The 574,245-nt window shown below is 39.6% G+C and overlaps 7 protein-coding genes and 2 long non-coding RNA genes across 29 annotated transcripts; 6 read left to right on the top strand and 3 right to left on the bottom strand.

Annotated features, from left to right (window-relative positions):
• Positions 1–20,386: 20,386 nt before the first annotated feature.
• gaa (alpha glucosidase) lies at positions 20,387–82,507 on the top strand. The gene is made up of 20 exons (XM_059948512.1): positions 20,387–20,752; positions 30,327–30,931; positions 39,658–39,803; positions 45,057–45,222; positions 46,430–46,526; positions 47,442–47,561; positions 53,759–53,877; positions 56,842–56,973; positions 58,335–58,442; positions 60,230–60,343; positions 66,411–66,495; positions 66,693–66,810; positions 70,952–71,085; positions 72,012–72,163; positions 74,047–74,195; positions 76,736–76,877; positions 77,625–77,723; positions 79,238–79,402; positions 80,847–80,999; positions 81,942–82,507. Exons 2-20 carry the CDS (start codon positions 30,431–30,433, stop codon positions 82,002–82,004), a joined length of 2,763 nt encoding a protein of 920 aa, XP_059804495.1. The 5' UTR covers positions 20,387–20,752; positions 30,327–30,430; the 3' UTR covers positions 82,005–82,507.
• A 40,117-nt stretch (positions 82,508–122,624) lies between these two features.
• On the top strand, positions 122,625–195,654 carry card14 (caspase recruitment domain family, member 14). 3 transcript variants are annotated; one of them, XM_059948503.1, is made up of 22 exons: positions 122,625–122,643; positions 125,562–125,624; positions 137,152–137,374; positions 138,012–138,149; positions 140,293–140,618; positions 143,796–143,966; positions 144,624–144,743; positions 145,196–145,321; positions 146,105–146,257; positions 147,270–147,389; positions 149,102–149,232; positions 149,505–149,593; positions 162,052–162,124; positions 163,362–163,551; positions 170,250–170,373; positions 179,708–179,951; positions 182,232–182,295; positions 183,782–183,908; positions 185,247–185,408; positions 186,184–186,308; positions 189,994–190,109; positions 194,421–195,653. In XM_059948503.1, the coding sequence occupies exons 3-22, from the start codon at positions 137,164–137,166 to the stop codon at positions 194,623–194,625; spliced, it is 3,015 nt and encodes a 1,004-aa protein (XP_059804486.1). In that variant the 5' UTR covers positions 122,625–122,643; positions 125,562–125,624; positions 137,152–137,163; the 3' UTR covers positions 194,626–195,653. The 3 variants fall into 3 exon arrangements, with proteins under 3 accessions (XP_059804486.1, XP_059804488.1, XP_059804487.1); XM_059948505.1 differs by lacking the exons at positions 122,625–122,643; positions 189,994–190,109 and having other exon boundaries at positions 125,496–125,624; positions 194,421–195,654; XM_059948504.1 differs by lacking the exons at positions 122,625–122,643; positions 149,505–149,593; positions 162,052–162,124 and having other exon boundaries at positions 125,496–125,624; positions 194,421–195,654.
• On the bottom strand, positions 170,390–205,218 carry anapc11 (APC11 anaphase promoting complex subunit 11 homolog (yeast)). Of its 4 annotated transcripts, none has more exons than XR_009507616.1 (4): positions 204,910–205,218; positions 197,422–197,573; positions 195,866–195,941; positions 170,390–170,934 (listed from the first exon to the last, which is right to left on the bottom strand). XR_009507616.1 is itself a non-coding variant. In XM_059948507.1 (3 exons), exons 1-2 carry the CDS (start codon positions 205,016–205,018, stop codon positions 197,428–197,430), a joined length of 255 nt encoding a protein of 84 aa, XP_059804490.1. In that variant the 5' UTR covers positions 205,019–205,218; the 3' UTR covers positions 195,783–195,941; positions 197,422–197,427. The 4 variants fall into 4 exon arrangements, 2 of the variants coding, with proteins under 2 accessions (XP_059804490.1, XP_059804489.1); XR_009507615.1 differs by lacking the exon at positions 170,390–170,934 and adding an exon at positions 190,149–190,667; XM_059948507.1 differs by lacking the exon at positions 170,390–170,934 and having other exon boundaries at positions 195,783–195,941.
• A 156-nt stretch (positions 205,219–205,374) lies between these two features.
• Positions 205,375–229,445, top strand: LOC132380030 (uncharacterized). The gene is made up of 3 exons (XR_009507617.1): positions 205,375–205,633; positions 226,158–227,999; positions 229,253–229,445. It is a non-coding gene; the product is annotated as an uncharacterized LOC132380030 (long non-coding RNA).
• Positions 229,446–236,327: 6,882 nt separating this feature from the next.
• On the top strand, positions 236,328–330,781 carry gna13a (guanine nucleotide binding protein (G protein), alpha 13a). Its single transcript, XM_059948499.1, has 3 exons — positions 236,328–238,269; positions 302,802–302,852; positions 323,171–330,781. The coding sequence occupies exons 1-3, from the start codon at positions 237,757–237,759 to the stop codon at positions 323,741–323,743; spliced, it is 1,137 nt and encodes a 378-aa protein (XP_059804482.1). The 5' UTR covers positions 236,328–237,756; the 3' UTR covers positions 323,744–330,781.
• Positions 328,718–344,759, bottom strand: LOC132380027 (uncharacterized). Its single transcript, XR_009507614.1, has 3 exons — positions 344,656–344,759; positions 335,635–335,774; positions 328,718–328,854 (listed from the first exon to the last, which is right to left on the bottom strand). It is a non-coding gene; the product is annotated as an uncharacterized LOC132380027 (long non-coding RNA).
• Positions 344,760–344,804: 45 nt separating this feature from the next.
• On the top strand, positions 344,805–412,507 carry LOC132380025 (archaemetzincin-2). Of its 3 annotated transcripts, XR_009507613.1 has the most exons (9): positions 344,806–344,956; positions 350,077–350,373; positions 352,139–352,312; positions 355,754–355,882; positions 358,135–358,298; positions 361,871–362,047; positions 365,476–365,619; positions 383,436–383,528; positions 412,390–412,507. XR_009507613.1 is itself a non-coding variant. In XM_059948501.1 (7 exons), the coding sequence occupies exons 2-7, from the start codon at positions 350,091–350,093 to the stop codon at positions 361,882–361,884; spliced, it is 849 nt and encodes a 282-aa protein (XP_059804484.1). In that variant the 5' UTR covers positions 344,805–344,956; positions 350,077–350,090; the 3' UTR covers positions 361,885–362,025. The 3 variants fall into 3 exon arrangements, 2 of the variants coding, with proteins under 2 accessions (XP_059804484.1, XP_059804483.1); XM_059948501.1 differs by lacking the exons at positions 365,476–365,619; positions 383,436–383,528; positions 412,390–412,507 and adding an exon at positions 359,527–359,611 and having other exon boundaries at positions 344,805–344,956; positions 361,871–362,025; XM_059948500.1 differs by lacking the exons at positions 383,436–383,528; positions 412,390–412,507 and having other exon boundaries at positions 365,476–366,125.
• On the bottom strand, positions 378,963–420,321 carry LOC132380023 (monocarboxylate transporter 7-like). Of its 11 annotated transcripts, none has more exons than XM_059948488.1 (8): positions 420,059–420,321; positions 419,806–419,905; positions 419,614–419,701; positions 412,823–413,070; positions 396,424–396,567; positions 393,272–393,400; positions 384,805–385,608; positions 378,963–383,123 (listed from the first exon to the last, which is right to left on the bottom strand). In XM_059948488.1, the coding sequence occupies exons 4-8, from the start codon at positions 413,052–413,054 to the stop codon at positions 382,861–382,863; spliced, it is 1,572 nt and encodes a 523-aa protein (XP_059804471.1). In that variant the 5' UTR covers positions 413,055–413,070; positions 419,614–419,701; positions 419,806–419,905; positions 420,059–420,321; the 3' UTR covers positions 378,963–382,860. The 11 variants fall into 11 exon arrangements, with proteins under 11 accessions (XP_059804471.1, XP_059804475.1, XP_059804470.1 ...); XM_059948492.1 differs by lacking the exons at positions 419,614–419,701; positions 419,806–419,905; positions 420,059–420,321 and adding exons at positions 404,524–404,626; positions 405,965–406,235; positions 412,365–412,426 and having other exon boundaries at positions 412,823–412,839; XM_059948487.1 differs by lacking the exon at positions 419,806–419,905.
• A 33,816-nt stretch (positions 420,322–454,137) lies between these two features.
• Positions 454,138–572,104, top strand: arsg (arylsulfatase G). Of its 4 annotated transcripts, none has more exons than XM_059948484.1 (13): positions 454,138–454,159; positions 474,554–474,848; positions 480,746–480,933; positions 513,551–513,598; positions 515,740–515,851; positions 523,965–524,102; positions 525,409–525,605; positions 538,797–538,877; positions 553,959–554,067; positions 554,760–554,880; positions 558,182–558,262; positions 568,773–568,863; positions 571,701–572,104. In XM_059948484.1, exons 2-13 carry the CDS (start codon positions 474,628–474,630, stop codon positions 571,976–571,978), a joined length of 1,665 nt encoding a protein of 554 aa, XP_059804467.1. In that variant the 5' UTR covers positions 454,138–454,159; positions 474,554–474,627; the 3' UTR covers positions 571,979–572,104. The 4 variants fall into 4 exon arrangements, with proteins under 4 accessions (XP_059804467.1, XP_059804469.1, XP_059804466.1 ...); XM_059948483.1 differs by lacking the exon at positions 454,138–454,159 and adding an exon at positions 457,101–457,259; XM_059948486.1 differs by lacking the exons at positions 454,138–454,159; positions 568,773–568,863; positions 571,701–572,104 and adding exons at positions 457,099–457,259; positions 558,970–559,981.
• Positions 572,105–574,245: the final 2,141 nt, after the last annotated feature.

The raw sequence follows: 574,245 nt of genomic DNA, 5'->3' as shown, positions 1-574,245 counted from the left end.
GGAGCAATGAGGCTTTGTATAGTGTTGTCTGCTGTTTCACAATTGTCATGGAATCAGGAACACAGTTTGGTGGACTGCTACAAGGATATCGCTGGGACTTAAGGACCTCATTTACAGGGCAAGGTTGAATAGATTAGAACTTTATTCCCCCGAAGTATGGGAAAATGAGGGAGATCTTAGGTATACAAAATTATGAGGGATATAGATAACGTAGGCTTTTTCCTCTGAGGTTGAGTGAAACTAGAACTAAAGGACATGGGTTAAGACTGACAAATGGAGAACCTGAGGGGGAATTCATTCACTCAGAAGATTGTGTGAGCTGCCAGTGGAAGTGGTAGTTGCAGATTTAGTTGTAAATTTTAAGAAGTTTGGATAAGTATGTGGATGAGTGGTATCATCCTGGTGCGGGTAGATGGGACTCGGCAGAAAAACAGGTTGGCATGGACTAGATGGGCCAAATGGCATTTTTATTTGCTGTAGTCCTCTATGACTCTCTGATCGGTAATCAAACTGCAACAAAAGTAAGTGGAGGTCATTCTGCTGCAAAAGCCAGAACTCCTCTATACTCCATGCCATTACGTGCATTCAGTGAGGCAGACCTAGCAGTTCATTAATAATTTTCTTGGCATCCTTGTCATAAAAACTTCCCATCTGTGGTCCTTACCTGAGTTCTCTGTGACAGTGTGGTTGCAGAATCAAGATTGCTTTGCTGAAATTCAATGAGTAAACTCTCATGCTGGATATTCCCTCACTTGATGCCACATTGCAACCCATGCATGACAGTGCATCACCTAGTGACACATCCCATAACTTAGCCTCTTATCCATTGCACTTCCAGTCCGAGGTATGTCTTGGTATCTCAGAGCCACTGAGCTCTTCAACCACATTCTCAGCCTCTTAGACCTCTTTCCCCTCCAGTGTTTTCTCCTGTTCTCCCTGATTTTTGTTTTCTGGGGAGGAGATAAACAGCAAAAACAAAATGGAGTGCAGTTGTAATTACAACAGATTCTGCTGATGCTGGAAGTCCAGAATAATACACAGAAAATGCTGGAGAAACTCAGTAGGTCAGGCAGCATCTATGGAGAGAAATAAGCATTTGATGTTTCACGCAGAGACCCTTCATAAAGACTGATGCATTAGGGTCTCTGCCCAAAGCATCAACTGTTTATTCCTCCCCATAGATGCCTCCTGACCTGCTGAGTTCCTTCAACATATTGTATGGTCAGTAGTTACTACAGTCTGGCAGGAACACCTTTATGGTGTTGCTGAAACAAATCAAATGGTATAAAATAATCACAGTGGAACATTTATAAGGCATAAATGCATTTATATTGCATAAGTGCTTTAAGTGATTTGGAATTTGGTGACCTCTCTATCTAGAGCAGAAGTTTCCACCTTTTTTATGCTGTAGATCAATGCCTTTAAGCAAGGGGTCCATGGACCTCAGGTTGCAAACCTGACTGAGAAGGTGGTTAACAGTTACTTCATGTGTAAGTTGCCTGTCTCCTTGCCAGATTTGCCTAAACAGAAATGAAGAATATCATTGAAGCATCTTATTATTGTTCCTCTGTAGGCTTGACCTTTAATTTGAGGAGCAGAAGAGATAGAATATCAGTAGTATGGAGAGGGTGGGATAAATCATATTTCTGTTTGTGAGAGGGAACCAGAAAAAGTAGAACTCATCTTGAAATATTTGGTCAGTCCATGAATTTTCTCCCAGCATTACTCTATGATTTATGGATTCTCATACTTGACTAAAACTGTCCCCTGTTAATGGTAGCTTAGCTGATCTTCTATCTGCTATCTTGGCTCACAAGACACCTCTCCTTGCTTTTTGTTTTTCTCCTGCTCTGGGACTTAATCATTCTGCTATGTAAAATGTAGAACATCTCCCCTGCTGCCCCTATTTCCTCCACCGCAGTCTGGCTTCCAAGGGGAACGTGCCTTAAAAGGCTATACCTGTCATCAATGAACAGTATCAGTAAGTATTCTAAATTGATCGTAATCTTTTCAAGATCTACATAGTGGGCAGCTCAGAATGTTCATAATTTGGCCAATTTCACAATGTTTTTGAATGGGACCTGATAGAGTATCAGCCTGAAATTTAATAGACAAAAAAGGGAGCAGAATGTGCCTTCTTTACTAAAATCATTGATTTACAGCAAGAACTATGTAAGTGCAATGATTTTTGAGGCACATTTAATGGTGAAATATGACTGTGAAAATAAAAAAATTAATATGAAGTTAAGAGTTGCTTTCTAAATAAATCTGAAATACAATGCTGTGTTCTTTTCAACATTTGTAAATGAAACAGGCAGTTGCTGTTATAGCAGCTGTTTAGGTGAATTATCTAGCATTTAATTGATCTAATCTTATTCTTTGACACAGTATATAGAGAACTCAGCTCTTGGATTTTTGAAATGTGAGGAGCCTTTTATTCTGCAATTTGCAGTTGTGCTTTCTTTTCATCTTTTAAATTAATTGATTGTTAGAATCCAATAAAAAGATAATATTTTTGTATAAAGTTGGAAGTCTTTAATTGAAGATTAGTTTCTTGTATCTCAGATCTCCCTCAATGCATACCAGATTCTACGCAAAAGTGCAGGACCCCGTTCTCCTCAACCACCTAGCAGTGGTTATCTTAAGTTTAATTTATATGTGACATCTTAGCTTAATGCATATCATGGAAACCTGCCTCCCTTCCATGGCCTACACCTCTTAACTCCTTGGTAAAGCAGCTAGTATGATCAAAGACCCATCCACCCTGAACATCGTCTCTTCTGCCCCTTCCCATCAGAATTAGGTTGTTATCGCTGCCATACATTGTGAAATTTGTTAACTTTGCGACAGCAGTACAATGCAATACGTGAAAAATGTAGAGAAAAACTGAATTATATTATTTAATATACATAAATATGTATATTAAATTGTTAAATAAATAGTGCAAAAACAGATTTTAAAAAAGCAGTGAGGTAATGTTAATGGATTCAATGTTCATTCAGAAATCAGATGGCAGTGGGGAAGAAGCTGTGTGTGTGCCTTCAGACTTCCGTGCTCCTCCTAACAAAGAGAAGAAGACACTTTTTTGAGGCACCGCTCCTTAATACTGCCTTGGATACTGCAGAGGCTGGTACTCATGATGGAGCTAATTTTACAACTCTCTGTGGTTTCAATCCTGCGCGATAGCCACCCCACCCAACCCCAGCCCCAATGCCAGGTGGTGAGACAGCCAGACAGAATGCTCTCCACAGTACACGTAGAAATTTTTGAGTGTTTTAGGTCTCACTGAAAGTTCAAAAGTCTGAATGCATCTATAACCAGGCTCTAGGACAGTTGCTGCCTGACTATTGAAAGACTATTTGTTTCTTGGTACAATAAATTGGACTCTTGACTTACCTACCCTGTTGTGACCTTGCATGTTATTGTGTAACACATTATTCTGCACTCTGAACTGTTTTATGTTCTGCCACCTCAGTGCACCGTTGTCACAAAATGATCTGCATGAATGCTATGGAAAACAAGTGGGTTTTTTTTATTGTACCTTGGTACATGTTACAATAAACTGATTCACTTGATTCAACCCGGAACATATGTGAATAATGGATATCTCCATTTAATGAGATTGTGTTTAATATTTCAATTCAAATGAAATCCTTCTCTCATAGGATAGATTTAATTAGAATGAAGGTTAACTTGCTCTCTTTGTGGTAAACTTGAATGTGTTGTCTTTAATCTTTTGATTTGGCTCTTTATTTTGATCATGGTCAAATTGCTCAGTGGCCTCGAGAATTTTGTAACTGTTCATATTAATAGAATGCTCTATCAACAAATTTTATTCAAAATGGATTCATCTGTCATCAAGGACATACTCTCTTCTTGCTGTTGCCATCAGGAAGGAGGTACAGGAGCCAAAGGTTCCACACCACCAGGTTCAGGAAGAATTATCCAACTCCAACCATCAGGCTCCTGAGCCAGTGTGGATAACTGAACTGACTACACAATCTATACACTCACTTTCAAGAACTTTGCAATTCATGTTGTCAGAATTATTTATTTATTGTTTGTGGGGGATTTTTTGTATTTGCACAGTTCGTCTTCTTTGCACATTGGTTGTTTGTCAGTTTTTGTGTGTGGTTTTTCATTGACTATTATATTTCTTTGTGCTATCATGAATACCTGCAAAAAAAAGAATCTCAGAATAGTATCCAGTGATATATATAGTATTTCAATCATAGATTTCACTTAAACTTTGAATTTACAATACTTTAATTAGACTGTTTTTAAGATCATGAATGAAATACTCTTGTCATGCCACATCATCAAGGAAACCACTTTATTACAAATCATATTGCAAAACTAGGTAGATGGTTACAAAATAGAGTTGCACAAGTATATAACCATGGTTAAGTTAATAAGTACTATGTACACAGTTCTATAAAAAATGCACATTCAGAATCTCAGCTGCCAGGTCAGCACATCATTTGTAACTTAACACTCCCATATCAGCCAAACACTTGTGGTAATCAGAGTTTGCTTTCAACTGATGATACTACTAGTAATTTAGGAGACGTGTGATGTTCATAATCCGTCATGCATTAGTAACCCCAGCCATGCGGGTGGACAGAGGAGTTATTCACCCTTTCTTCTGATGCATGTACTAGCTTTTGGAGCATTGAACAGGTGAGTTTCTGTTACCTGTTTGGATCTTCAGGATAGTGAACAAAGAAGGTAAGTCTACAGTCACACTAAAACTGCATATCCTTGAGAACATCGAACCATTAGGGAAAAGCTATCAGAATTTAAACCAGGTAACTCACCAATTCCAGCTAAGATGTGTTTTAGGTTTGTAGGGGAAGATGAAAATTGTGTTGGTCTAATCTTCCAAGTTGCATTAAATATGTGGGTGAATCCAGAAAACTGGAGAAATGCTCATCTTAAACCCTAATTGAAACAGAGTGTTTTATTAGGTAAGGGCACTTCTGGGCAATGCAGTGTTTTCCCACTCTGTTCGGAATAGTTAGTTCCCTAACTTTGAGACCATGGCCCCTGATTACAGCTATCCCAGCCAAGGAAAATATTGTCCCTGTATCTACCTTTTTAGAGCTCCCTCTATCATAAGAATATCCTTGCTTGGGTAGGGAGACCAGAGTTGTATGCAATATCCATGGGCAACCTCACCAGCTCCGATGTCATTTCAGCAAGACATCTTTACTTACATAACAAAGAACCGGAAAAAACTCAGCTGGTTGAGCAGCATCTGTTGAGGGGTAAGGATTTGTTGACATTTTAGTTCAAAATCCTTCATCTGGACTATTAGAGATCCACTGTAGTACAGGCCAGCATATTATCTGCTTTCCTAACTGCTTGTTTCCCTTCAACATTAAATTTTAGTAGCTTGTTTGCAAGACAACCATAACTTTCTAAATGCCAACTTATTTTCATCTTTAACCATTTCATTTTATACTGCATTCTATTTATTCTACCAAACATTTTCCATATTATATTCAATTTGCTGTCTCCCCACCTTGGTTTAGTTTGTTTCGGCTCACTGAAGTGCCTCTGCAACCCCTCACAATTCATCTTACCATCTAACACAATGAAACTAGAAATTAATGTTGTTTTTCCTTATTCTAACAAAGGAGAAATAAATGTATTAACACCAACTTAATTAAACTATAATGTAGTAATATTTAATAGTGCTGAGAAATAATTATATTTTTGAATTGATCACATGCAAGTTGTCTGCAAAAGACAATGATATGAGTATTCAGATTCATTTTTCATATGAATAATAATCAATCACAATATACAATGTCATTTATAGAAGAAAGAAGAAGAAGAAAGCCCTTAACTCCGAGTGGAGTCATTGGGACGCCATCGTGACGAGTTTTTTTTTTAGCAGGCTTTCTTATTTTTACAAGGCCGAGTTGCTAGCTCGATGCTCAACCCAGCACAGATGGAAAGCGTGCAAGGAGGCTGGCTAGATTTGAACTTGGGAGCCTTCTCTCCAAAGTCCGGTGCTAATGCCACTAAGCCACCAGCCGGCTAATACCATTTATGATATGTCTATTTTACTGAGGTTTTCTGCACTTTGAATATTGATATGGTGTCAGACTATGAACTATTTTCAGTCTTAAAGGTTTTTTTATATTCTGTTTTTTTCACCCATTCTTTCTCATTTTGTTTTGGATAGAGGATGATGATTTTGGGGTTGATGTTCTTGTGGTGTGTGTGGGGGTGGGGTGTCTGGCGTCAATGTTCTTGTTGCATTTTTTTGTTTGTGCAGGGAGAGGGGTATTTGGAAGCTGGTGTTCTTTTTGTGTTTCATGTCAGAGGAGGGGATTTGGAGGGGTCAGTGTACTTATTGTATTATTATTTTGTGTTTTGTGTGGGGGAGGGGTATTTGGGGGCAAATAATCTTACTGATTTTTGTGCAAGGGAAGGGGTTTTGGGGGTTGATGATCGTGTTGCTGTTCTTTTTTAAATTGTTTTTTGTGGCTATCTGGAGAAGAAGAATCTCAGAGTTATATACTTTGATAATAAATGAACCTTTGAATCCTTTGAATCATTCAAATTGAGATATTATAAGAGAATTGCATATTCTCTGTTTTTAAGTGGATGACCTGACTGGAGCTGGCAAAGAAGCACATACAGAATAATCCTATTGCTTTTGAAAGCTTAAACCTTCAGTCTCTGCATTAGTCAGAAATATGATCACAAATTAGATTCCCAGATAATTACTACCATATCCATATTCTATGACTTAATGTAATAAAATTGTCCTCTTTCTGTTCTGCACTTTCCATTGTCTCCTTTTCAGAGTCTAGGACCAGAATACAAAGCTTCAGAACGTCCCTTTAGAATGCAGGAAGAATTTATTTAGCCAGAATCTGTGGAATTCATTGCCATAGACTGCTGTGGAGTCCAAGCCACTGGATATATTTAAAGAGGAGGTTGATAGGTTCTTGATTAGTAAGGGTGTCAAAGGTAATGGGGAGAAAGCAGGAGAATGGGGTTGAGAGGGATAATAAATCCATATGATGGAATAGAAATGATAGGTCAAATGGCCTAATTCTGGTCTTACAGTCTTTCCTGCTTTGAGAACAAAAAGTAGCAACAAAGCAACAATTCTGAGCATCAAGTGAACAGTTTACTTATTTATACTCCTTTCTCAGCTCCCTACCCCTATCAACACTTGGTGCCACGCTGATCCAATAGAGTCCACTCTATCAGTGTAAAAACTTTCTGTCCCAATACCAGTGTAATGTCCCTTGAAAGGAACCCATTTGCACACAAGCCCTTTGGCCTCATTTTAACTGAATTGTCTCTTCCTCCCTAGCAGCCCTGAAAAATCCATTACCCTAACATTGGCAAAGCACTCTTCTGACCTTGTTCAAGGATGTGGAGGGTGTCATCTATCCTTCTAATTATAGACTTGCCAATCACTATCACTACTGAGCATTAATGTCTTTATTGCATTGTCTTCATTACAGCTTTTCCCCCTTGCTATCACAGATAGTAAGTACAATGCATTTGTTCTTTCAAAGCATTGTTAACAGGACCCTTTTTCTGTCTTCTCCTCAGTCATGCTTACCCCAACAGCCATGCTTGCCATTTATTGATTCTCAAATTTTGGAAGGTCTCTTACTACCATTGCAGTTTGATTACTCTCAGCTGGATGTACCTTGGATACAAAAAGATAGGAATCTTGAACTTCTTAATGTATGCATAACACTTAGAGTTCCCAGAGCAGTCTTTGTTATTTACTTATTAATAACCTGAATTCAAATTAAAACTTTGTTAAGATATTCTATGTTAAAGTGAAAAACATAACTGCTCTGATGCTGAGAAGTTTTACGTCGTTCAGTAGAATGACTTCGTGTTTCTTAGCTTTCTGGAAACTGCTTCAGAAAGAGCCACATTTTGCATATTATGTGTCCTGTATTCATTGAACTCAACTCCACATGTTTTCCAATAAATTATATTGATTTGTAACAGACTATCATTGCTCAAGAGCTATCTAAATTAAGTAAACTAATAAAACCTGAACAATTATTTCATGAGCTTGAGGCACATTTCAGTGTGAAAATTAAAAACAGCATTTAGAGTTTTCTAGTTTTTCGTTACAATCAAAGTTGTGGTGTTGACAAAAATGTAGATTCAATGTATGTACATAATGACAGACTCGATATTTTCAATATTCTTCATTTCAATTTTGAACAGCTGAAGGTCCTATGGCAGAAAATGCTTTGAAGGAGAGTAAAATTACACTCAATCATCATTAAAGAACTTTGAGTGTAAGAAAATCAAATTAAAATAGCTAATCAAATTATAAATCTATGAATGGTATTGAATCTCATCTCATGAAAGTCACTAAATTTCTTGTAAAGTGGTAATTAACGTTCAGATTTATAATGTGATCAATTGTTTTTTAATGCTGAGGACAGTGCCATGAAGAACTCCTTCATTAAATACGGTACTGTTTTTAAGTTACACGCTGAAATGCACCACAGATCAAGCTCAGGAAATAATATTTTGCACAGGGGGACTACAGATGTAATTTGCTATTTGGTACCCAAAGCTTTCAGGTTTTGCTTCATTGTCTGAGGAATTGTGAGTGGAACTGTCATATTTCAAGATGTTCAAATATTGTAATTTTTCCAGATATTTTGCATATCTGATGGTCATTGACCATGTGAAGATATATTTAAAATATTTAAAAGCCTTTCTACCAATAGATGAGAACCATCCATTATCTTATATGATGACAAAAATAATAGTGGCTTGATTTAAGTGTTTAAATACAATGTGTGTTGAGTAATAATAATTATAAAGAATGCTACTGCAAAATATAAACAGAAGGTGCTGGAAAGATCCAAATGGTCAGTTAGTATCAGATGGAGCGACTAGTCAGTGCCTTCTCACTTGCACCTTAATTTATTTTGTTCACAAATACTGGCTGAGCTCCTGAATATTTACGGCTTTTTCTGCTCTATTTCCTATTTCCATCATCTGACTTATTTTTCTTTTATAGTTGGACACACAGATGTGCCACTGTTGTCCTCTGAAGGTCTCACCAGTTACTGTGCTCTTTTTGGGCAAACCTTGAAAATGCCTTGATGGATTTATCTGCAACAGAGCAAACGGGTAGAAGTAATTGGTTGTGATTCATCCTGAAGCAAGTTAGGAGAGAGCCATACACATACTGTATTTCACTTTCACAAATGAGCTTGGCTAAGAAATACAATAGTATTGATTCTACTACTGAGAGCAATCCTGAAGGCATCTTGAGATTTGTAACAGGAGGCTGAAAGAGATGGAAACAAACATGATGACCTTAAGTAATAGACCTTAGTTAGAACATGCTCTAATTTATTGTACATTTAGGCAAAGTGCTGTTCAATTTTTTTTTATAACTAACCAACTATCATTCAGCCGTCTACTCAGTGCAATTTTTGGAATCCTGAAAGTACTCTACATATAAACCCATGTTGTATCATTTCTACAATATTTGTGAAACAAGTATATTCTGTGTCTTTTGGAATTCAGTGGATCATTTTATATTTCTGCATATCATTATTATATTATATTTTCAAAGCTTTAAATTAGCTACGATTCAAAATTAAACCTTTCACTTGCATGAATATTCTGCATAGCTCCCTTAGAAAGTTTAAAATGGGTGAGCTTCAACATTGTTTCCTAGCAACCAAATCAATCTGTAACCATAGCAATAGAACATTTCAGCAGAAAATACAGCCAAATCTACTTCTATACAGGTTTCTCAGTTTGTTTCCATTAGTTTTACATGTATACAACTCTAATGTGTTAATTGTGTTCAAACATTTGCCCTTGTTCTTAAAACATTTAGGCAAAGTAAGACTTGTGTATAACATTACAAATGCATTTTATTTAATTAATATATTGATCACAATGCAGTGATTTTCACAATGATATGCTCTGATTTTTTTCTGAGGACTAAAGACTATCAATATGGGTGAAATATCATTACAAATGGTCAAGGTTCATAAGACTGAAACCAAGTGGAGGAACAATTCCTAATCAAGATAAATATAGTTCCTGAAAAATTATTTTATAACAAATCGTAATAGATTTGTCTAACTAAAACACAGGGTGTTCTGACACGTTTCTACCAAACTTGCCTCTGGGCAAGTTGCCAAATTCCAACTTAATCTGTAGTGAATATCACAACCTTATTTGTTTTATGAAATCAATTTATATGATTTCAATATTTTTCTCACCATTTTGCATGTTGTTTTTGTTGTAATATCTGCTAGTGAAAGTGTTACAATTTTATATACCTTATTTCTAGGATTTCAAAATATTGTGTTATCAAAATATATTAACGGCATTAGTACTAATATAGGTTAGAAGTTTATTTTGTGGATCTTACAGATGCATATTACTTTACAGTTAATGTATTAGTTCTGAATTAACTCATAAGCCTACAATTTGACTATTTTCAATATCCTAGATGTGTGGTAAGGTTACTTCTCTCTTTGAATCATAATTAAAATTGGAATATGCTTGCTTTAAATAGTTCAAAGTAAATATATCACTATATACTATATATAATCCTGCAATTCATCATATTGATACTATATATCACTATACATCACTATATACAATCCTAAGATTCATTTTCTTGCAGGCATTCACAATAAATATAACAAAGCACAATAGAAATCAAATGACACGTGTCAATAGGGCTTTGCTTCCAGATGAGGTCAAAGCCTTCTATGCTTGCTTTGACTGTCAAAACATGGAGGAACCATCATGAACTCCCACAGCCCCCAATGATGCTGCAATTTTAGTCTCTGAGGCTAACATGAGAGCATCCTTCAAGAGGGTGAAGACATGGAAAGCATCCAGCCCAGATGGGGCACCTGGCCAAGTTCTAAAGATCTGTACTAATCAACTGTCTGCAGTATTCGGAGATCTGAGATACACACCTGCTCCAAGCAGGCTTCAAATATACAGGTGTTTAAGAAGAATGTGGTAACCTGCCTCAATTACTATGGTGATGAAGAGTTTTGAGAGGCTGGTGATGAAACATATCAATTCCTGCTTGAGAAGTGACTTGGATCTAGACCAATTTGCCTACCGGCACAAACAGTCACAGCAGATACCATTTAATTGTCTTTTCAGTCAACCCTGGAACATCTGTACTGCAAAGGTGCATATACCAGGATGCTTTTTATTGACTATTGCTTGGCTTCAATGCCTCAAAACAGTATCCTCTCAAAACTAATCAATAAGCTTCAAGATCTTGTCCTCAATACCTCCTTGTGCAATTGGATCCACTTGCAGACCCCAGTCAGTTTGGATTGGCAACAACATCTCCACAATCTCCATCAGCACAGGTGCAGCACAAGGCTGAGTGCTTAGCCCCTGCTCTACTCACTTTATACTTATGACTGTTAGCTAAGCTCATCTCCAATGTCATATTTAAGTTTGCTGATGACACTACTGCCATTGGTCAAATCAAAGGTGGTGATGAATCAGCACATAGGAAGGAGATTAAAAATCTGGCTGAGTGGTACCAAAGCAACAACTTCTTACTGAATGTCAGCAAGACCAGGGAGCTAATTATTGGCTTCAGGAGGAGAAAAGCAGACATCCATGTGCTAGCCCCTATCATGGGATCAGAGTTAGAGAGGGTCAGCAACTTTAAGTTCCTTGGTGTTATCATTTCACAACACCTGTCCTGGGCCAAGTACATAAGTGCAATTACAAAGAAAGCACAGCGCGCCTCTACTTTCTTAGATCTTTGTAGAGATTCGGCTAGACATCAAAAACTTGGACAAACTTCTACAGATGTGTGGTGAAGAGTTTATTGACTCACTGCATCATAGCCTGGTATGGAAACAACAATGCCCTTGAATGGTGCAGGCCCAGTCCATCATTGGTAAAGGCCTTCCCACCATTGAGCACATCTACATGGAGTGTTGTCACGGGAAAGCAGCATCCATCGTCAGGGACTCCCACCACCCAGGTCATGCTTTCCTCTCACTGCTGACCTCAGGAACAAAAGTCCAGGAACCTCAGGTCTCACACTTCCAGGTTTAGGAATGATTATTACCCATTAATCATCAGGCTCGTGCTCAATAGTGTGGAGGTCTTTATCCTCTACTTTTCATGGGTTTTTCCATTCAAGGGCATTTATGCCTCCATACCAGGCTATGATGCAGCTAGTCAGTATTCTCTCCACTACACATCTATAGGAGTTTTTCAAAGTTTTAGATGACTTGCTGAATCTCTGCAAACAGAGGCATACTATGCTTTCTTTGCAATGGCACTTACGTGCTGGTCCCAGGACAGATCCTCTGAAATGAAAACGGTGAGAAATTTATAGTTGACTCTCTCCTCCTTAGATTACCTGCTGAAGACTGCTCATAGACCTCCAGCTTCCTCCCCCTGTAATCAATCATCAGCTCCTTGGTCTTGCTGACGTTGAGAAGTTGTTGTCGAGGCACTAGTCAGCCAGATTTTCAATCTCCTTTCTACATGCTGATTCGGCCAATGGCGGTGATATCGCTGCAAACTTAATATGGCATTGGAGTTATGCTTAGCCTCACAATCATAAGTATAAAGCAAGTAGAACAGGGAGCTAAACATACAACCTTGTGGTGCACCTATGCTGATGGAGATTGTGGAAGAGATGTTGTTGCCATTCTAAACTGACAGGGATCTGCAAGTGAGGAAATTGAGGATTCAGTTGCACAAGGAGGTATTGAGGCCTAGATCTTGGAGCTTGGTGATTAGCTTGAAGGAGATGATAATATTGAATATTGAACTGTGTCAATGAAGAGCATCTTGATGTATGCACCTTCACTCTTCAGATGTTCCAGGGTTGAGTGAAGAGCCAATGAAATGGCATCTGCTGTGACCTGTTGTGATGGTAGTTAAATTAAAGCAGATCCAAGTTAACGTGTTTTGTCACCAGCCTCTCAAAGCACTTTATTGCAGTGGATGCACAGTAAGTGCTACTGGAAAACAATTGCCGAGGCAAGTTACCATGTTCTTCTTGGCCACCAATATAACTGAAGTCTGCTTGAAGTGGGTACCTCAGTCTCCAAAGTGAGGGCTGACCTCTGGGAAGATCAAATGGGGCTGTTAAGATTTCTCCTTTCATTCTTCAAGTATGAATACTAACAAAACTCATTCTGCATTGATACCAATGTTAGGAAACTAAGTAGGTATCTATGGAAAACAAACAACAGTCATATTTAACATAATAAACCCAGATCATCAAAGCCAACCTAGAACTAGAATCTTCTAGAAACACACAGATCGGGTTATAATATTTCATCATGGGAGTAAGTATGATAATCCTTTTTAAATCAAGCATATTCTAATGTAGACGTCTTCTATATTCAGTCACCAAATTACTGGAAGCAACCCGAACACATCAAGTGATAGTTCCTTTTAATTGAATTTTAATTGTATCTGGATTTTCTCAAGCATTTCCCTTTGATCTCCTCTTCAGTGTTTTCACTGGGTGCTCCAGTTTCCATCAAAAATTTTGTTAGGTCTTCTGCAGGCACTATATTGCTGCTTTGCAAACATTGTTGCAGCATCTTTTCTTTAATCTGGTGATTGAAGTCAGTTTGGGGAGTATAAATGAGAAGTGCAGTGGTAAATTGTGAGAAAACTAACAATTGCAAGTTCCTCTTCAAGTCCCATGATGTCAGGTCTTGGAAATGTATCACTGCTCCTTAATTATCAGTGGAAGAAATTTCTCAAGCTCATTACTGAACATTACTATGCAAATAAAATAATTGTCTTAGGTAGTTCTAATTTAATTACTCCTCATCTTTTCTTTTACCAAAGTTAGAACTATGCTACTTTTAGAACCTTTATAATGGATCACAGTTTCACTCAAGAGATGTTGTACTTCACACCCCTTCTTTTATCTTCCTCTCTGTCTTTCTCTAAAACATTGAAACCCAGGGCATTAAGCACCCATTCCTGTCCCTCTCTCAACCAAGTATCTGCAATGTCCACAACATCATAGTTCCATGTTTTAAATTAATCACATTTACCCAGAATACTTCTAGCATTAAAATACACACTTCAAACTGTCCCTCTTATTTGTGTCTATTACTTTGCTCCTGTCTGCTTTTAAATGCACCGGTAGTTATCTTCCTCTGCATCCTTCCACTTTCTGACCCGGTTGTCTGGTTCCTCCTGCCAAACCAGTTTAAACCCTGCCTTAAATTGGTCATCCTTTATGTCTTTCTTACAATTGCAAGATACTTCTGGATATTAAAAAACTACTGCTTGTCTACCGCACTAGCGAATGGTGGTAGAGTGGTGGAGATAGACTTGTGTACTGTGTCATCGCCCACTACAGCCACCTGGGGAAGAAGGCATTAAAGGTGGTGCGTTGTCCAACAAACAGTGCAAATGACTGCTTTAGATGTTTTTTCCTGTGATCGCAAGACCTTGTTGGACAGTGGAAATGTAGAATCTTGCAAGTCTAGTTCATCGCCAAGACTATTCGCAGGGCAGCCAATGAATAGACTCGGTTGATGCACGAACCAGGCACTCATGCCACGGCATTGCTTGTTGCAGCTGCCCAGGGAAGATGCCAAAGGCAATGTAGGGAAAGCTGAGGCACAGTGGGCACATTGGAATCCATTAAGGGTTAGGGGTCACCTCTTATTGGTGCTGCTCTTCAGTGTTCTCTCCTGGATTACATTTATCTGTAGCTGCTGTAGTGTGTGCTGAGGAACTGCTACATGCTTGTTCTTGGCAGAAACATGGCTCCAAAACAACATCCAATGTACCATCATTCAGGCCACGCTGCTCAGGGACTAGGGCTATTTATTTTTTTAACTGTATATTTTTCTGCTATAGTAACTACTGTATGTGACTGTTGGTATTGTGCTTTGTACCTTGGCCCCAGAAGAATGCTGTTTGTTTGGCTGTATAGAAGTGGTTGAATTAAGCACTAGATCCTTTTTTAAACTTGAATTTGATTTGAACTAAAAGGCAGAATAGAAATCTATGTTACCAGCTTCAGAACATTTTGGAACTGTCCAATACCTCATCAAATTATTAGGTGAATCCAGGAGTGTTTCTTAAATCAAAATATAGATTGTCCAGCAAAGGGAGGAACTGTACTGGTTCTGGTGTTGGGTAATGAGCCTGGGCAAGTGACCAACCGGTGAGCAGTCAGGGAATGCTAACCACAACCTCAAGTTTTAAGATAGCTATAGATAAGGATAAGCATGGACCTTTTGGGAGAGTATTAAACTGGAGCCGGGCAAATTATGGGAGTATTAGTCAGTATCTAGGAAAAGTTACTTGTAAATAACTGTTTCGGGGCAAGTCCACACTGGAAGAGGAAGAAGAATAGCACTTAACTTGGCAGATGAGTTATCAGGGCACCATTATGACGGTGTTTCCGTAGCAAGCCATTCTTGTTTTTATGAGGCCAAGTTGCTAGCTCAACCTGACTTGGATTCGAACTCGGGAACCTTTACTCCGGAGTCCGGCGCTGATAGTATTGTGCCACCAAGCGGGACAAGTCCACATCAGACGTGCAGGTATTTAGAGACCAACTGTACAGAGTACAGGATGGGTATGTTCCAGTCAGAAAGAAGAACAAGGATGCCAAGGTAAGGGGACCTTGGATATCAAGGGAGGTGATGAATTCAGTTAAGAAGAAAAAGGTAAAGCTTAGGAAGCTAGAATCAAACAGAATTATAAGGAAGCCAGAAAAGAATTCACGAAAGGAATTCGGAAAACCAGTAGGGTCTATGAAAAGTCCTTGGCAATTGGGATTGAAGAAAAGCTCAGGGAATTCTGTACATATATCCAGAGCAAGAGGATAACTATGGAGAGGGTGGGACTGCTTAAGGATAATGATGCAATGGATGTGGGTGAGGTCTTTAATGAGTACTTTACATCAATATTTACCAAAGAGAAGAAGGTGGTGGATAGGGAGATTAGTGCTGAGAGTATTAATACTTTCTAGAAGTACTGCGGCATTTCAAAATAAAGGAGGGGATAGTGTTGGATCTCCTAAAGAGCATAAAGGTGGATTCATCCCCAGGGCCTGATGGAAGATACCCTATGTTATTGAGAGAGACAAGTGAAGAGATTTCTGGGGCCTTGACCAATATTTTTGTGTCCTCTCTAGCCACAGGCAAGTCTTAGAGGACTGGCCAATAGCTAATTTTGCTCCATTATTCAAGAAGGGAAGAAGAGATAATCCTAGAAATTATAGACCAGTGAGTCTCACTTCAGTGGTAGCGGAGTTACTGGAGAGAATTCTTAGGGATAGGATTTATAAGCTTTTCAAACCCTTCACAAATTAGAGAGAGCCAGCATGGCTTTGAGTGGGGCAATTCATGTCTTCAGAACTTATTTGAGTTTTTTGATGAGGTGATGAGAGTGATTGTTGAAAGTGGAGCTGTAGATGTTGTCTACACAGATTCTCATAAGGCATTTGACAAGATACCTCATGAGAGGTTCATCCAGAAGACTAAGATGCATGGCATCCATGGTGAATTGGCCATTTGGATTCAGAACTGGCTTGCCCATAGAAAACAGAGGGTGATGGTTGAAGAGATTTATTTTAGCTGGGGGTCTGTCATTGGTGGTGTTCCACAAGAATCTGGACTGGGACCTCTGCTGTTTGTGATAGATATAAATGATCTGGATGAAAATGTAGATGGGTGGGTTAGTAACTTTGCAAATGATATTAAGATCGGGGGTTTTGTGAAAAGTGTAAATGACTGGCAAAGAATACAGCAGATATAGATCAGTTGCAGATATGAGTTGGAAAATGGCAGATGGAGTTTAATCCAATCAAATGTGAAATGTTGCACCTTGGTAGGTCAAATGTATAGAGATAGTGCACTATTAAAGGCAAGACCCTTAATGCTGTTGATGACCAGAGGGATCTTGGGGTCCAAGTTCATAGCTCAATGAAAGTGGCTACACAGGTTGATAGGGTAATTATGAAAGGATATGGTACGATTGCTTTTATTGAGGCACTGAGTTCAAAAATCAGGAAGTCATATTCAAGCTTTTTAAAGCTCTAGTTAGACAGCATCTGGAATATTCTCCTGCTTCCACCACTGTCCTTGTACCAAAAAAGACCAAGGTAACATGCCTGAACGACTGGTGTCCTGTTGCACACTCCTTATAATAAGCAAATGCTTTGAGAGGCTGGTCAAGGATTACAACTGCAGCTTGCTACCACCCAAATTGGACCCCCTACAATTCGCCTACCGACACAACTGATCGACACATGACGCAATAGCCACTGCTCTACATACCATCCTTTCACATCTGGAGAAGGGTGCTTATGTGAGAATGCTGTTCTTGGACTACAGATCAACATTCAACACCGCAATTTCATCCAGGCTCGACAGGAAGCTCAGAGACCTCAGCCTTGACCCTGCCTTGTGCAACTGGATCCTGTCTTCTTGTCAGATCACCAGCAGGTGGTAAGAGTGGGTTCCCTCACCTCTGCCCCTCTGACCCTCAACACAGGAGCCCCTCAGGGCTGTGTTCTGTCCCCTCCTTTACTCCCTGTACACCCATAACTGTGTCACCACCCACAACTCTAATCTGCTAATTAAATTTGCCAATGACACAACATTGATTGGCCTTATCTCAAACAATAATGAGGTGGCCTACAGGAAGAAATCATCTCTGACACAGTGGTGTCAAGAAAACAAACAACCTTTCCTCACTGTCACAAAAACAAAGGAGCTGGTTGTGGATTACAGGAGGAATGGAGTCGGGCTAATCCCTATTGACATCAATGGATCTGGGGTTGAAAGGGTAAACAACTTCAAGTTCCTCAGCATCCACATCACTAAGGACCTCACGTGATCTGTACACACCAGCTGTGTGGTGAAAAAGGCACAACAATGCCTCTTTCACCTCAGACGGTTGAGGAAATTTGGTATGGACCCCCAAATCAGAAGAACTTTCTACAGGGGCATAATTGAGAATATCCTGACTGGCTGCATCACTGCCTGGTATGGGAACTGTACCCCCCTCAATCACAGGACTCTACAGAGAGTGGCGCGGACAATCGGTGGTTGTGAACTTCCCATGATTCAGGACATTTACAAGGACAGGTGTGTAAAAAGGGCATGTAGGATCACTGGGGACCCAAGCCATCGCAATCACAATCTATTCCAGGTGCTACCATCCAGGAAGCGGTACTGCAACATAAAAGCCAGGACCATCAGTCTCCAGGACAGCTTCTTCCATGAGGCCATCAGACTGATGAACTCATATTGATTTGAGTGTACTCTCTATTACATTGACTGTTCTATTTATTATAAATTACTATGATTGCACATGCACATTTAGATGGAAACGTAACATAAAGATTTTTACTCCTCATGTATGTGACGGATGAAAGAAATAGTTAATTCAATTCAATTTCTTTAGCCAGAAGTTGGTGAATCTCTGGAATTCATTGCCACAGACAAATTTAGAGGCCAAGATATTGTGCATATTCAAAGTGGAGGTTAATAGGTTCTTGATTATTAAGGGTGTCAAAGGTTATGGGAAGAAGGCAGGAAAATGGGAAAATAAATCAGCCATGATTGAATGGCAGAGCTGACTCAATGGGCCAACTAGCCTAAATCTTCAGAATCTGGTTTAATATCAATGGTAAAAGTCATGAAATTTTTTGTTATGCAGCAGCGATATATTGCAACATATATTAATAAAAACTGAATTACAGTAAGAAGTGTTTAGGCTCCTGTTCCTCCTCCCCGATAGCAGCACTGAGAAGAGGGCATGTCCTGTGCGATGGAGATCATTAATGATGGATGCTGCCTTTTTGAGGCATCACTCCTTGAAGACGTTGAGTGCAAGGTTGTTGCTGTAACACCACTCTATCTTGCTCCTGTATACCTTCTTGTCATCATCTTGAAATACTGCCAACAATAGTTGTGTCATCAGCAAATTTATATATAGCATCTGAGCTGTGCTCACACTGTCATGAGTGCAGAGACACTGAGTGAAGCACACATCCTAGAGGTATGCTGGTGTTGATTTTAGCAAGGCGGAGATGTTATTTTCGATCTGCACAGTCTGTGGTCTTTCGGAGAGGAAGTTGAGGATCCAGTTGCATATGGAGATAAAGAGGCCCAGGTTTTGCAACTTTTTAAATAGACCAGTAGGAATGATTGTATTAAGCACTGAACCATAGTAAATAAACAGCAGTCTGATGTAAGCATTAATATTGTCCAGATGACCTAAGGCCGCATAAAGAGCCAATTAAATCGCATCTGCTGTAGACCTATTCTGGTGATAGGTAAATTGCAGAGAGTCCAGGTCCTTGCTAATATGACTTATTCTAGCCATAACCAGCCTCTCAGAGCAATTTATCACTGTAGATGAGTGCTACTGGACAAATGTCATTAAGGTAGCTCATTCTGCTCTTCTTGGGCACTGGTATGATTGCTGTCCTTTTGAAACAGGTAGGTGCAGAGATGTCAGGGGTAAGTATTTTACACAGTGGTGAGTGTGTGGAATGGGCTCCCGGCAACTGTGGTGGAGGCAGATATGATAAGGCCTTTTAAGAGACACCCGGATAGGTACATGAAGCTTAGAAAAATAGAGGGCTATGGGTAACCCGAGGTAATTTCTAAAGTAAGGACATGTTCGGCACAGCTTTGTGGGCCGAAGGGCCTGTATTGTGCTGTAGGCTTTCTACGTTCTGTGATACACCTCAAGTAATCCTTTCATTAACTGACAATGTTATTATTTGAAAATGCAAACATATCTGATAATTATCGTTGCAGGTAGATTTCCCAGGTGCCTCCTGCTCTGATGGTCCAAGTTTGGAAAATGTTTTTAAGAAATCTTTGTTAGTTACCATGGTGCAATTTGTAGTGCCTTGGATGGTGAAAGGACAGAAGCTCCAGGGTGGTGGTTAAAATGCCAGTCAGCTGGGCTGCTTTACGCTTTATGCAATTTTTAATTAACTCGAGGTACGAAAAAAGTGGCACATGCAGGACCACGGGTGGAATACCTCTGAACTAATTGTATTACTGGAGAGTTTGGACATGTTTCCTTCGTTAAAATCTCTCATCAGGACGGCAGCCGATTACTTTCTTCTCAAGGGGCTATGATTTCCCTGCATAATCAATCGAACAACTTCAGGAACGGGTCCGGGGTGTTGGTGAAGTTGTACCCATCCAGAAACCGGAGAGTGACCCACTGCCCTCCGATGTGGACGGGGAGTCAGATCCCCAAACCGAAGTACCTCGCCTCTTCCGCCATGTTCTCGGTCGCTAGGAGACGCGGACAACAACCCGGGGCCGCTGCGCAAATCACGTGGGGGATTGTACCACGATTTGCCACCGGGGGGGGGGGGTAATTCGTCTTCCTGCGCTGGGGGATGGAGTTCCGAGAGGTTGCACCGTCACCCGCCACCCCCGGGTCTGGCGACTCCGAGAGGCGCCGATCTGCGCGGCCAAGGGTTCGCCGAGTTCCTCGTTTCCGATGAGGAAGTGGCTTTGCACTTGTCAGCCTTCTCACCCGAGTCCTCTTCTGCTCTGCAAGTGTCAGTACTCCCACTGAGGGCCAGGGTTTCCGGCACATAGCGTTCAGACCCCCATGGCCGGGTCAGCTTTACAAAGGCCTCCCGTAGGGACAACAGAAGGCTACTCAGCTCATTAAACTCGGTTCTGTACCCAGCGTTGCAACTTTGTTCAATTTGTCTCCTTCTTCAATTATTGAAAGGGTAAGTGCTACTGTTTTCTGTGCATCAGAATCAGGTTTATTGTCACCGGCAATGTCACGTGAAATTTGTTAACTTAGCAGCAGCACTTCAATACAATACATAATCCAGTAGCGAGAGAAAAATAATAAATAAAATAAAACATAATACTAATAATAAACAAGTAAATCAATTACGTATATTGAATAGATTTTTTTAAACGTGCAAAAACAAAAATGTATATTTTTAAAAAAACAACACACACAAAATGCTGGTGGAACACAGCAGGCCAGACAGCATCTATAAGGAGAAGCCCTGTCAACGTTTCGGGCCAAGACCCTTCGTCAACACTGTATTTAAAAAAAAGTGAGTTGGTGTTCAAAGCTTCAATGTCCGTTTGGGAATTGGACGGCAGAGCAGGAGAAACATAGAAAACCTACAGCAAAATACAGGCCCTTCAGCCCACAAAACTGCTGAACATGTCCTTACCAGAGAAATTACCTTGGGTTACCCATCGCCCTCTATTTTCCTAAGCTCCACATATCCATCCAGGAGTCTCTTAAAAGATCTTATCATTTCTGCCTCCACCACTGTCACTGGCAGCTCATTCCACGCACTCACCACTCTGCGTAAAAAAATCTTACCCCTGACTCCTCTGTACCTACTTCCAAGCACCTTAAAACTGTGCCCTCTTGTGCTAGCCATTTCAGCACTGGGACAAAGTCTCTGACTATCCAAACGATCAATGCCTCTCATTATCTTATACACCTCTATCAGGTCGGTTCTTATCGTCCGTCGCTCCAAGGAAAAAGGACTGAGTTCACTCAACCTATTACAGTATCATAAGGCATGCTCCCCAATCCAGGCAACATCCTTGTAAATCTCCTCTGCACCCTTTCTATGGTTTCCACATCCTTCCTGTAGTGAGGCGACCAGAACTGAGCACAGTAGTCAAAATGGGGTCTGACCAGGGTCTTATATAGCTGTTCCTGAATTGCTGAGTGTGTGCCTTCAGGTTCTGTACCTCCTATCTGACGGTAACAGTGAGAAAAGGGCATGCCGTAGGTTCTGGAGGTCCTTAATAATGGATGCTGCCTTCCTGAGACACCACTCTCTGAAGATGACCTGGGTACTTTGTAGGATAGTATACGGTACAACTATAAAAGTTTTTGAGTGTATTTGTTGACATACCAAATCTCTTCAAACTCCTAATGAAGTATAGCCGCTGTCTTGCCTTCTTTATGACTACTTTGATATGTTGAGACCAGGTTAGACCCTCAGAGATCTTGACACCCAGGAACTTGAAACTGCTTGCTCTCTCCACTTCTGATTCCTCTATGAGGATTGGTGTATGTTCCTTCGTCTTACCCTTCCTGAAGTCCACAATCAGTTCTTTCGTCTTACTGACATTGAGTGCAAGGTTTTTGCTGCTACACCACTCCACTAGCTGGCATATCTCGTTCCCATACACCCTCTCGTCACCACCTACCAACAATGATTGTATCGTCAGCAAATTGTAAATTGTGTTTGAGCTATGCCTAGCCACACAGTCGTGTATATAGAGAGTAGAGCAGTGGGCTAAGCCAGTGATCCCCAACCACCGGGCCACAAGGAAACGATATGATTTGTCGATATGAAATGATATGAGTCAGCTGCACCTTTCCTCATTCCCTGTCACACCCTCTGTTGAACTTGAACGTACGCAATGTCATTACACATGCAAAATTATTTCCCATGCAAGGTCATCAGTTGCCTAAACGCAGTGACACCCTCAGGAATCACTGGTTGGCCTCGGGTAACCGGCCAGCGAGTAGTGCCATTGCCACTGGCCGACAGGTTGGTGCTGTCTCTCAGCCTGTTTAGCACACCGAATGTTCGTGGGGAACCCGATGCTAAAATATTTGCAGACGACCTAATTCGGGCTCAGGGTTTCATGAGTAGCAGAGCAGCTACCTCGCTGCGATCTACTGAAAGTCATCCCTCAGCCAATAGATCCTACCTACCTAAAAGAGGGACAGGCGTGCGCCCTGTCGCAATCCTCGTTTGGTCGGTCGCTCTCTCTCTCTCTCTCCGAACTGTGACCACCGTGGCCCTTACCTTGTCCTCTCACTGGTGTGTTGCAATGATTTTATATGTTCATACGAGGAAAATATGTGCTGTGTATTTAATATCCAAACGTTATTTAAAATGTTATGATGCTATTGACTTATAACTGAGTTATAATTGACTTATCACTAAAGGAAAATATGCACTGAATGTTTAACATTAAATTTGTTAGATAAACCCTTTTAGAAACAAAATTGAGTGTATTAGCCACTTGTAAGTGACTTATGGTTGACTTATCACCTATATTCCAGTCGTGATCAACACCCCCTCCCCCCCCCATCAGCTGGTCTGCAAGAATATTGTTAATATTAAACCAGTCCGCAGTGCCAAAAAGGTTGATGACCCCTGGGCTAAGCACACACCCCTGAGGTGCACCGATGTTGATTGTCAGTGAGGAGTATATGTTATCACCAATCCGCACAGACTGTGGTCTTCTGGTTAGGAAGCTGAGGATCCAATTGCAGAGGGAGGTACAGAGGCCCAGGTTCTGCAACTTCTCAATCAGGAATGTGGAAATGGTGGTATTAAATGCTGAGCTATAGGCGACAAACAGCATCCTGACATCCTGTTTGTGCTGTCCAGGTGGTCAAAGCCGTGTGGAGAGCCATGCAGATTGCGTCTGCCATTGACCTATTGTGGCAATAGGCAAATTGCAATGGAGCCAGATCCTTGCTGAGGCAGGGTTTCAGTCCAGTCATGACCAACCTCTCAAAGCATTTTGTCACTGTCAATGTGAGTGCTACTGGGTGATAGTCATTAAGGCAGTCCACATTATTCTTCTTAGGCACTGATATAACTGTTGCCTTTTTGAAGCAAATGGGAACTTCTGCCCACTGGAGTGAGAGGTTGACAATGTCCTTGAATACTCCCACTAGTTGGTTGGCACAGGTTTTCAGATCCTTACCAGGTACTCCATCAAGACCTTCTGCCTTGCGAGGATTTTAAAGGCCTCTTTAAAGGCAGCATGGCTACCTTTGAAGGGATCTCTTGTTGTAGAACTGTTAAGGCACCAGACTGCGTTTCCTTGCATCAGATCTTGCAATTTCACGACAGCGGCTATATTTCATTAGGAGTTTCAGGAAGTTTGTTATGTCACTAAAGACACTGGCAAATTTCTACTGATGTACTCTGGAGAGCATTCTAGCTGTCTGCATCACAGTCTGTAATGGGGGGGCAGATACTGCATTCGATCAATATAAGCTGCAGAAAGTTGTAAACTCATTCAATTCCATCATTGGCATGAGGCTCCCCAGCATCCAAGACACCTGCAAGGAGTGATGCCTCAAAAAGGTGGCATCCATCACTCCAGACCCTTATCACCCAGGACGTGCCCCCTTCTCATTGCTACCATCAGGGAGGAGGTATAGAAGCTTGAAGGCACACAGTCAATGATTTAAGAACAGCTTCTTCCCCTCTGCCATCAGATTTCTGAATGAATATTGAACCCATGTACACTATCTCACTACTTTTCCAACAAATGCTGAAGAACGAACATGAGTTGGAAGAGTAAAAGGAGCAGATGGAAGAACAGCTTCAGAGAAGCAAAGAACAGCTTTGGAAAGAATAGTTATGGTGAAGGATGGAGCAGTTTAAGTTGCAGGAAGAAATTGCAGTGCAGATTGACAAAGCTAAAGGCCTCAAGTATGATGGGTGCTAAAAGTGCTCCAACAGGACAGTTCTGTGGTGTGACTTCCTATGTTATTAAGGCACAGAAAAAAACAACAGTTGTAATGTCAATGTGGATACACTTGTTCCTCAAGTATCTATGAAACAAGAGTTATGACCCCAAGAGGTAGCTCAGGGTGTTCACTCTCAGCCTGCACTAATGAGGCACTCTGAACCAATGTCATATCCAACAACTCAAGGTGTTTTTGGGGACATTAACTTGTGTTACGGACTCAGCAACGATAAATATATAAGTGAGGCAGTGGTTTTTGTAACAAATAAAACATTTATTAAACACTGAAAAACAAACTCCCAAAAGTAAACAAATCACTAACGTAACCGGAAATCAGCTGCTGTGTGGCAGCTTAAACAGTTCTTAAAGCAATAAAGCTTAAACAGTTCTTAAGGCGATGTTGCAAAAACAGTTCTTCAAAGTAGTACTGCAAAAGTTAAAAATGCTTACAGTCCATTAAAGGAGAGACTTTTTAGACGATTTAAATTCTCTTTCACGTTGTGTTGTTGCGGTTCCCAGTCGAACTATACTTTTCCCACGGAGAATTTACAAAGATGAAAATGAAACGGCTTAAAGGCACTGACCTTTCCTTTACAACACTGTACCCAACCCTTTCTGCTATATTTCACAGGGATTAACACAGGGACAGCCAACGAATTCCTTCCAAATGAGGATCAAACAAGGTCGAACCTGTTTCACCGTCGAAATTGACTTTCCTCAATCTTTTAGCTCCCAAACTCCGATCTTCACTTTCCACTGATTTTTAACTGGCAGTATTATAAAGCAACTGCCGGCAATGACCTTTTAAACTTTAGGCATTAAATAAAACTCCATCTTTCAACTAAACTGCGTCATAAAATTGGACCACGCAGTGGCATGGAGTCAAACTGGCAAATCGAGCCACGAACTGCCCCTCCTCACATGGAGGGGTCCTCCTTTTATACCCTGTAAAAAAAACCTGTCACATGACCTCTACTGGCGGGAAAATGACATCACTCCACCATCACAAGACCTTTACCTTAAGTCCAGTATAGCTTCAACACCACTGTCACGTGACAAGTACAAGATACCCACGGGTACGTAACACTTGCAATATGGAAACCCTCGTGTTTTCGATGATAGAGGTCTGAATAGTACTGAGGAGGCCATCAGGACACAAAATGAAATCACAACCTTATTGGTACAACAATAACACATTGCGTCTTTGCCTAAAAGAGAGATTCAAATCTTTGATGGTGGCCCATTGCAATATCAATGCATTCACGAGGGCTTTTAAGATCAGTGTTCAAGGCAAGACGGACAATTATAGCGACCGCCTCTATTTCCTTGAACAGTACACTGGAGGTTGCTTTTGGGAGCTTGATAGAAGTTGCCAGCATGTTAACCCAGAGGAAGGGTAACTAAAGGCCAAGGCCTTACTTCAAGATCATTTTGATAATGTACAGAAAATTGCATCAGCCTACATGTGAAAGGCTCTTTCATGGCCACCTATAAAATCTTCAAGATTAGGGTAATTTTTTTAAGAGGCCATTGTAATGCAATGAGAGAAATTCAGTACATGCAAGAGCTGGACGTGCCTGACAATATGTTGACTGTTGTGAAGAAGTTGCCTCATTTGCTTAAGAAGGGTAGCCTGTGAACTACCAGATGAGCTTAACTTTGAGGCTACTTTTGCCAATGTTGTTGAGTTTATAGAAAAACAAGTAAGGATTTCTACACACCCTGTGTATGGAAATCTACAGGATACTACATCACCTGCAATAATCAAAGGTGTGAATGAAACTAAGTCAAAAATTTGTTCTAAGGCTAAAGAAAACAGCTTTGCCACTACCATGGCCTCTGTGAGAAGTAAAAGCATTTCTGAGTGTTTATCGATCCATAGTACGAGAAATTCTCTACAAAAGAGGAAGCTCAAAACTGTGGCTTGTGTCTCTAAGAGTGGCCATCCTGCAAAGATCACAGCAAGAGCACAACGTGCAATACTGAAGGAAGTGGAAAAAGAACCCAAGGGAAACAGCAAAAGACCTGCAGAAACCTCCAGAACTTGCTAAGGTCTCTGTTCATGTGTATAAGAGAAACACTGAACAAGAATGGTGTTCATGGAAGGAAACCACTGCTCTCCAGAAAATCATTGCTGCACTCAAGTTTGCAAAAGACCACCTGGATGTTCTGCAATGCTCCGTGGACAGATGAAACAAAAGTTGAACTTTTTGGCAGAAGTGCACATTGCTCTGTTTGGAGGAAAAGTTAATTGCACACCAGCACCAAAACCTTATCCCAACTGTGAAGCATGGCGGAAGGAGCATCATAGAAAAAGAAGGAAATTTGTGATTTGGAATGGCCTAGTCACAGTCCTGACCTTAATCCTGTAGAAATGTTGTGGAAGGACCCGAAGCAAGCAGTTCATGCAAGGAAGCCCACCAACATCTCAGAATCGAAGCAATTTTATAAGGAGGAATGGCCCAAAGTTCCTCTGAGCCAATGTGCAGGACTGATCAACAGTTACCAGAAATGTTTGGTTGAAGTTATTGCCATACAAGGGGGTCATACCAGTTACTGACAGTACACATACTTTTTCCAACAAATACCTGTAATATTGGTTCATTTTTCCTCAATAAATAAATGAGCAAGCATTTTTTGTATTATTTATTTAATTAGGTTCTCTTTATCTAGTTTTAGGACTTAAACGTGAAGATCTGATCACATTTTAGGTCATAGTTATGCAGAAATCAAGAAAATACTGTAGGGTTCACAAACTTTCTAGCACCATTGTATGCTTTCCTAGAGTACAGCAATGATCTGCACAGTGAGCCTCATAAACAAGCTCAACCTAACAGAAAAAAGAACATGCCTTCTCTACGTACCATGGGTCAAGAGAAAGTTCTGAGTAGCCACATATTTCAGGATTTTAAGTGCCTTGCTTAGATAGTAACAACTAAGGTGAACTGCCTAGATCTATACATGGGAAAGTATGCCTCTCCACAAAGGGAATATTCCTGGTCTGACCTGAAATATGTCCATTTGCCAGAGGGTGATTCAGAAGTCGTGCTGCTCCTAGGGACAAATGAGTTAGCTGTTACAAGTGATTTGTAGTATCAATGATGGACCCTTTGCAGTCAGAAAAGTGTTGGGTTGGACTCTCAATGGACCATTAAAAGGAGACCATGATGATGGAAGAGACTGTGCCCAGCCATTGCTGACAGTTAACAGGATTTCAGTTTTCAACTTGGTTGACCTTTGGCGGCAGTAGTTCAAGGCAGACTTCCCTGAATGCAGTCAGGATGAACAATCTGGTTCCTCAAGAGAAGGTTACAAGTTCATGAAGCTGGTGACAGATTCTGCAAAACTGTTGGATGGTCACCACCAGATTAGTTCACCTTTGAGAAATGAGGATGTTAACCTGCCTAATAATAGGAAGATTGCTGAACAGCAAGCATGCTCTGAATCTAAGGAAGAGGTTTAAGAAGAATTTGTCATTTCACACTGACTTCACAGCTTTCCTGAAGGATGTCATCTCCAAAGGTTATGCCCAAAGAGTGCCAGATGAAGATCTGGAACAGCGTGATGGGGAAAGTCTAGTATATTTCACTTCATGTTGTTTATCACTCCAGAAAAGGGAAACTTTCAGGGACTATCACTTAATGCTCAACTTTTACAAGAGCCAGCAGTGGTTATGGTGGATATTGAAACAATATTTCATCAGGTTAAAGTACCAACAGAAGATGCAGATCTACTGAGGTTTCTCGGGTGGACGGATGATGGCTTCAGCCAAGAATGGTGGTACATCTCTTTGGAGCAACTTCATCACTGAATTGTGCTGATTTCGCTCTTAAGAAATGCATAGAAGACAATGAAGGACACTTCAGCCACCAGACAGTGGATAAGGTTTTATATTGCTTCTGTATTGTGTCAGTTCCTCTGAAGACGAGGCAGTGTCTCTCATGACTTTGTATCCATTTGTGCTCAAGGTGGTTTTCGACTCAAAGTGGATAAGCAACAGACATAGTGTTGTGCTTGTGATACCAGAAGAGCAAAGAGTGAAAGGCATGAAGGATTTGGATCAAGATATTCCTTTGGTGAAGAGAGTACTGGGTGTGCAATAGTGTATTCAGTCTGGTACTTACATATTTAAGACCACAATCCAGGGTAGACAACTTACCAGGAGGGGAATCCTCTCCACAGTTAGTTCCATCTATGTTCCTTTGGCAGTCTTGAGGCTGGTGGTGGTATCTGCAAAGGAGATTCTACAAGATCTGTGTAAGAAAGGACTTGGCTGGGATGGTGTTATACCAACATCACTTCCTTGTGAGTGGACAAACAGGCAGGAAGAACTCTGCCAATTGGAAGACTTCAAGATTGCTAGATGTTTAAGACCCTTGGCTTTCGGAAAAGTTGCCACTGTACTGTTACACCATTTTATAGACACAAGTAAAGATGGCTACAGAGCAGTGACCTACCTATTATCATTCGACATGTGTTCTCATGTGCACAGTGGTTTTGTCATGGGAAAATCCAGAGGAACTATGTTGAAGTCAGTTTCTGTTCCTCATATGGAGCTCCTCACTGCTGTGATGGCAAGCTATATGTTCACATTGTGGAGGAAGGAGTAGCATATGCTTCAGGGCTCAGTTTTTTGGACTGATTGTACTTCTATGCTGAAGTACATCAAGAGTAAAAACTTCCAGGTTCTCAACCTTCTCAAACTTGTTTTGGAAATAGTGGGTCAAAGCCTATTTATCACAGCTACAGGAATGTCAAAAATGGTCAGGTATAAAACACAATTTCCTCCCAAGAGTTATTGTGCTTATAGTTGATGAAAAAGCACCTGGAAACTTGTGGATTGTGAGAACAGTCATTCAGGTCTTTCCAGACAGAAGAGTATTTGTGCAGCAGGTGCACATCGAGACTAAGACTAGCTATCTGGATCAGCCTACAACCAAAATCTGTCTTCCAGAGGAGTCAGATGTTGAAGGAGCTACAGGTCTAGAAGCTTCATGATTTTGAAGTGACAGAGAGTGATGGTTGAGATCACTCTGTACTGGGCTAAGTGCTGGTAACCCCTGGTCTAGATGACTGTTACATGACTTGTCTGGAAGAAGAAAGATGAAAGAAGACATTTGCATGAATGTTAAGATTCCATGTCTCCTGTCTTTTGGTAGTGTGTAGTTATAATTATCACACAGTAGTATAATATTTCAGGGGCTGGGATATAGGAGTCATGCATCAGTTTTCTAAATGTATTGTACTCTGTGCTGTGCATTTATCATGGGTAATTAGTCATGTGGGTTGGGGTGTGGTAGAAGTGAAGAGTAGTTGCATATTCATGTTTTCATTTTGAGTCAGTCTAGTTTTGCAGAGCTAGAGAGTGGGCTGGGGAAGGGAGATCTTTTTATATAGACTGCTTAAATTTGCTGAAATAGGCTGGAATTTAAAAAAATATGCTGGAATAATCAAACATCTAAGAGTGCTTGTCTTAAGTATGTTTAATGCGCTGAGACTTTTTGTAGTTTTGGTTTTATCAGTTTTATCATTTTAAGATTGTTCGTTTTGCTGGTGTCTTAATAAAGGATCAAATGTATTCGACTTTGTTATTGGATGAATAGTATGTGATACAGCATCACCCCCCTCGCCCCTGTGATTAATCTCTTGAGTGGTTTTAGTTTGTTGTTTTGTTGTCAAGTAACTGCTGCATCAGTGATTCTTAAATGGCATTTTGTAACTTGGGCATTTTTTTGTTAGCAAGCTCATTTATCAGCAAAAGTTGATCATTGTGGAAATTTTTTTCAATGTTTTTTTTCTCTCTGTTTCATTTAGGCGGTGGAACATCTGCCTCCTCCAGGTTTCTACCAGTCTTTGAGTCAGGAGCGTGGGTCTCGATTCTGCAGTTAAACTGACTTTCATCTCTGGATAAATAAAGAATGCCTACTGATACTGTCCTTAAATTTGGAGGCATCTTACTTATTGTCATTCTGATTGGTATGTTAACTTGCCACAGTCATTTCCATTTGGAGTCTCTGAAAACCTCTGGATCAATCAATGTGGACAAACTTAAGCGAGACATATTGTGGCAATCTCCAAATTCTAAAAATGGCATCAAAACCTCATTCAGTGAAGGTGATCACAGTGCCTCACAATGTGATATTGATCCAAATAGTAGGTTGGATTGTGCCTTTAATGAACTGATGGACATGACAACATGTCAGGCCCGTGGCTGCTGCTGGATTCCAGTGGTCAATGTGACTGCCCCTTACTGTTTCTTGCCATTAAATTATCCTTCATACAATATGGACTTTCTTTCTCCAACTAAGACTGGCTATTCAGGTATTCTCAGCCGCACTGAGAGAACATTGTTCCCAAATGATATAAGGACACTTCAGTTGAATGTTATGTATGAGACATCAGGCAGACTTCATTTTACAGTAAGTAATCTCAATTAGTAAAGATTTTATTAACTTATTGAAGGTGGATATAACCTGTCAATATATTAACAGAAATGATGTACACAGTTGGACAACTTTCAGAAAATGTTGCAATTGTACAAAATAATGGTGAGACTGCATAATGGAGTATTGTGTATGCCTTTGGTTACCCTGTCATAGGAACGATGTCATTGGGCTGGAAAGAATTCAAAGAAGATTTATGAGAATGTTACCAGGACTCCAGGCCTTGAATTATAGGGAGAGGTAGGGAAGGCTAGGATTTCATGGCATGTGAGAGATTGAAGGATGATCTTTTAGATGTATATAAAATCAGGAAGGACATATATAATAGGCAGAGCTGCCAGATAAAGTGGTTAAGACAGGTACAATAAATTTAAAAGGCACTTGAATGGTTAAATAGATGGGAAAGGGTTCGAAGGATATGGGTTAAACCCAAACATGTGGGACCAAGGTTGAATGAGCATCTTCATCAGTATGAATGAGTTGGGCCAATAAGCCTGTTTCCATGCTCTATTGCTCTGTGCCTCAATGATGCATTGTGTATCTCCGTATATTGCCCATTGTTGGAGATAGTTTTGATGCACTAATTATTATAAACAAAATGAGTTCTGATTTGATTTGGATTTTAAAGCCAGTAATTTTTTAATTTCTATCAAATGTCTTCTCAAAATTGAGCACTTTGATTCCACGGTTTTTTGGAACTAGTGTTTCATCCATGTTTCCAGTATATTGCTTTCTTTTACTAGAAGTACTTAAACACAACCTCAGAGTGGAAAAATTCCTAATATTATGTACACAGTAGTACCCTAAGCTACTTCTGAAATGTCTTGCCCACTTATGTTCATAGATTTGTAAGACAAGTGATAGGCAGTTTGTTATTCATTAGGATAGATGAAAAATGGAGTAAGTAGATTTTTTTGTTTAAATTTTATCATTACAATACAGACAGTCCCAGGGTTATGATCGAGTTCCGTTCCTAAGTCTGTCTTTAAGTCAGGTTTGTACTTAAGTCAGAGCAGGTACATCCGGTATTATTTAGCGTCAGTTAGTGAAACGTTTGTCTTAGTATATAGTATATATTTTACCTTCCTATGCATATAAAACACTTAAGAAACGTATGTATTTCAATAATTAAACCACTGCGTTGCTTAATAATAATTGTATCTTTCATTGGAGCAGAGCCTTTCACATGCTCCATTATTCTCACTTTATCCTTTAAAATTGTTCCAATCGTTGACCGACTGTAGCCTAACGCTTTTCCAAAGACTGATGGCGTTTCACCTCTTTCCGATTGCTTTATTATTTCCACTTTATTTTCAATTGTGATCGTTTTCCATCAACAGAACAGAAACATGGTGGATTCAGAAGCAGCCGCGGGTAACAGGTTCTGAGCTCCCCCGGGTCCTAAAGACCACCCACGCTGAGACAGGTTAAATGGGACAAGTGGGGGTGGTGCTGACTGGAAAAGGGGGTCAAGGTGAATCTTGCTAAGAAAAATTTAAGCCAAATACAAAGTTACACACACAACACAGTGATCCGACTTAAAATGATGGACGGCGTGCTCCTTCCTCGAGCTGACGAATTTTTAATATAATAGGCTTTATGGCAGGCCATTTGTGGGTACGAGTTGTTCATAAGTTGGACGTTTGTAACTCGGGGACTGCCTATATTGTTATTTCTGTTACCACAATATTAAACCTGTATGTAATGAACTTTTGACTTCTTACTTTGTTCAATCTTCACAGTATGATGTTGTTAATTATATACCTCGGAAACATTGTGACAGAAGGATGCAGGGTCTGGACCTCTTGGTTTATCAGAAACTCCCACAAGCAATGTTGTGTTTAAGGTTTTACTTGAGATTTTTCTTTATATCTTTCCTCATTTTGTGCTTCTGTGTTATTTCAGTTATCTCAGTTACATTCCATTAAAACTCAAAACTGGTATTTCAGCACAATGGTAAAGAAATAAACTTGAATATGTTCTTCGACATATCTGAAATTAATTTTAATATTGTATTAACCCTTTGATTTGTATTTTTCATTCATTATGGTGCCATGTGCATGTCCCTTGATACTGAATTTTCTGCCTTTATCATAAAATTCTGTTATTGGATTCTAAAATGACATCAATAGGCGGCTGCAATGATGTCAGTGTTTTAATTTTGACGGTTGCTTTATATTTTGTTTTCTAGTGTGTACGATAGCTTCCACAAAAGAGGACTCAAACCATGTTTCAAATTGGTCCTTCTTGCTGCTGTGTGCAGCCATGCCAGGAAACTGGTACGAGTCCCTGCCCCCGCTGCTTATGTGCCAGGAACTACTGACATTAAAATTCTGACACAGGAACAACTATAGATCACTGCCCTCCACTGGTGCTTTCACAACAATGAATTGTCCTCTTCATAGAGGTTGGGGTCAGAAGTATGCTCCCTAGCTGCAAGATGTAGGGCTCTGTTTCATTGACTGGCAGCAGGAGCTCCACACGTTTATTGATTCTCCCTCATGGCTTTCCTTTGCACTTGATGGGAAATGATGCTACCTTTTTTGAAAAGTCTGAAACTAGTTCATAATCGGTAGTAGGAGTGGGCTAAATTTTCCCTGCCATTTCATTATTCCCAGTGTAATTCCTTCTTTCTCAATGAGCTGTCAGATAGCTTATATATTTGTGAATGTCTAACAATTAAATACATCTAAAGTAACTTTTTAAAATTTATCTGCCTCTATCACAGCTATTCCTCTGCATGGCAATGTAATGAATTATTGATCCCTGACACAGTCTAATTCGCTGCAGATTCAACTGAGTAAAGCTCAGAACAAAAGTGCAGGATGATTATGCTGGAGCTGTAATGGCTGATTTCTCATTTGGAAATTGCTATAATTTTATACCCTTCCTCTTGTTATGTTCCTTTCCGTTAAAACTGTATTAGTTTTGTTCACGTCTCGTATGTGATGCACATTGGGATACTTTTCAATACTAACGTTGATTGGGTTTATTTTAAGTTGAACCCATTCTGTAATTAACCTTGAGTGCGGTTACTTTAGTTAGACCATAATTAGGAATTATAGCATGTATACAGTGCTTATAAAATGTATTCACCCCCCCCCCCCCATGGAAGATTTTATGTGTAATTGTTTTACAACATTGAATCACATTGGATTTAATTTGGCCTTTTTTTGACATTGATCAACAGAAAAAGTCTCTGTTGTGTCAAAGTGAAAACAGATCTCTACAAAGTGATGTAAATTAATTACGAATATAAAACACAATATAAGTGATTGCATCCCCTTCAAGCCAGTATTTTACAATTTGGCAGCAATTATAGCCTTGAATTTGTGTGTATTGGACTCAATCAGTTTTGCACATCTGGGCACTGCAATTTTTCCCCATTTTACTTTCCAAAACTGCTCAGACTCTGTCAGATTGCATGGGGATTATGAGCAAACAGCCCTTTTCAAGTCCAGCCACAAATTCTCAATTGGATTGAGATCTGGACTTGGACTTGCCACTTTCTTCTTTAATCCTTTTCGCTCCTTATGGGGCATCGGGCCTCAACAAAAGTCCTCCACTTTCTGCAATCTCTACCAGTTGCTTTTGCAGTCTCCCAAGTTTGGCTGGCGGCTTTCAGTTCATCCAAAAGCCTACGCCTCCAGGTTTGCTTTGGGCGACCTCTTCTTCTCTTCTCTTGTGGATTCCACTCGAGTGATTGTCGAGTGACATTCGACTGGCTCTTCTTCAAGGTGTGGCTGACCTATCTCCACTTCCTCCTCCTTATCTGGAATACAATGGGTTCTTGGTTTGCTCCCTTCCATAGGTCTAGGTTTGACACTCTGTCGTACCACTTGAGGCAGAGGATCTGCCGGAGGCATTTGTTGAGAAAGGTCTGGATCTTGTTGCAGCTGGTGCTAGTGATTCTCCATGTTTCAGATCCATATAGCAGGATGGCTTTCACATTGGAGCTGAATATATGGAGCTTAGTTTTGACAGAGATGGCCGTAGAACTCCAAACAGGTCGCAGGGTTGTGAAGGCATGTTGGGCTTTTCCGATCCTTGTTCTGATGATCTCATCTGTACCTCCTGATTTACTGATTTTGCTTCCGAGGTAAGTGAATTTGTATACATCTTCAACTATTTGTCCTTCAATCCGTAATGGCTCCTCTTGTTATTAATGCGTAGAACCTTGGTCTTCTCCTGACTGATCTTAAGGCCTACTCACTGTGAAGTCTCTCCCAAGGAATCTGCTTTCTTCTGCATGTCTTGAAGCCGGTGTGAGAGAAGAGCAAGATCATCTGCAAATGCCAGGTCTTCCAATTTCCCTGTTAACGTCCACTGGATGCCTCTCTCTGATCCAGCATAGGCTGTTCTTATAGCCAAGTCAAGTACCACCAGAAAAAGTAGAGGCGACAGCAGGCATCCCTGTCTGACTCCAGTAGTGACCAGGACCTTTTCGGACAGTCTCCCATCGTGGATGACCCTGCATGAGAAGCCATCATAAAGCTGCTTGATGATATTCACCATCTCTTCCAGTACACCATAGTGTCGTAAGATGCTCCACATTGACTTTCTGTCCAGGCTGTCAAATGCCTTCTCAAAATCAATAAAACACACATATAGTGGAGTTTGCCATACTACTGTCTGCTCCACAATGACTCTATGTAGCTATCTGGTCAATGCATGATCACTCTTTCCTGAACCCTGCCTGCTCATCTCTAAGTCTGTGGTCAATGGCGTCTTTCATCCACTCCAAGATGACCCTGGTGAGAACTTTACTAGGAATGGACAACAAGGTGATCCCCCTCCACTTGCCACAGTGAAAGATCTCCAGATTTTGGCAGCTTCACAATGAGGCCCTTCTTCCAATCTGATGGGATCTCTCCTGTTCTCCATATCAAATTCAGCAGTATATGCAAATAGTCCACCATAACCTCTCCACCCTCTTTCAATGCTTCTGCAGGAATGTTGTCTTCTCCAGCAGTCTTGCCATTCTTCGGGCTTTTCAGGGCTTTTCGAATTTCTTGCTTGGTGATTTCACCTGTACTGATGTTGAGTGGGTCTCCAGGTTCCAGGTCAGGTGGATTCTGTGGTGGTGGTCTATTCAATACTTCCTTGAAGTGTTCCTTCCATCTCACCAGCTGATCTTCAACCGAAGTGAGCAGATGGCCTGTCTTGTCTCTAACAGGTCTGTTGAAATTGCTTTTCTTCCCTCTCAAAAGTTTAGTTGTTATGTAGAGTGCCTTGAGGTCCCCTTTACTGGCTGCTGTTTCTGCTTGAAGTATGACCTCTTGTCCTTTCTGAGCTGTTTCTTCAACTCCTTGACCATCACGCTGTACCTGTAGGCGGTGATTTGTTTCTGTTGCCAGGTTCTGGCCTGATTCAACTCCTGTTTGAGCTTTTTCCTCTCCTCCACCTTCTGCCATGTTTCATCCCTGATCCAAAGTTTACCGTTGACTGGTGGTCTTCCCAGTACTTCTTCGCAGGCCCCTACAGTGGCCTGCTTGAAGGTAATCTAGGTGTGTTCCACTGTTCTCTCATCTTGTTCCTGTATTTAAAGAGCCCCAAAGCAGTTTTGCAAGGCGATGTGGAAATCTTTCTTGTTCTCTTGCGTCTGTAGTCTTCTAACATCAAACTTTATTCACGTGTTCTATTGCTTCTTCTTGGCTGACAGCTTCATCTTCAGCTTTGCAACAACCAAATGGTGGTCAGATCCAATATCTGCTCCTCTTTTGGCTCTCACATCTTGCAATGAACTTCTCCAGCGCTGGCAGACTATGACGTGATCAATCTGGTTCTCCGTTTGATTGTCAGGCGAGACCCAGGTTATCTTGTGGCAGCATCGGTGGGGAAAGAGGGTACCTCCAATGGTCAGTTCGTTGAAGGCACAGAAGTCGGTAAGGAGTTCTCCATTTTCATTCATGTTCCCCAAACCATTCTGGCCCATCCCTCTCTCTCCCTGTCAGTGTTATCGCTGCCTACTTTGGCATTCAGATCTCCCATGATGATCAACATATCTTCCTTCAGTACCTTTCCAACTACTGCTTGAAGCTGGGTGTAGAAGAGATCTTTTTCTTCTTCCTCTGCGTTGTTAGTTGGGGCGTAGCACAGGATAATGGATACCTTCTGGAATCTGGACTCGAACCTGGCTGCGATGATATGGTCGGACACTGGTTCCCATTCTATCAAACTTCTGGCTGCTTCTTTGGACAACATCAGGGCCAAACCCGCCTCATGTGGGTCTTCCTCTTTCTCTTTGCCGGAATAAAGCAGAGTATCTCCTGTCTGCAGACTGGTCTCACCAAAAGTATTCCACCTTGCTTCGCACATGCCCAGGAGTGTGAGGAGGTATCGGCTCATTTCCTTCACTGCCTGTGTGCACCTACCTGTCTCCCAAAGCGATCTCACATTCCATGTTCCAATTAGGATATATTTCTTCTGTGAGAGCACCTTTGGAACCTCCATTATGGTTTTCCTTGGGTGAAGGAGGGTTGTCAGCCCTGCAGCTTCCTGACGGGTTTGGTTGCAGCGCGTCATCAGCCTCCTGAGTGGGGCCCTGCTTTTCCCGAGATCTGGGTTAGTGGTTGACAATCTGTTGACGGTTTCTGTAACAATTGCTTGTTTTACGTGAACAGGTTGTTAGCCCATTGCACAACCCCCAACCTGGAGGACCAGGGGTTTTCTGTCAGGGTCACCTTCCCCTAGGTGATGGCATTTCCATGCTAACGAGCTCCACCTGCCCAGGTTTGAAATCAGAGTTTACCCTCTCCTAGATAGGCTGCCATCCAAGGCTAACGAGTCCTATCTACCCGAGTTTGGAATCGGAGTTCCTTCTCCTAGGCTGTGTTGGTTCGCGGCACCTTCTTCCATATTATCCGGTGCACCCCTCACACAAGGGATCCCCCATCCAGCACCCAGAGGATGCGCCTCAACGCCGTATAGCCCCAGCGCGAGGGGACTTGCCACTCCAAGATATTAACTTTGTTGTTTTTAACCCATTCCTGTGTAGCTTTGGCTTTATGCTTAGGGCCATCGCCTTGTTGGAAAACAAATCTTCTCCCAAGTTGCAGTTCTCTTGCAGATTGCATCAGGTTTTCCTCCAGATTTCCCTGTATTTTGCTAGATTCATTTTACCCTCTACATTCACAAACCTTCTAGGGCCTGCTGCAGCGAAGCATCCCCACAGCATGATGCAACCACCACCATGCTAGGGATGGTGATGTTTTTGATATGAGGTGTTTGGCTTATGCCAAACATATTGTTTAGTCTGATTACCAAAAAGCTCAGTTTTGGTTTTATCAGACCATAGAACCTTCTTCCAGCGGACTTCAGTGTCTCCCACGTGCCTCTGGCAAACTCTAGCCGAAATTTCATGTGAGCTTTTTTTTGTTGGTCAGTTTCAAAAATATCCAAATTAAATCCACTGGGATTCAATATTGTGAAGCAATAAAACATGATAACTTACAAAGGGGGGTGAATACTTTTTATAGCCATTTTACATCTAAGATCAGAGAATAAAATTGTTTGAATAATTGGCAACTTTTTTGTCATAAGGGGTTAATGACATTTATGAAGACCATTTATGAACTTTAAATATCTCACTCCAAAATAATGTCACCATGCTGTATCATTTTTCTTCTTTGTAATAAAACATATTGATCCTGATGCTTTCTGCAGGCATTTTCCATCCTTTTATAAATGATTAGAAGAAAAGCAATGTTGGCTATTATTATCTTTTAAGTACTTGTGTTCTGATTTTATGACCATATTTTATGACCATATTTGTGATTAAAAGCATGGTGAGATTTGTTTTATGTCGGTCATTTTGACTAGTTTGATTTCTTTCAGAGCAATTACCCAGAGAATGTGTTCATCAGCAGGACATTAGTGTGCAAGTCTTAACCATCTTATCTCCAGCTCTGCGATGCCATTCACGGACAAATGCTTTAAAATAAGCAGCAGATTCCAAAGCTGAACATGAGAGAGTTAACACTAAGACGCAAATTATGCAAGCCAGTGGCTGATTGATGCAAGTTTCTCGGGTTGTCTGTCGTAATTGTGGATCACCACACAGTGATGTATATAAGGAAGTCCCATCTAGCCTCAGGTGTTGGTGATGAGTGGGCAAGTTTCTACAGCTTTGGGTGTATGAGAATGCCTGGGTGTGTTAATCTCCTCTTCCTTTAAATATCTGCACTGTTTCTTGGTCACCTGTCTTAGTTTAGAAAATAGTTCTTTAAATTCTGGTATTAACTAAAGCTCTATCATGCTGCTATTTGATATATGTTTATAAATGCTGATGGTTCAGTATCTGGTTCACCTACTTCCTCTAATGCACCATGCTCTGATTTCCGCCCTTCCTCCAAACCCACTGAGTTCACTGGAAAATTTATTTTACTTGTGTACTGTATAACAGCAACAGAAAAAAATGAATTAAGAGTTTTGGAATATTAATTTGGAAACATCCAGTAGCAGCACAAAAAATCCAGAGCATACCAGATTAACTGTAACAACAAAATTGAACTTCAGTGATCATATACATTGTTACTTCTAAATCCAAATTAATATTTATATATTAATTTATATACTTGAAGTTCAACAAATCAAGTCAAAGATATGGATATCAATAAAATTACCAACAAAATTGAATATTTAACTTCATTGTTTATAAGTTGAATGTAAAAGTGATTTCTTACTTTTTGATTTTTTTTTAGCTTAAGGACCTTGACAGAAAGAGGTATGAAGTTCCCATTGATGTGCCTGTTGTCACTGAAAAAGCAACAACTCAGCTCTATACTATTAAGTTCTCCTCCAGACCTTTTGGCATTATTGTACAGCGGAAATCAAATGGCCGTGTACTGTAAGTAATTAGACAGTATATCTTTCTACAATCTTCTTAACTTGCAGTTTATACTTCAGAAGTACTGTATGTTAGCACATGTGAGAACAAAGGTCTGCACTATAACCACTCTCCTGGGCAAGTGCTGTTACCCTATGTTAATGTTTGTAGATAAAAGCATTGGTAAACCGTTCACATTAATGACGTCCTGCATTGTAGCTTTGAGTCCTTCCATCACATTAAGTGAGCTAATGTGTGAGTGATTTTCCCTACTGTCAGCTCATAAATAGTTTGACTAGCACTGTAAGTAATTTTTGGCATTACCAGCAGGATGTAGTTGTGGAGTGTTGATGTGTGCTGTGTATCTAGCTGTTTCTTGATATCACTGGCAATAATTCTTGTCACAAGGCTGTTGCTCAGCATCTTCAGAAGGCAGGAGTAAGAGGTGAACTGTCTTTCTATATTTGTTTTTATGACAACTCCAAAGTTCCATGTCTTTTAACTTTTTAAAAACAAAATTATGAGGAGCTAAGTTGAAATTTCAAAAGTTGCTTTGGTGGGATGTGACAAGTGTTTGGTTTTATAGGCAAATCTTTCAAGGGCTCTACAAATGTTCTCAGTTTATTTAACTGTTGGTAATTTTTGTGTGTAACACTTACCCAAAAGGCTGGTATATGTCTAGGGGAAACGGAGTTCCAGCAACTCACCAACCCACCTCCCGTACACGCAGGTACTGTGAGAATCGAGTTTATGCCTCGCGCCCGCCAACAGAATCAAACCCGCAACAAATACCGGTATGAAATACACTTTAAAGAGTTTACTAAAATTAAAAGAGTATTAGGCAATACAATATATATGCAAGGTAAACAAACAAAAAGGCGCCAACTTATCAAAGTTCAGTCTGTTTAGTGCACTCGTTGGAGCTCAATCAACGAACCAATCGACCCATCGTCGCTTGCCTTCGACCTCCACGTCTTCGCACCTAGGACAACGCCCAGTGGTCTTCCGAGCAGTGCAGCGCACGTCCTCCTTCCTCGACGTCTTCCTCCCGCACTCTCCCAAAAAGCCCGCGAAAACCCCTCCCCCAAGTTCCCAGCATCACAAGACACAATAACATTTCCCATTGATTAACAAATGAATACAATTACCATATCAGCCATTCTAAAGCGAAACAACGGCGAGAGAAACACTTATCCGACAAAGAAGCATTTCTACTCTTAACAAACCAAAAAACCCATTTTGAGTAACATACACAGGACATTGTACATGTGTTTGCAGAGTCTTCCTTTGCACATTACTTACTTGTCAGTCTTTGTAAGTTTTCATTGACTCTGTTATATTTCTTTGTTCTATGATGAATGCCTGAAAGAAAATGAATCCCAGCATAATATATGGTGACATACATATACATACTTTGATAATAAACTAACTTGAAACTTTGAAATCTACAGTATCAAAGAAAGGAATCTCATAGATTCATACAGCTTGGAAACAGCTCTTCGACTCACCAAATCCATACTGACCATCAAGATCTATTTATACTAATCCTATGCTAATTCCATATTTATTCATAGCCACTCCCACCTTCCAGTTACTGGATTCTGCCACTCCCCTACATATCTGCTACACATACTAGAGTAAATTCACAGGGCTGATTAATTTACCAATCCACACATCTTTGGAATGTGGAGGAAACTGGAGTACTATACTGTCCCTACAAACTGTCTCTATAAGCAGTACCGCTTTGCTGCCTGACTCCTGATAGCAAAGTCACCGCGTGCAGCTGCATCTGAAGTGGAATATTAGCAAAAACAGTATGACAACAGAGTCATGTCACCAGCCGTGAGAATTAAGAGTGTGCTCATTCAAAATTAATGTAGATATGAGCATCCAGATATCTGTAGTATGTTATGGTTCTCTTATAATAATATATTTGGACCTCAAAAGTATAAAACTAAATTTAACGGTGAGTCTGGCACATTGGCTATGATTCATATTAATTGTAAGGAAGCTTGGTTTAGACTGTGCATTGCATTGCTTGTTAACTTCCCTGTTTTGCAATAATTAGACAACATTAACAATATTAAATGAAAATATTTCATTAAAAATGAGGATTTAAAATGAAATACTTTTTAAAGACAGGCTTTTTCAAAGGCAAATGCAACCTCCTATAACAAGACATCACACATCTACAGAGGATCTTGGTGATACTACTCCTGTAATAAAGTGTTTTATTTTTCTCCTCTCTGAAAGAAGGTTACATGTGCCTCAGAAAGCAACAAAGGTTCACAATTAACAATTTGATATGGAGGCGTTGGCCTCTGTTCTGTGTTGGTCCTTCTTGAAAGAATGGTACACTTGGCTCAGAGAGGTGACAAAAGATTCAGTAGACAAATTGAAACCAAAGGGTTGTCCTCTGGGCATTTCTGAGGGGTCAGAAAATGAGAAACAGTCTCATTGAAGGAAATAACTTTGCTAGGGAAAGTTAAATAAAGTAAAACAAAAACAGAAATTCTGGAAGTACTCAGCAGATCCGGTCACATCAGTGGAATGAGAAACATTATGGTTCAGGCTGGAAACTCAGAAAAAATCAGAACTGAAGTGGTGGTGGAAAAAGAGGCTTGTTAAGCTGCAAAGTGGGTGAATGAGGGGAATATGTGTGATAGAGTAACATCAGGGTGACTGGGACAATAAGTTGTACACAAGGTTATTTGGTAATTGAATGGGAGCAGAAAGAGAGGGAAACCCTTGACAAAAGAACGTGGAAGTTGTAAAATGTAGAGTTGGACTACAAGCTAGACAAACCAATTTATTTTTAATTATTTGCTTCAGTTTTAATGTTTTTGCCAGAGTCAAAACAAGATTAGTGTCAACTTTGTTGGGATTTCTGAGGATAGGGCCTCTGTACTATACTGTTCATTCCCACATAGACTGCCTAGGCAGCTTGGATTAACTGACAAAAAGCCCCAAACATGCCTGATCTTGTCTATCTGAACTTCTTTCTTCCTACTTGACTGTTCTTTCTCCATTAGTCCAGTCTCTTCCCATTTATATCTGTATCACCTCTGGTGTCATCCGTAATTCTGACTATTTCCAATTCCTTGGTCCCAACGGACTCATCTTTATCGTGAATACACTTCCATCCCACATCAAGATGGTCTGAGGGCTGTCCTCTTCTCCTTGAGCAGAGGCCTAACCTGTTCTTTTCCACCACACACCCATTCACCTGCCTAAGTTTGTTCTCACATTGAACAACTTCTCCTTCAGCTCCACTCAGGTTTTCCAGAGCAAAGCTGCAGCTATGGACTAAGGTCCAAGGCATGCCTGCCCTTTTTTTGTGGAACAGTCTTTGTTTCAGTCCCTCTCGGGGCCTACTTCTCACTCTTTGTTTTGTTATGCTGATGACTGCATTGATCTGTCTTGTGTACTCAACTGTTTGATAAGACCATAAGATATAGGAGCAGAATTAGGTCATTTGGCCCATTGAGCCTGCTCTGCCGTTTCGTCATGGCTGATCAATTTTCCTTTCAGCCCTAATCTCCCACCTTCTCCCTGTATCCCTTCATGCCCTGAACAATCAAGAATCTAACAACCTCTGCCTTAAATATACATAAAGACTTGGCCTCCATGACTGCCTGTGGCAAAGACTTCCACAGGTTCACTACACTTTGGCTAAAGAAATTCCTGTTCCTCCATTCTTAAAGGATGCCCTTCTATTCTGCGGCTGCGTCCTCGGGTCTTAGATTCTCCCACTATGGGAAACATCCTCTCAACATCCACTCTATCAAGCTATTCACCATTCGTTCTTCTGAATTCTAGTGAATACAGGCTCAGAGTCATCCAACGCTCTTCATATGACAAACCATTCAATCCTGGAGTCATTTTTGTGAACCTCCTTTGAACCCTCTCCAGTTTCAGCACATCCTTTCTAAGAGAAGGGGCCCAAACCTACTACCAATGCTCCAAGCGAGGCCTCACCACTGCTTTATAAAATTTCAACATTATATCCTTGCTTTTATATTCTAGTCCTCTTGAAATTAATGCTAACATTGCATTTGCTTTCCTCACCACAGACTCAACCTGCAAATTAACCTTTAGGGAATACTGCACAAGGACTCCTAAGTTGCTTTGTGTCTTAGCTTTTGGTATTTTCTCGCATTAGAAAATGGTCAACATTTTTATTTCTTCTACCAATGTGCATGACCATACACTTCCCGACACTGTAATTCATCTTCCATTTCTTTACCCATTCTAATATGTCTTAGTCTTTCTGTAGCCTCTCTACTTCCTCAAAACTACCTGCTCCTCCATCTGTCTTCATATCATCTGCAGACTTTGCAGCAAAGCCATCTATTCCATCATCCAAATCATTGACATATAATGTAAAAATAATCTGTCCAAATACAGGCACCTGTGGAACTCCACTAGTCAACAGCAACCAATCAGAAAAGGCTCCCTTTATTTCCACTCTATGCCTCTGCCAATCAGACCTTGCTTTATCCATGCTAGAAGCTATCCTGTAATACCATGGGGTCATAGCTTGTTAAGCAGCTTCATGTCTGGCACCTTGTCAAAGGCCTTCTGAAAATCCTATTACACAACATCAACAAATTTTCCTTTGAATATTCTGCTTCTAACTTCATAGAATTCCAACAGATTTGTCAGGCAAAATTTTCCCTTGAGGAAACCATGTTGACTATGGCCTATTTTATCATGTACCTCCAATTACCCTTAATAATTAATTCCAACATCTTCTTAATCACTCTCTTAACTGGCCTATAGTTTCTTCTGCCTCTCTCCCTTCTTGAAGAGTGGAGTGACATTTCCAATTTTCCAGAATGCCCAAAGAAATGAAAGCTGGAATACAGTGTCAGGAAGTGTACGGTCATGCATTTTGGTAGAACTGCAGCTGTTTTCGAAGGCAGCTCATTGCTAACTTTACATTTAGAATGGGCAATAAATGGTAGGTTTGTCAGTAATGCCTTCATCACATCAAATGAATTTTAAAAAGACTGGAAAGGAAGATAATTGTCTGCTCCTGATATAGAGCCTCATAATTGCATGGAACAATGAACAATAAGGCCTGAAGCAATAACAAATCTCTTAAACAACCACAGAAATGGACCCTTAAGCCCATCTACACCAATCTCATTTGCTTTCATTTGAACTATTTGTTCCTTCACTTAAATCACAGGATCTTGTACTTTTAATGGCTCTTCCAATAAATTTTAGTGGCATAATGTACTATATCCTATTATTTTTTTCTCTCTCTAGGCTGAATACGACAGTGGGGCCATTAATTTTTGCTGACCAGTTTCTGCAGATCTCCACCTCGCTGGCCTCACGACATATTTCAGGGCTGGGTGAGCACTTGACAAATCTAATCCTGAATGTCGATTGGAATCAATTAACTCTCTGGAATCGGGATCAAATACCTCGTGTAAGTACCTTTTGCTTCTGGCTAAGGAGAATGATAGCCAGAGATGGCCAGTTCTCACTGTGATGAAGCATCAGAAGGTAAGTTCCAGTTTTTCCAGTAAAGAAGTTGAAGAATAAATGCTGAAGATCCAGACGCTATTGGAATTGTGCATGCACATGTTTGGTGCAAGGCTCTTAATTATGTTCTTGCTATGTAAATCTATTAAGTTTTTTTTTCTGCTCCCTTAAGCTGAATTGCTGCGAAAACTGATCATGTTTGGCCTTGAGTTGAGTTTCAGTCCCCTATCGTAATAAAGGGTGTTCATTTCTCATTTGATAATGTTCACCTTTATTTTACCTTTTCCAGATATATACTTTATACCTCAATATATATATTTCCAGATATATACCTCAAACAGACTTTATAGCTGTTCAATAATAAAACTCCACCTGATTTATAAAATTATGAGGGGTGTAGGGTAGATAGTCAGAATTTTGAGGTGGCAGAGTTAAATACAATTACAGCTTTTAACGGGTGTTTGAACAGATATATGTGAAGGAAACGGATACAGGCCTAATGATGAGCATAGACTGGTATCACAGTTGTCATGGACAAGGGGGCCAAAAGAACCTGTTACTGTGCTGTAATGTTCGCTGATGGCATGAATCATTTTAATTGTCTTTTGCTATTTTCCTACTCAGTGTACATTTCAAGATTCATGCAATCTGTTTCCATATCACTTCCAACTCACTGTTCATCCTGTTCTTTCTGGCCTCCATTAGCTTCTATTTTTCCCAAATAATTGGTGCTTGGAAAGAGGCTTTTAAAAATGCCTAAATACAATATTTTATCTAAGATCCAGCCAAGGAATTATTGGCTTGGCCCGCATTGAGTGGGATTCTTGCTGATTTTATTCCTAAAGGAACTGATCAAAGTGAAGTCAAATTATGTTCTCACTTCGGATTGCCAATCATCCTACAGGAATGTACAGTACATGTGTGAATGTCAGGTGATGTCTTCTAGACTAACTTCCAAGCTTGCAAACAGATCCTGGTGCCCACGGAACAGCCTATTTTCATGCAGTTAGAAGGCATGAGGAGAAAAATTTGTAAACAGGACCTTTCAAAGATCATTTCATAATACATCTGCACATTTTCAGAAAATGTATTATGAATTCAGATGAGAACTTTTTTTGTGAGCTGTCACCAACACTGTCATGTTTTTGCAGCCTAATGCCAACTTATATGGCTCACACCCTTTTTATTTGGTAATGGAAGAGGATGGATCAGCTCATGGAGTTTTCCTTTTAAACAGTAATGCACAAGGTAAGAAACTTACTTGCTTGAGACTCAAAAGACTGCAAATGCTGGAATCTGGAGCAAATATCTGGACCTGATGTGAAATATCAACCATTCCTTTGTAGATGCTACTTGTCCTGCTGAGTTCCTTCAGCAGTTTGTTCTTTTTATAATCAGATAGCCTTATTTAATATGAAACCATTGTTATAGCTGAACAGCGATGCAATAACACTTTTGTCATGCTAGTATTTTGTTTTTTTATCTTTCACTCGTCCTTGTGGACAACTTATTTTGCAATAATGCTGTTTATGCAAACTAAGTAGGAATTTTGTAAAGTAGAAATGTGAACTGTTACAACATATTCAAAGCTGACTCTCTACCTGATTTTTTCCCCTCTTTTTTGTCATAGTTAAGTTATGCAATGCCTCTTTGGACAGCTGATACAAGCATTCTTAAAGGTTTATATTCAACAGTACAATATAAGACTATTTGGCCCATTATCAGTCTGCTAATGCTCTGAAAAAGCATCCTAATGATTGCCACCACAGCTGTTTGTTTATCTGTTATTTATTCTAATTTATTTGTCTAATTCCTTTTAGAAAGTTCCTACTGATTCTGTTTCTACTGTGTAACTTATTATCCCTCCTTTACCTGGAAACTTTGTTCCGTATTCTACCATATATTCGAGCACTTTGAATATCTGGTTCCAATCTCAGCTGATCTTTTCTCTCCAAGGAAACCAATCACAGTCTTGGTGGCTTTCTCAATATAGCTGAAAACTTTCATTTATGGGAGTACTTTCATTAGTCTCCTTGCTATCCTTCACAGATCCTTGAGAAGTTTATTTTTCCATGGATCGCTAATTACAAATAATTCTATAGAAATTTTCCCTTGTCGTCATAGTTATTAAGTGAATGCTATACCTGATTTTATTTTATTCAGATGTTTTACTTCAGCCATCTCCTGCTCTAACCTGGAGGGCCATTGGAGGAATTTTTGATTTTTATGTGTTCTTGGGTCCAAATCCAAAAACAGTGATCAGACAATATATGGATGTTATAGGTAAGAGTTATTAAGTTAATACCATAATGTATGCAAAACATTTAAAATTAATTCAGATGAGTAATCTTTAATCTTCTGGTTGTTATGCATTAATGTTAATATTATTTAAAATTAAAATAGAAAGATGGACAATGGCCTGTAATAGTGTATATTGCTCCCTTTATTTTATTCGATTCAATTCAATTCAAGAAAACAAAATAAAATCAGGATTTTTGAAGGAGAGAATTTACTGAGTTGCAAAAGAAATATTGATTCCAAATGGTTTACTTTGTAATTCACAAAGACCAGAATTTTTTTTTTCCCAACCAACATCTTCCTCTTCATTATCCAGGCCTCCAGCTGAACAATTCAAACTAATTCAGATTCAGATTCAGTTTATTGTCATTTAGAAACCACAAATACAATGCAGTTAAAAAATGAGACAATGTTCCTCCAGAATGATATCACAAAATCATATGACAAAACAGACTACACCAGAAAATCCACATAACGGTTGCCAATTCCCCAATCCAGAGTCCAGAGAGGCTGCTGCGTATTAATATCGCGCTACCATCTTAGCGCGTTTCCCGGAAAGGAGCTCCAAATCCACCAGACAAAACAAGACCATAAACTAAAGCTACAAGACCTGTACAAAACCACATCGTTACAACAGTGCAAACAATAGCATAATTGATTTAAAAAAACGGACCATGGGCACAGTAAAAATAGTCCAAAGATGTTAAAAGACTATAAGTTCAAACGAAACCATCACACAGTTTTCACAAGTCCTCAGGGTTCCCGATTGACTCGTCATCCCACGTCGGCAGCAGAAGGGAATACCCCTGCTATGGACTTCAACGGCGCCGCCCAACTCAGCCTCGCAGGCGCAGCACACAGTGAAAGCTCCGTCGAACCCAGCCTCGCAGACGCAGCACACAATGAAAGCTCCGTCGAACCCAGCCTCGCAGACGCAGCACACAATGAAAGCTCCGTCAAACCCAGCCTCGCAGACACAGCACACACTGAAAGCGACCTGACAGCAGCGGACTCTGAGTCTGTCGAACCTCCGACCATCCTTTCTGGCACAGCTGCTCCGAGCACCATCCTCTGCCGAGCGTATTAAGACACCCCCGCCAATGGCCATTGGCAGCGCGACCCTGAGGACTGGGGGCCTGTTCTTCCCAGCAGAGACCCAGACCTTACAGCAGCAGCAGCAACGAAGAAGGCCTTGCTGGAGATTTCCAGATGTCCCTCCGTGTTCCCACGTCCATTTTCAACCGATTATGATTGCGCATGGCACCCCACTTCACAAATAACTGATAATCAGCTCCAGAGTGGCCACTGCAAGCTGCGTCATGCCACCATTTTGCTCCTCCATCTTGTTGCAATCCATGTTGCAATTCTGCAGTGGATTTTTTCCCCATTTAGTACTATATATGAAATTTCTTCTCTGACTTCTCTGCAATATGTCTATATGGAGCTAGATTCAGACAGACAAGAACAACTCAATATAGGTCCTACCTGCACTTTCAATAAGGTATCTCAGTCTTAGTAGTGTGAACATAGAAATAGAAGCAGGAGTCGGCCATTTGGCTTCTCGTGTCTGCTCTGCCAATCAGAATATGATCTTTTACCTCAGCACCACTTTTCTAGACTAACTTGATATCCCTTGATTCTCACTGCATCTTAAAGAAAATCTATCACTCTGTTTTTAATGTACTCAGTGACTGAACCTCTGCAGCTCACTTGGGAACTGAATTTGAAAAATTAATCACCTGTTTGAGTGAAGAAACCTTCCCATCTTAGTCCTACGTGGCCAGTCCCTTCTTTAACAAATGTGACCTCCGGTTGACAGCTGGCCACAGGAAGTATTAACTCTCTTGAATCCTTTCAAAATTCTGTTCATTTCAGTGAGATCATTTGTCATTTTCCAAGTTCATGAGGACACAGGCTTAGCCTACTTAATGTCTTCACATACAATAATCTTGCTAACTGAGCTAACCTATAGAGGTGGGCATTCACTATATACACTGCATCACAAATATTTTCTTCCTGAGGTGGAAGAGCAAAACCTGTGCACTGTGTTGCAGATATCTAGTCTTGCTTAATCTTAAGGCCTCTGTACCTCCTGTGGGGAATCAGGCTGGTGTTTCACCCTGAACAGAACACATCTGGTTGCACCTCTTTAAACTCCCCTCACAATTCATTTTCCATTTTCTTAATATTAAGATAAGATTGGCTTTATTTGTCACGTTTACAATGAATCATCGAAGTACGCAGTGAAAGATGTTGCTTGCATTGACAAAGAATTTGCTGGGGGCAACCTGCACATGTTGCCACGTTTTCAATGCCAGCGTATCCTGCTCATAACTTACTAACCTTAACCCATATATCTTTGGAATGTGGGAGGAAACTGGAGTACTCAGTGGAGACCCACGCCATCAAGGGTAAAATGTATAAACTCCTTACAAAGAACAGCAGAAATTGAACTCCAATCTTACAGCTGGGGCTTTAATAGCGTTACTCTAACCACTACACTATGATGCCACCCCTATCAAGTGCACAAATAAAAAATCCTGGAATATTTAATTCTCAACCTTAGTTATTTTGCAGCAGCTTTTCTGTAATAGCCATTATTCAAAATCAGAGTCAGGGTTAATATTGGAGGAAGTCTCTGGCACTGAGTCTGGCGCTGTGGCTGAGAATGGAAAGGAGGGAGAAGAGGACTGCAGTAGTGATATGGGATTCCATAGTCAGAGGAATAGACACGAGATTCTGTGGATGTGATAGAGACACCTAGATGGAATGTTGCCTCACAGGTTTCAGGGTCAGGGATGTCTTGGATGTCTTAGGTCCACAGTTATCTAAAGGGGGGAGGGTGAGCAGCCTGAAGTCTTGGTACATATTGGCACCAAACATGGGAGGAAAAATGAGGAGGTCCTGAAGAGAGAAATTGGGAAGCAAGGTAGAAAATGGAAAAGCAGAAGCTCCAGGTGAGCAATCTCTGGATTGCTGCCCCGTGCTATGTGGCAGTAAGGGTAAAAATAGGATTATTTGGCAGGTAAATACGTGACTGGGAAACCGGTGGAAGGGCAGGGTTTCAGATTTCTGGATCATTGCAATCTCTTCTTGGGTAGATATGACCTGCACAAAAGGGACAGGTTGTACCTGAACCCAAGGGGCACCAATATCTTTGTGGGCAGAGCTTTTGGGGTGGGTTTAGCAGGGGGATGGAACCGAAGTGATAGGGCTGTTGATTTACAAGCAGAGCCAGGCAGGAGACTATCAGGAAGGACAGGCAGATGGTAGAGTAAAATTGCAGTTAGTGGGATGAGATGCAGTGTAAAAGGGACAAAATTGTAAAGAGTGACAGAAACAGGACCCAAGGTATTATATTTGAAGGCATATGGTATATGGAATCAAGTAGCTGATCTTGCAGCACAGTTAGAGATTGGTAGGTATGACATTGTTGGCATCACTGAGTCATGGCTGAAAGATTACAGTTGGGAGCTTAGCATCCAAGGATACCCACTGTATCAAAAAGACAAGCAGGGGGTAGTGTGGTTCTGTTGGTAAAAAAAAATTACATCAAATCCTTAGAAAGAGGTGATTTAGGATAGGAAGATGTAGAACCCTTGTGGGTACAGTTAAGAAAATGCAAGAGTAAAAAGCCCCATTATGGGACAGGCTTCCAAACTGTAGCCAGTATGTGAGCTACAAATTGCAATGGTTTATAGAAAGGGCATGTCAAAAGGATAATGTTATGATAGACATGGGGAATTTCAATATATCGGTAGATTGGCAAAATCAGTAACTAGTAACACCACCTTTCCTCCTTCAATCCCTCCCGCTCTGTCATGATAGAAACAACAGAACCCCGGAATACTGAGCTGTCAGTTCTACCCCTCCTGCAACCAAGTCTTACTGGTGTTGATCTACGTCCTGAGCTCATCCTCCTTTCCTATGATACTCCTTGCATTGAGGTACACGCAGCTCAGGACAATGGTCGCACCATGCTGAACCTTTTGGTTTCTGACTTAGTCTGACTTCTTAACAGCATCTGTCTCCACAACCTCTCCACCAATTGTTTTGCACTCTGGTTCCCTCCCATCCCCTTACAACTCCAGTTCAAACCCCATCATGCTGACATTGGAGAGGATTCAGAGGAGATTTACAAAATAATTCCAGAAATGAAAGGCTTATCGTATGAGGGGTGATTGATGGCTTTGGGACTGTACTTGCTGGAAATTAGATGAATAAGAGGGTGTCTCAATGACACCTATCAAATGTTGAAAGACATGTGGATGCGAAGATATTTCCTGTGGTGGAGGAGTCTAGGACCAGAGAGGACAGCCTCAGAACAGAGGGACATCCATTTAGAACAGGGGTGTGGAGGAATTTCTTTAACAAGAAGGTGGTGAGTCTGTGGAATTTGTTATGGAGACCAGGTCATTGGGTGTATTTAACTTGGAGGTCGATAGGTTCTTGATTGGTCAGGGTATGAAAGATTATTGGGAGGCAAGAGAATGAGGTTGAGAGGGAAAAGAATCACCCATGATGAAAGGGCAGAGCAGACTCGATGGACCAAATGACCTAATTCTGCTCCTATGTCTTATGGTCTATATGATTACTGGCATATGTTGGGAAATTTATTTTGCGACAGCAATCTATTGCAATACGTAATAATAATAGCTATAAATTACAATAAGAAGTATATATTTTTTAAAAATTAATTAAGTAGTGCAAAAAGAGAAGGAAATAATGTACTGAGGTAGTGTTTATGAGTTCATTTTCCATTCAGAAATCTGATGGCTAAGGGAAGAAGCTGTTCCTGAAACTCTCAGTGTGTGTTTTCAGGCTTTGGTACCTCCTCTTGCTGGTAGCCATAAGAAGAGGGCAGGTCGTGGGTGATGGGGGTCCTTAACGATGAATGCCCCCTTTTTGAGGTATTGCCTTTTGTAGGTATCTTGGATGCTGGGGAGGCTAGTGCCCATGATGAAGCTGGCAGAGTGTACAACTTTCTGAGCTTTTTCCAATCATGTGCTTTGGCCCTTCCACACCAGATGGGGATGCAACCAATTGGAATACTCTTCATTGTATATCTGTAGAAATAAGTGAGTGTATTTGGTGACATACCAATTTTCCTCAAACTCCAAATAAAGTATAGCCACTGCTGTACCTGCTTTGTAATTGTATCAGTATGTTGGACCCAGGATAGATCCTCAGAGGTATTGATGCCCAGAAACTTGAAACTGCTCACCCTTTTTACTTCTGGTCCCTTGATGAGGACTGGTGTGTGTTCCCTCGACATCCCTTTCCTGAAGTCCACAATCATTAAAGCATATCCATTCATTTATATTCATGTCATTAAATTCACTTTTGTTAGAGCTGATATATGCATTCTATTTTGTCTTTGCACCATTTCCCTGTCCTAATTCTTTTTCAATGATTCTCTTATTTTTATATAAATTATTCTCTCCTGACATACTCTGATAATCATTACCCATTTGCTTCCCTAAATGATGATTATACCTTCTCTCTTAAACTTTATAAGTTTTACTTTGCCATTACCCTCTTTTGCACTACTTAGTTTAAAGCCTCAATAATAATTCTAGTTACTCAGTTTGCAAGGATTCTGGTCTCAGCCCAGTTCAAGTGAAGCTCACCCCCAATAGAACAACTTCCTCTTTGCCCATTACACGTGACAGTGCACCATGAATTGTCATCTTGACATTTAACAAACTTTGCTGAACATCTGCGTTATTATAAGAGTTCTAGATAAAATAAATGTAAAAACTATTTTTCTTTATCTGATTGAATAGAATTAAGGGGATAATGAAAGTATAAAAAGGTGTTTTATCAGCCTGCAGATTTGTTTCAATCACTGAGGGTGGCTAAATTGGAAATTGTCATTAGCTTTGTTGTATACCTGGATGAGAACTTGTTGTACTTCAGACTATAAATCTGAATACTGAATAAAGCCCCAGTGAAGACAAATACCTAAGGGACCTACTTCCATGTTTATGATTCAATGAAACATCCTTTTGCCCATATCTTATATGGAACTTTTCCAACAGTACATCAGTGACTACACTTCAAGGACAACACTTGTTAGCTATGAAGATGTTATGGAAGGTGCTATACAAATTAAAGTCATTTTCTTTTTATCAAAATATCATCTTATATTTTCCTATAATTTTATATATGTAACTGCATAGGTTACCCAATAATGCCTCCGTACTGGAGTCTGGGATTCCATCTGTGTCGATTTGGTTATAAGAGCACGAATGTCACTCGACAGGTTGTGGAGAATATGACCAGAGCCAACATGCCTCAGGTGATTTTTGTGTAACTTTTCAAAGTAAATCATTCTCTTAAACCATATAACTGCTGCACAATCCAAACAAATCTGTTCATTATTTTATCATAAAAGACTTGAATAAATGAATATTTTCATCCTTGTATCACGATGTGAAGCCAAGAATGTGGAGGGAGTGAATATTCAGGGTGGTGGACAGGTTACCAATTAACTGAGATTTGTCCTGGATGTAAATGGAGCTACACTCGTTCAGGCAAATAGCTTGCATGTCTTCATTATCCTGACATGCCTTACAAATTTGGTGATTCACAGGACACTGAACATGGGAATCCGCAGCAGATCAAGAATAAAGTCAGTATTCCTTTCAAGCAACTGGAAGATTGTTTTAAAAGTTGGAACAATTTTTAAATGTAGCTTGCATTTCTGTTTGATGTATTGCAAAGATGAAGAACAGTAACTTGCACTTTTAAAAAGAATACATTTGATAAATTGTACCTAGTTTTCAAAATCCGAAAACACAGTCATGAAAATATAGTGTGCAGCCACCTGTTTGAATATGTAGAACTATTCCAACAGCTGAGCTTGCATCTAATCGGGACTATTTAAAATGTTTGAGCAGATAAGGCATTACTGACCATAAGTACCAACACTATTTATTGGGATACACTGCTTTAAGAATTTGGTGGTAATCCACTTTTGTAGAGTACTGTGATATTTATTATGTGAGCTATTTACAGCTCATTAAGTAAGGGTTTTCAATGATGAATGAGCAGTTATTTTCCTTGTAGGAGAATAGTTGGATGTCTTTGGGATTATGCATGCTTCAAGATAATACGCCTGACTATGGCTAATTGGATGTGCACTGGATTGAGGGACTTGAGTTATGGGGAGAGATGTGATAGCTGGACTTGTTCATCCTGGAGTCACAAAGGCTGAGGAAAAGCCTAATAATGAGATATAACATTATAAGAGCCATCGATAGGGTAGGTAGTCAGAATTTTATTTTTCCCATGGTATGGGAAACAGGTGTATGGGGTGTCTAGGGAGGGGTAACACCTCTGGTGGGGGGGCCTGCCGAGTCCTTTTCAGGACAGCTTGTCCTTCTTTGGTCCCCACCGGGTGCTGAGCTCTCACCGGTGGCTCCAAGTAGTTGTAGCACGCGCAGTGGCCACACCCCGGTAAACCGTCTCGGTAGACGGGCCAAACCAGCTGAGGGTAGCTGACTGGTCTTTGACCCTCGGTGAGGTAGGGGATTTGTCTGTCCCAGCGTGTGAAGTCTGGCCCTGGCAGATTGAGCAGAGGAGACTGATTAATGGTCCAACGGTCAAGAAGGCAGGCCAACAGGCGTTGGTGGAGTGCTAAGAGCACGACAAGACACGTAGACGTCCTGGTCATCCACCGCAAGAGGTGGTGATCTCTTTAAACTCACCTGGCAGAAGGCAAAGGCAAACCACTGCTGTAACCTGCCGAGTACGATTTCCCAATGTGTCAGAGCGGCGTGGAGGGAAATCCCCCACCAACTGGAAATTCCAGGCGCAACCTACGACAGACGGATGGGTAACAAAAACACAAAGGCGTAAAGTGAGAGGAAGGAATTTTAAAGAAGTTTTGTGTGGGAAGTTATTTTAGACCTAGACTTTGATACCTGGAACCAGAAGAATCTGGAGAATTAGGTACAATTAATGTGTTTGGCAGACACTTGAAATGGCTAGGGATAGAAGATTACAGACTTATGAAGGCAAGTAGGATCAGAATGGGTGAGAGAAATGGTCAGCATTAGAAACACTGGGTCAAAGAGATGCCACAGTGCTATACAATTTGATTCCCTCATACGTTCAGCCTGGTGGATGTGCAGTCACTTCAAATTTTCTCATCCTGCCCCAAATGTTTATTTTCTCAAGCTAAGGAAGTTCCTGGTTGGTCAAACCCGGGTTCCCTGTGCTTTCATTCTTGTCAACAGGGTTGCATCGGTGTAGAATTGGTTAATCAAAGAACGTATAAGAACAAATGCTCTTTTTATGTGAAATGTTTTCAGCCTGTTTGGACTTCTTAGTAATTCAAGTTGGTAACTTTTAAGCAGCACATACAAACTGCTGGAGGAACTCGCAGGTCAGACAGCATCTATGGAGGGGATGAACAGGCCTGGACTCTTCATCAGGACTGGAAAGGAAGGGGGCAGAAACCAGAATGCAGAAGTGGGGGAGGGGAGGAAGGCAAACTGACGGGTGATAAGTAAGACCAGGTGAGGGAGAGGGTAAGAAGATGGGAAGGGATAGATGGAAGAGACAAAGGGTTGAAGAAGAAGGAATCTAATAGGAAAGGGCAGTGGACTGTGCAAGAATGGGTTACAAGAAGTGAATCCAGAGGCAAATGATGGGCAGGTGAATAGATGAGAAAGGGTAACCAGAATGGAGAGTGGAAAAAGAGAGGAGGAGGGAGGGGGGAGATATTACCAGAAGTTAGAGAAATCAATGTTCATGCCATCAAGTTGGAAGCTACCCAGATGAGGCGTTGCTCCTCCAACTTGATTTTGACCATATCATGGTAGTGGAGGAGCAGATGTGCCGGAATGGGAATGGGAAGTCAGATTGAAATGTGTAGCCTCCGGGAGATTTTGCTTTTTGCAGCAAACAAAGGGAAGAAGCTTAAAGGTGCTTTTGAACTAATGGTGGGTTGGTATATGGTATTCATTAGATTTTTTTTGAGTAGAGGCAATAAAGTTAAATCTGCAGAATTAACAGTACATAATTGCTTTCATTTTTGCCATGCATATAACTTGTGGGCAACAGTTTGCAAAGATCGTTCTTTTAAGAGGTACACTTTTGAAATTGTATTCAATTATGTGTCTTTATTGTGGATTGCAAGAATGCATGGTGTAATCCTACAAGCAGGGAGGTGAGCTCAAAAGGTAAGAATATCTCTCACCTCTATTATTAATTATTAACAGGAAACAATACTATTCCTTCTTTATTTTTCATTCAGGATGTACAGTGGAATGATATAGACTACATGGATTGGAGGAAAGACTTCACTTATAACTTGGTGTACTATGGTGACTATCCGGAGATGGTGGATGAATTTCACAAAAAAGGCTTAAAATATGTCATGATTGTGGTAAGAAGAAAAATACAGTACACAAATTATCCACTAATTAAAAATGCCATTGGTTTGATTCTCAAATGTTTAAAAGTTAAAGCAGCCATTTGCAGTATCTCCCTGGACGATAGTACGTGTGTTTATTTATTGTCATCTCCTGCGCTAACAGGCCCTGTATTCTGGCTTTCTCCATTTTCCAAAATGGTGGATGCTGGGAGAAAGCAGATGTTGGGACGAGGTGTTGGTCGATGTTCAGTGAGATATTGATTCGGAGCAGTTTTTCCATTGTAGGTGGTTCTGAAATGAAACCTCCCAATACAAAATCGCAGCTTTCTTTTGAGTTTGGGGGTGGGGGAAAGGACAATTTGTCGCCCTTGGTGAATAAAATTAATGAGGAGAAAATGGATTTTTGTTAATACAGTATGTGATTCATTATTACATGTCCAAAACTTCATTAATGCTTTCAAGAGGATGTAGCTCATTCGCGCCATCAAGTGACTAGTAAGTACCACTGCAGCATTCAAGTCACCTAGCACAGTTAGCAACCTTCTGGAGGAAGTTGAGCAGCAACTTGACGAGGAAGGAGGTGTCGACATTTTGAGTCATCAGGATGTTGAGTTTCAATCCGAAATAGAGACAGTTACTTTCCCTCCCACATATGCTGAGTTCCTCCAGCAGAACGTTTGTTGCTCCAGATTCTAGCGCCTGCGGTTTCTATTGGTATCATCTAAAAAAAAATTAAACTGCATCATGGCTCTGGCCACTCCGCCACAATTGGTTGCAATGTAGACTGTTCAGAAAATTCCCTTAGCGTGACTCTAATGTTTTCACAATAGTGAGATGTTTTCCTGTTGATAAAACCATTCATAAATGTCACAATGAAATATGTGGTTGATACTTCATGCAATATAAAAGAGAAGAGGACAATTTTAAGCTTCTCATTTCTCGGGTAATTTTTGAGCTGTTTCAGGTAAATGTTAAAAATCAAACTCATGATTTTTAAAGAAGTGCCAGTTGCAGATCTCTTTAAAATTGCAGAAATGCTTGACTTTTCAGAACACAATACATTATGTGGTTGTGATGAAATACTTTTTTCCTCTTGGAAAGTCCATCTGAAGGTGATATCTCTTGATAGATTACTATATGGGAATACCAGATATTTCTCCATACATCACAGTGAACCAAGACAGTCCAGGATAGAACCATATTTAGCCAAATTACAGACTGTGTTGCCTTTGTCTAATAATCTCATTTGATTTCTTCATAAGCCAAAAATGTACCTTGTTTTTCACCTTACCGTGATTACTTATGTATTTGCAGTAATTCTCATATTCCTTTTTCCTGAGATGCTTTAAACAGTTGTTTTCTTTCTGCTTTAGGATCCAGCAATCAGTTCACAGGGAGCAGGGGAATACAAGCCATTTGATGATGGCGTAAAGAGAGGTGTCTTTATAAAAAATGAAACTGATGAACTATTAATAGGCAAGGTCAGTGCCGCATTAAGATGTTTGCTTGGTCTTTTTAATTACTTTTTCCCATTTGCATTTCACAAAATGTTCACTAGCATTGACAACATTACAGAACCAACTGTCTTTCTCACGAAGGAATGAAAAATCTTAGAAATATTGATCCAGAAAATATCACGAACTGGTCTCAAAATATCAGTTGTAGGCTCACAAATAAGGTGTTAAATGCTTCTCAGGATAGCATCTCGATCCGAAATTATGCCATCCCCTTTAAGTCTACTAATTGGTATCATTATGAATTCAGTCCCAGTGTCCAAATAATCTGTCATTCCATTGACTTTCATTTCTGTTATTTATTATTGTGCAATTCTACCTATTTCATGTAGGTGTCCCATTAATCACTAAGGTTTATGATGTTCAGTAAACAATTTTGCATAAAGCTTCTCTTAACTTGAATATGTACATATGAAAATGTTGTATTTTTGTATAATAGAGCTCAGTTGGGTTTCATGGAAACCACAGAGAGCCCTACTTAATAAAAGTTCTGTTCCCCTTTATTGGGGATTTGGGACACAACAGGAAGTCTGAGCCTAATTTCATTTATAATAAAATGACTACTGTTACGTACCCTTGTCACGTGACTGGGGTTGAAGCTATACTGGACTTGAGGTAATGGTCTTGTGAGGGTGGAGTGATGTCATTTTCCCGCCAGCAGAGATCATGTGACAGTTTTTTTTTACAGGTTATAAAAGGAAGACCCCACCCTGTGAGGAGGGGCAGTTCGTGGCTGGATTTGCCAAGTTGACTTCATGCCACTGCGTGATTTAATGTGATGACGCAGTTTAGTTGAAAGATAAAGTTTTATCTAATGCCTAAAGTTTAAAAGGTCATTACCAGCAGGTTCTTTACAATACTGCTAGTTTGAGAATCAGTGGAGAGTGAAGATCGGAGTTCGGGAGTTAAAGATCGAGGAGAATCGATTTACGACGGTGGAACGGGTTTGACCTTATTTAATCCTTATTTGAAAGGAATTCATTGACTGTTCTCGTGTTAATCTCTGCGGGATAGCAGAAGATTGAGGACAGTGTGATAAAGGAAAGGTCAGTGCCTTTAAGCCATTTCATTTCGTAAATTCTTCGTGGGAAAAGTTCGACATCGGGGATAGAAGCAAAACGACGTGAAAGAGAAATTAAATCGTCTTTAAAAGCCTCTCCCTTAAATGGACTATGAGCATTTCGAACTTTTGGCAATACTACTTTAAAGAACTGTTTTTGCAACATCGCTTTAAGAACTGTTTGAGCTGCATCGCTTTAAGAACTGTTTAAGCTGCCGCACAGCAGCTGATTTCCGGTTACGTTAGTGTTTGTTTACTTTTGGGGGGGGTTTGTTTTCAGTGTTTAATAAACGTGTTGTTTGTTATAAAAACCCTTGCCTAACTCATATATTTATTGTTGCCTGAATACGTAACTCTACAGAATAACTAATTTTTGGGGGCTTCAGATTATCATTGTGCATTTCTTATTATTTGAAGGTTTGATTAAGTTACTCTGTCATGGTTGCAATTCGAAGTGAGCCTTCATAATGTGGCATGATTTTCAAGAATAATTTTTCAAGTGATCCTTTTAACTCGAAATGTGCTGCATTGAAACTCATTTCTACATAAAACTGAACTTGATTCTGCCCCCACTCATTCTGTATTACAACCATATCACAGCTTCTCATCATATCAGTGTAGTATGGATTTAAATTTGACTCAGCATCCAACCTCTGTAAGTCTTTTAGAATTGTGTTTTGATTACTTTGCTTAGGTTTGGCCTGGTTTCACTACCTTCCCAGATTTTACAAATCCAGAGACTGGGGCCTGGTGGTATGACAACATAAAGGAGTTTCATGATCAGGTGGCTTTTGATGGATTATGGATTGTAAGTATGTAAACTACGTTTACGATTTTTTTGTTCTATGAGATAATTACTAAAGCCATTGTTACGTTATAACTTATTCAATATACTTATAATTTAAGTTTTATAATAAAGACATTGTGTATACATTCCTTTATTCAAACATTTTTAACATAAAATTAACATACAAAATAATGCAACACACACAAAATGTTGGTGGAACGCAGCAGGCCAGGCAGGGAGAAGTACAGTCGACATTTTGGGCCAAGACCTTTCGACAGGACATAATGTGGCATGATTTTCAAGAATCATTTTTCAAGTGATCCTTTCCACATAAAACTGAACTTGATTCTGTCCCCACTCATTCTGTATTACAACCATATCACAGCATGTCAGGATGAAGGGTCTCGGCCCAAAACATCGACTGTTCTTCTTCTATAGTTGCTGCCTGGCCTGCTGCGTTCCACCAGCATTTTGTGTGTGTTGTTTGAATTTCCAGCATCTGCAGATTTCCTCATGTTTGTGATACAAAATAATGTGCTTTTATTAAGTAAGGCTGTTTATAAACTGAGCAGTACATGGACATGAATAGAACTAATTGTGTTAATTTTCAGACAGTTTCTACCTCCATGTCTGTATGACTATCTACAATACTCGTACTTCAGTACTAAAAAATTGAATAAATTTTTATGTGAGGACATTGGTTAAGTTTGTGCATTTAAGATGGCATCATTTTCTGCTACTTACTTCATTTTATGCACAGTCTTTGCTGCACTGTTATTCAGGCATGCTCAGACATTATGAAAATTATTTTTAATGTGAGAAAGGGTAACTTCAAAGGAGACGTGATGAGCAAGTTTTTGCACAGAATGCTGAGTGCCAGGGAGGCTCTGCCTGGGGCAGTAGTAGAGGCAGACACACTAGAAACTTTTAAGAGACGTTCGGGCAGGTACATGAATGTGAGTAAAATGGAAGGATATGGACATTGTGTAGGCAGAAGAGATTAGTTAGCCATTTAATTGGTTTGGTGCCACATTATGGGCCGAAGGGCCTGCTCCTGTATTGTACTGTTCTGTATCTAGAGTTTGTTCTAGAGTAAGGGTCTGCTCCTATGCTGTACTGTTCTGCACCTAGAGTATGTTTGAGAGTAAGGGTCTGCTCCTGTATTGTACTGTTCTGAACCTAGAGTATGTTCTAGAGTAAGGGCCTGCTCCTGTATTACACTGCTTTGTATCTAGAGTAAGGGCCTGCTTCTGTGTTGTACTGTTCTATGTTCTTGAGTAAGACAGAGCATTATATACAATTATTTCATTCATTCAAGATGAAAAAAAATTCTGAATGAACATAAATGCAAATCAAAATTAATACCTCCCAGCACCATGATTTTGTGATGTGCATGCAATGCAATTAAGATTAGAAGTTGGAAAATAAGTGTTTTCCATTCAGAAGTTTGCCTTTATTCCTGAAATTGTATATACCCAGGAACACGAACTTGGTTTTCAGGATCCAGTAGATTTGAAGTTCAGATTATTGGTGGAGAATAAAGCATGAAAAGGATGCTAAAAAAGAATGTACTGCAGGTTGTTTAAAAGATCTTAAAGGAGATAACATCTTCTTTAAAGATGTGTAAAATGAGGGTAGAAGCAAAAAGTAGTAAGGTGAAAAGTAAACGTAGCAAGCAGGCAAATCCAGGGCAAAAAGCAAAAAGGGCCACTTTTCAACATAATTGTATAAGGGCTAAGAGTGTTGTAAAAACAAGCCTGAAGGCTTTGTGTGTCAATGCGAGGAGCATTCGTAACAAGGTGGATGAATTGAATGTGCAGATGGTTATTAATGAATATGATATAGTTGGGATCACAGAGACATGGCTCCAGGGTGACCAAGGATGGGAGCTCAACATCCAGGGATATTCAATATTCAGGAGGGACAGACAGGAAAGAAAAGGAGGTGGGGTAGCATTGCTGGTGAGAGAGGAGATTAATGCAATAGAAAGGAAGGACGTTAGCCTGGAGGATGTGGAATCGCTATGGGTAGAGCTGCATAACACTAAGGGGCAGAAAACGCTGGTGGGAGTTGTGTACAGGCCACCTAACAGTAGTAGTAAGGTTGGGGATGGCATTAAACAGGAAATTAGAAATGCGTGCAATAAAGGAACAGTAGTTATAATGGGTGACTTCAATCTACATATAGATTGGGTGAACCAAATTGGTAAGGGTGCTGAGGAAGAGGATTTCTTGGAATGTATGCGGGATGGTTTTCTGAACCAACATGTCGAGGAACCAACTAGAGAGCAGGCCGTTCTAGATTGGGTATTGAGCAATGAGGAAGGGTTAGTTAGCAATCTTGTGGTGCAAGGTCTCTTGGGTAAGAGTGACCATAATATGGTGGAATTATTCATTAAGATGGAAAGTGACATAGTTAATTCAGAAACAAAGGTTCTGAACTTAAAGAAGGGTAACTTTGAAGGTATGAGACGTGAATTAACTAAGATAGACCGGCAAATGATACTTAAAGGGTTGACGGTGGATATGCAATGGCAAGCATTTAAAGATCGTATGGATGAACTACAACAATTGTTCATCCCAATTTGGCAAAAGAATAAACCAGGGAAGGTAGTGCGCCTGTGGCTGACAAGGGAAATTAGGGATAGTATCAAGTCCAAAGAAGAAACATACAAATTAGCCAGAAAAAGCGGCACACCTGAGGACTGGGAGAAATTCAGAGTCCAGCAGAGGAGGACAAAGGGCTTAATTAGGAAAGGGAAAAAAGATTATGAGAGAAAGCTGGCAGGGAGCATAAAAACTGACTGTAAAAGCTTTTATAGATATGTTAAAAGAAAAAGATTGGTCAAGACATATGTAGGTCCCTTACAGTCAGAAACAGGTGAATTGATCATAGGGAACAAGGACATGGTAGACCAATTGAATAACTACTTTGGTTCTGTCTTCACGAAGGAGGACATAAATAATCTTCCAGAAATAGTAGAGGACCGAAGGTCTAGTGAGATGGAGGAACTGAGGGAAATACATGTTAGTAGGGAAGTGGTGTTAGGTAAATTGAAGGGATTAAAGGCAGATAAATCCCCAGGGCCAGATGGTCTGCATCCCAGAGTGCTTAAGGAAGTAGCCCAAGAAATAGTGAATGCACTAGTGATAATTTTTCAAAACTCCTTAGATTCTGGATTAGTTCCTGAGGATTGGAGGGTGGCTAATGTAACACCACTTTTTAAAAAAGGAGGGGGAGGTATATGGGCTCAGATCAGGAAATGCTATTGTTTCCAGGGGTTTTCCATTTCCAGCCCTATTGCTCATAATCACCTTTTTTTACCTACTACATACGATTCAGCATTCCAGGTTTGGTATAGGAAGGGCATTAGACATTTTGAAGATCTTTTCATTGATAATCACTTCGCTTCTTTTCAGCAGCTCTCTGTTAAGTTCAATCTGCCCAATGCTCATTTTTTCAGATATCTCCAAATCCGACACTTTATTGCTCCTTTAATTCCTAACTTCCCTGAAATGCCTGCGAAAAACGCTATGGACCTATTTCTTTCCATGAATCCACTAGGTAAAGGCCTAATATCAATCATCCGAGATAAACTAGTGGCCTTACGACAGGCCCCCATGGATAAAATCAAAATGGCCTGGGAGCAGGATTTAAATATCTCCTTATCTGAGGAGAGCTGAGATTCAGTTCTCAAATCGGTTAACTCAACCTCTCTTTGTGCTCGCCACTGCCTTTTACAGTTTAAGATTGTTCATAGAGTCCATATGTCTAAATCTAAACTATCTCGATTCTACCCTAGCGTTAGTCCGCTCTGTGATAAATGCAAGAGGGGCGTGGCCTCTCTCATCCATATGTACTGGTTCTGTCCTAGCTTGGAGAAATTCTGGAAAGACGTCTTCACTACGTTATCGTGTATTCTGAATCAGCACCTAGAACCAAACCCCTTAATTGCTCTGTTTGGTTTTTGGGGCGAGACAGATTTATGTCTGGGTCCGACCAAATGCCGAATATTATCCTTTGCCTCTCTTCTGGCTAGACGCTTGATCCTCCTCAGATGGAGAGATGCTGCCCCGCCCACTCATGCTCAATGGCTTAACGACATCATGGCCTGTTTGGACCTCGAAAAAATTCATTATTCAGTTCTCAATTCGGATCTAAAGTTCCATAAGGTCTGGGGACCTTTTATCGAGTACTTTCATAACCTTCCTCTTGACTAGGGTTTTTTTTTTCTTTTCGGTCCCGTGCTTTCAGCTCCTTTTTTTTTTCTGGTAGAAGGCATTATTACCCTCTACTGCTGAGTGTATTCACAGTCTGGGAGTTTGACTGTCCTGACTTATACTCTCTATATTGTGTTGTGGTTGGTTTGGAGTTGCTGTTGTTTTTTCTTGTGTTGTGGGGCTTGGGGAGGACACTAAGCTTACTTGTCTTTAATTTAGGTGGGGTTTTTTTTGCTAAATTCTCTTCCTTTGTAGCATATTGTTATTGTATGCTTAATTTTGCACTGTTTTAATGTTCCTCATTGGGATTTGGGGTTTTTAATTAGTAAAATGTTTTGAAAAACTAATAAAAAATATATATAAAAAAAAAGGAGGGAGAGAAAAACTGGGGAATTATAGACCGGTTCGTCTGACATTGGTGGTGGGGAAAATGCTAGAGTCGGTTATCAAAGATGTGATAACAGCACATTTGGAAAGAGGTGAAATCATCAGACAAAGTCAGCATGGATTTGTGAAAGGAAAATCATGTCTGACGAATCTTAGAGAATTTTTTGAAGATGTAACTAGTAGAGTGGATAGGGGAGAGCCAGTGGATGTGATATATTTAGATTTTCAAAAGGCTTTCGACAAGGTCCCACACAGGAGATTAGTGTTTAAACTTAAACCACACGGTATTGGGGGTATGTTACTGATCTGGATAGAGAATTGGTTGGCAGACAGGAAGCAAAGAGTAGGAGTAAACGGGTCCTTTTCAGAATGGTAGGCAGTGACTAGTGGGGTACTGCAAGGCTCAGTGCTGGGACCCCAGTTGTTTACAATATATATTAACGATTTAGACGAGGGAATTAAATGCAGCATCTCCAAGTTTGCAGATGACATGAAGCTGGGTGGCGATGTTAGCTGTGAGGAGGATGCTAACAGGATGCAGGGTGACTTGGATAGGTTAATCGAGTGGGCAAATTCATGGCAGATGCAATTTAATTTGGATAAATGTGAGGTTATCCACTTTGGTGGCAAGAACAGGAAAACAGATTATTATCTGAATGGTGGCCAATTAGGAAAAGGGGAGGTACAATGAGACCTGGGTATCATTGTACACCAGTCATTGAAGGTGGGCATGCAGGTACAGCAGGTGGTGAAAAAGGCAAATGGTATGTTGGTATTCATAGCAAAACAGGAGCAGGGAGGTTTCACTGCAGTTGTGCAAGGCCTTGGTGAGACTGCACCTAGAGTATTGAGTGCAGTTTTGGTCCCCTAATCTGAGGAAAGACATTCTTGCCATAGAGGGAGTACAGAGAAGGTTCACCAGATTGATTCCTGGGATGGCAGGACTTTCATATGAAGAAAGGCTGGATCGACTAGGCTTATACTCACTGGAATTTAGAAGATTGAGGGGGGATCTTATTGAAACGTATAAAATTCTAAAGGGATTGGACAGGCTAGATGCAGGAAGATTGTTTCTGATGTTGGGGAAGTCCAGAACGAGGGGTCGCAGTTTAAGGATAAAGGGGAAGCCTTTTAGGACCGAGATGAGGAAAAACTTCTTCACACAGAGGGTGGTGAATCTGTGGAATTCTCTGCCACAGGAAACAGTTGAGGCCGGTTCATTGGCTATATTTAAGAGGAAGTTAGATATGGCCCTTGTGGCTAAAGGGATCGGGGGTATGGAGAGAAAGCAGGTACAGGGTTCTGAGTTGGATGATCAGCCATGATCATACTGAATGGCGGTGCAGGCTCGAAGGGCCGAATGGCCTACTCCTGCACCTATTTTCTATGTTTCTATGTTTCTATCCAGGCTTGACTGTGTGCAGCATTTTTCTTTAGGGCGACATTTGCCGCAAAACTGAAATGAATTCTTTCTTTCACAGGATATGAATGAGCCATCCAACTTTGTTACTGGAGCAATAAATGGCTGTCCAGACAGCAATTTAGAAAACCCTCCTTATGTACCAGGTAGAAGTGATTTCATTAGAAAAAACAGGAAATGCCTTTCAACACTTTCCTGCCAGAAATGCCTGTACCATTGTTGAGAAATTTTCTGCATTTTTTTAATATGTTGATTTATCTGTTTGGTGTTTTGAACATTTTATACATGTAAGCATTTAATCAGATTGCTACAAAAATAACTGCTGTCTGTCTGTCTGCTGCAGGTGTAACTGGGGGATATCTGAGGTCCCGCACGGTGTGTATGACTGGAAAACAATATCTGTCATCCCATTATAACCTGCACAACTTGTATGGATTAACTGAGGCCATTGCTACTCATAAGTGAGTGACAATCATAATAATTATGCATTAATCCTAATGGGCATGGGTGCAGTAATGAGTGTAATGAGACAGAGGTTTATTATACTGAATGTTTTAAAGGTGTTGCAGCACAAATTTTGTTCTGTGTTGCTTTTTATTTGAGAGTATTGGTATTCTTCAAGTGCAATCTTTGACAAATGGGTAAATAGGCTGTTCAATCTAATGTGATGCAAAGGGCTCACTAAATGCACACAAGTAAGCACCTGCAACGTGATTTGCATCTATAACTCTTCTAAACACCATGTGTCATTGTCAAAAGTGGATTTTGTTAGAGCGAAAGAGAGATCAGACAACTCTGCAAGAACCAATTTTCAAATTCACTATGTTCTTAGTCTGAATGTGATGGTGATCAGGTACATTCTCTGAATTATTTGAGGATTCTTGGTCTTTAATCAACATGACATTAGGTTCTGGTTGTGTTCTTTCTTGTAAAAAAACACAATATATAATTTATGTTTCAGTTTTCATGTGAATGTTGGATATCCAATGTTTTCTGCCTATGATGTTGCTGCAAATGTTTTTCATTGTAAATGTGCTGAAGTATAGTTGTGTATATGACAATGCTTTCTACTTTGACTTAGACTTGATTCTGCTGTCAGCTGTGTAAGAGTCAGTGTTATTGCATTCCCCCAAACCCTGTTATGAATCACACTTGTATCACTGTTCTCATGATTACTCTCCAGTGAATGATCTGATCAGACTGAGGTGTGGACTGTGACTTGGGAGTATGCAATATTTTTGTCTGCTTCGGCTTTCTCCAAGTTTTAGCAACATCAGTACCAATGTTTAATAATGTGGTATTGGAGGGTGCTAAATGTGACTTAATCTGTGCATTGTAATTCTCTATAAATGAGGTTAGAATATGAGCAAGATGAGGCAGTTAATGGGATATGCAGTTGAAGTCAGAAATTTACATACAGTTAGGTTGAAGTCATTAAAACATTGTTTAACCACTCCACAGATTTCTTTCTTTTTCAATCTTTTTATTATTATTATTAATATCAACAAAATAAAATTGATGCATAGATAATGGGATTACAAACATACACATTTCAACTGAACATGAAAGAATACATAAGCAATGGTTACAATATAAATGAGTATTCCCAAATCATGGACGATACAAGTAACAAATAAACCTAAGTATATCATAATATATATTTAAAAAAAACAGAAAAAAGAAAAAGAAAAAAAAATATGCAAAAAAAACCTAATCTAATAACTAATAAGGAAAAAAACGAAAGGAAAAAAACGAAAAAAGAGAAAAAGAAAAAATGGGAAAAAAAGGGCTGTTTAAAATCTCACAAAAATACAAAATCATCAGTGTCAACTCCGATCCTCTCAACATATATAAAATCGAAACTGGAAAAACAAATAGGCTTGGAACAGGGTCATATTACATCATATGAAAATATTAAATAAATGGTCTCCATATCTTTTCAAATTTAATAGAAGTATCAAATACAACACCTAATTTTTTCTAAATTTAGACATAACATAGTTTGAGAAAACCAATGAAATTCGGTAGGAGGATTAATTTCTTTCCAATTCAACAATGTAGATCTTCTAGCCATTAATGTAAGAAATGCAATCATTCAACAAGCAGAAGAGGATAAATGGAGTGAGTCCATCATTGGTAAACCAAAAATTGCAGTAATAGGATGAGGTTGTAAATCAATGTTCAATATTGTAGAAATAATATCAAAAATGTCTTTCCAATATTTTTTCAAAAGCGGACACGACCAGAACATATGAGTTAAAGACGCTATCTCAGAATGACATCTGTCACAAATAGGATTTATATAGGAATAAAAATGAGCCAATTTATCCTTGGACATATGAGCCCTATGCACAACCTTAAACTGTATTAATGAATGTTTAGCACATATAGATGATGTATTAACTAATTGAAGAATTTTATCCCAATTCTCAATAGGGATAGTAAGGTTAAGTTCTCTTTCCCAATCATTTTTAATCTGGCTCTGAACATATCTTCATAATTATATTGTAAAGTTTTGATATTAGCCCTTTCTGAGAAGGATTTAGTTCAAACAAATTCTCCAAAATACCTGAAGACACAAAATTTGGAGAAGTAGGTACAGTATTTAAGAAATTCCTAATCTGTAAATATCTAAAAAAAAATGAAATCTAGGCAAATTATATTTATTAGATAATTGTTCAAAAGACATAAAACAATTATCTAAAAATAAATCGGAAAATCGTAGTAATCCTTTAGTATTCCAAGCTGAATAAGCTTGGTCTATAATAGAAGGATAAAAGATTTCATATTAGCAAACGAAAGTTTTGGCAAGATGTTGAGGATATCTACTTTGTGCATGACATGAGTAATTTTTGCAACAATTGTTTATAGACAATTTATTTCACTTTTAATTGACTATATCATAATTCCAGTGGGTCAGAAGTTTACAAACAAAATCAAAAGAAATCATACATATTAAAGTTATTATGAACTCCATGGAGCATGTGGGGATCTTCCGATATCCAAGCATCCTTTCTTTCTTTCTTTTTTTTCTATAGGGATATGTTAGGGGGGAGGGGGGAAGGGTTGATAATTTTTTTCTTTCTGTAACCTATTTGAAAATTCAATTAAAAAAAATTAAAAAGAAAAAAAAAAAAGAAATCAGCCAAGGCTTCAGGAAAAAAAATTGTGGACCTCCACAAGTCTGGTTCATCCTTGGACCAATTTCCAAATGCCTGAAGGTACCACGTTCATCTGTACAAACAATAGTATGCAAGTATAAACACCATGGGACCATGCAGCCGTCATACCGCTCAGGAAGGAGACGCATTCTGTCTTCTAGAGATGAACGTACTTTGGCGCGAAAAGTGCAAATCAATCCCAGAACAACAGCAAAGGACCTTGTGAAGATACTGGAGGAAACAGGTAGACGAGTAACTATATCCACAGTAAAATGAGTCCTATATTGACATAACCTGAAAGGCTGCTCAGCAAGGAAGAAGCCACTGCTCCAAAACCACCATAAAAAGCCAGACTACATTTTGCAAGTGCACATCGGGGCAAAGAGCTTACTTTTTGGAGAAATGTCCTCTGGTCTGATGAAATAAAAATTGAACTGTTTGGCCATAATGACCATCGTTATGTTTGGAGGAAAAAGGGTGAGGCTTGCAAGTCAAAGAACACCATCCCAACCGTGAAGCATGGGGGTGGTAGCATCATGTTGAGGGGGTGCTTTGCTGTAGGAGGGACTGGTGCATTTCACAAAATAGATGGCGTCATGAGGAAGGAAAATTATGTGGATATATTGAAGCAACATCTCAAGACATCAGCCAGGAAGTTAAAGCTCGGTCGCAAATGGGTCTTCCAAATGGACGATGTCCCCAAGCATACCTCCAAATTTGTGGCAAAATTGCTTGAGGACAACAAAGTCAAGGTATTGGAGTGGCCATCACAAAGCCCTGACCTCGATCTGATAGAAAATTTGTGGGCAGAACTGAAAAGTGTATACGAGCAAGGAGGCCTACAAACCTGACACAGTTATACCAGCTCTGTCTGGAGGAATGGAACAAAATTCCAGCAAATTACTGTGAGAAGCTTGTGGAAGGCTACCCAAACCGTTTGACCCAAGTTAAACAGTTTAAAGGCAATGCTACCAAATACTAACAAAGTGTATGCAAACTTCTGACCCACCGGGAAAGTGATGAAAGAAATAAAAGCTGAAATAAATCATTTTCTCTGCTATTATTCTGACATTTCACATTCTTAAAATAAAGTAGTGATCCTAACTGACCTAAGACAGGGAATGTTTTCTGGGATTAAATGTCAGGAATTGTGAAAAACTGAGTTTAAATGTATTTGGCTAAGGTGTATGTAAACTTCTGACTTCAACTGTATAAGGAAGAATGAGGTGTACAAGTGCAGATACCTATAGAACCCAGTGAATAAATTCTGATCTTTTAAATTAAATAAGTATGGTAGCATGACAGCAATAAATGGCCCTGGGAATTGGTATTGAACTCAGCATGTCAGGCAGCATCTATGGAGAGGAATAAATGTTTCAGGCCAAGACCCTTCATCAAGTCTTCAGTTTATGTTACACAATGTCTTCTTTCTTTCGTTTAGTGCATTGATCAAGGTGATTGGAAAGCGTCCTTTTGTGATTTCAAGGTCCACATTCCCCAGTCATGGTCACTATGCTGGACATTGGACTGGGGATATCAGAAGCAACTGGAGTGACATGTATTACACCATCCCAGGTGTTTTGGCTTAAAGTTTTGAAAATTACCTGATAAGTTAATTTCCTTTCTATAAGGACGTTGTCTGTCTGCTAAGCATTTAAGGAAGGGGCTCCCAACCTTTGTTTTAATGCATGGACCCCTATTATTAAGCAGGGAGTGCGTGGACCCCAGATTGGAAACCCCTCATTTAAGCACTTTTCAATTTTATTTATAGAGTTATGTCTCCTTTTCAAAAGCTATGAGCTGTAGAATATAGTTTTAGATTTACATTATTATGGTTTTAATCATCTAACTTTTAATATTTTCTATCAGAAATGAAAAACTGTGAAGTGTTTGGAAAGAAAGCATTTAAATTATAATTGGTTTATATTAGAAGTTGAGAAGTTGATTTTGTGTAGCATTTAATACTAGGATGTAATTATGACATTCTAGTGTTGGTTCCAGCTATTGATGGTAGAATGGTGTTGCAAACTACATAGATATAAATAATGGCGAGGTACAAGAATTGTTTATACAACGTATCTTGCTAGACATACACAAGGTGAAAGGTTGTTCATGAAGTATAGCATCTGTATATTTAATTTCTTAAACAATTTAGACTTTCTAACTTGTTGAATGTTGCATAGATGAATCAAGCAACTTCACTAGCAGACGATGGAGCAAACAACTGCTCTCAGCCTCTGCCTTTTCTATATGTCCTAGCCACTGACTGTAAGTGACAATTCTCCGTGTTTTAAATTTCTGCTGCCTTCGTGTTTCTGCATTCTGTCAAAACTGAAGATGCAGCATGTATTATTCCACCTAAGAATAAATCCCTTTTATTTCTAGGCTCTGATTTTTGTTTTATTTAAAATAGCATAGTCATACAGTGCTTTTTAAATAGTGTACACTTTAATTATCAAATGTGGAATGTGAGAGATGATTTTTTTGTGCTATCATTACAGCTGTACTGCTGTTTAATATGTATGGAATTCCTCTTGTGGGAGCGGATATCTGTGGTTTCGGTGGAGCCACCACTGAAGAACTCTGTGTGCGCTGGACACAACTTGGATCATTCTACCCATTCATGCGGAATCACAATGCCTGGAAAGAGCCGGTATGTATTATTTTAAAATACTGAATATTTAACACTGTAAGATGCAGGAAATTGGTTCATTGTTTATTACTATTTTTGTGCTAAAGGATATGATCCACACCTCTGTTAATGGAATAGGGCAGCCTGTAAAGTAGATGCTTACTGTCTATTTTAACTTGTAATGTATTTGCTTTGGCACTTATCATTTCCATGAAATGACATTGTAATAAACAAAGAATTAACTTATTTTATTTTTGATGTGTATGATTCAGCTGTGCAATTTGAATGTGAGAAGTTCATTCATAAATCCCATTATCGCTCTATATACAGTTTTCTCCACTGTGATCCCTTGTTTCTGGATTACAGACGTTTCCTCATTTGTCAACAACAGTTTCATGACTGGAGGCAATACTTTCAAAAAGCAAAGAGAAACAATCAAAATCAGGTTTAATATCACAGCCATCTGTCATGAAATTTGTTGTCTTTTGGGCTTTAGTACAATGCAATACATAATAATAGAGAAAAAACTACTCATTACAGTAAATGAGTGTATGTATAAATAGTTAAATAGTGCAAAAATAAAAATTTTAAAAATATATTGAGGTAGTGTTCATGGGTTCAACGACCATTCAGAAATCTGGTGGCGGGGGGAAGCAACTGTTCCTGAATCATTGAGCGTGTGTCTTCTGGCTCCTGTACCTCCTTCCTAATGGTAGCAAAGAGAACAGGGCATGTCTTTGGGTGCTGGGGGTTCTTAATGATGGATGCCACCTTTCTGAGGCATTACCTGGATCCTGTGGAGGCTAGTGCCCGTGATGGAGCTAACTGAGTTTACAACTTTCTGCAGCTTATATCGATCCTGTGAAGTGGACCTCTCTACCACATGGTGATGCAGCCAGTTAGAATGCTCTCGACAGAGCATTTGTAGGAATTTGCGAGCGTCTTTGGTGACGTACTAAATCTCCTCAAACTCCTACTGTCATGCCTGGTTTGTAGCTGTATCGATACGTCTGGCCCAGGATAGATTCTCAGAAACGTTGACACCCAGAAACTTGAAATTGCTCACTCTTTCCACTTCTGGTCCCTTTATGAGTACTGGTGTTTGAATATTTGAAATAAAGATGACAGTAGCAGTTGCTTAACCTGCACAGGGCTTAATGTTTCGAGTGAGCTTTTGGATATGTGTTCTGCTTATGAAGTTTTATCTATTTTCAACTAAAGGATTTAATTTTGTTAAAGGAGAATGACAAATGTGAGTGGAATCATTTCAAGATTTGGTGGTCTCCTTGTCATACTCTACTATTTGCAGAGAAATGTTGGGAGAAAAACATAGTACTTGTGCCTCCTGCCAAGCTACTATAGGGAGCTTATGTTCCTGGCATCTCAAAAGAATCCCTCGCAAGCTCTTCAGCATGTGGTGAAGAGGAATATGCTGGAGTCTGGTCAAAAGTTGCATTAAAGCCTTCATTCACAGAAGCACACATAGTGCAATTCATTCGTGCAATGCATAGCTGAATAAAACTGATCGTGATCACCAGTTTGCATCTTCATAAATGGATGTAGAAGAGCTCCCACTTAATACATAGCACTTAAATGCAATGAATCTTTTGATATGAATATCACAGATTGAATTAATTTTAATCAGCACTCTTAACCTCCCCCCAGTCACCCTCACTTCCTCCCTCTTTACCACCCCCTCTCCTTGTCTCCTTATTAGGAAATACCTTTAAAGGTCTGCCTGAGCATTTGAGGCCTCTTCTCTGGCAAGCTCCCTGTGAATAGCTATTGGGATTTATCAGCTGATCAATTTGATGATATTGAGGACTAAAGTGTGAGTTAATATTTGCCCTTTGATAGGAACAGCGATTTAAAAATAAAAATCCATTGCGTATTTTGTTTTTCAGTCTCAGGAACCATACGTCTTCAGTGAGTCAGCTCAGTCAGCAATGCGGAAAGCTCTCTTCACCAGATACATGCTGCTCCCTTTTCTTTACACACTTTTCCACAAGGCACACACTGCCGGAGAGATGGTTGTTCGGCCACTGTCATTTGAGTATGTTGCCTTTTTAATAAAGTCCTGCCGAAGGATTTCGGCTCGAAACGTCAACTGTGCTTTTTTTCCATAGATGCTGCCTGGCCTGCAGACTTCTAGCATTTTGTTTGTGTTGCTCGAATTTCCAGCATTTGTTAGTAAAGTTAGGAAAAGGCAATTTGGCCTACTGAGTTTCTTGTAGATTTCAAACCAAATCCCCCAATTATTGTCTTGATAGTCTCTGTCTCACCTGCTTGCTTACTCACACCACACTTATTCTCCTACCAGTCACCTTCTGGTAAGGTTAATTTATTTTAGCAAATTAACCTAACAGCCAACATGCCTTGAGAATACAGGAGAATACAGAATGCACTGGGGAGACCCACAGTTACAGGAAAAATGTGTAAACTTCACATACAACACAGGATGTCAAAATCAAAGCTGCATTCCTGGAGCTGTGAGGCATTTTCACTGCCTGCAGCACAATAGGCCATGTCACAGATATGTTTTGGATTATCCAATCATGTCTAAGTTTTAAATATAAGTTTCTCTATGAGTTGATTCAAAATTAAAATGTGTGTCACTAGAAACCCTGATGTATTTATATTTTACATAAAATATAGGAACTAGGAGCAGGAGTAGGCTATCTGGCCTGTCATGCCAGCACCCCCATTCAATAAGATCATGCCTTATCTGGTTATGGACTCAGCTCCACAAACCTGCCTTTTCCCCATATTTTTATTTGCATATAAAATACAGTCCCTCTTAAAAACAAAATAAAATAGAAAATACAGGAAGATATGTATTTGAAATATTCTGCTCCCAGCATTTTCTGATTTTTAGATTTGCAGCATCTGCAGATCTTTCGGACCTTCTTAAATATGACTTCCTTGTCCTCGACTGCTAATGTTGCCCAAATGGAAGAAGTAATTTTCTTCTTGTGTAGAGGGTTCCATTGGCCCTGGGGCTTTTGACCATTTGTAAATTTGTTAATGAAAAGAACCTTATTGGGAAAGGAAGCAGTTTTGAGCATGTTGACTTGCAAGCATGTATGGCAGTTAGAGGTTGTTTATTATGATATAGAGAAAAGTTTGGAAGATTAGACTGGAATACTTGTTGAATGCTGAGTAGTTTATGAAATGCAGAGAGATTTGAATGCCTCTAGGGTGTGTAAAGATTAGTTAGGCTGTTTGTTTCTCTTGAATGAAAGAAAGCTGAAGTAAGACTTAATCAGGGTAGAAACAAATAGATTGGGACAGAAATAATGCCTCACTGTGCCAGATACCGAGGCATAATCCTAACTTTTTGTGCTGTCTGTGTGGCATTTGCACATTCTCCCTGTTACCATGTGGGTTTTCTTCAGGTGATCCAGTTCCCTCCCACATTTCAAATCGTGCATGTTGGTAGGTTAATTGGCCACTGTACATAACACCGATTCCTGGAGAGGGATGGGCTCCACCAGGGTTCAGATGCCCAAGACCCTGGGGTTATGATGAGCAATCAGCAAAATTAGATCGGCAGAAAAAGCTTGTCATGACGGCGCCCCGACGACTCCACCAGGAGTTAGGGACGGGGACACACACACACACACACACACCCCCAGTATATGACTGAGTGGTAGAACCTGAAGAGGATTGATGAGGACTTGAAAGGGATTGAGGATTGATGGATTAGTTGAAATGGGTGATCCTCGGCATGCAGTTGGTGAGTTGAAAGGTCTATTTTCATGTTGTTTCTCTCTGGGAGTGTATTATTAGACAGTTACAAAGACAAAACCATTGAGATTGGTGAACAAGTATAAGGAAACCCCGTAGCAACTATTCAGGGTTTGGGTTAGAGGCAGCTAGAGTGCAGCTGTGAGTTTCTTTTACTAACGAAGATATAGTTGTGTTCAAGGTGATGCAGCTGGGAATGGTTAAGAGAAGATGGGATGAGGAGACTGTCCTGTGGTGAAAAATTGATAGGGTTGGACCTGTAATATCATAAATTTAAAAGCGTTGTAGATCAACTTTTTAAAACAAAAAAAAAATCTGAGAAGAGTTGACAAGGTAGATAGTAAAAGGTTCTTTCTCTATTGAGCTAGAATTAGTCAGGAATAAGGCGTGAAATAAAGATTTTTCATAGTTTTGTGAATCTTTGGAATTCACTGCAGAAGAAGCCTACTGATGTTCAATCATTAAATTGACTTAAACTGGAGATGAATAGATTTTTGGGAAGCAGAATATTTTGGGGACCAGATATTAAAGTGGATTTGCAGCAAGGGACCAGCTATTGTTCTGTTGAATAGTACATTATGTTCAAATTGTTTGAATAGTGGACCCCTACACCACTGCCTAGTTCAGCAGCATACCCGAGTTTAGAAGTGTAACTATGTGATCAAGAAATATTTGAAGCCTTACTCTTTCTGAAGTACGTGTATCTATACCATCAGTTATTTTTATGGAAAATATTAAGATTAAGATATCAATTTAGTGTACATTTTATGCCTTTATTTGAAAAGGAATATACTTCAATTGTGTTGGTCTTGTATAGATAATCAGCATTCTCTTTCTTGAACTTAGGTTCTCTCAAGATCCAAATACCTGGAGCATTGATCGTCAGTTTATATTGGGGGACGCCCTTCTCATCAGTCCAGTATTAGAGCCTGAAACAGTGGAAGTGTCTGCCTATTTTCCCTCTGCTACATGGTATAATCTGTACAATGTGAGTCATGTTTCTCATTCTTCAATACTTCTAAAAGCTCTTATAAATACCCATTTTTTTAATTTGGCCTATTTTTAGTACTATTAGATGCCTGTTGATGTTGATTGCATTTATATAATTTGGTATATTTGTTTATAGTTAATTCTATATAATGCTTATGAATTTTAATTTTTGTCTCATTTTAATGATATTGATTGATCTTTGCACTCTATGTAAAACACTTTGAGGCTGCATCTCAATGTATGTAAGGTGATTTATAAATAAGGCTGTTATTAATATATGATCATGGGTAGCAAACAACATCAGATGTCCCCTGTTTACTGTGTCTGTGTCTGTGGCACAGCTTGATCTGAGATGTCATTTGAATAAGTTTGTTGATTTGTGCAGTCATCCATTTCTTGCCTTCCCTCAAGTTTGTGTGCTCATCGATGCGACCTGCCAAGCTAATTATTATGCAGATTTTTTTTTGTTATAGTTAACGGGATAGGAGGAGTGGTGTTCAGTTTTTTTAAAATGTTTCATTCTAAGGAAGTGTAAAACATTTGCATTGCAGTATCCAGACGTGGGAGTGTTCAACTCCATTCAAAACCTATCTCTACAATCCAGAAGTTATATAGTGGATGATATTTGGTTAAATAGGTTTGCCCCAGCTTACCCCTAGTATTCTTATTTCTGTGTAAACAGCTAGAAATTTGTCTCATTGTAATATCTTTCTCCATCTCTCATCTTGTATATTTCAATGTGTAGGGTTCTGCTATTCATAGCAAAGGCCAGTACATTATACTAGAGGCACCCTTGGATACCATCAATGTCTATGTGCGAGAAGGCTGCATTTTGCCACTACAAGTAAGTGTATGCATGTAACTTTATCTGAAGCAAGGTTTAAGTGCAGCAGGAATGCAAAACAGGTGAAAATATGTCAGTGTCAATTTGGGCATCTCACCAGCTTAACTTTATTGCACCTCTGTCAAGGGTGAATTTTATCTTTAACATATCTGTACTTGAATTCTTTCAGATTATTTCTTGGGTTTTTAACACATTTTGATGTTTTATATCCTAATTTACAGAATTAGAAACCAATGATTCAGTTTGTATTATGGATTCCTGTGTTAGAGTCGTGGAATCATACAGAACAGAAAAGGTTTTTCAGTCTACCATGTCTGCATCCGCTATTATACTCATCTAGAATCAGGTTTAATATCACTAGCATATATCATGAAGTTAATTGTTTTGCAGCAGCAATACATAATAAAAGCTATAAATTACAATAAGTACACATAAAAAGAAAATTAAATTATATAAATAATGAAAAAAGAGAGGGAAAGATGGTCCTCATGGGTTCATTGTCCATTCAGAAATCTGATGGCGGGTGGTAAGAAGCTGTCCTGGAACTTTGAGTATATGTCTTGATGTATCACCTCGTTAGTGGAAATGAGAAGAGAGCATGTACTGTGTGATGGGGGCTCTTAATAACGGATGTTGCCTTTTTGAGGCATTGCCTTTTGAAGGTGTCCTGGATGCTAAGGCTAGTGCCCATGATGGAGCTGGCAGAACCCACAACTTTCCCAATAATTTGCATTTAATCCATAGCCTTCTATGCTTTGGCTATTCAAGTGCTTGTCCAGGTGCTTCTTAAACGTTGTAAAAGTACAAGCCTCCGGCACCTCCTCAAGCAGCATATACCAGATTCCAACCACTCACTGTGTGGAAAATTACCCTTTTTCAATCTTTTTTAAAACCCTCTTCATCTCAATTCATACGTCTTCAGTATGAGATGAAAATTAGTTTATTATTGTCACAGGTGAAAAACTTGACTTACATAGTGTTTATACATCAGAAATCATCACGCAGTGCATTGAGCCAGAATGAGGTAAAACAATAATAATGCAGAATAAAGTGTAAAAGCTACCAAAAAAGTGCAGAGCAGCTAAATGATAAAGTGCAAGATCATCATGAGGAAGATAGAGGCCAAAAGTCCATCTTATCATACAAGAGGTCTGTTCAAGAATATGATAACAGTGGGACAGAAGCTGTCCTTGTGCCTTATAATATGTGCCTTCAGGCTCTTGTTTCTTCTGCTCGACGGGAAAGAGAAGAAGAGAGAATATACGGAGTGGGTGGAGTCCTTGATTATGTTGACTGCTTTAATGAGGCAGCGAGAAGTATAGTCCATAGAGGATGCTCTTGCCATCTGCTCGGTCAACTTCATAATTTGTTGTACAGGACTGACTTTTCCCCTGAGAACAGCTGAATGAATAGCTCTTTCGTGTATCAATCATGCATTATAAATACTTTTAGAAGTGCTGATTTGACTCCAGAACGTATGAATAACAGTTGATATTATCGTGTATTTTGTTAAGGAGCCCAGTAGAACAACTGCTGTCTCTCGTACAAACCCATTTCATCTGATGGTGGCACTGTCTGATCAAGGAGTTACAAGAGGAGAACTCTTCTGGGATGATGGTGACAGTCTACTGACTTATGAAAAAGGAGACTATACTAAAATTATCTTCCTTGCTAAAAATGTATGTATAGCTTATTTCAGATACTCATTAATCATGCCATTAGAGTTGAATCATATCCATGTCCTCCTCTCGATAAACTACAATGACTGTTTAAGCGCCAACATTTCTCTGAACAAGTCACTTCTACTGTTTTACTTACACAAAGAACATGGAAATTGGGAGCACCAAGAATGGTGTACTAGTATGGTTTTTATGCGTTACATCCACATCTGTTATAGCTGTGGACCAGCCATTGCAAGCTTCAGTCTCACTGAAGACTCAACTCTAGGTACTAGTGCATATATATTGCAAATTTTTGCTTCTTTGGAGTGCATGAAAGAAATGCAGGGAGCTAGGCAGTGGGATCATCTTGGGGCCTGTGATGGAAGATGAAACTTGGCTGGTTTGAGGTTGGCATTTTGAGTGCACAGGGGACTAATCAGCAATCAAAATCTCCATCAGCAATCAAGTGGATCAGAGGGCTTGGGGAATGAGTAATCAAGGTTTTGAGAAAATGGAAGAGCTAGGGAATGGATATGGTGCTCTAGACATTTAGGCGTTGTGCCAACTGGAGTGCTAGTGAAAAGTTAGTAGAAGGAGAGATGGTTGTCGTAGTTACTCTTGTCAGAGAGAGGCCTTAGATAAGTAATGCAATTTAGCTCAGCAGGATTGCAGTCCTATGTAGCACAATTGTTCCTGGAGTGATCAATAACAATTAATTTCTCCAGCAATGCTTTACGAAAGGAGTCATTTAGTGTGTGTCAAAAGCAGAAATTGCACTAGAAGCACAAGCATGGCTCATGGCTCAAATTCTGGAGTGACAGGAAACAACCTAGCAGAAGTTGTTATAGCACAATATGGGGTCGCTGAGTGAAGACCGTTTTCATTCATATAGTGCTGAAAAGAATGGTGCCATGCAATCAGATTTCTATGCTGTTAAGCACACAAAGGAGTCTGATTAAATTGCCTGTGTAAGTCTCCCATAATGTGGCAACTATTATAAAAATGGTCCAAACTCAATCTGCACCTCATGATGTGTGACCAATTGAGCACCATCAGCTGCAGGTAGAAAAACCTACAGGACATTGCAAGGCTAGTGAACAAAGGACAAATGTTGATTACAGGAAATTGGAAAATTCATTGGAAATCATAAATAGCAATTTGAGCTCTAAACAACCCAAGTTATAGGCTTTGCAGATGTTAACCTGTAAATGAAAGGTGTATTTTCTTTATATGTACTTCAAAAGATTTTGTTTAATTTGCATTTCAGTACAGATTTGCAACTTTATATAATTTTTAATGCTGCATTTTGTTATTTGTTGACACATGATTTTTTTCCTTAGTCTTATTGAATTGAACTGCTTACCATTTTATAAGCCAACACCTTTGAGAAACTGACATGTTGCATGGACACTTGATTGGTACACTAACTTATTTTAAGCTCTTTTTTTATCTTCACCCCCAGAATATGCTGCTCAGTGAGATAGTCCATTTGAACAGCCAAGTGGATGACCTACGTTTACATGAAGTTACTATTTTTGGAGTTTCTAATCCCCCACAGTTAGTTACTGTTAATGGGGTCTCAATCTCAGACTTCTCCTACAGGTTGGACACAAAGGTGAGGACCTAAACTTGGTCTTACTTACTGCCTGTTATGTCACTGGCATCTAGGGCAGCTCTGGCAGTGTTCAAAGCTGCCTTCATCATGTCAGTAGCTTCTCGGTTTTCATTACTGTCAGCCATGCAAGTCCCGGATGGAGACTCAAGAATATTGTTGCACTCAGATGTAGAAGGATTCTTTATTGCTGTTTCCGTAAGTTTTGTTTTACCGGCAGGGATGTTAGTTCTGAACTGAACCCTCGAACCTGGAGGACCAGTGGGCCGCTCATAGGCTGGACTCTACCTTTGACCTGTTTGGCATGGGTAATCTTGACATGATTACCGAGAGCCAAAGCATAAAGCCCTGACTCCAGCCAGCATAGTTCTTCAAGTCATTGAGGCACACAAGCCTCCAAACTGTGACAAACTCGGTCTGGATAGCCTTTTATCAGATTTTAGAACAGAAAGGAAATGGAGTTAAATTTGGAAAGTATTGCTTTTTCACATTCTATCAATCTGCTTTCAGTTGATACTATTGACATCTTCCTACATGCAGTTCCAAAGAGTCTAGGTACTACTTGCATTACCTCACAAATTGACTGCTTTCAGCAGAATTTGCCAGGTTGTTTGTCTTTAGTAAGGGTGATACTAATGGATAGATACTGCTAAATTTGACCTTGACCTCACAGGCAACATTCCAGAGAGTATTTTCCCTGAACTTGGTAAACACAGCTGTTCAGTGCATACGAGTGTACTAGTGTGGGAGATAGGCAAATAGATCTGCATTGCCTCCAAGAATCACCTGGTTATGCTAATGAGCTCCTGCATGGAGTTTAATTACATTTTATAATACATGATCTCTACTTTTTGTTAAATAATTTTGCCTTTTACATTTTGAATAAAATCATTCCAGTGTTGGTGTTCATTATGTTCACGTCATGCACTTGGATTTTCTTTTTAGGTGCTGACTTTGCAGAATCTCTCTATCCTCATGGAAGAGGAGTTCACAATTTCTTGGCTATAAACAAAGTGGAGTTGCTTGTGAAAAGAAGGCGGCTACTGCAACAAAGTCAGAAAGGGCTAAAAAAATGATAATTAGAGAAAAAAATACTGTTGCTGGAAATCTGAAAGAAAAACAGAGAGTACAGTAAACGTGCGGAATGTCAGACGGGATCACCAGGAAAAGAATCTGAGTTAATGTTTCAGGTAGAAATGTCAGAGGAGGTGCCTCTGAATGAAATGTTTTATTAATTTCTCGTCCCAAAGATGCTGCCTGACCTGCAAAGCATCTCCTGCATTTTGTTTCTTGTTAAAAGAAGCGATATTTTCCACTGACTTGCAATCAATAGAGGGAGAGTAGCCCATGCCCTCCAAATGAAAACTAATGTTTTAAATTTTGCATGATTGATTTAATGGTCCATTTTTACAGTGTATATATTGCATAATGCAAAGGATTTTTGATTGAAACTGCCAAAGTTACTTAACTGCAAACTTGAATGAAAGCAAAATAAAAGCAACATGAATGTATATTATTTTTACAATTGATTTTAATTAGTTTTCCTGCACATGGCATCAACACCAGACAGTAAGTACATACGCAGCCTCCAACTTTCCTTACATTTGCAATCAGATCTGTTCGAAATGCCATTTCTTCATACATGTAGCTTTAAGGCAGTGTTGTGGGGCATAGCTTTATGCCATTGTCATAAGGAACAGAGAAAGCAGTATAGCCCAGAAACCAGCGATGTTATACTGTACCAGCCTGCATATGTATTCTGTAATACCATCTTGTCATAAGTAAGGTGCTTTCCGTTTCACTAAAACCAGCTATCATATTTATAACACACGGCTACTGAAACAAAAATGACTGCAGGAACCTGTCAGCTGCACCGTAGACCGAGATTGAAAGAAATATTGTTTACCCAGGCACTTAACATCGGAGTGTGGAAGCACAAGGCAACAATTTAAAATGGTAAAAAGTACAGTGGGATCCCAGTTCAATACCGGGTTAGATAGCAAATGTCATGTGCCAAAATGGTATAGGGAAAAGGTACACCATGGTTGAACTGGGTCACAGAAAGAACCCGGAGAGAGTGTTAGTAAATACTGACTTGTATCCAGAAAACTTTTAACACTCATATTTACTATTGACTGATTATTAGTTCAACAATTATAAGTCTGTGCCATTTAAAACAACTGATGAGAGTGATACATGTTATTTATGCTTGACCTTATCCAGTTAAACAATTTTCTCACTGAGGAAATGTCAAAGGAATTTTGTTATTGGTTCCCATTTCTTCAGTTCAAAGCCCTAAATCCTGGAATTGTCTCCCTAAGAGTTGCATTAAATTCATACAGTTATGCAATACAGAAACCAGCCTTTCCAACCCTTCTTCTCCACGCCAACTACGATGCCTGCCTGCACTGATCCAACATGCATGCATTAGGTCCATATCCTCAACCCCTCAGATCTCTTTTCAATTTCTTTTTTCTCAACTTAAACCTCTGCCATCTAGTTTTAGACTTACCTGCCCCACGAAGAAGACTTCATCCATTCTATTTATGCCCCTTGTAATTTTATAAACCTTTGTGAGTTCATTTCTTGGCCACCTGCATTCAAATGAGAATAAACCCAGTCTATCCAATGTCTCCTGATAACTATAGCCCTGCATTAAAGGTAGTTTTCTGGTGAGTCTCTTCTGTAGTCTTTCTTTTACCACCACACTACATATAATCCATACACTGGCCTATGAAAGCAACCATACCAAATGCCACCTTCAGCTGCCTGTCAACCAGTGTCACCACTTTCAACAAGCTATGAACTTCCCCTCTCAAGTCTATCTGTATATCAATGCCCCAAAGGTCACTACCAATTACTGTATATGCCCTACCAGAACATGACTTCCCAATGTTTACTAATTCACAATATTCTGGATTAAATACCATCAGCCCAGACATCTGATCTTCTAATTCTAATTGACCCCAAAGTCAAACCTGGAATCAGAGAAGCATGGGGGCAATATCCAGGCATTGGTGAAATCTGGAGGGTTAAAGTCCAGAGCTCAGTGAGTCCGGGGATAGAAGTCCCAAGCTCAAAGACTGAAGTCAGGGAGCTGACAGGTAGAGGTACGAAGGTTGAAGTCCTTAGGTTGGCTTGTCCGGAGGTTAGAGTCTAATATCTGTGTGTCTGGACCAGGGTCTTGAGATTGGGGTCCTGAGAATCCAGTGAGAGTTTAAAGAAGACTAAACTCAAATAGTGTATTTTATTTCAAATATTGTGTAAAATAAATGTGAAAACAATTTTAGTTTATTTGCATTTATACATAAGGACAACGGAGCTGTAAGTTGATAGCTATGTTGTTCCTCTAGAATGGAACAACATAGCTATCCCCCAGTTTTATGATGCAAAAGTCTCCATCAGGACCCCAGCTATCTTCTCTCTTATTTTCAGAGCAACCTGCTAATTTACCAGTCATTATGCATCCCTTGACATCTCATCGCCCCATTCTTTTTAATAGTGACTGGTTCCAGAGTGTCCACATGCTCCTCCCTGATCACTCAATCTTCCACATCCTTCTTGATGAATCCAGGTAAGAAGCATTCATTTAGGATCTTGCCCACGTTGCCTGGCTCCTTGCAGTATTACCCCTTTGGTCCAAATGGAACCCACTCTTTAGAATGCTTTGTGATTCATCTTAATCTTACTTGCCAAGGATTTTTCATGGCATCTTTATGTCCTGCTGATTTTTTTTTAAACTATGCTATAATTCCTCAGTACTTGCCATTTGCTGCCTCTTTTAGCCCTGAGCAGATTTTTAATATCCTTTAGTCATCCAAGGTTCTATAATCTTGTCATCTTGGCTTTTCACCCTTACTGGATCATGCTCGCCCTGAGCTCTTATTTACTCTAATTTAAAAGACTTCCACTTCTCAATTGTTGATAACTGCCTTGAAATTTACAGAATGATGATCAGTATCCCAAAGTGCTTCCCCCATCCACACTTTCACCAGTTGCCCAGCTTTGTTTACTATGATAAGGTCAATTATTGGCGTGTCTCTAGTAGGACTCTCTATATGTTGTCTCAAAAAAATTCTTCAATGTACAACAAATTCTGCCCCCTCTAAACTGCTATCATTCAGGCAATCCCTTCAGTGTTTGATTAGTTGCAATCCTTCATTTCTATAACGTTATTGCTTCTATACTATTTTCCCACTGACTGCTGGGAGACCTATAGTATAACCCCACCAAAGTGACCACCCCTCTCTTATTACCAAGTTCTATCCATATAGCTTCATCTGGCCCCCCCAGGATTTACTCTTTATGTCTTCCATCAGTAGTGAAACCTCCCCTCTTTTGCATTCTTCTTTGTTTTGTCTGAAACATACATCCCAGAACTTTAAGCTGCTAGTCCTGCCCTTCCCTCAATCATGTTTCCATGGTGGCAGTAATATAACTCCAGCACAGTTGAGCCCGCCAGCCTTACCATGCTCCCTCTTCTGCTTCTACGTCACCCACTGGACTTGCTCAATTTATCCTCTACATTTTTCTCCCCCACCCTCCACTACTAACATGCTTCTCGTTTTTAAAAAAAAATTAGTAAGTAACTTCCCCTTTGCTTCCATATTCCTTAGCCTCCAATCCCCAATGAAAAAAATGGGATCTTATGTCCTGTGCCAACTCAGACATAACAGAGTCTAGGTGTTGTTTTCCCCATGTAATCCAAAATTCAACCTGAATCTGCCAGGAGGCTCCAGATTTCCTTATCTGACTATACATGTGCAGATTCTGCTGCGAGCATTTCCAACAATATCAACTCAATATTTGCAGTTTTGGTCTACTCCAATATTTACTTGTTCTCCCCAAGAATGACCAACTTGTGTATAGCTGGTACATTAGACACGGTTTTTGGGAGACTGGTGGGATAGATTTGCCAGCCAGTGCAAGGCTGCAGGAAGCTTCTACCGTGGGGGGGTTTGGAAGCTGCACTTCCAGAGAGCAAACTGCTAACAGGATTGGAAGAAAACCCGCTGATACCTGGGGATGACCTGTAAAATCAACTGAATATTTTGATGCGTGTACCACACTTCATTTGGGTGTGGAAAGAATAAAAAGTTCACAACTAATATGCAGTAGTATTATGTGTCCAGTTAATTAATGTTACAAACTGTCAACTGACATCTTTTATAAACCTACTAATTCCCACTGTTATTGTGATTGAAACTTTTCTGACTCTGTCTCCTGTAAAAAAAATGCTATTCTGCATTCTCAGGATGCGGGATGCTTTTCCAGGACATCAGAGATGTCCTCTTACTTCAAAGAACGGGGTTTCCCTTCCTCCATCATTGATGCTGCCCTCACCCACATCTCCTGCATTTCCTGAACATCCACGGTGCCCCCCCATCTTCCCAAGTATAGAGTTTCTCTTGTCCTTAACCCTAACCCTTAACTACCACCTATGAACCTCCACATGTAACACATCATTCTCCACAACTTCCACCATTTCCAAAGGGATCCTACCACCAAACATATCTTCACCTCCCCACCCGGCTTTCCACAGGGATTGCTCCATCACTAATCTCCCTTCTGGCACTTATCTCTGCATGCAGCCAAAGTGCTACACCTGCCCATTCACCTCCTCCTTTGAGAAGCCCAAACATTCCTTCCAGATGAGGCAACCCTTCACACGTGAATCTGCTGGGCTTGTTTATTGTGTCCAGTGCTCCCAGTGTGACCTCCTCTATGCTGGTGAAACCAGACATAAATTGGGGGACTTGCTTCATCAAGCACAAACACTCCATCTGCCAAAAATGGTGGACATTTTAATTCCCATTCCCATTCCCATTCCAACATGTTGGCCCATGGCCTCTTGTGTCACAATGAGGCCACCCTCCAGGTGGAGGAGCAACACTTTATATTCCATCTGGCAGCCTCCAACCTGATGGCATGAATATCAATTTCTTTTTCCAGTAAAAAACACATTCCCTCCCCTCCCCTCTTCTGTTTCCACTCTAGCATCTTACCCCTTCACACCTGCCTGTCATCTCCCCCTGGGTCCCCTCGACCTTCCCTTTCTCCTTTGGTCCTCTCTCCTCTTGCCAGGTAAAGCACCAAATTTCTTAGTGTTCACCTGGCGGAGAATCTTACCTGGTCCCACAACACCAGATCCATAGCCAAGAAAGCCCAACAGTGTCTCTACTTTCTGCAAAGGCTGAGGGAATTCCATCTCCCCCCCCATCCTCATCACATTCTACAGGGGTTGTATTGAGAACATCCTGATTGCAAGACACTGCAGCAAATAGTGAGGTCTGCTGTGAAGATCATCAGGATCTGTCTTCCTGCTATTACAGACATTTACACCACACGCTGCACCTGCAAAGCTAACAGTATTGTGAAGGACCCCATGCATCCCTCACACAAACTCTTCTCCCTCCTGCCGTCTGGCAAAAGGTACCAAATCATTCGTGCTTTCACGACCAGACTATGCAACAGTTTCTTCCCCCAAGTCATCAGACTCCTCAATACCCAGAGTCTAGACTGACATCTACATCATTTATCATTATATTGTAATTTGTCCTCTACTGTGCCTATTGTCTTGTTTATTAATTATTGTACTGCCCTGCACTGTTTGGTGCACTTTATGTAGTCCTGTGCAGGTTTGTAGCCTAGTGCAATTTTTATGCTGTTTTACGTAGCCTGGTGTAGCCTTGTGCTGTCTCACATAGTCTAGTGTAGTTTTGTGTTGTTTCATGTAGCACCAGGGTCCTGGAGGAATGTTGTTTCATTTTTACTGTGTATTGTACCAGCAGTTTATGATTGAAATGACAATAAACTTGACTCTCCTATCAGATTCTTTGCACTCCAGCCCTTTACCTTTTCTATCCACCTGGCTTTACCTTTCACCTCCTAGCTTGTCCTCCTTCCCCTCCCCCAACTTTTTATATTGGCATCTTCCCCCTTCCTTTCCAGTCCTGAAGAAGGGCCTCGGCTCAAAATATCGACTGTTTATTCATTTGCACAGACACTGCCTGACCTGTTGCGTTCCTTTTGCAATTGTATGTGTGGCTTTGGATTTCCAGCATCGCAGGATTTCTTGTGTTTATAATTAATGTTAATATTTGTCCTTGTGAAAGCAGAATGCAGTTACTTATTAATGCAGTACAGAACATTACTCTGACATTTTTGGGATTGTTAGGTTTCTGAATACTTGGAAGCTGCTCGTCTTTTAGGGGTGTTGGAGAGTTAAGCTTGTTTCAGTGTTTTGGTAAAGTCAAGATGATATGTGCATCTCATTACCATTAGCTGCTTTAATGAAGGCCCTTGAGGAACAGAAAAAACATCTCCCCTTATATTACTGGAAAAGGAGACAGCAGTATAGCAGTTCTATTAAATTTTCATCAACTAGTAGGAGTAAAAAAGATAGTTATCTTAATTTACCCTGCAGAGGTCCTCCTGGGTTCATATTCATAGAAAGCGATTCCATTGTGAGTCCAAACTGGAAGAAAAGACAGTTGGGACGGCAAAAAAGTGATTAATTAAACAATAAAAAGCTTTCCATAAATAATGTGATCTTTGGGAGATTGCCTTGGTGAAACCTGACTATGATGGTATGAAAAATATGTAATTTAGTATTGTGTGACTGCGTAAACTGGTTTGAACAAAAACCTTTGTAATTTTAAAATTTATAAAAACATGATACCAGCTCTGTTCTTACATTGAACAATGCTTGATAGTCAATTAATGTCTAATAATTCCTGTGTGACTGGATTGTCAAATCTTAAATTTACCTGACCTTCTTTCTTAATAACCTATTGTTGATTATTAGAACATTACAGCACAGTGCAGGTCCTTCAGCCCACAATGTTGTGCCAACCTTTTTTCCTTCTGTAAAATTAATCTAACCCTTCCCTCCTACATAGCCCTCCATGTTTCTATCATCCAAGTGCCTATCTAAGAGTTCCTAATATATCTGTCTCTACCATCCCCCCGGCAGGCGATGCTTGCACCCACCATTCTTTGTGTAAAAAAAACATATTCTGCTATCCTCTCCTCCAATGTCCTTAAAATTATGCTTCCTCTATTAGCTACTTCCACCCTGGGAAGAAAGTCTCTGGCTATCCTCTCTATCTATGCCACTTAACCATCTTGCAAACCTCCATCAAGTCACCTCTTGCTCCTTCGATCCAAAAAGAAAAGCCCTACCTCACTCAACCTACTGTCATAAGACATGTTCTCTAGTCCAGGCAGCATCCTGGTAAATCTCGTATGAACCCTCTTCTGATATTGTGGGAAGATTGTTTAATTCTCTTGTTTGCAATTTTTCGTCATTAGAATTTCTGATACAGGGAGGTTCCGGTGACCACATCGTTGAGAATGGCAGCTTAAGTCACTAGCTCCTCTGGAAAAACGCATATTAAGCCCCGTTATCCCATCAAATATAATATTTTTCAAAAAATTTTTGAACTGAAAAGAGGGGCAAGAATGGGGAAAAAGAAAAGAAATTTAAAAAAGTGACTCAGTGGAGCCTGTGTCCAAGAGGAGAGCAGCGAGCGGTTCTCCGACCTGACCGCATGCGAACGAGGCGGCTGCTGGGCCTCGTTCAGGTGAAGTGGCGAATATCTTCGAAATCCTGAAAGAAATAATGGAGGTCCAGAAAGAAATAAAGCAGCAGCTCCGTGATATTAAGTCAGAGCTCGCCAGCATCAATCAAAAAATAGCAGTGGCAGAGACTTCAATTGAGAAGGTGGAAGATCGCGTTCAAAACGTGGAACAGATACTAAGTAAGACAATAAAAATAATACAGCACCAAGAAGGTAAACTGCTTGACCTGGAGGGAAGATCACGGCGGAAAAATATCAGAATCTACAACGTTCCCGAAGGAGGGAAGGGCTCGTCTATGACGGAGTTTGTCGGAAAGTTACTGCGGGACGCGCTGGATATTCCCTTGGCTATGAAGCTGGAAGCCGAAATAGCCCACCGCGCGTTAGTCCCAAAACCTACCCAGGATAGAAAGCCACGCTCAATAATAATTAAATTCCTTCGGTACAGCACCAACGCAGAGATTCTATGAAGGGCCTGGGGTAAGAAGAGAGTGTTTTTCAATGATAAATTAATATACTTCGACCAAGATTACACCCCCCCCCCCCGCGGTCCTGCAGATACGCAAAGAATACTCTGAAGTAAAGTGAGTAATAAAGCAAAAAAAGATTAAATTTCAAACTCCGTACCCTGCTAAACTTCGAGTGTTCGAGTGTTTTATGACAACGGGACGCGGTTGTACCAGACAGTGGAAGAGGCGACTACAGACATGAAGGCCAGAGGTTGCCCGTCAGCATGACCAAAACGAGGAAAGCCTGACTGAGGAATTATCCCGCTCCGCTTGGGAAATAGTGCGAGAATCGAGAAGGGAGGAGACGGGAGGAGGCCGAGAGAAATATATCAGGAAGAGACCGGGAGTTTCCTAAAGACAGTCGTCACCCCCTTCAGAAGAGCCATAAGGTTTGACTAACTTTAAAAATGTTGAGAAGCTAAACGGAAGCAAAAGTACATGTGATATACCTATCTCAAGAAATACTTATTATAGTGTGGATTTTATATTACTTAGTTGTTATTCTTTTCCCCACCAAAATGAGAATATGTATATATATATATGTAATGTGTGTGTGTGTGTGTGTGTGTGTGTGTGTGTGTGTGTGTGTGTGTGTGTGTGTGTGTGTATATATATATATATATATATATATATATATGCGTATATGTATATATGTAGATATAGGAGAAGTACACAGGGAAATCTTTTCTGTGTAATGGATTCGTTCACTGACTTTTATGAATACTGCAATGGGGGCCCTCAACTCACAAGGAGGAGGGGTTATCCCCCACAGCTAGACATTTCCTCTAGCTCAACGCAGGGTCATCTACTAGAGACCTCAGCCTTGGAATCACACCTTTGTTGTCATTTTTGTTATTATGTGCGTTTCTTGGTTCTTATTTGTTCGGGGAGTAGATCGATTAAGTTTTATTCTAATTTCAATGATACATTGACAGATAAATACAGATGGCTAAGGACAAGGTAAAATTCATTTCTTTTAATGTCAATGGGCTGTTAAATCCAATCAAACGTAAGAGAATTTTATCCAATTTGGAACAATTTGATTCATACTGGGAAAAATGGTTTAACTACATAATGCCTCATAGTAAAAAAAAGATCACTCCCTACTTGTACATAGTTCTTTCCTTTTGCTTGTTTTTTCTTTCCACTCTTTTCCATAAGTGTGTACCTCAGATAAATACATTGTGGAGATTTGTGATTATATGACATATAGGTACAATGTCTGAAATACATCTTATGGAGATGTTTGTTTGATGATGAACTTCAATAAAAAAAATTACAAAATAAAAGAATTTCTGATACAGAATTTGGTATATTCAAGCTGATGAACGGCATTTTTAATATGTTGCCTAGATTTTATTCTTAAGCCATTGGTCATCATTATACTTGAGACTTACAACATCCAACAATTGTGTGTGTAATTCTGAAGTTGGTGTTGATGATACTGTGCATCCCCTCAAGGTCTACTGTCTTGTTGCCATCTCCAGCAAGGTCTCCGGATATCCATGAGTTGATGAAAACGCCAAGTATTTGCAGACTATTCTTTGTGTAAATTATCTGAAATTCTCACACTTTGCAGCAAAAGATGGAAATTATTTTGTTTTAGTCGCATTATGGGACAAATCTAAAGCAACAGATATATTGGCTGATTGGTGAGAAGTAAGGAACAAGCAGTTATTTTAAATATCGTTATTATTTCCACTTCTACAAGGGCTTTAATAGGATTTCCTAAGTCCTCAATTATCAAACAGTGTAAATGTTACTGAATAAGTAATTTTTTTGTCAGATCAGTGAGGCATTGATCATTAAATCAATTTAGATTTAGTGCAAAATATAAAAGGAGATAAAGATACATTTATTTAATTGCAATTGCTTCTCATTAAGAACTTGAATCAAGGGGAAATCTTTCCAATAGTTAGATTAGCACTTTGCACAGAAGAAGATGGTTGGATGTCAATCATCTATCAGTATGTTGCTGCAGGAATTTCTCAGGTCAGTATCCTAGTTTTAGAACATAGAACATTACAGCACAGTATAGATATTTCAGTCCATTATGTTGTGGTGATCTTTTAACCTACTCTAAGACTAATCTAACCCTTTCCTCCTACATAACCACCTATTTTCCTATCTAAGAGTTTTAGGTGCCCCAATGTATCTCTCTCTACCACTACCCCAAGCAGGTGTTCTATGCATCCAACACTCTGTGTAAAGAACATCCCCCCAATACTTTCCTCCAATTACCTTAAAACTATACTCCCTTGTATTGGCCATTTTCGCCCTGGGGGAGAAACACTCTATGACTATCCACTTAATCTATGTCTCTCAGCATCCTGTATACCTCTATCAAGTCACATCTCAACCTTCAAAGAGAAAAGCCCTAGTTTGCTCAACTTATCTTCATAAGCCATGCCCTCTAATCCAGACAGCATCCTAGTAAATCTCCTCTGCTCCTTCCACATCTTTCCTATAATGAAGTGACCAGAACTGAACACAATATTTCAAATGTGGTCTAACCAAGGTTTTATAGAGCTGCAACGTTGCCTCGTGGCTCTTGAACTCAATTCCCTAACTAATAAAGGCCAACACACCATACGCCTTCTTAAAAGCCCTATCAACTTGTGCAGCAACTTTGAGTGATTTATGGGTGCGAACACCAAAATCTCTCTGTTCTTACACACTGCAAAGGGTCCTGCCATTAACCCTGTAAACTGTCTTCAAATTTGACCTTCCAGAATGAATCACTTCACATTATCCTGGTGCCACTTCTCAGCCCAGCTCTGGATTCTGTCAGTGACCCATTGGAACCTACATCAATCCTCCACACCCTCCAACAACTCCAACAATCTTTATGTCATCTGCAAACTTACTTACCCACCCTTATACTTTCTCATCCAAGTCACTTATAAAATTTGCAAAGTATGGAGATCCCAGAACACCAATGGTTCTTGACCTCTAGGCAGAAAATGTTCCATCTGGGCAAGCCAATTCTGTATCTACACAACCAAGTTTGTTTGAATCCCATCTGACTTTCTGAGTGAGTGTATGAATGGGACCTTTCTCAAACACCTTACTAAAATCCATATATACCACATCCACTGCTCTACCTTAATCAATATTCAGATTTCCGAACAAACCATGAAGCCAAGAACACTACCCCTTTTGCTCGATTTATTTATTTTTGTAATTTTTATGTCTTGCATTGTATTGTTGCTCATAACAAATTTCATGGCATATGTCAGTAATAACAACCTGCTTCTGATTCTATATATGATTCTCATGATCTCCAAAATGGATATTGTGGAGAGAATTGGGAATTGAATTGTGACAAACAGAATGCTTCCCCATGAAGTTTAGAGTTAGGCAAAGTTGCCCACTCCTATCTTGTTTGTATGTATTGCCCATATCACTTATTGGGAGCCTTGGATCAAGGCTTCCCTGTATATGGATGATGTCATTGCTTGATCCATAGTTGGCCCTCAGATTATTTATCATCAGCAACCATTATGCATTGCCATTGGGGTCCACAGACTACCACTGGAAGAATATGGACACACTCTTTGACCCAACCACCCTCCTTATCCTTCACCAAGTTTTACTACCTGATGATCTGATTTGGAGAAGGCAGGCATCCAACAAGTGCAGGCTGGAGTAAGATAGGCGTGGTCCAGCTAAAATTGAAACAGTGGGAGCAGTCAAGAAGCTGGTAATCTCGGGGTTGCTGCATATGGCAAAGTCTGGCGCTTACCCTTCTGACCATGGCAATTACTCGAGTCATCTTCCAGGTCATCTAGATGGAACGCATCTGACTGGATGCACAAATCTTCAGAGAATTGGAAGAAGCATATTCAATACTCATCCTTGTGCACGACTGTATGACGCTATGCATCAAACTAATTTACACAAGCACCAAGTGTTACTTTGTTCTGAAATTTTACCTGCCCCTGGCCTTTGTGCCAGTAATGTTCCATTCATTTGAAGCTTGCTGAACTACCTTGTCCTTTGTAGCATGGTTTCTGCAAAAGAAAGGTCATTTGACCATTGGGTACAGGGTGTCCTATAGGCCCTGCTGAAGGACACACTGAGTCAGGCATCATTTGTGGAGGGAAATGGACAGTGAATGTTTCAGGCTGAGGCTGTTCATCTTGACAGAAATAAAGAGGGGAGAGAACCAGTATGTAAAGAAGGAGTGGAGCAAGGACAGGCGGGGACACAGAATCATAGGCAAATAAGGAGTGGGGATGATGTCACAATCTAAGAGGTGATAGGTGGAAGTGACAAAGGGCTGAAGATTGAATTTGATAGGAAAAGAAGGTGATGGAATAAGGGGATGAAAGTAGGGAGGGGAGCCAGTGGGAGGAGTGTGAGGGATAGGCCAGATGGAAAGGATGAGGGAGAGGAAAGAGAGGGAGATGGAGCCTGGCAGGTTGGTTAGGAGGAAAGGCAAGCAGCCACTTGTCGCTGTTGTGTCCTTGATATGTACCGTGGTTTACTAAGAACAAATCATATTCTGGAAGAACTTAACTAGAACTTTTATTTAACAACAAACAGCAACCATACGAGCTTCTCGAACATTCTGTCAGTTTTGCACACGCTCCAAATTCTGTCACGTGGTACATGATATCACCACAGTCACTTCTTTCTGTTATTACCATTCCTTCACTCTCATTGGGTTCTAAATGTAGGAAAACCCTGTCCAACACAGATGGGGAAGTCCAGAAGGACAACGGTGGTAAAAAAGACAGTTCACTAGCACATTTGCAAGAGCAAAATGAAATGGCTGTACAGTAAACACATAACAGAGTATGGAAACTATATATTATCAATTACATTTCCTATGGAAAAATAACACTTTCCTGTATATTCATAAGCCTGGGTGTTCCTTCGCATTTGCAACCAAAGCAGCAATAAATTAACATTGATAGAATGAATTCTGTTGCAATTAGTACCCACACTTTGTAAGAATTTGAGCTGAGCTGGGCTCCAAGGTACTCTGGTATAGAATAGTATTGAGACTTTCTGCAGTGGGTAATTTGCATCAGTCATTTGCTTGAATATATTCATCGTGCATAATTTTTGTGAATATATTTTAAAAGATTTGATGCATTGTTTCACTGAGACATAAAATACCTTTTTTGGTGCTTTTGTAAGATCTTTAGAAGCCTGACAAAGGGCATCCAGTAGTTTGCCATTGTAACCTACAGAAGGCAACTCCTCCATTTCTGAGGGTTTTACAGATACTTTGAGTATTTTATGACTGACTTTGTGATAGGTGAAAATAATTGTGTATGTTTTATGCTTAAGCACAGAGATTAAAAAGAACATTAGAGGTGGATATATTTTTCTACGTAATTAACTTAAACCTTAACTGTTGCAGCCCAAATATTCTTAATCTGTAATTGAATTCAACTCTGTTCCTTTTAATTCTGCATAATTTCTATATTTCCCCAAATCATATTATGTAATATTTTGACACCTGTATAGTAATTATTGTTGAAAATTAAATCTTTCATTTGTCTGAATATCCTGCAGTCCTGCCTTGGGATGTTTAAAATGGAAGAGTATCAACCATGTTTCCTAGCAACCTAATCAACCTGTAACCATAGCAATAGAACATTTCAGCAGGGTATACAGCCATCTTTTTCTATGCCATTCTCTGCTGAAAGTAAGGTTTCTCCAGACTTGATTAGTTTTATTCAAACACTTCCTCTTTAAATCCTTAAATACAAAGTTTTGTTTTATCTTGAGTTTAAAAATACATCAACCCATTCCATTTATTTTAGTTATTGATTACAGTGCAGTCATTTTTAGAATGATACTTTTTGAACACTCTCAAAATGTGCAAGAATACCTCATTACAAATGGCATGTTCTTGAGAAGCCTTCACAACTGCAGTGTTCATAAGTCTGTCAAAAGGAGTGAATTATGTTTACTTATTTGAAGGAAGTTCTTGACTCATGCAGCCCGAACTCCTTATTCACCAAATGTATAAATCAGATTAAGCATTATTTATTTATTTTTATTACTTAGAGATACAGGATGGTAAATGACCCTTCTGGCTCAATGAGCCTGCACAGTACAATTATACCCATGTGACCAACCCGTATACCAACCCGTATATCTTTGGAATGTGAAAGGAATTTGGAGAAGCCAGAGGAAACCCACACGGTCACGGGAGAACGTGCAAACTCCTCACAGACAGTGGCAGGAATTGAACATGGGTCACTGACATTGTAATGTGATACACTAACCACTACACTACCATTCCACCCTTGAGCATCTTAAAAACTACTGACTTTTTTAATTCAAATCACTATTAAAGGGTCTAATTAGCAATAAAATAGACTTTGCAATTGGCGATAAAAAGCTCGTACTCACCACAGAGGACCAAAGTGAAACTAATAATGTCTGGATTTGTGTATTTTGAATACTAATGTGCAGACACCAGTTGATTTGAATTTGCCAGCATGTTAAAAGAGATTGTGGTCACTTTCTTGATAATTTTCTTGTCTTTGTGATGCTAGTTTACAACAAAATCTTCAGAAATATCTAAGTTAGCTTGCTCATGGAATAAAACCAGCAAAATCTGAAAATGGTTATCAATTCAGGCAGCATGTGAGGAGTGAAGGGGCAGATCGCATCTGTTTGAATGCGTATGACAAGTAAGGCTGCTGAACCAAGGGTGGTAATTAACTTAAAATGAGATGCTACTATTGCTATCACAGAGCAGGGCTGACAACTCAATGTTCCAGTCGATAGAATCTTCAAGAAATATTCGCATACATTAAAGGCCAGCAGATATGCAGTGCCTTTTTCATAGTGGAAATGGAACAGATAATTAGTCTGCTTCCCTCATTTGTATTTTCTCCAAGTCAAGATTTTAGTAATCCCCTTGGCACCCACTTTGACTTTTATTCACATCCATTTTGTCTTTTCACTAAGTGGCCATTTTATCTAATAAAATGGCCACTGAGTGTACACTGGTGGTCTTCTGTTACTGTAGCCCATCCACTTCAAGATTCAACGTGTTGTGCATTCAGAGATGTTCTTTTGTACATGTAACACGTGGTTATTTGTGTTGCTGTCACCTTCATTTCAGCTTGAACCAGTTTTGCCATTCTCCTCGGACCTCTCTCATTACAAGGCATTATAGTTCACAGCTTGCTGGATTTTTTTCTGTATTTTGGGCCATTCTTTGGAAACTCGAGAGACTGTTATGTGTGAAAATCCCAGGAGACCAGCAGTTTACTCAAACCACCCCATCTGGCACCAACAATCTTCCCACAGTCAAAATTGCTTAGCTCGCATTTCTTCCCCATTCTGATGTTTAGTCTGAGCAATAACTGAACCAAATCATGACTGCATGATTTTATGCTTTGACTTGCTGCCAAATGATTAGCAGATTAGATATTTGCATTAATGAGCAGATGTACCTAATAAAGTGACCATTCTTCTGCCTTCCCCTTGAGTCCCCTCCCCACTTCTCTCCAACTTTTCTGCTTTTTAGCCTGTTTATCTGTCATTCCTTATGTATATTTCTGGTGCATGGTCATCAACCTTACAAGTCTTTTCCCACAAATGGTTCTTGACCCTGCTAAGCTTTTTCACATTTTCTTTTCTTCTTACAGCCTCTTGTAGGTTTTTTTTGGCTTTCAGCTTCACAGAGGTACAAGGAATGTGCCTCGCTTTTGTAAAATATCTCTAGCGGTTGTAATGTTCAGAAATAAGTGACTGAATGCAAATGCAGAATTTGAAGTGACAACATCTGGGAAAATGATGATACACGAGTATTCATAAAGTTACACCCTCAAAGTCAATGAAAGACCATGTGACTTGATCCACCTTAAGCTCATACTATTAATACTTGTGAATTCTTCAATTAGCTTGCAATATTTTGGCCCAAGTATTTTTAAGAATAAGACTACCAGTGGTATCAGTGGCAAAAGTGGTGGCATCGGCACCAGACTTTTAGGCAAGTGGTCCTAGGTTTGAATCCGGATGGTTCCTTGCACGCATTCCATCCATGTTGGGTTGAGTATCGAGCTAGCAACTCAGCCACGTAAAAAGAAACAGGCAAAAATGCTAAAGAAACAGCAAGGTTGCCACCCAATGTACCACAAGGTGTGGAAAAGAACAACAACAAATTTTAAGAATGTTTAATTATTGTTACCATATGGATAGTAAGTCTGTGATTATCTACCGTCTGCACTTAACATTATTTTAGGAAAAACTTCAATGTAATTCCATTATTTTTGTACATAATTCCAGTTCCTAAGTAGATATATAAATATGATTTTTAATAAATTTGAGGTGTTGCAGCTTAATAAATTGGGCTCAACCACTTTGACAAGATTCAAATCTCTTTTTCATTAATATATGTAAAGAAAAACTAGCAGATGTAGCAGTAAAGCTTCTGTGTAAAATGATTGAATGTTATCAATATTACTGCTAGGATATTTCAATTTATATTATCTATCTCATTGAGAGAAGCCACAAGGGCCCAGGTGCAAGAAATGGCAAATTTGGACTGGCAGTGGAAGGTTTTTCGAATCTGAGTATTAAAGACGCCAATGACAACAATACTGCAAAGCATTTCAGTGAAAGCAATTTGGAGACGAATAATCTTTATATCAATAAAGGCAAATATTATCATGAACAGAAAAAAACAAAAGCAATGAGATTGTTGACTACTGAACAAAATTGCCATATGTTATAAATGAAATGTGCCAGAATAGTGATTTTGTACATTACTTTTCAGGTTCTGATTTAGCCAATATTTATTTGATATGATTATTTTGCCTGGAATTGTTTTAATTACATTTTTTCTGTTCTTTCTTTATTGTACACTGTGTCTTCCTTTACCAATGAGTGTCTTCCAATGAAGTATATTTCAATGTGTGAAAGAATCTCACTAATACTGACCCAAATACAACTTTCACTTGCTTTACACAATTCCTGTCTTCATGTTGCCCTAAAGCATTGGAAATGAAGTACTAATTATTGACAATGTAGACGTGACTATCATTAACTGTACTGCTCTGGTTGCAATAACAGATTGATTAGCCTGACCTACTGAGTTCCTCTGGCATTGTGTGTGTTTTGATTAGATAATATTTCCAGAGAGAGTGAGAGGGAGATGCTGAGAAAAGGGAGATGAGTCTAAGTGAGTGTGGCCATTTTAATCACTGAAGATGTTGGTGAGCTTAGAAAAAACTTTTCCAAGGGTTAGGTTTGATAATAACATTGTCAGCTACACTGTGAATTTTTTTCAGTTATTTAACAACTTCAGCAAAAAATGCATTTTGGGACTGGTGAAAGAATACGCAGTTCCTTTACTGCATTTGTGTAAAATTTCTCCTATCAACTTTAAGGCATAGAGTTCAAGCTGATACCAAAACACATTTCAGAATCGGAGTCACTGCCTTACAATATATGGCATGAAAGTTGTTTTGTAGAAACAGTACAGTGTAAAGACTTAAAAGTACTATGAACTATAAAATAATTATAGAGCACAAACAAAAGGAATAATGAAATAGTGTTCATGGATCATTCAGAAATCTAATAGTGAAGGAGAAGAAGCTGTTTTTGAATTGTTAATTGAGTCTTAAGGCTCCTGTGTGTTCCTGACGGCAGGAATGAGAAGAGAGCATGTCCCAGGTGGGGAGGGTCCTTAACACCCTCTTCTTGGGACTCTGCCTCTTGAAGATGTCCGCAATGGTGGGGAGGGTTGTGCCCTTGATAGAACTAGTTCAGTCTACAACCCTCTGCAAGTCAAGTCATTTTTATTGTCATTTCGACCATAACTGCTATGTACAGTGCATAGTAAAAACGAGACAATGTTTTTCAGGACCATGGTGTTACATGAAACAGTACAAAAACTAGACTGAACTACATACAAAACAACACAGAGAGAGAAAAAAAAACAACTACACTAGACTACAGACCTACCCAGGACTGCATGAAGTGTACAAAACAGTGCAGGCATTACAATAAATAATAAATGGGACAATAGGGCCTCTTATGATCCTCTGCACTGGAGAAGCCTCCATACCAGGCTGTGATGCAAGTCAGAATGCTTTCCACAATACATCTGTAGAAATTTGCAGGAGTTGTTGTTGATATACCAAATCTTCTCAAATTCCTAAGGAAGTAGAGCTGCCTTCTTCGTGATGCATCAAAGTGTTGGGCCCAGGATAGAACCTCCAAGACACCCAGGAACTTATAGTTCCACCATTGACCCCTTAATGAGGATTAGTGTGTGTTCTCCCAACTCCAGCCACCCCACCCCCATCCTGAAGCCAAATTTCCCCACCGTCTCAAAATGAAAACAGTACAGTATTCTTAAAGGACATGATGTACTATGGAGCTGTGACCTGAATGAAACAAAAAATATAACAATAATATTATTACATGTTGTCCTGCCTTTAATTATTTTCAAATAAATATGAATTAGTATCTTATTATTAGTATCTTCAAATGTGTTAATTTCAAATTCTTTACGTTTATTCGATTTTAAGCATTCTTTTTTGATTCTGTACAAGATAAGATAAGGAATTTGTATTTCTTTCCTAAGTCATTGTAGTGTACTGCCCTGAAACTGGCCCTTCAGCTCAACTCACTGATGCCGACCAAGGTGCCTTCATTAATTAGTCCCATTACCTGTATTTGGCCTATATCCCTCTAGATCTTTTCTATTTTTGAGCCTATTTAAATGTCTTTTAAACAATATGACTGTACCTGCCTTAATCACTTTCTCTAGCAGCTCATTACATATTTTCCTCACCTGTGGGGGAAGAACTTGTCCTTCAGATTCCCCTTAAATCTTTTCCTTCTCACCTTAAATCTAAACCCTCCTTATCCTGGGAAAAAAGACTGTGACCCTTCACCTTATCAGTTCCCCTCATGATTACACAGGCTTCTGTAGGGAGAGCCTTCAGCCTCCTTCACTCCAGAGAATACAGTACCAGCCCATCCAGTCTTTCCTTATAACTCAAGCTGTTCAAACCGAGTGACAACGTTATGAATCTTCTCTGCTTTCCTGTGAGCTTAGTCACATCCTTCAAATAGTTTGGCAATATACAGAGCATGACACAATATTCCAGATGCAGTCTCTCCAGCATCTTAAGACCATAAAGCTTAGAAGCAGAAGTAGGCCATTCAGCCCATCAAGTCTGCTCTGCCATTCCATTGTGGCTGATCCCAGATCCCATTCAACCCCATACACCTGCCTCTCACCATATCCTTTGATGCCCTGACCATTCAGGAAACTATAAATTTCCGCTTTAAATATACCCATGGACTTGGCCTCCATCACAGTCCGTGGCAGAGCAATCCAGAGATTCACCACTCTCTGGCTAAAAAAAAACTCCTCCTTACCTCTGATCTAAAAGGTCACCCCTCAATTTTGAGGCTGTGCCTTCTAGTTCTGGATATCCCCACTAGACAAAACATCCTCTCCACACCCACCTTATCTTGTCCTTTCAACATTCAGTTTCACTGAGATCCCCCCACTTTCTTCTAAATTCCAGTGAGTACAGGCCCAAAGCTGCCAAACACTCCTCATATGTTAACCCCTTCACTCCCGGAAACATTCTCATGACCCTCATCTGGACTCTCTTTTCTGAGATATGGGGCCCAAAACTGTTGATGATACTCCAAGTACAGCCTGACTAGTGTCTTATAAAGCTTCAGCATTATCTCCTTGCTTTTATATTCCATTCCCCTTGAAATAAATGCCAACATTGCATTTGCCTTCTTTACCACAGACTCAACCATAAGTTACACTTCTGGGAGTTTTGTCCCAAGTCCCTTTGCACCTCTGATGTTTGAATTTTCTCCCCATTTAGATAATAGCCTACACTACTGTTCCTTTTACCTTAAAGCTTTTCCCAACACAGTAATCCATCTACCACTTTTTTTCCTATTCTTCCAATTTGTCTAAGTCCTGCTGCAATTGAATTGCTTCCTCAGCACTACCTGCTCCTCTACCTATCTTCGTATCATCCACAAACTTTGCCACAAAGCCATCAACTCCACTATCTAAGTCGTTGACAAATAATGTGAAAAGTAGCGGTCCCAATACTGACCCCACTCATAACTGACGGCCAGAAGGGGCCCCCTTGATTCCCACTCTTGTAACATGGCATCCCAACTCTTGTACTCAGTGCGCTGCTCATTGAAGGCAAGCATGCCATGCACCTCGTCTACCTGTGTCACCACTTCCAGGGAACAATGTACTTGTACCACAAGGTCTCTCTGATCCACAGCACTCCCAAGGGCCACAGTGCATGCTTCACCCTGTCTAACTTCCCAATACACGTCACTTTGCAATTGTCTGTTAAACACCATCTGCTACGTTTCCCACTTTCCCAGGTGATCTATATCCTGTTGAATTGTCCACCGTACCATTAATTCTGAGGTTGATTGCAACCTTACTAGTCACACCTATTTTCTTATCCGAATCATTAATATTTATCAGTAACAACAGGGGATCCCTGTGGCACAACACTGGTCACAGGTTTCCAGTCTGAGGAAACCCTCCACTACCATCTTCTGATTCTTTCCACGAAGTTAATTTTATTTGTAATTGGCCAGCTCAGCCAAAACCCCTTGGAATTTCACCTTTTGACCTGCATAGACTATGGGAAGTTGTCAAAGGCTTTGTTCAAGTCCACATAGACAACATTTACAGCCTTTGTCAATGTTCACCTGTTTATAAAGTTGTGGTGAACTACATATACCTGTCTGGACACGCCCCCTGCTGACTGCTCTTGTGGCTCCTCCCACAGACCCCGGTATAAAGGCGATCAAGGCCTGAGCCCAGCCTCTCAGTCTCCAGGATGTAGTATGGTGGTCAACCACTGCTTGTTCCTTCTTCCAGTCAATAAAAGCCGATATCTCGCCTTACGTCTCAGACTGAGTTATTGATGGTGCATCAAAAGTACACATCTGAGAGACCCGTTTTTCCATGCTAATGACAACTTTCCCCAAATATGATATTCCAAATTAATGACAGATGGAAGTTTTGTAGAAAGACACTGAGAAGTTATTACCAGAATAACCTAAGGTGGATGTCTCTTTTTATTCAAGAGCAGCTGTCCACAAGGGGTTGGGCACATCAATTTTATTCATTTAATGCATTTTGTGTCACCAAGATATTCCGAATTCCTTAAACCAATTGATTAACTTTGAATCTAGATGATTACTCTTTCAAATCCCTTGTGTCCTGAGTGAAAAGAATGAAATATATCTTTCACCAGTTATCCAAAAAAAAGTCACTCTTGCTTTCCTCAGTGTCCTTTCTTGTGTCTCCTTTCTGGAGCTTCAGTTTTTCCTCTGTAGCTTGTTTGTTATTGATTTTCTTGCATGAAAAGTCACTCCTTGTTACACTGCAAAGTACATCTTAATAACAATCGCCTCTTTAAGAAACCGGTTCAAGATAAAACTGTTCAAAGCTCAATTTGAAATGCAACAAAAAGATGAACATCATTGTAATTAGGATGAAATTGATTAGAAAATTGTTTTTTTTCTTGTCTACTAGACATAAATTCTTTCATTCCCAGTTGCTTTGTGCTAAAAGGAAACTTAATGAGAGGGGGGAGACTGCTAAACCGTTTATCTAAGAATCAGTCTTACTTTTTCTCACTGACGTGCTTTCGGGCCCATCAATTTTGCTGTGTAGCCTCTTTGCAAAGTCATTGATTTTCTAGCTGAAAAAGGATATTATTTTTCTTAGAGCTTTGGGTTTATTGTTTACCTCAGCATGCCTGTGATGTTAGCCATTGATCCTTTCTGTGCACAGTCCTCCAGGCAGTTTTCTGCCTTAGTATCTGTGGAATAATTGTTATCTGCAGATTGTAGTAACTAAAGTGAATTGCATGATCTAAATCGCTTCTGACTTAATTGAAAGCAACCCAGGGAATATATTTACCTTTGAATTCTTGACAAGCCATTCTTTCCAAAAATATCATAATTTATTACCCCTCCCCCCCGATATCTGGTTGCATTTTTCAGTAAGAAAATACTGATCAACATAACTAAATCAGAAATGGGTCAAAAAATCAACAATGCTGGTACATACCACCTGATACTTCAAATGCATTAATTGTGTTGAATCATTGTGAACACAACTACAATGAGAAACAATCTCGAAGTAACCTTTCTTTCTTCTTCAATCTTTTTATTAATATCAACATATTGAAGATAACAGATATTGGTACAGAATTATTGGGATTACATAGTTAAAAGTTAACATACATGAATAACTATTTTTATAACTATGTCCTTTACAAATGGAGGTTCAAATTATTCAAGTAAAATATTAAAAGTTATTCAACAAAAGGAAGAGACTGAATATCTAATGGAAAATTGCCCAGATATTTAGTTTCATTTAGCTTAATCTATCGTCACGCACACCAAGGTGCAATGGAATCCTTTGCTTGCCTAAAGCTCACAGAGTAAACAGCATGCAAAACGATAGAATGATGCAAAGATTGTACTGGCAGTCTGAAGCAGAGCAAAATGAAATCTTGAAGTGACAATAATGTAATAGCAAGGTATTCTGTTCATAAAAATCAAGATAAATCCAGTCTGGCTACAAGGAGCAGATTTCCACAAGAAAACAGAGTAAACTCTTTGAAATCATGGCAGCATTAAAACGAATCAAGCTGAAGTCAAGGAACTCCAATGAGAAAACATCTCACTCCACTCTCCATCTCACTTCTCCATTCTTTTTATCAAAAAAATGTAGCAGTTTCTTAGTGTAGCACATTCATTTTTACCTTGCTGGTCTCTCTGAAACTTGAAAATCTCACAATCTTCATTTTCATTGTTCCTACATATTTTCAATTGCCCAGACAATTAGGTTTTGAATTCTTTCATCAGATTTTTGCACTTCTCTCTCTCTCAAACTGTCTGTGCTTTTGATCGCATGTCCTTACATCCTCTAAGCAGAGATAAAACCAATAATAACATACGGGGGTGATGAGGAGAGAATGAAAAGGCAGATTGAAAGGCAGGAGTGATTAAGTGTCAAAAAGAATGAGTCTAAAGGCTAAAGGAAGATTGTGAAAGAGTGAGTAAAGGGGAAAAATCAAATAGGGAAATGAATCTCAATCATTGTTAATTAAAGGCGTTTGTAGTCTGCCTGAGAGAAAGATGAGGGACAACAGATTTCATTGGAACACCATAAGGATTGAGAGTGAGAAAAAGAATTTGAGTGACAGACAACTGAAGCTCTGGATCATCAAGATCATAATAAATAAGAGAAGAATTAGGCATTCAGCCCATTGAATCTGCTCCACCATTCCATCATGGTTGTTTTATTTTCCCTCTCAATCCCATTCTCCTGCCTTCTCCCCATAACAATTGATGCCCTTACTAATCAAGAACATATCAACTTCCGCCTTAGATTTACCCAATAATCTGGCCTTCACAGCCCTCTGTAGCTATGAATTCCGCAGATTCACCACCCTCTGGCTGAAAAATGAATGCCTCCTCGTCTCTAATTCTAACAGGACACTCTTCTATTCTAAGGCTGTGACCACTAGACCTTGATTCTCATGTGTACACTGAGCAAAGACATTTTGCAAAGCCATGACCCAATGTTCAACTATTTGAGAAAATACTCTTCACAAATTTGAAATATTTCAAAGAATTCTACAATCACTCAGGAACCTTATAGTCACTATTATAATATAAAAATATGCAGTCAATGGCACAATTGCACAAATAGTAACCAAATTAATAAACAGATGATGCGTATAGATTCTGAGTCGGTGATCTGAAGTGTTTTTCCTGGTTCTCTCCCTGACCTGTTAAATATTTCCAACCTTTACTAATTTTATTTTAGATTTTCAGAACCCATTGTTATCTGTATTAGGTATTAGTTGAGGAAAATATGATGGGTAGAACACAAAGAATTTCCCTCTCATCTCCAATCAGATTTGCAGCACACAATTCTGGAGGAATAACACACGCAAAATGCAAGAGGAACTTAGCAGGTCAGGCAGCATCTATGGAGAGGAATAAAGAGCCAACATTTTTAAGCCAAAACCCTTCATCTCAACAGAATTTAGGGTGTGTTACTCTGGATTTCCAGCATTTGCACAATCTCTTGTGGCATTTTTGGCTTTGCTCCAAAAGTCTTTGAATGTGTTCTTTGCAAAAGTGGGTACTTCTGGTTATTGGTATTCAACTTGAAATGCAGCAACTTTAGATACCTAAAGAGCATATATAAATCAAAATCAATAATAATACCAATCACAGATTGGGTCAAGCTCTACTTGAGTTATTTCTTGGACAAAATTTTAACTTCCTTTCTTAAAATTGCAAACAACTTTAATTGACCTAACAACTATTAACATAAATAATTAATCTATGTATATACTTAATCTAATTCAGTTTTTTAAAGTTATATTTATCATGTATTACCACAAAGTTAACAAAGTTCATGACATATACAGGTGATATTAAACTGATTTATCCTTTTTCCACCCCTCCCCCTTGATCACCATTACTATTTTTCCACCCGTAGTCTTAGTCTTTCAGCTTCTTACCCTGCTATCATGCCACTTATCAGTACATCTCTCTGACAGATGGTATTTTCAAAGCAATGTGTGACATTTTCAAAGTAATATTAATGAAAATATAAATCTGGCTTGGTTAACGTTGTATCTGTGGTAATGCAATGAACAACTATTTCTGGGAGATTATTTGAGATTATTTCATTTCAGTTTTATAAGCTTAAAAAAAATCACCTGTTCAACAATGGAAGTTGTACTTTTTCTATTTTGCAATCTATGCATGTTATTGTGCATATTTAGGAATCTTAAAACAATCCTGACAAGCCAGTTTTTCTACTTTCCATCTTTCTATATGCCATCACTAAGAGCAGTGTGCTCTTTGGAGTCAAAGTCATTTGTTGTTGAAGTATGTTACAGGTTAATCAAATTTGATTTAATTAAATCCAGTATCACTCAATTATACTAAGGTAAGCTACTCTTTCACATTTCTTGTTATGATTGTTGCATAGAATCATCTTGGCAGGAAATTTAGAGTACTCATTCTGCAGCTTATTTGTATTCCATCATTCGTATCACAAAGCTACACCAAAATGCTTGCACTTTTAAAGTTATTTTTCTTTAACATGCCTACAGCATTTCATAGTTGACTCCTTAAATTTTTTTCAAAATTAATTTATGATGAATTAAGTTTAAACTAATTGCCTAAAAATCATTGTGCTTTATTGATTTGCACTTTAATTTTATAGACAATATGATTAAGTTATTTCTAAGAATACCATTAAAATTTAATTTACCATGCTTATGAATGATTTTGTATATTCAGTTTTGCCCTTCTCTGTTCTACCTCATGCCAAACTCAGGATTTTTTTTGTTTTGTTTTATCTCTATGAGTTTATTGAAGAATAAGTGGACAAAACTTGGAATTGCATTAGAAATATTTGAAAAGGGGAAAAATGGTTTAACTACATAATGCCTCATAGGCCTGATGTGATTCTCACAAATCAATGATTCTGTTGTAAAAAAAAGATCACTTGTACATAGTTCTTTCCTTTTGCTTGTTTTTTCTTTCCACTCTTTTCTATAAGTGTATACCTCAGATAAATACTTTGTGGAGATTTGTGATATATATGATTATATGATATATATGTACAATGTCTGAAATACATCTTATGGAAATGATTGTTTGATGATGAACTTCAATAAAAAAATAACAAAAAAAAAGAAATATTTGAAAAGATTGAAGAAATGTTGAATGTCCCAAATAGCTGAAAAATGTTACTGGAAATGGAGAGAAATATCAAAGTAGTTCCATGATTAAACTAGAAGAAAAGCCAAAAGCAGAATAGATCAATATTAGTTAAAGTGTGTGTAACTCACTCGGATGATCTGTACATAATGTATACATAGCACATAAAGAAATCAGCTGTCCACAGCCTTTTAGTAAAGAACGCAGGCAAGCTCCATGACTAGCAAGAGGAATGGAACGATCATATCTCCCTGTTAATAAGGGTTATGTGGCGCAATACTTACTTGGTTTATTTTTTCCTCAGTTAAGATAGAAAGCCTCCCAGAATTATCATAGTATTACAGGAAGATTGGTAATATGTTCTAGTGTGGCATAAATATTGGAATATTATCAGATCCTAAACCTGTTAGCTTACGTTACACTAACAGCAAGCCCTAAAGTGTACTCTGCAGGGTGACCTAAATGAGCATTGAACCCATCAGTGCTGTCAGACAGACATTATTTGAAAAATAATGGGTCATGAACTTGGATCTCTTTGAGTGAATACTGAACTGGAGAATAAGAGAAATTTGTTGCATTTTCAAAAAGAAGTTTATCAAAGGTGTTTAGGTAAGGGAAATGAGAACCTCAAAATATTGTCTTAGTGATTTATTTATCTTTATGGACTTTTCTTCATGATCAGGGATGAGATCCTGCAAAGCCTGGAAATATATTTTATCCTGAACTAATTTGCTCCTCCAGTTCCAGATTTTTATGCATCCTACGTCTGCTTCTCAAACATTAGGTTGCCCCACCATCATTGGCCATGTCTTCAAGTATGTTGATCTTATACCGTAGGGAGTATTCTGTAAATCCTGCCTCTTCAGCTCGTTTAAGATCTTTGAGCAAGATTTTAGTCATCCTCCATCAACTTTGACTCTAAACTACACCCATTTTCGATTTTGACTTTGTAAAGCATATTGGCGTGTTTCCATGTTAAAAAGTTCTATTTTGAGAATTTTATATTTAATTTGCAAAATTATAATTAAAATAAATTGATTCCATGCCAAGAGGCTAAATTCAGCAGTGATAAATGATAGCAGAATCTCAGAAAGGAAGACAAAAGTTTCAGCAGTAGGCCAGAAGCACAGCTATCAATCATGATAGAGCCACTTAATTCAGTATTCCAGCTATCTGGAGAGCAACTGTTGGTCTGACGTTGGTGTAGTTTCTGCTATAATTTGAAAGAGTTACCTGGTTGGAAGTACATGTTGTGATGATACAATATCTTACATTTATAAAGTCCTTCCATTTAAAAATGTCATAGACCATCTCAAATGAAAAGAAAATCGCACCTTTCATTGAGATTCCCTGCCCCACAGAACCTCTCACACTGAAAGAAGTTGTGTCAGGCAAGTTTAGTTGAATGAGTTGGATTGTGTGATCAATTTCAAATAGGTTCTCAGTTTTCACAGATTAGCTTGAAGGGTCCGGGAACAAACGATCAGTTTCCCACAGATTGATCTAAGGAGCCCAGGAGAAAAACTGTGGGACTCAAAAAAAAAATCTGGTTCCTTAGATATTTTCATCAATAAAAATAAAAAAGAAATTAGATAAATGCTGTTTGATAGACCGTGATGACATTGCTAACATCTGTACCATACTGAACCAGTAAACGTTAATAAATGACACAGTTTATGTCTATGTTTTTGTGTGGCTATGGCCGTAGCCAAAACACAGAAGTAATTGATAATCCAATATGTGAATTACCAGCTCCAGTTAGTTAATGTACATAACTGACATTCCTCAGACTGCTAAAGGCTTTCTTTGAACTTTTTGTACTGGGGATCCTGATTAACAGATTCTTTGTACATTGGTATATTGAAAGCTAAGGGCTAAGCTACCAAAGTGACACAATTGAAACATACTTTGAAACTGATTCACTGTTGTAGTAACATTTAACAAAACATTCAAAATCAATGCAGAGAGCAAATAATGTTGTGTCGGGCAAGTTTAGGCATAATCAAGGGCAAAGGGCTATTAAAAATAAATAGCATTTATCAGAAACATTTATTAATGCTTAATGCATTTGATTTCCTTGTGGCTCTTTCTGATAACTCACTTGTTAAAATGTACGTTTCAACCTTCAATAAATCAATATCGACTTCATCTAACTGGGCGCATGCTTGCTTTAAGACCATACAATAGTTTATGTTCAAACCACACCATAGGATATGGCATTCCAGTCCAGATTGTAGCTGAAAACTATTTGCATGACCAGAAATTAAGCCAAATTCTCAAATTACCATAACAGAGGATCAGGAAGTTCTGTCTGAATTAACACCCAATCTCCCACACCCAACTCTGGGCACTATTCCAATCTTCTAGAAACAGATTGTCTCATTGATATTTGTGGGAATATGATATTAATAAACCATTTGTTGTCAAAAGTGATCAATGTGCAGACAACTTTCCATGTAATGAAATTTCACTATGTGTCTCAAATTATTCTACAAATTCTACTCTTTCAAAATCTAAAACTAGGAAATATTTGTTTCATGTCTTAAATATTATTACAATGATGCTTGCCCATTCGATTTTAGCTTGTAAATCTGATATTGAAATCAGGTGATTTGGAAAATATTTCATTTATTATTGAAACTACCATGGCCTATTTCATTAAGAAAAGAGGAGGAATTTTGTTTTTGCTTCTTGGAGGATAATGGGTTGCTTATGAGGCACTGATGGGTAGGATAAGATTAATGATAAATGTGGGTGAAACCTCTTAAAGAACGAGACAGACTTTAATGGATTAGCTCATTTCTTTTTGTCCTTTTTGGTAAGTGTTTTTTGTGAAGGACTACAGTTCCAGTCACACAGTGTTCCTCTTTTTCTGTATTTAATCAAAGATGTAAAAGATTGTTCACCTATTACTACAGAAGGCAAGACTGGAATTCAGAGCTATGAGCCAATGTCCTAAAAGAGTCAGAGGTTAAAATTCCTTGTGAGATACTTCGTTGCAGTAATTAAAAGCTAATTCAACAACAAATATACTGGTCCACCAAGGTAGCACAGCGCATTACAGAATTCAGGGTTCAATTCCTGCACCTTGTACATTCTCCCCATCAGCATCTGAGTTTCCTCGGGGTGCTCTGGTTTCCTTCCATAGTCCAAAGACGTACCGATCAGCAGCTTATTTGGTCACTGTAAACTGTGATTAGGCAAGGGTTAAATAGGCGGGTTGCTGGGCAGCGCGACTCATTGGGTTGGAAAGGTCAGTTCCACACTGTACCTCTGAATGAATAAAATAACATGTTCCTAATTGCTGCTTAGAAAATAAAGTATTGAAGATTTTCAGACATTACATGAGGTTCTTTCACAACTGTAAATGCAGTAAAGATGTTTGATCCCAGAGAAAAAGAGCAATTTTCTTTCTAGGTCAATTATGGTTTTCAAAACTTCCAAATGCCCGGGCACTGAAGAAATATAAACACCAACTTGCTTCTACTTTTGGCACTGTGCAGGTTATTGGAAGCTCTGGATCAAAATATTTTCTGTAATTAGCCCCAAAAAAAACTAAGTAATTAGAGATGATCAGACTTCTGTTCACAACTTGGTAGAAATCTGAAATCCTAAATCCTTCATCTCATTTTTGAATGTAATAAAACAGCTTGTGACATTTACATGAGACCTGAGGGAATTGGGTTTGGCTCCTAGATTACTGGCAATTACTTGCAGCTTCCATCCCTTGTGCTGCAGGCAAATGAGGTTCTATTTTGATAGTACAATACACTGTTGGAAATGAAGGCACAGTTCAACTGCGCAGTTAGTGTTGCTTTTAATCATGAAATAGTTTCTGTCCATGAGTTCACTGCTGCAGTCAGTAATAATGCCAATTACAAACTGTAAATTTTGAAAATGAGTATCTCAAGTTCACAATGATTACCCGTCATAGGTAATTCCAGAAACGTCTCGTGAGCATACTTGCAATGAAGCATGTATGTTCATATGGGTTGCTCAGCGACCTAATGAAATCTTTGTTCCTGGCATTTTCATGCTTTAAGTATTCATCCCATCCTCTTATGGCATTGTTCCCAATAAGTAAACACTTCATCTTTCTGTAATTTTTACAGTGACATTTTTTTCTCTTGCCTATTGCAAAGACGTCTTAAGTTGGAATTAAATTAAAGCCGACCTCTTCTCCTCTTGTGAGGATGCATCAGTGCAACTGCCAATAAAATGAAACCTACTCAAACCTACATCAACCTACTTTGATGGTGACATTGATGGTACAGGAAATGAAGTTTTTGTTAAATATTTTTGTTTGGAATATCTTATTTGCTTCTTTGAGGATTTTTTTCATTCATTTTTCAGGATCTAGGTATCCCTGGCATAACGTGAACCCGGATTGGAGGGAAGCATGTCTGGAGTAGCATTAAGAACATAAAAAATTGGAGCACATCACTTCTTTGTGTTCTCCCCACATCCTTTGACTCACTTGTATTTCAAGTCTCCACTTTGAACATACTCGGAGGCACCACCTCTAATCTGCTCCGGGGCAGAGAATTACAATGATCCCGTGAAAGAAGAAATTCTTCTTCTTTTCCATCCAAAATGGGTAGCCACATATTTTGTAACCTCTATTAGGAAAAACATTCTCTCAGAATTCAATCTGTCAGCTCCTCTCAGAATTTGGTTGCTTCAGTTTACTGAAGGTTACTGGAAGGGGTTCTGAGAAGGTGAATCCACTTGCATGGGCAGAGGCAGATAGACTAGGGATAGTCAGCTTGGCTTTCTATGTTGGAAATTCTACCTCCAAATGATGTTGTCTACGTTGATGTCAACAAGGCTGTTGACAAGCTCCCGTATGGTAGTCTAGTCCAGAAGGTGAGATCACATGAGATCAAAGGTGAGCGAGCTGATTGGATATAGAATTGGCATCATGGCAAGAGAGAATGGATGTTGGTGGAAGGTTGCTTTTCAGATTGGAGGCCTGTGGCCAGTGCTGTGCACCCTGTTGTTTGCATATCCAGTAGTGATTTGGAAAAGAATACAGGTGGCACAATTAGTAAGTTTGTAGAGGACACCAGATTTGGTGATGTGATAGACTGTAAATTTATCACAGGATCACTGGGAAAGTGGGCAAAGAAGTAGCAGATGGAATGTAACACAGACAACTGCAAAGTGATGCATTTTGAGGAATTAAATCAGGGCAGGAGATACACAGGTCTTTCGGGAGTGTTACAGAACAGAGGTACTAGAACATTGTTCTCTGGAAGTGGTGAAGAAGGTATATGGCATGTTTTGTACTCTGACCTTCATTGTCTCCCGAATCCCTTAGTGTGATATATTAAAGGATCCAGTTGTCCTCTTCGTTTCATCCTTAGGTTGTATGGTTATTTCCATATTCATCTCCAGCCTTTCCTCAGACCACCTTTGTTCTCCTTACCTTGACAGCTTATGCATTACTCCTATTTTTTTCCTCAGCAATATAGAGCTTCTGGTTGCCTTAATTATATCCTCTGGAATTCTCTGTCCAATCTTCTCTGATTTTCTCCTGGAATAAACTTCTTTAAAGTCAATGTTTTATTCAGACCATTATTACCCAGAACCCCCCCTCCCCAATTTGGTTCCTTGAACTATTGACATGTTTTCTTACATGTATTATGTACATTCTAGTACATTGTTGTAATATTAAAGGTGCATCCATCATTAGTCGCCAAGATATTTCTTGTTTTTGCATTGCTCTCTGTAAACACTAGGGAATTATGTGTGAAAATCCCAGGAGATCCACATTTTCTGATATATTAAAACCACTTCATCTGGCACCAATAATCATTCCACAGTCACTCGGATCACATTTCATCTCCATTCTGATGTTTGGCCTGAACAACAACTGAATCTCTTGATCATGTTTTTATGCTTTGAGTTTCTGCCACATGATTGGCTGATTAGTTATTTATATTAACGAGCAGATGTACCTAATAAAGTGGCTACTACAGTAAATACTGCCTGACCTGCAGAGTTCTTCTAGAATCTTGTTTTTTTCCCACTCCCTATTCTGGCATCAGCTTCCCTTGGGTCTCCCTTAGGTTAAAGACCTGACTTACAAGGACAGATTACAAAGAGGAAATTGTCAGCATTGATTAGAGATAGAGAGATGATCTCAATCAATATTTGTTGAACAGTGAACTCCATAAGAATAAATAATCCCAATAACTATTATTAAATTAAATTCACAATAGGACAATATGTCATGAATTGAAATGGGAAACTTATGACTAATAAGAGATCGTTCATATTAAGTCTCCGTATTGTTTGACCTCTTAAATTATTCTCCAGCTAAGCATTTTATGTGCAAGGAGGGTAACGATCAATCTCAAAAAATAAAAGAAGGAAGACTTCTTGCTCGATATTTTTGGAGCTTTCTTATCAAGTGCCTTGTGTAATAGTACTGACATGAAAGAAAATTTGGGAAGCTGAGTTGATGCAAGTGATGTTTTACATGAATAATAATTGTATGTTAATCATAAAATTCTTTCACGAAGTAACCGCCTTGATTGAAGCGATGTATTATACTGTCAAAGGAAATGTTCTGAAGGGATTTTGATTCTGAAGCACTGGAACAGTTGAAATATTCCAGAAAGCTTGTGTGACTGTAGAAAAGATTTGCTCTGTTATTTTCATTCTGTTATTTGAATGAATTATTAGCATATTATGTTTTGATTTCATTCTGCTTCATTTGTTTACAGCAAAATAAATCAACTTATTGGTCCCCTCCAGATGATGCTGTAAAGAGGAAGAAGTGACTTAATGTGGCCGTGAAATGTCATTTTATGACATGGGAGGAAACATTTCAGCCCACCAACTCTGCTGACAAATGAGAGCTGCCCATTCTAATGCTGTCTTCTGATGATAATTGTAGCCCTGTCGGTCACAGCTCACCAAGTCCATATGTAAGTATTTGTTGAAAATAAGTGTTTCTTGTCCGTATCATCTTTTGGGCAGTTCCATCCCCATACTAACATTTGCTCGCAAAAGCATAGGGGCATTTAAATCCCATATCCGATGAACATCATCAACATGTGATTTTAGCTTTATGCCCGCTCCTCAGATGCTACCCAATGCTCCCTATAGAGTGGTGCCCAGAATCAGAATCAGGTTTATTATCACTGGCATGAGATGTGAAATTTGTTGACCAGAAACTATATGTAATACTCTGAGAATCTAGACAAAGGGAGGAGGGACTGTAATTTGACAAAAGAAAAATCGCTTCAGAATGAGAAACATGTGGAGTTAGGTTTTGGCCCGAAACGTCGTCACTGCCTCCTCCCATAGATGCTGTCTGGCCTGCTGAGTTCTGCCAGCATTTTGTGCTTTTATTTTGAGTTAAAGGTACATTGATTGCTTTAAAAAGTAATTTAAAACAGTACAATAAAGTTATTTTATCTGTTGTTGCTGCTGTTCTCAGAAACCACTTGCGAAAGGCCATAGGTTTTCCCCCTGTTAAATTCTGAGTGTTCTTTGAACTCACTGTATAAAACAAGTGAATTTGGCTCTTTTCTCACTGCAATGTTACTAAATATAACCAAGAGGAAAAAGATAAACTGAATCTTCCTGTTTGAAGTTGAAGAGTACTGAAGCTAAAACATAAGTAAATGCTGAGCTAATCAAGAATGAGTATAGTTGCCCATAAATTCCACATAACTTGGTTCTGTTACTTGTAGATCTATCTAATTACCATAATTCTTTTTAACATTTAACCCATTCTGATCAAACATTAGAATGTGGAAGAAATATCCTCGAAGTTACTTTGCCAATAAAGTGATTGTTGGTGGTTTAAGTATCTCAGAAACTGCTGCTCTCCGGGAATTTTCACACACAACCGTCTTAAGTACTTACAGAATGTGTGGAAAATGACAGAACATCCAGTGAGTGGCAGTTCGGTGGGCAAAAACACCTTGCTAATGAGAGAGATAAAAGGAAGATGGCCAGACTGGATCATGCTGACAGGGAGGTGACGGTCACTCAAATAGCTACACATACAACTGTGGTGTGCAGGAGAGTATCTCTGAATGTATAACAAGCCGAACCTTGAAGTAGATGGGCATCAAAAGGTCACGGAAATACGGTCAGTGGCAACTTGATTAGGTGTAGAAGCTTGCTAATAAAGCTGCCGCTGAGTCTATATATCTGGTTTCCTTGTGGACATGTGGTAATCCTCATTGAGGGGTTAGCGGTGGAAAGGACGAGCAGCTTCAGCATCTCAGAAGTTGTGTACTGGGCCCATCATACTGATGTACTCATGACAGAGGCATACCAGTGGCTGCACTCCATTGAGAGCTTGAGGACACTTGGTACATCACTTGATTTCTACAGATTTACTGTGGAGAGCATTCTGATGGTTGCGTCGCTGACTGGTTTGGAAGCTCCAGTGCACAGGACGGTTGTAGATTCGCCCAGCTCCATCACGAGCACATTGAGGACATGATGTCCTCACCCTGCCATTGAGGACATCTTCAGAAGCTATTTGGGACATGCCCTCTTCTCATTAGATGCAGGAGCCTGAAGACCCACGCTCAAAAGGTTCAGGAGCTTGCCCTCTGCCGTTAGATTTATGAATGGTCCGTGAATATCACCTCACTTTTCCTCTTTTTCAGTATTGAATTGACCTTATGCTTCCACCCTTCACATACGTGAGAAGTAAAACTCTTCATGTTACATCTCCATCTAAATGCACCATGTGCAATTTATAATAAACAGTATGTACAACAGGACAGTCAATATAACAGAAGTACAATTGTATCAGTGTGAGTTAATCAGTCCGATGGCTTGGTGGAAGAAGTTGGCCCAGAGCCTGTTGGTTCTGGCTTTTATGCTGTGATACCATTTCCCGGGTGATAGCAGCTGCAACAGTTTGTGGTTGGGGTGACTAGGGTCCCCAATGATCCTTCGGGCCCTTTTCTCACGCCTGTCTTTGTAAATGTCCTGGATAATGGGAAGTTCACACCAAAGATGTGCTGGGCTCTCTGTACCACTCTCTGCGATTGAGGGAAGTACAGTTCCCATACCAGGCAGTGATGCAGCCAGTCAGGATGCTCTCAATTGTGCCCCTGTAGAAAGTTCTTAGAATTTGGGGACCCACACCAAACTTACTCAACCGTCTGAGGTGAAAGAGGCGCTGTTGTGCTTTTTTCACTACACAGCTGGTGTGTACAGACCACGTGAGATCCTCGGTGATGTTTATGCCGAGGAACTTAAAGCTGTTCACCCTCTCAACCCCAAATCCATTGATATCAATAGGGGTTAGCCTGTCTCCATTCCTCCTGCAGTCCACAACCAACTCCTTTGTTTTTGCGACATTAAGGGACAGGTTGTTTTCTTGACACCACTGTGTCAGGGTGATGACTTCTTTTCTGTAGACTGCCTCATTATTATTTGAGGTAAGGCCAGTCAATGTAGTATTTATCTATTTATGTTTTATTGTAACTTATAGTAATTTGTTATGCCTGCACTGTACTGCTGCCACAAAACAACAAATTTCACAGATAATGTCAGTGACAATAAACTTGATTCTTATTCTTAAGCATCTTGGTGTCCCTTGGTGCAATCATTAATGACAATGTCCTTATCCCATCTTGGGATTGATGCTTAATGATATGAGGCATTGTACTCTCCAAATCCTGTTTTATACCCTGCATCAGCACACGCAGGAACTGGACCTCTCTCTGCTATAGCACTGATTTGAGGCACTATATCGTTAATTAACTTTGACCAGAAGAAATAAGGTGCCTGTAAGTAAATATGAGCAGGAAAATGAAGTTCAAAAATGGATGACCCTCCAGACCTCCTGAATCCATTTGCAAACCTCTTGGGACTCACGGATCTCAATTTGAGATCCGTTGCTGTGCAGGGGCAAGGTCAAATTGCGGTAAACAAGACATGAAATTATAGGCTTGTAAAACCGAGCTGTTACTAGGTGCAGCAAATCATATCACTCTTGCAATTATTGACAACTCACATCTGAAGTTGTGTGGCTTCCACGCAAAAACCTTTACATAATGTCAAAGGCATCATGTTTGCCTGTCATGTGAGAGTTAATGGAGTCCATCAAAGAAAGTAGATGTTTCATTTTGCAGAACTATCAAATTTCACACTCAAAAAAAACTTACAAGTGCAGTTAACTGCATTGTTTCAGAAAGCAAGGAAATCACCACAAGTTTTTCCTAATCCATTATTTTTACACTGGATAGGAACAATCTGTACATTAAAATGCCACTTGATCAAGCTTGAGACCAAGGCAAGACCATTTATACAATGCAGTCATCTTTAAGAAATCTGCCTATTCTACTTTAGCTTAATCTGGATCAGGGGTTCCCAACCTGGGCTCCATAGACCATAGTATCCAATACATCTTCAAGGAACGGTGCCTTAGGAAGTTTGGCATCCATCATTCAGGATCCCACCATCCAGGACATGCCCCCTTCTGTCAGGAAGGAGGTACAGAAGCCTGAAGGCACACACTCAGCAATTCAGGAATAGCTCTTCCTATCTGCCTTCCAATTCCTAAATGGATACTGAATCCTGAAAGCTACCTCACTATTTTTTTATTTGTTATTTAGCACTGCTTATTTTAACCTAACTACTTAATAGACGTATGTATATATACTTAATGTAACTTATTTTTTCTCTACATTTTATTTATCATGTATTTCACTCTAATGCTTCCGTAAAGTTAACAAATTTCATGACATATGCTAGTGATATTAAATCTGATTCTGATTCTAATTAATGGTAGGGGTTTGTGGCATAAAAAGAGGTTGGGAACCCCTGATCTAAATAGACAATTAAAATAATAAAGTAGAAAGTCTGTTCATTGTAATTGAAAGGAATATAAAATATATTTTATTTATTTGTAATGCATGTTCGGATCTTCCATGTTTTCTTTAAGTTCTTTCAATTATAAATATAATTTTTTAAAGAAGCTTTGATATCATACTTTGGGACCATTTGAGACCTTGCAGCTGGGAATACATACACACAACTCTTTAAAAAACTATTAGAATGGTGCTATTGAAAATCAAGTTAACCCCTGGATTTCTATCAAGTTTCTGCAAATTTCTTTGAGTCTTAGGAAATTTGACTTTCAGAGAGCTTTTTACTTTCTCTAATGTATAACTTTCCCAAATAATGTTAATGTTGATCATCCTGCAAATTTGTAGCAAAAAGTGACAATTCTTATCAATAGGCTCATTTTACTTACTGTAGCTCCAAATTAATTTGATACAAGGAGGCACAGCTTATTGTTCCAGAAAACAATTTTTATTTGTATCCTTCAGTTCAAATATTGATAATCAATTGAATAGGTGCCAGTAGGTAAACAATCATAGGAAAATATAACTCCAGAAAATGGATGGTCTTACAGACTCCATGGAATCCGTTAGCCTCCGGGGGTGGGGGGGTACAGATCTCAATATGAGCACATTTGCTGCACAAGAACAAGTTCAAACCCCAGTAAACAAACTTGAAGTTGCTTGTGTGCACAGTTGAACCATCCTTGTCTACAGCAAATCATATTTGTCTTATTATCGTTAACAGTAAGTCCTCAAAATAACAAAACCATAACAGCAAATGCAGCTTCTGTGTGATTAGTTTTAGGATATAGGAAATATAACTAGCAATCATATAGCCCACTGAGTCTTGTCCACCACTCAGTATGATAATAGCTAAATATATGTCTCAAGTCCAATCCCTATTCTTTCTTCATATACTCTAAATTAAATATGAGCTTTTCCTTCATATTTCCAGTATGCAATTAGCATTTTGATGCAATCTTTCCTTAATTCTTTGACAACTGACAGAAATATGGTCAAGGTGTAGAAGTATAGCCTCTTCCCCATCTACCACCTTACATCCTTCTGAAAAAAAAAATCATTCAAAACATTTTGAACAGAGTTAGGTTATGGGTGTAAATGCATACACATTTGTATCATACGCAAAAAAAAATGTACATATGCTCCTCTTAAAGCAAATGAAGTTAAATTACTGCACCTCTTCCTGACATTGAAGTTCAAAGTTCAAAACTTGGAAGTTAATTTTATTATCATAGTACGTATACATCACCATATACAGCCCTGAGATTCACTTCCTTGTGGGCTTACTCAACAAATCTATAGAATTGTACCTAAAATAGAAGTTGAGTGAAGTTATCCCCTTTGTTCTAGAGCCTGATGTTTGGGGGTAGTAACTGTTCCTGAACCTGGTGGTGCAAGTCCTGAGGCTCTGTACCTTCTACCCGATGGCAGCTGTGAGAAGAGAGCATGTCCTGGGTGGTGAGGAATGTTATGAGTGAATTAAAAATACTCCACACATTATAGGACCTGCCTCAAGGGCCCTATTAATTAAGATACCACCTTTTAAGCTGTTTCTCAGGTGGGAGATGACCTGCTTCCACAAGAGTCCTGTAGGATGTTAGTTGGCTGATAAGGCCAATGTAGACTGCTACAGATGGGGCTGAAGATGCCTGACAGAATGGGGCTAGTAAAGTAACATGGGGGCCGGTAGTCACTTCCTATTGGTGTTGCTGGACTGCTGAATGTTCCTGATAAAGATACTCAGAGTTCTTAGGTGGTCCTCTATTTTCGGCAGTGTTTAGACAGGGATTCCCTCAACTTGGTAAGGATGTCACCTTTTAAAAGAGCTTTAATATCATTCTTATAGTATTTCCTCTGTCTTTCTCATAATCTTTTATGGTGGTATCCACGTGTGAACAATGCACTTTATCTATGTGAACAATGCACTTTAAACTGAATGAACAGAATTAAAAACTCAATGCAGAGCATTCAGGGAAAAAATATTGGCACTGTTGTCCTTCCAGTAGATTTGGATTGTCTAGATGCAGCTTTGGCATGGCTGCTGCACTTAACCTTACAAAATCTCATCACCGGTAGACCATGAATTTATTTTTCTAGGAAATGGTCAAGAACCTAGCTCTTCCGCCAAAGATATTTTGTGTGTATACTCCTTGTCCCAACCACCATTGATAACTCAGCTGGGTCCCAAGCTCTTGGCTTAATCTCTAAGTATCTCCACTGCCCAAGCCTATCTTGAGACCTAAAACTTCCAAATTTGATTAAGACCTTCATTATCTCCCTTTTTGTCTCAATGATTATCTGTGGTTTCCCCTTTTATGAAGTTACTTTGATTGTGATTATTTTGAATTGGTCAGCACAGTGTGCAACGGGTAGAGTGTCTTGCCTCACAGATAGAGTGACCACTTTGCTCCCATTTCATAAAGAAGCACAAGTTAGTAAACCATTTCAAATTTCCCTGGTGTGTAGTGAGTGGTGGGGAGTTGATATAAATGTGGGGAGAATGGGCTCCATGAAAAGTTAGTGGGGAAATGGCATCATTCTGTGATTTAGCATAGATTTGTTGGGCCATAATGGCCTTCTTTGCTGTAAGCAAATATACTCTAGAGTATTCTATATAATAAGTATGTGATATAAATGCAAATTATTCTTGTTTTTTCACTTATTAAGTGTTCCTGCTATATGAGAGAGGTGGCTTTATGAGTAAAATTCATATTTCAATATGTCATCGCTTCCAGGATAAGAGAACATCATGAGTGTCTCAAAAGTTGCCAGGTCTCAGGCAAACACCAGTAAAGATCCAATCATGAAATTATTGACAGATTTTGGAAATCTGAACAAAAAAACAGGCAGCATCCTTGGAGAGAAGAATAATCAACCATTCAGGTTGTCTACTTAACATCAGGACTGGAAATGTGAGAGAACTATTCGTTTAAATCTACAGGAAAGGATGGGTGGAGGTAGCAGAGGATTTAGTCTGGAGCAGGGCTTCACAACCTATGGTCCACAGACATAAGAACAAAAGAAATAGGAGCAGGAGTAGGCCATCTGGCCCATCGAGCCTGCTCCACCATTCAATAAGATCATGGTTGATCTGACCATGGACTCATCTCCACCTACCTGCCTTTTCTCCATAATCCTTAATTCACCCAACTATGCAAAAATCTAATCAACCTTATCTTAAACATACTTAACTGAGGAAGTCTCCACTGCTACACTAGGCAGAGAATCCATAGATTTACCACTGACTCTGAGAAAAGCAGTTCCTCCTCATCTCCATACTAAATCTACTCCCCCGAATCTTGAAGTTATGCCCCCTAGTTCTAGTCTCACCTACCAGTAGAAACAACTTTCCTGCCTCTATCTTATCTATCCCTTTCATAATCTTATATGTTTCTATAAGATCTCCCCTCATTCTCATGAAGAGAGCAAGATCGCTTTGCTTAATGATATTGGTCCATGGCATAAAAAAGGATGGGAGCCTCTGGTCTAGAGGGGAAAAAAGTTTGAGTGAGCTTTCCTCATCTCCTGCTCTAACTTTGGGTCTGACTGCATGACCTATTTAGTATTACCTTTGTGTTAAGGTGGGAAAACAGGAAAAGCTTCAAAAAGAAAGGGGAAAAATATAAGAATTTAAAATAGGAAGGATTATTGACACAGCAGACTGGATACTGATTGGGTTAAATTGTAGCAAGGAAAATCATAGGGAATTCATATTCATGCAAAGATAAAAATGCACATAGTTTCCTGTTGATTCAGACAGAAAGGTAAACAAAATCTCAGACAAAATAGGCAGTCTTGAGCAATGTCTGGCCTATAATACATTTACATGAGCTGCACAGAGGTGTAACAGATAGACTGCCAGCACTGTGCGGGGACTGCAGTTTCCCAGCAGGGTTTCCAACAGCCTTTGATTTCTGGCAACAGTCTACATCATTAGGTATGGTAAGAAGGATTATTAGTTAAACCATAAAAAAGGATGTATTTTATTTTGTAAATCCACGTGGGTGATTTATAAATGGTTTAAATGAAAATGTTTAGAAATGCCTGATTTTTGTAAAAGGTCTTGGAGTGGATTGTTCTATCTACAATTTATTGTTGATGAACATATGGTGTTACTGTAAGATAACTTAACAAGGATTGGCCTTGGTAGGAAGGTAATTTGTACCCGCTCTTATCTTGTTCTAGGAGGCTTCTTCTCAAAAATTATCACTATAGTAATGAATTTGAATGGTTTGTACGCGTTATTTCCAGCATGTCTGTTCAACGGAATCAAGGTGTGACCATGTACAATTGCACCTGTTATCAGATTTTTTAAAAAATCTTCTGTATGAATACTTGCTGTTTAGGTTCAGCTTGTTATCTTATGTAAATGACATGTAGAAGGCATGCTTGCCTTTCTTTGTTGAGGAACTGAGGCCCAGAGTCAGGAAATTAGATTGCTCGCATTTGTGTTGCATTCATTTCTGGTTGCCCCATGATAAGAAGGCTATTGAGGCTTTGGAGAGGGAGCAAAAAGAGGTTTATCAGGGTGCTGCCTGGACTAAAGGGCACATGCTATGAGGAGAGACTGGATAAATTGAGTGTTTTCTCTGGAGTAGCAGAGGCTGAGGAGGGAAATGTTAACAACTTTATACAATTATGAGGGGCGTAGAGTAGACGACCAGTACCTTTTTTTCAGGGTGGAAATGTGTAATACAGAGGGCTTGCATTTAAGATGAGAGCTGATAATTTGAAAGGAGATGTCCAGGGAAAGTTTTTTTTTTCACTTTTAGAGTGGCAGGTGCCTGGAATGCACTGCCTGGGCAGTGTGGAGGCAAACACAATAGAGACAGGTACATGAAGGATATGGACATTGTGTAAGGAGAAGGGATTAGTTTAGTGGGGCATTTCATTACCAATTCAATTAGTTCAGCACAACATTGTGGGCTAAATGTCCCTTTCCTCTCTGTATTCTGGGTTCCAAAACTGTAATATTGATTAAAGTAAATCACAAGTGTAGTTTCAGATGTGTCATTGAAGAGATCTGCTTCATTGAGGAGAGGCGAAAGAATATTAAGGATTTTTCCGTTTTTCATTGAATATTTTATTTTTTCTCCCCATTGATTAAGAACCCATGTAAGAGTTGAGACATTATATTGCAACCTTGGAAAACACCAAGCAGACTGCTTTTGAAGTAATGTGTATAATTCCGGTGACCACACCAGAGGAAGGATGTGGTTCTTCAGGAGGGAGTGCAGAGGAGATTCAACACGATGTTGCCTAGATTGGAGGACCATAGTCATGAGGAGAGATTGGATGGGCTGGGTTCTTCTTCTCTGGACTGATGACCCCACAGAAGTGCATAAAATGAAGAGAGGCACTGATAGGATGGATGGTCAGAATCTTTTTCCCAGGCAGGGTATTAAAATTAAAAGAAGGAATTTTAAAGGGGTTCCAAGGGGAAATTTTTTACACAAAGAGTGGGAAATTTCTGGAATGTGTTGACAGAGGAGCTGCTGGAATCAGAGGTAGTTGTTGTGTTTGAGAAGAATTAGGAAGCCTATGAATAGATGTTGAGAGCCATAGAGCTCACTTTGGTGCTGGAGGATACTACGATATCTGGCAGTGGAAGCTTGGGGTGAGGAATCATTTCTGGCAAATATAATATCTCTACAATTCAGTAAATCAGACCATTTTAAATTTAAATCATAAGCAATGAAGGGTGAAGGGAGGGTAGATAGGAAGAGTAAGTGGCAAGGGAGGGAGAAGGGTTGTGGGTGGAGTGGAAAACAAGGGCAAGGAGAAAGAAAGAAAGAGTACAATGTTAATCTTGGGAGGTAAGCAGATGGAAGAGGTGAAGAAAAAGGAGTGAGAGAGGGAGGAAGGCAGTTGGGAATGGAGAGTGCTTTCTCCTGCCATTCCTTCTTCACCACTTTCCTCTCCTATTTCCACTTCCTCTACCATCCTGCTCACTTTCCAAATCCTTACCTCTTCCCTCAGCATCATCCACTACCACTGCCCCTCTCCTTCCACCTGCCCCTGCTTCTTTCCACACTTACCCCTCCAGAGCTCCCATTCCAATCCTCCTCTCTCTCTCTCCATTATTCACTCCTTCATCCTGTCACACCTCCTCATATTTTACTCCACCACTATTTAGCCCCACTCCACCTCTCCTACCCCCTTCCTCTTCCCAACATTCTCTCATTTCCTGTTCCCTCTCTTTCACGACTTCACTCTCTGAACCTTTACCCTTCCCTATGTCCAGCAGTCCCTCGCCAGCTCTTCCTTCCCCTAATCTAGCTCATTTCTGCATCCTTTGCTCATCTGATCTACTCCCTTTGCCCTCCATCACAACTCACTTCCTTACCTGTCGTGTCTTCCACCCTCTCCCCTGTCCTCTCCCTACCACTCATCCCCCCTCACCTCTCCCTCCTACTTTCCCCTCTCCTCCCCTTTGCCTCCCGTGTCTCCTCCCCACGTTTATCCTTTGCCCGTACCCTCCACTCTCTCCTCTCCTCTACCCTCCCTCCTTGCTCTTTGCTTTCATGATCTCCTCCCATCTTGCTGCTCTCTGATCCCTTCTTCTTCTCTCCCCTCTGCTGCCTTTTACCCCTCTCCTTTTGCCCCCTCTCTCCTCACTACTTGGTCCTCATAACAACACCCCCATCCACTCTTCCTCTCCCCGCTTCCTTTCACTTCCCCTATTCACATAAGAGACATTGAAAGCCAAAAGGTATTTTCTGAGAACAGACTTCCAAGGGTTAATCCAAGGCAGTAGTATTTTCTTTTATTTCCTGAAGACATTTACTTCCTTGTTTTCTTTTCTCTCTGCTCACAGCTCCATTAACTCCATTCTGTGTTATCTGCTTTGCGTAGGAAAAAATTGTACAGCAGTGGAGCGCCTTATCTGGTTTATTCAAACGGAGTTATACTCACACAGTAAGTGAAGACATTGTAAGGTTTTAAATATTATCAAGGTTGATATGTAAGTGATATGATTCTGCAAGAAATGAACATTTTACAAAGCAGGTTTGCTATGTATATACTGAGTGACAATCAGAATTAATACCTGTTACTATAATACAGCTTTTAATGCCTGTTTGTTTATCAGTGTTTCAGTTGATGCCTGCTCCTATCAGAGAACTGTTTTTTAGGATCAGAAACGTCTTTACTTGTCACTGTATTGATATATTCGCAAGGAAAGGCTGAACGTGGGTTTATACCTGCGAGTCATTCCAGGGTCAGTTTCCCAACTTCATTTCAGTTCTGTACCAGGATCTGGCACAGAATTAAAGGTTTCCACATTAGAAAGGGAATGTTCTATTCTCCGTGATGAATGTTAAGAACAAGGTTGGGTGTGTGCTACACTTAGAAAATGCAATATAGAATGGAAATCTGCATATGTCAAATTACAGAAATGCACAGAATTTTAATCAAATGTTAATGATTGGTGCTGTTGAATTAAATGCAATATTAGTTTGGGCATATAGGCTTGATAAAAGTATATAAAACTATGAGAGGCATATAAAGGCTGGACACACAGAATCTTCCAATATCCATGTGACAAGTAACATGGTAGAAACGTCAAGTACTAAAAGCCATGTGTTTAAGGGTAAAGTTTAAAAGAGATATGTTTCACTGTTTTATGTTCTATAAAATATGCAGGACAAAACTTTTACACAAGGAGTGATAAGTACTAGAATGGGCTGCCAGGGGACGTGGTGGAAGCAGATATGATAACAGTGTTTAAAAGATGTTCTTTTGGTACATGAATCTGCAGGGTTTGAAGTGATAGGGATGATGTGCAGGCAGAAGCTGTCTGCAAGGTTACATTTTCTGACAGAGATTTGCTATTCCATTCCTAAATTCCATGTTGTTTATTTATAAATTTGTACACAGTACTGTTCACGATAACACATTGAGTCTCATGAAAACAAAGTATTTCTGGACTGGCTTCACAGTAGGATCGATAGGAAAGGAGATGCCCTTTTCTCACTGTTACCATCAGGTCGGAGATACAGAAGACTTAAGGCACACACTCAGCAATTCAGGAACAGCTTCTTCCCCTCTGCCATCCAATTCCTAAATGGACTTTGAAGCTTTGAACACTACCTCACTTTTTTAATATACAGTATTTCTATTTTTACATATTTTAATAATCTATTCAAGATACATAATTGATTTACTTGTTTATTTATTTTGTTTTATTTTATTTATTATTTCTCTCTCTCTCTCACTCTCTCTCTCTCTTTCCCCCCCCCCCCCCAGATTATGCCTTGCATTGAACTGCTGCTGCTAAGTTAACAAAATTTCATGTCACATACCGGTGATAATAAACCTGATTCTGATATGGTGCAATATTCATCACTTGACATTGTGCTGTTTAGTTTCTGCAATGTTGTTCTGAATTGTTGTGCTAAACTTCCATGAAGCCTTTTAGAACAGCACCCGGAGGGTTATATTGAGAAGGGCTTTGGAACTGTTGTTTAACTTCTAAAATGACCGTCTAGACCTTGCAATCAGTGCTAAAATGGCAAGATCCACAGCCAGCCTCGAAGAAGCATGGCCTGGATTTCCCCTTTCTATGCATCAGTGGTAACCAGGCCACTGAGGGATTGAAGGTTTCAAACTACAGTGATATTATCAAGCTGGTTGAGCAGTTATTCAGATTATAGAATTCCAACAGATGCAGTAAATAAAGCAAGAAACAAATGGCTTGAGTCATAACTAAGTTTTAAAATAGAACTGGGAATGAAGAAAAAACTTTGTCACATATAGATTGAGATAAATGTTGAATACTTAGTAAAAGACCTTGAAAACTGTAAATTTTAAAAACCATGGAACTTTTTAGCAGCTAAACTGAGGGAATGCTAATCAAAACAGGTAAAAACAAGTTTCTAAGCTCCAAAGAGGTTGCTCATTTGTAACTTCATGGATTTTTACACATTTTTAAAATTCAGTAGCAAGCCACATCAGCAATTTCAGTTTTACAGAGAAACTAGTTCATAGAAAGTTGAAGCTTCCGTTGGTTGCAACTCATTGATTCCTTCCGATAGGATCATAGCTGTTAATTCTGTGGAGTTTGATGCACCATCAATAACTCTGAGACGTGGGTTCAGGTAGGTTTTTATTGGCTGGAAGAAAGCACAAGCAGCAAGTGACCATCATACAACATCCTGGAGACTGAGGAAGGGTCTGTAACTCTAATCGCCTTTATACCGGGGTCTGTGGGAAGAGCCACAGGAGCAGTCAGTGGGGGGGGAGGGGGGGCGTGTCCAGACAAGTATATGTAGGTCACCACAGAGTTTATAACAGGAATTTCTGGATGTAAAATCTGCGTATTTTATGTATGTTGATGACGTTAGACTACTTTCTAATTCCCCTGAGCAAAAGGCTACAAACCTACAAGTATAAATATACTAATCAGGCACTGGCATCATCCAACCATTCCTTCATGTTAGATGGGGAATATTGCAGGAGCTTCCACTGCTCTTTGTCTCCTAGTCATTAAAAGTGGGTTTATTCGATTTTTTCTACAAGTTTTGGTGAACAACAACTTCCCATTTAGTCACATTTTTAACTTACATTCATTTATTCAAATGATAGATAATTTATATAATTCATACTTTTGTACAAAAGAAATTGGGGTTTTTTTAGGAGAGAACAGAGCTGATTCCTTCCTCCGTTGCGACACTTAAAATTATTAATCATCATCCAATGACTAATAACTTTAAATGCTAAACAATCTATATTAAGTGTATGTACACATCTGCTTTACAGAAATTAAAATAAACTATTACTAAGCTTTTTACATCGTAAAATGTTTATGGTTGTTATTAAAGTGCACCAAGTGTGACGTAGGTCAGTGTCATTAATGAATATCAAACAAGCTTCTAGATTGGGGTACTAATGAGAAAAGACAGCTAATGTTGGCAGATGTTTCTGTTTACCAGCTGCAGCGTTAATTGGGGATTATCTCCAAGAATGACCTCTAGCTCCCGAGGAGACTATTATTTCTAACTGTCATATACTGTTCACTCGCTTTAACCCTGTCAGGTCTTTCAATCGCGTCTCTTCTACATTGAACAGTACAGCACAGGAACAGGCCTTTCAGCCCACAATGTCTGTGCCAAACATGATGGCAAATTAAACTAATTCTTTCTGCACTCTTATGGTTCATATCCTTCCATTCCTTGTGTATTCATGTGCCTCTCTCAAAGCATTTTGAAAACCACAATTACCTTTCCACTGTAGTGGATTCTGGTTAATTGGGGCAGGGGCATTAGAGATAACTCTTAAAGAACAAAAAAAATTGAGAAAATTACTGGGATTCCCTCTGTTTATTTGGGACACTATGCCCCTTAATTGGGACAGGAGACTATTGTCAAACAGTTTCTAACTAGCATTAGTCGCATGCACCTGCGTAGGCATTAGACACAACACCATGCTTCGAGCGAAGTGTCTTTAAATAGCACCAGTTCTGTGTGTTTGTGTTCAAAAAGCAGTTATTTTTGTTACTGATAGTTGACAAGAAATAAGTAAGACAATTTAGAATTGCCTTACCACAATTAAGACCATTTTGTCACTGTCATTTCAAGTATTCAGGGTTTGAGATGCCAGAAACAGCCAGGAGTGAAAATGAAATGATTGTGCACTTCAGCAAGTTAGAGACTGCAAAGAATTTGAAGCTTTTGGATTGTTGGTAGATTCTGTTTGAAGCTAACATCTTGAATGTTACAATCAAAGTGAGAATTGGCAGGATACAATCATCAAAAGCATTGTATAAAGACAGATCATTGTCTGCACTAAATGTCTGCACTGATTTTGTTCATTTACAGTCAAAGGAATGCGAAGCAGATGAATTCCTCTGTTGATAAGTATTAGGAACTACGTAATTCACAGTTTTACAGTAAGGTAGTAGCATTGGTAGTGTTCTAATTTGTTCTGTATTTCATTGAAATACATAATTTTTTACACAGTTAGTCTTTTTTTATACCTTATTAACTATTTCCATGAAATTTCAGCTAATTGGGGAAACTGCCTAATTAAGCCAAAATGTACTGGTCCTGAAATGTCCAAGTGAACCGGAATCCATTGTATCACACTTGGCAGCACGTTCCAGCCACTTTCTTTAAAACAAAAAAAAGCTTGCCCCATACATCCCCTTTAAACTTTCCCCTTTCACCTTAATGCTACAACCTCTTATGTTTGATATTTCTATCCCAGGGAAAAGATTCTAGCTCTCCATGCTATCTGTGCTTCTCATAATGTTATAAACATCTATCATGTTTCCCCTCAGCCTCCAATGCTTCAGAGAAAACAATCCAAAGCTGAGCCACCTTAATCCTATACCACAATAAATTGCATTTACCTTTCACTTCCATGCTTGAGTCCTCACAGAAGAATGAGGTGTGGCCTTGTAAAAGTGTGTAAAATCAAATCAATAAGATGAATATGTTGCCCTTCCAGTTCTCATTGAATCCTCACGGTGAGAGGGGAAAGACTTATAGGTTTATTGTCAAAGTATGCATATACAATACAACTCTGATATTTGTCTTATCCAGATGGCCATGAAATACAGAAAGACCATACATCAACACCCACCCCCCCCCCCCCACACACACACACACACACACACACAAAAGAAACAAAACTCACAAACCAGGTCAGTGGGACTAGGCAGAAAAATGGTTCAGCACAGCCAAGAAGGGCCAAAAGGCCTGTTTCTGTGCTGTAATGTTCTATGGTTCTATGCTTGTGTACATTGAGCCCTGAACAAATGTATAGCTCATATTCTATGCCACGGCAGTGTTGCAATTAGTGCGATCCAATACAGATCTGGCTGTCGGAGTTTGGAAGGACGTGTCCCCCTGTATCTCTAACTACTGTAAATAAGAGCAAAGAAATTCTACCTGTCTTTAGTATGCCATATTAGAATATCCACACGCTATGCCTGAACAACATTTAATAATAGCTTAGCAATAGTATATTCTCCAAAAAGAGTAATTTCTCCATTTGACAAGCCTCTTAGGGATCAGTTTGTTTGTTCAGTTGCCAGGATATTGCATGTGCTTAGTGTACTCTCAAATAAGAATCCGGTAATCCCCTGTGATGTTCATTGCAACAAATTCTAGTCTACTCATGTTGCATGGTTTCCAGATTAACAACAGTGGACATGCAAATTTTGATTCATATGCTGAACTTCAAAGAACAGTGAAGAGATGAGTTTTTCCAGTTTTAAGACCATAAGACATAGGAGCTGAATTAGGCCATTTTGGCCCATTGAGTTTTCTCTGCAAATTGATCATCAATGATTGATTTTGCCTCTCAACTGCAGTCCTCTGTCTTCTCTCTGGAACCCTTGATGCCCTTTACTAATCAAGAACCTATCAAACTCCACTTTAAATATACCCAAAGACTTTACTTCCACTGCCGTCTGTGGCAATGAATTCCACAGATTCACCACCCTCAGGCGAAAGAAATTCCTCCTCATCTCTATTCTAAAGAAATGCCCTAATGTCCTTCTATGTTGAGGCTGTGCCCATTGGTCCTAGAATCTCCTACCATTAAACTTACAATTTTTGGTCAGTTTCAATGAAATTCCCTTCATTCATCTAAACTTCAACAAATACAGGCTCAGAGTGATCAAGCACCCCTCGAGTGTTAACCCTTTCATTCCTAGGATCATTCTCGTACACCTCCTCCGGACCCCCTGTAATGCCATTGGATATATCTCTCACTGCATATGTTTAAAGTGGAGGTTGATAGGTTCTTGATTAGTAAGGGCATCAAAGGTTATGGGAAAAATGGGGTTGCGAGGGATAATAAATCAGCCTTAATAGAATGATGGAGCAATCTCAATAATCCAAATAGCCTATTTCTGCTCCCATGTCTTACATAGAGTCCAAAACTGCTTACAATGCTCCAAGTGTCACCTGACTAATACCATGTAAAGCCTCAGCGTTACACCCTTGCTTTTATATTCTAGTCCTTCTTTGTAATGAATGCCAATAATTGGATTTGGATTCCTAGCTACTGACTCCACCTGCAAGTTAACCTTTAGGACTCCTGCATGAGGTCTCCCAAATCACTTTACCTCTTCAATTTCTGAATCTGCTTCCTCTTTAGAAAATAGTCAATGCCTTTATTCCTTCTACCAAGATGCATGAACATACACCTCTTTACACTGTAATTCCATCTGCCACTTCTTTTCTCATTCTCTTAATCTGTGCAAGTCCTTCGACTCTCTGACTCCTCAACACTACTTGCTCCTCCACCGCTCTTTGTATTGTCGACAAACTTGGCCACAAAGCCATCAATTCTGTCATCCAGATCATTACCATATAACAGGTAAAGTAGCGAACCCAACACCAACTTTTGTGAAACAACACTACTCAATGGCAGCCAACCAGAAAAGGCCTTCTTTATTTCCACTGTTTGTCAATCTTCTATCTATATTAATATCTTCCCTGTAATACCATGGGTCTAATCTTGTTTAGCAGCCACATGCATGGCACCTTGTCGAAGGCTTCTGAAAATCCATGTAAACAGAATCCATTGATACTTCCCATGGATGCTGTCTGGCCTGCTGAGTTCTGCCAGCATTTTGTGTTTCCATTGATTCTCCACTGTCTATTCTGCCTGTTATTTCCTCAAAGTGGCTACACAAGATTTCCCCTTAAGGAAACTATGTTGACTTCCATCTATTTTATCATGTGCCTCCAAATACCCCAAAGCCTCATCCTTAATAATAGACTTCAACATCTTGCCAAACAATTAAGTGATTTTAACTGACATATAATTAGTTTTGCCTCCCTCCCTGCTTAAAGTGTGGAATGACATTTGTGATTTTGCAAACCTCTGTAATCATTCCAGAATCTAGTCTTTCTTGAAAGATTGTTACTAATGTCTCTACAATCTCTTCAGAACCCTAAGGTGTAGTGTTTCTGGTCCAGGTGATTTATCTACCTTCAGACTTTTCAGCTTCCAAGGCATCTTCTCCTTAGTAATAACGGCTATACTCACTTCTGCCCCCTGACACTTGCAAATTTCTGGCATCCTCCTGGTGTCTCCCACAATGAAGACTGATACAAAATACTTATTCAGTTTGTCCACTATTTCTCTGTTCCGCATTACCACTTTCCAGTGTCATTTTTCTGCAATCCAATGTCCACTTTTGCCTCTCTTTTACCCTTTATATATCTGAAAAAAATTTGGTATCCTGTTTTATAGAAACATAGAAACATAGAAAATAGGTGCAGGAGTAGGCCATTTGGCCCTTCGAGCCTGCACCGCCATTCAGTATGATCATGGCTGATCATCCAACTCAGAACCCTGTACCTGCTTTCTCTCCATACCCCCTGATCCCTTTAGCCACAAGGGCCATATCTAACTTCCTCTTAAATATAGCCAATGAACTGGCCTCAACTGTTTCCTGTGGCAGGGAATTCCACAGATTCACCACTCTCTGTGTGAAGAAGTTTTTCTTCATCTCGGTCCTAAAAGGCTTCCCCTTTATCCTTAAACTGTGACCCCTCGTTCTGGACTTCCCCAACATCGGAAACAATCTTCCTGCATCTAGCCTGTCCAATCCCTTTAGAATTTTATACGTTTCAATAAGATCCCCTCTCAGTCTTCTAAATTCCAGTGAGTATAAGACTAGTCGATCCAGTCTTTCTTCAAATGAAAGTCCTGCCATCCCAGGAATCAATCTGGTGAACCTTCTCTGTACTCCCTCTATGGCAAGAATGTCCTTCCTCAGATTAGGGGACCAAAACTGCACACAATACTCTAGGTGCGGTCTCACCAAGGGCTTGTACAACTGCATTAGAACCTCCCGGCTCCTGTATTCAAATCCTTTTGCTATTACATTATTGGCTCGCTCACCTGCATATTTAATCTTTTCTTTCCTTATTTCTTTTTAGTTGCCTCCTGTTGATTTTTAAAAGCTTACCAACTCCCTATCTTCCCTCTAATTTTTGCTGTATTGTATGCCCTCTCCTTTTTCTTTTATGCTGTCTTTGACTTCCCTTGTCAGTTGTGGTTGTCTCATTCTCCCTTTAGAATGCATCTTCTTCTTTGGGCTGAGCTGATCCTGTGTCTTTCAAGTTACTCCCAGAAACTCCAGCCATTGCTGTACTACCATCATCCCTGTTAGTGTCTCCTTCGAGTCAATGATGGCCAGCTGCTCTTTCAATCCTCAGTAGTTAATTTTACTAAACTATAATATTGATACATCCATTTTTACCTTCATCCTCTCAAACTTCCAGATGAATTCTGTCATATTATAAACACTGACTCTGGAGGGTTCCTTTGCCTTAAGCTCCCTAATCAAACCTGGTTCATTATAAGACAGCCAATGCAGAATTGTCTTTTCCCTAGTGGGCTTGACCACAAACTGCTCAAAAAAGCCATCTTGTAGGCATCAGTTTTTTCTCCTGGTAGAAATTGAAGTTTCTAATAAGTAAGTTAAATGATCAAAGTTTGAAGTAAATTTTATTATCAATGTACATATATGTCACCATATACACTAGGATTCATTTTCTTTTGGGCATACTTAATAAGTCTAGGGAATAAGACCACCCAACTAGGCTGTTTAACCACAGTGCTAATACAAAAGAAAAGATACTAATAATAAATGAATAATCAATAAAAATGGGGAACATGAAATGAAGAAACCTTGAAAGTGAATCCATTGGTCATGGGGACATTTCAGTGATCAAGCAAGTAATGTTTTTGAAGTTATCCCCTTTGGTTCAAGAGCCTGATGGTAGAGGGGTAATTAATAACTCTTCCTGGAGTTGGTGGTGTGAGTTTTGAGGCTCCTGTACCTTCTTCCTGATGGCAGCAGCGAGAAGAGAGCATGTCCTGATTGGTGAGGGTTCCTGATGATGGATACTGCTTTCCTGTAACATCGTTTCAGGCAGATATGCTCAGTGGTTGGGAGGGCTTTACCCATGATGAACTGAGGTTTATCCTCAACTTTTTGTAGGATTTTCCATTCAAGACCATTGGTGTTTCCATACCAGACTGTGACACAGCCAGTAAATATACTCTCCAGTACACATCTATTGAAGCTTGTCAAAGTTTTAGATGAATGTTGAATCTCTACAAGCCCCTAAGGAAGGAGAGGCACTGCCGCGCTTTCTTCTTAATTGCACTTATGTGCTGGGTGCAGGACAGGTCCTCTGAAATACTAACACCCAGGAATTTAAAGTTACTATTCCTCTCCACCTCTGATCCTCTGGCTCTTGGACCTCTGGTTTCCTTCTCCTGAAGTCTATAATCAGCTCCTTGGTTTTGCTGAAATTGAGTAAGAGGGGTTGTGATGGCACCTCTTAGCCAGATTTTCAATCTCCCTTCTGTTCAGTGTCACCTTTGTTATGGCCTACGACTGTGGTGTCATCACTGGCAGAGCTGAGGATATGTATCCAGTTTCAGCACTTCTGAATACAAAACTGAATCCTGACACAGGAAGACAATGCTCTTACTATCACCCACACCAATGTGATGATCAGAAACAATGTTCAGTATAAAACCGGTTGGAGACTCCTACACAAATCGGTATGTAAGCCTCTCACACACTTGGCATTGTCCTTTTATATTTTTGTGCATCCGTATGAAGAACGAACTGATGTCAGGTGTGAGATGTTCCCTTCTTAAACTGCAAGATATTTTTCCTGGTAGAGTTCCCAGGGAATCTGAGCTACTTGAACTTGGAATGGCCTTGGCATCATCCAGAAGTGTAAGAGAAGCCTGAGATCTGGTTAAATCAGATATGGATCTCAAGATATTACTTAACTTACATCTTGGAGAGGGTCAAGAAACACTGCAGTGAGTGGTACTTGGAACATTTTATGCAGGTTCCAGGATTTGGCGATTTCAGCATCTATCTATTTTCTTTTTGTAGCATTCCCTGTCTTGCTAACTCTGATTTATTGTTTGTTAAAATTTTGAATCAATGATTATGATTTTATGACAAAAAATTCTCTATTAAACTCTTAATTCCATCAGAAAATACCCTGTCTCTTGGATCAAACCCTTCCAGCCATTTCCTCCCCAACTAAAAGCTGAATCACCGCAGGCACCTGTGACGAGAGACCCTGACGAGAATGGTGAGGACTCAAGCGTTGGAGTATCCAAGGCTAGGATCGAGACACAGTAGGAGACTGAAACGAGAACTGAGCACTAAACAAGACGCTGGACAATAACCCACGTTGATCTTACAATTGAGCACTGAGCCTCCATTCAGCTGTTCCTTGTAAAACAAAATCCTTGTGCCAAAACATAGCAGCCAATTAGTGGGACAGTCCTGAATCCTTAAGGAGGCTATCCATACTCCAGAGAGTTAGAGCTTTGGAATTCCGCAACCTGGTGCGGCTGGATGTATATCATAACAGCACCATGGAGATGGGAGAGAACAATGGGAATGGTAGGATTTTCAATTGGTGAAGTCCCCCTGGAAGTGATTTAGTATGTGCAGACTGAGGATTTTGTATTCAATCCAGCAATTCGACAGATGTCCTTTCTCAATTACCATTTATCTCTACTCTTTCCTGGCCTCACATGTCCACCCAGTAACACTGTTGTACTTCCAGCTGTTTTCCTTTCTCCAATTTCCTCATTTAATTGTGAACATTTAATTGGTCTGACCTTTGATAGTGTTTCCCGACAGTTATTGATCACTGCTGCACACTGCCTCAATATGAGGCCCAATATTGGGCTCCTAAGTTTTCATTATTCAGTCCGAGGAGTCACTGCGTTCATAAGGATAGATGAGGCTAAGTGTTTGCAGGTAGATAAAGTCTTATGCTAAAATATTTAATAAAGGCATTAGAGAATGGACAGGAAAATTGTTGTCACTGTAAAATGATTGTTCTTGTCTTTGTGCATTCTTTAGACTTTTTATTAATTTTAGTTATTATGATAAAAACATTATAGTTGCAGTAGAACTCAAAAAGAATTTTGAGAACAGAATGGGAACTTGGTGATTGTCCTGTCATTGTGGTGTGCCACATTGAATGACATATCTACATGGACCGTTACATTCAAAGCCAACCCCACACCAGATTACTATAATCAATTTTTAATGAAGCTCACAGTCCACAAATGCAAAAAACCCATAATCTGCTACTTCGAAGAGAAGGGCAGTAGGCACATGGGAACATTACCGCTTGCAAATCCCCTCCATGTCATACACTCTCCTAACTTTGGAAATGTACAGCCATTCCTTTATAACACACACAAAGTGCTGGAGGAACTCAGCAATTCAAGCAGCGTCCATGGAAATGAATAAACGGTTGACCTTCATTTATAAGCTGAGAACTCCCTATTATGTTCACTGCTAGAATTAAAGCGGTTCAAGTGGATGGCCCGCCACCACTTACTCACTGGAAAAGTTTTCTTTGCCAGTAACTCCTACATATTGCAGCTAAGTAAAGTAGTGTTTGTTAATGTCCCTTTTCAGCCGTTATTGATCATGGATGAAACTCCCTCAAGTGACAAGGAAATAAAAGATCTGGATGAAGAATCAATATGGGACCTAATTGAAAGCCAACGCCACATAATCACCAATAATGTTCGACCCTGCCACGTCACACCCTTTCTTCGCCAGTGTCATGTCATTGGGGAGACAGATGAGGAAGAAATTCTATTTGCCCCTCACCTTAAACACCGGTGCATGAGAACTGGTAAGGATTTGTGTTGTTGTTTGTTTCATTTCAAAAGTACTTTAATTTTGTTGCCTTGAAATGGGACACTGACCGCTTTGCCGTGAGTTTTTCCGTGACAGTTAGCTATTTTAGGGAGATATCTTTCATGTTGGCCATCCTTCAACATGTGAGTGAAGCAGGCAATTAGAGCCAAAGCTGATCCAAGCAGATTTCTGCAGCTAAAAGACCCTCTGGACCAGATTTCAGTTAATGTCATAGACTTATCTGGTAGGTTGTAGAGGGAAAATATTACTGGCAGCACAATTCTGTTACATCAAAGCATTCTTTATGAGCTGAACTGCGTGTCTTCACAGCAAATTCAACTGAATCAGTAGATTTTTTTTAAATGCAGGTTTGTCTCACTTTCTGTTCTTAGGACCCTCAATGTTCCAGCAGGTTTCACTGGTGCAATCAAGGATGCATAACCCTTTTTGTCAGCACTAAATCACATAAAATGCACACTAACAATTAGCCAATTACAATTACAAGTTCATTAAACGATTTCAAAATAGCCAAACCAGTTGAAATTATTTTAACAATTTGATGTTGACATTTATCATTTTTTTCCCATTATTTTTCCCTATCCAGCTCATTGGTGTTATTTTTTTATTTCTAGGATATATGCTTGATCTTTTGAGAACGCGTGGAAAGAAAGGAGCTGTTGCCTTTTTGGAGTCTTTAGGTTTCTATAATCCTGAAATATACACGTTAATAACTGGGAAAGAACCCACTAAGGATTGTAGCAGTATATTTGGTAAGATTGATTTTTATTTGCTTCTTTTCATACGTTTTACTCCCATTGTTCATATCCTGCATTCTTCATGTCAAGTCAGGAATTACCTGTGAGAAGGAGTACTTTGCTTCCGAAGTTCACCTCAAACCTCTCTCAACCAATTTCTCTAAGATGCATAGGAATATTTGTCCACCTCTGAATCTTCCTAATATCTATTTTTCTATCCCTAGCATCCTCTTTCTTCCTTCACTAAAATGCTGTGCACAATAGCTTGCACTGAGATTGGGAATTTTACACACAATATTTGAACCCAAGTACTAAGCAGTATTATCCAACATCTATAAGACAAAGGAGAAGAATTAGGCCATTCGGCCCATTGAGTCATTCCATCTTGGTTGATTTGTTATCCCTCTCAATCCCATTCTCCTGTCTTCTCCCCATAACCTTTGATGCCCTTCCTAATCAAGACCTGCTAACCTACGCCTTGAATATATCCAGTGACTTGGCCTCCACAGCTGTCTGTGACAAGAATTCCACAGATTCACCACCCTCTAGCTAAAGGAATTCCTCCTCATCTCTGCTCTAAAGGGACATTCTATTCTGAGGCTGTGCCCTCTGGGGCTATATCCTGCATGCTTCTGTTGATGAGGTTTGAGGACAGTATCAGGTTGACTGTACCCCCAGCTGCATGAACTCCAACAGCTGGCTGATAAACCTCTGATGTTTTCAAGCTCCGAGTGATAATGTTGCCGTGGTACTGGCCAACCTGCTTACACAAGCTCATACTGCCATCTGCAGATGCATAGCAATCCTCCAGCATTTAAGAAAACATGCTGCTCTTAGAAAAGCTTCACTTAATTTGGATATATTCTCATTTTTAAAAAGCTGCTGTGTAACAAAAACCTTTCCTGCCTCAAGATGAAGATGCACTGCAAATAAGCCAGCTATTTATAGAGCTGTGTGTACTTCCCTTTTGCATCTTCTGCATTTTACTACTTCATAATAATTATCCCTCTCTAGACATTGCACAACTTAGCTTGTTTTTGAGTTGCTTATATTTGTTTTGTCTTGCTAAGTTATGAATCTAAGTGATTGCTCATCATTTGCCTACCGAGGCAGGGAGACTGCCCGGTTATTCGAGTGCGTTGGGCTTTATCACTAAGCTGATTTTACAATGACCCAATAATCACACAGATTCACTTGGTTGCAGAAATCACCAAGAGTAATGAAGCAGTACCTTTCATCTGATTTTCTCTCCAATAAACTAATTATATCTTCCTTGCTGCTGGCCTGTTTGCTCTCTCAGCACATTTGCCGTCGAGTACAAACTGGGGAAAGGGAAATAATTCTAAAATACAAATTTTAATTGCTTAGGTTCCAAGGAAAAAGAGGGGAGAAATTTTACTGTTAGTCCCTGTGGGATCCTTCAGCACTTATTCCAAAGATTATATTTTACAAAGCTATCAAAATTTCATTTATCTCTGGGTAACCTTTATTAACTGTGTTTACAAGTTTAAAAAGCACAATTATTCTCATTGTACCCTTTCTTTACAATGTCTCTCTTCTCTCCTTCCTGCTTGATTCTTGACACTAACCATCTTGACACATAAACTAATTAATAATCATCTTCAGTATACATATTTAAACCCCACCTTGGTAAGTCTTACCTAAATAACCTAATGCCTGTCAGTAGCTCCAAGGTATGATTAAATTTACATTACTTTTCTTGTAAATAATAATGATTTTCTATTAATAGAGTCATTTCTCTAGGGAAGGCAAAGACTGGGAATTGTTCTAAATGGTGAAAGGTTTCTAACTTTTAGAGTTAATCCTCATATTTGTAGGACGAGCAACAGTTATCAATGGAACAAAATTAACTTTAAAGGTAAAATGTCAGTTCAATAAAAAAAAGCCTAGAATTTAGATGTAGATTCCAACAACATTTAAGAAACTTGAAAATGTTTTGCTACTTTAAATTGAGGTCCACAAGAATCTTATTTAATTGTTTTTAGTAGCATTGAGGTATCAGTTTCTTCTATCCATTCAAATATCTGATAGGTCTTAGAGTTTTCAAATATGGATGTACATAAACCAATAAACATTTAACAATAAGTATTAAAGAAAGGACAATGAAAATTGTTCCATTTTCTTCCTTTGGTTGTAGTTGAAAAAGGAAATTTGAATTTGATTCAGTTTCTAATGAATGAGGTAATGAAGGCTCAGAAATGGTTAGGAGAAGAAAAATGTATCAAGCATCGGTTGAATGAGAAAGTTCAAAGCTTGGAAGAACAAAATCAGCAACTGAAGACTGAGCTCAAGAGTTTGAGGGCAGCTGAGCTTAACTTAAGCAGAATGAAAATGGACTGGAATCGTCACCATGATGAAATGATTCGTCTGAAGGAAGAAAATTATCAGATATTAATGCGGTATACAAACAGCCTCCAGGAGAAGGAAATGTCTGTGACACGAAGCAGAGAGTTGCAACAGCAGGTATTGCTTTTTCTCATTCAATCAGACATTCCTGATATAACCCAAGTTCAGTTCGGAATGGTGTTCAGAATGTACTTCCAGACCTTCGACAGCATTTGTTCTGAGTAGGGAGGGTGGATGTGAATGGGAGGATGGGAATGTTATGGAGTTGTGAGTTGTGTGGTAAAGGATGGGTAGGAGGTGCGAAGAAATGCCAGTTTATTTTTTCGATACATTTAACTGTATAATATTGGAAGTCAGAGATTAAGTGAAGCTTGCAAGAGATTTTGAGACAGCTTCCTGATCTAGCTCATCTCAATAGTGAACTATCTTGTGTTTAGGTAGAGTAACTCCAACAGCTCTCTATACTGTGCAGAAAAGTACACTTTGGGGAGATACCCCAAGAATCACTGAGTCAAAGATTCATGTGCACAGAGAGTCCCTCTGGTCCACCATGTGCAAGTCAACAAACCGGTACCCACCCATACTAATACTGTGTACCTGTGCCTACCTTCTATGTGTTGTGATTCATCTGATTGACTGGAAGCTCCTTAAGTCTTGTGAGACCCTCCATCACCCCTTCACACAGATTCTGAATGAAAAAAATCATTCCTCATGTACCCTCTACAATTTTTAACTAAGCCTTTATCTTCTAATTTTAGATAGCTCAGAGGTGGTAAAAAAATTTTTTACCATCAACTCTTCATAATTTTATGCACTTCTGTCAGGTTATTCCTTGGCCTCTTCTGCTCATCTATCCCTCTTCATAAATGAAACACTCCATCCCAAACAAATCATGGTAATATATGCACCCTCTCCCCTGTAATCACACCCATCCTTCTGTGTGGTCGTCAAAACCGAACAAATACTTCTGATGTGGATTACCCTGTGTTTTACACAGCTGTACCATAACCTTCCCTGATTTTATATTGTTTGCCCTGACAAATGAAGACAGGCACCCTGGGGAATCATTGGACTTGTACCTCAGTTCCCTTCTATTCCTTAATACTGTGTGTCCCACTCGTGTAACTTCAACCAAAGTGCATCACCTTGCAATTATCAGGATTAAAATCCTCCTGTTGTCATACAGCTCCCAGGAAAACTTCCACTGAATCAGAAACCAACAGTTTTTCTGCCCTATAACACCTTCATACCATTCACTAATCCGATCTCTACCTCTGTTCCTATGCTCACAAGTTTGCGGCACCAGATGTAATCCAGAGGTCCTGCATATTATTCTGCTATCTAACTCTCTACATTCATGCTTCAGGACTTCATTCATATTTTCATCTACGTCAATGGTACCAATGTGAACCCCTGGCAGTTTACCTTCACACTTTAGAATGCCCTGAAATCATTCGGTGACGTCCTTGTCATTGGACCTAGGGAGGCTCCTTGCCATCCTGGAGTTATATTTACAACAACAGAAGCACCTATCTATTCCCCTCTTTTTCCAGTCTCCTATTACTATCATCCCTGGACTCTTGTTCCTCCCCACTGGTGCAGCTAAGCCACCCTCAATGTCATAATCATAGACTCTAGACACAACCTGGGTTCATGATTACAGCAGTAAAAGTAACTGCCTACTGGGTATCACTACTATTCTGAGCTCCTTCCATCCCCCTGTTCAACTGAGTTATCCACAGTAGCATGCTCTTTATTCAAGAAAGTCAATCTCATCAATTTTTAAATGCAGAAGATCTGAAAAGCAATGAGAGAGCGTTAAGTCAGAGAATAGAGAATTGCAATTTGCTGGTATTCCAACAGAAAGGAAAGGTTCAAAACTTTGTAAATGACTCTTTTTCTTCTTTTTTATGTAAGTGAATTGATGGTCTTTTCTTATAACAACAACGAGAAGTCTCAGTAACAGGGATCTTTTATGCCCACATGCAGCCAAAAAATAATTTAACATGCTATATCCATTTGTTAGTTTTGGGCATCATTTGGAGTGTGCTTCGGTGATAGCAAAGTTTGACTTTGATCTATTTTTTTAATATACCTCAGAGGTATAGCTTCATCTTTCTCTAATTTCAAGTGGAAATAAATAGATATTGTAGTTTGCAAATACTTAAAACGAATAACCAATGACTGTTAAAAGCATGAACAGAGAGATGGTCTTTGTTAGAACAGATGCACTTAAATACAGCAATCTTTCTCTCTGATTTCTTGAAATTGTATTAGGTTTGCTTTTAAACTGCCGTCTGCATTGTTTGTATTGTAGCACTGAATGAATTTATTTAATTATGCCATTGTAAAAATAAACTAATAAATCAAGGAGACATGCAGCATACGACTTCTCTCCTTCCCATGTTGCTCTGCCCTCTGCCTAGATTTAATAAACTTTACTGAAGGCCATAGCTCATGAAATAGCCTCATCCCTCAACATCACGCTGCAGGTACCAACTGACTGCATTGTTAATACAAGGGTGAAAATTGTGGATAATTAGGCAATAGAAATTCTTTAATTTATGCCTGTATATTGGATAAGAGATTTATGAGAATGAATACTTATGGCTTGAAAATTGTATAGCCTTTTAAATAATTTATTCAATTTATGTTTTGTTGTATACAAATTACAAACTTTCAGAGTCCATTGGTTAAAATTTTGTCATTGTCACCTGCTCTTATTAATTTTTCCATGTATTTAATTGAGAAGGGTTATGGTTTAATTACAACAATTATATCTGATAGCTTTTTCTGCAACCCATATAAAAGTGATTTCAACACATGTAGGTATTCGGCCACATTCATTACATCCCCAACTCCAAATCTGTTTTATTAGGATGTAGAGCCTAATTTGGAATGAAAATAATTCTAATATACATCATTCAAAACCAGTCTGTTATACCATCACAGTAAATAAAGAGTGGGCCAGCAAATTAATTGCAACCTGAAGAGAGTTTCTACTAAATTACTAATTATAAGTTAATTCCAGTGGAGCTTCTCAGCAGTAACCTAAATGATATCATTCTTATCAACTAACTATCTCTAAGCCAACCCTTTCACCTTATTGTTATTTTTAGGATACAATTATAAAGATCACTTCCAGTTAATAACCATTCTTAGAAGCAAAGAATATAGAATGCTAGACTGGTGATTGTTTATAGATGGTTTTGGATTTCAAAGCACTTTAAGAAAAGAAAATCCCCTTTTTTATATGTTGGCTGAGTGCCAAATCCTGTTTGACTTCCTTTAAAGGTGGACAATCTTACAATGGACAATAAGAAACTAAGAGTGGAATTTGATGTTGAACGAAGAATGTCGTCAAAGCTACGAGAGGAATTCAAACCCAAACAAAAAGAACTTCTACATTTAAAAGAAGAAATTGATAAACTGAGACTCAGGATCCAAGAGTTACAAATGAACCCAGTAAGAATGTTGTATTTTGATTATTTTCATGTATTTATATATAAATTTCTTCATTCATTCAATAGCTAATTATTTAGTAACATTGGCAAGTTGTACTCTGCATTTGAAATGTATTTCCATTTTGAATTTTGTTCTGATGTATTAGATGGCAACCAGATTTTACAAGGGCAATACTAAACTTATTTCATCAAGATCTTCAACCTGATATGCTAACACTGAAATGGTGCCTGACCTGCTGAGCAGTTTCAACATTTTCCATTTTCATTTCAAAAGCCCAAAACCTTATGATATTTAGTTTCCTTACACTATAAAATACATTTACCACTATCACATAAGGATGGTTTCCTGTATGTTTCACTCAAATTCTTTTATCATCATTTGAACTTTTCTTTCAAGTTAATGTCAATACCAGAATATAAACATTTGTTTTTATGATAAATGATTAGATCTTATGGAGGATGTGAAAACACTTAAGAAAAAAAAATTATGCTTAATACAGTTTGTGACTTTGAAATGTTGTCATTGTTGTAATATTCACCATTACTTCTGTTGCCTCTATTACTATAGAGATCTATTTGCCTTTCAGAACATGAACAATTTACTTGAGCAACAATTTATGCATAAGTTTCTAAAAAACATGTTTTTTAAAAAAATTAGGTGACAATAGATATCTTGGAACAGGATCGTGTAGAAGCGCAGGAAGAAAGGCAGGATCTACTGAAAGAAATGAGTTCACTGCGCTTGGAACTGGACCAGGCTGAGCAGCTAAGGAATGAGGTGAATATGTTTGGGTCAGACTTTGTAAATGGTCATTGAAGGCGTAATTAGAGAACGAGAAAGCAAAAGAGAAATGAACAGCTTCAAAGCTTTATCCACTGAGAAGTATCACATGAACAAACTTTACATTTCAGATTGGAAAGAAGTTAAACAGGAAATTGGCAAAAGGAAAAAAAATCACTCATTCAAAAGGGAACTTTTCAGTAAATTTCCCACCGATATTCCCATTTATATAAAGTGGAAAGATTAACAAAGTTTCTGCATGTCTAATTACTTTCCATTGCTTGACCATTTTCTACAGCCACCATTTAGAATGAATCCAGCTTTGATTTACCAAACCCATGCTCCTAAATGTTATTTGAACTTGAAGCCACAAGGTTCAACCTTTGTCCATCTGAAACATATATCAGTATCAAAATATGACATCTGTTTTACTTCCTTCTACCTACCAGTATTTAGATGAGAAAGAAAATATGTTAATGGAATGTGCCACTTTGAAGATCGACTGTGATATGTACAAGGATAAAATCAGCTCACTCCAGTCACAAGTCTTAGAACTACAAAAGGAACGTGATGAGGTAAGAAAAGTTAAATATGGCATTTTCTTTTAGTTATAGAAACAAGTAGCTCCCAGCCAAAAGTCAGGTGTTATTTAAGAATTATTCAAGCTGCAGTTGACAGATTTCTATTAAATGTATTCAAGGTTATGAATAAAACGGGAAGATGAATCACAGAGTAGACAAAATTACGCTGAATGATGGAACAATCTTGATGGAGTAAATAGTCAAACCCTGTTGTTATGTTCCTACATTCAGTTGTAACACATTGTGAGGTTTCACTGCTAAGACTAATGTAATGGCTTCTATGTAGTGCTCCACTGTTGAGGTAATGGTTTCTCTGTCACAGCAATGTTTAGGTTATGACCAGAGATAACTGGACTTTGGAATTCAGTGGCTGTCCAATGGGAGAAATGTTGTTCTTTCTTGTGCGTCTGGGAGCCGGGTTTTTCACAGTCTTTTGTCGAGGAGAGAGGAAGAGGGAAGACGCGTATGGAGAGAGCTGGTAGACCACTGCAGGACCGATGGCTGATTCCCTAGACGAACGTGAGCTGGCCGAGCCTGAGGGTCACACAGTCTTTGGGCAATCGTGTCCAAACATAATCCTGATTTCACTCGTGCACATATACCAAGAATTATTTGGAGTAAGACAGCAGGCTTTTGTTTTTTTTTCATTCCATTCCCTGGAATAGTTAAACTATTTTTCAAATGTTTCCACAGCAGAGGTTATCCAGTGCAACATAGACCTTGATAAAAATGTTACGTAACAATACAATTGTTGCTTGGCTTTCTTATTTTCCACAGGCTTATACGGCTAGGGATGAAGCCCAACTGCATATTAGCAAAATGATCATAGACAAGGATCTATGCCGTCGTGAAGTAATTGAACTTCAGGACACATGTCGTCAGCTGAATAAGGAAATTCTACAGATAAAGACAAACAAAGACAAGCAGGAGGTATAACAATTTTCCATCTGTTCGGAAACAATATGCTGGGGTTTCATTGATCTTTAAAGTAAGCTAGACTCTGTCTGGTGTCTAAAACAGCGCTGTGGCCTACTTCAAACCCTTGCTAAAGCAAGAGACGCCAGAGATCCCAGAGCAGGTCAGCATCTTCAATCTAGGCCTTTCTTACGGTTTTCAAAATGTATCTTGATCAGCAGCTATTAAGGTCCACTTTCCTTTCCTTTTTTCTGACTTCTAATAGTACATTAGATAGATTTTGCTGGCCAGAAGCGAATGAAGAACGACAAAACGAATGTCCCGATCTTTCGTTGTTAATTGTTGGTTCAGAGATAAATGACAGCCAGTGGACTGAGCAAACAGCTTTGCTCTTCTGGGAATGGTACAATGGCATTGGTTACCTCCACCTGGGTGTGCAATGAGGGTGTCAGTTCAACACCTCATCCAAAATCAGCACCTCCATTGCTGAGTATGCCAAAGTCACGGGGTGGAATTTGAACTTGTGACTCTCTGACTGAAGTTAAGGGTGAAAGCAAGAGGTGAAACAGCTGCAAAACATTTTCTTGCAGGTGGATGCTTGCTCCTTACATTATTTCTTTGACATTTCCTATCTGTTCAGGCCTCACTTTTCAAAGGCCTTAAAAAGTGAGGCCTCTTTGCCGGAAGAATCTATGCAGTTTGTGATAAACAGCAAATCCAATAAGACAATATTATGGACAGCTCCCAGATTAGCTGAAACATTCTTCATTATATTATTAGTATGTTAGTTTATTATTGTAGTGTATAATGAAGGATTTTGTGTTAGTTAGTTTGACTCAGTACTCAGTACTGGCCAATTACAAAATACCACTGCATTATGAACAACAGACACCCATCATGAAGCTTACGATTCCAATCAAGTACATTTTCTCCTTTATTGTAAGCTCACATTGAAAGATGTTGGTATAGAAAGAAAGAACTTTTGGTTTAAATGTGCTTCAATTTCCCTTTCTTTATTCCCTGTCAGAAAACGACCATGGGTTATGAAACCCTACCACGTGAGAAACCCAAACTGAAGCGTCTCCAAGCGGTGAAACCCAGGACGGTCAGCTATGAGAGTGATGCCAGCAGCAGCAGCCAGAATGATGTAAGGCAGGAAAGCTTCCACAAATTGTTCTCTAGGCAAATCTGCCCACTGAGAGAAACAATAATGTTCTATATCAGGAACATGAAATGGGACCATTCAGCTGAACACTCGCAACGGCATTTAGAAATCACATGAATCTACTCCCATATAAGTTGCATTTTTTTTGTCATAGTACTATTACTACTCTAGGTACAGTGAGGTACAAGTATAATGAAGGACTTGCTTTACCAGTGGCTGAGACAAAAAGGTACAGGAACAGAAAAAACAGACTATAAAAACTAGACCTTAGTACAAAAAGATGCTCTAGAAAAATAACATTATTTAATCCTTTCAGTATATATTTCTATTCTTTTCTCCTTTACATATTTATTTAATGCACAGTTTTCCACCGATCAACAGTCCTCCCTAACGATACGTGGGAACTCTGAGTTATTTGGGTCAGTTGTCTATTATAAATTGACAATGAATATATCCATTTAATTTTTTTTAGTCATGTTACTGATTTTTTTTGTTGCATTGTCCTGGTGACGAAGGATTCTGCATTAGTTGTTCTCATTGAAGACAGTCCTGAAAATACAACAGGCCCTAATATTGTTGAATCAGGCTGGAGAAATGTCAGTTTAAGATGCTGCTCGTGTTTAGTGTGAGTCGACTTGCAGCTGGAAAATGCAAATGTTTGAGCAGTGTGGGTTTCTGGCAGAAGGCTCATCACAACAATAAAGAAAAGGGATAATGAATCAGCTTGTTATTCCTATAATTACTGTATTTTACTCATGCTTTATTTGTATCTGCAAACATATCTTATTTCCTACTTTGTAATAATCTTAAGTTGAGCCAGAATGAAATTTGGCACTTGGATCTTATTCATTTTCTTTCTTCCTTATATAGTTGAAAATATTTTGTTTGACTGAAGCTTATATCTTTATAAAATTCTGTGAAGTAAGTTGTGAGAACAAGATGTAAATCTCCCATAGTAAAGAGGAATATAAGCAGACTTGTTTTATCAATAATTCAATTTCTGGTTGATTTCTACCTCATCACCAATAATCCAACAGTGATATCCTATTTTTTATTTATTCTTTTTTTGTGGGGGGGTGGTCAGGGCATAGATGGGTAAAGACTTGTTATGCTGTCCCTAACTTCCTTTGGAATTTCCTACTGAACTACTCCACATTGTAGAGTCTAGGGTCATAAAACTGTCAGATGACGTGAGGAAGATAGATTTCTTCCTCTGAAGGACATTGATAAACTATGTTCAGTGTTCAAAGTAAATTTATTATCCAAGTATGTAAATGTCACCATACTACCCTGAGATTGATTTTCTTGTAGGTACTTATAATAGAACAGATAAGAAATGTGGGTTCTCGCAACCAGCAAATATTTTGGTTGTCATTATTTTCCTTTTTATAATTTCAAATTATTAACTGAATTTAAGTTCCACACCTGCCTTATAAGATTTGAATTTGGGATTGTTAGGCCAGGCCTTTGAATTACTATTTGATTTTATCAAAAATTCTATTCAGTCAGCATCCATAGAGTTTTCTTTCAGCCAGATGTTCCTCTTTTCCACTACCCTTTCTAAAGAAAGTACTTCCCGATTTCCTTGCTAAATGGCTGATTTTTAATTGTATTTTCTCTCAGTTTATATTCCTAGTAGTTTTATTATATGTAATCAACAGCTGCAGAGTTTATTACATCTTATCATTTTACAGTTCTACACAAATCTAAAGAAAAGTGAAAGCTGTGAGTCACTGAGCAGTGTCAGTTCTTACTGTGTTGAGCCACCAAGCAAGGAATCTATCTACAGGCGGCGAACTGAGGATGACATGGAAAAATCATTTAGGTAAGATGCACGTGCACGCGCACGTACACACACACACACACGCACACACACACACACACACACGCACACACACACGCACACACACACGCACGCACACACACACACGCACAAACACACACACGTACACACACACACACACACACATACACACACACACACACACACACACACACACAGAGTCTAAGTTCAAAGAAGAACACTTAAAATAGACAATTAGAGGAAGAATCCTTTTACAATTGGGTAACATTGCTGTTTTATTTCTCTTTTTACAGCAACAGAAATTCTATTGATGATGATGTTTTCACATCAGTAGATGATAGCACTGGTACAGACAGTTGCACTAAGAATGTTCCTGATGTCAGTGAGTTTTCAATTTCTCATTTATGTTCTGGGTATAGCATCAAAGTATGACTGAAATCTCAGCAACCTGATAAGAAATAACTTAATGAGCCAATCTCGACCATATTAATGACTGGCAACTTCAAGGGTAACGTAGCGATTACTGAGGGACTCGACACTATATGAAGCAACTCTAAATAACTGAGTTCCAAGTCAAGGAAAGTACGTTTAATCATTTATTATCAAACCAGCAAAGATGAGCAATCAAAATTAGTGATAGCAGAATAAGCAAAATAAGTGAAGTTAGCGAAACAAGCAAGCTAACAAAATAAGCGGTCGACAAAATATAACCAAACCCTACTCAGTGTGTTTCTAACTAAACTAATGGCACAAAGGGGGAATACATGACTATGCTAATTCGCTTCTACCATTCCCCAGCCCAAAACAAACACAAAACCCAGCACAACACAAATACCATTCAGATAGACAGTAAATCAATACGTGGTTCCTACATCCAAGCCCCTATAATAATTACAACTACATACAGTACTACAACAATAGGAGACATGAAATCTTCAAGGATAAACATTTGTACAGATGTCCTCTTTCTACTTTTTCTTCAAATCGTCATGTAATAGTCACCTAGGCCAGAGATTACCAGCACTTAGCCCAGTTCAGAGTGATCTTTACCATCAATCTCTGTCAAATTAGTAAGTCAAATCAAAGTCATGAAACTTCTAGAGCTGTAGCTCCTCCAACCTCTGCCTTCTGTCGAAGACAGATCCTGGTTATATGCCTGTCCAGACAGCTGAACTTGGAATTGATATGCACTTGCAGCACAAATCATCTTCTATCTCAAAAACTCTTCCCGTGATCCTTGAGTTGTGAGGTGCTGTGACATCAACTATGAGCAGAATGTCTCCTGGCAGGAAATTGTGCTTTATACCTGACCACTTCTGATGTTCCTGTAACTGCGGTAAGTACTCCTTGGCCCACTGTTTCCAAAACAAGTTTGACATATATTAGACCTACTTCCACCTACAATGAGCATAAATGTCTTCCTTTTGAAATTCTCCTGGTAGTAAGGATGGTGCAGTCTTCAGAAGCAATGGACAGTTGTATGTTAGTGCTTCCAAATCATTGGGATTGGAGGATGCCTTAGTAATTGGGGACAACCATTGATAGTAGCCTTTACTTCACAAAGGACTGTGTGGACACCCTCTTCGTCAAGATTCTGTACCTTCATGGTAGGATTGAAGACCTTTCACACTGACCTGATTAATCTCTCCCATGTTCCTTCATGATGTGAACTAGCTGGGAAGGTGGGGTTAAAAATTCATTTCATTCTGTTTTGAAGGAAGATGTCACTGATCTGTGAATGGTTCTACTTTTCAAGCTTCTCCTAACTCGTAGCTCAAGCAAAGTTCATCAAGCAAAGACCTCAAGCAAAGCTCAAGTAATTTAGCTCAAGCAAAGTTCATCACCATATAACAATCACAGCACGGAAACAGGCCATCTTGGCCCTCCTAGTCCGTGCCAAACCCTTAATCTCACCTAGTCCCACCTACCCGCACTCAGCCCATAACCCTCCACTCCTTTCCTGTCCATATACCTATCCAATTTTACCTTAAATGACACAACTGAACTGGCCTCTACTACTTCTACTGGAAGCTCATTCCACACAGCTATCACTCTTTGAGTAAAGAAATACCCCCTCGTGTTTCCCTTAAACTTCTGCCCCCTAACTCTCAAATCATGTCCTCTAGTTTGAATCTCCCCTACTCTCAGTGGAAACAGCCTGTTCATGTCAACTCTATCTATCCCTCTCAAAATTTTAAATACCTCGATCAAATCCCCCCTCAACCTTCTACGCTCCAATGAATAGAGACCTAACTTGTTCAACCTTTCTCTGTAACTTAATTGCTGAAACCCAGGTAACATTCATGTAACATAACCCAGGTAACATAGCATTATCAGAGCTCAGTTCACAAACCTGTCCACGCCTTGCTATAAAGCGTCAAAGTGCATTAACAAAGGAGTCTGTGGCCCAAAGATGATGCCACTTCAATATAAAAGCTCAAATAGCTAGACTGGAAAATATGATCCCATATCTCTTCACTGTACTGTACTTCTTTTGCTCCTCACCTCAAAAGGTCTAAAGTAGTCCACTTCTACACATGTAAACAAAGGATCATCTGAAGAGGCTTTGTCCAGAGGTAGATCTGCCATGTGCTGGCATCCTGGGGCTGCCTGCAACCACCAACAAGCAACACACTGAGGCAGGATTCTTCTTATAGCTGTACTAGCACAGGGATCCAGTATTTTTGGCACAACCTGGACTACATATGGTTATGGCCACCATGTCCCACCTCTTGATGGACCTGCCTCAGAATGATGTCTGAGATGTGGAGATCCTTTGCCAGTCTGACAGAATGTTTAGATTCTTCAGGCATGGATGGCCTACTAAGCTGTCCACCAATGTACAAGGCACCATTTTCAAATACTGGATTGATCTTGAAAATATGGCTCATCCTCTTCACACTTCTTCCCCTTTGCAAATGTGAGAATTCATCTGGAATTCTCTTTCTTTGGCAAAACTCCATGATCTCCCTTTCAGCCTTTCTGAGCTCCTCCCCTAAGAGACAACCTTGGCCAATCTGACCTTTGACCCTCTCAGTCTTTCACTCCAAAGAATCCCCTTGTTGTTCTTCATCTAAGAATCCAGGCCACTGTCTTCCACAAATGGGTTCAAGACGAGGAGCGATGGATTATACATGTTACCGAATCCACCTCCTCTTCAATCTGCTTTGCATTCATTGTAACGCTCTACTAGTCTTCGAGATCATCTAGCAGGAGTTCTTCAGAACAACTGAGATGCACAGGCCCATTCCCTTTCAGGCTGAAGAAGATACTGAGGCCCTGACACCAATGTCTCATTCTTCAGAAATGCTTTCACCTTCAACCCTCAAAAGGTCATATCTGTCAGGTTGCTTGAAGTGTTTACACACCTCCATTGAGATGCCTGTGAGACCTTAAGAATTTCTGAAACTCGTTTTGCAAAGAAACCTGGAAGTTTCGTTCTTGATGTACTTCAGTACCAAAGTACATTTGTACTATGGGTCCAAAAACCTGAGTCATGAAACTGCAAGTGGAGCTCCTTCCTCCACAATGTGTCCATACAACTTGCTATCATAGCAGCAGTGAGCTCCATATAAGGGATGGTAACTGACCACAATGAAGCTACCCTAGATTTTCTCACGATAAAAGCACTGTGCACCTGAGAGCACTTGTGCAACACTGGGTAGGCCACTGCTCTATAGCTATCTTTGCTTGCATCTGCAAAGTGGTGTGACTGTGCAGCAGTAACCTCTTCAAAATCAATGAGCTCCAAGCATCCAACAACCTTGTGTTTCTTCCAACTAAAAGAGTTCTTCTAGCTAGCTTGTCCACACATGAGCAACTGATGTAGATATAGTGGGATCCTAGCCAAGCTCTTTCTTACATTGATCTTGTAGGATAGTCTTGGCAGATAGCACCATTAGACTCAAGATTTCTAACAATCATAGATGGAGCAAACTGTGGAGAGGATCCACCTTCTGGTAAGTAGTCTCTCCTGAATTGTAACCTTAAACTTGAAAGTATCACATTGAATGCACCATTGCACACCCAGTACTCTCTCCACTGAAGGTATATCTTGATCCAGATTCTTCAGGTCTTTCGCTCTTTCCTCCTCTGATATCACCACTACCACATATTGTTGCTTATGCACTTTGTGAGTCAAAACCTGCCTTTAGCACAAATGGATATAAGACCATAATAAGGAGAAACCGCTTCTTCCTCAAAGGGCACTGGTAGAAGGCAGTCATCAACACAGAAGTAATGCAAAGCCTTATCCACCATCTCACACCTGAAATGTTCGTCATTGTCTTCTGCACAATTCCTAAGAGCAAAGTTGGCACATCTTGGTGATGAATTGCTCCAAAGTGATATACCACCATTCTAAAGTCCACCGTTTCTTGGCTGAGAAACCTCAGCAGATCAGCATCTTCTACTGGTACTCTAACCTGATGAATCATTGGTTCAATATCTGGCATGATCATCACTGGTTCTTTTCTGAATCTGGTTACGTCTCCAATCTGTGAGCTGGTAAGACCTAATGCTGTAAGAGCTGAGCATTACGTGGTGTTCCCTGAAAAGTCACTCCACAGTCAAACATGGCATGAAGTTTCCCTTTTCTGGGGTGGTAAACACCATGACGTGGGCTACCAAACTTCCCCATCACAGTGTTCCAGATCCTCTACTGAAACTCTCTCAGCATAAGCTTTGGAGATGACATCTTTCATGTAAGCTGCGTAATCAGTGTGAAATGACAAATCCTTCTTAAAGACCTCTTCCTTAGATTTAGAGCATGCCATTCTGCAGTCTTCCTGTTTCGGCATGTTAACATACCTCAAAGGAAAACTAATCTGCTAGTGGCCGTCGACCAGCTTTGCAGAATTTGTCACCGGTACCATGAACTTGTGATCTTCTCTTGACAAACCAGGTTGTTCATCCTGACTGCATTTGGGAAAGTCTGCCCCACAATGCTGCTGCCAAAGTTCATCCAAGTTCGAAACTGAGACCCTCTTAACTGTCAGCTCTGTCTGTGAACAGTCTCTCCCATCACCATTGCCTCTTTTCATAGTCCAACCCAACATTATTCTAATTCATAAGGTTCATTATTAACACTGCGAATCATTTGCAATGGCTTAAGTGCTTTAGGGACATTTTTCCCTATCAGCAGCTCAATTTCCGAATCAATCTCTGTCAAATGGATATTTTTCAGGTGAGACCATCCCTGGAGATTCCTCTGTCGTGGAATGTTCCCTCCATTGATGGGCATACTTTTCTGTGTATCGATGTTAGGTAGTTCACAATAATTTTCACCATCTAAACTAGCCTCTTCCAATCCTGAGACAACGTAGCTACTCATGACTTTCACCTGGCCCATGGTGCGTATGAGAATGCATGTCCTTTTTCCTGTGAGGTTGAGCTTGTTCATTAGGTCCACTGCGCAGAACCCTTGATCGAGGAAAGCATAAGTTACCTTTCTTAGACTACACTTGTACAGGAGTTATGGGAAGTTTGTAATAATGGTGGCCAGTCCCTGTAAGGACATGGGTTGCAGGGCCCTACTCACTGCTGTGTCTGATTCTTTCATGCTTTATTTTGATTCTGTGCCCTTTTTGTCAGAGTGAATATGAAACATAGAAAACCTACAGCACAATACAGACCCTTCAGCCCACAAAGCTGTGTTGAACATGTCCCTACCTTAGCACTACCTAGGCTTTACCCATAGCCCTCTGTTTTCCTAAGTTCCATGTAAGTATGCTGGGATGCTTAAAACTGCACGCCTTGCATGGAAGAGGCTTCCTTCAGTCTCTGCTCATGTGTCCTGTTCACAAAAGCGCCAAAGTAGGCACTGTTTTCCTTTGAGAAGGCAATCTACTCACTATGAGCCCTTTTCAACTGCTGAGTGTTCACCCTCAGAGAACAGACAAGCCCCTTTGGCTGACGAGACCATTTCTCTTCCATTCCTTCCCAGTTCGGTTTTAGCTTCTCACCGTGGCCACGGTAGTCGCAAAGCTGCTTCCTTTGGCCCCAGAACGAAGTTGTGACTGAGTTTTGTTCACACCTTTGCTTATTGCCAGTGATGTAGCCTCCTGTATATTCCCAAACACTAGGCGTGCAATCTCTATTTGCCTTTCAATAAAATCAACAAAGCCGGTGAAAGTAGTTTTACGGTTGTGCCTTTCTTGCACTTAACAAACCACCATTCTCCATTTACCCCAAAGCACATGGGGCAATTTCTGTACGAGAATCAACATATTGGCAGGCATGTCCAGCTCATTCGTGTACTGCATTTCTTCCATGGCACTGCAACAACCTCTAAGAAAAAGACTGTAGTCTTGAAGAGCTTTCACGGCTTTAGATTTGATAGGTGCCCAACAAAGAGCTTTTTGCATGTATGCAGATGCAGTTTTCTGTTCATTACCAAAGTATTCCTTTGGCAGCCTTGACATATCCTTTCTTACGTTCGACATGATGGCTACTTCAGACAGGTTCTCTAGGGCGACCCCTACTGTACTGTTCAAGGAACTAGAGGTAATCACTATGGCTTGTCAGTCCTGCCTTCAATACTGTTTACAAAAGCCTTCATGAATGCATGAAACTGCAATGGGTCGCCATCAAGGGTTTAATTCACTTCTTTAGGCAAACATGAAATGAGTATTTGTTGTGCCAATAAGGTTGTTATTTCATTTTGTTTCCTAAAAATATCCACAACACTGTTTTGACCTGTATCCTCTGAAACAAGGATATTTCCATGCTGTAAGTGAATATCCCCATGAGCCCTTTGAGCTTTTGGATATGACATGGGTTCAGAGTCCCTGTTAGTGCAGACTGAGAGTAAATACCCTCAATTACCTCTTGGGGGTCTTGTTCATGTTTCACAGACACAAATGAATCCACTTTGATATTAAGTGGTTATGTTTTCTTTATGCCTTTTCGATATAGGAATTCATGCCATTGAACTGTGCTGCTGGATCACTTTGAGCACTTACCACACTAAAAGCTCATTAACCTTGACCATATGTCTGCGGCAATATCTTCCTCCAACTTAAGTTGCTCCTTCCTTTTCCGTAACTGCTCCTCCCATCTCCATAGCTCCAGAGCTAAACATTCCTCTTGCTCTTCCAGCCATGCTTGTCCTTCAATAATCATCGCTGTGCCGTTAATGCAGCTAAATCAGCTTCTGTTTCAATGCATGCAGAGCAGGTAGTTAGTACAGAAGATTTTCTTCCTGCAGCAGAGCTTTGAGTACTGACATTTGACACACCTTTGAAAGGTTTCACATAATCTAGTGATGGTCATCTGCCATATGCATAGTCAAAACCTGTCTTGGAATTTGAGAAACATCGTCTATTGGGAGGTGAGACACATTTTCACTTATTGCAGCAACATGACCTTCACTGGAATTTATTTGGATCAACCATTGTTTCACATCCTCTTTGAATGCATTACCATAGCTATCAAGGCTCGAAAAACATTTATTTTGTTTTCCTGTTCATCCTTGGGAAGCAAACAGATCAGTATTTGATATTGCTTAGCAAGGGCTTCACAGAGATTAGTCAAACTCTCAAAATGAGATTGCCCTTAAAAGACATTTTCCTAATTTTTCAGAATATCCTTAATTGATGGTATTAAGCCTTTAATTTTGTCCACATTTGATTTATATTACTTTTGAAGACTTTCGATTTTACTCACCAAAGCTGTGGCAGTAAGCTTAATTTCTCTTTTGCCAGCACTGACTTCCGGATTGCTGACATCAGTTCCATGCATTGATTAACTCATGTTACTTTCTCCTTGTTGTGCAACTGGCAATGAACCCTTTGTTTGCCCATAGCACATATGCAAAATGCACCAGCGATATTCCATTCACAAACGTAGGCAAGCAAACTGTCAGGTATTCATGGTGCTGAACAGAAACCAAATAAACAACATTCAATTCAAATGTTGAAAACTGGGATAACCTTTCAGTACCTCAATAAAACAAAGCAATGAACCCTTAGGCAAACACCACATGATTGAGCAACATTCGCCAATGGACAGATAGGGCTGACCATTCAAAACTGTGTTCAAACCACAAATATACACCACGAATCAACAAAAGGTTGCAGATAATCCTACCTCAAGTTGTGGTTCCAATTTCAGCAAAAGAGGCAATCCTTTGCTGGTGTTTGTTTGGTATAACTATCTTTGTTGACCAAAAATGTAGAGGTTACTTAAAAGCAAACAAAAGCTGCAGAGAGACTGGGTGAGAGGCTCGACATTGTCTGACGCACTTCCAAATAACTGAGCTCCAAGTTGATAGAAGTACATTCGATCATTTTATTACAAAACCAGCAATGATGAGTGATCAAAATTAGTAATGTCAGAATTAGCACAAGAAGCAAAAGAAGTGGAGTTAGCAAAAGAAGCGAAATAACAAAATAAATGATCAACAAAAAATATTCAAGCACTGCTCAGCCTATCTCTAATTAAGCTGAACTAAAGTAACAGCACCAAAGGTGAATACATAACTATTTGATTCTACCACACCCCAATCCACGTTGACGAATTACTGTAACCCAAAATAAAATGAGCAACACAAAATATAACACAGGCAGACAGAAAACAGGTAACACACTATGCAGGATTACTCATTATGTCCACAAGGTAGAATTTAGCACCTTAGTTAAAAATCAGACCCGAGGTCTACGTGTAATATTAGCACCTTGTCACAGAGTTGTTAAAGTCTTTTAGAGCAGGTTTTAAGGAAGGGATGCAACCAAATTGACTTGCTTACTTTTCATAATCTGGAAGGTTTTGTATTGCCTGGCTTGATCATTGATAACCTGACAATTATCACCAAAACATTCCTGGCCAAACAGCAGCCTTGAATGTGTAATTTCAAGAGGTGCCTGTGCTCAGTGACTTACATTGCCAAACAGCGGAACATCTTTCTACAATATAGGCAGAATGTTGATTGGAAAATGAGAGCAACAATATTCATTTGTGGACACAGTTCGGTTCTTCTCCCATATTCTTATTTCATTTGTTCGCTAAGAATTTTTAACATCTTGTCAAGCTTATTGTAGGCGCGATACCAGTGGGAATTGGACATAACTTTAAAAATATTTCTTCTTATCTTTTTCTTTCCTGGATGCCTGCATTGCGTAGCTTATTCCAGCTGAAATCGATCAACCAACATTCTCCTAAATCCTGACTTATATTAACATATAATGAGCTAATTTCCTGGAAAGCTCCATCCTCTGGCTTAATTTCTACACTTGCTCAGATCTTGAGCCTTTTTGGCTTTTAAAGATTCATGGAAGATATAGTTGTGGGATAAAGAAGGAAATATCAGTGGGTGAAAGTAGCAGTTTTGTGCATCTGCAACTGAGTTTATTGTAACTCAGAGGAAAGCATGATATACAATAATGGTTCCAAATTCTCATCAGCCAAGAATGAGAGAATTTTAGCAGTTGGAATTTCTCAGCAACAACTATTCTTTGGTGAAGGAACAATTGTACATAACCTCTCATTTGAGGCCTGTCTGTCTAGGTATCATATCGGATGTGAACATTGGTGACAATGGTTTTCCATACAGATCTATCCCTCTTTCTTTGGATGACTTCCATTTCCTCGATGTGCAGCCACCTGGCTTGGCTTTTGATGTACATAAGCCGAGGTCTTCCTCTAGGTTTGCTCCCCTCAGTCTTTCCAGAGAGTATGAGATTTTCTGGTTCATATTTCCGCATGATGTGTCCTAGGAATCTGAGTTTGAGTTTATTGCTGCCTTTGAGATTACTATTCCTTCTGGTTGTCAAGAACAGTTCATGGAAGCTATCCCAAGTAAATGGAGTTCTAATAACAGGTCATCCACCTGAAGTGTTACTTCTCCATCACTGCTTCCTGACAAGCAGGGTATTTTGAACATGCTCTGTGTGTTTTTGAGATAATTTGAGCAACTTTTCCACTTGTGAGTCCAGGACAATCTGAGGCTCTAGATACTTGGAGGAAATGGTGAAGAAAGTTGAGAAGGTTGTAATTCAGAAATTTGATCCTGACTTACTCTGATTTTATAGCATTTTTCTAAGATTATTCATAAATGAACGCTGAAGATCTTTCATGTTTTTATTCAGTCATATTTTTGATCCGAGGCCTCTTTTCTAATTATGGAAACAAGCTTAACTGTTGCTTGGTTTTGCACTCCTTTCAGAGCATCCTGTAATGCTACTAACTATTTGACAACCAGTGTGGTTACGATCAAACCATTCGGGGTCATAGCCAGCCGGTTGTGCTTAAGTCAATCAATCTCTGCACAGGATCTCGGCAAACAGTTAGGAGCCAGCTCCCTGCCAAATGCCTGCACCCAGGACCACAATGGAAGCAATGTGATGCGTGAAGAGGTAACTGGTAAACTTGGATTACTCATCTAAAAATCTGGCACTTTAAATCCAGTGTGCACCACGATCAGTGTGATCACTAGCACAGCCTTGTCTCTCCTCTCCATCTCCAACCTCCTTCTTCCTAATATGGCCAGAACTAACACCCCCCCCCCCACCACCACAAGGAAAAGGTGTTCAGCTTCCTCCCATTTCCTTTTGTCACATCTTCTCCTCTTCCAAGAAAGAAGAACAAATTCCTGAGCTGTTTTGAGAAAGAGCCCTTAAAGTTTAAATAGACATAGTACAGTGTTATAAGAGATCCTCATCATTATCATCAGTCCATTTGAAGGTTCTTGGCATGAAGTATTGATTGTTCATTTTCCTCAATAGATGTTCCCTTACCTGTGAGCTGCCCCAGCATTTTGTGTGATTACCAATACACAGTACAATGTTGTTTATATTAATGATGCTAGTAGGAAGAAAAGTAGAGGAGGCATGACAGTTCACTCTTCGACATCTGATTCTGTTTTACATTCGGTAGCTTTATGCATTTGCTTAGTTTTGTATTTGAGATGTTTCATTCTGTTGTGCTTTTTGTCTGCCTTGCACACACTCTCTATGTGATCTTGTCCGTGACACTTTCTGTAGTCTTTTTTTCTTTGAACCAACAGTCACTTGTGCCACAGGAGGATTTGCCACATTGATAACATTTTTGGCTTTTTGCACCATTCAGGGACATTTTGTGCATTTCACATTCTAACTTTCTGTTCTATGATTCTGCTGCATCCTTTGCTGCAGTGTCTAACGATATTGCAATGGTCAATGCCTGTTCTAAGGATAGGTCTCTTTCAGACAGTAGCCTCTTTTGAGTTCTTTGACTATGTATGCCACATACAAGCATGTCCCTTAATGCATCAGAAAGTGACTGTACTGGAAAAGTTTGTGGAGTGTTGCAACGTCTTCAGAAATGCTTTCATCCTTTGACATGTTCCTTTCGTAAAGTCTGTCTCTCAGCTATTACCAGCAGTTTAGGGCTCAAGTGATTCTGTAAATTGTAACAATTTCATCAAACATCTTGCTTGCTGGCTTTTCAGTGGTTACTAAATTGCATAAGAGATGGTATTTTCTTGAGCCCATTAAGCTAAGAAGCTTAGGGTCTTTCTTTTGCGCCTCTACGTTGCATCGCAATACAGTTCCACCATCTCAATATACCCTCCCAGCCTTCAATAGCGCTATTGGCTTTCCCAAGTAAAACCATCGCCACATTATTTTGACTTCAATGTTTCGATGCAGTGAACTCACACCTTTGTTGGCACCCATGATGGCCTTCTCTGTACTGTTTAACTCTTCCTGTTTCATCCGGTAATCACGCTGTAGTTGTTGGTGCAGTTCGTGACACTCAGGTTCATACTTGTAGCCGATTTGTTGTGTCTGTGCACAAATACACATCAGTTGAATATGGCTTTAACTGGTGTATTCACATTGCAGCGAGAGAGAGAGAGAGAGAGAGAGAGAGAGAGAGAGAGAGAGAGGGAGAGAGAGAGAGAGCAATGTGCCTGCGTAGACAACAGCACAATATGTAGTGCTAAAGTGGGGGTGGGGTCATTGCTCTAAAGTAAATCGATCCATATATTACATCCTTGGCGTCCCTGGTAATCTGTAGCAAACTGCACTGCTGATCAGTACTCGGTGCAGCTTGCCAATGAGCTGCTCCACTCAGTACACCTCACTATCTTGCTAATTAATTCTGGCAAACTCCTGACCCACATTCAGCTTTACCATAGAACCCTGCTGAATACACCTTGTTTAGCAATTTTTCAAGTAAAAGATTAAGTGAGGAACCCTGAGCACAAAGCCACATCCTTTCTCGTTACAACGCATCTCTGCAGTGCCCAAGTGTTGATATATATTTCACAGTTCCAGATAACTTGTGTAATCATGGGTGTGACATTAAGCTGCAGTGCTTGATATTTTCTGCTTTACAGCCAAATAGTGATAGCATCACTTAGAGCTGGAGAATGCACCTTCAAAGTTAAAACTAGAAGCAATTCGGTCATCTGATCAAAAGCCACAAAGAAAGCGTTCACAGTTTGAACGTACACACTGAATTTAGTTAGAATTTAACTAGAGCTAAGGAAACTATGAATGGTTAAGTTTGTGAGAATAAATACACTTATTAAGTTTGCAAACACGAGGAAATCTGCAGATGCTGGAAATTCAAGCAACACACACAAAACGCTGGTGGAATGCAGCAGGCCAGGCAGCATCTATAGGGAGAAGCACTGTCGACATTTCAGGCCGAGATCCTTCATCAGGACTAACTGAAAGGAAAGATAGTAAGAGATTTGAAAGAAGGAGGGGGAGGGGGAAATGTGAAATGATAGGAGAAGACCAGAGTTAAGTTTGCAATTTGTTTTTACATTAGAGAAACTGGACTGAAGCTGTAAGTACAATGTAGCATTTAAACATTCACATAAATCATATCTAAATTCTGTCAAATTCATTTCAGTACCAATCAAACTGTCTGACTCACCCACTCAAAGATTACCAACTGGAGCCAATCCATCATCTGGGCAAGACCGGTAACAATTCATTTTCATTCATTTAAATATATTTCTTCTTGTATTTTTCAAATTTCTTCTTGTGTATCAATGAGGGGAACAAATGTTTATTTTATGCAGAACAATAACAGCGCTTAATAAGGAAAGATTTCATAATACCAGCTTCCCCACCCATCTGTTCTGCCCACTTCCATTTTCCTTCCCTAATTCCCATATACTGTACTTGGATAAAATATTTTAACATCCATTGTCAGAGAAACATTTTTTTCATTCTTACAATGAAGAAATCACTAAAGGTTGTATCACTGAAGGTTTTGTACCATAGATATTTCTGGGGATTATCTTAAGTTACATATTCCATGTCTACCACAATGATATTGTTCTCTATGTATGGCCATGTAAGTGGACAATATAGTAAAATCTACAATAACTAACATTGTGCGGATTTACTGTGGAATAGCATGGTTACTGGCGTCACCTTGGATAAATGAATACTATGGTCATCTTTAGCTAAATAGATTCTCCATATCTGCCTAGCAAGATACATAAAGAAAAACAGAACTTTCTAGCAATAGACTTCTCTTTAATTTCCTATTTATTTAAAAAATTGCTGTCTTGAATAGCTCAACTTCGGAAATTTATTGAACGCACCTTCAGTAAGTGATGTTTCCAGCCTCTCAAAAGATTTAACCTTGTACAATCACTTTCCTATCAGAAGCAAAGGAGATCAATTGAAGTATATCCATCAAAAGGGAAGGCAGAATCATTATTGTCCCTTGCATTATCCAGTTTTCAAAAATAATCCCAAGTATTGCCAAGTAATAGAGTAAGATAGTCTCAGCTGCCTCTCTGGGTCCAACAAATGGTGCATATATTTGTCTTACACATTTTTCTTAATGATCTCAAGACCCTATTGGACTCATTCTTAACCATATGTGCTGTATTTTGCACCTTGGCCCCACTTTCGCGCCTTGTTTTGTTTTGTTGTATGCATGTCTAAGGTTGAACAACAGTAAACTTGAACTTGAAGTTTATGTGGTATTACAACATTTCACATGAAATTTGTATTTTTTTTCTTAAAAGAGGCTTTACCCTCACTGTGAGAAACTGAAAATAACTGACAACAGCTCTGTTCGATGTATATTAAGGTGTTATTTATTCCTGCAAAATAAGTGGAAATTAAAGTAACAGGTGTGGAAATTTTCCATGAGCACCAAATTCAACCCTTGGGATTTTTGTGATTTCATTTATACTACAGGCCTTTTCTTCCTGGACCTTCACAAGCAAAGTCAATGAGAGGGACTTCTTTATTTGAATTCAATGGAGATGACATTCTGGATCAGATTGAAATAATTGGCGGGAATGCAACAGGAATATTCATTCACAAAATTAAACCTGAATCTCCAGCGCATAACAGTGGCCTTGAACTAGGATTTCAGATCATAATGGTAAGGTATCAGACATGGTGCGACTTTTTTGACCTGCCTACAAGTTTAGAGGACATATTGTGAGAAGCGTGTTTGGTTTATCATTAGCTTACATGGATGATTAAATGCATCTTTTAGACAGCTGTTTTAAGACCATTCAAAACCAGTGTGCCACAGGCATTATCTAAGAAAGGATGTGCTGTCATTGGAGGGTGCCTGGAGGAGGTTCACAAGAATAATTTTGGGAATGAAAGGGTTAACATGCGGGCAGTGTTAGAGGGCTCTGGGCCAATGTTCACTGAAGTTGAGAAGAATGAGGGAATCTCATTGAAACCTCTCAAATATTGAAAAGCCTAGATAAAGTGGATGTGAAAAGGATGTTTCCTATCATAGGGGAGGACTGAGCCTCAGAATAGAAGGACATCCCTTTAGAACAGAGATGAGGAGGAAAGTCTTTAGTCAGAGGGTTGTGAATCTGTGGAATTCATTGCCATGGACAGTTGTGGAGGCCAAGTCATTGGGTATATTTAAAACGGAGGTTGATAGCTTTTTAATTAGTAAAGGTATAGAAGTTTAATGGGAAAAAGTGGCAGAATGGGGTTGAGAGGAATAATGAAACATCCTTGATGGACTTGCAAAGCAAACTTAATGGGCCAAATGACCTAATTCTGCCCCTAAGAGTTTGTGGTCTTACAACATTCTCTAACATTGGAGCAGGAAAATGGCCTCTCAAGCCTGTGTTGCCATTCAGCGTGGTCGTGGCTAATCTGTGTCTTAACTCCATACAAGTTTCCCATGTGTCGGTGAGGATGTACAGCACGGAAGTAGACGACATAATTATTGAGTTTCCTTATTCCATCTTGGAGTCACATAGATAAAAATGCATTGAATTAGCTGAATTGGTGTAGTGAACTACATATACCTGTCTGGACATGCCCCCTGCTGACTGCTCCTGTGGCTCCTGCCACAGACCCCGGTATAAAGGCGATTGAGGCCTGAGCCCGGCCCTCAGTCTCCAGGCTGTAGTATGGTGGTCAACTACTGCTTGTTCTTTCTTCCAGTCAATAAAAGCCGATATCTCGCCTTCACGTTTCAGAGAGAGTTATTGATGGTGCTGTAGTGGTGTGCTACATGCAGTGCTAAAATAACGACACGGAGTCAGTAAACTGCAATTAAAGATGATTTTTTTCGAACTTCGCAGCCTTGCTTTAAAGCCTCCCTCATCCCGCTCTCCCCAGGCGCGGATGCTCCAAGGGACACGTACTCACAAACCCCCGCAGGCTTTTTCCCTTTGTTGCAGACCTGGCCTGTGTGCCTGCACGCTGGCTATTTGTGAGCCGGTTCGAGAGCGCTAGGAAGTGGGTTGCCTCATAACCACCCCCCCCAGAACCGGCGATACACCCCCCAATGTCCACAGTCTGGGCCGGACCCTGTTTGGGAGGTCGGCCTCTGCGCCACGGTGCCGGAAACTCGACCAGTTGCGCCAGGTCCACATGGGCCGGTTTGAGTCGGTCCACCGTGAAAACCTCCTCTCTCCCCCCAATGTCCAGCACGAACGTGGACCCGTTGTTCCGGAGCACGGTAAATGGCCCCTCGTAGGGCCATTGCAGCGGTGACCGATGCCCGCCCCTTTGTACAAACACAAACTTAGAGTTCTGCAGGTCTTTGGGTACGCAGGTCGGGTTCCGCCCATGCTGCGAAGTGGGTATGGGGGCCAGGTCACCGAGCCTCTCACGTAGTCTGCCCAGGACTGCTGCAGGTTCTTCCTCTTGCCCCCTTGGGGCTGGTATGAACTCACCTGGGACGACCAGGGGTGCGCTGTACACCAACTCGGCCGACGAGGCGTGCAGATCGTCTTTGGGCGCCGTGCGGATGCCGAGTAGGACCCAGGGAAGCTCGCCCACCCAGTTGGCTCCTCGCAGGCGGGCCATGAGGGCCGACTTCAGGTGACGGTGGAAACGCTCCACTAGTCCGTTCAACTGTGGGTGGTAGGCAGTAGTGTGGTGCAGCTGAGTCCCCAAAAGACTGGCCATAGCTGAACACAGGCTGGAGGTGAACTGGGCGCCTCTGTCGGAGGTAATATGGGCCGGTACACCAAAGCGGGATACCCAGGTGGCGATCAGTGCCCGGGCGCAAGATTTGGAGGTGGTGTCGGTGAGCGGGATCGCCTCTGGCCATCTTGTGAACCAGTCCACAATAGTCAGGAGGTGCCGTGCTCCACGCGACACTGGCAGGGGGCCCACGATATCCACATGAATATGGTCGAAACGCCGGTGGGTGGGGTGGAACTGCTGCAGCAGAGCTTTCGTGTGCCGCTGCACCTTGGCCATCTGGCAGTGCATGCACGTTCTGGCCCATTCACTGACCTGCTTGCGGAGTCCATGCCAAACAAACCTGCTGGAGACCATCCGGACGGTTGTCCGGATGGAGGGGTGCGCCAAGTTATGAATAGAGTCGAAAACATGTCGCCGCCAAGGTGCCAGGATGATGGGACGGGGCTGGCCGGTGGTGATGTCACAGAGTAGGGTCCTCTCACCTGGGCCTACGGGGAGGTCCTGGAGCTGCAAACTGGAGACTGCGGTTCTGTAACTCGGGATCTCCTCGTCTGCCTGCTGCGCCTCTGCCAGCGCCTCAAAGTCTACCCCTTGGGAAAGGGCATGAATGTTAGGGCGAGACAGCGCATCCGCCATGACATTGTCCTTACCCGAGACGTGCCGGACATCCGTCGCGTATTCAGAGATGCAGGACAGATGGCGCTGCTGGCGGGACAACCAGGGATCGGACATCTTTGTGAACTTAAAGGTAAGTGGCTTGTGGTCCGTGAATGTGGTGAAGGGCCTACTTTCTAAGAAGTACCCGAAATGCCAGATTGCCAGGTATAGCACCAACAGTTCCCGATTGAAAGCACTGTATTTGAGCTCGGGTGGCCGCAGGTGTTTGCTGAAAAACGCTAGGGGTTGCCAGCGACCCGCAATGAGCTGCTCCAGTACCCCACCGACTGCCGTGTTAGATGCGTCCACTGTGAGGGCAGTAGGGACGTCCATTCTGGGGTGCACTAGCATCACGGCGTTCGCCAAGGCTTCCTTAGTTTGAATGAAAGCGGCGGCGGACTCCTCGTCCCAGGTAATGTCCTTGACCGGACCCGACAGCAGGGCAAACAGGGGACGCATGATTCAGGCAGCTGTAGGGAGGAAGCGGTGGTAGAAATTGACCATACCTACGAATCCCTGAAGGCCTTTGATCGTGGCAGGTCGGGGGAAATGATGGACCGCATCTACCTTAGCGGGCAGAGGGGTTGCCCCATCTTTAGTAATCCTGTGGCCCAAGAAGTCAATGGTGTCGAGCCCGAACTGGCATTTGGCCGGGTTGATTGTAAGACCGTACTCACTCAGTCCGGTGTAGAGTTGACGGAGGTGGGACAGATGCTCCTGACAACTGCTGCTGGCTATGAGGATGTCGTCCAAATAAATGAATGCTAAGTCCAGGTCGTGTCCCACCGCGTCCATTAACCGCTGAAACGTCTGTGCGGCATTCTTCAGGCCGAACGGCATGCGGAGGAACTCGAAAAGGCCGAACGGGGTGATGAGAGCCGTTTTGGGGACGTTGTCCGGATGCATTGGGATTTGATGGTATCCCCGGACAAGGTCTACCTTGGAGAAGATCCGTGCGCCGTGCAGGTTTGCTGCAAAGTCCTGAATGTGCGGCACAGGGTAGCGGTCTGGTGTGGTAGCCTCGTTCAGCCTGCGGTAGTTGCCGCACAGTCTCCAGCCCCCTGTCGCTTTGGGCACCATGTGCAGGGGGGAGGCCCATGGGCTGTCGGACCGCCGGATGATCCCCAATTCCTCCATCCTCTGGAACTCCTCCTTCGCCAGTCGGAGCTTGTCTGGGGGAAGCCGCCGAGCACGGGCGTGGAGGGGTGGTCCCTGGGTCAGGATGTGGCGCTGTACACCGTGTTGGGGCATGGCTGCCGTGAACTGCGGTGCCAGAACCGATGGGAAATCCGCCAGGACCCTGTTGAAGTCGTTGTCGGACAGCGTGATGGAGTCAAGGTGAGGGGCTGGCAACTGGGCTGCACCCAGGGAGAACGGCTGAAAGGTCTCGGCGTGGACCAGTCTCTTCCTGGGCAGGTCGACCAGTAGGCTGTGAGACCGCAAAAAATCTGCACCCAGAAGCGGTTGGGCTACGGCGGCCAGTGTGAAGTCCCACGTGAACTGGCTGGAGCCGAACTGCAGCTGCACCTGACGGGTGCCATAGGTCCTTACTGTGCTGCCGTTCACGGCCCTCAGGGGGGGACCCGGTGCCCTGTTCCGGGTGTCGTAACTCGTCGGAGGTAAGACGCTGATCTCGGCACCGGTGTCGAACAAAAAACGGCGTCCCAACCGCTGGTCCCACACATACAGGAGGCTATCCCGATGGCCAGCCGCCGTAGCCATCAGCGGCGGCTGGCCCTGGTGTTTCCCAGGAACTTGCAGGGCGGGCGACAACGGCGGGCTTCTGTGCCCCTCCGCTGGTGGTAGAAGCACCAGTGTTCATTGGGCTCCCCGCCTCTGTGGCCTCTGTGGCCGGGCCGGGTCTGGTTTGCTGCTGGGAGCGTGGCCTGGTGATCTGTGCGATGGATGCCCCACTCACCTTCTTGGCGTTCCACAGCAAGTCCACCCGGGCTGCCACCTTCCGGGGGTCACTGAAATCCGCGTCGGACAGCAGTAGGCGTATGTCCTCGGGCAGCTGTTCCAGGAATACCTGCTCAAACATGAGGCAGGGTGTGTGTCCGTCGGCCAGAGACAACATCTCATTCATTAAAGCCAATGGAGGTCTGTCTCCCAAGCCATCCAGGTGCAGTAAACGGGCAGCCCGCTCGCGCCGTGAGAGTCGGAAAGTCGTTAGGAGCAGGGCTTTGAATTCCGTGTACTTGCCTTCCGCTGGGGGAGACTGTACGAACTCCGCAACCTGGGCCGCTGTGTCCTGGTCGAGGGAGCTCACCACGTAACAGTAACATGTGTCCTCTGAGGTTATCTGCTGAACGTGGAATTGGGCTTCTGCTTGCTGGAACCATAGGTGAGGTCGCAGCGCCCAGAAGCTTGGCAGTTTCAACGAAACCGCATGAACAGATGCGGCGTCGGTCGTCTCCGGTCCAAAAATTGTTTGGACCATTGGGGTCACCAATTGTAGCGGTGTGCTACACGCAGCGCTGAAATAACGACACGGAGTCGGTAAACTGCAATTAAAGATGATTTTATTCGAACTTCACAGCCTTGCTTTAAAGCCTCCCTCATCCTGCCCTCCCCGGGCGCAGATGCTCCAAGGGACACATACTCACAAACCCCCGCAGGCTTTTTCCCTTTGTTGCAGACCTGGCCTGTGTGCCTGCACGCTGGCTATTTGTGAGCCGGTTCGAGTGCGCTAGGAAGTGGGTCGCCACAGTGCATCAATTGGTTATAATTTATATCAGTTAATCAGAGTGGTTTACAGCTGCAGGAACAGATCTGTGACATAAAATACTAATGTAACAGAATGCATGTTTAGCAGGGTCCTCAATTACAACTATCTAGTCGAGTGATTTGTCAAAAGTCATTACTCAAGGTGACTTGTGGGTGAGGTAACAAAATTCAACTATTTCCCTCAGAGCTTGGAGCCTCCTTGCAGAGGAGGAGGACAAAAAGAAATTCAACTATTGCTGCATTTCTCACGGTACAAAGGTGGAAATTGATTCCCTGCTGTTACCTCCTATTTTAATGTCTGAATGCTCATGCACTTTATCTTTAAATGCTGGAATAACCACATCTTAATGTAAGTTAACAAACTGAAATCCATAAGATACTGTGCACACTTCTGTAATTGTGTCACTATCTCAAACTTATAACAAAATGCTTATTTAGTAAATACCCAGTGTTGTCAGAAGCATACCCCTCAAATTCTGACAACCACAACCTTGGTGCTAATAGCGCAAGCTAGGCTCCACAGTGTTAAGTTTTGTAACTTCAAAACATTTAACTAACTCAAAGGAAAACAAGGGAGCCAATGATGTGAGTCTTAAGTTTGTTCTTTAAGTGAAGCACGCACATATCACATGGTAACATTATGATGTAGACATTTCACATATATTTACGTATAACCCGTTATGAATTATTTAAACAAACAAGAATGCTTAATCAGCCAATGTATATACCAGTTTACTCAAATATTACTGAAATATTTACTCAACATAAAGACTTAATTATAACACAACTATTTTACTATGACATCTTGACAAAGGTAGTCTATTCTTCTACTGTTTACAGCTCCTGTCCTTGTTTTCAATTTACAGAAGATCAATTGTACAAATTATGTTAATAAGCTGAAAAGACTTGAATTTTTCTAGATTAATAATATCATAGATTCTACGACTCCATTAATAATATCATTATTGATGGAGCAGCGGTGGCATACATTTTACAGTGCCAGATGTTTGGCTCAATTCTTCACTGTTAAACTGTTCTCCCTGTGATCACATGGATTTCCTCCAGGTAATCTTGTTTTCCTCCCACATTCCAACAACGTACATATTAGGGTCAGTCAGTTATGGGCGTGCTGTGTTGGCACCAGACACACGGAGACATTTGTGGGCTGCCCCCAGCACATCCTCGAACTGCATTGTTCAGTGACACAAATGACACGTTTCACTGTGTTTTCCGACATACTTGTGACAAATGAAGCTGATCTTTTTACATCTTAATCTGCAGGTGGAATGCAGTGGCAGAGACCAAACCAGGACCATACTGGAGGATGCCAGTTTAGAGGAGGCTGTTTGGAGTTTGAAGCAGATTAAGGGAATATGCTGCATGGCCATAAAACACAACAGTCAGGGTATGTTATAGAGCAACCAAAACAAGTATTTAATCATTCATCCAAAATGCCTGCATGTACAAACATTTGCATTTAGTCCATCAATGGTCTCCGAAAAGATTAAACTGATAATCTTTTTAAATTACTTAGATCAAAACAAAAGAGAGGGTCATAGTATGTAGATTACTTGTAGATGTTTATTTGGTGTCTCATTGTGATTTTGTTTAAATATCAGAGTTATCAGAGTTTCAAGCTGATTGAGTTATTTAGACTAGCTGCGTAAGAAAGCAGCAGTTTTCTCAGTTAATCTACTGACTCTGAGAATGTTTTCAAATGAAATTTCCTTTTAGTGCTGTCAACACTCACAGATTAAATGAGCATGCTTGAGTAATGTTGCAATAAATTTTTTAAATTAATGATTTACCAAAGTTTTCCATTATATTGATGTTCTCAGCATTACTTACTTATTTCATTATTTATTGGTATTTGCAGTTTGTCCTCTTTTGCTCATTGCTTGCTTGTCAGTCTTTGTGTGTAGTTTCTCATTGATTCTGCTGTACTTCTTTGTCCTATTGTGAACACCTACAAGAAAACGAGCCTCAGGGTAGTAAATGATGACATATACGTACTCTGATAATAAATTTATTTTGAACTTTGAACTTTGTGCAGGAATCCACATATTCAGATGCTTAAAAATGAATAACAATTACAGGAGTCCCCCGCTTTACAAATGTTCGCTTTACGCCACTTCGCTTCTACAAAAGACCTACATTAGTCATCTATTTTTGCATTACAAAGAGGATTTTTGCCTTTTGGAAAATTTTTCCCGTATAAGTTAGTGGTTCTTCGCTTTACACCATTTTGGCTTAAGAAAGGTTTCATAGGAACGGTCTAACTTTGTAAAGAGGGGGACACCTGTGCTTACTTGTCTCCAGTTGATCATCACGTTTCTGCGAATACATTTTTTCAAAATTGCACACAAATTTAATTGCTATTTTAACAAAAATATTTTGCTGTATTATTCTAATGTTAAATGTGATATTTAACTATGGAAATGGAATTAAGAACTTCGGCCACTGCCCAGATTTCCACTTTGGCCTACTGTTCAGACAGAGCTGGGTGGTGAGGAGGAATGAGGCCTTCCTGCTAAAATATTCTGATATCCACCAAGACCCTCACACTTGGTTATAAAGAGTATTTAAGATTCAAAACTACAAAAAATCTTTTAAAAACTTGTTTAAAATCATTAAAATAATGTGTAACTAACTAAACTGGTTACTCCTTCTTAGCCAGACGGTTAGGGTTTTCGATCCTATGATAGCTTTGGCAGAGTGAAGATGCTACATATAACTGAGACCTATTTATTGTGAGTGCTTGAAGCCCAGTGGTTCCTCAAAACCCCTGACAATAGCCAGCATAATTCAGCCCAAGATTTTCTCTTTATTGTTCCTACTGTTGGAGATATCGTTTAGAGCTGAGAGTAGTTTGTCAATTAAAAAGTAGTCAAGGAAAAGGGAGTGACTTGGGGAAAAAATTGAGAAGGAAAAATAGAATCTGTGTTTACTTATTCTTAAATAGAAGTGACTTGGCAAAATTATATAGATTGAAACTGTACAATAGAAGACAAACTAAATGACTTTGTAGTGGTTATTGGAAAGAAACCAAAACTGATGAGCAACTAAGCCAGGGTAATCAACACTGTATGACAAACTTCCAAATAATGAATTTGGAAATCAAAAAAGTCATGTTCAGTACTTCATCACGAAGCCAGCAAAAAGGAATGAGTTTGTATCAATAAAAAACTAACAAACTAAATTAGCAATATAAGGATTTTAGCATTCAAATCAGCATAATTAAGCATTCTAATTAGCAATATACCCAAGCAAAACTAAGCCTAATTAGCAGTCGAACTAAATTAGTGTTCTTTTAACCAATGCTAGTGTACTTAAGCAGTCAACAAAAAGATATCATTCCCCATGTCTCACACCTTCTGGCTAACCACTAATTAACCCCAAGTGTGAATATGTAACTACCGGAATTCTCATTTGCTTCTACCACGCCCCAACCCACATGATTGATTATCATAATAAACATGCCACAAAGTACAACGTGGACAAAAAATAGACACATAGCTCATATACAACGAAAAATGGGTACATGGCTCCTGCATCCCAGCACCTAATTATTTCACTATAATAGTAACAACCTACTACTAAAATAGGAGACATGAATTTTTCAAGGACAAACATCATAACATTTATACAAATGTCTTCTTCCTTTTTTCTTCCAGTCAAGTCATGTCGGTCATCTAGGCCAGAGGTTACCAGCACTTAGCCAGTACAGAGTGATCTTTACCACCACTCTGTGTCCAGTCAGTAGGTCAGGTCAAAGTTATGAAGTTAAACAACCAAAGTAAGTGCAGCTTCCAGAGTTGTAGCTCCTCAAAGTCTTGTAAAGGACACATCTTGGTTAAAGGTCTGTTCAGACAATTGGTCTTGGTCCTGCTGCACAAATCCTCCACTGTCTGGAAAGACTTGAATGACTCTTCGCATGATCCATGAGTATCAAGGTCCACTGTGTCATCATCTGCTGGAAGCAAATTGCTTTTTAGACCTGACTATTTCTGATGCTCCTGTAGCTGTAGTAAATAGTCCTCGACACATTGTTTCCAAAATAAGTTTGACGTGTATTGGACCTGCATTGATCTTTACTGAGCATAAATGTCCTCCTTTTGGAACTCTCTTGGTGGTAAGGATGGTGAGGGCTACAGAAGCAACAGATGATTGGGTGTTAGTGCTTCCAAATCACTGGGATCAGGGGATATTTTATTAATTGGACGACCATTGATAGTAGCCTCTACTTCGCAAAGGACAGTGTGGAAACCCACTTCGTCAAGATTCTGTACCTTCATGGTGGAACTGCAAACCTTTCACACAGACCTGATCAATCTCTCCCATGTACTTCCACGATGTGAACTAACGGGGAGGAGGGGTTTAAAAATTCACTTAATTCGTTTTGAAGAAAGACATCACTGATCTGTGAATGGTTCCACTTCTCAATGACTCCTCTTAACTCACGCTCACCTCCAGCAAAGTTTGTCACATTATCAGAGCACAGTTCACAAATCTGTCCATGTCTTCCTATAAAGTATCAAACATTAACAAAGGAATCTGTGGTCTAAAGAAGATGCCACTTCAATGTGTACAGTTCAAATAGCTAGACAGGAAAATATAACCCCGTACCTCTTCATTGTACTCCTGCTCTTCACCTCAAAAGGTCCAAAGTAATCCACTTCTACACCTGTAAACGAGGTTCATCTGGAGAGGCTCTGCGCAGAAGTAGATCTGCCATGTTCTCTCATCCTGAAGCTGCCTGCAACCATTGACAAACAACACACTGAGACAGGATTCTTCTTATAGCTGTACTAGCACCAGGAATCCAGTACTTTTGGCACAACCTGGACAGCATGTGATCACGGCCACCATGTCCCACCTCTTGATGTACCTGCCTCAGAATGATGTCTGAGATATGAAGTTCCTTTGACAGTATAACAGGATGTTTAGATTCTTCAGGCATGGCTGCCCTACTAAACCGTCCACCAATTCACAAGATACCATCTTCAAGTACTAAATTGAGCTTGAAAAATGGCTGTTCCTTTTCACACCTTCTCCCTTTTGCAAACTTGAGAATTCATCTGGAAACCTCTTACTCTGGCAAAACTCCATGATCTTTCTGAGCTCTTCCACTGAGAGACGATCTCTGCCAATCTGACCTTAGGCCTTCTGAAGCTTTCTCTCCAAAGAATACCTTTGCTGTCGTTCATCCAAGTCAGACAGAGTAAGAGCAATGTTCAATAGTTCTCTCTTCCAACCAAGAAATAAGAGCAAGTTCTTAAATCTAAGAATCTAGGCCACTGTCTTCCTCAAACAGGTCCAAGAGAAGAAGTGATAAATTATACATGTAACCACATCCACCTTCTGTTCAATCTGTATTGCATTCATTGTAAGACTCCTCTTAACTTTCAGATCAACTAGCAGAAGTTCTCAAGAACAATATAGAATCATAGGCGATTCTGTTTTAGGCTGAAGAAGATGCTGATGCCCCATCACCAAAGTCTCATTCTTCAGTAATGCTTTCACCTTTAAACCTCAAAAGGTCATATCTGTCAGGTTGCTTGAAGTGTTTACACACCTCCATTGAGATGCCTGTGAGACCTTAAGAATTTCTGACACTCTGTTTGCAACAAAAGTTTGGAACCTGGAAGTTTCAGTCTTGATATACTTCAAGCACCTAAGTACAATCAGTCCTGAAGCTGCTTGTGCAACTCCTTCCACCACAGTGTGTCCGGACAGCTTGCCATTGGACAGTGATGAGCTACACATGAGGAGTGGAAACTGGCTTCAAAGGAGCATCCCTAGATTTTGCCATGATGGAAGAACTGCACCTGAGAATGCGTGTTCTTCAACGCTAGGCAGCTCACTGCTCCATAGCCATCTTTGTTTGTGTCTGTAAATTGGTGTAACTGTGCAGCCGTAACTTCTCCAAAATCCAGGGGTTTCAAATGTCTAACAACCTTAAAGTCTTCAAACTGGCAGAATTCTTCTAGCCAGCTTGTCCACTCTTAAGCAACTGATGTCATCCCAGGCAAGTCCTTTTATACATAGATCTTGCAAGATCTTCTTAGCAGATAGCACCACTGGACTCAAGATTCCTAAAGGATCGTAGAAGGAACTAACTATGGAGAGGATCCCCCTTCAGTTGGGTGGTCTATTCTGGATTGTGATCTTAAACTTGAAAGTATCAGACTGCATGAACCATTGCACACCCACTTAAGTATTCTTTCCACCAAAGGTATAGAGGAAAAGAGAGAAATTGATGGCTTGCATAGGCCACCAACTTTTTGTAGCAGGCAATTTCTTTTTTTATGAGGTCAAGTTGCTAGCTTGACGGTCAAATGGAAAGTGTGCACAGGAGCCAGCTGGATTCAAACTTGGGAGCCTTCGCCCCGAAGTCTGGCACTGATGGCACTACGCCACCGGCCAGCATCTGAAGGTAGATCTTGATCTATATCCAAATCCTTCATGTCCTTTGCATTTTGCTCTTCTGCTATCGCAGCCAGCACACTATGTCTGACGAAGGGTCTTGGCCCAAAACATTGACTGCTCGTTTCAACGGATGCTGCCCAACCTGCTGAGTTCCTCCGGCTTGTTTGTACACTATGTCTGTTGGTTGTTGCAAGTTGAAAGATGCCTTTAGCACAAATGGATGCAAGACCACGATAGAAAGACACCCCTTCTCCCTCAGAGGACACTGACACAAGGCAGTCATCAACATAAAGGCAAAGCTAAACCTTATCCACTGTCTCGCAGCTGAACTGTTCTTCATTGCCTTCTGGGCATTTCCTAAAGGTGAAGTTGCTCCAAAGAGATATACCACATTTCTAAAGTCTACCAAATCTTGTCTGAAGTCATTATCAGGCCACCAGGGAAACCTCAGCAGATCTGCATCTTCTGCTGGTACTTTAACCTAATGAAACATTGATTCAGAATCTGCTGTGATCATCACTGGTTCTTTTCCAAATCTAGTTATGACTCCAGTCAATCATCTAGTAAGATCTGGTCCCTGAAAAAGCTGAGCATTTAGTGATAGTCCCTGAAAAGTCGCTGCACAGACTTGAAGTTTCCATTCTCTGGGGTGATAAATACCATGATGTGGAATATAGCAGACTTCCCCATCACTGCATTCTAAATTCTCTGCTGGCACTCTTGAACACTTGGAGATGACATTCTTCATGAAAGCTGTGTAACGTCGTGGAATATTCCATTTGTGGACAGGGATACTTTTCTGTCTATAGATGATAGGTAGCTCACATTAATTTTCACCCCATCTAAGCCAGCCACATCCAATCCTGAAGCAATGTAGCTACTCGCGACTTTCTCTTGACCTGTAAGAGAAGGCATGTTCTTTTTCCTGTGAGGTTGGGCTCACTGTGTAATTCCTTGACCTGGGAAAGCATAGATAACCTCTGTCTTGTTACCTTTCTTAGACTTTACTTGTACTGGAACTATGGGAAGTTTACAATCATGATCACTAACCCATGTAAGGCCTTTAAAAGCCAGGGCACTACTCACTGCTGTGTCTAAGATTTTCACAACGTGTGGTGATACTGCACCATTTTCATTAGACTGAAAATGAAGTTTGCTGGGATGCTTGCCACTGCATACCTTGCATGAAAGACACTTCCTGTAATCCTTGTTGATGTGTCCTGTACACAAACAGCCAAAGCAGGCACTTTTTTTGAGGAAGGTAATCTTCTCACTAAGAGCCCTTATTTTTCCAGCAGAGGGCACAAATCCAATGTATGTTTACTCTCACAAAACAGACAAACCCCTTTGACTGACGAGACCATTTCCCGTCCATTAGCTCCAGTTTCAGATTTAGCTTTACTTCTCACAGTGACCACAGTTGTGGCTAATCTGCTTCCTTCTGCCTTAGAACAAAGTTTTGACTTAGTTTTGTTCACATCTTTGCTTATTACAGGTGATGTAGTTTCCTTTATCTTTCCAAATACTGGGTGTGTAGCAAAATTTACTTGCATCTCAATAAAATAAACAATGTAGCGTTATGGTTGTGCCTTTTTTACAGTTAACAGACCACCAGTCTCCACTTTGGGCAATTTTCTAACGACAATTAACATATAAGTAGGCTTGTCCAGTTGATGCTTGTACCATTCTTCTTCCAAGGCATTGCAACAGGCTCTTAGAAAAAGACAATAGTCTTGAAGGGCTTACATGTCTTCAGATTTGATGGGTACCTACTGGATACCCAAGAAAGAGCCTTTTGCAGGTTGGCAGATGCAATTTTCTGTTCATTACCAAAATGTTCCTGCAGTAAAGCCTTAGCTTTTAGATATCCTTTCTTAGGGTCAACATGGTGGCAACATCGGACAAGTTCTGCAGGGCGACCTCTAGTGTACGATTCGAGGAAATTGAAGCAGTCCCTATAACCATCAGTCTTGCCTTCAACACTATTTTCAAAAACTCTTATGTATGCATGGTGCTGTAATGGATTGCCATTGAAGATTTGACTCTCACTTTCTGGCAAAGATGAAATGTGCCTCTGTTGTACAAATAAGGTTGTTATTTCATTTTGCTTCCTCAAAATATTGATTGTACTATTTTTGACCTCTGTCATTGAAAGCAAGAGTGTTTCCATTTGTAAGTTAATGTCCCCATGAGTACTTTGAGCTGTTGGATATGACATTGGTTCAAACTTGCAGGCTGAGAGTGAACACCCTGAACTACCTCTTGGAGATCTTAAAAAGCAAACATGAGGAAATCTGCAGGTACAAGGAAATCTGGCCTGCTGTGTTCCACCAGCATGTTGTGTGTGAAATCTGCAGATGCTGGAAATTCAAGCAACACACACAACATGCTGGTGGAACGCAGCAGGCCAGGCAGCATCTACAGGGAGATGCACTGTTGACATTTCCGGCCGAGACCCTTTGTCAGGACTAACTGAAAGGAATGATAGATCTTTCCTTTCAGTTAGTCTTGGAGATCTTATTCATGTTTCACAAACCCTTGAGGAAGAAATAAATTAGCATTGACATTGAGTGTTTTTATTTTTCTTTATGCCTCTTCAGTGTAAGAACTCACACCGTAGGACTGTCCTGCTGGATCACTTTGAGCGCTCGCCATGTTTGGGGCCTTTAGCACATTAACTTTGACCATATCTACAGCAATTTCTTCCTCCAACTTAAAATGTTCCTTCCTTTTCCATGGCTGTTCCAAGAGGAGCACACCTTGGTGAGCCACATATGCACTTGTTACAGCAACATGACCTTCAATATAACATGTTTGGATCAGCAATTGTTTCATATCCTCTATCCTTTGCTGTCGGCTGCTGTTCGTTTGGTATCATTTTTTTTTGTCGACAAAATGCAGTGCCTTCTTGAAAACAAACCAAAACCACTGAGAAACTAGGCCAGGGTACTTGGCACTGTATGGCACACTTCCAAATAATGAATTTCCAGATCAAAAATTCAATTCTTTATTATGAAACCAGCAAAGACAAATGATCTTGTAGCGATAAAAATCTAGCACAACTAAGTTAGTGGTCTAGCAATCTTAGCATTCAAATCAGCATAACTAAGCATTCTAATTAGTGATATAACTAAGCGTAATCAGTGGTCAAATTAAATTTAGCAAAGATAGCATATTTAAGCTGTCAACAAAAAAACTCATTCCCCATGGCTCACTCCCTCTGGCTAACAACTAACTAACCACTAGTGAATACAGATCTATACTCATTTGTTTCTATCACACCCCAACCCATCTGACAGATTACCATTGTAAATGTGCCACAAAATACAATACAGACCTAAAAATAGATTCATGGCTCCTAAAGATTTGTTAAGGCAAAAGCAACACGAGTGAATCTGCAGATGCTGGAAATAAATAAAAACACAAATTGCTGGCAGAACTCAGCAGGCCAGACAGCATCTATGGGAGGAGGTAGTGAATACGTTTCAGGCCGAAACCCTTCATCAGGAGTGAAGTAGTGTGGGATGGTTGAAGGGGGATGAGAAGTGGGGGGAGGGATTGTGGTGAACTACATATACCTGTCTGGACACGCCCCCTGCTGACTGTTTCTGTGGCTCCTCTCACAGACCCCGGAATAAAGGCGATTGAGGCCTGAGCCCGGCCTCTCAGTCTCCAGGATGTAGTATGGTGGTCAACCACTGCTTGTTCCTTCTTCCAGTCAATAAAAGCTGATATCTCGCCTTTACATCTCAGAGTGAGTTATTGATGGCGCATCAGGGATGTAGAGAGCTGGGAAGTGATAGGCTGAAGGGAAATGGGCTAGGGGGAAGGCGGAGAATTATGGGAAATAAAAGAGAAAGAAAGGTAGGGCTGAGGGGAGATTATAGTGAGGGGGGCAAGAGAGAAAGAGAATCAGACTAAACTTATAGATAGGGATGGGGTAAGGGGGGGCAGGGGTATGAACGGAGGTCTGTGAGTTGAATGTTAAGGCAAAGATTTCTTTCCACTTACAACCAACATCTTCAGGGCTATCATAAACTTTTATAAGGTAAATTCCCGCACTTCGGCAGCAAATATAAGGTAAACACTAATGTTTGTGGACTTGGCAGTACATTAGATTATTTGTTGTAATTACTTAAAGTGTTCAAAAGTTGTTTTATGTTCTTTAATAGGTAAGAAATATTTTTCTTCTAATAAAATCTTGCTTGAAACTTTGCAATTACTTTTTTAAACCTCATGATCTTATTGAATTTAAAATCCCAGAAGGTAACAACTCAGAACTTATATTGTGTTATGCTTTGTTTAATTAGCTTATCAAACACTGGTGACAAATATCGAAAAAAAGATCAATACCTCAGGGGATTCCTTCTTCATCCGAGTCAACATAGCACTTGATAAAGACAGTGGAGCCCTGGGTGGATTTCTTGTCCAATGCAACGAAATCTTACATGTCACTGACACTATGTACAGGGGCTCTAGTGAGTGGAAGACCTTCAGAGTACATCCCCATAAAATGATTGACATGGATGGTGGTTCTGTTCCAAATTACTACCGGTAAGAATGTAATGTCAGCTGTGCCTTCAGTAAATGTGAATCATATTTACTTAGATCTTTGCAGTAATTATGGCAACATGCAAAAATGATGAAAATATATTTTAATCACATATATATGCTTGTCCATTTTAATACCTTCTTAGTTGATCACTGGGAGTTGAACAGCTATAGCCCACAACAGTTAAATGTTGGGCTTTTGCATTCATTGGTGAAGGGACATTGAATGGTTTCTTACTGTTCCCCCACCTCTGTTCACGCAGCTGCGAAATAGAATAAGACCTCAACCTGTCTATTCTCTCAATATTATTTATTGTTTTTATTTTCTGTTTTTTATGATTACACAGTTTCTCTTATGTGCTTTATTCATTGATTCTATAGTTCTTTGTATTTACTGTGAATGCCCACAAGAAAATTAATCTCAAGGTGGTATATGGCGACATACACACACTTTGATAATAAATTTGCTTTAAGCATTGACACACCACTCTAAAAATTGCCTGCATGCTGCAAGAAACATTTGAACTTGTTCTCTGTGAATAGAACGTGGGAGTCTTTCAGTATAGAGAAGGCCAAAGAAAAACTTCACACTTCTCACCAACACTACTTTATCATTTCCTGTCAGTCACCTTATCTACAGACACTCCTGTGCCTGGATTCTATATGCATCTATATGCATATTTAATCTATATGCATATTTATTGTGATTTTATTGTTTTTTTTGTTCTGCATTGGATGGAGTGACAATTATTTCATTTTCCTTTACACTTGTGTATAGGAAAAGACAGTAAACAGTCTTGCATCCTGAATCTTGAATCTTGGTTCTATTTCTTTCTTGGTAATTATTTTCCTTTTGCCTTATATTTTCAACTTTGAGAGAATGGATTGGCTAATTTTGTAATCAGCCTGGAGAGTGCATAACTAAGACTGACTGATATTTATTCACTCAGTTCTCTGGATAAAATTGAAAACTAAATCTCTGAGAAATGGTGCTACAAAGCCATGCATCATTATTTTTAAATACAAGTTTACCTGTCTCCTTTGATCCTAAATTTAATTACAAGACCCCAGCTAAATTTCAGTTTTGCAGAAATCACAGATTCTGGGGCATCAGGCCTCTCTCTCAAAAGGCTAGATTTGTGACCTCTGACCTATCCCCGAGCCAATCACAGAGCTTGCCATCTTCCCACTCAACCCAGCATCATGTCTTTTGCTGCAGCTGAAACTTGTGCCCAAACCAATCATGTCCCTTGATTGGAGCACTGAACTACAATAAAATTAAGGACTGATATTAATTTAAACATAACAGTAAACTACTCTGTAGGTATACTCTAATGGCATGATATAAACATTTCAGAAATCTATAATATGCAAATCTATTTTAAATGGCTTTTATCCCAGAAGCCAATGACTTTTGCAAATTGCAGCAATGAATAAAATGTTGCTCTTTGCACAATTCTGTCAGCCTTTTCTGCAACTTTGCTTCAATCTATTAAAGGTCATCCTACTTAATTATCAATATATATTTCACAATGTGGAGTCATTCAAAGGTTGAACACGACCTGACCTACAAGCCACATAATCTATTTTTGTTCTCTTGAATCCGACAACACAGGTTGCAAACCAAAATTATAAATGCATTGAGTAAAATCTGTCACACAGTTCAACTAATCAAGTGAGCAAGTAACCAAACTATACAGATTAGAAAGTTTGCTCAGTACTGAGGGTAACTCCTTTCTTCTACCTGGTACTTACAGTATTAGAGCAGTTCTTTGTAATTTTGTTCTTCTTAGTTTATATTGAAGTCAATATGATGTAATTGAACTACATAAGCTTGAAATTATAAAACAACTTATGTATGCTCTGACACGAGGAAATCTGCAGATGCTGGAAATTCAAACAACACACACAAAATGCTGGTGGAACACAGCAGGCCAGGCAGCATCTATAGGGAGAAGTACTGTCGATGTTTCGGGCCGAGACCCTTCGTGACAAAGGGTCTTGAAACATCGACAGTGCTTCTCCCTATAGATGCTGCCTGGCCTGCTGTGTTCCACCAGCATTTTGTGTGTGTTGTATGTATGCTCTCTTTATTGTATTGGTTAACATAATGCCACTGGGAACACAATGAAATTTCTTTCCCTGGTCTGTGCTGAGTTACTATATATAGGTCAGGAATTCTACAATTGACTTTGACTACGCATGGAGATATCAGGATTCCTGCAAGTGAAGAAACAATATTCTTTTAGGTAAAAATATTGATCATGCCTTGTTTCTGTTTAGGGCTCAACAGCTGTTGATAGGAACGATTCAGAACATGACTTGGCAGATTCCTTTCCTTAAAAAGGTGAAATAATACTTACTATTAAAACATATTTTTAAAGCCTCTCACAAGTAGTGGGAGTTAGTATTTTATCAGTTAAGCAAAGTGAAGAGAAATGGAAAACAATTAATAACTTGCACAACAAAAAAGTTGAAATATGCAAATTAAAATACATCAGAACTATAGTTTTCAACTTTTTTGCTTTATCCATTTCATATCCTGGATGTTAATTATGGAATATTACTAATACTGAGATTCATCTCCATAATTAACATCCAGGATATGAAATGGATAAAGCAATCTGAGTTAGAGTGATGGATTTCAGCAGTGTTGCTTCACAGAATGAACAATTTATTATATTAAGTTTTCATACAAGTAAAACCAATTGATACAAATATGGAGTAAACATGGCATAGACTGGTTGTGATTAAATCAACTTACTGCAGAACTGGGGCTTTAAGAGTACCTACTAAGCTCATGTAATCATATTTAATCCAACTTCCATATACCTGCATTACAAACTAAATAATGGGTTTGCTTTATGAACCTAGGAAGGAACAAACGTAAATGTAGCACTGAAGCTAACAGACTAGTTGTTGAAGGAAGTTGTCCCAATGCTTGAGAAGCCGTGCATGTCTCATAACTGGAGAGTGCATACATGTTTTGTATGTGATATTCATATATAAAATCATATTGTGTGAGCTACACCTCTCTCAGCAACTACCTTATAAAACACAAAATATAGAACTGTACAAAACAGAAGCCCCTTTGGTCCACACTGTTGTGCTAACCTTCTCACCTACTCCAAGATCAATCTAACCCTTCCTCCCGCATTGCCCTCCATCTTTTCTTTCATTCATGTACCTACCTAAGAGTCTCTCAAATGTCCCTAATGTATCTGCCACTATCACCACCCCCAGCAGCATGTTCTCTCCACTTACCACTCTCTATAAAAAAATTTACCTCTGACGTGCCCCCCGATACTTTCCTCAAATCACCTTAAATTTATGCCCTCTTGTATTAGCCATTGATGCCCTGGGGAAAAGGCTCTGGCTGTCCACTCTGTCAATGCCTTTTAATGTCATATATTCCTCAATCAAGTCACCTCTCATCCCTTTACTCCAAAGGGGAAAGCTCTAGCTTGCTCAACCTTTCTTCATGAGATATGATCTCTAATCCAGGCAGTATTTTGATAAAGATCCTCTGCACTCTCTCTACAACTTTCCCATCCTTCTTATAAAGACGCGATCTGATCTGAACACAGTACTCCGAGTGTGGCCTAACCAGAATTTACAGAATTCAGGGACCATCCACACACTGAACCAGGGAGAGAGAGAGAGTCCAACCATCCACACACTGTATCAGGGAGAGAGTTGAATTTAAGTGCTTACATTAATTTCACCCATATTGTCTGACCCTTCATCACAAAACCGTTTACTTCTTTGAATTGTTTCAAACCAGACTCATGCCTGGCTTTTCCTCATCTTTTGTACTGTGCTTGTTTTTTCAGCAAAAGCGGAAAAGTTCTTCCTCGAGTCAAAATAAACTTGTGCGAATTGTCAGTACTGACAAAAGTCAAAGAAATCCACTGTGGTTATCATTTGACTATGGCATCATTGACCCCGAGAAAAAGCAAGGTCAGATTCAGGCATTACATACTAAACTATATCTATTATGATAAACATTGTTACTCATTATTATGCCTTTAGCTAGTTGTCATTCAAGTGGTAAGTTAATTATGCAAAAATAAATCTTCAAATGAAAGATAGGCTCAGGTCAAATATAAGCACAATACAGTATTTCACTTCCATCTAAATCTCTATCCTTTTGTAACAAGGTGCTGTCAAATACGAGCATTTTTCTCTTTTGTTTGTAATTTATTTGATGAGGAATTATATCTTAATTGATACAATTTCATATTGTTATTAACACTGACAGATTCCTGAGGAAAGGTCTCAGCCTGAAGTGTCAACTGTTTATTTCCTTCCATAGATGCTGCTTGACCTGTTGAATTCCTTAGGCATTTTTGTATGTGTTGCTCATTTTGTCCTTACTGGCTTGGTGCCAGAGGTACTATTTTATATCACACTGAACAACAAAGATTTTGCTTCCTGAATATTTTTGGGTATATCTCATGGATCTTGGGCAGCTGATCATGAAAATTGCCAATGAAATTTCCCTATCACGCACCATTCTTTAGAAATTGCCTGTATCTGTTAATTTAATTCATAATTCAAGTCAGAATAACTGATGCCAAGATTAAGGAAGGCATTTTTGTTGGTCCACAAATCAAACAGGTCATCAATGATAGACAATTTGAAGAACTTCTAGTGGGACCAGAGAAAATCGCATGGAAGACATTCAAGGGTATTGTTGAAAATTTTCTCGGCAACTACAGAGCACTAAACGAGGTGCAGCTGGTTGACAACATGCTTTAAGCATACAAAACCATGAAGTGCAATGTGTCACTAAAGATTCATTTTCTGCATTCCCATGTAGATTTCTTCCTTGCAAATCTTGGTGCTGTCAGTAATGAGCATGGTGAAAGGTTTCACCAGAACACTGGTAATGGAGAAACGGTGCAGGACACCTTGAATTCATCAGTGCTGGCTGATAATTGTTGAACACAAGTGAGAAGTCTCAGACACTGAGTACAAATGAAAATCATCAACAAAACATTTTTAGCTTAGTTGAACTTTTGCAAAGCATCAGCACCATTATGCATTAAACCTATTATATCCAATAAAAGTTAATGTCTTGTTTCTCCAAATTCCTATGTTATATAAGTCATCTGAAATTATATTTGAGTTCAGTTTCAAGCGGCCTATCATAACAAAAAGAAAACTGTGAAGAAGCAGAAAATTGATGTCCAATGTCGTAAATTAACTTTGTTATTTAAATTCTGGATTTACATGCAAAATGATCACATAATTATTGTGTTCCATATTTTATATTTTTACATTATTTTGTTTTAGACAACCAGCCTGTTGGCAATTGCTTTACATTAATGCCTTATTCACTGGTCAGGCCTTGCCACCCACCATCTCTAAGACCAGTGATTATAGCACCCACCCGAATTGGAAAAGTTGTGCTTGAGAAACTGAAAGATCTACCGGGCTATGAAAAATGTAAATCTGGTAAGATGTTTTTAAGTGGCACACAACATTTTGATGAAAATATGCAAAGGAAAAATTAACTTATTTAAATGTTCACATTGAACTTTTTTGAGGTAGAGAAATTTATACGTTCAGTCTTAGTTTTTAATTCACATCACTGCTGGAAATTAATGGAAGAACTTTGACTCAGGACATAGAAACATAGAAAACCTACAGCACAATACAGGCCCTTCAGTCCACAAAGTTGTGCCGAACATGTCCCTATCTTAAAAATTACCTATAACCCTCTATTTTTCTAAGTTCCATGTACCTATCCAAAAGTCTCTTAAAAGACCTTATCGTATCTGCTTCCACCACCATTGCCAGCAGCCCATTCCACGCACTCACCACTCTCTGAGTCAAAAACTTACCCCTGATATCTCCTCTGTACCTACTCCCCAGCACCTTAAACTTGTGTCCTCTTGTGGCAACCATTTCAGCCCTGGGAAAAAGCCTCCGACTATCCACACGATCAATGCCTCTCATCATCTTATACACAATGTAGAATGTGGACATGGATGATAACTAATCTAAAATAGTCTGGCAAGACAGAACATTGAACTAAGGGCCTACATCTTGTTAAACTTAAGTTCATAGAAAGCTAAAGTGTATATACCTAGAGTACTTAACCTACAAGAAATTGCATATCACACACACAGGTCCTAAAAAATGTTCCAATGCTTCAAAATAAAATATGCATTATTGTAATTCATAGATTTTATTTATTTGTTCAGAAAATCTTTGTTTTTTTCTTTAGAGTGTTTGAACAACACTGAGTATACTGAGAAGAACAAAAAAGGAGAAATTTTGGGTGTGCAAGAAGCACAGAATTTCCTTCGATCCTGTTACACAAGGAAGGGAGTAGAGACAGTAGTTGCCAAGGTAATAGTGTAAATTTCATGCCAATTATTGTGACTAATTTGGATATTTGCATTCTTTCAATGTTCTTTTGTTTGCTTTATTATTCTTCCCTTAACGATTCTTGTTTAACTCTCCTACTTCTTGAGTAATATTGAAGATTACTTCTGCAAAATAGGTTTAACATTGTTTCTTTTTCACTTTTCCCATTGTTCCCTTTTCGTTGCTTAATGCAGGGGTTCCCAACCTTTTTTAGCCATTTGCCAATACCATTAAGCAAGGGGTTCATGGACCCCGGCTTGGGAACCCCTGGTCGTATGTATTGATAAAGCAGTCACAAAAACTTACTAAGTTATGGAGGATGAATTTGAATGCCACTCAGTACCTGAGAGCATTTGTGTAGTCTATTGTACAAACGACTTGGGTTTACTTAATGCATACATTCTACATTAGCACATACACTTTATAAATGCATGCTTTTTTAGGTACAAGAAACTGAAAGATAATGCCCATTTATCCCATCGATGTGGGCAGCATGGTAGCATAGCAGCTGGTGCAATCCCTTTACAAAACCAACAGTCACTGAATGGGGTTTGATTTCAGCCTCTGTAAGGAATTTGTACTTTCTCCCCATGACCATGTGGGTTTCGTTTGGGCGCTGCAGTTTTGCTACACATTCTAAAGATGTACGGTTGGGGTTAGAAAGCAGTGGGCGTGCAATGTTGGCACCAGAAACGTGGTGACAATTGTAGGCTATCCTGCTAATTTGATTCGACACAAAACAATGAACTTCATGGTATCAATGTACATGTGACAAATAAAGTTAACCTCTTTAAACATGCCACCTCCATAATCAATATAAATGGAAGCCAATTCCATTTAATCATTTACTCTGCTGAAGAGAAACAGCTCAGGATAATATCATTTAATTTAAATACAGTGTCCAATATATGAAAATGCAAAGCAAGTTTTACAAATAATTAATAGTAACAGAAAACATATCAGACATTCTCCTTCCAGACTTAACGACATTTATTGCAACTGAAGCACAGCTGAGGTTAATTGATTCTGGTATAACTTGGGATAAAACGGAGACATTCCTGACTCAAATTAATAAAAAGTGTTATGCTTAACCAATAAATTAACAGAGAAAATTATTGCTGCATGTTTGATTTCATTTTCATTCAAGTTGTTTGTTTTTTTTCTCTCCTGAAACTTATTTTCATGTAAACTGTATTTCTTTTCTCCTGAGGCAGTTTCATTTGTGCTGTCTGAAAGCTCATCAAAACATATGATGTTCAATCATGAGATGAGGTGCCACTCACTACCTTAATCAACTTAATATTTGGTTTTCTCCCTTTAATCGTTACAGTGGATTTCAGTCGATTGGACCATTGGTTAATTGAGGAAGTGACTTATTTGGGCCAAAACACAAGTAATAATCTTGAAAATATCCAGGATTCCCTTCGTTTATTTGGGATAAGATGTCATTTAACTTGGGCAGGAGGCTGTTGCCGAACAGTTTCTAACCAGCATCAGTCACGTGCAGTTGTGTGCTTTTAGACACTCCAGTGTAACTAGAGTGGACAGCTTTTAAATACCGTCAGTTGCATGTGTTTTGTGTTCAAAAACCAGTGATTTTTGTCACTGAGAGTTGGTGAGACATAAGCAGTAAGATAATCCAGAACTGTTTTGATCCCTACATTTTTAAGCATTCGGGTTTGGAGATACCAGAAACAGCCGGGAGTAAAAATGAAACAATTTCACAACTTCAAGTTGGAAATTATGAAGGTCTTGAAGGAATTGGCAATCATCTTGAATGATGCTGTGAAAATAAAGATTTGGAGGGTCCAGTCATTGAAAGAATTAACAAAGGCAGCCCATTATCTGCTCTAGGTGTCTGCACTGATTTTCATAGAATCATAGAAACCTACAGCACATTACAGGCCCTTCGGCCCACAATATGGTGCTGACCATGTAATCTACTCTGGAAACTGCCTAGAATTATCCTACTGCATAGCCCTTTATTTTCCTAAGCTCCACGTGCCCATCTAAGAGTCTTTTAAAAGACCCTATTGTATCTGCCTCCACCACCTTTGCTGGCAGTGCATTCCACACACCCACCACTCCCTGTATGAAAAACTTACCTCTCACATCCCCCTTGTACCAACTTCCAAGCACCTTAAAGCTATGCCCCCCTCGTGCTAGCCATTTCAGTCCTGGGAAAAAGCCTCTGGCTAGCCACATGATCAATGCCTCTCACCATCTTATACATCTCTAACAGATCACCTCTCATCCTCCGTCGCTCCAAGGAGAAAAGGTCAAGTTACTCAACCTATTCTTATAAGGCATGCTCTCCAATCCAGGCAACATCCTTGTTAATCTCCTCTGCACTCTCTCTATAGCAGTGAGGTGACCAGAAATGAACACAGTACTCCAAGTGGGGTCTGACCAAAGTCTTATACAGCTGCAACATTACCTCACGGCTCTTGAACTCAATCCCATGGTTGATGAGGCCATCACACCATATGCCTTCTTAACCACACTGTCAACCTGTACAGCAGCTTTGAGTGTCCTATGGACATGGACCCCAAGATCTCGCTGATCCTCCACACTGGCAAGAGTCTTACCATTAATATTATATTCTGTCTTCAAATTTGACCTACCGAAATAAACCACTTCACACTTATCTGGGTTGAACTTCATCTGCCACTTCTCTGCCCAGCTTTGCATTCTATCGATGTTCCGCTGTAACCTCTGACAACCATCCAGACTATCCACAACACCCCCAACTTTCATGTCATCAGAAAAACTTACTAACCCACTCTTCTACTTCCTCATCCAGGTTATTTATAAAAATCACAAAGAGGAGGGGTCCCAAAACAGATCCCTGCAGAACACCACTGGTCACTGACCTCCATGCAGGATACGAGCCATCTACAACCACCCTTTGTCTTCTGTGGGCAATCCAATTCTGCATCCACAAAGCAAGGACTCCTTGGATCCCATGCCTCCTTACTTTCTGAATGAGCCTCGTACGGGAAACCTTATCAAGTGCCGACTGAAATCTGTTAACACTACATCCACTGCTCTATCTTCATCAATGTGTTTTGTTACCTCCCAAAAAATTCAATTAGGCTCATAAAGCACAACCTGCCCTTGACAAAGTCATGCTGACTATCCTTAATCAGGTTATATCTCTCCAAATGCTCATAAATCCTGCCTCTCAAGATCTTCTCTGACAACTTAGCCACCACTGAAGTAAGAGTTTGTTCACTTACAATCAATCAAGAGAACATGGCAGTGTACACTGGATGTATTTCCCTGTCAATTATCATTGGGAACTAATACATCGTGTTATAGCAGTGTACTAGTATTAATGGTGTTCTAATTTGTTCTGTTTTTTTTCATTTAAGTACATAATTTGTTATTCAGTTAAATGGTATTTTGTTTTCTTTTATACTTTTTTAACTATTTCCACGAATCTTCAGCTAATTGGACAAAAATGTACCCAACGTGTCCTACTACACTGGAATCCACTGTATTGTATTTGCAATTGTACCAACTGTGACTTGAATTAATTTGATTTTGTTCAAAAGCAGCCACATTAATATCATTAAGCATAAATTAAGCATTTTCTACATATCACTTCATATTACTGATGAGTTAACAGAATGAAAAAAATACATTCTATGGTATTTAATTGCAGAATGTTCACTGCCTTTTGGAACTTGGTCTGGACTGTGTGAAACAGTTACATAATGTTGAGATCTATCCCATTATCATTGTCATTCACCTCTGTGAAAAGAATATTAAGAAAATTAAGTGAGTATTACTTAACCCCCAAAAATTAAGATTATTGTTGAATTATGTATAAATGTTATTTAATCTCTTGCATTGATTGTAATTTGAAAATGTATTTGTCTTTTAAATATTATCTCATTCATTGCAAGATTTGTATTGCTGTTAGTGAAGGAGTTGCATCATCAGTTATTTATAGAAATTTTTCTTTTAATGATTTCTTAAGAGGTGCTAACAAACAAAGCATGTGATAGATGACTGCAACCCAGACTTATGAACACATCATACTTCAGCCTTACAGGTAGAAGTTGCTCAGTACATTAACAAAATAAAAATGGAGAGACAGAGACAGCAGATACCAGAAACCAGAGGAATAGATAAGCTATTGGAAGAACTCAGCGGGTGAAGCCCCATTGTGGAGGCAAAGAGATGGTCGACATTTTGAATTGAGTCCCTGCATCCTGAAGATTGTCTGTCAGGCGGTTCCGTAGGATTTCAACCTGAAATGTTGCCCATCCATTTGTCTCCTCAGATGCTGTGTGACTTGCTGAGTTCCAGCAGTCTTGGAAAAAGTAACAGCTCCTGTAATCAGAATATCCGGCTTTGCAGCAACAATACACTGGTATGCACGAATGTTTGATCACACGTTATTAAAGTGTACCAGGCTGACTCAGGAACTGCCCCAGCATAAACTTCCACATAAGATATTTTTTATTTGATCAAGCAAACTTTATATGGTTTCAATGTATGCAAATTTATGTTGTTGGAAATTTTTCACTGTATCCTATTCATTTATGCAAAGTAAGTCTTTTGTCTGTGACATTTGAAAAAAAACAGAAGCTGTAAGGCACTTTCAGTTCAAATTGCAAATCAGCATCTTCTGTGACCTGTTTTTCAACATTCAATCTATCAGAATGATTGATCTGCTGGTTTTTGAAGTCAACTTTAGAAGTGTAAATTGCGTCTCTGCAATTTGAACTGGGTGAAATCTATGTAAGGTACAATATTCACATTTGTTGAATATTTTCAGCTATTATATCTTTTCTAGCATATTATTATGTGGTTTATCTATTATCATTTTTCAAGATACTAATAATTTGTATGCTGTCTATCATCAAAAGGAAGCCTTGGTTTCTCATTTAGAATGATTCATGGCTCTGGGCCTGTACTTGCTGGAGTTCAGGAGGGAATCTCATTGAAACCTAATGAACACAGAGTCAATGTGGAGAGGATGTTTCCAAAAATGGGGGCGTCTGGAAGCAGAGCGCACAGCCTCAGCATAGAGGGATGTCCTTTTAGAAAGGAGGAATTTCTTCAGTCAGAGGATGAGGATTAATTGCCAGAGACGGATGTGGAGGCCGAGTTGTTGGGTATATTTAAAGTGGAGGTTGGTTAGTCAAGGTATCAAAAGTTATGGGGAATAAGCAGGAGAATGGGGTTCAGAGGGATAATAAATCAGTCATTGTGGAGTGAACGATGGGCTGAATGGTCTAATTATGCTCCTATGTCTTGTGATCTCCATTAATTTAAATACTAAGAACTTTCATATTAGTGCTTAGATTGCAAAAACAAATGAAATATTAAATGAGAAAGCTGCCTTATGTAATTTTAATCAGAATATTTTTATGAACTGCTTCCCTTTAGTAGTTGATAGGAGAATCAGAATTTTTTATTATGCAGGACTTCTGCTACTTCACAGTTTTAGAAAACACTGAAGTACTCTTGTGTATGTATGGAACTTTTTATTGCATGTTCTGCACAATAGATACAGCAAACCAGCATGAGCAGGTTTTAAGTCTCTTGTGTCTCCTGAGTTTAAATCTGTTTGAAGTGGTACTAACAACAGATGAGTGGATGCAATTGACTTTCAATGTCTTCTCCATCATGCCTCTTGCTAAATTCCTAAAGATTTATATTTATCATTGACTTTAAAAAACATAGCAGGGATTCTGCAAACCAGAAGATCAATATTTATGTCTGCAAGCCAATTTGCATGTGTGCAATTTGTTTGTAAGTCTTTTATTTTTGGCAATTTGGCATTGCATAAAAAAACTGCTTCTGCAGCATTTTGCAGCTCAGAATTGCCTCCAGCTTAGGCAGCAGCCTCCGTCATAATTATATCAACTTGTAACTGAGCTCAGACAATTTCTTCAAGTTGACCTGCAGGTAATTTCATCTGACTGATTCTTGTATGGCTGCAAAGATGATCATTGTATTTAATTTCTAACCCACTATAAGACTTCTGGTCACAATGACACTGAGATGAGATATCTGTTGAGGTCGTGGTTTAGATTCGTAGTGATCTGAAGGTCTTCATTATGGCACAAAAAGTTGGAATGCAGGTACAGCAAGGTTAATGAAATGTTCACCTTTATTACAAGTGTTTGGGAAAAGGAGGGAGCTTTTTTAGTGCAGGACACTAGTGTGACTGCATTGGAATATCTACATACATTTTTTGGTATTTGTCTCTATATTTAACATTATGCGCCAACATCAGAAATGATGCAGAAAAGGTTCACAAGGATAAAGGGTCGTGCAAAAAGATGGATTGATTGATTGAGTGGTTTATAGTGACAACCTTTCACTCAACATAAGACCAAAGAATTGACTGTGGACTTCAGGAAGGGGAACATATACCAGACCTTATTGAAGAGTCTGCAGTTTCAAGTTCCTGGGTGTCAACATCTCTGAAGATCTATGCTGTGCCCAACCTACTGATGCAATTACAAAGAAGGCACACCAAATGGCTGTGCTTCATTTGGAGTTTGAGAAGATTTGGCATGTCAGCAAAATCTCAAGCAAATTTCTACAGATGCACAATGGAAAGCATTCTGAATGGCCAATACATAGGATCAGGAAAAGCTGCAGAAGATTGGCCAGCCACATCATGGGCACTACCCTCCCCTGCATTGAGGACGTCTTCAAAAAGGTGGCATCCATCACTAATGACCCCCATCATCCAGGTCATGCTTTCCTTTCATTACTATCATCAGGCAGGTACAGGAACCTGAAGACACACACCCAACGTTTTAGTACAGCTTTTTCCCCTCTTCTATCAGATTTCTGAATTGACTATGAACCCCTGAACACTACCACTCTGTTTTTGCCCCTTTTCCCTATTTATTTTGTATTTTTAATCTTATACTGCTTTGTAGTATATTTTGTGTATTGCACTGTTCTACTACCTCAAAACAAGTTTTACAACATATATTAGTGATAATATACCTGATTCTGACTGAAAGGGTTAGACTAATCAACTTCAGCACCCTGAGCCTGTACTCAGTATGAGAAATTTTATCAAAATATAAGATGTGAAGGGGATCAACATGGTGGATGCTAGGAGCATATTTCCCCAGCTGGGTGTCTAGAATAAGAGAGTACAGTATACATTCAGAATCAACCAGTTATGATAGGAGGAATTTCTTTCCTGAGTTTCATTAATCTTTTAAGTTCTCTATGCCAGACAGCTGTGAATGTGAAGTTGATGAATGTATGCAAAGTGGATTTTGTCAGACCTATGCAGAAGTTAAAGAATATGAGGAGGGAATGGGAAAGTAATGTTAAGGTCAGGAATGGTTTAGGCTTGATCTCACTGAGAGGCAGAGCAGGCTCAAGAGTCTGATTGCCTACTCTTTGTGTCGCACCAACTTGCTCATAATTCATTCGGCCGTATCCTGTCATTTTTCTATCTGTTCCTTTTAATCCCCAACTCCATCCTCCAAAAAAATCAACTTGACCTTGAATCTATTTAATAATTCAGACAACTATTTCTTATCTTCACCTGTGTTGATTGACTATTTGGTCTTTTGGCCCAAGATCATATGTCACTCCTTTCCTGAGCTCATCCTTCATTAACAGAGCTGCCCAATCATCTTTTCCTTTCCGTTGATCAGTCCAAAATGTCAGGTACCCTGGCATATTTAGTTCCCAGCCTTGATGATCTTACAGCTATGTCTTGGTCATTGGTTTCAGATCATACCAATTTAATTCCATCAGTTTATCTATCTGGTTGCAAATATTATGTGCCTCAGATTTGGAGTTTACAATTATTTTACTGTTTTCCCAATTCAGGCCATATACAGTTCTGTCGCACACTTATTATTACACCTGTTACTGTCTTACATTACCACCTTGCCCATTCTCTTTTATAAACCTTCCTTCGCCTGAACTTCTTCCTTTACTACTTGGTTAAAGACCTAGCTACAGATTTATGGGTCTGGAGAGGAATCAAGCTGCCTCAATTGAAGTTGTTAGTTTTTTCACATTTTGTTTGTTTTTTAGATATTTGTAGCAGCAAATTGTTTTTTTTCTAATTAATCTAATCTTGTTTTTTAGAAAAATCTTGCAGAAATATGGAGTTACAGAGGATTTGCTGGTGGAGTGCTCTCGAAGGGAGGAGATTTTACTGGACAAACTTCCATGCCTATATAAGTGTATTCCTGATAGCTGGAGTGATCTTGATTCACTTGTAACTACTGTAAGAGCAGCAATAGAGGATGAGCAAAAGAAAATTGTCTGGATTGAACAAGCACCGCTCTAATATACATACTAAGGACTCTTACTGAGTAAATCTGAAAATTCTGTAATCTGTGGCTAATTTTTCCCTTGTTCTCAATTCTATATATGCAAGATGGATCATAAAGGAAATTCCAACTCGTGCTTCAGAAAAAGCACACTTTTTAAATTTTCACAATTGTTCTAGTCTTTATGATACATTGATAAATGTCTATTGTATAGTTTCAAAGGCATTCAACTCCTCTCTCCCTCCCTTTAATTCATTCCTGGCTAGTTTTCATCATTACACTTTGAGGGGAAAAAGGATACACATTAACTCTTATTGGGTTGAAAACAAAAGTGCAATCTTCTATTTCTATAGTGATATAAACTGTTTTCCATTCAGTCTTAATTTCTTTGAGGCTTTTGACCACAAATCTTAAAATAATTTATTCTTTATACAAATAAAGCAAATCATAATGGAATGGATACTTTCAGTGTTGCCACATGCCCATGATTAAAGATATTACATGATCTTATTGCAAGGCTGCTGCTTAGGTTCCTTTCCTTTCTTCTCTATTAAGTAAAGCATCTTATGATACCTCTGTAAGAAAGATATCTATTGTCATTAAAAATGTCACACTTATAATAAAACACAAGTTGGCTCCTTTAAATGCAATGGAACACTATTGAACTCATGTATCTGGCTTTGTTTGATAGCAAAATGTGACTTGTCTTCATAACTTATTGGCCAGCACCTATAATACTTCGTTGTGTAATTATTACATATTGTCCTCTACAAACAATATTAGCTAGTTTTGGAACTGTCGTGAATTAAATTACTATACAAAACCAGTTTCTTTTTTGTATGAAACTACAAGGTTGTAAATATGTGACATTTTAACTTGACAGCTTTGCATGAACTTCTAGAACTTTATGAAAGCAATTTTTGCAATCATGAAATGTTCATTAAGCAACGATTGTTAGCCATTGTCTAGTTACCGTCAGAAATGTATTGTAAATGTTTCAGTTCTATAAATTAAATAATGCACATCTAAAACTCTGCTAAATAATTTAGTGCCTTTGATACATTGTCCAATTTGATTCAAATATATCATATTAATGCGACCCATAGGGTAGCAAAAACTTTTGCTTTATTTCACAATAACTGAAAGCTAAATGATTGACTTCCATGCATGGGGACAGTGGTGATAATCAACTAAGATTCCATTTGCAACTCTCTATATGGGGAAGTATATGTATTCAAGAAATTGAAATTGAAATACCTTTATTGTCATTGCATAGTACAATTTGTCCTGCACCAATACGGCGAAAATGAGTTTGCAACTCTCGTACTCAATGCTATAAAACAGCAAATAAATAAACAATAAATAAAATGTCTAGCTGTACAAAAGCACAATTCAGATGCATGACAGCCATAAAACCATTCTTAAAAGTAGCAGTATAACAAATTTATGGATGATGCTTGATCAATTGGTTCAGAGTAGTTATAGCTCTGGGGAAAAAAAAGCTATTTTTCAGTCTGGAAGTGCGGGCATGGAAAATCTTGTAACGTCTGCCAAATGGAAGAAGTTCAAACATATGATTGCATGAGTGTGTATTGTCCTCACAGATGCTTGTAGCTTTTCTTAGGCAGCATAAGCTGTAGGTGTCCTCCAGGGTTGGGAGCTGTGTCCCAATGATCTTCTGTGCCCTAGAGATGAACTGCTGAAGTGCTTACCCATCAGCTGCTGTACAACTGAGATACCAGACAGAGATGCAGTATGTTAAGATGCTCTCTATGGTGCAGCAGTGAAAGGTCACCAGCATTTATTCAGGTAGGCCAGCTTTCTTCAGTGTCCTGAGGAAAAACAAGCGTTGCTGTGCTTTCTTAACTATTGTTGAGGTGTTTGTGGGCCATGTAAGGTCTTCTGAGATGTGCATTCCCAGAAACCTAAAACTGGACACCTGTGGACTTCGTAAAAGCATTTTTTTTTTTATTTTTTTACAAACAGAATACAAGCTCCATGTGGCAACTGAATGAGTAGTTCAGGAGGGTAGAATTATGCATCAGGAAGAGGAAGTCAGTGGCCGTTGACTTTAGCAGGGGGTTCCAGAGCAGAGCTATATTTAAGTTGTTATTTTTAGAGGAAATTGTCAAGCCACAAAAAGCACTGTCAGAGAAAGAAGCCTTATCCCATTTTGAAAAGGGAAGAAAATTTTGAAATGACTGGGTTTCAGAATGCAGCAGTGAGGGATGATGGTCTGAATAACCACCCGAATTCTGTACAGCTTTTAAAAAGTGTACTGTATCTAAGTACATGTTTGACACAGCACTGTGGGCTGAAGAGCCTGTATTGTGCTGTAGGTTTTCTGTTTCAATGTTTCTATTCCTTGTAACCAGAATCACACTGGCTAACCGTGGAATGTATATTTTTAAACATTGCTCCCTCAGCATATTATTTTGGCAAAGGTGCAGCTAACAGTTTCCCTGCTTTCTTACAGGAATTGATATTTTCAAAATTATATCTATAACTTTGAGAAGTAAGAAGCAAAGAACAACATATATAAAACAAAATACTTTATCAATTGCTCATGAATTGTTATAGTTAGTAATCAACACATCACATTGGTTTCTCATGTAAAACAGGCATCCAGCTGCTCATCTGTCTTTCCAACTATAATGTAGATTAGTTCTTCCAGCTTACTAATATTTACATTATGTTACCTATTAAGTATGCCTTAATCTTCTGGTAATATGCTGAAGTTCATGATTGCTTTTCTCTTTTTCTGAGAACCAAGGTTTGAATGAGCTTATAAGATTCCTCTCTCAATTTCTTACATCTTGTCATTCCTTGAACTTCCACTCTTGTCGACACATTGGACAATGCTGCTGTACTTGCTGAGAATTCAGCCATTTCAGGATACAGTGCATGTGGAAACAATGAGAGCACTGGCCCCAAACCAATGGACAGTCATCTCCAGGAACTTTACCTGAAAATCAGATACGGTTGTGAGAGATTGTGTGAACATTCCCAGCCACAGATGGCAAAACATAAAAGTCATTCATACACTTTAAAAGAGTAATATTTAGATCTGAAGGTTTTCAGCTTCTTATCAAAATAATACAAGATCCAAAATATATATTCAGCTGTGGCAGATGATACCATGCAAGGTGTATTTTCAAGTCCTAGCCCCAACTAATTCCAAGCTTTTCAAACAGACTGAAATCTCCTTTCATATCACTAAGAGGTGATTCTACTATGACCATTACAAAGTAACTTAAATTATGTAGGAATCAAACTAAGCTACTTCATACTTGGATGAAGGTAGTATCTTATGGATTGCTCTTGCTATCACACTCAATAAGTTAAAAAGATGTCACTACAAATGGATGCATAGCTGGAGAGATGGTGCAAAAAGAGAGGCTCTAGGTTCTGGTATATTTTGGAAAGATCCTCGGAAGTGGGTACCCGTGCAGGCCATTGAGGTGGTACCTGAAGTGAACTGAGATCCTCATAAGCCAGTTTGCTATTACTCTTGGCAAGAATTTAAACTAACTTGGTACCAAGAGAGGGAACATGGGGAAGGTTTAAACCAACCTTGCGAGGGGGAGCATGGGCGGAGAAATGGCAGATACCGTTTAATTCAACCATGTACGAGATGTTGCACTTTTGTATATCTAAAAAGAAGGGACAGTACACTGTTAACAGTGTTGATATACAGATTGAGAGAGTAGCAACAAAGGTGTACAGCATGCTTGCCTTTCTGAGTTAAGGCCCTGAATTAAAGAGTCAGGGATTATGTTCCAGCATTACAAAATTCTAGTTGGGCTGCTCTGGAGTATTGCATTCCATTCTTCCCACAATAGGAAGGATGTGGAACAGGTTGGGAAGCAGCTTGTTAATATGCTTGATTACAGGACAGGTGCTACGATAACCTGTTGGGCAAACTTGAGTTGTTTATTCTAGAGTGGCAGAAGCCGAAGGGAGAGATTTATAAGAAATCCATATGAATAGATAGCTGGAATCTACTTTCAGGGTTGAAATGTCTAATACTAGAGAGAACGCAATTGAGGTGAGGAGGGCAAGTTCAAAGGAAATGAGTGGTTAATAGACGAATAAAGATAATTAGTACAAAAAACAAAAGATACTACAACTATGAGACCAAATACAGCAGTAGCTGGAAACCTGAAATAAAAGAACGATGGAAATACCCAGCAGATGAGACAGCATCTGTGGACAGAAACATTTGGTTAAAATGAATGACCTTACATGAGAAATGGTCAGTTCCAACACAATTGGGAGAGGCTGGTTATCTGAAATTGTCAAATGTGTATCAAGCCCTCACTGTTTTATCTTGCCTTGATATAAGAAATAGGAGGAGTATGCTATTGGGCTCTGGTTTGCTCTTCTACCTCCACAAATCTTTCTTGCCAAACCTCTATGCAACTGCAAGAGATCCAACTCTCTCCCTATTACTTTATCCTGCCTCACTATCCAAAGTCCCCATCTCTCCTTCCAGGGAAAGCTGAATTTTATCTGCATTTCTTCTAGTCTCGTGTATTGCATTTGAAGTAGCACACACAAAATGCTGCCAGGCCAGGAACTCAGCCTGAAACATCAACTGTTTACTCTTTTCCATAGATGCTGTCCCCTTAGTTCAGTCCCTTCCTACATACATCTGTGACACTTCACATGCTCTGGATCTTTTCAATGATTTCAGGTTCCCTGGCCCCCAGCATCTTATTTTTACTACAGATGTCCAGTCCCTGTACACCTCCATCCCCTACCAGGAAGGCTTCAAAGCTCTCCATTTTTTTTCTGGACACCAGACCCAAACAGTTCCTCTCCACCACCACTCTCTTGTCCTCACTCTTAATAATTTCTCCTTTAGCTCCTCCCACTTAATTCAAACAAAAGGGGTAGCCATAGGCATTCACATGGGTCCCAGCTATACCTGCCTGTTTGTTGGCTACAGGGAACAGTCCATGTTCCAAGCTTACACTGGTGATTATCCTGCACTTTTCCTAAGCTACATCAACGACTGTATTTGGTGCTGCTTCCTGCCCCATGCTGAACGTCAACTTCATCTAATTTGCCTCCAACTTTCACCCTGCCCTCAAATTTACCTGGTCCATTTTCAACACCTCTCTCCCCTTTCCCGATCTCACTGTCTCCATCTCCGGAGACAACTTATCCACTGATGTCTATTGTAAACCCACAGACTCTCACGGCTACCTGGACTCTCACCCTGTTACTTGTAAAAACGTCATCCCCTTCTCTCAATTCTTCTGCCTGCTCTCAAGATGAAGCTTTGGATTCTAGAATGAAGATGTCCTCTTTTTTCAAAGAAAGAGGCTTCCCTTCCTCCACCATCAACGCTGCCTTAAACGGCATCTCTTCTATTTCATGCACATCTGCTCTTACCCCATCCTCCCGCCACCCTACCAGGGATAGGATTCCTCTTGTCCTCACCTACCATCCCACTAGCCTCCACATCCAGCACACATTCTCTGAAACTTCTACCACATCCATTGAGATCCCACCACCAAGTACATCTTCCCCTTCCCCCCACTTTCTGCTTTCCACAGAGATCACTCCCTACACAACTCCCTTGTCCATTCGTCCCTCCCCACTGATCTCCCTCCTAGCACTTACCCTAATGCCCTTTATACTTGCTTTGAAAGGGAGAATAAAACAACAGCTATGAGGATCCCTGCAGAATCCGATGACCCTGTGATCTCTGTCTTGGAGGCTGAAGTCAGACTATTTTTTGAGAATGTAAACCCTCGCAAGGCAGCGGGGCCCAATGGAGTACCTTATAAGGCTCTGAAAACCTGTGCCAACCAACTGGCGGAAGTATACAAAGACATTATCAATCTCTCACTACTACAGTCGGAAGTTCCCATCTGCTTCAAAAGGGCAACAATTATACCAGTGCCCAAGAAGAGCAGAGTGAGCTGCCTCAACGACCATCATCCAGTAGCATTCATATCTAGGGTGATGAAATGCTTTGAGAGGTTGGCCATGGCTAGAATTAACTCCCGTCTCAGGAAGGACCTGGATCCACTGCAGTTTGCCTATCCCCACAATAGGTCTACTGAAGACGCGATCTCAATGGCTCTCCACACAGCCCTGAATCACCTGGATGATGCAAGTACCCATGACAGCTATTGATTATAGCTCAGCATTTAACACCATCATTCCTGCAGCCCGGATTGCTTAGCCCACTGCTCTACTCTCTCTACACCCATGACAATGTGGCTAGGCATAGCTCAAATACCATCTATAAATTTGCTAATGATACAACCATTGTTGGTAGAATCTCAGATGGAGATGAGAGGGTGTACAGGAGCGAGATATACCAACTAGTGGAATGGTGTCACACCAACAACCTTGCCCTCAACATCAGTAAGACAAAAGAGCTGATTGTGGACTTCAGGAAGGGTAAGACGAAGGAACACATACCAATCCTCAGAGGGATCAGAAGAGGAGAGTGCGTAGTTTCAAGTTCCTGAGTGTCAAGATCTCTGAGGACCTAACCTGGTCCCAACATATCGATGCAGCTATAAAGTAGGAAAGACAGCAGCTATACTTCATTACGAGTTTGAAGAGATTTGGTACATCAAAAAAAACACTCAAAAACTTCTAAAGATGTACTGTGGGGGAGGAGGTGCGCTACTGCACAGGACTGAAAGAAACTGCAGATGGCTGTAAATTTAGTCGGCTCCATCTTGGGTACTAGCCTACAAAGTACCCAGGATTCTTTCAAGAAGCGATGTCTCAGAAAGGCAGTGTTCATTATTAAGGATCCCCAGCACTCACTGTTACCATCAAGGAGGAGGTACAGAAGCCTGAAGGCACACACTCAGTGATTCAGGAACAGCTTCTTCTGCTCTGTCATCTGATTCCTAAATAGACATTGAACCCATGAACACTACCTCACTTTTTAAATATACATTATTTCTGTTTTTGCATGATTTTAATATGTTCAATATACATATACTGTAATCGATTTATTTATTTATTTTTATATGATTATTTTTATATTGCCCATCCTGCGCACGGACTGTTTGAACTGCTTCCGTCTGGTAGGTGCTTCAGATCCCTCCAGACTAAGACTAATAAGCACTGGAGAAGTTTTTTCCCTACGCGGTCACTTCGCTGCCGTGACAGTTAACTGCCGGTTAACTGTCGGCTAACTATTACTTGGATTGCACTACTTGTATGTATAACCTATATTTTCATTTATATTTATCATTATTATTGTTATGAGCAGAGAGACAACATCTGCCGGAAGTAAATTCCTTGTATGTGCATAGGTACTTGGTGATTAAAGTCTGATTCTGATTATTGTATTTTTCTCTTCTATATTATGTTTTGCATTAAACTGCTGCTGCTAAGTTTACAAATTTCATGACACATGCCAGGGATAATAAACCTGATTATCATTCTGAAAAGCTACAGAACCTAGGCTTCTGTACCTCCCTCTGCAACTGGATCCTCTACTTCCTAACTGGAAGACCACAATCAGTGCAGATTGTAAATAACATCTTCACCTCACTGACAATTAACACTGGCGCTCCACAGGGATGTGTGCTTAGCACACTGATCTATTCTCTCTACACCCATGACTGTGTGGCTAGGCATACCTCAAAGGTCATCTATAAATTTGCTGATGATACAACCACTGTTGGCAGAATTTCAGCTGGTGACAAAAGTGAAATATACCAGTTAGTTAAGTGGTGTCACAGCAGCCTCCTTACACTCAATATCAGTAAGACCAAGGAACTGATTGTGGACTTCAGAAAGGGTAAGACGAGAGAACACAAACTAATCCTCAGAGGGATCAGAAGTGGAGATAGTGAGCAATGTCAAGTTCCTGGGTGTCAATATCTCTCAGAACCTAATCTGGATGCAACATACTGATGCAGCTATAAAGTGTAGGATTTGGGGAGTCTTGATCTGTCAACTAAAACACTCAAAAACATCTACAAATGTACCATGAAGAGCATTCTTACAGGCTGCATCACCATCTGGTATTGGTGGCGGGGTTTCAGCACAAGATCGGAATAAGTTGCAGAAAATTGTAAAATAGGTCAGCTCTATCATGGGTACCAGCCTCTATAGTATCCAGAACATCTTCAAGGAGCAGTGCCTTAGGAGATTGCGTCCATCTTAAAAGATCCCCACCACCCAGGACATGATCTCCTCACACTATTACTGTCAGGAAGGAGGTACAGAAACCTGAAGGCACACACTCAGCAATTCAGGAACAGCTTCTTCCCCTCTGCCAACTGATTCTAAATGGCCATTGAACCCATGGACACTAAGTCACTACATTTTTTTAAATTTCTGTTATTTTGCACTACTTATTTTAACTTAACTATTTAATAGACATTTATATATTGGTGCAACTCTTTTTTTCTCTTTTTATTTACTTAGTATGTATCACATTGAACTGCTGCTGTAAAGTTAACAAATTTCAGACATATGCCAGTGATATTAAACCTGATTCTGATTCTAGTTCTCATAGGTCAATGACCTAAAAATAATTGATACTGCTTCAGTCTGTTGCCAGGCCTGCTGAGTGTTTTCAATGCTTTATTTTTATTTCAGCAAATGGATGGATCTACCAAATCTAGAGCCTGCTTCATAGGGCATAGTTCTTGAAAGACATCAATAAAATACTACCAAAAGCATGGAAGAGAATAGAAGGTGAAATTAAAAAGGAAATTAGCAAAGAGAGGGCATAAGAATGATGGGCAAGTACAATCAAGGAAAATACAACTTTCTTTTACAAGGAGCAAGAAAATAACCAAAGAAAAGGCAGGGCATATTAGACACTAAAAAGGTGTGAAGACACAATCAGATTTAAATTTGTTATTACTGTCTTATCCAACGTGAAAAGTGTTGTTTTGCAGCAGCAAAGTGTTGTTTTACAAAGACATGGCCAAGTTTCTTAATGATTTCAATGAGATACACAAAGAGGAGAATAACATCAATGTTGAACACAAAATGGGTGTAGGATAAACAAAATATGGATAAGTGCTATAACCTCAAAGGCTACTGGCTGAAAAGAGAGCGGTGGGATTCAGCAAACAATCTTCTGTGTTTTTTTCATTATCAATATGTCATCATTATGAATATTTCATTCATTATCTTAGTGATTTTGCATATTTGCATTCAGTTATCCAATCCTGCACATTTTAGGAATAATGTTGTATTTATTTCCACAGTACAGTATTTTATTTAGTCATTAGACTCACCTTTAAAGGTCAGACCCTTAGATCTGCAACAAATCTCATGTTCTTTTTCTACACAATACCCACAACCTGTGGCAAATCTGTCCAGTGTTTTAAGATCTGAATGTTTGTATAAAATGCAGAACAATGTGAAGTCATTTGCCTTGGAAGAAAAAGGTTGAATGAGAGTATACTTCAGCCTTTATTCTACCAAGGCAACTGACTTCACATTGGCGAAACATTGAAAAGTGTTACTATTTGGAAGGGCCTGGCTGTTCTGGTGTATGAATCAGTAATTAATACGCAGCTTTGGCAAATAATCAGGAATACAAATTGTATGCCTTTCTTATTACAAGATTTGAATAAAGGTGTGTGTAAATTTTACTTCAATTATATACCATCTTAGTGGGTTAGGCATCTGGGATATTATGCATAGACTTGTTCTTCCTACCCAAAGAAGAATAAACCAGTAATTAAGCAAGTACAGCTGAAAACCACATTGATGATGGCAGATTTGTCATTTGAAAGAAACTGCTCCGACTCGGCCTTTACTCGAAACACAAAGCTGAAAATCCAAACCATCTGCTGGAAGAAATCAGAGAAGGTCAAGCATCTTTGTTGGTCAAGGGATTGTCAGCGTTTCATGTACACTTCTCCCCTCACCACAGATGATGCTCGTCCCTCGGAGTTTCTCCAGCAGATAGCTCGTTCTTCCAGATCCAAGCAACTTTTGTGTCTCTGAGAAACTGAAAATATGGAATAAAAGCAGACCATGCTGGTGGTCTCCAGCAATCCGAGCAACATTTGTGCTGCGAGAAAGAGAGACGACGATTCAGGCCGACAAACAGAACTTTGTTTTAATATGACGTCGGATTCGGGGAAGAGGGTGTCTGAGTTAGGGTGCAGACCAAGTGACAACATTATTGTTGGCTATCGGAGGGTCTGAATCTTCCAATGAGAAAAAAAAACTCGCAAGGGTCAAGACGACAGATCAAAAGCGATCAGGGATGGGCGATAAAAGAAAACTCTGCAGAGGGGGCCCGCTTCAAGCAAACAACGTTTTTTTTCCCTAAAAATACTCACAGTCTGGGCAGCAGCCATTAAACGCCGTCCGGCAAATGCCACAATTCTCATCATTTGCCACCCAAAACCAAGTGGCGATGGCGTTCCACCGCTTCACCTTCACCCGCATGGCGGTGACCAGAGCAGGAACGAAAAACCGGGGATCGGATAAGGTGGGCGCGGCGGACCAGAGAATCGGGAACACCAAGCTTTTCAGTTCCTGGCTCTCGCTCACTTTCAACCACTGCGCTAAACGGTGACGTTGCGTTCTTAAAACGACCTCTTATAAACGGGCTGCTGCGAAACTAGAGTTTTCAAAGTACCACACTGGGAGAGCTTTTGAGCGGTTTCATTTTTTTTTCTTCTTCGCCTCTTGATTGGCTGATGAGCGCCTCTCCCTGATTGGCGAGGCCGTACTCTGTTGGCGAAGGTGGGCGGATTCACCAGGGGATAAAGTTGCTGAACCAGCAGGTTCGAGGTGCTTTGGAGGCAAAGAAAAACAAATTTTCCAAATTATGGAAGAAAGAACACAAATAGAACAAAAAAAAGCCCATTGTAGTGCAAAGTGTCAAAAATCTTCTATTCTGAGGTCGTGACCAAGATCCTCAGGCCCCTGATAAGGCAAAGAGGGAGCAACACACAAAATGCTGGTAGAACACAGCAGGCCAGGCAGCATCTATAGGAAGAAGCACTGTCGACGTTTCAGGCCGAGACCCTTCGTCAAGACTAACTGAAAGAAAAGATAGTAAGAGGATCTCTTTAAAGAAGGATCTCACTTTTTTTGAGGCATCGCCTCTTAAAAATTTCCCCCGTGGCAGGGAGGATGGTGAAGTTGGTTGTAGCTTTTGTAATCCTTTTCTTTAAAAGCTCAATATCATAAATAAATAATACAGAGAGCATGAGTTATAGAGTTTTTGAAAGTGAGTCTATAGGTTGTGAAGTCAGTTCAGCGTAAGGTGAATGAAGTTATCCACAGTGGATCAGGAACCTGATGGATGTAAGGTAATAACTGTTTCTGAGTTTGGTGGTGCAGGACCTGAGGAACTTGTCCTCCTGCCCGATGGTGGTAGTAAAATATTGAAACAAGGATTGACAAGGGCACTCATGATTTATTAAATGGTAACGGTTGGGAGGGCACTGATGATTTTCTTGCTGGCACTCTTAAAATCAAATTGAATATTAGCTGCATAACAGGGTTTACTAGTTGCCACATCAATAATTATACAATGAAGGAAATACGCAAGATGTTAACACATTTTTTGTGAGATCAACAATCCAATCCAGAGATTTGATCACAATTAAGGGTTATGCTTAAGTGCAATGGTGAGGGACTGTCGCAATGTCCAGTGGGGTCATCTTTCAAATGAGATGCTTACAGAACATCTGTGTAATCAGATGGATGCAAGAGTCAATGGTACTATTGAATTCAAACATTTGACCCTCAAACAACACCATCTAACAGTTGATGTAATTTGTTCCTTGGCTTGTGGAATCTTAAAATATGCAATTTATCAGCTATTTTAGCCTGCGCTACCATTACAGCTGAGCCCTTTTGTTGGTCAGGGTCGACAGTAGATGTTGCATCCCAGCTGTCCACATGATACACAAGCCAAGGCAGTACAATTAGATGCGCAAGGCACCCCCCTTCACGTAGATGATGAATCCAAAGGAACTTGTATCCATCAAAATTATCTGTAATTTCCTTTGTCAAGTTTACATCTGGGAGAGATTAACAGAAAAGAGCTCCAAACTTACTCTAGTGAAGAGCATGGTCTATTTTTTTTTACAGATTAAATCCCTTGTTCTGTAATTTCCCCATGCAGAAGAAACAGTTCCTAACTCTCAATGTAAAAGATCCCTTGACAATCTAATGTTAAAATAAATTAAAAAAATATAAACCAAATTTAAAATCTGCCTCTGAGGCCTCCATTGGTTGGGGTCAACCTTGGATATGTGTCCTAGCTGTTTACATGATAGGCAAGCCAGGGCAGTATGATACGGAGAGCAGGCTGTTGCCTCTCTTCATGCAGCTGACAAATCCAAACAAACAGCAGGAGTTGCCATTCAGCATTGAACTCAACGTAGGACTGCCTTAGGGACTCTGGCTCCAGATCTTTCCTTGGGGATTACAGCCGAAATCTTCCCCTTGAGTGGGTATAGCCACAAGGCAGTAGAGGTTTGAGAACAGAGTTTTCCTTCTCTGAGATGAGCTGCCAACTAGAACTTTTGAGCCCCATCTACCTGAAGCGACTGGTTTTAAGGTGCCAGTAACCTGCCTTTACTCCTCTCCTGTTGGTAAAAATGGTTCTGTGGGCTTAGTAAGCCAAATGTGAAGGCCAAGAGCTGAAGTTGGTTGTCAGACGCTATTTGAGATGCATGCCATTGGGAGCATTTAATAGGTAGTGGGAGCTTATCTCCCCCACGCCATGGCCTTAAGGAACCTAAACATTTTTTAAAAAAAAGTCTTTCAACAATCAGCAGTAAAACATGTACAGAATTAAGTATTGTTGGATGAACTAGAATTTCTTTTTCATTTTGTTATTGAGACAAGTTATAATTTCTGATATACACTCGAGGATTTGGATCTCTGCTTCAAAACAGTTGACTCTGTTTCAACTTTCAGAAGGTGGTACTTATGACATAAGATGTAGTCATATCTTGGCAATTTACATAAGTTATGAACCCCGTAACTGGGTCACTTACCAGCAAAGATGGAGACGTCCGTTGAAGTCTGATGATACTATTTTTACCGGTATTTATTAGTAAAAATACACAAAAATAATATCAATGCAAATATACAGATAATATACATCGTCAATACTAAATTTAGAAGTGCGGGTATAATAATAATCAAGAAGAAATTAGCTCTATCGTTGTCTAGGGGATAATGTATTGTCCGATGGAAATATAAAATTCACTCAGTTCATGCAGGCTGCAGCCTTTGGGGACCACTGTGTTGCAATGGTGGGAGAGAGAGAGAGAGATTTTGGAGAAAAAACTTGCCGGCTTTCCTTTTATGATTTCGATCCATCAGAGTCTCGTTGGTGTGGCCATTCACTTGTGGCCTCTCCTTTAGCTAAACCATTCTTCCGTGGTGAGCCTGCCAACCCTGGCAAGGGAGGACGCACATGAGCCCCACCGGCTTTTGCTATAAAACGCTGTCACTGGATTTCCAGCGTTTCTCCTGGTGCGTCTAAAGGAGTTGTTCCCCAGACCCTCTTTTATCCTTACTCACGGGGTCTCAGATGTCAATCAGGTTGGGATGATGCAATCCCTCAACCAGCCCACTCTGGTTGTCCCCTGAGGGGGTTCAATGAATAGTACAGTATTCAATACACAATTCAGTCTCCAAGAGACAATAGCCGTTATCAATGGTTCCGTTTCGCTGAGGCCAGGACACATTCCAAACCCTGTGTATTCTGGACGTCTCTCTCTCATTTCCTGGGTCCTAGACACGAATTAATAGCGATCTTGCGATTCTCAAAAAGGAGGGGGCGACTTTGTACCCTTCGGCCCCTCAGAGTTGCTGCACATTCATAACACCCCTGTCCTTCTAAGATTTTTACCACAGGTAAAAATTAATTAATACAGAGTCTTACAGGATTTCAGAATCTAACACAATACAAAAGAGTTTTTTTTTCACTACAGAGTAATACAGTTATACATTCAATTCAGCATCTAAACAGTTAGCGATTACATTGTCACTTCCTTTAATATCTTAACATCTTGTACCTTAATAAATTCTTGTAGCATTAGACTCCAATTTAATAACCACCTATTTTTTTCCCCTTTTCTTCAGCAAACAAAAACTAAAGAGTTGTGATCTTAGCGTACGTGTATATTACAAAAGTTCATGCAAATACTAATCTTTATTTTACTTTCAAACTTAACAGTCAATCTTCCATGGGGTTGTCTTTATTAGTTACATGCTTTGTCAAAATCCCTTAAAACTGGATCCTGTTATTTAAAATGACATCCCATCAACTGTCGCCCCTTTTCCAGTTAACTCCCACGTGGTTAACTTGTGCACCAGTATGGAATAGGCTTTTGCATGCTCCTTTCAGTGGAGTTATTTTATCAACAAGGTTTCCCAAACGTAGCCCATTGGCTGAATCTCCACACAATTCTTTATTTTTAAGCAAGTCGTTAATTTTATCTTCAGGACCCTTCATTCTATTAGTTTTCAATTTAAGATCTGCAAGCGATCCCTCTTTGTCCAAACAGCATTTCAAATTCTGCCTCTTCACAGCATACTCTTGAATAACAATAGCGTGTGGAGCTATTTACATTATTGAAGGGATGTACCACGTGCATCCACATCTTGAACACACTCAAATGGGACATCTGCCTCTTCCAGGCTTTCAATACCCGTATCCTTTTCAAATTCTAAGTTCCCCTGATCCTCCCAGTTACTCTCTGGGCAACTCCCTTCTGGAGTAAACTCAACACTGCGGGCTGAAACAACCTCATCTGCCAACCCAGCAGACTTCTTCAAGGTAATGGCATTACCTTGTGGGTTGATTTACATTCCAAATCAACCTGTAATTGATTCGCAGGCACCGTGTTACCAAGCCATTGTCCCTGTAGCCTGGTTACTGCTTCTGACATCAATCCAGACTTTAAATTTTCTTCATTCAGTTTAGGAACTACACTCTTCCCTTTCCCTTCAATAATAATATTCACCCCACCATCTTTTATCTCCTCACTAACTTTTAACACACCTTCGAACACAAACAACTGGGAATTCTCACTTCCCACTTGTACCACGGTTAACCCTTTCTTCACTGAACTAAGTCCATCTGACCCACAAGGACTGCATTCCTTTTCAACTGAATCAAATACCTCAGACTTTTTCTGAGTTCCATTACTAGGTTCAGTACCACGTGCATCCACATCTTGAACACACTCAAATGGGACATCTGCCTCTTCCAGGCTTTCAATACCCGTACCCTTTTCAAATTCTAAGTTCCCCTGATCCTCCCAGTTACTCTCTGGGCAACTCCCTTCCAGAGTAAACTCAACCCTGCGGGCTGAAACAACCTCATCTGCCAACCCAGCAGACTTCTTCAAGGTAATGGCATCCTTTTCATCGAGGACTGCCCTCATTTCATTATCGGGAACACCTTTAGAATTTTCAACTTCTTCAAACAGTTCTGCCAAACCAGACAGATCATCCATGTCCAACCCTGGACCTTCTAACAGCCTTATCTGTTCCTCATTTTTACTCCGTCCCTCTATAAATTTCCTCCTGGCTAAGGGCAGGACTACATCCTCTCCCTTACTCTCTTTCACTTTCCTATTCTCCGTCTTACCACCCTCTAACTCCTCTTGGTACAGGGTCGGTAAAAACGTCTCGGCCAAATCGATACTGGCCTGATTTAAACTGGTCTCTTTCTCAGCTGCCTTTTCCGACATGCTGCGAGTGGTCACACATGCGGGATAGATCTTGGAATCTAGGGGCGGGTCCTCAACACTTACAGGCTGGCTCGTCAGCTCCATGGCTGACCAAACTTCACCACCAGCTAAATCGTTACCCAGGAGGATGTCTACGTCAGTTCTCGGAAATTCTGATCGCACCCCTGTTTCAATGGGTCCAGGTACCGGCTCACAATTTATAATGATCCTATGCAAGGGTACTGCTTCTGTCCCTTTTCCTATGCTTCTCAAAGCTACCTCTCCAGTCTCGCGACCAAAATCTAGTACCGTACTGCGAATCAATGACAGCTCAGCTCCCGTGTCTCTCCAGATCCACACTGGAACTGGTGTGTCTCCCTCTTTCACAGACACGGTTCCTTCTGAAATAAATTTCTCAGACCCCTCTCGTATTCTGTCTCCCTGGGGCTTTCTTGTCGATTTACTGATCACCACAACACATCCTGTAGTGACTGCTGTTCTCCCTTTTCCTACCTCCTTCCTCGGAGCAAGGTACTTAGATGCAATATGACCCACCTTTCCACAATTAAAACAGGTCAAGCCAGGACCTCTCCTGCCGACTTGCCTTTCTTCCTCCTTAATTTTACCACTAGCTCCCGGCGGGATCTCTGCCTCAGTCGGTGGGCTTTCTCTACCGTTCCCACGGTCTCTCTGGTAACTTTTATTCGAGGAAAACTTTGTCTTGTGGGTTAGGGCATATTCATCTGCGAACCTAGCAAATTCAGATATGGTCTTATTCGGCTTCTCATTCAAATACATCCGGATATCATCCGAAACACAACATTTAAATTCCTCAATCAGAATTAACTCCCTGAGATGCCAAAAATCTTCTTCCACCATTTCTACTGCACACCAACGATCCAAGAGCACACCCTTCTCATAGGCAAACTCTGCATACGTCTGATTCCACCCTTTCTTTAAATTTCTGAACTTTTTTCTATACGCTTCAGGTACCAATTCATAGGTCTGAAGAATGGCCTCCTTTACTTTCTCATAATTCTCAGACTCCTCCTCCTCCATGGACAATGCCGCATATGCCCGTTGTGCCTTCCCTTTTAACACACTTTGTAACAACGCCACCCACTGATCTTTGGGCCACTTCTGACTCACTGCCACCTTCTCAAAATGCAAGAAATAACTATCAACATCCGTCTCCTCAAACGGAGGTACTAACCTAAACTCCCTACTAACATTAAACTGCTCCTCTCGGTCTGACCCTTGAGCTCTTCGCTCTTGCCTTAACTTCTCCATGTCCAAGTCATGTTGCCTCTGTTTCTCCTTCTCCCTTTGGTTCTCAGTTCTTTCCCTCTCCTTTTCAGCGCTTTCTTTTTCCTTTTCATCTCTTTCTTCTTCCTTTTCAGCTGCTTCCAGCTGTTTTAACTTAATTTCATGTTCCAACCTTAATTTCTCCAACTCTAACTGAGCCGTCCCACTAGCTGGTAAGTTTTCAGGGATATTTTCCAATACCTCAGCTGAAAACACATTCTTCACAATATAATACTAAGTTATGGCCCTCCGCACCTCCTGCTTTTTCATCGACAACCTCACCTCTGCGAGATTTAGTCCTCTCGCAATATTTATCAAGTCCGACTTTGTGGCAGCCTCTAGCGCCTCCAGAGTCGGGTTTTCTATAAATTCGTCAATGTCCATCTTTGCTGGTTTCCCGTCTGGTTACCCACGCAACCAGATCCAAGTTTGGACTTAAAAGCCCGATTTACTGGCCCTCCAATTTGGTGTCAAATCCCGGATGAGCCCCCACGTTGTTACAAACCCTGTAACTGGGTCACTTACTAGCAAAGATGGAGACGTCCGTTGAAGTCTGATGATACTATTTTTACCAGTATTTATTAGTAAAAATACACAAAAATAAATATCAATGTAAATATACAGATAATATACGTCGTCAATGCTAAATCTAAAAGTGCGGGTATAATAATAATAAGAAATCAGCTCTATCGTCGTCTAGGGGATAATGTATTGTCCGATGGAAATATAAAGTTCACTCAGTTCATGTAGGCTGCAGCCTTTGGGGACCACTGTGTTGCAATGGTGGGAGAGAGAGAGAGATTTTGGAGAAAAAACTTTCCGGCTTTCCTTTTATGATTTCGATCCGTCAGAGTCTCGTTGGTGTGGCCATTCACTTGTGGCCTCTCCTTTAGCTAAACCATTCATCCGTGGTGAGCCCGCCAACCCAGGCAAGGGAGGACGCACACGAGCCCCACTGGCTTTTGCTATAAAACACTGTCACTGGATTTCCAGCGTTTCTCCTGGTGCATCTAAAGGGGTTGTTCCCCAGACCCTCTTTTATCCTTACTCACAGGGTCTCAGATGTCAATCAGGTTGGGATGATGCAATCCCTCAACCAGCCGACTCTGGTTGTCCCCTGAGGGGTTTCAATGAATAGTACAGTATTCAATACATAATTCTGTCTCCAAGAGACAATAGCCGTTATCAATGGTTCCGTTTCGCTGAGGCCAGGACGCATTCCAAACCCTGTGTATTCTGGACGTCTCTCTCTCATTTCCTGGGTCCCAGACCCGAATTAATAGTGATCTTGTGATTCTCAAAAAGGAGGGGGCGACTTTGTACCCTTCGGCCCCTCAGAGTTGCTGCACATTCATAACACATAGAGAACATCCATCATATGTATGGGGCTCAGAATTTTGATGGGAACTGACATTTACTTTCATCATTCTATTTTAGCTTTGAGAATGAGAAAGTGTAAACAGTAGAGTTTTTTATTATGTCTGTTTTAATGGTTGTTAAATCTTTCTCCTGTTTAATTATCCTTGTAAAATACAATGTTGGTGGCAGAGGGAAAGATAAATCTTACCCTTTGACAACAGGTGAATGAACAGTAATGAACTGAAAGCAAACATAAATTTAAATACACTCATATTTAATGCTCTACTTAAGAATTAAATAAAATGTAACATTCTATTTTTACTTGGTGTGTAATTTTGGGTAATTTTATACGGTATGTGATTTTGATAAACCCTTATGCTGCAGGACTCTATTCATCAAGTAACAAAGGAGAAATGAAAATGAAAATATTACGGTCCTTTGGGCATTGTGCATATAAATTGATAATGAACCAACCTAAAAATAATACCTTTTAATGCCTTTCATTTCTGCTTCAGGATGTCCTTGTGAGGTTTAAAAGCAATGAAGTAACTTCAATGTTCTTTTAGTGTAGATGTGAAGTACTTACTGCCCATTATGCTGCTGCTATTTAGGGCAGCAATGAAGGTCCTCCATCTCTGGTGGTGTTCAGAGCTTCCTTCATCATATCAGTAGCTTCCTCTTGGATTTCACTATTGTCAGTCATTCAAGTCCCAGGTGGAGATTCAGGAATACCATCACACTCAGATGTAGAAGATATCTTCACTGCTGTTTCCGTAACAATTTTGATTTACCAGTCAGGGTTGTTGGACCTGAGCTGAACCCCCAAATCTGGAGGACCGGTGGACCACTAATAGTTTGGCCTCTACCCTTTCACCTGTTTGGCAAGGGTGACCCTACCAAGAGCCAAAGCATAAAGCCCTGACTCCAGCCAACATAGCCCTCTGGGTCACTGGGGCAGACGTCTCCAAACTCTATGATAAGGTTGTGGTCCCCTTGGAGGTTTAGTGTAGATATGGCATTACCTAATTGCAGAATGAACTTGAAAGTATTACAGGCAAGACAGACAAATTTGTTGATTGACATTTTATTAATAGCAGTAATTTGCAGAAATTGATAAGCACTATGATGTGTTTGGTGAAGCAATTTAAACTGCACAAATACCTTTCAAATAAACATTATTCTATGTGCTAATAAAGGTGTTGCATCATGGTTCTGGTTACTAATCAGTTGCCAGCTAAGGAAGTAGAGGCGCCTCCATGGTTTCTTTGTAATTACACTTAGGTGCTGGGCCCAGGACAGATCCTCTGAAATGAGGAACTCAAAGTTGCTGACCCTCTCCACTTCTGATTCCCCTGAGGAGAACTGGTTCATGGACCCTGCTTTCCTCCTCTTTTAGTCAATAATCAGCTTCTTGGTCTTGCTGACATTGAGTAAGAGGTTGTTGTGTTGCCATGTTTTCAATCTCTCCCTCCCATGTACTGATTCTTCACCACCTTTGATTCAACCAACATCAGTGGTCTCGTCAGCAAACTTGTATATGGCACTGGAGCTTTGCTCAGCCTCACAGTCGAAGTATAAAGCTAACAGAGCAAGGGGCTAAGCACACAGCTCTGTGGTGTGCCTGTGCTGATGGTGATCATGGAGAAGATGTTGTTGCCAATCCAAGCTGACTAGGGTCTGTAAGTGAGGAAATTAAGGATCCAGTTAAACAAGGAGGTATTGAGGCCTAGATCTTGAAGACTATTGGCTAGGTTTGAAGGAACGATAGTATTGAATGCTGAGTTGTTGTCAATGAAGAGTATGCTGCATCTTCACTGTCCAGATGTTGATGTTTCATCACCAACCTCTCAAAGCATTTCATCACAGTGGATGTATGTACTACTGGATGACCGTTATTGAGGCAGTTTTTGAAGTTCTTCTGGGGCACCAGTATAATTTAAGCCTGTTGAAGAAGGTGAATACCTCAGACTGCTAAAGAAAGAGGTTAAAGATATCAGTGAACACTCCAGCCAGTTGGTCAGCACAGTTTTAAATACTCAACCAGCTGTTTTCCATGGTTTTCCAGAGATTGTTCCTGGACATCTTGTATTTTACTTGGTTGCCAGACTTGAATGCCATTGATCTGGCCCTCAGTAGGCTGCCAATCTCATGGTTCATCCAGGACTTCTGGTTGGGGAAAATTCTGAATGATTTTGTGGGGACTCACTCATCTCTTTTTATAAAGTCTGTGACAATGATGGTGTATTCGTTCAGATGCCCTGATGAATCCTTGAATACGTCCCTGCCCACTGACTCGAAGCAATCGCATAGCCGCTCCTCTGCCTCCCACAACCACTTCTTTGTTGTCCTTGCTTCTGGAGCTTTGCTCCTTAGTTTCTGCTTGTATACAGGTAGGAGGAGGACAGTCAAATGATCAGATTTCAAAATGCGGACTAGGGATGCAACGATAGGCATTCCAATTGTAGTATAACAGTGGTTGAGTGTGCTGGGACCCCTTGTGCTGCAGGTGATATGTTGATAATAGCTGGACAAAGCTCTTTTTCAAAACAAGCCTTATTGAAGTCTCCAGCAATGTTGGGTAGTCTGTTTCTTGTTCGCTGATGACTGTACTCATTCCTCGAGTGCCTACTTAACATCGGCCTGTGATGATATGTAAACTGTGGTCATGAAGGAGAACTCTATTGGTAACTAGAATGATCAGCATTTAATCATTATATGTTCCAAGTTGGGGGAACAAAAATGTGACAAGACCACTACATCCAAGCACCATGAAGTGTTTATGAAACACAGACCTCCCACCTTTTGTCCTCTTAAGAATCAGCAGACCAATCTATACAATGGATTGTAAAGTCCTCAAGTCTTACCAATGTATCCAGCTTGTCCACAGAGAGCAATGTCTCCGTGAAACACAGATTGCAGAAAGCAGTGTGTGTTTGGCAGGGGAGAGTGGCACATGGAAATCTCCACACACGACTCTTTGTCCTTTACACCACCTCTACAGTCACCTTGTCCTGTGTCTTTACTTTTTTCTGGACTTGGCAACCAGAGTGGTAAATTTTAAAATATATCATAGAGAGATGGAATCATTGTGTCAACAGGGCAACCCTCAGCATTGATAGCCAAGGCAAAAAAGATCTGAGTATGTGAAATCAACCATCAGGTTATTCAAAGCAAGCACCAACAAATAGCTTTGTAATGAAGACCAGTTTTTTAGTGACGTTTAGTAATAGATATTAGCAAGGATGCAAGAGACAAAAATTTAACTAGTTTTTGATCACTTACATCCAACTAAAAGAGTCGATAAGGCTTTGTTTAAAGTTTTGTTTAGAAGTCAGTATTTCTAGTGATATTGAACTCCCTATTTTCTGTACAGAAGAGTGAACATAAGCCTTTCTGTTCAATTCTCTGGACTAGAACTTCAACCATACAACTCAAAGTTAGGAGTACTATTTAACAAGATGAAAATTACACATATTTTAATCTACATGCCATTCTGTCTTTATCTTTTGCTTACTAGTTCAATTTTTAGCAATTTGCATGTTCACTATGTTTCAAAACAAAACATAAGAGATATTGTTCACCTGGCACTTCCATGGTAGCTCTGCATGTTTATCTACAAACGGTTTGTATTAATTTATGACCCATAAGCAGGAAATATCTAGATTTGATGCAGTCTGTGCTGAGTTATCTGTATCATACCAGAACAACAGTAAAAATGCTTCAATTGGCCTCTATTCATGAGGTTAAACGAATTGCGGAAAATATAGTTTTCGTGCTAGCCTCAATGCATTCTGGCAAAATAGTTGAAAGTGGGTGTGTCTGTAGGTAGATACACTGATCAAGATTGGGTTTGAATGTGATATCAGTCAGCACATAAGATTCTCAACATTTTTTTGAGTATAGAACAGAAGAAAATAGCCAAGGAGAAAATAAACACCAAAACTCAAGTTTTAGGTATGCAGATATGATTTTTATTATCGTGACCAATTGTATTCAAAAAGTGGTAAGCAAAATATAAATGCCAGTAAGTGTTACTCGTATATTAGTCACCAGAAAAGATGCTTTCAGTTTGTAACCTCGTATTGCTGAAATACTGAGAATACTTACTTACTTACTGCCCGTTATGCCCAGTGGCATGTAGGGCAGCAACGAAGGTCCTCCACTCCTGTTTGTTTTGGGCTAGCTTCTGAATGGTACCCCAGGTGTAGTTCAGGGTCTTCAGCTCTCCCTCTACAGTTCGACACCAGGTATTTTTGGGTCTTCCTCTTTTCCTCTTTCCTTCTAGCGTCCAATGGAGGGCTATACGTATGATGTTATCAGATTCCCTTCTAAGCAAATGCCAAATGCAGCTCTATCACCTTCTCATGAGGATGGTTTCAATGCTGTCTTGATGGCATTGAGCAAGTAGTTCATCATTTGAGATGATGTTTGGCCAGAATATTCTTAAGATTCTTCTCAGGTTTTTTGTGTGGAAGACTGACAACTTAGTGAGTTCACTTCCTGTCATTCTCCAGCATTCTGATCCATAGAGGAGGGTAGAAAGAACACAGCTCTGATACAATTTTAGCTTGGTCCTGATGTTGTACTGTTGGGACCTCCATATGTTGCTGAGCATTCTGAGGGCATTTCTGGCCTTGCTTAGATTGTTCTTGATGTTGTTGCCTGCTCCTCCATCGTGTCTGACAGTGCTGCCCAGGTAGGTGAACTCCTCTGTTGTAGAAAGGTCTTCTCCATTCACTTGGATTGTTGAGGGGTTTGAGATGTTCCACGTCATCACCTCCGTTTTCTTCAGACTAATCTTCAGGACAATCTGCTGAGCAAAATCACTGAGGTCAATGTTTTTTCTTGCATGTGTTGGTGAGTGTGGGAGACCAGAACCAGGTCATCAGCAAAGTCAAGGTCTTCCAATGTTGAGAAGAGGGTCCATCGTATGCCTTTTGTCTGATCTCCAGTTGTTCGCTGCATCACCCAATCAATGGCAGCGTTAAAGAGGAGTGCCAACATCACACATCCTTGTCTCACTCCTGTTTTCACTTAAAAGCTTTAATCACTGTTTCCAACTCTACATTTAAAGTTGGCATAAAAATTCTTAATGAGAAGAACTATCTGTTGCGGGATCCCGTACATGCGCAGTATATGCCAAAGGCTTTCTCTGTGGATGCTATTGAAGGCTTTCTTGAAATCCACAAAGTTGATGTAGAGCTGTCTCTGCCACTCTGTACACTGCTCGATGATGTTACTCAGTGCAAACATCCCCTACCTTTCCGAAATCCTACCTGCTCCTTTCTGAGTTGTCGATCTACTGCATCTGACATACTTTGCCAAGATCTTGCTTGGATTTGACAAATGTGTGATACCATGCCAATTGCTACAATTTCTCAGTGTGCCTTTCTTTGGAAATCTAACCAGTTGTCCAGTATCTTCTTCCTTTCCCATGTGGCTATAAAGAGTGGCAGGAGTATTTTGGCTGCAAGTTCTGGGCCTGCCTTGAACAGTTCTGCACTGAGGTTATCTTGGTCAGAGGCTTTTCCATTTCTGAGCGATCTAATGGCTGCAATGATTTCTTCTTTGGTTGGTAGTTCAACACTAATGTCAAGATCAACATCTGCCTCTTTGGCACATTTCAAAATTCTATCTTGGTCCTACATTTGCCGTTCAGAACTTCCGTCTTCCTGTCAGTGACTTCCTTTCAACTTTCACCACTGACATTCATACAAGTATCTACGGATGACTCTGGAAGCCCATCACACCTAGTAGTTTTGATTCCTTCTGTTGCTGTTTCCGTAACAAAAATCTTTTTCCGGGACTGGGTTGTTAGCCCTGTGCCCAACCCCAAACCCCAAACCTGAAGGACCAGTGGATCGCTCTTAGTCTGGTCTCTACCCTTCTGTCCAGCTTGGATGACCCTACCAGGAGATGAATCTCCTGCCGGCATAGCTCTCAGGGTCAATGAGACACGCAAGTTCCCCGACCATTCCCAAGGTTGCGACCCTACGGGGAGACTGAGAATATATCATGTTATTAATTACATTAATCTGTAAAGTAAAATTATTGGTTTTTGGTTTGAGTATGTTTATTAGTTACCTAACATGGGTAAAATTCCTTTAGATGAGGAAAGTGCTTATGCCACAATACTCAATTTAAAATGTGTGCCCTTATTTTCAGAGTTTGAAGTAAATGTATTATCAAAGTACATATTGGATCTTGAAATTTGTTTTCTGGTGGGCATATTTAGTAAAAGTGTTGGCATGTGGCCAATGGTTAAGGCTTTCGTCTAGTGATCTGAAGGTCGCTAGTTCAAGCCTTGGCTGAGGCTGTGTGTGTGTCCTTGAGCAAGACACTTAACCAAACATTGCTCTGCGATGACACCGGTGCCAGGCTTTAATGCCCTTATGCCCTAATCCTAATGCCGTTCCCTTGGACAACATCGGTGGTGTGGAGTGGGGAGACTTGCGGCTTGGGCAACTGCTGATCTTCCATAAAAAAGAACCTTGCCCAGGCTCATGCCCTGGAAACTTTCCAAGGTGCAAATCCATGGTCTATCGAGACTAACGGAGGCCTACCTATTTAGTAAAACCAATAACCATGATGACTGAAAGACCACACCTAACAGGGCAGATGACCAGTGTGCAAAAGACAACAAATTGAGCAAATACAAAATAGAGGAAATAATAATAATATTAATAAGCTATAAACATTAAGAACATGAGATGAAAAGTCCTTGGAAGTGAGTCCAGAGGTTGTGGAAATAGTTCAATGTTGGAGCAAGTGAAGTTGATTGAAGTTATTCCCTTTGGTTTAAAAGCCTTATTATTAAGAAGAAATAACTGTTCCTGAACCTGGTGATATGAGTCCTGAGGCACCTGTACCTTCTTCCTGATAGCAGCAGTGAGAAGAGAGCATGACCTGGGATGTGGAGTTCCCTGATGATGGCTGTTGCTTTCCTACACCAGCACTCTGTATAGATGTGCTCAGTGGTGGGAAGTGCTTTACCTATGATGTACCTTTATATCAAGTTACGCAAATGGAGTTTCTAGTAAAAAGCAAAAAATGGGTGCCATTTTGTCTTGGCACTTTTTGAAAAGAGCAGTATTTCACATATTTCTTTATGCCAGCTCACAGATCAATAGCATTTCTCCATTTATGTTGTTGTAACCTGTTCTCTCACACTTGCTCATCTTGATTCTCTGATTCTCCGGCCACCCACTCTAATAGGCATATCAGCACATATATGGGACATTGGAGGAAATGGACATATCCTGTGGGAAACCAACACTGTCAGAGAGAAAAAGTGAGAACTCCTTACATTACTGCAAGTGAAAATCAAACTCGACACACAGAAGCTGTGAGTCCGAAGAACCACCAACTGTGCCACTGGGCAAATACCAGAAACTGTGGGGTTTCATTTTAATAATCTTACTAAAATTTTAAAAATGCCATCTCATCTTTCCTTAGATATTGGGTGTAACAGTTAGTGCAACATTTTACAGCCTCAGCAATCACTGAGTGCATTCAATTCCCGCCACAGTCTGTGAGGGGTTTATATGTTCTCCCTGTGATCATGTAGGTTTCCTCTGGGTGCTCCAGTTTTCTCCCACATTCTAAAGATGTACGGGTTAGGATTAATAAATTGTGATGGTGCCGGAAGTATGGTGACATTTATGGGTTGCTCCCAGCACAACCTGGGACTGTGTTGTTTGTTGAAGCAAACAGCACGTTTCACTATATGTTTCAATGTATATGTGACAAATAAATTATTTAATCTTTTAATCATAGGAGTTAGCAGTGTTTACTTTGTCTCCATTTTCCATGATAATGTTTTTGGCACTGTACTTTATTTGCATTGTGCCTTAGGCCATAAGACCAGAAGATACAGGAGCGGAATTAGGCTATTTGGCCCATAAAGTCTGCTCCACCAATCAATCATCTTGATTTATTATTGTGTGTCAATGGTGTGACCACAGTAATTGATCCTTGGATTAAAGAATTTACACTTGTTGTGTCATGCTCTAAGCCAATAATCTTCTAATCTTTATAAAACTCTCTTGAGATTTTAGAGATGTTCTTTGTCAACCTCACCGGTAACAATCCACACAACACTGAGTGCCTTGGCAGCCTTGCAGCATCTGGTTCATATTTTTCTGCCAGAGTCCCACAATGTTGACCCTCCTGTTTTTAACACATATAGGACCAATGTGGCTTGTTGGTTATTGTATTTCACTGTTACAAATGTCATTCCCATAGGAGTTATCTTTTCTCTAGAATAAGTTCTTAGTTGGATATCTGCCAGCTTCAGTTTGAAGCTTTTTAAATTCTTTTTGTAGAATGACTGAAACATCCAAGCCAGTGTCCAATTCTATTTTAATTAATTTGCATTCATTTCTAGTGTAAGCCATATTGCTTGTCTCTTGTTAGCTTTCACAAGGTATATCTCAAGGCTACCTAGTCTTGCATCACTCTCATCATCATCAGATTTTTCATCAGCAGCATGCAGACAAGTGCTCTTTGAGTGTGTCCTACTTTGTTGTGTTTTCTGTGAGTTTTGCCTTTAAACCTGCATTGGGTCTGATGTATGTGAGCCACTGCCACAACAGTAATAAAATTTGTTTGGCTTGACCAGTTTCTATGTAGACATTGCAATTTTGTTCATGATCACTTTCATTCTCAACTGCAACTTAATTGTGCTCTGGTGGTGGTTTCCATTGATACAGCAATTTCAACTGCTCTTTTAAATGTGAGTTGTGCCTCAGTTAGGAACTGTATTTCAATGCTTTCTTGAAAGATTCCACAAACTAAATGATTTCTCAGTGCATCAAGCCCATCACTGAACTGACAATGCTCAGACAATTTTTTCAATTTAGCCACGTTAGCTGAAATAGACTCTCCTTTCTTTTGATTCCACTTATGAAACCTAAAATGCTCTGCAATCGACAATGGTTTTGGTTCTGAATGTTCCTGCATTATGTTCACGAGATCAGCAAAGTTTATTTTGGCTGGCTTGGTTGGAGCAGTTAAACTTCTAAGCAAACTGTATGCTGTTCCACCTATTGCACTCACTTTTCATTGACTATTTAATTTGCTTCAGAATTCATTCAGCATACGTCGTCCAGTTATCTGTTGTGCATAGGTACCTGTCTTTCAATGTAACCAGCCATTCCTACTATTTATCTATCTATCTATCTATTTATTTATTATTATCACCCGGTTCTCACATTTTTTGAGCCCGTGAATTTAATCTGCTTTCTGCCTTTTTTAAAACTCAACTGCATCTCCCCCCCCCCACAAGGAAACATGTGCTGCACTTTTTTAAAACACAAATGTCTCTCTGTCCCCCTTCTAAACAAAAATCTGCTGCACCTCAGCAGGTAGATTGTCATCTTGAGTTCATTTTAAAACTTTCTCATCACCGCTGTTATGCTTCGTAATGCCAGAAACTAATCAAAAGAAAAACACAGGAACCGGGGATATTTTATGTTCCTAGTTGTTCTTAAGTGAGATGCTCACATTTGACATGATGGTATATTAACATGTGCCGTTTATGTGTTCCTTACATATAACCCATAATAAATTATTTAAAGAAACAAAGAATACTTAATCAGACACTATATTTACAATACTATGCAAATATTATTGAAATTTTAAATTCACTTCAGCCTCCACTGACACCTCATTCCAGATACAAATTCTTTCCTGCATGAAAAATCTATCTCGCAGATCATCTCTTCCTTCTCAACTTGTGCCCTCTAGTTTTAGACACCCCTATCATGAGAAACAAACTCTCATTATCTAATTTATCTATATCTCTCATAATTTTAATAAACCATTGCAATGTAACCTCTCAGCCTCCTGGGAAAATAGACCCAGTTATCCAATCTCTCCAGATAACACAGGCTTTAGATTTTAGCTTCTCCCTCTCAAACTGCAGTGTGAATTCTATCATATTATGTTCACTGCCTGCTAAGGGTTACTTTGCCCTGAGCTCACTAATCAAATCTGGTTCATTGCACAGCACCAAATCCAGAATTAATTTTTTTCTGATGGGCTTGATCACAAGCTGCTCTACAAAGCTATGTCATAGGCATTCCACAGATTCCTCACTCTACCTACATAGCAGAGGCCTCCCATGACCATGCCTTTCTTACATACTCCTTCAGCAGAATTTCCTTCCTTGTTCTCGCCACGTCACTAGTATCCACATGCACCATGACAACTGGATAATATCCCCTTCCACTCCAAATTTCCCTGCAGTTTAGATGAGATGTTCTAAACCTGGGCATCAGGCATGTTTCACAACCTTTGGGACTCTCAATTCTTGCAACAGAGAATTGTGTCTATTCCCCTGACTCTATTATCCCCAATTACAACTACATTATTCTTCTCTCCCCACTCTTGAATGGCTCCCTGAACCACCGTGCATGGTTAGGTTGCTCATTGTTTGTACAGCCCCACTCGCATCTGCATAGGAAGCAAGAATCTCTGACCTGTCAGACAAGTTCAAGGGCTGAGGCTCCTCCAGCACTATCTCTTAGATCTCCCTACCTGCCTCACTCTTAGTCACACCCTCTTGTCCCTGACAACCGACAGAAACAAAGCAGTTAATCTTGATTAGCTTTGGGAGGGAGAGAGAGAGGGAAAAAAATGAGAAGGAAGCTATTGCAGGAGAGTGATGTCATGGCATTTTACTGTATTTCTTCTAACCTACAAGGAATGTAAGTTTGTAAATTTTTTTTTCATTTTTGGTGTCTTAATTGCTCCTTTTAGAGTGCTGAGGTTGATCCATTCTGTCTAGGTAAATTTCTGGAAGGGACCCTAAATAGACTCCTAAGCCTTGGTCTGCAGCAGAAAAAAAAACTACCTTTGTCAATATTGCAAACCACTGGAGCCAACACAGGAGAGAAATAGGCCCATTTTGTCACTTTTTTCAGAGAACCGTGTTTCTCACATGCTATTTTCAGTTTCAGGTGATTAATTCTATCAGGGATTTCCATGAGGTGGTTTCATTTAGTGATTTAGTACAGCTGTATACCAAACTGCACATTAACACATGAGATTCTTGAAAAACATGAGGATTGACTCAGTTTAGCATAGTTCACTTAAATCAAAAATTAGCAGAAGCCACTTGCCTGAGTTATGTCTTTGCTTTTATTTTCAGAATTGAAATAAGCAGAACCTGAAGGGAATTTGATCTGGAAATACTGTAAGTGCAGTGATAATGCTCTCTTAAATCAAGAGGAGTATGACTTACAAAAGTTAATTCTCTCTTCAAGCAAATTAGCTTCAAGTATATTTAAAGTCACTAATGATAAGATTAAGCTTTGTTGATAATTGTTTTCTGTTCAGTGGTAGGTTACATGTGGATAAATCAGCTTGCAGGCTTTCATTTAGTCTCCGTCATTAGAGCATTTATCACTTCCTGAGGGTAAGAAAAGAACATAAGTCAGAATCTGTGAAATTATGGAATGTTCAGTGAAGGGTTTCAATCCACAGTAAAATCAAAAATAAAGAATTAAAGTTTATTTATGATATTGTGCTTTTAAATTTCCAGCATGGTTTCTGACAGAAAGCAGTAAACTACAATTCTTCCCTCAAAGACACAGAGTCTTATTGGAATATTACATCCAAATTGTTATTCCTTGAGCGTTAGGACATATTAGTTCACTACTTATGAAATTTGATGTATCATTGCTCAATCTTGTGCTCATGTGGTGAACTACATATACCTGTCTGGACACCCCCCCCCCCAACTGCTCCTGTGGCTCCTCCCACGGACCCCGGTATAATGGCAATTGGGGGGACCACACCGGCCTCAGTCTCCAGGATGCAGTGTGGTGGTCAATTGCTGCTTGTTCTTTCTTCCAGCCAATAAAAGCCTATATCTCGCCTCACGTCTCCAAGAGTTATTGATGGTGCATCAGCTCACTTGACAATGAGAAGCATTTCCAGTGACTGGAAAGCTAAGTGCAATTACTTAGCTGTTTCACACTAAAATGGTTGAACTTCATAGTCCTCAGAATATATTTTAAGGTCGTTAAAAGGGTTAAAATCATCAGTTTCTTTTTACCTAATCCAGTTTGCTAAAGGATCTTTAAATATAGGACAAGAAGATATATCCTGCTTATGTGGTGATTGCACAAATTAAACCACTGGGGAATGCATTTTTTCCCTATCAGGGCAAAATGATCAAAGTTGATTGAAAGGAGATAACTATACTTGAATTCGAAGCGCTGATGCATGTAGGTTATCTGTTTGCTAGCAGTCTGCCTTCTTTACAAAACTTAGCATGCTAACTACCAACATTCTCCCAGTGGTATAGCACTGTATTTGCATACAAGGATGTGAAATAAATATTCTGCCTTACATTATGGAAGAAATCATATTCTAATAGTATGCAAGCTGGAACTCAAGTTAGTATTGTTTATTACTGTCGCATGTTCAGAGGTACAGTGAAAAGCTTGGCTTCCATACTGTTCATTCAGATCAAATCATTACTCAGTGTATTGAGGTAGTGCAGGGTAAAACAATAACAGAATGCAGAATAAAGGGTAACAGCTACAGAGAAAGATCAACGGAGGTAGTTAGTAACTTACAAGATCGTTATAAAGTAGATTGTGAAGTCAAGAGTTCACTTTATCATATTACAGAATCATTAAGTATTCTTATAACCACAAGGCAGAAACTATCCTTCAGTCTGGTTGTATGTGTTTTCAGGGTTTTGTGGTTCTGCCTGATGGGACTGGGGAGAAGAGAGAGTGTTTGGGGTCAGGGAGGTATTTGATTATGGTGGCTGTTTTGCAGGGCAGTGAAAAATATGGGGAGAGTCCATGGAGAATCAGAATCACGTTTATTAACACTGACATATGTCATAATGTATGGTGCTTTTGTGGCAGCAGTACAGTGCAAGGCATAAAAAATACTGCAAGCTGCAACGAGATAAATAATGGTGCAAAAGAGGACTGGCAAGGTAATGTTAATGGGTTCAGAAATCCGATAGCAAAGGGAAAGAAGCTGTTCCTAAAACATTGAGTGTGGGTCTTCAGGCTTGTGTGCCTCATCCCTGATGGAGAGAGTGTATCCCGGGTGGTGAGGGGCCTTAATGATGGATGCTACCATTTTAATGTACTATCTTTTGAAGATGTCCTCAATGGTGGGAAAGGTTGTGCCTGTGGTGGACAGTCTACAACCCTCTATAGCCTCTTTTTATTCTATTCCAGCCTCCATACCAGATGTTGATGCAACCAGTCAGGATACTCTCCTCCGTACATTTGTGGAAACTTGCTGAAGTCTTTGGTGACATACCAGATCTCCTCAAACCTCCACTGAAGTATAGCCACCGGCGTGCCTTCTTTATGATTGCATCAATGTGCTGGACCCAGGAGATGCTGTCGCCCAGGAACTTGAAGCTGCTCACCCTTTCCACCGCTGACCCCTCATTGAGGGAGGCTGGTTTCCACAATCTGTGGGGCTATATCAACAACTCCACAGTTTCTTGTGGCCATGAGTGGGGCAGTTGCCAAACCAAGCTGTATGGGATAGTTTCTATGGCGCATTAATAAAAATTGGTAAGGGTTAACAGGGACATGTCAAATCTCTTTAGTATCCTAAGGAAGTAGAAGCATCAGTGAGCTTTGCTGGCCATGGATTCCACATGGTTCATCCAGGACAGGCTGTTGATGATAATCACTCCTAGGAACTTGAGGCTCTCAACCTGATGTAGACAGGATATTCACCACCACCACCATCCTGAAGTCAATGACCAGCTCCTTGTTTTGCTAACACAGAGAGAAAGGTTGCTGTTATGACACTATGCTACTAAGCTCTCTGTCTCCTTCCTGTACTCCAATTCATTGTTATTTGAGATACAGCTGACAACAATGATAGCATCTGAAAACTTGTGGCTGAAGTCAGAGTCAAATCTAACTGTGCAGTCATGTGTGCACAGGGAGTAGAGTAGGGAGCTGAGACACAAACTTGAAGAGAACCAGTGTTTAGAATCACTGTGGTTGAGGTGTTGCTATCTGTCCTTACTGATCATGGTCTGTTGGCCAGGTATACGTCTAGGGGAAGAACTCCAGCCACTCTCCCACCTCCCGTATACGCTGTGGAAAACAAGTTAATGCAGTGACACACACACAATATCAAACTCACACCAGATACCATTATAGAATATACTTTAAAGATTTTACGAGAACTGAAAGGTTACTAACAATACAGTATATATGAAGGAAAATAAAATAAAATAAAAGGTGCCAAAACTTAAAAGAGTTCAGTTAGTTTAGTGCATATTGTTGGAGCTCAACCATCGAACCACTCGACCCCTCGTCGCTTTCCACCAACCTCCACGTCCTTGCACCTGGGACCACCCTGGTGGTCGACCGAGCAGTGCCGCACACGTCCAACTTCCTTGGCGTCCTCTTCCCGACTCCCTGAAAAGACCGCAAAAACCCCCCAGCTCCCAGACCCACAAGACAAAATAACATTTCCCCGTTGGTTAACAAATGAATACAATCCGGATATCAGCAAGTCTAAAGCCAAGCAGCTGCGAGAGACAGCAATTATCATACAAAGAAGCATTCCTACTCTTAACAAAACAAAGAAGCCATTTTGATTAACATACACAGTACATTGTACATTTTTAGTCACAGTTATTTTGTAAATAACACTTCTTTGCATTTCTGATTAGATGCTAACTGCATTTCATTGGCTTTGTATGTGTACTTGGCACAATGACAATAAAGTTGAATCTAATCTAATCTAACAAGCCTCTTGAAGAACTTTGTGGTCGTGGATTTCAGAATCACTGGGCAAGAGTCTAAATTACATTGCCTTGTTTCCCTTAGGTAGCAGGATGATAGCCATCTTCTCGAAGCAGGTGTAAACCTCAGACTGAAGTAGGCAAAGGGTAAAAATGTTTGCAAATACCTCCACCAACTAATCTGTACAGGATCTAAGGACACCATCTCGGCAGGCCAGATGCCTTCTGCAAGTTCACTCTCCGGAAGACAGCTCTTATATCTGCAAAATTGTCTGGGTTCAGGTGCATTGGAAGCTATCAGGTGGGTGGTGGCAATCCCCTTCTGTTCAAAGTTCCATGTTTATTCCCTTGAACACAGGAGAATAAGGGGATGTATTACAAAGGTATACAATATTATGAGAGTATAGGGTGAAAGCATGCAAGCTTTTTCCCCTCACATTGGGCAAGACTAGAACTAGAGGTCCTAGAACTAGGGTGAAAGTTGAAATATTTCAGCAGAAATGAAGGGAAGCTTTTTCATACAGCAAGTGGTGTGAGTGTGAAATGAGCTTGAAGCAGAAGAGATAAATATGGATTTAATTGTGACAATTATTAGCTTGAATAGGAACATGATGTGAGTGCTATGGAGGGCGATTGTCAGATTGCAAGTAGATGGGACTAGGCAGAAAGCTAAGCATGGACTAGATAGGCTGAAGGGCCTGTTTCTGTGCTATAGTACCCTCACTCCACTAATCATTAAATAAAAAAGCAGTAAATTATATATCTACAAATTCCTTTAAATATAATTTAGAGTTTCTTACCAAAATAACTTTTTTTTCCAGAAATTATGTTTTTTGTAAACTATTGGAATAAGATTGTACATGTTAGATTCAATGATGAATTTCAGTACTCTGGGTACTAACTATGATTTTGCAGGAGTGTGAGGATGAAGAGAAAACCTTTTTGTTCAACTTTGCATACTTGGATTAGCTGAACACCGGAAGTCATTAGCAAAATTATAAAAGCATTTGGAATTCTCTCTAGCTCCCCCGTCAGCCTGAAGGAAGAAGAATAAAGTCAACAAATCACACCAGGGAAATAAAACACCAAAGGAAGTTTTTAAAAAAATAGCTAGTGGTTTCTAAATTCTGTAACTGATAAATTTAACAAATAATAAAAATCATTTTACATCATTTTTGTATTATAAACCAGCATTTTGCCTTCCTATGTTTAAAGATTATAGCCCAAATGATATTAAGTTTATATACTTTAATGCATTTACAACTATGATTTCATGGGTATGAATGTTTATATAAACAAATCCAGGAATGAGGGGCAGGAAGAGATCACTTGGCCCTATGCTTTACCATTCAATAAAATTAGAGACCATTGGTTGATCTGATAGTTTCCCTCACGCATGCATATCCAGCTACTTCTGATAACTTTTCAGCCTTTGTTTAGCTAGAATTGTTCAATTTTTGCTTTAGTATTTTCCAAGACTCTGCTTTGGCCATTGAAGGTACCAGAAACTTAGAACTCTCTGAGAGAAATAATTTACATTACTCTCCAATGCAGTGCTGCCAGGATAATCAAGGACAAGACCCACCCAGCCAACACACTTTTTGTCCCACTTCCCTCCGGGAGAAGGTTCAGGAGCATGAAGATTCGTATGGCCAGATTTGAGAACAGCTTCTTTCCAACTGTGATAAGACTGCTGAACAGATCCTGACCCGGATCTGGGCCGTACCTTCCTAATATCTGGACCTGATTTGCACGACCTTACTTTCCCTTTTCTATTTTCTAATTATGATTTATAATTTAAATTTTTATTATATTTACTTCGATTTGTACTTAAGGGAGTGGGAAGCGCAGAAACAACTATCACTGTGATGATTGTACGCTCTAGTATCAATTGTTTGGTGACAATAAAGTAAAGTAAAATGGGCATCTCTCTTAATTTTAAACATTGGTCCCTAATCCTAGATACTTCTACAAGAAGATATACTTCCTCTACATTCACCATGTGAAGACCACTTAAGAACTTCTATGTTTCAATCAAATCACATCTCATTCTTCTGAAGTCCGGGAGTACAAGATTAGCCTTCCCTCCAAAGCCTACCTCCCATCACTCTTCTACAAGTATTTGGCTGGAAGGAACTAGATAAAATGAGCTGAGGCTTAAAGAAAATAAAAATATCAATAAATTTAGATTATAGGTTACAGAATGTGGCGGCATATAATTCCACTTCTGCCTTTAGCATCTTTTTGGGTGCCATCGTCAACCTACAGATAGTGTAGTTGACAATAGAGTTTTTGTGGCAAGACGCAGAACTAGATTGGCTGGCCTTTCTTCTGCTGCCCAGATTGGAACCCAGCTGGAGTTCCTCAGGACCATCTGCCTCAAAGTCCAGTGCAGATACCACTACAACACCAGCCAGCCCTTACAGACCTTAGTGTCTTAAGGATACCTAATTTTAGGCCTGCTAGGTCTATCCTGAAGTTATATTGAAATGAAAGGAATGCCATATAACATGATAAAGTGTTTCCATTTGTGAAGACAAAATTTATCAGTTGGAGGAGTAGAAAAGTTTGAACTGAGCAAGAGGATTACTTGCCTGATTTGAATCTGATGCCATGACAATTCACGGGGATTGGAGTCAGTATTAACTTTCACGGTCATTCCTTCCTAACTATATACTACAGTGTTATGATCTCCAGGATCATGATGGAATTATCTTGGACTTGGACTGAAGCAAATTCTATGAGTTTGGCTATGCCAGTCAGTTGCTTGATTGGTCAGTGAGTCGGATTTCCTCATTTAGCCAGGATTACCTATTCTTGGGGTGCTTTGTCCTTCCCGAACCCCTCCCTCAGGCAATATTGAGTGTCCTGTCATACTCTATTCTTATTGTGTTTTCACAAAATTTTTCCAAGTCAATTCAGAAGGCAACTATGAGTCAACCGCATTGTTGTCCATCTCAACTTGCACATGAATCTGTCTGGGAGATTTCCTTTCACAAAGGGGATTAATAAACCAGATGTGTTTTTGAACAAACATATAGTTATGGAAATCAGAATGATATTAATAATAGATTTATTGAGATAACTGAATGTAAGTTCAGTATCTGGGATCTGAGCTCATTTTCTGATTTCTTATCAGTAATTTAACCACCCCATTAAGATCTGTACTGTTTTAATATGGAAGCAAACTTGCATAATGAATCAAAAACAGGTTTATTATCATTGACGTATGTCATGAAATTTAAAGTGCAAACACGAGGAAATCTACAGATGCTGGAAATTCAAACAACATACACAAAATGCTGGTGGAATGCAGCAGGCCAGGCAGCATCTATAAGGAGAAGCACTGTCGACGTTTCGGGCCGAGACCCTTCATCACCACCAGCATTTTGTGTGTGGTGTCATGAAATTTGTTGTTTTATGGCAGCAGTACAGTACAATACATAAAAATTACTATAAGAATACACAATAAGCAAATAAATAAATAATGCAAAAACAGAGCTAAGTAATAAAGTAGTGTTCTCTGGTTCATGGACCATTCAGAAATCTGCTGGCAGAGGAGGAGAAGCTGTCTTTAAGTGATTAAATGCATGTCTTCAGGCTCTTGTACCTTCTCCTTGATGGTAGTACTAAGAAGAGGGTACGTTGTGGATGGCGAAGGCCCTTCATGATGGATATCGTGTTCTTGAGCGATCACCTTTTGAGTATGTCCTTGGTGGGAGGCTGGTGCCCATGATGGACCTGACAGAGTCTATAACCCTCTGCGGCTTTTTTTCCTGATCCTGTGCAGTGATATCTCAGTGCTAGATGATAATGCAATCAATCAGAATGCTTTCCATAGTACATCTGAAGCAATTTGCTAGAATCACTGGTGACAAATCTAATTTTTTTTCAAACTCCGAATGCAATACAGCCGCTGGCGTGCCTGCTTCATGATTGCACTAATGTGCTGGGCCCAGGATAAATCTTCTGAGACCTGACGCTCAAGACATCGCAGATTATTTGAAGCTGCTCACCCTTTTGGCTGCAGACCCCTCAAAAAGGACAGCTGTGTGTTCTTCTGATTTCTCCTTCCTGAAGTCCACAATCAATTCCTTGGTTTCACTGACACTGAGTGCAAGGCTGTTGTTGTGACACCACTAAACCAGCTGATCCATCTTACTCCTGAATGCCTCCTTGCCATCATGTGCCATTGGCAAATTTATAAGTGTTCTTTGAGCTGTGCATTACCACACAATCTTGAGTGTGGAGTGTAGAGTAATCAGCGAAGTATGCCTCCTTGAATTGTGCCTGTGTTGACTGTTAGCGAGAAGAAGATGATATTTCCAATCGACACCAACTGTGGTCTCCCGATGAGGGCGTCAAGGATCCAGTTACAGAGGGAGGTACAGAAGCCCAGGTTTTGAAGCTTGTTGGTTAGTACTGAGGGGATGATGGTGTTTGAATGCTGAGCTATGATAACTAAACAGCATCCTGACATAGGTAATGCTGTTGTCCAGGTGATCCAGGGCTGAGTGGGGATCTAGTGAGATTGCATATGATCATTCAGGAAATACATCCTCCCACAACCCTGCAAGGTACACCTGAAAAAGTACCCAAATATCATTCCCATCTTCTACCGCTGCTATCCTTAAGCTGCTTGAAAGAAGAGTACAATGGCCTGTTTCATGTTATCTTATGTTCCCAGCTTCTCAGTTTTCCTACCAATTTACATAGTTCTGTGTATCCTTTATTAATCCTTTTATCATTTTCAAAAACCATTTATAAATTCACTAATGGCACATGGTAAAAGAACTGAAAGAAGCTGCAGAGGGTTGTAAATTTAGTCAGCTCCGTCTTGTGTACTCGCCTACAAAGTGCCCAGGACACCCTCAGGGAGCGGTGTCTCAGAAAGGCAACATCCATTATTAAGGACCTCCAGCACCCAGAGCATGCCCCTTTCTCACTGTTACCATCAGGGAGGAGGTACAGGAGCCTGAAGGTACACACTCAGCGATTCAGGAACAGCTTCTTCCCCCCGCCATCTGATTCCTATATGGACATTGAACCCATGGACACTACCTCACATTTTTCTAATATATAGTATTTATGTGTTTTTGCACAATTTTTTATCTATTCAATATATGTATATTATATGAAGTATACTTATACTTAATATAGAAGAAAATAATAATAAATTATTATGTATTGCATTGAACTGCTGCAACTAAGTTAACAAATTTCACATCACATGCCGGTGATAATAAACCTAATTCTGATTTTAAACACCTCAATATTGCAAGTCAGGATTATTACAACTTAACTCTTTAAACTCTGGGGAATTATACTCTTGAAGGCATTATTCCAAAATGGAATAGTTTGACAAAGGCTCTATAACTGAGATGCAAACTCGCTTTTGGTATTTCAGTTGCCTTGGTATTATTTTCTGTTCAGTTTGAGAAATTAATAATAGATGAGCCATATATAAATTGCAGGGTGAAGTTCAAGGAATTTTGGCTGACATGGACAACTTCGAAAAATTCTGGAAAATGTGTGCCAGCTTTTTTATTATAAGTGACAATCTACAAATGTCAATAGGCACATTTATTTCTGGAAGGTAAAGTGGCTAAACACCTTTTGTTTGAAAATAAAATTTACCTACTAAAAATAATGACTCCATTCCCCACTCTAGCTCCCCTCTTATCTGTTCTCTCCTTACCTGCCTATCACCTCCTTCCCTTTTTCACATGGTTCACTCTCCTCTCTATCAGGTTCCTTCTTCTTTACCTTTTCCACCTATCACCTCCTAGCTTCTTACTTCATTCCCCTCCCACACACCTGGCTTCACCCATCACCTTCTAGCTTGTACTCCCCCCTCCCCCTTCCTTTTTAGTCTTGATGAAGGGTCTCAGCCTGAAACGTTGACTGTTTATTCCTTTCCGTAGATGTTGTTTGACCTGCTAAGTTTCTCTAGCATTTTATGTGTTTCTCTGGATTTCCAGTATCTGCAGAATCTCTTGTGTTAATAATGCTGTAGTTTCATGGCATCTATTGAGAATTAACTACTGTCCATCCTCAACTTTAATGGGAAACGAGCAGGGCAGCACCTGAACCCTGATGGTCTGGAAAGGTGAGGGAAAAGTGGTCATTATTTCATTCCCTCTGCAGGTGGTGTGGTGTCAACAGTCGGTTTGAAATAGCCCATGAACCAGCAGCCGTTCAACCTTCTATCATTACTAGGATGCCCTGATTTTTTAGAATCAAAACTGAAGATGATGGAGATGCACAGTAGGTTAGGCAGCATCTGTAGTGAAATATTAAAAAAAGTTTATTTTTCAGAGCACTGAATCTTCATCATTCTTAATGTTCTTCCCTGCAGAGTTGATAAAGCTCTGCAGGGAAGCAATAATAAAAGTTGTTTGTATAAGCATAAACTTCATAAACTGATGCATCTTCAACTTCATTTCATCTGGCTTATTTTGTCAACACTTTAACTGGTATAAAAGGAAACATTATCTATCTTGCAAATCATTCCTTGATATTCTTTCTTGAAATTCTCGGTATTTTAATTATACTCGGTAAGATATTGCAATGGAAAATTGGAATAAAAATGGAGAATTCTGCTAGTCAAGCAACATGGATGAAGACAACGAGAGAACACAAGAGCAAAAGAAAATAGGAGCAAGAAAAGGCTGTTTGGCCTCTGTGCTTTACCCATTAGTTAATAGGACTGTCTGATCGATGCTGGCCTTAGTTCTTCTTCAGTGAAAATTCCCCATACCTTTAATTCCTCAATCTTTCAAATGTATTAAGTGTATCTAATGATATGTAACCTTCAGAGACAAGGACTTCCAAAGATTAGGCACCATATTCAAAACAATTTCAACGAACTGCACCTCAGTTTTAAATGACTGGCCATTTGGTTTGTAGCTCTAATCCTTGTCTGTAATTCCCAAAACATGGAGATATATCAACATTTACTTTGCCAAGCTGCCTTAAGTGTTTAAATAGGCCCAGCCTTCATTCTCCTAAACTCCAGGAAATATAAAACAAACAGTATACTTTGTCTTGTGGAACAACCCCATCATACCAGGATTTAGCCTCATTAATCTATTTTGGACTACCTTCAATGCTATTAATTAAGGCTAACAAAGCTCTGCACTTCTACAGATGTACTGTGGAGAGCATTCTAACTGGCTGCTTCACCATCTGGTATCAGTGGTGTGGTGTGGTGGGGTGGGGTGGGGGGGGGGGAGAACCACTGCACAGGATCAAAATAAGCTGCAGAGAATTGTAAACTTCAGCTCCACCATTGACACTAGCCTCCGTAGTATCCAGGACATCTTCAAGGAGTAATGCCTCAAAAAGATGGCATCCATCATTAAGGACCCCCCCCCCCCCCCCAACACCCAGGACATGCCCTGTATTCATTGCTACCATCATGAAGGAGGCACAGGAGACTAAAGGCACACATTCAACAATTCAGGGATAGCTTCTTCCCCTTTGCCATCCAATTTCTGAATGAACATTGAACCCATGATGTAAATTTATTTTTTTTATTTTGCACTATTTATTTAATTTAACTATTTAATATATGTTTACTGTAATTCATTTTATTTTTCTATTATTACATATGGTATTGTACCACAGCCACAAAGACAACAATTTTTGTGAAATATGCCAGTGATATACCTGATTCTGAATATTATTGTCATCTCATCAAAATTACATGCAAATAAAGTAAACCTCCTTATTCTTAAACTCTAATACCTTTGAAATAAAGGCCAATGTGCCATTTTCCTTTTTAACAACATGTTCAAATTGATTGCAGCCATTTTATGATTCATAGAAATGAATGTTCCAGTTGGATGACATTTTGACAGAACTTACAGTGATATATCAATCCTTCTATAATCTATAGTCTCTTTAATTATCTTAGAAGGCATTGCACTGACTCATCTTCTTCTGCTAGGTCTTGTTCATCCACACCATCTCTCTTTTATATTGATGTCTGACTGCAGTATCTTTATTCTGTTACATTGGTAATGCAGTGGAAAGTCATGACCATTGTATTACATGACTGTTCCAGTTCATTTCCTCCTTAATGTTTAAGTCTCAGTTGCTTAGAAACAGGAATTCACCTTCTTGTGGTGAGCTGTATGTTTTCCTATAGCACTAAAACCTATTTACTTCCCTTGAAAACCTTGGATAACAAAATATATTAAAAATAGCATTACTATATTCAGATATACACTCAGTGGTCACGTTATTGGGTACCTCCTGTACCTAATAGTGAGGCCACTGAGTGTATGTTTGTAATCTTCTGCTGCTGTAGCCCATCCACTACCAGGTTTGATTTGTCGTGCATTTAGAGATGTTCTGCACTCCACTGTCGTAATGTGTGGTTATTTGAATTAATGTCACCTTCCTGTCAACTTGAACCAGTTTGGCCATTCATTGACCTCTTGACCACGTGTTATCTTCACCTTCAGAACTACCACTCACTGGATGGGTTTTTTTTGCATCATTCTCTGTAATAGCTAGAGACGGCTGTGAATGAAAATCCTAGATCTGCAGTTTCTAAGATACTTAAACCACCCAGTATGGCAGCAACAATCATTCCACAATTAAACTCACATAGATCACATTTCTTCCCTTTCTGTTGCTTGGCCTGAACAACAACTGAACCTCTTAATCAGGTTTGCATGCTTTTATGCATTGAGTTGCTGCCATGTGATTGGCTGATCAGATATTTGCATGAACCAAGCAGGTATACAGCTGCACCTAATAAAGTCATCAATGAGTGCACATGCTAATATTGGATCTGTGCCCTTGATATCAAATACTGCACACAGAGATCACAGTTACCATTATCAATGTGACAGTAAAGTGGCAGAAAAGGCTGCTATGGAGGTGATGGAAAATGCAAGGAAGCAGGCCATGGAGTTACTCTTTGGGTCTGGGTCTCACATGTTGAAATGGCTTGATTGTTATCCACACTGTGAATAGCCACATAGTCTTTGCCAGATGCATAAGATCAGAAATACTCTAAGTAGTCATCAGATCAGGCAGTATCTACAGGAACTGAAATAGAATTTAAGCTTTAGGTTGAAAACCTTTAGTCAGAGCTAGGAAAATCAGAAGACAATGCTGGAGAAACTTTGCAGGTCAGGCAACATCTGTGGAGAGAAAACTAGTCAGTAGTTTCAAATTGCAGATAGAGTGAGAGGGGACTGGCACAGGAATAATCTATTAATAATGTTATTTGGTTGATAGGTTCATGAATGAAAGAGGACATGAACAAAGGTGTATAAAAGCTGTAAAATGAGAGCAGTTAGAGATCATAAATAACAGAATGGAAAAGTCATGACATGCAGAGAAGCAGGAAATCCCCAGCAGATGAGGCCAGGCTAATTAAGAGGGAAATCACAATATCTGGCCATTCAGATATATAAAAAAGAAACCAAGGGAAACTGGAGAATTTGATGTTGAGTCCGGAAGGGTGCAACATGCCTCAACGGAAAATTGAATGTTGTCGCTCTAGCTTATGTTGGACCTTAGTAAAATTGTGCGGGTCAGACAGAAAGTAAACAAAAAAAAAACGAATTGAAAGGGATAGAAATAAGAGTAAATGAAAAAAAAGCATGAGGGAAGCAATAATTTTCTAAATGATGAAATCTTGAGCTTAATTATTCTTTGGTTAAGAAGGAACCACAGTTGGAAAACTAAATCCCACAGAAGAGAGGGCAAACTAATGAAGAAATAAATGGGATGCCAGCATAGGGAAAGAAACCATGTTCTCACAGGTCATGGTTCGGGGAAATAACAGTACAAGTCGATGCATCCTCTGATAAAAGGAATCACCTAGTAAAACGAATGTAGCGGGCACTTTTGTTATTAGTAATTTTGTCATTCAGGGTAAATTTAACTGATTGAGACCCTGTAGCCGCCTGTTACTCCTCCAGCCAGGAGAGCCGCTGCAGCGAGCACTGGGTGACGTACGTGACGTTCAGCGCCTGCGAGTGGCGGTAACGCGCCTCCTGCTCGTTCCCTCCTCACTATGTTATCGAGTGGTAAAGATGGCGGATTTCCTGCCGTCCCGCTCCCTCCTCGCTGTTTGTTTTCCGAGTTGCGTCCTCACCCAACGAGAGGCCGAACAGCTTCGCAAAAGCAAGCAGATAGACGAGCTCATCTCCAGGGATAAGACTTACGTGCGGCGGCTAGTGAAAATCCTGCTGCTCGGGGCCGGCGAGAGTGGCAAAAGCACTTTCCTTAAGCAGATGCGAATTATTCATGGCCAGGATTTTGATCAGAAGGCCAAGGAGGAGTTCAGGGGAACCATCTACAGCAACATCCTAAAGGGCATTCGTGTCCTGGTGGACGCCAGGGAAAAGCTCCGCATCCCCTGGGGAGACCCCAGCAATCAGCAAAACGGCGAGTTCCTGATGAGTTTCGACACCAGGGCGTTGACCGGGGCCGCTGCAGGCCTCGTGGAGACGCGGGTTTTCCTTAAGTACTTGCCGGCCATAAGATCTCTCTGGGTAGATAGTGGCATCCAGAACGCTTACGACAGGCGCAGAGAGTTCCAGCTGGTGAGTAAATGGGAACCGTGGTTCAAGGAAAGATGCGCGGGCTTTGAAAGGCCTGGCTTTGGGGAGAGGAACGAGAAGCCAGCGTCTTCCTGAAGAGGGTGTGTTCCGAGTCAGTTTTCGGCGGGTGGAGGTCTTCTCTGGTGTATTCAAATACACTTTTGGGCGAGATAAATTATACACATTTTTTAACAATCCGAAATTATTGTTGTATTGCTTCATACATTTACAAATGGACCACACAACTCTCCATTATCTTCACTTTATTTTTAGACATTGAAAATGATCTGTGCAGTTCCATTAATGTGTCTCAGTTTCTTTGGACGAGGATTCTTAATGTTTACAGAACACGCACTTTTGGAGCGCAGTTATATGTGAAAGTTAAGCTAAGTCGATTTTCTAGGTACTTATTTTAACAAGCTTGCATCATTTTCCTTAGAACCAATGTAATCTTAATTAGAAATGCATTATTTATTCTGAACGCCGTGACATCTTGAGGAATGACTTGCTGGGGTTTGTGAATAAGCATTTATGAAGATTTAACCAGTCCAAGGTTACTAATTTTGTGTCATTTCCACATAAAATCAATTTTTACCAAATGGCTTATTTGTAGATTAGGTCTGTGCAAACTTTGTATCCATCTTTAAGACAAGTACTGTAAAGCATACCGATTTTCCAAACTGAATTACAAAGTATTAAAAAGAAATCACTATTATAGGCATTCTCATATTATAGAATTTGGGTGGATGTTATGCTCATGTTGCATTTAACTTGCATAATAGTCTCTAAGGGTTTCTTTTGAGTAGGTGGAAGTAATGTGGGAGGAAGTGAAATAAAACTTTGATTAAATGGGGACATCACTATTGGGAATGACGTGACTTAAGTTTACCGTTTTTATAGCTCTGCATATCTAGAACAGTTTTTTTTAAGCAGAAAATAGTTTATTTTCTGCACCTGTTATTATGATTGTGTACTTTCTGATTGTCAAATCTTGTGTGTTCTTGGTAAAGAAGAATGGTTTCTGAAACATTGACAGGTTTCAGCTTTGTGATTAAAGGACAGATGCAGTTCATGACAGTGATTTGGTCAAGAGCTGATGGAATTTAGCAAATATGGGAGAATTGAATTCACAGACAGTCCAGGAATTTGAAATTTTGGTTTTCTGGTGGTAAGCCAATTGTGCTAGCTGTTTAAAATGAAGATGCATCTATGTAGAACAACTTTGAGTTTTAAAAGCTGCAGGGAATGGAAGATCTTATAAAATCTGTTCCATTAACGCAAGCCCCAACATAATTTGATTTTAATGTTAACCCTTATCCAGATATGCACATAAAATTTAAGCTGATTTGGGACTGGGGAATAGTAATTCTCTTTACTCCATTTTATCTATATTGATTAATTCTGGTTTTGTTGGCAAATTAGGCTGTTCTTCTTGAATATTTAATTTTAGGATGAACCATAAAAATCAAACTAATAGGTAATATTAGGTTCTAATTTAAATGATTCATTATCCCTGTGCAAACATAAACATGATGATTATTGAGTTAATGTGAATTAGTTAATGAGTTAATGTGAATGCAGTGTATTAAGAAGCAAACTTTCTGTTCAGTATTTTAGCTTAAATGCTCATTACCAGTAATGAGTGTAGATCTTCATGTCTTTCACCATTCTAGAGGAAGAAGGAAGCAATTTTGAATGCATAAATTAATATTAGCTGAAATTGAAATTGCAGGAAATTCTAGGGTCTGGTTACTTGGGGAAAGAAACCTTTAATGTATTGGTGGCCTTTCATCATAAGTGTTTTAAATTATTCCGAAAGGTTGATCTGAAACGATAGATTTGTTTCTCTCTCCATCGGGTAGCGTGACTTACAGAGAGGGTAAAAGTTTTCCTTTTGGCGTCTGCAGTATTCTGATATTGAAGTTAGTGATTAGAAGAAATAAGAAAGCATTTTCTTGCTGTCATACACGGCATTATGTAAGACAACACATTCCACAGTTAACCAAGTATGAGGAAATGATTAATGTACACTTCTCATTCCTTCTCATTTCCCTCCTTAGGCTACACTTTTCCTTCCAAGGCTGATTTCCTCCTCCTCCTATCCCCCTGTATGTTTACTTCTTCTGTCCCCACCTTCTGTGCCTACCCCTTCCCCACTGCTGCCTCCACTGCACAGTCTGCCCTTGCTTCTCCCCTCCTCTGCCTTCTATTACCTTTTACACTAGTAATCTTTCTCTTTCCCTGTCATCCTGCACTCCAACCCCCTCCCCCCCCCCCTCCCAAGCTCATGCCACATCAATCCCACTTAAAGCTGTCTTTTGTGGGTCTGTTGGTGTTAACTGGAATATGTTCTGATTCTAAGTGAAGAAGTGCCCTCTTGACATAGAATTGTTAGGCCATATAGTGCCATCACATGGAAGGACCAGAAGTCTCTCCTATATAGCACCTGATATGAACTTTGACAGACTGTTTAATGTGTTTCTACCTTATCAATGTTCCCGACGTGCAGGAACATGCAAAAACATATTCTAAAGTATATTAAAATGCTAGTGAAAAAGTGACTAAATTTGAAAAGTACTCTATTTAAATAGACAGATAATGAAAACTAAACAGAACTTTAAAAAACAGTTTCTAATTGCTAAATTTTAGGCCTTTTTAGGCATTCCCTTCAATTGAAATAAACATACATTCTGTTTAATCAGGCATAGTGTCCACTGCAAGTACTTGGAATTGCTTCAGATTTGTTCTCAGCTGCTGATGATTGGTGAAGTGCCAGCTAAGCATGGCCAGCAAACTCAGCTTCTATTTAGGTGGGACTCCCGAGGTTGTGGTACTGTTTATTGCAGGGCCATTCTGGCATTTAGAGGGGTACTGCCAATATTTTCTATCCACAGGATAATCTGCTGCTCGAGATGCTGAGTATTTTAAACATTTCTTTCAGATTTCCAAATTAAAACTTCTGGAAAATACTGTCTGGTGTCTGAATTTGCTGGTTTCAGTTTGGGCATCATCCTTAGATTAGTGTACTTGATGCTTTGAGCACAGGGGAAATCAAATTGATTTGAAGTTTTCTATCTGATTAGAAAGTTTATGTAGAAGGTTGCAAAATGTCTCAATTTTGGTTCCTGGTTACTTGATTAAATACTTTGAAAGTAAACATTTTGTAATTTTGGAAGTTTAAAAAAAAATGAAAAAAAATTAATGGGAAGATTTAACTGACATGTTCCTGCTAATGAGTTGTTGGATTTTCAAGGATTTGGTATACTTCTGTAGAGTAAGAACTTGCTCATTTTCTGTATGGGAGGAGAGTAAAGATAATTTGGATATATTTGCTTTGTGCAAATGCTTTTTTTGGGGGGAGGAGATGTTGACTTGAGTTTCCCGGAGAGTAATTGCAATATGCACTGGTGCTTCATTGACAGCATATATTGGAATAATTGAATGATTGGAATTGGAATAATTTCACACACATTGGGAAAACTACAGACATTGCTGCCACTAGTTTCATCACTTCCCTTTTACTTAACTGGGCAGTAATCTGAGATGAGTAATGAAGGATGATGTTCTGAACTCCCTTTTTGTTTATGCATTTCCTACCTTCTGTCTTTGGCTTTGCATCTGATTTTTCAGAGTTGTAGTTAGCTTGAAATTCTAAAGATTGCTAGTTAAACTTCTTCCAAGTGGATTATAATGCTGGATTTTTTTTGGGGGGGGGGGCGTCTTCCAATGTATTCCCTGCTTGATTCTTTTTTGCCTAGTTGCAAGTTGTTGTTGAATTCCTAATAGTTTGTTATTAACTTTATATATAGTTAACCAGGCAGTTTTTGTATTTTTGTTATAAAAATCAAATATTTGATTTGGAGCTTCCGGATTAGTTGATTCTTAGTGGTAATTTTTGCAACTTCACTCTTCTAATATTCTCACTCTATTCATTCAGAAGAATAATATTCCCTTGACAAATATAGAATGAAGTCATGAGGTTAATTGCCAGTGAGTTACTGTCTTAATGCCATGTTGAGAGTTCTGTTAGTATATTAGAGAATTGGGGTACAGTGTACACTAAAATTTGCTGAGTTCAATAGTGGTTAGTCCGTTGGGAAAGTTATTTAAATCAAGAGTTTTATTGGATACTTGAAATTGATAATGGCTTAGCATTGTTTGCTCTGGAAGATGGGTTGATTGCAGTCCAAGATTAATAGAAAATAAATCTTAAGCCATTGCTGATCACTAAGTTTAATGCTGAATGAATTCTGGAAGCTTTGCCTCAGAACAATGGTTGTTTGCTTCATGAGATTGCTCATCTTTGCCCCAAAAACAGTAGTACTAATGGCAGTTAGTGTTTGGGAAATATTAAATCAAAGTTTATCAAAGTTGAATGTATTGTCGTATGTGCAAGTACACATGTGCATTGAAAAACTTGCAGCAGCATCACAGACACGTAACATCATGTAAGCACATTCATAAGAAAGCATATAAATTAAACACAAATTTTACTGGAAAGAACACAAAGTCCATGTTAGTGCGAAGTGGTCATTGTGCTGCTAAACTAATTGTTAAGGTTCAGATTAAATGTAAATATTGATAAAGTTTCTACAGGTCGACCTTCTATAATCCGGCACCATTGGTACCTGAGGAGTACTGGATTAGTGAAAATGCCGAATTATAGAAGGATCACATTAAGCAATAGCTAACCGCCTCATACCTTTAAAATATCATGTAAATCAGCACAAGTTACATAATGAAACATAAATACTAAATGAGTAGCAAGTGAAATTTTGATAAAGTAATATACTGTACAGGCACAGATAAAGTAAAGGGTACAGGTAAATGTACAGGAATTGTACAGAACAGTTGGGCACTTCTGCTTCTACATTGAGACATTTAATATACTTTCAGGCAAAGTTACATGTCTGCAAGTGTGGGGTTGTCAGGATCATCAACATCTTCATCTTGAAAAATGAGTGAAGCATCAGGAACTGGTGCTGAAACTGGCCCAACAGTTTCTTCAAAAATGTTGATGTTGGTGGCAGCACATCTGGGTGAGCAGAAGCAGAAGTCGGAGAAAGAAGGTATTCTATACTCTACATTTCACATGACCGCCAGGCGGCCAGGGATTCGGCACTGGGCTGTTTCCTCTTCACTCACAGTTACTGAGGGAATCCTCGTTAGTTTCTTTTCTTCCATTTAGTAATATGCTTAAATTTAGCAGGTCGCCGGGTCTGATCTGAGGCCGTAGGCAGAAGAGAACAGAGTGCTGGCCGGGCAATGCCGGAAGGCAGTGTGCGAGTGCCGGCAGGCGGGTGAGAAGGCTGACCGACCCGCTGCTGATGGGTGAGACGGGCAGCTGCGCCTCATGCAAATGATATTAATAAATGCAGGTAAACAAGCAGGAATAGCCTGACTATGCTTACAAGAGCACGCCAACACGTGAACAGATCTAGCGCAACCGAAACAATGCACAGCAGATTGGTACGGTGGCCTGGGAAATTTGAAATTATAGTTGCACGGAAAATTTGAAATCAGTGCCAGATTATCGAAGGAACCAGATTACAAGTAGTTGGATTAGAGAAGGTCAACTGTAGTTGGTTATTTTGTTTTATTTAGAGACACTGCGCAGTGATGTTCCCTTCCAACTCAGAGCCTGTACTGCCCAATTACACCCATGTGACCTATTAATCTGTACATCTTTGGAAAGTAGAGCACCCTGAGGAAGACCAGGGGAGAACGCCCAAACTTATTACAGACAGCAGCAGAATTGAACCCAGTTCCGTGGCACTGTAATAACATTATGCTAGCCACTAAGCTACTATGCTACCCTTATTGCTTTTGGTGCTTTTACTGCTCTGGTTAATTTCTACTGGAAAGGATCTCCTAGGTCTAATAATTTGAACTCAGCTTCTGGAAAATGGAAAGGCAAGGGAAAGATGCAATTCATTCTTGTGAACTTGATACCTTTATTATTTGCATAGAGTCCTTTCAATCAGTCACTGCACTAATTTGCATTATATCCCACAGCTGATTTTCCATGTGTTCAGTTAGTAGCAACTGAATTTTGCATAACAGTTTATGCAGCTGATTGAACATATTTTAAAATTAGTTTATTGGAAGTGGAGTATATTTGAAAAAAAATTATGCAGAGTAATTGCAAAGAAGCTTCTGTAAGCAAGATTTACCCAGACTGTCTCATCATGAACACTTAAATTTATTTGGCATGTTTTTGAAGTTGCTATGGACATTTGGGTAAGAATAATGATATTTGCACAGTGACAATGCTGCATTTGCTTGACCTACAGGAAGTTTGTTTTAAATATTTGGGTCAACCATGTTCATAGATATCAGTGGATAATTCCATTGAATTTTCTACTAAATTCAGCTAAATAAGGTATGTTAGCTAAGTATGATAGGCAGCATAAGTAAAAGACTTCTGAAAAACATGGATGGAGCCCTGATCCTTCCTCCTGCACTAGCATTATGCTAATACAGCCCAGCTTTATTATTCATACCATCATTATGTTCCAAGAGGGAGAAATGTCTCCCTAGTCATATGTTCTGCGATTCTGGAGAGATGAATAGGGTTGAAGTAACTAGTTGTGCTGGATATCATTTTTAGAATTTAAGATTAAAATAAAGGCACATTAGAAATCTGAGCGCTGATAGTTTATCTCTGTTTTGTGCTGGTCTTCCCTTATTGCAGATGCTCTAGAGGCACTGGTGTTTGAAAGGGCAGTTTAGGTATTTCACTGAGGTATGGAAGATGCTTGAACTCATGTAAAAGTTATTGGCATAACTGATTTGGTACTTTCATTAATAGAATTTGATAGGTGAGATTTTTCTGATGTTATTTGAATGGTGGATATTGGAAATTTATGTGGTTCTTAGCCACCCAGAACACACATGTTTTACAATTTTAAAGTATGTCCCTTTGCCACTTGCAATTTTTCATTTAAAGCATTGAGCTGTAAGTTTTTTTTTGGGAAAGTAAAAATTAGCTTTCTGATCCAGATTCCTTCCTTTCCTTCAGAGGATATGAAAACTATTTTGAATTTGAATAATAGGCAGATCAGTCAAACTTGAGTGATGACTTTTATTTTTGAATTAATTTGGCATTCTTGAGCATTATGATTGTTTTGTAAATATACTAGAGCATTAGTGGATGCCCTAGAACACAAACCAGTGGTGTCAAACTGAGCAAAAGTTGGAACATCAGAATCATGTTTAATACCACTGGCATGTGTCATGAAATATGTTGTTTTGCGGCAGCAGTACAATGTAATATGCAATTAAAAACTAAAAAATGTGTGTGTATATATGTGTATGTATATGTATTTAAAGGAGTAGTGGAAAAAGTTTAAAAAAAAAGAAAAAACAATCATGGGCTAGTATTGAAGAGTGTATTGTCCATTGAGAAATATGGCAGTCATGAAGCTGTTCTTAAAGATTGATTGTGTCTTCAGGCCCTTGCTCTCTTCCTTGAATGTAGCAATGAAAAGTGGGTATGTGAAGGGGTCCTTAATGGTGGATGGTGCCTTTTTTAATGTATCGCCTTTTGAAGATGTCCTTGATGCTGGGGAGACTAGTGCACAAAATGGAGTTGGCTGAGTTTAGAACTTTCTGCAGCTTTTTTTCTGATCCTGTGCAGTGGTCCCTTCATACCAGACAGTGATGCAGCGAGTTAGAATGCTGTCCATGGTACATGTGTAGAAATTTGCAAGAGTCTTTGATGACATACCAAATCCCCTCAAACTCCTAATGAAATATAGCCGCTGACATTCCTTTTAATATGTTGGGCCTAGGATAGATCTTCAGAGATGTTGACACCCAGACAGTTGAAAGTGCTTACCTTTGCATTGCTGATCCTTCAATGAAGGTGTGTTCCCTCAAAATGTGGAATTCCTTTTCCTGATCTAACTGATGTTGAGTGCAAGGCTGTCGTTGCAACACCATTCAACTAGCTGATCTATCTGCCTCTTGGTGGCCTGCTTGTTGCCGTGTGAAATACTGCTAATAATAGTTGTGTTATTGACAAATTAATAGATGGTATTTAAGCTGTGCCTAGCCACACAGTTGTGAACGTTGAGAGAATGGAGCACTGAGCTAAACATGCATGATGAATGCCAGTATTGATTGTCAGTGAAGAGGCTATGTTATTTCCGAGCTGCACTAACTGGTCTCCCGACGATGACATCAAGGATCCAGTTGCAGATAGACATAATTGATGAGTATGCTAAGATTTGTCGCTGATAAACCTTAACACCAGAACAAGTCTACAATGCTGATTGTTTTTACACCTTACATCAGACCTTAAAGTACAAGAACAGTGTACTGCAACCTTTTAATCAAAACAAGGCATCGTAGGCGGAAACTGAAAGCCTGCCTTTGTTTGCTGATTCAGGTATTCTCCTGATCTGCTGTGCTGCTCTGTTAACCTGTACACAATATATTTGGATTATATTTATGTAGTTTTTACTTTTAAGTACATGTGTGATAAATAAGTGTAAGATGGGCCACTTGCTGGTAGCACACAAATTCAGAGTTGGAAATGATGACTATTCCAATCTATCTCATATATTCTAAAATATGAAACACTTCTGGCCTCAAGCATTTTGGATAAAGGGTACACGACCTGTATTGGTTCCTAATAGTTATCAATGGAGGAATTCATCCCGTGTATGCTACCCTGTTTTTTTTTTGATTGACTAAATGGACAAAATCAGTGTAGTCACCTTAGTGCAGAAAACAATTGTTGGTATCGTATACCAACAATAAATTTCCTTGCACAATTGACCAAAAATCCCTGATTTTTGAATTGTCATCTGTTGGCCCAAGCAGTTGACACTGTTTAAAAACTACTCAATATACAGTGTAGTGTCTAATAGCCACACAAGTACATGTGACTGACACAGGTTAGAAACTCTTCAGTAGCAGCCTCCTATTGGAATTAAGTCGCATACTGTCCTGGTTATTTTCTCAATTAGTTTTTGTTCTTTAAATTGTCACGAATAAGTGGCTGCCCTGATTAACTGATGGCCCAATTCACTGTATTGCATTTTTTAGCAAGAATGAGGTGAGCATGAACAATAGTTAGCTACAAAACATGCAATTGTTTGTTTTGCAGTGACATTTAATGTGTACCCATTTGAGTGTATTGGTTCCAAAGGATGTATTTCCATGTATATTTAAAAATTCTTAATAAGGAAATCTTTTGTTTTAAGGTAAACTGCAGTAAGTTTGCACTATTTAAACAGGTTGTAAAATGTTACCTTTCTGTTTGGTAACCTAAACAGTTAGATTAATTGCTTGAAAAATTGTGCCTTCAAGTCGTTTAAAGACCAGCTGGGATTTCATGAAGAATTATGTCCATACACAATATTCGAAGTTAGAATTGGTAGTTTTGACTATACTTCATTAGAAGTTTGAAGAGATTTAGTATGTCATCAAAAACACTCAAATTTCTGTAGATGTACCATGGAGAATATTCTGACAGGCTGCATCACTGTTTGGTATGGGGTGGGGCTACTGCACAGGACTAAAAGAAGCTGTAGAGGAAAGTAAAATTAGTTGGCTCCATTTTGAGTACTAACCTGCAAAATACCCAGGACATCTTCAAGGAGTGGTGTCTCAGAAAGGCAGCATCCATTATTAAGGATGCCCAGCACCCAGGGCTTGCCCTTTTCTCACTGTTACCATCAGGTAGGTGGTACAGAAGCTTAGAGGCACACTCTCAGCAATTCAGGAATAGCTTTTACTCCTCTGCCATCCAATTCCTGAATGGCAATTGAACCTATGAACACTAACTCACTTTTTTTTAGTATAATTTCTGTTTTTGCATGATTTTTAATCTATTTAATATACATATACTGTAATTTGTTTATGATTACTTTTTTCTTCTATATTATATTTTGCATTGAACTGCTGTTAACAAATTTCATGACACAGGCTGGTTATAATAAGCCTGATTTTGATTCTGGTGTCTAATTGAGATCTGATGTCATCTTCCTCCTGGTTTAGTTAATTGAACTATATGTATTTAATTGAACATAAATTAGCTTGTGAATTTGTAATATTTATTTCATTGTTACTAGGGTGTTGGACAGCAATCTGTTTTACTGTCAAGCACTTGCCAGTTGGGAGCAGTAAGTTTTCTGTATGGAGGGTTTCGATAAGTCATTGGTGGAGTCAGCATGAATTAGCCATAGCTTCCTATAAAGGAGTGGAAAGAAATAGTGAAGGAAACTTTGATTGCTCTTATAATGAACTGAGGGATGATTCAAAATTGTCTTGGTGTTGGTGGAAATAAACTTTGATAATGAAGTTTAAAATTTTATACTATTTTGATAATATTGATTAACAGGCTCCCATGCCACAGATGTTAGTAACCAATGCTTGAAGATTTAAGGTGATCAAGAAAAGAACACAGGGTGATTGAAAATCATTGTGCTCATGGTTTGCCAGGCCAGTGTTTATTGTTGAACCTTAGTTCCCTTTAACTGGGTGGTTTGTTAGACCATTCAAAAGAGCAGTTAAAAGACCAAGTTGATGAGTGCATGGGCTTGGATTGGTTAGATCTGATTTCCTTTATTGAGGGCGTAAACTCACTGTTACTGATTCTAGCTGTCCATTCCAGTGTTAAATTTCTTGGTTTTTGTGATGGGGTTCAGTGTAATAACTTTGGGTCATCGGTTCTCACATCTCTGGATACAATTGACTGAGTTAACCACCTTACTTCAATGCATAATTGTTCTTATGATCTGTTTTTGCCTGAAAGTGCAGTGGAATAAATTAAATTTTAAAAGGGAACTTGGTGAAATATGAAACTGAGGGAAATGCAGGGCTAATGGAAAAATACAGGGGAATGGGGCTAGTTAAATGGTTTCTTCGAAATATTGGCATGGGTGGTGGACTACATAGTCACGTGCTGTGTGATTCCATGCTTGTCAGTTTACTACTTTTAACATTGCTTTTGCATACTCAATCCATGATTGGCTTAATTCTAAATGAAATTAGATAGATGCAAAAGGGGAAATTTAAGAAAATCACAGACAAGAGAAAATCTGCAGATGCTGGAAAACCAAGCAACACACGCAAAATGGTGGATGAACTCGGCAGGCCAGGCAGCCTCTATGGAAAAGAGTACAGTCAACGTTATGGGCTGAGACTCTTCAGCAGGACTAGAGGAAAAAAAATTAAAAGGTGGGAGGGAGAAAAACAAGTTGATTGGTGAAGGAGATACAGGGCTGGAGAAGGGGGAATCGAACAGAAGGCCACAGAAGAAAGAAAAAGGGGGAGGAGCACCAGAAGGAGGCAATGAGATAAAGAGGACAAGGAGATAAAGGAATAGGGAATGGTGAAGGAAGGGAGCGGCCATTGCCAGAAGTTTGAGAAATTGATGTTCATGCCATCAGGTTGGAGGCTACCCAGACAGAAAATAAAGGTGTTACACCACCAATCTGATTGTGGCCTCATCGTGACAGTAGAGGAGGTGACAAATTTAAGAAAATTACTCTTGGAAAGACACTAAACAGTGTTTGCTTCAGATATGCTTCACAGGGTAGGTTGTTCAAATTTATCATTCAGCCATTATATGGGCGGTTACTTCAGACATCTTTAATCCTTCGCCTTGTAACCAACACTGAAGAGTTTTGCTTTCCATAAATGGCTCACTTTCCGATTATGTCTAGTATTTATTGGTGAAATTTCATATAACAGTAAATATTATGTTGGCCTTAATAACAAGAGGATTTGAGTAGAGGAGCAAGGATCCCTTGCTACAGTTATACAGGACATTGGTATGAATTACAACTGGAGAACTCAATGCAGCTTTGCTCTCCTTAACTGAGAAAATATAGAAGAGTACAGCAGAGATTCACCAATATTGATTTCCAGGATGACAGAATATGCTGAGAGAATAAGTTGACTAGACCTGTACTTAAGAAAAAAAGTGAACCTGTTTGAACTTAGATAATCTTGAGAGATATGAATATTTTGGTGGTAGTGTTTCAGAGGGGTTAAACTCTAGGCCTTCCAATAGCCATTAAGAGACGGAGGTACTGATATGTAGGCAGATTATGGAAAGATGTAATTGAGCAAGGTACCAAATGAGTATTTTGCATTGGTATTCACTAAGCATAAGTGTCTGAAAGATAGCTGATTTGGAGAGAGGTATTCTATCAAGGTGGTGGTGTTGGGGCTGCTAAGGTGGATAAGTTCCCAGGGCCTAATGAGATCTAGTCTAGGTTATTGAGAGAAGCAAAGGAGATTTCTGGAGAACAATACAGTGGAGACAAACCAGGAAGTTGCAGGCCAGTAAGCATTGCATCTATAAAAAAAATGTTTGTGAACCCTTTGCAATTACTTGATTTTCTGCATTAATTACTCATAAAATGTGGTTTTATCTTCATCTAAGTCACAATAATAGACAAACACAATATGCCTAAATGAATAACACACAATTGTAATTTTCATCTCTATTGAACACATTGTTTAATCATTCACAGTGCAGGCTTGAGAAAAGTATGTAAACCCTTGTATTTAATAACTGTTAGAACCTTCTTTAGCAGCAGTGACCTCCACCAAGCATTTCTAGTAGCTGCTGATTAGACTTGCACAACAGCAAGGAGGAATCTTGGACCATTTCTCCATACAAAACTGTTACAGTTCATCAATATTTCTGGGATACCTTGCATAAACAGCCCTCTTCAGGTCATGCCGCTGTTAAAGTGGAATCTGAATAAAACTCGAGACTAGCTTCTTATCATCACAGTTTATTGTGCACCCTCCTCCAGGAGTTTGAGACCCAGTTATCAAAGGGAAGGCACTTAAGTACTGCCACCATCTGACAAGTGGACTACCTCTTTCTGGTTACAGCCATATATTTATGCATAGTAAGTCCCATACATTACTGTTGCAAGATGTCATTTGAACTGGTACGCTCACAGAGTTTATTGGTGTAAAACTTACCGGTAACCAAGAGAGTCTGCTAAGGCAAGGTTTAATTACAGATTGATGTGCTGTCCATTCCTGATCAGTTATTCCCTTTGCTAGGCCCTGACTTAATTATAGATGCATGTTCATTCCGGTCCTTATCGGTGAGTTCTCTCCACCCCTACTCAAACGAGGGTGCAATGTACCATTTTCAAATTCTCAATGTCTCTCTGCGAATTAAGAGAGAACTACCATAAGCTAGTTTTTTTAACTAACTGCTGAAAACAGAGTTTACTTCAGTTCAGAATTTCCTGTTCAGTCCCAATTATTCTTTTAGTTAGAGGTTAGCTAGTTTAAAAATGATTTATTTTATCCACAATTCCTCACCACAGCATCTCAATTGGGTTAATGTCTTAGGTTCTGACTTGGCATTCCAAAACATGAATTTGATTTTTTTTTAAACCATTCTGTTGTTGATTTACTCTTTGTTTGGGACCATTAGAGTATTAGCTTTCAAATGAGGTTTACAAATCTTGCATTATTTCCCCTGCAGTATTGGAGATTGATAGAAAGATAAATTTATGGAAGGTATTATATAGATTACTAGCTTCTCTAGTATGGAAACATCAAACATCAGAAGGTACAGCTCTATAGTGAGAGGGACAAGATTTAGAGACTTGTAAGCAAGTTTTTGTTTGTTTAATACAGAGTTGTTGGTGCCTGAAACATGCTGCCAATGGAAATGATGGAAGCAGATTGATAGTAAAGTTTGAGACATTTAGACAGGCACATAAACAGGAAATGGAAGGGTGCAGGTCATATGATGCAGATGCATTTGGTTTGAGTGGTATTATAGTTGGCTTGGAAGAGTCTGTCCTCTGCTGTGCTGTTATAAGACGGATGTAGGAGCAGAGCTAGTTATGACTGATTTTGTTTTTCAACCCCATTATCTTTCTTTCTCTGCATATTTCTTAATCCCTTTACCAATAAAATCTATCAATCAGGCTGAAATATACCCATTGATCTGGTCTCCACAGCCATCTGTGGCAATGAATTCCACTGATTCATTCACTGATTCACCACCCTCTGGTTGAATAAATTACTCCTCACCTTTTCAAAGGAACATCTCTATTCTCAAGCTGTGTCCTTAATGTTCTCACCATGTTCACTCTCTCCAGACCTTTTAGTATCTGATAGGGTTCAATGAGATCCCTCCGATGTTCTGAACTCCATTGAATACAGGCCCCTGTTACTTGTAATCTCTTAACACTGATGATCAGCCTGAAATAATAGGATGTATGACATAAAGCCAAATATGTTATCAGAATCAGGTTTAGTATCACTGACACATTGTGAAATTAGTTGTTAGTGGCAGCAGTATAGTGCAATACATAGAAAACAATAAGATATATTGGGACCAGTACATTTTGGCCCAATTAAGTGGCTGCCCCAATTAGTCAAAGGTTCATGGACATAGTCAGAAGGGATACAAAAGATAAACTACAGTTTAACTGTTTAATAATTTATGTGTTTAAATAAAATACAGAATAAATTAGACCACTACCAATACTACTAGAGTACTATAAACCTGCATATTAGTTTCTATTTGATATTGATAGAAGAATTCATTGGTGCTGCATTCTTGACTGTAAATGAACAAAATCAGCACCGATACCTAGTGCAGATAATAGACTACCTTCATTGTTGTCTTGCATTAAACCAAAAAACATGATCAAAAATCACTGCTTTTTGAATCGGCATCCATTGGCCCAAATAGATAACACAATAGAAAAACACGCAATTAACACTATTTCAGAACTGTTCACTCTGCAATGTCTGAATGCTTGAAAGCGCAGTGAGCAAAAACAGTTCTGAGTTGTCGTCGTGCTTCTTTCTTATCAACTATCAGTAATAAAAATCACTGCTTTTTGAACACAAACACTTGCAACTGGTACACATTGTTCACTCTAACCATGGTGTTGAGTATAACAGCAACAGTCTCCTGTCTCAGTTAAGTGGCATAGTGTTCCAAATAAAGGAAGGGAATACTGGTAATTTCTTAGATTAGTTTTTGTTCATTAACAGTTGTCCAAAATATGTGGCTGCTCTGATTAGCCAATTAAAGGGAATCCACTATAGGAATGACATACTGTATATGAGAGATGTGCAGTGCTTTGAAAATGTATTTAGCCCCCACAACTACTTTCAGTTTACTGTCTCATTTTCTAAACTTAAAATGTACAGAAGTAGGAATTTTTTGAGCTAATCTACAAAGCACCCTCAAAAATAAAAATTCCAAAACCTGTCAACAATTTACCAAAAATTAAAGCCCAAAATTGTGATGCTGGAAAAAAAATATGAATGCTGCTAAATACAGAGAGATTCTGGATAAAAACCTGTTAGCCTCGGCCAGAAAGCTTAAACTGGGAAGGAAGCTTGTCTTCTAGCAGGATAACAACCCAAAACACACTGCCAGAGCAACCATGGTGTAGCTTTAAATGAAGAAAATTTATGTCCTTGAATGGTCCAGTCAAAGCCCTGACCTTACAGATTGCTGTCGCTCAGGAAGGAAGGGCAGTGTATATACTTATGTCTTCATCAAACATACAAAGTAAATTTATTATCAAAGTATGTATATGTCACAATACTACCCTCCAATTCATTTTCTAGTGGGCATTCACACTAGATACAAAGAAATACAATGGAATCAATGTAAACTATACACAAAGATGCATGAACAACCAATATGCAAAAGAAGACGTGCTGTGCAAATCCAAAAAGTAGTAGTAATAATAAATATAAATGAAATAGTATCTGATAAAAGATAGTATCAAAGAACAACATGACCAAAGGTAATGTCCTTCAGGTAGTTCATGAAACTACTACTTTCTCTTCTTTTACTATTATTTCATTCAAATATGATTCTGCTGCTATAGGAACCTGTGATTTATTTTGATGGTGTGTTTTCAGGCAGATAGAGCAATCTAGTACTTTGCTGTCTCTGAGGTAGTTCTGTGAGATTTGGAGCGGTCTGTAGGTCTAGAAGCCTGGAGATGGGGTGTGAGCCCAGCATTTTTTGTAGGTGTGCTCAATAGTGGGGGGGGGGGGTGGGGGGGCTTTTCCTCTGACTTGTTTCTATCCACTACATTTTGTTAGCTTTTCTGTTCATGGGCATTGGTGTTTCTGTAACAGGCCATGATGCAACCAGTCTGCATACTTTCTGCTGCATTTATAGAAGTTTGTCAAAGTTTTAGATGAATTTCATTGAGCATTGAGAAAAATGGGTTAATCTATTTAAGGTAGTAATGTTTGAAGCATGAATGTTGGCAGTAGAATTATCCATTGTGTGTCCCTCTTGACAGCCAGATGTAAGAGGTGTATTGGAAAGTTTTGAATGAATGGGTTCTGAATTGGGAGATCACATGAAGTGAAAGTAAGTTCAAATTTAATTGTCATTCGTATACGTGTATGCTCATGAATACAACCAAATGAAGCAGTGTTACTCCGGGAGGCCAAGGTGCAAGACACAATACCAATGGTCACACCAGCACAAGGCATATATAGCACATGTAAGATATCAGTAAAATGCAGTCACACAAAAAATATAATCCAAAACACTCTTTAAGTTCATGAATGTTGCAGCAGTCTACAGTCGAACACAATACAACTTGTCTTCTGCCGAGGAAACACTGGGGGGGAGTTGGGGGGAGAGACTTCGATTCTAGCTTGGATGCAGTGCCACGTCTCTTCTAGTTGAGTACACTGACTCCAATGCCCCTCTCCTGGGTGGCTGTAAAGAGGTAACGCCGTAAGTTGAGGCCTAGTTTTTGCTACGATCGTGGCCATACAGTTCCCCCACCACCCACCAATAAATCATTGAATTGGATTTGCAGCATTCTACATTAACAACGTCCAACAGGGTCTTGTGATCACAAGAAAAAATGATTAAGACAAGAAAAAAATGATGGTCTGTACACTGCATTTGACTCCACTGACAAGTGAGTGGCATTTAAAGTCTAGGATGCTTTATTTTGAGGGGTGTTTATGGAGAGGGGAATTAAAAAACAAAGAAACGGGAACTATTTATATTGGAAATATATTTGGATTGGTATGGAGAAACCAAAGGGCTTTAGGAATTGTGTTGGAATTGGAGGAATTGTGTAATGAATTGTTTCATAGCAGAAGTAGCCTCAAATTAATGTACTCTTCATTGAGTTATATGCAAAACAAAAAAAAAGCAGGAAATGCTTTGCAGAGAGAGCATTTCAGGTGAAAACCTGAAAGATCGATTGTTCCTCTTTCTACACATTGCTTGACCAGATGATTACCTCCTGCATTTTCTCTTGTTATTTTGATTTCTAGTATTCTATTCTTTGATTTCCTCAAACTAGTGAGCAGTTTTAGAAAAGTGAGGATCTGTAGTAAGTCAACTTAAAGCTCAGGCAGTGGACTTCTCAACCATTACAAACATGCATCTTCCTTTTGCATCTTGGAGTAAAGGTTGGGCCTGTACAAAGGAAGTTATTGGCAAAACACATGAAAACCAGATGTCTGGAATTGGTTTGGCAATTTAGCATGGGTTTTGTAGGTGGAAAATAATGATGACTGAGAGTTTCAGTTATTTTTAAATGTTTTTATATTTCTGTCAGGTATTTAAAGCAGTTATGTAGGATCCTGTTGGTGTTTCTAACATACCAGTTTTGTTATAACTAAAGTAATGGTCGATGTGAAGGTGTGGCTTCTCCCAATCTATCTAGACTGATGTTTTGACCAAGCAATCAAAGTTGCTGTTCTTTTGTTATCTGGAACAAAATCAAGTTGGAGCTGAAAACAGTCCTGGAGAATTCAGCATGCTTGTGATTTACTCTGCATTGTGGATAGCAAGACTTGTGTTGTGCATGTTTGCAAAAAAAAAAGGAACCATAAAGGAGAATATTGATTTATGGTTCAAATCTAAAATGCACTTTTGTTGGAACTGAAACCCAGTGGTCCTTCTTGCTGCTGCCCGTAAGGAATCTATACATTCTCCACGTGAATGTGTAGGTTCCTCTGGGTGCTCCAGTTTCCTTCCACAGTTCAAAGATATACCAGTTGGTCGGTTAATTGCTCATTGGTTAAATTGCTGGGCAGTGGAGTTCAAAGGGCCTACTTCATGCTCTATCTCAATTAAAAACCCATTTTTTTGCTGTGTCAACATAAAACCTGGTCCCTGTACACTTCTATTCACCCTTCAAGAAGGCCTTAAAGCTCTCTGCTTTCTCAACAAAAGAACCAACAACAAAAGTTTCCCTTCACCGCCACCCTTCTTTGTCTGGCAGAACTGGTCTTTGCCCATGACAATTTTTCCTTCAGGTCCTCCCACTTTCTCCACACCAAAGGGGTGGTCATGGGCACCCTTATGGGTCCCAGCTAATAGTATCTTTTCATTGGCTATCTAGAACAGTCCAAGTTCCAAGCCTTCCCTAGTAATGCTCTCCCAACACTTCCATCGCTACATTAACCATTGCATCGGTGCTGCTTAATGCACCCATGCTGAGCTCATCAATTTCATCAACTTTGCCATCAACCTCTATCCTGCTTTTAAATTCACTTGCTCGATTTCTGACACCTCTCTCCCATTTCTTGATCTCTCTCCGTGTCTGGAGACAAGCTGTCCACAGACATCTTTAATAAACCTACCAATATCCACTGTTATCTTGGCTATACCTTTTTCCACCCTGTCTCCTGTATAAACGCTTCTCCCTTTTCTTAGTTCCTTCATCTCTGCCACAACTGTTCCCAGGATGAGGCTTTTCTTTTCAGGACATCAGAGGTGTGCTCCTTCTCTAAAGATTAGGGTTTTCCTTCATTGGTGCTGCTCTCACCTGTATCTCCATGTCCTAGACATCTGAGCTCACCCCATCTTCCCACCACCTAAACAGGGATAGTTCTTGTCCAAACCATTAGCCTCTGCTTCTAACATATTTTCTGCAACTTCCATCAGCTCTAAAGGGATCCTACCACCAAACATATCTTTACTTATGCTTTCTGTAGGAATCGCTCCCTGTGTGATTTCCCTTGTCCCTTTCCATCCCTTTCCATCAATATGCCTCCTGGCACTATTCCTGCAAGCAGCCAAAGTGTTTCACCAGCCCATTCACCTCTTCCCACACCTCCATTCAGGGCCCTAAACAGTCCTTCCAGGTGAGGCAACAGTTAACATTCAAATCTGTTGGTGTCATCTAATGACGTTGTTACTGCAGCCTCTACATTGATGAGTTCTGTTGTAAATTGGGGGTCCACTTCATCCAGTACCTCTGCTCCATCTGCCAAAAATAGAATTTCCTGGTGGCCAACCATTTTAGTTCCTATTTTCATTCCTGTTCTGACATGTGGGGTGGAGGAACAGAATCTCATATGTCTGGGTAACCTCCAGCCTGATGGCATATACATTGATTTCCCCTATTGGTTAAAAAAAAAATCTCTTTTTCTATTCCCTATTCGGACCTCTTGCCTCTTCTCACCTGTCTTATCATCTTTCCCTGTGCCCCTCCTTTCCATTCACATGGCTTCACCTTTTAGTTATCCTCCTTTCCCTCTCCCCAACATTTTACTTTGGCATCTTTGCCTTTCCTTTCCAGTCCTGAGGAAGAATCTCAGTCTGAAATGTTGACTGTTAGTTAATTTCCATAGATGCTGCCTGACCTGAGTTCTCCAGCATTTTATATGAATCTTGGGTTAATTTAACTTAAAATTAAAAACTAAGTAAAACTCTTGAGAAGCAATTCTCCTTATTTTCAAATTAGGAATTAAGTCCATTCTAATAGGAAGAAGTAATTGTTGGTATTCTAGAAGGAATTTTGTTATATTTCAATAATATACATTCAGTTATATAGTTTACATCGATGATCTAGTTTGAGAGGCACAAGTAATCAAATATTAATGGATTGAATTCAGACCACCTTTTAATCTCAGAAGCAGGCTCATCGCCATCTTTGGGGTTATCCTCGAAAATCATGACTGAGTTTCCTGGCTGAACCTCTGTGAAGATTGACAGTCAATAATGAGGGATACTAAGTTAGTCCTTAGAGAATGGATATTTCATAATGTTTCGACTCTTTAGTGTCTTAACCTAATAAATCTTCCAACTGGCACTTCAGTTCATTGTGCTTCTTGGATAAGATTAGAATGTCTTGAGTCTATTTTGCTTTTTTTAAGGAATACTATATATTTTTAGTCTTAAGAATGCACAACATTCATGTTTTTCCAGAAGGCACATGAACAGTGTGCTGTTCAATTGTATAATCACTTCAGCTGACATGCACAGAGAATTAAAAAAATTGTATTTCTATTAATGCTCTTTTCAACATTGTAAACACCTGGATAAAATGCAATGAATTTGCCTGCTCCATGTTGAGAATACTTGTCTTGATAGATTCTAGAATGTGGCAACTAATTGAATGCACTTCTGCTTCAATCAGTATGATAAAAATGTTTGAGGAATTAGAAACTAGCTTGTTTCATTACACTGTAGTTATTGCTCAATGTTGCTTGCCACACTCTCTAGTCACAAAGGTTTTGTATATGGGGTAAAAAAGTTGTAAAAGATTCTGGGAGTTCCCAGTGGAAGATTTGGTGCTTTCAGTTTACTTGCAGTTCTGTCAACAGTTTACCATTTAGGTAAACTATTGGCTTGTTGAATTGTATGTGTGGATAATTTTGTGCTGCTTGTTATCTGTTACATAAACCACATGGTGACGTCTGCTAAGTTCAATGATGAACAGTTAAGATTTTTTATTTCTAAATCAAAGTACCCTAACATGAAGAGGAAAAGGAATTTACTTGGTATCGTGGCTAAAGTTGTCCTAGCCATCCTGGCAAAGAAGCAATTAATAAATTTAAGTATTTTCTTCCACACCTGTCATCAAAATATTTAATTGCACTTTAGGAATCAGAATTAGATTTATTATCACTGGCATGTGACGTGAAATGATCAGTTTTTAGGTCCGAGCTACTCTTGTAATGCTGTACAAATGCAATTAGTGTTGATGGGGGAAAGGGGTGGTCCTCATTATTTGGTGCTACAAATACAATGATACTTAGTAGCATTAAATGTGTCATGCAGGTCACTGTCAACATCATCCTTGACATCAACATTAACTAAAATCTTTACCGGACCAACTGCACATATTCTAACAGTCTCAGTATATAACAACTTGACATTATGAAGCCTTTCTGCCAAATATTAAGGCCCAAGTCAGCGGCATGAATTCTCTTGGCTGGAAGAGCATAACTTCAATAACACCTGAGGTTTGACGGCATCCAGGACCTAATATTCTGCTTAATTGGCAAGATATTTGCATCCTACATCCCATAACATTGCCATTTAAAAGTTAAAGTCTGTCCCGAGCCTCATAGGCTCATCAGGCCAGTGCTTATGCTGGTTTCCGTGGCATGAAACGGCTGAGAGTACAAGACTCCCACCCTCCCGGATAGGATGCCAGTCTATCGCGAGGTTATAACATTCCCATTTGCAGGGCATAAAATGGATGCAAATTTAATGACTTATCCACTGGATTTAAAAAGATGTATAGAGTGGAGTTTAATTAATTAAATCTCATTTTTCAGGATGGAATATTATGTTAAGCAAATTGTAAGTCGTGCAGCTACTTCATCAGAGGAATGAATTTATATTTGATCTTTTGAGAAGGTCAAGATTAGATAGCATCATATCGGAAAGTACAAAACTTTCCACATTGTGTATACTTTATAAGCATCAAGTATCTTCCCATTGAATATGAATTTAATCCAGGACAGCAAAAATTTGAGGCTGCTTGTAGAGCTAACAATTTTTCTTATTTTTATTTTTGGAGGATTGCCTATTCTGCGGCAGTTAGTGCAACATTATTTTGCTTGTTTGTTCATCTCCTATAAAGCCGTTCTAGGTTTTCAAGCTAAGATGAGGATTTCAATAATTCTATGCATTCCCTTTGGCTTAAGATGTTGTAATTGGAAGTAAGTTGTTGAAAAATTATATGGTTGATCCCATACAAGGACAGAAAATCTGAGGTCCATTTGCTGAATTTTCAGCAATTACTTAAAGGTAATCCCTTGTTAATCAGATACAGTAAATGTTTTTTGATTACATTTATATTTGCTTAGTTTTTGCTTTTTGTATATGTGTATATTACAAACTCTTGGACTTTAAACCTTTTAGTATATATACACATACTATTTTAATGCTGTAGAATCAAACTTACTCCAGAACATTGGTTCATGTAGTACAATGTTTAATATATTTAAACGATTGGTATGTGAGACAGTTAATAGGCTATTCACATGTAACTGGTCTTGCAGAGATGACACTCCAATTTTTATTACATTTTTGTTCGCAGAGCTTAAAATCAGATTTGTTGTGACTAGAGAATCAAAACAGGTATTTTAGACCATGGGAAATTTTTGGTTATTTGAGGATACTGTATCTGCAGTCTGGGTTTAAGACCTAGTCTAATGGGCTGAAAGTTGTACAGTGCAGCCCTAGCTCAGCTTTGCAGTGAAAAGTCGGTCACTTTATCTTTGAAGTGGAGTTCAACACCACAGCTTTCCAATCCACAGATAAAACATTATATCTGAGATGAGACTGACATTCAAATCATTTGTACTTAGCTCTATTATCATGTTTTATATTTAGCTGGTGCATTTTTGTCACTTCAGCAGCACCATAATATTTGATTAGCCCACTCCAGAATGTATATAAAAAAGTAAATTAACAATTACCCCGAGAACAATTGAAAAATGTTCTGGATGGCTTACTGGGATGTTCATGTTCAAGAAATAAAATGAATGGTTAATTGCTCCTTGGATAATGAGGTTTGCATATTTTATGACAAGATTATGTGTGGTATTGGGAGGACTTTTTCAGTCTGGTCCCCATGTGAAATGAGTTCTGGTAGCCTTGGCCTAATTTCTTGCTCCAACACAAATGAATGTAATTTGGCATAAACAGATGGGTTCATTTCATAGACCTTAAGAATTGGTTGTGGAATAGAATTTTATTTTAAATTATATCCATTGCACTTTGTAAAAGAGTGAAAACTTGCTTCCTTAATGCCTGCTTGAGGAAAAATGTGATGGTTTCAAGTTTAACAGTGTGAAAAAGACAAATAAATGAAAGTCTTGTGGCTGAATCAGTTGTTTGCATTAGAGATAATTATAAATTTATAAAAAAAATATCCTGCAATTTTTAAAGGAAGTGAAAATAAGTGGGGAGTTTTTGCAGAGGTAAAGCTGTTGCCAGTAGTCACAATAAATGCTTAGAAGGTGCTAGAGTTTGGAGAGAGACAGAAAGCTAAATCATATTACTAAGATATGTTGGTCCAAAGCTACAGAAGCATTTAAAAATGAAAATTTAACATAGAGGCAAAAAAGAAATGAAAAGCAGTAGAAATAGTAAGTTTAATTTGTGATGACCAGATTTGTTGTTAATTTTGAAAATAAATTCTCAGCAAGAACATTAAAATAACTGGTTTTTCCTTTTGAAAGTAGTGTTTAATTTGGATGATTAGTTATTATTTCTGAAGGTCAAAACGGTAGGTCAAACCAAAAGAAGATGGTGCAGTGAATACAGAAACTAGGAAGTGGTTTATTAGTGCTTGCAAATACTTCATCTGTGCTTCATAATAGTGACAATTTAAATTTGTGCTTGATTTTGTTCAAGCCTCATTTGATCATCTGATAACAAACTAGTAATTTTCATCAAATGCAGCAAAATATTTTACATCCTCATTCCACCTGTATGCAACCTTTTTTATTCACTTGATTGAAACCTTCATAGTTATAAGAGCAAGTTCTGACTGCCGTGAGAAAATTGTATTCTAAGAATGTTTACTGTAAATTGTTAACTTAATACGACATTTTCAGCATCATGGGACTTGTTGGCTGTAATTGGCAGCTCATCTAGAACGAAAACTGTGAACTGAAGCCCCCACTGTTTTAGGGCTATATCCACTTATGGGAAAGGCATCTGGAGTAAACCCTGAGGGGAAAATTCCAGATCTGTAGGCTGTAAGGCAGTCCTACGTTGAGTTCATTGCTGAATGGCAACTCTTGTGATGCCACTGGTGCCAAACTGTCAGTCCTTGCTGTCCCTTTGGATTCATCAGCTGTGTAGAGAGGGGGGAGCCTGCTGCATGGGCAACAGCCAGGTCAGAATATCCATGGTTGACCCCAGCCAACTGTGGCATCACACTTTTGAGAAATATTGCCCAGAAAGTTGTTAAATGTCCAGGTTTCGGATCTAAATGTAGAAATGTTATTAAATATTGCTAATTTTCTGATCTTCACTAGAAGTTGAAAGGGAGCAAAGGAAAACTTATTTGGGTATTCAGATGCCAAACCGTAATGATTTTAAAATACTTGGATAATGGTTGTCACAATATTACTCTAGCTAGACTTTGGAATGAGTTGATTTTAGGCTTCACAAGCCTAAATAGAATGATCTGAAATATCACAGCACACTGTCATTATTCTGTTCCTAAATTCAAGCATCTAATTTTTGTGTCCTAATTGTTGCTTTGTCCAAGTAGCTGACAGAATGATAAATTTCCCAAATTAAAGATTAACTTTGTCACTTGTATATCAATGCATACAGTGAAATCCGTTATGTCATAACAAATCAGGGGATTTTAAATCCCAATTTAGGATTTCTGTTAATGCTCCGTTGATATTTCTCTGCAAATCAAAATTTCCACCAAATGTTATCAGGACAAATCAAATGAGGCAAAATAGAAGTTAAACTGATTTATTTATTATTAGTACTAGTATAATATTCAGTATTATCAAAAGAGGAGACTTCTTTCATTGTTGAGCTTTCCAGGTCCCTTTCAGAAATGCCAATTCCACTCAAATAAGTGACATACTTCTTGATGTGTTTTTGTTGCTATAGTTCAGACAATGCAACAGCTATGTTATATGTAATGTGATTGGTAAAATTTTATTTATTTTATTTGGAGATAACAGCATGGAATAGGCCTTTCCAGCACTGAGCCGTGCCACCTGGCAACCCACCCTATTTTTAACCCTAGCCTAATCACTGGACAATTAACCTATTAACCAGTGCATCTTTGGAATGTGTGAAGAAACCAGAGCACCCAGAGGAAACTCATGTTCGCAGGAAGAACGTACAAATTCCTTATACATAATGTTAAATTCTGATGCCATGAGCTGTAATAGTGACATGCTAACTGCTATGCTAGTATGACTTACTGACCGAGCACTAATCCCTGTTGTACACCATTGGTTGCAGGCTTCCAATCACAGAAACAACTATTGGCCCTCGTCCTCAGTGTTCTGGGTTCCATCTTCAACTCCCGTTCAGATTGGATTTACTGTGGATTACTCCACTTGCCTGCGTGAAAAATTCAATTTAATCAGTCAAACCCAACTTTCCTGCAGTAAAGCCATATTAACTATCCTCGACTAATCCTTGTCTCTCCAAATGCCCATTAAGTTCTGTCCCTTTGACCCTATTTCTCTCCAATTAATCTCGGTCACTAATGAACTGGCTTAATCCTAAACAGATCAATTCATTATAGTACACTGAGGTTGGACAAGGCAGATAATAGAATGCAGAATAAAATGTAATGTAGAGAAAGCGCAGTGCAGGAAAACAAAAGTGCAAGACCGGGTGAAGATAGATGGTGCAGTCAAGAACCTATCTTACTATACCAGGGAACCATTCAGTTGTCCTAAAACAGTGGGTAGAAGTGGCTCCCAAGCCTGGTGGCATGTACTTCCAGACCCCCGCATTCCCTAAACAAATAAGAGAAGGGAGAAGAAATAATGCCTGTGATGGGTGGGGCGCTCAATCATGCTGGCTGCCCCACAGAGGCAGTGAACTGTTGACAGAATCCTTGTAAGGTAGGCTGGCTTCTGTGACATGCAGAGCAGTTGCTGCACCAAGCCGTGTTGCATTCAAATAGGATGCCAGCCAGAGTACTTTGATTTAAAAACTGGTAAGGGTTGACAAGGACATGACAATTTTCTTTAGTCACCTAATGAAGTAGTGTCCCACCATACTTTTAATTCCTTCCTCAAGTATAAGGTAGAAGCAATTTAATGTATTACCACCTGAGAGGGATCCAGATAAATGCCTGTTAACTATGCCCTGTTGTCACTTGCAGCAATAAATCAGTTCATTATTGGTAGATTAGTCCTGCCAAACACAGGAAAGGACACCACCAATGATAACCTGTTTTGTGGTTTTGATAACATTAATAGTGACCAGCATACTGGGGTTTCCTCCCTACCCTTTTGGAAATAATGTAGAATGTTTTATGTCCATTTGCTCCAGATGTGAAACTAGAGCTCCAACTGAAGATTGTGCTCCAGTTTGACATCTCAGGGAGTGGAACTTGAGCCCACTGTGTTCTGACTCCAAGATAAAGTATCATCAACTGCATTTTGTTGGTCAGATTCGTATGTTAATATCTTATTCCACTTTATAGGTGAAAGAAGTATCAACTCAGAGAGAGGATTACTTTTACTCTAACTGATAGATTCATACTGTTTTTCTCCATATATATTTGATTCCTGCTGAATCAATAAATAGTTTTGTTCCAGTTTCATATTTCTAGTATTTAGACTTTCTCTTGCTTTGCATTTGGCATGTAGTGCACTAAAACCCAAAAGTGCTTTTTTTTTGCTAAATGGGGCAACCATTTCTTACATTGATTTTATCAAATCTTTTTGAGTATTTCCCGCAAGTTTATCTTTGTATTCCAATCTTATGCATGCATGAGTTTAAACAGAACTTAAATATTTATAAATAATGGAAGTAAACAATTAAATAAGACAATTAACAGTTTAGGATCATTAAAGCAATTTTGCTTAATGTCAATTATGATATATTTTGTATTGTAGTTGACCACTGATGTTAATTCAAGACAAATGCAAACAGTTGACAAAATCTTGAAGTCAAAATCAAGTAAATAAGCTCTTAAAGCATCATTTCTTTGGAAGGGTGGGATTCAATGACAGTTGTACATTCATAATTTTGTGATGTTTTGTAGATTTATTCTGTAATTGTTAAATGAAATTTAAAACATTAAATATTTTTTCACTAATATTTAAAAAGCAACTTTGAAACTGAAAGCTTGGGATAAGAGTTCTTTGACATGTACATGGAAACTTGACTTCACAATTACCTTAAGTTTATTTTTCTGAGAACAAGTAATGACCATTTTGCAAAATCTCTGTATTCTTTAAAGGAAAGGCTGGTTCAGACTCTATTTCTGTTGATAATTGCTTGTTTTTCAATGCTATGATAATGATCCTGCCATTTCCTGTAAATGATGGGAGGAGTTCATACCACCATATGATGCAAATTAGATGCTTCTATTTCATCTTGCAAAACTATTTTCTTGAATCACAAAGGTCAGCTCAAGGGAGAAACTGATATCCTAATTCCAGATGAGTCCCACTCATGCGTCATTTTTTTGAAAAAATGTAGTTAGATTGCTTGATACCATGTCAAATCAAAGGTGCCACAGTGGCTTACTTAGTATAGCTGTTGACTCTTTCAGTCACATGCATTAAATCCTGACCTCTGGTGCTGCCTGTGTGGAGTTTGCATGTTCTCTTTTTTTTAAACTTTATTTTTATTGTTTTGACAATAACAAAACATACAGGATAAAAACAAACAAACAGGGTCATCATAGGTGAAGTAAAATTTTTATCTTATAATAGAAAAAATAAATAGAGAAATGGGTTATTTGCTGTATCAAGGTTAACCAAACTGTTATGTCCATAATTGTACTTCACAGTCTCAGGGGACCTTAAGATCCACACCTCTAAAGTCCTTTCTGCAGGTAGGTTCCTTCATAAGAAGAAATGAAACAAAGTTCTTCAAACCAAATAAATGTACAGTGAAGAAGTCATTTCAGGCTCAAATAAAATGTCCAATTTTCCCCATATCTTTCAAATCTTTTAGTGGCATATCTCAGAGAGAAAGTCAATCGTCCCATAACAAATTTCTTGAACTATTTCTATCCACAATGTTTTTTGAGCCCATTTGGTGCATTACTCAAATAAATAACATTAAAGTCAAAATTAATTTCTGGGCTGGTTTTTGACCTTATCTTTGTTACCACATCTAACCAATAAGACAAAATCTTTGGACACTCCCAGAAAATATGAAAATGATCAGCCAACATATTATCAACACATTCTCCAACATTGACCTTGTTCAGGTCTGTTACTTTGTAACTTTATTTTTGCCATTATGAAAAATCTTCCAGGTGAATTCTCTCCACAGACCTGAGCTTGATGTAGTCGAATGTGTTCTGCATATGTTTAACCAATTATTTTCAGTCAATTTTATGTTGGCTTCTTTCTCCCATTTTGATTTAACATACATTGTGGAGAGACCCCTGTTAGATTGTAAAATCAAGTAAATCCTGTTTATCAGTTTCTTTTTAATATTCCCTTTATACACATCAATGAATATATTAATCAGACTTAACCCTTTTCAATAGTTTTAATATTATTAAAATATTGTCCCAGTTGACGATATCTAAAGAAGTCTTGTTTCTCTAGGTGATACATTTCTGTGACTTGTTGAAAGGACTCCACACTCAGTGGAGGATATTGTACAGTATGAGGTCATTCCCTTACTTGTCCAATGTGTAAATCTACCATCCAATTGTGCTGGAAGGAATTCTGTGCCATGTGCCACCCAAAGTATTCTTACATTTCTTTAAAATTTTGGATCTTTAAATTCTTTATACCAGAGGGACTATTGTCCACTTAGTTTATTTAAATGCTTCTTTGGGAGTGTTTTATCCCCCAGTACAGATTGGAGAGGGATATTTATTAGACTTTGTTCTAAATCCTTCCACTTTGCCTCACAATTAGGGTCACACCAATAACCAGACTGTGCAGCTCTCTGATAGTTTTCAAAGCAGGACACAGCAAATCCACCTTTATCCTTAGGCAGCTGTAATGTCTGAAATCTAATTCTTGGTTTCTGTTTTCCCCAAATTAATGTTGAAATCATTCTTTTCCGTTCATTAAATTGCTTAAAAGGTACTTCAACAGGCAATGATTGAAAAAGAAAGAGCAATCTAGATAGTACTTTATGGCTTCTATTCGATTATACATACCATTGGCAGCAATGACCATCTATTTGCGTCTGCCTTAATATCAGCTGTTATGGGAAGATAACTATGTTCGTAGATAGTAGACAAGTCCAGGTTTTTGCACTCCTAGGTATTTAATAATATTACCTTTCCGTTTGAATTTACTCATTTTATAAATGTTTTCTTGTGGTTCGTAATTAAAATTTAAAGTTTGGATTTAATGTACTTTTAATTTATAGCCAGAATAGGAACCAAATTCATTCAGCAGGGATAATAATTTAGGCAAACCTGCATTGGGTTTGGTAAGATTCACAAGAATATCATCTGCATATTCTGTATTTCTGATCAGTATGCCTGTTAAAATCTTGTCTTCTCTTATTGCCTAGGCCAGTGGCTCGATAAAAAGAGTGAAAAGGATGGCGCTTAGGGGACATCCTTGTCGACATCCTCTTTCAAGAAATATTGTTTGGGATAAATTCCCATTTATTTTAATTGCATGTTCTTTTTTTGATTTAGGTTTTGGGTTGGGGGGAGGGTGTGTGCTAATTGGGCACTCCATTTGTCTCGTGAAGGTGATGGTGGAATCTGGGGAAATTGATGGAAATGTGAGAATCATAAGTGTATGATAATGAGTGGTTTGATGGTTAGTATGAACTCGGTGGCCTGAAGGATCTGTCTCCTTTCAACATGATCTGTGATTAAAATATTGAAAATTAAATTTGTCATAAGTTGAAGTAGAATTAGAACTCTACAGCAACATTCAAATATTGAAGCAGCACGCTATCTTAATCATAAAAATCTTCAATCCTCCATTTACAGCTTTCAATTGTTTATCTGTTCGCGAAATCCATTGCATGTTATCATTGTGTATTCTTAATTCTAAATAAGTCACTTTGGTTCTGAATATGCCTTATAACAACGAAATATTAGCGGGGGGCAAGGAGATGGCAGATGAACTAAATGAGTATTTTTCATCGGCCTTCACTGTGGAAGACACTAGGTGCCAGGTATTGAAGGGTGTGAGAGAAGGTAAGTGAGTGTAGTTACTATTACAAGGGAGAAGGTGTTCAAAAAGCTGAAAGACTGAAAAGTGCTTAAGTCATCAGCACCAGGTGAATGTGCTCCCTAGGATTCTGAAAGAGGTAGCAATAGAAATTGTGCAGGCATTAGTAACGATCTTTCAAGAAACATTAAAGTCTGGTATGGCTCTGGAGGACTGGAAAATTGCAAAAAGAAAAGCAGAAAACAGCAGAAAGGTAATTATAGATCTGTATGCCTGACCTCAGTGGTTGGGAGGCCGTTGGAGTCGATTGTTAAGGATGAGGTTATGGAGTGCTTGGTGACACAGGAAAAATCTTGCCTGAAGAACCTGTTGGAATTCTTTGAGGAGATTACAAGTAGGATAGATAAAGAAGATTCAGTAGCTATTGTATATTTGGATTTTCAGGAAGGCCTTTGACAAGGTGCCACACATGAGGCTGCTTACCAAGTTAAGAGCCCATGGTATTACAGGAAAGTTGCTAGCACAGATAGAGCATTAGCTAATAGATAGGAAGCAGCAAATGGGAATAAAAGGAACCTTTGGTTGCTAGTGACTAGTGGTGTTCTGCAGGAGTCAAGAGTTAAGACCAGTTGTTATAATGCTGTATATCAGTGGTTTAGATGATGGAATGGATGGCTTTGTTTCCAAGTTTGCAAATGATACGAAGATTGGTGCAGAGGGTTAGGAGGAATTGAAAAAATAGGATGGCTGCCAAAGGACGGATGAGGAGAATAGGCAAGGAACTGGCAAATGAAATACAATGTTGAAAACTGCATGGTCATGTATGTTGAAGAAATAAATGTACAGAATATTTTCTAAAAATGAAGAAAATCCAAAAATCTGAGATGCAAGAGGGGCTTGGGAGTCCTTGTGCAGAATACCCTAAAAGTTAATTTGCAGGTTGAGTCGGTGGTGAGGAAGGCAAATGAAATGTTGGTATTCATTTCAAGAGGACTAAAATATAAGAGCAGTGATGTGATGTTAAGCCTTTATAAGGCACTGGTGACACCTCACCTTGAGTATTTTGAACAGTGTTGGCCCCTTATCTGAGAAAAGATGTGCTGGCATTGGAGAGGGTTCAGAGGAGGTTCTCAAAAATGAGTCTGAGAATGAAAAGCTTATCATATGAGTTAGGTTTGATGGCACTGGGCCTGTACTGGCTGGAATTTAGAATGGCGGGCGGGGGGGGGGGGGATGATCTCATTGAAACCTTTTGAATGTTGAAAGGCCTAGACACAGATGTGGAAAGCATATTTTCCATGGTGGGGAAGTCTAGGGACAAGAGGGCACAGCCTCAGGATAGAGCGTTGTCCATTTAAAACGGAGCTGGGGAGAAATTTCTGTAGCCAGAGGCTGGTGAATTTGTAAAATTTGTTGTCACAGGCAACTGTGGAGGCCAAATTGTAGGGTGTACTTAAGGCAGAGATTAATGGGTACTTGAACATAGAAAAGCAGAGCACAGGACAGGCCATTTGGCCCAAAATGTTGTGCTGAACCAGCTTAAAAAGCAAATTAAAAACACCCAAACACTAATCCCTCCTACCTATATATCCCTCCATCTTCCTCCATATGCCTATCCAAACATTCTTTAAACACCTCTATTGTATTTACCTCTACCACCATACCGGGCAGTGCAATCCCAGGCATCCACCACCCTCTGAGTAAAAAAAACCTTCCCCTCACATCCTCCTCCAATTTCAGGTAATTATTCCCCCTTCCCATTTCAATCTTTTTCAATTCCCCATCCTGGTTTCCTTCTCCTCACCGTCTTCTTACTTCATCCCTTCTCTCCTGCCATTACACCTTTCCCCTAACCTGGCTTCATCTATCAACTGCCAGCTTGCACGTTTATTTTTTTAAAATTTATAGATACACTGCAAAACAGGCCCTTTTGCAACCCACCTAATCAAACTTAGCCTAACCACAGGACAATTTACAATGACCATTTAGCTACTGTGTAGAACTTGGGAGTAAACCAAAGCACCCAGAGGAAACCCACATGCTCATGTGAAGGACGTAGTCTTGTTACAGCTTCAGATTGAACTCTGAACTCTGACACCTCAAGCCGTAATAGCATTACACTAACTGCTTATGCTACCGTGGTACCCCACTTCCCCTACCTCCACCTTCTTCCTGGCTTCTTCCTCTTTCCTTTCCAGTCTTGATTAAGATTATTTGCCCAAAATGTCACCTATTTATTCCCCTCCAGAGATGCTGTCTGACTTGCTGAGTTTCTCCTGCACTTTGCATCTGTTTGTAAAAAATTTCAGCGTAGTCAGTCAGAATAATACAGGACAGAAACAGACACTTAGGCCCATTTAGTCCATGCCAAACTAGTATTTTGTCTAGACCCATTGACCTACACCCACATCTTAGCCCTCCATTGTCCTTTCATCCTTGTGTTGGTCTAACTTAAATGTTGAAATTGAACCCACATCCACCACTTCTGCTGGTAGGTCATTCCACACTCTCAGCACCCTCCCTCATGTTCCCCTTAAAAATGTTACCTTTCATTCTTAACCCATGTCCTCAAGTTGTAGTCTCACTCAACCTTAAGTGAAAGAAGCCTATTCACATTTACTGATCTATACCCCTCATAAATTTGTATGCCTCTTAACAAATCTCACCTCATTCCCCCTACATTCCAGGGAATCTGCATCTGCAGAATTGAATGCTTATAAATTCCAAGAAGAACATTTGATCTGTTCTTTGTATAGTATGTCTTCCATTAATACTACATAAATGCTAGGTCACATTTAAAATGATAAACATGAACCTCAAACTAAGTAACAGACATAAATCAACTGGCATCTAAAACGGAGAGCAAGCTAATGGTTTTTTTTGCCAAAAATTGTTCTTGTCAGACCAGCTCACTTTCAGAACGGGGTACTCTTCCTATTCAACATTAATATTGAAAATCATTAACCCATGACACTCTTCTGCATCATCTGAAAACAGGTTCACTCCAGGTTACAACCTTGCCTGTCTAGAGATACTCCATACATATGAAGAAGTAGTTGGAAAATTAGACCAAAAGACATCGGAGCAGAATTAGGTCAGTAGGCCATCAAGTCTGCTCTGCCATTTCATCATGGCTGATCCATTTTCCTTCTCAGCCCCAATCTCTTTTCCTTCTTGCCATATCCCTTCATGCCTCGACTAATCTCCGCCTTAAATTTACTCAGGCTACGTCCACACTACACCAGATAAATCCATAACTGAAGCTTCTTCTCTTCGTTTTTACCCTCCATCCACGCTAAAATGGCGTTTGCGTCCCCCGAAACCGGAGCTTTTCAGAAACGCTTTCCAGGATGCGTATTTTTGAAAAGGCTATTTGGCAGATCAGTGTGGATGGGGTAACTGGAGACTTCTGAAAACGCTATCAGACGGCTGCGCGCTATTTCATTGTTTTCTTGGATGCAACCTAACAATTTCAGAACAGATGGCAACAAGACTGACGCCAGAAGAGTTAGAAATGTACTCACCAAATACTTTGACCCATAACTTACTGAATAAATAAGTATACTCACTTTGCCCTGTTTTCTGTCCTTGCTCGTATGAAGGTGGTTTACCTATTTATGCAAGTACTTCTCTGACAATAGATGTGTAACAGCCTAATGTAACATTGTATGGAAATACAAGATAACTCTGATGCAGACATGTTTTATACATTTAACAAGGTGCTTTATTAATACAACAATAGTCAGTATTTCAATGTTCAGCATCTGTCCGTGAACTCCCTGTCAGTTGCCTCCGTATGCTCCAATTTACAGTATTTACAGCTGTTGGCTCTCCTGCGTGAGAGCCAATAGCTGTCCGTCGTTTTAAGTTTTTCTAGTCTGTAACTGCACAAACACGCACTTTCGCGGCGAGATTTGACACCAAACGTGTCGCTTGTTTTTGGTAGATGTGTCCTGTGCATGCGCAGTAGGAGGAGATTCGCCAAAATCTCTGTTTCAGTGTGGGCAGAGATGTTTTTAAAAACGCATAGTGTGGACGCCTATCGTTTTTACGCACAACTGGCATTTTCAAAACTGGCGTCTAGTGTGGATGTAACCTCAGTGACTTGCCTCCACAGCTGCTTGTGGCAATGAATTCCTGTTTCAGCACTCTCTGGCTAAAGAAATTTCTCATGTCCATTCTAAATGGACATCCCTCTATCTTGACGCTGCGTCCTCTGGTCCTAGACTCCCCCACCATAGGAAACGTCCTCTCCACATCCATTCGATCGAGGCCTTTCAACATTCAATAGGTTTCAATTAGGACACCCCTCATTCTTCTGAATTCCAGTGAATACAGGCCCAGAGCTATCAAACACTCTTAACATGACAAGCCTTTCAATCCTAGAATCATTTTTGTGAACCTCCTTTGAACCCTCTCCAATGTCAGCACATCCTTTCTTAGATAAGAGCCCAAACTGTTCACAATACTTCATGAGGCCTATCCTGTGCTTTATGAAGCCTTTACATTATATCCTTGCTTTTATATTCTAGTCCTCTTGAAATTGGTGCTAACATCACATTTGCCTTCCTCATCACTGACTCACTTGGTTGTATGAATGGACTTTCCTGCAACTAAAAGGCTTATGTCAGGTGGAACAGGGCAATTCCACAACTCCACATGCTTTCTCTTCTCCTCTCTTCCCCGCCCCCACCAAACCCCACCTTATTCAACTACAATCAGTGGCTGGGTCAAGCAGACTCACTCACTGGGTCAGTGAGTCTAGCTGGTACCTGCGCTTCTATTACAGCTGTTTCTGTGATCCTCTCCCCCACAAGTTTTCTTTCCATACTCAACTCACAAATAATTCAGGTTATGAAATGTTCCCAGGAATAAAATACTGTCACAAACTGGGGACAGCCTGTATTATCCAATATGTAGTCTTTCCACTCCCAAAATAACACAATTACCTTGAAATCTCATTTGATATTCGTAATACATTCTAATTAAAACATATACAGGGAATTTAAGTAATCCTGTTTGTGTTCATCAATATTTATGCCAACAGAAACCGCACTGCATGTTTGTTAGGTATATTTATTAAGATTCAACCATGGTCACTAACAAGATGATAGATGCTTCCAGATTTTAGATAAACTACCTTGCATCCAGTCTGGAAGAATGCATGTACCATAAATTCTGGACTATAAGCCACTACTTTTTTCCCACGCTTTGAACACTGCGGCCAATACGACGGTGCGGCTAATGCATGTTTTTTTTTCATGCCGCCAAAAACATTTTGCCTCGTAACAGTAGACCAATAAAATTGATGAGTAGTTCACAGAGGTCCAATGAAATTGTACGATAAATCAAGCGCACTTTCACAATTAAATTATTGTAAATCAGTCATTTGTACTCACCCTCATCAACATGGAAAACACTCGAAGAAAAGCATATGATGCAGCTTTTAAGTTAAAGGCGATCAATCTGGCGGTTGAAGAAGGAAATCGAGCTGCTGCACATAATCTTAGCATAAATGAATCGATGGTGAGATGGTGGAGACGCCAGCGTGAAAAACTGAGTCAATGCAAAAAGACGACAAAAGCTTTCAGAGGTAATCATAGCAGATGGCCCGAACTTGAAAACTTTCTTGAAGACTGGGTTAACACACAGAGAGCAGGCGGCCGCGGTGTTTCCACCGTGCAGATCAGACTGAAGGCTAAAGCAATCGCCACCAAAATGAAAATCGAAGATTTTAGAGGTGGGCCATCGTGGTGTTTTAGATTTATGAGATGAAAAGACCTGTCCGTCAGGGTACGCACGACTCTGTGTCAGCAGCTCCCTCCCGACCACGAGGAAAAACTTGCTAACTTCTGCACATTCACTCAAACAAAGATAGCGGAGAATTCCATCGGGCCAGATGATATCATAAATATGGATGAAGTACCTTTGACGTTTGACCTGCCTCTGACTCGGACTGTTAATAAAAAAGGTGACTCGTCCATCACATTGAAAACAAGTGGCCATGAGAGAACGCATTTTACTTGTGTTCTGAGCTGCACAGCATCCGGACTAAAGCTTCCACCGATGGTGATTTTTAAGCAGCTGACAATGCCAAAGGAAAAATTCCCAAAAGAAATCATGGTGAAAGTCAATATGAAGGTTGGATGATGGAGAGTCTAATGAAGGATTGGCTGAGAGAGGCTACGCCAAGTGACCAGGAGGATTTTTTCACAGAAAAATAGTATTGCTCGTTATGGACAGCATGAGGGCCCATATAACAGATTCAGTGAAAGCTGCCATCAAGAGTACAAACTCAATTCCAGCTGTGATTCCTGGGGGCACCATGAAGTATTTGCAGCCACTGGACATCAGCATGAACCGGGCATTTAAAGTGGCGCTGCGCATTGAGTGAGAGGCTTGGATGACGAGCGGCGAGAAATCCTTTACCAAAACAGGCCGCATGCGAAGAGCATCTTTAACTCAGTGGATCCTAAATGCGTGGAGCCGTGTCACACCATCCACCATCACCAACAGGTTTCGAAAGGCTGGACTGCTGCGTGATGAAGAGGACCGCGTGCGCTCAAGTGAGAGCGACAACGAAGAGACTGAAGTGAGTGACAAGATCCTGAGGTTGTTCAATTCGGACACTGAAGAAGAGGCCTTGATGGTTTTAGTGCGCAGGAGGAAGATGAAGAAGGCAATCAATAGCTTTTCCTGGTAGGCTGCAGTATATATTTTTTTTTACCAGTCGTTAGCAGATATTGGAATGTTGTTCGTGCACTGTTCAGTAAAAAAGTATACACAACGTAATTTGTGTGTTACCGATATGTATGTATATTTAAAAGTAGCTGTGTTACAGGCACTGTTCGAAAAAAAGCATTTGAAATATGTATTTGTTTATGTTACCATACGGATTTAATTAAAAGTTAAAAAATCCTCACGTGTAATATCTTTCTGTGTAAATATCTCATATTACATCGTGGGACACCTGCGGCTTAAAATCCGGTGCGGCCTGTACAAGTACAAAATTGATTTTCTTTCTAAAATTAGAGCGTGCGGCTTTTAATCAGGTGCGCTCTGTAGTCCGGAATTTACGGTAAATATTCAATATAGGATATAGTAATGAGAGGGATGTCAGAGGCTTGCAAAAGTTTAAATCTGGCTTACTCTAGATCAGAACTTTAAATAGAGGTATATGTAAACACACATTTTTGTAATGATCTTTGGGATGGTCTATGTACCTGATGGATTTGAGCTCCACTCTCAAATCAGGTTTAATATAGTCCGACAGGGAATTTGGATACAACGCAACTGGGAAAGTTGAGGCTGATATAAAGCTCATTAAACAGAACAGGAAAGAAGCTAGGGAGGGAGTAACGAAGGCATGATAACAATAATATACACGAGTGACAAGTAAGGCAGAGCAACTCAACGCATGGATTGGCAATTAGACTAGGGTATTATAACATAACAGAAACTTGACTGACGGAGGAGCAGGGCGAGCAGCTCTTTACTCCAGGGTGAGATGAGGAGGGGACGTAAATTTTTGATGAAGGAGTACTTTCTTGGGATACTGTTCTGTGATGCTATTCAGTTTGGAGCTTACAAACAAGGAGGGAGTATCTCTTTGATAGGATTGTATTGTAGACCTCAAATATCCTGCAGGAATTTGAGAAGCAAATAATCAGTGAGATTGCAGAAATCATAGAGTAATAGGATAATAATTAACAGGTGATTTCAATTTCCTTCACTGCAGGTACAATTACATTTAAAAGGCATTTAGACAAGTACATGGACAGGAAAGATTCAGAGGGATATAGGCAAATGTGGGTAAATGAGATTAGCTTAGATAAAAAACTTGGTTCACATAGATGTTGGGCCTGTTTCTGTACTGTATGATTCTATGACTCTAACAAGAAGCCATTGTAGATTGTTGGGGAAGGGACACCTGGAGGCCAGGTCATTGAGTATATTTAAAACACAGGTTGATAGGTTCTTGATTAGTAAGGACATCTATAAGATTACAGGGAAAAAGCAGGAAAATAGGGTTGAGAGGGATAATAAATCAGACTCCATGGGATCAATGGCTTAATTCTGTTCCTATGACTTATGAGATCCTCGGGTAGGAACATAAAGCATCGGCTCATTATTGTGAAGGGTAAGGGTGAGATTCTGAACATCAGTCAACAGAACCGGTGTCAGTCAGCATCCGTTATGTGCATTGACTTCTCCGTGGATATCAGTACCAGATTCGCCATGGTGGAGAGAAGACAGAATGGATTAGTCATGATTGAATGGTGAAACAGACTTGATGGGCCAAATGGCCTAATTCTGCTACATTGTATGGTCGTATGGACTGCCTTCACAATTTAAAGTAACTTTTCACATTTATAGTTCTAAAGTGTCAAGTTCTTGCTTTACTAAGATTGCTTACAAAATTAGAATGAAAATTAATCCCTTCAGAATCAATCCCTTAATGTTTATATATGTACACAATATATGTTATGTTTTATCCATCGTAATAGGCCATGTTTATGAAGAGATTATATTGCATAATGTTTATGCTTGCACTGAATTTCGTCGAGTATTATTAGAGTATGTGATTAGAAAATGTTTATTGGTAGGTATGGTTTTAAATCACATGAATTAAGAGTGAGAGTGGGCCACTTGGCCCTTTGTACCATTCAATAACATCTTGGTTTGATCTGATAACACAGGATAACAAAGATTTTGCTTCCTGAATACTTCTAAGTTTACCTTATGGATTATGAAATTTGGATGGTCGATCATGAAAATCACCATGAAATTTCCCTATAATGCACTACTTCAAAAAATATTGCCTATACTATTTCAACTTGTAATTCAAGTCAATTAAAATGTTGCTCACAATGTAAGCTGAGAAGTTTTCTTGTCCAGGCATGTCTGGGTATACTTAGGCAGGGCAGTTGCTGCATGGCAGGACAGGTTTTAGAAAAACAGGACATGGAGTCAAGAGGAGGCAGGTGAAGATGCCATGATGCATGAGCTGAGGATGGAAAGCGACACTGATGCTGATAGACTTTGGATCTTTTATGTTGAGGGAGCCTCATTTGATGACTCAGTTTGAGCTAAATGACCTGGTCAGAGACTTGTGTTTGTCAAAAGCAAAAGCAGAGTTTCTGTGTTCAAGACTTCAAGGTTGGAATCTGCTGTCACCAGGCACAAACATTTTCGTGAAAGTTTTAGATATTTGAGACAGATATTTCCCAGAATAACTGATACCAGAATTAAGGAAGGTGGTTTTTGTTGGTCCACAAATCAAACAGGCCATCAATGACAGGCAATTTGAAGAACTTCTAATGGGTCCAGAGAAAATCGCATGGAAGGTATTCAAGGGTGTTGTTGAAAATTTTCGTAGCAACAACAGAGCATCAGACTATTGCTTGACAACATGCTGCAAGCATACAAAACTATGAAGTGCCGCATGTCACTAAAGATTCATTTTCTGCATTTTCATTTAGACTTTTTCCCTGCTGTTGGTGACAAGCATGGTGAAAGGTTTCACCAGGATATTGCGGTTTGGAGAAGTGGTATCAGGGCACTGGAATCCATCACAATGCTGGCTGATTATTGTTGAACACTTAAGTGAGAAGCCTCAGACACTGAATAAAAATGAAAATAATCAACAAAACCTTTTTAGCTTTAACTATTGCAAGCTGTCAGTACCATCATGCAATGAAACACATATTCAATAAAAGTAAATTCCTTGTTTCTCTAAACTCCTACATGATGCAAGTAGTCTAAAATTATATTTGTGTTCAGCTTCAAGTAGACTATCATAAATACAAAAAATTCTGAGGAAACAGCACTTCCAAAAAAAAAATTATCCAGTGTAATCTCAAGTCTAGTGCTTCTTAGCCATGAAATATTCAGACTTCCATGGAGAAAGAAAATTTTGGCACTCTGAAAGAAGAAAAAATGCCTCATCTGTCATACATGATCAGTTCCTTATTTTTGTACAGTGACTCCCTGTTCTGGTTCTTCCACATGAGGAAACCTTCATTGCAGAGCCCCTCATGATCCAAGTATTTCAGTCAAGTTTACTTTCTATATTCTGAGTTTATATCCTTCTGCGTGAGCAGAAGGGATTAATATAGTTCAATATTTAATTGGCATTGGTTTGCCTCAACATTGTGGGCCAATTGGCCTGTCCCTGTGCTCGGTTACCCAGTTCTCTCCTAAACTACAGTGGATGCAAGTATTCTCCCCAACTTCTCCGAGATCTGCCCATTCAAAACTCTAGTCTAGTCGACCTCCATGCTGCCTTCAGTGCATGAACGCCATACATAAAAACATCAATGTGGTATGCAGTAGTCCAAATGTGTTCTCATGAATACCCATCACAACCGCTTAATTTTGTATTCAATTGCCCTAAGCTGTAATAAACAATTACATTATTAGCTTTAGCCAGATAACTGCTATACCACTGTTAGCTGTAACATGTAGCATTGGGATCATGATTGAAGTAATGGTTAAATGTTACAGCGTGGCTCTTACCTTTGATAGCTATCTTGACATGGATGTAAGATTTGCTGGCACATAGAACACTTTTGGCATAATTAAATCTTGGTTTGCTGATAGTAATCAATACTGTAACAGGGATTGGTATTGTCTTCTCTCTTTCAATTTGTAAAATGTCTGGAAGTATTTTTCCTAACTCTAAAGAAGGGTATAAGGAAAGCTGTAAAGGGTTGCAGATAAATGAGCAGGCAGAGTTTTGGCAAATGGAATATAGTTTAAGGAAAATACATATTTGTTCATTTTGGGGAAAAGAATATTATTTAAATTAGAGGTAGTGGTCCTTGAGTCTTCTGGACAGTAGAATTTAATAGAGTTCTTCAAAAGGGAAACGATTTTTCCCTTGAAATTGACAGCACAACATTAGACAGAATTGTTAGATATTTAAGTTGTTAGGGTTTGCAGGAGATGGCATGTATTCATGACATTGATCAATGATGCATATGCACCTTTCTGTCCATGTAAGTTTGGTTTCCAGGGTAAGATTAAAGGATGTTCAGTCACTGCTGGCTACTGCTTGATCATTTGGGTCCAGTGACTCTTGGAGGTCTGAGATGACTATCATGTATAGCTCTTCCCTCAGCTTTAAGCTAGGGGAAAAAAAATTGGCATACAACTGCTGATCCCTTTCACATAAATGGAGTTCAGAATCTGTAAGCACATGACTAATTTTGTTAGCGTTTTTATTTTTATTACTATTTTCGTGTTTTCCAAGTTTATTTGAATTAAAATATTTAATTTTTGAATGTCTCCTGTTGTCAGAAATTAAAAAACTGTTTTCAAAAGCATTTTATAGATGCTCACAGCTGGTGTGCTGGCTGCAACTCCCAGGGTGGGGTCAAAGTATACAGCATCTGATGTCTGTTTGTGGCTTGGAGCCCCGATGACTCTCCAGAGACTCCAGCTGCCAAGGGTTCTTTCAGCTAGTGGGAAAAGTGAACATAGTTAAATTTTGTAATTAACTTAAATTTGATTAGTCTTGCTGAGTGAGGATTGTAGAAGAATTTGCAGATTGAAATTCTCGGGTGTGGTAGATTTTGAACTGTATATAACTAATTCTAAGCAAGATGTAAAATTAACTAAGATTTGTACTAATCTGCAGCTAATTAACATACCAGTGCAACATTAGTGATCTCAGCTGACACCAGTTCTGACTTGGAAAATTGAGTTACAGATAGTTTTTGGAAACCCAAGTGTGCCTAAGGTGATTGTGCTTTTTTAAAAAAAGTTATGCTCAGTGGAAGATGGGCAAGAGCATTGTCTGTAGTCCAATAGTGTTCATGTTCCAAAGATTTGGTCTGTAGTGTTTCAATTTGTGCTATATTTATGGTCCAGCCTGTTCAAATTTTTTGGGGAGACTATGTTTTATTAAATTTTATTTTATTGACTTATAGTGTGGAGTAGGCCCATTGAGCTGCACTGCCCAGCAATCCCCCAAATTAATCCTTACCCAATCACAGGACAATTTATAATAATCAATTAACCTACCAATCGGTACATCTTTGGAAAGTGGGAGGAAACCACAGCACCAGAGTTCATTGTTGGCAAGGCTACCTCGTATTTTTCAATGCTAGTAGTCCTTTACGGTGGTGGTAAAGCTGTGACTCTTGGTATTCTGGAGATATGCAATATAGCAAATATTAATTTCAACTGCAACCAGTCTCAAGATCTGAAGACTGATTGCTGTTGAAATTAATATTTGCTATATTGCAAATCTCCAGTGCTCCCAAAACATTGGGCAAGGAACTTCAAGATTTAGGTTCCGACAGTGAAAGAATAGCAATATAATTTCAAATTGGTGTTATATGACTGAGAAAGATCTGTTGGTGAAGTCCATGTATCTTCACATTATTCAGTTCAAAAGCTTGATGTTGCTACATACAGTGGCATGCAAAAGTTTGGGTACCCCTGGTCAAAATTTCTGATACTGTGAATAGTTAAGTGAGTAGAAGATGAACTGATTTCCAAAAGTTATAAGGTTAAAGATGAAACATTCTTTTTAACATTTTAAGCAAGATTAATGTATTATTTTTGTTTTGTACAATTTTAGGATGGGGGAGAAAAGGAAAGGAGCACCATGCAAAATTTGGGCACCCCCAAGGGATTTGAGCTTTTATCAAGGTCTCAGACCTTAATTAGCTTGTTAGGACTATGGCTTGTTCACAATCATTGTTAGGAAAGGCCAGGCAATGTGAATTTTAAAGCTTTATAAATACCCTGACTCCTCAAACCTTGTCCCAACAATCAGCAGCCATGGGCCTAACACTCTGAAAATTAAATTAAATGATGCCCACAAAGCCGGAGAAGGCTATAAGAAAATAGCAAAGCATTTTTAGGTAGCTGTTCCCTCAGTTCGTAATGTAATTAAGAAATGGCAGTTAACAAGAATGGTAGAGGCCAAGTTGAGGTCTGGAAGACCAAGAAAACTTTTCGAGAAAACTGCTCGTGGGATTGCTAGAAAGGCAAATCAAAACCCCCGTTTGACTGCAAAGGAAGATTTAGCAGACTTTGGAGTGATGGTGCACTGTTCTACTGTGCAGTGACACCTGCACAAATATAACCTTCATGAAAGAGTCGTCAGAAAAAAACCTTTCCTGAATCCTCACCACAAAATTCAGCATCAGAAGTTTGCAAAGGAACATCTAAACAAGCCTGATGCATTTTGGAAACACGTCCTGTGGACTGATGAAGTTAAAATAGAACTTTTTGGCCGCAATGTGCAAAGGTATGTTTGGCGAAAAAAGGGTGCAGAATTTCATGAAAAGAATGCCTCCCCCACTGTTAAGCACAGGGGTGGATCGATCATACTTTGGGCTTTTGTTGCAGCCAGTGGCATGAGGAACATTTCACTGGTAGAGGGAAAAATGAATTCAATTAAATACCAGCAAATTCTGGAAGCAGGCATCACACCATTTGTAAAAAAAGATGAAGGTGAAAAGAGGATGCTTCTACAACAGGGTAATGATCCTAAACACACCTCAAAATCCACAGTGGACTACCTCAAGAGGCGCAAGCTGAAGTTTTTGCCATGGCCCACGCAGTCCTCCAACCTAAACATCATTGAAAATCTGTGGATAGACCTCAAAAGAGCAGCGCATGCAGGTTGGCCCAAGAATCTCACAGAACTAGAAGCCTTTTGCAAGGAAGAATGGGCAAAAATCCCCTAAACAAGAATTGAAAGACTCTTAGCTAGCTTCAGAAAGCGTTTACAAGCTGTGATACTTGCCAAAGGGAGTTTTATTAAGTACTGACCATGCAGGGTGCCCAAACATTTGCTTCGGGCCCTTTTCCTATTTTTGTTATTTTGAAACTGTAAAATATAGAAATAGAAAAGTAATCTTAAAATATTAATGTCATCTTTAACTTTTTGTCTTTTGGAAATCAGGTCATCTTTTACTCGCTTAGCCATTCATAGTAACAGAAATTTTGACCAGGGGTGCCCAAACTTCTGCATTCCACTGTATAATAGAACCAGTTTCCTCTCTTTTTCTCTCTTTCCCTTTTCTCATCTTTAGAACAGAGATGAGGGTTTTTTGTGAAGTCATCAAATTATCAAGTTCAAATTTACTGTTGTCTGTTCATCTATACAACCAAATGAAACAATGTTCCTCAGGACCATATTACACCCATAAGACGTAATCACACACAGCATACAAAAGAAGATATTACCACAAATAAGTTAATAAAATATAATTCAAAATGTATGTTGTGCACAGATCAGGTAAACAGTAAACACTACAGTAAATGGCTTGCTGTCCTGGTGATGAGACCTCGGTGGTAGTAGGGTATTTGTTAGTCTCACAGCCCGAGGGAAGAAGCTGTTATCCAGTCTGGCACTCCTAGCCCTGATGCTCCTGTGTAAGGTGGCACTGATGAGGCACAGTAATAAATTGCTGGCAGCAAACACAACTATTAAGTAATTTATTACATACACTTTTTCTTGAAAACAATCACTAGCCTTGTTGGAATTTAGAGCCTATACGACCTGGCATTTTTGCAGTGTGAACTGGAGTGTCGAAGATGCAGAATGGTTGTGATGTGTTGTGCATGGGATGAATCGAGGCAGCGGAGCCTGGTTTTGAATGTGGGAAGCAAGCTGTCGTTTTGCTGCTGGAGCGGACTTGGAGGTACTTCAAAGTGGTAGAACGGGGGAGAAGGAAGAGTTGAGGCAATAGGACCTGGGCCCCAGAGTGGGGAGCAACCCAAGGTTTGGCCAATTTAAGCGCCAGGCCAGATTGAAAAGGTTGTGTATGGGCCAAATCGAGGCAGCGGTCCTGGTCTCAAGAGTAAGGAACGGCCTGCTGTTTTAAGCTCTGGGCCAGATTGAAAAAGTCTGGGTGTTGGGACCAGAGGAGTGTGACGGACTGGTGTTCAGCTCACTGCTCCTTGAGGTTTACTCATCTCTGTGCTGAACTGAGGTGGTGGCCTGCAAAATGAGCTCCTGGATTGGTTGTGACTGGATTCGTGGCTGTGAACTCACTTTTGTGAACTTCAGTTCTGTGTTACTTGCTTACTTTTATTGTTTGCATGATTCGTTTTTTTTTACACATTGGGTGTTCTTTTTTCCACAGGTTCTAAGGAGACAAGTCTGAAGGTTGTATATAGTATACATACTTTGAACCTCCTTACTGTTGCTTATAGGTCAAGGATTTTGTGGGATGAGTAGTAGGGAACGGCAACAGTGCTTTGGGCCTTTTGTATACAACGCTGCTGGTAAATGTCAAAAATGAGTGGGGAGAAGATCCTGGTGATGCCATTAATTATAAGACTCTGGAGGTATGATTACCAAAGAGTTTCTTTTTTTGTGTATTTTCTGTCTGACTTTGCCCTTTATGGAATGTCTGTGAGAAAACAAACACTGTAAGAAAGTGTTTATTACTGGCAGTGGTTCTTTGAACTTCTGGCTACAGGTAGTGCAGGTTGCAGAGGTATGGTAGATTGTACAGATTTGCAGTCAAAACACCCTATTATCAGATAACTAAAGGCTGTGCTGGTAAGTTGAATATGAAATTTATCATTCATGTCTAAGGGTAGCTCCCATAATGTGATCTATGTTTTCTGATGTCTCGCCATAAAGCTTTTACTGTTGGAGGGCAGTGTTTGGTTACTTTTGTTCTGTGGATATTATACAAGGCCCCATATCCTTGTGTGCTTTGAATAAGTTGGTAGTGGCTTGGAGCTTGGCTTCTAAGCATATACAAGTGCAAGCATCAACTGCATACTGCAGTATGACTTGAAGTTAGGATGAACCTGATGTGGTACCCAGTTTTGCAGCAAAGACTTTGGCAGAGGGAATAGCCCTAGGGCAATAAATAGAGGTCTCCAGTGAGCTCATCTCTATGAAGATCAGATCAATGTTTGAAGCTTTTAAGTTTGCATTTTCAGTAAGAAGACTGGACTGTTGGAAGTTTAATTTTCACAAGGGAGCTGAGCTGACCAGTACAGTTTATTTAGTAACCCTTTGCTGTTCTCTTAAGGTTTGAAATGGTCTAGAAAGAAAGATAACAGGAGAGCTGTCATGCACAAAGGCTATAAATAGTATTGCTTGCACATTAAAATTTATTAACTCTTTCAGAGTCCTTTAATATCTGAAATATACAGGTGAAGAATGTTCCAAGATATCCTTGATTAACACAGGGATGAAAGAAATTGTTATGAATTCCTTAGACAAACAAGAGAAAATCTGCAGATGCTGGAAATCCAAGCAATTCATACAAAATAGGAAGAACTTAGCTGGCCAGGCAGCATTGATGGAAAAGAGTCTCAGCCCAAAACTGTACTCTCTTCCGTAGATGCTGCTTGGCCTACTGAGTTCCTCCGGCATTTTGTGTGTATTGCTATGGATTCCTTTGTCCTGGTTCCTTGGTTAGAAAGGTGTGCCTGTTTGCCCAAGGTTTTGGGATGTGCAGTGATGCCTTGCTGAGGGTACGTGTACATTTATCATAATATAACTTGCTTTTGAGAATTGGTAAGCTTGCCTGTGATCATCCATATACCTGGTAGAAATTTGGAAAACTTAAAACTGCATTCTTGAGAAGCTCAAATTTAGGCAAAATACTAGGGTATTCTGATGGAGGTATTAACATTTTTGGGTGTAGAAAAAATATTGAATGCTTTCTAAATATCTTTACCTAAAATAGAATGTAGAAGACTAACCTAAACAGTTACAAGATCAATTGCTTTGTCAGATTGCAGTTAGTCAGGTATTTATTGTCTAGACTTGTGTAATACAGTGGATTCCAGTTAATTGGAACCAATATATTTTGCCCATCTGCACAATTTCCGAGTCAGTATAAAGATGAACAGTAGGCTCATCCTCATCTATATTCATCCAATCTTTAACATTGTCATCATTGAACCTTGATACAAGATCCTTGGAAGCAGGATTAGTTAGCACTTAAGAAAGCAGTTCACGTATCATCTGTTTTTCCTGGGGAACTCTAAAGCCCGTAAAGACATTTCCAGTGTCTTTACCAGGTGCAGACTCAAACATTGAACCTGGAGTAATTTATGCCAACCATTTTTCAGTGTGGATGGCTCTACAGACTTCCCAGCATTAGCAGTACAGCTAATCATCTCTTCGGGAACTAAATAATTTTCAAACCATTCTAGTGTGATGCTAAGTTGTAATCCATCTGTTTTTGTTAGCACGGTAAATTACAGGAAATTGTGACACACCCTTGAAGGCCCTGTGATGTAAACTTTTGTCAGTGACCAGTAACTTACATCTGTGGGTTCCTGCGTCATTAGAGCAGTCTGGCAAAGTCGCACAATCTGTCCATGCCTTGTTCCCAGTTGGCAATTCTGCATCTGATGTTATTAGTGTTCTTCTTGGTGTACATCTGCAATACAAAGCAGTCTCTTCAGCATTATACACCTGCTCGGGGCTTAATGTTTTCACTTCACGGCACAAGGTGCATTTCCTTTACTCACTGGGGCCATAATTGGGGCTAAAAAAGAGCAAATGATATTAATAAGTGCAGGAAAACAAATCGCCTGTCTGTGCTTACAAGAGCGTGCCAACACGTGAACAGATCTAGTGCAACCAGATCTGCACAGCAGATTGGTATGGTGGCCTGAGAAATTTGAAATTACAATTGCGTGGAAAATTTGAAATCAGTGCCTGATTATCGAAGGAACCAGAGTGCGGGTGGTTGGATTAGTGAAGGTCAACTGTACTACAGTACCATAAAACTTGTTCATTCTCAATTGCTATCAGTGGACGAATTTGGCCTGTGTACCTCTCTGCTGTTGCGTTCTTTTTGAGTGTAAGTGAATAAAATCAGCACAGACACCAGGTGTAGATAATGGACTGCCTTCATACAGTGCTATCGATGATTGCATTCTCCAGATTTTCATTGTAACATTCAAGATGATTGTCGACACCTTCAAATTCTTTGTAGTTCCTAATTTGAAGTGGTGTGGTGAAATAGTTTCATTTTCACTCTTGGCTGTTTCTGGCATCTGCAACCCTGAATGCTTGAAACTGTAGGGAACAAATCCAGGTCTGTATTCTCTTATTGCTTATTTCTGGGCAATTATCAGTTACAAAAATCACTGCTTTCTGAACACAAGAGCATGCAACAGACACTATTTTAAAACCTTTTGCTCTAACCCTGGAGTAGTGTCTAATGGATGCACAATTATAAGTGTCTGATGCTAGTTAGAAATTGTTCGACAACAGTCTCCTGCCTCAATTAAGTGACAGTGTCCCATATAAACAAAAGGAATCATGGCTATTTTCTCAAATAGTTTTTGTTCTTTTAGAGTTATTACTCATTATACTCCAAATGTGGGTTGATCAATCCCTTCTGAGCCCTCAACATTACATCCTTGCTTTATATTCTAGCCCTTTCAAAATGAATGCTAACATTGCAATTTTTTCTTCTCTATTTACTCAACTTGCAAGTTAATCTTTAGGGAATCCTTGTACAAGGACTCTCATGTCCTTTTATACTTCTGATTTTTGAATTTTCTCCCCGTTGAGAAAATAGTCTATATTCCTCTATAAAGTGCATGATAATACACTTCCCTACACTATATTCCTTCTGCCATTTCTTTACCCATTCTCACAATCTGTCCTGCAGACTTCCTGCTTCCTCAACAGTACCTGCCCCCCCCCCCCCCCCCACCTGTTTTCATATCGTCAGCAAACCTGGTCTCAAAGCCATTAAATCTGTCCTCCAAATCATTGACAAATAATGTGAAAAGAATCAGTCCCAACACTGACCCATGTGGATCACCACTAGGCACCAGTGGCCAACTGGAAAAGGCTCCCTTTATTCCCACTTTTTTCCTCTTGCCAATCTGTCAGTGCTCTATCCATGCTGGTTCCTTTCCTGTAATACCATGGGCTTTTGTGTTAAGCAGCCTCATGTGTGGCACCTTGTGAAAAGGCCTTCTGAAAATCCAAATACACTGCATCTGTTGGCTCATTTTTGTCTATCTTGCTTATTATTTCCTCAATGAATTCCAACAGATTTGTCGGGCACGATTTCCTCTTCAGCCCTTGCTGACTTTGGCCTGTTTTATCACGTGCCTCCAAGTATTCCAAAACCTCATCGTTAATAATGGACACCAACATCTTACCAGCTATTGAAGTCAGACCAACTGCCTATAGTTTCCTTTCTTTTTCCACCCTCCCTTAAAAAGTGGGGTGACATTCACGATTTTCCAGTCCTCTGGAATCATTCCAGAATCTAGTGACTCTTGAAAGATTACTAGAACTAGAGGACATAGCGTCAAGATTCAGGGGAGTAGATTTAGGACAGAGATGAGGATGAACTGCTTCCCCCAGAAAGTGGAGAATATGGAGTTCTCTGCCCAGTGAAGCAATGTAAATATATTTAAGTCAAGGTTGGATCGATTTTTGCATAGTAGGGGAATTAAAAGATTATGGGGGAAAGGCAGGTAAGTGCAGATGAGTCCATGGCCATATCAGCCATGATCTTAATGGTGGAGCAGGTTTGATGGGCCAGATGGCCTACTCCTGCTCCTATTCCTTATGTACTTACTAATGCTTCCACTATCTCTTTAGCTATCTCTTTCAGAATCCTGGGGTGTTGTTCTCCTGGTCCAGGTGACGTATCTATCTTCAGTGTTTTCAGCTTCCCAAACATCATCTCCTTAGTATTTGTAACTACACTCACTTCTGCCCCTTGGCACATTCAAATTTCTGGCATACTGCTCGTGTTTTTCATAGTGGAGTTAGTGAGTGGGGCTCTCCTTTGGTTGGGTTTGTCCATGGATGTTGAGTCCCAAGTGTCTTCCAAGCCAGGGTAGCATGAAATGGAGAGCCAGCTGATGTCCATGCAGCAGGCTCCCCATCTTCATGGAGCTGATGAATCGAAAAGAACGGCACAGACTATCACAGTTTGGTGCCAGTGACGTTGCAGGAGTTGCCAGTTATTTCCTCGGTTTACTCCCAAATCCTTCCCCTGAATAGGGATAGCCACAAGGCAGTGGAGGTTTGAGACAGTTTTCCTTCTAAATGAGCTGCTAACCATGGCTGATGAGCCCTACCTATCCAAAACAGCTGATTTTATATCCTTTTGCTCCTTCTGTCAGTAGAAATGGTTCTGCTAGGCTTAGTAGTTAAGCCGTAAATGAAACCCAGGAGGTGGACTTGGTTGCCAGAGGCTGTTTGAGACGCGTATTGTTGGGAGCATTTAATAGGTAATGGTAGCTTATCCCCAATATCACCCGCAGCTGTAACAACCTTAAGGAACCACAGTAAAGACTGATGCAAAATACTTACTAATTTCATCTGCCATTTCTTTGTCCCCATTACTACCGGACCAATATCTAGGTGTGCCTCTCTTTTTTTACACTTCATATATCTAAAACTTTTGGTATCCTCTTTTATATTATTGGCTAGCTTATATCTTTGTATTTCATCTTTTCTCTCCATGTAGCTTTTTTAGTTGCCTTCTGTTGGTTTTTAAAAGCTTCCCCATGCCCTAACTTCCCACTAATTTTTGCTTTATTATATGCCCTCTCTGTTGCTCTAATGCTGTTTCTGACTTTCCTTGTCAGCCACAGTTGTGTCATCCTCTTTTTAGAAAACTTTGTCTTTGGGATGTATCTACCTATGGCCTTCTGAATTGCTCCCATAAACTCCTGCCATTGCTGAGCCACTGTCGTCACTGCTAATGTCCCCTTCCAATCAACATTGGCCAGCTCCTCTGTCATGCCTCTGTAATTTCTTTATTCTGCTATGATACTGATACATCTGACTTTAGCTTCTCCCTTTCAAACTGCAGGTTGAATTCTATCATGCTTCTGGCTCCCAAGGGTTCCTTTACCTTAAACTGCCTAATCAAATGTGGTTCATTGCACAACACCCGATCCAGAATTGCCTTTTCCCTCGTAGGCTCAACCACAAGCTGTTCTAAAAAGTCACCTTGTAGGCATTCTACAAATTCCATCTCTTGGGATCCAGCACCAACCTGCTATTTTTCCCCAATTTACTTACATATTGAAAATTCTGCCCCCCCCCCCCTTAATTATTGTAACATTACCTTTTTTACATGCCTTTTCTAACTCCTGTTATAATTTGTATCCCACATACTGTTCCAAGTGCTGTATAATACTCCCAACAGGGACTTTTTGCCCTTATAGTTTCTTAACTCTACCCACAAGGATTCTGTATCTTCTGATCCTGTGTCACCTCTTTCTAAGGTTCTGTTTTCATTTTTGAACAGGGCCACCCCACCCCTCAACCTAACTTCCTGTCCTTTTGATATGTGCATCCTTTGATGTTAAGCTCCCAACTATAATCCTAAGATTTCTATCCTGGAGGTCTTGCTTTTCAGCTTTTTACCTAACTCCCTATTATCCCTCTTCAGCATCTCCTCCCTTTTCCTACTTATGTTGTTGGTACCAATATTTACCATGACGCAGTGATGCCCACAAAGTGATACCTGCCAATTTTCAACTGCACTACAAGATCATATACCTTGTTCGTATAATACATGGATTCAAATATATCACCTTTGGTCCTGTATTAATCAGCCTTTTCGATTTTGCTCCCATGTTAAACTTTAGCTCATCCCACTGACTACAATTTTGCCCTATTATCTGTCCTTCCTCATAATATCACTACACTCTGTATCTATTTGTATACCAACTGCCCCATCCTCAGTCCTATCACTCTGGTTCCCATTCCCGTGCCAAATTAGTTTAAACAGCTGCGGGGTACTCTGCACTGGTTGCCTATCCCCCTTTCCCTCTCCTCACAATCATCCATTTACCTGTATGCTGAATCTTGGGTGTAACTTTCCTGGTGTGACCTGTCAATCAGCCTCCCAAATGATCTGGAGTTCATCCAATTCCTGCTCCAAATTCTTAAGATAGATGAAAGAAGCCGCAGTTAGGAACACTGGAGATCTTGCCTTTCATTCATTCTAAGAAGAGCAATTCACGATCCTACCTGGCATTGCTACTGATCTAAATGCAATAAGAAAGAAAAAATAATCAGGAAGATCTACCTGCAGCCTCGGCTCTCTGAGCCAAAGCCTGAACTCTCCACTCTTACTACTGACCCACTCCAACAGTGGTCGCTCCATTTTAAACCATAACTTTTTAATGGCCCTTGCCAAAAGCCTAATTATGCACAATCTAACGTTTCCTTGGAACCGTGATGCACAGAACATTCTGACTGCCCCCACTCGCTTCTTTTCAAATCTCTCTTCCACTATGCAATCCAGTCTCCTCAGGAACTGTTGTGTACAGAATGTCCCAACTGCCCCTGCTCACTTCTTTTGAACTTGCTCTCCCACTACACAATCCAACATCTTGAGACCTGTGACGCACATAATGCTACTGATGAACAGGCAGGCAAGACACAGTAGGCTCTTCTGTATCATTCTATGGTTAAGTGTGGTTTATGTGATTTTAGAATTATTCATTCTCTGATAAATTGTCAAGATTTATTCTCCTCTCTATTGTTATCCAGGAAATATACCATTCAGATCAGAAGTTTATTATATAAAGTCAGTCTGTGCTTTTGTAGTTGTTCTCAGCCAAAAATAGTCTTCAGTTTCCTTACCCCCGTTGTTCATCCTTTCATGATTCAGTAGTACCTGGTATTGTGATATTTTTGTTCTCAGGGAGGGGTAGCACCTTTGAAGGGGCTTGTCACGTCTATTCCAGGGTAGCTCACTCAGCTGTGGTCCCCACTGGACAGTCATCTCTCACCTTTGACTCTTAAGAAGCTGTTTGCATGCTGCAATGTTCACACGCCAGTGAGATTGGGACATGTTTGTCCTAGCAGACGAAGTCAGCTCTGGCACACTGAGATCTACAGTGAAATTCAATAGCCAGGAAGGTGGTACAGCAGCACTCCACAGAGAATGAAGGGCATGACAAGGCACAAAAGGTGTCATCATTGTCCACTGCAGCAAAGGAAAACCCCAGTTTGCAAAGCGTGTTTGTCCCGTTGGGCCTGGAGTTCTAAGGTCTAGAGAGTGGAACTGCCTCGGTGCAACGGCCTTTCCACTTTAAAAACTCTTCCACTCACAGATTCCTGTTATTGTCAGACACTATAGATGACTACTATAGTGCTGGCTACCAGATTTCTATCTTTAAATTTTATTTTTCATTTGAAGTGAAGCAGTTATCACATACTTAGTCCAATTTCAAGTCACATTTGCCATGAATTGTCAGAAGAGTGTTTACTGTAATTAACTCTTTGATACTGATAAATTTTGCTTCTGATTAGATACTGACTTTGGTGAAACAAACACATGAGATGCAAAGCCTTCCCACCCACCACTCACCCCACACGCACCTTCAGACAATGCCTTAGGTGTCCTAATGTGTTAACAGTGCTGCATCTGTGATCCACTTTGAGCTTGAGAACCAGATAGAGTAGGTAGTGCTTCTGAAATCAGATAGCTATTCTGGGTTTCAGTGAAAGCTTTGAAGTAGAATGGTTGTATTGTGAAGGCCTGGTATTGTGGACTGAAATCACCAATGCAAAATAGGTATATTCAAATAGTACTTTTTGAATAAGGTTTGACCTTTATAATAATCACATGCATCTTAGTCAGAAGAGCTTGAGCTTTGATACACCCACTTTGAGTTTTTCATTATTTAGTGAAATCAGTTGGTCAAAATTGTAGATACATGATTGAAGTAATACTTCCTGAGTATTACTCAAATATGCAGGGCACAGCTTCAACAGTAACTTTAGAGAGTTTCAGTGCATAGCTGGAAAATAAATAAGTGGTCAAATAAATGTATTGTAATAAAGATTTCAAGACCCTGAAAAGCATTTAAGAAGTCAAGATGAGCATTTGAGTTGCCCAAGCATAGGAAGCAGTGGATTAGATGCTGGAAGAAAGGATTGATATGAGCGGGTGTTCATTCATCAGCATGGATGCAGTAGTGAAATGGCCTATTTTCAATGTTCTATGGCTGTGACCTTGGTAAATTCAAGTGCATATGAAGTGCAGTCTCTCTTGTGGTTAACATGAATGTCAATATATACACAGCAGTGTAATAATGACTAGGCAATGTGCTTTATTGTTGATCAAGGAAAAACTGTGGCCTGGTACAAGAGAAAGAACTCCCTTGCTGTTCTTCAAGAAAAAGTGCTCAGGAGTTTTTTTTATCCATTTAGAAGAATTGGTGAATTAAGTTTGTTTAGCAGTTTCCATTAAAGCATGGCATTGCACTGGAATTTCATCCTAATTTTTGTGGTCAGGTCTCTACAGGGAATCCACATCCTTCTGATTCAGAAGCTCTTGTTAAATTTGAATACAATGGAATTACTAAAAGAACATTATGTAGGTTTGCAAATTGACACATGGTTTCCTTTTACCAAGTAAGGCAACCGTGTTTGGAAATAATCTTTGGAATATTCCTTATTTCCTTGAAATTCTACATCTCACTCATTTATTCTTTGACTTTTAATGGCATTATAATTTTTATTTAATACAATTTATTAACAGAAATTGTTATGGTCATATCAAGATGTTTGTATCACTAAATGTCAAGTAATATTTTGTATCTGTTGACTGGTGCAGTTAACTTTCAGAATAAATGTTGTCATAACTATATACTATCAATGGCTCTAAAGAATGCGGACAAAGAACAGTAATTGCATGCAGAAAGGACAGATGCTTAAACAAGACTAAGTCTGCAGATGCTGGAAATCTGAGCAACCCACACAAAATGCAGGAGGAACTTAGCAGGTCAGGCAGCATCTAAGGAAAAATGTACAGCTGACTTTTCCGGCTGAAACCCTTCGGCAGGATTGGAGATAAAAAGCTGAGGAGTAGATTTGAAAGGTGGGGGGAGGGGAGAGAGAAACGCCAAGTGATAGGTGAAACTTGGAGAGGGAGGGATGAAGCAAAGAGCTAGGAAGTTGATTGGTGAAAGACAGAAAGCCATGGAAGAAAGGGGGTGGGCAACACCAGAGGAGGGAGGGTGTGACGTGTGGGCAAGGAGATAATATAAGAGAGGGACAAAGGGATGGGAAGTGGTGAGGGGGTAGGTGGAGGCATTACTGGAAGTTTGAGAAAGTGATTTTTATGCCATCAACTTGGAGGCAACCCAAATGGAATATAACATGCAAACACCTCATTTTGCATTTACTCCTCCCCACACTACTTTCAAATCTCTTACTATCTTTCCTTTCAGTTAGTCCTGACGAAGGGTCTGGGCCCGAAATGTCGACAATGCTTCTCTTTATAGATGCTGCCTGGCCTGCTGTGTTCCACCAGCATTTTGTGTGTGTTGTTGGAATATAACATGTTGTTCCTTCAACCTAAGTGTGGCCTTATTCTGGCAGTAGAGGAGGTCATGCATTGGACATAGAATGGGAAGTGGAATTAAAATGGGTGGCTGCTTGTTCTGGCAGACAGAGTAGATGTTCAGTGAAGCAGTCTCTCAATCTATGTCAGGTCTCACCAATATACAAGAGGCATGCCAGGAGCACCGAACACAGTATATGACTCCCAACAGACTCGCAGGTGAAATTTCACCTCACCTGGAAGGACTGTTTTGGGTCCTGAGTGGTAGTGAGGGAGGAGGTGCTTGTTCCACTTGCAAGGATAAGATGCCTAAGGCAGATGCTTTGCTGTTAATGAATGGATCATTCCCTTCAACAAGAAAAAACTTGGACTGTTTTCCTCTTGTAAACATACCAATATGTTTGAAACATTGAAGTCAGTGGTACCAAAATTACTATGAAAAATAGCAGTATTTGTATATGTTGTACAAAAGTCAATAAAAAATATTCTTCAGATACTCAGCAGATTAAGTAGAATTTGTGAGGTCCTACGTTCCTTAATAGGAAATGCTTGCTTCATGACAGTTGTGCATAATGTGGTCTGTAGGCTGGATCTGGCCTTTAGTGTGGTTCTGTTGCATCTGCCTCTGGTCACTTTACTTTCTCCTTGTAACAAGATTGGTATTTTGTTTCATAAGTAATTTCCTTACTAGCTTTAAGCTGCAAGCATGGCTTCAGAATGACAGTTGACAAAGCTCTCCAAAGCTCACACTGCCAAAACCATCAAAAGATGTTCATACATAGTGAAAGTAACAAAACTAGAAGTCAGTGATATCACAAATGAAATGATCTGAAAACAACGCTTAAGATTTGAAAACACTTAAGAATAGTCTGTTAAACATTTCATAGATGTAACATTGGTTTAAAAGGTCCCAGCTTGATCTATTTTGAACTTTATGACTTCCAAAATTGTTTTTTGTTCTCAGTATCACTTGAATGAGTTTAGAAAAGTTAATTACATTTTAAAATTCCAGATTTTGTTTAGATATCTTCGACTAACAATATTTTAATAATAATAGACAATAAACAATAGGTGCAGAAGTAGACCATTCGGCCCCTCGAGTCTGCACCGCCATTCTGAGATCATGGCTGATCATTCACTATCAATACCCAGTCCCTGCCTTGTCCCCATATCCCTTGATTCCCCTATCCATCAGATATCTATCCAGCTCCTTCTTGAAAGCATCCAGAGAATTGGCCTCCACCGTCTTCCGAGGCAGTGCATTCCACACCTCCACAACTCTCTGGGAGAAGAAGCTCTTCCTCAACTCTGTTTTAAATAACTGACCTCTTATTCTCAATCCATGCCCTCTGGTACTGGACTCTCCCAACATCTGGAACATATTTCCTGCCTCAATCCTATCAAATCCTTTAATTATCTTAAACGTTTCAATCAGATCCCCTCTCAATCTCCTCAATTCCAGCGTGTACAAGCCCAATCTCTCCAATCTCTCTGCGTAAGACAGCCCTGCCATCCCAGGAATCAACCTAGTGAATCTACGCTGCACTTCCTCAATTGCCAGAATGTCCTTCCTTAAACCTGGAGACCAAAACTGTACACAATATTCCAGGTGTGGTCTCACCAGGGCCCTGTACAAATGCAAAAGAACATCCTTGCTCTTGTATTCAATTCCCCTTGTAACAAAGGCCAACATTCCATTTGCCCTCTTCACTGCCTGTTGCACTTGCTCATTCACCTTCATTGACTGGTGAACTAGGACTCCTAGGTCTCTTTGCATTTCTCCCTTACCTAACTCGACACCGTTCAGACAATACTCTGCCCTCTTGTTCCAGCTTCCAAAGTGGGTAACTTCACATTTATTCACATTGAATGACATCTGCCAAGTATCTGCCCACTCACTCAGCCTATCCAAGTCTCCCTGTATTCTCCTAACGTCCTCTTCGCATGTCATACTGCCACCCAGTTTAGTATCGTCAGCAAACTTGCTGATATAGTTTTCAATGCCCTCATCTAAATCATTGACATAAATCGTAAAGAGCTGTGGTCCCAATACAGAGCCCTGTGGTACCCCACTAGTCATCTCCAGCCAGTCTGAGAAACACCCATTCACTGCTACCCTTTGCTTTCTATCTGCCAATCAGTTTTCTATCCATGTTGAAACCCTGCCCCCAATGCCATGAGCTCTGATTTTACTCACCAATCTCCTATGTGGCACCTTATCGAATGCCTTCTGAAAATCTAGGTACACAGCATCTACTGGCTTACCCTCGTCTAACATCCTTGTTACACCCTCAAAAAACTCCCAACAGATTAGTCAAGCATGATTGCCCTTGGTAAATCCATGCTGGCTCGGCCTAATCCTATTTCTGCCATCTAGATGTGCCACTATTTCGTCCTTAATAATGGACTCAAGCATCTTCCCCACGACTGATGTTAGGCTAACAGGGCGATAGTTCTCCGTTTTCTCCTTCCCTCCCTTCTTGAAAAGTGGGACAACATTAGCCACTCTCCAATCTTCAGGAACTGATCCTGAATCTAAGGAACATTGGAAAATGATTACCAATGCATCCGCAATTTCCTGAGCCACCTCTTTTAGAACCCTTGGATGCAGACCATCTGGACCCGGGGATTTATTAGCCTTCAGTCCTACCAGTCTACTCATCACAGTTTCTTTCCTAATGTCAATCTGTCTCAATTCCTCTGATATCTTATGACCCTGGCCCATCCATACATCTGGGAGATTGCTTGTGTCCTCCCTGGTGAAGACAGATCTAAAGTATGCATTAAATTCTGTTGCCATTTCCCTGTTTCCCATAACAATTTCTCCCAATTCATTCTTCAAGGGGCCAACATTGTTCTTAACTATCTTCTTTCTCTTCACATAGCTAAAAAAGCTTTTGCTATCCCCTTTTATATTCCTGGCTAGACTGAGCTCATACCTGATTTTTTCTCTCCGTATTGCTTTTTTAGTTAAGATCTGCTGTTCCTTAAAACTTTCCCAATCATCTGTATTCCCACTCATCTTAGCCCTGTCATACTTCTTTTTCTTTAATGCTATACAATCTCTGACTTCCTTTGTCAACCACTGTGGCCCCTTCCCCCTCTTTGAATCCTTCCTTCTCATTGGAATAATATTAAAACTATTGGAGAGAAAGGGTTGTCTGATTAATATATTCATTGATGTGTATAAAGGTAATATTAAAAAGAAACTGATAACCAGGATTTACTTGATTTTACAATCTATCAGGGGTCTCTCCACAATGTATGTTAAATCAAAATGGGAGAAAGAAGCCAACATAAAATTGACAGAAAATAATTGGTTAAACATATGCAGAACACATTCGACTACATCAAGCTCAGGTCTGTGGAGAGAATTCACCTGGAAGAATATCTTAAGATTTTTCATAATGGCAAAAATAAAGAAGTTACAAAGTAACAGACCTGAACAAGGTCAATGTTGGAGAATGTGTTGATAATATGTTGGCTGATCATTTTCATATTTTCTGGGAGTGTCCAAAGATTTTGTCTTATTGGTTAGATGTGGTAACAGAGAAGGTCAAAAACCAGCCCAGAGATTAATTTTGACTTTAATGTTATTTATTTGGGTAATGCACCAAATGGGCTCAAAAAACATTGAAGATATTTGTTATAAATACTACCAGCAGCCAGTAAAAAAGCAATTACCAGGAAATGGCTATGCAAAGAGTCTCCTACAGTCCTGGAATGGATAGAAATAGTTCAAGAAATTTGTTATGGGACGATTGACTTTCTCTCTGAGACATGCTACTAAAAAATTTGAAAGATATGGGGAAAATTGGACATTTTATTTGAGCCTGAAATGACTTCTTCACTGTACATTTATTTCGTTTGAAGAACTTTGTTTTATTTCTTATTTTGAGGGAATGTGCAGAATGGACTTTAAAGGTATGGATCTTAAGGTCCCCTGAGGCTTTGAAGGACAATTATGGACATAACAGTTTGGTTAACCTTGATACAGCAATGTAATCCATTTCTCTATTCATTTTTTTCTATTATAAGATATGGATTTTACTTCACTTATGATGACCCTGTCTATCTGTCTATTTTTATCCTGTTTGTTCTGTTATTGGCAAAACAATAAAAATAAAGTTTTTTAAAAATTCCATGCTTTGCCTTTGTTGATGACTACTCACAGACCTGTTGTAGGAGATCTCTTGGTAAATTGAACTTGTGTAAGGATAGGATGAACAGATCTAATAGAGTGGTGTTTCCAATAAGTTTGTGCTGAATATTGCATAATTTAGTCCTGCAATATTTAAGTTTTTGTATTTCTATAGTCCAAAAATTTTAGGCAAGTGTTAAAAAAAAATTATGCAAAGTGAAGTTGCTTTCAAAAATAGAAGCTTCTAAATGTCAGAAACAATACTATGAAGAGCAGTAAACAGTAAAAAAAAACTAAATCACATCGCTATTTGGTGTGACCACTGTTTGTGGATTGTAGAGGGGTATACTTGAGTTCCAGTAGTTTCAATGAGTTCAGAGCTGATAGTGGTGCTGGACTTAGAAGATGCCTCTTTAGAAGAGGCATCAGTTTGATGTATCTCTTGTCTTCACCAATTTCTGTGGCCAGTCACTGCATTTTTGGTCCTCATTGCTTGGACAACACATGATGAATCCCCTATCTGCTTGGACAAGACCTTGCTAATGCAGAATGACCACTTGTGTCTTGTTGTTATCTACACTTATTATTGTTATGGTGTACAAATTGATGATTTGTAGGTTAAACTGTTGCATCTGCCAATCCTAATCTTTTACTTTGGTTGTCCTTCACCCAGTTTGATACCTATATTAGTTTCTATTTCAGTTAACCAGTTTAATTCATTCAACTCATTATGTCATTAATCATTAGCACCTGCTTATATCTTTGTATAATCATGCGCTGGGTTATATACCTACAAAATAATCAAGTTTTTATTTGAAAAGTGGTCTATGTTACTTTAATGAAATACAAGAATTTCTCTAACGTTTATTTAAAAAATTATTGTTTGGAAATATAAAATTTGCTTTTTTTTCTACTGACACTAATGCAGAAGATAAAAATAAACAAGTTCTAAAACTAAATTTATATTTAAAAAATGTAGCATGCTTAAGACTTTTTCCACAGTATTCTATTTTGATGTAGGTAAGATTGTTGGGTTCAGATTAATGGCCTTGTGCCATAATAAATCATCTTTGATTCTCAGAGACAGTTAAGGATGAAGAGCAAATTGAGAAAGTTGTTAAGTAAAACATTAAGTCATTGTTTTAAAAATTGTGTACAAGTTATCCTTTATAAGAAGTTCAAAATAGGGTAGTTCAGTTTTAAATTTGTTTGGTAATCACAATACAGGTGTCTCCCCCCCGCTATCCAAAGGTAGAGCATTCCTCTGAAATGGTTTGTAAGCCGGAATGTCGTAAAGTGAAGAAGCAATTACCATTTATTTATATGGGGAAAATTTGTGAGTGTACTCAGACCCAAAAAATAACCTACCAAATCATGCCAAATAACAGATAAAACCTAAAATAATAGTAATGTATAGTAAAAGCAGGAATGATCTGATAAATACACAGCCTACTTCAAGTAGGAATACTTTTCTGCAATCGTTGCAGCACTGTCCACCATAGTGAAAATCTCACGCAAGCGCTCTCGGCAGAAGCACTCTCTCCAGTAACCTTTAAGCTATGAAGCTGCCAAACCATACTAAGTAACAAAAATAAACAGCCTATATAAAATAGAAATGTATGTACAGTGTAGTTTCACTTTCCAAAATCGGGAAGACAGGGAGCACACTGATGATGGTGTGTTAGGCTGAGTCATCGGTGGTTGGGATGGTGAGAGACTGGGGTATCATCTCATCATCGTCTGTATCCATCAGGGTAGGCAGGTCACCACCACCTATGTCTGCCTGCCTCGATGTTGAAGGTCAAGGTTCCTCGTCTGCTGTGGCCGATGTGGAAGGCTTGAAAAATGACAGTGTGCTTGACTTCTTAGCCTCATGCATTTTTCTATCATACAGATCTTTGTAAGCACTCAAACCATCCTGCAAATATGCCCTAAACATGCGTACCCTTTCAAAATTAAAGTCATACTTTTCTGCAATCATGACAGCATTGTCAATTGCAGCAAAAATCTCATGCACTTGCTTCACGTTCAGTCCCTGGACGACTTCACTTTCCGGCTGTTCACTACAGCGCTCGGGTTCGATTGTTATCCTTTCCTTTTCATCAGCTCTTCATCTGTCAGTTCTTTACCATGGGATGCCAGAACCTCTTCAACATCATCTTCGTCAACTTCCACAAACCCAGCCTCCTTAGCCAAACTCACTATGTCCTTACTTCGTTCGCCAGGATTGAAACGTTTAATTATGTCTTGTTTTATGCTAAGTGTAACACCCTTACGTGCTGTTTTAGGCTTTCTCGATACCTTAGAACTCACCTTGCTAACAGATGCACAAAATAAATCGACATAAAGTATAGATGCTTACAGGCATGTGTTCAAGCAATGCCGGCTAGAATGCAGTTCCAGGGGAGGAGTTTGGTGTTTGGCGCACGCGCTGCCTTTTATCGCGCGCTGCCTTTTTTCGTAACAGCAAGGTGTTGTAAGGTGAGCGTTCAAAAAACGGGGGACACTTGTGCATACATCAATAACCTAAACTGGCTTGGACAGCTTATCTCACTAGTTCTATGCATACTCAAATTGGTTACCAAATCAATGTGGCAACCCTATCTTGGGCAGCAGAGTGAAAAAGCTCTGATTCAGTAACTCCTTATCAGAATTTGAAGGCAGAGCTCAAAAGACATCTGTTCAAGCTGTTGCTGATTTCAAGTTTGTATGCATCTCTGATGTTCAACTTAGTGTTTTATTTTTAATCACCATGGATTACTCTTGGATCCTGTTAGTTACTTGAAAATAATTATTTTAATGTTTTAAATTTAATAAAAACACCTTTCCCTTTTTCTTTTAGTCTGCAGGATGGTCAGATTTTAATAGAAAATAATGGTCTCTCTGATATCTTGCCAAGTCTGATTTGGGTTAGTATTTAAGGGGCAAATACCATCTCTTTTTGATATTTAAAATTCCTAATCCCCACCCCCTTCCTTCAGACTTGTCTCCAGCATTGGATTTCATATGGAGTCCAGTGACAGCCTGATAGCTAAGCTCTGTCATTCTATCTGGTAAATTTAAACTTCCACCTTTAGACAGTTCTATGGCAGTCTAGTCTTGTTTAAATGGCTGAGTGCCAATGGTTTTGCTTGATTTGGTCCATCATATTCAACATAAGAGCATATGTTTTATGCTACAAGAGCATAAAACTGCACACTGCCTGCTTTTATTTTCAATATTTGTGTTTGACTCAATTGACACTTTCAAATGCCAGTTCAAACCTGTTTAACATTTTAACTAACATAATTTTGTCTTCTGTTTTTGTTTGTACTTTATCCTAAAAATAGCTAGCATTATTTTCTGAATATCAGCCTGCTACTTTTGCAAAGACTAGTACTCATATGGCACCATTTGGTATTTTTGTAATAGGCATATTTTTGAAAGCAGTATTCTTTTAACACCATTCTTTGCAAAACATTTGCTTTCCACTGAAGTTGGGTAAGACTAACGAGAGCTCATGGGCAATGGGTGAAAGGTAAATGTTTAAATGGAACATGTTGGGTAACCTTTTCACTCAGAGTGTGAAACAAGCTTCCAGTGGAAGTGGTGGATGCAGAGTTGATTTCAACATTTAAGAGAAATTTGGATAGGTAGATGGATGGGAGGGGCATGGTGAGCTTTGGTCTGGGCGCAGGTCTATGGGGCGAGCCAGATTAATAGTTCAGCACAAACTAGGTAGGGCGATATACCTCTGCCATAGTGTTCTATCACACTGGTGAAGCAGCATTACTATTTCCACACAAATTCCCTAATCACAATGTGTGGATGATCATATAATGTTATTTTGCAATGTTCATTGAGGGAGATATTTACCAGGTCACAGGAATACCCCCAAGCATCCATGTTCCTGTTCAAATATAATAGTGCCATGGCATCTTCAACCATCCTGGAAATGGGTTTTAGAGAACTGAATCTATGATGGCCATCAATCACCCACTTATTTTACACCAATACTTTCTTTTATTCTCTGCACCTTCTCATCATTTCTCCTCTGCTGTTCTCCTTTTCCACCCCCTAGCCTCCTACCCCTCCACATTCTACCAGTCAGCTCCATAGTTCCATGCCAGGAATAAATTTGCAGTGGCCATTTAACCTAACTATTTACATATTCTTGGGATGTTTGAAACTGGAGCTCTGGAAGAAACCCATGTCTCTACAAGGAGAACCTACAAGCTCCACATAATACTAAAAAGTCTCCTGTAATCTGATTCTGCTTATTCTCTGGCACTTTAAATCAGAATCAGGTTTAATATAATTGGCATAATTTGTAAAATTTGGTGTTTTGTGGCAGCAGTACATTGCAATACATAATCTTAAAAACCCTACACATTGCAATCAGTATATATTGAAAAAAAATTAAATTAAATGGTGCAAATGGAGAACTATTGGTCTTTCTGACATTGACTGCAAGGTTGTTGTTGGAACACCATTCAACCAGCTGATCTAACTCAGTCTTGTAAGCCTCCTGATTGCCATCTGAATTCTGCCAGTAATAGTCATGTCGTTGGCAGATTTATAGATGGTATTTGAGCTATGCCTAGCCACAGTCATGGGTGTTTCGAGAGTAGAACAATGGGCTAAGCACGCATCCTTGAGGTGTGCCAGTGTTGATTGTCAACAAGATGTTATTTCCAATTGATTACTACTGAGTGTATGAGGGTATCAAAGGTTACGGGGAGAAGGCAGGAGAATGGGCTTGAGAGGGGAAATAAATGTGCCATAATGAATGGTGGACTGGACTTGATGGGCCAAATGGCCTAATTTGTTCCTGTGTCTAATGGTTTTATGTCACTAATCTTTTTGTGTTCAAGTCTCTGGTGTTGGACTTGAATCCACACCCTTATGACTCGAAGTTAACATTTCATTTCAGGGTAACTTGAGCCTTTTCTAGGATTGCAAATCTTTTGATTTGTTTTCAACAGATTTGAATTAATTTGCAATGAAAATTGTATTTTACTAGTTTAAGAATACACTCCAATGACTTAGTAAATAACAACTTGTCTGTCCATTTTCAGGGAGAATCTGTGAAATATTTTCTGGACAATTTGGAAAGACTAGCAGATGCAGTAAGTACTATTTTAGTAAGCTTTATACATTGTCTTAATGTATAATCTGTCTTAATTCTGATGAAAATTTTAAATAAAACAATGCCTCATTGCTTTCTGTATGGAGCAGCACTAACACTAACTTTTAGGGAAAATAAAGATTTATAGTATGTAAATAGTTGCAGGTAGAAATAAAAAGAATTGAATAATGAGGAAATGTCCATTCTGAATAGGTCTTTATTGATGTTAGTAAGTATATCTGATTAATGCCCATGTCATAAGTGAGTTGTACAGTATGTTAACAGAATGAAATTAGTATTTTTTTAATACCCCCTCCTTACTTCTCATTCTTCCCATTCCCTCGAGCTTAGGGGACCCAAAGCCAAATGCTCATAGGTCTCTGGGTATTCGATTCATTATTTGTAAGCAGTGATTACCTTTGTCGTTAGGGCAAGTAAACAGCCTGTAATGATTTTTCTCTTGTGTACTAACGTTCATTTTTGATTTTTATCTTCCCCATGTTAATTTCCTGCATGAGGTCATGTTATGAGCTTCCCTTCTACAGTTGTGTATCACTTTGTAGTAGTCATTTATTATACAATTAAAAATGTTAAATGCATCCCAAAATGTCTGAAAAACAAGCTGCTGTATCATTAATGTGCGCTAATAAACATGCTATCATTTTACAATTCATTGTCAGTAAGAATGACTAGTGCATGTTTTTACACTCTGGTTTAAAAACCTTGGTTTTTGTAAAGATTCAAAGAGTTTAATGTCATTTCCTTTTTAAAACTGTAAAGGTGATGGAAATAATTGCTACTCCAGATCTGATGCAGCACAAAAAAACCCAGTAAGATAAAGAACACAATAGTTTAAAAAAAAACTACATTAAATATAAATGCCTAAGATAGATTATATACAAGCGTGGATTGATTGTGTGCCACAGTTTTTAAAGTTCCTTTATAAAGTGTATTCTTGCAGATAAGAGACATTCAGAGCTGCTGTTGAAATGGATATAGATTACTGTAGAGTCAGGAATCTGGAATCTTCAGGTTTAGGTGGATACATAAATTGAAACGATCTTTAGGTATGGAGAATCTACTGAAGTGACTGAAAACTCAGAAATTTCAAATAGAAATTTGCACAGCCAAATGGAGAATATCACTTACTAGGCTGCACATGGGGTCCTACTGCACGCATTGCATTAACAACTCTACTTAATTATGCTATATATCATCCACTGGTTTAATATGTCATCGAAAACTGTTGCCTCCACTAATACAGGGTTGTCTACAAGTGCTGGAGTCTCTCAGTCCTATGAGTGTTGACTTGATAATGTATTCAAATTGCTAGAATGCTGTCATATAATTTTTTAACAAGGCCAGGTTTTGATTATCAGCTTTGAAACCTTGATCTTCTAAGCCCAGTACTTTATTTTCATCAGATGTGTACTCATTGTTTAAGCAAAACTAGGATTTTGAACACAATCCTACTTTTCAAAGCATTTGTTTTAATTAGCTCAGTTTTGGAGTTGATATTTTTGACTTTGACTATGTGTAATTACAAATTAAAGTATATTGTTTTGATCTCTCAGATTATAGAGGTTATAATAGATTTTTAGAGGTGATAAATTTTTGTAACATCCTATATAATGAAAACATTTTTAAAAATTGTCCTGAATTTTTCAATTCAGCAAGGAGTGTTCATGTATGTATTCACAAATAAAGAGGTCACTGTAGGTGAGTTAAATGACAAGAAATTGCTTCATTAAAGTTACATAACACATACAATACAGAAAGGAAACAAATGAAGTAGTATAGAAAACAAACTTAATACTTATCTGCTAAATGAGCTGATCTGCAATAATAGGGGGAACTGTAATGAGGGCCAAGGAAATGGTAGAAGAACTGAATAAGTTGTAAGTGTCTTCACTGTGGAAGACACTAGCAGTTTGCCAGAAGTTGGAGAGTGTCAGGGGACAGAAGTGAGTGCAGCTGCTATTACTCAGGAGAAGATGCTTGGGAAACTGAAAGGTCTGAAGGTAGATAAGTCACCTGGACCAGATGGACTGCACCACAGGGTGCTGAAAGAGGAAGCTGAAGAGATTTAACTGGAGGTATTGGTAATGATCTTTCAAGAATCACTCTATTCCGGAATGGTTCCGGAGCACTGGAAAATTGCAAAGGTCACTCCACTCTTTAAGGGAGGGTGGTAGAAGAAAAGAACCATTCTTTCTGTGGTTGGGAAGATGTGGAGTCCATTATTAAGGATGAGTTTTCAGGGTATTTGGAGGAACATGGCAAAATAGGCCAAAGACAGCATGATTTCCTTAAGGGGAAATCTTGCCTGGCAAATCTGTTGGAATCCTTTGTCTATCCTGCTTGCTATTTCCACAAAGTAGAGTCAGTGCATGTTGTTTACTTGGATTTTCAGAAGGCCTTTGACAAGGTGCCAGACATGAGGCTGCTAAACAAGCTAGGAGCTCATAGTATTACAGGAAAGATACTAGCATGAACAGAGCATTGCCTGATTGGCAGCAGTCATAAACAGAACCTTTTCTGATTGGCTGCCAGCGACTATTGATGTTCTGCAAGGGTTGCTGTTAGGACTGCTTTTTTACTTCGTCATTGATTTTTGGATAATGGAATTGATGGCTTTGTGGTCAAGTTTGTGGAAGATATGAAGGTAGATGGAGGGGCAGGTAGTGTTGAGGAAGCAGGGAGTTTACAGGACAGATTGGGATAATGGAAAAAGAAGTGGCAAATGGAATGCAGTGTTCGGAAGTGTATGGTCAGACAGTTGGGTAGAAGGAATAAAGGCATGAACTATTTTTTAAACTGGGGTCAAATTCAAAAATTTGAGGTGCAAGGGGACTTGGGAGTCCTCGTGCAGAATTCCCTAAAGGTGAAATTGCAGGTTGAGTTGGTGGTGAGGAAGGCAAATGCAATGTTAGCATTCATTTCAAGAGGACTAGAGTATAAAAGCAACGTTTTTATATGAGTATTGATTCATGGCCCTGGGCCTTTACTAGCTGGAATTTAGAAGAATCAGAAGGGGATGTCATTGAAACCTATTGAAGTTTGAAAGGCCTAAATAGCATGGATGTGCAGAGGATGTTTCCTATGGTGGGGGAGAGTCTAGGACCTTAGGGCACACTGTCAGAATAGAGGGATGTCCATTTAGAACAGATACGAGGAAAATTTTCTTTTTCAGAGAGTGATGAATCTGTGGAATTCATTGTTACAAGCAACTTTGGAGGCCATGTCATTGGATGTACTTAATGGCAGAGGTTGGTGCATTCTTAATGAGATAGGGCATGAAAAATTATGGGGAGAAGGCAGGAGAAGAGGGTTGAGAGAGAAATGGATCAGCCATGATGAAATGGTGGAGCAGACTCAGTGGGCCGAATGGCTTAATTCTGCTCCTATGTCTTCTGGTTTTACCTGAGACAGATCTTCAAACTTTCACATAGTCTTTTCTCACAATTGCCCTTGTCCTCTCTCTCGACATATTTATCTCTATCTTCTGGTTATGATCTAGTGTAAGAGAAGCTTCCCCCTTTTCACAAAGAATGTGTCCCTTTTTATACCCTTTAAAACGCTAAGATAATTCTTGCCTCAATACCTTACCATAATATGGCACCATTTGATACCTGCACCTGTACAATGACCTCACCTACCCTAGACAGACAGGTATTTATCATCATCTACTCTCAAGGCTGTAGCCTTGTACTCCTTTAACTTTCTCAAAACAATCCATTTCAGGCTAATACCATGTAATCTTATAGACTTGCGTTTTCTTTTATCATATACCAAGAAAGAATCACATTTAACTCTTTCCTTATGTCCTGAGAATTGAAGTCTCAGAAGAGTGGCAGATCTTATTGAATAGTGAAATAGTCTATAGGAACCAGGTAGCTTACTCCATCTATTTTCGTATTTCCTATTGGTATTTTGTACACGCAGTGGCCACTTTATCAGGTAGACCAGTACATTATCTGTTCTTTAATGCAAATATCAGCCAAGCATGTGGGAGCAACTCATTGTGTAACCACATGCAGACACAGTCAAGGGGTTCAGTTGTTCAGACTAAACATCAGAATGGGGAAAAAAATGTAGCCAAAGTGACTTTGACTGTGGAATAATTGTTGGTGCCAAGCCAGTTGTGAGTATCTCAGGAACTGCTGATTTCCTGGGATTTTTGCGTGCAGCAGTCTCCAAAATTTACAGAGAAGTGCTGTGAAATTTTTTTTAAAAAATCCAGTCAGTGGCAATTCTGTGGGCAAAAATACCTATTAAAGAGAGAGATCAGAGGTGAATGTCCAACTGGTTCAAACTGACAGGAAGGTGATAGTATTCAAATGACCACATGTTACAACAATGGTGTGCAGAAGAGCGTCTCTGAACGCGCCCCATGTTGAACCTTGCAGTGGATGGGCTATGGCAACAGAAGACCACACAGGTTCTTCTCCTGTACCTAATAAAGTGACCACTGAGTGCAAATAGTGATTGTAATTTATTTCAGTGGATGCTGTTTTCAGCATTATAAATGAAGGTCTCATTCTAAACACTAGGTAATAGCAAATTGCAATTTTACTTTCCATTCTGGATTTGCATTCCGTATGTGGAAATCATTTCCTGATGCATGTAATCAGGAAATTTTCTTGTGTTTCTCAAAGCATACGTTGACAATAATAATCTTTGAGTGATTGGAGTGCAGCCTCAACTGGATTTTTTTTTTGATCTAACATGTCACTATTATTTTTCTGGGGATTTGAGGTAAGTGAAAGTGGGGTAAAGATCCAATATACAGCATTTATGCTTCACTGTTTTTATGCAGAAAGACGAAATTACTTGTATCTTGAAGTATTTTCTCATTCATATTTTTGAGGTAGCCATAATGAACTTTTCCCCCTGCTAGTAAGTAATTTAAGAATAGTGATGCATTATTTTCTGGTGCACATAACTGCAGTTACTGGAAATCAGAACAAACATAGAATATGCTTGAAGAACTCAGCAGGTCGCACACCATCTGTGGAAAGAGGTCATTGGCATTTCAAGTTGGTGGCCCTTCATTAGATCTGGAAATGTGAGAAAACAAGCACGTTTTAAATTGATATAAGAGTGAAGACAACAGTGGGCACGTCAGTGATTGACTGCAGACCAATACTATCAACGTGATCTTGCTTTAAATTGCAGCAGCGAAGACAGAAGATTGAAGAAGAAAAGAAGATAATAAATTGAAATTGCAATTATCTGTGTGGAGGCAATGAAAAGCTGTCCAGGTGAAAAATTGGATACTTTTCATTGAATTTGCGTTGGACATCATAGGATGCCATTGTTGGAGTGGGACAGACAAAAGTGATCGGTGACGGGAAGCTCAGTCATCTTTATCAACTTTATTGCTGGTGTTCTGCAAGGCAGTCGTCAAACAGTCTGTTTGGTTTCTGCACTGCTGAGAAGTTAACACCATAAGCACCAACAACACACACAAAATGCTGGTGGAACACAGCAGGCCAGGCAGCATCTATAGGGAGAAGCGCTGTCGACGCGTCAGGCCGAGACCCTTTGTCAGGACGAAGAAATAGATGCAGCCTGGCCTGCTGTGTTCCACCAGCATTTTGTGTGTGTTGTTGTTTGAATTTCCAGCATCTGCAGATTTCCTTGTGTTTGCACCATAAGTACCAAATTGGTATTTTAAGTTGGATGGTACAATGAATTGTTACTTTATTTTAAAGGACCATTTGGGTCCCTGGATGATGGGAAGGGAAGAGTTACAAGGGCCATCATTGTTTGGGAAAGTGCTATAAGAAGAAGCAGCCAGAGGAGATGAAAGACTGAAACGGGCAGTCAGAGAGTGAATGGAAGCTGACAGTGAAAATAATGTAATTTCCAAGTAAATGCTGCTGCTTTCCATCCTGCTCTCACTTTCACATGGTTGTTATCAGATTTCCTCTCTTCCTATCTCAGGAAATAAGTCAAGTTGAGTTTATTGTCACATGCACAAGTATGTTAAGTGCAGATATGTTGGAAAGTCTGATTGCTGCAACATCACAGGACATAAATTATACACAGGTGATCTGAGAGTGAAGGGGACAAAAACATTTGTATAATAAATCTCATATTAGTGCAAGAAGTAGGTTAGTAACCCAAGTCCAACATCACCACACAGATTCTACAGTTAATTCAACTTGCCCTTTTCAACTACTTTTGCTCTTCAGCTTTTAATTTCCTTTAACTGGGAAAAAAACTGCTTCATCATGTCTATGCACCTCTATAAAGTCACCCCTCAGTTTTGTATGCTTCGAGGAATACAGTCTTAATATGCCCAACCTCCCCTATAACTTGGGGGCTTTGAGTTTTAGTGACACTCTATTAAATCTTCTGCACTTTCTAGCTTTTCTCTAAAACTGTACATATTGTCTTGTACAACTGCAGAAAAACATCCCAAATCTATACTCAGTGCCTTGACAGATGAAAGACAAGATACCAAGTGCTACCTTCACCATTTTGTCTCCCTATGACACCACTTTCAGGGAACTCGACTTGTACTTAGTCTCTCTGTTCTGCAACACACCCCAGGGCCCCAGAACATTCACTGTATGCTCTACCCTGGTTTGACTCCACAAAGTGTAACACCTTGCACTTATCTGATTGAAAACCATTTGCCATTCCTTGGTCTGCTTACCTTGTTGATCAAGATCCCATAATTTTTGATACACTTCACTGTCTAGAATGTTATCTATTTTTGTGTCATCTAGTGTACTGCATTTGGGTTTTACAGGGAGGTCTTCACTATCAGGGAGAAATTAAAGCATGTTAAAACTCAAGTCTGACAGCATTTGTAGAACAAGAAAAAGTCATTATTTTGGGTTTATGATCCTCTGTAGAAGAACTCAATTTACCAACATTGACCATTTTTCTTTACACATGCTCCTTGACTTGCTGTGTTTTAAGTGTTTTTTTAATTTCAAATTTCTAGTCTCAGCAGTTTTTAAACTTTTCACTCTGAACTTCCAGTGACTTAAGTTTTCAATCTCTCTCTGACTTTTGAATAATGCCTATTGTAAATTCAAGGAATAACTTAACTATCTGGCACATTGCAGCCCTCTGTTTTCAGGTAACCAGCTTTTTGTTTTCTCTACAGGCGTTGCTGAATTTTTTGCTTTCAGTTTGGTCTTAGTGTTTATTTTCACTGAAATCTCTAATTAGTGTCTTTGATCTGCATTCCCTCTGCTTTCTCCAGCCCTTCCACTTTCTGCAAATTACTACACACTTACTGTGTTTTTTTCACTTTTCTAATACACAGCGCATGTTGGAGCTGCACGTCAGGAGAATAAATAGCGGAAGTGCCAATTGCTATTTTTTTTAGAAAAAATACTAGATAAGTATCTGAAATTGGAAGGATATGGGACAAGAGCAGGCAAGTGGGACTAGATGGATTGCTCTTCAGAATTAATAAGGAAGTGAGAGGCCAAGTGGCTCCCTTCCATGCTGTATTGAAGTATGATTATACAGCATAACTATGTCAAAGACAGAAGCCATTCTAAAAGATGAATAACTTTCTAGCAAACTACTAAATTAAAGCCCTTGATAATCACACTGGGGCTTGATCAATTAGTTCTGGATTTAAAGCTTCCGATTCCAAATTCACTTTCTAAAATATAATTAGGTTAAAGAGTCCTGTGAAGTTCGGGTTGTGTTAAGGTCATAAAGTGCTAATTTTAAGTATATTTTCTATTGTGTGGTTCAGCATAACATTATCTTAACATGAGTGGAATTTGACGTCTTTTGGGCCTATACTATATCTTAATCGCTTAACCATAGAGGACCAAATGCTCGGTGATGTGGTTAATATGGAACAGTGCTCACAGATCATTGTGGATGAGTTGGGTTGAATGACCTATTTCCATCCTGATTAATCCTATGAACACTTTTAAATTGCCAAGTTCACAAAATTCAAAAATAACAAAGAAATAATCTTTTTAAAAACATATTGCTGCTTGTGTTAAATGTAGATGAATCATCTGTGACAAAGCTCAATTTTCTATAGAAATACTTGGAGCTAATTATATCTGAAGTCTTAGTGAGCTGGTATACCAACCAGAAGCCAAGTTTTAAAAGATGATTGCTTTGTGATTTTACAAAATTAGGTTTGGCATAAAGGAATTGCTTCAGTAATTGTTTTTGGTGTCCTTAGCCTGGATCATAATCTTTCTCTCCAGTTCTGTGGAAGCTATTTATTTTGCCACAGATGGAGCAAGAAGAACTGGATGGGGTGGGCAAGAATGTGATTCAGAAGATCTTTTTGAGAATTAACAAAATTGCAAGTGTTGGAAATCTGAAATGAATATGGAAAATGGTAACAACTCAGCATCTCGGGCTGCATCCATGGTAAAAAGAAACCTTTGGAAAGAGGTCCAGGATGCTTTATCAAAATGAGAAACGAGAAAGCTATTTATATTTCAGAAGCAGAGAAAATGAAAGGATGGGTAGAACAAAGGAAATATTTCTAACGTGAGACTGAATGTGTAAATGTTGCAATTCAGATTAGATTCTACTTTGACTGTACATGGTGTTGCTAAACATAAGGCAGTGGGACATGGCCAATAAGCCATACTGGACAAAAAGGGAAGTAGAAAATGAATTAAATTGATGACATGCTGAAATTAGCTAATTCTGTTTTGATTGAACAGTATAAGTTTGCTTCCATGGACTAAGAAGAAAGGATTTCAAATATTCATCAGCCCACTGTAATAAACCTAACCAATACTTTGTATTCTACTCTGATTTACTAAATTTGTAGTTTTCTGTTCTTTTGATTCAAGTGCTCATAGTCATAGATCACTACAGCACAAAGCAGGCCCTTCAGCCCATTTAGTCTGTGCTAGTCTGCTTTCCTGCCTAGTCCCATCTACCTGCACCATAGCCCTCCATACCTCTCTCATCCATTTACCTATCCAAATTTTTCTTAAACATTACAATTGAACATGAATCCACTACTTCTGCTAGTAGGTAATTTCAACACTTCCATCATCCCATGAATGAAATAGTTCCCCCTCAGATTCCCTTAAATATTTCATCTTCCACCTGAAACCTGTGATCTCTAGTTTTAGGTTCATTGGAGGGGGCGGAACTCTATATATTCATCCCCTCGATTTTGTATACCATTATACAATCTTCCCTCATTCACCTGTGTTTCAGGGAGTGAGTCCTAATCTATTCAATTGTAATTCAGGGCCTTGAGCCTCAAGCCCCAGCAACGTCTGTGTAAATTTTCTCTATACTCTTTAAAACTTACTGATATTTTTCATGTAGGTAGATGGCCAGAACTGCACACAATACTCTGAATCTGTCCTCACCAATGTCTTACACCACTTCAACATAACAACCCAGTTCCTGTACTCATTACCCTGATTTATGAAGCCCAGGAATTATTAGTCTCTATTTGCTGGTCCCTTTGTTTTACTGCACACCTCAATGCCCTACAATTCCCTGTGTAAATCCTACCTTGGTTTGCCCTTCCAAACGGAAGCATCTCACACTTGTCTGCATTAAATTCCATCTACCATTTTTGAACCCATTTTCAAACTGGTGCAGATCACTTTGCAACCTTTGATAGTATTCTTCATTGTCCATTATGCCCCCCAATCTTGGTGTCGTCTGCAAATTTGCTTATCCTGTTTACCACAGACTATTCTACATTAATATTTCTGATAAACAACAATAGTCCCAGCACCAATGGCTGCAGGACACCACTAGCCACAGGCCTCCACTCAGAGAAAAAAAATCTACTATCATTCCCTGGCTTCTGCTGCTAAACCATTGTTGAATCCAATTCACTGCTTCATCCTGAATGCTAAATGATTTAACCTTCTGGACCTGCTTCCCTTTTCAGGACTTTGTAAAGGTCTATGTGGACAATGTCCACTGCTTTTCCTTCATTAGCCTTCTTAGTAGTCTCCTCAAAACTCAAAGTTTGGTTAGATATGACTTTCCCCACACAAAGCCACATTGACCATCCCTAAAAGGGCCCTGTCTAACCAAATACTTAAATATCCTGTCCCCTATAATACCTTCTAATAATTTTCCCACAGCTAGCATTAGACTCCTCAGCCTATAATCAGGATTATTCTTAAAACCTTTCTTATGGAATGGAACAGCATTAACTATATTCCAGTTTTTGGGAACTCAACTGTGGCTAAAGATGTTTTGAGTATCTCCGCCAGGGCACCTTCAGTTTCTGCACTAGCCTCCCACAAGGTCCGAGGGAATACCTCATAAGGCCCTGGGGATTTATCCACCCTAATTTGTCTCAAGGTAGCAATCACCTCCTCTAACATAATCTGGATATGGTCCATGACCTTGTTGTTCTTTTTTTCCCCAGTTTTATAGATTCTGTTTGTCTCTTGAGTAAATTAAGATTTAAAAAAAATTAAGATCTCCCCCATGTCTTTCAACTCTATGTATAGATGGCCCACATCTAATTGCTTTTTAAATGTTCAAAATTTCTGCCTTCAGCACTGTTGGATTTCTTTTGCTTTAATCCAAGGTTCTTTTAGAAGTCAAGAACAAGGCATAAAATTTGTTGCTTCCTGGTCGTTTTATTAAGAGTCGATAGAACAAATACAGAAAGGTGCCGAGGGGTCACTGCGGCTTGGAGAGGAACTGCAATGAGGTCTAGCATAAAACAGCTACTCCTATACACTAACAATAAGAAAATTTCATAGATAAGAGACAATCATTTAGAAAATACTTATTCAATACTGCTGTAAGATCAACCAAAGAGAAAATACTAGCCACTTATGAAAGAACAAATGCTTTAGAATTGTGCTTTGTATAGCCACCAGAGGCATATTAACTGTTATGTATATAAACACTATGTAAAATACAAGTAGATAATTGATTATTAAACTTGCAAAAAAATGACGATCAAAATAACAATCAGATCCAGCAATCCCACTTGATTCTAAATTGCACATTTAGAATCATTGCATCTGGAAATTCAGAGGCAGAAAGTGATAACTACTTTATGTAGAAAATCATAAGACTACTTGGATTATAAAATATCAAAGAATACATAATCTTCAAAGTACTCAGAAGATTATTAGGCAGATTAGTAGTCACATGGGAGTTTGAACTATTCCGTTAATAATCGCCTTTAACAAAGTTTAAAAAATAGTATAAATTATGAAAAGCCATACTAGAATGAATGATATGACTCCTAAGTAATCCCATCCATCAGACTGATGCATTTTAGCTGCTTTTAATGAATATTATCAGCCAAATTAGTTGTCTACTGACTCATCAAATATGTAAGTACCACACTCCTTGCTTATAACTGCAAATGATTTCCCCACCCTTAACTGCTGAGAGAAGATCTAATGCCATAAGATTTTTAAAGGGCCTTCTTACACATGGCAACCTTTTTGGTTGTTTCCTTTCCCAAGGCTTAAGTGGTGTCTTTGCTTACTGTAAGATACAGACTTGCAGTTACCCCAAAGACTACATTGCTCAGCTGATAATTCGACATGCTGCAGGCTTGCACTGTCCTAATGAAGGAGAAAGATGTGACACCATTTTCCAATGAGTGGAGAGAGATAACAAGCAACTCGCTGATTTATGATGTTAAAAGTTCGTTACGTCGCTTTTTTTGAGCTCTGTGCCTGGAGGTCGCAAGGATCCCAGGTCCCCAGGCACACAGCAGATATTCCGACTCGCCGAATGACACGCGGATCCTCTGTGGTGACACCGACCCGATTCGCCCGTTTCCAGTTACTCAAGAACCTAGACTCCTGAAACAGTGCCAAAATCTTAGACTGAGACTTTGGCATGCCAAACTGTGGCCAATTGTAGAACTTCGAGAGTGGGTCCCATTCCCAGAAAGAACTATAGTCAACGTGTAACTCCAAGTCAGGGTCTTCAAAAGAACCCTGAAAGGGAAAAGTAAAGTAAAGATGGAAGTAGGACCATTTACAAAGATGCAAGCAAAGGAAACGCCGTTGAGAGCCATAACTAAGCTCCGCCTCCCCAATTTATGGAGGAGAACCCGCAGATGTTCCCATATGCTTGTTGTACTGGTCCTGTTTAGTTTTAGGAGTTGCTGTTAAGTAGACTGCAATGCAATGGATTTTGTAGATGTCAAAGTGTATTGCAGAGGTACATGTTTAATGAACAACTGCCCATTAACTTGTATACCAATTTTTAAAGTTTTGCTACCAAATTTGTGTTGCCGTTTACAAAGTTTCCAAAAATATGAAACTGGATTTTATTGGTGTATCTTTTGCTTGCCTTATAAAACTCAGCAACACCTTTTAAAAATATACTGATAACTATCTGTGATTATCAAAGGAAAATCACTAACTTGCCCTATCCACAGGTATTAGTATTTGTATTTGCTTTTGTTGTATATATGTCACATACATGACTTAAACAATGTTATTCATAATCTGCAAATTATTTTGCTGCTTTGCCGTTTAGATTCATTGTCCAGTTAACTGGGGAATACAGAATGTACTCAAAGCTTCTTTATTTGTGTCATGACTATTGGAAATAAAAAAAAATAATGGATTCTTGAACCTAGTGAGGTTATTGAGCTGGTTCTTACAACCTAGTGTACTGTAAAGAGAAGTTTATACAAAAAGAACCCTCTACTTTCAGCTAATGTTTCATTAATCCTATGTCAAATTAAAAGGTAAATTGTACTGTCGCAGACAGGCTCTATTCAGCAATTTGCTGCTATCAATAAACTCTTTGTTAAAACATTGGCATATATTTCCATACAAATTAGATTTATGTTCGGTGTAATGTTTATTGTGCAGTTGTCTCTAAAACAATGGTCTTAAACAAATAGTTCACCTCTGATGCAGAGATATTAATTTTGAATTTGTTCCCTATTTAAAAAATGAGACTTGCACTATATTCCAGTGTGAATAAATACCTTTTTTATTAAGCAGTCTGAATTTGCTGTGGTTGGTAGACCATGTCTACTACTAAGAAGGGAGCTTCACCTGAACCACGTTGAGACCAGGGTCCTGACAAATTATGTAACTAAGGCTTTGGATAGGACTTTAATCTAAACAACAGGCGCGTAGGTTCAGCCGTTTGGAAAAATGAGGATAAAGTAAAAGGGAAGGAAAATGCTGGAGAGGTTACAGGGGTCTCCAGGGAAAAGAAAAGGACAAAAAATTAGAAAGGGATAAAAGTTTAATTTCTGGTAACATGCGAGTAGAATTGAAAAGGGTATTGAATACAGATCTGGAGGCATTATATTTGAATACACATAGTATATAAAATAAGTTAGATAATCCTGTACTACAGCTTGAAATTGGAAGGCATGATATTGTGATATTGTGAATCATAGCTGAAAGAAGACCACAGTTAGGAGCTTAACATCCAGGGATACAGATTGTATTGGAAGGACAGGCAGGTGAGCAGAGATGGTGTGGCAGCTCTGTTAAAAAAAGATCAAATCCTTAGAAGGGACACCGGATCAGAATACATATAGAACCCTTGTGGGTATAGTTAAGAAAGTACGGAGTGTTTTCTTTAAAAAAAAAACACACCCTGATGAGAGTTGTATACATGCTTGTAAGCATATATATCAACCACATTAAAGGCTCTTCGACCCACAGTGTTGCTCCGACCATGTAACCTACTCTGGAAACTGCCTAGAATTTCTCTACTGCATAGCCCTCTATTTCTCTAAGCTTCATGTACCTATTTAAGAGTCTCTTGAAAGACCCTATTTTATTGCCTCTACCATCTTCACTGGCAGTGCATTCCATGCACTCACCACTCTGTGTGGGGGGAGAAAACTTACCTCTGTCAACCCCCTTGTAGCTATTTCCAAGCACCTTAAAACTATACCCCCTCATTAAGCCATTTCAGCTCTGGGGGAAAACCTCTGGCTATCCACACGATCAATGCCTCTCATCATCTTATGCATCTCTATCAGGTCACCTCTCATCCTCTGTCGCTCCAAGGAGAAAAGGCCAAATTCACTCATTCTTATAAGGCATGCTGTCCAATCCAGGCAACATCTTGTAAATCTCCTCTGTATTCTTTCTATAGTATCTGCATCCTTCCTGTATTGGGGTGACCAGAAATGAACACAGTACTCCAAGAGGGGTCTAACTAAGGTCTTACATATTTTGGTGTGTGTGTGTCTCTCTCTCTCTCTCTTTATAATTTATATATATATATATATATATATATATATATATATATATATATAAAGGTCTTGTATATTATAGACAAGGAATTTGTAGAATGCTTTTGAGGTGGATTTTTAGAGCTGTTTGTTGTCCAGCCTCCTAGGCAAAAGGTAATTCTGGGTTGGATGTTGTGTAAAGAACCTGATTTGAATAAGATTCAAAGTTCAAGTTCAAACTAATTTTATTATGAAAGTATATATGTCGCCATATACTACCCTGAGGATCTTTTTCTTGTGGGCATTCATAGTAATATTTAAAGAAATACAATAGAATTGATGAAGAATGCACACAACAAAGACTGACACTATCAATGTGCAAAAGAAAATAAGTGCAAATATAAAAAAGCAAAACAATAAATAACTAATAAATATTGAGAAGATGAGTTGTTGAGTCCTTGAATGTGAGACCATAGGTTGTGGAATGAGTTCAGTGTTCGGGTGAGTAAAGTTATCCACTCTGGTTCAAGATCCTGATGGTTGAGGGGAAACAACTGTTACTAAACCTCGTGGCCTAGGAGGCAGTGATCTTAATATGATAGAATTAATTCATCCTGCAGTTTGAGAAAAAGCTAAAATCAATATTACAATGGAGGAAAGGGAATTACAGAGGTACAAGAAAGGAGCTAGCCAAAGTTGACTGGAAGGGAACACCAGCAGAGATGACAACTGAACAGCAATGATTGGAATATCTGGGAGCAATTTGGAATGCACAGGATAGATATGTCCCATAGAAGTAGAAAGGGAAGATGACACAACCGTGGCTGACAAGAAGTCAAAGCCAGCATAAAAGCAAGAGAGAGGGCAAATTATTGGGGAAATGACTGGGAAGCTTTTAAAATCCAACTGAAGGCAAATTTTTTAAAAAGCCATAAGAAGAGAATATATGAAAATAAGCTAGCCAAAAATATAAAAGATAATAGCAAAACTTATTTTAGGTATAAAGAGTGAAAGAAATGAGTGGATATTGCACCACTGGAAAATGATGCTGGATAGGTTGTAATGAGAGAGAAAGGAATGTTGAATTAACTCAAAGTTTATTGTGTCAGTCTTCACTGTGGAAGACATCAACGGTATGCCAGAAAGTTTAGTGTCAGGGCAGAAGTGAGCGTTGTCACTATTATAAAGGAGAAGATGCTTGGGAAGCTGAATGGTCTTAAGGTAGATGGGTCACGTGGACCAGATGGACTGCACCCCAGTGTTCTGAAAGGTAGCTGAAGAGATTTTGGAGGCATTCGTGGTGATTTTTCAAGCATCATTAGAGGACTGGAAAATTTGAAATGTCATTCCACTCTAAGAAGGTAGGGGGGCAAAAGGCAGTAAATTATAGGCCAGTTATCCTGACTTCAGTGGCTGGGAAGTTGTTCAAGTCTATTAAGGATGAGATTTCAGGATACTTGGGGTACATGATAAAGCAGGCCAAAGTCAGCATGGTTTTCTTAAGGGGAAATCTTGCCTGACGGATCTGTTAGAATTCTTTGAGGGAGTAACAGGAAAGATAGACAAAGGAGAGTCAGTGGACATTGTTCACTCGGATTTTCAAAAGACCTTTGACAAGGTGCTGTATATGAGGCTGCTAAACAAGATAAAAGCCCTTTGTATTACAGGAAAGATACTAGTATGGATGTAAGACTGGATGACTGGCAGAAGGCGGCATGGGAATAAAGGGTGGCTGTTCTGGATGGTTATTAGTATTGCATAGTGTTCCACAGGCGTCAGTGACGGAACCGCTTCTTTTTCACATTATATGCCAATGGTCTGGATGACCGAATTGACAGCTTTGTGGCCATATTTGCAGACAACACCAAGATAGGTGGAGGGGCAGATATTGTTGAGGAGCCAGAGAATCTGCAGAAAGACTTGGGCAGATTAGAAGAATGGGCAAAATGGCAGATGGATCACTGGGGAGCAAATTCAGAAATCAGAGGTGCACAGGCACTTGGGAGTCCATTTGCAGGATTCCCTAAAGGTTAACTTGTAGGCTGAGTTGGTGGTAAGGAATGCAAGTGCAATGTTAGCATCCCTTTCAAGGAGACTAGAATATTAAAGCAAGGATATAATGCTGAGGCTCTACAAAACATTTGACTTTATGGTGTGCAGTTTTAGGCCCCTTGTATAAGAAAGGATGTGATGGCATTGAAGAACGTGCTCGAGAATGATCCCAGGAATAAAAGGGGTGTTCTGTGGCTTTGTGCTGTACTAGCTGGAGTTTAGAAGAATGAGGGGTATCTCATTGAAACCTATAAAATATTGAAAGGCCCAAATAGTGGACATGGAGAAAGTGTTCCCTGTAGTGGGGAGTCTCAGACCAGAGGGCACAGCCTCAGAGTATAAGGATGTCCCTTTGGAACATAGATGAGGAACTTCTTTAGCCAGAGGGTGGTGAATCTGAGGAATTCATTGCCATAGATGGCCAAGAGGTCAAGTCATTGGATATATTTAAAGTGGAGGTTGTTGGGTTATTAATTAGTTAGATTGTCAAAAGTTACATGAGAAGGCAGGAAAATGGGTTTGAGGGGAATAATAAATCAACCATGATAGATTGGTGGAGCAGACTTAATGACTGGTATAATTCTGCTCTGTTTTATGCGATTGTATTTAGCTTGTTCAGCAGCTTTTTTTTTATTGTGTTGAGCATCTTCTGATCTTTATAGTCATATGGTGTACAGCTGGGGAACTGTCCCTTCGGCCCAAATTCTTCAAAATACATCAGTCATCTTTCTGTTGATAATCTGATTAACAGTTATGTATTTAAAAATCCTCCCCTTTAAAAACTCTCCCCTATACTCTTGCAAACTACTTCCTACTTTAAATCAGTGCCCCTTTGTTTAGAAATTCTTGTCACGTAAGATGGAGGGGAAAGATTAAAGCTGTTTCATAATGCCTCTTAATATTATATATTAGCTTTAACAGGTCACCACTCCGCCTCTTTCGCTTCAGGGAAAACAATCTCAATCTATCCAGTTCTTCAGATAATTAAAGTCTTCTGATCCATTCGATGTCCTGGTGGATCTACCCTGCACCGTCCAATGCAACCACATTCTAATTGTAACACACACAAAATGCTGGTAGAACACAGCAGGCTAGGCAGCATCTGTAGGGAGAAGTGCTGTCGACGTTTCGGGCCGAGACAAAACAACTGGGGTCTTGGGACCAATCTATTTTGATACACCGATAGTCATACACTTCCAATAAGAAAAGCCATTACAACCTCTGCTTCTATTATGAAGCCAATTTTTGATCCAATTTTCCAGCTCGCCTTAATCCAGCTTTTTGGACCATACAGCATCTTAGATTCATGTGTCAATCCTAGTAAGGTATATAAGTCAAACAAATTAATCAGGCAGGATTTCACTAAGCAAAGCAATGATGACCGTCTCCCATCGGCCCCCAAACTTTCCAAATGTACATTGAATTTTGGGATTTTCTCCAATATTTTCTCTACCTCTGGTGTAAGGGTGGCCAGCCTACTGTTGGATTTCCATTTACTGATGTCAGGTTGTCTCTTTACTGGTATATTTGCAGCATTTTAAATTATTTTTCAGATACCATTATTCCAACGTTTATACTACAAGTTATTGTTCCATTGAAGATCCATTTTAATTTGGCTTTGAATATGAGGCAGATTAATGATCGAAAACCTCATATACAACTCTTGTATTGATCTCCCTTACTCTGAACAAAAACATCAATGTGAAAGGATTTGTTTATAAATGGGCAAAGTGATTGCCTAATCCATATGTATAACTGTTGGCATGTTATTAGCATTTCCTTTCATATCATGACTTCCGGTGTTCTTTAATGAAAATATTCTTGCAGATCTACTTTGAATGTTTTAACATCTCACTTTCAATTCCATATTTTAATAATGTTCATGGCTTTAAATAAAGTAGTAATTAATTTACTAAGCTTCAGAATGTTTGATATTTTTTGAAAATTTCATTTCCAAAGGAAAGAGTTCATATAAAATGTCTAGATGAAAATGTTGTCTTGTGTATGGAGCTTTTAAAACATAACCCACAAATAGCTTTTTCAGTAGATAGAACAGTATAGCACAGGAACAGGCTTTACAGCCCATAATTTTGTATCAAACTAATTCAGCTAATGTTGCCTAATTAATTCCCTCTGCTTGCACATGTGTAACACTTACCCAACAGGCTGGTATATGTCGAGGGGAAAAGGAGATACAGTCACACACCAATCCCACTTCCCGTACACGCAGGTGCTGTGAGAATCGAGTTTATGCCTCGCACCCGCCCACAGTATCAAACCCACAACAAATACCGTTATGAAATACACTTTAAAGAGTTAACTAAAATTTAAAGAGTATTAGGCAATACAATATATATGCAAGGGAAAAAAACAAAAAAGGCACCAACTTATCAAAGTTCAGTCAGTTTAGTGCACATCGTTGGAGCTCAAACATCGAACCATTTGACCCCTCGTCGCTTGCCTCCGACCTCCACGTCTTCGCACCTAGGACCACGCCCGGTGGTCTTCCGAGCAGTGCAGCACACGTCCACCTTCCTCGATGTCCTCCTCCCGGCTCTCTCCCCAAAAGCCCGCGAAAAACCCCTCCCCCAAGTTCCCAGCCTCACAAGACAAAATAACATTCCCCATTGGTTAACAAATGAATACAATTTCCATATCAACAGGTATAAAGCAAAACAACTGCGAGAGAAACACTTACCAAACAAAGAAGCATTCTTTAACAAACCAAAAAAACCCATTTTGAGTAACATACACAGGACATTGTACACATGGTCCATATCTCTCTATTTTCTGTACATTTATGTACCTTTCCAAGAGCCTCTTAAACACCTGTAGCACCACCACTGGTGGGGTTAGATTGTGATGATAACGATTGTAGAGCAGGTGAGGGGTGGTTGAGTGGAACTGGTGTCAGTGGAAACTGGCTTTTTGGCCTGTTATTGTGATGTCAATCCTAATGGCTGAATGGGTTAATTACTATCTCCCAATAAAACATTTCTACCTGTTGCAAGAAGGCAAACTCATGCTGCAATCAATGGTCCTCAACAATTGGGAGAAAAGAAAAATAACGTGGAATGGGGAACCACTGGGTGGTTTGCTACAACCATGGTTCTCGAGAAAATCTGAGATGACAGGAAGGACAGAGCTACAAAAGTAGACCTTACAGCAGTGAAGTCCTTCGTGGATGTGCAAATTAGACCAGTCCATTTTACAGCATTAAAGAAACACCACCTCGTGACAAAAGGGGCCGACTTCTCTATGAGTGTTAAGCAGCATCACAATGTCCATTCCCCTCCCAAACCCCTACCCTCTCACTAACACCCAATTTACCAACAGATTGAGGATGTTTGCTGTTAGCTGTTATGTTTCTGTGTTTTTGAATAGGAGCACGTACTTATGAGCAAATACAATTTGCCATTGGATTTCTTAATGAAATATGGTCGAGGGCCTTTGTGTAATAAATATTGTGTACTAGCTGTCTGGGTAGTAGTACAATACAGAGAGCAAGCTGTTGCCAATGTAGCAAGCTCCCCTCTCCACACATGATGAACCCAAAGGAATGTCAGAGACCTATACAGTTTGATACCAACAGCATCATAGGAGTTGCCAGTCAATATTGAATTCCATGTAGGACTGCCTCAGGGACTCCATCTCTGGATTTTTCCCTTGGGGTTTACTCCCGAAGCCTTCCCCACGAGTGGGTATAGCTGCAAGGCAGTGGAGGTTTGAGATCAGAGTTTTCCTTCACCTAGGTGAGCTGCCAATATGTCCTAATTAGTTGGAATGATGGCACAATAATGATAATGTAGGTTTTGCCTAAGATTTTTGTGTATAAATCTATATTTGATTCTAATTGCTGTTCTTTAGGTACAAAAAATTGTTAAACAAGCAAAGCTCATTTACCACAAACTTTGCATTCCTGAACAATTGAATCTATTTGACATTTTTATTGGCACTTTTCACTAAATAAGGGCTGTGTCATAAAATGGTCTTTTTTTCAAGCTTTTTATCTATATGCATGCTAAGTTCATGTGCACACAAGAAAGGTGCAATTTGTACCATAGTTGATTAGATTTTTTGTCTTTTAATTATACACCCTGTACCAGGTATTAATTTGGCTCTGATTTCTTCTTTAGGAATATCTTCCAACGCAACAGGACATTCTACTGGCTCGGAGGCCGACTAAAGGAATACATGAATACGACTTTGAAATTAAAAATGTGCCCTTCAAGATGGTGGATGTAGGTGGACAAAGGTCAGAACGGAGGCGTTGGTTTGAATGCTTTGATGGTGTGACTTCCATACTCTTCCTGGTGTCATCAAGTGAATTTGACCAAGTGCTCATGGAAGACCGGCAGACAAACCGCCTGAGTGAATCGTTAAACATCTTCGAGACAATAGTCAACAACAGAGTCTTTAGCAATGTCTCCATCATTCTTTTCCTTAATAAGACAGACTTGCTGGAAGAGAAGGTCAAAACTGTCAGCATCAGAGACTATTTTCCTCAATATGAGGGAAATCCCCATGATCTCACTGATGTCCAACAGTTCCTTGTGCAGTGCTTTCGTGACAAACGTCGAGACCAGCAACACAAACCACTATACCATCATTTCACCACCGCCATTAACACCGAAAATATTCGTCTGGTCTTCCGTGACGTCAAAGACACTATTCTCCATGACAACCTTAAGCAGCTGATGCTTCAGTGACATCTGTTTACTTCATTAATTTTAATTTTTGGCATTGACAATAGCTTACACCGGAGTATGATTACGGTTGCATTTCTTTCAAAAACTTGAGGCAGCCGCTGTTAACTGCTTGACCAGATTAATGCCGAATTTGTTTTTCAGACTTCAGCTTTTCAATTGCTTTTGCTCCCAGTTGGGTAGTGCTAAGGTACTCAAATGTGCACTTAAGCAACCCAGCAAGTTTACGATCTTATTTCTTCAACAATGAAGATGTGTGAAAAAAAGTTGCCGATAATGCAAAGCTGTGGTGTTCATTGTGGGGATGTTAATGTTAATATCTATTCTCTTCCTCTTTCAACCCCCTAATAGCTTCCACCCCCCCCAAAATAAGGGCTATTACAGAGCAAAAAATGTTTTTGAATATTCCAGAAACAAGTTAGCAATGCCTTAACAATTCCCTTTGGGAGTGATTATTGCTTTTGTCATATTCAAATTGCTTTCAAAACCTTCTGAGAAAGTTTTAAATTTGTATTATTGAGGTGTGGTAGTAAAAGTGTGAAACGTATTGAAATGTGAAGCAGTTGTAATTTGCGCAAGTTTGGATTTATTAAGGGAAACTTCTCCCCATTGGAAGTATCACAAGAAAGAATTCACTTAATGTTTGCAGTCTAGCTGCATAGTATTATCGGAATAGAAATACATGCCAAATTTAGTGGAATTGCTTCAAAATTGTATTGAAGTTGAGGTCAAATTTAATTTACTATTTTGAATAGTGCAGGTACAAATGCCATACTGACTAATCCTAACCTGATGTAGTAAGCCAAAATTTTCGTTACTGTTTGGTGCTTCAGTAAAATTGGCTGCTTTATGAAAGTTCACGACCTAAACTTCTGTGATTAACAGCTATATGTTTACCCTGTGGATCATACCTCAGTAAAAATGCCATTAGATGTCTATTTAGCAATGAGAGCTTTTCTATTATTGAACCAGAGGTCTTCAATGCAAATTGTAGCTAACATGTTTGGTATTAAGGTATGTGATAATGCTGTGCTTGAAATAACCCCACTGTTTATTTAAAATAGTAATGACATAATTTGTGATATAATCTATGACTAATGATGCCTTGTTTTTGAAAGATACGGGAAAATTAACCTTCAGTTTTTAAGACTGCAGCATACAAAAATACTACTATTGCAGTGCTAATCATGGATAAATATTAACTTTTTAAACGGTTTAACTTTAAAATTGGTTTTAAATATGACCTAATTAATAACAGGGTTTAGAATTCACTCATGTATCTGCAAGCCCATTTCAGCTGGGTAGTCATTACTAACAACAAACTTGCTAAAACAAATAATATACAATTTACAGTGAAAATGTATTTTTGATAGTTTTGTTATAAATTTGGGTTGTTAGAGCTACATTTAATATTTTGAAACTAAGTGATAACTGAAGATTACAAGAAAACCATTCTGTTTCATTATGGGTTTTCTGAACTGCAGCATATATCAAAATATATTGCCTTTATCTATTTTGATAGTTGTTAAAACAATTACCTCAATGTTTGGGTTGTCAGAAAGAAGTAAATTCAAACCCTAATGTACCCTTGTCATGATTGCTGAATAACAGGAGTGCCACATTTTGCTTACTATCTTCTATTTGAATAGTTCTATAAATCTACACATTAAAACAATTTTAAGTTGTCTTTCATATTGGTTTCTTAAAAACTGCATTGCAAATCTTTGCAGCTGCTTTCTTTCAGTAGTTTTGGTCAAAGATGAATGGTCAACTTGGGCAATAAATCTGTAGTTTGTCAAATAAATTTTAAGACTTGCTGAATCTGCGTTCTTAAAATGGAAAGTCAGAATTTGGAATAAAAATAAAATGCTGAGAATGTTTGGCAGATCAAGGAGCATTTGTGGAGAGAGAAACAATAGGTTGATTTAAAAATAGAAATTGCCAGAAAAATCCAACAGATTAGGTAGCATGTGGCGAAAGAGAAATTTGTTCAAAAACCTTCCTTGACTTGGTGCATTGAGTCTCTTATTCTCTCTGCAGATGTTGCCTGACCTGATTATTTCCATTTTCCAGCATCTGCTATTTTAGCTTAGATTAAGATTGAGTGTTTGAAAATGATTTGAAAAGTTAACACAACTTCTTTCTCTATAGATGCAGCCAGGCTGTTGAACATTCACTGTAAGTTTTGTTCTTGGTTTCAGAACGAGGGGCCATTTGGCTGCCAATTATATGAGGAGAGTAAAAGAAAAAGCTTGTGGCATATTTGGTGGGCAATATATCTTGAAGGACCCCTCTAATGTCTTCCTGAAAAAGACATTCTTTGTAACACTGATTTCTTTTAACAAAGTGAACAGACAATTCATTACTGATTTGTTGGTTTATTGTCATTACTTCCAAGCTTTATCAAGTGGGGAGAAAAGTAATTCAGAACGTATTTACATATTTTCATAAAAAGCAATATATTAACACCCTAGGAAATTTACTGAATACAGGCAGTATCTTTGAATGTAGCTTTTAAGAAAATGGTTTTGGCAAGAATGAGGTCTTGAAGGAAATCTTGGTTAGATCTGTCTACGTTAGTATGTTACAGTGTAGTCTACGGAATGTATTAAAATGTACTGTGAAGTATTAGGCTGTTATGACTGGAGTAACAATACTACCATCTGTATATGATTATCAAACTATATTCTTCCAAAAATACTGTGCCCCATATGTAGTAATTTTATGCTGACATTGTAAAGACTCAATTTTCATTTGAGTTACTATAGATATATGGGAAGGACTGGAAACAATTACTCATCTGACTGAACTTCAGATGTCATAAAATAACCATGTATTCGAATCGGGCACATTTACCATTTGTCCCAGAGACAAATTGCAAACAACTCTTAAGTGGAACAGGTAATAAATGTGACTATTCTGAGTAGTTTTTTTCTGCATAAGAAGTGAAAGAAATGTACTGATATACCTTGCCTTTTAAAGGCTTCTGATGGAACAGGGCCCTTTGAAATAAACATTAGTTTTTTTTCCCTCTAAATAACCATGAAAGTACACAGCCTGAGGCTATTACTGCTATTCTACTCCCATTGTGTGTTGTAAATTCATACTAATTTAAGTTTAGATTTGCATAAAATATCCAAATATTATTATAACTTTTTGTCCATCATTCATTAGCTTGGAGTGCTGTATTGATTTGTATCATTTATTGAAATAGCCAATTAGAGAGGCTAATACTACAGTAATGACCATAGCAACTAAATCCTTATTAATTCAACAACTGGAGGCTTAGTTCTCTTCAATAAATGAAAAATTATCTGTTCATTCTTTGTGGCAGTCAAGATCAGATTCTTATGGATGTTCATTTTCATCTGGTCTGTTACCATTGTTAACAATCCCCCTCAGCATACTTAAAATTAGTGCTATTGAATATTTATGATGAATTACACCGCACTGCCTATATCACATCTCCCCCTCCTTTCCACATTCTACAAGAATGTAGAAAGATTCAAGTGCCTTCAGTTGAAGACCGCAAAATTTTCAGCCCTTCATCTGCCTTGGGACAAATATTGCATTTTTCTTGAGGCCAAAATGAAAGTATTGACTACCCAACTGTTGTATGTATTGATTAGGAATATGACGACTGTACCCCTTGTTGCTTTCTGCTCTGGGGAAGCCACATAATTTAGTTTTTCTCCCCCATGAGTGTTGTTAATTTGTCTAATTCAAAGTTGTAGCATAAATTTAAGATCATCAAGCAAAACTTTTTATCAATTTTGTTTTCTATTTTTTTATACAAGGTTAGCATTTTCTATAGTGAAGGCATTGATCTCGTCCTTCATTTTAATACTCTGGAAAATCTGGTTGAGTTTTGTTTAATCACACTTTATTTGAAAATAAGAGAGCTTATTAAAACTCTTATGAATTCCTTAATAATGTGTATCTCACTTGCCAATAACTCCTAAAGGCTGTTTCTGAACTTGTATCACTTCTTGCACTAGCCCAGTTAATTATTTATTTGATTTGTTCTTCCATTCAGTTCAGAGCTGTATTTTTTAAACATTACACCCAGGTACTCTTAGTCAATAAATGAGGCGCTTTTATTTAATAGTTTTGCAGAATTTAGGTCTTAATCAGATGACAACATATTTAACCATTTCCATGTAGATGAGATTCATTGTCATATGTAATTCAAAGCACATTTTGTTTGGGGAGATATTTGTCTTCATTGCATTCTGTTGCCTTTGCATGCGATGATTATTGAATGCACTTTCCAATAAACTTGAAGTTGAAAAGGTTAAAATTTAATTTTATAGTCTTAATATACCAGAAAATTCACAAGTCTTAAATGTTAAAACTAATGGTGATTCTTATTTTCAGAAGAGAAATCCAAAGTATTTTGAGTTAAACTAAATTTGCTTTTCAGAAATGTTTGAGATTGTGCATGTTAACTGTATATACACAAATGGATGTCTAACAAGCTAATAAAACATCTATAGAAACAAAACCAGTGAACTTCTGTGTAGGCTGCTGTCGGTTATGCTAACAATGGATGGAATGAAAAAAAAATTTATATTACAAGTGTGATAAAAGCTAAGAGTCTATGGCTAGCAGTTATAGTAATTTGATTATTTCATAAGGAAGCTTTGAAGTCACTGTCATTTTTCAAGAGGTGGATAATAACATTACTGGAATATACAGAGGTAACTTTTCTGAAAGGCTTAATAATAGAATAAAATTTGTCCAGTGTGTTTTATGATTAGTCAAAAGTTTATTGAGTTCATGAGAACAAACTGACAAAATCACAATCCACAAATGCAAATGGCTTTTAACACTTTCAGTCAGAACCATTAAACAGAACAGGCATGCTCATAATTTAAACTGTCTCAAAATTAATTCAAAACCTTCTATCCACCACAACCTTGTGCATATATCAAGTATAAAAGAGTAACAGCACAGAATTGTGCGACTATCTATTTTGTTTGAAAGTTGGAAAAATAGTATCTTCTGAAATGAAATTGTGGTCGCCAAGTGTTATCAGTTTGAAAATCCAAGATGGTGGCACACTAGAATACACCATGAGATATTTTCCAAAGTCGATTTCAGTCGTGATGCTCCTGAAACAGAGTATTGTGAAATACCTTGTTACCTGTTCATCTGCAAATACTAAAGTGTTTTATCCAATTTTCTTTGTTTTCTGGGGCACTAACTTTGGAGGTACTATTTCATGGGTGCAAACAATAGTTCTCTGGTACCATATTTGATTCAACGTGCAAATGAAGTACTGTTGAACACTTCCACTGTGATACCATCATAGATCAGATTTCATTCTCAGGGCTGCAGTTCTAGGGTTCTGATCTATTTGCTTTGAAGTTTGTTTTAAGTCTTGTGAATGCTCTATCCTTAAATAACATTCTCAAATTTATCTTGCACTGAAATTGGCAAGAAGGGTGAATTTAAATCAAAACCTGAGATAAATTAAAGCTCTTATTGAATTACTTCCTCTTTTTCACCTCTGCAATTGTCATTTTTGGCTCAAGGGTTTTATGATTGATCGGTATGTTTTCAAAACGTTAGAAGCCTTGCTATCTTTACATAGCAGCCAGCATTTTTCTGTTGATTTGGATAGAATATACGATCAAAGTTGACCATAACCCTGGTGTAATTCCTATTGGTATTTAGTGTGCATTTTCCAGTAAAGACAAAGGTTGTTTGGTCATCTCCAACCCACCTCCATATCCTTTCTGAGTTAAAGGACGTCAGCAAAAACTGGAAATAACCTCATGATCTTAGATTTGGTTCTACACTGAGTCCCTTTTTCAAGACATCCATTCTTATTTAAATGTGAGGTGGTGTGGATACCTTGTTATGTAAGAAGTTTAATTAAGGCATTTTCATGATTCCTTTATTTTCTGTTGGCTGAACAATTGAAGTTTCTGAATTTCTACTATTGGAGAAAGGTTATTGGCAAAGAGATGCCTTAAGTTAATCCCAATCCCTTAAAAGAAATTGTATTGCTTCTTTGTAATGCCATAAGCATTACAAAGGTTTTGAATTCTAAATGATTAATAACTGTAATTTTTTGGACTAAAATGTTCGAAAAATGCTTTACACATTGACATAGGAACAATTGAAATTAACAAAGTTATTTAAATCCATTAAAATAATTTAATTTCTCTCTAACTGATCTTTTGCAGCTGGCAATTTGTCCATTAAAGATACCAGTGTATTATGCACTTCATGTCTCTTTCCACCATTAATACCGTATAGATTATTTAATATTTGAGACGATTATTTTAACAAAGTACATGGTGTCATAGATCAAGTGATTACATGCATTTTACAAGTTAAATTAATGTTTTCTTTCACCGGTGATATGTTAGGTGGTGAGATGCTGCTCTAAGAATTTGTGCTTGTTATATTTTTGTGTGCCTATGCAGTTATGTTGCCTCTTTTCAGAAAATATTCAGAAATATGCACATTTTCAGCATTTGTACAGCATTTTCCAGTAGCCTTGACATTCTTATATGACCCTTGATAATTTCAGTGGCATTACTTCAATTGGAAATATTTTAAGCAAAAAAATCAAATTTATAAGCAAATCTGCTCTCAGCGTGGGGATGAGTTCAACCATCATGCATTTTAAAATGAACAAAAACTGGTTAAACAAAGCTTTAGCTAAAAGTATTTTAACTTTTCATTTAACTAGTATACTATATTGTATAGGAACGTTTTTTGTGGTTTTATCTTCATGGATATGTGGAGGGTGAATGTGGATTGAATCTTTAACATTTTATTTCCACTTTTTGTTGTATATTTTTCATTCAAAAATGCCAGTAAATTATTCAGATTGAAAAGCTGAGAGTAACTGCTTGTTTTGATTTAATGCATTAGTTAAATAGTTAATGCTGTTTCCATTATACCTCTGCTGTTATATTGGTCTGTACATACAATGCAGAAGTTTGCCTTTACAGCCATTAAAGCCTAAAATAAATTTACTGACGTGTATTAAACATGTACAATTTTTGTTGGATCTGTCATGACATGTATTACTGGATATTCAGTCAGCTTTAGTGTTTGCCTTTAGAGGTGGAGAAATAAGCTAAGTCCTTATTTAATTATAATTTTAATTGTAAACTTAATTCTATCTATTGGTATCAATAGGCATTTCTCTTCATATTACTGAAGGAGAGTAAGAAAATAATTAAGAATGAGCATACACATTTAATCCAAGGTATTCACTTCCATTAGATAACCATATAACAATCACAGCACGGAAACAGGCCATCTCGGCCCTCCTAGTCCATGCCGAACTCTTAATCTCACCTAGTCCCACCTACCCACACTCACCCCATAACCCTCCACTCCTTTCCTGTCCATATATCTATCCAATTTTACCTTAAATGACACAACTGAACTGACCTCTACTACTTCTACAGGAAGCTCATTCCACACAGCTATCACTCTCTGAGTAAAGAAATACCCCCTCGTGTTTCCCTTAAACTTCTGCCCCCAACTCTCAAATCATGTCCTCTCGTTTGAATCTCCCCTACTCTCAATGGAAACAGCCTATTCACATCAACTCTATCTATCCCTCTCAAAATATTAAATACCTCGATCAAATCCCCCCTCAACCTTCTACGCTCCAATGAATAGAGACCTAACTTGTTCAACCTTTCTCTGTAACTTATCATGAAGATAGTGCCATATATCAATCATTTGTAGCAAGAAGTGTTTAGTTTAATCTTAAATGGGCTTTTTACAGGTTTTCATTTCTTTGCATTAATGCAACTGTTAGCAAACATAGTGTATCTGCATTATGTTGCAAATAATTTTCAAAAAATGCTCAGCAGCACTTGCTGCAAAGTAACCATGTGTAGCAGAATTTCATTTTGTGAGGGGTGAATGGTGGGGTTGGGGGGTGGTTGTTAGAAACATAGAAAACTTACAGCACAATACGGGCCCTTTGAGCCACAAAGCTGTGCCGAACATGTCCTTACCTTAGAACTACCTAGGGATTCCCATAGCCCTCTATTTCTATAAGCTCCATGTATCCATCCAGGAGTCTCTTAAAAGACCTTATTGTTTCCGCCTCCACCACCGGCAGCGCATTCCACACACTGACCTCTCTCTGCGTAAAAAAAAACTTACCCCGTTATCTCTTCTATACCTACTTCCAAGCACCTTAAAACTATGCCTTCTCATGCTAGCCATTTCAGCCCTGGGAGAAAGCCTCTGACTATGCACACAATCAATACCTCTCATTCATTATCTTGTATGCCTCTATCAGGTCATCTCTCATCCTTGGTCACTCCAAAGAAAAAAGGCTGCGTTCACTCAACCTATTATCATAAGGCATGTTCCCCAATCCAGGCAACATCCTCGTAAATCTCCTCTGCACCTTTTCTATGGTTTTTACATCCTTCCTGTAGTGAGGTGACCAGAATTGAGCACAGTGCTCCAAGTGGTGTCTGACCAGGGTCCTCTATAGCTGTAACATTACCTCTCTGCTCTTAAACTTAATCCCAAGATTGATGAAGGCCAATGCAACTTCTTAACCACAGTGTCAACCTGTGTGGCAGCTTTTGAGTGTCCTGTGGACTCAGACCCCAAGATCCCTCTGATCCTCCACACTGCCAAGAGTCTTACCATTAATACTATATTCTGCCATCATATTTGACCTACCAAAATGAACCACTTCACACTTATCTGGGTTGAACTCCATCTGCCACTTCTCAGCCCAGTTTTGCATCCTATCAATGTCCCACTGTAACCTCTGACATCCCACAACACCTCCAACCTTTGTGTCAACAGCAAGCTTACTAACCCACCCCTCCACTTCCTCATTCAGGTCATTTATAAAAATCACAAAGAGTAAGGGTCCCAGAACAGATCCCTGAGGCACACCACTGGTTATCAACCACCATGCAGAATATGACCCGTCTACAAACACTCTGCCTTCTGTGGGCAAGCCAGTTCTGGATCCACAAAGCAATGTACCCTTGTATCCCATGCCTCCTTATTTCCTCAATAAGCCTTGCATGAGGTACCTTATCAAATGCCTTGCTAAAATCCATATACACTACATCTACTGTTCTTCCTTCATCAATGTGTTCAGTCACATCCTTAAAAAAATTCAATCAGGCTCATAAGGCACAAACTGCCTTTGACATATGTTGACTATTCCTAATCACATTACACCTCTCCAAATGTTCATAATTCCTGCCTCTCAGGATCTTCTCCATCAACTTACCAACCACTGAAGTAAGAATCACTGGTCTATAATTACCTGGGTTGTCCCTCCTCCCTTTCTTGAATAAAGGAACAACATCCACAATCCTCATGTGGAACCTTGCCCGTCCTCATTGATGATGCAAAGATCATCGCCAGAGGCTCAGCAATCTTCTCCCTCACTTCCCACAGTAGCCTGGGGTACATCCAGTCTGGTCCCAGTGACTTATCCAACTTGATGCTTTCCAAAAGCTCCAGCACATCTTCTTCCTTAATATCTACATGCTCAAGCTTTTCAGTCTGCTGCAACTCATCACTATGATCACCAAGATCCTTTTACTGAAGCAGTATTCACTAAGTACCTCTGCCACCTCCTCCGGTTCCATACACACTTTTCCACTGTCACACTTGATTGGTCCTATTCTCTCACAATTTATCCTCTTGCTCTTCACATACTTGTAGAATGCCTTGGGGTTTTCCTTAATCCTGTCTGCCAATGCCTTTCCATGTTCCCTTCTGGCTCTATCTAAGCTCCTTCCTGCTCGCCTTATAATCTTCCAGATCTCTATCATTACCTAGTTATTTGAACCTTTCATAAACTCCTCTTCTTGTCTAGATTTACAACAGCCTTTATACACCACGATTCCTGTACTCTACTATCTTTTCCCTGTTTCATTTGAACATATCTACACAGATTCCCACGCAAATATCCATATAAACAATTACAGCACGGAATTCTCAGCCATTCTAGTCCATGCCGAACGCTTGCTCTCAGCTAGTCCCACTGACCCTCACTCAGCCCATAACCTTCCATTCCTTTCCTGTCCATATATCTATCCAATTTTACTTTAAATGACAATACTGAACCTGCCTCTACCACTTCTGGAAGCTCATTCCACACAGCTACCACTGTCTGAATAAAGAAATTCCCCCTTGTGTTACCCTTTTGCCCCCTCTCAACTCATATCCTCTCGTTTGAATCTCCCCTACTCTCAATAGAAAAAGTCTATCCATGTCAACTCTACGTATCCCCCTCATAATTTTAAATACCTCTATCAAGTCTCCCCTCAACCTTCTACGCTCCAAAGAATAAAGGCCTAACTTGTTCAACCTTTCCCTGTAACTTAGGTGCTGAAACCCAGGTAATATTCTAGTAAATCTTCCCCTGAACGTTTGCCACATTTCTTCTGTATGTTTCCCTGAGAACATATGTTTCCAATTTATGCTTCCAAGTTCCTGCCTGATAGCTTCTTATTTCCCCCTTACTCCAATTAAATGTTTCCCTAACTTGTCTGTTCCTATCCCTCTCCAATGCTATGGTAAAGGAGATAGAATTGTGATCACTATCTCTAAAATGCTCTGCCACTGAAAGACCTGACACCTTCCCAGGTTCATTTCCCAATACCAGATCAAGTACAGCCTCTCCTCTTGTTGTCTTATCTACATATTGTGTCAACAATATCTACATATTTCTGAACACACCTAACAAACTCCACCCCATCTAAACCCCTTACTCTAGGTGAGATGCTAATCAATATTTGGGAAATTAAAATCTCCCACCACAACAACCCTGTTATTTTTCCTCCTTTCCAGAGTTTGTCTCCCTATCTGCTCCTCAATGGCCCTGTTACTATTGGGTTGTCTAAAAAAAAACACCCAGTATAGTTATTGACCCTTTCCTATTCCTAACTTCCACCCACAGAGATTCCGTAGATAACCCCTTCATGACTTCCTCCTTTTCTGCAGCTGTGACACTATCTCTGATCAACAGTGCCACGTCCCCACCTCTGTTGCCTCCCTCCCTGTCCTTTCTGAAACATCTAAAGCCTGGCACTTGAAGTAGCCATTCCCTCCCTTTTGCACTGTCTCTAAGCTTTCTCCGTTTGTCAGCCAACCTCCCTTTCCTCCGTCACTTCAGTTTGGTTCCCACCCCCCAGCAATTCTAGTTTAAACTCTCCCCAATAGCCTTTGCAAACCTCCCTGCCAGGATATTGGTCCTGCTCAGATTCAAGTACAACCTGTCTTTTTGTACAGGTCACACCTGCCCCAGAAGAGGTCCCAGTGATCCAGAAATCTGAATCCCTGCTCCTTGCTTCCTGCTCCAATCCCTCAGCCACGCATTTATCCTCCACCTCATTCTATTCCTATACTCACTGTCACGTGGCACAGGCAGTAATCCCGAGATTACTACCTTTGAGGTCCTTCTCAATTTCCTTCCTAACTCCCTGTAGTCTGCTTTCAGGACCTCCCTCCTTTTCCTACCTATGTTGTTGGTACCAATATGTACCACAACCACTGGCTTTTCACCTTCCCACTTCAAGATATCGTGGACGTGATCAGAAACATCCCAGACCCTAGCACCTGGAAGGCAAACTATCATCCATGTTTCTTTGAAACAGTCCGGTCTGTTTGAGGTAATTGATCTAATTTCATAAGTGGCATCCTCCTTTTTTTAGGTTTTAGTTATTCTTTCAATTGGTAATATCTATTCTGTAAAAGATGAGATTTAATTTAAAATGTTAGTTGCTGACCTTGTGGATTTTAGCACTAGAAGTGAGCAGGGCTTATCAAGACAATGTGGAGATTGAGATCACTGGGCAATTGGCTCGAGACATTGGTGAGGAGAGCTCAAGCCTATATTGAAGTTTCTATCAAGTTTTACTTACTTTATTAGTGCCCAGTATGCTTCCCATTAGCAAGCTAGTGTTGTAGAGACATCTGTATTGGACTTCAAGGCGACTGGTTGCAGGTTTGAATCCAGCTGGCTCCTTGCATGCTTTCCATCCATGCTGGGTTGAGCATCACGCTGCGTATTTTAAAAAAAAGACAAATGTTAAAGAAATGGCAAGGCTGCTGTCAGATGCATCAGATGATGTGGAGAGGAATAACAATGCTCCTCATGCAAGATGTAGGAATTCTGGTCCCCGATTGCTAAATTTGTGAGAATGAGGAGATGATTGACAGGATAATCACACCTGAGTTGCAGGAGGCAGGTAGCTGGATAATGGGAGAGGGAAAGGGAATTGGCAGCCACTGCAGAATATCCCTTTGGCTGTTCTCAATAACAAATATACTTGGTGGCCACTTTAGTAGGTACTTCAAGTAAAGTGGCCACAGTGTGTATGTTCATGGTCTTCTGCTATATAGCCCATCCACTTCAAAGTTTGAAGTATGCATTCAGAGATGCTCTTCAGCACATCACTGTTACAACACATGGTTGAGTTGCTGTCACCTTCCTGTCAGTTTAATTGAATCAGTCTGGCCACTCCTCTCTGACCCCTCTCATTAACAAGGTGTTGTTGACCACAGAACTTTCATTCACTGGCTGCCTTTTTTCACTTTTTCACACACTCTAGATACTCTTCTGTGTGAAAATCCAAGGAGCTAAGCAGTTTTTGGAATACTCAATTCACCCTGTCTGGCATAAACAATCATTCTACGGTCAAAGCCACTTCAATCACATTTCTTCACCATTCTGATGTTTGGCCTGAACAACTACTGAATGTCTTGACCGTGCCAAAATGCTTTTATGCATTGAATTGCTGCCATATGATTGGCTGATTAGATATCTACATGTGCGAGCAGATGTGCCTAATAAACTGGCCACTGTGTATTGCTTTGGATACTATGAGAAAACCACGGCAACCAGGTCTCTGACTCTGAGTCTGGCTCTATGGCACAGAAGGGAAAGAGACTCTTGGATGGGCAGGTGTCAAGATCAGGGACATTTCAGATTGGGACCACGGTATTCTTAAGAGTTGGGTGAGCAACCAGAAGATGTATGTATCGGTACCAATGACATAGATACAAAAAGGATTGAGGGCCTAAAGGGAGAATATAGAATGCTAGGAAAGAAGCTGAAAAGTGGGACTTTAAGAGTAGTAGTCTCAGGATTTCTGCCTGTCCCATGCCCAGTGAAGGTAATGATAAGATGATATGACAGTTGAATGTGTGGCTGAATAATTACTATGGGGGGGGGGGGGGTCAGGGTTTCAGATTTGTGGATCATTAGAGCTCTAAAGGGACAGGTTACACCTGAATGTGAGGGGAACCAATATCTTTATGGACAGGTTTGTGAGAGCTGTTAGGGAGGGAGAATTTAAACGAGTTTGACAAAGGGATGGGAACCAGAGTGATAGATCAGAGGATGGAACTGTTGGTGTAAAGGTAGATACAGACTGAGGAAGGATGGGCAGTGGATAGGGCATAAATGCAGTCAGTCGGATGGGTTGAAATGTATATTTTAATGTGAGAATCATCAGGAACAAGGGTGATGAATTTAGAGCATGGATCAGTACATAGAACTACAACATTGAGGCTATTACAGTGTCTTGGCTGCCACAAGTACAAGAATGGCTACTGGATGTTCTGTGATTTAGATATTTCGCAAGGGACAGAGAGGAGGGTCAAAGAGGTAGGGTAGTGGCATTGCTGATCAGGGATATGTCACAGCAGCAGAATGGGAGGACATCAAGAGATTGTCTACTGAGTCAATCTGCGAGTAAGTCAGAAACCGGAAGGGAACGATCTCTCTACTGGGAGTGTTCTCTAGAGCTCCCAATAGCAATAGAGACTCTGAGAATAGATCGGGAGGCAGATTTTGGAAAAATACAAAAGTAACAGGTTTGTTGTTATCACTGATGTCAAATTCCTTAGTACTAATTGTTAGCTCTTTATTGCAAAAGGTATAGATGAGTCAGAATTGGTTAGGTGTGTCCAGGAAGGACTCTTGACAGGCTGACTAGAGGAGAGGTCATGCTGGGTCTGGTACTAGGCAACGAATCTGGTCAGGAGACAGATCTCTGTGGGTGAGCATTATGGAGGCAGTGACCACAACTCCTGACTTTTATCATAGCTTGGAGGTGGATAGGTGCAGACAGTATGAGAAAGTATTTAATTCTGGGAGGGAAAATTATGCAGTTTGTCAGGAACTTGGAAGCCTAAATTGGAAAGTGATATACTCAGAAATGGACGGGAAATTTGGAGGTTGTCTTTGGGAGCAATTGCATGGGGTTCTGGATAGATCTGTCCCGTTGAGGCAGGGAAAGGATGGCAGAGTGAAGAAAACATGATTGACAAAAGAAATGTAACATCTTTTTAAGAGGAAGAAAGAAGCTTCTTAAGGTTTAAGAAGCAAGGATCAGACAGGGCTCTCGAGTTAACATATAAGGTAGCCAGAAAGGATATGAAGAATGGACTTTGGAGAGTTAGATGGAGACATGAGAAGGCCTTGGCAAGTGGGATAAAAGAACACCTCATGCTGTTCTTCATATATATGTAGAACGCGAGAGTGACTGGAATGTGGGTATGACCGATCAGTTAAGAGAAAACATGGACTTTGGAGTAGGACAAGGAGGCAGTTGGGTATGTCCTTATTGATGCTTTGCTTCTGTATTCACCAGTGAGAGACCTTAACAAATGTTACATGGCGTAGAACAAACTAATATGCTGCAACATGTTGGTGTTAAGAAAGAGCATGTGCTGGAACTCATGTTTAAAAAAAACATTAAAATTGTAAGGCCCCATGCCAAATAAGTAATACTGCAGGATATTACGGGAAGCAAGTTGAGAGATCACTGTGTCTTTGGTGATTAGCTTTTTGTCCTCACTGACCAGATGAGGCCTCAAGTCAGGAGGGTTGCAATGCTATTGATTTGTTTGTGAAAGGTAATAGGGATAACCCTGAGAATAATAGACCAGTGAGTCTTACATCAGTGGCGGGCAAACTATTGGAGAGAATTCTTTACAAACATTTTAGAGAAGCGTATTGTGATTAGGACAGTCAGCATGGCTTTTTAAGGGGCTAGGTCCTGCCCCTCACAAATCGTATGATTTCTATACTTCGAGGAAGTGATAAAGCAAATTGATGAAAGTAGATGTGGTGTATATAGATTTTAGTAAGGCATTTAATAAAGTTCACCATGATAGGCTTATTCAGAAAATGAGGAAGCATGGGATCTGTGGAAACTTGTCTTGTGTAGATACAGAACTGGTTTACCTATAGAAGCCAGAGGGTGATTGTGGATGGAGTGAATTTTGGCTGGAGGTAATTACTAGTGGTGTTCTGCAAGGATCTTCTAGGACTCCTGCTCTTTGTGATGTATATAAATGGCTTGGCCGAGAAAGTGAAATGGTGGGTTAGCAAGTTTTCAGATAACATAAAGGTTGGTGGTGTTACGGATAATGTAGAAGGTCGTCATAGGTTACAACACGATATTGATAGGATGCTGGTCTGAGAATTGGCAGATGGAGTTAATCTGGAAAAGTGAAGTGATGCATTTGGAAGGTTGAGCTTGAAGAAAGAGTACAAGGTTATTGTAAGATTCTTAGTACTATGGAAGAACAGATGGATCCTGGAATCCAAATTCATAACTCCTCAAAGATGTTGTATTAGTTGATAGGGTGGTTAAGAATCATGGAGTTTTAGCCTTCATTACTTGGGAAATCAAGTTCCATGGGAACCACGAGGTAATGTTGCAGCTCTATAAAACTGGTTAGACCAGTTATATTATTATTATTATTATTATTGGGATTATTGTGTTCAGTTCTGATCGCCTTAGGAAGGGTGTGGAAGTGTTGGGGAGGTGCAGAGATTTTTCAGAAATGCTCCCTGAATTAGAGAGCATGTCATATGAGGGATGGGTTGAGAGAGTTGAAGCTTTTCTTTTTGGAGTGAAGGAGTATGAGAGGTGACTTGATAGAGGGGTACAAGATTATAAGAGGCATAGATGGACTGGATAGCCAAAGACTTCTTCGCAGGGTGGAAATGCCTAATACATGGGGGTATCACTTTAAGGCAATTGGAAGAAACTATAGGAGGTTTGTAAGGATTTTTTTTAACAAGAGTGGTACATACATGGAATGTGCTGTCAGGGGTGGTAGAAGGGGTATGTAGGAACATTAGGGACAATTAAGAGATGCAGGCACATGGATGAAAGAAAATTGGAAGATTATGAGGAAGAAAACGATTAGTTTGACCTTAAGAGTAGGTTAAAAGTCATCACATTTGCAAGGAGTGCTGTCGCTGGACAGCATCCATCAAGGACCCTACCAACCAGGCCATGCTCTCTTTTTGCTGCTGCCAAAAGGAGGATACAGGGCCTTTGGATCTCACACCACCAGGTTCAGGAACAGGTATTAACTTTCAGGCTCCTAAACCAGAGTGGATAAATTCACTCACTCCAACACAGAACTGATTCCACAACCTGTGAACTCCTGTTCGATATTTATTACTCATTTACTTTTTATTTTGTTTTTTTCATTTTGTGTTTCAACTATGTCTTTTGCTCATTGGTTGCTTGCCTATCATTGCAGTTTTTTAAATTGATTCTATTCTGTTTATTTATATTTACTGTAAATGCCCACAAGGTCACATTAAATGCTGGAAAGGGTTTAATGGCCTGATGTCCTTATCCTGCTTCTATTTTTGTATGTAATGTTATCAAAGTCACAAAGTTCAACCATGAGCTACAGACTGAACATGTTATTGTGCATCCCATTAGCTTTTATCAGCTCCCATATAGAACAATAGAACGGAGAACAGTACAGTACTGGCCCTTTGGCTATGTTATTCAAAGTGAATTTATTAAGGTACATATATGTCACCATATACTACCCAGAAATTCATTGCAGGATAAAAACAAAAGGCAATTAAAGCCTTTCCACTATTTAATGTCATAGCTGAGCTATGCTGGCTTCCAACTCCAAACTTCTCTATTCTTTAATCTATAAGATATTTGTGTACCGCAGTTTAAACTATTTCTAATGATCCAGCTTGTACCATGCACTGGGGCAGAGAATTCCAGAGATACACCAGCTTTTATTAGAAGGAATTTCTATGTACCCTGATTTTTAAATGACTGACCCTTTGCCTTGTAGTTATATCCCTTCATTCAAACACCCCCACTAGTGAAAACATTCTAACGTCTAATCTGATAAGCCAGTAATGGCTTTCTTGAACAGCAAGTTACTGAACCTACAAGGGAGTGTGCTATCTTAGATCTGGTCCTGAGCAATGAGGCAGGTAAAATTAATGACCTTGTAGTTAGGGATCCTCTTGAAAAGAGTGACCGCAGTATGACTGAGTTTGACATACAAATGGAGGGTGCAATAGTTCAGTTTAAACCAGTGTGTTATGTCTAAACAATGGAGACTACATGAGACGAGGGAGAATTTGGCTCATGTAGACTGTGAACACGGGCAATACGGTGGGACAGTTGAGGAACAGTGGAAGACTTTCAAAGAGATTTTTCACAATTCACAACAAAAGTATATTCCAGTTAAAAGCAAGGTCTGTAAGGGTGGGGAGAGCCAGCCTTGTATAACTAAGGAAATAAAAGAAGACATCAAACTAAAAGCTTGTGCATGTAAAGTCACCAAGAGTAGTGGTAAACTGGAAGATTAGGAAGACTTTAAAAAACAACAAAGAACCACTAGGTGAGCAATAAAGAAAGGGAAGATAGATTATGAAAATAAACTAGTACAAAATATAAAAACGGATTGTAGAAATTTTTATATAAAGCAGAAAAGGGTGGTTAAAGTGAATGTAGGTCCTTTGAAGGATGAGAAGGGAGAATTGATATTGGGTAATGAGGAAATGGCAGAGGTTTTAAATGATTATTTTGTGTCAATCTTCATGGTGGAGGACATGCCTAACATGCCAAAGGGAGATGCATCCTAGGGTACTAAAAGAAATGGCATAAGTTATAGCGGAGGCTTTGGTGTTAATTTACCAAAATTCTCCAGACTCTGGGCAGGTTCCAGCAGATTGGAAGATGGCAAATGTCATGCCACTGTTCAAAAAAGGATGTAGGGAAAAGGCAGGTAACTGTAGGCCAGTTAGTTCAACATCTATATTTGGGAAAATGCTTGAAGCTATCATTAAAGAAGAAATGGGGTATCTGGAAAGAAATGGATCCATCAGGCAGACACTGCATGGATTCAGTAAAGGCAGGTCCTGTTTGACAACTTACTGGAGTTCTTTGAGGATATAATGAGTGGAGTGGATAGGGGAGAACAGAAGTAAGTTACTTATTTGGATTTTCAGAAAGCATTCAATAAGGTGCTGCATAAGAGACATCCATAGGATAAGGATGCATAGAGTTGGGGTGATATATTAGCATGGATAGAGGATTGGTTAACTAATAGAAAGCAGAGAGTTGGGATACATGGGTGTTTCTCTGGTTGGCAATCAGTGGTGAGTGGTGTGTCACAGGGGTCAGTGCTAAGCCTGCAAATGTTCATGATATACATTAACAATCTAGAAGAGTGGACCAAGTGTAGTATGTCTAAGTTTGTTGATGATTTAAAATTAAGTAGAAAAGCAAATTGTGCAGAAGATATGGAGAGTCTGCAGAGAGATATAGATAAGTTAAGTGAGTGGGCAAAGGTCTGGCAGATGGAGTACAATGTTGGTAAATCTGAGGGCATCCACTTTGGAAGGAAAAATGGAAGACCACATTATTATTTAAATGGTCAAAAAATCTGCATGCTGCTGTGCAGAGGGACTTGTGCATGAATTAGAAAAAGTTAATTATCAAGAAGGCAAATGCAATGTTGGCTTTCATTGTTAGAAGGATTGAATTTAAGAGCAGAGAGGTTATGCTGCAACTGTACAGGATACTGGTGAGGTTGCACCTAGAGTACTGCGTGCAGTTTTGGTCTCTGTACTTGAGGAAGAATATACTGGCTTTAGAAGTGGTGCAGAGGAGGTTCACCCAGTTGATTAGACCATGAGGAGAGATTGGGTCGCCTGGGACTGTACTTGCTGGAATTCAGAAGAATGAGAGGAGATCTTATAGAAACATATAAAATTATGAAAGGGGTGGATAAGATAGAGGCAGGAAATTTGTTTTCACTGGTAGGTGAAAGAGGATTCAGTCTTAATATCCAGGGGAGTAGATTTAGGATGGAGATGAGTAGGAACTGCTTTTCCAAGAGTGGCGAATCTGTGGAATTGTCTGCCCATTGAAGCAGTGGAGGCTACTTTAATAAGTATATTTAAGACAAGGTTGGATAGATTTTTGCATTGTAGTGGAATTAAGGGTTATGGGGAAATGGCAGGTAGGTGGAGATGAGTCCATGGCCAGATCAGCCATGATCTTATTAAATGGCAGAAGAGGCTCAACAGACCAGATGGCCTACACCTATTTCTTATGCCCCCATAGCATCAGAGTAAGAAAGTTATCTGGATACTTCTTACAGGTGCCAGTGGCTTAAGTAAGATTAAGTTCTGCAGAATCGGTCTATCAAGAGGAAGATGGAAGAATTGAAGATGAACAAGAATGGCAATGCAGAAGTTAACACTAAAGATGCTGAAGTCATTTTAATTTTCAAGATGGTGGGAGATTCTTTCAACTTGTGCAGATGAGGGTGGAGATTTTTGCGCAAACTGATCACAATGCTCTGGAACACAAGGTTATTGAAATTGGGAGAGTGAGGAAGAATGGAGAGGTAATAGTGGAAAGAGTGTGATAAATTATGTTCTCTGCAGGTACAAGCTCAACTTTCAGAGGCTGTAATACCTGTCTGGTGCCAAAGTTAACATTTTGAGACCGGATAGGAGCTAGAAAATACCTTGTTGTCATGGTTTGTGTGGAAACCATTGACATTGATAGAGAAAACATTCTGATGAGGGAATGTGCAGCCAGGGTCTAAATTAAAAAGCAAACTTATAAATTTACGAAGTTTAAAAATAAATTAGTTAATTGGATAATGATATCCATTCAGCTGAGAAGAAACAGTGCATATTAGTATACAGACCATTCAACAAACGAATTAGAAGAAAACGTTGATCAATCACCGGCTGGATCCCGACCCAATTAAATTAGCCATCCATGCTACTGCTTAGAGTAGGCTATATCCATTATGGAACAATGTCAAAAACCAACGCCTCCAGAACTGTATATGCTAGATCAATAATGACTGGCTGTTGAATCAAACCTGGTTCCAGTCGTCCCAGAAATATCCACAAGTACTTTTAGCTCATGTTAATGACCGATCCCCAGATTCAACTCCCTAATCCAACTAACTCAGAACATTGAAGCTAATTCCAACTATTCCTTCCCTATCAATTAAAAGAAAAACACCTAAAATCCTGGAAATACAGAGATTAGCATTCGTGAAAAGAAATATTTGGTATTTCAGGCATTAGTTTCAGCAGCAGATGAGATGGGAGGTATGGGTAGAATGACAAATATCGTTGAAGGCGAGACCTAATAGGTAATACAGACAATTGGAAAGAAGCAGGCGATTCTTTGTATGTTATAATTAGCGAGACGACGGAGCATATCTAACTGGCCAGTCTGTACTAATAGAAAAACTAGCAGAAGTGATGATCTGGGGATTTTTGTCGCAAGACTGAATTTGGGTTACATCTAAGAGGAATGATTATCTGATCTGCCCGTAAGGCATACTGTTTTTTTAATAAGGTGCTCATTGACAACCATTGTATTATCTTCTAAGTCTACAAAATGCAGTTAATTATGCATATTAGCCGACTTGGGAGACTGTTAGGTTTCTGCTCTGCCTATCCGTTATAACTTTTATTTATCCTTCAGAAAACCTACTGCAAACTCAGCCAATGATTCGGCCTATTTAAGATTACTCAAAATCGGCTAGCAGCTAATCCACAAAGACAAATAACGATCAGTTTGGGGAGAAAACAGCCCACAACCCCCATTACGCACATCCGCACCCCTCCATCTTGTGGGCTTGGAGCTCACCGAGCGCCGCCGTTACCGCCCCCGCCTCCTTCCCGCTCGTGCTCCGCGCTCATTGGCGGTTACCGGCCGATGACGCGACGCTCGTTACCGCCCCCCTCATCCCTCCTGCCGGTGCTCCACGCTCATTGGTGGTTACCGGCCGATGACGCGACGCTCGACCGGGCGGTGGCGTTAACGCTGTAATGGAGCCGGGTTGAGGCGCTCTTTTCGCGTTGAAGACCGCTGAGAGAGCCTCGCAAAGGTGACGACTTGTGGAGCGCTTGAGGTCAGGGCTGATTTTTATTTTAAATGCATGTTAGTGTAGCACCTGGTGAAGTCATGCTGTGATAGTCTCTTGCTGAAGGGAAGGAGTATCGAAATTCTTAGATGCGATTAAGAATAGGTTTCAAAGATAAATTTATTATCAGCTAAATTATTAACAATAGGTTTGATTTAAAATGGGTCGCTATTAGCCTGAAAGTGGTGCAGCGAAGAAAAATGCTGCTTTAATTTGTTGAGTTTTTATCTTTTTAGTTTCGCGATATACCGGGCTTATTACTTACGAACTCAGAAAGTGCTAGAAACGTCCAGCAGGAGAGGTAATAATACCCACTGGAAGCGAGGCCGAGAACCTTCGCCACTGGTTAACAATTAACAAGCGTTAATTCTCTTTCCACGGTGGTGCCCAACTTGTTGGGTTTGTCAAGTATAAGTTATTCACCCCATAAGAATGGAAAATTATCACCCACCTCTCTAACATCGAGAACTCTTTTCCACTTGCATAAACGCTCGTTTTGGTTTCAGTTATGACATTCATTCTTGTGGTTCATTTGGTAGCTAACATCCCTAAGTCTGAAATCACAGGCAAATTGGATTGATGCTGTCAAGATACTTAAAAGATTTTCAGTAATGTCTTAAGTTATAAAATATGTCAATATCTGAAATTATTGACAACTGAAAAATAATTCACAAATAATCCAGTGAGGGAGCAGGAATGCCTCAAGTAAAAATTAACAGATTCCGTAGGAATATTTTAAAATATGAACGATAAGGAAGTTCTAAATTGAATGCCAAAATTTTATTGAGTAAGTAAATCAGTCAAAGAACCTACCTCCACAGGAAATGAAAAATAAGGAAGGGTATGAGGGCGAAGAAATCTAGTGAGATTGAACTCATTGATGGATGAACAAATTTCACTTAAGCTCCTCAGGTCTAAACTGTAGTCCTGTGCGTATTTGTTGTTTCTTTGACAAAGCTTAACAAAGCTTGAGATAAGGGCACAGCTGAACAGGTCAACAGCTGCAGAGTGCAAGATGTTAACGAATGAAGGGGGTGTATTTGGTGGGGTCAATAATCTTAAAGAAATTGATCTTCTTTCAGAAAGATTACCTATGACAAAAACGTTACTTGAAGAATCAGGTCAAATAGAATTAATGGAGGCAAAAGATGTAAACCATCATTTTGAGTCAAGACCTTGTACCTGGGCTTCCAGTGTTTTGTATTTTTTAATTCTGTGTTTCAGGGAGTGTGCTCTTTAAACATGATTTTTACATTTAAAACTTCACTGCAGTGCTTCAGGCTGTGAGTGAGAAGCCTCTTTGAGAAAGATGTGCTGCTATCAATGAGGAGTGATTAGAACAATATTGATACTGGAAGAACATTTTACCTACACACTAGCACATCTTTTGGATGTGGGAGAAAAGTGGAATAACCCAAGGAAATCCTTTGAAAGAATATGGTAATTCTGGGTACATGAAGTCAGGACTGAACCCAGGTTGTTGGAACTGTGAGGTGACAGCACTAGAGTCAAAGAAAACTAGAAAACAGGCCCTTCCTCCCATCCAGTTCATGCTGAACCCCATTTAAACTGACTAATCCCATCGACCTACACCCAGGCCAAACCCTCCATTCCCCTCCCATCCACATACCTATCTAAACTTCTCTTAAACATTGAAATTGAAATCACACCCACCACTTGCGCTGGCAGCTCATTCCAACCTTTGAGTGAAGACATTTCCCCATGTGTTCTTAAAATTTCACTTTTTACCCTTAATCTATGATCTCCAGTTGTAGTCTAACCCAACATCAGTGGGAAAAGCCTGCTTGCAGTTACCCCCTAAGAATTTTTTATACTTCAATCAAATCTCCCCTCAATCTTCTACATTCTAAGGAATAAAGTTTGAACCTATTCATTTTTCCTTATAATTCAGGTCCTCCTGTCCCGGCAGCATCCTCATAATTTTTTTCTGTACTTTCTTAATCTTATTTGCATCTTTCCTGAAAGTAGATAATCAAAATTGCATGTAGTACTCCAAATTAGGTCTCCACAACATCTTGTACAACTTCAGGTTAACATTACAATTTGTGTACTCAGTACTTTGATCTCTAAAGGCCAATGTGCTGAAAGTTTTCTTAACAACTCTCTACTTACGATGTCATTTTCAATTAATTGTAGACTTGTATTCCCAGATCCCTTTGTTCTACTGCACTCCTCAGTTACCTACTGTTCACTCTGTAAGAAATACCCTGGTTGGCCCTCCCAAAGTGCAACACCTTGTCACACTTGTCTGCATTAAATTTCGACTGCCATTTTTCTGCCCACTATTCCAGCTGGTCAAGATCCCGCTGCAAGCTTTAATAGTCTTCCTTGCTGTCCACTGCATCCCCAATCTTTGTGTCATCTGCAAACTCTGGAGATGTGGTTGGAATGAGAAGAGTGGAGAAAAGCTGAAACGGAGCTGTTTTGGAGCCCATCCTCCTAAATCAGGATAGATCCATCTAAATGTGCTGATTTGGAAAGGTTGGGTTTGGGCTGGCAGTGGCATAAAGTTTATTGCTGTAGCGAGGCCCAGGCTCAAATTCAGGGGAAGCCCCTGTGCTTGGACAATTTTAGCGATGGGCTTCCAGTTTATGGACTGTTTTGTTTTGGATGCTGATGCTTGCTTTATGGTTTGCATGATTTGATTCTGTTTTTTTTCTTCTCATTGGGTATTGGTCTTTTTTAAATTGGGGTTTTTCTTGTTTTGTGGCTGCCTGTAAGCAGACAGATCTCAAGATTGTATAATTTATACATACTTTGATAATAAAATGTACTTTGAACTTTAAATTTGCTGATCCAGTTAACCACATTATCCTCCAAATTGTTGATCTTGGTGACAAACAACAATGGACCCAGCAGTGATCGCTGCGGCACTCCACTAGTCACAGGCTTCCAGTCAGAAGAGCAAACATCTGCTATGACTCTGGCTTCTCCTACAAATCCAGTATCCAATCCAGTTTATAACCTCATCCTGAATGCTGAATGACTAAACCTTAACCAACCTTCCATGTGGGACCTTCTCAATTACAGCTCCAACACCATATACAAGTTTGTTGACGACACCACTTTTGTGGGCTGTATCAAAGGGGGTGATAAATCAGCATGCAGGAGGGTGACTGAATACTCGGCTAAATTGTTTAATACCAATAACCTCTCACTCAATGTCAATAAGACCAAGAAACTGATTGTAGACTTCAGGAGAGGGAAACCAGAGGTTCATGAGCTGGTAGTCATCAGAGGTGGAGAGGGTCAGTCAGTAACTTTAAATTCCTGGAAGTCACTATCTCAGAGGACCTATCCTGTAACCCATCATATAAATGTTATTCTGAAGAAAGCATGACAGCACCTCTACTTCCACAGGTGTCTATGGAGGTTCAACATGTCATTGAAAACCTTGGCAAACTTCTATAGGTGTGTGGTGGAAAGTGTACTGACTGGCTACGTTACACCTGGTATGGAAACACCAATGCCTTTGAGTGGAAAGTCCCTCAAAAGCTAGTGGATTTGGCCCAGTACATCCTGGGTAAAACCCTCCCAACCATTGAGCACATCTACATGAAACGTTGCCGTAGAAAAGCAGTATCCATCATCAAAGGTCCTCATTACCCGGGTCATGCTCTTTTCTTGCTGCCGCTATCAGGTGGAGGGTACAGTGCCTTAGGATTTGCACCACCAGCTTCAAGAACAGTTACTACCCCTCAACCATCAATTTGTTGAACAAAAGGGGAGACCTACGCTCATTTAAGGACTCTGTTATATAGTTACTTCATGCTCATTATTGCTATTTATTTATATCTGCATTTACACAGTTTGGTTACAGCTAACAGTTCCTGATGTTTATAGTTTCTTTTCTATGGATTTGCTAAGTGTGCCTGCAGAAATAGAATCTCAGGGTTGTACGTGGTGACGTGTATGTATTCTGATAATAAATTTTAGTTTGAACTTTGAACCAATCCACACTTGCCAGATCTTTACTGATACCATCAGAATTGGCCTTTCTCCAACTTAGAATCTCAACCTGAGGACCAGACCTATTTTTTTCCATAATTACCTTGAAACTATTGGGATTTTGATCACTAGATACAAAGTGTTCCCTGGCACAAATTTCTATTACTTGCCCTGACTGATTCCCTAATAGAGTTCTTGTTGCACACTGGCTTGTTGGGATATCCAATACTGATTAAGACAATTTTCCTGAACAACCTGTTGCATCATTACTCTTCCCAGACGCATGTACAGGCCATTACCATTATGCTATTTAAAGCCAGTGATAAATGCATAATTGTTTGCCAAGTGGGTAAGGATGTCTCAATAGTTTCAGGTTCATCATGTCTAATACCTAGGCCTTGAGAAATGTTTACTAATTGTTATCAAATTTACCAGTGTCCTTTATAATTTTTGCCTCTGGATTATTCTTGGCACTGTCAAAGAAGTTCGTGGGATCTTGGATTTGCTGACAAACTCAAAATACTGTGTGTAACACATTTCTTTGAAATAATGCATCCAATTCTTTTTGGTCCACTTGGCAGCATAAATAAGGTCTCAGAACTGCAGTGCAAAGTTGAAGTTGGCCAAGATGTTTGTACTCAAGTGACGTCTATAACTGAGAGTAGAGTGTTAAGAATTGAACCCACGTAAAAATAATGAGCAGGTCAAACAGCATCTGTAGAGGCAACATGTAAGTCATTATCAGAGTTCTGTTTTTTGTTCTGTATTCAAACATCTGTAGACTCTTTTATCTTGAATAGAATATTTTGGGTATGGAATCATTTGTAAGTCACACTAAGAATGAGGAGTGTATGAGTCTTGCCTATCCATTATTCATAAATTAAGGAGAAATTAAGAGCTTTAAATCCAAGTAAGAAGACAATAAGTTGTGATTCAGTACGGAGAAGAGCTGTATGATTTGAGCAATGCTATAATAAGGTTAGTATTTGTTGATCAACTCAATGGATAGATTATTTACACAATTGAATACAAAATGAAGAATTTAAGTGCAAAATTATTTGTTGCTTAATGTTTATGCAAAGACGAAAGGAACTGAAGCTAACTAATGAAATTAATAGAGTTTTAATTTTGTTTTGTAGTCATTTTTTTTCCAATGGAGACAATCAAACACAGTGAAGAGGTGCTGAGAGCAGCTTTAATTTCTAATCATAAGGACCTTATTGACTTGTACCAGAAATACAGCCCAAGTGTGAAAAGATTCCTAGAAGAAGCACTGCGTGGAAAAAGTATTCTTTTCAAACCTATTGAGTTACAATCAAAGTCCGATTGGATCCGTAGTCACCCTGAAGCAAAGCAAGATTTTTACACGTTTTACAACAACCCACACAGGAAAACACCAGTTCCTCGGAAGAATGTAATTTACATTCAAACCATTGGTATGATTCTGTAAAATTATTTCAATTAGATTAAATGAATGAAGATAAAATTATTTTGATTTTGAACAGAGGTTAAATCAAAAATAAAGTATTAGAAACTGAAGCTGCATTGATTTGCAAAAGTAAACAGTTAGGAAGAATTAGAAGAGCAAACATGAGGAAATCTGCAGGTGCTGGAAATTCAAACAACACACAGAAAATGCTGGTGGAACACAGCAGGCCAGGCAACATCTATAGGGAGAAGCGCTGTCGACGTTTCGGGCCGAGACCCTTCGTCAGGACTAACCGAAAGGAAAGATAGAGATTTGAAAGTAGTGGGGGGAGGGGGAAATGCGAAATGATAGGAGAAGATCGGAGGGGGTGGGATGAAGCTAACAGCTGGAAAGGTGATGGCGAAAGTTATACAGAGCTGGAGAAGGGAAAGGATCATGGGACAGGACCCCTCCTTGCTTTCTCCTGAGGCCTCCTGTCCCATGATCCTTTCCCTTCTCCAGCTCTGTATCACTTTCGCCAATAACCTTTCCAGCTGTTAGCTTCATCCCACCCCCTCCGATCTTCTCCTATCATTTCACATTTCCCCCTCCCCCCTCTACTTTCAAATCTCTTACTATCTTTCCTTTCGGTTAGTCCTGACGAAGGGTCTTGGCCAGAAACGTCGACAGCGCTTCTCCCTATAGATGCTGCCTGGCCTGCTGTGTTCCACCAGCATTTTGTGTGTGTTGTAGGAAGAATTAGATACTGATGGGATATTTTTGCTCTTGGTGTATTCAGTTGATTTGGACCTATATTGAATTCTCTTATTTTGAAACTTTTGTGATAAAACTAAGTGGTTTCATGTGCACTCAGAAAGTCTGTAAAGGGATTTAAGGAAATCAAGTAGTCAGTGAAATGCCTGGACATTTGACTGATACCATAATTGTGAATAAGTGAGTTTCTGCAATTTAGAAAATGAATAGATAAATTATGGTATCTAAGTGTTAAGCGCGATAGACTGGCATCCTATCCGGGGGGAGAGTCTCATACTCTCAGTTGCTTCATGGCACAGAAACCGCCATAAGCACTGGCCTGATGAGCCTATAAGGCTTGGGACAGACTTCAAATTTTTAAGTGTTAAGGAACTTAGTTTGTTAAAAACAGAAATGCTGTATACTATAAAATAGTTCTGCAAGTAAGGACGGTAGTACATAAGATTCAAGTAAGTTCAAAATTGGAATTGGAATTCACTGCAATTTAGTCTGTATTCATTGTCAATGACAATTAAAACCAGAGCTTGTACCATGTAAGTGTGTGAATTTCACAGAAAATATTTTAAGACTCAAAAGAGACTGGACCAAGTGGGCTAACGGATATTTAAATTTAACGGCATTCTATTTAACAATTCCAGGATAGTGAACATATGAGAAAATGTATTAGCATTAAGCCTTGGCTTATGTAATTGTTTACAAGAAATAAGACTGCATTATTTATTTACTGAAGGTGGCTGTGGTTCACAATTTTGTTGTAAATGTTATTCTTCCCTGCATTCTTAACTAAAACATTTATATGTTCTTACCAGTTATTTGTAGATAAGCTATAACAAATGTAATAAGATTATGCTTAAATTATTTTGGTATCTTATTACATTTTAAGTTATGAATGGTTTCAGTTTAAGTATTTTAATATGAAATTGGACGAAGTTTCAATGATCTTTGACTAGCTGGTTAACTAAGAATTTTATTTGATTTCAAACTTTTGAATTTCTATACAATTTATGTTGTATGTTCAGGTTCATTTGGTGACTCGGAGGCAACTACCAATATGTACATACATTGGTTAAAAGAATATTGTGAGGCATTTTTCTTTGGGCTGAAGGTGAAATTCCAGGAACCAATTTCGGTATCACACATTGGTTGTATGTTCCGTATGAATAAATATTCAGAAAATCTGCAGATTCATACAGGTACTATTACTTGGCATTTTTTACTGATACATTATCTGAATGAACTTACATTAGAAATAATTTCAGTTATCCCAGTGTTATTGTTAATCTACTATGAAGTGTAGTTAAAATTTTTACATAAATTAAAAAGATATAAATGGAGCCATTGTGTTTTTTTTGTGCCTGCTTATGGATGGCACTTAGATAAATTGAGCCAGCTGGATTTGTGTTGTATAGAAAGTAGCATTGGTTTCCAATATATTAAAAAAAAGCTCTCAATTTCCCTCAGTTTCTAAATTTTATGAGATTGTATCTGAACCCCTAAATGAGAAGTCTCCTACTTATTACCTTATCACTGCTGAGTAGTAGTAGTAGGCTCTTTAAACATAATATTCTGAAATGGTGAGAGTAGTGCAGAGACTGCAGTGGTCACAGTGTTGTGGAGCAAAACTAATGGATCACATGTTCATTTCCTGCCATTCAATTTCTACTGTTTCTGTGTTTGGAGTATTAAAAGCCTTTTTCAGCATGAGCAGTAATTTGAGTTAAAGCATGTAGATTGGCACTGGGAGGAGCTTTAGCACATAGAACAGTATAGCAAAGGGCCTACTCCAGTGCTCTATTCTGTGAACTAAGCTAATAATATCTAATTAAACAAATCCCTCCTGCTTACTCATGATCCATATCCTTATATTGAATAATTAGGCACCTACCTAAGAGCCTCTTAAGTGCCTCTATCATGCCTGCTTCCTCCACCACCCAAGCAGTGCATTGCCACTTTCCTTTTTTAAAAAAGCTTGCCCTACATATTCTCCATTACACTTGTGTACTGAAGACTGACAGTCTTGAATCACACCAGTGCATGCTTCCAGTTTTAGGCATTTTGAATCTGGGGAGGTGGGGGGAAGGAGGAGCTGGCAGACGAGCCATGAGCGGGAGGAGCTGGTGGATGGGCTGGGGGAATGTTCAGAGGAGCTGACCTGGGTGAAGACTGTGGCCTGCTTTTCGAAGACATCAGATTTGGTGCATGAAAGCAGTGTGCAATGTAACCATGAGCGACTGTTGTGGATGTTTCTCTTGTGATGGTGAGACCCTGTTGGACATTGATAATGTGAGATGCCGCAGGGCGGTTTCCCTTGTTTGGTGGTGAGACAGGCAACGAGCAGCAGTGTGTCCTTGGTCATAGTGAGGACAAGGCATCGGGTAGGCTTGCCTGCTGCTGCAGTCCAAGTGAGACTATTTGCATGGTACTCAGGAACTTAGACTAAACAGTGGCATGCAAAAGTTTGGGCAGCCCTGGTTAAAATTTCTGTTACTGTGAATAGTTAAGTGAGTAGAAGATGAACTTTTCTCCAAAAGTCATAAAGATGAAACATTCTTTTAAACATTTTAAGCAAGATTAGTGTATTACTTTTGTTTTGTACAATTTTAGAGTGAAAACAAGGAAAGGAGTGCCATGCAAAAGTTTGGGCACCCCAAGAGATTTGAGCTCTCAGATAACTTTTACCAAGGTCTCAGACCTGAATTAGCTTGTAAGGGCTAAGGCTTGTTCACAGTCATCATTAGGAAAGGTCAGGTGATACAAATTGCAAAGCTTTATAAATACCCTGACTCCTCAAACCTTGTCCCAACAATCAGCAGCCATGGGCCTAGCACTCTGAAAATTAAAATAAATGATGCCCACAAAGCAGGAGAAGGCTATGAGAAGATAGCAAAGCGTTCTCAGGTAGCCATTTCCTTAGTTCGTAATGTAATTAAGAAATGACAGTTAACAAGAATGGTGGAGGCCAAGTTGAGGTCTGGAAGACCAAGAATACTTTCTGAGAGAAGTGCTTGTAGGATTGCTAGAAAGGCAAATCAAAACCCCAGTTTGACTGCAAAGGACCTTCAGGAAGATTTGGCAGACTCGGGAGTGGTGGTGCACTGTTCCACTGTGCTGCGACACCTGCACAAATTCATGGACCTTCATGGAAGAGTCATTAGAAGAAAACCTTTCCTGTGTCCTCACCACAAAATTCAGTGTCAGAAGTCTGCAAAGGAACATCTAAACAAGCCTGATGCATTTTGGAAACAAGTCCTGAGGACTGATGAAGTTAAAATAAAACTTTTTGGCTGCAATGAGCAAAGGTACGTTTGGAGAAAAAAGGTGCAGAACTTCATGAAAAGAACACCTCCCCAACTGTTGAGCACAAGGGTGGATCGATCATGCTTTGGGCTTGTGTATATCTATATCACTCTATCCTTTGGCAATCTTCTATCCAATCCACGTTGCTACCAATCCTTATGATAACTGCAAACTTACTAACCCACTCATCTACATTTTCATCCAAGTTAGTTATTTCCATACAAAACAGCAGAGGCATCAGTACTGGTTCCTGAAGAAATCCACTAGAAGTACACCTTCAACCAGATTAAGACAAATCAACCACTACTATCTGATCTCTGTGAGAATCCAATTTTGAATCCAAATAGCCAAGTCACTATGGATCCCATGTACCTTAATCATCTGGATGAAGCTTCTGGCAAAATTGGGAAACAATGTAAAGAATTTGAGTAGGGATACAATGTTGGATTGAAGAGCAAGGGCAAATGTTCTTTTAAATATTTTCTTAAATATTAATGCAGATTTGTTTGTGAATAGACTTATACATTTTAGCAGTATCTAAAATACAGTGGTTTTCAGTTAATTGGGACAAACTGGGACTCGTATGTTTTGGCTCAATTGAGTGGCTGCCCCAGTTAGCCAAGAGTTTATAGAATTGATTAAGAAGTATATAAAAAAAAGACAAACTACCACTTAAGTGAAACATACAGAACAAATTAGTACATTGCCAATACTACCACAGTACTTTAAAACTGTGTGCCAGTGCCTAGTAGTTACTGACAAAAATTCATCTGGTGTTGTTTTAATTGACTAAATAATCAAAATCAGCACAGACACCTAGTGCCTATAATGGATTGCCTTCATACAGTACTTTTGACAGTTACATCACCTGGATTTTCATTTTTCTTGTAACATTCAAGATGATTGTCAATACCTTCAAATTCTTCGTAATTTCTAACTTGTTGAAGTAGCGAAATTGTTTCATTTTCGTTTCCAGCAGTTTCTGGCACCTCCAGGCCTGAATGCTTGAAACCACAGTGAACAAAACAGCTCTGAATTGTCTTCCTGCTAATTTCTTGCCTACTATCAGTGACAAAAATCACTGCTTTATGAACATAAACATATGCAACTGATTCTGTTTTAAAAACTGATCTCTTTAAGCATGATGTGCCTAATAGCCACGTAAGTGCACATAACTGACTCTAGTTAGAAACTGTTAAGCAACAGCCTCTTGACCTAATTAAGCGGCATAGTGTCCCAAATAAGCAGCTGCCTTGATGACCCAATTAACCACTGTATTTTGTTGCCAGTGTGATTCTTATAAGTCTGCTTTTTTAAAGCTCTTGCTTTTGATTTAGGTGGTATTCTCAAATATCTAAAGAAGAGAAAGCCCAAAGATGCCTTCTGCATTGTTGGAATTACAATGATTGATCTTTATCCAGAAGATTCATGGAATTTTGTTTTTGGACAGGCATCCCTCACAGAAGGTAAAGATTCTCAAGGCTTGTATATTCCTACTTCCTGTGCCTTTTGCTCCTGTTAACTTTTATAATTCTCATGCAACACTCATGTCTTTTATAATGGAGTTTCACTCATGTAACCCCCTCGGTCACCTCAGGCTCGCTCAGCTCGTTCTCGTCTAGGGGGAGCAGCCTTCGGCCCTGCCAAACTGGGTAATCAGCTGGTGTGGATGCTGTGTGATGTCCCCGCCTCGCCAAAAAACAGACAGTACACCATAAGCGATTAAATGAGTACAATTTATAAAGGTTACTATAACTAAGTGATTAATAACGATACAGTATATATGAAGAGAAAAAATAAAGAAAAGGCGCCAAACTTATCAAAGTTCAAACCACTTCGTGCACAACCGTTGGAGCTCAATTACTGAAGTCTTCTGGCCACCATTCGATCCCCTCCGAACTCCTCGACTCGCAGCTCAGGACCCTCCGAGTGGTCAACCAAGCACATCTAGCTTCATCCCCCCCCCCCTCCTCGGAGTACCTCCTGGCCTCGGACCCCCGCTTGGGGTCCGTTCCTCGCCCAGTTTACAGCATTGCGTCCTCTCTCTCAACCCCCTCGCGCCGATCTGCCCAAAAGCCCGTCAACAAAAGCTTACTGACTCAGAAGAAAGAACATTAATCCCCATTTGGTTTACAAAGGAATACAATTCTCCCAGCACACTCTCGCAACAAAGAAACATTCCTGCTTTTAACAAAAGAAAGAAGCCCTTTCCCAACAGTAACAAAGAAAAAAGAAGAAACCCCCTTTGCACTCACATGGCCTTCAACTTTGGATGCAACCTTGAGGATATAATCATTTACTGCCTTGGTGTTTGACCTTGGTTTCTCATCCTGGGCAGCCTTGTAAGAAAGTGAATAAAGGCACAGGTGGGATCAGCTGATTTGCCTGTGTAGAATGTCTGGAGGAACTGCTGCCAGTTGTATTGGCAGGAGCCCCTTCGCTGACACCTCCCTAGTAATTCAACTCTCTAGACATGGAAATTGCAAATAAAGAATTTTTTATATGTTGGACTGTTGAATATTGAAAGGCCTAGACAGAGTAAAGAGGGTAACCATTTAGAACAGAGATTGGAAGAAATTTATTTAGCCAGAGGGTGGTGAATCTGTTAACTTCATTGCCATGGATGGCTGTGGAGGCAAGTCATTGCGTATATTTAAAATGGAGGTTAATAGGTTCTTGGTTAGTCAGGGCATGAAAGGTTATGGGGAGAATTGGGTTTGAGGTTGATAATAAATCAGCCACGATGAAATGGTGGAGTAGACTCGATTGGCCAAGTGGCATAATTCTGCTGCTATGTTTCATGATCTTATGTTATTATGCTCAAACAATGGAGGATTGAGAGTACTGTCCGTTTTTATTTCTACTAGTAAGTCTGCAATATCTAATGTTAGTTTGCAAAGGATTTTCATTTTTTATTTGTTTGATTTGAGGCTCTAGGCTGATATGGTAGGAAAAAAATTGGCCACTTTTTAATTCAAGTGATATACTTCCAACTAATTTTGGAATTGGGATCATTGCCTAATTTCAATCTGCAATGCAATACTGTTATTATTTTTGTAATTAACAGAGGCAATTTGACCCATCAGAACCACATTTTCCAGGGGAGCAGTCACCCTCTTTATTTCCTGTAGTCCTGCATCTTATTCTTTCTCAACATGTCTATCAACTGTCTTGATTCATTTCGCTAATAATCTACAAAAAAAAAGAAATTTACAGTATCTAGTTAACCTACCAGTATGTATTTGGGATGCAGGAGAAAACTATAATGCCCAGAAGAACCACATGCAATCATGGGGAGAAAGTGCAAACATTACATAGACTTCACCCAAGATAACAGTCAATTATCAGTCATTAAGTTTCGAGGCAGCAACCCTAACTACTCTGCACCACTCTTAGTAATTCTAATTTTATACCACACTGAACTTATGTTCACCAAGGTTCTGAATTGTAACATTATTATCACAACATTTGAAAAAAGTCGTAGTGATTTTTTTTTAAATGTCTTAGGCATTTTTTTCCAACATACTCTTTCATTAGATGTAATTTTTTTGGCAATGAGGTATTTTAACCAAATGCTATAGCCTTGATGCATTTTCAGTAGATGAGGCATTGATTGTAGAGTTTTATTTAAGCATTTAATTTACTTTGATGGGTTATCAGAAGAAATGCTGAAATAACTGTTAGTGTAAACTGTTTCTCTTTAATGCACTTCTTTCAGGAATAGGTATTTTCAGTTTTGCCAGATATGATGATGAATTTTACACCATGAATTATAAGGGAAAACTGAAGGGCAAGCAGCCTGTGGTTTCTGGTGATTATTCAGTTTTTGATGAATACTACACACCATCTATAACAAGCAAGCTGCTGTTAAGATCATGCAAGGTAGGTGTGTATGTAATACGCACAAAAGAAATGGGAGGAGTAGTAAAGGCATTCTGCTTCTTGTATTTGTTTGATTATTCAGTAGGACCACAGCTGATCTTTAACATCAGCAGCATTCCCTAATGCTAACCTCAATATTCCCCAATTCCTAAACATCTAATTTTTGGGTATCTAGCTGTAGCTTATTGCAGTTTTGATTAGTAAATAAAATGAGTAAATCTGAAGGTTTCATTAAATTTTTGATCTTTATCAAAAATCAAGAACCAAAAGTATATGCAGTGCTCATAAAAAGGTATTCACCCCCCTCCCATAAATTTTCATGTTTTATTGTTCTACAACACTGAATCTCAGTGGATTTAATTCGACCTTTTTTTGACACTGATCAACAGAAAGACTCCTTTGTGTCAAAGTGAAAGCTGATCTCTGCGAAGTGATCTAAATTAATTAGAAATATAAAACAAAATAATTGCAGAAGTATTTACCTCTTCAAGTCAGTAGCAGCAGTTGCACCCTTGAGTGTGTGGATAGGTCTCTATTAGCTTTGCACATCTGGACACTGCAATTTTTCCCCTTTTTTTAAATATAAAACTGCTCAAGTTCTGTCAGATTGCATGGGGATTGTGAGTCAACAACCCTTTACAAATCCAACCACAAATTCTCAATTGGATTGAGGTCTGGACTCTGACCGCCACACCAAGACATAAACTCTGTTGTTTTTAAGCCATATCTGTGTAGCTTTGGCTTTATGCTTGGGGTTGTTTGTCTTGCTAGAAAACAAATCTTCCAAGTTGCAGTTCTCTTGCAGACTGCATCAGGTTTTCCTCCAGGATCTTCTTTTATTTTGCTGTATTCGTTTTACTCTCTTCCTTCATAAGCCTTCCAGGGTCTGCTGCAGTGAAGCATTCCCACACAGTGTTTAGTTTGATGGCCAGAGATCTCAATGTTGGTTTTATCGTAACATAGAACCTTCCAGCTGACTTCAGGGTCTCCCACATGCCTTGTCATAGGTCTCTTGGTGGCCTTTCTGACTAGACCCATTCTTATGTGGTCGATCGGTTTTTGAGGATGGCCTGCTCTGGGCAGATTTGCAGCTGTGCCATATTCTTTCCAATATTCTTTCTGGTGTTAATTGATAATTGACTTAACCGTACTCCAAGGGATATTCAGTGTCTTGGAAATTTTCTTGTATCCATCTCCTGATTTGTGCTTTTTAATAACCATTTTGCAGATTTGCTTGGAGTGTTCTTTTATTTTCATGGGTGGAGTTTTTGCCAGGATACTGACACACCAGCAGTTGGACCTTAAAAGTACAGGTATATTTTTACACAAATCAGTTGGAACAGCTTGACTGCACACAGGTCTCCCAACAGCAGATTTCTATTTAACTAATTATGTGACTTCTAAAATCAATTGGCTACACCAGTGATGATTTGGTGTGTGAAAGGGGGATGAATAATTATGCAATCAATTATTTTGTGTTTTTATATTTGTAATTAATTTAGATCACTTCATAGAGGTCTGTTTTCATTTTGACAAGTCTTTTTCTGTTAAACAGTATCAAAGCCAAATTAAATCCACTGTAATTCAATGTTGTAAAACAATAAAACATGAAAACTTCTTGGGGTGTGTGAATACTTTTTATAGGCAACGTATATAACTAAGGTGCCTAGGACTTTTGTACAATACTGTATTTGTCAACGGGGTGTGGAGAGAGCAAGTTTGTAAATCTTGCAGGAGCAAAGGATGTTGAGAATGGTGAAGGTGAGTGCTGTGGGAAGGGTGTGGGACAAGTGCCAGGAGTGTGTTGTGGCATGAGTGTAGACATATCATGCCCTGAAACACCAGGCAAGGTCATTTTTGATTCCAAACAAATGGTTTATTGAACATTACAGAATATCTCTGTGGTGCTTCCTGTTCACTCTCCTCCTTTCCCCTTCTCCCAACCATGATTCCCCTCTCCTTGCTCTCTTCTCACTCAGTCCACAATAGAGACCCATATTAGAATCAAGTTTATTATCACTCACATATGTCATGAAATTTGGTTTTTACGTGGCAGTAAACATTCAAAAATCTAAAATTACTACAGTATTGTGCAAAAGAATTAGGAACCCTGGCTATAATAGTAAAGGGTTGATTTTTTTCATCTAAGTGTAATTTCATGCAAAACATGATTCAAGGGATACTGATATCTCAACAAAGTGGCTGTTGTTCATGTGTGTTTTCAGAATTAGTAGCCTCAGTGATCATAGGGTGTTTGGTACCAACCAAAAATTGTCATCGACAAGTGTACACAAATATTTAGTTTAAACAAAGATTGTGTTATAATCAGGAGCATTTTCCCTCCTTAATTGAATAATGTATAACTTTCTTCAACTAGATACTCTTTTCTTAGAGAGTTTATAATGTTAATTTCCTTTTGTAAATTCTGTGAACCTTGGGAAGGATAGGTATTTGTAGACTTAATCATTGGACTTCAAGTGTTTTTCAGCTAATGAGTATTTTATCTGTAAATGTCTGGAAAGGCTTTATTTTGGGAAAGTTCGTGGATGTTTCCTCATTTTCTTGGTTGTGTAACAGTTGTATTCCTTTCTGTTTATTTTAGGTAAGATAGTGTGGATACTTACCAAGATTTTCATGATAGAGAAGTAAAGAATAATTTAATCTTTACTGTTGTCACAAAAATTGACCAGTTGTTCATTGTATCTGGAGAGCTGTTGAAGCCTCCACAATCTTAAATTCAGAAAGAGAGATTGTATTTTTTAAAAAACACTTTCGGAGTGTTTTTGTTGCATCAGAAAAATATAATTCTGCAGTAACTTATGGAAGCTAAAATTTAACTGAGGTGTCACAATTCAGAATCTTAGTAAATGGGTCTAGATTTCATTCACAGTCCGAGCTACTCTCAAGCTCTTCAAATCAGCTTGGTGCCCAAAGTGATGCAACCTCACAATTGGGCTAGTGTACGCGCACTGAATCTCCTCTGCCTGGGGCCCAACTTGTCCTTTCGGTACCCTGAGTGATCCAATCTCATTCCCAGGCCAGCTGTACAGGCATCAGAATTCCATCGACAACGATTCTGCAACACAATATCTCGGTTCATCTCCTGAACTCATCTCGCCATTGCTCGCCTCTTCACTGTTTGCAGCAATAATTTAACGGGTAATTGATTCAAATTGTGTGTGAAATCTGTGCAGAGGTTGCATTTTCTCCCACGACTGCATGGGTTTGCTCCAGGTGTATGACTTTATTCCACATCCCAAGATATACATGTAGGTTAATTAGGCATTGTCAGTCATCTCTTTGTGTAGATTATTGGTTGAAAAAAACTCAAATGAAAGTTGAAGGCACATGAGAGGGAGAAGTTGCAGGGGAACAGGAAAATGAAGTGAGTATTGTTCCCCTGGGACAATGTGGATCTGATGTGCTGAATTGGCTCCATCTGTCATGTTGTAAAATCTTTTGTATATTTTTGAGATTTAATATGACAAAATTACTTCATTAAATTTATCTTTCTAGTTAGTTTTTAGCTTTTTATATCAGCGTTACTAACATAAAATCTTCTGTATTTTCAGACTTTAACTCATGAGATTGGACACATTTTTGGTATGCAGCACTGCCAGTGGCTGCAATGTGTCATGCAGGGATCGAATCATTTAGATGAGTCTGATCGACGTCCAATTGATTTATGCCCAATATGCCTAAGAAAGCTGCAGTGTGCCATTAACTTTGACATTAAAGAAAGATGCAAGGTAGTGTATGAGTCACTGATTTTTTTTCAGTGAGGTATTTTGAAATGTTACAATGAAAAAATTACAAATAGTTTGTTCATTTGTGGAAGTTGTATTCTTATGATTAATGCTTTACAGTTTCTTTATATACAAGGACGATTAACTTTAATCTGGAACGTATTATATGGTTCAAAACAAGTTTGCTGCATAGCACCTCAATAGATTTTGAGCTGCTTGGGCACGTAACTCAGCATAAAATGTTCAGAATGTATTTTGCAATAATCATTATTGCTGATATAAAAGAATACATTGCAGGAGAAAAAACAACTCGCTTTTCATAATCTGAGTGCTTTCCAGTGAAGTACTTTTCAAAATGTCATTTTTCTGTAAGAAATGCAACAGTTAACTTTGCACTTTGACTACTGCATTTCTTATATAACACTGACCAGAAATAGTACTGTGTTCATGATTAGATAATTTATTTTGTTCATCTGAGTGATAAGTACTGTGCAGAATTCCGAGGACACCTTCCTTTTGAAATATTGTTAACTGATCTGTTACATCGACTTCAGAGGTCAATGGGGGATTCAATCTATCTTTTTATCTAGAAGTGGCACTTAGAAAGACACAGTACTGATGTTTCAGTATAGATTGTCCCTTGTGGTTTAGACATTAATTTATCAAAATATTTTCACAACACAAAAATAATACTGTTAACAAATATAACACACTATGTAGTTTGGGAAGCTGAATTTGATCTTGGATGTAATGGCACAGGATTATTAGGGAAGATGTGAAGGCACAGTAAGCAATGAACCATCTTGGAGTAATGATACCGTGGTGCAAGAGGGGCGGTGTGTTTGAGAAGTATAGTGTTGAATGATAGAATGAAATTGGCTTTTTAATTCAGGCGAGAGAGTTGAGATATAGTGGCTGAATAATTATGAGGAATTTTGCAAAAGAAAAAACATGGATTGTTTCCTTAGCAGAAGCATTGTGGAAACAAGGTCCAAAAATGGGACTGTTATTTCAAATGGAACAAAATGGGTTTGGGGAAATGGAAGGCAACTGGCATAGTGGTTTTACAGAAACCTATGCAAGTTCATTGGATCAGATTACACAATTCCAAATTGTGAAATTCTGGAGTATTGCATGCGGATCTATAAAAATTAGTTTGATTCCTGGTGTCTAGTTTCAGTTCATCATCATTTTATTGTTCATTAGTGATTGTGAATGAAAATTCTTTTTAAATTTAAAAAATATTCTTGGTTGTTACTGTCAAAATGTTTACTGCTGTCATAAACCAAACACAGCAGTAATACAAGTTACATTATGAATCAGGAATCAGAGGTGACTGCAACAGTAATAGAACATGCTTTTCTTAAATGTGAATCTTCCAATATGGGTTTAAAAACTTAAAGAATTAAAATTGTAAGTTGAGTTGACTGTGCAGAATGAATGCATATCACACACATTTGCAAATAAATTAAGATGACCATTATCAGTATAATGTACATAAGATAAATGAATTGACAATCCCTGGAAATAAGGACTAGATGACAGCAGTATTTGCCCTAATCATTTTCTCTTGCTCATGCAGCCATCCATTGTGAAAACTTAGCAGGAATCAACATTTTGTGTTTTTTTTGATACATAATATCTGCCAGTTAAAAATTAGAGACAGCTATGGAAGTAAAACTCATTCATCAGCTGATTTAACAACTGAAATGCATCTGTGTAGTTAGAAGAGGAAACTTGACAAAAACCCTTAATGTACAGTAAACTGTAAGTTACATTGAGCCTCTTTCTAACAGAGTACATTACATAGTCATGATAGATCTGTTAGGTTCTCCCCTGCACAAGCGTTCTCCCCTGCACAAACTCATCTGGTAGAATGCATCATTGCAAGAACATTCAAACAAGTGCTAAGAGAGAGAAGGACCTTCCATGTCATATTGTTCATACATAGCTGGAGTCTCAATCTCATTGCAAGCCACCCTTGAAGTTCCTGTTATGTGGATGAAGCTCTCATCTTTCACTTGAGACGTGTGTTTGTAAAGAAGGTTTAGTAAGGTATACTTGTTGATTACTTGCACACGCACTAGTATATGCCCTTTGGCCTAATCCCAAGCAGTTACATACCTCCTCTGTGGGATCTTCCCATAGAATCCTGATCTTTCAGTACAAGTACTTGTTTGCAATGAAATGCTGCAGACTGGCAACTGCGAGGCCAGTTGCTAAAGTTGGTGCAACCATAGTGAAAGCTTGGGAAAGGCAGCAGTATAAGGTCTTGTAAAATGGTGTCAAATTGCCACAACAGGGCTGGGCCTTGTATGATAGCTCAGCAAACTGTTAACAGCTTCAGGGTCATTCCATTCAAACCAGTGCCTGATTGACTTGTGGTTCTTTGGATTCTGATGTTTTAAACAAGGTTCTTTCAGATTCAGGAAAGGGGCACAAAGCTTGTTGCTTCACTATTTTATTAAGCATTAATAGAACAAAGAACATTGAAAGCAAACAGTAACAGGAGCATATGATTGTAGCAGGGGTGAGAGAAGAAACAAAAAATGGCTGAGCCTCGTGGTCAGTTTTTTATGTCCCATTGATGAGAAACATGTTATTCCGATTTGCAGATAAACCAATCTGATTGTGTTCAAATGCAATACAAAGAGATGTTCCAGAACCATACAAATGTAACCACTAGGGAGCACACTGAACAATTGCGTTATATATACTGAGACCACTAGGAAACATACTGAACAGTTACATGTGTATAAGTATATTTTTAAAAAATACCACCAGGTAATTAATAGTTAAAATGGCAAAGAAAGTAACTCAACTGTCTAATCTAGCATGGACAAAGAAGCTTTTCTGGACAAATAATGTACAGTCGAAGCAAACGGAATGTTTTATAGCAACTAGGCTTTTGCAATACTGGATCCTCAACCCACAGCGATACATGATGCAGCCATATACAACCGACCTCAAGATAGGACCATCTTGTGTAATTCCTGTATATTTACATTTTGTACAGACTTGTACATGCATCAATGTGTATATAATTTACCTTGTTTCTCCAAATGAAATGCAAGACTGCTGCAGTGTAGGGCCACGGGATGGACCACATTTGTATCATGTTATAGTAACACTGCAAGCATGACATTTATGCAGGAAGAGTGGCTACCAGGCGGCCACCTGTACACAGTAAGTCTGCGCTGTGCTCCCATCTCTGCACAGCTTATGACAGTGGGGCAGGAAGTGAAAAAGGGCTTGCAGAAATGAACTGTTTTGACAATGCAAAAGATTTTGTCAGCAGTCTGCAAATCTATCCCAATCTGTCTTGCCAGTCTTGTCGCATATATGGAGTGTGCATAACTTGGACACTTGTAACTCTGTGAGTGCCTGTATGTGCATTAGTACTTAGTCTCTGTTGCCTTTTTGTTTTTCAGGCACTGTTGCAGTGGATTGAGGAAGATTCTACATCAATAGTGGTATCTCACAAACCCACTGAAGCATTTGAAGAATGGAAAGAATGGTTGTTGCAGTGTTTGCAGCTTTTGGAGGAGTGAAATTTAATCAGTTTGATTCACTAGGTAATCAATAAGCTTAAGAGCTTTGGAATTCTGTTTAAACTTAATTTTTTGTATAAAACAGCTAAATGCAGAATGATAAGCCCTTAAATAAGTGGTGTATAGTGTGAGAAATTTATAATATTTCTGGCTTATTGAAGTTTTGTGATATTTCGGGAGTTTTAATAATGAGATATTTTTAATATGAAACTTTGAAAATGTGCATTATCAATGTCAAGTTTATTGCTATATGTACAAGTGTAATTTAAAAACTTGGTTGGAAGGAATAGTTAATTCTTAGAGGAATGACAAAATCTTGCTTATGTAGATCATGTGTTGCACATGTGTTTGCAGTTAGCTCTGAAGGATTAGGTCATCTCTAGTTTAGGCTTTGGAACCTAATCTTTCAAATTGAGTTTTTGTAACTGCAGCACAGTAATTAAAGCTGTTATGGTATAGGAGAATAGATTCATTTGAAACTGTAATTATATTGGCATTAGGTTGCTGGTATTAAATGACTTAGAACCTCATTTCTGTGTTTTCACAGTGTTTTATTAAATGTCTGTCAAAGGGAGGTTATTTTGAATTACTGCTTTTTCCGTGCATTTGAAGAACTACATTTATTTTAACCAACTTTGACATGGGAGTGGATAAACTCATAATGATCTGATGCCCAGGAATCTGTTTGTTTGCTTTGTGGGTACTGCGTGATCCCTAAGGAAGCCCACACGTATAAATTAAAAAACAAAAAAGCAGCCTTTTTTACTTGATGTAAATAAGGAGCTGAATGCGTGGCCTGAGGTCTGTGCTGCAAGTTGACCTGAGCTTTCTCTGTTGCAATGTATACTCACGGAATAATGTCTAGAAAATGAAAGGCAATTTTTTTCTGTGGATTCAATGGACATTTCTAATCCTGTTTCCCCCTTGATAGCTGCTGTTGTTGGCTTGCTTGGCTCTAAGAAGGTCTTGATTACTTAACTCCAAATTCTTGTTTTGTTACAATTCAACCCCAGTTTTCTGAGGTACCTGTTGGCCATTATGATGCATGAATAAAATATGCATAATCTTGATCTGTTTTAAGAGTAAAAATAGAATTTATCATGTTTTTTACCAGCTGTTCATTTTATTAATTTTTTTGAAGTATCCCCAGGGTTTTGCATGAAATTTGATTATAAATTTTCTTGCTGTTATAGTTAGACTTTTTGAAAATATGCATAATATTGTTTGTTATTGAAGGATTAAAAGGAGGAATGTAGATGTCTAAATTAGATTGATGATTCCTGAAACAGTGCCTATAGATGCAAAAGCTGAAATTCTGGAGGAAACTGCTGGCATTATTTAATTGAGCATGTCAAAAATGTTTGCTTGCCAAAATCACCACAGCATTCAGTTTCAAATTCTTTACAAGTTTCATTGATAATCTGGGAAAATTAGTAAAATCTTGTTTGCACATCTGTAAGCAGAAAGTGAAGTAATAAATGTGCAATTTTACTTGAGGCAGGATCCACACAACTGGGGTGATTATTTATTGAAGTCTTAACTTCCTTGTACCTTCTCAGATAAAACCTTAATAGATTGAGGTTCCTTTTAGAATCAATATTTCTAGAATGTTATCAATCAGAAGCTTGTGTGGATATAGGCAAATCTTAGATGAGGTAAAGAGCATATGCTTTTGAAAATGCAGAATTTTATAGGTTATATCATTGTAATTGATGTTTAAGAACTAATAGGACAAAATGTAGTAAAAGAACTTTTCCAATTTGTGGACCACAGATTTTAGGCACAACAAATTTTAAGTCCGGCATTATTATTTGAAAATTTTACATGATAAAAAAAACTGCAAGCTTCTATTCAGTCACATGAGATTTAACATCTGGCCAACCACACTTCCTGTGGTTGCTATGTTAAATTGTACTGCGTAGTTGTTTGCTTTCTAAGTAAGTACTAATTTTGCTTTCTGAACTTCTTAAAATATGAAACCTTTGTAATAGTTTTAGAACATTTTTAAAGTAGCTTTCGTAGGGTTTTTATATATACGTGGAAGAAGGCTGTAAAGTTTTTATGTTGGTGTTTAATTATCAGAAACATTTTTCACTTAAATGTTGGAACTGAATAAAATTTTAAATTCTCTCTCCTATTCAGAATAGCATAGAATACACAGGACAGTTAAAGCTCAAGTCAAATCAACTTTTATTGTCATTTTGACCATAACTGCTGGTACAGTGCATAGTGAAAATGAGACAATGTTTTTCAGGACCATGGTGTTACCTGACACTGTACAAAAAAATAGACTGAACTACACAATAAAAAAAAACAGAGAAAGCTACACTAGACTACAGACCTACACAGGACTGCATAAAGTGCACAAAAACAGTGCAGGCATTACAATAAATAATAAACAGGACAGTAAGGCAAGGTGTCAGTCCAGGCTTCGGGTATTGAGGAGTCTGATAGCTTGGGGGAAGAAACTGTTACATAGTCTGGTCGTGAGAGCCCGAATGCTTCGGAGCCTTTTCCCAGACGACAGGAGGGAGAAGAGATTGTATGAGGGGTGCATGGGGTCCTTCATAATGCTGTTTCCTTTGTGGATGCAGCGTGTAGTGTAAATGTCTGTGATGGCAGGAAGAGAGAGCCCAATGATCTCAGCAAACCTCACTATCTGCTTCAGGGTCTTGCGATCCGAGATGGTGCAATTTCTGAACCAGGCAGTGATGCAGTTGCTCAGGATGCTCTCAATACAACCCCTGTAGAATGTGATGAGGATGGGGGGTGGAAGATGGACTTCCCTCAGCCTTCGCAAAAAGTAGAGACGCTGCTGTGCTTTCTTTGCTATGGAGCTGGTGTTGAGGGACCAGGTGAGATTCTCCGTCAGGTGAACACCAAGAAATTTGGTACTGTTTACGATTTCACCCGAGGAGCCGTTGATGTTCAGTGGAGAGTGGTCGTTCCGTGCCCCCCCCCCCCCCGAAGTCGTCAACCATCTCTTTTGTTCACAATAAGAGACAGGTTGTTGGCTGTGCACCAGTCCGTTAGCTGCTGCACCTCCTCTCTGTAAGCTGACTCGTCATTCTTGCTGATGAGTCCCACCACAGTCGTGTCATCAGCGAACTTGATGATAATGGTTCGAGCTGTGTGTTGCAGCACAGTCGTGGGTCAGCAGAGTGAACAGCAGTGGACTGAGCACGCAACCCTGGGGAACCCCCGTGCTCAGTGTGATGGTGTTGGAGATGCTGCTCCCGATCCGGACTGACTGAGGTCTCCCAGTCAGGAAGTCTAGTATCCATTTGCAGAGGGAGGTGTTCAGGCCCAGTAGGCTCAGCTTTCCAATCAGTTTTTGAGGGATGATTGTGTTGAATGCTGAACTAAAGTCTATGAACAGCATCCAAACGTATGTGGCGTTTTTGTCCAGGTGGGTTAGGGCAAGGTGGAGGGTGGTGGCAATGGTGTCATCTGTTGAGCGGTTGGGACAGTATGCAAACTGCAGGGGGTCCAGTGAGGGGGGCAGCAGGGTCTTAATATGCCTCATGATGAGCCTCTTGAAACACTTCATGATGATGGATGTAAGTGGAATGGGACGGTAGTCATTTAGGCAGGATACTGAAGACTTCTTCGGTACGGGGACGATGGTGGCAGTCTTGAAGCACGTTGGAGTGGTGGCGCTGCTCAGGGAGATGTTGGAGATGTCAGTGAGAACATCTGCTAGCTGGTCTGCACATCCTCTGAGCACTCTACCAGTGATGTTGTCTGGTCCAGCAGCTTTCCGTGGGTTGACCCTGCACAGGCATCTTCTCACGTCGGCCACGGAGAGACACAGCACCTGGTCATTTGTAGGAGGGGTGGACTTCCTCGCTGCCACATCATTTTCTGCCTCAAACCAGGCATAGAAGTTATTCAGCGCATTTGGGAGGGAGGCATCACCTGCAGTCAGGTGATGTTGTCTTGTAATTGGTGATGTCCTGGATGCCCTTCCACATGTGCCGCGTGTTGCCGCTGTCCTGGAAGTGGAAGTGACTGTGGATTAGCTGGGCATATGCACGCTTTGCCCCTCTGATGGCTTGGGACAGTTTGGCCCTTGCTGTTGTTAGAGCTGCCTAGTCACCTGCTCTGAAGGTGGAGCCGCAGGACCTCAGCAGCGCACGCACCTCTGCGGTCATCCATGGCTTCTGGTTGGTATGTATAGTGATGGTCTTGGACAGAGTAACATCATCAATGCACTTGCTGTTGTAGCTGATCACTGATGCTGTGTACTCCTCTAAATTGGTAGAGTTGCCATCGGTTGCAGCCTCCCTGAACATGTGCCAGCCAGTGTGCTCAAAGCAGTCTTGAAGAGCAGAGATGGCTCCTGCTGGCCAGGTTTTCACCTGCTTCCGAACTGGTCTGAAGCACTTGACCAGAGGTCTGTATTCTGGAATTAGCATAACAGAGATGTGGTCTGAGTATCTGAGGTGGGGGTGGGGCTTTGCCTGGTACACGTCAGGGATGTTTGTGTAAACCAGGTCCAATGTGTTCTCCCCTCTTATTGCAAAGTCCACATACTGATGGAATTTGGGGAGCACTGACTTAAGGTTCGCGTGGTTAAAATCACCGGTGACAAACAGACCAAGCTGTAGGAAGCTTGCATTGTCCTCCTTTTGTTCTTTTTGTTTTGGTAACAATACTGGTTTGCCTGTTCCTAACAGCATTTGAAAGGAGGTGATGAGCTACATCCTTACACAGTTGTAGTCCTAATGACATTGAAGCTCCAAAGTTGACAGAGTTCCAGAATTTGAACCCAATAGCAATTAAGCAACATTAATGTGTGCTTTCAAGTCAGGATGTCATGTGACTTGCAGCTGAGCAGGCAAGTGATGTTTCTTGATGAGTCAATTTCTTTGATGTTAAAGACACCAGGCATAGGAGGTGCTTTTGGAGTCACATAGGTGAGGATCTACAGTACACTTGAAGCACTATGGCCTGGTGGTGAAATAACTAAAGTCCAGTATAAGCATCTATTAGCATTTGCCTTTAACATAAAATTTTACAAAAAAATTATTTACCTCAGGTTAAAGTGGGAAATCAACCCAGAAACTCTATAGACAATTCATTTTAGTCATTTGAGTTTTCTGACCTCACTCACAAACCTAATGAATTCACTTGTCATGTTCTGCACGTTTTTCTTAAGAAATTTGAGACTACTTGGGGTGACAAGGTAGCATAGTGGTTAGCTTTACACTTTACAGTACAGATGACCTGGATTCAGTTCCTGCCCCTGCCCATAAGGAGTTTGTACATTTTCCCTGTGACTGTGTGGGTTTCCTCAAGGTGCTCCATTTTCCTCCCACAGTCCAAAGTCATACTGATTGGTAGGTTAATTGATCATTGTAAATTGTCCCATGATTAGGCTAGGGTTAAATTGGGGGATTGCTGGGCGGCATGGCTTGAAAGGGCGGAAGGACCTATTCTGTGCTGCATATCAATAAATAAGTAGATAAATAAATACCCCTTTGAGTTTGTTCCAGCTCTCAGAGCAATTTTATTAATATTGCCCTATTTCCAGGATCTTTCACAATTACCCATCAACAACCACCCCCTCCCAAATTCTCCTGCCACCCATCTACTCTAATTTATAGTCATCATTTTCACCTAATAATGAGCATGATTTTGGAATGTGGAGGAAATCAAAGCAAATCACTGTTTTTGGACATTCACACATTAAAGATCCATCATGTACCGCCCATGTGTTTTCTGTCACGGTCATGCCAACATGCTGCCATTTTGAGTAATCAGTATGACAAATATGTAGTTGGAGCCTTTCATTCATTTCAAGTAGTAACTGCACTGCACAATTTTAACACATGGAACTAGGAATGCCATATAGATATTAGTAATTTGGTTTTGTGAAGTTCAATACTTTTATGTGGGTGGGTGCTGTAGTGTGATACACAATATGTTTAACACACAGTGTGGTAATGGGTGCCAGTTGATCTTTGTCCAGGATTATGTTGAGCTCCTGGAGTATTGTTGGAGCTGAACTCATCCAGGTACGTGGAAGTATTCTGTCACAATTCTGACATGGTGAAAAGGCTATGGATTGAGAGGTGTATCTCTTACCATAGTATGGATTGAGAGGTGTATCTCTTACCATAGTATGTCCAGCATAAGAGGTGATGATGGGCTGCTATCGTGAATTACTGCAATGAAGATACTCCTACAATGTTAAGAAGGCAGCTCCAAAATTTAAAGTAGCAATAATGAAGTAAAATTGATGTATTTCCAAACTGGGATATTGTATGATTTGGAGGATCATATGCAATAGATAATTATATTGATGGGTAGATTCTCATATGTGTTTGTCTATCCTCATGCCTCCCCCTTTATGATTTCTCATTAATGTGCTGGACCAGAGCAATATTAACTGAAATTGTGCAAATGTAGTGTAACTTCACATGTTTCTGGACGGTGGGTCTTTTTTAAAAATCGTATTATCTTCCTCATCACAGTGTCTCTTTACCCGTCACCTCCCTGATTAGTAGATAGAATGTAGAACATTGCAGCACACCATTCAGCCAACCATTTGTGCTGACCTTAGAACCTACTCTAAGATTAATCTAACCCTTTCCTTCTACCAAGCCCTCAATTTTCCATCATCCATTTGCACTTCTTGAGTTTTTTTTAATGCCCTAATGCGGGGGTCGGCAACCTGTGGCTCCCGAGCCATTTGTGGCTCTTTCACCTCTGTGCTGCGGCTCCCTGTGGCTTTGGGAAATAATTGGTCAGTATTTAATTAAAATGTATTTTATGTTAGTTTGTTAGCTTTTGAAATGTAATTCTAAATTTGAAGATTATGGTGATCTTGTACAATCTAAGTGTGGCGACATCCGAAACGGCTCACAATTAGCCAGCATTCCGGCTAAGGGAGATAGCCTACGGGGGTTTGTGAGTACGCGTCTTTTGCAGCATCTGCGTCCATGGGGGCTGGGTTGAGAGAGGCTTAAAAGCAAGGCTGTTTAGTTCGAATAAAGCTATCTTTGACTGCAGTTTACTGACACCGCTACAACGTGTTTTTATCGCTGGCTGTCCAGACGGAAGGTGCTGAAACGCTTTGTCGCGTGTCTGGAAGAAGTGAAAACTTTCCTGGGCAGCAAAGGGCTCACCTTTCCTGAGCTGGAACAGCCAGAGTGGCTGGAAAAGCTACACTTCATGGTAGACATGACAGCGCACCTGAACACGCTGAACACAGCTCTTCAGGGGTAAGGACGTACAGCCCTGCACATGTTGGAGGATGTTTTGGCATTCGAGCGCAAGTTGACAGTGCTTGCCAGAGATTTACAGAAAGGCACTTTGTCTCACTTCCCCAATTTGAGAGAGTTCAAACAAGGTCACGACATGATAATTTCGGAGTATTTACATTCTGCAATCATCGCAATGCAAACATCGTTTGGGAAACGCTTCTGTGAGTTCAGAGAGGAAAAAAACACATTATCCTTCCCGGTCACTCCCTTAAGCATCGATCCTTCCCTACTGAATACGACTGCATTGGCAGGTGTGAGTCAACCTGATCTTGAGATGGAACTGGCCGACATAGCCGACAAAGACATATGGGTGTCCAAGTTTAGACGCTTGACAGCAGACCTTGAAGATGTTGCCCGTTCTTGCTCAGAAACACAAATGGAGTGATATTGAAAACCTTCCAAAACCGGACAAACTTGTGTTCGAAACATTTATGTAAACATTAAAAAGTATGCGCTTTGAGTCCTGTCGATCTTTGGATCCACATATGTAAGTGAGCAGGTGTTCTCCAACATGAACTTTATTAAAAACAAACATCGCGCATGCCTCACAGATGACAGCTTGCGATCCTGTGTAAAGATGAAGGTGACGTCATACAGCCCTGATGTGCAGACGCTGTGCGCTGAGGTCCAGGAGCAGAAATCCCATTAACCAAGTATGATAAATATTTTAATTGCCTATTATTTTATGTGTATTCATATTTTTTCATTGTTCAGTGAAATAGTCCTTTTATTTTTCAGGCTGACAGCTGGCTGATGTTATTTTTGGTTTGCTGCTGGCGGAAAATTTAAGTTCGGCGTTTTTCATAAATACAAGAAGGACTCAAATAGACATTGAGTATTTTACTTTAAAGTAACTTTCAACCCAACGTCTTTTTTTCGGAGTTCAAAATGTTTTTGTTGCATGCAGAAATGTAATTTCGTTTTCTCTGCAGGAGTTCATCAATTTCATAAATGCAACACATTATAGTTTGTTTATACATAGCATAAAGACAAAAAAAACGTATGCAGTGTTATTTCATTTTAAATGTCAAACGGGTTTTGCGGCTCCCAGTGTTTTCTTTTCTGTGGGAAACGGCTCTTTCAGTGGTAAAGGTTGCTGACCCCTGCCCTAATGTATCTACCTGTATCACCACTCCTGGCAGGGTGTTCAGTGTACTCCTCTGTTTTATATAGTCAAAAAGCTCAGTGTGAGCTTTATAAACTTGACCACCTTCTTATACTTTCCGTCAATCACCTTTAATTGATGTTCTCTCATATTAGCCATTTCCATCCTGGGGAAAAAATCTTATCATATTTTACACCTCTATCTAGACACCTCATCCTCCTCCTCTCCAAAAGGAAAAGCCCAAACTCACTGAACCTATCCACATAAGAAATTTGTCTTGGTAATCCAAGCAGCAGCTTAATAATCTCTGCACCCTCTTTCAAACCATCTATCATGAGGTGACTAGAACTGAATGCAATATTCTAAGTGTGGCTGAACCAGGGTTTTATAGCGTTGCAGCATGACCTGTGGCTCATGTAAGCTCAATCCTTGAATAACGAAGACCAACACATCACATGCCTACTTAACAACCCTATCAATTCGTGTGGCTATTTTTCTAGATCTATGGATGTGGATGCCAAGATCCCTTTGTTCCTCCACACTACTAAGAATCCTGCCATTAGCTCTGTATTCTACTTTCAAGTTTGGCCTTCCAAGGTGAATCAATTCACACTTCTCAGTGTTGAACTCCATCTGCCACCTCTCAGCATAGCTCTGCATCCTGTTGTGACTGCCGACAACCTTCTACACTATTCACAACTCTACCAATCTTTTGTATTATCCACAAACCTGTTAATCCACCTTTCCATGTCCTCATCTAAGTCATTTATAAAAATCCAAAGAACAGGGGTCCCAGAACAGACTCCTGAGGAACACCATTGGTCACTGACTAAGGCAGAATACCCTCTGCCTTAAATAAGTAAGTCAATTTAGTATCCACACATCCAAGTTTCCCTAAATTCTGTACCTCCTGATTTTCTGAATGAACCTACCATGGGGAACCTTACTAGATACCTTATTAAAGCCACTCACACCACACCTGTTGCTCTACCTTCATCAATGTGCTTTGTCACATCCTCATTTGTTTATTGTCACCATATAACCAGAAATTTTCCCAGATTAGGAAGATCAAGCCATTGTCTATGGTTCATGTCAATATCTTCCCAGCATCTGTTTCACACTGAAGCATGGTCTCTCACTGTCATATTTAATCCAGTGTTAAACTTTACCATATCTCTGTTCCAGCAGTAATTTATCAATCATACATTTATTATCTCTAATTCCTGATCAATCAGGTGATTCCAGACAGTTTCTTTCATTCTGCCTTGAATAAAATTTGGTTATCAAAGATAATTATCTTACTATTTTAGTTTTATTCAGTTACTGACTTTGGCTGCTGATTAAGCGATACCTCGTTAAAACATTTACATCTATTTTGTCTGAATCCCTTCAGGGCTTTTGCCTTTGTATAAGCAAAAGGCAGATTGAGATCATATTTCAATGAGAATTCTTTTTCCTGTTCTGTCTTTACTGCATTACCCTTCGCCGCGATCCCTTTAATTACTTTCACAACCAATACATAGTTGTCAACTTGATGTTAAAAGGAGAAACCAGAAGCTGAGGCCTTACATTTGTGAGACCCAATGTTGATTGGGGGACCACTTTGCCAAGTAGCTCCTCTTCATCCACTGCAAAAGGCAGGATCTCTTGGCGCCCACCCATTTCAATTTCCATTCTGACATGTCTGTCCTTGACCATCTCTATTGCCCTGATGAGACAATACTCAGGTTGGAGGAGCAACACATGTTCCATGTAGGTAACTTCAGCTTGATGGCATGAGCGTTAATTTCTTTAACTTCTGGCAAGTTCTCCTCCCTCCCCCTTATCTGTTGAGCAATTCCCCATTCTGGTACTGCCTCTCACCTCCTCTCATCTCACCTGCCCTTCTCCTCCTTCCCCTTCTTCCATGGTCCACTGTCCTCTCGTATTAGATTCTCTACTGTTTCCACCTATCACCTTCTGGCTTCTCACTTCATCCTCCTTCCCCCATGCACCCACCTTCCTCTTCATCTGGTCTTGCTTATTATGTGTCATATTGAACTCTTCTCTCCCTGCCCCCACCCCGTGACCTTATTCTGACTTCTGCCCCCTTCCTTTCCAGTCCTGATGAAGGGTCTCGGCCCAAAACAGTGACTTATTTATTTCGCTCCATGGATGCTACCTGACTTACTGAGTTGTTTGAGCATTTTCTTCCTCCATCTGTTCATTCCATATATGCACCAGCTTTTGTGTGATGTAGTTGCCCCTCATGACCCTTTTCAAATACCCTGTCCCTTAAATCTATGTACTGTAGTTCTTAATTCCTGGAATTTTTCTTTACTGATTTCCAGCTTTATTCTCCCATTGCACCCCCATTTCCCTTCCAATAACAGTTGGTACAATACTTGTCTTTTTACCACTTCACTTCCTGCTATTCAGAGCCTTTCTAGGTGAAGTAGTGGTTTATTTGCATCGAGTGCACTACATTCAGTGTTCACAATGTGGAAAGTAAACACAGATCAGGTGATTGGCATGCGGAACACCCAAGGGGTGACTGTGAGCTTCACGTTACTTGCCACTTGAATTTTTCATTCTAGTCCTACTACATGAATACCCAACATAGTGGCTTGAACAGAACTTTTGTCATGTCTTTGGCGCAGAAGTTCAGTTAACTGTGACTTTGTAAGGCATTGATCAAACCACATTTGGAATATTATGAGCAGTTTTGGGACACACATCTAAGAATATACTGGCATTGGCAAATGTTCAGAGGAAATTTTCAAGAATGAAAGGGTTAATGTACGAGGAGTGTGTTGATGGTTCTGGGCCTGTATTTGCTGAAATTTAGAAGAATAATGAGAGATGTTATTGAAACCTACCGATTATTGAAAGGACTAAATAGAGTGGACTATTGTTTCCAATAGTGGAAGAATCTAGGACCAGAGGGCGCAACCTCAGAATAAAGTAGGATACTTTTGACGAGATGACATAATCTTTAACCAGTGGTTGATGAATATGTTGAATTTGTTGCCACAGATGGCAGTGGAAGCCAATAGCTGAGTATATTTAAAACAGGGGTTGATGGGTTTTTGCTTAGTAAGGCATCAAAAGTTATGGGGAGAAAACAGAATGGGGTTGAGTGATAATAGGCCATGATCGATGGGCCAAATGGCGTAAGTTCTGCTTCTATATGTTCTTACGGTCTGTCTTCCATTTGTATCTATTTGCCATCTGTTATATTGGCTGGGCTTGTTTGTTGTTTCTCTGCCCCCTCCCCCTTTTTCTCTCAAGGAGAAACAGCATTTTGTTTTTAAATTCTGTTACAACTTTTACATTGTTTATCTTTCATTTTTGTTCACACACTCGAACTGCTTTCATTCACTCATTGACCAGATATTATTATTTCTGGCCTATCCCCATGCACAACCCCTCTCCAACTATCCCTGCCGCTTCACAAGCTTTGTTTGTCTCCCTTCTAATTTTGACAGTGTGTTTGACCTAATGTGAAGTCTAGTTTCTCCTCCAGCCTAACTTGTTATTTCCAGTATTTTCTATTTTTAGAATTCTAGCATCTGCAGTTTGCTTTTATTTTCATTTGCTTTGTCTCCAAATCTAACTTAAAAAGCTATTTCTGGTTCTCTTTCCCGGGATACTGTTTGACTTACTGGATAACTCCAGCATTTTCTGTTTTTATTTCAGCGCCTTTTGCCCTCTGTAGCTAATTATTGCAATCCCTTTTATTTCAGATTTTCAGCAGCTAGTGTGCTCTGTCTCTCAGTTCCAATAGGTTTATTTGTTCTTTATAGTTTTTCTAAATGCCTTAATTTATCTACTACCTGAATAGCTCCAAAAATGTTGGGTCACATCTGGACAATCCTGGTCTCCATCCTACTACAGACAGTGCTTTTAGTGTCCCCACTCTTCTTCCATTTCTGCAACTGAGAAACCATTTGTTTTCTCACTTTCCTAGTTCTGATGACCTAATATGTCAACTTGCCCCTCTCTACAAAAAGCTGCCTTACCTGCTGGGTATTTCTTGCATTTTAATTTCTTTTGGCATTTTTATTGCTGTATTCAAATTATTGAAATGCTGTCTTTCTAGTAAGATGCTAAACTGAGTATGCTTTAGTTTTGGATTTAATAAAAAAGAGATCCCATAGAAAGCAGGGAAGTTCTCTTAGTGCTGAGGTCAACAATAACTCCAAAACTAACATCTAAAGTACAATCATTTCATTTGTTATTACTGTTTGTGGGTCCCTGTGTATACATACTTGCTGACATATCCTACTTTTTAATGTCTTGTTAAAACTGTGTCTAAAACCTATCATTTCAGTAAGTCCTGTTTAATGCATATTTATTTGTAATCCTAATATTTTTGTTTCTATAAAATGACTGAGGTAAACATTTACATAAAACATTTATAAATGTGCAAATATGATGCAGAAAATGGGCATTTCCTTCCCAAGCATCTGCATTCAGTCTGCAGCAGTGACCTGAGCTTCTGATTGACTGTCTCATTAATTTCCCACCCCCTCATACTCTGATTTTTCTGTCTGTGTCATGCTTCATTGTTATAGTGAGCCCCAGAAAAAGCTTAATGAACAACTCCTTGTTTTCCATCTGGGTAAGTTGTAATCTTTGGATTCAATATCAAATTCTTCCACTTTCTGTCTATGAGATTTGGCCATGTTTGTGACTCATTATTTTGGCTCACTTTTATGCTATACAGTGTGGAACTGCTGAGCATGTCCTGCAGCTTTGCTATTAGCACCTTAACATAGGCAAATAAGAAAATGTGCTTCTAGTTGCCAGTTTAACTGCAAATTTACTTCGAACTCACCCTATCAAAGGTCTACCTTCCTTCTGTACTGAAAGGATTTTGGACCTGAAACTCACTGTTTCTGGTTTTCACCATCTGGTAAGTGCATAATTACCATGGTAAATACTAATACTAAATGCTATTCATGATAAATACTAATCAATAATTGAATGATGAGATTTTTTAAAAGTAATTTTATTGGAAAATAACAGCATGTGCAGCATCTGAAATATTACACAAGCTACTGTAAGTTGGAAGGACTGAACAAACTTAAGGTTAGAAAGTACAAGTTTCAGCAAAATGGGAATAAATAAAATCTTGAATCCATTCTACTAATATTTTAAAAACTATTAGTTATAATTTTAAAAAGATCAGTAGCAGCACCTTTAGTTCACCCAGTTACATATTTCAGGTTTTTGATTATTTATATTTGTTCAGTCCTTATAACTTGCATCATGTACATCCCTGCAACATCACCTCTTCTGTGACTTTGATACATAGTTAAGTCAGGTGAAATACTTTGTACAATAAGTAGACCATTCAGATTATAAACGGTTGTATCAAAAGTGGAGTGCAAAAGGTGTTGAACAATAATTAAAACCAATGTGTATTCTATCCAATTTTTCTTTTCAAGTGAGCATTAACTTATAATAATTTTGCCTAATATGCAAGTAGAGACGAGCATTCACTTGCATGTCTACATATTGCCATTTGAATAGGTTTTGCATTTTGGCATGCCATTTCTCTATATTTTAAGTTAAAATAATTGCTTTTAATGCAGAACAGGAAAGTCTGCAGAAATCTCTTTTTAAAAAAATCAATAAAATCAGTCAGTTCACATTTGTTTTGCCAGGTTCAAACATTCTATCAACAATAAACCCACTCAGCAGTCAAAAATCTATATTTAAAAAGACCAGCATTTTAATGGGGTTATTCATACAGGATTAGGAGCATGATGGTTTTTCTGCAAGTCTTGTAACTCTGTCATCCTGTCACTTCTGTTTATCTTCAACTGTTTTCCCCTTATTCATTTTATAACTTGCCTAAAGTGTGGGTGCCTTATTTTTCTGTAGCTCCCTGAGGGTTGAATGAGTTATTTACCTGACTTTGAAGTCAATATACTTCATGTTGTTAAATATCTGAAATAAACTGGTGAATGGAGCACTGAATAAACAACCAGTGAAAGGAAGTAAAACAGCTTAGTTTATATTGTCTGATGAGTATAGCGTGCATTTCTTTCACAATATTTTTATGGGAGTAACATCATTAATGGCATAAAATAGCACAAAATGAATACATTAATGAATAAATAAAGGTAGTCTAAAACACTAATATAAAGTAATGTAGATAGTAAGGAAATTATCTTTTTTCGCCTGCATTATGATGATCTCCAATTTCTTAAGGTCTGTACTTTTTTAAACTGAAAAAGGGCAACAATCTTTTTTTTTAGAGTTAGGGTAAAAAGCACTTTTGAAGGTTACTTGGAATGTATAGAAGAATGAAAATGATTTCATTCAATAATAACAACTTCAAGGTAATTAAGTAACTACAGAAGTAAAATTATTGTACAAATATTTCTTCAACATGATCTGATTGTGTAAAGACTACTTCGGTTGAAATTGTAAGGAGTGGCCAATTGTATAGAAGACGTGGGAAAATAGTGACATTGAAAGAAAAAAGCTTTAGCAACTTAATCTGCTCTTAAAATATTTTAGCATATTTTGAATCCTTGCTCAGTACCATATCTGTTCCATGATGTACAGGAAGAAGGGCTTTCATTAACTCAGAAGGTATTAGCTAATTGAAATTAGAATTCAAAGCAGCTCAAGTAAATCGAGCATTTTGAGTAATTGTGTTACTGGTTTTACATAATACAATAAGAAAAATATGCATTTGGATAAAGCCAATTTTGAATTTCTTATTAACTTTTGAGACCCACAAATATAAAGCTTTTCCATCAGAAACTACTACAGAATGAGACATTCAGGTTAACAGTCTTATTATGTCTCTTGTGTTCAAAGCAGCCATTGGGTAAGTATGAAATCAAGGTTCCTATTATGTTAATACAACATCTATTGAATGCATGGGAACCTTGCCAATCAATGATATCACAGTATATATAGTAGCTAGGTAGGAAGAACGCCTCTGATTCTGGAGTCTTCAAAGCATATAGAAAACTGGTACTATGTGTTTCAAGCTTTGTAAATAATGCTTTAAAACTGCATTTTTGGCCATCTCCTGCAACGCCGCAACATGTAGATTTACTGTCTGATATCAAACTGATTTAATTGTTTTGATTAATTCCATGGCTAGCACAATTGGAAGAGTGATACAATTTACACAATAAATATCTATCCATTTAGGTCATCGTGCGTTTCAACACTATGGAATTTTTGCCTTTAAAACTATGCTACTATTCCAACAATGTTTACTGAAAGCAAGTAACACTTTTAACACCACTCTTCCTATATTATCTCAATTATTTAAACAGTTTATTGTTTGTAGAATGTACATAATAGGGGAAAATGGGCATAAAGAATTATTTGTACAATTCTTTTCTATCCTGTATATAAAGGGGAATTTGAGGAGACACGAGATTGCAGATGCAAAACAAAATTGTCCCATTGCTAGCTGGAAGTTAATCATTTAAAACACCAATGGTAATCTGATGGGGTTGGCTTTGTTGCAAAAATTCTATGAGTATTGTAGGCATAGTTTCATTAGACCAGTCTGGCTGACCATCTAAACTTTATCTGTTCAGTGTGCACCTGTTTAGATGAGGCTCTTTAAAATATTTGATGTTTAGTGGAAGTGAATTTTCAATTCCACTGTTTTCCACAGCAGGATAATCGACAATCTAATACTTTGATTAGGGTTTTAATTTTTTTTTGAGTGTAATTAAACTTCTCCTGCTCCATGGCTAAATCCTCTTCAACGTTATTTTAATGTCCACAATTAGATTATGAAGTATCTTTTCTGTAAAAATGGAATGCATACAATATTCAGTACTTGTAACTCAAAAATGCTCGTAATATCTAAGATCAAATGACAAACAAGTTTGAGGATAGTTTATTTTTCAATTGTGAAGAACTTTCTTGTATCCAGCACAGGAGTGTGAGGATTATGGGAAATGTATTCCAGCTATCTTAGTCACATTTAAACTTTGAATTTAATAGCTTATTTTATCTTGGCTTATTTCTAGAGATGAAAGTTTAAATATATAAGGAAACTATTTTAAAACCCTATGGTGTTTGTTTTTTGTATAATTTGCAATGGTTAAAATGCCACTTTACCCATGCCACATCCACTCCATAATGACATAAGTTTTTAAAAAAATATTTTCAAACTTCTCATGTTCCAATGCAACTACCAATATTTTCTGGTCATAGATATTTTTCAGCATTATCATAATAAATTTGGTTGCTTTTTTTCCCTCGAGATAAAATACTGCTTTTTTAAATAGTGATCCAGCATGTAATTTAAATGAAAATAAAAGCTATAACCTTGAGTAAGTTGATTTGACTAAAATCCTTAAATCTCAAAGCCACTGTTTTTTAAAGAGAGAATTTTTAAATAGGTTGCAGGGAGAAAGTAAAAGAATGGAGTTGAGAGAGATAATAAATTGGGTAGACTCGATGGGTTGAATGGGCTGAAAGACATATGGTCTTATTTGATAGCTTTAAGTATTAGGTTAGTGTGGCTTTGCACTTAATCCTATTTAAAACAATACCTTGTATAAAGACATCAACTAATTGGAATTGTAAAATGTGTAAACTTAAAATGCTGATCTGAATGATTTTAATAACACATTCTCAATATGATCTAAACAAATGTGAAACCTTTCCATGTATTCCTTTGTATTCCATTTTGTAACTTTAAACACAGTTCATCTGAAAGTGAGTCTACATCCACCAAATAGTAAATATTAAACTTTGCTTCTTGTGATGTTTCTTTGCAAACTGAATAGTCATTTGTTGGGTTGAAAAGAAGGTACGTCTGAGATTAAATAAGGCCATGTTGAGGTTGACAAGATGGGCAATGGATAGATACCCTTACCGGGAAACATGCATCCCATTGGGGTGGTGTATGTTTCATGCAAGGGCTTGAAGTTGATCCTGTAAACTTTCTGATTTCTTCAGGTCTGTTTCTAGGAAGTCGTCAGGCACATCCTGGATAATGTTGAGACCTTGTTTTAATTCCTCTTGCTTATCAGTTTCTAGAGGTTGTTTCCTTTGACATGACCAGTTTTTAGATGGCCGAACTAATGCAAGAAAGAATGCACCCAAACTCATACCAATGCCACAGAAGAAGAAAGCAGATCCGTAATTCTGACCTGTAATATCCACAAGCCAACCTGAAAAAACAAAACACATCTAGCTGTAAACTTAACAAATAATTTTTCCAGTAACTTGGATGACATTTCAAATACAGTAGTCTAGATATGTTAGATATATCATGTTAAGGTTCATACAAGTAAATATTGTGCTGAAAGTTCCTGAATAATGAATTGAAAAAGCATAACCATCATATGAAGGTTCAAATGTTTAACATTGAAATATCAGTTTGAAATCTGAAACTTCCTGTCATGAAGATATTATGAAAGTTTGATGAAGTAGCATTAATATAGTGCCATAACATAAAGGCTGTCTGTTTAATTTCCTTACAGATTTCAGCACAGATGATGCTTCATAATTTTGAAAGGGAACAGATCACAATGCAAGTAAACTGGCAGAAATACTTGAATTCCATTTCTATGCAGGTATTTGCTTGATTTATAAACTTTCAATTTATGAACTCCAGATATACTTTTGACTTTATGGGGTACATACCTTTGAATTTAGAAGTTAGTATATTTTTTTGCTGTTTTAGGTAATGCTATACATAGAAATGTATTGTATCCCATGTGCACTTTCCCCAACCTTTGACACACAAAATTGTACTTAATCTCCCAAGAATTCACCCCTTTATTAAATCAAGCAATGCCATTGTTTTAGCCATGAAGACTAATGTGCCTATAGGCATTTGTTTATGTAATCTACAGAGCAGCACTGCAGTGGCAAAGGTTATAAATATATTGGGGAAATTAAAACGTTGAATTTTCTTTAAACAGTTGATTTGTTAATATTGTTAATCATCAATTTAATTAATCTGACTAATGACTCCAAAAATGGTTGTGACAGAAAAATTTGAATCTGATCATTGGAATATCATTTTATAAAGCTCAGGTGTATAGTCACTTAACTTTATGCTAGGGAATATTTCCATCTGGCTTTCAAATGCCAATCAGGATGATGTGGCAAGGCTGCAGTAGTGCAGCTGCCTTAAAGCTCCAATGACCTGGGTTTGTTTCTGACTTTTAAGTGCTGTGTGGAGTTTCCTCCCATATCCCAGAGACATGCCAGTTAATTAGCTGCTATGAATTACTTCTGCTGGCTGGTGTGGATATCAGTGGGAAGAAGGATGTTGCTGGCATGTAAGACAATTGTAAGTTTATTTACAAGGAACTAAGTGAGGTAATATGATTGTTTGGGGATCCATCTTGTATCGCTAAATGACTTTTAAACTCATAAGGAAATATAATTTAATTATGCTTACCAAGATAATAACTAGTTAGCTCATCCAACATTCAAAATTTGAGTATTAACTTCTGGCTGGCTTCTTTGCTAACTGTTCAAACTTGAATTCCTCCAATTCCACTTAAATAATGGTTTCACACAGTTTAGCTTGCCTAACAGATATGACTTCACAGTTTAACAATTGTGCATTATACATTCTACAAAGTGTTCTTCACAACAAGCTTTAAAATACACTGTTCATTGAAACTGGATCTGTAAATTTCAAGATGCAGCTTGGTTTTTGGTTACTTTTTAGAGTATAACTTAGAATCAATGTTTTCAATATGTGCACTGTGATACTGTTTCAGATTAGGTTTTTTTTATTAAACACATTCCATCGCAGCCTTGTATCCTTTTCAGGAACGCCTTTACCTGGCTATATAGAGATCTATTTGGTAGTGATAAAAACATTGTATGTACCTCCAATAGGTGGTCCAGCAAGTCCTGAAAAGCTCTGTATAAAGATGTAAGTTCCAACAGCAGATGACATTTTCTCAATTCCAGCCACATCATCCTCTGCCAACATTGGAATGTGGGTAGCAGCCACAGTACCAAACAAAAATCCACAGGACATGCTGCATGTCACAAGGCTCCAGAATCCTTTTATGAGTGGAAAGCACAATAACACTAGACTCAGTAGACTCACACAGATCAGTAAAATGTAAATCTTTCGTATCGGTTGTTTGTTTAGGATCCAGCCTACTGACAGCCTGCCAAGTACTTCCATAATTGCCATAGCTGATAGCATGTATGCTGCCCATTCATTAACACCTAGGCTAATACTAAGGGGAATGACATAGAGTTGAGGTGCAAAGAATCCCAAAGTGCCAAATAGTCCGAAGAGTGCATAAAAGATAAAGCTTTTGCTTTTTAGAATTGAGAAGTCAAACAATTTTGGTTGTGGTTTTTGCTTCTTGCTTTGAAGAACCTTAAGATTTTCTTTGTGGATAACATTTGTTGTACACTTCTTGCTGTGTTCCAAATGATCACATGAGGTAGATAAAGATTCCACTCCTGAATCAACAGAGTCTACAGAGGTGCGAGTTTCCTCATTCTCCAGCACGTACTTAGCTTCCAAATCTAAATCTATTGGTGGTTGTTCTTCTGGTCTTTTGATTACAAGTGGACGAAGTAGCGCTCCACAAACAATGATGTTTAGCTGCAATGCACCAATGATGAGGAGACAGTTTCTCCACCCAAAATAGTTTTTTAATATTGTGAAACCTGTAAATGGGGAATAGAAAATTATGATATTATCAATCCAGCTGCATTTGGGCTTTAGTCCCTCCAGACTGAATCTGCCTCTCAAATAGTGACATTGAGTTATAAAACAAGAAAACAGGCCCTTTAGTTCACGTGTACTAAGATGTTTAAGCTAGTCCCATTTGCCAGTGTTTGGCCTAGATGCCCCTCAACCTTTTCTATTTATGTACCTGTCCAAATTAAACATTAACTGTACCTGCTACTGCTTCCTCAAGTAGCATGTTACATGTACCCATCCCTTATTCCCTCTCACCTTAAATCTATGTCTACTTTGAGACTCCCCTAACTTGAGGAAGAGACTATGACCATCCACCATATCAATGTCCCACGTGATTTTATAACACCCCATAGGATACTCCTTGCCCTTGTGTGCTTCAGGGAAGAAATCCCCACTATTCAGCCTTCTATAACTCAAGCCCTCCAGTCCTAAAAACATCCTTTTGAAGTGGATCAAAGTTTACTGCATAAGCCTTGGTGATTTTCCTTAGTATTCCTGTTCTTCAAAAATCATTTTTGAATTTAAGGCTATCCCATGGTCTTTGTAATGCAAATGTATGTAATCACCACATGTGCTCTTTAACAGTAATCATGGCAAAATAACAAAAACAAAGTTGGTGCTATCTATTGGTGCTTTTTGATGACAGGTATTGGAAGGGCTGGGTGTTGGGGAAGTCTGATTCTTTGAACTGAATAAAATGGACTGCAGCTTGGTTGCTGGTTTCCAAACTTTTTTCCCATGCAGAGGCCATACTTAAGCAACATGTTCCAAGTCAAAGGAATCTGATGTTGTTAAAGTAAGCCCTGCAAAGGAACCAGAATACAGAAAATATATATTTTTTTGTAACTAAAACAAGCCAGAAAACTTGAGGTTTAATTACTTCTCCAATAGCAAGATAGCTGAAGTAAATTTGCAAATTTACTATCAATGGGGAACTGAACAAACAAGTTTTGACAATGACAATGACAATGACTTCTGATGGTGAAGTGAAGGAAATCGGAGATGTGTAATCATTGAAACAATTAACTGGTTACAGATTACACAGAAAGGGAAGGACAAGTTCATACAGGATTTGAATATGACAGTTTAAATTGTGTCACTGAAACATAAAGGATTCAAAGTCTTTTTGTCATCACACCATTCAGAAGTATTGGTATTCTTTTGCCTCCTTGTTCTGTATTCCTCTGAATGAGAAATTACCACTTAAGACCATAGGACAAAGGAGTAGAATTAGGTTATTTGGCCCATGGAGTCTGCTCTTCTCCGTCATTCCACCATGGATGACCTATCCCTCCCACCCCCATTCTCTTGCCTTCATAACCTTTGATACCCTTGCTAATTGAGAACCTGTCAATCTCCACTTTAAATATATGCATTAACTCTGCCTCCACAGCCGTTAGTGCCAATGAGGTCTTGTAGATTCACCTCCCTGTGGCGAAAGAATTACCTCTTCATCTCCATTCTAAAAGGAAGTCCTTACACAGTGAGGCTGCGTCCTCTAATCCCCCCTCTATAGGAAACATCCTTTCCATGTTCACTCTATCTAAGCCTTTCAATATTTAGTAGGTTTCAATGTGATCCTCATTTTTCTCATCAAATCAATCGAATCCTTTAATCATATATATCTCCTCTAAGGAAGAGAAGCTGAGTTTATATTAGTACTTTGTTAAACAAAATGCTTGAAGAACCAGATCAAGCAGCATCTGGAAAGAAATAAAACAATTTTTTTTTAAAAGTCTGATGGATTCCCTTCATCAGAATTAACAAAGAAGCAAGTACGCTAAGTAGCACAACAGATGGGCAAAGGCAGTGGATAGGATAAAAGGAACGTCACTGGTGCGATTTCAGATTTCCAGTATCTGCAGTTTGTTGATTTTCCTTTACTGTCACTTGTCTAATCCTGCTACCCCACATTCCAACCCCACTGCCAGCCACACCACCAAAAATAACAATATATCCCGGTGGAATGTGTATCTAGAACTGAACGTATTGTTCCATATCCAGTCTAATCAGTAAAATGTTCCTAGTTTCATACCATGTAATGAAAGCCTTGATCTATTTTTCCAAGGTCCAAAGTGTTTAAACTCGCAGCGTCCCACAGAATAATTTTGCCACAAACTGCATTTCCTTAATCAATACCCCATTTCAAATTTTTGCTTTATACTAAATATTGTGCCATTCATCTTTTCAATGACCTTACAGGATGTGGGTTTTACTGGAAAGGATAGCTTTTTTTGCCCAGTTCTAATTGCCTATGGGAACTGATGTGACCCTCCACCATAATTGTTACAATCTGCCTTGTGATGATACTCCAATAGTGTTTGTTGTAGAGGAAGTTATAAAATTCAGTTAGACCTGTTAGCAACATAGATCTGTGACACTGTACCATGACACGATGGGGAACTTGCAGTTGTCCATGTGCACAAGCTGTCTATCTAGTTGGTAGAGATCAGTATGTCAGGAATAAAAATATAGAGAGCTAACCATAAGAGGTAAGAACAGAAATGGGTATTAAAAGTAAACAGAACATTTCATGCATGATACCTCTGCAACACTACACAGGTTAGAGAGGGAATATTTAAGTTAGTGGAAAAGGAGCTAATCAGAAAGGCAACTTTATATAAATGGCATGAAGCTTGAAAGTTGCACTGATTCAAGCCAGTGTGTATGTTCTTAACGCCTCTAAATTATACTCTGCTAGTGTTGAAAAGATGAGCTGCTTAGTGCTGATTACCTAAAGGGGAAGAGGAGTATGGGACTTGGGCGGAGCAGACTTCTCAGTTGTTAGATGAGTGGCAGTGCTCTGACGACGTAAAGCAACAGACTGGTAGAGGGTTGGAATGGGCGGGCTGATGATGTGAGAGCCATCAAGTTGCGGTATCCCCTAAAAACTGAGCGAATACATGCGAGCACTGGAAAATGCTTTTGGCTTGACAGGAAGCCCAATGGAGCTCATGGTAGCATTTCAGAACATGTGTCAGGAGAAGGGGGAGAAGCTTTCTGCTTACATTTTTCAGCTAGAGGCAGCTAAATTGCTTGCAGTGCACAGGGGTCATTCAGGCAGCTAAGAATGGACCAGATAGCCAAGGGCGCCCAGTCCCAGAACCTGATTGCTTGGGGTGTCTGATAGTCTTGTAAGATGTGCCCCCCTACCTCTTTTGTTGAGCTGATCAGAGAGGTACGGGAGAAAGCATCAGTGGTGCGGGAGGGCTCCGTTAGTAGGGTACAGTCCTTGGTAGTGGTAGTGGACTGTATTGCTACAGTCCTTGGTAGCAGTATACCAAGGAACCCCCGAAAGCAAAAGACCCTATTCCTGAAGGCTTAGTGGGATCATGGTCCAGTGTGTCGCTATGGATAGAGGGTATTTATGCGAAAGCCATACTTGACACTGGGTTGCAGGTCATATTGTTGTATCATTTGTTTTACAACTGGTATCTGAAGCATTTACCATTGAAACCATTCAGGGCACTGGCAATCTGGGGTCTTAGTGCTGGTGATTATCCATAGGACAGTTATGTGACAGTGAAGCTAGAGTTCTTGGAGGCTGATGTGGGAGTGTCTGAGGTCCTTGATACTAGTGCCGTTTTGTCTGGACCCCACTGAGAAGGGTGGCATTTCAATTCTGGTGGGGAGGCCCATGGGGGGCCTGCAAGGAGAAAGTTGGTGTGAGCTTTCTGGGAACATTGTCCGTGCACCTGGTGTTTCAGGCTGCTTTTGAGGAAGTGTATGGCTGCACTGGGGCAGATGTCAAATTTAGACAAGGGTCTATATGGTTCACCCAGTCAAAGCCAATAGTGGTAAGGCCTGGGGAAGTAGCAAGAGTGATGGGAACCTCCAAATTTCCTGGAGTGCCTCAGGGCAAGGCCTTCTTAGTGGACACTTCGGAAGACTAATGAGGGGAGTCAGGATATCCCGCTGGGGTACTGGTGAGGCCTGAACTGCAGAAGCCCTTGTTTGTACAAGCAAGCAGGATGGCAGTGATTGTCAGGAACACCATGAAGAGGGAGGTCACCTTCAAGTAGGGGATGCCCCGACACATCTGTTCCTGGTGATGGTAATGGCTAGTGTCCCTGTGAGACAAGCTGGGGAGAAACTTTTGGAAAAAGGGGGAAGTTGACCCCTGGGTCGTTCAACTTCGGGGACTCCCTGGTTCCTGCGGGTTGTAAGAGGAGGTCGGTAGAGAAGATGTTGAAGCTGAAAGGTGTCTTTTTCCACTGTGGGTTGTTCCAAGAGCACTCATCACACCATCTGGGGTGACCCCTGCAGAGGTGGAAGATGTTTGGCAATGTTTGTGTGAGTTGAAGGAAGCTGGGAACATCAGAGTCCTGAAACCCCTATACATCCCCAATAGTAGTGGCCCAAAAGAAGAATGGGAAGGTGCAGATGTGTGTGGTCTATAGAACTCTGAACAGGCACACTGTCCCTGACTGGTATATGTTTCCAAGGATCGAAGATGTGCTGGCCTATCTGAGTGGTGCAGATTGGTTCAGTGTGCTGGCCTTGGGGAGTGGACATTACCATATCGCTATGAGTGAGGCTCACAAAGAGAAGATGGCATTTATATGTCCCGTGGTATTTTTCCAGTTTGAAAGGATGCCTCAGGGCATATTGGGAGCCCCTGAAACCTTGCAGCAGGTCATGGAGAAGACGGGGTGGGGGACATGAACTTGCTTGAGGTATTGGTGTATCTGAATGACCTCAGTGTTTGGATCCACCTTGGAAAAACATGAAGCGAGGCTACTGAAGGTGTTGGGCCCCTGAAAGCTGAAGGGTTAAAACTTTCCCTGGACAATTGCCAGTTCTGCAAAACGGCTGTTAGCTATGTTGGGCTCATAGCTTCATGGGATGGAGTAGCTACAGAACCGGCTAAGATAGAGGCGGTGACCACTTGGCCAAGACCCCAGACTGAGCGCTCTGTGCTCTATCCTTGAGTTCTGTGGTTACTATTGGAGGTTTGTGAAGGCTACACGAAAGTGAGACACCCATTGAATCAGCTTTTATGCAGTTAACCTCCCTTGGAGAAGAAAGGGAGGGAGGAAAATTCAGGAGGGTGGAGAGTGCCTTAGCTCATCAGAGCCCTTTGGATCGAGGTGGGATGCAAAATGTGAGGCAGACCAGAAGTATCCACAGTAGTGTCAGGACCTGAAGAGTTAGGTGTGGGGGAACAGAGGTCAGAGAATTTGGAGACCACCGGATAGGTTGGCTTATGTAGCACCGGGGGAACAGAGTGTGGCCCCTACCATTTTGGGGAGCTATCTCACTGCCTTTTACACCTGGGTTGGACTTTGTGTTTTGCAGGAAGGGTTGGCAAATTAGCTCAACGTTATGAGGACATGACTAAATTTGGTGGGGCGAGAGTGTAACACGCTGTCAGGTTTCACTGCTAGTGTAATGGTTTCTCTGTAGCAGTAATGTTTGGGTTATGACTAGAGATTATGGAGGCTTTGGAATGTGTGCCATCCAGTGAGAGGCGTGTTGTTTCTTGTGTGTCTAAGAGAAGGGAATCGCAGTCTTTTGTTGGCGAGAGATGAAGAGTGAAGATGTGAATGGAGAGAGTTGGTAGGCTGCTGGACGGAGTGAGGGTTGGCGACGCTTGGAGGCGTTCAGGGAATGAATGGACGGAACCATGAGCACCAACATTGCACATTAGACTGTTTCATGAGAATGGGCCCTTTTCCTTTTTTTTAAAATTTCTTTACTAACCATATAGTCAAATTAAGAATTATAAAGCTCAATCATTTAATTGCATATTGTGTACTGATTGTTATTTCCTGGTACTGATTTGTAATGGGACCACATCATGCAGCATCCACCCAAACAAGATTTTTCAAGTTCGGCTGGGCCGGTGGCTGTCTTCTCCTAGATTAAGCTGTTAGCTAAACCTGGGGGTTACATGAAAGAAAGGGTGGGGGTGGATATCAGACCACTGGAAAACAATGCTGAAGAGGTAGTAATGGGGGACAAGGAAATGGTGGATGAACTGAGAAGTATTTTGCATCAGTCCTCACTAGCAGTATGCTGGTAGTTCAAGAGTGTCAGGCGGCAGAAGTGTATGAAGTTGTTGTTACTAGGGAGATGGTTCTTGGGAAACTGAAAGGTCTGAAAGTGGATCAGTCACCTGGACCAGTGGGTGCACATCCCAGGGTTCTGAAAAGAGATGGCTGAAGAGATTCTGGATTGTATTAGTAATGATCTTTCAAGAATCACTAAATTCTGGGATGTTTCCTGAAGAATGAAAAATTGCACATGTTACTCCATTCTTCAAGAAGGGAGAGGGGTAGAAGAAAGGGAATTATAGGCTAGTTAGTCTGACCTCAGTGTTTGGGAAGATGTTGGAGCTGATCATTAATTTGGAAGCACATCACACAGTAGGCCATAATCAGTAAGGTTTCTTTAAGGGAAAATCTTGCCTAACAAATCTGTTGGAATTCTTTGAAGAAATAACAAGCAGGAAATGAGAAAGGAGAATTGATGGTATTACAGAAAGATACTAGCATGAATAGACCACTGGCTGATTGTAGGAGGCAAAGAGTGGGAATAAAGGGATCATTTCTTTTTTACATTGTATGTCAATGACTTTGAAATTGGAATTAATGGCTTTGTTGCAAAGTTTACAGACAGTACGAAGATAGATACAGGGACAGCTAGTTTTGAGGAAGCAGAGAGTCTACATAGGGACGTAGATTAGGAGACTCTGCAAAGTAGCAGATGGAATACATTGTCAGAAAGTGTATGGTCATGTACTTTAGTAGAAGAAATAAAAGGGTATTCTAATTTCTAAATGGAAGGGAAAATTCAAAATCTGAGGTGCATAGGGACTTGGGAAGCAGGTTGAGTTGATGATGAGAAAGGCAAATGCAATATTAGCATTCATTTCAAGAGGACTAGAATATAAAAGCAATGATGTAATGTTGAGTCTTTATAGAGCACTGATGAGGCCTCACTTGGAGTATTGTGATTAGTTTTGGGCCCCTAATCTAAGAAAGGATGTGTCGTCATTGGAGGGAGTTCAAGTTTCAGGGAAAATGATTCTGAGATTGAAAGGCTTGTTATTTGCGGAGCATTTGATGGCTCTGGGCCTGTACTCACTGGAATTCAGAAGAATGAGGGGTGACCTCATTGAAACCTATCGAATGGTGAAAGGCCAAGATAGAGTGATGTGGAGAAGATTTTCTTGTGGTGGGGAAGTCTAAGACCAGAGTACATAACCTCAGAATAGAGGGGCATCCTTTTAGGACAGATGAGGAATTTCTTTAGCTAGAGAGTGGTGAATCTGTGAAATTCATTGCCACAGGTAGCTGTGAAGGCCAAACCTTGAGGTATATCTAAGGCAGAGGCTGTTAAAATTCTTGATCATCAGGGCATGAAGGAATACAGGGAGATGGAAGGAGATAGGGTCTCAGAGGGAAAATGAATCAGCCATGATGAAATGACAGAGCAGACTCAATGGGCCAAATAGTGTAATTCTGCTTCTCTGTTATGGTCTAAAAGTAGCCTGCCCCAAGTTGCTTCAAAGCACAAAATAGTTGCTGCACATGAATTACCATTTCTAATTTTATTATCCATTTTCCTAACTGTACTAATAAATATAATTTGCAGGGATATAATGTCAATTTTGATACTTACCAGGTGCAAAAATGAAGATGGCAAAACACTCTCCTGAGGAAGCTACAGCAGTGACCAGAGAACGATATTTTTCAAAGTAGAGGGAGAGGACAGTAACTGTGGGTAGGAAGCTGAGACATAAACCCATTCCTGTTTTGAAAAGCAAATAAAAAATGTACTGATAAATTAGACAGGAAAAAATAGTTGTTTGTCTAATTGTGAAACTTAATTTTAATACAAGTGATCACATCCTTTTTTTGTCACAGTGCTGTGATTAGGTAATAAGAACATCTTACTCCAGAATGGGGTTGAGAGCAAGTATAAATTTATTTATTTATTGGTGCACACTTTGAGTGGCACTGCCTAGCAGCCTCTAGTTTAATCCTAGCCTAATCACAGGATAATTTACAATGACCATTTAACCTACTAACTGGTACGTCTTTAGGTAATGGGGAAAAACCACATGGGAGAAAAACTCCTTACCTCCCACTGGTGCTCCCCCCCCCACCCTTTTCTTCCATGGCCTTCTGTCCTCTCCTATCAGATTCCCCCTTCTCCAGCCCTTTATCTCTTTTCCCAATCAACTTCCCAGCTCTTTACTTCACCCCTCCCTTCCCCTCCTGATTTCACCTATCACCTTATGTTTCTTCCTCCTCTCTCTCTATCTTCTTGCCTTGACATCATTTTTCTGTCTCCAGTCCTAATGAAGGGTCTCAGCCTGAAACATCAACTATACTTTTTTCCATAGATGTTGCCTGCCCTGCTGAGTTACTCCAGCAATTTTTGAGTGTAGTTTGGATTTCCAGCATCTGCAGATTTTCTTGTTAGGGAATTGCTTGTCTAGGCACAGAATTAGCTGAAAAAATTTCCAGCTGGAAAGATGGATATAATCATGCAGAACTTTCTACTCAGTGATTTCCTGCATTATCTTCTGTGAAGTAATACATAATCTTTGCCTATAACTGCATTGATTAAAGTATATTTATGGATGGCATTTGTGACACCACTTTTAGATTGTAACTTGCTCTGTGAGGAGGATATCTAACATCCAGTTATAATAGTGCAATAATTTTGATAGTTAAAGCAATCATAATGATCTTGACCTATAGTAAGAAATCTTTCTCAATTCCTGAAAAGTCTATCGTAGAATTCATGAATTTTAATTAAGGACTGTTTCTAACATTCATTTGCTGATCTATAGTTTTCAATTAGAATACTTTGCATTGATGAGATCAGTGTTCTAAAAGGAGAATCTCTATGGAATGTAAGTCCATAACCATAGTTGTTAGTTATTGGATGTGCATTGTTCCATCTCACTTCATGCAACTCCTTCCCAGAGCAGAAACAAGATCAGAGATCCCTCTAAAAATTTCATGGGTATAGGAAGATGTTTTCTTCCACATTTCTTCCAATTTCAGATTGACTAAAATCTGAAAGCAAGTTCCACTGGAATTGTATATTCAGAAAATGTAAATAATGTTGAAATGAAATTTTTTAAAAAACTCAAGTTAAATATATAGTATGACGATTACTGCTGATATTCACCCCTCTTGGAAGTTTTCGTGTTGTCAACATTGAATCACAGTGCATTTAATTTGGCTTTTTTTTTGACACTGATTAACAGAAAACGACTTTCTTGTCAAAGTGAAAATACAAAATAATTGATTGCATAAGTATTCAACCCCTTCAAGTCAATATTTAGTAGATGCACTTTGGCAGTAATTACAGCCTTGAGTCTGTGTGGATAGGTCTGTCAGTTTGCACATTCTTCTTTGCAAAACTGCTCAAGTTCTATCTGATTGTATGGGGATCACGAGTGAAAAGCCCTTTTCAAGTACAGCCACAAATTCTCAATTAAATTGAGGTCTGTATTCTGACTTGGTTATTCCAGGATATTAACTTCGTTGTTTTTAAGCCATACTTTGGTTTTATGCTTGGGGTCATTGTCTTGCTGGAAAACAAATCTCCTAAGTCGCAGTTCTCTTTCAGACTGCATCAAATTTTCCTCCAGAATTTCCCTGTATTTTGCTGCATTCATTTTACTCTCTACCTTTACAAGCCTTCCAGGCCCTGCTACAGCGAAGCACCCCCACAGCATGATGCAGCCATCATCATGCTTCACGGTAGGGATGGTGTGACTTTGATTATGTGCGTAGTTAGGCTTACACCAAACATAGTGTTTAGTCTGATGGCCAAAGAGCTCAATTTTGGTTTCATCAGACCATACAGCCATCTTCCAGCTGACTTCAGAGTCTCTCACATGACTTCTGGTAAACTCTAGCCAAGATTTCACGTGTGTTGTGTTTTTTTTTCAAGAAGAGCCTTTCTTTTTGCCACTCTCCCATAATGCTGTCAATGAAGAAGCACCTGAGCAACAGTTGTTGTACGTGTTGTCTCTCCCACCTCCGCCACTGAAGCTTGTAACTCCTCCACATGTGTCATAGATCTTCTGGTGGCCACCCCTACTCGTCCCCTTCTTGCAATGTTGCTCAGTTCTTGAGAATGGCCTGCTCTAGCCAGATTTACAGCTGTGCCTTATTTTTTCAGTTTCTTAATGATTGACTTAATTGTACTCCAAGGGATATTCAGTGACTTGGAAATTTGCTTGCATCCATCTCCTGACTTGTGCCTTTCAACAACCTTTGCATGGAGTTCCTTGTTTTTGCCAGGATACACACTCTCAAGAAGTTGGATCTACTACAATCAATTGAAATGTGTTTTTACTACAATCAGTTGAAACACCTTGACTGCACCATAGTGATATCCATTTAGCTTATTAAGGGGGTGAATACTTAAAACACAAAATAATTGATTGCTTATATTTGTAGTTAATTTACATCACTTTGTAGAGATCTGATTGTACTTTGACATAAGAGTCTTCTTCTGATGATCAGTGTCAAAAGAATTAAATCCACAGTAATTCAATGTTGTTAGATAATGAAACATGAAAATTTCTGGGGGGGGGTAATTATTTTTATAGGTATTGTAGATAGTATTTTCAGTATCTTTTTAGAAGTCTAGCATTCACAACGGAGAAGTTGCAATCAATGGAATTACAATGGGATAAAATCCAGACCTTTTGAATTTTAATTCAATGAAGGTGCAGCATAGGTATAGCTAGTTTTAATCTGTGAAACAAATTTGTTGAGTGCAAAGGTGGACTTAGCAATTACCTGATACTAATCCAATAGTAATGTACATTTCTACAATTGTCTGTGCAAACGATGCTGCCATCATTCCCAAACCAACAAGAAGTCCACCCAGCATCACTACTGGGCGATAACCAAAGTGATTACTTAGTATTGTGGACAGTGGAGCTGTAAAGAAAGAAAAACAATGTTAGCTCAACTTTCTGCTTGATTTCATTATAGATAATTATTTTAACAGTTCAAACTCCCATGTTTCTATTTTATAGAAGAGGTATGGTTTTATATTCAGTGTCTGTGTGTATAAATTTATTTATATCCTGGTTTATGTTATGTGTGTCCTGGCCCAGTAATTTATAAGAATCTTCCATGTTTTCCCTGTGAAATGGTTTGATCTTTGGAAGGAGAGCTATTGTATTCATGCACAGTTTTGTTAGTGTTATGTTGCAAGTAAGACCCAATGAAAATTGAAAAATACAAGCCATTAAGTGGATCAAGTCACAGAAACGAAATGCAAAAGAATTCAGTCATCTTTCAGTCATAAGTTTCTAAGATTCACAAGGGACAGCAATGATTAAATAAAAAAATGAAAGTGGATGACAACAAAATAAACTTAAGATACAATACAGAACAGAAAGACTTGGAGCAATGCAAAAAAAAATTAATAAGGAGAATTTGTATAATACCCAATTGAAGTGACAGAAACATGCATTGGTGTAATCAAATGACAAGTTCTCTCTATTAAATTAGTGAGAGTGAGCACCGCTGAATAACACTATAGCAATTGGAGCAGTTTGTGATAAAATACAAGAAGTGCCATTATTATAATAGTATAAGTTGTGAATAGAAAATACTCTTATTGTTTGGCAGTGGCTTGTTGTTTCTGTTAATGGTCCATTTGCAAGGAACCCTTGGATCAATAAATGAATTACTTGCATTGTGTAAAACATACAGTGCAGTACAAAAATATTTGCATTAAAGAATGTACAGAAGTTCATTTGCAGATTAAACTGAAATCCTATTTCATAAGGGATAAAAAGATTATTCCAAAATAATTATTTACCTACAAATCCCTGTAACAATTTAAAAATTCATGTTTAGTAATTTATAAAAGGAAAATACTGATATAAATATCAAACATACAACACACTTTTTAAAGATAAAATATGGATGCTTTCATTCCACTCTGCCTATCGTGGTTGAAAGAATTACTGTTTTTTTTTCAAAGTTTCTACCTTCTTTCTGGCTGACACTGATCTCCAGCTAGAAGTGCATTCAAGTATTATTGAAAATTTTAAAACCAGTTAAAAAAAATTGGTTAACATGCCCTTAAGTGCCCCATTATCCTATTTCTTGAAAGCTGTGATCTTTGCAGTTAATGAACACTAACTTTGTGGGCACATCTGTGGAACAGAAATTGTTGCTTGAACCCCTCCCACTTCCAGTTCATCTGACCAGAATAATTTAACATGTATGCAGAGCTGCCTAGTTTTAAGTATAATAATCAAATTATAACAGTTGTTAAAACTATCGAGCCTGGAGTAATTTAAATTCTGAAGCTAAATTACACAATTTTGAGAGCAATACATTACATAGTGGTAAATGGTAAATTTTATTTACCCAATTGAGAATCTCATGCCGTAGTGAGAAGTTGTAGCATGAAGTAACAGAAATAATGCTGCAGTTTCTTATTAAATCTAAACAAAAGTTCTATGTAATACAGAACTACCTTACCTACACGGCAAATATATTTTTATCATTAGCATGTAATTGTATAAAATTTGTTCTACTTTTGCTTTCTGTTGCATGTTATGATATTTTTCATAATACTGCATATAAAACAATAACATTGGGGAAATTCAATGTGAAGTCAATTAAGGGAGCCTGAAACTCATTATTGGACTCTGCCGGGGTTCCCAACCTTCTATACGTTAGGGACCAATGCCATTAAGCAAGGGGTCTGTTGACCCCAGCTTATTAACAGGGTATTTGCTGCACCTGACCACATTGGCTTAACTACTTATATAAAGAAACTTGAGTTTAGCAATGGGAGAGACCCAAGAAATTATTCCCATGATTAAATGGTAAAGGCATGGCACATCAAAGTAAGTCAGACGGTGAAGAATGGACTAACAGTTAGCTCATTGCAAATAAACTGGGATGATGACAAGGGATGTCAGGATGTGTTGGGTGGGGTGGAATCTGTTACAACTTATGTAATTCACTAGTACTGGCGCTAATCTTGACAAACTTCCTATCTAATTTTCTTTTAAATACAATATTATTGTAGTCTTGAATGTTTACATATAATGCAGATTACTGGAAAATCTTCACCTTAATGAATCTGCACACAGTACTGCACTACAATGAAATATAACTAACCAATACATTCCTGACTTTCTGGTTAGACAAAAATAGTTAATACTCATACAAATAAATCAATATTTTCAAGTTTTGCATTAACTTTCTTTAACTGTAAATTCACTTTCTTTGTAGCCACAACCTGAAAATAGCCTGTCATTGCTCAAATATCATGTATTATGACCAAAAGTAAAACTAGGTGTAAATATGAACAAAAATCAGTAAGAGTCCAAAGAAATGCTTATTTAAAATGTATCTAACCATCAGATAACCTCATTCATGACTGTTAGCAGCATTTTTAACAGTCTGTGGTTGGGCAAATATTTCAGTATTTTGTGACATACTAATACATTAGTTAAGAAAACAAACTGTTCTGTTTTCATTGGAGAATATATTTTAATCATATAATTGGATTATTTTTGTTTATGCCTGTTTCTGAAAACTTTGTTACAACTTTTAAAGAGAATTTCTAACCAAGATGTGTAATATTCTATGGGCCAAGGGGCTAAAGCTGGAAATTTATTTAAGCAGGAGGATTAACTTAGGCAGAAAGCTTCATTTATCAGTTGATGCAAGTTTCTTGCTCTGAATATGCAACAAATTTCAACTTTGACAACTTTTATAATTGCCATTGTAAATTACACCAGACCAGTCATGATGTAGCACTTCTGTTTACCATTACTATTTTCAGTTTCTCAGGACTTTCTCTGTTACATTAACTTCTGATTAACTGCAATTATCTTATTTAGTAATGCTGCAAATTTAGACATTTAAAAATACAAATGATCTAATATTAAAATAACATCAGTATGCTTTTAGCAAGTTATCTGAAGATTTAAAAATGTGTCATTAATAGAATGAATATAATTGGCTGGTTCATTGTTATAAGAATGCCATTTTAGCCATAGTTCTACTTCATTTTTCCTCTCAGAGCCAAGGGCATGGGATTTGCAAACTGACATTAACAGCCCCTCTTTAATTCCATTGCAACCTATACAGGAACTTGGTGGTGTAGCCTTCATTCCATGAATTTATCTGTCAGCTAGCTATATGTAATTCATTAGGTAGATCCATCAGCAGGGTCCTTGTATTCTGAGTGGCTACTTTGAATTAAAACTAGGTCTGCACTGCCAAAAAGATATTTTGACATACAATACTGTGCTAAAGTCTTTTGCACGTATTTATAGCTAGGGTGTCTAAGGCTTTTGCACAGTACTGTAAACTGTTTTTATATCATTTCCTGCATGGGTTAATTTTGATTTGATTTAAAGCAAATTGTGGAAAGACATCCACCTCCATCTTCTATATGCTCTTAAAACAGCAATACCTGTGAATGTTAAGTTTTTGTTAATATTGGTAAAAATTTAGTATAATACTGTACGAAAGTCTTAGCTATATGTATATGTGCCGTGGACTTTTGCACACTACTATATCCAGAGCTGCTCCTGGCAAGAAATAAATCTAACTTATGAAACATTGTTTGCATAGAGAGATCTCACAATATTGGATTCCAAGATTATCAAATACTGTTGTAGAGATCTTGCTGTAGGAGGGGTTCTGAATCCACAGGGCACCTAGGAAGGTCTTCAGATATACTACATTTCAGTAGGCAACAGAAAATTAATATCAAAAAAGTTACAGATACTCAAAAGCTGATTTAGCAGTGGGAGCAGTCAACATTGGTAGTCTATGGCACAATTATAACCCAAGAATTTATATACTTAAACTAACTTAGTACAGAAATTTGATTAATTGGACCTGCCAGCCAACTCAGTTGGTACAAGTGAGATAATGATCTTTTGGCTGATGTCATGGTTTCCATCACATTACAGCAGAAGCTACCTCGTGTCCGTGCTACAATGGAATGGGAGATTAGAACACTGTATTTAAAAGCTGGTGCTGCTTTGCAAACTTGTTAGTTTGATGCTTGTGAATTTACCTGTCTTACTACTCCTACACATTATCATCTTTGATTTCAATTTAGATCTGTTACATTTAAAAGTTTTGTTTTATCACATTTATTTCATAGTGCATTTGGTTACTGACCTGCACTTGCTAACATTAAAGTGAAGGAAGGAGAGTCGTGGGATTTAGTAAGTAGAAAATTTGATTTGTAGTTACTAGTAATGCTCTTGGTTATCATTTTTTAAATAAAAGATAATTTAGGCAGACAGAATTACTTCGATTGACCATCCCTCCTTGTGCTCTTAAACCTTTCATCATATAGCTGGTGGCAAGGTTTCAGAACCCTCATGATGTTGGGCTTGTGCAGAAGCTTGACAACTTCTCTGCCAGGTGCTGCAGGGCTTCTCTGGATCAGTCCACAACATTTCTGCATTCTAGTGATCTTTGCTCCAATTTTGTGTAGCAAGCAGATAGTTGTTATTATAGTGCTGCCAATGGATCAGCTGGTAGTAACACTCCTGCTTCAAAGCATTTGGCTAAAATTAACTCTAAAGAAAATCTTTGCGTCCTTTTTGCACCAGCCTGGAAAAAGTAATAACAAGTTGCCTATAAGTTACTTGCCAAGGTCTTCATGTCAGCCTGTAATGGCATTTGTGGCTGTAATTTAGAGTAGATTTCAGTTCGGAAGTCCTTTTATAGAGATGTATCCTCTCTTGTTTACCAAGGTTCAGGTGAGAACATGACTTAATTAGACCCAATGGATATGTCCTCCACTATCTCTGCTGGCAATTCACATGCCAAATAATACAAGGCAAAAGTCTACCAATACATCCATATCTGATGTTGACGTCAAGGTAAAGTCCTCCAACACCTGTCTCACCATGTAAATGCTTATGCAACTTGAAAGAACAATGAAAAGGGACAACAAGCAAGAGAAGTCAATTAAATAACCAATCTGTAAAAGGTGGTTAATTGTTTGAAGTAGTATTGGTTCTTAAGTTTTTTCTGGGGAGGGGTTTTGCTGGGTTTGTGATCCCCAAAGTGGCAGCATGATGTCAAAACAGCATTGCACAATGATTGCTGTCATGATCTGTCATGCTAACAAACTCACTAGTATAGCACCCAGATTTACTCAGTAGATCTATCTGTGTTTTAGTAATAGTGCACTTTCACCCCAAAATAGTTGCTTACAATCCTACTTACTTCCTTGCCAACTGAATCTCAAAACTCATTCCACATTATCTTTAATAATCCAAAGTCTGAATTGTAGTTACTATTAATTCTACATGGGCTTTCTTCATTTTATTTATATAAATTAGATCAAAAGTCTCATAGAGTATAGATAAGGAACCAAGACTTTAGAACATAAAACAGTACATCAATGGACAGGCCATTTGGCTTCTGATGTTATGCCAAAAGGTCTGTCTTGAAATTTGTTGGTGTTTGTAAGCACCCTGTTTTTTTCTCCCTTTACCCATTTATAGATGGGTTCTTTAGAACTGCTTGGAAATTTGTTTAAAATTAAAACCACATTCACTACATATATTAAGTAAATTGTCAAGTAATAAACATGCAAGAAATTGTTTCCTGTGTTGGACAATTCATGTTTTCAACAATATAACTTTTTGGCAAAACAATTATAAATAGTGCAAGAATAATTATATTTGAGAAAGGCCTTTGGCCTTTTTAATTCTTATCTTTTTAAAGTCACATCTTCCTTGAAACAATTTTATATTCTTTGTGGAAGTAACTGATGTATTTTCCAACAATGGTTTACCTTCCACTAGTTTGAATCTTTAACTTTGTCTTTTTCCATTCCTTAACAATTTAACAATGACCTGTAGAGGGTCATGTAGCATAAGCCTCGCAAATCTTGTCAACCATCAAACATCCATTTACAATAATCCTATTTATTTCTCCCCACATTCCCTTGAATTTTCCCAGATGCTACCATTCACAGACACACTAGGGGCAGTTCACAGTGGCCATTTACCTAACAAACCACACATCTTTGGCATGTGGAAGGAAACCAAAGATTCCAGAGGACATCTATGTAGTCAAGGGGAGAATATGTAAACTCCACAGATAGCAGAAGTCAGGAGTGAACCTGAAAGGAGCTGTGAGACAGCAGCTCTATGGTGTCACTAACATTTACCATGCCTCTTCTGCAATGCTGAAAAGTTCCTCAATCACTAAGGACTGCCTCGAATAGTTGAATGAATTATTTGTATTCAAAATTGAATCGACTTGGTTGTTGTTTTAGCTTGATTGTTTAAATTTTTGCTTATTGCTACTTTGCATTGATTAGATGCACTGAACACTTAGTTTGTTAGTATTCCTTTTATCTTTTCTACAGAGTTCTAGATCAAATATCCAGAACATGTTCAACCCATAAATTCCTTTCTTGAGTCTATGTGAATCATTCTGGTTTTTCAATCTCAACTCTATAAACCTAATAGTAATGATCTAGGTTGGGCCCCTGCCTGTCAGATTTAGACCAACAAAGCACCGTTTTACACTATTTACAATGCATTATTTACACGGTCAGGCCCAGAAACTTTAAAGAGCTGAGGCTAAGTTTATAAGCATCTAACTTAAAATTACCACCTATTTGCTCCTACTTTAAATTCTTTAAGTAGCAGAGAACAGAATTGGCAGTAACAGAATAATTCAGGACAGGGAAGTGAGTTTGGCTAATTTCAAGCACTGGACCATACCAGGAAGATAACCAGGCCAAAAATGAAGAGTAAATAAAGGCACAAATTCCCTTCTACTGGAAGCGAGGCGTGGATTTTTAATGTTGGTAAAAAGTAGTGAGAAAATTAAGCCGGTTGATCACTGCTACAATGGATTACAGCAGTAACTTTATACTATTAAGCATAAATAGCAAATTAGTTTGCCATTCTGTACTGAAAGCAGGAACATTTCCATGTTATTGAATCATCTTGTTTTGAAACATACTGATGGAAGAATTGATTCATTTGAAGAATATAATAGCAAAGGTCTTTGACATGTATCAGGATTTCAAGTGTTACCAGATGTACTGCTATGAATTAAAATGTAAATTTAAATGATGTGCAGTAAATGGTCAATAAAGTGAAAATTCAGCAGGTTGTTTCCTGGTTTGTAAAAGTTGAGCAAAATTTGGTCCTAATCAATGTATAGTGATAAATACAAGATATTTTCTAACAATACAAATGAGGAGGGGAAGAGTGTTGGGGAAACAAGCACTCCTGCTTCTCCCAACTACCTTTGAGCTACGTAAATTGTTAATTGCAGGTAATACACAGGCCCAAATTTCTCAGCTCTAGCCTAAAAAAGGTATATGTAGCCTCAGGACAAACCAGTTTGGAATGGGAAATCAAGAGGCATGCTAAAAGAGCCCAAACCATGTTTTGCTGGACAAAGTATGCCACTTGTTTGTCCTTGCACAATATATTACAATTCATAATCACCAAGGTTTATACAGTGCAATTTGTAGACCTAACATGTTTGGAAAGAATAAAAGAGTAAAACATTGGTATTTTGGTGCATGCAGTTGATCTAACCACCACAAATGTAGAGTACAGGTATATAATAATTTCTGCAATTGTATAGTTCAGATTTATCCTCAAAAGTACACAATGTGCAAGTTCACAAGGAGAGAAATCACAAAAAGGTGAGAGAAAGAGACAGCAGAGGAAAGTGGAAATGAGTAGAAACTCAAGAGGAAATGCTGTAATAAGGCATTCAGCCTTTGGTAAGATTGAAATTCCAATGAATGTATCTGAGGTGGTAAAGATTGACACTGGTGTTTTAACAAAGAAAAAACACGCGCGCGCACACACATACACACACGCACACATGCCCCATGCCACTCACGCACAACTCCTAGCAGCCAGTCGCATAGCAGCATTGTTAGGACTCTGGGATCAGATCGGCTGTCCACCTTCTCTTCGGGCATAGAGTAAGTGGCACGGGAGACCTAGAGGGAAGGGGTCAAAAATAAACTTTTGGTGAGGACGAAGAAAAGAATAAGAGAAGAAAAACAAAACATTAGTTGAATTGTCACCAATGCATCTAGTGCAGATATGGTACACATACTTTTTAATCTACATACCTTTTTATATGAGCAGATAAATTAAAACACAAACACATGGAACCCAGACTAATATTTGCAATTGTAATTAAAGATCGGTTTTAATCTATTTGAATTGCAGATGAGGCTTGAAGGCTTAAAAAAAAACTACTTATTCTGTCCAAATTAAATGCTTGGATTACTAGGACAGGTGAAGGGATATTTTCACTTGCCCTCCCCAACCTTCATCCAATTAGGCCCCAAGAAATTATATGGGGCCAATTAAATTAAGCTTGAAAAATTGTTTATTCAAAAGTGCATTTAAGCTTCAGTTTTTTGAGGATGAAAACAATATTATAGATAGTGAAACCCTAAAGGAAAAATCTAAAAAACAAATGTTTAACAGGTAGATTAGATATTTTAAGAGATTATGATGTTTGGATCAATAATTCATTGAAATCATTGCATTTTTAGAATAAAATGAAAGAAAACACACAATATAGGCAGCAACCTGATGTTGCAACACTTGCTGATTCAAAAAAAATTAATTTCTGATTTTCATTATTTCAGTGATTGCAAATCAAGCTACCCTTTTTAATCACTGTGAAAGTCTCAGATTAACATAATGCTCTCACTTTGTACAGTAATGGAATTGAGTAATGGTTACTTTTTCGTACTGCTTTTAGAAACAAACTAAACAACATAATTTAACTTAAATAGTTAATGTATGTAATTCTGGTTTCTCAGAGTAACTCAATAGTTTGGTAATTAAAGTACTTTGACAATGATATCAATTTGATCTGTAGGCTAAAATGATCAATTGCAAGGGAAACTTTACTCTTTGACAGCAGATCTTTCCTGGTAATCAATTCAGATACATTTAAGAAAGATTGAGATCCAGAAATTGACTACTTCCTTCTGATTTTGCCACAGCAATGTAAATGGTTGGCTGTATTTATAAATGCAATGTTGACATTACTTGTTTAAATTTGACCAACGACTCTGCCCCCTGCTCCCCCTCAAACAAATACACACACATACATACACTCACGCATACACACTTTAAATTTTTTTCCAAAAGAAAAGGTGTGCTAATTGTGCAAGTCCTAACAAAATTGTTGTAGGTGTTTGCAAATTACCCATTGAATGCCAAAATAGAAAATTGCATTGTATTTCATGCAATACTTAGATCCTGCTTGCTGTACTGTGTCCATCGATTAAAAACATTTAAGGATTGAAACTTACAATAAACTCAACCCTGACTTCCATTTTATGAATTCAGCTCAGCCATTATAATTCATTGATTTTTGTACTGTTCTTGATTTTTTTTTCTAGTGGTTCATTAGGTACTGTACTGGTATACAGAAGTGTTGTTCAGTCTTCTCTTTGTCTGGCAGTGTTGACGTTTGTTAACGTTTCACCTTAACAGGATTCAGCAGATTCTTTCGTGACCTAAATTCTTGAGCCGAAGTGGAGTAAGAGAATGTTTAGCAGGTACTAGCTGAAGCCTGTTTTGCTGTGGGAAAGAGATTTAAAAAAAAACAAAATCTTTATGTTTGTAAGTTGTCTTGGCAATTCTTAATTATTTTCATATAATTGGAGTAAATTCACAAGGCATTTCATACACCATTCACATATACTTAGCCAAGTTAATTACTGCAGCTAAATGCAAAGGGGCTAAATGCTAGATGTGTCATTTTTATAATATTTTCCTCAGCTGGATAAAATTGAAGCTGCATTTCACCACAATATTTTGAACTGAAATCAATAATGTATATTGAAATCTAAAACTTCTCATTTGGCTTGAACTGGGCTTAGTAACAAGTTTTTCTTCAACTTATCCTTGATATCATAAAGGTGAATCAGAGCAAGGGTTATGCAGAATTCATCCACTTGGTGGAGATAATAAATTGTGCATTGTTAAAGAGAGATCAGCATCATACTGCTTGGTATTGGTATTTGAAGCATGTAGCTTGGGGTTGTGTTTATGAATGATGTGATGAGATTCAACAAACAATGAAGTTTTGACAAAGTTATTGAATGTACAAGTTGTAATATACATAAAGCAAGCAGATGAACTAGACCACTCAGTAACATGTAGCATGCAAGTGAAATTCAGAATTTACATAGTTCTCTTTTATTTCCTATATGATTATGATTTACTTGTTATCTAATGTGATCTTGTGAAAAATAGTATCTGAATAGGAAGGCTAGGTTTTTTAATGTTCCATTCAATTTATTTTTTGAATCAATCTCCAGATAGAAAAGGCATCTACTGACCTACCCAATTTTGATTATATTTTTTCATTAAGAATCTTTCCACTAGGTCAATACACAAGTAGTTTTAACTTGCTACATAACTTTTTATCACTTTATTAAAACTAAACATGCTTACTGAAGATAAGGAGATGGTGGAATAAAGAGAAACCAAAGCAGACTACAAAGAACAAATGCAGGGGAGTAAATGAAAGAAAAATTGTTTGGAGACAGTGAAACTCAATAATCTCTTAATCTTCTTGCTTGGTAAAGTTTGATGAATAACTGACTTTGTATCCTCCATCTCCAGTCCCATAACAATAACTGGCTGACAACTGTATCACTCTGATGCAGCCCAAGAATGGATCTTGTCTGTAGAAGGCCATCTGTCCTAACATTTTTCTTCACTATTTTGAGGAAGTGAATGGCTTTTGCTTTATAATTCTCTAAAGCAAGTCAGCCAAGTTTAGCAACACATTACCACGAGAAACAGTGCCTGTTTCATGATGCTGAAATTTTTCATTTCCAAGATGTCTTCCTGTAAACTTGTTCATGATTCTTTCATTCCTGCCCTCAGTTCAATGCAGTCTGTGTAAGTCCAGAATTGCATAAAGTGTGGAAAACAAATACTGCTTTTTTTTTAAATGGATCTACAAAATAAAATCTGTTAACAATAGCTAATATGACCAGATTAAGCCTGGTGATTGCAGGGGGAGGGGGAAACAAAACAACCAATACCTCAGATAATTATAGGAGAAGCAAAATCCACTCTGCCTGAACTCTGGTACACAGAAAAAAAACAGGTTACTGTGAACTTTTGTTTATGAATTGAAATACTCAGGAAATAATAAATGTATGCAAAGAAAACTGCAAGCAGGGGGAAAATCTTAAAAGCTTTTGATGCTGCCATTTTAAATAGATGGTGAAAAATTCAGATACAGCAGCAAGTGTTGGTAATATTTAAAGAATGTATGGCACAGAAATAGACCATCTAACTGGTAACATGACATTCAATTCCCTTATCTAGCTTTGCAATGAATGCATATATACATTTAACTTCAACTGTTTCAGATCCTGAAGCATTTTTTTAATATATTTGATTTCTCACTGACCACCTTCTTCAGGCCTCTGGTTTTGTACTTTCCCAAAAAATAGAACCATAATTTCTGCTTACTGATTACAGACTACAACAGTTTTCAAGACCTCTATTATGTTACCCTCAGCTTTCTTGTTTCAAGAGAAGAGGCACATATAGTTCATCTTTACCTGATGAGTATAACCATGCAGTTTTGGCATCATTCATTTTGCATGCACTCTGGTGCCTTCATATCCTTCATTATGCCAGCCAGAACAGGCCAGTTCTTGTGGTTTTATCAAAGATAATGTAAAATTGATAGATTTATTACAAAAGACTAGACAACATTTTTAGTAAATTATTGAGTTTCTCAGTCAGTTGGAGTACATGCCATTGTTATCCATTATCCAATTTCATTGAAATATAAAGTTATTCAATCACCTATCAAATTAATCAGCAAAATATAAATCTATTCCCAATGACATCCATGAGTTCACCAGTTAACAGGACAAATATCATTGGGGAATATAAACACTTCTGTAAAGGATTATTATTGTTTTGTTTATAATATGATAATGCCATTTTCTGCTATTTCCAATTCATGACCACAAATACATCCAAGGAATGGGTTTACAATAATGCCAAAAGTGCCAAGAAATTTGTATTGAGCAATGAAAGTTATCAGAGTTCTGGCCATGAAATAAATAGCATTCTATTACTCTATTCACTAGCCAAACTGCATTTTATTCCAGAATATGCAGCAGCTCTTTATTTACAAATGTTGCTCTCTTCTCAAAGAAGAAAAGTCACTGGGCTGTTTTTATAATTATCAGCCTCCAATCTCTTCCAGTAGAAAAAGTTCAGTATGTCACTTACTATTTAAATATAAAGTGGGTATTCACGATCAAGAATGCATAGGCAAAGCTAGGTATTTCCATCGATATAGAATATTTTGGGAATATGTGTTTTAGATGAATCTTTTGGAAGAGATTTGACTTCCAGCTGCATTTGATATTTAAAACTCTCCATCTAGCCAATATATCTCACAGGACAATTTACAATTGTAAATTGTAAACTTACTAACCAGTAAGTCTGTGAACTGTGGGAGGAAACCTACGTGGTCACGGGAAGAACATACAAACTTTCATCAAGCAGATGCCAGAATTGAACTCAGGTGCCCTGTGCTGTAATAGCATTGCAATAACTGCTAAGCTACCATGGTGCCCCTGTCAGTCTTTGAGTGTAAAATAACTTCATCTCCTTTCAACCAATTACTTCAAATCCTGGTTTTTGAACTTTCGAAAGGAAATAATTCCTTCCTATTAACCTTGTGTAGGGCCTTCTGTTTTTAAATTTATTTAAATACTTGACAAAATCTATATCCAATCAGAAAAGTAGTGTCCATTATTAAGGACGTCCAGCACCCAGGGCATGCCCTTTTCTCACTGTTACCATCAGGTAGGAGATACAGAAGCCTGAAGGCACACACTCAGCAATTCAGTAACAGCTTCTTCCCCTCTGGCATCTGATTCCTAAATGGACATTGAAGCTTTGGACAATACCTCACTTTCTTTAATATACATGTTTGCTTTTTTTGCACATTTTAAAAAATCTATTCAATATACGTTATTTATTTTGTTTTATTTTTTTCTCTCTGTGGATTATGTATTTCATTGAATTGCTGCTGCTAAGTTAATAAATTTCACATCATCTGCCAGTGATAATAAACCTGGTTCTGATTCTGATCTGCACTCATAGCTATAATGCTGCAGTCCTTTTAACATATTTACATACCTCTGCATCATCTAATGTAATCACATTTTCCTGGAATGTGAATAGAAATGTAGGAGTATTGAATCTGTGGTCCAATCAGTGTTATTAATAATTTTAGTATAACCCCTGTTTCTTATTTCCATTGTAGTATAATGGGTTGATTAGTTATGGCCTTGGTCTTTATGCACTTACAAAATCTCATTGCCTTTTTAAATCTACTTTCCAATATTTTATCATACTTTTCTTAATTTTCCATTAATTTCAGTTTTGCACTTACTATGCTATTCTAAGCTTTCTAGCATGTTAACTTGTGGTATCTGAAATTAGCTTACTTTTTTATGCCATCCTACTACCTATGTATCTTGTCATCCATGTAGCTCTAGATTTGACAAGAGTAATTTTTTTTTAGAATATGTTTACCCTGAACTTCTTGAATCTCCTACTCAAATGCTTCCTTCCCACTGCTGCAGCTCTGATTTAACCTCTCATTAAATCACTTCTCAGCTAATGAAATTAGGTTTACCAGTATTTAGAACCACCCTTTGCCTTGTTCAATAACTCCAGTGTAATACTCCTACCATCGACACAGCTTCATTTCCCAAAACCAAATCTGAAATTGTCTTTAATGTTTGGCTTGTTTTTAAATGTCATAGTTTTCCTGAATATAACGTGGGAATTCTGTGCCTGCTATACTGACTGCTAATATTAGGTTAATTAGAATTCCCACTATTACTGCTGTAGGTCTTTGCATTTGTTTTGCATGGTTCAAAGATTTATAGTACACAGTCAATAGTGTGTTGTTTTATTCAATTCTTCATTTAAACATTCTTCTAATATGTTATCCCTTAACAGGACTGATAGTTTTTAAATAATTGCCATATACCCACGCCCCTCCAAGAAAACATTTCAACTTTTTTTCTTCTACACTTCTTTACAAACTGATCTGAAGATATTGTAAATCTGAATTGAAATTGAAAATGCTCTTAAGTATTCTGGTCAAGCATCCATGGAGAGTGAAACAAATAATTTTTCAGGTCAGAGGTCTCTTAACAGGGACCGTATGTCTTGGTTCTTTTTTACTTGGATGGTTAACCGAAGCATCTCCAGACATGCATCTCTGAGGATTCTGGTCACCTCCTAGATCTATCCCTTCTACATTTATCAATATGAAGGATCTTGATAGCATCTTCAACATCTACAGTTTTGTTAATGCCATCTGAGCTCTATCCTAACCAATCCCCCTCGGTGCTGTCAGCCTGTGTTTGATGTCAGCCTTTCTATTCCAATATTACCACTGATATTCTTCATAAATTCATCATAAATTCTACCCTATTTGGGTTATTAACACTTTTAGCATTCTGATCAAGATCTCGTTAAGCCGTCAATTCCATATCCACTCTTCCATATATTGCTAACTATTCACTCCGTCACTTTAGCTGCCTGTCTCAGTGAAATGTCACATCCGTTTTACCATTAATTCCAGACTCCATCAGCCCAGTGCTCTGACTTTTCTCCATCTTTTCATTTTCAGCTCACTCAAGCCCCTGCTATTCATGCAGTACTACTAGTCTATTAACACTTACCTGCACTTTCTTCAAATCCTCATTTATCCCAAATTTGTGCATTCACTTTTCTCAGTATGTAATTCTAGGCCTACATAATTATGTGAAAATGTTCTCGGTTATGTAGGCCTAGGATTCTCACCTTGCCTCCTTTCAGGCTATCTTCAAAACCCTTGATGTCCACATCTTTGAATATCCTAGGACATTATTAAGGCATATTGTAGCATCTTGATTTGACTGAGTTGCTGTATTTTCACTGTGCCTTACTGCTTACTTGTCCTATCAAAGTGTTCAATGTCTCCATTTAATTGAAAAAAGGACAGAAAGAGATTGTAGCTAATATAATTAATTAATCAGAAATGTAGGATAAAAAAAAGTGGATCTGAGAAGGAAATAATAAATGTATACAAAATAATAAGATGGATGTAAACAACTATTTTGAGATTTTAAGAATTAATGTTGGGACAAATTTCAAAACTAAAAGGAATGTGGATATGATGAGAGACTAATACACTACAGAAGTTCAATGTTCTTGTTAAGATATTTTGGGAGGCGATACAAAATCAAGTATTTTTCAACCTACAAAGTTCACATACAAATGGTTTATGCATCCTTCCTAATTGTATGTCAGTTGTAAAGATGCAGAAGATGGAGTATATTTGGTATTTATCTGATATTCCATAAAACACAAGAGATCATAATCATCCTGGCTTGCTGATCAGAATATACCTATACTATTCAAACTGAAATATACCCACTCTTAATTTGAAGTCAGTTACTTTAAATAATTGGACTATTTGGATTTGTTGCTCAATAAATATATATATAGGATTATTTGAATCACTTAATTAACTCATTCACCTCCATGCAAATAAATTACTTTGAATTATTTGAAATACTCTATTGGATATTAATAATCTGATTAAAATAATCTTCTTAAACTCTTCTTCATTCATTCAATATTTACATATATCCTTACTGCGTTCGATTTTTGTTCTATTCAGTGCACATTTCTTCCTCCTTAACCCTCACCAACTGTGGCTGGAAGAAGAACGTTCCAAAATTGTTTCAGACTAATGTCATGAAGACGACTAGCAGTGGTGACACAAACGTTTATTCCAATCTAAATTTCAACAGGTAATGACTTTGGAAAAGAAATAGAGAACACTTTATTAATTCTGGAATTTTTCTTATACCAGAACTGTACTTTTAAAAGCTTAAATTATAGCAAATAATACCAAGTGTGGGATTGCAGCTTTTTAAATTTCTTTGTACTGCTTCTGATGTACATGCCAAGCCCAATTACATAGATTGTTAGTGGTGAAAATGGGCTCTTGTAGGCTATTGCTAGATTCTCAGCCAAAATTAATTCTATTTAAAATCAGGAAGATGAACATTATCAAAAAACTGATCCCGATACTTAAAAGTTTTCCTTACCTGTAAACATCATTACAAACACAGCAATGGATAATATCCAGGATACTCTGCTATTGGATTCATCGAAGTAAGCCATTAAGTCATGAAAGAAAACACCAAATGACTTAAGTATGCCATATGTGAGGACTTCTGTGAAAAAGAAGGCAATGGCTGTGATCCAGCCCCAGCCTCCATCTGGTGTCTTTGTGTAAACATTTGTTGTCCATCCTGTGTTTTCCTTGAAAACTGTCATTTCCACAGTTTGTTCTCTGCATTTAGAAATGAGATATTTCAGTTTTAAGATGCTTATCTTTCTATTTCACATTAGTGTTATATGCACATGACAGTGCTACCATAATACAACTGTGCAAATTTGAGCAGGCCCTCTAAGCTTGCTTTGTAATTTAGTAAAATTGTGGATGACCTGTTTGTAAACTCAAATCCGCATGATCATCAAACCTCAGTAAACTTTCATCTCCTTGTTTTACTTACTATCTCTCTACCTGCCTTAAAGATGTTAAAAAGCAGTTTCCAGTTTCTTCTGAGGAAGTCAATTCCACAATTTGCTATCCTCAGAAGTTTTCCTCATTTTTGCCTTAATTAGGCACCTCTCATTGTACGATTTCCACAAGAAACATCCTTATTCACATCCTGTAAAGAACCTCAGAATCTTACACATTCCAATTAGTAAACTCCAACTTTAACTCCAGTAAGTAGAAATTTAGCATTTCCAACCTTTTCTCACAAGGCAACTTGTCAATTCCAGGTTTATTCTACCAAGCCTTTAAAACACTTCAAATTCATTAAGGGCTTCCGTTAAATAAGACCACCAAAATTGTCCATAGTACTCCAGATGTGGTCTCACTCGTGTCCTAGTACTGAATTAATACCTCCCTAATTTTCTATTCAGTTCCTTTAGCAATAAATAAAACCCAATTTGATTTTTTCCCATAATTGCTGCATAGATTAGCTTTTTGAATCAAGCACCAGATCTTTACATTGTCTCATGATTTAGATGACTTTCTTTTTGCCAAAATGGAAGATTTCAGATTTTGTCAGACCTTGTCATTCTAGTTGACTTTATATCCATTATATCCTCTTCACAATTGCTTTCTTAACTATATTGCCTCAGTCTTACCTATAGAAACCAGTTGTAATGTAAATTCTGAAAAGCTAAGGCCTAACTCCAATTCCTTTGGCATAACACTTGTTTGTCATTCTATTTACCCCTACTATGGTTCCTGTTATCCAGCCATACTTCCATCCATATTAATGTGTCATCTCCTGCACCATGAGCTTTTGTTATCCATAATATCCTGTGATATGGTACTTTAACGCTTTCTGGATATCAAACATTCGCTGGTTCCTCTTTATCCACAACATACATTACTAGAAAATAGAACATTAGAGCACAGTATGGGCTCCTGGCCCATGATGTTGTGCTGACCTCCACAAACTCGTGTCAGTCCCTCCCCACAGTCCTTAACCCCCTATTTTTCCTATGTCCATGTGCCTGTCTAAGAGTCCCTTAAAAGTCCCTATGGTATCAACCTCTATCACATCCCTGGTAGAGCATTTCAAGCATCTATCACTCTATAACAAACCTACATTTGACATCTCCCCTAAACTTTCCTCCACTCATCTTAAATAGATGTCCTCTGGTATTAGCCACTGCTGCCCTGAAAGAAAGGCACTGGCTGTCCACCCTATCCATGTCTCTCCTAATTGTGTATAGCTCTATCAAATTGGTTTTCCTCCTCCATCATTCCACAGTGAGCCCTAGCTCTCTCAACCTTTCCTCATAAGTCATGTTATCTACTCCAGGCAGCATCCTAGTACATTGTCTCTTCACGTCCTTCCTGTAATGAGGCAACCAGCACCAAACATAATACTCCCAAGTGTGGTGTAACCACGAGTATTATACAGTTGCAACATAACCCCATGGCTCTTGGAACTCAAATCCCTTAACTAGTAAATGCCAGCATACCATAGGCCTTCTTAACCATTCTATCAGCTCATGCAGCAAATTTGAAGGATCTATGGATTTGGACTCAAAGATCCCTTTATTCTTTCTCACCACTAAGAATCCTGTCATTAACCCAGTACTCTGCTTTCAAGTTCAATCTTTCAAAGTCTAACACCTCACACTTTTCTGAATTGAATTCCAACTGCCATTTCTAACCTAGATCGGCATTCTGTCTTATCCTGGACTCTTCCAGAATCCCTAATAATTTAGTCAAATGTGATTTCGCCAAATGTGATTTCGCCTTCACAAAATCATACTGACTTTATTTAAATACCTTGAGTTTTACTAAGTGCTCTGCTTTAGCAAATGAAATAACCACTTCCAAATGACTGTTAAACATCTGGTTTGTTAGCTGTAAGTTCCGTGTTTCTTTGAATAAGAGTGATATTTATTATCAAATGGAATGTTCCTTGAGCTTAAAGAATTTTAGAAAATTAAAATTAATGCACTAATTACCTCAATATCCACAGGAAATTAAAAAGGTGCTGAACTTCTTGCTGGGACGATAAAGCCAATTTTATATGAAAACATGCTGCTGAAGGGGAATGTTACTGTAACCTCAAAGTAAATAAACTGTCAGGGTTTATTTTTTTTTAATTATCTTTGATTTTTAAACAGACTTTTTTTAAGCAGTCAACATCCATTTTTGTATTCATGTTAGGAATTTTGAATACTACAGGCTTTAAAATTTGAAGCTTGTAGTATTTTTATATTCTCATATTGGATTAAAAATTTACTTCACAAATGTCTATTATAGTGAATCAAAACTTGTCATTTTAATTAAACAAATTAAAACTTATGTTTGAAACCTTGGTGCATAAAACAGAGCAGCTGAGTTTCATGTAAAATGTTAAGACCAAGGTGTCCATATGTGCAAGTTACTAAAAACTAACATGCAGGTACAGCAGGTGTTTAGGAAGACTTGTAAATAATCTGTTAGTTTTATTACAATAGGATATGAGTACAGGTGTAATGACATTTTACTCAAACTACTTGAAGTTATGGTGAGACCACACATGGTGTGTTAAGGTTTGACAACCTTACCTAAAAAGGATATACAGTACTGTGCAAGTCTTTGGCACATACATATAGCTAGGGTGCTAAGACTTTTGCACAGCACTGTAGTGATTTTAAGTATTGCACTTAACTGCTACTACAAAAACACAAACTTCATGACATATGTGAGTAATAATATACCTGATTCTAATTTGGGTTTCTGTTGTGGACTGAGAGTGGGAATGGAGCTGGAAGAGGGGAATTATGATTGGGAAAACGGAGGGGGAGGAAGCACCAGGGAGACATTCTATTAATGATTAATAAATTAATTGTTTGTAATTGAATGACCTCGCCTGCTGACTCAGGGCTGGGTGTGTCTGCACCTGTGTAACCCACCCATCCCTAGCACTCTGTCACCTGTCCCATACCCCACCCATACGCTCAACTCTTAATATTCCCAATATTCTTTGCTCTTGCCAGATTTACAAACTCGCTCTCTGCTCCATGTTGATAGATACAGTACTGTGCAAAAGTCTTAGGCACCCTAGCTTTTGCTCAGTACTTTAGTTTCCATATAAGGAATGCAGTGAATACTGGTTTCAAAATGTTGGGTTTAGTATAGGAGCAGAATTAGACCATTCAGTTCATTGAGTTGCTCTAGCAATCATAGCTGATTTATTATTCCCTTAACCTCATTCTACCTTCTCCCCATAACCTTTTATGCCCTTACTAATTAACATCTTCTCCATGTCCACTCTATCCAGGCCTTTCAAATTTGGTAGTTTCAATGAAATCCCTCCTCATCCTTCTCAGCTCAAGCAAGTATAGACCCAAAGTCACCAAATGTTCCTCATCCATTAACCCTTTCATCTCTGGTATCATTCTAAAAGGCCTCTTCTGGACCCACTTCAATGCCAACACATCTTTCCTTAGAGGCAGGGCCTAAAACTTCTCAAAGTACTTCAAATGTGATCTGACCAGCACTTTATAAAGCGTTCAATTCATGCTGGTCCTTGCAAAATATATGTTAACATTGCACGTATCTTCCTTACTACCAGCTCAACTTGCAGGTTCGCCTTTTGGGAAACCTGCACTAAGATTCCCAAGTCCCTTTGCACCTCCAGTTTCTCTTCCCATTTAAAAGACTGTGTATGCCTTTATTCCTTCTATCAAAATGCATGACCATACACTTTCCAGTGCCACTTCTTGTTTAGTAGGCTCGTGTGGCACCTTGTCAAAGGTCTTTTGAAAATCCAAGTGAAAAACATCCACTGACTTTCCTTTGTCTATCCTGCCTGCTACTGTCTTTCCTAAGCACCTTCTCTTTAGTAATAACAATTACATTTACTTCTGCACCCCGCCCCCCACTTCCATTTCTGGCATGTTGCTCTTGTCTTGCATTAGGAAGACAGATACAAAATACTTAAGCTCATCTGCCATTTCTTTATTCTCCATTACTATTCTTCAGTGTCATTTTTCAGTCTAATATCCACCCTGGCCTCTTTTTAAGTATTCGAATGCTCATTTATGTTAGCTAGCTTGCCTTCATATTTCATCTTTTCTCCACATTGTTTTTTTAATGTTTTTTGTTGGTTTTTAAGTTAACCAATATTCTCGCTTCCCACTAATCTTACCAGTTATCAAATGCCCTCCTTTTTGCTTTTATGCTGTCTTTGACTTCCCGCATCAGCTGTGGTTGCTCTTTCTTTTGGATGAAATGATCCTGCATCTTATGAATTACTCCCAGTAGCTTTGGCCATTGCTGCCCTACTCGCATCCCCTTTCCATCAACTTTACCTAGTTTATGAGAGAGATGTTTGCCTTGGGTGAGGTTGAACAGGCTATGCCTGTATTCTCCAGAGTTTAGAACAAGATGAGATTGCATTAAAATTTTTAAAAATTCTTGCAGGGCTGGACAGGTTGGATACAGGGAGAATGCTTTCCATGGCTAAGGCATTCAGAATTAAAAGTCATAGTTTCAAAATTAAGGGTACTCTATAAAGAATTGTGCCTGACAAATTCTCTACATTTTAAGGGTGGGAGATGTATGTAATTCTGTACAGTGGAGTACTGAAAAGGTTCAGTAAGTAACAGTATTCAATCTGATTCATAGATTTTTGGCTATTAAAAGATTCAAGGCATATGGGGATAGTGCAGATACATGCAGATAGGCCATGGCAGTTGTAAGGATAAGCAGTTTTACAGGAGCAAGTGCAAATGACCAAAACCCTACTCCTGCTCCTATTTCAAACCTTATGTAATTTCTGAAGTTATATTTTATATGTTTTTAAAGTTTCTAAAAGTTGAGCTGGCAGAAAGGTCATCTATAAAACAGAGAATGTAGTTGGACAGGACATCAATCCTGATGAATTTCCCTTGCTAGCCAATGTTTGTAGCAATTAACAAGAATGTTTGCTAGTACATTTGAAAAATATAGAGGATCCACCCTGTCTTCTTCCCTGCTTGAGCAAAGCAAAGTTTATGTAGTGTCATAAGGCAATCCACAATTTATAGGACTGTACTTTAAAAAAAATAAAACAGCCTCTGCCATTCTAGTAGCATCAAATTTACTTTATTTGGAGGCTTCCTATCTGCACAATCAACGCTGGAATAGCAGTAATGCAATGCAAGATATAAAACATAATTTCATTCCATGGTTCCCACTATAACTATCTACATTTAAAGACTGTCGGTATCAAATTTGCATCTGCTCCCTGCGACCACTAGGGTTTCCCCACGATAAGACTGCTCCAGAGAGCTGGTTTAGATTTGAGGAGCTGAATACCTTCTAGGTAGTAAGAACATATGAAATAAGGGAATAACGTCTATTTCTTTTCCCATTTCCCCAACAGTCTTGTATTTTAGTTGCAGCAGCTAATTCAATGTAGACCCTATAAGAATTTATTGCTAACTGCTATTCTACATATAGAAAATGGTGTTCATCAATGGATGCTAAATTTAAAGCTTCGGTTATAAAGGGAAGGAAAACAAATATCCTAAGTGCTAACTGATTATCTGTGAACAAATTCAAAGAAATAGAAATGTTGATTATATAATTAACAAATCATTCAAAGAAGTTGAGCCTTGGCAGTTTACAAATACCCTAACCCAATGAGGAGACTCAACTGCTAGATGAAGTAATGCATTAAGACAACTAGGACAGTTGTTGCACCATCTGCTGGCTATTTTGTACGTCAACTGACTGCACCGAGTCTGCTTCAACAGCTGGAGGAGCACCAAACACCAAATGTCAAAGCGTTTTTCCCCCTGCCGAAAAACCGGCTGCAGTTCACTGCACCAATTTAAAAACTGTCGCGTTTTAGTAGACAAATTATTCATTTTTCTTCCGTGAGATATTTTCAGTAACAAAAAGTGGTGAGGAGACCGGAAAAAAAAGATAATGGTTGTAATTTTAAACATTAAGAGTATAACATATTGTACACTTGTTAAATTGCGCAAGGAGGCGAATTCGATGTCTGCAGAACGCCCCGCTGAGATCGCTTGCTGTAAGTGATGCAGTAAATTGCACTCAACACTTCCTCTTACAGTAAAAGCGAAGAGTATTTATAATACCTTACCAAGAAATGAACCAGTTCGAAATCTATTTCGCTGCTTTTAAATATCTGACTGGAATTTCGTACCTACTTCAGCACGTTGTAAACGTGTAAAGTAAATACGGGATTTACGCGTGGTCCAATTATTTGGTATCACCCGGAATTTCATAAGTTATCTCGACTGTGCATTGAGTTTTCCGGCGTGCTCTCAAACCTTTGATTGCTACTGTACTCACCAGCAGAGTTCCTCAGCTCAGCTCAAATGTGATCGGGACCCAGCAATGCGTCGCAAATTAACGCAAGTTGTTGACCTGATTTTTGGGGCTACGACGGAAACAAAAACAAATCTAAGCTTCCAAACAAACCTATGATTTAAAAAAAAATTGAACCGCTTATGTTTAACGAAAGCAAAACAGAAAATTGCTGGCCTCGAAAGATGACATCAGTGGGACAACCATTTGGATCCTAGACACAACGAACGTACGATCAAAAAGTTTCACTGACAAATACAATCTTCGAGAGCTTTTTCTTAAAAAATAGAAATATTGTACAACATCAATCCCGCGCAAATTGATATTCATCGATTAGAAATGATCATCTAAAAGGTTTTTACTGAAGGTGCAGGATGCTCCAATTATTTAAAGGTTGATTAAGAACTAGTTCTGCGGCAGAAGATCTTACCTCTATCTTACCCCAGGCAAAATGTACAGATTCTGCCGGTGTTTGCACAGAGACATCGGTTATAACCCTAACATCATGAACAGGTTAACTATTTTAATGCTGTTGCTCACAGCTGCTAATGCGGTGTGCTCCAAGGTCGGCTCCTCTCCAGCTCGGGGTCACGCTCGCTGCAACTCTGAGCAGGATGATTTTCTCCAGTAATTCGACTGTCACCCCTTTCCCTTGCGATTACTTTAACGTCGCTCCTCGCTTGCGTTGATATAGACCGGCTGGAGCCGGTCTCCGCGCACGCAAAGCGTGGCTGCGCATCGCGTGCACGAGCGCCTCCTGTCGGTGTACCGGCTGCGAGCAAACAGTTTGATGCAAGGATCTCTTCTTCGAGGCGGCGCGCTTCCAGCTTCCTCGAGCCTACCTTTTCTGTGATGGAGAGCGAGCATCGTGCACGTGCGCCACCACCGGGTTAAACAGGTCTATTCCAGTTCGCAACGAGATTAAACCGGATGGTTATATTCTTCTAATTTAGCAGACAGTTGTACAAAAGGTAAATGTCAGTAGTTTATTCGGGGGAAGAGAGGAATTAAATATATTCGGCATCCCTCCTACCAACTCACAAAGTAATCTACTTGGTACTTATCAGAAGAGTTTTCAGCATTTTGAAAGCTGCAGTGGTCCCTGTTAACAGTTTTATCGGGCTACTTTCTAAATATATAGGTAGGAACTAAAAGAAACCAAAGTTGGAATTTAGAATTTAGTCGACTCCATTTCCTGAGATTGCCCTACGTCAGGGCTCTATTTTGCAGGTTACAATAAAACATTAATGTGCGAATACTGCTGATACTTTATCTGCTGCAACTTGTAATAAGGAAGTAACATGAATCAAATTCCCTGTACATGAAAACCAACTAATAAAACTTGGCACAGACCAATTGGGATGTAATAGAACACACTGCCAAATGTATGGTCAAAGGTGGCTGTAAGAATCCGCTTAAAGAGAAGTGGAAGGATAGTCCCGTACTTAAGACCTTGGCGGCTGAGGAACTCCTGATGGTTGAGCAATTAAACTTCAGAATGTTTGAGATGTTTTCAGTTGCAAAAGCACTGATATTTTCCAGGTTAGGAAAAGAAGGAAGATAGAAACGGTAGACTGAATTGAAAAGAATGATGAGGATTTTTAAATTGTGAAATGGGAGAGTTGAAGGCCAGTGAAACAACACTGAGGAAGGTAATATAGCAATGTCAATAAATATGGGACTAAGGATCAGTTCAGTGACATAGCATCCAAGAAGTGAGTCAAACTGGAGATGGGCGTTCAACTTGGAAAGACATTAGAGAGAGAAATGTGAACTGAGCTAAGACTGGGGAAAAAGCTGGGATTGAATGTTCCTTGTCATTTGTACTGGTAAACTAGAATAATGGTGGAACTGATGCAATTGACCAGATAATCTCAGTTTTAGAATCTAAGAATTTCATCCAAAAGACCCGCTTATTTATTGTTGATGTTGAGAGCAGAAAGAGTTTAAGAACATGGTTTGTGGGAGTGCAAAAGGAGCCCGATGTTATCTAGGATAAATCATTGAAGGGTGAACAGTCGTGACAGAAGTGAGGGGGATTTGACAGTATTATGTAGTGAAATTAGATCTGACAGTAACTGCTGCCTGACATGCAGAGTTCCTTCAGCATTTTGTGTGTGTTGCTAATAATTACACAAATTGTTCACTATACTCATTCAAGGGTACATCCTTGGGTTTAAGATGATATAGGTGATTAGAGCGATTTCAAATTAACCTATAATTTATTGATCATATTAATTGCACAGACTAACTAGAAACCAGAGCTTAGTTTCACATTAGTATCCTCTGGTTGCTTTTAGTCCAACATATTGCGTCTGAGTTGCTTATCCACCCCTGCACCCACTCTCAGACTCTTAGCTGTCAGATCTGAGATCTCACCCATTACACCATTTGCTGTTGGCCTTTATCTCCTTCCCTTTCACTTTAATCAAAGTATGGAAGTAAAGGCACAACTTAGCAAGCCAATGTCCAAGATTGCGAGTGATGTCTTGGTTTTCACCTGAACAGCCATTTGACTAATGGTCAATTGAAGCACGATAAAGAAGTAGAGGGAGAGAAAGAGAGGTGAACTGATACAAGGAAGATTAATCAGACATGGGGAGAGAGGAGGGAAGAAGAGGGATGAAAAGAATGTGATGAAGAAGGACAGAGAGAGCCAATGAGGGACAGAGAGTGGGTAAGTCAAAGTTGGAGAGAAATAATAATACAAATATGTGGCATAGAACAAGGCTACTCAGCCCATTATGTCCAAAACCAGCCAAAACTCAAGCAATTTATTTCAGTCAATTATTTATCCATTTTTAAGATACAGCTTTTCTAAGATGTCTCCAAGTATCTTATGAAGATGATAAAGATTTTTGCCTCCACCATCCTCTCAGATGTTCTGACTTGTCACTACCATTTAGTTACCAATCTCTAATCCTTTTATGATATATTGTTAAACATGGGGATCATAATTAAGAAGCTTAGCCATAATACCAAAAATAGTTGTGTGGTTGACAGGAAGACAGCTCTGGACTGCAGCAAAGTATCAGTGAGGTACAGGAATAAATACAAAATGCTGGGTTAATGACATACAGGATCCTATATGTGTTTTCAACCAGCTCTGCTGCTCACAATGACCTATAGCACAGACTGTATACCCAAAATCTCTTTGTTCCCAGTCTCCTCTTTGAATTTTCTTTGTCTTGTCTCTTCTCTCATTCTTTCAATCAGAATGGAACACTTAACATTTTTCTGCATTGAATTCTATCTACTGTGCATCTGCCCTCCCTTTCCTGTGGAAGTCTATCATTTCTCAGTTCCCTGAGTATTGAGACATGCAAATGTGTATGCCCAAATCATATACTACAATTCATTTCCATTCTGTTTGAGAAATAAGAGTGCTTATTGTCACTTACTCAGTTTTCTATCTATGCTGCAACTTTTTCCATGTGCTTCATCTTGATAAAAAAAGCTTTAATTAGAAACATTATCAAATTCCTTTTGAAGGTCCATACAGACAATATCAATAATATTTATGTCATGTCTACTGTCTCATCAAAGAAGTCTTATTAAGAGGGAAACAAAACATTCATTTAGAATTCTATGTCTGGTATAAGACATACACTTTCCTTTAATGATTGCTTTCTTCTCACTTCTTTATAGATTTAAAAAATAGTTTTCTTTGATATTACCTGCCAATCTTTTTCATGAATCCTTCATTTTATCTTAAGTTTTCTTCTAATTTTACTCACATACCTTATAGGTTTAACAAAAAATCTGCTGAAGAAATTCATGAGGTAATGTTAAGGAAAAGAAATTGTTGGCATTCCAGGTTCCGGCATTTGTCTGTACTCTATAGTCTTGTTTAAGCCTTCTTTCGTGTTGACTTCTTGATATTTTTCTAAGCTTCCGTTTATTCTGCTAAGTTTTCTTAATATACTGTATGGAAATTGAGATTTGAGAGTCCTCGCTGCTTTGGCTAGGGATATAGTTCTTATAATCGTTTTCTATCTTCTTGAATGCCCACTACACAGAAACTGATTTTATTTTCAAATTGCCATTTTCATTTTAGTTTTGCTGAACTATATCTTAGCAAAGTGAAATTGCCTTTAAACCAAGTTAAAACGTTTACAAAATTTTGCCTTTCTTTATCATGCCAAATCTAACTGAATTATTATTGCTACCTCAAAAATGCTGTCCCACTGCCATCCTTTCCCTAAGACTCAGTACAAGTAGTGTATAATGCAGCCTCACTTGTTATGTACAATTCAAAAAAAATGTTTCTTCGACTATCTTCTCCATCTTTTATTTGGGTAGTCAGTTTATATTAGAATATATAAACCCCTGCTGTTGCGGCCTTGGTTTTATTTTTACTCCTCAGTAAGTTGCTTGGGCATTTGCTCATCTATTTCCCTCTAAATATTTGGGAGTCCAAGGTACACTCCCAGGAGTGTCTCTGTTCTTTTAATTGTGCCCCATTTTAACCGTATAATGGTTTTTGAACTGAGATCATTGGATGAGACAGGCAAAAGCATTACAAGGAACAAGAAAGACAATCTCTCTCTACAAACATAGCAGGGAGCAAGAAATTGACAATCAAGAAAATCTGCTGATGCTGGAAATCCAAGTGACTGTACTTTTTTTCATAGATGTTGCCTGGCCTACTGATGCACCATCAATAACTCACACTGAGACGTAAGGCGAGATATCGGCTTTTATTGACTGGAAGAAGGAACCAGGAGTGAGTGTCTATCATACAATGTCCTGGAGACTGAGGCCGAGCGTCAGGCCTCAGATCTCCTTTATACAGGGGCCTGTGGGAGGAGCCACAGGAGCAGTCAGCAGGGGGCGTGTCCCGACAGGCACATAGTTCACCACACCTACTGAGCTCCTCCAGCATTTTGTGTGGATTAAATTGAATTTATTTCAATGCAAGAGATCTGAGAAGTATGTTGGATGAACTCAGTAAGTGGATAGCAACATTGGACTGGGATATTATAGCTATTACAGACATATGGCTAAGGGAGGTTCAGGATTGGCAGCTAATTTTCCAAGATACAGGTGCTTGGTAGGATGGAGGTGGAGGAAGAGAGGAGGGAGAGTTGCATTTCTGATTAAGGAGAACATTGTGGTAGTAGTCTGAGATGAAATTACTGAGAGATCATCCAGTAATGCTAATAAATAAGAAGGGAACGATCATCTTATTGGGATTGTACTAATTGTAAATTAGAAGAACAAATGTGCAGGGAAATTTGCAAAAATTTGCAGGACTAACAGGATTGTCATAGAAGGGAATTTTTGCTTTCTTAATGTAGACTAGGAGCACCACAGTGCTAAGGGCTTAGATGGAGTGGAATGTGTTAAATGTGGTCTGGAAAGTTTCCTGACACAAAATATTGAAGGGTCTACCAGGGAGAGGACAAACCCTGCACTACTCTCAAGAAATGGGGCAAGACAAATGATGAGGATCGATGGAGGAGCACTTAGGGCTAGTGTACATAGTTCTATTTGTTTTAAATTAATTATAGAAAGGAGCAAATCTGGTCGACAAGTTAAAGTTGAAAATTGCAACAAGGGAAAGTTTGCTGGTATTAGACACGAACTTGCAAAAGTTGAATGGAGTAGGTTGCTTGCAGACAAAGGGACATCTGATATGTGGGAGGCTTTTATAAGTGGGATACTGAGCGTTCAAAATCTGCATGTTCCTGTTAGAGTGAAGGGCAGGGCTGGCAGGAGCAGGGAACCCTGGATGATGAAAGGTATTGAAGCTCTGGTCAGATAAAATGAATTGAGTTGTGGGTCAGGTAGAGGCAGCTGGAATCAAGGAAATCCCAGGGGGAGTATAAGGGTTGCAGGGAATATATTCAAGAAAGAAATTCGGGGTCAAAAAGCGAGCATGAGGAAACTTTGGCAAGGAAGACCAAGAAAACAAAGAGCTTTAATATGTATATTCAGGGGAAAAGAGTAAATAACAAGAGAATAAGGCCCCTCAAAAGACCAAAGTTAACATCTTTGTGAGGAGCCACAAGAGGTGCGCGAGGTTCTCAATTAATACTTCTCTTTTTTACCATGGAAGAATACTCAAAGACTTTGGACATTGATGTAGGAAATGGGGAGATCTTGTGGATCATCTGCTTTATAAGAGAGGTATTATTGGATGTCATGAAATGTATGATGGCAGATAAATTTCCAGAGCTAGATCAGGAATATCCAAGACCACTGTGCAGAGCTAGAGAAGAAATCGTGGGAACCCTGGCTGCGATGTATACATTATCTTCTGTGATAACTAAAGTGTCAGAAGACTAATATTGCCCCTTTATTTAAGAAGGGCCACAAGAAAAGCCTGAGAACTACAGTAAGCCTAACATATGTGGTGTTTAAGTTACTAGAGAGGATTCTGAGGGATAAACCATTTGGAAGGATGGGTTCATTAGAGATGGTCAACATGACTTTGTGCATGGGAGATCGTGTTTAATGAATCTGTGTTTTAAGGAAGTAACCGAGAAGTTTGATTAGGGCAGGGTGGTAGACGTGGTCCATTTGGACTTCGGTAAGGCCTTTAATAAGGGTCCACAGAGTATGCTGCTACAGAAAATTAGATTACATAGGATCCTGGGAGAGCTAGGTATTTGGATGCAGAATTGGCTTGATGGTAGGAAGCAGAGAGATGGTGGAAGGCAGACATCTCACCTCTCTTGGAAGTTCCGGGAGTCTCCCACATATTGATAGTGGCTTCCAATTGCCCGCAAATTATATACAATATCCTGGAAATCGATTTTTTGGAGAGGGATAGGAAGAGCGAGAGGGAGCATCCTGATTGGTCTCTCTTCGTGCTAAGTAGACCTATCAGTTTTCTCTGTGGGCGGGCTTTACAGTCAACTTCAAAAATAGTGACAGTGTTGCTCATTGCACTGTTTGCAACAGTGACTTTTCTATTGCCCATGGTAGGATAAAATGTAAAAGGCATGTTGAGGTGAGTTTAACACCTGTCATTCGTTCATTAGCATAGCTAACGTAATTTAAGCTAACTGGCTAGCTGCTAAGGAGCTACTCTATTGATGTCCTATGTGATGAGGCCAGACTCCCTGTAGACTTGCTCAAAATTGTAATAGAATTTAAAAAAATGACTCCAAGATAATATAAGTACATATTTTAATGTCACATTTTCTTCGTATACCCAACTTGGTTTACAGATTAGACAAAATCACTAAACAAAGTATTACATACACCCTTGGAAGTCGACCGATGGGGGCGGGATATGGGTTTGCAGGGGTGGGGGTGCTACCTCCCTGAAATGAGTTTTTGCAGGGTGGGATGTCTGGGAAGGTTGCTTTTCAGACTGAAGGTTTGTGACTAACAGTGTCCTGCAGGGCTTGGTGCAGGGCCCATTGCTGTTTGTCATCTACAATGCTGTGCAGAAGTCTTAGGCACATGTGAAAAAAATCTGTAAAGTGGAAGTGCTTGAATTGAAATGTTTTTAAACATCAAGAAATTACTATAAAGCACTGTAAACAAAAATAAATCAATACTTGGCGTGACCACCTTTTGCCTTTAAAACTGCATCATTTCTCTTAGGGAAATTGCTGTGCAGTTTTATAAATAAATTAACACGTGCAAACAAGCTGGATGAACTCAACAGGTTGGGCAGCATCTGTTGAGACGAGCAGTCAACATTTCAGGCTGAGACCCTTCTTCAGTCCTGATGAATTTGACCACAGCATCTGCAGTTTACTTTGTGTTTATAAAATAAATTAACTGGTAGGTTGTTCCTTGGAGAACTTGCCACAGTTCTTCTACCAACATTGGCTATCTCTCTTGCTTCTGTCTGTCTAGTTAATCCCAGACAGCCTTGATGATGTTGAGATCAGAACTCTGTGAAGGCTATACTATTTGAAACCATATAAAAAAATCTACGGTGCCTGAGACTTTTGCACAGTACTGTATATTAGTGATTTCAATGAGAATTGCAGAAAGCATGGTTAATAAGTTTACAGCTATCACTAAAATAGTTGATGTCATGACAGTGAAGGTAATTATCAGGATTTAATTGGCTCTTGATCAGTCGGGTTAGTGGGCTGAGAGAAAGCAAATTGATTTGAATTCTGATAAGTGCAAGGTGCTGCATTTTGGAAGGTATATCAGGTGAGATATTCTCTGTGCATTGAGGAGTGTTGTAGAATGGAGGGACCAAGCTCCCCGAAAGTGACATCATAGTGAAGAGGGTGGTGAAGAAGGCTTTTGGCTTGCTGACCTTCATCAGTCAGTTGTACAAGATGTTGGTGAAACCACAGTTGGAATAGTGTTTTCAGCTTTGGTCATTCCATTAAGCTGGAAAGAGTGCAGAGGAGATTTACAAGGATGTTACAAGGATATTCAAGGAAAAGGGTTGAGTAGATTGGGACTTTATTAATTAGAATGAAGGAGAATGAGGAATGATCTAGCAAAGCTTTTAACATCGAGAAGCATAGATAGGATGAATACACATTGCCTATTTTCCAGGGATATGGAATCAAGAACTTGAGGGCATAGGTTTAAGGTGAGAGGAGAGAGATTTAGCATGAACTTAACAGCAAGTTTTTCACCCAGGAAGTGGAATGAACTGCTAGAGGATGTTTTTGAGGTTGGTAAAATAACAACATTTAAAAGGTACTTGGGCAAATGGGACTAGATTAGATGGGAATCTTGGTCAGCATGGAGCATTTGGGCTGAAGGGCTTGTTTTCACGTGTATGGCTGTATGACTATATTTAGCACGTCTTATGTCAAATGTCGAGCAAGTTTTATTTCTTTTCGCTATTATTATTTACTGAACAAGTATTTCTACAGTACCTTTTTCATTCTTCATATCTCTCATCTGAAAATGTAACCAGTACTGTGCAGTTGTCATTACCACACCTTTAAACTGTTTTTCAGTAATGGACACAGTATCATATTTCCTACTCCCTTATGTGTGTTTGTGCCCTCTGTTAAATGACTTTTATTTTAAGACATCTTGCATTATAGTACACGCAATTGTCAAACTTATTTCTTTCCATTTTACCCAGTCTTAGATTCCTCTTTCTTCCAGATTAATTTTTCTGTCTTCCAAATTTGTTGGTTAAATCCCTATGTTCCACATCCAATTTTTTTCTTATCCCCTTAAGAAAAAATCTCTCAGGTTTCCATTCCCATTAAACGGCGTAGAGCGACGCAGAAGTGAAAATCAGGGTTACGGCGTAGCCTGTACGCACAAGTATAAATCAGCCTTAAATTGGGTTCTTTGGGGTTGCTTGCTTTGTGGTTTCCTGTAAGCAGGTGAATTTCAAGGTTGTACAATTTAAATACTTCATTAATAAATGTACTTTGAACTTTGAACCCAAGGCTGTATTGCTTTATTTTCAATGTTAACTATTTATGTTTATTTTTAATACCAAAATTCACTTCTTTATCCCTCTATGCAAGCTTCCGTGCACATCAAATTTCTGACCTTCACAGCTTTTGTAAGCTACATTTTAAATTATTACTCTAGATAAGCAAAATCTATTTAATTATACACATCTGTAAGCCACACCCAGATTCTCCAATACCAAGAATTTGCTGACAGTAATTGCTTTGTATTTAAGCAACTAATTACAGCTGGAAACCTTACTAATTGTTATGTTTACTAACAACCAATTGTTTTCTATTGACAAGCTGTAGGAAAAGACTACACATTAAAATTCATATATTAATGCAAAAATATAACTTAAGATTGAAATCACTCCCTCACCAATTAACAAAGTTAGTAAATTCACAAGCTTCACACTTGTGCAATGTCGAATTTAAGATGCAAAATATGTGTTTGTGTCTGTGGCAAAAGAAAGTCAGAACAAAGTAGCCCTGCCACACTAATTAAATCTTTCTCTCTTCTTCCCCTTCAATTATTCTCTCTCTATTTCTTTTTCTTCCCCCTCCCAACCCCAAAGTAAAAATATGCCATGTCTGAGTTCATCCCATACTTGTATGTTTGATGCATACCTTAATGTGTCACTCATGATGATTGGGATTGCGTGCTTCAGTGTCTCTCAGGACAGTCTTTCATGGGGACAATCTTTCATGAATACTTATTCATGAGTGCTTTTATCACATTATTGAACTTGTTTATTCCAGTCAAATGCAAAGTAAATCCCAAATGAAATATTTTTCTACACAATGAGGAAGGTGAGATTAAAAAATATTATTCTTTGGAATTTATGGTTGTGTTGACACACCCTTCATTTTACATTTTAACATGGTCTTCGATAAATTTGATAACATTGCCAAGATAACTTATTAGCATTTTAAAGTTTCATTGGTCATGTTTATAATACTTTGTCTTCTAAGTATAATTAAAAATAGATTGGGATAAAATGACAACATCAGAATTTAGACATGACTTCACATGCTGTCTGAGACTACGGTAAAACATAACTCAACTGTTAGGTAAAATTATATCTTAGTACCCCAGTGCACCTGGCTGCCACAACTTGCAGCTACTTGAGCACAATAAAAGGGGCTAATTCTCTTCTGGGAGGACTATCCAACAAAACTTGACATAGAACTGAAACAAAGGACAATGGTTTTAATTACAAGAGATTCTGCAGATACTGGAAATGTTGAGCAGCACACACAAGAAGAACTCAGCATATTTGCCAGCATCAATGGAGGGGAAGAAACGGTCGATGTTTTGGGCTGAGACCCTTTATCAGGACTAGAAAAGAAAAGACTAGGAGCCAGAATAAGAAGATGGGGGGGGGGGGGGTGGGGAAGGAGTACAAGCTGGCAGATGATAAGTGAGCCCAGGTGAGGGGAGTGGGTGGGGAAGGGGATGAATTTAGAAACTGGGAGGGGATAGGGTGAAGAGGTAAAGGGTTGAAGAAGAAGGAATGGGGTAGTGTGGGTTTAGTACTTTAAGGATTATATGGGTTGGCACAACATGGAGGGCTGAAGGGCCTGTACTGTGCTGTAGTGTTCTATGGTTCTATGGGATCTAACAGAAGAGGATGGTGGGCCATGGAAGAAAGGGGAGGAGAAGGGGAACCAGAGGAATGTGAGGAGAAGGGGTGAGAGAGTAGCCAGAATGGGGAATAGAAAAAAAGAAAATGGCGAGTGCAGATAAATTAACAGATTTTGAGAAATCAATGTTCATTTCATCAAAGAATATAATGTGTTGCTCTTTCAACCTGCGTTTGGCCTCATCATTGTAGTAGAAGAGGCCATTTCAGACTTGCCAGAATAAGAATGGAAAGTGAAATTGAAATGGGGAGATCCTTCCTCTTACAGTGGACACATATCAGCAAGCACAAAATTGATGGGTGAATGGGATTTTGTCTGATGTGGACAAGAAATCTGATTGGGTTTAAGTTTACAAAGAAAAGAATCATGGCAACCAATGTCAAGAGTATTAGAATAGTCAAGTTTAAGGTAAAAGTGCATTGATCACAGTTTCACCAGTTGTTGTGCTGAGCTTGGGGTAGAATTGAATGATACTGTGGACTTGGAAATAGGGGATCTTAGTGATGGTGCAGTGGTCATCCACAGCTCACCTCCAGGGTCTAGTATGATATTGAGTATCATGTTAGAGCTTCAGGTATCAAGCAGCCTCGCTTGGTTTCAGAAAGGTGCCAGTGGGAAGGATGGAATTCATGTGGTGGACAAAAATCACAGGGTCTTTATTCAGCTGAAAGGAATATATGTTCTCTGTCAGCAAGTTTGCCAGTTCAGAACATTAAGAGCGGGATTATAGAATGGATGTGGAATCATGTGAAAATTATTAAAACTGCAGATGCTGAAAATCTAAAATAAAAACATAAAATGCCAGAAATAATCATCATATCACATGGTAAAGAATGAGAGGCCAATAGAGTTACCCTTTCAGGTCAGAGACCCTTTATCAAAACTGGGAAGGAGAGAAAACAAGATAGTTTTAAATTGTAGTGGGGGGGGGGGATGGATTAGACAGGGTATATCTTTGATATGGGTGGCATATTTGAATTTTAAAAATCAGGTAACATGCTTTGTATCAGCACTGATCATTTCAGTTGTAGGTTATCTATCTGTAATATTAATTCAGTTTTATTTCTCTCCATTTCACTGATTTGCTCAGACCAGTATTTCATGGCTTTTACATGCTTCTTTGTTTTCTAATGGCCCTTGTTAATCTATGAATCAGATGATTTAATCAACACTTTGTCGCCAAGGCAACCACATACTACTCCTAAAAGAGATATTCCCTTTGATTTATCCATTCCATTTTATTCTCTCCTTCCACAGATGCTACTTTCTGGAATTTTCTGTTTTACATCATCAGTGTTCATATGAAAAATTTTGCTGTGTTTTTTAGTGTTGCTGCTGTTGAGCATGTTAATGAAAAATTTAATATGTTACAAAATACCAGAAGTACCAGAGATAAGGGTAATGTTATATTGCAGTAGTGGCCGTTGTAGGTGAATCTATGCCCAAGATTAATTGAATAAGAATAGAACCAGATGTTCTCCCGCTCTATGAATATTCAGTTCTATTAATGTCTCCAGGCAGGTCAAGCTGGATGGAAAGGGAATTTAGCATTTAATCAGTGACTTTGATTTGAACTGTTTGGGTATTTAAGGGAAAGATGAAAACCTAACTGGAGCAATTTAAACAAGGAGTTCAAGGGGAAAGGTCCAGTTTGCAGGAGTATTAGAGGGTGCAATGCATTCACAGATTTGGAAGAGAGAAAAAGCTAAGAAAAATGCATTGAATCACAGAGTTTCTTTTCTGAGGGGAGAAGGATCTGAATTAAAGGGGACCCAAGGACTGCATGTTACAGTGGGTTAGTAAACTCAAAAAGGGCATGGAAGAAAGAGCATAAAAGAAATAGAGGAATTTGAGAAAGATCCACATTCTTATGGTGGGGGAAGGAATCTTATAACTTGGCTTTGTAGGTTAGGGGTACACAGAGAAGTGGTAAGTACTTACTGATTGGTCTGAATTTTAATGGGAGAAATTTTAAGAAGACAATATGCAGTAGAGCAATATCTTTTCGTTATGAGATAATTCTGGATTAATAAGAATTGTTAAAAGAGAGTAAGACTTGAGAGAGCTGTACACAATGAAGCCAAAGCTATAAATATGAATAGTTAAGTTAAATTAGTTGTTCATTGAATCAGTTTAAAAATTTGATTTAAGAGAGTGTGGATGATGGCTATGTTATATGAATGCAAAGTAATCGTGAGGCATGTATGATCCACTAATTGATTGTACCTTCGTGTTTTGTGCTGCTCTGACAATTCCTATTCAACTTGAACGACATTAATGTATTTTAAAGTATGGGTATAAAGTCCGTTTTTTCTGCTTGTTAAGGAAATTAATTAACTTACACATTGTGACCTTATTGAAGGGGTTTTAAAAAGTTACAATGTTGACAAACAAATGAAAATGAAAAACTATTTTAGGCACTTTGCAAGGATTTGGGACGAACAACATTCCTAGATTATTATTGCTTTGAATTCAAGAAGTTAGTTTGCTGGAAAACAACAGCTTGTATTAATATGTCATTTCATGGGAATGTTATTAACAGATTGTGACATTGCTCTACATAAGCGACAAAGAGATTTAAACCAGGAAGTACAGAAGGTACATCTATACAAAGATAGGTAGAGGCAGATAATGTTGAGAGAGCAGGGAGGCAGCAGAAGGATTTTGACAGATTCGGAAAATGGACAAAGAAGTGACAAATGGAATACAGTGTCAGGAAGTGTACAGTCATACATTTTGGTAGAAGGAATAAAAACAGATTATTTTCTAAACCGGGTAAAAATTTAAAAATTTGAGGTACAAAGGGACTTGGGAGTCCTCGTGCAGAATTCCCTAAAGGTTAATTTGCAGGTTGAGTTGGTGGTGAGGAAGGCAAATGCAATGTTAGCATTCATTTCAAGATGACTGGAATATAAAAACAAGGATGTAATGCCAAGGCTTTATTAAGGTGCTGGTGAGGCCTCACTTGAAGTGTTGTAAGCAGTTTTTGGCCCCTTATCTAACAAAGGGTGTGCTGACATTCGAGAGGATTCAAAGGAGGTTCAGGAAAATGATTCTGGGAATGAAGGGCTTATCATAGCAGGAGTGTTTGATGGCTCTGGGCCTATACTTGCTGAAATTTAAATAATGGGGGGGATCTCATTAAAACCCATTGAATGTTGAAAGGCCTAGATAGAGTGGATGTGGAGAGGATGTTTCCTGTAGGGGGAAGTCTAGGACCAAAGGCATAACCTAAGAATAGGGGGATATCCATTTAGAACACAGGTAAGGAGGAATTTCTTCAGCCATGTGGTGGTGAATCTATGGAATTCATTGATACGGGTGGCTGCAGAGGCCAGGTCATTGTGAATATTTAAGATTCTTGACAAGTCATGGCATCTAAGGTTATGGGGAGTAGGCAGGAGAATGCAGTTGAGAGGGAAATGAGTCAAATGGTGGAACAGAGTCGATGGGCTGAATGACCTAATTCTGCTCCTATGTTTTATGGTCTAACTAGATTAAAGGGGTGAGGAGATTACAAAAATAGAGAAGAGAAGGTTCATTGTATGCTTTAGAAAGAAGAACAGCAATTTTAAAATTGTGGTGCAAATAATGTTGAAAGTCACTTCCCAAAATGTTGAGGTGAATTAAGCCAAAAGCAGCAAAAATTCCATCCATGGTTATGGAACATCAAAAATGATAGGTCAACTGGGAGTGTATTGGAATAATAAAGTTAGAGGTATAATGAAGTCATGAATGGGAATTTGAAAAGTGCTTGGTAGAATGTTTTATGATGTTGACACCATTTGTGAAATATTGAGCAGTTTCTGATGTTCTGGTACCAAGTCAGTTTCTCTGTGGTTCAGGGTCATGGTCACATCAACTTAACAAAATATTTCTTTAAGTTTCCCCTTTCCATTCTCGTTATGTAACATTGTTCTCCATCTATATCAGTTCTGGACCAACCCCCCACCCCCACGTTCTAGTGAGTGTCTCCCAAACGCCATATTCCCTTGTCTGTCATCCATGATGCTTAGGATATCATATTTGACTTCTAATCACCCACCTTTCCTGTGATTGGAAGTGGTACTATTAGGTTGGTAAACTTCCCATTCCCATTCCGACATGGCAGTCTATGGCCTCCTCTCCTGTCGTAATAAGGTCACACTCAGGTTGGAGAAGCAACATCTTATATTCCATCTGAGTAGCCTCCAACTTGATGGCATGAACATCAATTTCTCAAACAACCGGTAATGCCTCTCACCCTTTTCAATTCCCCATTCCCTTTTTTCTCTCTCTCTCACCTTATCTTTGTACCTGCCCATCACCTTCCTCTGGTGCTCCTCTCCTTTTTCTTTCTTTCATAGATTTATGTACTCTTCTATCATATTCCCCCTTCTTTAGCCCTGTGTCTCTTTCACCAATCAACTTCCCAGTTCTTTATTTCACCCCTTCACCTCTTTACTTCAGATGGAGACAAGAAGGTGTATAGGAGCAACATATGCCAACTAGTGGAGTGGTGTTGCAGCAACAACCTTGCACTTAATGTCAGTAAGACGAAAGAGCTGGTGTGGACTTCAGGAAGGGTAAGATAAAGGAATATTGTACATACCAATCCTGATAAAGGGATCAGAAGTGGAGAGAGTGAGCAGTTTCAAGTTCCTGGGTGTCAAGATCTCTGAGGACCTAACCTAGTCCCAACATATTGATGCAGTTATAAAGAAGGCAAGACAATACGTCATTAGGAGTTTGAAGAGATTTGGTGTATCAACAAATACACTCAAAAACATTTATAGATGCACCATGGAGAGCAATCTGACAGGCTGCATCACTGTCTGGTATGTGGGGGGTTCCTGCACAGGACCAATAGAAACTGCAGGGGGTTGTAAATTTAGTTGGCTCCATCATGGATACTACCTTACAAAATACCCGGACATTTTTAAGGAGCAGTGTCTCAGAAGGGCAGCATTCCTTATTAAGGACCTCCAGGACCCAGGGCATGTCCTTTTTTCACTGTTACCATCAGGAAGGAGATACAGAAGTATGAAGGCACACACTCAGTGATTCAGGAACAGCTTCTTCCACTCTGTCATACAATTCCTAAATGGACATTGAGCTGATGAACACCAACTCACTTTCTTAATATAAATTATTTGTGTTTTTTTGCATGATTTTTAATCTTTTCAATATATGTATATTGTAATTTATTTATTTTTTATTATTCTATTATTAAGTATTGCATTGAACTGCTGCTGCTTAATTAACAAATTTCGCAACACATGCCAGTGTTAATACACTTGATTTCTGAATCTGATTCTGGTTCTCCTTCCCTTTCCTTTTCTTCCATTGTAGTCTGTCCTCTCCTATTTGTATTCCCCCTTTCTCCAGCCCGGTATCTCTTTCACCAATCAACTTCTCAGCTCTTTACTTCACTCCTTCTCCCCACCTTCTTATTCTAACTTTTCTTCCTTTCCAGTCATGAAGTCTGAAAAGTCTGAAATGTTGATTATATTCTTTTCCATAGATGCTGCCTGGCCTGCTGACCCCCTCCAATATTTTGTGTGTGTTCCTTGGATTTCCAACATATGCAGATTTTGTCTTGTTTGTGATTAGGTTGATAAATCAATTTCAAGTGTATTGTCATCTGTTTATACATATACAACCAAACAAACCAACATTCCTCCGTACCAGAAAGCATTTATCACACCAAACAAATAAAGTCAAATAACACCACAAATAAATTAATAAAATATAATTCAAAACGGTTTCTGGGTGATGAGACCTTGGCAGGGTACTCTTTAGTCTCACAGCCTGAGGGAAGAAGCTGTTACCCAGTCTGGCAGATAAGTGGGACAATAATCAGATTGCTGAATAGTTTGACCAACTATGAGTTGCTGAGGAGGTAAATTGTAAAATGAGGATTATCCTTAGTGTTTTAAATTGTTATCCCATTCTTGAGCTGGTAATGTTCCCAGTATTGAAACTCACAACATTTTAAAGCTGTAGTGGTTGCTGTTCCTAGTTATTTATTTTATCAACAAACACATAGCAGCATAGAGAAGCAAACACCAGAACTTAATTTTGATTGTATACATTATCTGACACTGCTTGTACAATGGACTTTGACCGGAACAACCCTGACACAGCCAAGATGCCACTGTGGCAAACTCTATAAGAATGTCAGGGGACTCAAGATCCACCAAATGAAATCCAAGTGTAGGACTGGTGAGAGGCAGGAGGAACGCCCAGAAGTGACTTGTGAGACGGTGGAGGATCACAGTCAGGAGCAACCACATAGTACTGAGGACCTTCAACCTACTGCTTCAACCCAGGAACACAGGAGGGGATCAACCGATGGGTCGAGGGAAACCTGTGTGAGGCTTCGAGAGGAGAGGAAGGAGAGAATAAACTGGAGAGATAAAGGAGAAGAGAGTTTACCAGCCTAGCAGACGAACGAGGGAGATAACCAGCATAAGAAGGGAAATTAGAACACTCTCCAACAGGTACAGAAGAAGTAGTGTAGAAGAGAGAGAAGGACTGAGGCAGTTGAGACAAGACCTGGGAAGGAGGCTTAAAGAACTTTGGAATGTGAAAAGGATAAGGAAGAACAAGCGTGAGAAGAATAGGAAAAGGGCTGCTTTCATCAGAAACCCTTATCAAGTGTGTTAGAAAGGGAAAGATCAGGCACACTGGGGAAACCAAGAGAGGAAGTGGAGGCATACCTGCAGAAAACACACTCAGATGAAAGACGAGACCTGCCACTGGGGGAAAACAGTGCACAGAAACCTCTAGACGAGAAAGAGCCAACACTGAAAGAAATAAGAGAAGACATCAAGAAGGCAAGGGCAGGTTCAGCACCCGGGCCCAATGGGATCACATATAAAGTCTACAAGAAGTGCCCAAATCTTCTCAAGAGGATTTGGAGGCTGATGAGAGTCATCTGGAGGAAGATACCACCTTGCTGGCAAGTGGCTGAAGGATGCTTTGTGCCAAAAGAGGAAAACTCAACTGAGATCAAGCAGTTCAGAGCCATTTCCCTCCTCAACGTCGAAAAATCTTCTTTGTTGTTCTAGCAAGAAGGATGACATTATACATGGTAGAAAACCAATACATAGATATGGCAGTGCAAAAGGAAGGGGTTCCTGGATTCCCAGAGTGTGTGGAACACACTAGTGTTATATCCCAGCTGTTAGGAGGCCAAGGCAACCAAAGGGAACCTGACGGTTGTGTGGTTGGATTTAGCCAATGCCTATGGTACGGTGCCACACAAAATTATTGAGACAGCACTGAAACACTACCATACCCTGAAGAAGGTTAGCAAGATCCTGGCAAGTTATCTTGAGGGGATTCACCTAAGGAACATCATGGCAGTGAGTAGGGTATTGTGACTGGCTACACTATATCAGTAGTCCTCTTCGTCAAGGCCATGAATCTACTTATAGAGGCTGGGAAAAGAGAGACTATAGGGCCAAAGACAAGCACCAATATCAGACAGCCGCCAAGCAGAGGATTTATGGATGACCTTACAATTACAACCACAATACATATCAGGGCCAGGTGGGTACTCCAGGCAATGGACAAGACAGCCGCATGGGCACAATTTAAATTTAAACCTACCAAATCAAGGTGTTTGGTGATAAAGAAATGCCAACTTACCCAGGAGTTCATCTTGAAGATCCAGGATGAAGAAATCCCGTCTATCATAGGAAACCCCATTAAGTGCTTAGGGAAATGGTATGATGACAGCCAGAAGGATGTCAACAACAGCAGATGTCTGGAGCAACAAACAACAGAAAGGCTGGTAAAGATTGACAAATCAGGTTTACCAGGAAAGTTCAAGGCATGGATCTTCCTACATGGGCTTCTATCCTGACTGGTTGTGTCCCAATGATGCTGTATGACATCGCCCTGCCAATGATCGAGGGCATGGAGAGGAAGATTAACTGGTATCAGAGAAGGTTGTTAGGAGTACCGCAGTGCTTCTCTTCAACAGGGCGAAACAGGAAGTCAACCAAGCTCCAGTTGCCCCTCTCCTTGGTTGTAGAGGAATTTAAGGCAGGGAAAGCATGTCTCATCATAAACTTCAAAGACTTCAAGGATGACAAGGTCAGTGAAGCAGCAGTCAAGATACAGACAGGGAGCAAATGGAAGGTGGCAGAGGCGGTAAACGAAGCAGAGTTCCAATTTAGCCACAGAGACATTGTCAGAAGGGTGTGAAAGGGCAGACAAGGCCTGGGATGTGAGCCGACAACCCTGTGGAGGGAGGCCAACCCCAAGGACAGATGGCACTTGGTCCAGCAGCAGATACCGAAGAAAGAGGAGGAGGCTAGATATGTACAAGCAGTGGAGATGGGGAGTCAAGGGACCCGGACAAAGTGGGAAACAGAACAGAGTGTTGACATGGGATGACATATGGGAATATACATCTTTCCAACTCCAGTTCTTACTGAGGGCTGTGTACAATGTATTACCAACTCCAACAAACCTGTGGAACTGGAGTATAACAGAAGACCCAACGTGCCATCTGTGCCAGAAACCAGCCAACCTAGAGCATATTCTTTCTTCATGCCAGGTTGCCCTGTCCCAGGGACAGTACAGATGGAGACACGACCAGGTTTTGAGAGCAGTGGCCCACACTTTGGAGACAGAGAGGAAAAAGGACCACAAAAAGGACAGTCAACCAAGCTTCATCAACTTCATCAGGACCGGGGAACCTGCTGCAGCAACAAACAAGCGCAGAGACGGTCTCCTGAACATGGCAAAGGACTGGAAGATGAAGGTCGATCTTGGAAAGAAGCTGGTGTTCCCACCAATAGCTGAGACCCCACTTTGACCAGGCATTCTTCTATTGTCAGAGAATGTAAAGAAGCTTGTGGTGATAGAGCGAACAGGACCATGGGAGACCTGATGCCAAAAGGCTCATGAGCGGAAGCTTGCGAGGTATGAAGACCAGGTGGCGGACTGCAGACGGCAAGGCTGGCAGACGTGGAACTTCCCTATTGAAGTGGGGGCAAGAGGATTTCCCGCCATGTCAAGCTGGAACATGATGGCAGCTTTAGGAATACAAGGGAAGAGAGCTGTTAACACCATGGCACAAGCAGCAGAGAGAGCGTCTAGTTGACTTTAGCTGTGAAGGGATGATAGTAGCTGGATGTCTGACTGTCGGGAGTAGAGGACTGATCACCTTCTGCTGTCCCACCATCCCGAGGATGTTCCGGGTTAGGGGATGAAACATCTGGAGACGGGTGGACCCGGCTGATGACTTAACAGTCCAGCAGCAAAAAAATCACAGCTGTTTAAGGTAAAGACTTTACTAAGCAGAACTCTATTGTTGACGTAGATGGGAACCATACTGAAGCATAGCAGTTAGTGTGACACTATTACAGCTTGGGGCATCGGAGTTCAGAGTTCAATTCTAGTCTCCTCTGTAAGGAGTCTGCAAGTCTTCTCTGTGGAATATGTGGGTCTTCTCCAGGTGCTCCAGATTCCTCCCACAGCCTGAAGATGTATCAGTTTATAGATTAATTAGACATTGTAAATTGTCTCATGATTAAGTTAGGATTAAATCAGGGGTTGTTGGAGGATGCTGGGCAGCACAGCTTGAAGAACTGGAAGAACATATATCAGGCTGTACTTCTAACTAAAAACAAAATAAATAAAAAAACAATTTGTACTTGAACATAGTAAATTCAGCCAAGGTCCTGAAAAAGGCCACTTTTCGACAGAATACTGCACAGACCCAGGAAAAGCCAATTATTTTAGAATTTTAACCAAGAACTTTGTGAAAGAGGCTGATATTAAGAAGTCATTAAACAAGTTAGGGAGATTTCCAGGGTTTAGGTCTTGACAACTGAAGAGTGATTAAAATCAGGATGCTTGTGGATATGAAGGTGGAAAAGCATTGGTATTCTGGATGGTTTGAAAACTGGAGGAGGTAAGAGATATAGGGATGGTAGCAAGCAATTATGTGATTTGAAACAAAGCAGTAGCTGTGGAAGATGGTGTCAGTTAATACTAGGAATCAGGAGCAAAAAGTTGATTAGTCAGAAGTTCAGTTGAAATTATGTCCCTTAAGCAGAAATGTTCATTTGTGGAGATGCTGAGCTTGAAAAGCAAATGATAGGGAAGGAGCAGCGTACACTAATTGCTACAGGAGCACAGCAGGTCAAGCAGCATCTGTGGAGAGGAATAAGCAGTAGACATTTCAGACCTAGACACTTCATCAGGAATGGAAAGAAAGCAGGCAGAATCCAGAATAAAAAGGTGAGGGTGGAGGAGAAGTAGTACAAGCTAGCAAGTGATAGGTGAAACCAGCTGAGGGTGGACGGAGGAGGTGTTCTGAAGTGAGAAACTGGAAGTGATATGTGGATGATGGTGGTAGTAATAATAGAATCTTTTTGGGCCAGGGAGAGAAGTGAAATTGTTGAGAAAGTTAATTGGGTAGTTAACAGTGTTGCCTTGAGTGCTTTGGACTTACTATTAAAAAATTAAGTCATCTGCAGTAGGAAAAGAGAAGACAGCTTTTATCTATCCATTACAGGATAATCATGGAATAATATGCAATGTGAACAGGCCTGATAATGCTTTGTATAGTGAAGAGATATCATAGAACCATAGAACACTACAGCACAGAAAACAGGCCATTCGGCCCTTCTAGACTGCGCCGAAACTTTATTCTGCTAGTCCCATTGATCAGCACCCAGTCCATAACCCTCCAGACCTCTCCCATCCATGTATCTATCCAATTTATTCTTAAAATTTGAGTGAGCCCACATTTACCACGTCAGATTGCAGTTTGTTCCACACTCCCACCACACTTTGAGTGAAGAAGTTCCCCCTAAACTTTCCCCTTTCACCCTAAAGCCATGTCCTCTCGTATTTATCTTTCCTAATCTAAGTGGAAAGAGCCTACTCGCATATACTCTGTCTATACCCCTCATAATTTTGTAAATCTCTATCATTCAGCAAATGGTTAACTTGTACCCATTCGTGTGTGTGTCTTGGGGTTAAAGAGAACAAGCATAAGTGCTTTAAATGCAGAAATGATGTATTATGGAGATCACTAATTGATTGCATATCCACATTTTGTGCTGCTCTGACAATTCCTATTCATGTGGAACAAGACTAATGTACCTAAAGTTGTCTCTAATGTCCGTTCTAGTTTTGGCATGCTAAGATCACTAATTAAAGTGGATGCTAGTTACTTTACTGAAGTAAATTTCAAAACAGCTCATCACGAGTGAGATGTGACAGGTCAGGAAATTCTGATGGTGGGTCAGGACCTAATGAAGGTTCTCAGCCTGAAATGTTGACTGTATATTCTTTTCCATAGATGCTGCCTGGCCTGCTGAGTTCCTCCAGCATTTTGTATGTATATATTAGGGACTATTCCAGAGTTATGAAATTATGGATAGCTTGATTATGGATTAATTGAAATTAGAACCAGTTTTAAGGAAATAAAACATGTTCACATTTACATTCAACTGATTTGTTAATACCATCAAACCAATTGACGTGAGTGGGATATTTTGACTCTCTCCCATTGAAACTATGCAGGGCAGACAATAGATAATTGTTCATGTTAATTGAGGTAAATTTAAAAGCTTTAGGAAGAGATCAGGGAAGGGATGAAGTGGCCATCTGTTGTATCAACACAAGAGATTCTGCAGAGGCTGGAAATCCAGAGCAACACATTTAAAATGCTAGAGGAACTCATAGAGTTAGGTAGTACCAACTGTACAATACAATGTGTTGTATTAACACATTGTTAAGGGTGTATCCCAGCTATTTAATGTGCAGTACAGAAGTGTTCTTTTTTGCCCTGGTAATACGTTGATTTAATTATATAGAATAATCAGGGAGCTGCGCCTCAGCAGTGTAACAAAAGAGCTATCTTTTGGGTGTCTGGAGTTTATGCTTAGAAGTTCTTAGACCAGCTGAATATTTGAATATTCAGAGTCCTGCTCCTTGAGGTGTGCTGTCAGTGTAATTATGTAAAGTTACTTGTCTACATTCAAAATGTTAAGTGAGGTGATTATAGCCATTGAAACTGTAGTTAATTGTTTTATTTTCGTCGTCTGTGCTTTTTTCCATAGATGCTGCCTGGCCTGCTGAGTTCCTCCAGCATTTTGTGTGTGTTGCTCGGACTTCAAGCATCTGCACATTTTCTCTTGTTTGTTAATTGTATTTTGTTATCTTTGTGTTCAAAAAGTATAGTATACGTACTTTGATAAACTTACTTTGAACTTTGAAAGCATTGTGTGAAGAGGAAACATTCTGTCTGAAAGATCCACTGATTTAAATAAAGACTTATTTTTCCCAGTTACAGCTTCTCTGTAGCTCAGTTTAGTCAGTCACAGTACTACTAATGAGGTAAACTTTAGGTGCTTCAAGTATTTGACTTCAAGCTGCAGAAAAGAGGATAGGTAGAAAGGTTCAGAGCAGGAATTGCATCATGATATGTCTGAATGCTGTCAAAGTCTTGCTACACAGTTCAAGGAGGCAGATGACCTGCTTGCACTTCTGTTTTCATGTGTTCTCTTGATATCCTTTGTTGTATTCCATGCTCTCCGCTGTTTCTTGATATCAGATTTGGCTGAAAGATGCTTTCTGTGATGGGGAGGATGTTCGGAGAAAGCTAAAATGAAGCAGCATCATCACAGCATTTGTCATCCTTGTCTTTAATTCTCACACAGGCTCTCCTATCTTAGAGGATTTGGATATTCTTGTAGCCGCCTTCTCCTATAAAGATAAAAGATGAGTTTAATTTATCACATGTATATTGAAACATACAGTGAAAGCATCATTTGTGTCAACAACCATGTGCTGGGAGCATCTTTTGCTGACAACTTTTGGCATCAACATAATACACCAACAATTTACTAACCCTAACTCGTGTCTTTGAGATTCACAACAAGCAATAATGATACTGCAGTGCCATGTTCTGTTTGTTGATTGTTTGATCATATGGTTCTGTCCTCCTTAGTACGCACATAGCTTGGTGCCTCATTTTATCTATGCCTGGTATGCCATTCCACAAATTCTCATTGAGTCAGTGTTGATCCCCTGACTTGATGATAATCACAGAGTGAGAAATGTACCAATCCACAGAGCGGTGTACGTTTCTCTGCTGCTTATCGTCAAGGTACTTTGTGAATATCCAGCTTTGCATTTCCCTATCTGTTCCAAGTTTATCCCATTTAACATGATTATGGAGTATGTCTATTGTATGAAGAGCATACATTGGTTACTTAGAGTCATAGAGCAGTACAGAACAGAAACAGGCCTTTTAGCCCATCTAGTCCATGCCAAATTGCTATTCTGCCTAGTCCCACTGATTTACACCTGGACTAAAGCCCTCCGTGCTCTTCCCATCCAGGTACCTATCCAAACTTATCTTAAATGTTGCAATACTTCTATCATCCCTGTGGTGGATAGATGCTTCTGGCATACTTGGGTTGTAATAGATTTATAGACACCTACAAAAGAATTTTTATCTAAATATAGAGTTGATCCCTTAGTGATAGAGAGAGGATAAATTATCTTGTGGAACAAAGAACTTTTCAAATTTCATATTTCATTCTGATATAGGAGGAGGTAATTCAGTTCATCAAGCCTATGTCAGCTCTCTCAGAATTTCCATCAATCTGATTCCCTCTCACATTTCCCAGCAGCAAAACATAGAAAACCTACGGCACAATACAGGCCCTTCAGCCCACAAAGTTGTGCCGAACATGTCCCTACCTGAAAAATTACTAGGCTTACCTATAGCCTTCTATTTTACTAAACTCCATGTACCTATCTAAAGTCTCTTAAAAGACCCCATCATATCCACCTCCACCACTGTTGCTGGCAGCCCATTCCACACACTCACCACTCTCTGAGTAAAAACTTATTCCTGACATCTCCACTGTACCTATTCCCTAGCACCTTAAACCTGTGTCCTCTTGTGGCAACCATTTCAGCCCTAGGAAGAAGCCTCTGACTATCTGCACGATCAATACCTCTCAAATTAAACAAATATTTTGTGTCTGTTTTTACTGAAGAAAGCACACAAAATGTGGTGGAAGTATTAAACAGGAAAGGAATGAGGAACACAGAGAAATTCATATTAGTGAAATATTAGTATTGGAGAAATTATTGAGATTGAAAGGCAAAAAAATTAACAGGACTTAGTGACTTACTTTTTATTGTATTGAAGGGCAGGGCTATGAAGATACTATGCTCCACTATTTATTACCTACAAAATTCCTCACAATGCATTTTAGAGGTTGAGAGACAGCAAATATTATCCTACTATTTATGAAAGAAGGGAGGGGAAAATACAAAGAAATGCAAACAAGTTATTCGGACGTAAAGAACAGGAAAATTGCTGGATTCTGTTGTTAAGGTATTGGTAGCAGGGCATTTAGTAAATAATACAGGAATTTGGTGGAGTTAACATGGTTAATGAAAAGAAAATCATGTTTGACAGTGTCAGAATTCTTATGATCATAAGTGTCAGAATGGATAAGAGTAAGACAGTTGATATAGTTAATTAGGACTTTCAGATTGGATACCATAGGAGAAATACTAAACAAAATTGGAGTACATGGTAATATGATTAATATACTGGTATTGGTTAAGTAATAATTAACAAAATAGAGAACTGGAGTAACAGACCATTTTCAGGTGTACAAGTTATGACTAGTGAGATATTACAGGGTGTGGTGCTGAGCCCCGACTGTTTACAGTTCATATCAACTATTTGGATGAAGGGAATCATGTGAGGTATATCCAAGTTTATGAAGCTGCAAGGAGGATGTAAAGCAGCTTCAGGGGGTACATGTACAGATTGGCGAATTGGTTTGCAAGCGACAGAAGTGCTATACCTGCCCATTCACCTCTTCCCTTACCTCCGTTCAGGGCCTGAAACAGTCATTCTCACCCTCCACCTTTTTATTCTGGCATCTTCCACCTGCCTTTTCAGTCCTGATAAGGGGTCTCAGCCCGAAATGTCAACTGTTCATTCATTTCCATTGATGCTGCCTGACCTGCTGAGTTCCTTCAGCATTTCCTGTGTGTTGCTCTGAATTGGTAAGACTGGCAAATAGAAGACAATATGAAAAACTGTCTTTTAATTCACCTTGATTGCAAAGCTGCGAATGTTATTTATGTGACAAGACAGAGAAGTGTTGGTGTTCCGATAGAATCTTCCATTTCTGAAAGTCAACATGCAGGTCCAGCAAGCAATTAAGAAGGCAAACAGAAGGTTGTCGTTTTCTTGAAAGAGGAATTGAGTACAAGAGTGTTGCATCAATTATATGAGGTTCTGTTGAGATCATTCCTGGAATATTGCTTATCAATCAGGCCTCTCATGATCTGGATAAATTCTGAAATGCTGCCAAAAGACAAACTGAATATTGTCAAGCAAATAATTAATGTGGGTGTTGTCAGATACTATTCATGATTTCTTCCTGAAGTTTATTGATAATTGGGAGGTGATTAAGATGATAAACGACTAGGTCAGGTTTGCTGTTTTATTGTATGGAGAACATAAAACATTATAATACGTGAACAGGCCCTTTAGCCCACCAAAGTTCAAAGTAGATTTATTATTAAAGTACGTATATGTCACCATTTACAACCCTGAGATTAATTTTCTTGTGGGTATACTCAATAAATCAATAATAGAATCAGTGAAAGACTGCTCCAACTTGGGCCTTCAACCAGTGTGCAAAAGACACAAACTATATAAATACAAAAAGAAAGAAAGAATAATAATAAATAAATAAACAATAATAATAACAAGAACATGAGATGAAGAGTCCTTGAATGTAAGTCCATGGCTTATAGGAGCATTTCAATGATGGGGTAAGTGACAGACAGATAGACATACTTCATTGATCCCAAGGGAAATTGAGTTTCATTACAGCCGCACCAAGAATAGTGAAGGAATATAGCAATATAAAACCATAAATAGTTATATGATAATAAGTTAATCATGCCAAGTGGAAATAAGTCCAGGACCAGCCTATTGGCTCAGGGTGTCTGACACTCCGAGGGAGGAGTTGTAAAGTTTGATGGCCACAGGTACGAATGACTTTCTATGCCGCTCAGTGTTACATCCTGTTATCCTGTTTGGTTCAAGAGCCTGATGGTTGGGTAATAACTATTCCTGAAGCTAGTGGTGTGAGTCTTGAGGTTTCTCTGCCACCTTCTTGATGGTAGCAGCAAGAAGGGAGAATGTTCTGGGTGGTGGGGTACCCAGATGATAGATGCTGCTTGCCAGTGATAACACTCCATGTAGTTGTGTTCATTGGTGAAGTAGGTTTACTTGTGATGGACTGGGCCATATCCACTTCTTTTTGTAGGATTTTTGTTCAAGGGCATTGGTGTTTTCATACCAGGTTGTGATGAAGCCAGTCCATATACTCTCCACTGCACATCTATAGAAGTTTATTAGTTTTGGATGTCATGTTGAATCTTTGCAAACTCCTAAGAAAGTAGAGGCACTGAAATGCTTTCTTTGTAATTGCACTTACGTGCTGGGCCCAAGACAGGTTCTCTAAAATAATAACACCAAGGAGTTTAAAGTTGCTGACCATTGCCACTTCTGATCTTCCAATGAGGACTGGCTGATCGACCCTCTCTGTGTATAAAACAAATCTTCTTTAAACTTTCCTGCTCACACTTTACACTGTGACCTATCATACTTGCTATTTCAACCAAAAATATGCCTCTTATAATTGTATACAGTTCTATTAGGTCAACCTTTTAGTCTGTGCTCCAGAGAAAACAGTTCAGGTTTGTCCAACCTCTCTTTCGAGCTAATCGAAGTAGTGTTCTGTCTAAAGCATCCATGTTCTTTTTAAAGCATGACTACTTAAACTTCACAGAATATTCCAGATATGGGATCAAAGTTGTATAAAGCTGCAACACAATTTCTCAATTTCATTTGATCTTTCAAAATGTAATACCTCACACTTGTCAGATTCTATTTTCTTGCCTAAATTTCCAGCTGATTTGTATCCTGTCGTATCCTTTGACAACGTTCATTGCTATCCACAACACCACCAATTTCCGTGACATTTACGAACTCATTAACCAGACCAGCCACATTTTTATTTTGATCATTAATACATATTACAAACAGCGCTGGACCCTGCAGTACGCAACTGTTCAAACACACTGTGGCCAATCCAATGTTGTACCAATTTACTATGGATCCCATGTGACCTAGAAGGAAATGGCTTTGCAGTGTTACATATTACACATTACAAAGAGCTAGCCTGAGGGCTCAGACACAGTCTAAAGTTTATCTGGTTCAAACAGCTGTCAAAGATAATAAAAAAAGTATTGAGTTGGAGATGGTTGTGGAAGCTTGCCGGGCAGGGTGTAAGACAATGGAGAGATTTGAACTGAAGGTGTTAAATTTGGGGCAATGGGGAAAAGTCCAAAGAAGCTGTAAATGAGTTGGAGAATGTTGAATGAAAAGAGGTTTACAAAGTATTCAGAATAAAGAGGACACAAGTGAATCAGCAGATGCTGGAAATAAATAAAAACACAAAATGCTGGCAGAACTCAGCAGGCCAGACAGCATATTTGGGAGGAGGTAGTGACGGCGTTTTGGGCCGAAACCCTTCATCAGGAGGGTTTCATCCTGATCCTGAAACACCGTCACTACCTCCTCCCATAGATGCTGTCTGGCCTGCAGAGTTCTGCCAGCATTTTGTGTTTTTAGAATAAAGAGGATGCTGGATTTGTAAATGTATCAGAATCAGGCTTAGTAACTGATGCACCATCAATAACTCTCAGAGACGTGAGTTAAGGCAGGCTTTTATTGGCTGGAAGAAAGCACAAGCAGCAAGCATCCTGGAGACTGAGGAAGCTGTGCCTCCAATTGCCTTTATACAGGGGTCTGTGGGAGGAGCCACAGGAGCAGTCAGCGGGGAGGGGGGGCGTGTCCAGACAGGTATATGTAGTTCACCACAGTAACACTGATGTATATCTTGAAATTTGTTGTTCAGCAGTACATTGCAATACATAAAAAATACTATAAATAATGACAAGAAAAATTAAATATGTGGTGCAAAAAGGGAGTAAAAATGGTGAGGTAACATTCATGGGTTGGTTCATTGTCTATTCAGTGGGGGAAGAAGAGGTTCCTAAAATGTTAAGTTTATGTCTTCAGACTTCTGTATCTCCTCTCTGATGGTAGTAATGTGGGCTAATACCACGGTGTGTCAGATTAAATAAAAAATATCAGAAGCATACAACAAAAGGTGAAACTCATCAGGAACAGCTGCAGAAGTAGTACTTGTGATAGAATACTATTTGTGATAGGAGGAAGTGGCATATGGGAATTTCGAGAAGATACACACATTCACACTGAAAAATGGGAAGACATTTGTAGCGAGGGAGAAGGTTTTTACTTGGAACTAAAGGTGGTGTGAGAGATTGGGGAACTGAGCAAACATTGGGAGGTGTCTGTGTGCAGGAATATACATAGTGGCAGGAAGAATTGGTATATGCAGATTCACTAAAAAGATACTGGATTGATATATCAATTTAAGTTTTCTGGGTAGTTTCCACAAATGTGGTTTATATTGCCTATAAGTTAGAAGTTGAGGATTGATTAAAATTACATATTCAAAATGATAAATAGTGAGGATTGTGCAGGTACAGAGGAGCTATGTTTTTAGAATCCACAAGAGCTGGACAGGTAATGAGCCACATCATCCAATTTGCCCTTTTGTTCCTGACTACCTGTAATCACAATGCTCTCCTTTACCTTTGCTTGACATGTCAAACTCCCAATTGAATCTGGCTGTTAGTTTGTTCAGGAACGCCTTTGTGGCACAGGCAGCATTGATTAGTCAATGTGTATGCAGGTGAGTCAGTTTTCAGAGGTGATATTACTCCCAAAATCTAAAGGTGAGACATATTGAGCGGTTAGGGTTGTCTTACTTTTCACCTAGTATGCTTTCTGTGTGGCTCAAATATCTTCCTGAGGGAAAAAAGCTGAAAGCATTCTGAATCTAAAATCTTGATTATAAAATGAATTTGCCAAATAAAATTGCAGATTGTTCCATTCTAGTTATTATTAAATTTGTTTCTACTAAAAATATTGCTTCTGTTTTACAAATTGAAATGTCCTCATTTGTTGGATTATACTGTTCCTGCTGTACAGAGTAATCTGTAAATGGTCTTTTTTCTGTGATTCCTGACAATATTGTGTGATAATAATATCAGAAAGTAAATCATCCCACAAATGATGGTAAAGACCAAGAGTAGATTAACAACCAGTGCATTACCTTCATAAGTGAATCACTGCAAGGACAATGGATAAGGAAGAAATAAAGTAGAGCAACAAATGCAGGCAGATGATAATACATTTATATACGTTAATAACTGTGTAGGTAAAAGCAATGCGTGGTACCAATCTGAACTCAAGGATGCTTTTCTTCAAAGCTTGAAAACTTCATAAGAGTGTCTTATGACTGGCTGCATCACTACTTGGTATGGGAACTGTACCTCCCTTCATCACAGGATTCTGCAGAGAGTGGTGCGAAGAGCCCACTGAGTCTGTAGTTGTGAACTTACCATGAATTCAAGACATTTACAAGGACAAGTGTGTAAAAAGGGCCTGGAGGATCATTGGGAGCCCAAGCCATCCCAACCACAATCTATTCCAGCTGCTACCATCTGGGAAGCTGTACCGTAGCATAAGAGCTGGGACCAACAGGCTCTGGGACAGCTTCTTCCACGAGGCCATCAGACTGATGAGCTCACACTGATTTGATTTTATTATAATTTATTATAAACAACTGATTGCACATTCAGATGGAGACATAACAAAGATTTTTACTCCTCGTATGTGGATGTAAGAAATAAAGTCAATTCAATTCATAGAATATGACCATTTCTGTAAAGATTAGGAGATTCCAAGTTCCGAGAGACATCATGCCACAGGAAGGAATTGGATTCTGCTGTATCATCCCACTTTTGGCTGTGTGGGAGAAGCTGGAGCGTGGTAGTAGTTGGTTTCCTCTCTGATTGGAGGCCGCAGGGATCAGTGTTGGGTCTGTTGTTGTTTGTCATCTATATCAACAACCTGAATGATAATGTGGTTAACTGGATAAGCAAATTTGCAGATGACAGTAAGATTGGGGTTGTAGTGGACAGCAAAGAAGGTTACCTTAGCTTGCAGTGGGATCTGGACCAGCTAGAAAATTGCATTTAAAAATGGCAGATGGAATTTAATGCAGACAAGTGTGAAGTTTTGCACTTCGGTAGGACCACCTAGGTGAACGGTAGGGCACTGAAGAGTATGGTAGAACAAAGGGGTAGAACAAAGACTCATAATTCATTGAAAGTAGCGTCACAGGTAGATAGGGTCACATAAAGAGAGTTTTTGGCACAATGGCCTTCATAAATCACAGTACTAAGTACAGGAGATAAGATGTTATGTTGAAGTTGTATAACATGTTGGTGAGGCCTAATTTGAAATATTGTGTGCAGTTTTAGTCACCTAACTACAGGAAAGATGTAAATAAAGTTGAATAAATATAGAGAAAATTTACAAGAATGTTTCTGGAGGATCTGAAAGATTAAATAAGTTAGGACTTTATTCCTTGGAACATAGAAGGTTGAGAGGTATACAAGGGGTGATTGATAATTTTGTGGCCCAAGGTAGAAGGAGTCAGTTCTGGAAAATTTAGCACATTTATTTTTCACCCTCCCCTAGTGTTGACACATGTCCTCGTGGACCTCCTTGGGTGATAAGCCTTTGAGACTGAGGTAGCAGATGACTGCATGAAGGCTGATGCTGTCAATTTTCTCAGACAGTGCTTACTTGCAGTTTTCAATTATCTGAAACAGAAATACCACAAAAGTTATTAACTTCAAACTTTCTGCATAATCACTCAGAGTTGAACGGCACGCGCATATAACAAGAGCTGTATAACTCATCTCCTTCTACCTTAGGCCACAAACTTATCAATCACCCCTGCTGTGGACCACTTTCAGGAGGTCCAAGATGCCGACTTCTACAAAGAAAGGATCCGTATACTCCACAACCGCTGGACTAAGTGTGTAAATGTAGGAGGGGACTATGTTGAAAAATAAAGGTGCTAGGTTTTCTAAAATTGACTCCTTCTACCTACCTTAGGCCACAAACTTATCAATCACCTGTCGTACAAAATTATGAGAGGTATAGATAGGGTACATGCAAGCAGGCTTTTTCCGCTGAGGTTGGGTAGGACTACAACTAGAGGTCATGGGTTAAGGGTGAAAAGTTTAAGGTGAACATGAGTGGAAACTTCTTCACTCAGAGGGTTGTGAGAGTGTGGAATGAGCTACCAGCATAGGTGCTCAATTTCAATGTTTAAGAGAATTTTGGATAGGTATGTGGTTGGTAGGGGTATGGAGGGCTATGGTCTTGGTATAGGTTGATGGGAGTAAGCAGTTTGAGTGGTTTGGCAGGGACTAAATGGGCCAAAAGGCCTGTTTCTGTGCTGTACTTTTCTATAACTCTATGACTTAAGGTCTGAAACACTATTTATTGCCCGTTTGGCTATAATTACTAGTCAACAGATCAGTCTGACACATTAAAATTCAGATCTAGATCATTTAAGAAGCATTCTATCTACATGAAGTGGAATGTGGAATTTGTTTGTTAATAGGTTGATTCCATTAAAATTTGGAAATGTCCTGCTGATACCTACAGAATGTTATTAGAAGAGGAGACCAAAAGGCCATGGTGCAAAGGAAGTAAATAGAACTTATCATCTGATTAGTCATTTTATATCTGAGTTGGCAAAAGTAAATACTAGAGCCAAGGTGCAGGCTGCTTTCTTTTGAGTTGATTATCAGTTTGTTTCCCTCTCCCAGCTCCCACCTCCATACCTGTATTCACAATTTTGTTAACTGTTATCTCCCTTTGATACCATCTATTCTGATGAATATATTTTCCTTTTGTCCTTTCAGCAATTTCTCTGATCCCCTTATGTTCTCTTTCCGGTAGACAGATAGCCCTGCACATTCATACAACTGATGTTTCCTCTTGTGTGTATGTCAAATGTCCACCTTTGCTTAGCAAGTATCAGTCATAGCACTGATCTTGTGTTTCCTTTTGTAATGCAATTTTGTCTATATGAAGGATTCTAGTGATGATCTGGTCATGAAGTCAATAGAAGATGTATTTCAGAGACAAGTGATTTGGACCCAATTCTGAGTCTACTATGTAAATGGAGAACATCAGTCCTACGTGCTGATATATCGAACTTCTACTGCTCCAAAGAACTTTCTGTCTCCATTGTCTCCAATGTTAAATGGTCAATAATTCTTGGCTCATATGTGTTCCTTTGTTCCACCTCTGCCTAATTGTATAGTTATTTCTTAGTGTAAGGTGGTGGCAAAAGAATCAAAGGCTGGTTGATGTGTATGTGAGATAGAATAACATTGCAGTACTACAGAGAAAGTCATGGAGCTGGAAAGGGATTGATGGGGTTGTTCTGCTGCTAGATTAATCATGATGGGCTGAATGGCCTCTGTATTGTAATAAATAAGTAACATGTAGAACAAAAATGTGTCTTTGCATCTTAGAGTAAGATGGGTTGTCATTTATTCAATGCAAATTAAATTAGAAAATGCTGGACACCACTTCTGTCCGCTCTTTGTTCTATTTGTGAGGCTTTTAAATTGCTAATCCATGTTGCTAGGAACTTTATAAACATGCCACATTAATCCTGTACTACTATTATAGAGCCAGCAGACTATATGACATGAAGGTCATCTCCGCTCTTAATATGAGTTTGAAAAGATTTACTAATCCCTTCCTATTAAAGTTTTACATTTTGTGGCATTTTTTACTAACAATATTTAATTATTATTTGGTTATTTGATTCCCAAGGAGCTGCAGATATATTTATTGTAACAAAAGCCCATGTAAATACAAGCCAACCTGCTCTTCTTTAGCTGGCTTATTGTACATTTAGTGCTTTCCCTAAGGCTAATGCTAAAAGTGGTGCTTGGTCTTAGTGGCATCATTGAATATATCCCTTCCCACTCTCAGTTCACAACAGAGACTCATATCAAAATCAGGTTTATAATCACTCACTTAAATCATGGTTTTTTTTGAGGCAACAATACAGTGCAATACATAAAATTACTACAGTATTACTACAAGTACTATGCAAAAGATAGTCTCTCTCTCTCTCTCTCTCCCCCTCTCTCTCTCTCTCTCTCTCTCTCTCTCTCTCTCTCTCTCTCTCTCTCTCTCTCTCTCTCTCTCTCTCTCCCCCCTCTCCCTCCCTCCCTCCCCCCCTCTCTCCCTCCCTCCCTCTCTCTCGGTGAAGACGAGGAACTCTATCCCGCCTCCTGCCTTGATTATTTTTTCCTCTCCATAGATGCTGCCTGACCTGCTGAATTCCTCCAGCATTTTGTGTGTTATTCTTGGATTTCCAGCATCTGCAAAATCTCTTGTGTTTATGGATAACCTGCTTTGGTGGACGAATCCAACAGACCCCACGTGTTGTCCCACCTGGAAGGACTGTTTGGGACTGTGAACGGAGGTGAGAGAGACCCCTGTGATCCTTTCAGATGTTCTCACAGTCCTTTGTACGGATTTCTAATCTGCTGCTTGGCTGCTCCCATACCAGATGGAGGTGCAACCTTTCAGGACGCTCTCAATGGTGCTCCTGTAAAACGTAGTTAACGGGGAGGGAGTGAGCAGGTGTGGGGAACCTTGTTTGCCTCAATCTTCTTAGGAAGTTGAGGAATTGCTGTGCCTTCTTGTTCAGGGAGGTGATATTAGGGGACCAAGTGAGGTCATCTGTGATGTTAACCCCTAGGAACTTGGTGCACTTAACTCTGTCTACGGAGGAGCCTTGTATTCGTAAAAGAGGAAGTTTCAGCTGCACCTTCCTGAAATCCACAATGATTTTCTTGGTCTTCTCCACATTGAGGCTTAGGTTGTTCTTCTCACACCAGTCACTCCACTTCCTCTACACAGTCTTGTTATCACTCTTGATAAGGCCAACCACTGTTGTGTCATCCACAAACTTGATGAGCTGGATCCTGCAGCACAGTCATGCGTCAGCAGTGTGAACAGTAGCAGGCTGAGCACACAGCTTTGGAGAGCACCAGTGCTCAACATAATGGGACGAGTGATGTTACTGCCTCACACAGACTGACTGTAGCCTTACTGTTAAGAAGTCCAGTATCCAATTGCAGAGGGAGGTGTTGAGACCCAGCAAGGACAATTTCCCCACCAGTTTCTGGGGTGTGATGGTGTTGAACCCCGAACTGAAGTCTAGAAACAGTAGTCTAGCATATGAGACCCCCCGTTTTCCAAGTGGGGCATGGCAGAGTGCAGGGCAGAGGCTATTGCATTGTCAGTGGCTCGACTTGAGTGATAAGTGAACTGGAAGTGGTCCGATGTAGCCAAGAGAAAAGCTTTAATGTGCTCCATGACCAGCCGCTCAAAGCATTTCATAATGGTTGATGTTAATACTACCAGACGAGTCATTTGGTCAGGTTACTGAATCCTCCTTTGGCACTGGAATGATGGTTGCCACCTCGGAAACCGAGGGGCAATGGATTGTTCCAGAGAGATGTTTAATATGTCCTTCAGCACCTCCATCAGCTGGGCTGTGCAGTATTTCAGAACCTGACCTGATATATTATCAGGTCCCACAGTTTTGCATAGGTTGACTTGGACCAGGGTCTTCCTCACCTCAGCTTCAACCAGAAGGCATGTCTGCTCCCCTGCAGGGAGGGGTGTCTTCCTCGCCAACACTTTGTTTTGTGCATCAAACCGGGTGTAGAAGACATTCAGCTTCTCTGGGAGTGAAGCATCCTGGTCACTAATGTGCAGGGTAGACTTATAGTCTGTAATCCTCTGAATTCCCTGCCACATGCATCTTGTGTCTCTGGTATTGCAGAAGTGGCTGTAAATTCTCTGCGAATGCTCCTATTTTGCCTTCCTGATGGAGCAGGAAAGCACAGTTCTTGCTTCCCTGCGAGTTGTCGCATCCCCCAATCCAAAGGCCTCATCATGATCCTTCAGCCTGGCATGTGCCTCTGCAGTTAGCCATGGCTTCTGATCTGCCCTCACCCAGATTTGTTTCATGATGGCAACACTCTTGGTACGTTTCTCTATGTAGTTGGTCACAGAATCCACATATTCCTCAATGTTAACTTGTTAGCCATAGGCAGCAGCCTCCCTGAACATTTTCCAGTTCATATTATCAAAGTAGTCCTATATACATAGCAGTCCAAAGCAGTTTCTATCCACATTATATGGTTATATATGTTATATACATGTAATAAATGACAATAAACTTGATTTGATGACCTCAGTTCTGTGGAACCTGAGTTGGATGATAAGGCCTGTGGCTGAATTCTTTGAACAAATAGTGTCTAGCACACAGTCTTAATAAAACATGTCTTACTCCAGTAGCAAATGGGGCCAAGAGGATTGGGTAGCAGCTCTGCTGCAAGAATATATGGAAATGCACAAATATGCGTGTTTACCCACAGCACCCACACTGAAAGGACAAAGACACACATTGCCCACTTTCTCCTCCTCAGCCACTGTTGTCCAATCCCTTCCTTCTAAGTTTTCTTCACTCCTGCATCCTACCTTTTCCAACCCCAATAATTTACTCTGGCTTGCTATCAGTTCCTCCACCCTCTTCTTAATCACCATCTTCCACTAACTCTCCAAGCCTATTTTGGCCCCCCAACTTTCTTTCTTACAAACCATCTACTGTGTCCCCTATTCTCCCCAATTCTTCAGCTCTGAGAAACTCCCCGAAAGAAGGTTATGTTGTGCATTCTTTACTGATTCTGAGGGATAACACAACAACCCAGCTGCAGCTTACTTTTTATTTATTTTTTATTTAATCCTTTCATTTAATTTTAATAATGTTTGCATTCACAGATTAAAAATTACTAATCAATTAAAAAAAATTATACAGCAAGCAACTGCAATCCTATTAAAGCTCTTATTTATTGAAAGTTGGATTTGGTATACCTGAAGCACATTCCCTGGTATCAACATTCCTTGCATCACTGAGCAGATTTTCAAATGCAGTTAAAAATTGGCAAAAAAAGCAATCAAGTAGATTAGCATGATTAGCAAAATAGCACACACCAGAGAATAACGAATTCATAAAATGCTTAGAAAATTCTATTCAACCCAAAGCGCTGATCAGCATCAGTTTTTGATGAAGTAATGGAAAGATTTGATGTGGGCTATGTAAAATTTATGAGGCAAGGCGCTGTAAAATGAATTTATTAGTAAAATTTAAATACATAGGATTAAAAGAAGAGTGATATTACTGGAATTTGTTTATTATTGTCTCATGTATCAAGGTACAATGGAAAGCTTGTTTTGCATGCTGTTCATACAGAACAAATCATTGAACAATGCATTGAGGTAGAACATGGTTAAACAATAACAAAGCAGAGTAAAGTGTAAAACAGAAGAAAGTTCTGTGCAGGTAACCAATAAGGTGCATAATGAGTAACACAGACAGAACACCGGAGGAATTTAGCAGGTCAGGCGGCATTTATGGAACGTAAACTGTCGACATTTTGGGCCAAGACCCTTCTTTAGGACTCATAATGAGCTGGATTGTGTGTTGATGTGACAGAAAGCAGGAAATGGTGAGCATTTTTCATAAACTTAAAAAGTACACAATTATGTTCCTTAGGTGTATTGAAACCACTTGCTTTTAAAGTTTTGAAATACTGCACGGTAATAGGCCCTTTCGGCCCAGTGAGCCTGTGTTACCTAAATACACCCATGTGACCAATTAATCTACTAACTTGTACATGTTTGGAATATGGGAGGAAACTGGAGTAATCATGCAGTCATGGAGAGAACATACAAACTCTTTATAGACAGTGGCAGAAATTGAACCCAGTCTGCTGGTGCTGTAAAGCAATATGCTAACTGTTACACTATGCTGCCCTGAACTCCCAACTTTTGGTCCTCCAAGCTCCTCTCAAATCTCTGTTTTCCTGAACTCCTCCCTGATCTCCCTCCTTTGATCTCCCTGCCCTCGCTCATGTTCTTTCACCAGTTCAACTCCTTCACCTTTACCCACGCTCTTTCCCTGCAGATGTTGTGCTGTCCCTCTCCCTTCCATTCTCTCACGGCTTGCCACTCCCTGATCTCCGGTTGGATCCCTCCCATTAGTGTCTGAGTCATAGTGCCCAAAGTTTGAAAGCTTAGCTCTGCTCAGCCTCTGACTTTCCCCCAGTGAACCTTATGGGAACTCCAATGTCACCTGCTGTCAGCCAGCCACAGCTGCCCTGTCTGCTGTCCACGAGTGGAAGGATTGGGTGGGTTATATCCTGTTGGACTGGGAGAATACTGTTGTGTGTGTTGGCAAGAGAGTGAAAACGTTTGCATATGTGTACTAACAAAGTGTTGAAATGAGCAGCTAGAGTGTGAGCAGGCTGCATTTGTGTGTGAAAGTCAAAGTAAATTTATCATCAGAGTACATATATGTTACCATATACTACTTTGAAATTCATTTTCATGTAGGCATGAACAGGAAAATTAGGAAATACAATAGAATTTATGAAAAAATTATATATAAACAAAGATTGACAAACAGCCAATGTGCAAAAGAAGACAGATTATGCAAGTAAAAAATCAGTAGTACCAACAGGATGAGTTGTAGAGACTTTGAAATTGAGTCTGTAAGTTGTTAGTATGTATGTGTGTTCACGTTTGTGTGTTCGTTCAGTCAATGCAGCAGAGCCTGGTTCTGCTTTGACTTGCTCCATCTTGCCTTTGGACCAACATCTTACCCTGCCAAGCATGTATTGTGGCTGGTGCACAATGACCACTTCACATCAGAAAAAGGTATCTTTGTAAATCAGCCATCTTCCCCTCCACAAAGACCTGGAATGTCGAGACTGTCACGGACACTCTCAACAGCACATTCTTAAACATTGTTATAGCGCAGACAATCAAACACCAAAACTCTGACAACATCATTTAGGGGGTGTGGGGTGGGGGCAGTGTAGCAGACAGATGGCAGCCATCAAAAAGCACCTGCAGTCAGGTTCTGTCCTGACCTATGGTGCTGTATGAGCAGATATGCACACTTACCCTGAGAGTGCATAGGTTTCTGTGGGTGCTCTAGTTTTTTCCCATGTTGTGAAGAGGTGCTGTTTTGTAGGTTAACTATCTGCTCTATATTATCCTTCATGTGGTTGGCATAAAAATTGGCAGTCTAGATAATGGACACCTGAAGAGAGAATTAATCACAGGGAAATAGAAGGAATAGCATTGATCAGGATGTTTGGAGAGTCAGCACACCTTGGTAAGCTGAATGGCCTCATTTTATGTCACATCTCCTTTCCTGAGATGCTGCCATGTTCTCATAAAGTTAGTTCTACTTCTCTCAGTTATGCCATTATTGTCACATCAGCATTTCTTCTTGCACTACTTCAAATTGCTCTACGGTCTTTGCACCATTCTGTTGTTTTGCACTCACTGTTGCACTTATTATTGTATTTACCATTACCACGTATACAGTGAGCTTCACATAAGGAATTTGGTTGCACCCTCATGTATATGACAATAAACTAATCTGAGAAGGCCTGCCCAAGGAACAAAGTAGTAGGTAAACCTTCATCTGGAGGGTAAACTGGAAGATGAATGCCAACCTCAGTCCTCATTTAAAGTCTCTGCAACTTATGCTGTGGGTCATTAAAGCTTCAACATCCTTTGACTCACTGCAATATAGAACCAGCATACTTAAGTCATCAGCATTGATGAGTTCTGCAGAGGGCTTCTACTCCAATCTCAAACAATCCATTTCCCAATTCTTAATAGGAGAAAGACAGAGATGGTAACTTCAGTAAGTGACATAATGACTGTTATACTGAGCACTGCCTAGTCTTGTGTTATTTCCAAGAGAAGCATTGCCCCAGAAAAATCCATGTCAAGGAGGTCAAACACTTCTGACATAAAAGCTGTTAAATGTCGCACCTCACAGGTAATCTTGTGATTCTACAGCATTAGCCTCAGAATATCCAGTGTTCAGTCTGCTTTGAGGTCCACTATCATAAGCAGCTGTGAAAAGACTCATAAGAACAGGCAAACTAGGAACTAATTAATCATAAATGAACTTTGTTCTTGGAGAGGAAGTACCATCATGGCTCATGGAAAAAAGACAGGTCCACAGGCACCTGAAATGTGAATTAAGTCAGAAAATGCGGTAGGTGAATAGAAGGCAGGATATCCAGCAACCAACCAATAATCATAACATGTCCAATTCTTCAGAGCTGCCAAGCTCAGTCACAGTTGAAACATGCATGTTACCGAGAGCAAGGAATGAAGTAGAGGAGAGCAATGTTCACCAGTTGCTGGAAGGAGATCTTTGACGGTCTTCATGACAGATTCTTGTCTTTGAAATGAATGACTTGATTTCACCTACTATTATAACCTTGAGATTACCCAAGTCCAGTAAAAAGATTGACACACAACACTTTAGTTGAAAAATGAGGCCCTGAACGAGATGAAACCCCATCTGAATCAGAAAATCATGGCAGAATTGTGAAAATTCTGGTGCAAATTTATAATCTCATCTCTCATCTCAAAAGAGAGAAGTGTGCTAGGTTACACCTAATTCACTATAATCGTGACCATATTCTAGAGAGGATGGCCGCCCTGCTGTTGATAATAACTAGCTTTTTCATCATCTGCCTAGCTGGCTTCCCTTTCCCTCTCCCTCCAAAGTGGCTGAAGGGCTTCTCTCAGAATCACAGCACATACGCCACCCACAGGAGTTACCAAATACTCAATCTTCACTTCTTGACAAATACAAGAACATTATAGAGTGGAGCACGTGGTCCTTTTATGACTTCATGTAAGGCTTCAACTCTATCAACCAAGAAAAATTATGGAGAATCCTTAAAATTTGTTGCTCTCAAAAATTTGCCTGCATTCCACATTTGGTACAGAATGACATGCAAGCTGTGATCCAGACCAACAGTTGCATCAAAAACCAAATTCCAGTGCTAACTGGGGTAAAGCAAAGCTTTGATATAACACACATCTTGTTCTTAGTCTTCCTGTTTGTGATACCAGATCTCACTTATGACAAGCTTTCCAGGAGTCAAAGAATGAATCTGCAAGATGAATAGGAATCTGTTCGGTGTTCATCTTCTCCAATTGAGAATTTGCAGTATGAAGGAGCATATGCATTTTCAGATACTGCACTCGATGTCCTCTTATGATTCTTTCACTGGTAAATGAGAGAATAAACCTTGTATTAAGCAGCTGAAGACAAAGGTTGAAAAATGAACAATTACAGAAGCTGGAAATCTGGAACATAAACTAAAAAATTGGGAAACTTTCAGCGGGTTAGGCAGTATTTGTGGAAAGAGAGACAACTTTAATGCTTCAGGACCAAGACCCTTCAACAGAATAGGTCTCTGATTCATCCTACTCTTGAAGGGTCTTCAAGCTGAAATATTAATTATATTTCTCTTTCTGGAGATACTTCCTGATGCTAAAACTTACATCAGGCTGCAGTTTATTGACTACAGCTCAACGTTGAACACAATCATTGCTACAGAATTTATCAAAAAGCTCCACAGCCTGGGCTTCTGTAACACCTTTTGCAACTGTATCCTCGACTTCTTCACCAGAACACCACAGTCTGTGCAGATTGGAAATAATAGCTCCGCCCCACTGATAATCAGCAATGGTGCATGTCAAGGATGTGTGCTTAGCCCACTCTGTACTCTCGCTACACCAATGACTGTGGCTAGACACAATTCAAATATCATCTATAAATTTGCTGACAACAAAGCTATTGTTAGCAGAATTTCAGACAAGAAGGTGTACAGCAGCGAGCTACATCAGCTAGTTCAGAATCAGGTTTAATATCACCAGCCTATGTTGTGAAATTTGTTACCTTTGTGGCAGCAGTACAATTCACAACATAATTATGTAGAAAAACTGAATTACAGTATATATACAGTAATAGTTAAATTAAATAAGTTATGCAAAAATAGAAATTAAAAAAGTAGAAAATTAGATGGCATTCATGGGTTCAGTGTCCATTTAGAAATTGGATGGCAGAAGGGAAGAAGCTGTTCCTGAATCATTGAGTGTGTGTTTTCAGGCTTCTGTACCTCCTCCTTGATGGTAACAATGAGAACAAAGCATGGCCTGATGGGGGTCCTTAATGATGTTGCCTTTTTGAGGCTGGTGCCCATGATGAAGCTGATTAAGCCTACAACTCCCGGCAGCTTATTTCATTCCAGTGCAGTAGACCCCCCCCCCCCCCCCACCAAAAACCAGCTGGTGACGCAGCCAGTTAAGGCTGATACTTATGCGTATGGGCTATGCCGCAGCCTATGCCATAACCCTGATTTTCACTCCAGTGTCGCTTTACGCAGTAGTGAGCGTACGTTGGTGTGTGCCAAAATGCTAGTTGGCGGTGGAGTTTCTATGCCACTGTGTTGAGTTTCTTCATGAGAGACATGGACAAGGAAATGCATTTCAAACATTTTCGCATGTCGGCGGGTAGATTTGATGATTTGGTTCATCTACTTTGCATCAGTGTGCGCACAGCCTACAGACATGGCGGAGAAGAATCAACTGGAAATGCGTAGGAGGAAATGCGATGCTATCAAGTGGACCAATTACAGTTGTTGTGGTCTGCGTCGCCACGACACAGTAACTTTTCTGGAGGGGTGCACGTCACCCTTTGCGTAGGGTACACCATAGGTATGGTGTAGGGTGCGCGTTACCTACGGTGTTGATAGAAACATAGAAACATAGAAAATAGGTGCAGGAGTAGGCCATTCAGCCCTTCGAGCCTGCACCACCATTCAGTATGATCATGGCTGATCATCCAACACAAAACCCTGTACCTGCTTTCTCTCCATACCCCCGATCCCTTTAGCCACAAGGGCCATATCTAACTTCCTCTTAAATATAACCAATGAACCGGCCTCAACTGTTTCCTATGGCAGAGAATTCCACAGATTCACCACTCTCTGTGTGAAGAAGTTTTTCCTCATCTCGGTCCTAAAAGGCTTCCCCTTTATCCTTAAACTGTGACCCCTCATTCTGGACTTCCCCAACACCGGAAACAATCTTCCTGCATCTAGCCTGTCCAATCCCTTTAGAATTTTATATGTTTCAATAAGATCCCCCCTCAATCTTCTAAATGCAACACACAAGTATAAATCAGCCTTTAGAATGCTCTCTCCACAGTACATCTGTAGAAATTGGTGAGTGTTTTTGGTGACATACCAAATCTCCTCAAACTCCTCACGAAATACAGCCGCTGTCATGCCTTCTTTGTAGTGGCATCACCCTAGTGAGATCCTCAGAGATATTGACACCCAGGAGCTTGAAATTGCTCACTCTTTCCACATCTGAACTGTCTAGGAGGACTGGTGTGTGTTCCTTTGTTTTGCCCTTTCTAGTTCCCTATCAGTTCTTTGGTCTTACTGACGTTGAGTGCAAGGTTACTGCTGTGACGCCACTCAACTAGTGGATATATTTTGCTCCTGTATACCATCTTGTCACGATCTGAAATTCTGCCAGCAATGGTTGTATTGACATCTGAGCTGTGTCTAGCCTCAGAGTTATAGGTGTAGAGAGAGTATAACTGGCTAAGCACACATCACTGAAGTGCGCCAGTGTTGATAGTCAGTGAGGTGGAGATGTTATTTCCGACTGTGGTCTTCCAGTTAGGAAGTCAAGAATCCATTTGCAGAGTGAATACAGAGGCCCAGGTTCTGTGTTTTATGATCAGTTGGTTGGCATAGATTTTCAGAGCCCTACCAGGTATTCCTTCAGGGCTTGACACCGTGCAAGGGTTCACTTGACGTCGGCCTCTGGGACAGAAATCACAGGGTCACTGGGTGCTGCAGGGATCCTCATAGATGTAGTTTTATTCTCCCTTTCAAAGTGAGTGTAGAAGACATTGAACTCATCTGGGGGTGAAGCATCACTGGGGTTTTTGCTTTGTAGGAAGTAATGGCTGAGTGGTATCGCAGCAATAATCTTGCACTGAGTGTCATTAAGACGAAAGCATTGATTGTGGACTTCAGAAAGGGTAAGACAAAGGGAACACACACCAATCATCAATGGATCAGTAGTGCAAGGGGTGAGCAATTTCAAGTTCCTGAGTGTCAACATCTCTCAGGATCTATCCTAGGCAATTACACAGAAGGCAAGACATTGGCTATATTTCATTAGGAGTTTGAGGAGATGTGGTATGTCTTTGAGGAGATGTGGTATATCACAAAAAACACTTATAAATTTCTACAGATGTACCGTGAGAGCATTCTAACTGGCTGCAAGACTGTCTGGTATGGGGGTTTGCTGCATAGGATAAAAACATGCTGCAGTAAGTTCTAAACAGTCAGCTCCATCATGGGCACTGGCCTCTCCAGCATCCAGGACATCTTCAAGAAGCAATGCCTCAAAAAGGTAGCATCCACCATTAACCATCCCCATCACCCAGGAGATGCACTCTTCTCATTGCTACCGTCAGGGAGGAGATACAGGAGTCTGAAGGCACACACTCGGTGATTCAGGAATAGCTTATTCCCCTCTGCCATCAGATTTCTGAATGGACAATAAACCTACAAACACTACATCACTACTTTGTTATTTTCTCTTTTTGCACTATTTAGTTAGCTTTTTAAATATGTATAGGTCCTACTGTAATTTATAGTTTTTATTATTATAGCAAAGTACTGCTGCTACATAACAACAAATTTCACAACATATGCCAGTGATATATTAAAAACCTGATTGTAATTCTGATATTGAGTGTTGGCAGCTCATACTATTTTTATTTAAGGAATCAAAAGTCCTGTGTCGACCTGCTCTTGCCATATGCTGCCTACCCAGTGATCAAGATCCAGAATGAGATCCTAAAATATATCAACCACTTACCAGATCTCCGAACTTTCAGTGAAGATAGGTGAATGTGCCAAAATTTATCACTGCCTTTAGATCCTTAAATTGGTGTTGGGTGCAAAATCTTGGTTTCCTTAGCCAACTGAGGATAGAGTGTGTAAAGACAGACCTCCCACCTGACTCCAATTTCAGAATTTACCAAGCAGCAATGATTCCCTGTCCTGTTAATCGGCTTTGTTGACAGACAGTTTACAGCAGGCATCTGAAAAGCACTGGAGAGGTACCACAACGCACTCGCTTCAAAATCCGCCAAATCAATTAACAGGAGTAGAGACCCAAAGTCAATGTTCTCTACCAGCAGTGAGGTTCTGATCATACTTGACCACTTCTGCTGGGTGAATCATGTTCTTTTGCATGACTGACTCCAAACTCTTGAAACAAGCACTTTTCTTGAGAGAGGTAATAAACAAGGTCTTAGCAGGTCACACCCTGTCTGTTAATGAAAATGGACAGTTGACGTTTTGGGTTGAGACCGTTTTTGTGGACTAAAAGACGGTGGGGAGATAGACAGTATAAAAAGGTAAAGCAGGAGACTTTAAAGAAGAATGAAATGAATGCAAGGACGTTCTGAAAATCATGATAAAAATGTCTCATGGGAAACCCCACACTATGATAGCTCAGAATAGAGAAAAGGCAACCAGGAGGGTCTGAACACTTTGAGTTTTTACGAAAGGTCCCACAAATTTCAGTTTCTGCCATTAGAGAACTTGATTGGAAGCAAGCATCCATTGACTCTGGGGCCCAAAGAAAGAAAAGATTAAGACCATTGCTAAATATGGCTTCATCACTGACTGGTATGGGGTGGCTACTTGCACAGGACTGAAAGAAGCTACAAAAGGTTGTAAATTTAGTTGGCTCCATCTTAGTCACTAGCCTACAAAGTACCCAGGATATCTTCAAGGAGCGGTGTCTCAGAAAGGCAGTGTCTATTACTAAGGACCTGCAGCACACAGGGCATGCCTTTTTCTCACTGTTACCATCAGGCAGGAAGTACAGAAGCCTGAAACAATTCAGGAACAGCTTCTTCCCCTCTGCCATCCAATTCCTAAATGGTCATTGAACCTGTGAACACTACCTCACTTTTTTAATATATATTATTTCTGCTTTTTGCATTATTTTTGATCTATTCAGTTTACTGATTTATTTTCTTTTTCTTCTTATATGTTATGTATTGCATTGAGTTGATGCTGCTAAGTTAACTTCATAACACATGTCGGTGATAATAAACCTGATTCTGAATCTGATTCAAATACCTATCGAAAATTTTGACCTGGTTATAGAGGATATACTTTACAAGGAAATTAAAAATGTATGCAAGCAAAAAGCAGTGATAATTACTGCTTAGGCAAGTTGTAATTTCACACAAAGTAAGGAGGGTATTTGGCCCAGAGTCCATACCTGCTGTAAATCCTTACCTTCTCCCAAAGCAAATTTCTTACGTTCAGATAGTTGTCCACCTTCTTTTGAAACCCTGCAATTAAACTTATTTCCCATTCAGTGGATTTCATAGAAACATAGAAAACCTACAGCACAATAGAGGCCTTTTGACCCACAATGCTGTGCTGAACATGCCCTTACTTTAGAAATTACCTAGGAGTTACCCATAGCCCTCTATTTTTCTAAGCTCTGTGTACCTATCCTGGAGTCTCTCAAAAGCCCTGTCATATCTGCCTCCACCACCAACACCCCTTACATCTTACATCTCCTCTGTACCTACTTCCAAGCACCTTAAAACTGTGCCCCCTCATGTTAGCCATTTCAGCCCTGGGAAAAAGCCTCTGACTATCCACACGATCAATGCCTCTCATCATCTTATACTCCTCTATCAGGTTACCTTTCATACTCCATCGCTTCAAGGAGAAAAGGCCAAGTTCTCTCAACCTATTCTCATAAGGTATGCTCCCTAATGCAGGCACCATCCTTGTAAATCTCCTCTGCATCCTTTCTGTGGTTTCCACATCCTTCCTGTAGTGAGGTGACCAGACCTGAGCACAGTACTCCAAGTGGGGTCTGACCGGGGTCCTATATAGCTGCAACATTACCTCTCGGCTCCTAAACTCAATCCCATGCTTGATGAAGGCCAATGCATCATATGTTTTCTTAACCGCAGAGTCAACCTGCGTAGCAGCTTTGAGTGTTCTATGGACTCGGGCTCCAAGATTCCTCTGATCCTCCACACTGCCAAAAGTTTTACCATTAATGTTATATTCATATTTGACCTACCAAAATGAACCACCTCCCACTTACCAGGGTTGAACTCCATCTGCCACTTCACAGCCCAGTTTTGTATCCTATGAGTGTCCTGCTGTAACCTCTGACAGCCCTCCACCTATCCACAACACCCCCACACTTTGTGTCATCAGCAAATTTACTAACCCAACCCTCCACTTCCTCATCCAGGTCATTTATAAAAATCACAGAGAAGGGGTCCCAGAACAGATCCCTGAGGCACCCCACTGGTCACTGACCTCCATGCAGATTATGACCCATCTCCAACCACTCTTTGCCTTCTGTGGGCAAGCCAATTCTGAATCCACAAAGCAATTTTCCCTTGGATACCATGCCTCCTTACTTTTTCAATAAGCCTTGCATGGGATACCTTATCAAATGCCTTGCTGGAATCCATATACACTACATCTACTACTCTACCATCATCAATGTGTTTAGTCACAACCTCAAAAGATTCAATCAGGCTCGTAAGGCATGACCTGCCTTTCACAAAGTTATGCTGACTATTCCTAATCATATTATGCCTCGTCAAATGTTCATAAATCCTGCCTCTCAGGATCTTTTCCATCAACTTACCAATCACTGAGGTAAGACTCACTGGTCTATAATTTCCTGGACTATCTCTACACCCTTCCTTGAATAAGGGAACAACATTCGTAGCCCTCTAATCTTCCAGAACCTTCCCCGTCCCCATTGTTGATGCAAGCATCATCACCAGAGGCTCAGCAATCTCCTCCCTCGCCTCCCACAGTAGCCTGGGGTACATCTCATCTGGTCCCAGTGACTTATCCAACTTGATGCTTTCCAAAAACTCCAGCACATCCTCTTTCTTAATATTTATATGCCTAAGCTTTTCATTTTGCTGTAAGTCATCCCTACAATTGCCAAGATCCTTTTCTATAGTGAATACTGAAGCAAAGTATTCATTAAGTACCTGTGCTATCTCCTCCGGTTCCATACACACTTTTCCACTGTCATACTTGATTGATCCCATTCTCTTAGGTTTTATACTCTTGCTCTTCACATATTTGTAGACTGCCTTGGGGTTTTCCATAATCCTGTCAACCAAGGCCTTATCATGGCCCCTTCTGGCTCTCCTAATTTCATTCTTAAACTCCTCCATTCTTAAAATCTTCTAGATCTCTATCATTTTCTCGTCTTTTGAACCTTTTCTTTTCAGAACCAAATCACATTCTGTGTAACTGAACAGCTTTGAAGAAGTATTTAATAGTGTTTTAATTAGATTTTGGAATATCTGAGCTAAACTTCAATGCTAGTTAGTATTTTGCTGGAACTTCTGACGCTTTCTGTGGTAGAACGTACATTAATAGTAAATAGATTGTGTGTTAAGGACATTCCAGAAGGATGATGTGGAAAGGGGAATGTTAAATTTGTGGAAAACCTCAAATGAAGATGTCAGAGAGCAAATGTTTGTAAACCACATGGAAAAAGTAAGTGAAAGGCATGAATAGATGTGAATAGCGTGGGATAAGAAGTCAGATGCTGATTTTGCATATTTATGTCCTGGAGCAATGAATTTAGGAAGATTACTCATGAACAAAACTCCCAACTAGTACTAATTAGATGAGAGAACGATAAATGCTAAATGTGGACTGCAGGTGCCCAAATATTTATACCCAGAGGGTTTCTTCAGTGATTGGAAAAAACCCTGTGGGCCAGAATTGCTGGTACTCTGAGGCTTGAACATATCAGTGACAGCTAATGGTGTACATTACTTTTACAAAATTCAGTTGCATACAGTGCTTTGTAAAAGTATTCATCCCCCAACCCTTTGTTCACATAAATGAGGTATTACAACCAAGAGTTTTGATTTGTGAATCACACGCTCCTTTTTTCACAGGAGAGCCCAAAAAGCAGGGAAAATTGTAAAGCATGAAAAACTAAAACTTCAAAAACTGAAATGTCAGCAGTTCAAAAGTATTTGTTCCCCTTTGCTCAATACAGGCTCTGTTAACGTTGCAGAACGTAATAGAGCAAGATTTGCCCATTCCTCCTTGCAAAACTGCACATCGTGCCAGGTTCATTGGTGAGCGGCGGTGGACAACAATCTTGAGGTCTTGCCGGAGATGTTCAATCAGGTTAAGGTCAGGATTCTGACCGGGCCACTCAAGTACATCAATGTTCTTCATTTGAAGCCACTCCATGGTTGCTCTGACAGTGTGCATTGGGTCATCCTGCTAAAAGACAAGCTTCCTCCCCAGTTTAAGCTTTCTGGCAGAGTATAGAAGGCTTTTATCTAGTATCTGTCTCTATTTAGCAGCATTCATCTTCTAATCAATTCTGACCAGATTTCCATTCCCTGCTGCTGCAATGCATCCCTATACCATGAACCTACCTCCACCATACTTTACAGAAGGCGTGGTATTACCTGTGTAACCCCCTCACCAGGCTCATATGCAAACTTGGCTCATTAGCCAGCTCTGCTAACAGCCACAGACTCAGCGGTGAGAAGGCCATCTTTAATAAATAACCTACTTTTATGGTCGGTATGATTTGAGGAAAGTCATGATGTTCTGAATAAAGAAACCTTGATTTAAACTAATGCTATGTAAATACTGCCTATCACATTTGTCGGTCAGCAAGAAAGAACCATACACCTGCAAAAATTATAAAAAAGTATATTTATAGATTTCAGCTTTATGGACCAGTTAGGAAAAAGAAAAGAAAAACAAATAAAAGGACCCATTTCAGTTGACCCAGTCCAAATGTTCACATAAAGTTGCAGCTCATCTTAAAGTTTGCTTGAGCTGGAGCCAAGTTCTCTGTGAAAACACACACTGCATTCTGAACTTTGCTTGAAACCCATCTCACATGAACAGGCACTTTCTCCTCTTAGAGCAACATTAAGCACCTTTCCATGGCGAACTCAGCCATCTTCCTTCCTATCCTCTCTGCAGCTCCCACCAAAAAGACCACCAATCCCACCAGTGTCCATCACAAATCTCTCTCTGCCCAGCTGTCTCTAGCACCTTCTCCTAATTCCACCACCCTGATTGTTGTCACAATCGTCCTACGTTGAATATCATCATCCCTTACTTTAGCCAAAACCAAACATCTTACTGCTGAGGCCAAAAATTTCCACTTTCATCTCATCCAACTACAAGGTCTTCTATCACATCTTTACAGCATCTTCTAAGTAACGCTTTGTGAAGTCTTTATGGGCAAGAATATGCTTTTTTTTACAGACACAAAAGGTACTGCAGATGCTGGATATCTAGAGCAATACACACAGTGTTCTGAAGGAGCTCAGCTGAACAGGCAGCATCTATGGATAGGAATACAGTAAACAGTTAATGTTTTGGGCCAAGATTTTTCATCAGGACTGGAAAGGAAGGAGATGTCAGAATAGGAAGGGCTTCTTCTTTGCCATTCTTCCCTAAATACCCTTTTTGTACAAGGCCTTAGAGATTGTGGAGCACAATTCCCTCGCTGACTTCTGCAGCTCCTTCATAGTGACCGTTGGCATCATATTTTGTTTTCAGTTTTTCATGATGGACTACACTGAGCTTGGAGGAATGTTCCATGCCTTTGAGGTGGGCTCGTACCTTTCTCCAGATTTGAGATTTTCTATTATAATTTTCCTGACCTGGCTTGAATTTTCTTTTGCCTTCATTTTGTTGAAAATCTACTGCACTGCTGCACCTTACAGAGAGAGTGGCTATTTACAGTATTCTTATGAATTCATTGAAAATAGGTGCTCCTCCAGTTTTCTGGATCAACAAATTGGGTGAGATGGGAAGGTAATATGTTGCTACTGAGGAAAGTTAGCAATTACAAAGGGAACAAATACTATTTTTACCTTCACAATTTTGTTTTTTAATTCTTAGTAGATTGTTAACAGCTTTTTCAGTGTTTCTTTTGATTTGAAACGGTGCACAGTGTTTTGTAGATTAGCTCAAACAATCCTACTTCAGTATATGTATTTTAAATTTGAAAAATGAGACAGAAAAATGTGAAAATAGTTGTGGGGTTTAAGTACTTTTTCAAGGCTTGGTAAATGAAGTCCAAGACAGTTTTTGTGTAAGCCCAAATCTTCCACTTTGCCCAGAGCTTTGCCACAGGCTTCTAGGCGGTACTCTTTCTCCAGCGAGTCATTGACTGTGTTTCAGATTGCATCCATTTCTGTTTTTAATGTTTAACATTATAAAACCATCTTGAATCTTATGGTGTTTTTTGGCATCTATCCGGGGTGGTGATTCAATCCTGACTGGAAACTACTGCTCTGGAAAATCAAACTTGTAACTTTCTCTCCTTCGTTGATGCTACTTAACACCTGAATCAGAGTCTTCTGGAGGCTGGAGGCAGAAGAGAACAACTTGTCCTGGGGTTAAAGTGCTCTGTATGTGCATGAGTGGGAGGGAGGTACATGGCTTGGTTTGGCTGTTATTGTTTTGCTCCTTGTTGTGTTCTGTATTATTCTGTCAAGCCTTGTGAGTATGCTATGTTAGTGCCAGAATGTGTGGCAGCATTTGTATGCCGTCTACAGTACATCCTTGAGTGTGTTTGTTGTTAATACAAATGATACATTTCACTGTATGTTTTGATGTACACATGGTAGATAAACTGGAATCTTGAAGTATTCATCTACACATGATAGATAAACTGGAATCTTGAATCTAGAAGCATTTCTTGAACCATAATTGTCAAGGTTGACTAAAAGAATTGAAATATATGGATCTGTAATAGCCTCTGGAGATCCAGTTTAGGCTAACTTCTCATGAGAACAGAAACAATCACCATGGCAGCCAATAAACTTGGCTCACTTATCACCACACTATTTTCTCTCTGACATTATGTTCTAGAACTAGTAATTGGAATTAAGATAGTATCATGGTGGCATATTCAATATGCTGTGTTTCCACTATTATTGAGCACTACAACACGGGGATACATCAATACACTAATATCTAATCCAAAGATTTTAATATATTAATCTGTTAAAGTTCTTGAAAGAGTCCACCGCAAGCAGATAGTTGGCACATAAATATTCTACACATGAATTATATCGGATACCAAGAAGATGAAGGATTTATAACTTCTCTCTCACAAGTGCACAATACCACTATTATGTTGGCCTGCATCCCTCTCCCAATATCACAACACACTATACAAAGTGAATCTTGTATAACCAACAGTTGCAAGCCAAACAAAAATTACAATAAAAAGCATGTCAAAAACGCAGATTGCTCATAGTCATTAATGCTATTCCAAGCTGACATATTGAATTCATTGTAATGTTCTTTATAAATCCAAGGCATATTTCTTATAATTCTCATCCAATGAGTATAATACTACACCTTATATTTTTTTGTAAATATCTCGATGTTTTACTATATGAATGGCTTAGGAGTTAGGAAGTCATTTTTGGTTTTATGTAGGCGGAAGGAAATTCTTTGAAGGTCTGGTCTCATTGTAGTCCTCTTCATAGATTCTCTTTGTGAATTCCATTAGTTTTGCGGAGGAGGGTCCTCCTAAGGAAGTAAAGACAATGATAAGCTTTCTTGGCCATGGCTTCTACATGGTTGCACCAGTACAGTCTATTGGTGGTTAGTTCCTAGGAACTCAACCTTGTTGTCCTCAAAACTGTTAGTGTTCTATAGACAAGTGTATATGAACTGCCCCCCTTCCTCAAGTCAGTGATCAGATCTTTTATTTTGCTGATGTTGAGCTAAAGGTAGTTGTCATAACACCATGTTACGAAGCTTTCTATCTCCTTCCTGTACTCCAACTCATCATTATTAGACATATGGTCCACCATGCTGGCATCATCTGCAAACTTGTAGAAGGAGCAAGAACAGAATATGGTCACAGAATGTGTAAACTAATTGCAGTAGATCCAGTTTGGAGTTAACGTGTGCCATGACCAGTCTCTTGAAGCACTTCATGATGGTGGCTGTGAGAGCCATTGGGAGGTAGTTATAAAAGCATCTTACCTTGTTTTTCTTAGGTACTAGGATGATAGTGGTCTTTTTAAGCAGTTGAGAACCTCAGAATGAAGCATGGAAAGGCTAAAATAGTCTTTAAGCACCCCTGCCAACTGATCTACATGAAATTTAAGGGACACCTCGTGGTCCAGATGCTTTCCACAGATACATCCTCTGGAAAATTGATGCTATGTCTACAATAGACACAAAATGTTGGTGGAACACAGCAGGCCAAGCAGCATCTATAAGGAGAAGCACTGTCGACGTTTCAGGCTGAGACCCTTTGTCAGGACTAACTTTCAGTTAGTCCTTGCCAGTGCTTCATTAGTCATCCAAGTGACAGGTTCGGTCGCTTCGATATGCTCTGGGACCTGGTTCCTGCTGCCTCAATTCAGCCTGTATCCGACCTTTCCAATTTGGCTTAATGCGTAAATTAATCGATTTTTGGGTCTTCTTCGCTCTTTCGTAATGCCTCGCCTCAGTTCTGCTGCAACGAATTGCCTCTAAGTCCAAAGGGAAATTACAAGCTATTGATTGTGATGATCATTTACCAGAAGAAGAGTGATGTGGCCACCAGCCAGAAGTCCCTGAGATTCACCAGCGCCATTGCCATCTTAAACTGGAAGTAAAAGAATTGCAGCAATCCTAGAAAGATACTGGAAGCAGAATAATTTTTTCTGTGTTCTGATAATAGAGAGGGTAACAGAAAAATAACTAACCAGTAGATGGGTATAATTTGTGCTATGTTCTGAAAATATGCACCACAATCTTTTGTTTTACATATCTTATCGAAATGGGCAGTGGAAACTAATTTAGGAGGCATGGCAATTTATCAGAATGAAACCAATTTGCTAAAGGGCAGAGACAGGGAGTAAACTGATAAGTGACAAATGCACTTCAGTGAGTTAAAAATGGTAATCTATTTTCTGGAAAAGAACTGAATTCCCCAAATCCATTTCACAATTTCATTATCTAAAATATATTATACTATCAATTGTATTTCAAGTTCTTTTCTCTTCAAAATATGACTATGGTTATCTCCAGGAAGTGCATTTGACATACAGTGTATCAATAAATTCCTTAGCTATTTTCTCTTAGTGTCTGCTTTCATCCTGTTAATTTGCCATACCCTCCAGTTTGCCATGCCATCCTCAGCATATCTTAATAGTGTTTTTATGACCGTGTCAGTTCAGCATGAAGAGACCTTGGGATGCCAGCCTCTGAAAGAAACTGGGAAGTAGGGCTTCAGAGTCATTGAAGAAGCACAGAAACAGGTCATTTGGCCCACTAAGTCCACACCAGCTGTCAGCCAAGCACTAACACTAATCCTAATTATGGGAGGACCTTCCTGATGAAGGGTCTCGGCTGAAACGTTGGCTGTTTATTCCACTCCATTGAGGCTCCCTGATGTGCTGACTTCCCCCAGAATTTTATGTGTGTTGCTCCTAATTAATTCCAATTTTGCTCTCCTCACCTTGTCATCAACAACCCCACCCCCATCCCTCACCTAAATGCTGGGAAGAATTTACAGTAGTAAAGTAATCTACTTTGGGATATGGGAGAAAAGTTATGTGATCACAGGGAGAGCATGCAAACTCCCTGTAAATAGCACCTGAAGTCGGGATTGAGCCTGTGACTCTGTCATTGTTTCAAGTGGCTCTATTCGCCATACTTGATGGTTAGATAGCTTCAATTTTGGCCCAGCATTAACACAATGAACTGAATGAGCTCCCAGTGCTGAAACACTCATAATGTTTAAACAAACATGATTGACTACAGTGAAATTTAACTTGAGAATTCTTGTTTTGCAGTAAAAGCAAGATGATCGTGATCTGATGGTTGTGAAGCTTTGGCAATATCAGGAAAAGATCTTTGACCTAAGGAAATGGAAGTTTTCTACTTGCTGATCATCATCACAGCAACACTCATCAGTGGATTACTTTATTGCAACATTGACATCGATGAAGCTCAAGATGACAGCCATTTGGGAAAGCCAAACTTCATTATAATTTTGGCTGATGATATTGGATGGGGAGATCTTGGTGCAAACTGGCCATTTACTAAAGAAACACCGAATCTGGATAAGATGGCTAAGGACGGGATGAGGTATGATGGAAGGGAGAGGGATCCCTTATTCTAAAGGATACCTCACGTTTAGTGGAACATTTAGCTTAAGAGGCTCTTTTTCTCAGATAAATTTTCCAATCGTATTGAGATTCACAATGGTCTCAAATTGGGTGACTCTGGACAAGTAATATTCATGAATTACCCAATAGATGATGGCCTAGGATTTTGCAATCAAAGAGTAGTGCTGTTAGCTCATCGCTGTCCTCAGAATTATTTGAAACCTACTTCAGAACAACTATCCCAGTGATGACTTCTGAGATTCATAGAGATCCAATCTAGCTAAACAAGTAATGAGGTTTTGGGCAAGGTATAGTAAGAGTAGTGTAATGAACAAGCATTACCCTTGCTATACCCTGCCAAAGTGTCAGTCAACAGTCCCAATTTGTGGTCTTACATGAACAGTTTTCACCTACATCAAGTATGCCTACAATTAATACCTGATGTACTATGCTGACAAACCTAGGGTTCTCCCACAATGTTGTTGTGTAAGAATTTCAGGACTTAGATGTAGTGACAATGAATGAATAATAACATTTTCTAAGTTAGGGAGCTGTGTGAATTGGGTGCAATCTGGAATAATGGTCATCTTTCAGTTCACCTGCTATTTGGTCCTTCCTGATGGTCATATCCTTGGGGTTAGAAGGCATCATTGCAGTACATGAAATTATTGCACTTTGTAGATGGTAAATGCTATGGGTTCAATAGGCCATGTGAACTTATAAAGGGGTGATCAAGTAACCTGTTCTCTCCTGAATGTTGTAAAGAAAGAGCAATATTGACATTGCACTTGAGCTGAGAGTATTGTATAACATAGTGGACTTGTGCCTTGCGGATTGTGAAAAGAAACTTTAGTGTATGTTTTGCAGTAAAGGCAAGATGATCATGATCTGATGGTTACACATGTCTTGATGGCAACTAGGTCATGCTACATGCAGTTATGGACTGCTTTTTCTCATGAATTTTGAATTCCATAATCACCGGTGAATATGCTCAATGCTGACTTAATGAACAAGATTAGGGATGAATTGTTTAAAAAGGTTTGGGAAGAGAAATCTATCCAACAATAGGACCTCCAACCATCACGATAATTTTATGTTCTGCATAATTCTAAAGTACAAGCAACCAATGTGTAAAAATTGCCTAGTTCTGTGCCTTAGTGCTCTATGACTCTATGTCGTATGGTCTCTCTAATCAGTTTCTAAACCTATCTGACTCCAGAAAAATTTCCCTTTCTCAAAAATGTTGAGAAATCGTGATGTTTAAATGAAAGCGTCTTCCCTTCCAGAGGAAAATCAGCACAGGAATAGTTGAATAGATCAATAAAGGCAAGATATCACTCGCTGAGACAATTAGCAGGCTCTCAGGTGTATTGAGCAGCTGCTGCTCTTCATTCTGCTTTGTCTCTTTTCATTTGGAACAGTTATGATCCCTCAACCTGAGGGGATAACTACACTCACCCCAACACTGAATTGACTTCACAGCCTGTGGACTCACTTTTAAAGACTCTACAACTCATGTTCTCGATATTTATTGCTTATTTATTTATTATTATTACTTTATTTCTTTTTTTTGTATTTGCAGTTTGTTGTACTTTGCACATTGGTTGTACTTATGTGCATTTTCACTGATTATGTTTATTTTTGTATTTACTGTGTATACCCACAAGAAAATGAATCTCAGGCTAGTATATAGTGACATTTATATGTTTTGATAATAAATTTACTTTGAACTTTGATTTGGTGGGGAATTCCATTGCATATTCCACATCAGGCTATCTTATGGGGACACTTGCTCTCGGTGTTAATTAGGCAAGCTCGATTGACCCAGGAACTGATATTAGCTCCTATTCCTACCACTTACACTTCTGACCTATGATGTACCGTTTTTCAACTTATACTGTTGAAAATTGATATGACTACTTATATTAATGACGCCTTTCAACAACTCACCGGCCTCTTCCAACAATGCAGCATTTCTATCTGTAGTCATCTTAATTGTGTTCTATTTGAACGGCCAAATAGAAAAAATCGGACAAATTCTTTTTGTTGCTGGATCTGGTCACTGCATTCATCGCCTTTTTTGTACCTTCTACCTTCTCCTCACAAAGTATGCATAGTAATTCATGCACCCTCAGTTAAATAATGAAACACTCCCAAGTTTTCAGTAACAAAAAAAACAGATGTAGAGGTGGAAGGATGAGTGAGTAAGTTTGCAGGTGACACGAAGATTGGAGGAGTTGTGGATGGAGCTGCAGGTTGTCAAAGGTTACAAGAGGATATAGACAGGCTGCAGAGTTGGGCAGAAAAATGGCAGATGGATAATTCGGATAAATGTAAGGTAATGCATTTTGGAAGGACAAACCAGAAGACCGAGTACAGGATTAATGGTCAATTACTTAAGAGTGTGGATGAACAAAGGAACCTTGGGGTTCAAATCCATACATCCCTTAAGGTCGCTGCACAGGTTGATAGGGTAGTTAAGAAGGCCTATGGGATGCTAGGCTTCATTAACAGGGGGATTGAGTTCAAGAGTAGAGAGGTCACGTTGCAACTCTACACATCTCTGGTGAGACCGCAATTCTGGTTATTCTACCTCATTGTAGGAATAGCTATAATAGCTATAATCCTACCTCATTATAGGAAGGTTATGGAAGCTATGGAGAGGGTGCAGAGGAGATTTACCAGGATGTTGCCTGGTTTGGAGAACAAGTCATATGAAGCAAGGTTAGCAGAGCTAGGACTTCTCCTTGGAGCATGGAAGAATGAGAGGGGATTTGATAGAGGTCTACAAAATTATGAGAGGCATAGACAGGGTGGATAGTCAGTACCTGTTTCCCAGGGCACCAATAGCAAACACCAGAGGGCATATGTACAAAATTAAGGGAGGGAAGTTTAGGGGAGACCTCAGGAGTAAGTTTTATACACAGAGGGTTGTGAGTGCCTCGAATGACTTGCCAGGGATGGTAGTGGAGGCTAAAACATTAGGGGTATTTAAGAGCCTCTCGGACAGGCACATGGATGAAAGAAAAATAGAGGGTTATGGGGTAGTGTACTTTTTTTAAGGATTATATGGGCTGGCACAACAAGGAGGGCTGAAGGGCCTGTACTGTGCTGTAATGTTCTATGGTTCTATGGTTAGAACACTGGAAGAACTCAACTAGTCAAATAGAACCTATGGAGGCAGAAAGGTATAAGTTGGCATTTTGGGTCAAAAGGCTGCATTGGGACTGAGAAGGAACAAGAAAGACTCTGAATATGTAGCAGTATGTGTGGTGGGGTAAATGCTAATAGGTGATGAGTGGAACCAGACAGGACATTGATGACAGAGAGATGGAACCAGGTGAGGGAGGGTCAATGAGACAGGCTCATAGGTGATAGGTGAAGCCAGGTGGGGGAGGAGATGATGGACAGATGGAACCAGCTGGGATAGTTTCAATTACTCGTTGCCCAAGCCACGTCACTGTATTTTATTGGGCAGTCTTTGACTCCAAGCCATAAGATGATGTTAGAATAGATAAAAAAATAGTCAAAGTGCTATGTTTTAAAGATCATCTAATAGGAAGAAAGGAATGCAGACAGTATATGGGGGGTGGGGGGAATACTGGAAGAAAGCATAACAACTATTGATGTGACTAAAATCAAGATTGCTCAGAGTTGAAGAAATGCAGAAAGCCTTGATTGTTGTGTCATCAAAAAGATTATAGAGATAATTGATAATATTGAATACTTTGAAATCAAAAGTGATAGTTGAAAGTGTAAATTAATTGGAAGCCACTGTAGATCAATGAGCATAAGAATTATGGTTGAATGAGATTTCATGGTGAATTAGGACATAAGCAATAGTACTTATTGAGGATAGCACAAGGTTGAATAGCCAGATTGTAGTGTTCAGAAAAGTGTGAATGAGTTTTTTTAACAGCAAATTAGTGGGGGCAGGGACTGGGGAGGTCAAATTTATGGAGGTAGAAATAGTAATGAGATGGATATTTGGGTTTTCTATTAAATCAAGATTTTAAACAATGTGGTGCAGGTTTTGGAAAAGGACAGAAACAAACATCATTTTAGTGTAGTGCCGTACTGAGATCATGATTAGGGTTGTGCAGGTTGGTTCAAAAATTGAATGGTTGAAGAGAAGTAGCTTGTCTTGAACTTGCTGTGTAGGACTTCAGACCTCTATACCTCTTGCCTAATGGTAGGTGAAAAAAGATAGTGTTGTCCAAATGGCAGTGATCTTTGGTAATAGACATTGCCTTCTTAGGGCAACAAAGAACGCATATGACACACCTGCCTTCATAGGCTGGGCATAGACTATTAAAGTTGGGAAATCATATTGCAACTTTACAAACTGTACCATAGGAAGGATGCCAAATGAAGTGGTGGAAAAGAATCCAATAATTGTGTTTAAGAGACACTTGGGCAAGACATAGGATAGGGACCTAATACAGTAAGATGGGATCCCTCCAACCACCATGTCCATCCAAACCTTAATGGAAAGGTCAGTATGGGCATGGTGGGTTGAGGGACCAGTTGCACTACTGTACAGTTTAACGGTATATGAGAGAAGGGATCAGCGGTAAAAAGCAAGTCCAAGAAAAGGACCCATTACAAGTGACTAACTGGCAATCATCATCATCATTATGTGCTGTGTAGTATGACATGGGCTATCATTGTCTTCCATCTGTCTTTAATCTGCCTGCGGGTGTTCATGATTGTTCTTGGAAAATATTCCTACAGAAGTGGGTTGACATTGCCTTCTTCTGGGCAGTGTCTTTACAATAAGGGTGACCCCAACCATTATCAGCGATTGTCTGCCTGTTGTCAATGGTCACATAACCTTAAGCTGTGATGTGCACTGGCTGCTCATGTGACCATCCACCACTTGCTCCCATGGCTTCATGTGACTCTGGTCGGCGGGGGCAGTGGGTGCTAAGCAGGTGTTACAGCTTGCCCGAGGGTGGCCTGCAGGCTAGTGGAGGGAAGGCATGCCTTAAGCCTCCTTTGATCGAGAGGTATCTCCACTCCACTACCCAACTGGTGGCTATGACATAAATGAAACCAGTGTGTGTGCACATCCAGATGAATGCAAGAACAATGCCTAATGTAAAAAACACTTTAATCCTACCAGTTATAATTGGATTAGTGAACAATACATGAATCTCTCATATTCCTTCCTGTTGTGTTTTACTCTGCAGCCAGTAGCTGAGATCTCAAATGACAAGTGATAACTGCTGCTTGCGTCCCTACAGAAGTCGAGCAATTCTGAAATGACTTACCTCTCTTTGCAGTTCAGTCACAATGATAAGTGGAAAGCTAGCTCCTTCCCCCTTTCTTTCCAGTCCTTGATGAAGGGTCTCTGTGTGACTGTTTATTTCCCTCCCTAGCTGCTGCCTGACCTGCTCAGTTCCTCCAGCATTTTGTGTATGTTGCTTTGGATAGGCAACATCTGCAGAATCTCTTGTATTTACAAGAGATTTACAGTATTTTGCAAGGGCTTTCTGGGACCACAAAGACTTGTGAGGAGCAGTGAAAAAAGAACTAAGATGTGGTTAGATTATTCCCTGCAACAAATAAAATTAATCTTGTCTCTGAACCATGCTCCCATGTTTTGTGCAAGATAGAAGCTGAGCTGAGCAGTTGAGGCATAAATGAAAATCTCACACCACAGCAATTACAGCCCTGGATAACAAGTAAAATTACTGCTTCTTTAAGTGGAAAGTAATGGAAGTAGTAATTTTCCTACCTTACTTACCTTTCCTACTGTTCTTTTCCATTCCTATGAAGAAACCACCAGCTATTAACAAAGAAAAAGTTTTCATTTGCCTTATGATATGATGTTTGTAATAATATTCCAACTTCGCTTCTTGTTTTCTATTCCAGATTTGAGGACTTTCATGCTGCTGCATCCACTTGTTCCCCATCTCGGGCTTCGCTACTGACGGGACGCTTGGGCTTACGGAATGGTGTCACCCATAATTTTGCTGTAACCTCAGTTGCTGGCTTACCACTAAATGAAACTACACTGGCAGATGTTCTAAAGGAAGCCAACTATTCCACGGCACTCATTGGTATTTATAGGTTTATTCTTGTTTCTGCTTTTTGTGAGTGATTTCACTGAAGGATATAAGGATATAAGATTTTGCCCACAGTCAGCACAAATAAAATGTTCACTCCAGATAAAGGATACAATTTTCACCACAGGCTTGGGATATTACCCTGATTTTTTTAAAAAGATGTTACATGTGTAACAGTCAGTCAGAGTCGTGCAACATAGAAATAGCCCCCCTCAGCCCCAGCTAGTCCATTGTGAACCAAGCTAGTCTCATTTGTCAGCATTTGACTCATATCCTTCTAAACCAGGGGTTCCCAACCTGGGGTCGACATATCCCTCGGCTAATGATAAGAGAAAGGTTAGGAATCCTTGTTCTAAACCTTTCCTGTTCATGTACTTGTCTAAGTGTCTTTTAAATTTTGTTATTTTACCTGACTCAAGCACTTCCTCTGGCAGCTCATCCACATGCATACCACTCTTTTTATAAAGCCCTTACATGCATACCACCCTTTCTATACAGCGCTTGTTACACGCACATGCAGTTCAACTCTTTGAGTGATTATGCAGAAAATTTGAAGTTAATAACTCATTGGGGTGATTGATAAGTTTGTGGCCTAAGGTAGAAGGAGATGAGTTATTAACTTCAAACTTTCTGTATAATCACTCAAAGAGTTGAACTGCATGTGCATGTAAAGAAAGCTGTATGACTCATCGCCTACCTAAGGCCACAAACTTATCAATCACCCCTGCTGTGGACTCTTTCTGGAGGTCCAAGATGCATATGCTCCATGACTGCTGGACTAAATGTGTAAATATAGGAGGGGACTATGTTGAAAAATAAATGTGCTAGGTTTTCTAAAATTGACTCCTTCTATCTTAGGCCACAAACTTATCAATCTCCTCTCGTACTTTAGAAATTACCTAGGGTTATCCATAGCCCTCTATTTTTCTAAGCTCCATGTGCCTGTCCAGGAGTCTCTTAAAAGACCCTATCGTATCCGCCTCCACCACCGTTGCCAGCAGCCCATTCCATGCACTCACCACTCTCTGCATAAAAAGACTTACCCTGACATCCCCTCTGTACATACTTCCAAGCACCTTAAAACTGTGCCCTCTCATGTTAGCCACCTTGCTGTTCTTAATGATTATGGCAGCCAGCTAGATGTGATTTCATACTTACATTTTTTTTTCTAAAATCTACAGCAATATTGATTTTTAATTCAGCGTTTGTTAAATTTCCCTAAATTTTCAGTACTAGCCTTCTGGGAGTAAAGAAATAACAATGTATTTCACATTAAATCTGGCTGTGTTTCAGAATGATATGTGAAGGTGCAGTTGGGCTTTATTCCCAAGCCATTTCATTAGTGTTAAACGAGTAGTACTTTAAATTTACTCCATTCTTAACAAGATTATTAACAGTATAACTTAGTTTAAATTGACTGCCTCCAGAAAAAGGAGTAGAGTTTGCAATGTGGCAGTAACCCACATTTGGGTTTGGCAATGTTATGCTATCTGCTAATGTACGTGAATGATCAATGATAACACTCTTGCACTACAGGAGGTCAGTATTGTTAGAATCTACCACACAGCTCTCAAAATTATTTAAATAATTTAAATCAGCCAGCTTTATTTAAGGAGAAGATGGAACGTGGCTTTGGTAGGTGATGAAATTCATCTGGCCAGCAAGATAATGTACATGATAGGCATGGACTGTAAACTTCATTGACATTGCACAGAAAATCTGGAAAGAAGAGAAATCAAAATATTTGCACCATTCACAAGAGCTAGGAAGTCATTCTAAGCCTCAAAAAAGAGTAGAACTAGATGGCATTGTGGTGTACCTCATGTGTCCAGATCCATATGCATATGTATATGTCACTGCACAGTAAACCACATGCTAATCAACTGAAAAACTAACGTTCATTGGTTCATTTCGCCATACTGTGTACCTCAAACCCTCAGCTTAGTTCCTATAAACTGTATTTCCCCAAAGTCAGCAGTGGGAGTTAGATAAGTAAAGACAACCATCTTCATTCCAAACCTCCTTGTCATGACTACATTCACATATCATCCTACAGTCTTCTGATTTTAGAACTGAAGATGTTGTAAACTTGCTTTTCTTCCTCTCCTTCTGCCTCCCTGCTGAGGTATTGCTTTTATTCATGTCTCTTTTCAGATATCCAGAATTTGTATCATTCATTAGCAATGGTGGAGGAGAAAATGACAGTGTTCCTGAAGTTCCATACTCACAGTCAGCAATTCAGGCTAGTAATTTACAGCCAGGTAGGGAGGCAGGACCTTCATAGTAATACAACCTGGAAACAGGCCCTTCAGCCCATCCTATCCATGCTAACTGTGGTGCCAACCAAGCTCATGTGTGGGCCATGCCCTTCTAAATCCATCCTATCTATGTACTTATACAAATGTCTTTCAATTTTTATTGCAAACAGTTTTGTTTTTATTGCAAACAGTTGAAACTATTTCTGGTGAATATTCCATGCATGGGTGTCATTTTGGAACTAGCTGACCATGCTGACCATAATGTTAATTTTGTGAATATGTGCTTTCACTTCTTTTCTGCTTACAGTCTCTTAAGGCATGGTGTGTTTTTTTTCTTCATACAGAACCGTAGGAACAGAAGTCAGCAAAGGTCTAGGACATGGTTCCTGAACTTTTTTGCGTTGCCTCCTCCCCAGCTTCTGGACCACATCCCCAGCAACCCCTTTTCCTTTCCAGCCATAACATAGAAATGATAAAGAATTTTGATTTACGATGCACAGTGAAAGAAAATACAGACTGCAAATTCAAAACACTGACAAATAATTCCAAAAATTATTTAATTCTATTTAAAGCTACGAATCGAATTATTTCTTTATTTAGTTAAGTAAAATCAATTTTCACCAACAATTTAAGAGCATTTCATTGCTTTTGCAACTTTTAGTAGGTTTGATGTTTGGTGATGGGTTTGTTGTAGTGATATGAGCTTCTCAACATCAGGCTGAATGTCACTCAGAAGGAGTCTCAGATCCCCACATCCAGTAACTTGCCGTCTGTTTCATTGCTTTGAAGGAAGTTGAGCAACTTCACTGAAACTACGCTCCAGTGAATGTGTTGTTAAAAAGGAAATAAAGAAAATCTTGATCTTTTTCCACAGTGTAGGAGAACGTTCAGAGATTTGTTGTCACAACTAAAAGTCTTGATATGATTTTTTGAATCATATCGGAGCTATGATGTTGTGGCCATTACAGAGACTTGGATGGCTCAGGGGCAGGAATGGTTACTTCGAGTGCTAGGTTTTAGATCTTTCAGAAAGGATAGGGAGGGAGGCAAAAGAGGTGTGGGCTGGCATTGTTGATCAGAGATAGTGTTATGGCCATAGAAAAGAAAGAAGGCATGGAGGGATTGTCTACGGAATCTCTGTGGGTGGAAGTTAGGAAGGGGTCAGTAATTCTACTGGGTGTTTTTTATAGACCACCCAGTAGTAACAGGGACATCGAGGAGCAGATAGGGAGACAGATTCATGTAAGGTGTAATAATAATAGGGTTTTGTGGTGGAAGATTTTAACTTCCCAAGTATCCATTGGCATGTCCCCAGAGCGAGTGGTTTAGATGGGGTAGAGTTTGTTTGGTGTGTTCAAGAAAGTTTCTTGACACAATATGTAGATAAGCCTACAAGAGGAGAAGTTGTACTTGACCTGGTATTGGGAAATGAACCTGGTCAGGTGTCAGATCTCTCAGTGGGAGAGTATTTTAGAGATAGTGATCACAACTCTATCTGCTTTACCATAGCATTGGAGAGGGATAGGAACAGACAAGTTAGGAAAGCGTTTAATTGGAGTAAGGGGAAATATGAGGCTATCAGGCAGGAACTTGGCAGCATAAATTGGGAACAGATGTTCTCTGGGAAATGTATGGAAGAAATGTGGCAAATGTTCAGGGGATATTTGTGTGGAGTTTTGTATAGGTATGATTCAATGAGACAGGGAAAGGATGGTGGGGTACAGGAACCGTGGTGTACAAAGGTTGTTGTAAATCTAATCAGGAAGAAAAGAAGAGCTTACGAAAGGTTCAAAAAGCTAGGTAATGATAGAGATCTAGAAGATTATTATGCTAGCGGGAAGGAGCTCAAGGAAGAAATTAGGAGAGCTAGAAGGGGCCATGAGAAGGCCTTGGTGGACAGGATTAAGGAAAACCCCAAGGCATTCTACAAATATGTGAAGAGCAAGAGGACAAGACATGGGAGAAATGGACCAATCAAGTGTGACAGTGGGAAAGTGTGTATGGAACTGGAGGAGATAGCAGAGGTACTTAATGAATACTTTGCTTCAGTATTCACTACAAAATAGGATCTTGATGATTGTAGGGATGACTTACAGCGGACTGAAAAGCTTGAGCATATAGATAATTAAGAAAGAGAATGTGCAGGAGCTTTTGGAAAGCATCAAGTTGGATAAGTCACCAGGACCAGATCAGATGTACCCCAGCCTACTGTGGGAGGAGAGAGAGGAAATTGCTGAGTCTCTGGCGATGATCTTTGCATCATCATTGGGGGCGGGAGAGATTCCAGAGAATTGGAGGGTTGCAGATGTTGTTCCATTATTCAAGAAAGGGAGTAGAAATAGCCCAGAAAATTGTAAACCAGTGAATCTTACTTCAGTGGTTGGTAAGTTGATGGAAAAGACCCTGAGAGGCAGGATTTATGAACATTTGGAGAGGCATAATATGATTAGGAATAGTCAGCATGGCTTTGTGAAAGGCAAGTCATACCTTACGAGCCTGATTGAATTTTTTTGAGGTTTTGACTAAACACATAGATGATAGTAGAGCAGTAGATGTAGTGCATATGGATTCCAGCAAGGCATTTGACAAGATACGTTATGCAAGGCTTATTGAGAAAGTAAAGAGGCATAGGATCCAAGGGAAAATTGCTTTGTGGATCCAGAAATGGTTTGCCCACAGAAGGCAAAGAGTGGTTGGAGATGCGTCATATTCTGCATGGAGGTCAGTGACCAGTAGTGTGCCTCAGGGATCTGTTCAGGGACCCCTGCTCTTCATGATTTTTATAAATGACCTGGATGAAGAAGTGGAGGGTTGGGTTAGTAAATTTGCTAATGACACAAAGGTTGAAGGTGTTGTGGGTAGTGTGGAGGGCTGTCAGAGTTTACAGCGGGACATTGATAGGATGCAAAACTGGGCTGAGAAGTGGCAGATTGAGTTCGACCTACATACGTGTGAGGTGGTTCATTTTGGTAGGTCAAATATGATGGCAGAATATAGCATTAATGGTAAGACTCTTGGCAGTGTGGAGGATCAGAGGGATCCTGGGGTCTGAGTCCATAGGACACTCAAAGCTGCTGCGCAGGTTGACTCTGTGGTTAAGAAAGCATACGGTGCATTGGCCTTCATCAATCATGGGATTGAGTTTAGGAGTTGAGAGGTAATGTTGCAGCTCTATAGGACTCTGGTCAGACCCTGCTTGGAGTACTGTGCTCAGTTCTGGTTGCCTCACTATAGGAAGGATGTGGAAACCTTAGAAAGGGTGCAGAGGAGATTTACAATGATGTTGCCTGGATTGGGGAGCATGCCTTATGAGAACAGGTTGAGTAAACTCTGCCTTTTTCCCTTGGAGCGACGGAAGATGAGAGGTGACCTGATAGAGGAGTATAAGATGATGAGAGGCATTGATCATGTGGATAGACAGAGGCTTTTTCCCAGAGCTGAAATGGCTAGCATGAGAGGGCACAGTTTTCAGGTGCTTGGAAGTAGGTACAGAGGAGATTCAGGGATAAGTTTTTTACACAGAGAGTGGCGAGTGTGTGGAATGGGCTATCGGCGACGGTGGTGGAGGTGGATATGATAGGGTCTTTTAAGAGACTCCTGGACAGGTACACGGAGCTCAGAAAAATAGAGGCTATGGGTAACCCTAGGTGATTTCTCAGGTAAGGACATGTTTGGCACAGCTTTGTGGGCCAAAGGGCCTATATTGTGCTGTAGGTTTTCTATATTTCTGTGAACCTCGGCTTTAGCTTAAAGTCTTTTTGTAGCAAGATCAGTTCTTCCCCCATCCTGTCTGTTAATTCCTGAACAAGTGTTACAAAATCTGGAATTTGGATAGAGAAAAAATCTTGAAATCTCTCTGATATGTCTTTATTCAGCTCACCCAAGTGGGCACAGTACACTTGAAGATCATCAGCTGGTATTCTTTCTTTCTCTTCCAACTCAGAGAGGCTCAAAAGATTGTGATGGCCAATGTTGTACTTAAATAGGGTTACCTTGGACAGAAGAGTGGAGATGACTGATTTGACTATGATCGGATTCACATAATTTCCTTGCAAGTGAAGACTGGTATAATTAAACTTCGTGAAAATCTGACAAATGATCAATGTCATTCCTAATATTTTTGAGTTGATTACTTAATGAAGCATTCAAAGAATTTTATTAGTTTCAAAAAACACATAGGAGTGTCTCAGGACAGCCATCCATCTGACTTTTGTGTGCAACAATAAGCATTTAAACTGTACATTATTCTCAATACAAATCTCTCAAAGTAGTCAAGAATTGAGAGCATGGGACTTGATTTTATTTACCTCTGTGATAACAGTATTAATGATTTGTGCAGCTTACTGGTTTTTTTGTGACAAGGTGTTGACTGTGAGTTACACAGTGAATGGTGAATATGTTAGTTTCAGCATTTTCAAGAAAGCAATAACCCCCATAGTGGTGTCCTGTCATTAATGGTGCCCTATCTGTTGCCCAAGTAAGAATGTTGGTGAGCAGAATGCACTTCTCTTTGAAAAAAAATTGCTCGGCAACCCAAAATATTGACCTGTTTCTTATCTACTTAACTTCAGATGAAAACTCAGTTGTTATTTTGACTGAACTACATTCTTTGTTGTGTGATAAAAATTTGTGAATCTGGTCTCATGACTTAAAGAATAGAAATAGATATAAAGAGATATCTTGTTTATCAAGTGTTCTCTTGATTGTTTATAGTATGATAGCAAAAGAAACTCATGTCTCCAAGTCACTGATTGTCTTAATTCAGCGTTTACATTGGATTGATGCAAGAACAGTGATGAGGAGAAATTTCTTCACTCAGAAGGTGGTGAACCACTGGAATTCCACAAAGAGCTGTGGTGACTAAATAGTTGAAAATCTTAAATAAATTTCCAAGTGCTAAAGATGTTAGAAGAGAGCAGAGATATGATATTGAGATAGATGGCCAAACTGAATGTTAGAACATGTTTGGTGAACTGAATACCTGTTTCTGCTCCTGCTTTCTGTTCTCCATGTCTGTGTTTTGGCTTGGCAAACATTGTGTTAATGTTATCTAGATAATTTTGAAGTTCTATGTTGGTTATGAATAACTTGGTGGTTAAAATTACTAAAAATGCTTATCCAATGTTCTATGAACTGCACAACACAATGGTGCCATTTTTGAGTTGTATGCATGGTTTTGTTAAGATTGTGTTGCCATCTATTTGAGAGTCTGATTTGAAAATACATTGAAGTTGGTTGGTCAGAGATCCAACAATCTAAGAAATGTAATAGCTAATAGTAAAAAGTCCTGCCGAAGGGTCTCGCCCTGAAACATCGATTGTAACATTTTTCCATAGATGCTGCCTGGCCTGCTGAGTTCCTCCAGCATTTTGTGTGTGTTGCTTGGATTTCCAGCATCTGCAGATATTCCTTTGTTTGTGAGCTAATAGTAAAGGTTGCTGCAGGATCAATTAGTTACGTGCTTCTTAATATAATGTTTGTAGGTCTACATCCAGAGCAAAGAGAAAGTTCAGTGCAGTGGCTATCTCCCTGGTGTGCTTTGTTGCCTGCAAAGGATTCAGATGAATACTTCAATAGGAATCCACAACAGGAGACAGGCATTGAAATTCTTGATGGATTGCCAGGTTCTCAAGCAAGCGTGTGAAAACTGTCAAGGCGTTCAGCCTGAACTTTGCAGTGCTTTGTGTAGAGATTAGGTCTTTTTGTAGGACTGAAGTGTTGCGAAACCCCACTGGCATACTTATGAATGTAGCATCACCAACTGAGATTTCTGGTACGCACAAGGAAATCTACCCATTGTCAGTGTCTTCATTCCAATCCAAATGCTGTTCTTGGATCAGGATACCAATGCCAATATTCCTGCTCCACAGCTGATCATATGTAGATCTGTGCCCTCATGATGATGAGCCTGCACAGCAGACATCTGAGTGTCATTGATCTTTATACTTTCTTAGCTAAGTACAATGGAACACCCTCTACAATCATCAAGGAAGACATATTTCCTTATGAGAGTGCTCAGCCAGCTGCTCCTTCCCTACACATGGGTCATGCAGTTCTTCATGAATCAGGCCACCAACAGAAAGCTAATGGCTGCCCCTTGATTTGTCACAGTGGTAGTGAGCATGATTAATGCCTAGTATTATGCACCAGATATATGTTACGGGAGTTGAGTCGGTGATGATTGCAGAGCATCTCAGAATTGATAAGAAACAACTGCAAATTGACATGTGGGCTTGTAACATTAGAAATCATGTAATCCTTGGAAAATTGTGTGTGTGCTGCAGCTAAGAGGAAAGAAGATCTAATAAGCTCTTTGTATGTAAAAAGGATAAATGATCCGTAGATGGTAAACTGCATGATACATCATATTAGCTCCAGCTTAGGAGATTAATACATGAGATAATGACCATAATAAGATGGCTACTTCCATGTGATTTTGGCTCTACTTCTAGGTTGGGCAGATTACATATAAAATGACATATTTCAATGTAAATATCTTTACTATCATACTGTCATCCATCTTAAAGACCGTTCTTATTCATTTCTTTCCCCTTCTTTTTCCAGCAACATTTTTGAGACTGTATGTCCTTTCCAAGGTGTATATTTATGCTGAAGGCTTGAAGACAAAGTTGTTTATCTCCTATGCAACTTTCTTCAGGAAATTGAATGAATTTAAGGAATTAGCAACTAGAAATAAACTCGATTAAGTACAGCACAAACAGTGGAAATCATTATTTGATTATTTCTTTAGTGGGGTTGCTTCCTGGTTCAGAATGCTTTCAGTTGAACAAGGTTAATGAAGTTCCTAGGCCAGAACATCACCAGTAGTCTATCCTAGTCCAACCACGTTGACTCCATGGCCAGGAAAGCTCACCAGCATCTACTTCCTCAGGAGACTAAAGAAATATAGCATTTTTCCTTTGATCCTCATTAATTTTCATTGATGCACAATAGAATGCATCCAAAACAGATACACCACAGCAACTGCTCTGCTCCTGACCTCCAGAAATTGCAGAGTGTGGTAGACACAGCACATTGTGGAATCCAGCCTCCCCTTTATGAACTCTGTCTACACTTTCTGCTGCCTTGTTAAAGCAGCCTGCATAATCAAAAATCCCACCCACCTCAGACATTCTCTATTTTCTCCCCTCCAATTAGGCAGAAAATACAAAATCCTGAGAGCATGTACTACCATGCTCAAGGACAGCTTCTATTCCACTGTTATCAGACTATTGAACGGTTTCTTAGAACGATAAGATGGACTCTTGACCTGACAGTTTACCTTTTATGACCTTGCACCTTATTGTCCACTTGTACTGCACTTTCTCTATCACACTTCTTTCTGCACTCAGTTATTATTTTATCTTGTTTTACGTCAATGTAATGATTTGTATGAGCACTATGCAGGACAATTTTTTTCACCATAGCTTGGTACATGTCATACAATAAACCAGTTTGCAAATTCATCAGAAGATTTAACTAGAATCTGTGCTCCAGATTGAATTGGTAGTATTGATTGACAAAATAGAGTATGTCTTCATAATTCTGCTGAACGTTTTAGTGCATACCTGCTAATACTCTCACTACATAATGTCTGGCATCTGAATTGGAGCTACTTTAGAACAAATTCAGCCTGCATATCCTACATCAAAGCATGAAGTATGGACATGATTTTTCCATAAAATCTAGTTTACACCTTCTTCCTGTCACAAGGAATCAAGTGACCATCCCTCTGCCTCATGCTAACTATGCCTGTAATTCCAGATTTGATTTCTACTTCTCATTGGTGATTTCAGAAATTAATTCAAGTTGCTGAGATCATTAGAGAGATGCATGGCAGCTGCTGAAAAACTTTGTTCTCAAGTCTTAGGTTAAAAAATGTCAGTCCCCAGTCTGAATGTATTATGTTACTTCTTACTTAATCTTGACAGTGTTATGTTTTGTAACTCCAAAACATAAAAACTAATCAAAATAAAAACACAAAGCTGGGAATAATGCATCTAACTTTGTTTTTACTTTAAACGAGGCAGGTTGTGTGTAATAGTACACGGATGGCTCCACTCAACCTTGGAAAGAATTCCTTCAGCCTCCATGCGATCTAGCTTACAGGCATCTTTATCATGCTGTTATAAGGAATTGGACAGGCTTTGTAAAACTTGGGTCTGGCATTTTCATTTAACACTATTTTATCCTTGATATGTTTGAGTTTTCCATTGCCATCCTTGAACACTGCTGTGGCATCATCCAATACCTTTTTAAATTTGCTTTCAGTTGACCCTTACGGGGATTTGCATGCAAGTTGTGATTGGATCTCCAATCAAGTTATAGTTGTCTCAGCCAATCACACCCTCATAATGCTGGTCCTCCTATTTTTGTGCTTCTGTTAAAAGCTGATTTTGAATGCTTTCTTGAAAGATTTCATAAACTAAATGATCTCTCAGGGCATCATTAAGCCCAACATTGAACAGACAATACTCAGATAATCTCCTCGATTAAGCCACATAAACTGAAATCGACTCCCTTTTGATTTCGCTTTTGAAACCTAAAGCGTTCTGCAAATCAACTTTGGTTTTGGTTCTAAATGTTGCAGTATTATACTTTTACGATATCAGCAAAGCTCATTTCAGCTGGTATGGTTGGAGTGGTCATCTTCTAAGCAAACTATATGCCTTTAAATCCAATGTACTCAGTAAAATTGGAACTTTCTTTTCATTGGCTATTTTGTTTGCTTCAAAATACTGCTCAATTCGCTCAGTATACAATAGCCAATTGTCACTTGTGAATTGAATGTATCTATTTTTCCAATGTAGCCAGCTATTTCTGCTTTTTTAATCTGTTATCACCTGTATTTATTGTTTATTAACCCATGAACTCAACCATCTTCTCTCTCCCCCTTACCGAAGAAGCATGTACTGTGCTATTTTTTTAATTGAACAATCCTCGCATTGCTTTTTTAAAAAAACAAATGTCTCACTGTGCTTCAACAGATAGGTAGCCATCGTAGGTTCATTTGAAAACTATCTCGTCACCACTGTTGTTTAGTAACTCCAAAGCATAAAACCAATTAAAACAAAAAGTCAGGAATCCAGAATGAACGTATGTTAGATTTGTTTTTACTTTAAGTGAGGCGTGAATGTACAATGTGATGTTGTGACAATGTATGCCATTCATGTACTATTACATATAACCCGTAATTAACTATTTAAACAAAGAATACTTAATCAAACAATGTATTTACGATATTACTGACATATTAAATACACAATACTAAGAAGCAAAAGCAATTTCATCTTGGTCAGAATGAGAAGCTATAGGTTTCAAGTTATGTCCAGATTTGTCTCATACTTTGATATTTTATGAGCCCTGAGTAATTTGAATATAATGCAAAAATTTGAATATAATGCAAAAATATAATTTGAATATAATGAAAGTTGCAACTCTCCAAACGGATCAGTATATATTGTCACACTTGACTGTATGTGTCTCTGGTCAATGCAGATTTAGGAAGTGCTGTCATCACAGTGAGCAAAATGTCTGCAGATTAAATTTACAGCACTGAAGCTACTGTATTTAAATGCATGTAGTATTCAGAATAAGATGGAATAAGAAGGTTGTAGTTGGGAGCTTAATATCAAGTGATACACTTTATATCGAAAGGACAGGCAGGAAGGCATAGGCAGTGGTGTGGTTCTGTTTGTAAGCGATTGAATTACGTCTTTAGAAAGAGGTGACGAATCTTAGTGTGTGGAATTAAGAAACTGCAAGGGTAAAAAAACCATTATGGGGATCATCTTGGCCTCCAAATAGTAACCAAGATGTTGAGTTGAGATTGCAAAGGGAGCTGGAAAGGGCATATAATAAGGGTAGTGACACAATTATAATGGGGGACTTCAATGTGCAAGGGGATTAGGAAAATCAGGTTGGTGTCAGATCACAAGAGAGGGAATTTGTTGAATGCCTAAGAAATGGCTTTTTAGAGCAGATTGTGCTTAAGCCTGCTTGGAGAAAGGCTATCTGAGATAGGGTGTTGTGTAATAATCCAGATTTAGTTCAGGAGCTTAGTGGTAAAGGAACCCTTAGGAGTCAATTTAATCATAATATGAATTCATACTGCAATTTGAGAGGGAGAAGCATAAGTCAAATGTGTCAGTATTGCAGTGGGATAAAGGGATTTACAAAGCAGAGAGAGGAGCATGCCCAGGTGGATTGGAGTGGAATACTGGCAGGGATGACGGCAGAGCAGAGGTGGCTGAAGTTCCTGGGAATACTTCACAAGGCACAGAATTTGTCTCACAGAAGTAGTTCTCAAATGGCAGGGGTAGGCAACTATGACTGATGAGGGAAGTTAAGGACTGCTTAAAAACCAAGGAAAGGGCATATAATGTAGCAAAAGTGAGTGGGGAGTTGGATGATTGGGTACTTATTAAAATCCAACAAAAGGCAACTCAAAGACATAAGAAGGGAAAAGATGAAATATGAGGGCAAACCAGTCAATAATATAAAACATGATACTAAATTTTTTTTCAGTTATATTAAGAGTACAAGGGAGGTGGGTTGATGTTGGACCACTGAAAAACTATGCTGTTGATGTAATATTGGGGAACAAAGAAATGGCGGATGATCTAACTAAGTACTTTGTATCAGTCTTCACTGTGAGGACGCTAACATTGTGCCACAGGTCTGAGAGTGTCAGGGAGCAGGAGTGAGTGCCATTGCCATTACAAAGGAAAAAATGCTAGGCAAACTGAAAGTCTTAAGGTGGATCAGTCACCTGGACCAGATGGACTGAAAGTTCAAAGTTCTGAAAGAGGTTATTGAAGAGATAGAAGGTATACTGGTTATGGTCTTTCAAGAATCATTTGATTCTGGCATGGTTCCAGAGGACTGGAAAATTGCAAATTTCACTCCAGTCTATAAGAAGGGAGGAAGGCAAAAGAAAAGAAGTTATGGGCCAGTTAACCTAACCTCAGTGGTTGGGAAAGTGTTGGAGTCTATTATTAAGGATGAGGCTTTGGGGTACTTGGAGACTAATGATAAAAAGTTGGAATTAGCATGGTTTCTGTAAAGGGAGATCTTGCCTGACAAATCTTTTAGAGTTCTTTGAGGAAGTAACAAGCTGGATTGTCAAAGGAGAGGCAGTGGATGTGATTTACTTCGATTTTCGGAAAGCATTTGATAAGGTGCCACACACGAGGTGCTTAACAATATAACATCCATGGCATTGCAGGAAAGATACTGGCATGGACAGAGGAATGGCTGACAGGCAGGAGGCAGGAAGTGGGAATAAAGGGAGGGTCTTTTTTGGTTGATTGCCAGTGAACTAGTGTGTTCCTCAGGAGTCAGTATTGCAACCACTACTTTTCACATTGTTTGTCAGTGATTTGGATAATGGAATTTATGGCTTTGTGGCAGAGTTTGTAGATGATATGAAGATAAGTAGTGCTGTGAAAGCAATTCGATTGTAGAAGAACTTAGACAAATTGGAAGAATGAGCAAAAAAGTGGCAGATGGAATATAGTGTTTGGAAATGTATGATAATGCATTTTGGTAAAAGGAACAAAAGTGTAGACTATTATCTAAATGGTGAGAAAATACAAACATCAGCTGTGTAAAGGGAATAAATGCAAGACTCCCAGAAGGTTAATTTACAGGTTGTGTCTGTGGTAAAGAAGGCAAATGTATTGCTGACATTCATTTCAAGGGGAATAGAATATCAAAACAAAGAGATAATGCTGAAGATGTAAAAGACACTAGTCGGGCCACATTTAGAATATCGTCAAAGGTTTTGAGCCCCATATCTCAGAGAGTATGTGTTGTCTTTGGAGAGAGTCCAGGGGAGGTTCATGAGGATGATTCCAGGAATGAAGGGGTTAACATACGAGGAGAATTTGGCAGCTTTGGGGTGGGAATTTGAAAGAATATGGGGCGATCCCATTGAAACCTACCAACTGTTGAAAGGACTAGATAAGGTGGATGTGGTGAGGATGTTTCCTATGCTGGGGTTCTTCAGAACTAGAGAACACAGCCTCAAAGTTGTGGATCGACCCTTTAGAACACAGATAAGGAGGATTTTTTTTAGCGAAAGAAGGTATATTAAAAGCAAAAATTATTAAGTTTCCGGATTGGTCAGTGCATCAAACGTTATGGTGAGAAGGCAGGTGTATGGGGTTGAGTGGAATCTGGGATCAACTATAATGGAATGGTGGAGCAGACTTGATGGGCTGAATGGCCTAATTCTGCTCCTATGTCTTATGATCTTATTTGCATTGGATCATATTGCCTCCTTCTGTTTACTTGCAGGGTATTTAAGGAGTATGATATAAAATTATTTACAAAGTGTAAGATTAATCAGGCTATTTAAAGAGTCACCTTGGCAACACAGTTACAGAAAGATGTCCAGTCATAAGCTTCTGATGCTTATTGACTTGCTAAAGCTGATTCATTTTAACTAAATCTGGAGCCTGTCAGTAATATCAAAAGCTGTGTGACCTGATTACTGGAGGTCATAAATCTGGAAAGTTTATTCTTTAAACTCCAGTGAGTGAGAAATATGTTGTAAAAATATTGTTTCAGACTTTAAGGCAATAATTTATGTGTTAAATATTCCCACAAATAAGGTACTCACTATCTGATTAGAGAAAAACCAATGTATCCCCACTGTTTCAGTGCAAACTGAAAAGGGGATCAAATCTGAAATTTTTATTTCATTGAATGAAGCACCTCTTGATAAATAAGAAGCACAAGGATTAATTAATCCCAAAACACTCACAATGTTTCAAAGCTTTCAAAGGTAATATCAGAGAAATGTATACAATATACATCCTGAAATTCTTTTTCTTTGCAACCATCCACGAAAACAGGAGAGTGCCTCAAAGAATGAATGCCAGTTAAATCTTAGAACCCCAAACCCCCCCCCCCACCAACAGAGCATCGATATCTCCCCCACTGAAAAAGGCATTGGTGCACCCCACTGAACACTCAAGCATGCAGCAAAGCATCAATAAAGACACAGACTTGCAGTACTCCAAAGACTACTTGTTCATCCAGTAATTCAACATACCACAGGCTCTCTTTCTCCCTAATAAGGGAAAAAGAGGTGTCCCCATTTCACAGTGAAAGGGGAGACATAACAAACAACTTGCTGATTTATCATGCTAAAAGACTGTAGAGTCACTTTTTCCCAGCTCTGTACCCAAAGAACTTGGGACTCTGGGCACACAGCCAGCTACCAGCTTGCTGCTTTTGATCTTCCGTGTCCTCCCACGATACACCAGTTTCCTGCAGAGGCACTGACCTTGAGTCCACCCGCTTCCAGGGCCACAAAATCCTGGAACCCTGAAGGTGTGCTAGACTTCTAGGCGGTGTCCTTGGTATATCAAATAGCAGACAGTTGTGAGAGTAGGTACCATTCCTGCAAGGAACCGAATTCAACATGTAATTCCTGGACAGGGTCTTCAAAAGAACCCTGAAAGGGAAAAATAGAGATATTAAAGGTAGAAATATTAAAGGTACATAGAGCTTAGAAAAATAGAGGGCAATGGGTAAGCCTAGTAATTTCTAAGGTAGGGACGTATTCAGCACAACTATGTGGGCTGAAGGGCCTGTATTGTGTTGTAGGTTTTCTATGTTTCTATATTTTTCTATAAAATAGAGTTTTTTCTGAAGATGCAAGCAAAAGAGTTGCCGTTAGGTGCTGTTGTCCTCCTAAGCTCCAATGTAAATGGAATCTTTCAACTTCTGTCATGCAGAATCTTCTTAACTAGTGTTATTCTAACTCTGGACCCAACTAAGGTTAGCTAACAGCACAATCTTGGAATAAATTTGGTACATTTTTGATTTACACCTATATGAAAAGTTCTCTTCTCAGTTATTAATTTGGTATTTTTTTCGACCTGATATCACAGCTTTACGAATACAAGAAGAAAATGTTCCTAAGCATTAGTTGTTTACAGTGTACATCTTATGCTTCATCATATCTCCCACCCAAGTCCAATATATTTCAGTTCATTGGAACAGATTGGGATGGTACATTTTTACCCAGTTAAGCGGCTGCTGCAGTCAGCCAAAGTATCATGGAAATAATTAAAAGGTATAAAAAAGACAAACTGAGTAATAAATTGTTTATTAAAATGAATGTTTGAGCACTCTCAATACTACTACAGTATGAGCAAAGTGTTGATTTGTTCCTAATAATTATCAACAGATGAATTTATCTAGTGTACACTGCCATGTTCTTTTGATCAATTGTAAATGAGCAAAATCAGAGCTGACACCTAATGTAGATAATGAATATTCTTCATTTCCATTGTAACATTCAAGATGATTGCCAATACATTCAAATGCTTCATAGCCACAAACTTGTTGAAGCAGTGAAATAGTTTCATTTTCACTCCTGGCTTTTTCTGGCATAAATATTTGAACCCACAGTGAGCAAAACAGTTCTGTGTTGTCTCACTGCTTATTTATCACCAACTAACAGTGAAAAAATCACTGCTTTTTGAACACGAACGTGTGTAACTGATGCCATTTAAAAAGTGTTCAGTCTAAGCACGGTGCAGTGCCTAGTGACTACAGAAGTGCATGTGGCTGACATTAGTTAAAAAGCACCAGTCTTCTGTCCCAACCTTTCCTGACCAACACCAGCTAAAACTGTCTCTTTCTGTTAGCAACGGCCACAAACTATTAATGATATTAGTTTCCAATTGTCTCACCTACAAGATGACTTTTTAGAGCAACTCATGGTTGAGCCCACTAGGGGATCAGCTAATCCGGATGAACTAGAATTGATTAGTGAGCTTAAGGTAAAAGAAACCTCAAGAGTCAGTGATCATAATATGAAAGAATTCACCCTGCATTTTGAGAAGAAGAAGTTAAAGTCAGATGTATCAATATTACAGTGGACTAAAGGAAATTAGAGCCATAAGACAGGAACTGGCCAAAATTGATCGGTAAAGAACACTGGCAGGGATGACAGCAGAGCAGTTGTAGCTGGAATTTCTGGGAGCAGTTTGGAAGATGCAGGGATATATACATCTGAAAGAAGAAGAAGTATTCTAAAGGCAGGATGACACATCCATGGCTGACAAGAGAAGGCAAATTCAACACAAAAGCCAAAGAGAGGGCATAGAATAGAGCAAAAATTAGTGGGAAGTTAGAGGATTGGGAAGCTTTTAACAACCAACAGAAGGCAACTAAAAAAGTCATAAAGTAGGAAAAGGTAGAATATGAAGGTAAGCTAGCCAATAATATTAAAATGGACACCAAAAATTTCTTCAGATTTATAATGTGTAAAAGAGAGGTGAAAGTAGATATCAGATCACTAGAAAATTAAGCTGGAGAAATGGTAATGGAGGACAAGGAAATGGTGGACAAACTGAATATTGTTATCAGTCTTCACTATGTAAGACACTAGCAGTATGCTGGAAGTTCAAGAGTCTCAGGTATCAGATGCATGTGAAGTTGCTATTATTAGAGAGAAGGTTATTGGGAAACTGAAAGGTCTAATGTAAATAAGTCACCTGGACTAGATGGTATACACCCTAGAGTTCTGAATGAGATGGCTGAAGAGATTGTGCAGGCATAAGTAATGATCTTTCAAGAATCAATTGATTCTGGCATAGTTCCAGAGGAATGGTAAAATACAAATATCATTCTTCAAGGAGAGAAAGGAAGAAAGAAGAAAACTATAGGCCAGTTAGTCTGACCTCAGTGGTTGGGAAGATGCTGGAGTTGATTGTAAAGGATGTAGTTTTGCAGTACTTGGAGGTACATGCTTTAAAAAAGGCCATAGTCAGCTAAGGTTAGCTAACAGCACAATCTTGGAATAAATTTGGTACATTTTTGATTTACACCTATATGAAAAGTTCTCTTCTCAGTTATTAATTTGGTATTTTTTTCAACCTGATATCACAGCTTTAAGAATACAAGAAGTCAAAACTGACTTGATGATTGGGGAGAATGTTTGTGGCAGCCAAAATTAATTAATGGAATTAATTTCATTAATCTTCATCCAACAAGTCACAGCTTGAAACAACAGCAAATGTACTTGAACAACAGCACACAGATTTGCACAATAGACAACATCTTTACACAACAGTAAATGTACACAAGAAAGGTAATATTTACACAACAGAGAACATCTTTTCAGAGGTGGAGCAGTGTATTGCAACCAAATAGAAAACCCCTGCTTCTATCTTCAAAACTTCATAAATTCTGCCAAATAAAATCCTGTTTTATCTATAAAGGAGTTCAATTTGACAAAATTTTGAGTCATTGAATTATTTTTATTTCAGCATTGGAATTTGATCTTTCATTTCCATTTTTGCTCAAATGTTCATTCCAGGTGAAGCAGCACTTCACTTGTGAGTCTTTTGGGGTCATCTGCTGAATCCAGTGCTCCTGGTGTGGCCTCCTGTACATCGGTGAGACCTGACGCTGACTGGGAGACAGCTTCATCGAGCACCTATACTCCGTCCTCCAGGAAAAGTGGGATCTCCCAGCGGCCATCCATTTTAATTCCATTTCCCTTTCCCATTCCAACTTGTCAGTCCATGGCCTCCTCTACTATTGCAGTGAAGCCACACTCGGGTTGGGGGAGCAACACCTTATATTCCACCTGAGTAGCCTCCAACCTGATGGCATGAACATCAATTTCTTGAATTTCCGGCAATGCTTCCCTTCGCCCTTCACCATTCCCCATTCCCCTTTCCCTCTCTCACCTGATCTCCTTACCTGCCCATTACCTCCCCGTGGTGCTCCTCCCCCTTTTCTTTCTTCCACGGCCTTCTGTCCTCTCCTATTAGATTCTCCCTTCTCCAGCCCTGTATTTCTTTCACCAATCAACTTCCCTGCTCTATACTTTACCCCTCCCCCCCTTCTGGGATTCACCCCTCACCTGTGTTTCTTCCTCCCCTCCCACGACCTTCTAACTCTGGCTCATCATGCTGTTCTCTCCAGTCCAGATGAAGAGTCTCAGCCTGAAGCGTTGACTCTACTTTTTTCCGTAGATGCTGCCTGGCTTGCTGAGTTCCTCCAGCATTTTGTGAGTGTTGCTCATATTTTCGGCTTCTTCAGACATTCTCTTGTTTCCTTAAAATCTGTGTTTTTCTCATATCACCTTTTCACCCTGTTTTCAAGAAGTCGCAGGAAACCCCTTTTTTTTAGCTGCCTCTCTGCATTTGCATAGCTGCCGGCACAATCCAGTGTACTGTCAAGCTTTTTAGGAGTTGTTGGAGCTCTGTTCATTCAGGCAGGTGGAGTGTATTCAGTCACACTCCTTGCACCTGTAGAAAGGCATTGGAAATGGCAGTGATGCTTCATTTCTAATGAGATCAACACCCTGTATGCATGCAGAGTAACACTACACCTGTAAGAATATCCACAGCATCTGGTAACTCTGTGATCCCCATTTCAGAGGCTGATGTACAAGCATCCTTCAAGATGGTGAACCTTGCGAGGTATCAGGCCCTGAAGGGGTACCTGGACAGGTTCTGAAAAATTGTGCCACTACTGGCTGGAGTATTCAAAGACATCTTCACCCTCTCACTGCTGAGGTCTGAAGTTCCACCTGCTTCAAAAGGGCAACAGTCATACCAGTGCCCAGGAAGAGCAGGTTGAGCTGCTTCAATGATCCTTGCCTGGTAGCTCATCAGCTATGCTGAAGTTCTTTGAGAGGACTTCAATTCCAAGATGGCGGTGCGATGCAGCTTTCAGTGGCCACTCCGGAGCTGATTATCTGTTATTTGTGAAGTGGGGTGCCGTGCGCAATCATAATCGATTGAAAACGGATGCGGGAGCACAGAGGAACATAGGGAAATCTCCAGGAAGACTTTCTTCGTTGCTGCTGCTGCTGTAAGGTCTGGGTCTCTGCTGGGAAGACCAGGCCCCCAGTCCTCAGGGCCGCGTTGCTGATGGCTGTTGGCAGGGCCATCTTAATACGCTCGGCAGAGGATGGTGCTCGGAGAAGCTGTGCTGGAGGGGATGGTCATTGGCTCAGAGGTTCGACGGACTCGGAGTCCGCTGCGGTCAGGTCACTTCCGGTGTGTGCTGCGTCTGTGGGGCAGGGTTCGATGGAGCTTTCGTTGTGTGCTGCATCTGTGAGGCTGAGTCGGGTGGCGCCGTGGAAGTCCATAGCGGGGGTATTCCCTTCTGCCGCCGGCGTGGGATGGTGAGTCTGTCGGGACCCTGGGGACTTGTGGAAACTGTGTGGTGATTTCTTTTGAACTTATAGTCCTTTAACATCTTTGGACTATTTTTACTGTGCCCATAGTCTGTTTTTTATCAATTATGCTATTGTTTGCACTGTTGTAACTATGTGGTTTTGTGCAGGTCTTGTAGCTTTAGTTTTTGGTCTTGTTTGTCTGGTGGATTTGGAGCTCCTTTCCGGGGAATACGCTAAGATGGTAGCGCGATATTAATACGCAGCAGCCTCTCCGGACTCTGGATTGGGGATTGCCAAACGTTATGTGGATTTTCTGGTGTAGTCTGTTTTGTCATATGCTTTTGTGATATCATTCTGGAGGAATGTTGTCTCATTTTTTAACTGCATTGCAGTTGTGGTTTCTAAATGACAATAAACTGAATCTGAATCTGAATTAACTTCTGCCTGAGAAAAGATCTGAACTCACTGCAATTCATTTCCTACTAGAATAATGTACAGCAGACACAATCTCATTCTTCTCTGCCCTGCTTTGAGAGGCCTAGTCAACATCAAAACATTCATCAGACCACTGTTTATCACTTATCACTCTGCGTTCAACACCATCATTCCCTCAGTACTAACAAGCAAGCTTCAAAAACTGGACCTCTGTACCCCACTTTGCAACTGGGTCCTTTACTTCTTTATTGGGAGACCATAGTCTGTGTGGTTGGGTACTGTAATTACATCTCCTCCACAGTGATTATCAACACAAGAGCACCTCAAAGATGCATACTTATCCCACTTCTGTGCTCTTTGTACACTCATGATTTTGTGGATAATCACAACTCAGACATAATCTGTGAATTTACCAAAGACACCACTGTTGTTGGTTGAATCTCAGATGGTGATGAGGAGGCTTAGATGAGTCAGGTCGATCAACTGGTTGAGTGGTGTTACTGAAACAACCTCACATTCAACATCAGAAACATCAACAAACTGACAATAGATTCAGGAATGGAAAGTCAGGAGAACACACAATAGTTCTCATTGAGTGATCAGTGGTGGAACGAGTGAGTAGCTTCAAGTTCATAGGCATCAGCATCTTGGAGGATCTATCCTGGTCCCTTGCATTGATGTAATAATGAAGGAAGCACACCAGCTCTACTTCGTTAGGAGTTTGAGAAGATTTGTCATCAAATTTCTGAAAGATTTACTGGAGCATCCTGATAGTTTGTGTACTGCCTGGTATGAAGCCTTCAGTGTATAGGCACATTTATGCATACTGCTGTTTCACACAGTGACTTAAATTTATTAAGAATATTTCTAGCTGGAGTAAAGCATTTAATAGTATAGTCAACTTTTCAAAGAGCTGTTTCTGTCTCTTGAGATCATTATCAACAGTTACACAATTTTAAGCTGAACTGGCATGTTGCAATACATCAGCAAGCTTAAGTTTTTCCTCTGAACTTGTAGTTACAATTAATTAGTTCATAACTGCTGTGGGGAGTACTGTGGAAAACAAAATATCACCATTGTGCAGTTCCAGTTTGTGTTAAGTAATGCTTCTGTGCGTGCATAAACAAAAATGGAAAATTTCCTGCTTAGCTCCTTAAGCCTGTTCAACCCATGAGTGAGATCATTGTTGACCTTTGTGACTGTGCCTTTGCTGTGAATCCATTACTACCTGTGACTAACAAAATTCTATCAATCGCAGATTTAAATTTAATGTTGAGCTCCAGTTGCCATTTAAAGGTTCCAACTTTAGACTATTCTTTCTCTCTATAAGTGCTTTCTTATTTCACTTATAAAAGACATGGATCTAATCATTAACTCTATACCCACTAATTCAGAACTCCTAATCTCTCAGAAGTACTTAAGTAATTCCGAAGAATTAGAATCTGAAATAGGCCTTTTATGCCCTCATGTCTATTCTGTCATTCAATAAGATCTTTATTCCTCAGTACCCTTTCCTGTACTAACTTAATCTAATGTCCTTTTAATGTCCTTTAATTCTCTTAATATCTAAAATTCAGCTTATCTCTGTTTTGGATAAATACAGCAATTGAGTCTCCATAGCCTTCTTAGTTAGGGAATTCCAAAGGTACCTGACCTTCTGGAAATCTCTATCCTGAAGGTCAATCCATTATTTTCAGTCTGTGAACTTTGATTCTAAGTGCACTGCCTGACACTACTAGCAATAAAGTATTTTGCACTGTTTATGAGATTCACCCCTCATTCTTCTAAACTCGAAAAAGCATAAGCCCACTCTGCTTAATATATCTTATCATGGCAAATTTGCCTTCTTAGGAATCAATCTTCCCTGCATTTCAGAATCAGGTTTATTATCACTGGCATGTGTCATGAAATTTTTTAACTTAACAGCAGCAGTACAATGCAATACATGTAAAATAGAAAAAAAATAAATAAGTAAATCAATTACAGTAAGTATATGCATACATATTAAATATTAGATTAAAATAGTGCAGAAATAATAACTATATATTAGAAAAAAATGAGGTAATGTTCATGAGTCCAATGTCCATTTAGGAATCATATGCCAGAGGGGAAGAAGCTGTTCCTGAATCACTAAGTGTGTCCATTCCTGACGGTAACACTGAGAAGAGGACATGTCCTCAATGATAGGGGCCCTTAATAATGGACGTTGCCTTTCTGAGCCACTGCACCTTGGAGATGTCTTGGATACTACAGAGACTAGTACCAAGATGGAGCTGCCTAATTTTACAATTTTCTGAGGCTTTTTTCGATCCTGTGCAGTAGAACCCCCCCCCCCCCCCCCGCCATACCAGACAGTTGCCACCTGTATATTCTGCTATATTCAACTGTACACTCAGTGGCCACTGTATTAAGTACCTCATGTACCTAATAAAGTGTGCCACTGAGTTTATATTTGTGGTTTTCTGCTGCAGTACACCATCCTCTTCAAGATTGGATGTGTTGTGCACTTAGAGGTGCTCTTCTGTAAGCCACTGTTGAAGCACATGTTTATTTCAGTTACAGTCACCTTCCTGTCAACTTGAACCAGTCTGGCCATTCAACTCTGGCCTCTCTCATTAACCAGGTGTTTTTGTTCATAGACCTGCCACTCCCTGGATTTTTTTGTTGTTGTTTGCACCATTCTCTGTAACTTCTAGAGATTGTAGTGCATGAAAATCCCAGGAGATCAGCAGTTTCTGAGATACTCAAGCCAACAATTATTCCACAGCTAAAGTCATTTAAGTCACTTTTCTTCTCCATTTTGATGTTTGATCTGATTAACAACTGAACCTCTTGACTATGTGTTTTTTTTGTATTGAGTTGCTGCCACATGATTGGCTGATTAGATATTTGCATTAACAAGGAGGTGTGAAGCTGTAATAAAGTGGCCACTATTTTTGTATACTGTACATGCATGTTTCACATGTATATTCTAATAAATGGATATTCTCTACTTTCTTAGAAGTTTGCGTAGATTTGGCATGTAACCAAAAACTTTGACAAACTTCCACAGAGGCATATCCTAACTGGTCACATCATGAAAACATCTATGGTCAGGAACGGAAAAGGATATAGCCCAGCCCATCAGAGGCAAAGCCCTCTCCACCGCTGAGTGCAATTACATGGAGCCCATCATAAAAAAAAACACCATCCTGACCATGATCTCTTTTCACTGCTACCACTGGGTAGAGGGTACAGTAGCTGTAGTTCCCACACCACTATCTTCAGGAGAGGTTATTACCCTACAACCACCAGGCTCCTGAACCAACGTGGATAACTGCAGCCACCAATACTCTGAACTGATTCTATGACCTTCAGATTCACTTTAAAGGATTCTTTATAATTCATGTTTTTAGTATGATTTTTATTTGTGCAGCTAGTCTTATTTTGCACATTGGTTGTTTGTCATTCTTTGCCTGTTTTAGATATAGTTTTTCATAAAATTCCATTGTATTTTTTCTGTAAATGCCTGCAAGAAAATGAATCTCAAGGTAGTATATGGTATGGTATCAGATACATACTTTGATAATAAATTTACTTTAAACTTTTTTTAACTTTGAACTTCTTTCTTGGTTAGGGAGAGCAGACCTATAGAAAATATTCCATGTGGTCTCACCAGGGTACTCTAGTACTCATATCCTTTTGCACTAACTGCCCTTATTGAGACCTGAAGCACTCCATGAGTACAGTCTCCCAAACCAAATATGACCTGTTTATTCCTATTCTTTGTTTCCTATCCATTAACTAAACTTCAGTCCACACTAACATATTAACCCAAATTTTGTTTAACAATCTCTTGTGTGGCACCTTGTCAAAGGACTTCTGAAAATCCAAGTACAGTTCATGAACTGTTTTGCCCATATGTATTCTGCTGGTTAGATTGTCATCTCATAAATCTACCCAGTCTTATTACTTTGAAAAAACATACCTTGTTATATTATGGTTTTCTATACACCAACATATTATCATATCTCCCAGGCAGAAATTAGGTAAATTTAACTTTCACTTATAACACAATCATTAAAATTGTGCTTCAACACCCATGTTTTATCAAGGTTTCACTCTTCCATTTTATAAGTGCCTTATTTAATTTAGGAAACTAGTTTTCCTTAATAACATCTTTGCTCAAATTCACCTATAATTTTCTAAATTCAGGAAAATATAGCCTTAGTTTGTGTCTTCTCTTTTCATTATCGACCCTGCCAAATCCATACCACATTGCCATCAAGGCGATTTCTGTTCTATGTTGTAGTGTCCAGAACTGCTAGGCTAAGTAAGGTTGTGTATAAGCAGGACATTGAGTTACTCCAGTACAATTTCTTCTAGATTTAAAGGCAGGCATTCTAAAATACTTTTTTTTAAATACATGTCCATGATTTTTTATCTATATACTGTACATGCTGAGGGAGGACCCTAATTGCAAGCTTTGTGGTCAGCAGGGTTCACTGGCACACTTACTGTCAGGATGTGAAACAGTTTTAACACAAGGACGATATCAGTGGCTGTGCCTCACTAACACACTGGTGTGGGAGAGGAGTAAAAAGAGACCAGAAAGAGTCTCTTGCTGGATATGGAGCAGGTGAGAAGAGTTGAGCTGGAAGTCAGAAGCAGATGGGCAGTGACTTTGCCACTTCTGCCGACCCGCCAACTGGATAGTGTAGTAGTTAAGGGTCAAAATACTCTATGAAGGTTGGGCACCACCTGACGACATCTGCTTCCAGCCAAAGGCTATGGCTAGCTCATCAGGTAACTAAAGAGAGCACCCCGGTGTATGATGCTAGCTCTAGATTTAAAGGCAGGCATTCCAAAATACCTTTTTTTTAATACACATCCATGGTTATTATCCATATACTGTACTAGGACCCCAAAGTCTTGGAAACTCTTATTTTCAACTCTTTACTATTTAGAATCTCCTTAGTTGTAATCTTCCCAGCTCCAGAGAAGATGACCTCTCATTTGCCCGCAGGAAAGTTGTTAATATCACAATTTTGCTCACTTGACTACTCTGCTAATTTTTCCCTGCAGGACAATTTATCCATAATGAGATCTTTTTTGGTGTCATTGAGAAACTTGGGCGTACAATACAGTATTCATTCCTGTCATCTGAGTTCATTATAAACAGGAAACAGAAGCTCAGATCCCTACAAGTCACCAGTAGTCACACCCTTCTAGTTTAAGCACCTGGCCATTATCCTTACTCTCTGTTTACTGACTCGCAAACAATTTTTTAGCTTTAACTTTAATTTACAGGTCATATGAAGGACCAATAAATGCCTTCAAGAAGTCCATATAAATATCATTGGACATTCCTCTGCCCATTATTTTAGTTATCACTTCAAAAATTGTATCATTTTCATAAAGTATGATTTATCTTTACAAATCACTACTGTCTATCTCTCAAGAGAAAATCTGCTAATGCTGGAAAGCCAAGCAACACACACAAAATGTTAGAGGAACTCAGCAAGCCAGGCAGCATCTATGGAAAAGAGTACAGTCGACATTTCGGGCTAAATCCCTTTAGCAGGACTGGAGTCGATGTTTCAGGTGGAAACGTTGACTGTACTCTTTTGCATAGGTGCTGCCTTGCTTGCTGAGTTCCTCCAGCATTTTGTGTGTGTTGACTGTCTATCTCTTTTTGGTTGAAAATTTTCATGGTGTTTAGTTTTTCTATCCTGCAGTATTGATTCTGGTAATTTCCTGACAAAAGGTATTTGGCTAAATAACATACAATTCCATAAGACACAGAAGCAGAATTAGGCTTTTTGGCCCATCGAGTCCACTTCACCTATCAATCATGGCTGATTTATATTACCTCTCAAGCCCATTCTCCTGTTTTCTCCCCATAACCCTTGATGCTCTTTCTAATGAGGAACCTATCAACTTCCATTTTAAATACACCCAGTGACTACTGTCTGTGGCAAAGAATTGCACAGATTCATCACCTTCTAGTGAAAGGCACACTTCCATCATTTCTCTCTCTCTCTCTCCTCCTCCTCTCTCTCACCCCCCTCTCCCTCTCCCTCCCTCCCTATTTATAAAGAGCAGAGTGAGATGTGCAGTTTAATAATGTAAGGGAATTAAACTTTGGTAGATTATAGACCGAGCATATATAATGTTCTAGCCTATTTCCTTCAAAATCATCTGGTCCTGGTGATCTGGTATTGGCTTATTATTGCAACACACATACTGAGATACAGAGAAAAGCTTGTATTTTATTTCTATTTTGCACTACTTATTTAATTTAACTATTTAATATATGGAGAGTACATAAAAATTATATACCGTAAATTCCGGACTATAAGCCGCTACTTTTTTCCCACGCTTTGAACACTGCAGCAACACTGCGGCCTATACTACGGTGTGGCTAATGCATGTTTTTTTTCATGCCGCCAAAAACATTTTGCCTCGTAACAGTAGACTGTTATGAATCCCGTAACTGGAGAACTTACCAGCAAAGATAGAGAGGTCCATTGAAGTCTGATGTCATTATTTTCAAACGTTTTATTTATAAAGGGACACAAAAGTAGGGTTAATACATACATTCAGATAGTGCACATCGTCAACACTCAATCTAAAGCGCGGGTATAGTAATACTCATCATTAAGTGAGCTCTGCTGTTGTCTAGGGGTTAATAGATTGTCCGTTGGAAATATAAAAGTCACTCAAAGTCTGCAGGCCTCAGCCCTTTGAAAATCGCTGGGTTTCACGTGGGGCGACCGAGAGAGAGAGATTGGGGGAGAAGAGAAAGAACTTGCCGAGTCTTGATGAATCTTCCGTGAAATCGGGGGAGCGTTGGTTTCCTCTCCCCGATGTTAGTTAAAAGTGGTTTTCTGTGATTCCAGCCACAAATTCCAATCCCGGAATCTAACGCACGTGGCTTCCTTCAGAATGGCTTCCCGCTGCTGCGGGATCACTCTCTCGTGTCTTCTGGGTGCGTCTGAGGGGCTGTCCCCCTGAGACTCTCCTTTATACTTCCTCACGGGGTCGCAGGTGTCAATCAGGTTGGGATGATGCAATCTCTCTCTCAACCAGCCCACCTTGCCCGAGGGCTTTTCACGTGGTCTCCATGAGACAATAGTCACTGTCGCCTTATTCTGTATCCCGGGTGGGACGTGCAATTTGGCACATTTCTCTCTCTCTCTCCTACTGGGTCTACTGACCCCCCCCCCCCCCCCCCCCCCCCCCGACGGGTGCTCTTGCGATTCTCACAAAGGAGGGGGCTGGGATCATAGCAAGACCAATAAAATTGATGAGTAGTTCACAGAGGTCCAATGAAATTGTACGATAAATCAAGCGCTCTTTCACAATTAAATTATTGTAAATCAGTCATTTGTACTCACCCTCATCAACATAGAAAACACTCGAAGAAAAGCATATGATGCAGCTTTTAAGTTAAAGGCGATCAATAACTTTTCCTGGTAGGCTGCAGTATATATATATTTTTTACCAGTCGTTAGGAGATATTGGAATGTTGTTCGTGCACTGTTCAGTAAAAAAGTATACGCAACGTAATTTGTGTGTTACCGATATGTATGTATATTTAAAAGTAGCTGTGTTACAGGCACTGTTCGAAAAAAAGCATTTGCAATATGTATTTGTTTATGTTACCATACGGATTTAATTAAAAGTTAAAAAATCCTCACGTGTAATATCTTTCTGTGTAAATATCTCATATTTCAACGTGGGACACCTGCGGCTTAAAATCCGGTGCGGCTTGTACAAGTACAAAATTGATTTTCTTTCTAAAATTAGAGCGTGCGACTTTTAATCAGGTGCGCTCTGTAGTCCGGAATCTACGGTATATATTTATATATATATATATTTAGTGTAATTCACATTTTCTATTATTATATATTTCATTGTACTGCAGCCGCAAAGACACAAAATACTCTGCAGATGCTGTGGTCAAAGCAACACGCATAACATGCTAGAGGAACTCAGCCAGGTCGGGCAGCATCCGTGGAAACAAACAGTCAACACTTCGGGCCGAGACCTTTCGTCAGGACTGAAGAGGGAGGGGTCACCTATAAAGAAGGTAGGGGCTTTATAGGGCCCATGCCCCCTCCCTCTTCAGTCCTGACAAAGGGTCTCGGCCCGAAACATTGACTGTTCATTTCCACGGATGCTGCCCGACCTGCTGAGTTCCTCCAGCATGTTGTGCGTGTACATCTTACGACATATGTCAGTGTTATTAAACCTGATTCTGATTGTATGCCATTCATAGAGAGCAAATCATTACACAGTGCATTGAGGTAGAACAAGGTAAAACAATAATAATGCAGAATAAAATGTTACAGCTACAAAGAAAGTGCAGTGCAGGTAAACAATGCAGTGCAAGATCATAACTAGGTAGACTGTAAGGTCAAGGGACCCTGTTGTCAGACTAGGGAACCATTTAATAGTCATATTATACTGGGGTAAAGGCTTTCCCTGAGCCTGGTGGTATATGCTTTCAGGATTTTTTATCTTCTGTTTGATGGGAGTGGGAAGAAGAGAGAATGGCTGTCATGGGGGTGGGGGTCTGGGGGGAGGTTCTTTGATTATGCTGGCCACTTTACTGGGGCAGCAAGAGGGGAGGCTATTTTTTGTGATTTGCCTTGCTGTGTCCATAGTTCTCTACATTTGCTTTTGGTCACGTGCAGAGAGGTTACTATACCAAGCTGCAATGCATCTAAATAGGACCTTTCTAGTGTGCATTGATAAATATTGAAAAGGGTCGATGAGGACATGTCATGTTTCTTTAACCTTCTATGAAGTGAAGGCATTGGTGAGTTTGCTTTCATGGCTATGGTTGGAGCAGGAGAGGCTATTGGTGATGTTTTCTCCTAGGAATTTGAAGCTCTCAATCCTCTCAACCTCTGCACCATTAATGTGGACTGGAGCAAGTGCAATATCCTGCCTTCCTGAAGTCAATGACCAGTTTTGTTTTTGCTTTGTTGGCATTGAGGAAAAGGTTGTAGTGATGACACCCTGTCACCAAGCTCTCTATCTTCATCCTGTACTCCGACTCGTTATTTGAGATATGTTGCACTACAGTGGTATCATCTATGGAGTTAGAGGAGAATCTGGCCACACGGTCTTAAGTGTACAGGGAGTAGAGTATGGAGATGAGGATGCAGCTTCGTGGAGCACCAGTATTTAGTTTAATCAAGCCGGAGGTGTTGCTGCCTGTCCTTACTGATTGTGCTCTGTTGATCAAGAAGTCAAGGATCCCATTGCAGAGGGAGGCATTCACTCTCAGGGCTAGGAGTTTGGTGATGAGTTTGCTTAGAATAATAGTCTGATGCAGGTATCTTTAATGTGTAAATGCTCCAGAGGTGAGTGTAGGGCCAATGGTATGGCATCTGCCACAGAACTGTTTTAGCAATAGGTAGATAGCTGTAGGTTAATGTTGTCTTGAAAGCTTGAGTTAAGGCATGCCATGACCAGCCTTTTGAAGAACTTCATGATAGTAGATGTCAGAGCTGCTGGATGGTATTATCTTGTTTTTCTTGGGTACTGGGATGATAGTAGTCATCTTAAAACTTGAGGGAACCACAAGCTGAACTGAATTGACTTTATTTCTTACATCCTTCACATACATGAGGAGTAAAGATCTTTATGTTACGTCTTCATCTAAACAGGCAATGTGCAATTTATAGTAATTTGCAATAAACAGTATGTACAAAGCACAGTCAATATAGCATAGAAATACAATTGTATCAGCGTGAGTTAATCAGTCTGATGGCCTGGTGGAAGCAGCTGTCCTGAAGCCTGTTGGTCCTGGCTTTTATGCTGCTGTACCATTTCCCAGATGATAACAGCTGGAACAGTATGTGGTTGGGGTGACTCAGGTCCCCAAAGATTCTTTGGGCCCTTTTTATGCACCTGTCTCTGTAAATGTCCTGAATAGCGGGAAGTTCACATTTACAGATGCGCTGGGCTGTCCACACCACTCTCTGCAGAGTCCTGCAATTGAGGGAATTACAATACCAGGCAGTGATGCATCCAGTTAGGATGCTCTTAAATGTGCCCCTGAAGAAAGTCCTTAGGATCTGGGGACATAACACCCTTCTTCAAACGTCTGAGGTGAAAGAGGCTCTGTGTTGCTTTTTTCACCACCCAGCTGGTACGTACAGACCACGTGAGATCCTTGGTGATGTGTATACCGGAGAACTTAAAGCTGTTCACCCTGTCAACCTCAGATCCATTGATGTCAATAGGGGTGAGCCAGCTCCTTTGTTTTTGTGACATTGAGGGAGAGGTTGTTCTCTTGACACCACTTGACAAGCAGAGAGAGGTTTAAGAATGTCTGCAAGTACCCCTGCCAGCTGATCTGTACGGGGTCTAAGAACACAGCCCTTTCCGCGGGCTTACTCTCTAGAAGACCGATCTTAACGTCTGCAAGGTTTTGTGCACTAGACACTGTAAGAGTGGATGATGACGTAGCCATTCCATGTTCAAAATCTGAGTAGAGTGTGTTAACCTTACTGGGACAGGGTGTGCTGTTGACGCCAATGCTGTCTAATTTTGTAATTTGTTACAACATGTAGGCCTGGCCGTAACTGACGGTTCCATTCTTTGGTGCCTTTATTTTCTTCATTATTGTTACTTAATTTTGTTTAGTCTTCATCCTAATTTGGTGTTCATTTTGGGAGGATGTTTGACATGCTGTCCTTTTCCATCTGTTACAAATTCTGTTGCAAACCAGTTGATTCATCATGTCTAAGAAATCTTTACTTTCATTTACAATAGCTTCTGTGTAAAGAATGAATCCTAGGAGTTTTTCAGGGCCAGGGAGGGATTGCTCTGCTGGGGGATGGATGTGGCGATGTGTAATTTGGATCATGGAGGGCTGAAGTAAAAAAACTCAGGTGTCAGGACCTGAAGAAACAGAGGGTAGCGTCATTGGGGAAGGAGGTTGCCATCTTGTGTTTGGCTAGAGGGAAGTGAGGGTGTTGAAGATGGGAGGGGAAAGAGAAGTTGTAGATGCCATGGTTGTAGTTGTAGAGGGTTGGTGTTGGAAAAGGCTAAGGGTGCTGAAACCAAGGTGTCACCATAGTGAGGTTAAGTAGTCACCTACATGTATGCTGCACTAAGTGCCAAATTCCATGCACATTGATTGAAAAGTGAAAAGTTGCGGAAGCTGCAAGGTGCCTGACCTGCTGAATTTCTCTAGCATTTTCTGTTTAATTCCATGTTTAGTGACCTTCACAAACCAGTGACCTTATTAGTGTTACATAAGCAGGCCTTAAATTTGTTTGGGAGGCTGCTTTGATAAGACTGACTGCAAAGTCTGACTGTTAAGAGCAGATAATTTAATTTCTAGAACTATAACCCAAATATGCTATGAGTGATGTTGGACATCAGTACAGTTTCACTTGTGAGTAATACACACAAAACACTCAGAAATAATTGTGTAAGCTTTGTTGAAGGTCCATTTAGTACCCAGCTTCACTTAGAATTGGTTTTCCAATAGATTTTGTAGCATAGTGCACATAATGTTATATGTGATACAATTTCTGATAGAATTTCTCAAAGCACACATTTGCTTTGAATACTCTAACCCATCCTTCTACCCTAATGTATTAGTAGATGCTTAATTATTTCAAATTCTACTTCAAAGTAATCAGTAACAATGGTGAACAATTTTTCATATTAAAATAAGAATGTTTATCAGTAAAATTATAAGACCATATTGTCAAAGAAAATTTCAAATACATTTACCTATTTTCTACAGGTAAATGGCACCTTGGACATCATGGCCCATATCATCCTAACTTTCGTGGTAAGAAGGCTTACTTCTATCAAAAATTAAGTTCAAAGCTGTGTTTCCTGGATTGTTGGACATAATATCTACACTGTATAAATTTGAATAAACTCAAAGAACAGAATTAATTTGCAGCAATGATTCACTTAATAAGCATTTGAGATCTTTAACAATACTTAGAATAGATTTACAGAAAATCCCTCACAATCTGATGTTTGATTAGCGTGTTGTTATTTGGCAATTGATCACATCTCAAGCACGAATTGTCAATCACCATTGTACGCACCACACTACAGAACAGCTTTTTCCTATTTTTTTGAGAGGATGTTGGGCAAGTAGTAAATTCAATCACGTTAGCCAATATCCAACCTATAGCTGGGAAAGTAATGACCCCCTCCTGTTAGTTTGTTTGAGATACTGTTTTTTTATTCTTTCTTACTTTTCTTCTAATATTTGTGTATCTGTGCACTTGTAATGCTACTGTGACACTGTAATTTCCTTTGGGATCAATGAAGTATCTATTATTAAGCCTATTATTTATGAAGTATCTATTATGAAGCCTATTATTTATAGTCACTAATAAAATATGCTTAGGTGCCAACTTGCTTAAAACACAAAGGGAGGATTGAGTCACAGACTGAGGAAGTTATTAGTGACAGTGCATGCATTAAAGTGATTAGATTTAATTTTTCCAAGATGATGGCTGATAGGCCATCTCCTCAGAGAACAGAAATTTTAGATCATGCTTGGTATGAATGATCACATTCACCCTTTCTTTATTATGGAAAGTCATGGACACTAATGAGGTAGCAACAGGGAGTGGAGGAAGATTATAACTGGTAATTTAACAGCTTAATGTACTTAGGCAAACAGACAATGAGTTCTAGCAAAAGTCTAAAACTTACTTTAAAATGTATTTTCTGATAGTGTCAATGGTAAATGCAGCAATTGTAGTCTACTGCTGTTCATCAGTCATGCTGTCAAATTTACCCTATTCCAAATGATTTAACTGACAGTAAAAAAGCTATCATTCTAATATTAGCAGTCACTTTCCAGATTGATGAAATGGAAAAATTCAGAGATTCAAAGTATGTATATGGAATATACAAAACTCATGGATTTGGTTTCCCTAAGTAAACTACTCCGTTTTGGTGGGTGTAGAGGTAAAAAAAATAGCAGATAGACACTGTGCCAAAGCTCTGTGTCTAAAATTTACCCACCCCCCCTTAATCTTCCTGCCATCCTGTTATGACCCTCATCAGCTTCCTAGATGCTCACCATTATATTGCTTCATATTTAAATAAAGTGGGAAGTCATTGGCAAGGGCTATTGCCCACCCCTGAAAATGACTACCACTGTTTTGTAGGCGGGATTGAGACTGTGCTGTTGTCCCCACATGGAAAAAAGTTGAAAGGAGATAATTCATACAGGGACATTGTTGTACAATAACCATTACCTTGATTTTCCCTTTAAAATCTTAAAATATGCATGCCTCTTTGTTCAAACTAGCACAAAGTAATAAAAGGATTCAAAGAACAATGTAAAAATGAAGAGAGAAGCAAAAAAATAAATGTGGGCTTAAGCAGTCACAGGAGAAACTAACTGAAAAAAAGAAATGACTTTAGCATTAAACATATTTTGTCTCTGTGTTCACCACAACATAAGCAATAAATATGGCAGAAATGAAGGGGAACTGATGTTCTAAATTCAGTGTAAAATGCCATTAAGAACTAGTAAGTTTTGGAGTAATGTATTAGAGTGGTTAGATGATGCTTGTAGATCCTGTCAGTTTCCAGTGAAGTAGATTGGTTTATACAAGTAAGAGGAGGAGTAGGCCCCATGAGCTTGCTCTTAGCGCATTGGGAAGTCAGTATTGATGGTTCTAGTAAACCACAGTATTTTGACCTTTTTATTAATATAGTTTTTAGCAGGTTAGCCTCCTGCTAGAAATCTTCATCATCAGTTAATTTCTGCAAAATAATGATGTGTAATTTGCTCATTAAAAAAGAACTACAATTCACCCCAAAAATTAGCTGAGTCATATATTTCATGAATACACCTGATTAATATGCATTCTGTACTGGACTTCCAATGTAAAAGGGTGTGTGCAAACATAAATTATGGTTAATATTGTTAAATATTGTTTTGATTTATTACAGGATTTGATTACTATTTTGGAATTCCTTACAGTAATGACATGGGTTGTACAGATGATCCAGGGTACAATATTCCTCCAAGTCCACCATGCCCCAGGGATTCCATCATGGAAAGGTAATTTTGCTAAAAATCTGAGACAAATGCCTAACAACTCAGATAGGTAGTTAACCGTTAGTAGCTGGCAGTTGTGAAAATAAGATGCACCTTTGCACATGAGCATTATACAAGGTGGCTAGCAAATTGCTCTTAGAACCTAGAATCATAAATCAGGCACAGTGTGAAAGAAGGCTATTTGGTCCATTGTGTTGTGTTAGTATTCTATGGAGAAACTCCTTTCTTCCACACCCTACCCTTTCTCTGTAGCCTTGCACACTTTACTTTATCACATACTTATTTCAATTCCCTCTTGAAGACCTTGATACTGGCTTGTGGCCTCCTGTGCTGTTACATTGAGACCCCAACATAAGTTTGAATAACAGTTTATCTTCTGTCTGGGAACATTGCGGTTTTCTGGACTTAATACTGGATCCTACAATTCATTCTGAGACTTTATAAGGCATTGCTCAGACCACATTTGGAATATTGTGAGTGGTTTTGGGCCTCGTATCTAAGAAAGACTGGAGACAGTCTAGGAGATTTTCAAGAATGATCCTGAGAGTGAAAGGGTAAACGTATATGGAGCATTTGATGGCTCTGGGCCTGTATTTGCCAGAGTTTAGAAGAATGAAAGGGGATGTAATTGAAACATATATATGAAAGACCGAAATTGAGTGGACATGGAATATTTTCAATTGTGGGAGAGTCTAAGACCAAAGGGTACAGCCTCAGAATAGAAAGATATCCCTTTAGAAGAGATGAGGATTTTCTTTAGTCAGTGTTTGACAAATCTGTTTAATTCATTGCCACAGATGTCAATGGAGGCCAAGTTATGTTTTTGATTATTAAGGTGACAGAGGTTATAGGGAGAAGCCAGGAGAATGAATTTAAGAGTGAAAATAAATCATCCATGATTGAACGGTGGAGCAGATTTGATGAGCTGAATAGCCTAATTCTGGTCCTTTGTCTTATGGTACCTGCAGTACATCCTAGATACAATCTACACAGTACATAGAAATGTTCTTTCTCTTGCAGTCTTACTTCTTTTCACTTCTATGTTATCCTTATAACTTCTATTCTTTCAGCTCTCCACCAAATAAAATAACTTCCGATCTTCCACACAAACCAAATCTTCAAAACTTCATACACCACACTTCTGTCAAATCTCCTCCAATCCTTCTTGAAAGAAGACAGTCCCACCTCTACAATCTGTGCTTATAACTGTCATCCTTCATCCCAGGTAACAGTGTTGTAAAACTTTCCTGGACCCTCTTGTAAACCTTCACATCATTCCTATAGTGAGCAATCGGAAATGGACACAATTCTGGTCAGTTGAGGCCAGACCAGTCTTTTATATAGGCTCAGCATAGCTTATTGTGTTGGCTTTCTATACTTCTGTTGATACATTCGAAATTGCATTTACCTTTAATTGTTTTCTTTGTCAGATCTGCCTCTTTCAGATACATTTCAGTTATACCTTCAGGGCCTGAGCTCTGCTCCTGTATCCCCTTTAGAACTATATTCTTTAATCCAAATTATCTCTCCCCTTTTTTCCTAGCTGATGTATTACTTCTCAGTTCCCAACATTAAACGTTATCTGCCATATATTTGCCCATTCCACCAACCTGTTTATATCCATGGCATTCTATCCTTATATTCTTTGCTGTTCAAAATATCGCTATGTTTCTTGTCTGCTGCAGATTTTGAAATTGAGCCTTGCATTTCCAGTTACTATGCTATTCCTGAGTTATACCTAGGTTACACCTCCAGATACTTAGTATAGATCAAGAAAAGCAATGGCCCCATCACCAACTCATCAGTAATAACTCAACGGGGTGATTGATAAGTTCGTGACCTAACGCAGAAGGCGATGAATTATTAACAAAACTTTTTGCATAATCACTCAAAGAGTTGACCTGCATGTGCATGTAACGAGAGCTGTATAACTCATCTCCTTCTACCTTAGGCCACAAACTTATCAGTCACCCATCTGTGGACACTTTCTGGAGGTCCAGGATTCGTATGCTCCACAACCACTGGACTAAGTGTGTAAATGTAGGAGGGGATTAGGTTGAAAAATAAATGTGCTAGGTTTTCTAAAATTGACTCCTCCTACCTTAGGCCACAAACATATCAATCACCCCTCGTATATCTGGAGGGGACTGTTTTATTTCCCTCCACAGATGCTGCCTGACTTGCTGAGTTCTTCCAGCATTTTGTGTGTATTGCTCAAGATTTCCAGCATCTGCAGAATCTTGTGCAGATCATCAGACATAGGTACAGAATTAGGCCATTCGGCCTATCAAGTCTGCTCTGCCATTCTATCATGGCCAATTCGTTATTCTTCTCAAGCTCATTCTCCTGCCTTCTCCCCGTAACCTTTGACACCCTTACTAATCGTTGCCGTCTGTGGCAATGAATTCACAGATTCACCACCTTCTGGCTAAGGGAATTCCTCCTTATCTCTGTTCTAAGGGAAGGGCCCTCTATTCTGAGGTTCTGGCCTCTGTTCCTAGACTTGCCCCACTTTAGGAACCATCCACTCCATCTAGGCCTTTTAATATTCACTAAGTTTCAATGAGATTTCCCCCCACCTCTCTATTCTTCTAAACTCCAGTTTAGAGGCCCAGAGCCATCAAGTGTTCTTCATACGTTAACCCTTTCATTCCCAGAATCTTTCTCGTGAACCGCTAACACCTCAACTATTTTATCCTCCTCTGCAACTTCTTGCTTGTTACAGACTGATGTATTCACGTGACAGTGTCTCAGCATTGATGTACAGGTTCCCAGGTTTGTTCTTTGTCAACTCACTATTTCATCTACTCTCCTTTTGGCCCTTAAAATCCTTTCAAATTGTTTTGGATTATCATTGATGTTGCCGGCTCCTCCTTTCCATCATGCTGCCTCAACTTTCCTTATATGTATAAATTTTTTTAAGTATTTGTTACAGATTAAAATCACAGTAGATCTAATAGTCAGAATTTTTTTTAATAGTAGATGCTTTAAATATGAAATAAAGTCAGAAAATGCTGGCCAAACAGCAAAGAGGAACAGAGTTAATGTTTCAAGTTGACCCTTCATCAGTACTTTGTCAGAATTTGTAATGATTTCTGGATCAAGTGGAAACGTTCTTACCTTTGATCTGCAAGTTTGTGTACTAAAGTGTATTAATATGACATTCCAGTACAACACTGTGAGTGGTGCTCTTTTCCAGACGAGATCATTAGTTTCCTCCACTTTTGGTGCACTAAGTAGTCTATGTACATATTGTTAATAACTAAGGACTTTACCTAAAAAATTCATGAACGTAAGAAAATAGGAGGAAAAAAAGTTATTCTTCCTTCCATACCTGGCCTGCCATTTAATATAATCATGGATTATCAGTGCTATTCTCTGCTTCTCTTCTATACTGATTCCTCATAGCCTTTGCTTCCCAAGTTAAAAAAGCTTATTTACCGTAAATCCTTCAAATGAAATGGCCAAAGAGATGTTTGAAACACTGATATGGTGTTAAAATGGTGAAACATGGAACCTGGCAAGAGCTGTAAAGATCCATTGTGAAAATATGGGAAACCTACAGTGACCTTGCCCCATGGCATAGACAGTCAAGAGGCATTAAAGACTACTGGTATGGCGAGGGGGAACCTAGAGTGGTTCCAGTGAATCAACTGTCCTAATGGAGTCCCATGCCATTGTTCAATCCAGACCACTGTTGTATTCAGGACAATCAATGAAGCAGAATTGATCCTGGCCAATATTCATCTTTAAAATCAACATCACTAGAACAAATTATCTGGTCACTGCTGATTTCTAGGGGCTTCATGTGTGGAAACCGGTTGCTACTCTTTTTGCAAAACTTGATCATGACTGCACTTGAGTTGGTTGTAAAGCACTTTTGGACTATCTGGGATTGTGAGCGCTGCACTATTAATTAAATATTTTTTTGTATATTGCTGAAAGTGTGGGTTTATAATTGCACTACCCACAACATCTATTTTCTGTTAAAAATAAGAAAACCAATCAAGCATTTTTACATGAAAAAAGAACGTCATCAAGGTTTTATCATGATTTCTTAATAACCATTTGAATATTGAATATTTCATCTGGTTTTTAATATGGGGAAAATTGAGGGATTAGTTTGGGGTGCACACTCAGTAGGTCAAATGGACTGTTTGTATGCTGTATGATTCCACAACGTTTCTATTGTCAAATATAATATGTTAATATCAATACATTTTTATAGAATTACACATATTAAATATTTATGTATTCCCAGATTACTTTCTGTCTCCTTCTATCCCTTCATTGTGTTCTATTTTTCTTAAAGTCTGTCCTCAAAAAGTACTGTAAGAAACTGGAAAGTGAAACCTCAAAAGATCTTTACTCCACGCATATGACTATCATTGCATTCTTTGATTGACTGCTTAAACAGAAAGGTTCTGAAATAACTAACTTCTGTAGTAGGCAATACCTGTGATATTACACCTTCACTGAAGGTGCTTCATAAGAACATCAGACAAAAATTGTGACTGTGCACATAAGGAGGTATTAAGGCAGTTGATCAGATGAAGAGTGAAGTTCTAGGAAGTATGGAGAAAGTAGAAGTTGGATTCAGATTTTTATGTGGACATAATGGTTTAGTGCTTGGAATGCAGATTGTTGTGATTTTCGCTTGAATACATTGCTTGTCACAGTATATGTCAACCTCTTAGATCTAAAACTAGGATTCACAAATAAGAAGATTGCAGCTGATATAAAATTGGTTGTGTGTTTTTTAGTGAAGAAGTATGATATCAATTTCAGTAGTAGGGGCAATGCATCATATCATCATATTATTCTTTCCTGACCTGAGGTTCTGCTTGTGTTTAATTTGTAACCAACTAAGTTTCCTTCTGGTGTTTCAGTTTTCTGCTACATCCCAAGAGCATAAAGGTTGGTTGATTATTTGGCCACTCTAAATTTCTCATAGTGTGTAGATGAATAGTAGAATCCAAAGGGGAGTTGATAAGAATGCAGGGAGAGTAAAATTGACATTAATGTGGAATTGGTGTAAATGAGTGGTTAATGGTTGGTGTGGACTCAGTAGAAGTGACAGTTTCCCTGTTCTATCTTTCTATGAATACAATTCTTCAGTACACCACATCGATGCTAACCAGCAAGTACCATCTATACTCCTTCTGTTTACTAGCACCTGGTCCATGGTTTACTGTGCCTTCGTAGTTCAAGTTCTCGTACTCATACTTCTTAAACATTGTAACAGCTTCCATCACATTATCTGACAATGCCTTCCAGATTCCCACCAATCTTTAGGTGCAAAAGTTCTTCCTCAGATTTCTTCTAAATAACTCCTCAACTTAACCCTACACTATGCATAGATTTGTATACCTCTCTTGGGTTGTTCCCTGGGTCTCCTCTGCTCTAAGGAAAACAAACCCTTACTATCTGACCTCCCTTCATAATTGAAGAATTCCATTGCAGGCAACATCCTGGTGAATCTTTTCTGCACCCTACCCACCATATCAACTAGAACTGCACTCAGTATTCCAGTTGTGGTCTAGATAATGTAACATTCAGTTGATCCAAGACCTTTTCTCAATTCCCTAGCTAACAAAGGAAGGCATCTTGTTTACCTTCTTTAGCATCCTCTGCTGTAACCTTCATGGATCTTTGGACTTGCACACCTGGATACCAAGGCCCTGCTATTTATAGTTTTGCTCCAGTGGCGTAACAGGCATTTGATGATGATGATGATGATATTTATAGTTAATGTTCTATCCTTTTCTAGATCCCTCTCTCTCAAAATGCTTCACCTCAGTGTTTCAGGATTAAATTACTGCTGCCACAGTACTGCTGAACTTACCATTTATAGCTTTAGGCTACCCTTCTCACCTTCAACAATACCACAAATTTTGTGTCCTTGCAAACTTACCAATCATACCTTGTGCATTCCTTTGGGTCCGTTTGGTTCTAACCATTTCGGCCAGCCTTGCTGAAGTCTGTGTAAACCTTATAAGTCGCATTGCCCTCATTGATATATTTAGCTCCTTTGTGGCCCTCCTTTGGTCAGGGTCAACTATGAATATTCTGCCCTATCTATATATGTTGTTGGTGCAGTGCCATCTGTGGCTGTTGAGATCAATATGAGAGTGTCAGTCTCTGTTCTGAAGGTCATTTCTATAAGTGGACTCAGCCTCGCTGAAGATGCAGCATTCCATGCTCAGGGCCCGTTTGTCTTCTGCTGCTTTCAGATATCTTTCCTCGCCTTACTTATTTATTACTTGTTGCTTCAGGCTGCTTCTCCATTCAGTGTAGTCAGCTTCAAGTTCCTCCCAGGACTCAAAGTTGATGTCCAGTGCCTTCATGTCCCACTTGCAGATGTCCTTGCAGCGCAGTTGTGGGTGGCCACTGGTTCTCCTGCCTGAAGCTAGCTCATCGTAGAGAATACATTTTGGGATGTAGCCATCTTGCATGCGGCAGACTGGGCCCAGCCAGTGCAGCCTGTGTTCCCTGAGCATGCTCAGGAGGTCTGCACAAGAAAGAGCCTCAGCATTGGGTACTCAGTGGCCCAAGATACAACGAACACATTATAATGGAAGGTGTTGAGACTTCTCCCCTGGTTAGCATATGTTGTCAAGGTCTTGCTGGTATACAGCTGTGTGCTGTTGACACAAGCATTGTATGCTGCCATCTTTGTTTACTTTTAGCTACTTCTTCAAAAAAACTCAATTAAATTAGTCAGACATAATCTCCCACAAACAAATGTGAGCCATCTATTCCTGATAAATACCTGCCTTTTGAAGTGTAAATTACTCCGGTCCCTCAGAATATTTTTCCAATAATTTCCCTACCTGGTATGATTGATCTTCAACATCCATAACCATCTTCCCTTGTGCAAGTTACAACCCCGGCCACTGGAGTATTTTCCCTTTGAGCTGAGTTTTAACAAAGCTTCCTTGTGCTACACGATATTAAATGCTGCCTTGGTGTCTAACAGCAGTCACTGTCACCTCATTTCTGAAATTCATCTATTTGATCCATGTTTGGGCAATCATGTAATGAATTCCAGAGTGTGTTGGTGAAATCCGAACAAGCAATCAATAAATCAGATATTGAGTAAGTGCATGTTGATTCGCTGCCATCACTTTGCAGGTATTCAGAGCAGATTTATTGGCCAGTAATTAGTCAGTTTGGATTTGCACTGGCTTTTGTTTAATCAGGACACCCATGGGAAACCTTACACTTCATTAATTAAATGCCTGTATTCTAATGCTATTTTGACAGAAGTCCTGACGAAAGGTCTCAGCCCGAAACGTCGAAAGTGCTTCTTCTTATAGATGCTGCCTGGCCTGCTGTGTTCCACCAGCATTTAGTGTGTGTTGTTTGAATTTCCAGCATCTGCAGATTTCCTCGTGTTGACAGAAGTATGGCTGGTTTTAGAGTGCAGGTCTTCTACAGCTGGAACATTATCTAGACTCCTAGCAAATGCTGTATCCAGTGCTGTCAGCCATCTCATGATACCACCTGTCAGTGAATTGTCTTCTGTGATGGTGGATATCCCAGGGGTAGCCGAAATAGATCATCCACTGAGCAGTTCTGACTGAACGTGGATTTTGAATGTTTCAGTATTCAAAGTGCAGTTAAAATGTAATTGAAAAGTGTTTGGTTGGAAGGAAAATGCTAAGTTGAAGAGTCATACTGCCAACTCAATTCTAGCCAGTTTCAGGGGAATGCAATGTAAATTATAATTATTCAGAAATGAATTAAAAAGAAGAATAGTCCTTAACTGAACCACCAACAAAATGAAACATAGAGTTTGTGTGGCCATTAATACCAACCTACATAAACCTCTCAGAATATCAGTTGCTGTACCAAAATAGCTATCTGCATACTTACTGGCTCCCACCAATGATGCAGCATGTTCTATGTTATCATTGTAATCAAATATGTATCTACCTGGTATTTGTTAGTGAAGTGATCAACACACCTTTGCATGGCTTCTTAAAATTTTTTAAAAATTATGTGGTAAATATTGTTAGTTCAAGTTTTCTAAATATTTTAATTGAATCTTTAACATTTCAGTCTGAAACATAAATCAAATGAATATTCATTTTATTGTGGTTTCTGTTTTCAGCTGTAAAATCAATCCATGTACCAGAGCTATAGCACTACCTCTTCTTGAAAACCAAAAGATTGTAGAACAACCTGTTAATCTCAGCAGCCTCACAGAGAGGTACACCGAAAAAGTTATACATTTCATTCGGAAGGCCAGGTGAGTGAAAGCCAACTGGTTATTCAGGAGAGATAGTGCCTAATACTATAATTTCCCAAAAATAACCTTCACTGTTGCAATTCTAGTTCTGGTTATTATCAATTAATGCAAAATTAAAATAAAAATCACCAAAGCTCTCACTCAGTTCATTATATTTCTGATACTGTGTTACTGGAATAGATGTTTCACAGAATGGAATATGACTGTGACTGTTTTAAAGGATGCATTGCTAAAGTGGCCATGCTCTCAGACAGAAATGGTATGTGGCACAAGTAACTATTGAAAAGGCATAGTGTGAAGAATATTTAATTTGGTTTCAAAATTTTACTCGCAGTACAAAACTGATCTTTAAATTATATTTTAGTCTAAATTCTACCCTATCTTCTGTCAATAGTAGTAGTGTCCTACAGCTACCTGTTACCTTTTGTGTGTCATCCAAGAGTTTGGCCTCAGAGTGGAGAGGCACCGTTCTCAGAAATGGACCTGTTACTATTTGATGTCCAGTCTTCAGTGTCCTGAAACTCCTTTGTGTGTTTTGTATATGAATTGATTTGTTTTGAGAATATGACTGGATAATGTAGTTGGCCTGTTCACCTATGCAGAAGGGATTGACAGATAAATAAGAGTAAATAAGATTTTTTTTAATGTTACTATTAGCAGTTTGTAGTGTAATTTAGCCACTAACCTTTCCTCATGAACTATCTAGCCCAGGAGTATAGGAAAAGAATGCCTCGTGAACCAGGGTAGAATGAAAATTACTTCTTTTATTGGGTGGCCTTTCCATGTTTTGCTTAAGTACCAAATTATTATGTGGTACATCAATTAAAGTAAATCAATTATTTCCCCTCTTAACCCAAGGATCAAAGATTTACAAAACAATTTCTACCAAATAGAAATCATGGAGCATACTTTATAGATTTCTGCTCTATATGGACCAGTTAGTTTTTGGATCAACTGATACAATTATATGGACTAAAAGCCCCAAAGGTCAATCCCTGACCTTTCAAGGTGTCTGATTTGACCTGCATTTTATATTGAAGGTATATTCCAGGACTCCCAAAACCCATTTGCGTTAGAATTATTGGAACCTGTAAACTCAAAGCAGAGATTTCGGTACCATCAGTTTGAGCTGAATTTGACCTGATGTTTAAAAAGATAAAGAGACAGATTTGACTATTGGGCAAACCTACTGTTATCAAATTGCTTTCGTCATCAAGGCCTTAGTTGCTGCATTATCAGATTGTACATTAAAAACAACGTTTTTATCTCATGATCCTGTTGACTTTCCTCTTCTGTTTTTTCTCAGGGAGAGAATGCATCCATTCTTCTTGTACTTTGCTCCAGCCCATATGCATGTTCCTTTACAGTACAATTCACATTTTGCTAACACCTCTACACGTGGTCCATATGGAGATGGTCTACGAGAGCTGGACCATGCAATGGGCCGGATATTGAAAGAAGTTAATGCAGATTTGCAAAATAACACACTAGTGTGGTTTGCGGGTATGGAACGTTTTATTCACATTTATCATTCTGACACTTTTAACATCTCATAGTTAGTAATGTTAATAATGATCGTAACTTTTAATGGTGTTAGCACAATATTCCTAGTTTTTCTCATATGTGGCATTCCCTGATAAGCCAATGCTACTTTCCTCGCCTATATTACAGTCTAATTACTCTTTACTTTTATACAGTTTCCTTTGCAGAAAATTCATACACTCTGCCAAGTGCTTTAAAATGCTGAGTTTGTTGGAGTTCTGTTGTAAGCTGCAAGCCCTTTGTTTTTGCTCGACTTAGCAACTTGAGTAGACAATTGAATACAGTGGTACCACATGCATGACAATCACATGTAGAATCTGCAGCTGATGATGTCAGTCCGATTCCAGAGCCAGTTTTGATGACTGTCTACCCAGCTCAACCAGAGCAGATAGAAACGTAGAAACATAGAAAACCTACAGCACAATACAGGCCATTCGGCCCACAAAGTTGTGCTGAACATGTCCTTACCTTAGAAATAACCTAGGCTTACCCATAGCCCTCTGTTTTTCTAAGCTCCATGTACCTATCCAGGAGACTCTTAAAAGAACCTATCATTTTCACCTCCACCACTGCCACTGGCAGTCCATTCCACATGCTCACCACTCTCTGCGTAAAAAACTTCCAAGCACCTTAAAACTGTGCCCTCTCATGTTAGCCATTTCATCCCTGGGAAAAAGCCTCTGACTAACCACATGATCAATGCCTCTCATCATCTTGTACACCCCTATCAGGTCACCTCTCATCTTCCGTCACTCCAAGGAGAAAAGGCTGGGTTCATTCAACCTATTCTCATAAGGCATGCTCCCTATTCCAGTCACCAACTTGTAAATCTCCCCTGCACCTTTTCTATGGTTTCCACATCCTTCTTGTAGTGAGGCGACCAGAACTGAGCACAGTATTTCAAGTGGAGTCTGACCAGGGTCCTATATAGCTGCAACGTTACCTCTCAGCTCTTAAACTCAATCCCACGAATGATGAAAGCCAATGCACCATACGCCTTCTTAACCATAGAGTCAACCTGCGTAGCATCTTTGAGTGTCCTATGGACACAGACCCCAAGATCCCTCTGATCCGCCATACTCGGCAGTCTTACCATTAATGCTATATTCTGCCATCATACTTGACCTGCCAAAATGAACCACCTCACACTTTAACCATACACTGGGTTGAACTCCACCTGCCACTTCTTAGACCAGTTTTGCATCTTATCAATGTCCAGCTGTAACCTCTGACAGCCCTCACAAAGAGCAGGAGTCCCAGAACAGATCCTTGAGGAACACCACTGGTCACCGGCCTCCATACAGAATATGACCCTTCTACAACCACTCTTTGCTTTCTGTGGGCAAGCCGGTTCTGGATCCACAAAGCAATGTCCCCTTGGATCCCATGCCTCCTTACTTTCTCAATTAGCCTTGCATGGGGTATCTTACCAAATGCCTTGCTGAAACCCATATGCATTACATCTACGGCTCTACCTTCATCAATGTGTTTAGTCACATCCTCAAAAAATTCAATCAGGCTTGTAAGGCATGACCTGCCTTTGACAAAGCCATGCTGACTATTCCTAATCATGTTATGCCTCTCTAAAGGTTCATAAATCCTGCCTCTCAGGATCTTCTCCATCAACTTACCAACCATTGAAGGAAGACTCACTGGTCTAAAGTTTCTTAGGCTATCTCGACTCCCTTCCTTGAATAAGGGAACAACATCCACAACCGTCCAATCCTCCGGAACCTCTTCCGTCCTCATTGATGATGCAGAGATCATCGCCAGAGGCTCAGCAATCTCCTCTCTGGCTTCCCACAGTAGCCTGGGGTACATCCCGTCTGGTCCCGGCGTCTCATCCAACTTGATCATTCCTACGATGAAATTCTGGACCCAAGCCTTAATATAATGAGAACTATCATGGTACTCCTGAAATAGTTTCCCAGACATGGAACAAGTGCAGTTCAGAGAGGAGCTCTTGGCTTTGTCATTGCTGTTGTATCTTACATAATCTTTACTAATGACGTCACAACAGAAAGCAGAGAAAGAAAAGGAAAATCACGGATAAGAGAAATTCTGCAGAGCTGGAAGTCCAAGCAACACACACAAAATGCTGGAGGAACTCAGCAGGCCAGGCAGCATCTATAGAAAAGGGTCTATGGAAAAACGTCAACTGTGTACGCTTTTCCATAGATGCTATCTGGCCTGCTGAGGTCCTTCAGCATTTTGTATGTGTTGCAAGCAGAAGGGAAAAGGTTTTCATTCAGGCTTCGGGTGTAAGAGCTTAATAGAGATGGTGTATTCTAAATTGTCAGGCTCAACTCCTGACATCCCAAAAATTTTAAAACAACCAGAAAACATTGGAGGAGTGAGATGGAAATTCTCAGTTTGCCTGAATAAATGCAACTCTGCCAACACTGAAAAAATTGACTTGATCTTCAGCAAAACAGCTTGCTTAATAGGCACCCCACCCATCCCCTTGAATGTTAACTCCCTCCAGTATCAGCGTAGTTTGTTGCAGCATATACCATAATGAAAACCAGAAAAAACAGAAGTCATTAAAGCTTTTGCAACAGTTTCTGGAAATTCTACAACAACTACTATCTAGAAGTATGAAAACAGCAATTGCAAGCATACATCATTGGTGGCAAATTGGATCTACATACCATTCTGTCTTGAAAATGTACCTGCACGAAAAACTTGCGGAAGGCTCAAAGTTCTGCAACCCCTCCCCCCACTATACAGTCCTGTGAAGTATCTTCTGAGGGACAGAGAAGGTGACTTCTCACTTTTTTTGTGTGACTGTATTTTACTGCTGTGTTATATGTGCTAACTGTGCCTTATACTGTGTATGACTGTTGGTACTGTGTTTTGCACCTTGGTCCCGGAGTAATGCTGTTTTGTTTGGCTGTATTCATGTACGGTTGAATGACAATTAAACTTGAACTTCTCAAGAGGTATTAAGGATTTTCATTACAGAATACTATCCGTATCCCACAAATGAATGAAGAGAAACAAGCTTAAGCATAAGAGATTGTGCAGATGCTGGAGATCCAGAACAATACACACACAGACAAAAGCAGTTCCATTGCAAAGTGCACATCTAACCTTTCCTCTGCTTTTGATTGCTCAAAATCTGCATAACCAAAACTGATTATCAGTAAGCTAAACCAAATCAAAAATTTTAAATACTTTTGTACATCTACTGGAGATAAAATTGTCTGCTAATCAGCCTTGCATATATATACAGTGGTATCTGGTTAATTGGGACACATCGGAACCAGTACATTTTGGCCCATTTAAGTGACTGTATCAATTAGCTAAAGTTTCATAGAATAGTTAAAAAGGTATAAAAAAGACAAACTACCATTTAACTGGGTAACAAATTATGCATTTAAATGAAATGCAGAACAAATTGGATCACTATTAATACTACTACAGTATTATAAAATTGTGTATTCCTTGTGAATTGTACTCAACAGAGGAACTTAAATTGCTGCAATCTTTTCATTGACTGAAAATGAATAAAATCAGTGCAAACCCCAAGTACAGATAATTGACTGTTTTCATCTCCATTGTAACATTCAAGATGATTGGTGATACCTTCAAATTTTTTGTAGTTCTTAACTTATTGAAGTAGTAAATTCATTTCATTTTCACTCCTAACTGTTTCTGGCATCTCCAAGCCCGAATGCTTGAAACAGCAGTGAGCAAAATAGTTCTGAATTGTCTCATGGCTTAGTTCTTACCAACTTACAGTGACAAAAATCACTGTTTTTTGAACACAAGCACATGCAACTGACGTTATTTAAAAATTGTTCACTCTAAGTATGGTGTAATGTCTAATGGCCACGCAAGTGCACGGAACTGACAGTAGTTAGAAATTGCAAGCATCTCCTGCCCCGATTAAATGGCACAGTGCCCCAAATAAATTAAGGAAATCCAGCTATTTTCTTAATTAGTTTTTGTTCTTTAAGGGTTGTCCCAACTAAGTAGCTGTCCCAATTAACTGGAATCCATTGTTCCTAGTTTCCTTGTGTCTTTTCCTTTTATGTTGTATGCACTACGGCAGCCATGCTGGTTGAAGGTGATTGGCCTTCAGTAAAGGAGGCCAGGAAGCCAACTATGTACTGCTTTTTGCTGACATGGGCCGATATGGAACAGCATTACCTTGCAATGTGTGATATCATTCTGGGCTAAATGGATGATAGGTGACCACAGCGATATTGAGAGAGTAGCTCTTGTCGAGTTATGAATGCTGTTAAAATGAGAGGAGCTGTTCAGTTTGAGCTGTGTGATTATATCAATCTACAGATTGCAAATCAAGAGATTATGGGAAGGGGGATTTGTGATATGTGAATGAGGATAAGGGAACGGTCAGTGGGTCAGGCAGTATCTTTCTCACTTTTCCAAGTGTCGATAAAAAGTCTTCGATTTGAAATATTGGCTCTTTTTCTTTCTATGGATGCTGCCTGAGTGTTTCCAGTACTTTCTGTTTGTTAGGGTGGGATAGCAAATTATCACTTTCAATGCACTCTGTGTCACAACTGGTCACAGACTCTGTTACACCTGCACCAATAATTGTCAGCACTCTTTCCTTCAAGCTGGTGAGCTAGGAGGCAAGAGGTTCCCACACAATTGCCATTGCTATCACTGACTTTGCTCATCAATGGATCCAGAATTCATAGGCAGCCTGCATCATGCAATTACAACACGTTGTGCAGTGATACAGCGACTGAGGATGAACTTCTCCCCCATTGGTTCTTTAAATTTAAATTGACTGAAACTCCAGGAGAGGGCCCAAAGGCTAAATTAAGTACAGATCCATTTTCTTTGAATTGGGATCAGCAAACTTCTCTTAATATCTGCATTCTCCAAGAAATATAACTTCCAATGCTACAATTAATTTTCTCCAAAAAAAAACCATCAAGGACGCTAACCGTTTTGCAAGGGCATGTAAGTAAATATTTCTGGCAGAGAAAACTGTCCTGCTCAGATAAAAAGAAACAAATTTTATGCTTACCTAAAAGAAACTAAAGTCCAATCTTGATAACTATAGACCAATACCCTTACTGTCGTTTAAGTCAAAGCTCATAGACCTTGCCATGAACAAGAAGCTGTTACAACATCCTAATCACAACAACCTGCTGTCTGTTCACTTAAGTTCCTGTTTTTCTTTTGTTATAAGCTTCCATTTCAAAAACTAAGTAATTTTGTCATATTTCAACAACAAATTGGAGAAGTAGCTCTTATGTTATTCTATTCTAATCATTTTAGTCTTGCTTGTAATTGTTATTAAATATCCCTGACTCTTTCCTCAGTTTTATCAACAAAATGTTTAGGCTAGCCCTGTTCTATCAGACCAACCTTTTGTATATAGCAGCATACTTGACCTGAGTTTATTGTTTTTTGAAGTTAGTGCATGCAGTTCATCATATTAAATAAATGAATGTTGCATCATATCATGGCAGTATTATCACAGGGATTCCCCAAGAGAATGTGCTTCGTACATCACAAACAAGAGAAAGTATGCAATAACACACACAAAATGCTGGAGGAACTCTGGCCAGGCAGCATCAATGGAAAAGAGTACAGTTGACTTTTTGGGCTGAGACCCTTCAGCGGGACTCCATACTACAGCCGAAGGGTCCGGCCTGATACGTTGACTGTACTCTTTTCCATAGATGCTGCCTGGCCTGCCGAGTTTCTCCAGCGTTTTGTGTGTGTTGCTTAGCGCATCATAGATTTCATTTGATACAACAACCCATTACAAATATAATATTACTATTTTTAAAAATTTTCAATATCAGATATATCATCTGTCATTAGAAATGCTCAGTAAGTACTTTTGAATGACTGTAAAACAATTACCGTTATTTGCCTTGAAAGTGCAACAATGTTCTTGTTTGACATTTCTGGATCTTTCATTTTGCATGCTACTTCAATTTTAATTTTACTTTGTATTGCCTCTACCTCATTCCACCTCCCATTTTATGCTCTCTCAAATGCAGCAAACCTAAATGGTGAGAATTGAGTGCAGGCTGTACTGGTTTTAATGTAAGGAATCTAATGCCTCTTTTAGCTAAAATAATATCCATTACCAACATCAGATTGTACACGTTCAGCTCTCCTTTAATACCACAAAGTAGTTTTCATAACCTTATGACAATTCTAAAGTTATATGTCAGCAGGTGATTAAAGAAAGTAAACATTGAAATATTGCAACCACCTGTCACATAAAGATTTGTTTGCAGCTCCACCTTTCCCTGATACCAAAATGATGTGCCCTCTTCAGTGGGAATCAAGATGAGACATAACTGTATCCTCCTCAAGCAAATATATGCTGTCTTTTATTACGTATAATCTTGCACTGCAAACATGCAAATAATATTGCAATTAAGTAGGTCTAAGTAGCAGAACTAATTCTGCAACTCATCCAGTGTTATGTTTACCTGAAAAAACAGTATAAAATTAGATGGTTTCCTGTGTATTTTTTGTTGTACTGACACGTTCATTTTTATGTTATTGATCAAATTTGTGACCACTTTAGTCTTATCAGTGAAATAGCTGGCATTTCAGGCCTACACCCTTCATCAGCTGTCATATCTAAATGGATTGTCTGAGTGCTTTTTATGGCAGCGGAAAAATAATAAAGTATAGGAAATGTGGGCACTGCCTGTGATTTTCAACCATTTCACCAAATAGTTAGATTAGATTAGGTTAGGTTCAACTTTGTTGTCATTGTGCCGAGTACAGATACAAAGCCAATGAAATGCAATTAGCATCTAATAGAAGTGCAGAAAATAGTGTTATTTACAAAATAACTGTGAATAAAAAGAAAGTGCTACAGCACACTAATATAAAAGTACTGAGACAGTCCAATATGGGTGCAATTCTGCTTAGCGCTGTGATGTGAGGTTCAGCAGGATCACAGCCTCAGGGAAGAAGCTCTTCCTGTGCCTGCTGGTGTGGGAGCAGAGGCTCCTGTAGCGCTTACCGGATGGGAGATGAATAAAAGGTAATTGGCAATGAATACAGAAGTAACTAACACATAATTTCATCAAATAGTGTCTCCTCTGCATAAATCACCCCGTTTTGCATTGTTCAATTAGGGTGACTAAAATGTTCACTAAACTGTAGGGATTCTCATCATGCCACCTTTCCTTTGTGGTCCATCTTTTGCATTATCAAGCTGTTTTGGTGAGTCTTGGTATCGCTACTTTCCCTCTGAGCTACGCCTGTCAAACTTTGCCAAACTTGGTTGGATCAATTATATTCCAAAATGAATTGAAGAGGTGGGAGTTTGAGGGAAGCAAGGAGGGTGGGATGAGTGAAGGCACCATGTGATGGAGAAAGGTTATTGTACCCCTTTTTCTCCAACCATGATGATTTCACACAACATCTGTGAACTTTGGGTGTCCCTCAACAAGAAGTTTCCATCTTGCAGCAGAGACTGCAACTTCTTAAATTGCTGCTGTGGTTGCAGGGGTGGCACCTTGTGCAACAAATAATTTGCAGAAGTTTGGCAATTTACCGAAATTGCAGAAGAACTGAATGTTATCACAGAAAAGGCATTGACACAGGCATATAGAAACAACAGAAAGCAGTCTCTGAACAGAAAGAATTGGGAAGTTGGGATAGAAATGAGGAAATGACTGTCAAGAAATTGGACTACACCTAAATAGGACTAATAGTCTTAGCTAAGTGACTGACACCTAGCTGTTCATGCTCATCTACGCTGGATTGTGATTGATATGAAAAGCTAGTGTCGACTGCTACTGTTGTCTTATGAAGCTACAAAACACAATCATTAGTGGCTCAAAATGTCCACCTGCTGAACCAAGCTATGACAATTGATGATGTTCTGTTGTTAAAGAACTGTGACCAAACTGTAAGCACTCCCATCATGTCACCTTTCAACACTAAGAATGGATCTGCTGCAGGTGAACTGATGACTATGGTACACAAAGTAGCTGCAGAGATTGCCTGAGAAGAGGATTGCCATGGTGCCAAGGTATTAAGGACAATGCAGAAAGAAGTACAGAGGCCTCTAAAGATGCATCATTCTCTGATGCTTGAAATGGTAGCTCACAAATATAGTCTTGAAACACGAAGCTCCACTGGTAACACTCTTTGGAGTGCAACACCTCTCTTTCTCTCTCTCTCTCTCACACACCCATGCAGTCAAAGTCCTACAGCAACTGAAGAATGCAATTAATACAACCATGTTAGTACAGTGCTTTGAAATCTCTTCTACATCACCCTTGGTCCTTGCCTAGGATGAATTATTTTGCAGCACATGCCTTTCATTTTCAGAAGATCACCAGCACGGAGGAGGGTTCTAACTCCTAAACACACTGAGGCCATGAGCCACATCCTCTTGGAGCTGAAGTGACTTGCAGATGTAATTATCTACTGACCTTTGCCATGCTTCCTTCTATCATGGTGATGAATAGCCTTTGTATATTTCTGTATATATTGGCCTAGCTACATAATGGCATTAAGCTCTACTTTTCTTCCTTATCTTTGCAATGTGATAGGACATACCAACCATCCCAGACAGAACTTCTACTCCAAAGGAAGAGGCAGAGCGAAATAGATTATGTCATTGAATTTAAGCCCATATACACTGCCAGCTCACTTTTTACTCACTAATAGTACTGCAGAGGTTAAACAGCTAGAAGCACATTAAGGCACCTAGTATTACCAAGCTATGGTTAAACAAGAAGCATAGGGGAACTGGTATACCAGATGCTAGGAGAGAGAGGAAGAGCTCATATTTCAGTTCTGAATTAGAGGACTCAATTAAGGGGTGAGATAGGGAAGTTTGCATGGGAAAGCTTTTTATGTTGTTATTACTTAGAGATACAACACAGTAACAGGCTCATGCCGCACAATTACAACCATGTGGCGAATTAACCTACTAACCTGTACATCTTTGGGAAAGATAGGGATTAGCTTTATTTGTCACACAAACATAGGAGCATACAGTGAAATGCATCGTTTTTGCCTTGTGCTGGGACCAGTCCACAAGTGTTGCCATGCTCCCAGTGGCATCATAGCATGTCCACAACTTACTAACCCTAACCTATATGCCTTTGGAATGAGGGAATGCAGAGCACTCGGAGGAATCCCACATGCTTACAGGGAGAACATACACACTCCTTACAGACAGCGGTGGAATTGAACGCAGGTCACCGATGCTGGAATAAAGTCACACCAAGCACTATAACACTGTGCTACCCTGATTGCTGAGGATGCACGTGGAAATGCTTGACACATTGTCCGGTATCCCTGACAAGCTGCAAGAGATGTGAAGGAGCATGGAGATGTCTGCTTCCAGCCTGTTCTGGAGCAGCAAATGAAGCAGGTCTCTGACTCCACAAGCATTGGTGGAGTTTCACACTGCTTCGGTCAGAGCTCCACTTGCTTGCCACATGGATGAAAGCTATTACTTTCCAAGAATAAGGCTGATCCCTGAGATTAGCTTCTTTTCATCATTTGTGATGGTATGGGTCTGGAGGCTTTGATAGTCACTATGTGATCTTGGTCACAGGAAATACATGGTCTGTCGTAAGCCAGGAGAGTTCCACTGGCATTGTGGAGCTGGAATGCACTATTCTCTTCCAATATATTTGAAGTTGCAGCAGTTACCAGCCGGCCCAGAGCTGCCTGCAGTCAACTGGTTAGGGGCAGCCTTCCACAGGGACATCATGTGGAAGTATTAGGTCTAGCAAGACCAGACTGAAGGCTAATATAACAGGAAAACACAAGAAAGTTTTGTTCATATCAATATTTACTGTATTTCCATTTTGCTATTGTTTTGTGATTTATATTAATTAAAATCTTAAATCATTTGTGCCTGGCTTTATCAATGAGATATGCATAATGAGTGACGGGATGTTGGGGAATGGAGAGGGGATCACTCGTTTATTTAGTGAATGCATTTTAAAAATTAACATATTTCAAATCACCTTTTGTTTCAATGCACCTTAGTATCCTTTATTATTGAGGATATTGATCTGTTATGGAAGTGTAGCTAATTTTCTGGTAGCTGGTATAAAGAAATCAGTATCAAAGAGCTTTACTATTGTCTGCTAATTGTAGCATTGTTTTTAAGCTCAGTGAAGTTGAATTTGATACTTTTGAGAGTAAATCATGAGAAGTTGATAAATCACCATCCATAGTCATATTCCTTTGTTTCAGCTGTGACTCTAACCATGGAATGTTTCCCTTAATTCCCAGTGACTTACAGTTTTGCAGGTCTGCTTAATTACACACTCACATCAGAATCAGAATCTGGTTAATCACTGGTATATGTCATGAAGTTTGTTGTTTTGTGGCAGCTGTACAGTGCAATACATAAAAAATAATTATAATAAGAAATATATTAATATACAGTACTGTGCCAAAGTCTTAGGGACATGTATATAGCTAGGGTGCCTACGATGTTTTTCCAGTAGTGAATTTGTCAACCTGGAGCAGAAAGCAAGTTTGTAAATCTGGTAGGAGCAAAGGGTGTTGGGAATGGCGAGGGTGGAGTGCTGCGGGATAAGTGGCAGAGAAGGTGTGTCGGGCAGGGAATGGCATGGGTGCAGACCCACCCAGCCCTGAGACACCAGGCAGGGTCATTTGATTCCAAACAACTGGTTTATTGATCATTATAGAATGTCTTTCTGTTGCTTCTCCCATCCCTCTCCCTTCCCTTTTCCAACCATGATCCCGCTCTCCCTGTACCCTCCCAACTCTCAGTCCACAAGAGAGGCCCAGTTCAGAATCAGGTTTATCTTCACTCACATATGCCATGAAATTTGTTTTTGGTGGGGGGGAGTGGGCATTAGTACAGTGCAATGCATAAAATTACTCCCGTACACCTTAGCTATATATACATGTGCCTGAGACTTTTGCACTGTACTGTATATATTACATATTATTAAATAAGAAGTGCAAAAATGGAACAAAATTATGCTGACGATATCATGAGCAGTTTTATGTATTGCCTGTATTACTGCCATGAAGTACAGAATTCATAACGTATGTCTGTGCTAATAAACCTGATTCTTATTAGCTCTCATCACCAGAACACAGAGCTTCGCAGTGCATAGCGTCTACAAGTATACTGCATTTACTCATTTGAACTACTCCAACAGTACTTTCCAAACCTGTGACTTCCACCTTCTTGGAAGCAGAAGCAGGTTTCCAATCAAGTTACACTGTCCTATCTTGGAAATATATTGTCATTCCTATCCAAAATCCTGGAACTCTATGCCCAACAGTTGTGTGGGAGTAGCTTTATCAGCAGTACTGCAATGGTTAAAGAAGTTTGCTTATCATAACCTACTCAATAGCAGTAACTGTGGGTTGTGCAATCAGTGCCAGAGTCCAGAAAAATGAAAAAATAATGTTAAAATATTGACTTTTCAAAATATTCTCACTAATGGATCAGACCCAAAGGAAGGCTTTGATCATTTGGTTTGTGTGTATTTATGAAGACTTCTCCCTTGAGGGGGAAAATAAAGGAAAGAACATTCACTGACTCAGAAAGTATGACTTCATAGAGCCTAGGTAAAACTGAAATTATTTAGCATTAATGGAAAAACTCCCATGAGCAGTATGACAGCTTAAACTAAGGACCTTAGATAAGATGGGTAGTTAATCAGGCTGTCATGTTTCAGTGTTAGTATTCCTTTCCATTCTGTTTAAAAACAGTGCTATATGATCAAATTTCTCAGCAGGGATTGGAGTTAACTGTAGCCTATAAGCAATTTCCCAATTTTATAAAAAGCTATTTGTTGTAAGTGATGAGGTATTATTCAACTGTGGCGTGCATCAGTATATTTCTAAGTAGTGTAAAAAATTAACAATTTTTTTCTTCTTCAGTCACTCCATTCTACTTTAGAATAGGATATTCATTTAGAACAGAGATGAAGAGGGATTTCTTTAGCCAGAAGATGACAGATTCTTGATTATTAAGGTTGTCAAAGCTTTCAAGAAGAAGGCAGACAAATGAGGTTGAGACAGGTAATAAATCAGCTATGATGGAATGGTGGAACCGACTTGATGGGCCAAATGGCCTGATTCTATTTCTATGTCTTCTGGTCTTACTGATCGTCTCTCAGATTTCTAATGTTTTTTTCTGGAAAGCTGGAAAGCTGCTTTTGTACTTCTGCCTATGGCAGTCCATTAGGATTGAATTCACAATATCCTTAGTATGTCTGGTGTGTTAGTTTTCCCTTCTCCCCATGGAAAAGCAGCTGGCCTGAAAACAGTGACTTATTAAGGTTGTGAATCTACATTCATCCTCTCCACACCCAATACAGTTCTTTCGAAAGATGAGAGAAGTGCAGCAGTATTATATAATTTTTTTTTTGAGATAGAATTGGTGCAGTTGTTAGGAAGTTTCCTGTGCCTATTATGCAACAATATATTTGTCTTCCTAGGTGACCGTCTAGGCAAGGGTCAGTTAATTCTCACTTTAGGTGTGATGACCAATGTCTTTATGATAACAAACCTTTGGATGTTTGGATATTTTATTGTATGAGGTACAATTTAAGCTCTGTTATGGTCACAGAAGAATTGAAACTGGAATATGAGGGTAATTAAAAATGAATAAGTTTATGACAAATTTTAAATAACATTTCCTGCTCATTAAAATGTAATCATCAATTACTGTCCATGTTAAAGTCTAACAATGATTTAGCACTGTATCTAAGATTACCCATTTAGAAATGTGCCAACACTTTTGCTATCTCTGGTCCATTTATTTCCATAGGCTTCTCCATATGTCGTCTTATTTTTCAGGATTTGAAATAAAATATTGTTAAAACAGCAATGAGTTGTTACAATTTCACTACTTAAGGAATTCAGTGATTGCACGTATGGCACCATTTTGTACTGGCAAGAGTCCAAATTCTCACAACTGTTAAGATGTCACGTTGGTTCTACTTTTCAAGCTTCCTTTCATGTTTTCTATTGAAGCTTTGTCTAACATTAGAAACTCATTGCATTAGAAATTGTATTGAAGCTTGCATCATACCACATTGTGATGTACTGCCCTAGAATGCTGTCTCTAAGCCACACACATAATATAAAACTTTATTTTAATGGTTGATATTTTCAATTTTATAAGCCTCCTTTTGATAATTTTCAACTTCTTCTTTCACACAGGTGACAATGGGCCTTGGTCTGAGAAATGCGAGTTTTCTGGAAGTGTTGGACCATTTAAAGGAACATGGCAGACACAACAAGGTAATAAATAGACAACTATGGGAAATTGCTTTCCCAAACAAAGAGCTATACTTAGATGTAAAGTCTCGTTATCTGAAATGTTATTTCAGGGATACAGCTGCATGTCTAGATATGTCTTTGTTTTCTTTGTAGTTCAGTGTTTGTACTTTACAATGTCCAATTGGAAGGAGGCGAGAAGCAGACATTGTTGAGATAGTGAGGGGTGGGAATTGGGTGTGAGTGGGTTTTAACTTCCTGATATGATCAAAGTAGAGGAATTTATCACTGACCCATAAACAATTTTTGTTTTGCAGTGTTTGTTTGATAGAGCATGTTTAACTTTGTTATTGCACTTCCATATTTGTTCTGAATTTCTTTACATAAGTGTGGCAACAGTATTGTAACAAAGCAGTTATAAAACTCTTATCACAGTGCCTGCCAGCAACCTGGGCTAATTTCCAGTGCTGTCTGTAAGGAGTTTGTATGTTCTCCCCGTGATCATGTTGCTTTTCTCCAGGTGCTCTGGTTTCCTCCCACATTCCAAAGACGTATAGGTTAGAAGGTTAATTGGTCACATGAGTGTATTTGAGCAACAATAGCTCGTTGATTTGGATGGCCCTGTTACCGAGCTGTATCTCTAACTAAAAATAAAAATAAACATTAAGAAGGGTCAGGGAAATGATAACATACCTGCATTAGTTTGAGCACATTAAGGGCCTTTACATACAAGAGGTTTGCTATTTCTTGTGATTGTTAGTACTCCCAGTCAGATGAGGAATTTGGGAAGCAGACCCACTGGAATATTCTTGGAATAATCTTCCTGCTGGATACTGCTACGTATCCTGTAACTGGATCACTTACCAGCAAAGATAGAGAGGTCCGTTGAAGTCTGATGGCACTATTTTCAAACGTTTTTATTTATAAAGGGGCACAAAAGTAAGGTTAATACAAACATTCAGATAATATACATCGTCAATACTCAATCTAAAGCGTGGGTAATAATCATCATTAAGAAGTGAGCTCTACTGCTGTCTAGGGGATAATATATTGTCCGTTGGAAATGTAAAAGTCACTCAGAAGTCTGCAGGCTTCAGCCTTTTGGGAATCGCTGGGTTTCACGTGTTGGAGAGAGAGAGAGATTGGTGAGAAAAGGAAAACTTGCCCGGGTCTTTATGAAGCAAATCCGTTGAATCAGGGGAGCGGGCTCCCCCCGATGTTAGTTAAAAGCAGTTTTCCGTGATTCCAGCCACAGACTCCAGGCCCGGAATCTAACGCACGTGGCTTCCTTCAAAATGGCTTCCCGCTACGACGGGATCGCTATCGTGTCTTCTTGGTGCATCTGAAGGGGTTGTCCCCCCCAGACCCTCCTTTATACTTCCTCACAGGGTCGCAGGTGTCAATCAGGTTGGGATGATGCAATCTCTCTCTCAACCAGCCCACTTTGCCCGAGGGCTTTACACGTGGTCTCCATGAGACAATAGTCAATGTCGCCTTGTTTTGCATCCCGGTGGAACGCGGTATTCGGCACGTCTCTCTCTCTCTCCCACTTCCTGGGTCTACTGACCCCCCCCTCAACTAGTGCTCTTGCGATTCTCACAAAGGAGAGGGCTGTGGACATAACACCTCCCCTCTTAAAGGGTTTTACCAGCAGTAAAAGAAAAACGGATTCGTACAGAGTCGTGCAGGATTTTTGAATCTAACACAATACACAAGCTTTTCTTTTCACAGAGTACTACTGTTATACATTCAAGTCAGTATCTAAACAGTTAACAATTACAGTGTCCCTTTCTTTAATATCTTAACATCGCGTACTGTGCTAAAGTCTTGTAGCATCAGACTTCAATGTAATAACCACCTATTTTTTTTCCGCAACAAAACTAAGGAGGTGTGATCTTAGTTTAGGTGCATCTACAAAAGTTTATGTGAATACTAATCGTTTCAGTCGTTTAACTTAACCGGCAGGTCTCCAAAGGGGCTGTCTTTATCATTCACAGGCTTTGGCGCAATCCCGTACAACCTGCTTTGCTGTTTAAAATGGCATCCCCATTAACCGCCGCCTCTTTTCCGGTGAGTCTCCCCCCCCCCCCCCCCCCCCCCGTGGGGAACTTGAGTAATTTGGCGCGGTGGACTCACGCCGCCTCATTCATCAGGGTTATTTTATCAACACCATGCCCCAAACTTAGACCATTTTCCACCCAATTCTTTAATTTTACCCAGGTGACTAGCTCTTTTGTCAGGACCCTTCAGGCTATTGGTTTTTAATTCGAACTCTTCCTTCAAGTAGCATGTCGAATTCGGCCTCTTCACACCCCATCCTGGCATAACAATAGAATGCCCCCCCCCCCCCCCCCCGCTATCTCCCGGCTCACTCTGTGAGCGATCTGCCAGGTTTAAAATTTCTTCATTCGACTTGGGAACGACAGACTTTCCATTTCCTTCAATAATCCTCATCTCCCCATTCTTAAATTCTGCATTAACTTTAAACCCACCTTCGAGAACAAACACCAGGGAACTCACACTTCCCACGGTTACCAAGGTTAACCCTTTTTCCACTGAACCAAGTCTATCTGACCCACAAGGACGGCCGCCCCGTTCCACTGAATCAAATACCTCAGACTCCTTCTGAGCACCGTTAACAGATTCAGCATCACGTGCATCCCCATCTTGGTCACATTCAAACGGGACATTGGCCTCTTCCAGGCGTTCAATACCCGTACCCTTTTAATATCCTAAGTTCCCCCGTTTCTCCCAGGTACTCTCTGGGCAACTCCCTTCTGGAGTAAACTCAACCCCGCGGGCTGAAACAACCTCATCTGCCAACCCAGCAGAATTCTTTGAGGTAAGGGCACCCTTTTCGTCCAGGGCTGCCCTCATTTCACTATTGGGAACACCTTTAGAAGTTTCAACTTCCTCAAACAGTTCTGCCAACCCAGACAGATCATCTATGTCCAACCCTGGACCTGTTAACTGCTCTATCAGTTCTGCATCTTTATTTTCTGCCTCTAGGACCTTTCTCCTCGCTAAAGGCTGATCTACCTCCGCTCCCTTCTCCTCTTTCACTTTACTACTCTTCATTTTACCACCCTCTAAACCCTCGTGGTACAGGGTCGATAGAAACATCTCGGCCAAATCAAAACTGGTCCGATTTAAACTGCTCTCATTCTCAGCTGCCTTTCTCGACAGGCTGCGAGTGACCGCGCATGTGGTATATATTTGGGACTCTAGGGGCGGAGCCACCGCACTCGCCGGTCGGCAGGTCGGCATCATGGCTGCCCAAACCTTACCACCTGCTAAATTGTTACCGAGAAGAACATCCGCATCAGTTCTCGGGAACTCTGATGGCACCCCTATTTCAACGGGTCCAGACACCAGCTCACAATCCATAATGACCTCATGTAAAGCCACCATTTCTATTCTTTTGCTGATCATGCCCGTTTTTCGACCAAATTCTAGTACCTTACTGCTGATCAACGACAGCTCAGCCCCCGTGTCTCTCCAGATTCGTACGGGAACTGGGTGACAGACAAGTCTCAGAGCCTTCTCGTACTCTGTCTACCCTGGGCTCTCTGGTCGATTTACTGATTACCACGGCACACCCGATAGGGACTGCGGCTTTCCTTCTTCCTATCTCTTTCCTTGGAGCAAAGCATCGAGATGCAATATGCCCTTCCTTTCCACAATTAAAACAGGTCAAACCCAGAAACCTCTGCCCGTCTTGCCTTTCCCCCTCAACCTTACCGCTAGCTCCTGGTGGGACCTCTGCCTCACTCATCGGACTTTCTCGATCATTCCCACGGTCTCTCTGGGAACTTTTATTCGAGGAAAACTTTGTCTTGTAGGTTAGGGCATATTCGTCTGCGAACCTAGCAAATTCGGAGATGGACTTATCCGGCTTCTCATTCAAATACATCCGGATGTCCTCCGAAACACAACCTTTAAATTCCTCAATCAACAGTAACTCCCTGAGACGCCCATAATCTTCGTCCACTTTTTCCGCGGTGCACCAAAGGTCCAAGAGCACATAGGCAAACTCGGTATACGTCTAATTCCACCCTTTTCGTAAATTTCTGAACTTTTGTCTATATGCTTCAGCTACTAGCTCGTAACCCTGGAGAATGGCCGCCTTGACTTGGTCATATTTCTCTTCCCCTTCCCCCTCCATGGACAACGCCGCATATGCCCACTGGGCCTTCCCTCTTAACACACTTTGTAACAACGCCACCCACTGCTCTTTTGGCCACTTCTGATTCACTGCCACCTTTTCAAAAAGCAAGAAGTAACTATCAACATCCGTCTCCTCGAATGGGGGTTCTAGCCTCAACGCCCGACTGACATCAAACCGCTCCTCTTGGTCTGACACTTGACTTCGTTGCTCTAGCCTCAACTTCTCCATCTCCAAGACATGCTTCCTCTGCTTCTCCTTCTCAGCCCTCTCCTTCTCCCTCTCGGCCCACTCCTTCTCCCTCTTGGCTGCTTCCAGCTCTTTTAACTTGATTTCATGTTCCCACCTTAATTTTTCCAACTCGAACTGAGCTGCCCCACTAGCTGGTAACTTTTCAGGGATATTTTCCAATACCTCAGCTTCAAACACATTCTTCCCAATGTAATACTGAATTATGGCCCTTCGCACCTCCCGCTTTTTCATGGACGACCTCACTTCTGCGAGGTTCAACCCCTTCACCAAATTTAACAAGTCTGACTTGGTGGCCACCTCACAGTTGGGTTTTTCATAAATTCACCCAAATCCATCTTTGCTGGTTTCCCGTCTGGCTACCCGCGTAACCAGATTCAAGTTTGGACTTACAAGCCCGATTCACTGGCCTCCCAATTTGGTGTCAAATCCCGAGACGAGAAACCCCAAGTTGTTACGTATCCCGTAACTGGATCACTTACCAGCAAAGATAGAGAGGTCCGTTGAAGTCTGATGGCACTATTTTCAAACGTTTTTATTTATAAAGGGGCACAAAAGTAAGGTTAATACAAACATTCAGATAATATACGTCGTCAATACTCAATCTAAAGCGCGGGTATAGTAATAATCATCATTAAGAAATAAGCTCTACTGTTGTCTAGGGGATAATATATTGTCCGTTGGAAATATAAAAGTCACTCAGAAGTCTGCAGGCTTCAGCCTTTTGGGAATCGCTGGGTTTCAAGTGTTGGAGAGAGAGAGATTGGTGAGAAAAGGAAAACTTGCCCGGGTCTTTATGAAGCAAATCCGTTGAATCAGGGGAGCGGGCTCCCCCCGATGTTAGTTAAAAGCGGTTTTCCGTGATTCCAGCCACAGACTCCAGGCCCGGAATCTAACGCACGTGGCTTCCTTCAAAATGGCTTCCCACTACGACGGGATCGCTATCGTGTCTTCTTGGTGCGTCTGAAGGGGTTGTCCCCCCCAGACCCTCCTTTATACTTCCTCACGGGGTCGCAGGTGTCAATCAGGTTGGGATGATGCAATCCCTCTCTCACCCACCGCACTTTGCCCGAGGGCTTTATACGTGGTCTCCATGAGAGAATAGTCAATGTTGCCTTGTTTTGCATCCCGATGGAACGTGGTATTCGGCACGTCTCTCTCTCTCTCCCACTTCCTGGGTCTACTGACCCCCCCCTCAACTAGTGCTCTTGCGATTCTCACAAAGGAGGGGGCTGCGGACATAACAATACCAAGCGGGGCAGTTCAGTTATGCAGGAATATTATTATTTCTGGTGATGGAAGGAAGAAGCCCGCAAGTAATGCCAGTAATCTATGGCAGCAGAACTATGACACTCTGCCGATGATGCCTGGAGGCAATGGTGCAAATAGTTTAATGATCAGGAAAGGTGAGCAATGTGCTACTTCCACTTACAATGTTATTTGAATCTGGACAATCACTCATCTTTCCCCGCACGTTTGTTTCTTGGCTTTACTATCAGTATAACCACTCACTATCATCTCATCTTTAAGCAATGTCACAAACCCCATAATTGCAATCAGTAAGTCCTCTGATTCGCTTTATCTATGCAAGATGATATTTCTCTCAGTCATGGCCTTTATTCCTCCCTCACTCCAGGAAAAGAGAGCACAGAATGTCAAGGAGAGGTAAATAAATGGGAATGTTCCATATGTATAATTATAGGCTTATTAAATACTTTACATGTTTTCACAAGTTGTACAAAAGGACTGCCTGAGGATTCATTACTCTTTCTGAGAGTGTACTGTCACACAACCTTGTACCACTACAAATACAATGGTCTTGCACAGGCACTTAGCAAAGCAGAGAAAAAATGACTTTGAGTAATTTTGTCTTATTGCCATTCTGTAAGAGCTGACGATTGTGCTGGTAGTGTGCCTTTCTCAAAAGCTTGCTGAAAGCTGCTCCTGTCATGAGCTGCTCTCAACTTGTAAAGTTTCAGCTGGGTCAGCAGCAGCCTGCTGCGGATTAATATCACTGGCGTACATTGAGAAAGTTGTTGCTTTACAGCAGCAATGCATTGCAATACATAATAATAAAACTATGAATTACAGTAAGAAGTAAATATAGAGAAAGAAGTTAAATAAGTAATGCAAAAAAAGTAAGAAAAAAATACTGAGGTAGTGTTCATGGGTTCATTGCCTATTTAGAAACCTGACGACAGAGGGGAAGAAGCTGTTTCTGAAATGTTGAGTGTGTTTCTTCAGGTTCCTGTAACTTAACTTGATGGTAGCAATGAGAAGGGTGCATGTCCTAAATGATGGGCGTTCTTAGTGGCCGCCTTTTTGAGGCATCACCTTTTGAAGGTGTCCTGGATGCTGGAGAGAGTTACCACAGTTTACAAATTTCTTCAGCTTTTTCCAATCCTCTGCAATGGGCCCTCCATACCAGGCGGTGATCCAACCAGTTAAAATGCTGGTAGAAATTTATGGGTGTCTTTGGTGACATACCAATTCTCCTCTAACTCCAAATGAAATATAGCCGCTGTCTTGCCTTCTTTTGAATTGCATCAATATGTTGTGCCCAGGATAGGTCCTCAGAGATGCTAACACCCGGGAACTTGAAACTCCTCACCATTCCCATTTCTGATCCTTCAATGAAGACTGGTGCATGCTCCCTCAATTTACCCTTCTTGAAGTCCACTATCAATTCCTTGGTCTTACTGATACTGAGTGCAAGATTGTTGCTGCGTCACCCCTCAACCAGCTGATCCATCTCCCTCCTCACTGTCTTCTGGTGAGCCTGCCTTGGGTTAACCAGCTCCTTTGATGTTTCTTCAAGTCAAGTCCAGTCAAGTCCAGTCAAGTCACTTTTTATTGTCATTTCGACCATAACTGCTGGTACAGTACACAGTAAAAATGAGACAGTGGTTTTCAGGACCATGGTGCTACATGAAACAGTACAAAAACTACACTGAATTACGTGAAAACAGCACAGAAAAAAACTACAGTAGACTACAGACCTACCCAGGACTGCATAAAGTGCACAAAACTGTGCAGGCATTCATTACAATAAATAATAAACAAGACAATAGGCACAGTAGAGGGCAGTAAGCTGGTGTCAGTCCAGACTCCAGGTATTGCGGAGTCTGAAAGCTTGGTTGAAGAAACTGTTACATAGTCTGGTCGTGAGAACCTGAATGCTCTGGTGCCTTTTTCCAGATGGCAGAGAAGTTTGTATGAGGGGAGCGTGGGGTCCTTCATAATGCTGTTTGCTTTGCGGATGCAGCGTGTGGTGTAAATGTCTGTAATGGCGGGAAGAGAGACCCCGATGATCTTCTCAGCTGACCTCACCATCTGCTGAAGGGTCTTGCGATCCGAGATGTGCAATTTCCAAACCAGGCAGTGATGGAGCTGCTCAGGATGCTCTCAATACAACCCCTGTAGAATGTGATGAGAATGGGGGGTGGGAGATGGACTTTCCTCAGCCTTCGCAAAAAGTAGAGACGCTGCTGGGCTTTCTTTGCTATGGAGCTGGTTTTGAGGGACCAGGTGAGATTCTCCACCAGGTGAACACCAAGAAATTTGGTGCTCTTAACAATCTCTACCAAGGAGCCGTCGATGTTCAGTGGGGCGTGGTCGCTCCGTGCCCTCCTGAAGTCAACAACCATCTCTTTTGTTTTGTTCGCATTCAGAGACAGGTTGTTGGCTTTGCATCAGTCCATTAGCCGCTGCACCTCCTCTCTGTAAGCTGACTCGTCGTTCTTGCTGATGAGACCTACCACGGTCGTTTCATCGGCAAACTTGATGATGTGGTTCGAGCTGTGTGTTGCAGCACAGTCATGGGTCAGCAGAGTGAACAGCAGTGGACTGAGCACACAGCCCTGGTGGGGGGGGTGGTGTGCTCAGTGTGATGGTGTTAGAGATGCTGCCTCCAATCTGGACTGACTGAGGTCTCCCAGTCAGGAAGTCTAGTATCCAGTTGCAGAGGGAGGTGTTCAGGCCCAGTAGACTCAGCTTTCCAATCAGTTTCTCAGGAATGATTTTGTTGAATGCTGAACTGAAGTCTATGAACAGCATTTGAACGTACGTGTCTTTTGGATGAGCATCACCAATTTACAGGGTCACCTGTTAAATCCAGTCAGCAGGTCCAAAAATGTTGGTACTGAGCAACAAGGTGAGCACTATTTCTCCAAATTCTGTAAGGGAACATAAGCACAGCTTCAGTGAATTAAATCTTTCAGAAAATAACTCATGACAGTAGCTGCAGCATTTGTTCTGAGATTGCATTGTGAAATTCCGATACCTCCTCCAGGGTTCCTCAGTCTCGTATGACATTGTTGATTTCCAGAGAACTCAGTAAATTATGCACCTAGGGCTAAATCTTGCAAAACTTGAAAACATTACTCCCACTGAATGATCATATTTAAATTACCAATCTGCCCTTCCTGGCATGGTTTCCAGATTTTGCTGACTAACATAATAGAGTTAAGTCTGGTAGTCAACAGATTTGTAACACATTTCTAACATGCTGACATGCTATGGATTAAACCCTTCACCAATTCTCACATGATTTAGTTATCAGCTTGTTTACTCTAGGAACATGGAAATAGGAGTAGACCCTTGACCTAATTCAATATAACTGATTTGGGCTCAGATTCCTTCATTTGTAACATGAAAAAAATAAAAATACCAAATTTAAAAGTAAGAATTGATCAAACATCCAAATATGGAAAGCCTTTACAAACTTTTGCCCTTCTTTTTTGTGTGAATTTTCTTTAGTTCATTCCTAAAAAGACTGACTCTAACTTTTTGATAAAGCTCTACTTAGTCATCAACTTTCGAAACACCTTGGGAATAGAGGTAAATTTTTTGAGTGCTGTCAACTTTCTGGTGTTTCATTATGTAAGCACATTAAGTGCTGACATTTGAATATCTGCTTATAGTAATGTTCCTTTATTATCACTGAGAAAGAAAGACTGTGGAGTATAACTACACACTCACTGGAAGTGGAGTCACGGGTAGACATGGTGCTGAAGAAGGCTTTTAGTCTACATTAGTCAAGGTATGAAAGCTGCGAGCAGTTGTACAGAATGCTGGTGAGACCACACTTGGTTTTGGTTGCTATGATATAAGAAAGATATTATTAATTTAGATAGAATGCTGGAAAAATAATAAAGATATTGCCAGGACTTGGAATATTGAGAGAGGTTAGGCAGGCTAGGATTTTATTCCTTTGAATTTAGGAAACTGAGAGGTCATCTTATAGAGCAAACAATCATGGTGAATGCACTGTTTTTCAAGAGTGCACAGATTTAGGATGTGAGGGTAAAGGTTTAATAGGAATTAGAAAGGCAACACTTTTTTCTAAAAGGGTGATGTACAAACCCCATTTCCAGAAAAGTTGGGATATTTTCCAAAATGCAATAAAAACAAAAATCTGTGGTATGTTATGTTACGTACCCCGTAACTGGGTCACTTACCAGCAAAGATAGAGAGGTCCGTTGAAGTCTGATGGTACTATTTTTAACAGTATTTATTGATAAAAATACACAAAAATAATATCAATGCAAACATACAGATAATATATGTCGTCAATACTAAATCTAAAAGCGCGGGTATAATAATAGTCAATAAGAAATAGCTCTATCGTTGTCTAGGGGATAATGTATTGTCCAATGGAAATATAAAAGTCACTTTAGTTCATTCAAGCTGCAGGCTGCAGGCTGCAGCCTTTGGTTGGAGTCAAGAGAGAGTGATTAAACTTGTCCATTCCTTTTATGATGTCAATCCTTCGAGAGTCGGTGGGGGCTGAGTGCTCCTTTGTGTTAGCTAAAGCCGTTCTTCCGTGACAAGACCCACCAATTCCGAGGCAAGTGGAAAAGGACGCATGTGGGCTTTTCCACCGGCTTTCACTATTACGCTGTTACAGGAGTTCTAGCATTTCTTCTGGTGCGTCTAAAGGGGCTGTTCCCCAGACCCTCTTTTATCCTGACTCACAGGGTCTCAGATGTCAATCAGGTTGGGATGATGCAATCCCTCCACCAACCCCCCCTCTGTTCATTGCCTGGGGGCTTTGATGAATCGTACAGCACTCAATACACAATTCCGTCTCCAAGGGATAATGGCCGTTATCCGTGGCTTTGTCTCTCCGAGGCCCAGGACACATTCCAAACATTGAGGAATCTGCGTGTCTCTCTCTCATTTCCTGGGTCTCCTGACCCGAATCAATAGCGATCCTGCGACTCTCAAAAAGGAGGGGGCCACAGGCATAACAGTTAATTCACGTGAACCTTTATTTAACTGACAAAAGTACAAAGAAAAGATTTTCAATAGTTTTACTGACCAACTTAATTGTATTTTGTAAATATACACAAGTTTAGAATTTGATGGCTGCAACACACTCAACAAAAGTTGGGACAGAGTTAAAATAAGATTGAAAAGTGCACAGAATATTCAAGTAACACTAGTTTGGAAGACTCCACATTAAGCAGGCTAGTTGGTAGCAGGTGAGGTATCATGACTGAGTATAAAAGTAGCGTCCATCAAAGGCTCAGTCTTTGCAAGCAAGGATGGGTCGTGGCTCACCCCTTTGTGCCAAAATTCGTGAGAGAATTGTTAGTCAGTTCAAAAGGAACATTTCTCAACGCAAGATTGCAGAGAATATAGGTCTTTCAACATCTACAGTACATAATATTGTGAAAAGATTCAGAGACATCTCAGTGCCTAAAGGGCAAGGTCGGAAACCACTGTTGAATGCGCGTGATCTTCGAGTCCTCAGGCGGCACTGCCTAAGAAACTGTCATGCTATTGTGACAATTATAGTCAGCTGTGCTCGAGAGTACTTCGGAAAACCATTGTCATTTAACACAGTCCGTTGCTGCATCCAGAAATGCAACTTGAAACTGTATTATGCAAGGAGGAAGCCATACATCAACTCTGTGCAGAAACGCCGGCGAGTTATCTGGGCCCGAGCTCATCTCAGATGGACCGAAAGACTGTGGAACCGTGTGCTGTGGTCAGATGAGTCCACATGTCAGCTAGTTTTTGGAGAAAACGGGCGTCGAGTTCTCCGTACCAAAGATGAAAACGACCATCCTGATTGTTATCAGCGAAAGGTGCAAGAGCCAGCATCTGTGATAGTATGGGGGTGCATCAGTGCCCTCAGCATGAGTGAGTTGCATGAATGTGAAGGTACCATTGACTCTGAGGTGTATATTATGATTTTAGAGAGACATATGTTGCCATCAAGGCGACAACTCTTCCCGGGACATCCATGCTTATTTCAGCAGGACAGTGCCAGACCACATTCTGCACGGGCTACAACAGTGTGGCTTTGTAGACACAGAGTGTGTGTGCTTGATTGGCCTGCTGCCAGTCCAGATCTATCTCCTATTGATAATGTGTGGCGCATCATGAAGAGGAGAATCAGACAAGGGAGACCACGGACTGTTAAGCAGCTGAAGTCTTATATCAAGCAAGAATGAACAAAATTTCCAATTGCAAATTTACTACAATTAGTATCCTCAGTCCCAAAGCGATTAAAAAGTGTTATTAAAAGGAAAGGTGATGTAACACAATGGTAAACATGCCTCTGCCCCACCCAACTTTTGTTGAGTGTGTTGCAGCCATCAAATTCTAAATTTGTGTATATTTACAAAATACAATTAAGTTGGTCAGTAAAACTATTGAAAATCTTTTCTTTGTACTTTTGTCAGTTAAATAAAGGTTCACATGAATTAACATATCACAGATTTTTGTTTTTATTGCATTTTGGAAAATATCCCAACTTTTCTGGAAATGGGGTTTGTATTTATGGAATGAGCTGCTAGAGGAAGTGGTTGAGTCAGGTACAATGATAACTATAAAAGAGAGTTGGACAGGTACATGCAGGCACAGAGAGACTACAGATAGTGGAAATCTGAACCAACACACACAAATGCTGAAAGAACAGCAGGTGAGGCAGCATCTATGGAGGAATAAGATACTATAGGTCAAGACCAAACCCAAATCGTTGACTGTTCATTTCCCTTTATAGTTGCTGCCTGACCTGCTGTGTTCCTCCAGAGTTTTGTGCATGTTGGGGAGGTCATGAACTGGAAAGGTGTAAAAGGTAATGGCCAATTCCTGGCCTATGGAACTGACTTGGACTGGTCAGCATGGACCATTTTGGGCCAAAGGGCCCGTTTCCATGCTGTATAACTTTATGAACTCCATGAACTCTTGAGTCTAAATATTGAAACTCCATAACCAGTAACACCACCACAACACCACTTCTACAAGGGCTATTAGTGATGAGTCATAATGTCTGGCCTTTTTGAAATAAACATACATGGTAAAATATTTTTAAAATAATCCACCCAATCAGTTGTTTGTAATATCTTTTAAATGTAATTAAATTATTCAATTACCTTTACACCAGGGAATGCCATACCCCCATGTGGAATACTTGTTGATAATTTAATCACTGTAATCTGTATATATTCCTCTTAAATTTACTCCACAAAATCTCACTGCCAGGTTAAAGAGTCAGAATTGGGTTCCTACAGATGTACAGTGGAGAACATTCTGACAGGTTGCATCACAGCCTGGTATGGAGGCTTCAATGCACAGGATCGCAAGCGACTGCAGGGGTTTTGTAGACTCAGTCAGCTCCATCAGAGACACAACCCTCCCCACCATTGAGGACGTCTTCAAGAAGCAGTGCCTCAAGAAGGTGACATCCATCATTAAAATGGTGTCGATGTGAATTAGGGGGAGAACCCTCTGCTGTTTGGAATCAAACCTGACACAAAAGAAGATGGTTGTGGTGGTTGGAGGTTGGCCATCTCATCCTCAGGACATCACTGCAGGAGTTCCTCAGGGAAGTGTCCAAGAACCAACCATTTTCAGCTGCTTCATCAATGACCTACCTTCCATCATAAGGTCAGACGTGGGTATGTTCGCAAATGACTGCACAATGTTCTGCACCATTCGTGACTCCTCAGATAGTGAAGCAGTTCATTCCCAAATGCAGCAGGACCTGGACAATATCCAGACTTGGGCTGAGCAGTAACATTCAAGCCATGCAAGTGCCAGGCAATGAGCATCTCCAACAAGAGAGACTTTAACCATTGTTCCTTGACATTCAATGGCATCACCTTCACTGAATCCCCTACTATTAACATATTGGGGGTTACCACTGACAGGAAGCTGAACCAGTCTAGCCATATAAACACAGTGGCCACCAGAGCATGTCAAAGGCTAGGAATCCAGTGGTGTGTAACTCACCTCCTGACTCCCCAACACCTGCCCACCATCTGCAAGGCTCAGGTCAGAAGTGTAATGGAATACTTGCCACTCATCTGGATGAGTATAGTTCCATCAGCACTCAAGAAGCTTGACAGCATCCAGTGAAAGCAACCCATTTGATTGGTACCCCTTCCACAAGCATCCAATCCCTCCATCATCGATGAACAGTTACAGCAGTGTGTACTATTTACAAGGTACACTACAACAACACACCGAAGTTCCTAAAGCAGCACCTTCCAGACCCATGACCACTACCATCAGGAAGGACAAGAACAGCAGATATCTGGGAACACCGCCACTTAGAAACACCCCTGCAGGTTACTCACCATCCTGACTTGGAAACATTTCACTGGTCTTTCATTGTTGCTGGATCAAAATCATGGAATTCCCTCCCTAACAGCACTGGAAGTGTACCTACATCTCAGGGACTGCTGCGGTTCAAGAAGGCAGCTCATCACCACCTTCACAAGGGCAACTAGGGATGGGCAATAAATGCTGGCTTAGCTGGCAATGCCCACACCCCATAAAAATGAATAAATTAAGAAAAGCATTCTCACCATCTGAGACATGCCCTTTTCTTGTTAATACCATGAGTGAGGAGATACAGGATCTGATGACCCACAATCAATGATACAAGAACAGATTCTCTTCCTCAGCCATCAGATTTCTGATTCTTCCACCAAGCCATGAACACAACTATATTATTTATTTTTTGCACTTTCTACTTATTTTGTAAAGTATGTCTTTGCACTGTACTGCTGCCACAAACAACAAATTTCACATCATATAAAACTGCGATGGAAAACCTGATTCTGATTTATTAACAGGTAATTTAATACACCCAGTGAAAAACTAACTGTACAAAGTGATGAAATTGTATACCAATTAATTTTACAGGACAAATCCAATCTCCTGTAATTTTACAGGAGTGTTGCGTCTGGCCAAGTGGTTAAGGCATTGGTCTAGTGATGTGAAGATCGCTAATTCGACCCTCAGCTAAGGCGGTGTGTTGTGTCCTTGACCAAGGCACTTAACCACACATTGCACTGCAACGACACTGGTGCCAAGCCGTATCGGCCCTTGCCCTTCCCTTGGACAACATCGGTGGCATGGAGAGGGAAGACTTGCAGCATGGGCAACTGCCGGTCTCCCATACAACCTTGCCCAGGCCTACTACTGGAAATTTTCCAAGGCCCAAATCCATGGTCTCTCGAGACTAACGGATGCTAACTATTCTAACTAGACTAACTATTATTATTAATTTTACAGGGCAAGGGGAAGTGAGAAAATAATTGAGAGGTTGAGGTGCAGGTTTTCAGTTTGGTAAATCTAGAAGGTGTTAAGAAGTGCATTATTAATCTGATGGCAGTGATGTTGGTTAACTTAATGTTTAATAAATTTAATCGATTTTATTTTTGTCTTAGGTGGCAGTTCGGCTAAGAAGACCACATGGGAAGGTGGCCATCGAACACCGGCAATAGCTTATTGGCCCGGAAAAATCCCAAGTAACACAACTAGCAGCTCACTGCTTAGGTAGGTGAATAACCACTGTATCTAAGTTTACTGCCCTGATTAGTTACTCTGATATGATGGAGAATTCAGGTTATCCAAAATGTTTTCCAAAAACATTTGTGCAGTTGACTTTGGTGGCCTATTAGTGACCTTTATAGGTCATCTGCCTGCTAGAGCAATGACAAGTATAGATACAGTGTGGCAGTTGAATAAATCACTGATATATTCTTTTATGTATATATTTATAGTAAGTATATATATATTTATGTTGTTAAGTGTCAACAAGAGCAGCTACATTACTATGGCAAGTGGTGGCTTCACAAGAGAAGAGGATAAAGCTGACAATTAAATCAAAGCAAATACTTATTTGTAATCACTCCTGGATATCTGTTTAGTTTTTGGATTGTTGACGTCAGAGTTCTCTGAAATTTGAACTCTTTCACATTTATATTTGTCTACCAATTCACTCAAGATTAATTCATGCAATAGAGATAAGTTAGCATGTCCTTTTATCTCTTGGATCTAAGTTCAAATACATTCTTGATTGAAAGTTTAGTTCAAACTAAACTAAAGACAAATGTTAAAAACATTGTTTATTACTTTCAGCATATTGTCTTCTTTGTAAAAAACATTTCTTTAATAATTCTCAAAACTCTTGTCTGTGAATTTACAAAATAAAGATATTTCATCCTAAAGGTATTTAATTTTTGCAGCACATTGGATATATTTTCTACCCTGATTTCGCTATCGGGAGCAAGCCTGCCTCCAAACAGGCGTTATGACAGTTTGGATATAACAAAGGTGTTGTTTGGCCAATCCCAAAGTGGTCACCAGGTAACATTTATTATTTTAATGTAAGCCAGAAAGAAGGCAGTTAAAGAGATCTTTGTAGTGTGTCATTACAACTGAACCCATTTCATATTGAATGTACTTCTTTACTTTATGTTCAGTTTGCAAATTGAATAAGCAGTTAAGATCCCCCTAAAATTATGAATGTGCAATTAAACTGTTTTTGATGAATATTTTGACTGCACCATCAAGAAAATCCCTGCATTACAAGTAATTCAATGGAATCTTATACATTTCTGAGTTACCCGACCTGAAGCCCTGTAATTTAACACCTCATTTTTTTCAGCAGCACTGAAATCCAATATTCTACATTTAATCTCTTCATTAGAATTCATGCATGCAAAATCTTTTTTTTGCCAGCACTAAACACTTAAGAGACCATTGGCAGCTTGTAGATAGATAGCTTTGTATGTTTGTTTCTATTGACATCCAAAGGTAATTTTCTTTCCCATTATATTCATTTTTGATTAGGTTGTTGATGTTAACAAAACAAAGACAGAGAATGACTTTCGGTAATTTAGTCTTTAGTCTTTCTGTAACAGCTGCATATTATGCTGGTGGCAACAACACAATTGATAACAGTATATTTTTCTCAAAGGGCTGATCAAGCCACAAACTAAATTAGAGCCAAGATCTGGTTGTCTGATGCCTTGAACACACAGCTTATAACACTTCTTTATGTAACACAACCCATATTTAGCTGCTTTATGCAGTTATATGATTAATTAGGACTCCCTTTTCCTTTCACTGTCTTCTTCTTCTTTAGTATTTCCTCAGAATTGAAGGGAACTTGCCTTCACTCTGGTTTTATGGCTTTTGGAGGGCAGGTAAGGCCGCTGGGAACTGGAGACCATTTCATAGGCATAATAGGAAGTATGTGATGGGGCATGTGGAAGGTTAGTTTGTTGGGTGCTGCTGTCTTTTTTTGACACGAATCTATAGATTCCATTTGCTTTCAGTACATTGACTTCAGCTTTTCCATACTATCCCAAAAGTTCCTGCTCCAGTTTGAGGAAACACAGGCCAAAGTTTTCTGGGTCTTGGTAGAGATATACATTATTTTAAAAAGAGCCTTGAATTTCTCCACCTGTCCATCTAGCAATCTCTTCCTCTGGCAGAACTTGGAATCCAGTGTCTATTTTGTGAGTTTAGTGTTGGGTGTGCAAGTAATGCAGCCGGACACTCCATTGTTGTACTTCCCATTGCTGTTGTAATGTAGCTCTGTAGCAGGAAATAGTCCTCTATGTATAAATACATTGACCAAATTTCCAAGTGCTGTGTCCCACAACATAATAAAAAGCAAAATTTTCAGTTTTTTTCCTGTACCTGATTAACCAAAAGATTTCACAGTTCTATTTAAATCATTTTCAGCAGTAAGATATATTCCTCATGCTCCTTGATGTCAGTGAACTACTCAGTAAACAGACCTTGCAGGTTGGTTTACTTTGCAACTACAAATGATTACCATGCAAGATAGAATTGCTTAAGTTCTTATTATTGCTGCTTTGTGGTGAACATGTAATCTAAGGCTTCCAGAACACAAATGCAGCAAGGACAGAGCAATTTCAGAACTGATTATATTTAGGTTTAGAATAGTTTAAATTGTAAGAAGCTTACGGTCAAACATCCGTGATTGTTACTGGCATTTAGAAATATTTATAAATATTCAGGAAGTTTCAAAGGAACCATATTAATTACTTAATAAATTAAATTCCTTAACAACAATTAACTGTATTTAAATTAAGTAATTCAAAGCATAAAAGATTACCTGAAGTTTTCCCATCACTTTCAGGGCCATTCCTCTGCAATGTAATGAACAGAATTTCAGAGTTTGTGCCAAGTCTAACCTGACGCAGGCTCATTGGTCAGCTTTCTCAGTAGAATTAGAAGAAAATCCAACCAAGTTGGCACTATGCTGCTGGATTCCAGGCACACATTTGGGAATGCAGTCAGAATAATGGCAATAGGGACCTCTCAGAAAGTTTGAGACCACCTCATCGTCAATCTAGCCCTCTCATTTGAACTGGGTACACAGCTGGAATTCAAAAATGAGGCAATAGTGGTTCAGTTGTGCAAAGGTTTTATCAACCTCAGATGGAATTAAGTTTGTCTACTCTACATCATGATAAAGATATTATCCTTGGATGTGCTGATTACCGTGAACAATCCTGGTACGAAGATGTTTAAATATTGAGGTGTTTTATTAGTTGGATGTTTAAAAATCTAAGGTGTGATCTAACCAAGACCTAAAAGAAGAATGTGGAGATTATAACTGAGCAATGTCAATTAGGATTTAAACTGCAATGCACTATTTCAAACAAGGAATGAATGCAGTCTGGAACTCTTTGTCACAATAGGTTGAGTCGTGTAACTTGCAAGATGGAAATCATAGAGTCATAGAGCAATTCAGTGCAGACACAGGCCCTTTGGCCCATTCAGTCTGTACTAAACTACTTATGTGCCTAGTCCCATTGACCTGCACCAAGACCATAGCAATCCATACCCCTCCCATCCATGTACCTATCTACATTTCTCTTAAAAGTTGCAACTGAAACCACATGCACCACTTCCATTGGCAGCTTGTTCCACACTCTTACCACCCTCTGAGTGATGAAGCTCCCCCTCATGTTCCCTTTAAACATTTCAGCTTTCATCCTTAACCCATGACGTCTAATCCTAGTCTCACCCAACCTCAGTGGAAAAAAGCCTGCTTAAATTTATCCTATATATACCTTGCATAACTTTGTATACCTCTATCAAATATTCCCTCATTCTCCTACACTCCAGTGAATAAAGTCTTAACCCTCTCAACCTATCCCTATAACTGAGGTCCTCAAGACCTAGAACATTCTTGTAAATTTTCTCTACATTCTTTCAATCTTATTGATCCCTTTAGTTAGGTGACCAGAACTGCACACAATACTCCAAATTAGGCCTCACCCTCATCTTAGACAATTTCAACATAACAGAAGTTCTTTTTTTCAACCCTATCTACCTGTGACATCAGTTTCAAGGAATTTTGGAACAGTGTTCCCAGATCCCTCTGTTCTGCCTCACTCTTCAGTGCCCTACTGCTTACCGTGCAAGTCCTACCCTGGTTTGTCCTCTCAAAGTGCGGCACCTCACACTTGTCTGCATTAAATTCCATCTGCCATTTTTTAGACCGCTTTTCCAGCTGGTCCAGATCTTGCTGCAAGCTCTGATAGCCTTCTTCTCTGTCTACTTTACCCCCAATCTTGATGTCATCTGCAAATTTGCTGATTCAGGTTACTACACTATCATCCAGGTTGTTGATATAGATGACAAGCAACAATGGATCCAGCGCCAATCCCTGCAGCTGACTAGTCACAGGCCTCCAATCAAAGAGGTAAACTGATAACAGTTTTTTAAGTAAGCGGGTTGTGAGATGTTTAGATAAGCCTGATGAATGAAGTTCAGAAACAAATCATTAATGAATTATATGATTGGTCAAATGATTGACAGAAAGGGCTGAACAGCCTTTTCCTATTTCTTACATTGATTGCTACAGAGCTGGATAAATCAGTGAAAGCTGTGCGTGCCAAGAGAGACTAAGAGAAGTCTGTGAATTGTACTGACTGATTGTTGACTTATTCATCAATGATTTCAGTCATGCATGTTTGATATCAGGAATATTTCATTAGTATTGAGAATTCAGATATCAATTCAAATAAATCTCAGGTAGAAAAGTATTGTGGTAAGATAATTTTGAATATGATGGAAATGGTGTAATGGTAGGTAATGTAAATTTATTAAAAACTTAGAGATATTGCAAGGAATTTAAAACAAGATTCAAAGATCAGTGCATATCACAGATGGCCCACTTCTGTTTTTATTTTCTGTGTTCCACTGTGCTTTATTTAGTTTTTAAACTGTTCAACATCAGCCAACAACTTTGACAGGTGATTTCTTTGTTATAAAGGGAAAGCTATTTCTCACAAGAAGTTGTGAAAACCTATTGCAACTTCATGACAATACTGTTATTCCTGTTATAGCACATTGTTAAACACTGTGTATATGAATCCAGTTAACTTTTCATCACTTATTATTTTCAAGTCACGGAATATCCCTTGGAATAGAGTTAAGCCAATCATCAGGAAATGGAAGGAATATGGCATAGCTGTAAATCTGCCTGGAGCAATGTCCTCGAAAACTGAGTGACTGTGAAAGAAAGCGACTAGTGAGGGAGGCCACTAAGAGACCTATGACAACTCTGGAGGAGTTACAAGCTTCAGTGGCTGAGGTGGGATTGACTGCGCATACAACTGTTGTCCAGGGGCTTCACCAGTTGCAGCTCTATGGGAGAGTGGCAAAGAGAAAGCCACTGTTGAGAAAAATACTAACATGAAATCTCAGCTTAGAGTTTGCCAAAAGGAATGTGGAAGACTCTGATGTCAGCTGGAAGAAGGTTCTGTGGTCTGATGAAACTAAAGTTGAGCTTTATGGCTATCAGACTAAATGCTATGTTTGGTGTAAACCAAACACCACACATCATCAAAATCACACCGTCCCTACAGTGAAGCATAGTGGTGTGGGGATGCTTCATTGCAGCAGGATCCCTGGAAGACTTGTGAAGGTACAGGGTGAAATGAATGTCGCAAAAGACAGGGAAATCCCGGAGGAAAATCTGATGCAGTCTGCAAGAGAACTGCGACTTGGAAGAAGATTTGTGTTCCAGCAAGACAAAGCCAAAGCTACACTAAAATTACCTAAAAACAAAGTTAATGTCCTGGAATGGCCAAGTCAGAGTCCAGACCTCAATTTGACTGAGAATTTGTGGCTGGACTCAAAAAGGGCTGTTCACTTCACTCTTGATCTCCATGCAATCTGACAGAGCTTGAGCAGGTTTGAAAAGAAGAATGGGGAAAAATTGCAGTGTCCAGATGTGCAAAGCTGATAGAGACCTATCCACACAACTGTAGTTGCTGCCAAAGGTGCATCTACTAAATAGTGACTTGAAGGGGGTGAATACTTATGCGATAAATTATTTTGTATTTTAGATTTGTAATTAATTTAGATCACGTTGCAGAGATCTGTTTTCACTTTGATGCAAAAGAGTCTTTTCCTGTTGATCAGTGTCAAAAAAGCCAAATTAAATCCACTGAGTTTCAATGTTGTAAAACAATAAAGCATGAAAACTTCCAAGAGAGTTGAATACTTTTTATAGACTCTGTACTTTGGCTGTGTTGTCCACCCCCTCAGCCTGGGTCATATTCAGCAGATGCCATCTGCCAATGCAAGGGCCAGTAGATTCTACTAGGACAACAAGCTTAGTGCAAGAGCACAGTGAAGGCCCCACTGGATTGACACAGAACTGTTTGAACAATGGATACAGGTGATCAGAGGTTTCTGTTGCAGTATATTGTTACTTTAAATAAAATTCCAGCAGGCCACCGCTTCAAACTAAGTTGTCATTACCTACATATGTAGAGGGCTACTACAATATTTGAGGTACATCCTTTGCAAACATTGGACCAAGATGCCATCTGTCCAGTTATGATGTGTAAACTAAAACACTGTATTGTTTGAAGAAGAGCAGGGAATTAACTAGATACCTCAAGTGTCATTTATCCCTCTGTTATCACTGTAGTACCTCCGCTATGCAATGTTAGATTTCCAGCCTAGATGATCTAGTCATTCATTTCATTGTTATTTGTGAGGGCTTAATGTGACACATTCCAATAATGATTACACTTCAAAAGTAGTGCATTTGTTGCCACTTGTTCAGGAAAACCTTGAGATGATGAAAAATGGCAAGCGATTATCATTTCAGGAACAGTGTCTTGCATTTTTAAAATGCAAGGAACTACAAGAGTGATTACCCCAGAGCCAGGCCTTCAGTCTCTCCACGTTTACCTTGCTCTTGTCCCAGATTTGAGCAGTAAGTAATCTCAAGCCTTCCAAATGGCAGCATGATTTCCTTGGAAGCTCTCCATACCAGTCACTTGGACTCAACTACAACTTTCAACAAAGAAGGGTGAACAGAACAGAAGAGAGAGAAGTTGTGAGACTCTGGGAGAAATGAGGGGAATGGAATTACAGACAGACAGACATACTTTATTGATCCCGTGAGAAATTGGGTTTCGTTACAGTCGCACCAACCAAGAACAGTGTAGAAATATGGCAATATAAAACCATAAATTATTAATTAATAATAAGTAAATTATTCCAAGTGGAAATAAGTCCAGGACCAGCCTATTGGCTCAGGGTGTCTGACACTCCGAGGGAGGATTTGTAAAGTTTGATGGCCACAGGCAGGAATGACTTCCTATGACGCTCAGTGTTATATCTCGGTGGAATGAGTCTCTGGCTGAATGTACTCCTGTGCCTAACCAGTACATTATGGAGTGGATGGGAGACATTGTCCAAGATGGCATGCAACTTGGACAGCATCCTCTTTTCAGACACCACCGTCAGAGAGTCCAGTTCCATCCCCACAACATCACTGGCCTTACGAATGAGTTTGTTAATTCTGTTGGTGTCTGCTACCCTCAGCCTGCTACCCCAGCACACAACAGCAAACATGATAGCACTGGCCACCACAGACTCGTAGAACATCCTCAGCATCGTCTGGCAGATGTTAAAGGACCTCAGTCTCCTCAGGAAGTAGAGATGGCTCTGACCCTTCTTGTAGACAGCCTCAGTGTTCTTTGACCTGTCCAGTTTATTGTCAATTCGTATCCCCAGGTATTTGTAATCCTCCACCAAGTCCACACTGACCCCTTGGATGGAAACAGGGGTCACCGGTGCCTTAGCCCTCCTCAGGTCCTCAGACTGCTGTATTAAAATTCACCCTAGGAAGATGGCCTTCATCTGAAATAAACTGGAAGTACTCAGGAAGTCAAGCTGCATCTGTACAGTTTGGTACTTTAATTCTATGCATTATGAGTATGGTCTGTTCATATCCAGCTAAGGCCCAGTTAGGACAAGAGTAATTGCTATGAAAATCTTATTACACAAGGTTATAATGTGTCCTGTTTATATGCACGCCTATCACTGGCTATAGTTGTTCCCATATGTCACCCCTGTTCCTAATCAAGTTTAGCCAGTGATTTTCTGAATGTTCTTCCTGAACCAGTTTCTTCTTTGACTATTCTCATCATATTATGAATATAAGGCATATTTAGATGTAGATACTTTCTGCATAGTTTCTTAAGACACCACAGAAAAGATGGTGTACATCGTAAGCAACAGAAATTTTGTGTTTGCTGTGTCATGAATGATCAGAACTCTCTTGTTCTGGGAGATCTGGCAATACTTTGTGTTCTGATCTGAGTGAGGGGAGAGAAGGTATTTATTGGAGAAGATTGAGGCTGGATTCCTTTATGGACCTAAGGCCAGTGCACCTCGTCCCCATGTCATCATAAACAAGAGAAGCATCAAAGCTTTGATCCTGATTTGAGGCTGCTTCTTCTTCTTTCTGGTGATTATGTTAAAATGTTTACAGATTATTGCACACTGTTTTAAGTTTAGCAAAATTGAAGATGTGTACAAGTATATTCTTCCCATATAATCTGCCATAAAGTGCAGTTCAGGACTGACCTTTCCAAAACATGTGGTTATTTAATATATGCAACCACAGAACTTGAAAATATAATTTACCAGAAACATTCCTGGAGCCTTTGTACTGGCATAGTTTGGTTTTGAAACTATGTTTTTAAATAAGATAAAAGATGTATGGATGCCCCTGTGGAAGTGTTCATAATGTAACACCACCACAAAGACATACAAGTTAGATAGTCATTACAAAATTTATTTATTTGACGTGTTTGACCAGTAACTGTTTTGCTTTTATTCACTTAACATAATTAAGCAGGCAAAGCAAAAATAGTTTTATGTTGTCAGGCACATCACGGAAGCAGCCCCAGGTCCTATCCCACTGGCATGCCAGGAAGCTAATATTAAATCAGATTTTACTTGTTTTTCTTAGGAAATACGTTGCATGTGAAGATAGCCCTCCCAGATTTTATTATGATGATGTACCCTATTTATAGCAATAGCTCATAAAATGCCTAAAACATTCAATGATACTGTCTTTGCTTGAAATTAGGTGTGTTATAAATCATTAGCTACTGGATCTACTAAATTAAAACAAGCAGTTATTATATCTGCCATGTTAACCTTGGAAAATGCATCTCAGAAATTGAGCATTTCTTAAATCTCTTCAGAGCTCAATTTAATTAACAGCCACCAAATTGCCCATGGAGCTGCTTTATCTTACTTAGAACACTGGCAATATTTAGAGAACAGTTACTTGACTAGTATGCAAAGTGCTAATTTAATAAACTAGGGAATAATAAATAATTGAATACACTGGAACAAAATGCACAATATCAGCTATGGTAACCATGGAATTACTTGATTATCATAAAAATCCATCTGGTCCACAAATGTACTTACATGGCTTGGCCACATTATGAGCCTGTTTGTAGAGCAATGTGATTGACTTTTAACCTTCCTCTGAAATTATCTATCACACCCTTTAGCTAAGTGCAGTTGGGAAGGGTGAAATTGCTGGCCAGCAACACCCACATCCCATCAATGCAAAAACAAACAAAAATAATGTTTTACAGGAAGTATTGTGCACGAGGAAGCTGACCCTGTGGAATATAGCAATGGCTTAAGGATGACATGTGGGAGGAATGAGGAAGTTTTATAACATCAGGGTCAAAGAGAAATGTTTATTGTTATATGCACAAGTACATGTACGCACAGGTGCAATGAAAAATGTATTTGCAGCAAAATGACTTGCACATATAATCTAAGCAGCATTCACAAGCAAAAGCAAATGTACTGTTTGTATATAATAGATGGTATTTGCAAAAAATAACACAATTACAACAAAAAAAGTCAATTTTAGTGCAAAGTCATCATAGTGTTGCTAAACTGTAGTGATTACCAGTTCTGCCAAAGGGTCTTGGCCTGAAACGGCGACTGTACTTTTTTTCCATTGATGCTGCATGTCCTCCAGCATTTTGAGTGTGTTGCTTGGATTTCCAGCATCTGCAGATTCTCTCTTGTTTGTGATTATCATTTTGTCTATTGGTTCAAGAACCTAATGGTTGAAAGAAAGTAGCTGTGGGGCTAACAGCTTCTGTAGCTCCTGCCCAGTGGTAGCTGCAAAAAGATGGCAGGGCCTAGAATAGAAATCCTTGCTGACAGATGTTGCTTTCTTAAGACAGTGTCTCATGTAGATACTACTATTGCTGGGGAGAGCTGTACCGTGATGTATTCAGCAGAGTCCTTTGCCCTGCATATTTGGATTGCTACACCAGACCATAATGCATCCAGTCAGGAAACATTCAACAGTATGCCAGTTGAAGTTTGTTAAAATGTTTTGGGGATAAGCTGAACCTCCTTAGTCTCCTAAAAACAGAAAGATGCTGACATACATTCCTCATGAATGCATCTATATGCTGGGCCCAGGGCTGGTTAATGCCCAGGAACTTAGGGCTTCTGACTCACTCAATAGCAGATTCCTCAATGTAGACCAGCACACGTCAACAATTTACCTTTTTTTTGCATTAGATACATTTATTTCGATTTGATTTACATTCTAAATGTTGATAAGATCCGAGGGACCCATAGCTCAATGCCACAGATTGCAGCCGCTAGTCATTCAGTTCTTGTCTTCATTTACTGGCCCAGGGGACGTAGCCACGTAGCTTCTGCGAACTCCATGCTGCTGCTCAGAGTCATAGCCCGGGACACCACTTCGCCCTCCGGGCCCACCCCGTCCTTCTGTGGCTTCACAACATTTGCGTCTGGGGTCGTTCATGCAGCTGCTTTTGCTGCCACCTTATCCTGGCGCTTCACCATGGCGGAACCGGCTGCAGGGCTTTGACTCTGGAGCTGGCGCAGATCGCGTTATGGGGATGGAGGCCAATTTACTTTTTGAAGTCAGCAATTAGCTCTTTAAGTTTCGCTGACATTGAGGGAGAGGTTGTTGTTGTGGCACCACTGAACCGGTGTCTGATCTCAGTCGGGTAAGTTAACTCATTGCCACCTGTGATTTGCTCAACAACAGTAGTGTAGTCGGCGAATTTGAAGATGGCATTGGAACTGTGCTTAGCCGCATATTCATATGTTCATAGTTCAAAGTAAATTTATTATAAAAGTACATATATGACACCCTGAGATTAGTTTTCTTGCAAGCATTCACAGTAAATACAAAGAAACACAGTAGAATCAGTGAAGAACCACACACAAAAAGGGGCAAACAACCAATGTGCAAAAGGCAAGGCTCCTGTAGTCCTTCCTGAAAGCATTAGTGAGAAGAGACCATGGCCTTGATGGTGGGGGTCCTTAATGATGGATGCTACCTTCCTGGGGTAGTGCTCCCTGTTGATATGCTCAATGGTGGGAAGGGCTTTACCTGTGATGGACTGTATCAACTATTTTGTAGGCTTTTCTGTTCAAGGGCGTTGGTGTTCCCATACCAGGCCGTGATGCAACATGTATACTCTCCGCCATGCATCTATAAATGACATGCTGAATCTTTGCAAACTACTAAGAAAATAAAGGTGCTGTCTTGCCTTCTTTGTAATGGTACTGACATACTGGACCCAGGACAGATCCTTTGAAATTATAACACTGAGGAATTGAAAGTTGCTGGCCCTCACTGCCTCTGATCGCCTGAGGAGGACTGGCTCATGGACCTTCAGTTTCCTCCTCCTGAAGTCAATAATCAGTTCTTTGGTTTTGCTAACATTGAGAGGTTGTTGTGGCACTATTCAGCTAGATTTCCATTCTCACTCCTATATGCTGAATCTTCATCACCTTTGATCCAGCCACTGACAGTGGTGTCAACAGCAAACTTAAATATTGCAGTGGAGCTGTGCTTAGCCTCACAGACATAAATATAAAGTGAGTAAAGCAGGAGGCTAGGTGCACAGCCTTATGGTGCGCCTGTGCTGATGGTAACTTTGCATGAGATGCTGCCAGTTCAGCTGACTGGGGTCTGCAATGAGGAAATCAAGGATTCAGTTGCACAACAAGGTTTTGAGGACTAGCTCGTGGAACTTATTGATTAGTTTTGAGGGGATAGTAGTATTGACTGTCAAGCTGTAGTCAATGAAGAACATCCTGATGTGTGCATCTTCACTGTCCAGTTGTTCCAGGGCTGAGTGAAGAGTCAATGAAATGGCACCTGCTGTTTACATATTGTGACGGTAGGCAAACTGGAGTGGATCCAAGTCACTTCTCAGGCCAGAGTTTATATGTTTCATCACCAGTCTTTCAAAAGTTCTTCTCAGTGGGTGGAAGTGCTACTGGACGATAGTCATTGAGGCAGATTACCACATTCTTCTTGGGCCTTCTTCATATAATTGAAACCTGCTTGAAGCAGGTGGGAACCTCAGACTGCCGGAGCGAGAGATTAAAAATATCAGTGAACACTCCAGCCCATTGATCAGCACAGGTCTTCAGTAGTTGGCCAGGTACCCCATCTGGGCCAGATGCTCCGTGGGTTCAACCTCCTAAAGGATGCTCTCACTTTGGCCTCAATGACTGAAATTACTGGTCATCAGAGTCTATGGAAGTTTGTGAAAGTGCCTGCATGTTTTGACAGTCAAATCAAGCATAAAAGGCACTCTCATCTGGGAGTGAAGCCTTGTTGTCACTTATGTTGCATGGTTTTACTTTGTATGAGGTGATAGCATTCAAGCCCTGCCAGCTGTCGAGCATCCTTCAGTGATTCTAGTTTGGTCCAGAGTTGCCACTTTACATGTGAGATGGCTTTCTGGAGGTCATATCTGGACCCCTTGTATTTTACATGATCGCTAGACCTGAACACCACTGATCTGGCCCTTAGCAGATTGCAGATCTCTTGGTTAATCCAGGGCTTCTAGTTGAGGAAGATTAAATGATTTTTGGGGGACACTCTCATCCACAACTAATTTTATAAAGTCTGTGACAACCATGGAGCATTCATTCATATGTTCTGTTGAGTCCTTGAACTTGGCCCAGTCTGCTTACTTGAAGCAGTCCTGTAGCCCCTCCTCTGGCTCCTGTGACCACCTCTTCATTATCCTTACTTCTGGAGCCTTACTCTTTAGCCTTACTCTTTAGCCTCTGCCTGTATGCAGGTAGGAGAAAGACAGCAGATGGTCAGATTTCCCAAAATGTGGTGCAGGGATGGAAGAGTTGTTATTCCTTATAGTGGTGTGACATTGATTGAGTGTGTTGGGACCTCTAGTGCTGCAGGAGATATGTTGATTATAACTGGGCAGAGATTTCTTCAAGCAAGCTTGATTGAGGTCCTGGAAATGATTTGAAAGGTATCAGAGTAGCCTGTTTCTTGTTTTGCTAATTGTGACTCTCAATGCATTGAGCCCTTGCTTAATATCAGTCCGTAGCAGTATGTAAACTGTGGTCAGGATCCTGGAGGAGAATTCTCTTGGTCAATAGAATGGGCAGCACTTACTCATTAGATGTTCTAGGTCAGAAGAATAAGCGTGTGACAAGACCGCTACATCCAAGCATCATAAGACCATGTATATAGAGTAGAGCAGAGAGCTAACTTTTGAGGTGCAACGGAGGAGAAGTTGCTACCAATCCTTTCTGACTGAGGTCTCCTGATGCGGAAGTCAAATATCCAACTGCAGATGGAGGTACAGAAGCCCAGGTCTTGAAGCTTCATGATAAATTTGTATGGAATGATTGAGGTGAATTCCAAGTTGAAGTCGATGAAAACCAATTTAAATGAAGAAATTGTCTAGGTTCAGTTGGGTGTAGAATTTGAAAGATAGAATTATTTCTGCTACTAAATTGAGAAGCAAATACAGTACATGCAATGTAAAAATATTTTGATTTCTGTTCCAATTTCATACTGGCAGGCAATCACTTTTAGTATGCCATTTATCAACAAGTGAGGTAGAAATGATATTTTCCAAATGCAGCCTGTCTTCAAATGTAAACATTGACTGATAGCCTCCGCTAGTTGGCTGAATGCAGAAGGCATGTAGAGTTACTTTATAGTAAATGTTATGGAGCATAGTGAGAAGGAATTAACTACCCTAGATATATTTTATGATTCCTGTGCCAAGGCATCAAAACTAATTGTAAAACTTGAGAAGATGCCTAGTTTTCATGTATGTCAAAATAATAATCTATTTGTTTTTGCTGCTTAACTTCACTTGTATGTTTATTTTGCAAGTGAAATAGTTGTAGCTTTTCTTTTGTTAAATAATAATACTAATCCATGGTTTTTCTTTAGTGTAATCATATTGGCTTTCTCATGTTTGGGAACTTTTGTGGTAAAAAGAATATCTGATTCAGCCCCCCCCCCCCACCACCACCATTCCAACAGCATAAATTTTTACTCTTCAAGTATATGAAGGATGTAAGTAATAAAGTCAATTCAATTCAAATCATATGCAACAGGAGTGAATCTGCAGATGCTAGAAATAAATAAAAACAGAATGCTGGCAGAACTCAGCAGGCCAGACAGCATCTATGGGAGGAGGCAGTGACGACTTTTCGGGCCGAGTTCTGCCGGCATTTTGTGTTTTTATCAATTCAAATCATCATTTTTTACTCTCCTTCCTCTCTTCCCAAAACCCATTGCTTTCACATTTGGGGCACAGAGTTAACTGTGGAATTCTCAGTGCAATCCTCTGACAAAAATCCAGAAGCACAAAATAAGTTTTGAGGTGCAGTCAAATGGATCATGTATAGTACTGTAGGTATGAAGTTGATCTTAAATGAGGAGCTGCTGAATCACTCAAAGTATGCAATTAACATTCACTGTAGCTTCTGCTTTTGTTTGTGTTTGGTACTATATTGATAACTGCAGCATTTACTTGGATTTGCTCAGTAATGGGTACGAGAATGGAAACCTGTCTCTTCATGTGTTCCAGACTCTCTTCCATCCAAACAGTGGAGCAGCTGGGCAATATGGGGACCTGAAGACTATCCGTCTAAGGCAGTACAAGGCTTTCTACCTGACAGGTAAAGGAAAATGGACCATGCTCAGACATCCCACCCTATAAAAACTCATTTCAGGGAGGTAGCGCCATCAGACTCCTGGGAGAGGTGGGATGTCTGCAGTAAAGTAGCTCCTTAGCAGCTGGCCAGCAAGTTTAAATAATGTTAGCTATACTAATGAATGAATGACACCTGTTAAACTTATCACTCTCTCCCTCTCTCTCCCACCTCTCTCCCTCTCCCTCTCCCCCCTCTCTCTCTCTTCTCTCCCCCCTCCACCCCCACTCACTCTCAAAAAATCAATTTCTGGGATATTGTATATAATTTGCAGGTGTCAGAGAGCTGCTATCAATTTGCAGGAGAGTCCCGGAACTTCCGGGAGAGGTGGGATGTCTGCATGCTTTCAGTAGCCACACCATTTTTATTGATGGTTCTATCTAAAGATTGTCTTCAGAATATTGTGATAGACAGAAGATCATTAATGCTGTCACAGAGTTGCATAATTCATACAAATACACTAATTACAATCAGAATCACAGCAAAGCTTTGATATAAGTAACATTTTTAACTTTTCCATATATGTGTTCAATGATGCTTGGAGGCTTTGATCTTTTCCTTTCATTAAGAAGCCATATTTTGTTTAGTTAAGTTTTTAAACACAAGGTGAAGTTACACCAATTTGAAAAGTTAGGAGTTACAAAGATTGAAGGATGCTTGAAGTGCAGACTCTACGCCTAGTGTGGCTTTTGATTATGCTTATATGACAATGACGCAAAGGTACAATGCAATATAGTAGACATGTGGACTTTTATTAATCCAGGTACCCAGGAACTTCCAGTCCTGTCATCTACATACTTAGGAGGATTTGGGCATTACTGCAGGGCCAGAATTTATTGCCTTTCACTAATTGCCCTTGAAAAGGCAATGATAAAATGCCTTCTTGAACTACTACAGCCCTACTGATGAAAGTATTCACACAACATTGTTGGGAATTCTAGGATTTAAGACCAGCAGCAATGAAAGACCAGCAATATATTTCCAAGTCTATATTTAAGAGGAAGTTAGATATGGCCCTTGTGGCTAAAGGGATCAGGGGGTATGGAGAGAAAGCAGGTACAGGGTTCTCAGTTGGATGATCAGCCATGATCATACTGAATGGCGGTGCAGGCTCAAAGGGCCGAATGGCCTACTCCTGCACCTATTTTCTGTGTTTCTATGTTTCTAAGTCAGCTTAGTGTGCAATTTGAAGGAAAGCCAGTAAATACTGGTTCTACTTTACATTCACTGCTCCTCTTGTTGGTGTAGATGTTGTACCTTTGTACGAGATATAACTCCAATCAATGGAATTTTAATTTATTTTTTATTTAGAGATACAGTGCAGAATAGGCCCTCCAGCCCTTTGAGCCGCTCTGCCCAGTAACCCCCAACAACCGCGATTTAACCCTAACCTAATCACAGGACAATTTACAATGACCATTTAATCTCCCTTTTAAGTAAGTAAGTCTTTGGAAAGAGGGAGGAAACCAGAACAGCCAGAGAAAACCCATGCACTCCATGGGCAAGACGTACGTAGATTCCTTACAGAGGACGCTGGGATTGAACTCTGAACTCCAGTGCCCCGAGCTGTAATAGCATTGTGTTTTGTCTCCCCAGATACCCCAAGGGTATGCCTTTCCTTTGACTCCAATTTTACTGGGGTACCTCAGTACCGTACTTGATCAAGTGCTGCCTCCAGGGATGAAGGGGTTAACCTATGAGGGGAGATTGAGTCGCCTGGGACAATACTCTCTGGAGTTCAGAAGAATGAGAGGGGATCTTATAGAAACATACAAAATTTTGAAAGGGATAGATAAGATAGAAGTAGGAAAGTAGGTTCCATTGGTTGGTGAGACTAGAACTAGGGGACATTGCCTCAAGATTCAGATTTAGGACTGAGATGAGGAGCAACTGTTTTTCCCAGAGTGTGGTGAATCTGTGGATTTCTCTGCCCAGGGAAGCAGTTGAGGCTTCCTCTCTAAATATATTTAAGAAACAGTTAGATAGGTTTTTACATAGTAAGGGAATTAAGGGTTATGGGGAAAAGGCAGGTAGATGGAGTTGAGTTTACGGACAGATCAGCCATGATCTTATTGAATGGTGGGGCAGGCTCGATGGGCCAGATGACCTACTCCTGCTCCTATTTCTTATGTCCTTATGTTAATATCATAGACAGTCACTCTCAACTTGCCTCTAGAATTCAGCACTTTGGGCTGTGTTGGAATAATGAAATATGGAGCTGATTTGTTTTTGACAATTTTGGATTAGTAAGTGCTATTTGATAGCACTGTCAATGATTCCCTGTTTTGCCAGTGACCAAGTGTTGATCAATTAAGTGGTAATTAACCAAGTTGGATTTGTCCTGTGTTTTGTGAGCTGGACACACCTGGGCTCATTTCCTCATTGTTGGCTGGATGTCAGCACTGTAACTTTTACTGGAACATCTCGGCTACAGGCAGAGTTAATTCTGGAGTACAGGCCCCATTGCCAAAGATGATAGTTACGAGCATGGGCAAGCAAGCCTCAAATCCTAGTATCATTGCACTTAACCTAGGGGAACTCCACTGCGGGTTAAAGCAATCTGGCAAATTTTCCTGCACAGGAGTGACTTCCGACTTCTGAAACCATCTCAATAAAAAAACAAGCCAAGGTGCATCTTGTTTAGCCAATGAGAAAGCATCGGGACTGAAACTGACATTATAAAGCAGTCGCCTTAAACGTTATATTACCTGGATGACATGTGAATGTGGTGTTTCGTTTTCATAAAACTGGCACGCAGAATTGTGGAAGAATGGCAACAACATGTTGTTTTCTTGACATTTTAGGTGGTGCCAAAGCTTGCAGGGGTGAAAAGGGGCCAGAACAGCAACATGAACCACCTCTGATTTTCAATCTTTTGAACGATACAGCAGAAGACCAACCGCTAGATCCTCTTAGTCTTGAATACCATGATGTGTTCCCACAAATCCAGAGGATGCTGAACAATATCCTTCAGGACATCTCCACAGATAACACCTCCTTGGCTGATTATTCACATGATCCAGCAGTAATTCTATGCTGCCAACCAAAGCATGTGGTGTGTAGGTGTGATAACGTAACTTAACTCTCTTTGTATATTTTAATCATTATTTTCACCAGCTAGTTGGTGAAATCACTGTAAGTTTCATTAAAATGTAGAAAATAACTTTTAAAAATAGCAAATAAAGAGGTCTTAGTGGTGAGTATTGTACTTAAAGTAACAAAAATATCTAATTAATTACAACTTTTTATATAAGAAGATGTTGTGGCCAATTATAGTACAGTAGCAAGAATGTTTTAGGTAATTTGCAATGGAAGTGTCTCACACGGAATACAATTGAAATCAGTAGGCTGGTGTCAGTCAACAGCGCTCTCCTGTAACACCAAGAAGGCCGAAGTTGCTGAGAGGAGCAAGCAAGGCTTTTTAAACAGAGCAACATGCAGAAAATGTTGGAGGAACTCAGCAAATCAGGCAGCATCTATGGAAATGAATGAACAGTCAACGTTTTGGACCAAGACCCTTCTTCAGGACCGGAAAAGAAGAGGGAGGACGACAGAATAAAAAGCAGGGAGCTAGAAGGTGATAGGTGAAGCTGGGTAGGAAAGGTAATGGGCTCAATGAAAGCAATGTGATAGGAGAGGAGAGTGGACCATAGGAGAAAGGAAAGGAGGAGGGGACCCAGGGGAAGGTGACAGGCAGGTGAGGGGCCAGAGTGGAGAATAGAAGAAGAGGGGAGAGGAAGGAAAATGTTTTTTACTTGAAGGAGAAATTGATATTCATGCCATCAGGTTGAAGTATACACAGGTGGAACTTGAAGTGTTGCACAGCCAGCCTAAGGATAGCTTCATTGTGGCACAAATGGAGGCCATGGTCCAACGTGTTGGAATGGGAATTGGAATTAAAATCTTTGGCCACTGGGAAGCTCTGCTTTTGGGAATGGAGTGGAGGTGCTCGATGAAGCGGTCCCCCAATTTACGATGGGTCTCACCGTTGCGAAGGAAGCTGCATCAGGAGCGCCAGACACAATAGACAACACCAGCAGATTTGCAAGTGAAGTGTTCCCTCACCTGAAAGGACTGTTTGGGGCTCTGAATGGAGGTGAGAGAGGAGGTGAATGGGCGGTGTAGCACTTTGGCTGCTTGTGTAGAAACAGTGTGTAGAATATAATTCAGAAGACATAGTGATCAAACTTTATGGTGCTCTGTTCAGGTAAAACTAAATCTTCACTTCAGGAGGTTGGTAATAGGTTAATAGGTTAGGCACCATATTAGTTAGATTTTTTTATTATTATTAATTGTTTATAGTGTCAGGACTTTGTTGTTTCATGTTTGTTCCTAATTGCTTGAATCTAAGTGGTTCACCAAATAATGTTTAGTGTCAACTACATTCTATTGGTTTGAAATTCAGACCAGGTAAAGACACAGATTTCCTTCCTAAAATCCATAAATGAATCACGAGGAAATCTGCAGATGCTGGAAATTCAAACAACAACACACACAAAATGCTGGGGAACACAGCAGGCCAGGCAGCATCTATAGGGAGAAGCACTGTCGACGTTTTGGGCCGAGACCCTTCGTCAGGACGAAGGGTCTCAGCCCAAAACGTCGACAGCGCTTCTCCCTATAGATGCTGCCTGGCCTGCTGTATAAATGGATCAGTTGTGTTTTAACAGCCAACAGAGGACATAAGGAAGCTGCAAAGGGATAGAGATAGGTTCAACGAATGGGCAAAGTTCTGGCAAATAGAATATACTGTATGTGAAATTCCTTCAGGTGCATAAGTTTCCTCCTGAACTCCGGGAATGTGCTAGTTAGAGGCTTAATTGGAGCTGTGCATTGCCTCTGGAATGGATGGGTGTAGAACAAGCAAGGTGGGGTTGAGGAGCAAGTAAGAGAGAGAATAGGCTAAAAAGAAATGAGTGGACAAATGGGAGTGGTAGGATCGCTCCAAGTACCAATACAGTCTCGAAGTACTCAATGGCCTCCCATGTTGTAAAAGATTGAAAATGAAGTTGTCCATTTTTATAGGAAAAAATAAGAAAAAAGTCTGTTATATAAATGACGAGAGATTGCAGCACTCTGAAAAGTAGAGATCTGAATAGGTGTATAAGATGATGAGAGGCTTTGATTGTGTGGATAGTTAGAGGCTTTTTCCCAGGACGGAAATGGCTAGCATGAGAGGGCACAATTTTAAGGTGCTTGGAAGTAGGTACAGAGGAGATATCGGATAAGTTTTTTATGCAGGGAGTGGTGAGTGTGTGGAATGGGCTGCCGGTGAAGGTGGTGGAGGTAGATATGATAGGGTCTGTTAAGAGACTCATGGACAGGAACATGGAGCTCAGAAAAATAGAG

The sequence above is a fragment of the Hypanus sabinus genome, chromosome 23 (assembly GCF_030144855.1).
Source record: "Hypanus sabinus isolate sHypSab1 chromosome 23, sHypSab1.hap1, whole genome shotgun sequence".
NCBI classification, from domain to species: domain Eukaryota; kingdom Metazoa; phylum Chordata; class Chondrichthyes; order Myliobatiformes; family Dasyatidae; genus Hypanus; species Hypanus sabinus.
The sequence above is the reverse complement of the archived record's forward strand: the minus strand, read 5'-3'. Positions and strand labels throughout refer to the sequence as shown.

Excerpts from the sequence above, each read along its gene's own strand:
- LOC132380025 (XM_059948500.1), top strand. The coding sequence starts at position 350,091 with ATGGAGACAATCAAACACAGTGAAGAGGTGCTGAGAGCAGCTTTAATT. Across the intron at positions 350,374-352,138 it reads AATTTACATTCAAACCATTG|GTTCATTTGGTGACTCGGAG; the intron begins GTATGATTCTGT and ends TTGTATGTTCAG. Across the intron at positions 352,313-355,753 it reads AAATCTGCAGATTCATACAG|GTGGTATTCTCAAATATCTA; the intron begins GTACTATTACTT and ends CTTTTGATTTAG.
- gaa (XM_059948512.1), top strand. The coding sequence starts at position 30,431 with ATGCCTACTGATACTGTCCTTAAATTTGGAGGCATCTTACTTATTGTC. Across the intron at positions 53,878-56,841 it reads CCAGAGCCAACATGCCTCAG|GATGTACAGTGGAATGATAT; the intron begins GTGATTTTTGTG and ends TTTTTCATTCAG. Across the intron at positions 76,878-77,624 it reads CATGGTATAATCTGTACAAT|GGTTCTGCTATTCATAGCAA; the intron begins GTGAGTCATGTT and ends TTCAATGTGTAG.
- anapc11 (XM_059948507.1), bottom strand. The coding sequence starts at position 205,018 with ATGCGGGTGAAGGTGAAGCGGTGGAACGCCATCGCCACTTGGTTTTGG. Across the intron at positions 197,574-204,909 it reads TAATGGCTGCTGCCCAGACT|GTAAAGTTCCTGGAGATGAC; the intron begins GTGAGTATTTTT and ends TCTGATTTTCAG.
- arsg (XM_059948484.1), top strand. The coding sequence starts at position 474,628 with ATGGAAGTTTTCTACTTGCTGATCATCATCACAGCAACACTCATCAGT. Across the intron at positions 513,599-515,739 it reads ATATCATCCTAACTTTCGTG|GATTTGATTACTATTTTGGA; the intron begins GTAAGAAGGCTT and ends GATTTATTACAG. Across the intron at positions 515,852-523,964 it reads AGGGATTCCATCATGGAAAG|CTGTAAAATCAATCCATGTA; the intron begins GTAATTTTGCTA and ends TTCTGTTTTCAG.
- card14 (XM_059948503.1), top strand. The coding sequence starts at position 137,164 with ATGGATGAAACTCCCTCAAGTGACAAGGAAATAAAAGATCTGGATGAA. Across the intron at positions 144,744-145,195 it reads CTGAGCAGCTAAGGAATGAG|TATTTAGATGAGAAAGAAAA; the intron begins GTGAATATGTTT and ends TCTACCTACCAG. Across the intron at positions 149,233-149,504 it reads GACATGGAAAAATCATTTAG|CAACAGAAATTCTATTGATG; the intron begins GTAAGATGCACG and ends CTCTTTTTACAG.
- gna13a (XM_059948499.1), top strand. The coding sequence starts at position 237,757 with ATGGCGGATTTCCTGCCGTCCCGCTCCCTCCTCGCTGTTTGTTTTCCG. Across the intron at positions 238,270-302,801 it reads GGCGCAGAGAGTTCCAGCTG|GGAGAATCTGTGAAATATTT; the intron begins GTGAGTAAATGG and ends GTCCATTTTCAG. Across the intron at positions 302,853-323,170 it reads TGGAAAGACTAGCAGATGCA|GAATATCTTCCAACGCAACA; the intron begins GTAAGTACTATT and ends TTTCTTCTTTAG.
- LOC132380023 (XM_059948488.1), bottom strand. The coding sequence starts at position 413,054 with ATGACAGTTTTCAAGGAAAACACAGGATGGACAACAAATGTTTACACA. Across the intron at positions 396,568-412,822 it reads GTTTGTAATGATGTTTACAG|CTCCACTGTCCACAATACTA; the intron begins GTAAGGAAAACT and ends CTTTCTTTACAG. Across the intron at positions 393,401-396,423 it reads TACTATTGGATTAGTATCAG|GAATGGGTTTATGTCTCAGC; the intron begins GTAATTGCTAAG and ends TTTTCAAAACAG.